We start from the raw sequence: 576,716 nt of genomic DNA on the forward strand, positions 1-576,716 counted from the left end.
ATATTTTTCTAATCTCATTCGAAGAAGTGACCCAGGCCCTGCAGAACATCTATGTACTTGTCCGGGTCTTCTGAAAATTTTCCTAAGTCTGCCTTGATTTGCTTTAAGTCAGAAAGTGAAAAGGGAGTATGTTCCTTGGTTGGGCCAAACTCTCCTCCTGCTGCCTGTAGGGGGCAGAGCTGGGGCATTCTAGTAGCTTGAGGTGCCTTGGCCTCTTTGGCCTTCCCTGACTTCTCTTGGGTTATAGGAGCTAAGGAGACCTGGTCAGCATCGGTGGAGGGAGGAGCCACCAGTAGTCCTAAAGGTGGGGGTAGTTCTGAGGAGAGGCCAGTAGGGTATAGATTATAGGCCTTACATAGCTGAGGATTATCCCTCAGAGAAACAGAAAACTTGCATATAGGGGACCTCAATCCATTTACCTTCCCTCTTACAGAACAGGTCTAATTGTAGAAGGGTGTTATAATTTATACTTCCCTTATGAGGACGGGTTTCTCCACTCAGCAGAGTGTACCGTGGCCATGCTGTTTGGCAGAGAAAAATGAGCCACTTGTTCTTCAAACATCATGGGTCAAATTGGTCCCAGTTATCCAGGATACACTTTAAGGGTGATTTTGTCTTGGGAATAGTAGCACCCATCTGAAATTGAACACAGGGATGCCCGCATCCCCGGTTAGTCCTTGCAACTGCTAGCCCTGGGGCATCCCCCAGTTATAGCACCTTGTAGTTTCCTTGTGCCCTAAATGTGTGATCATCTTCTGGGCCCCCCCCATATGCCAGGTTGTGGACTGCCAGTCTTAGTGGCCCTGTACCAGTGTGTCCTTGAAGATCTAGGCCAATGAGGCTTGGGCAATGGGCGCCAGCATTCCCTAGAAAGAGTTCAATTAACATAGGCCTGACCCTAAAAGTGCCCTGGGAGGATAAATTTCTTGAGAGGGGCCTCTAAACACAACAATCATAAAGAAGGTAATGGCTGGCCACATGGCTGAGGCTGGAACTATGCCCTTGGGACCCAGGCCTTCTCCTACACCCCAATTTCCATTATAGAAATATGCCCTAGGGTTGTGGGGCCTGTAATTAACTATTTGAGGCTCAGACCCAGTCTGACTATGGTATTCTAGATGGAGAAGGTCTGCCATACGAAGAGCCAATCCTAGGCAAACAAGTTGTACATCATTAGATTCTGGCACCACTCAGTTGGATTGGAAAATTGCAGGTGACAAAAAAAACAAAATGTCTTATACTCTCCCATACCCACTGATAGACTATGGCTCCGTTAGGACATAACCTAGCACTGCAGACTACAGGAACTGGCCCTGTACATTGTAGGAGGTCCTCATGTGTAGGAAATATCTTAGAGGAAAGAGCCAGGAAGAAGTTTGCCTTTCAGAAATCTGGACCCAGGAGGTTGAGGCCCAGAAGGCTGGGCATGGCTTGCATAGGCAGCTGTTTCTTCAGAGGTTTAAGCAGGGCTGCCAACCTCAACTGGACTGAGCTGGGAGTTCAGGACCTCCTTTCCTCCAGCCAGCCCTTGCTTGGCCCAAAGAAAGAAGGAACAGCAAGAAAAGTAAACTGATTCAGAGAAAAACTGACACCCATGGCTTTAGACTGTGGGCTGTGCTTTTGAAAGGCTGGGCATGGCTTGCATAGGTGGCTGCCACTTCAGCCACCCAGGCCCAGCCACTGCCACCACCATGTGTGGCCCCACACAGGCCCAGCCACCTGCTTTCTGCAGGTGGCAGCCACCCGGCCTTGCCTCCACCACTGCACACAGCCCCACACAGGCCCAGCCACCCACATTTTGCAGATGGCACCTACCCGGCCTTGCCTCCACCACTGTGCTGTCTTTACATTCTTAACAAATTTAAAAGCAGTGAAAGAACAAAATAGCGGAGAAGTTCCAAGATGGCCGGTTAGATCCAGCTCAGGATTGCAGCTCTGAGTGAAAGTGCAGAGGGTGAGTGGACGCTGAATTTCCAGATGGATTTTTATTGCCCACAGACCAGGGGATTCACAGGCGGAGGAGCCCCATTGGTCGCCAGCACGGCTATTTTGGCCGGTGCAGCTGTTTTGCTTGCGCCCTGGCACAGCCACTCCTGGTGTAGAGTAAACAGGACTGCGTTCCCACTTAGCCAGCAAGGGGAGCTGAAACAGGGAGCCAGGCCAGGAGATTCCTGGGCAAAAAAAAAAAAAAAAAAAAAAAAGTGCCACGAATCTCAGAGCCACGGTTTCAGCGGCACAGTGGGTCGCCGCACAGGAAATCACACAGATCCCGGTGCCTGTTCAACAGGTGACCAGGACACCTGGGAGAGAGCCGACCATTCAATGAAAAAATAAAAGGCTCTGAGGCAGGGAGCCAGGAGATCAGGCCAGGTAGGTCCCACCCCCACAAAAACAAAAACAAAAAAACAGCAATTGGAAACACTCTGGGTTGAGAGTTTCACAGCAAGCACAGCTAAACCCGGGACAGTCCAGCTCTGTAGGGGAGGGGCATCCGCCATTACTGAGGCAGCCTGCCATTGCTGTGGCAACCCGCCATTACAGAGAAAGTCCATGATTACAGAGGCGGGCCAACATTGCAGAAGCAGCTCTAACTACACCCATATAAACAGGACTGCAGGGAAGTTCACACGGCAGCTGGGCAGAGCCCACAGCAGCTCAGCAAAGCCTCTGCAGGCTGAGAGTGACTAGGCTGACTACTTGTGGGCAGGGCAGCCCTGAAGGAAAAAAAAAGGCAGCAGTACAGTGGAAACTCATAAAGCCCTAACTCCCTGGGACAGAACACCTGGGGGAAAAAAAAGGGGGGTGGTTATGAGTTCTGCTGCAGCAGACTTAAATTTACCAGCCCAGCAGCTCTGAATGAACAACGGGGCTCACAGCTCAGCACCTAAGCTAATATAAAGGACTGTTTCCTCAAGCAGCTCCCAACCTCCGTGTATCCAAAGAGTCATCTCGTAAAGGAGAGCTCAGACTGATGTTTGGCAGGTATCCTTCTGGGACAAAGCAGAACAAGAAACTGGTAGCAAGCTTTACTGTTCGGCAGCTGCTGCAAGTGATCCCCAGGCAAGCAGGGCCCGGAGTGGACCTCAGCAGTCCTACAGCAGAGAGGCCAGACAGTTAAAAGGAAAACTAAGAAACAGAAATAACTTCATCAACAACAAACAGGACGTCCACTCAGAGACCCAATCAGAAAGCCAACAACTACAAAGCCGACAGGTGGATAAACCCACAAAGATGGGAAGAAACCAGTGCAAAAAGGAGGAAAACACCCGGAACCAGAACACCTCTCCTCCTACAAGGGCTCACAACTCCTCACCAGCAAGGGAACAAGACTGGATGGAGAATGAGTGTGATGAAATGACAGAATCAGCCTTCAGAAAGTGGGTAATAAGATACTTCCATGAGCTAAAAGAACATGTTCTAACCCAATGCAAAGAAACTAAGAACCTTGAAAAAAGATTTGACGAAATGCTAACGAGAATGGACAACTTAGAGAGGAATATAAGTGAATTGATGGAGCTGAAAAACACAACACGAGAACTTTGCGAAGCATGCACAAGTTTCAACAGCCGAATTGACCAAGCAGAAGAAAGGATATCAGAGGTCGAAGATCAACGAAATGAAATAAAATGAGAAGGCAAGATTAGAGAAAACAGGGTAAAAAGGAATGAACAAAGTCAACAAGAAATATGGGACTATGTGAAAAGACCTAATCTACGTTTGATAGGTGTACCCGAATGTGACGAGGAGAATGAATCCAAGTTGGAAAATACTCTCCAGGAGATTATCCAGGAAAACTTCCCCAACCTAGCAAGGCAGGACAATATTCAAGTCCAGGAAATACAGAGAACACCACAAAGATATTCCTCAAGAAGAGCAACCCCAAGGCATGTAATCGTCAGATTCACCAGGGTTGAAATGAAGGAGAAAATGCTAAGGGCAGCCAGAGAGAAAGGTCGGGTTACCCACAAAGGGAAGCCCATCAGACTCACAGCAGATCTCTCAGCAGAAACCCTACAAGCCAGAAGAGAGTGGGGGCCGATATTCAACATCCTTAAAGAAAAGAACTTTCAACCCAGAATTTCATATCCAGTCAAACTAAGATTCATAAGTCAAGGAAAAATAAAATCCTTTGTGAACAAGCAAGTACTCAGAGATTTCATCACCACCAGACCGGATATACAAGAGCTCCTGAAAGAGGCACTACACATAGAAAAGAAAAACCAGTACCAGCCACTCCAAAAACACACGAAATGGTAAAGAGCATCAAAACAATGAAGAATCTGCATCAACCAACGGGCAAAACAGCTGGCTAGCATCAAAATGGCAGGATCAAATTCACACATAACAATATTAACCCTAAACGTAAATGGATTAAATGCCCCAATCAAAAGACACAGACTGGTAAATTGGATAAAAAGCCAAAATCCATCAGTGTGCTGTATCCAGGAAACCCATCTCACATGCAAGGATACACAAAGGCTCAAAATAAAGGGATGGAGGAAGATTTACCAAGCAAATGGAGAGCAAAAAAAAGCAGGAGTTGCAATTCTCATCTCTGATAAAATAGACTTTAAAGCAACAAAGATCAAAAGAGACAAAGAAGGACATTACATAATGGTAAAAGGATCAATGCAACAGGAAGAGCTAACGATCCTAAATATATATGCACCCAATACAGGAGCACCCAGATACATAAGTCAAGTTCTTCATGACTTACAAACAGACTTAGACTCCCACACAATAATAGTGGGAGACTTCAACACACCATTGTCAATATTAGATCAACGAGACAGAAAATTAACAAGGATATCCAGGACTTGAACTCAGACCTGGAACAAGCAAACCTAATAGACATTTACAGAACTCTCCAGCCCAAATCCACAGAATATACATTCTTCTCAGCACCACATCACACCTACTCTAAAATTGACCACATAATTGGAAGTAAATCACTCCTTAGCAAATGCAAAAGAACGGAAACCATAACAAACAGTCTCTGAGACCACAGCAATCAAGTTAGAACTCAGAATTCAGAAACCAACCCAGAACCACACAGCTTCATGGAAACTGAACAACTTTCTCTTGAATGTTGACTGGATAAACAATGAAATGAAGGCAGAAATAAAGATGTTCTTCAAAACCAATGAGAACGAAGACACAACATACCAGAATCTCTGGGAAACATTTAAAGCAGTCTCTAGAGGAAAATATATAGCAATAAGTGCCCACATGAGAAGAAAGGAGAGATCTAAAATTGATACCCTATTGTCAAAATTGAAAGAGCTAGAGGAGCAAGATCAAAAAACTCAAAACCTAGCAGAAGACAAGAAATAACTAAGATCAAAGCAGAATTGAAAGAGATAGAGACACGAAAAACCCTACAAAAAATCAATAAATCCAGGAGCCGGTTTTTCGAAAAGATCAACAAAATAGACAGACCACTAGCCAGATTAATAAAAAAGAAAAGAGAGAATAATCAAATAGATGCAATAAAAAATGATAAAGGGGATATCACCACAGATGCCACAGAAATTCAAACCATCATCAGAGATGATTACAAACAACTCTATGCACATAAACTAGAAAACCTGGAAGAAATGGATAAATTCCTGGACAGTTGCCTCCTCCCAAGCCTAAACCAGGAAGAAGTCGAAACCCTAAATAGACCAATAGCAAGGTGTGCAGTTGAGGCAGCAATTAATAGCCTACCAATCAAAAAAAGCCCAGGTCCAGATGGGTTCACAGCTGAATTCTACCAGACAAACAAAGAGGAACTGGTACCATTCCTTCTGAAACTATTCTAAATAATCCAAAAAGAGGGAATCCTTCCCAAATCATTTTATGAGACCACCATCATCCTGATACCAAAACCCGGCAGAGACTCAACAAGAAAAGGAAACTACAGGCCAATATCCATGATGAACATAGATGCAAAAATCTTCAATAAAATACTGGCAAGCCGATTACAACAGCACATCAAAAAGCTTATCCACCACGATCAAGTAGGATTCATCCCGGGGATGCAAGGCTGGTTCAATATACGCAAGTCTATAAATGTAATTCACCATATAAACAGAACCAAAGACAAAAACCACATGATTATCTCAATTGATGCAGAGAAGGCCTTTGACAAAATTCAACAGCCCTTTATGCTAAAAACTCTCAATAAACTAGGTATCGATGGAACATATCTCAAAATAATAAAAGCTATTTATGACAAGCCAACAGCCAATATCATACTGAATGGGCAAAAACTGGAAGCATTCCCTCTGAAATCTGGCACTAGACAAGGATGCCCTCTCTCACCACTCCTATTCAATACAGTACTGGAAGTTCTAGCCAGAGCAATAAAGCAAGAAAAAGAAATAAAGGGTATTCAATTAGGAAAGGAGGAAGTCAAATTGTCTCTATTTGCAGACAACATGATTGTATATCTAGAAGACCCCGTCATCTCAGCCCAAAATCTCCTGAAACTGATAAGCAACTTCAGCAAAGTCTCAGGATATAAAATCAATGTGCAAAAATCACAAGCATTCCTATACACCAATAACAGATTTAAAGAGAGCCAAATCAAGAACGAACTGCCATTCACAATTGCTACAAAGAGAATAAAATACCTAGGAATACAACTAACAAGGAATGTAAAGGACCTCTCCAAGGAGAACTACAAACCACTGCTCAACAAAATAAGAGAGGACACAAACAGATGGAGAAACATTCCATGTTCATGGTTAGGAAGAATCAATATCGTGAAAATGGCCATACTGCCCAAAGTAATTTACAGATTCAACGCCATCCCCATCAAGCTACCAATGACCTTCTTCACAGAACTGGAAAAAACCACCTTAAACTTCATATGGAACCAAAAGAGAGCCCGCATAGCCAAGTCAATTCTAAGTACAAAGAACAAAGTGGGAGGCATCACACTACCGGACATCAAACTCTACTACAAGGCTACAGTAATCAAAACAGCATGGTACTGGTACCAAAACAGAGATATAAACCAATGGAACAGAACAGAGGCCTCGGAGGCAACACAACATATCTACAACCATCCAATCTTTGACAAACCTGATAAAAACAAGCAATGGGGAAAGGATTCCCTGTTCAATAAGTGGTGTTGGGAAAACTGCCTAGCCATATGCAGAAAGCAGAAACTGGACCCTTTCCTGACACCTTACACTAAAATTAACTCCAGATGGATTAAAGACTTAAACATAAGACCTAACACCATAAAAACCCTAGAAGAAAACCTAGGCAAAACCATTCAGGACATAGGCGTAGGCAAGGACTTCATGACCAAAACACCAAAAGCATTGACAACAAAAGCCAAAATAGACAAATGGGACCTAATCAAACTCCACAGCTTCTGCATGCTGAAAGAAACAGTCAATAGAGTGAATCGGCAACCAACAGAATGGGAAAAAATTTTTGCAGTTTACCCATCTGACAAAGAGCTGATATCCAGAATTTACAACGAACTAAAACAGATTTAAAAGAAAAAAACAAACAAGCCCATTCAAAAATGGACGAAGGATATGAACAGATACTTTACAAAAGAAGACATACTTGAGGCCAACAAGCATATGAAAAAATGCTCATCATCACTGGTCATTAGAGAAATGCAAATCAAAACTACATTGAGATACCATCTCACACCAGTTAGAATGGCGATCATTAAAAAATCTGGAGACAACAGATGCTGGAGAGGATATGGAGAAATAGGAACATTTTTACACTGTTGGTGGGAGTGTAAATTAGTTCAACCGTTGTGGAAGACAGTGTGGCGATTCCTCAAGGACCTAGAAATAGAAATTCCATTTGACCCAGCAATCCCATTACTGGTTATATATCCAAAGGATTATAAATCGTTCTACTATAAGGACACATGCACACGAATGTTCATTGCAGCACAGTTTACAATAGCAAAGACCTGGAACCAACCCAAATGCCCATCGATGATAGACTGGACAGGGAAAATGTGGCACATATACACCATGGAATATTATGCAGCCATCAAAAACTATGAGTTCGCATCCTTTGTAGGGACATGGATGAACCTGGAAACCATCATTCTCAGCAAACTGACACAAGAACACAAAATCAAACATCGCATGTTCTCACTCATAGACGGGTGTTGAACAATGAGAACACATGGACACAGGGAGGAGAGCACTATACACTGAGGTCTGTTGGGGGGAAGTGGGGGGGGACAGTGAGGGGTGGGGAGTTGGGGAGAGATAGCATGGGGAGAAATGCCAGATATAGGTGAAGGGGAGGAAGGCAGCAAATCACACTGCCACGTATGCACCTATGCAACAATCTTGCATGTTTTTCACATGTACCCCAAAACTTAAAATGTAATAAAAAATAATAATAATAATAAAATAAAAAGCCTTAGGCTGTAAGAGAAGTTAGCTCCTGACCCTGCCGGCCAGATGCCCTTCTCAGGTTTACTCTCAATAAACCTGTCTCAACTGTTAAAAAAATAAAAAATAAAAAAAAAAAAACAGAACAAAATAGCAAGCAAAAGGGATCCGATAGCAAAAGGACAGATTAGTAAGTGAAAGAGGTCTAATACCACTCACCACTGTGAAGTCTAATGTTCTCCTGGCTGCCTCGCCAAAAGATGTAAGCGGGGAGCATGGGGGCATCCTGAAGATGCTCCCCTGGGGGGATGTGGGGGCATCCTGAAGATGCTCCCAATTCCCCAATTCGAGGTTCTTGGCCTCTCTTACCCCAAAGAATGGGGAAAGGGGCCCCAGAGGCAGGGGCCCCAGAGGCATGGTGAGTTTGCCGTTTGAATAAATATCATGGACCCAAAGAGTTTTGCAGAAAATGAGTTACAGGCAGAGAGAGAGAATAAAAGAGAAGGAGAGACAGCTCCCACACTGCCATTGGAGGGGATCCAAAGAAATGATGTATAGGGAGGGAGCAGCAGGATTTTACCCCTTTAGTTATTCCCTCCCCATTCATGTTCTCATCCAATTAGAGGAGTTCTTTCAGACTTCCTCTGGAGTGATTAATCTTTGATTCTGAAACCGGATTGGCTGCTTGGTCCACAACAGATCCCCCTCCTCCCAGAGCTTTCCGCAGGCTTTTTGGACAAAGAAGCCCGCCTGGATTTTTTCACCTAGCCCACACATGGGAAACCTAGACAAAGAACTTTACACTCCCAGATGGAGGGGTGGAGCCAGGAAACTCCTGCCTCTGAGACTCCACCCCTCAAGGATCCAGAGAGAGTCTCTTGCTATCTACTGAAGAGGCTGAGGCAGGAGAATTGCTTGAACCCAGGAGGTGGAGGTTGCAGTGAGCCAAGATTGTGCCATGGCACTCCAGCCTAGGCAACAGTGCAAGACTCCATTTCAAAAAAAAAAAAACTAAATGTTGAGTGTATCACTGAATAATGTAGATTCTAGTAGGGGTGTGGCAGGAATACTGCTATGTGTTCAAAACTATCAGTGAGTGATTCATTCCTTTTTTCCTGGGGAAAATGGAGAGACCGTGCAACCCTGGGGAAACTTGCATTGGCAGTCTACTCAGCTCTACTCTTGCTACTTATTCAGAATGAGCATCAGGAGGCCATCTTGCCTTTACTTGGAACAAATGGAGTGGCCATTAAGTCTCTCAGTCTCACTTGCCAGTCCTGGTACAAGCCACTCTGTATGGAGATTCTGCATGAATCTGCATTTTCAAAACCATTCACTCCCTAACTCTTAAGACATTACTAGAATTCTGTCCTTGTTTTGCCTGATATTTCTAATGGCCTTCTGTGATAGGAAGAAGAAAAGAAGTGTTAAGCATGTAGCACTAAGATCCACAATGTTCAATCCAAACGCTGACTTCCTACCTTACTAGTTATGTGACCGGGCTAGTTGCTTGTTTTCTGATCTGAAAATGGAGAAAACCATAACTATCTACATCATGGGGCTGTCTTGAGGATAAATCAATAGTTCCAAATCCAACACACTCCCTGTTACAAATATTTTTTCACTTCCTCTTAAATATCTTGAATTTAAATGCATATATAATGCTCCCAACCAAGACACTTTAATGTAATATAAAGAAGAAATGAAAAATAATTTATAAAGTATGTTTCAATAAGTAAATGCTTAGACATGATTATTCTAGAAGATTCACTAAATGGCTCCATTGTGACACATATACATGGTATTACCACCATTAATGCACCAACTATAACCACAACTCATGACGTGCAGCCAAGGACATGACGTGAAAGTTCTTGGTAGTGAAACGTTCTTGATAAGGTTCCAAACAAAATGGAATACAATCTTCCTTCAATTTATGTGACAGACCTGCTCTTGAAAATGTCACTATCTTCAAACCATTCAAAAATTAGTTTCTGTTTATATGCAAAACAAAAGTAGGCTCTAAGCTTGAAAAATTATAAAAACAAGATTTTGCCTGTAGGAATAGCCACAGAACATTACAGACATGTACATGAGCCAGTTCTTCATTATGTGGGACTGTCCTTCACCTTAAAGGAAGTCTAGCATCCCACTGAATGGCAATGGTACTCTCAAATCCCTGAACATTACAGACATGTACATGAGCCAGTTCTTCATTATGTGGGACTGTCCTTCACCTTAAAGGAAGTCTAGCATCCCACTGAATGGCAATGGTACTCTCAAATCCCTGTGACACCAAAAATATTTCTGCAAATTTTTACAATGCCTGCAGGGGACAATAACATCTCCATTAAAGACCACTGGATTAAATGACAGGAAACACAAAAACAGGGTTCATCACATGGTCAATCCTCCACTTATAAAAGATTTGGCTGGTTGGTTGGTTGGTTGGTTGGTTGGTTGTTTGGTTGGTTGTTTTTTGAGGGTTTTTCTTTTTAAGGTATTTTTTTGTCCAATTTTTATTTTAGGTTGATGAGGTATATATGCAGGTTCATTACGTGGGTAAATTTCATTTCATGGAGGTTTGGTGTACAGATTATTTTATCACCCAGGTACTGAGCACAGTTCCTGATAGGTATATTTTTCCATCAGTCTCTTCCCACCCTGAACCCTCAAGTGGGCCCAGTGGCTACTGTTTCCTTCTTTGTGTCCTAGTGTACTCAATGTTTAGCTTCCACTTGAAAGTGAAGATGTGGTATTTGGTTTTCTGTCCCTGCAGTAATTCACTTTGGATAATGGCCTAAAGTTCCATCCATGTTGCTGAAAAGGGGTTGATTTCATTTTTTATGGCTGCATAGTATACCTTGGTGTATATGTACCAAATTTTCTTTATTCAGCCCACCACTGATGGGCATCTAGGTTGATTCCTTGTCTTTGCTATTGTGAATAGTGCTATGATGAACATATACATGACAGTGTCTTTATGGTAAAACAATTTAATTCTTTTTGTTATATACCCAGTAATGGGATTGCTGGGTCAAATGATACTTCCATTTGAAATTATTTGAGTAATCTCAAAACTGCTTTCCACAGTGACTGAACTAATTTACATTCCCACCAATAGTATATAAGCAGTCCATTTTCTCCACAACCATGAATCCCCAGCATCTGTTATTTTTATTCTGACTGGCATGAGATGATATCTCATTGTGGTTTCGATTTGCATTTCTCTGATGATTAGTGGTGTAGAGAATTTTTTTATATGCTTGTTGGCCACATGTATGTCTTCTTTTAAAATGTGCCTGTTCATGTACTTTGCCCATTTTAAAATGAGGTTGCTTTGTGCTTGTTGATTCAAGTTCATCATAGATTCTGGATTTTAGACCTTTGTTGGCAGCATAGTTTGCAAATACTTTTTCCCATTATGCAGATTCCCTGTTTACTCTATTAATAGTTTCTTTTGCTGTGTATTTCTTTAGTTTAAGTAAGCCCCACTTACCAATTTTTGTTTTTGCTGCATTTGCTTTTGAAGTCTTAGTTACAAAATCCTTGCCAGGGCTGATAGTCAGGATGGTATTTTCTAGGTTTTCTCCTGGAATTTTTAAAGTTTTAGATTTCCCATTTAAGTCTTTCATCTATCTTGAGTTGATTTTTGTGTATAGTAAAAGGAGTAAGTCCAGATTTAATCTTCTGCATATGGCTAGTCAGTTATTCCATCACCATTTATTGAAAAGGAGTCTTTTCCTCATTGCTTGTTATTGTTAGCTTTGTAGAGGATCAGATGGATATAGGCACGTGGCTTTATTTCTGGTTTCTGTATTCTGTTCCATTAGTCTATGTGTCTGTTTTTGTATCAGTACTATGCTGTTTTGGCCACCATCACCTTGTAATATAGTTTGAAGTCAAGAAATGTGATGATTGTTTCAGCTATTTGGGCCCTTTTTTTTTTTTTTTTTTTGATTCTAAATAAATTTTAGAATAGTTTTTTCTAATTATGTGAATAATGTCATTGGTAGTTTGATAGAAATAGCATTGAATCTGTAAGTTGCTTTGGGAAGTGTGGCCATTTTAATGATAATGATTTTTCCAATCCATTAGCATGAAATATTATTTTCATTTGTTTGTGTCAGCTCTGCTTTCTTTTAGCAGCATTTTGTAGCTCTGTTTGTAGACATCTTTCACCTCCCTGGTGAGCTGTGTTCCTAGGTATTTTGTTCTTTTTATGGCTACTGTAAATGGAATTTTGTTCTTGATTTGACTCTCATTGACAGTACTGATGTATAGAAATGTTACTGATTTTTCAACATTGAATATTTTATCCAAAAACTTTGTTGAAGTTGTTTATCCAATATAAGAACTTTTGGAAGTTAGACCATGGGGTTTTCTAGGTACAGGATTACATTGTCTGTGAAGAGAAATAGTCTGACTTCCTCTCTTGCTATTTGGATCTTTTATTTCTTTCTCTGCTGATTGCTCTTTTTAGCACTTCCAGTACTATGTTGAATAGGAGTGGCAAGAGTGGGAATCCTTGTCTTGTTCCAGTTGTCAAAAGAAATGAATGCTTCCAGCTTTTGCCTATTCAGTATGATGTTGGTTGTGGGTTTGTAATAGATGGCTCATATCATTTTGAGGTATAGTCCTTTAATGCCTAGTTTCTTCAGGGGTTTTAACATGAAGAGATGTTAAATTTCACTGAAAGCCTTTGCTGTCTATTGAGATGATTGGGTTTTTTTTAGTTCTGTTTATGTGATGAATCACATTTATTGATTTGCATATGTTAAACCAACCTCATATCCCAGAAATAAAGCCTACTTGATCATGGTAGATTAACTTTTTGATATACTGCTAAGTTTGATTTGCTAGTATTTTGTGATGATTTTTGCATCTATGTTCATCAGGGTTATTTGCTGTCATTTTCTTTTTTGTTGTTGTGTCACTGGAAGGTTTTGGTATCAGAATGATGCTGGCATCATAGAATGAGTTAGGCAGGAGTCCTTTCTCTTCAATTTTTTTGCAATTGTTTCAGTAGAATTGGTACCAGCTCTTTTTTATATGTCTAATAGAATTTAACTGTGAATCTGTCTGGTTGGTGGGCTTTTTCATTTTATAAACTTACTATTACTGAGTCAATTTTGGAACTCATTAATGGTCTGTTTAGGGTTTTTATTTCTTTCTGGTTCAATCTTAGGAGATTGTATGTTTCCAGGAATTTATTCATAATCTCCTAAATTTTCTAGTTTGTGTGCATAGTGGTGTTTGTAATAGATGGAGTTTTTTGTATTTCTGTGGGGTTGGTGGTAATATTCCCTTTGTCATTTCTGATTGTGCTTATTTTGATCATATTTTTCCTTTATTAGTCTAGCCTACAGTCTATCAATTTTAGTTAGTCTTTCAAAGAGCCAACTTTTGGTTTTGCTAATTATTTTGTGTGGTTTTTCTCATCTCCATTTCATTCAGTTTAGCTCTGATTTTGGTTATTTCTTGTCTTCTGCTAGCTATGGGATTTGTTTGCTCTTGTTTTTCTAGTTCCTCTAAGTGTGATGTTAGTTTGTTAATTTCAGCTCTTTCCAACTTTTTGATGTGGGTGTTTAGCACTATAAATTTTCCTCTCAACACTGCTTTAGCCATGACTCAGAGATTCCAGTATGTTGTCTTTTTGTTTTCATTAGTTTCAAAGAATTTCTTAATTTCTACCTGTATTAGTCCACTTTCATGCTGCTGATAAAGACATATGTAAGACTGGGTCATTTACAAAATAAAGAGGTTTATGTGTACTTAGTTGCACATGGATGAATGGGGAAGTCTCACAATCATGGGAGAAGGCAAGGAGGACCAAGTCCCATCTTACATGGATGGCAGCAGACAAAGAGAATGCGGAAGATGCAAAAGCAGAAACCTTATAAAACCATCAGATCTCATGAGACTTATTCACTACTATGAGAACAATATGGGGGGAACCGCCCCCATGAGTCAATTATCTCCCACCAGGTCCTTCTTATAACACATAGGAATTGTGGAAGTACAATTCACGATGAGATTTAAGTGGGGACACAGAGTCACATCATATCACTATTTTAATCTCATTGTTTACCCAAAAGTCATTCAGGGGCAGAGCATTTAACCTCCTTGTAAAAGTATGGCTTTGAGAGATCTTCTTGGTATTGATTTCTGTTTTATTGTGCTGCAGTTTAAGAGTGTGGTTGCTATGATTTTGGTTTTTGCATTTGTTGAGAATTTGTTTTATGGCTTACCATGTGGTCAATTTTAGAGTATGTGTCATGTGCAGATGAGAAGAATGTATATTCTCTTGTTGAGTGGACTGTTCTGTAGATGTCTGTTAGGCCCATTTGGTCAAGTTTCAAGTTTAGATCTTAAGTATCTTTGTTAGTTTTTTACATTAATAATCTCTCTAATACTTTCAGTGGGGTAGTGAAGGCTCTCACTATTATTGTGTGTTCATCTAAGTCTCTTTGCAGTTCTCTAAGAACTTGTTTTATGAGCTTGGGTGCTCTAGTGCTGACAGTATATATATATATATATATATTTAGGATAATTAAGGCTTCTTGTTGAATTGAATCTTCATCATTATGCAATGCCTTCCTTTTGTTCTTTATTACCTTTGTTGTTTTAAAGTTTGTTTCATCTGAAATAAAAATAGAAAGTCCTGCTCTTTTCTGTTTTTCATTTGCTTGATAAATCTTTCTCCATCCTTTTTTGAGCCTAAAGCTGACATTGCATGTGAGATGGGTCTCCTGTAGACAGTATATGATTAGGTCTTTTTTCTTTGTCCAAGTTGCCATTCTGCACCTTTTTTTTTTTTTTTAAAGATGAGGTTTCACTGTGATGGCCAGGCTGGTCTTGAACTCCTGAGCTCAGGTGATCCACCCTCCTCGGCCTCCCAAAGTGCTAGGATTACATGCGTGAGCTACCGCGCCCAGCCCATTCTGCACCTTTTAAGTGGGGCATCTATCCCATTTACATTCAAGGCTACTATTGATATGTGTGAATTTGATCCTATCCTCATGCTGTTAGCTGGTTGTTATGTAGACTTGATTGTGTAGTTTCTTTATACTGTCAATGGTCTACATACCTAAGTGCATTTTTGTGGTAGCTGGTAAGGGTCTCTCATTTCCATGTTTAGCATTCCCTTTAGGACCTCATGTAAGGCAGGTCAGGCCTCATGGTAACAAATTCCCTTAGCATTTGCTTGCCTGAAATAATTTTATTTCTCCTTTGATTATGACAGTTAGTTCATTGAATATAAAATTCTTGTTTTAAATTTCTTTTCTTTAAGTATACTAATTGTAGACCTCCAATCTCTTCTGGCTTGTAGGATTTCTGCTGAAAGCTCCACTGTTAGCCTGATGAGATTCCCTTGTAGGTGATCTTCCCCTTCTGTCTAGCTGCCTTTAATATTTTTTCTTTATTGTGGACCTTGGATAATCTGATGACTGTGTTTCTCAGGCTTTGTTGGAATGTATAATATCAGACTATATCTTCAAATATGTCTTCCAAGTTACTTGCTCTCTCTTACTCTTTCAGGGATGCCAGTGAGTCATAGGTTTAGACTCTATGTAAAAACATCAAACTCTTCAAGAGTTTTCATGTCATCCTTACGCAGGGGCCACTCTAATCCTCTCTGTATCATTCCAGTTTCATTACATGTACTGCCAAAGCAAACACCACTTAAAACTGTTTTGACACACTCTTTACACTTCCATAAAGTGTCTTACGCCATGCTCAACAACTTTCCTCTACAGTATATTCTCATACCTGATTGGATGCTGGCAAAATAGAAATTGTTCTATGTGGAGCTTTGCCCTAGGTTAGAGAAGAACATGAAGGTCAGTGTACACTTTGGACTACATGTCTTAAAGAGATGATGTTTCTCTCACCATTGGTAAATAGGAAAACAAAGAGCAAGCTCTCCTCCATTATTTATCAAATAATAGGAAGAGCAGTTAAAAAGGTATAAGGGCCAAAGAGAATGTTTACTGTGGCCCCCTGAAGTTTCACTGAAAAATTATCTCACAAAAATTAGATTTATGGGAGAAAAGGCATACAAATTTTTAAGCTGTATACTTTGGAGCCTTCCGAATAAAGACCCAACCCCTCCAGTGGGGTACAGAAACTTATATATTACCTTGGGGTTACAGAAAGAATGGGGGCATGAGCACTTCAGTAACTGTTAAAAGGAGCTATAATTCTAGAAACCAATCATTGAAATCTACCAAAATAGAAACTCCTTAAAGCATAAATTTCACAGGATCTATAAAACAATAACACAATGAAAAAAAGAAAAAAAAAAAAACAAGATATTCAGGCAACAACTAGCACAATGAATAGAATAGTACTTCACACCTCAATACTAACGTTGAATGTAAATGGGTTAATGCTCCTCTTAAATTATACAGAATGGCAGAATGGTTAAGAATCCACCAACCAAGTTTCTGCTGTCTTCAAAAGATTCACCTAACACAAAAGGACTCACATAAACTTAGATGGAAAATATATTCCATGCAAATAGACACCAAAAGCAAGCAGAAGTAACTATTCTTATATCAGACAAAATAAACTTTAAAGCAACAAGAGCTTAAAAGGACAAAGAGAAACTTTCTATAATGACAAAAGGACTAGTCTAATGGGAAAATATCAGTCCTAAATATATATGCACCTAACAAACAATGGAGCTCCCAAATTTATAAAACAATTACTACTAGACCTAACAAATGAGATACACAGCAACACAATAATACTGGGGGACTTCAATACTCCACTAGCACTAGACAGGGCATGAAGACAGAATGTCAACAAAGAAACAATGGACATAAACTATACCCTAGAACAAATGAGCTTAACACATATTTACAGAACATTTTACCCAACAATTGCAGAATATATATTCTACTCATCATCACATGAAACATTCTCCAAGATAGACTGTATGACAGGACACAAAACAAGTCTCAATAAATCAAAGAAAAGTGAAATTATGTCAAGTACTCTCTCAGACCACAGTGGAATAAAATTGGAAAATCAACTTCAAAAGCGACCCTCATAATGAATGACAGTAGTAACACAACCTATCAAAACCTCTGGGATACAGCAAAAGTGTTGCTATGAAAAAGTTTATAGGATTGAATGCCTACTTCAAATAGTTTGAAAGAGCACAAATAGACAATCTAAGGTCACATATCAAGGAACTAGAGAAACAAGAACAAACCAAACCCAAACCCAACAGAAGAAAAGAAATAACAAAGATCAGAGCAGAACTAAGTGAAATTGAAACAAAACAAAAACACAAAGATAAATGAAATAAAAAGCTGGTTCTTTGAAAAGATAAAATTGATAGACCATTAGCAAGATTAACCAAGAAAAGGAGAAATAATATCCAAATAAGCTCAATTAGGAATGAAACAAGAGATATTACAACTAATATCACAGAAATATAAGTTTATTCAAGGCTACTATGAACACCTTTACATGCACAAATTAGAAAACCTAGAAGAGATGGATAAATTTCTGAAAATACACAGATTAAACCAGGAAGAAATAGAAACTCTAAATAGACTGATAATAAGTAAGAAGATTGAAATGGTAATTAAAAAGTTACCAAAAATCAAAAAAAGTCCAGGAACAGATAGATGAATGTCTGAAATTTATCAGACATTCAAGGAAGAATTGGTACCAATCCTATTGACACTATTCCAAAAATAGATAAAGAGGAAATCTTCCCTAAATCATTTATGAAGCCCATATTACCTTTATACCAAAACCAGGAAAGGACATAACAAAAAAAGAAAACTACAGACCAAAATTCCTGGTAAACAAATAGATGCAAAAATTCTCAACAAAATACTAGCTAACAGAATCCAACAGCATATCAGAAAAATAATCCAACATGAACAATTGGGTTCATACCAGGGATGCAGGGATCGTCTAACATAGGCAAGTCAATAAATGTAATACACCACATAAATAGAATTAGAAACAAAAATCACATAATCATCTCAATAGATGCAAAAAAAGTATTTGACAAAATTTAGTATCTCTTTATAATCAAAACCCTTAGCAAAATTGGCATAGAAGGGACATACCTTAAGGTAATAAAAGCCATCTATGACTAACCCATAGCTAACATTATACTGAATGGGAGAAAGTTGAAAGCATTCCACCTAAGAAATGGGACAAGACAAGGATGCCCACTTTCACCACTTATATTCAACATAGTACTGGAAGTCCTAGGCAGAGCAATTAGACAAGAAAAAATAAATAAATAAATAAATAAATAAATAAATAAATAAATAAATAAATAAAGGGCATCCAAATCAGTAAGGGGTCAAACTGTCGTTGTTCACTGATGATATAATCATATACCTAGGAAACATATAATCATCACTAATGATCAGGGAAATGCAAATAAAAACCACCAAAAAAACCCTAAAGCCTCATCCAAAAAGCTCCTAGATATGAAAAATGAAAATTTAATAAAATTTCAGAATATGAAGTCTATGTACACAAACCAGTAGCACTGCTATACATCAACAGCAACCAAACTGAGAATCAAATCAAGAACTCAATCCCTTATACAACAGCTGGAAAAAAAAAAAAAAAAAAAACTTAGGAATAAACCTAGCTAAGGAGGTAAAAGGCCTCCAGAAGGAAAACTGCAAAACACTGCTAAAAGAAATTATAGATGACACAAAGAAATGGAAACACATCCCATGACCATGGATGGGTAGAATCAATATTGTGAAAATGACCATACTGCCAAAAACAATGTACAAATTCAATGCAATTCCAATCAAAATACCACCATCATTCTCCACAGAACTAGAAAAAACAATCCTAAAATTCATAAAGAACCAAAAAAGAGCCCACATAGCCAAAGCAAGACTAAGCAAAAAGAACAAATCCAAAGGCATCACATTACCCAACTTCCAATTACACTGTAGGGCTATTGTCACCAAAATAGCATGGTACTGGTATTAAAATAGGCATGTAGACCAATGGAACAGAATAGAGAACCCAGAAATAAAGCCAATTACTTAACAGTCAGCTGATCTTTGACAAAGCAAACAAAAACAAAAAGTGGGAAAAGGACACCTTATTCAAAAAATGGTGCTGAGAAATATGGCAAGTCCAATGTAGAAGATTGCAACTGGATTCTCATCTCTTACCTTATAAAAAATTAACTCAAGATGTATCAACAACTTAAACTAAGCCCTGAAACCATAAAAATCCTAGAAGATAACATCAAAAAAAACCCTTCTAGGCATTGGCTTAGGCAAAGACTTTATGCCAAGAACCCAAAAGACAATGCAACCGAAACACAAAGATAAATAGATAGAACTTAGTTAAACTAAAAAGCTTCTGCACAGCAAAAGAAATAATCAGCAGATAAAACAGACAACCCACAGAGTGGGAGAAAATATTCCCAAACTATGCATCCAATGAAGGACTAATATTCAGAATCTACAAGGAACTCAAACAAATCAACAGGCAAAAAACAAACAATCCCACTGAAAAGTGGGCTAAGGACATAAACAGACAATTCTCAAAGGAACATACACACCATGGAATACTACACAGCCATAAAAAATGATGAGTTCATGTCCTTCAAAGGGACATAAATGAATCTGAAAGCCATCATTCTCAGCAAACTGACACAAGAACAGAAAGCCAAACACCGCCTGTTATCACTCATAGGTGGGTGTTGAACAATTAGAACACGTGAGCAAAGGAAGGGGAGCATCACATACTGCAGTCAGTTGGGGGGCACTAGAGGACAGCAGGGGGTGGGGAGGGTGGGGAGGGATAATGACGGGAGAAATATCAGATATATGTGATGAGGGAATGAAGGCAGCAAACCACCTTGCCACGTATGTACCTATGCAACAATCCTGCATGATCTGCACATGTACCCCAGAACCTAAAGTACAATAAAAAAAAAAAAAGATATACAAATGGCCAAAAAACATGATAAAATGCTCAACATCACTAATGATGAGGGAAATTCAAATCAAAACCACTATGCACCACCACCTTACTCCTGCAAGAATGGCCACGATCAAAAAATAAAAAATAATGGATGTTGGTGTGGATGTGGTGAAAAAGGAACACTGCTAGAGGGAATGTAAACTAGTACAATGTAAACTAGTACAATGACTATGGAAAACAGAATGGAAATTCCTTAAAGAACTAGAAGTAGATCTACCATTTGATTTAGCAATCCCACTACTGGGTATCTACCTAGAAGAAAAGTCATTATACAAAAAAGATGCTTGAACATGCATGTTTATAGCAGCATGATTGGCAATTGCAAAAATATGGAACCAGCCCAAATGCTCATCAACCAAGTGGATTAACAAATGTGTTATATATATATACACCATGGAATACTACTCAGCCATAAAAATAAATAAAATAATGGCATTCACAGCAACCTGGATGGAATTGGAGACCATTATTCTAAGTGAAGTAACTCAGGAATAGAAAACCAAGTATCATATGTTTTCACTCATAAGTGGGGGCTAAGCTGTGAGGACACAAATTCCAAGACACATGGACTTTGGGGACTTAGGGGAAAGAGTGAGAAGGAGGTGAAAGATAAAAAACTATACATCAGGTACAGTGTATACTACTCAGGTGATGGGTGTACCAAAATCTCAGAAATCACCACTAAAGAACTTATCCATATAACCAAACATCACCTATTCCCCTCAAAAATCAACTGAAATAAAAAATAAAAATGAAGAAATGAAGAAACAAAAAAAGAAAGAATGGGGGCTTGGATCCTGACAAAACAGGTTGTGGGAAGGGAAAGAAGGGAAAGTCACTCAAGAGAAAATAAATAATTACTAGAATTCAATGGGCTTGAAGAACATACAGTGGTCTAGGACAATGTTTGGCCTACAGAGCAGACAATGGTTTATGACAAAAGTTCATCTAGGTTTGTTGACAGATTTTAGTCTTCCTTCCTACGATATGGGTTCAATTTATGAAAAGTCAGGGAAGGGACCAGAAGTAATTGTTTACTTCTTTAGTGGATCCAGACTTTTTCTAGATAAGGGAACTTCAGAGAATCCTATACTTTGAGGGAAACAGTGTGGGAGAGGAGATGGATGTAGTAAGAGAGACCTTGAATCCCCTTTTTCAGTTCCGCATTTATGAAGTGTCATATTTTGGGGTATAATTTTTGATCCCAACAAAGGTATAAAACTCAGAATTTTTACAGGCTGGAGAGACTCTCTGATGAGTCTGGTTTCCTGCTCTAAAAGTCCTAATGGGGAAGTGATCATAGAGAATTATTCTACAAGGAACTCAAAAAATGCATATATAATGTGCTAGATTTGAATTGGGGTTTTAAGAGCTACACAGTCCTCTGTCTTCTCATGTATGTTCAGCAAGTATCAAATAAAGCAATTAAATGAGTTAACCCAAGATAGAAGACTAGTGTGACTCATTTCTAAAGACTTTGGAGGCCTATTTTAAGCAGGAAAAATGGTGCTGGGGCAGAGAAGTGCCTGACAGTCTGCAGAGGCGGGGGAAAGCAAAAACCCATCAGGGTCCCATTATTAAGGCCAAGCATTCAATGTTGCTTAAAATAAATGGGGCTTTGGTAATATTATTCTCCCTATCCATCTATTCTCACTTCCTAAATAACCTCATCCAATCCCCAAGCTTCAAAAATTACATCTAAACCTCTGGCCCTGGCCTGCACTCAACTTCAGACTTGTCTACCCAACTGCCTATACAACAATACAACTTGGTTGTCTAATGGAAATCACAAAACATAACTATCTTGTGCCTAAAGATGTGATACGCGTGAAGAATAATAAATATTTGTTGAATGAATGAACAAGCCAATGTTAGATAGTAATAACCAGAGAAAACAATGTGCCACCCAGGCAGTATTCAAGGAGTCTTTGAAAAAAGAGGAAGACCTCTGAGCCTGCAGAAACCAGGAGGAGCTACTATTGCTTAGCAAGACCTGACTCCAGGATAGAACACCTTGGCCAGGGTCCAGGTACTTGTGGGCCTAACTAAAGCTAAAGTATCTAAAACTGCTTAAGTCTGAATATGTGATGATACATCTGACCTGTAACTTAGCTTCAGGATCCCAGTGAAGAATGCATCCAGGATATATGATTATGAGTATGTAGGCATTTCCTGTGGTGCAGCAGTAACGCTGGGGTAAGTTACCTATTCATTCTTTTGTCAGACCAGAACCAGGACTGCGTTGTAAGAGGAGCCCTGATTTTTCTTTTTCTGGAGGTAGCTTTTTAATCATGAATACATCCTCATTAGGTGCTTCACTTTTCATAAAAGAATGTTCACCTATTCTCAAGTCAGCCAATAGTTGTTTCACATGGGTTTTTTTTTCAACAACACAAATATTGTACTCTAGGTACTTGTCAAGAAATACAACTTCATATTTTCTTCTGCCCGATGCCATCATATGATCATTTGTGAAAATGACACACAGCATTTCCTGAAGAATTTTCCATCCATCCTTTTTAGAAAAAAAGTCATTCTTACAAGACTCTGCTGAGCCAGATCACTGAAGAACCAAGCTATATGATTGTTTCATTTCATAGCAGCAATTACTCACCTGCCCTTGGGCATTGTATCAATATTTACTGGGGAATGTTATAAGGAAGAGCTCTAAAGACTATGTTGTGACAAACCCATATGTTCAAAAACATTTCAGTCTCCCCTGATCTACTGTCTTGTTTTATCTCATGGACATGCATCATGTAACTTATCAAAGTCTCCTTTCAGAGGGTCTGCTGGAATGTTTAGAAATGAATTTTTCAACCACTCTACATGAGTTTGGGGTATTAACTTTATTTCAGGTTAATCTGCCCTTATCTTAATTTTGCTAATCTTTTATCTTTTCACTTATTTATATAAACAGTAAATATAAAACTTACCTATGTGTGTGTATATATATATTCTTATTTGAAAATTATTTCATATCTAGTATAATGATTTATATTTCATTCATTCAAATCTATTTGTAAACAATTATTTGTTAACTTATCAAGGCCATATGTCAACTATAATAATTTATTTTGTTAGACATGAGACATACATCCTATCTTCCTGTCAGTTCACAGATAACAGTGTTTTCATTTAATAAATGACTATGAATTTCATAAGTCTTAGGCTATAGAGTGGCTTATTTTATTCACCAAATATTTGTTGAACACCAACTCTGGGCTAAGCAGTGTTCTCAGTATTAACATATACAAAATAAAGAAGGTTACTACTCTTATGTAGCATATATTCTGTGGGATGAGGTTAGGGGTAAATTAGTAATAAACAAGCAAATGCAAAAACAGGATAATTTCCAATCAGAGGCCAAACTTTTTAAACAATACAGTGGGTTTGTGTGGTGATAATTGGAGAGCAGTTTCAGACTGGGTTGTCAAGGAAGTCCTCTTTGGAGGTGACAGCCAGTGAGGATAGAATCACACAAATATCTTTAAGAGAAGAGAGTTCTAGACAGAGAGAAAAATAAGTATGATGTCCCTAGTTTGAGGACTAGTTTGATGTATTGGAAAAAGAAAAAATATATATAATTAGCAAAAGAGAAAGTGGTGTAAGATAAGTCAGGATGTTGACAGAGGTCATATTAGATAGAGATGAGGGGTGTGTAAAGAATTCAAACAGGAGAGAGGGAAGGAGCAAAAAAAAAGCATTCAAAGTTATGTGGAAGAAGTCACTGTATGTCAACTACAAATTGCACAATGGAAAAATAACTTTCTAAAGAAGTGACATCTAAACTGAGACTATAGAGATGCTGAGCTGGTAGAAAAACCTTCAGATTACTGAAGAGTCAAGCAAGAAAAAAACAGAGAAGTGGCCACTGGATTTGACAAGCTGAGGTTGTTCATGATCCTGGCAATCAAACTAGATTCAATGGATTGTTGAGAAAAGAAGCCTGATAAGAATAAGTTGGAGAGAAATGAAATATATGCCACATTTAGGGATAAAAAAACTCAAGATAAAAATATTTCAATTCTGTCCAATTTTTTCCACAAATTTTCCCAAAACAAAATTTAATGAAAATGTCTTAAGGGTTTTCATGATCTTGACATAATATTCCTAAAATTAATATGGAAATACAAAGAACTAGAAATTTCTACAAATACTTTGAAGAATGAACTGGGAGATATGGTCTATCAGATATCAAAATTTATTCCAAAACTACAGTAAATAAGAGAATTACACAAGTAAAGTATCAAACCCATGAAACAACATAGAGATCTAGGAAACAATATAAGATACACATGGCATTACAAGGCAGTGGAGAAATGATGAGCTATTCATTCATAATGCTAAGGCAAATGGACAAAAGATATGAATAGGCAATTTGAAAGAAAGAAAAACCAAAACCAATAAACATATGAAAATCTGTTCTATATTCCTAGATATCAGAGTGATATGATTTGGCTATGTCCCCACCCAAATCTCATCTTGTAGTTTCCATAATCCCCACATGTCATGAGAGGGACCTGGCGGGAAGTGGTTGAGGGTGTGGGTGGTTTCCCTTATGCTGTTCTCATGATAGTGAGTGAGCTTTCATGAGATCTGATGGTTTTATAAGCATCTGGCATTTCCCTGCTGGCACTTCTCTCTCTTGCTGCCTTGTGAAGACGGAAGTGTTTGCTTCCCATTCCACCATGATTATAAGTTTCCTGAGGCCTCTCCAGTCATATGAAACTGTGAATAAATTAAACCTCTTTTTCTTATAAATATCTAGTCTCAGGTATTTCTTCATAGCAGCATAAGAACCAACTAATACAGCAAATTGGTACCAGGAGTTGGGTGCTACTATAGGAATACCTGAAAATGTGGAAGCGACTTTGGAATTGGGTAACATGCAGAGGTTGGAACAGTTTGGAGGGCCTAGAAGACAGGAAAATGTGGGAAAGTTTGGGACTTCCCAGAGAATTGTTAAATGTCTTTAACCAAAATGTTGATAGTGATATGAACAATGAAGTCCAGCCTGAGGTAGTCTAAAATGGAAATGAGGAACTTGTTAGGAACTGGAGTAAAGGTCACACTTCCTATGTTTTAGCAAAGAAACTGGAGGCTTTTTACCTTTGCCCTAGAGATCTGTCAAACTTTGAACTTGAGAGAGATGATTTAGGGTATGTAGCAGAAAAAAAATTTATAAGCAGCAAAGCATTCAAGAGAAAACAGAGTATATGTTTGGAAAATTTGCAGCCTGGACAATGCAGTCAAAAAGAAAAACCAATTTTCTGGGAAGAAATTCACACTGGCTGCAGAAATGTGCATAAGTAACATGGAGTCAAATGTTAATCACCAAGACAATGGGGAAAATGTCCCCAGGGCATGTCAGAGACCTTCATGGCAGCCCTTTCCATCACAGATCTGGAGGTCTAGGAGTGAAAAAATGCTTTTCTGGGCTGGGTCCAGGACCTCTCCCACCCCCACACTCTCTGTGCAGCCTCAGGACTTTAGTCCCAGCTGCTCCAGTCTATGGTTAAAAGTGGCCAAGTTATAGCTCAGGCCACTGCTTCAGAGGCTAGCAGCCCCCAGGATTGGCAGCTTCCACATGGTGTTTGTCCTATGGGTTCACAGAAGACAAGAATTGAGGTTTGGGAACCTCCACTTAGATTTCAGAGGTTGTATGGAAATGCCTGGATGTCTAGGCACAGGTGTGGTGCAGGAGCAGAACCCTCATGGATAACCTCTGCTAGGGTAATGTAGAAGGGAAATGTGGGGTCTGAGTCCCCATACAAAGTGCCCACTGGGCCACTGCCTAGTAGAACTGTCAGAAGAGGGCCATTGTCCTCCAGGCCCCAGAATGGTAAATCCAATGACAGCTTGCCCTGTACTCCTAGAAAAGCCACAGGCACCTAATGCCAGCCCATGAAAGCAGCTGGAAGGGGGGCTGTACCCTGCAAGGCCACAGGGGTGGAGGTGTCCAAGGCCATGGGAGCCCACCTCTTGCATCAGCATGACTTGGATGTTAGACATGCAGTCCAAGATCATTTTGGCACCTTAAGGTTTAATGACTTCCCTATTGGATTTTGGACTTGCATGAGCCTGTCGCCCCTTTGTTTTGGCCCATTTCTCCCATTTGAAATGGGTGTGTTTACCCAATGCCTCTATTCTCACTGAATCTCGGAAGTAACTGACTTGTTTTCTATTTTACAAGCTCATAGGCAGAAGGGACTTGCCTTGTCTCCGATGAGACTTTGGACTTGGACTTTGGGTTAATGCTGTTATGACCTAAGACTTTAGGGGACATGAGATTTGGGGGTGGAATAATATGGCTTGGCCATGTCACCATCCATATCTCATCTTGAATTTCAATTCCCATAATCCTCACATGTCATGGGAGGGACCTAGTGGGAAGTGATTGGATCATGGGGGTGGGTTACCCATGTTGTTCTCATGATACTGAGTGAGTTCTCATGAGATCTAATGGTTTTAAAAGCATCTGGCATTTTCCCTGCTGGTACTTCTCTCTCTCTTACTGCCTTGTAAAGAAGGAAGTGTTTTCTTTCCCTTCCACCATGATTGTAAGTTTCCTGAGGCCTCCCTAGCCACATGGAACTCTGAGTCAATTAAATCGTTTTTCTTTATAAGTTACCCTGTATTGGGTATTTCCTCATAGCAGCATGAGAACAGACTAAGACATAGGAAAATGCAAATTCAAATTATGGTGATACACCATTTTAAACTCATCAGTTTGGCAAAATTTAAGTCTGACAATTCAAGTGTTGGCATGAATGTAGAGAAATAGGAACTTCTCATTTATCATTGGTAGCAATGGAAATTTGTATAATACCCATCAATAGAGAATAAAATCAACAGCAGTTATTTAATAAAATATTAAACAAAATTGAAATGAATAAATTAATAAATTAATATAATTAAATCTCAAGAACATAATGCTGACCAAAGAAGTAATTTGTAAAATGACATGTACAATATATTATTTATTTAACATTTGAAAATGCATAAAAACAATACAAATATATGTTTTTGCATTAGTATATATAAACATGCATAGACATGATAAACACCAAATCTAGGTTAATAGTTGATGGTTAATGGTTAACAGGTGATGATGGAAGATGAGGAAAGCTGAAGGACTGTCCCTCTGATTACACTTATTTTCTTATTTTTTTTTAATAATTTCAAATTTATATTAGATTCAGGGAGTAAATGTGCAGGTTTCCTCACATGAGTATACTGCATGATGCTGAGGTTTGGGATAGAAATGAGCCTGTCACCAAAATAGTGAGCAGAGTACCCAGAAGTTAGTTTTTGAACTATTGGCCCCCTCTCACACTCTCTCCTATAGTAGTCCCCAGTGTCTATATGTCCTTTTTTTTTTTTTTTTTTTTTTTGGAGACGGAGTTTCACTCTTGTTACCCAGGCTGGAGTGCAATGGCACGATCTCGGCTCACCGCAACCTCCGCCTCCTGGATTCAAGCAATTCTCCTGCCTCAGCCTCCTGAGTAGCTGGGATTACAGGCACGCGCCACCATGCCCAGCTAATTTTTTGTATTTATAGTAGAGACGGGGTTTCACAATGTTGACCAGGATGGTCTCGATCTCTTGACCTCGTGATCCAGCCGCCTCGGCCTCCCAAAGTGCTGGGATTACAGGCGTGAGCCACCGCGCCAGGCCCTATACGTCCCTTTTTAAGGAACAACATACAGTATTTGGTTTTCTGTTCCTACATTAATTCACTTGGGATAATGGTTTCTAGCTGCATCCATGTTGCTGTAAAGGATATAACTTCATTCTTCTTATGGCTGCATGGTATTCCACAGTATATATGTACCACATTTTCTTTATCCAATCCACTACTAATGGGCACTTAGGGTGATTCCATGTCTTTGCTGTTTTGAGTAATGTTCTGATGAACTTTCAAGTGCATGTATCTTTTTGGTAGAATGATTTATTTTCTTTTGGATATAAATCCCAGCAATGAGATCGCTGGGTCAAATAGTAGCTGTGTTTTAAGTTCTTTGAGAAATCTCCAAACTGATTTCCACAGTGTCTAAACTAATTTGCATTCCCATCAACAGTGTATAAGTGTTCCCATTTCTCCATAGTCTCACCAGCATTGTTGTTTTTGACCTTTTACTATTAGCCATTCTGACTGGTATGAGATAATATCTTATTGTGGCTTTGATGTGCACTTCTCTGATTAGGTGATGTGCAGCATTTTTTCATATATTTCTTGGTTGTTTGTATGTCCTCCTTTGAGAAGTGTCTGTTCATTTCTTTTGCCTACTTTTTAATGGAGTATTCTGTTCCAGTCTATACGTCTGTTTTTGTATCCGTACCATGCTGTTTTGGTTACTATCTTTACAGTGTGAAGTCAGGTAATGTGATGTCTCTAGCTTTTTTCTTTTTACTTAGGACTGCTTTGGCTATTTAGGCTGTTTATGGGTTCGATATGAATTTTAGAAGAGTTTTTCTAGTTCTGTGAAAAATTAGATTGATATTTTGATAGAAATAGCCTTGAATCTGTAGAGTGCTTTGAAAGTGTGGCCATTTTAATGATATTAGTTTTTCTCATCCATGAGCATGGAATGTTTTTCCATTTGTTTGTGTCATCTTTGACTTCTTTAAGCAGTGTCTGTAGTTCTCTTTGTAGAGATCTTTCACCTCCTTGGTTAGATGTATTCTTAGATACTTCATTTTTGTGTGCATGGCTATTGTAAATGAGAATACATTCTTGACTTGGTACTCACCTTGAATGCTTTGGGGGTGCAGAAATGCTACTGATTTTTGTACATTGATTTTGTATCCTAAAACTTTACTGAAGTTGTTTATCTATCTCAGGAGCCTTTTGGCAAAGTCTAGGGTTTTCTCAGTATATAATTATACTATCAATGAAGAAAGACAAGTTGCCTTCTTTTCCTATTTCAATGTCTTTCATTTCTTCCTGTTTCCTGATTGCTCTGGGTAGGACTTCCTGACTATACCTATTTTCTCAGTAAAACTAGAGGGCAGATCGGTGAAATCTGGGGAGAAAATCATCAGGATGTTAATATTAAAAGGCGAGAAATTTTTTTTGTAAACTGGAAAAGTTAATTTACAGAGAAAACTCACAAAGTTATGTGTTAAATTGATCTAGGCCAATTTAGGTAAATACAAATAGGTTGAGTTTAGTAGGTTACATGGGCACTAATAGTTGAAAGTGGTTTAGAGGTAGTTACTCCCCTACAACTTTATTACCAGGTTTCAGTAAAAGAAAGAATCAAACAAAAATCTTCTACACATGCAAACTATTATTAAATTAACAAGTATTAGTCAGCAGTCCTCAAATAGACCGTATCACCTGTTCTGTAGGTTCAATAAAATCCCACTTTGGTTTCAAAAAAGGATTGAAGTCCTTCCAACCATGTATTACATGAGCTTTCTTTGGTATAAATGCAAAACAGTCTAGAGGCAAATTTAAGTGGCCTCATTTTCATCATCAGTTAGCAAGGATCCTCCAAAGATATGACTAGGCAACAGGACTCTCGAGAAACAAGCGTCCAACTTCATCACAAAACTGAAGAATGACACACTAGACTTGTGTCAGAACAGGGAATCTTTCTAAAATATTTTAACCAATTCACAAATTTTAACTATTTCTAATCTCACTTAGTACATGCCCATTTCCATTACCTATTAACAAACCACTTATTTCACCAATGAATGCCCATTTCTATCCTTCATTATGCTAGTATTTAAAACTCTTGTGTTAATCAGAATTAAAAGTCATTGATGATTATAGTAGCCATCTTTGGAGTGTGGCCTCTTTGCTGAATGTCTATTTGAGACTTCAGATCATGCATTTCACTCATTTTTACTGATAGTTAATAAGTGTAGGATTCTAACTTGTGGTCAGAGACTGTGCTTAAATCACTTATTAGCTATGAAATGGAAAGAACTTCCTTAACCTCCTTAAGCTTTAATGTCCTCATATGCAACGTGACAATAGTAGTCACCTAATATGGTCAACATAGAAATTAAAGACCTCTAAAGGGCTTAAAACTAAAAAATGTTTGTTACTATGATTAAAGTGTTTTGGCTAGCATTTTTCATATGGCATCACTTTGAAAGGTACTGAACTGGTAACCCCATTTCATTATCTTTAGATGCATTATATCACTTTCAGATTGTGTGCCCCTGCACGAGCATATGTCTTTGTGTTTCATGCTCTAACACTTTTTTGAGTCCTACAAAATGAAGCAATTCATAAACTTCTTTTTAAGCAAGTGCTTGTTAAGCAGGCAAAATCTTGCACTAGCAGATCTTGATCTTGATCTGATCTCTCTCTCTCTTCCTTCCTTAACTGTGCTACAAAAACACTTTCACCATGCCTCTTGCTCTGCCTCTAAACAACCCTTTTCTAAAATAGGCTTGTGTTTTTTCCTGACTAGCTTATTAAACTAATTCTCTCTGATCTTTTGCTGCTTGACTATATAAAAAGAAATCTCCCTCACTGCCTCTTTTTCGCCATCCAGTTACACTGTAATGCACTGTGGGCTGACTTCCTTCCCCACTAAGCTACTGAAATGGCCTCCCAAAGGTAACAGATTTCTCTCCCTATCACAGTTCCAACAGTTTCCTCAGCACTCATCTTCTTGATTCTCTTTGAAACCCTTGACCCTGCTGATCATTCATACTTCCTTGCCATGTGCCTAAGTGCTCAGACAATAAGAACTGGAGGAATGCAAGCCACAAAGATATTTCAGTAGCATCATTTAAACTGGGTTTTAATGTCTCTCAATTCAAGTCACTGTGCTCTTAGAATGTGCAACATTTATCATGACTTCTTCAACCACATATAGAAAGGAATATATGTAACTTGCTGAGACCAAACCTGTGGATTCTCTTAGCAGTTGTGGCTAATTATTTTTGAAAAATTGGAATTTCAAAATACATGGAGATTGACACGTTTAAGATTAAAAAAAAATTGCCTACTTGTGTGTTTTTCTAGTCTGTGGCTTATGATGATGTTTACCAATGGACTAGATCAGTTCATTCTGTATTTGCTGTATTTATTACCAAGAACTTGGAGAGGGGCAAGGAAGCAAGACAGGAAAGAGCCCTATGTTAAGAGCCCTTGAAGGAAGCTGACCTACTATTTCTCTGCAAGAGGATGGGATTATTCAACCTTCCCACACTAGGATTCAGTAAAGAGGTCTCTGAGAAAATAATGAGAAATAACGATGTAGGTCCTCTGTATCTGGGTTGCCATCAATCTCATCCTCACTAAAACTGCCATCTTGAGGCCTTATGGTTGCCTCCGTTTATTTTTGCTCTAGTGCAGCCAGCTTTTTGGTAGGTTCCACCTGTTTCTTCTTTCCTCATTATGTCTGAGGAATCTCTTTTTGTTTAATCCTATAGTCTTTTGCTGACAGTGAAAGTGAGATGGATCCAGAGGGTAAACTCAAGGGATGGAATCCTACCTTGGATGACATTCCAATTAATGTTACCCTTGTGTTTCTGTGCATTATATCCCTGATTTCTAAGTTACAATTAATAATGCAGGGAAAACTCTGAGCTACACAGAGTGAACCTTCTATTAGCAAGAAAGGAATTTCTTAAAAATATCCAGAAATACAGATGAAGATGTTAGGGTTTTTCATAACTAATACAACCTATTCCCTCCAGATTACAGATTTAATATGTATATGACAGTGACTATTTGCCCCTCCTAGTGGTGGTTCCTTCTAGAAGTTCAATGACTAATCACACATTTTGATGGTGATGGAAATGTATCAAGAATCCCCTGTGCCTGCCTGGATTGGAGAGACAAATCAACAACCAATAATGTGAACAAAGAGAAACCTAGAAACAGTATGAGGACATTAGTCCTACTACCAAAGAAAAGACTACACCATTCCAGAGACAGAAACTTTTAGATTCCTATGTAACCACCTTACATATGTTTAAGTTAGTAGGTGTAATGTGAAGGAAAAAACCAATGTAAACAGTGAACACTTGATGGGAACCTGCCTTTTCATGGCTTCTCTTCTGTTCAATGTTAATTTGTCCAGTCAGTATCAGTTACTTGCTCAGCATGTTTTTCCTATAGAGGAAATATAGTGAGGGACAACAGAGAGAACATAGGCTTTGAAAGCAGAAAGGTCTTGAGTAGAAAACCTGCTTCAGTTTTATTAGTTTCATAGTTGAATAACGTACCCACCATCTCTAACTCTCAGTTTTCTCAACTGTGAAATGTAAATAAAAACAGTACTTACGAGCTGGGTGCAGTGGTTCACACCTGTAATCCCAACACTCTGGGAAGCCGACACAGGAGCATCACTTGAATCCAAGAGTTTGAGACCACTTTGGGCAACAGAGTGAGACTCCATCTCTACAAAAAATAAAAAACCGCTATTAAAAATTTAATTTAAAAAATAGTGCTTACCTCACAAGGGTGCTGGGAAAATGTCATATAAATGCATATAAAGCACCTAATTGAGAGTTTGGTATTTAATAGGAACTCAAAAAATTGTATCTATTTCAATTAACAAGTGGAATCATTTCTTTGTGATGTTAACTAATTCATTTTGGTAAACATGATATGGTTTGCTCTGTGCCTCCACCCAAATCTCTCTTGAATTATAATCCCCACATTTCAGGGGAGGGACCCAGTGGGAGGTGTTTGGATCATGGGGGCAGTTTCCCCCATGCTGTTCTCATGATGGCGAGTGACTTCTCACAAAATCTGATGGTTTAAAAGTCTGACATTGGCCCCCTTGCTCTCTCTCTCTCCTGCCACCATAAGAAGACATGCCTTGTTTCCCCTTTGCCTTCTGCCATGATTGTAAGTTGGCTGAGACTCCCGAGTCATTCTTCGTGTTAGGCCTGCCTGTTAGTCAAACCTTTTTCTCTTCATAAATTACCCAGTCTCAGGTAGTTATTTATAGCAGTGTGAAAATGGACTAATATAAAACTTATTGTTTGTATTCATAGATTTCAGATGAAGGAATATATCTGGAAGGATATACTGCCTTTTCTACCCTACCTTGTACATTTTAAATGCACCACTAAAATTCTGCCAGAAAATACAGGGGAAAGCTTACCTCTTTAAGAATAATAGTTATAGTTGACAACCACCTTGAAGAAGCACTTCTGGATTAATTAACAGTGACCCATAATTAGACACAATAGTAATCAGAAAACAACTTGATGGTCCCAGAAAGCATTGTCTTGGGAATAATGACTATTTGTCATTCTTACTTGCTTTCTAAGTGGAAGTTATCAACACTAGTTTCCCAGATTTTTCATCAAAAGCGGAGAAAAAGGCATAAGGTACTGCCACCAAGAGAAACTTTTAAATATCTGTCATTTTAAAACAAATTAAATACTTTTATATTCATATCTATGATAGAGGATATCTTCTTGAACACAAATTAGTCTATCCTATATTTTTCTTAAGCAACACACTTCATTAAGAAGACTATTAGGAGGAAATTGTTTTCAGAACTTGAAATTGTTGGTTTCTTTCCTAGAGAAAGAAGAAATACTTCACAACAGGGTTAGAAATGTTAGTATAACATAAAGTTATATAGCAAACCAAGAGAGAATTATTTCCTCAGCTAATATGAATGTATTTCAGAAATATTTATGTATAAATATGTATCTAGTCTATTGCATTCTCATATCATTTTTCCTACATATGGTTATGTAAAAATAGATACAGCTATTCACCGAGTTCATTTCTCATTTTCAGATACATTGTTATAAGTAGGATTCTATACCAGTTGATGGCAATTTTCTTTAAATATTACAAAAATAATCTGTAGTTGAAGATAAGACCTAAAAATCTATTACCTTTGACCACCTCTGCATACCCCAAGAAAATAAAGTTTAAGGAATTTTTTTAAGTATAAAGCCACAACAAACCATGAGAAAGAAGACAACAGTAATAAAATTTTAGAATTTCTACAGCCAACATTTTCAATACCTAAATGAATGTTATTTTCAACCTAGAATTCTATATCCAGCCAAACTATCAACCAAGTATGAGGATAGATGGAAACCATTTTCAAACGTGTAAGATTTTAAATTTATTGACCACAAACTTTCAGTAATGTACTAGAGCATGTGTTCTGCTAAAACAAGAGATTAAGAAAGAGACAGTACATGATCCAGAAATCACAGAATCCAACACAAGAGAGAGGTTGAAGGAATCCTCAGTATGATTGTGAACAGCAATCCCCAGATGACTGCTGTGAACAATGACAAGAAATTAAATAATACAGACTGGAGAGAGTTAGAAAGCTCTGGGAAAGAGAGACTATCTGAAGTGTTTAACTATATGAAGAGATTTACATATCCAGGGTAACATTTGGGGGTAATTTATTATTTTTTATTTAGAAACTAAGAAAAGGTTTAAAAAAAAAAAAAAAAGAGACAATTCCAAAAAGTATCATAGAAGGATAGTGATGAAGAGTATAGGCTCTTGGTCGGGTGCTGTGGCTCATGCCTATAATCCCAGCACTTTGGGAGGCCAAGGCTGCCAGATCACTTTAGCCCAGAAGTTCAAGACTAGCCCAGGAAACATGGGGAAACCCCATCTTTACAAAAGAATACAAAAAATTAGCCAGTATGGCGGCATGTACCTATAATCCCAGATACTCAGGAGGCTAAGGTTGGAGGATCACCTGACCCCAGGGAAGTTGAGGCTGCAATGAGCCAATAAGCCATGATGACACCACTGCACTCCAACCTGGGTGACAGAGTGAGACCCCATCTCAAAAATAAAAACAAAAAAGAGTCTAGACTTTTGAACCAGACTCTTCAGGTTCAAATCCTGGCTCTGCCACATATACTTTTAAAGAGATAATATTAATAGTACTTACATCGTCATATTGAGAAATCTATGGGTAATCTATGGACATCTCTAAGAACAATGTCTATCCACAACACAAGAGCTCAATACACAGTAGTAATGACAATGTGTTTCATGGCTCAGGAATATGCAGCATGTGAATAGTCAAAATAATATAAAACCAAATATTCAAAACTGAAACTATAATAACACTGATGTAGAAGGATGGAAGGATGTTTATGGTGAGTGGAAAAAGTGAGTGTGGAAGTAAAGTTATTCTCAATATCCATTATTTGATAATATCTAAAAGTGAAAACCTCCAAAATAGTAATAGAGGCATGATATTTAGAAGTGCAAATGAGACTACTAAAAGATTTAGCTTAATGAAGTAAAAATGGCTCACCTTTGAAAGAAAGTATGGGTAGAAGAAAGGTAGAATTTTTTCTCATAAACTTGGTAAAAAATAATTGACTCCTTAAACTCTGTACATACAGATTTTAAAAATTAAAACCAGACTTAAATCAAAAAAGTCACATGTATGTAATTCCAAATCAAAAGCAATTTATAAAGCAGAACATAGAAGAGAATGGAGACAGCTTCACTACCTGCAGAGACTAATACATATTGAATAACCAGATACTTTCAGAGATAGAAATTAAGCTCTTTTGATGGAGATTTCTTGTGCATGTCATTTTAGAAAACATCTACCCTAACTGTCAGCCTTATTCTCTGCTTGGCAGGACTTCCCCTGGCTCTCTGTGTCACTGTAACAGGTGAATAACTAAGAAAAAACTGTGTCTGTAGACACTTGTTTATAATGGCATTCAGGGTCCTGGAGCTAGGCTGACAGATGCTCCTCCAGAAGGTTAATGAGATAAAGGTTCCTCCAGCTGGCCCTTAAGCAGAGATTACACCTAAGGGAAAGACAAGCAGATTATCCCAGAAACAGACACTGCTACATGTTCTTCATAAATTACCACCCTCATAAACGTAACCCAAGAAGGTTATTCTCAATCAGTGGGTATCAATATTTAATTATTTTTCACATTTCTGTTATTTTTTAATGGGATTTGAGGTTGTTCTGTGATTGTTATCCGAATTACCAATGCACAAAAGCCAGAATGCATTTGGAAATTAGAAGAGCTGTTTTTGTTTTTTGGATTTTCCTCCAAGTTCAAGGAACCAAAGGTAAGTTATTTTAATGTTTATTTTTAAATTGCTTATCTATAAAATCTACTGATGGAAGCAATATTTAGAACCAACAAGGTTACCAATTTACGTCAGGGGCTAGTCTATGGTAGGCCTTGAATAAATACTGCTTGATTGATTGAATAATTATCAGAAATGATTTTCACTTGATTTAATATTTATTACATGGTCTTAAATGCAGTGACTATTAACACACTAGGAGAGATTAATGCATCCTATTTGCTGTTCTAAACCATTCATTGAAAATTCCTATTATTAATACAAACAACATTGTATTAATAAAACTAACACAAAACTAACTCCATTTATGCACCCAAACTCAACAAACAAAACCTAAAGATAAAATTAATGTTTTAAATAATTTATGGTCAGACAAAAAAAAGTATTTTTTAACCTTCTCATAATGAAATCATGAGTTGCTTTCCCTTAGAAAATAGCAAGTATGCTTCATCCTTAGGGTTCATGATGACAACCAGCTTCAAAATTTGGTTGTTGTTGTAAGTTGTACATATCAAAGAACTAGGCAGTATGTGTTGTTATGGCAAATCTACATCTGAATATGAAATTAAAATAAGGCACAAACAGGCTGTTTTAAGAAAAATAATGTGTGTTTGAAAATAGAAAAAAAAAGCCTGCTGGAGAAAGCTTCAAATTTTTATATAAGCCTAACTATTATAACATACTCAATCTTTTTAACATTTGAAGTCAATAATGGTAAGGTTTTTGTTAAGGATGACATAGCTTCAGACAATAAACATTTTAACTAAAGTATTGGTTTGGAACATCCATGAAAAAGTAAAATTAATTGCATGTGTATGTCATAAAATAACTATGATTCCATCAGTTATTTTATATAGAATTTCTCAGTAGCTGCATTTGGAGGGAGAAAAAAATTTCTCAAAAAGGTTTCTTCATGTTTTGTTATTTATAAACAATAGTGAAAGAAGCAAAAGTTTACTTTTTCATTAAATTATCAATTATATATAAATGTTTATATTTATAAAAATCATTTTAATTAGAAATAAATAATGAGCTTCTGGCATATTCTGAACTGAATTTGATGAAGTAAACCAATTTGACTATTTCATAGACTTAACCAAGCAATTCAGCTTTGTTAAATTTTTTGTTACATTAATTCTGTTAATTCAACTATTTTTTCTATTTTCACATATTACATATCAGCTATTATACACAACTCCAAATATAATTATACATATATATAATTGTATATATATAATTATATATATAGTATAATTGTATATAATATATATATACAATTATATATATATGTATCACAAGTGAAATGAAATCAGCTTATCAAAAAACTGCCATTTGTTATATGCTTACTTCTAGGAAACAATGCCCAATAATTGCACAATAAAAAATTCTAACATGTTATTTGGTTTTTTTAATATAGATTTAGGGAGTACAAGTGCAGTATTTTTACACCGATATATTGCATACTGGTGAGATCTGGGCTTTTGTGTAACCATCACCTGAATAGTGTACATTGTACTCATTAAGTAATTTCTCATTCCTAACTCCCCTTCCACTCCCCTTCCACTCTCCCATCTTTTTGAGTGCCTAGTATCTGTTGTTCCACTCTCTTTGTCTCGTGTACACATTATTTAGCTCCCACTTGTAAGTGATACCATGCCATATTTGTCTTTCTGTTTCTCAGTGATTTCACTTAAGAGAGTGGCCTCCGATTCCATCCAGTTTGCTGCAAAATACATTATTTCATTCAGTTTTTTGGCTGAGCAGCATTCCATGGATATATAACCACATTTTCTTTATTCATTCGTTAATGGTCACTAGGGTTGATTCCATATCTTTGCTATTGGGAATAGTGTTGCAATAAATATTCAAATGCAGATATCTTTCTGATATGATGATTTCTTTTCCTTTGGGTAGATACCCGCAATGGGATTGCTGGATCAAAGGGTAGTTCTATTTTTACTTCTTAGGTAAATCTCCATATTATCTTCCATAGAGGTCATACTAATTTACATTTCTGCTAACAGTGCATAAGCATTTACTCTTCTCCACATCCGTGATTTTTTGACTTTGAATAATATTTATTCTGACTGATGTGAGATGATATCTCAATGTGATTTTAATTTGCATTCCTCTGAGATTAGTGACATTGAGCATTTTTTTCATATGCTTGTTGGCCATTTGTATGTCTTCTTTTGCAAAATATCTGTTTATGTTCTTTGTTAATTTTCAAAAATAATTTTAACTTTTACTGTAGGTCCAGGGCATACATATGTAGGTTAGTTACATAGGTATATTGCATGATGCAGAGTTTTGGGGTACAACTGACCCTATCATGCAGGTACTTAGCACAGTACAGAAGAGGAAGTCTTCCAACCCTTGTCTCTCTCTTGCCCTCTTCCCTCTAGTCGTCCCAAGTGTCTATGGTTGCCATCTGTATGTCCATGAGTACCCACTGTTTAGCTCCCACTTATAAGTGAGAACATGCAGTATTGGGTTTTCTGTTTCTGCATTAATTTGCTTAGGATAATGGTCTCCAGCTTCATTCATATTGTTGCAAAGGACATGATTTAATTTTTGCTTTTTTTTTTATGGCTGCAAAGTGTTTTGTGGTGTATATATACCACAATTTTTATTTGATCCACCACTGATCGGCACCTAGGTTGATTCTATGTCTTTACTGTTGTGAATAGTGCTGTGATGAACTTGCAAGTGCACGTGTCTTTTTGATAGAATGATTTATTTTCTTTTAAATATAAGCCCAGTAATGGGATTGCTGGGTCAAATGGGGGTGGTTCTGTTTTAAGTTATTTTGAAAAATCTTCTTTGATCACTTTTTGATGGGGTTAGTTTTTTCTGGTTGAGTTGTTTGCATTCCTTATAGATTCTGGATATTAGCCCTTTGGAGAAATATTTGCAAATATTTTTGGAGGAAATATTTGCAAATATTTTTGGAGAAAATATTTGCAAATAGCCCACCTAACAAAATTTTGCAAAATATTGTAAGCAAAATAATTTGCAAATATTTTCTCCAATTTTGTGTGTTATCTCTTTAATCTGTTAAATATTTCTTTTGCTGTGCACAAGCATTTTACTTTAATTAAGTCCCATTTGTCTATTTTTGGTTTTGTTGCATTTGCTATTTAAGTCTCAGTAATAAATTATTTCTGTAGGCTAATGTCCAGAAGACTTTTTCCTAGGTCTCCATTTAGAATGTTTAGAGTTTTAAGGTCTCATGTTTAAGTCTTTTATCCATCTTGAGCTAATTTTTATATACATTGGGAGATATTAGTCCAGTTTAATTCTTCTGCATATGGCTCTCCTATTTTCCCAGTACCATTTATTGAATAGTATATTCTTTCCCCAGTATATGTTTTTGTCAACTGTGTCAAAGATCAACTGCTTGTAGGTATGTGACTTTGTTTCTGGGTTCTCTACTGTATTCCATTCTATATATATATATATCTTTTTATATCAGTATCATGCTGTTTTAATTACTATAGCCTTGTAGTATCATTTGAATATGATGTTTCTAGCTTCTTTCTTTTGTTGTTTTTTCTATTTGAGCTCTTTTTTGGTTCCATATTAATATTAGTATTATTTCTTTCTAATTCTGTGAAAAATAGCATTGATATTTTGATAAGATTGCATTGAATTCGGAGATTGCTTTAAGAAGTATGGCCATTTCCTGGTGTATTGATTTTCTGTGCCCTAGATTCTTCTGGCGAGCTCTCTACTATGGTCCAGCACTTTCCTCTTGAAATTCTATTTATAATTTTTCAACTGTAACTTTGAGTCTTTGAGTCCTTTCTCTTTTTTCTTTTTTCTTTTTTTTCTTTTTAATGGAGTCTCTCTCTGTCACCCATGCTGGAGTGCAGTGGTGCCATCTCAGCTCACTGTAAGCTCTGCCTCCTGGGTTCAAGTGATTCTCCTGCCTCAACCTCTTGAATAGCTGGGACTACAGGTGCCTGCCACCATGCCTGGCTAATTTCTGTATTTTTAATAGAGGCAGCGTTTCACCATGTTGACCATGCCAGTCTCAAACTCCTCACCTCAAATGATCCACTCACCTCAGCCTCCCAAAATGCTAAGATTACAGGCATGAGCCACCACAAGTCTTCTTCCTAAGGAGAATTGGCATCCAATGTCTCCAGTCAGCCATATTGAAAAAAAAAAAAACCTAACTTGCTACTCATTTAGGGCTTTTTATTTCATAAGAGTCTTAGATCTGTGAATATGTTAATCTTCAGTTAGCAAGGTTTATATTAATTAAAGTTTTACCTCAGCCAACTGGTTTCTTATCTGTGGCCAATTAACCATCATGAGTATATTTACATAGAAAATGGTTTGGGGAGAAAAAAGAAAGGTTCAGTTCAACACAACTAGCTTCTAAGCATAACAACTGGGTGTTTAGCTAAATTCAGCAGTTTCATTTTAAAAGATGTATAGTTTTAAAAAATTGAAGAGGTGAAATTACCAATAGTAGTTCCATCCAAACACAATCTATGCTAGCATTACTTTTTCTAGGTATGTGTATTTAATTTTTACACGATTGCAGCTCTACCACACACAAATTTTATATCAGCCTTTTTGTAGTTTTATTACATCATATGAATGTTCCACATTGCCTTCTAGTTTTGACAAGGATCATTTTATTGGCTGCATGTTTCTTTCAGTGAATGTGTCAAGATATGCTTTATCTAAATACTCAACAAAACTAATTATTACTAATTATTTTGTTATTGCAAATAACATTGCAATAAAGAGCTTTGTGCATAAGCCTCAGTATTTAAGACTCAGCATAAATTCACTAAAGTAAAATTACTGGGTCAAAGCAATGTAAACAGTTGTATGGTATTTGACTCACATTTACAAATTGTTTCTCAAAAGTTTTTCTATGCCCTTAGGTGACTTTTTACCAATTTAATTCTGCAGAATGCTTACCATATACTCAATACTGTGCTAGACACAGAATATAAAATGATTCAAAGACATGCCAATATTTCAAAAGGTTTCCTTTAAGCTTTGCAGATTCTGAATGTAGTTTTTTTCCACAAATACCTAAAGGTGAGATAGCTTTGATTTCAAAACATTCATTAAATAAAATTGTTTTAGCACAACAAAAGACAGTTCAAGAGCTCAAAGAACAATTACTTCATTAAGACACCAAGGCTCCTTTCTTTGAGGTTCGTAATGAAAATACCAGTTGCATCTGATATGCACATCACTGCTTTATGTTCTCACTTTTCCATTTCACATAAATAATTTAATTTAATTGCTTGTGACATTCAATGCTTAGGAGAAAGAGAAGAAAGAAAATTTATCCTTGGCAAGTCCTAAAACGGAAATAGTGTTTATCTTAGTATGTGTCTTTTCCACTACATTTGATTATACTAAATGAAACCTTTAACTAAGTTATTATTAGTTCACTAAGGTAGGATAATTATTTTAGTAGCTGGGAAATGTCAGGAAATTTGCATTTCAGACACTCCACTTCTTGCCAGGCCTTTACTATTGGGGTATGCTCTCATTTCATAAAATTACACAGAAGATATTTTGCTTCATTGTGGCTTCATTAACAGGGAACATAGCTTCATTTGCATACCTGAGACAGCTGCCCAATGGTAGGCACATTAACTGTGTAGTTCCTATATTTTGTTCATCTGTGCTAGTCTCAGGTCAGCGTCATTCAAAGGTCCCAGGCAGACTTTCTTGTTCAATTATATCTGAGAGGATGTCCTTAAAATGGAAACTATGTAAACTGAAGACACTTTGTGAACAAATGAACAATCTGTGGCAGCACACCCGAAACCATTTATTAGATTATATATTTGCTTTAATAATAAAAATCGCTTGCTGCCTTGTGGCCCCTTTATGCTTGTGTCACTAATCACACTCAGGGACTATTGCATGTGTGAGCTAATTAAACAGGGCTGAAATGACCTACTAGTTTCTTAGCCATTTCTGTTAATCATGAGAATGCAACCACCTTGAACATCAGCTGTATTTGCATACTAATTATGTCTGGAAATTCAGATCCTCTATACCTTTGGTGCCACAATCATTTTCACATATTTTATGCTATTTTAAAATAATTCATCTGAAGCAAGAAAGTTTATTTTTCACAGTAGTCTCCAGGCCTATATTTTAACTCAGAATACATGTTGTAACGACCATAATAAAAATCCTGACCTCATTATTGTATTATAAAGTATCACACTCAGGGGTAACTGAGGTCTCCATCCACACCACCCCTTCTTGCTTAAGGGTAGAAAAGACCTCTGCAGTCGTGGGGAGGGAACTTGTTATACCAAGCCTTAGAAAAACACAAAGCAATTTGCTGAAAGAAAGGAAAGTCTCTGACCAAAATGAGAGTTGTAATCTTCCACAGTGGACAGTTTTCAGCAACCACTGGGCCTAAGTTCACTGTCTAAGATCTTTCCTTCCAGGGCTACGATATCAGCCTCACAAAGCAAGATCACCAAGGCAGATGAAACCTGTAATAAAGGAGGAGGGTGCACTCTGCTTTGGGTTCAAGGCAATCTGCATGCCCAAGCTTATCTCACAATGAGTTCATGAGGTTGACTGACACAGCCCTGGTAATGAGAATTCATATATGGAAATGCTGCTGTCAAGCTCTGAACTAGCAGCAGAATGTGCTGCTGTAATTATTTACTGAGAATGTTCTCCCTCTATTGCTCCTCTCTTCCAGCCATAAGGAATGTAAGAAGAATATAAAAGAGCTACAGAACAGCAATGCTGCTTCAAAGCATATGGTTGCATTAAGTCGATAAATATTTTCCCATTTACATTCAGTCATTCTTGAGGAAACAGTGTCTTTCTGTATGCCTTTGTAAAGTCATCTTAATTCATTCCAACTTCATTTTCTTCATTCAGCCACCTTAAGTCTCTTCACCACAGCAAGCATCTATGTTCATAATTGCCCCCAGAAGAAGAGTTAAGGAAAACTAAATGAAGAGTTTTGTGGAGAAAAGTCAGAACCTCAAAATTAGTGAAAAGTTTCTGCTTCAGAACCTCAAAATTAGTGAAAAGTTTCTGCTTCAGAACTGTTTTAACACCATTAAGAAAATAACACATGTGGGACTAATTTGTCTGTCTTAAGCTTCCTGTTGCATTTATAAACAAGCAAAAGTTACATTTAAGTGAGTTGAACTATGAAATACTATGACACTATTATTAACCCATTATACCCAGATCAGCTTAGACCTGATCAAAACACTTTGCAGATAGTAATCATGTTAATAATCATTTAGATTAACATATCTTTTTAAATAAAAGATAAAGCTAATTTGTGCTTATTTATGGTTGGGAACCTAAGGCAGAGAATGCTAAGTAGTATTTCTAAAATCATTTGAGGTGGGAGAGTTAGAACCAAAGTTGGGATGTGACCTGTATCCAGTTCTATCTTACATCTACTTAATCTATTAATAATACTCAGTCCTCTATAATATGATGAGTGGACTTAATATGGCTTTTACTATTAACTCAAAAAACCAACTTTCCTTTGCTAATATCACCAGATGATTGCTGGTTCAGCGCCATTTCTAACATCCGTTTTCATAACTGATCTCGGAATAGCTGGTCAGATCCTTCAGCTCTGCTAGAAATGGAGGCACCTGTCTTAGGATGCCTATTTTTCAATAAAAAGGTGTCATGTCTTGAACTCCTCAAAGTATTGGAGTCGGTTATTGATAGTGTCATTTTAAATGCCCATGAAAAAAGTCTATGTTTAGTAGTAAGTAGCTTATTTAAGAGTGTGTTATGTACCTAAAGGCAGTACATTGCTTAATGGGTACAACTTGACACATGGGAAAGTCTCTTCTAAACACACTGCCCTCAAAAATATCACTCCCCCTACCCCACTATCAAAACAATGAAACTTCACCTCCAGATCTGCAGTCTTTTCAGCCTCTGGAGATACAAGATTCTGAAACACCCTCTTTTCAATAATTTCTCTGCCTCCTTTCTATTGGATCTGATCCTATTCTCATGAAAGCATCAGTCCCTCAGCCTCTGCCATTTTGTCCAATTCTTCAGCCTATCCAGGCCTCAATAGGCCACACATGAATCCTAGGTCCTGTAGTTTGCTACTGAGCTACTCTCAACAGGCTTCTTAGTAGTGCAATAGAAACTGTGCTCCTTGACCTCTGTCCCATCTGCTTAATCTCACTCTAGGAAAACTTAGATTTTTTGCTTTTTTCTATTCTCATTCCTGAGCTTCCAAATATTATTAGAGAAATTCAAACAGAGAGCTTCCATGAAACAAATTCCTGCACTGTCAAGTTAGCTGGGCCCCACAAGCTATTCCACAGTCGTACTCATCTCTTATTCCCTAAACTAGTCCCCTAGCCAGATTTCCAAACCTTCCCTCTCCCAGTGAGCCTGCAGCCTCATTTCCCCTCATTCACAGAAGCAGTGATAACAATGTAGTTAAGAGAAAAAAACTTGGCCGGGTGGTTTTGTTTTTTTTACATTAGTCTTTTGAGATGGATACATAGGTCATTAATATTTAGCTTTTTCCTTTTTCTAAAATAAGCATTTTGATGATATTATTTCCATTAGGAACTGCTTTAGTTTCATTCCACAAGTTTTATTATGTAGCAATTTTATCATTTAAGAAAAATACTCTCTAATAACCATAATTATTTCTTCTTTGACATATGGGTAATTTGGAAGAATTTTTTCTTTTCAAATATATGAAGATTTTCCATTTGTTTTTCAAACTAATTTCTAGCTTCTCTATTAGTCTGAGAACATCATGCATGTGATATCAGAGTTGAAATTTAGTACAGTATGTATCCAATTTTGTTTACTTTACATCTGCTTGAAAGAAGGTATATTTTATAGTTTAGAGAGGTGATGCCTCATACATGTCCATTAGGTCAGGTTTGAGCATGTTTTTCACATCTTCCCTACCCTTACTGAATTTATTTGTTCATTTTGTCAATTAAGAGAAATATCTTAACATGTACCTACTGTTATTCTGGATTTTATTTTCAGTATTGCCTATCAACCTTTATACGGTATATTTATGTATTATTAAGTGCATAGAATTTTAACTTCCTATGACTTTTAAGCTGTTATCAATGTGACATGTCTGTCTTTGTCTTTGTAATGTTTTCTGCCTAATAATGAACTTTGTCCACTGGTTTGTTGGAACCGGCTTGCTCGAATAAGAGCCAACTGACCACATCTTTTCCAAACTCAGTGTTCCATTATGTCACATTGGTGGCTTGAAATCAGTCATGACAGAGTATTAACACACAGAAAGCAGCAAATGACACAAATCTCACCCACGACCCAGAGCTGGTTATTAGTATTTACAATAATGCTCTGACTTCATCTGATATTAACATATCAGCTTTCTTTTGATTGGTGTTTTTCTATTATAACTTTTTCCATTCTTCTAATTTTAACCTCTATGTCTTCTGACTTAAATGTGTCTCTTAAAACCACAAATCATGGGAACTTCTTTTAATGTAGTCTGACAATCTCTGTCTTTTAATGGGAGCATTTTGTCCAATTACATCTGCTACCCCAAATATTCCATAGAACATACTTTTACTGAAAAATAAAATATTCATTATTTACCTGAAATTTAAATTTGACTGGGTTCTGTATTTTTATTTGCTAAATCAGGCAATGCAATGTCTACCAGGCCTAGCCCTAAACCTCAGAATGGAGTGGTACTAGATCATAATAACCGGTAACAATGTCCCAGGCTCTCTGCAAAATGCCAGTATCTCTTTTCTCATTTAATTTTCAAAACAAAACTACATAATAGGCAAGCACTAATCAAAAACTATAGTGTTGGAAATATTATTATCTACTTTCAAGTTACAACCAGAGCAAACAGAAATTATTTGCCCAATTGAGGAAGTTACTATAGCTTCAGTTCCCAAGTACCCAAAATGAAGTTTACCTTACTTTTCTGCAGGAACTGATAGGTGCTTATGCATCTGAAAGTTAATAGCCAAAGATGTACAGCTATTTCTGTTTGATCTGCTCCAATTCTGCTATGCGTCAGTAGTTAGAATATCATTCTTTTTTGGTAATATATGCAACAAACAATCTGTATATATGCAATTGTCTTTACTGAGAATTCCTAACATATTCCAAGATGAAGTTTACATGACAGCAGTAAGACCAAAAGGTAGTGTGTGGTTTACAATATTATAATCATGGACAGCACAAACTTCCAGAAAACAGAGATGCTCAGCTAAATTAGAGCTGACTCTGAGATAAGTACTTCAGATATGATAGGAATTGAATGATATAAATTTTTTCCCCAAATATATAGCAGTCTTAGCAATCACAGAAAGAAAGATATCTTGTGTTATAGCACTTCAAAACAGCTGGAACCAGAAGGAAAGTGGATATTTGGCACAAATCATTATGACTCATAAGTAAATCCACATTCCTTTTCCCTAATATCTCCTCAGTACACCTCAGCTTCTGAAGTTAGCTTCCGCCTGAATTTTTGGAATTTGTTTTATAAGCTCTTAGTGGGTCTCTGTGAATTCTTGTTACTTGCTGTCCCCATCCACCTCCAAGTCAGCTTCAAATATCATGGACTGAACCTACCTCCTGCTCATGCATTACCTGGTACTCTCTGGCATAACCCCTTGGTTTCCAACCTTCATGTCAACCTATGCTGTAACAGTGCTCTGCAAAGTATAGTGTTGCTCACATTCACGTACAATCATAATCTCAGATTTACTTGTGAAATTCCTTGCTGATTCTCTTACCACTGACCTGTGTGCTTATTTAAGCTCACATTCTAAAACTTATGGAGATGGTATCCAAAATGTACACGTAATTGAGAATTGGTCGGGCCCAGAGCGGTAGCTCACACCTGTAATCCCAGCACTTTGGGAGGCCAAGGCGGGTGGATCACCTGAGGTCAGGAGTTTGAGACCAGCCTGGCCAACATGGTGAAACCCTGTCTCTACTAAAAATACAAAAATTGTCCAAGCTTAGTGGCAGGCACCTGTAATCCTAGCTATCTAGGAGGCTGAGGTAAGAGAATCGCTTGAATCCAGGAGGCAGGTTGTAGTGAGCCGAGATCATGCCATTGCACTCCAGGCTGGGTGACAGAGTGAGGCTCTGTCTTTAAGAAAAAAAAAAAAAAAAAAGAATTTGGAGGCAGAGCAGTGAAAAAGGTTAGTGGAACTTCAGTTAATGTAAGGATAAGATGATTAGGAGTGGCTTAATGGGCCTTAATCTATACATATGAGGAGATGGCAGCAGGATGATTTGAGGGGTAATGAAAAGTCCAGCTGCTGGAGAAAGGACTGGTTTGTTTGTGTCAGCCCCTGAAAACTAGGCAGCCACATATGAAACCTTCGCCAAGCTGGCTAACCATTTTAATATAACTGTTCTCACCTCAGTTTTACATTCTGTTTACTCTAACCTGACTTCAGCATTAATCCAACTCTATTCTTCATTTATTTCAAAGTGATAATGCATTTTACTATTAATCGCAGCTTATAAAAATATCCTACTCTCATATTTTTTAAGATTGGCTTGTGTGTAGAGAAAAGATTTGTTGATTGCATTTATGTATTTGGGTGGTCCTAAACATTTTAAATGTTTTGCTAAAATTGCCAAAGTAAATTTAGCATTCCATGAAGAAGCAGTGTGTTGATCCTATGGTTTCTCACAACCCCTGGCACAGTACTGCCCACCTTGAGTGTGCCTGTACCCCTATTTGAGAGGCACAGGCATTCGCCCATTACTAGAAGTATAGTTCTCAACTTGCAGGAACAGCGCCTCTGCAGCTGGCAGCAAAATGTTAGTGTACCTCAGCCGAGAGGCTGCATTATCAAGTAATTTCATGCCTCAAGTGGAGACAGTGTGTACTACATTTTTTTGCAACCCCGTAACAAGGAACTCAGATGTGTTTCTCTCCTTTCCCAGGACACAGAGACTAGTCAGCTTTGAGAAAGAACACTCCTCCTCTTCTCAATATGCCCTGCCCTCTCACGGTACTAAGACGGATGGGGAGTTTGCATACATTTCTGCTCTGGGTACAGTTGAAAACACAGCCCCGCTAGACTCCTACCTCTTCACTCCCTGACATTTACCAGACCTGAAGAACTGACAACTCCACCTGTTCAGAGGATCATCCCCTTTGGGCACAAAAGAGGCAACCTCCTTTTCTACCTCTCCCTTCAACTTCAGTTCTGTTCCTGCCCAGTCACCACACTGTTTAGGACCTCAGCAAAAAGTGCATATGTTGTGTACCTCAGCATGTCACCTACAGATTTGGTTCTTCTTTTTTTTTTTTTTTTTTAAGTGCAATGAGGTAGGGCTTGGTACATATGTACATGTATGGAATTGAAGGTAGGCACTAGAAACCTCTTATTTCCTGCAAGGGTTTCCCAAGGTCCCTAACCATTTCCTTCTGGCATAGCAACTGTGATGGTTAAACCTGATTTTTGCAAGAAGAGAAAAATAATGCAACCACTCTAATTATTTCAGAGAAGAGACCGCTGATTTGTATCCTCAGTAGGAGTACTGCTGCTGAACAAATGCCAGTTTTAGAGGTAAAAAAGGCAGTGATAGCATCCAATTTTCAAAAGCTACAGAGAGGAAAATGGTGTAGCATCCACCCCATGCATTATTGATCATCAGCGTGCATGCTGACTACTGTGAAAGTCTATCTACTTCCTAATTCATTAAAGGAAATAGCTGCAAGTTTCCTTACTTTCTATGATCTTCTTTTGCATCATTTATTCCCACAAGTTTTGCCTCCCAGGCCACAGATTGGGGCTGGTGTAGTATAAGTTTATTGAGAACTACCCGTAGGAGGCGAGTGGGAAAGCAAGTTGTAGAAGCTTCTGTGTTCTCCACTTTATTGCCCAGAAGACAGTGTGCTTAAAACCCATGCAATCTTCTGGGACAGACTGAACAAAGTAGTCAGAAAATCTGCATAATCTGTTGATACATATTCAGGTATGTTAAGCACGATTTGTATTTAATTGCCTTTGCTCTTTGGGAAAATTTTCTCAGGTGTATAATTGAGAATCTACTAATGTAGTGGGAGGACCCGGATATAATGAATCACAAACAAGAGACATTTGCAAAAAGGCCATAGTTCCTCACTTTTTTTAGGAAGGTTAGAAAAATTTGGGAAAAATTAAATTGTGGGTTTTTTTTAACTTCCAGTCATTGATTTGGTGCTGAAATTTATCTACTTATTCTCTATAGAGTTCTGTTCCTCAAATGGTGATTTTTGTTCTGCAGAAATTCCAGTAAATTTTGTCTCTGCTCCCATTAATTAATTCATTAAGACATCGAGACCTTTTCCCCTAGGAAGACATAATGGATTTGCTAAGTGCTTATGCCAATGGCTGTTGCTTTCATAGCAATGCTACTGTGAAAGCCTGATTCCCCTATTCCTGATGTCTAGGATTGCCACTGTATGTGTACAGTAAGCCTTTGTATGTGTACAGGGTTAAATGCTAAAAAAAAGTTTCTCTAGAAGAGACAATTTGGTGAGGAATGGTCCAAACAGGTTGGTAAGTACCCGCTTGAATATGTAATCAAGAAAGAGAATGACTTGTGGACAAAGCTGAGCCTGAAATGGAAACTTTGTAAGCAGCCTATGACTGGAAGCCAATTTTTGTACTGGAAGGAATAAAGTAATAAGCTCTTCAGTGATATGACAAGGAGATGATGTGGCCTATAATGTCTTCAGGGATGCCAGTCAACATTGAGGTCACATGGCCATCAGCCTTCAACCTAGAGTGAAAATGGTACTTTGACTAAAGGGCTAGCTTCCACATTAGCTAATAAACATGCTTAGGTGATCCAAACCTAATTTTTAAGGATTCTCACTCTGTTGCCCAGGCTGGAGTGCAGTGGCACAATCTCCACTCTCTGCAACCTCCACCTCCCAGGTTCAAGCAATTCTCCTGCCTCAGCCTCCCAAGTACCTGGGATTACAGGGGTGTGCCACCATACTTGGCTAATTTTTTTTTTTTTCTGTATTTTTAGTAGAGATGGGCGTTTCACCATGTTGGCCAGGCTGGTCTCGAACTTCTGGCCTCAAGTGATGCACCTGCCTCAGCCTTCCAAAGTGCTGGGATTACAGGCATGAGCCACCGTGCCCAACCCAAACCTAATTTTTAAACAATAAACAAAGAGTCAAAACTCAGTATTTCAGAACTGCCACTAGCATCCTTGGCCAGATAGGACTGTTTTTTAGGATAAATTAAATTCGGTGGTTATTCCTTTAATTTTCCTTTCTATATATTTGGAAATTTCCAAAATTATCATAGTAACTCTGGGTTACAGAATCTAGGTCAGCTCCCAGATAGAGTGGCTAAATTTAAAAAGAAAATAAATAAATAAATACACCACCCTCCCCAACTTAAGCCTTCAGTGGCAACCATTTTCCTTAGCCTGCTGGAAGGTTCCCTGCCAACTGACATCTTGTCCTCCTTTATACCCACCTAAATACTTTCTACCTGCCAGGTCTTTCAAAAGAACCTCCCAGCTCAAGGGAGCCCATCCTACTGTGTAAATCTCTGCCTTTTCCCAAATTTTTTTTACAAAACCAGAGCCCTCACCACCACCCCCATCAACAAATGTCAATATCCAAATTCACAGAAGGGATCAGTGGAGTTATAGTTTACAGTCACTTTCTGTATATTGTGTGTTAGATAGTCACACCTTCTGGCGAAGTATCATATTTGCATGTTGAATACACCAGGCTCTATAAGCACGTCGCAAATACTGAAATATAAAAAGAATAAAGGAGAAAGAGGCAGAGAGAGAGAGAGAGAGTAAAGGTGGTGGGGGGGCAGGTATTGGTAGCTATGCATGTGATATCAGAGGAAATCCTCACTCGCTAGGACCTTGCTTTGTCTTGGAAAAGGAGGGAAAGACAAATCTTTTTTTATTTTCACTTTTATTTTAAGTCCAGGAGCAAATGTGCAGGTTTGTTACATTGGTAAACTTGTGTCATGGAGGTTTGCTGTATAGATTATTCCATCACCCAGGTATTAAGCCTAATAACCAATAGTTATTTTTTCTGATCCTCTCCCTCCAACCACCCTCCACTCTCTGATAGGCCCCAGTGTGTGTTGTTCCCCTCTATGTGTCCATGTGTTCTCATCATTTAGCTTTCACTTATAACATGCAGTATTTGGTTTTCTGTTCCTGCATTACTTTGCTAAGGATAATGGCCTCCAGCTTCATTCATGTACCTGCAAAGGACATGATCTCATTTCTTTTTTATGGCTACATAGTATTCCATGGTACATATGTACCACATTTTCTTTATCTAGTCTATCATTGATGGGAATTTAGGTTGATTCCATGTCTTTGCTATTGTGAACAATACTGCAATGAACATATGCATACATGTGTCTTTATAACAGAATGCTTTATGTTCCTTTGGGTATATACAGTAATGGAACTGCTGGGCCAAATGGTATTTCTGTCTTTAGGTCTTTGAGGAATTGCCACATTGAAAAGACAAATCTTTTTAAAGAGTTTTGCTGTGAGTGTAAATAGAAAAATGAGCTACTAGCTGGAGGAAACATGCTATAGAGAGAGGATTTTTTAATAGAAGGAAAAATAATAGCATGTTTGTGTCCTTCTAGAAATAATCCAGTAGCAAAAGGGAAAATAATGATGTAGGAAAGTGAGAGAAGAGTTTCTGGAAAAATGTTCTTGAGAGGTGAAAAAGGATGGGACCTGGTCCATACATGGAGAGTTGGTCTTAAGTAAGAGCACAGACCAATCATCAAATAGTCACAGGAAGGAAAGCATAGACTCTGAGCACAGACGCAGCCAGGGAGCAGTGAGCAGATGCAGTGCTGGATGCTTGTGAAGTTCTCTTCTGGCTCCTCTTGTTCTCAGTAAAACGTGAAGCAAGCTCATCAACTAAGAGTAAGAATCAGCAAGCAGGTACAGGAAATCTGACAGAAGTGTGTAGCTTTCCAGGAGGGTGCAAAACTGAATTGGACCAGAGAAATATAGAGTGATTTTACTTAAGGATCATAAATTTAAAGTGAGTTCTAATGTTTGTTTTTCTCCAGCCATGCTCAGCTATACAAAGATTCAGGTAAGGAGTAGGCAGTGGGTTGAATTTAACCATGATTATGGTTTTGCCTGTCAAGTACAATAATTGAGGGGCAAGGGAGCTGTCATCCACAAGGGCAAGGTAATAATGATATTCTTCCTCATTGACCTCCGTATATTTAATTGATTCCATTCATTATTTATTTATGGAAATATTGAAAGTGTCTGGGAATGCAGATTGTACTAAAATATACTTTATACATAAACTATCTCTTTTCCATATTTTTTTTGGTGTTTATTCACAAAAGAATTTCTATTTGCCTTTTCACCTAGGATATTATCTTTAACAAGATAACTGTGTCCTAAGCCTCTGATATTAGACACTTAAAAGGGGGACAGAAATTTCAAAGAGGAGTTGCAATAATGTAGGTGGGCAAGACATAAGAAGCATTTTTTATAGTCTAATCGTTTTTAAAAACAAATCTAATTCATACATGTATTCTTTTAAAAAGTAAATTTCCACACATTTTTCATTAATTCACTTAATTAATATGTGTTACATCTCTGTCATGTACAAAACATTGTACTAGGCAAGCGCCAAGATGAATTGGGAAGGGGAGGGCAGGATTTCAATACAGATCCCAAAGGTATTTGCAGTCTCCAGGGAGAAACTCATATATTTACCGCAAATTATTATTCAAGACAGGACAAAGGAAGCACTACAACACAAGTTTCAAGGCATTTGTTTCTCTAGTTTACAGCTATATGCCATAGCAGACCTGAAACAGTAGTCTCTTAATGAATACAGGTGAATCTATGAATTCCATAGAGATGTGAACCACCCTGGAGGAACAGGGGGGAGCAATGAATGAATTCTGAATATGGGATCTGAGGAAGCATAGTGGAGAATGTAATATTTCACTGGCTCTTGAAAGAAAAGTAGAAACACAACAACAGAGAAGGAAGAGAATGGTCCTCTCATCTGAAAGACAAACCAGACAGGAGCACTGCAGTGCAGAAGCAGGAAGACTTCAGGGCATAGGCATAGTCTTGTCTGAGGGCTGAGGAATAGCATAGTGAAAAAGTAAGTCAGAAAGGAAGAGTGGTAGGGACAGAGTGGGAATAAGAACCAAGCTGTGCTGGTAACAAGAATACTTCAAACCAAAACACTTTAAAAATACATTTAAACCATGACATATCAAGAAAATTCGTTGGCTGCATTTTTCCGACAAACCAGTTCTAAAATATGTCTAATTTTACACTTTGTGATTTCATGCTATTACTGATATTTTATTTTATAATTTTTGTAGGTACCGGTTTTTACTGATTTATAAAATGTTATTCTACTGACTAATGAAAATTTTGAATAAAGCTTTAGAGATTTTACTTTAAGAAAAAGGGAAAGGAAAGGAAGAGTGATCCCAGCAAGTGGAATGCCTCGATTATCGGATAAAGGCCTTCTTACTGAGCACTTACACTGTGTCTGACACTGTTTTAGATGCTGCCCATGTTATAACTCATTTACTACCATAGAAACCCTGTGAGGGAGGTATTATTATTCCCCATTTTATGGTGAGGAAACTCAGGATGCACGTGGAGGTCAAGTAAACCCGCATTATACAACTCGTAAGTGACAGCACCAGGCCCTGTGTACCGTCAGTTCTATGAAAACCTTGTGAATAGTTGAGTGACATTATATGATTTGTGTTGCTACTACCTTTTTCTTTCATAAACAATGAACATATCTAAGTTACATTCAGAAAGTAAGCATCATGCATATTACAGCTGTTCCTCATCTATATTTAGAAGTTCTGAATACTCAAATGTATTACTTTCCATTTCTGTCTTTACTTTATTCAATGATACGACTATTTCCAAAACCTATTGGTTTAAAGGTTGTTTTCCGAGTGTTTAATCTATAATTTAAAATAATACCATTGTATTTTTTCTTAATTTATAATTTATTTAGCTAAACTCTTCTAATATTCTCTTACTCCAATATTCTTTTTAGAACTATCTAAAGTAGGGAAAATATGAGAAAGTATTTATGGAAGTAGCTGTAGCTTGGTGTTTGCTGTACCAGAGGGCAGAAATAGGACTGATATATGGAAGTTATCAGAAAGTAATTTTCAACTCAAACTAAAGGTGGTTATTTCTTTTTTCTGAAATCACTTTGCCCTTCTCTTTGTAACTTTGAATTTCATTCAGAGGTAGTTGTTGATGGCAGCCAATTCATCATCATGTAGGTTATACTCATTTTGTCATCATCTTAGAGATTTTCTCCCTCAAAAAATTTTCCAGTCTTCTATCAAATATGCTCCATTTTGTAGCAAGTCTTCCAACTATCAATTCATTCTCATTAAGCTTTCACCTCCTCTTTTCAAATACTTACATAAACCAAAGATATCGAACTTATAAAAGTGTACCCAAAGAATCTTTAAAAGTTCAATTTAGTATCAACATTACAATTTATGCAGCACTGGTGAACAGCATCTAATCTGGTCTCATTGCCTTACTCAAGAGTGCTTTCATTAGTTCCAGCAACTATTAGCTCCTTTTACCTCATTGAAATCTGTAACAGGCTTTGTCACTGAGGCCTGTCCTACAGACATCTTTGGACTCAGGTGAGTTCCTGCCCTCTCACCTCGTCTCTAGTGAGGATGGGGCTGAGGCATAGACAAAAGATTCTAATCCCAACAGGAGGGTTCTCTGTGGTTGGTTTTATGTCACAGAAACAGAGTAGTGTGAGGTATCTAATATTTGTGATACAAAAAAAAAAAAAAAATGGAGGTTGTTCCTTCAGCCAAGAGAACCTAAAGTAGAAAAAAATATGAGGAAGTGTTTATGGAAGTGGCTGTAGCTTGGTGTTTGCTGTACCAAAGGCAGAAATAGGACTGATATGTGGAAGTTATCAGAAAGTAGTTTTCAACCCAAAGGAAGGAATTTGCTAAGTGGAGATATTCAAAAGTGGAACATGGTATTTCTTAGAGGAAGGAAACAACCATTTGTAGAGTATTTGTCTTGGGTCTTCTCCAGCAAGAGATATTTAAAACTGGGTGACCTCATAATTTATTTTCCAAACAGGGACACATTTGAGAATTAAAGGATAATAGCTACAAACTGGGGTATCCCAGGCAAATGGATTCATGTTACCCTAATTCACCCTTGTAGACCTCCGCTGTGTGGACTTGTTGACGTGGAGAACAGGGAAATACTGACCCTAGTAGGGGAAAGGGAAAGATGGGAGTTCACGGAAGTGCTGAGAAACAGGGAAAATCTGTGACCCTCTCACCCCCGCTTCAGTACCCACCCTGATAGGATGAAGCCTAAAGACCCATATCAAATAGGATCTCTGTCAGCGAGCCTGGATATGAGCAAAGTGTTAGGCTCCAAAAGGATCCTCCTGGGAAAAATTCCAGGACAGCAACATTGTTCCTAGAGCCAGGGTAGAGTAGATACTCTTCCCAAGCCAAGTTACTCAGAGAGTTCTACAGGGCATAACATTAGACAGTAAGAACAGGACCAGCCCCAAAGGACCAGAGATTGTGGGGATGACAAGGTACAGAACAGGACCAGCCCAATAGCAGGACCCCATATATTACAGGCAGGCACAGTGAGAAGCATGGAGAAGGTCAGGTGTATAGGGGCACAGTCTTCCTAATATGGTCTGTATTACACCGTCTAGGCCTACAAGTACCCAGTGAGGCAGCTGCTTCTTCCATTCTAAATGGCAATTAAAATATAGTAACAAAAACTTACTTTTTACTATGACAAGTCTATTATAATCTATAAACTGCTTGAAAGGATCATTAAAATTAATATTCCTAAAAAAAATTCACATATGACTAACTGTAATGGGTACTAACAGCTGTGTGCTCAGCTCCTATCCCTCTCTTGCACTTTGCCCCGAGACCGAATGGGCACCTTTCACTTTGCCATGTAGCCATGTTGACTCAGGAAAAACTGATTCCAACTCCTGTTTAGAATGAGCCACTTCAGGCAATCCCAGTTCCCTGCCCTGTAATTACTCAGATCAAGCCAACAGCACTGGTATATCCCTTGCAACTGGTCTGGCTCCAGGCACATGGCCTAAGTCAGCTAGACCTAAGGGAAAGGTTATTTTTCAACATGAATGAGAGTCAAGGTGGTGATCCAGTTGCTGCTGGCCATCATCAGGGGAATTCGATGGAAGCCTGTTGGTGGATGATATCACCACATGAAGGGACAGAACCAGAGAAGTCAGAGCCAGACCTCCATTTCCACCAGACATTCTCCACCTCTGGCTTTCCTTTGGTGGTGATAACTTTCTTACTGTGTAAGCCAGTTTGAGATACATCATCTTGATTCTTCATCTGGAAACATCTTAGCAGATCTATAAAATAGTGATTCCCAAACCTGCCTGCATATTGAAATTACACAAGGATCTTCAAAAATTGTTGATGCCTATAATCTACCCAGAGATTATGATTTATGGGTCTAGTGTGTCGTTGGGTGAGCCACTTAATCTCTAAATTTCCTCCCTTCCTGGAGATTCTAAGAATGTACCTCTGCCTAAGACAAACACAGGGCACTCTGAGACTCCTCAAAGTGATGGGAATATGTGTTCCCATGTGGACTTTCTCCACCCTCCACAATATTGAGGGACTTTTATGCTTTGCAACAAGATTTGAATTGCTCTTCAGCTATCCTGCTTGGATTCCCCTTGTATCACATTTCAGAAAAGATGGGTTTGAGATACTTCCCTAGTAAACTAGGATTATAAGTCTCTATAAGCCACATGCTTGGAGTCTCAAGAGGCCATAGTAAATGGTCCCAACTGTTCATCAATAATTTTTTAATGGTAGGATGGATAAAAGGAAAGAGATGGAGTAAAAGAGGAGGAATTGAAATCTGACTACACTGTTATCATGCTCTGCCACCCTCTCTTTTCCTCTCTCTTTCTCCCAAACCCAACATCAAAACCTAGGCCATTCTTTCACATTCATGTGTGAGTTAGATCTGACTACACTGTTAACACACACTGCCGCTCTGAGCTTCAGTACCCTAATCACTGATGAACTGAGAAAAATGATAACTGTTTCATCTATGTAGTAAAGCTTTTGTGAGGATATGAGATAATACATATAAAAATTCAAAATTAAAAAGTGCTTGATGAATGTAAGTTATTATTATGAGAGGTCCAGAAAGTTAAAAATGCAGTCTAGACCTAACCCTAATAGACACAGTCATGTCAGCATGATGAAACAGCTTAGAAGAGAGTTATGTTCTCTGCCAGCCTCCCCCTTTATGTTCTCCTCCTTCATCCTTCCTCTCACCACCCCTCATGAAACAGCAGGCTTGCACTGTCAATGCAACTCTAAGATACAGCCTTGCTCCAACCCCCTTTCAGCCAGATTGCCGTGCTCTGAGCCCTGCCCATAATGAATTCCTAGGGCAGCCACTAATAGGCAGGAAGGTTATTTTGTTGCATTTTTCCCCTAGGTTTTTAGAAGCACGCCACTTCCTCATCAAGAGTACACCTCTGGGCACCGCAATGCTATATCATTCCCTGCTTGAATTATATTATCTATCATAAGAGGCATCTCTTGAGAGGCTTGAGTGCTAAGTGGGGAGTGATTTTTAGAAAGATGTGTGGGAAATGGTTTCAATATTTGGCAATTCCTAAAGGCAAGATGATTTGAAACACTGACTTTTTAAAAATACAGTTGATCACCTCATTATACTATTCCTTTATTTCTGAAAATGCCTTATCATTTGGAATATTACATTTAGCAGTTGCACCAAGGTAGAAATTTCATAAACTAGAGGATAATAATTTTCAGTTTATTTCATTCATTTATCCATGTGTCACATATATCACATAAATGCATATATTCACCAGGATATCAATCTTTCTTTTACAGATATCTCCATTAAAATATACCATTCTGAAACTAAAGACATAGACAATGCCCCAAGAAATGAAACAACTGAAAGTATCGAAAAAATGTACAAAATGTCAACTCTGAGACGAATATTCGATTTGGCAAAGCATCGAACAAAAAGATCCGCATTTTTCCCAACCGGGCTTAAAGTCTGTCCACAGGAGTCCATGAAACAGATTTTAGCCAGTCTTCAAGCTTATTATAGATTGAGAGGTAAGGAAAGAGATGAAACCTGTTTAGCCCTGTGTTATTTCCATCCCTTCCCTTTCGTTCACCCGTAGGTTGCCTTTAGCCTAAAACTTCCAGGTCTGTCATTTAGCCACAAGAGTTATAAAAATCAACCTAGTGGTAATCTGATAATAATGAATAATAAACATTCAAAACTATTGTAGATATCAGCTCTTATGGCTTAAAATAATATCTTGTGCAGCACAGAACCAATAGGGCATTTATAAAGCAGAAAGTCTTGGCATCCAGATTTTACTCCTTAATTTTTTATTTTTGCCAACGCTCAATATTGCATTTTAATGTTGTTCATATGAGTAAGAAGCACAGGATGATTGCAATGTCAGGAATCTAAGCAAATTGATTTATGACTGAAGATTTCATTTTTCAAAAGCAACATTACGGTCCAGATCCTCTATTAAGTTTTTGTATTGCTGATCCAGCAGAAACTTTTAAAGTTTGGAAGCCTAGAGGCACGCCGAAGTGCAAAGGAGACACAAATTAAGAGTGGTTACCAAGATATAACGCAGGAGTGTTAGCAGAATTTACAACACAATTACAGTGGTTTCTAGCAGAGTTACAGCGCACTTTTTACCCCAAGACTGCGAAACAGGATTCTGATAGCATTCCCAGAAACCATTAAGGAGTTAATCACAGCACAGACATCAGTGGCTGTCCTTTTCATTTACTTACAATGGATGACAAAATTCTCATGGTTCTTTTTTAAAAGAGAAAACCGAATCTTTGGTAGCAACTATTAAAATTCCCCAGGTAGCTCCAAAATATGCAAAATATCTTGTCTGAGTCCTAAATTCAATTTATCTTACATGTGAAAGTTGAGGGTTTTACTGATTTCTACCTTGATCACACTAGATGTTTGCTTCCATCCAAAAAGCAGAGCTACTCTGCTCTATTTAAAGCCCATCTACTAGAGCAAGCTGGTTCAATTCCAGCCTATGATGTGCTGTACACTACGACAACTGAGTACCCGTTTCACAATACTGACATCCAGCAAACTTCTCGGATGTCTACTTCTGTTAGATGTGCCCGGGAAAAATTAATCTGAAGAGATTTTATTGGGTTTTAGAAGCTAACAGTCTCAAAAATATCAAGCCTTATGTTCCTCATGTGTCTCATTTTCTATGGAAGTAAAAAGATATTTGCTTGCTGAAAGAAGCCACGCCCATAGAAAAGTGTAAAGTACTGGATCATAGTCAGAAAGAAGACTCTCACTATAGAAAATCAAGGGCACTATATTACTATTCTGAGGTCCTAGAATACTAGAGTACTATATTAATATTCTGAGGTCCTGAGGTACTAGCCAAGGCTTGTTGGTGGACACAGAACGCAAAGAGCCCATTGGGAAAATAGAGAAAAGACAGTGACATGCCTAAATTACTAATTTTGAGTGTGCCTACACACTGATCAGATAATGACCCTGGTAAATTCTATACTGTTTGCTCAGGGATGGACATACATATAGTATTTGCATCACACTGAATACGAATGCAACTATTCCTATTTTCATGGAACTGCTAACTCTTTACAACATTCGCAAATAGGATTCACTGCAGGTATTTAGAACAGACTATTGCTACATCAAAATTTTTAGCTCTGAATTTTTATTCTCAGCCCTTTATTCTTGATTAGGGTGCCTCTTTCATTCTTGCTTCCTTGGATGAAACAAACCATTGTTTTTCTCCCCACAGCGATGACAGTCCATTATCTTTATGGCTGCCCCTGGGTAATATGAAATTTTACTATTCATCAGTATAGGTTTCTTAAGAACAAATTGGTTCACAAAGAAACAAGAAATAAGACCCAGCTACAAAGCAGTGTTCCTTTGACAGAGTAACCCACTTACTGTTCTTGTTGCTACTTTTACTAAATTATCTGTTGACATCTTTCAAACTTAGAGAAGAGAAAGTGCCCATATTCCTAAATCAAATGGAACATTGAATTATTTCATTTCCCAGGGCTTAAAAGCAACACAGTGAAATGTTCTGAGCTTTGTGGTAGAATCATAAACATGCTTATCCCAAAGCACAAATACAAAAGAGGCAAGTGTGTTTCTGCTAATCTACAGGCTCAACTCTGTGCCCCAGCCAAACTTCTTGCTATAGGGATGCCTCCCTTCAGACCTCACCTCACCCTCACCTGTGTCTCTCCCTCTCTTTCCCTCTCTTTCTGTCTCCCACATCCAACATCAAAAGCTAGGTCTTGGCCAAGCACGGTGTCTCACGCCTGTAATCTCAGCACTTTGGGAGGCTAAGGTAGGCGGATCACCTGAGGTTGGGTGTTCAAGACCAGCCTGGCCAGTAAGGTGAAACCCTGTTTTTACTAAAAATACAAAAATTAGCCAGGTGTGGTCGCACATGCCTGTAATCCCAGCTACCGAGGAGGCTGAGGCAGGAGAATCACTTGAACTCACAAGGCAGAGGTTGCAGTGAGCCAAGATCTTGCCATTGTACTCCAGCCTGAGCAACAGAGCAAGACTCTGCCTCAAAAAACGAAAAAAAAGTGAAATCTTTCTTTCACATTTATGTGTGCCTTAAAGAAGGTTATAGATGGATAGAGTCCTAGTTCTTGCTACTCCATGTTGTCTGCAGATCAGCAGCATCACCACCACCTGGAAACTTGTTAGAAACCCAGAATCGCAGGTCCCACCCCAAACTTACCGTCAGAATCTGCATTTTAACAAGTTCCCCAGGTAAAATTTATTTGTACTTTAAAGTTCTAGAAGCACTAATCTAAAGAACATCTAGCCAACACTCCTGTTGTACAGATAAGAAAACTGAGATTTGCTAAAGTAAAGTGGCATGTTCAGGGGCACGGCTGGCAGCAGAACTGGGGTAGAACCCAGTGTCCTGATTCCTATTCCAACGTGTTATTTCTCCCTCTAATGTGTGCACAACCCTGTGCTGGGCAGTTTCACATTCCACTGGTCTAGAATAATACTAATTGCAAATAACAGTCTGCAGGCCCGGACCTCCAATTACAGGCAGCCATGCCTGGCCTCCAGAGTATGTGCTCCCTGAGGTTCTTCCTACATCATCAAATGACTTAGGACGTGACCTTCAGCAGAGAGGCTGACATTCTTTGATTTCAGGCATTGGCTGGCAACTGTAGGAAGACTGGGTGGCGGTGGAAGGGAGTGACCAAGGTGCTGGATTTCTCTAGAACCACCGTGGCAGTCCCTCCCAGTAGGTTCAAAGGAGGATAGTACAGAACAGGTAAATCAAAGGTTTAGAAAAGTCCAATTTTGAGAAGTTTTCAGATCCCTCCCAGCCCTGAGGTCCTTTGATGCCGCAACTTTCAAGGGTTTTTCTGATACTTCTCCAGTAAAGATGGGGGACTATCCTGGTGTGTTGTGGGCTGGTGTTCCCAATCATGGAAAGATTCTGTGCCTCCTGGCTTGTAAGAAGCTTCGATGTCAGAGGAGCCACAAAGAAAGAAAGCCTGCCCCTCTGAAAGAGTCTGAGATTTCATTCTTAACATTATGAGTCCTATAAACTACAATGTCACAGGGAGAAAATTCTTCCAGCAACTTCAGACATTGTGCTTCAGGGAGAAGGTTATTTCAGGGCCCTTATGGAAGGTTTGATGGGTCTGTGTAGTTCTGTGTCCTGTGGTAGGAAAGAGGACAGCAGGGAAAGGAGCAGAACTAGGAAGATGAATGCACCAAAAATAACACCTCCTACTTGACTGCTCAGCCTGAGTCTCCCCAACCATACTTCTCTTGCCTGCAGAAATCTCTGCATAACTGGTGATGCATCCTCAGGCTATATAACCCCAAGGAAAATGAACTTCTGTATACATTTGTCTACATCAGTTATGCTGCCTGCAAGTCTGAGTTTGGATTCAACTGGGAGCAGCTAGGCTAAATGAAGAACACAATTAGTTCAAGACTTAAATAAGAAAGAAATAAAAGCAAGTCTTAATCTGAGACCAAAAGCGACAAACTCAAGGTTGTGCCTAACTTGTAAACAGAGGAGATTATCATATAATTTCTTCCCTGATGTTTCACATGCAGATATTATCCATGAAAGTCACCAACATTTAAATATTGTCCATGAAAGTCACCAAAGACAGTGCTAGTTTATTTTATGTACTGTTGCATCTCTGGCACTTATATGGGTTTTGAATTAAAGTAGCGGGTCCATTGGAAAAAGATGGAAGAGCAAAACAACACCCCTAAAGACAGTGTGGAGTATGTAGGAAAGAAGGCTAGCAAGGGCAACTGGTTTGCTTAGATTGGACATACAACTGTTAGTGTCTGGACAAATCTGAAAACAACTGTCACTTCCTTCTTGCATATTATGTAGACTATTGACCAGAGATGAAGGGACAGAGACAGGTTGCTGGTTTGTATCAGAAAAGATATTAAAACTTCTTGATTCTTGCCTTGCAGTAGACAGTTCACAAAAATGAACTCTGCAAGGTGAGGTATTCCATCGCCTCCCACATGTTGATCCCTGTTATTTCCCCCAATGTGAGAAACCAGATGGCACAATTGAGGTGGACAAGACTGCACCCTCTCCTGTCTTTGTGGGTTACTCATTAAAAGATCAATTACCTTGAAGTTTCTAGTCAGGTTTCTGCTAGTAAATGACCTGAGCTTCTATTGATCTGGAATTTTCTTCTTAAAGCAGAAAGCTAAGAGAAATCCAGACATGGAATAAGTGGGTGGGAGGGAATAACGTATAGGCATAAGAGTCTCCAGACTGGTCTTGTCTCACCCTATTCCTCCCCATGGCCCTTTTACTCGGCACAGCAGCATCTCTTTAGTAAGTCAGTTGGTATCAGCCTCTGCCCTAAAGGCTCCAGTTGTTGCCATTGCTCTAGAAGTAAAAATCAATGTACTACAATTGCTTATAGTGGAGGCTTCCAACATTTTTTGCTCACTTAAGTCCCTAAAACAACTTTTAAGTCACATAATCCCCTTACATACTTTTCCATTGACATCTGAAGTTTTTGTCAAGTTTAAATTATTAAATAGGATGTAATTTTGGTGAGTTGTAAATATGGATATTTAAAATAAAACTAGAATTGGATCATTCTTATGTATCCAGTAGAATCTACCATAGCCACTCAATACTTACCATCAAATTCTTTTAACAGATATGTAAGCAAACTCTTTTTAACGGTAGGAAATGTCACAGGGTTCCTTTTCCTCCATGCACTCACATTTCCATTTCACTTCCCTCCTCAGTCCCATTTTAATCTAATTTATGTTTATGCTTGAAAATCTGTTATTGATTGATCTAAAATACTTTTTGGTAACCAAAATATGAACATAAATTGAAATTGCATTTTTTTGTTTCTTGTGACTACAAGATTTATGTGTAAAAAGAAATTTCTTGTGGATTCAGTTGTGTTTATCATTTTTAATATATAATCAATTTAAATACATAGAGTTTCAGCTTTTATTGATGGATGAATATAGGGTGAGATTCAAGTTTTGTGGGTGTTAATGTTTATAAATACAAAATTGCAAATGCAAAATTCTAAACACGGCTTTGGAAGGAATCAGTGTTAAAAAAAAAACAAAGGGTCTATAGCTTACGCTTCCTTAGCTTCTGCCCCTGGATCAAAGTGGTTGCTTTGGTTTTGTTACCCTAGTTGTTCATATACAATTAGTCATTATTTATATTGTGCATTGCTAAAATGAGACTAGGTTTAACATCAATTTTATCCCTATTATTTTACTTAGTTTCAATTATGTGTTGAGAAAACTTCTTTTTATTTTATTTTATTTTTTTTTTGAAATAGAGTCTCTCTCACTCTGTAGCCCAGACTGGAGTGCAGTGGCGCGATCTTGGCTCACTGCAACCTCTGCCTCCTGGGTCCTGGTTCAAGCAATTCTCCTACCTCATCCTCCCAAGTAGCTGGGATTACAGGCATGAGCCACCAATGCCCAGCTAATTTTGTATTTTTTAGTAGATATGGTGTTTCACTATGTTGGCCAGTCTGGTCTTGAACTCCTGACCTCGTGATCTGCCCACCTCGGCCTCCCAAAGTGCTGGGATTACAGGCATGAGCCACCGCACCCGGCCTTGAGAAAACTTTACATAAATAACTCGATGGGAATAGATGGAGTTTTGTTATAGTACTGTTCTTATTCTTTAAATTCCTTTGTCATTAATATGCCAATAATCACGTTATGTTCTGTCATCATTATTTTTAATGATCTATCCATCAGCTGTCAACCTATTAGGACTCCTTCTAATTTGTTGAAAGCAAAGAATCATAAATCACCTAGATTGCCGAAATGTGTGTTATCCCTCAACTCAGTTCACTCTTTGTCAAACTCAGTACTGCTATTGCAAATTGTTCCTTCGTGTGGTAGCCCAGAGGCACTGGGCCACAATAAGATTAGGGATGGATGAATGGGGAAAGGATTGTGACCAAAAAGGAAGTGCTAATGAAAAGGTGTGTCTTTAGGAAGACCAATTTTAGGAAAGCTTGCACAGGAAAATGGAGACCTGGAAACTGATTCCCTTTAAATATTTTGTGACTGCTCATCACTTGGAAAGTCTTCAAGGACAACCAGGGAATCTGTACCCCAGTTTGGAGGCTGCTGGTATACAAAACCCTACACAATCTGTGTTCACCTCACCACATCTTTCTCTCTTCATCCTCTATTACTCTCAACCTTGTTCTGGCCACACTGACATCCTCCCTGTTCCTTCAATGCCCCTAGCACTCACAAACTGGGAGAATTTACTTTCCCCAAATGGCTCAAAAGTCACCTTTATAGTGAGGTCTTCTTCAACCACTCTATTTTAAATTACAGTCTCAACACACACACACACACACACACACACACACACACACACACACACACACCATAGTCCTATTTTCTTGCCTTTATTTTTCCTCATAGCATATACTAAGTACTCAATAAATATTTGTTAAATGAATTAACTTTTAGAGACTGTAAATTAGTGTCAGCATAAGCCATGAAATAATTTTCCATGTTATTAGACTTTGCCTGGGATTGCGCACAGGGACCCTCTTAGGCCATGGTCATTTTCCACCCCTAATGACTCTGTATTACAGTGTGTCAGGAAGCAGTATGGGAAGCCTATCGGATCTTTCTGGATCGCATCCCTGACACGGGGGAATATCAGGACTGGGTCAGCATCTGCCAGCAGGAGACTTTCTGCCTCTTTGACATTGGAAAAAACTTCAGTAATTCCCAGGAGCACCTGGATCTTCTCCAGCAGGTGAGCCTAAACACCACACGGTTATTTGGAACACTGCCCAAATAGTTCCCAGGCTCCAGCCCCTAGGCCTTTTGAATTGGTTTCCATGGCATAAGGGTTATTTAGAGAAGTGCTTGGAGGTATCTGATTAGACCAATAGAAATGCTATTCTTGCAAAATAATATGGTACAGTCAGTTTAAGTTTGAAGTGTAGTTTAAGGGAGAAGGAAATGAAAATGGACTTTAGCTCTTTAGTTGGCATTATCTCCTAGTAAAATTACTTTTTATCTTTATCTTTTTGCAGAGAATAAAACAAAGAAGTTTCCCTGAGAGGCAAGTACCCAAAATAGAGTGTGTGTGTGCTCTTGACTTTAAAAAGATAATATAATGGAGTGAGACTAAGCTATTGTACCTGTAGGATTTTATGTCAGCCACTGATTGGTGCATATTATTCTGACAGACAATTCATGCATATAATGTACTGAAGATAAATGAGTACATGAAATAAAAATAAATAGACCTTATAGATTTAGATAGACGTTTGCATTGTTTGCAGATAAAAGGAATTCATCACTATATGATACGTATCTAATGTGCACCTTTACTTGTAAGAAATACAGAAATTAAAATAGTTTGATTTTTAGAATTTATGGTAAACTATTAGTTACATCAAGATAATATTTAATACAATCAAGGAACAACCTGAATTTCGAACTCTCATTTGGTATTCTGTAAAGTGTTAACATCTCTCAAACTAAATTACTAAAGCTCTAAGTCATACCTTCAACAAGAACTGAATATCAAATAAGAAAACCAAAAAACAAAGAGAAAAGGAAATCTTCATTAGATTAAATGATTAAAGAAGACAGACATTGTTGTCAAACTCTAAACTCACAAAAATTACATACATCTTATGATATTTAGAAGCCTACATCTGAAGATATTACTACAAAGAGAGGCACAAATTTGGCCATATGAATTACTGACAATACTTTACAATGCCTTTTACATTTATCCCTTTGTTCCTATTCTTTTTGCCACTAACCTAGTCTAGGACCATGTTAATATACTCTGTGAAAAAATGTCTAATCTGATCTCCCTGACAGATTTCCTTGCCTCTAACCTTTTTCTCCTCCTTAACTTGCATAACTGCTGCTAGATTACTAAGTCTGAAATATTCCTTTTTTTACATCGAGTCCTGTTCAATGGCTTTCAAAAGATTCCTACATCTTCCTCTTGCCGTTCTGAATATCCACTCCCGACCTTCTCCAGCCCACTTCCGTATGCAGGAGGCTGAGTGGTAAGAACTGCTTCACTGGCATCCCTTGCCTCTGGCTTCTGGTTAGGGCCAGTCAGTGAGGAGGAAGAGATCAGAGAGAGAAGAGAATGCTGGTAGAAAATTTACACACACACCTGCAGAGTCTTTAAGGGCTATTGGCCTTCTTGAACTTCCACTCAGTTCCTGCCAGCCAGCTCTTTCCACAGAGCCTTCTCTATGTTTGGCTCCTGGTCTCCTCTCACCCTTCTTGGCTCCAAGAATAGTTTTAACACCCCACTGTTACTGACCCTGTGGGGTACTGCACTCTCCACTGTGGTTACTCCTATACTCTTCACACAACTCCATAAATAATCCCTTTATTGAACTTTGCACAAGTTACCTCCCTATGAGTCAGTCATCTGTTTCTTGCTAGAACCTTCACTGAGGCAGAAGCCAAACTAATCCAGACCTTTCACCTCCTGACCTCTCCAACCTGGCCTCCCATTATTTGTGATTCCACAGCTGCCATCTTACCTCTTCTTCATGGCCTATCAACCATAACCTACTCATTCGAATTCTGACCCTAGCCTTTCCCTCTTGCTTGGAATAGCCTGCCTTTTCCACTCCATCTATCCACATTCTACTCTCTTTCAAGCTCCAGGTGGAATCCAACAACACTAGGATGTCTTAACAGACTATTTGAGTTTGCAGCAATGGCTTCCTGCTTTGAACTTTGTGCTCTGTTTGGCACTTATATTTTTATTGAACACTTCCTTGCTTTCTCTTGTTTTCCTGCAGGAGTATAAACTTCTCAAGGGCAGCAACTGTTTCATATGAAGAAAATTTTCCCATCTACTGTACAAAAATGAGCAAAATCCTCATATATTTTGTTAATCAATTATATCTATCAAACCACTCTTTTATAGATTTTTAAAAGAGACTGCCAGGAGAAATAATATGACTAAGGAAAATCTTAGTACTAAAGTATTACCCTTTGTTCACAAAACACAGACATATTGATTCTCCTCATTTAAATATAGGATAATACTTTACTGATGCTTCCATTTTCAAAAAAGAAAAATAAAACAACGCAGTGTCTATCCGTAAGAAAAAAATCAACAGAATGTACCAAATATTGACAGACAAACATTAAAAATTATAAGAAACAATTACTCAAGCCAGAAAGAAAAAGAAATAGAAGCATTTCACCTATTCTTGTGCCTGCCAGCATTGCTGGAGAGAAAGAAAGGAACATGCAACAAACATTTTACATTAGCTATGGTGACCAAGTTGTTTTCAAAAAAGAAAGAAAGAAAAGAAATTATCTTGTAAATTTTTCCAAGAAGACAAAACATAATTTTCTCACCTTACTAACCCATAAATCTGTCGATTTCAAATGACTTTGAAATAAAGCCAGTGGAAGAACTGAGTAGCTCAGCGTCCCAAATTACAGCTTCTCAGTGATGGTATAGATTGCCAGCCTAGTGGCAGAATCACATCTTTTAGTAAAGGGTAAGAAAACATCATCCCACATTGTCCTGCACAAAGTGGACTGTTGACTTGTAACTAATGGAATAGCCAGCATTTTACTAGCTATTCTTCTCAGTTATTTTCCTTTTTACAGCAAGACAGAGCAGAAGATGAAAGTGATATTAAGAGGAAGGAGAGCTTACTATAAACAAAGATCTGTAAAGTAAAAAACAAATCATCTAGGTTATAAGTGCTGTAATGTTTGATATAGAGTAGTTAAATAGGATCTCCATAAAAACCGTTTATTAAGTACATAGTATAATTCCAGAAAAAAAAAATAACAATAATAGCTGATTTCAAATTCCACTATAGAGACTAAATTTTTATCTGGCCTGTGTGCATCACTGTAGTCACCCATGTTTACAACTGACATCTGTTCTGATTGGCCAGAGCCTGTAGCAGACTTATTGATAATATTTTGTATATTGCACATTAACAATCTGACAGAATTGGGTGTAGCAGAAATATGTAGGTGATACTATTGGCTATGACCAATTCTAGATAACTGTACTGTAAATCAACAGAACACCTAGCCATTTCCCTGGGCCTTCCCATCATCATGAGCCACAGAAAATTAGGTCAAATATGTTGGTCAATTACTACTATATTATACTAACACAGACACAATGCTTTGGGACCTAACAACTTATAGTAACGTACCTTTCAGTGTGTTTCAGAAGATAATACTACCACTGTTGCAGGACTTCTCCTTAGTTCAGCTAAAGACAGGGTCCTTGTCCGTCCCACGGCCATGAAAATTTAGGCTCGCAGATGGTTTGAAGGGTGAGTAAAGCAGGGTTTTATCGGGTGAAAAGGAAGAAAAGGCGGAAACAGGGACGCTGGCCTAGCTAGAGGACTTCCCACCCGAAGCTTGAATCTCAGGTTCCACACAGGAAGAGGAGGGGCCGGGCTCCTCCTCGCTGCAAGTGGCATGAATTTCCCGAGGTTCCACCCCAGTGGGCTGGCTGGTTGGAGTTTTTCTGAGGATCCGCTCCCCACCTGGCTGTCTCATTCTCCCCTCTAAAGAAGTACATCTAACAGCTGTTAAAGACCAATCTTAACTGCTTCCTGCTAACAGGGACCACTGTTTTGGGGAAATGGCAGTCAGAGCTCCCTCGGAGGTCTATTTAAAGGTTCCCAGCTGAAGGGGCAATTGTCTGAGGCTCTGCTTGCAAGACTGGAGTCTGATGGTCTTTTTTGCCATCATGTTGGGCTTCTGGGTTCCTTTCCACTGAGCCCAATTCTAAAATTAATTTCCCAATCCTTGGGAAATTAACTCTTCTGTTTGGAAGATGCATCTGAGGGGAGTGTAGTATGAAGACACAATTACCTATCAATCAGTGAAGAGAGAACAGAGGAGGAGAAGGGAAAAGGAAGGCATTTTTAAAGTAGTCCCAGGGGTTCAGGATGCATTTGAAAGGGGTACAGAATGAAGATGAATGGCTATCCATCTAGAAAGAGGGGAGTAGGCATCCCTGGTTTCCTTCTCTCCCTAACATATACTCAGGGTATGTAAAGGAGAGAATGAAGAGTCCTCTTTCCCTCGTTCATCCTTGCATCCTTGAGTCCCAGTGACTGTCGGGTCCCACCGTGAGTGCCAGAGCAGCTTGCACCCATCAAGCAGGAAGGGCCTAGAGAATAGGAATCAGCTGCTCTCACCTATGTCTCTATCCCTGCTACTGTCAGTAGCCTTGGAATTCCCTAGACCTCGTTTATGCCATAGATATTAATGTGGCTTTTATCCATGAAACAGGAAGCTTGGGGTTGGCTTCGTCAGCAAGTATCAGCCATGCTCACCTGTGCTGTGCCTTTTAACCTCTGTTGTTATTTGCCTCCAGATCCTTCATATCCTGTTTTCCCTCCTAGAGCTTTTACCTGAAGCTTGGAATTGAGTTTGAGACAAAAATATTTCTCAGGGGGTTGCAGTCTCCTTATCATAAGCTGAATGCTAAGGTGAAACTGTGGAACTGAGTCCAACAAGGAGAGAAACAGGTGTCTTGTGACACACCAAGATAACTGGTAGCTGTAGCTATGCCTGCTAAGATTTGGGTGCATGGTGCTTGGCTTTGGTTAGTTCCCTTGGTTTTACTTCCTTAATAAGGAAACCTCTGGGTGATGGGCACCCTGTTTATTCCATCAGCTGGCAGAATTTGCAGGGTAATTGCACAGCACTAGAATATTGATCCAGATTTCTACATTACCCATCCTTCTTGTTCTTTCTGAGCTGCAGCCAGGGATTGCTGGTTGGCTCACAGGAACAAGCAGGGTTAGTCTAAAATGTAGTCAAAAACTTAAAAACAACTAATGAGAGCCAGGCACAGTGGCTCACACCTGTAATCCCAGCATTTTGGGAGGCAGAGGTGGGCAGATCACCAGAAGTCGGGAGTTCAAGACCAGCCTGATGAACACAGAGAAACCCTGTCTCTACTAAAAATACAAAATTAGCAGGGCATGGTGGCACATACCTGTAATCCCAGCTGAGGCAGGAGAATTGCTTTAACCTGGTAGGCGGAGGTTGCAATGAGCTGAGATCGTACGATTGCACTCCAGCCTGGGCAACGAGAGTGAAACTCAGTCAAAAAAAAAAAAAAAAAAACTAATGAATTTATAATTTAATGAGAAATGGATGATAAGTTTTGAAACATAATTTCTCTCTCTCTCCAGTCCTCATATTTGTTAAAAACAACAACAACAACATTATAATAGGACAGAGTTGTTTGCAAATAGACTTTAGTTTTATACTTGGCCTGATTATTTACATAAAGTGCAGCAAGAATAATTATTTCTACATAGGCCTTTTGGATTGGCTTTGATGGAAGTCTGTTCCACAAGGTATCTCAGATAAGACCTTTTAATGCTGATCCCAGCTATGCTTTGTATCCTTAAATGCCTATGACTTGGGTGATCCTCTCCTCTTAAGGTCCTAAGTTAAAGTTGGAACTCCTGGACCTGTTAGAAAGTGACATTCTTTACTAACCATGGGTCAGGAACCCTGTACAGGGACTGCATAGATAAGGGTATGAGGCCAGTTTCCCCACTGGGCATTTATTGGCTCTGTAAGTTGAGATTGACTCCTTAAAGGGAAGCATACACTTCCAGTCAAACCCTTGGTAAAGTACCCAGTTTTTCTAAATGTATCTTGTTGCAAAAGAAAAACTGAATTCTCGTTGCACTGATGCAAACAACTATATTGCCACAAATTAAGAATACTCACAGATAGTTTCCAAATTCTAAAGGAATCAGGCAGAGAGAAACAAACGTGCTTCAAATTTTGGTTGCAGGAGTATACCTTACTTAATTATTAAAGCCTGTAAATAGTTCAAAATGTTTCCTTGACTCTGAAAAATAAAACAAGGATGAGCAATATTCCAAGAAAAAGTCAAAAGGTTGCTTCAGCTTTCTGAGTTCAGTTCATTTACTTAACTCTGGTTTTGCTTGATATTCGTGAGCATTTCAGCTCTTCATGAGTCCCGTACATTTTCCTTATTCCAATGTTACAATCTCCAAAGTTATCAGAAGCCTGTATTTGAGGATATATTCAAGGATGAGCAATATTCCAAGAAAAAGTCAAAAGGTTGCTTCAGCTTTCTGAGTTCAGTCCATTTACTTAACTCTGGTTTTGTTTGATATTTATGAGCATTTCAGCTCTTCATGAGTCCTGTAGATATTCCTTATTCCAATGTCACAATCTCCAAAGTTATCAGAAACCTGTATTTGGAAGTACCTGTTAAAGTCCTAGAGCTTATTATGAACCATCTTTTGAAAAGGATAAAACAAGACAGCAATTGTCTGTGAAGAGCAAAATGTCCAGGATAGTTACAGTTAGAACCACAATTGACAAATTTGGTTATCTCCATGGTTTACAATAACTTAACAACTTTAATTATGATTGATAGCACACATTTAGACATTAGAATTTTAGAAATCCCATAGAATTTTGGAACATAGATTAGTATTATTTACCAAGATATGACCTAAAGTAGACTGAACATTTTGACAATCTCATGTACCTAAATATGTCAAATAATCCTGTTTACCTCTTTTCTGGACATTCCAGGGGCCCTCTGGACTATCCATAAAGCTAGGTGTCAGGAAGAACAATTTTGAAACTGAAGTTTGATTTTGGGAAGCCTTTTAAATATGTTTAAAGAACTTGATATTATGAAATATAATTCCAGATTGTCATAAATTATTTATTGTGCCAAAACGATGACTCAGAAATCTTAAAGAAGCAAAAACCTTTTATAACCATTTACACATTTTGCCAAAGAGCAGATTAGTGCCTGAAGAAAACTTTGTTATGGTTATATTTTAATGCTCAATTTAGAGAAAAACCATATAATACCCTTTTTTGAATTTAGTCAATATGTTCACAGAGAGAACCTCTTCTGCAGGATTAATTTCTTCAATACTTTCACCACTTCTTTGAACCTTCAGCTTTTTCCTATCTAATTTAATACAATCCTTTAATCCTAGGCCAAACTTTACATTCCATGCCTTCTTATAACCTTTTACGATAAAAACATATTTTACTGTTTTTACACCACTTGCGCGTAAAACTATTTTTAGTAGTTTTAACTACATGTTATAATGGTAACTCCTAACAGTTTTTAACTTTAAGGTAAAACCTGGTAAGTTACTTTAATTGTGTACTAACTGCAGCCAAGGTTTGCCTTTATTAGTTAAGGGCGTAATTAGTTCCGTATATCCCCAGGCCTTACTGATTGTGAAGCCAGCAAGACAGTTCTCAAAACCCAAAAAGAAGTTTATAACCTAAAACACTTAGCAAACCTTGCATCTGACCTGAATAGCTTAGTTCACCTATTTACATTTTAATGACACCTTCATTTTACCAATAATTTTTATGGCTGTTTTTATTTCTCAAAGATTAAAGTCACATGCACTGAAAGGTACCACAGCTTTTAACTTCCTTTAAGAAAAATTAGATCCAAGTGCTTGTCTTTCTTTAGGCCAAATTAATTAGAGCTCTTTTGACAGACATCATACACAGTACACATACAGACAGGCAAAAGAAAACCCAGTCACTGTACAGGGCCATTTAAGAGACAGATCTAGAAAAACATGCAGATATCAAACCAGAGAGGGCTCATCCTTTAAGCCATAATTGCTAAACAAAGCCTTGCCACCAGAGTTACAAGCCATGCCCTCAGGATGTACAACAAGATGGAGGCTTGATTTTACAACCAAAACTTCACAGAGAATACAGTGATAATTGTTGGGGTGGGGGTCTGGTCTAGTAAACAGGAAAAAAGAACTTTAAAGGCTAACTGCCTACAGGGTGAAGAGAAAAGGAAAAAAAAGTTTAAAAATGCTTGGGGAAGAACCTCTTATTCTTATGCAAGTTCCTCCCCTAGGGAGAAAAGTTTAATTACCGTTCAATGAAGCCAAACCCCTTGGCCAGGGAAGGGGAAGGCTGCTGCGGAGGCATGTGGCTGGGAACAAGCCAGCCAGCTGTGTGGGACCCTTCGGCCAGGCATCCCAGCCCCAGCAGTGAGGGGAGAGCATCAGGGAGCTGGTGCTCCCTGCTCAATCCTGAAAAAGGAAGGAAAGGGCCATAAAAAGGCCCAGGAGTGACAGGGTATGGAAGCATGGTTTCTCTCAACCTCAAAAATTTGAGGATGAAAAGGCTTAGAAGCAACAGTGAGAGGTTTTGAGTCTCCATTTCACTCACCACTTCTTGAGCCCCATTTGGGTGCCAAAAATGTTGCAGGCCTTTTCCTTGGTTCAGCTAAAGACAGGGTTAAAGACAGAGTCCTTGTCCGTCCCATGGCCATGACAATTTAGACTCACAAATGGTTTGAAGAATGAGTAAAGAAGGGTTGTACTGGGTGAAAAGGAAGATAAGGGGAAAATAGTGACTTCTGCTAGGCCAGAGTCCCTGCTGGAGTGCTTCCCGCATGCAGCTTGAATCCCAGGTTCCACACAGGAAGAGGAGGGGCCAGGCTCCTCCCCGCTACAAACTGCGCAAACTTCCCAAGGCTCCACCCCATGGGTAGGCCAGTTGGAGTTTTTCTGGGGACCCCTTCCCACCTGGCTGTCTCACCACCACTCCTTTCTAAATAAAGTTTGTTAGAATGGGCCAACATTATACACAAATAGCTCTACCACCATGACCTTGGATCTGCTCCTAGAAACTCTTACACACCATCATTCCATGGCACTGAGAACCTACTCCCAACTTCCTGGCTGGTTACCATTACGGGCAATGGCTGTGCTCAGAATACAGATTTAGTAAACTTGTATCACTCAGAAATCTACCTCTTTCACATTACTGTAACAAGAATTACTTTATTAGATAAGCTTAATGACTCCAGATATGCAAGCTTGAGGGTCTGAGATCTTAGCAAGAATAGTGCAATCACAGATCACGTCATCAATTATCTCTAATGTTCAGAACACAGTGTAAGTGCAATGGAATGATAATCCATTAGGCCCCAAAGACCAGCTTTGTCTACCACAGAACCCCAGGACCACACAAAGCCAGGACAGTTGTGAAACACTGGAGTCAAACATAACCATTTTGGCAAGTTTTTTTTAATTTTTCCTCAATAGGAATATATTCAAATATTACTTCTGTAATTTAAAAATAGGTAAATCTGGTTTTAAACTATGCTTTTCCTATAACTTTTATGTCTACTCAATATAAGAAATTTAAATGTATGTTATCTATTGTCATCAAGTTCTTTTTTACCATCTCTTATTTTTTTCTATTGTACTAATAGAAAAGATGAAATATCCACAGAGAAGACATTGGGAGAGCGTGGTGAAACCATTGTGGTTTCAACAGGTAAGCTTAGATCTCATTTCTTTGCTTCTGAACTTTAATTCAAATCATGAAAGCATGTTATTTACAAAACAATTCCTAATTGAAGTTAATGTTTATAATTTACTTTCTGAAAACCAGCTTATATTTTTTATTTATTTATTTATTTATTTTAGATATATATAATTGCACTTTAGGTTCTGGGGTACATGGGCAGAACATGCAGGATTGCTGCATAGGTACATACACGGCAATGTGGTTTGCTGCCTCCATCCCCCCATCACCTATATCTGGCATTTCTCCCCATGTTATCCCTCCCCAACCTCCCTAACCCCACTGTCCCTCCCCTATTCCCCTCCAACAGACCCCAGTGTGTGACACTCCCCTCCCTTGTCCACAACTGGCTTATATTTCTAACCTTATAAAATAATTTAAATTTATTGTATAAAACTTGAAAAATATAGAAAAAAATGAAGGTAAAACCACTCAATATCTTAGTTTGGAAGCAACCATCATGAACATTCACTGCCTATTTTCTGCCTTCTTTCTTCTATTATATATACATACTACTGAGACTGTATTTATTTAGAGTTTGTATCATTTTTTTCCACTTAACCTAATACAAAGAATATTTTATAGTTCCACTAAAACTTCTTTAAAATAATCATTTTAATGACTTCCAACATTCTGTTGCATCCATACAGCTGTCATCAACTTAACCATTGCATTATTGTATTTGACATTACAAATAGTGTTTTAATTAAGATATTTAAACATAAATCTTTGTCAAATTACTAATTTCTCAAAATAGATTACTAAATCAAAGACTATGTATTTTAAGGCTTTTAATAGATTTTACCAAATTTGTTTTCCAGAAATTTTGTTACAATTTAAATAACCCACTGGCAGAAAAGACAAGAGCCTGTCTCATTGCAATACTTATCAATATTGAATATTACTATTTATTCTAGAGTTTGCCAAAAGGCAGAGAAAAATCATTTCTCCTATATTTATTACATGTTTGAAATTTCTCTTTCATGTATATTTCTATTGCAGTCTTCCAATTTTCCCATATAATCTAAGAATACTTTTAAATATATACAATAAGACTATCCTCTGGGCAATGTATTCCTCAGTTCATTTGATTTTTAGTAATGTAAATAATGTTTTAAGAAATTAATTTTTGATGACTTAAAATATAGAAATTGAGAAAATAGAGATTTGTAAATAAGTGATATTTTCTCATTCTTTACTGATATTCAGAGAAAGCTGCTGTGCCTATATTTCAGTTTTCAACTAAGTTCAACTAATTTATCTTTTCTAGACTGACTTGTAGCTAATAATCAGACAAGCCTAGTTGAATTTCAATTATAAATAGTTAGTGGTGGCCCTGTGTGATGGCTCACGCCTATAATCCCAGCACTTTGGGAGGCCAAAGTGGGCAGATCACGAGGTCAGGAGACTGAGACCATTCTGGCCATGGTGAAACTCCATCTCTACTAAAATACAAAAAATTAGCTGGGCGTGGTGGCATGCGCCTGTAGTCCCAGATACTCAGGAGGCCAAGGCAGGGGAATTTCTTGAACCTGGGAGACAGAGGTTGCAGTGAGCCAATATCATGCCACTGTATTGTAGCCTGGGAACAGTGCAAGACTCCATCCCCAAAAAAAAAAAAGTTAGTGGTAAAATGCATTTTTAACAATGAAAAGAAGAGCTGCGTAGTTAATTCCCCCTTATAAACAGCTCAGATTTGATCTGTGACACCTAATATCAAGTCTTACTCAAAAAGGTGTTATTTACAGGAGGAGCAGATAAACATGTAAAAAGATGTTCATTTTAATACGGGAAAACAATCAAAATTAATAAGAGAATTGAAATTTCTACTTTAAATTTGAAGTTAGTATACTTTAGCTGATAGAAACTTTTGTAATAACAAGATTAGATTTAGTAAGATAAGTTAGAGTAAGTTAAAATGACCCCTTTCTTATAAATTATTTTTCTTTTTTTAAAAAAAACTTAGAGGGAGCAGTGGACAATTGAAATATTATAAATATAATATATTTATATTATTTATAAATATAATATAAATATATTTATTTATAAATATAATATATATTTATATTATTATATATTATTTTATATATATTTATAAATATATAATATATTATATATTACATATTTAAAAATATATAATATATATTTATATTTATATTTAATATATTTAATATTTAAAAATATATATTATATATTTTTATATTATATATATTATAAATATATTATATATATTAATATAAATATATATTATATATTTTTATATAATTTATATTTTTATAAAATATATAAAATGTATATAATTATATATTTTATATATTATATAAATATAATATATTATATTATAAATATATTATAATGTGATATATCACCCCCATATATTTGAGTTCCAGCAATAAGTGTTTTAGAATTATTTCCCCTGTACTTGTGGACACCTCAGGTTGAAGAACACACACAGAGCAGTTGAGATTAGATTTTGATTGGTAAATGTTACTAGGTGCCTAGGCATGAAGGAAGAGTGAGCAATCTCCAAAAGAGGCTGAATACACTTAAAGATAAACCCAAGCTACCTAATAATTGTTTTTAGTTATCATGTGAATAATTCCTCTTTTCGAGGCAATAAAATGGAAGGACAGCCAAAAAAAAAAAATTTGTTCTTCTAGGGTACTGGCTAAGCACCTTTTATTGTAACAAAAATTGTAGCATAAACTGATTATTCATAGGATTATAAAGTTTGAAGATGCCTTACATTGGTAATAGTCTGGTGAAGTCCAGAGCACAGAACACATCCATCACAATTGCTTACAGCAGGATTCTTCAATTAGGGCAGAGTGGAAGATGCCAGGAACCACATCCTCTGAGGTTCTGATATGCCACAGGGTATGTACTTTACTAGCCAAAAAACTGCCTTCCATAGATGATTCTGATACCCACTCTCACGCCCCATTAGGAAGCACGATTCCACACCCAGTGAGATTACTTCACAGAGCCTCACAGTGACAAGTGACCTCTCGTCACTGATGATTCCCAGGTACCACATACTCTTCAGGGAGTAAGGAAAGATCAAATCATTTTTCAGTATATCCTGTTTTCTAAAACACAAGAATAAACTAATGCATTCTGTGTTTTTGCCTAATTAAGGTTGAAATAGAAAGCTGTTTCTGGGTAAATATAAACCAATTAACTATAACACTATTTTCCCTAAGCATTTTTAAAATAATAATTTATTACAAAATAGAAATGCATTTGTATTACAATAATGCTTTTTTCTTTGTTTGAATAGAACCCAGACTTGCATTCTATGGAGATCTTTAAAAATATCAAAACATTGGCCACATATTTGAAATGGCTTATGGTGATCTGTTCTAAAAGAAGTGAAATTGATAGCATCTTAATGTTCTTTCATCCCTTGGATTTTCTGATTAAAATCTTATGTCTCAATGATTGCTAAAGCAATCTACATTTTAAAGACTTGGGTAGTATTCTAAGAAAACTCTCAGAAGAGCAAATTCAAGGTAAACATCTGCCTATGCGTCCTTTATATAGTGTCAAAAAGAAAAAATTAATCAGGTCTTATCTGGCAAAAGCATTTATAACACTTACAGGGGAGCACCAAACTTGGGTTCTTAAGAGAAAGAATGAAGAATTTAACTAGGACAGAGTATGTGTCATATTTTTTCAAGAACATATTTATGTGATCTTGAAAACATGAGTTCAGAAGGTACCAAACATCTGTAAATTTCAGAATGACAGAAAAAGCATATTGAATTTTGACCTCAGTCTAATTTAAACTCCTCTATTCTCATTTTTATGTCTTTAATTTTTAAAATTTTCACAGATATTGCCAATGTCTCACTTGGGCCATTCCCTCTCACTCCTGACGACGCACTCCTCAATGAAATTCTCGATCATGCACTCAACGACACCAAGACGCCTACAACAGTAAGAAGTTCCTAGAGTCGATCTAGCTCTTCACATGCCTGTTTCCATTCTTAACAAAACAGGAAAAGAGAATGGATAAACTATCCATTCAGTAATATTAGTGTTATATTTTTGTCACTCTGGTCAGTGACAAAGAGTTAGTCACTGACAAGAGTCAGTGACTTTGCTCTACTCTTCATTCTCACTTCTTCCTAAGTACTGAGGGCAGAAACATAGATTGAGACTTAGGATAAAGTGGGAGGGGTTACAAGAAACAATTTAATTATAAGCTCTGGAGTGCTGGGGCCCTTTTCCCCCAGTACCTAACAAAACCTCATATATATTAGTGCTCACTAAGTGTTAGAATGAATCAATCAATCAATCATGAAGCTCTGATTGATGACTAATAATTCATGTTGAACAATAATTCAATGTTGATAGCAAGAGTGAAGGTTTTGTTCTCAGTCATGTCCAGGATGAATAGGTCAAATACATATCAAAATGACAAACATCTTGTGTGTAAAATGGGAAAAATAAACACAGTGTTCGAAGGCAAAGAGGAGCACTGGCCACCACTGTGGGTGCAAAGGTATGTAGGATGAGAGGATGGTTGCAGAATTTAATTGTGGAAGCAGGGAAACACTGTCCTCATTGTCGACAAAAAGTCAAACTCTGTAACATATTTGAAGAGATTTATTCTGAGCCAAATATGAGTGAACATGGCCCATGACACACCAGTCAGGAGGTCCTGAGAACATGTGTACAAGGTGGTCAGGGTGCAGCTTGGTTTTATACATTTTAGGGAGGCATGAGACATCAATCAATACATTTGAGAAATACATTGGTTTGGTACAGAAAGGCGGGACAATTTGAAGGCAGTGGGGCTTCCAGGCTATAGGTAAATTTAAACATTTTCTGGTTGACGATTGAGTTTGTCTAAAGACCTGGGATCAAATTAGAAAGGAAATGTTCACATTAAGATAAAGGTTGTGTAGACCAAGTTTCTTTCGAAGTCTCATAGTGGCTGTCCTTAGAGACAATAGATGACAAATGTTCCCTATTCAGACCTTTAAAATGTGCTAGACTCTCAGTTATTCTCTTTAGGATGTGGAAGGCCTGGAAGAAAAAGATCTAGCTATGTTGATAGAGATTATTCACAGATGCAAGTTTTTACCCACAAGGACAGCTTTGCAGGGCCATTTTAAAATATGGCAAAGAGACATGTTTTAGAGTAAAAACATGTTGAATTTCTTTTTTTCTCACATAATGTTATACCAGAATCAGATTGGAAAGTAAGTCACAATATATAGGGTTAAATAAAACCCATCTGATGAGAATTTATAGTTTGTAGGGCATGACTCCCCAGACCTCTTAGGTAGGAATTTGGGCAAGATAAAAAATCAGAGATTAGTCCTCATTCATTAGTCATGAGTGTAAAGCTTTGACTGCACAAAGTAGGCAGTAGACCCAAAAGGAGGCAGTATTATAAGGAGTGGCAGACTAGAACCTGGCTCTACTCATCCTCACACTGCCGCCGCTACCACTCCTACCACCCATGGGGCCTCAGAGGTGACTCCTCTAACTCTTTCCCCTTCATTTCAGTCTCTCTCCAAAACACAAGTCAAAGCTTCAGGGCAAAGGCACAAAGTTCAGCCGCACCAGCTCTACGAGATAAATCAGAGATTAGACCCTGTTGCCATTCTATTTGCCTGTTAGGCCACATGGCTCCAGGTTTGTTGAACTACTGTCATGAACAAAGAATGAAAATACTGCATTTTGGCTGGGCATGGTGGCTAGCGCCTGTAATCCCAGCACCTTGGGAGGCCAACACAGGAGGATCACTTGAGGCCAAGGGCTCAAGATCAGCCTGGGCAAGATAGAGAGACTGTATCTTTACAAAAAATTTAAAAATTACCTGGGCATGGTGGTACATGCCTGTAGTCCCAGCCGACGAAGGAGGATTGCTTGAGCCTAGGAGACTGAGGCTGCAGTGAGCTGTGATGGCCATTGCACTCCAGCCTGGGTGACAGAGTGAGACTCTCTCAAAAAAAAAGATAAAAGAAAGAAAGAAAACGTTGTATTTTTCTGAAAAAATGCTTTCCCATCAACAGTGAAAAGTACTGTTGGAGAAAATTATTGACCATAATTCAGTATATATTCACTATAAAATTTCTAAGACAACTCATCTGTCATCTCTTTTCTCACAACCCCTGTGTCCCATCTTCTTCAAAATCTAATATAGATTCCTCTCTCTGATTAAACATCCCCAACTATTTCATTTCACATTCATTTAAATGTGCCATGTAAAATTCCAATTTGCCCAACAAAATGGTAAGCTTCTAAAGAAGAATACTGGATGCCAGACTTTTTAGTGTCCCATCGATCCCAGCACCATGCTACACCCATACAGATGCTCAATGTGTGTTTTTTGAATGAATGAAAATCTTTTAAACAAACATCAGAAGTGTTTTAAATGTGAATCCACATCCTCCTGTGCCCTACTAAAGTTAGACAGAGGCTGCAGTATTGTCCACGCCCATGGCAGAGGGGAATTTGTGACAAGAAATGAGGAGGAAATACATCTGCTGCCATTTATCCAGTTGAGGTCTGTCCTTCAGGGCAATTTCCATTGACCGTTCTCTTCTTTCAGCTAATTTCACTGTAAGAGACCGTGTCTATAACCTGAGATACTCAATCTTCTGCAGAGAATTTTTTACTTTTTTAAGAAAACTAATGGAACTTAGTATCTTCTGGGTAACCAAGGTTGAAAAATCTGTCAGACCCAAGTTTGAAACCCAGCTCTGGGCTTGCTCTGTGCCCTGGAAGCCCATGTGAATTCAAAGCAATGAGAGACCCCTGCTGGTTCCCAGACCACCAGGCAAGAAGGATGACCCCTTGGCCCTTAGTGATGGAGGCCAAGTCCAGATCCTCAGAACCGGGCTGCCATTCTTAGCCACCTGCTTCCAAACGTGGCCCAAATACATCATTCCTTCTGAGAGAAATTTCAGACTTTCTCTTGGCTTGATACTACTTTCTAACTAGTTTCAATGTGAAATTTAAGCACAAATATTCTCATTAAACCAGTCTAGGCTCTTCTCTAAGTTCTAGTTAAAAGGATTTTGATTCCAAAACAATTAAGCCTTCATAATCTGCTTCTTGAGACAGTATCAACATATATTATCTAATATAACTATTTATTTGTGGTTTATGTTAACAGAAGTCCTTTTTTTTTTAACCTAGGAAAGAGAAACAGAATTTGCTGTGTCTGAGGAGCAGAAAGTGGAGCTCAGCATCTCTCTGGTAAACCAGAGGTTCAAAGCAGAGCTTGCTGACTCCCAGTCCCCATATTACCAGGAGCTAGCAGGAAAGTCCCAACTTCAGGTGAGTAGACCCATCCTGTGCAACCATACCTTAAGCTGTGACTGAGAGGTGGGAGCCCACATGACATAAGCCCTTATGGGGAATAGTTCAACTTCTCATGGCATTCATTTTTAACTATTAAAAAGGAAACAAAAATTACAATGGGCTCTAAAGTGTTAGAACAAATGGATCTCCAGGGAAGTTTTTCATTCCAGCTTTTCTATTCTCAAAAGTTGCAGTGGTCCCCACCTGCCCCTTCTATCCACGGTTTCGGTTACCTTGTCAACTGTAGTCCAAAAATGCTAAATTGAAATTCCAGAAATAAACAATTCATTAAGAAGGTCAATAGTAGCCTAACATATGCCACAATTTCTATACCATTTACCTTACTTTAACTCATCACATAGGCATTATATTGAGAGAGAAAGACCCCATTCACATAACTTTTCTTGTAGTATATTGTTACAATTGTTCTATTTTATTATTAGTTATTATTGTAAATCTCTTACTGTGCCCAATTTATAAACTTTATCATAGGTGTGTACGTATAGAAAAAAAACATATGTAATCCCAGCACTTTGGGAGGCCGAGGCGGGTGGATCACGAGGTCAAGAGATCGAGACCATCCTGGTCAACATGGTGAAACCCCGTCTCTACTAATACAAAAAATTAGCTGGGCATGGTGGCGCGTGCCTGTAATCCCAGCTACTCAGGAGGCTGAGGCAGGAGAATTGCCTGAACCCGGGAGGCGGAGGTTGCGGTGAGCCGAGATCGCGCCATTGCACTCCAGCCTGGGTACCGAGCGAAACTCCGTCTCAAAAAAAAAAAAAAAAAAAAAAAAAAAAAACATAGTATATACGGTATTAAGTACTCTCCACAATTTCAGGCATCCACAGGGTCTTGGAATGCCCCCTTCCCCCAAGGGTAAGAAGAAATCACTGTGTTTACATTTATATTTTCTTTAAAAATTGGTAGGTTTTGCCGGCCATGGTGGCTCATGCCTGTAGTCCTAGCATTTGGGGAGGCCGAGGCAGGCAAATCACCTGAGGTCAGGAATTCGAGACCAGCCTGGCCAACATAGCAAAACCTCGTCTCTACTAAAAATACAAAAATTAGCCAGGCATGGTGGTGGGCACCTGTAATCACAGCTACTTGGGAGGCTGAGGCAAGAGAACCGCTTGAACCCCGGAGGCAGAGGTTGCAGTGAGCCAAGATCCTGCCATTTTATTCCAGCCTGGGCAAAAGAGTGAAACTTGGTTTCAAAAATTAAATAAATGAATTTTTTTTTAAATAAATAAAAATTAGGTTTTAAAATCTCATTTAACTGAAAGACATTATGTAGATGCTCTATGCCTAGATGACCATTATGGTGATGGTTTCACTGGTATATCCTTATAGACAAATTCATCAAGATGCCAGAAATTCACATCTTATTATTAAATATGTACAGCTTTTTATATGTCAATTATACCTCAATAAAGTAGATTTAAATAAAATAACTATGTAGGCACCAAGTAGAGAAAATGCTCGGTTAAAATATAAATTCTTAAATCATAATACTTTGTCTTTACATAATATTTCAATTTTTACAGTTTGATGCAATTTAAAGACATAGTATTTTTCATGAGTGATAAGAGGAAGGCAATTATATTGTCCACATCATCAATTAATAAACCGAGGAACTTTCCTAAAATGTCTCCTCCATCTCTGACCTTTGTCATGTCTGTCCCTGATTAAATTCAAATGCTTTTCAATTCCCTTCAGGATAAACCCAGCTCCTATGCTGAGTGTGACATCTATACACCATAATAAGAGCTCTGCCTTTTTATTTTTTTTTAGCCTCATCTTAACACCAGTTTCTTATTATCCCCCTCCTTTTCACTCTGCTTTCCAGGAATGTACATTATTTCCAGTTTTTCCCCCTGTTTAGCCTTTACATGTGCTGTCTGCTCTGTCTAGAATGCCCTTCCCCAAGTCTTGTTTTACATGCTTTGACACAGAAATTTTCCTCTACCCATTCTGTGTGCAGTGACTCTGCTGGGCTCACTCGCTGCTTTCACACCTGTCTTGAGATTGCTTGCTTATGTGTCTACGGCCTTTGTTGTCTCTATTACCACCTCTTCATTCACCCCACTCATCATTACAGGGCTATGAGCTTCTCCTAGAGAACAGGAGTTGTTCTTTCAATCTTTGATGCCTAACCTGCTAATACAGAGTTTGGGATGTAGTTAACTACTCAGTAATTGTTCACATAAATGCAACTGAAAATAGAAGCATCCATGAAATTACACAACCATGAACTGTATTTGTGGACAGCAGGAGTGCACATCAATCTTACTCAGCACGGCCAGGGAACAAACAAGCCCCCTTCTCATACTTAGAGAAGTCAACACTTACCTCTTCTCACCTGGAGAGGAGATGAATATGTGAAACGTTCTTAACCTCCAGCCTCTCTCTGCATCAGAATTCAGTCAATAAAATGTAAAGAGTTTTTTCTACAAATTTCAAAGAAAAAGAATCAGCATGGGTCATTTATGAACCAGAAAACTACTCAGACATGGATTATTAGACCAAGTGAATTAAAGAATAGTTTGTTAACGTTTCCATTTGTTCTTTGGAACATTCTTTTTGGCAATTTCTTAGTATAGTCAAAATATCTTCCAAGTAGGATAGTTGGCCGTAGACTTTTCGATGACCTGTTGTCAATTTTCTAAACACCTACAACAATCTGATATAGAATAATGCAAATATATTGGGATTTTTTTTCAAAATCAGAGTTCTAGTCCTGCCAAAAGTTAGCTCTGAGAATTTGGGATCCCTGGCATAACTTTTTCGCTTAGAAATTAAAGAAGGTGACCTCAGAGTTCCTTTCCAAGTCTAAACTGCTGTATATAGACATAATAGCTAGCACTTTTCTTAATGTTTCATATATATTCCCTCATTTAATTTTTCATGCAATTCTATAAGTAATATTATTTCTTTTTTTTTTTTTTTTTTTTTTTTTTTTGAGACAGAGTGTTGCTCTGTCGCCCAAGCCAGAGTACAGTGGCACGATCTCAGCTCACTGCAATCTCCGCCTCCCAGGTTCAAGTGATCCTTCTGCCTTAGCCTCCCAAGTAGCTGGGACTACAGGTGTGCACCACCACACCCAGCTAATTTTTGTATTTTTAGTAGAGATGGGGTTTCACCATATCGAACTCCTGACCTCAGGTGATCCACTTGCCTGGGCCTCCCAAAGTGCTGAGATTACAGACCTGAGCCACCATGCCCGGCCCAATATTATTTCCTCTTTTTATAAGAAGGAACTGAGGAAAGGAAATTAATATATCCAACAGTGTCATATTTTTTATCTGGCAGAGCCAAGATTCCAACCCAGGCAGCCTGGCACCAGAACCCTTGCTCTTAACCATTATGCCCTGTCACCTATTTTTCCCAAATAAATATTTGTGGGGAAAGGACTATTGTATCATCATCAAATGAGCACGTCTTTTTGTTGCTGTTGTTGTTGTTTTTTGAGTTGGAGTTTCACTCTTGTTGCCCAGGCTGGAGTGCAGTGGCACCATCTCAGCTCACTGCAACCTCTGCTCACAGGTTCAAGCGATTCTCCTCCCTCAGCCTCCCAGTTAGCTGAGATTACAGGCATGTGCCACCACATCCAGCTAATTTTGTATTTTTAGGAGAGACTGGATTTCACCATGTTGATCAGGCTGGTCTCGAACTCCTGACCTCAGGTGATCCGCCCTTCTCAACCTCCCAAAATACTGAGATTACAGACGTGTACCACCGCACCCAGCCAAATGGGCCTGTCTTTCTAGCCTCTGAAAAACTTAGCCAAAGAAGAGTATGTCTTGCCCAGCCATGTTCCAGAGACCCCTGGCATCAGTGCTGCTGGTTCCATTTGCACAATCACTGATTTCTCTAAGATGGAGCCTCTCTACTGACAACATCTGTTCCCTCTCCAGGATCCCAAGCAGGGGCCCAACCACCTCACAGCCTGCCATCAGATAACTAATCATCCCCACCACAGCCCAACGCCTGCATCAGCACAGACATTCAGGCTTAATCAGGAATTAATGGACAGTGCTTTGCAGTAATTTAATTTCCACAATAAACCTAATGAGCAATTTAATACAAATGTCAAAAGGAATCATTTAATTGTTGTCTGAATGCTTTCTCCTGTGCAAACATTCATGAGAACTCAACACGGCTACCTTTTTATTGCCCAGTTAACATACATTCCAGCAGAATCAGGGAGGCCCCTGTGCATTTAGTATTATTAATAAGGTTAACTGGGCACTTAATTAGCAATTTAGTGGTTAGTGCTCCATGACTAGAAGGTCCCCAGAAGATTATTTAGCAGAATTAACTGAGGCTTTTGTCATCTCCTCCCTAGATGCCTTCCTCACACTCCTAAACAAAGCTGATTCTTAATCAATCCCAGACAGGTTCACAAAGAGGGCATGGACACCAGCAATAAATCCCTTCCACCCAAGCCAGTGCCACGGAGCCCTCCTGGAGAGGAGGACGGCTCTCCCCTGCAGTGCTCCCTGTTGCTGATGCTGCAGCTGCAGGCATCTACAGCGCCAGTCCCAGGGTTGATTGACTGTTTTCATGTGTATAACAGCATCTCTGGTACCCTGGAGAAGAAAAACGGATGATTCAGGAACTGAATCTGCTGCTCTAGAAACTGCAGCTCATATTTAAACGTTAAATCCCTGAAGCTGTTACTGGAATGGCATGGCAAATTCCCTGTGGCCCCAAAGCTGTTTGTCCTAGGAAGCCAGAGCAGACAAAAAGCATGTACACAGACCTTCCTGCCTGCCCTCAGAATAAAGACCAGCTTTGCAGAACCCAACCTCCTACATTTCTGTTGAGCCCATGGCAGTGTGTGGGTGGAGACACAGGAACTCACTCCCCAGGCCTTCTGCCCCTGACCTCTACAGGGGCCCTCATCCTGTTCTTCCTCCCACTGAGTTTCAAAAGACTTCCTCTGCTCTTTCCAGGCTCCATGCCGTGTAGTCACTGGGAGAAGTAAGGGAAAAAATGGGCTCTTAGGAGCTGGTAATCCAGTAGGAGAAGTAGAGAAAAAGCAAATTAATAATACAAATCACTAACTGCCCAGCTGTGTGCCAAGCACTTGTTACTTATTAGTTGTGATTGTTATTCCTTTTTGGGTAAGGAGAACAAGATTCTGAGAAATTAAGCAATAAACTCAGGATCTTGCCACCAGAAAGTAGCAGAACCAATATTCAAACCCCATTCTGCACAAACAGCTCCTGATCACCCAAAAGCTGAGCTACTTCATCACTGCGGTTCCTGTTAAGTTCAGGGAATGAAAACTGTTTTTAATACTGTCACAAAAATATATCTAATTAGAAGGTACATAAGTCTGCTGGGGGGAAAGAAATCATGATGCACTCTAAAGCCCAGTGTAAGTGATTTGGGGATTATCTGTGCATTATTGCTGTAGTCCTTCACACAAATAATGTAGAGTTGGCAGTAATTTTGATATGGTGACAACACAGTGGAATGGTAATGAACTTAGAGAATGAAGAGATGCACTCAACTCAAACAAAATTTGTTGAGTCCCTACTATGTGAATGGCAATCTGCTAGATAGAAGGAGGGAGGTAAAGAAAAATGAATAAACAAGGCATGGCCAAGGAGCATGACCTCAGTGAGGGAAACTGACACGTACCTCACAAACTCTTACGGGGCATACTGCAATAAGCTCTAGAGTAGTAGAGAGAAGAAATAACTGAACCTGACTTTGGGGCTCTATAAACACTTTTCAATACAGATGTCTGATTTGGCTTTGAAAATGGGTGTTGTGTGGGGAGGAGGGAAAGTCAATAAGCAGAAGGTGGGAAAAGTTGAAGAGAACATAATTCATAGGCACCTGAAGAAATGGAAGTGCATATTCTATGTGGGAATAGATGGGGGTCAGTTTAGTGTCAGTAAAGGACAAGATGTTGACCAAGAGGATAATGATCAATAAATAAAATAATTGTATTTTTTAAGTGAATGATAAAGTACCTGGGGAGGGGTGCAGATTCTGGAGGGTCTTAAATGTCATTCTAAATAGTTGGATCTTATTCAATAGGCAGCGCAGCCAGACAAGGGATTGTCAGTGAAGATTCTAAATAAAAAGATTAACTTAGAAACAAATGTAGTCAGGGAGATACCTTCTCCTTCCTCCTCTCCCAGCACACCCAGAAAACCATTTCTTGTCTGCCCACTCACACACATAAACCCATTTCAGCAGTGCAGGAGTGGGGATAGGGAGGGTGTTCCAGCCCTGTGAATAACAACATGGTGAAAACAAAAGACATTGTGAAATTCAAACCAATCAGAGTCGGGGCTACATGTGAGAGGTGTGAGGGAAGGTATCTAGGGATGCTGGGTTTTCTAGGATGGAAGGCAATTCGGGTTCGTGATCCTGTCTGAGGCAGAGAGGCTGAGGACAAAGGCAGATCTGGGAAGAAGAGAATGGCTGTGGTTCAGGCAGATTCAGTTAGTGGCAAATGTTGGGATATTTATGTGGAGAACTCAAGGCTGTGTATCACTGATCAATGAAGCCATGGGACAAGATGAGATCTCCCAGGGACAGGAATAGGGGACAGGGGACAGGGAAGAGAGAGGAAAGAGATGGGTGCCTGCTCATCTGTTGAGTCTCACCTTTCACCCTGCTTTCTCTCCCAAGCTTCACTACCCAACCACTATCCCTTCCTCTTAGTCTCTCTTGCCTTCCAGTCTCCAACGGGAAAGCTGGACAGGGCAGTACTGGTCCATGTCACAGGGTCCCCAGAGCCTTACACAGCATCTGCAGTCCAGCTTCCAGAAGAAAAGAGAGAGTGAGTGAAGCAGGGAGGCTGAAGGTGGAAACTCACAGGCTCCTTATGTTTAAAGTAGAAAGTAAAGACAGGACTAGGATGGAGCAAGAAAGGTGGAGAGAGTGGTCAGAGAGGTGGAAGAAGAACCAGGAAAGAGCAGGGATGCCGTGGAGGGGGAACAAATAATGCCACTGGATTTAGAAAGAGCCGGAGAGACAGTGGCCTGGAAAGAACCCTCCCTTACTGGGAAAACCCAGGAGCAGAAGCCAGGCTGTGGTAGCTTGGGGAGTAGTTAGTACAGCAATTATAAAACATTATGATAACAGGCCTTGTTAGTAAGGTCAAATTAATTAAGAAAATTTATTGTGACGTCCACATGAATCTATGAGTAAATCTAATCTATGAGATTAGAATCTATTTCTACCACTTTGTTTAGGTACAGCAGCCATTTTGAATAAAATCATGCCTTTCACATTATAGATATTTTCCAAACCATATCATTAATTCAGAAAATATCATCGTTAAAATATTATAACTAACTCTAGTTATAATTATCATCAGAAAATATTACTCTGTGTGTATAAGTAAAAATCCTATCGACAAAAAGTTTTTTGTCAAATACCACCTTAAAGCTATTTTATATTTTATTTAAAGTAACCATTAAAGCAGATCAGAACTACCCAGTTACAGCTTTTAAATAAATAGCAAAGTACTTTCCTCTAGGTTTTGGAAATCACTGGGAACAAAGAGTTTGGCCTCCTTGGTTGTTTCAATTTTTCATTTTCATCTGATCAATTCGGAGAGTTTTTTTAAAAAGGAAAAAATAATAATTTTCCATTTTCAGCTCTTCCTCTAACTCATCAAAAGTGTTTAGGTTTTTCAGTTAGGCAAGAACTGACCTAGTAGAACCAAAAAGTATTTTATAAATTTCTTTCTCTCTGCAGATGCAAAAGGTATTCAAGAAACTTCCAGGATTCAAAAAAATCCATGTGTCAGGATTTAGGTAAGTAAGATAATCAAACTCTTCTCAATTTATAAATTACTTTCTTCCTATTCTTTTGTAAAAGCAATGTAATGAGGATTATAAGGTCCTTTTTCCCAGTCATTTAGCTCTGCCAAATCCTGGCAACAGAGTACATTTCAGAAAAAGGAACTGTCTAATTAGAACATGACTTTAGGTGATTCTTAAGGGGTAACACAGGAGCTGTATTCCTTCCTTCTTTTGGGAATCAGAAATACTGCTCTCTATAGAGAGCTCATCTGTTGTCCTTGGCCATGTGGTTACGAATGAGCTTCTTAGGAAAATACCTCAGTAGAGATAGATCAAAAAAAGTAGCAATTAATTGCCTTGGTGTCTGATTGCCTGGTTTCCTATGGGATGCTAAAGTATCATCAATATTTAAACAAACAATGCTACCCAAGTACCCAAGAGAGACAGGTGAACAATAAAAAGTCATCCTTATCAGGGTAGGAGAGTTGAGAAAATGGAGTGGGGGAAGAATAGGAGCATAAGCAAAGCATTCTAAAATATACCTTTTATATTATTTTGACATCTGACTCATAGTAATCTATTTATTACTACTCAAAAATTATTGTTAAAATTTTAAATAAAAAAATAAAAGCATAAGATGGTGCAACACTAAAGAGGGTTTAACCATGTTCCACACCTTTGACACAAGCAGGGCTGTATCCATCAGCATCCCATCACTCTCATGTGGGTTCATGATTTGGGGCAAGAATTTTTACATCTTTTTTTAAGTTCTCATTATTCAAAACATCTACAGGTGAACTCATAATATGGTATTTTTAAAATATGCCACTGGGTAAATGTCGGTCCTGGTATGAGCAGAATGAGATTTCTTGCCCCAAACGAGCTTTGTAAACCAGGGAGAGTGGGCTTCCCCAGAAGTGTTCCAGGCTCCTTCACTGTGTACTGTCTTAAAGCAAGAAGATGCACAGAGCAACGGCGCCACAGGTCCAGGAAAAGAAATAGCTTTGCAGGGAGCTCTCATGGTTTATTTCTTCCAAAGCTATCAGGCCCCTCTGATTTGTATAACTTCAGCGAAAGGCAACACTGAAAACTGAAAGTTATAAAAGATGAAACCCTTAATATCTACCAAAGCAGACTCGTTTTTCTTTATTTCAAGTTGCTGCTGTGTAGTATTTTCTGTGAAATCAGATGGATTAGAGAAAAATAAAAGTTGATAGAAAAATATTCTGCATAAATGGAAAGGTCTTCTGAATCAACCACTGCAGTGGAAGAACAGATTTTTAATTTAAAGCTGAGGAAATGATGGGAACAGTTCTTTTGGTGAATATTCAAGTGCTCATTATCCACTTCCCCTCAATAAATGAAAAACAAATTTTAAAAAAATCTATTTCAGAAGTAAATCAAAATGTTAGATGATGAAATTTCACAAGGTAACTGTTTTAAAGATATATCCCTTGGCACTGAATGTTTACCAAGTGCTTATCTTTGTAAGGATTTATTCTTATTTCTGCCAAAGATGCTTACAAATAAGTTTGATCACATTTTCCCAGTGATTTCCATGATGACATGAAGATTTAGTCCACCATAAAATATTTTGGCCCTTGAATACAATAAATGATATGCTTATGAAAGTGGCAAATTTGTAATCATTAATAATAATGCTCAGAATATTATAAAGTAAACATATTACTAAGGAAATTACTTTTTTGTGGGCCAGATCCCTGTAGAAAATCAAAAACCCAGTGAGTCTCCTGGTACTGAATTTCCTTCAGCTCATGTATATAAAGGTTGATTTACAATTTAACAAGTACTTTATCATCAGTGACTTCATTGAATTTGATGTGACTGGGAAGTAGTTAGGACATGTATCGTTAACACAATTATGAGGATGAACAATGAAAGGTCCACTTTAAATATTGCTTTCTCTCTCAGCAAAAGTGGAAAACTATTAACAATCATGCAGTCTAGTTGGAGGGCATACTCTTTCAAATATTTGTGCACAAATGTTCATAGCCACTTAATTCTTAATAGCCAAGACCTGGAATTAACCCAACTGTCTATCAACAGGGCAACAAATTGTCACATACTCTTAGCATAGACAACTTCTCAACAAAGAAATGAACTATTGGAATACACAACAACATGGGTGCATCTCAAAATAACTATGTTGAGTGAAAGAAGCCAAACAAAAGTATATCATGATTTTACATATAATAGACTCTAGAAAATGCAAACTAATTTACAGTAACAGGAAACAGATCAGCAGTTGCTTAGGAAGATGAGGCAGATAGGGATAGAAGGACAGGACCACAAGGTGGGATGAGTAAAGCTTTGGGGATTATGAATGTGCTCATGATCTTGATTGTGGTAATGGTTTCACAGATGTATGGCATCAAAATTCTTGGATTGTATACCATAAACATGTCCAGTTTGTTTATTACAATGATACCTCAGTAAAACAATTATTTAAAAATTAACAGGACTAGGGTTTTAACACAGGAAGCCTGGCCTCTTTACAGAACCTCATGAATTAAAAACTTGCTGAAAACAAGCAAGAGGCAGGATGAGTGTCTGGTTGGTAGAGAAGGAAGTCTCACCCCACACAGCAGCAATAGTTAGATAGTCGTATCCTTGCCTCCACAGAAGGAAGGTTGTAGCATGCCTGTAGCATGTACATTTCAGTCATGTTACATCTGGGAATAAAAGTTAGATTAGTTCATAAGTCCCTGCAGAAAGGGCAACAACCCCAATCCCATCACATGTGTAGAGTGTCTTTGGCAGCAAGTACCATTTGAAATGTAAAAGGAGAGAGCTGGACACAGCTACTAAACTGAATTCACACGTATGTCCAAAGGAGTCCAAAGTGTGTTCATCAGTTTGATGACTAAATGGTCTTTTCTCATGCACAAGCAGGTGATAGCATGGCAAAATGAGGCAGGCTTGAGGTCAGGAAGGCCAGGGTTGAAACCCTGCAATTCCCATTTGACATTTTCCTTCTACGTACCTGTTGCCTTTTCTGTGAAGTGGGGATTACATTGTTGAAAAGATTAAATGAGAATGCATGTAAACTCTGGTACAGACCACTCACTCAGTAAATGGGTGATTGTTTTTCTCGCAAGCTGTCCCATGGTGAATTGGACAATCTGTCAAAGCTTACTGATTACAACAATTCAAAAAATAATCAGTCAAGAAAACACCAGTTCCAGGATTTAGCCTCAGATAAATTATCCTGAGGAATAAACTAATCATTTAATGCCAGTAAGAGCTGAGAAATCCATTTACAAAATACTTTTTAAAAATGTTCTGGCACCAGCACCATCCAAAATGTAAAACATAGGATATATTTCCAGCCTCTTTGGGCAGAATGTAAAGGAATTAAAGAATTTAAGAAGAAAACTGAAAGTACAGATAATCTTTGAACTAAGGCTCAAATCCTAATCAGAAACATATAATGATGTTTACTTCCTTAGATTCACATAGCTCTCAAAATTCCCGTTCAAATTCTGATAGCAGTTTATGTTTCCTTCAAAGCTCTGAGCAAACATAAGAGACAATGGAAGGAAATATTTTTTCTTTTCTATGTAAAATAATTCATTGAAGTCTCAATAAATGTCATTAAATTTTTTTCTCTTTTGCATGTTTACATCGTGCATGATGAAATGAAGACCAAAGAAAGAAAAAGATGGGTAATTTGGACTTTTCTTATGTTTTGAAATACAGTACATATCCCCTCCCCCCAAATTTATATGCTGTTTTTGCACAAATAGTTTTTACATATAATGTCTGGGATAAGCCAATTAATTTTTGATGGTTTCTTATTTAAACAGAAGTAATTGAACAATTACTCAGTTGTTTAAAAAAAACTCTCTAATCAAAATCACTATGTGGTATACAGGTAAACATTTTCTTGGTCAGCTGAACAGGATTCTGTCCTACTCAAGGTCTGGTTAGAAAAACATAAAAACACACATCTGTACGGCAAGTGTACTTTATTTCTTAAATGCCATTTGTAATAGGCAGTTGTCTATCTGAATACACATGCATACATGCAATCAACCTAAGTCTGGAATAAAACAGAGAAACTAATGTGCTCCTTTCCAAGGTCAAGGTGAACTGAGAAAAGGGCCCACTATACTTTGGAGAGCTCAGCAGTAAGAATCCAACTCTGGCTCTGTAATTGACTCGTGAAATAACAAATGATAGACTCTAAATGATCGTATGGTCTGAAAAACCACCGAGAATACACATTATCAGTTTCTGTGGTCTTTAAAACACTTCTACATCATTCTGTGTAGATTTATGACATGAACTAAAGGTAAAACCCAATTCCTGAGGACAGAGACATAGAGAATCCTGTTTCATTTTTGCATGCAAAAAAGCTTTGAGATAATGACTAGGATAATAAATACAGTTAACTGTGTACTGCTTATCTTTCTCTTTTCTCACACCTTCCTTCTAAGATGTTATTTTAAAAGTAGCTTGAGGGAAAAGAGTGTTATGCTTCATTTAAAGTTGTATTTTTTTAATTAAAAAATACTTCTTAAAAAAAAGTAGAAAAGAAATAGCCTTAAGAACTGAACTCTTGACTTGGTTACAACATGTATATACGTACTATTCTCCCACTGCTATATCTTACATTGCTATTTAATAGACCTTCCTAAAGGAGGCTATTTGTAGAAGAAAGAATAATTCATCCTTCTTCCTGATAGGCATGACATGACTTATAAGATCACAAAATATAGTGGTCAATATCAGCAACTATTGACAAAAACAGTTTTTCAAAAAGACACAGGTGGGTACAGTGGCTCAGGCCTGTAATCCCAGCACTTTGAGAGGCCACGGCAGGCAGATCGCTTGAGCCATGAATTTGAAACCAGTCTGGACAACACGGCAAGACCCTATCTCTACAAAAAAATTTTAAAATTAGCCTACCTCCTTCCTGCATTCCCAGCTATGCTGGGAGATATGGCAGAAGGATCACCTGAGCCCCAGGACTTCGAGGCTACAGTGAGCCATGATCATGCCAATGCACTCCACCCTCAGTGACAGAGAGAGACCTTGTCTAAAAAAAAAAAAAAAAAAAAAAAAAAAAAAAAAAACCTAAAGTAAAAATCTGTGGTCACTTGATTCAGTTAATAATCCTTCTTTGAGGCAGACTGAACTTCCTGCTGGCGTTCTATTTTAGAACTAAAATATATGGGGTTTTTTCCATATTTTAAGTTTCTGATAAATGTTAACATGTTTTAAAGTGGGATATTCTCTCAGAGCCCATCAGGAAAGAGATGGAAGCTGTCCTGAAGCTTTGTAGCAATCTAGTGACTCTCTTTACAAGACATGTAACAATGGCTTTGGGTGGGGAATGTGTCTCCTGCTATCTACAGCTCAAGCTCCACAGAGATGCAACTTACGGCCATCTTTAAGAGACACAGTGCAGAAGCAAAAAGCCCTGCAAGTGACCTCCTGTCTTTTGATTCCAACAAAATTGAAAGTGAGGAAGTCCATCGTGGGACCATGGAGGAGGACAAGCAACCAGAAATCTATCTCACAGCTACAGATCTCAAAAGGCTGATCAGCAAAGCACTAGAGGAAGAACAGTCCTTGGATGTGGGGACAATTCAGTTCACTGATGGTCAGTTAGTGATTGCTTAGTTCTGAGTTTATTCTCATTTTGACAGAGACTAGGAATGTGAATGTCTAATAGAAACTGTCATTTTAACTTATGTCTTATAAAATCAATCATTACTGTGACAGGAACGTGTATGGTATCATTTCTAGCTTTTCTCACTCCCCTGTGTCTCATTTGATGAGTCTTTGGTACCCACTTCTTACCAAGGATAATTCTAGGAGAATCCAGGGGTTTCATTCAGTCCAGGTCAACTGTGGACAGCCAGTGGAACCAAGGCAGAGAAAAGAACCCACAGACAGTTCTGTTCCTTGGCACAACCACCTAAACAGAGTCTCTCATCTAGTCAATTGGTCAGGTCCCAGCAAGAAACAGATGGCACATTCAAATTAGTATAATTTGAGGAGAGTTTAGTAAAGGGACCATTTGTAATGGTTTGCCTATACACAAAGGATTAGGAGAGTTCCCCAGGGCTAGAAGCAGGAAGCCTCATTACTACCTCCAGACTTGAAGTGTTGCCTAATGTTGTTGTAAGCCATGCCAAAGACAGCACAAGGAACCATTGATATAGTCCATATTATTCAACCTTCTGGGGCAGAAAGTAGCAGGCAGAGGAGGGGAGAGTGGATCTCAAGAAGTCAACAACATCATCAGGCACACTCAAGAGCCTCGGAGGGTGGGGACTCATGAGCCTGGAAATCCTCAGTAGGTTCAGTAAATGGCAAAGTAGACGGACAGTGGAAATGCCATTTTAGTACAACATGGCACAAAACTGTCATTTTCTGCCACTTCTGTTTTCTGCCTAAGATAGGCAAACTCCTAACACTAGAAAACTTCATAAAGGTCTTTTGGGACAAGATGAAGAGCCAGGGAAATTCATAGGCAAGAAAAGGTCAACTTCAGACGCATCTCAGAGACAGCCTGACACTTGGGACTTGTCTCTTTTGAGCCCTCTGTGGCATTCTGAGAATCAGGCTTTAGGATGAAAGTTTGCTACAAATGATCTTTGGTTCCAGTATTTATTCTAGTCATTTTGTTTCTTATCAGCTTCATCATATTTTTATCCTCAATGGCCTAGATAATTAGCCAGCCTGCTTGGTCCAAATCTATAGAATAAAACTGAACATCCTAAAAATCCACCCTAATAACTATTCTTATCACATAAACATGCAAGATGCACCCTTTGCTTCTGTCCTTCAATATATCATTCAGATTAGTGACCTTTTTTCTATGCCTCTGATTTCTTAATGATTTGTTATACGACTCCCTAAGGATTGGTTATTCTACATATTTCAACCTGGACTGTTTTATTGCTCCAACTACAAAAGAAAAAGGAAAGATACACTCAAATCTTGTGATTTTTTTAACCCACAGAAATTGCTGGATCACTGCCAGCCTTTGATCCCGACAGCCAATCAGAACTGCCCACATCTTTTGCTGATATAACAGAGGTGAGTTTGTTGTCCTTTTGTTCTTTGAATAGGAACAAAGTCTCAAAATCTTCCACCAAAACACAAATCAGCTTAAGGACCAAACAAAACAAAATCCCCTTTGCAATGCTAATTACGTTCTTTTCCGTTTTTTTTACAAGCAGCACTTGCTTAACCCACTTTCAGTCTCTGTATTAACAAAATATAATACCACTTGCATTTCAGATATCCCAAAGTTCAAAGTTTCCTTCAATTTAGTTACATCTTTGTTTCAATTAGAATCAGGATGTGCTCCGTTTTTAATAAAACACACAAATTTTCATGAACTGAAAAGAATAATTAAAGCAGAATATATTATTTAACTTTGACTTTCAGAAATATATATAAACGTGATCATACTTTGTAAATTTGTTTTTAAGTCTTAAGAACTTACCTATGTATTTATTTATGGGGCTTTGATAAATACAAATGAATGTCTTTAAAAGTAAATAATAAATTCAGTAATATTTTTTGTATTTAATTTAAACCTATGTTTATTTAATTTATGCCAGAAGTTGTCACTGGGGTGTTCATAAATAGAAGTGCTGACTAAGCTTTATTTCCTCCTAAAGTGGAAAAATTCATAACATGATTGACAGAAATTAAAGTATCTTAGTTATTAGTTAAATGTATTCAGGCAGATTCAGTTATTCAAGAAACAATAGATCTTATTTTACCACTATATCAATGGATATTATCCTTTTATAACAGAACCTTCCTCTATAGTAGATTCAAGTCAACTACAAAATAGTTTGCTTAAATTTAAATGAAAACTTTAAAATATGGAGTATAGCCCTTCTCCTATACAGACAAATGTCCTTTCTCAACATCTGTCTTTCAAAATTCATTCTTCAGGATGCTACTTTGAGTCCAGAACTTTCTCTTGTTGAACCCCAGCTTGAGACAGTGGACGGCGCAGAGCATGGTCTACCTGGTAAGTTTCTTTTCACAAAGTCTATGTTAGATGACAACACGCTCTTTGATGAATCCCATTATGGTACTGCCTCAAAGACCAGTGACAAAGCCATCCTCAACTCAGGAAAAGCTTCACTGCCACCAGCATTTCCAACAGAAGAGCAGTCCCTGGAACTATCCTTTCTGCAGAGGAGGACATCCACAGCATCCTTCCTTCAGCTCTAGTTCCCAGTCCCACAGCCAGCACTGGCAGCCCTTTTCTAATGGAACTGGTGAAGGAAGCTGAAAGCAAAGCAGCACAAACTGCTGCTCACCCAGAACAACAATCTCCTCTGGGCTTGGAAACTGAGAGTCCCTGAGGTCAAGGTAGGTCCTAAGGCCCAAGTCCATGACAAGCAGCCATGTCAACAGTGGACTGGGCCTTCAATCAGTATATGTATTCCTGTGCCTCTTACATGCTGACCATGGATACTGTCTGTTCTGCTACAGATGTTTCTTTAGTGTAAATTAGCTGATGTGTAATTGACAACTAAGAAAGAATATCAGTAAACACTGAAGTCTTGATGATTCACTTTTGAATCTCCATGAAGGTGAATTGTGAGACAATCATATCAAACTTTCTCACAGTTAAAGATAAATATTTAGCAACATATGAAGACATTAGGGAAGAAAACAACTAAAAATCTTGCAGAGAGCCTTTGTTAGTGCAAAAAGTAGCTGATTTAATGGCTCCAAGAACCTCTATTCTTTCCACTCTATAGAGCTCTGTGGTAAAACCACAAGTAAAAAACACAAGCCCCAGGATACAATGCTGATAAGAATGTACTGTGATTATAAGTGCAAATGCCATTGGAGATTTGCTATGACTGGTACATTTAATAAGATTGTTATTGGCTCACGCCTGTAATCCCAGCACTTTGGGAGGACGAGGTGGGTGGATCGCAAGGTCAGGAAATCGAGACCATCCTGGCCAATGTGGTGAAACCCTGTCTCTACTAAAAATACAAAAAAATTTGCTGTTCACAGTGGCAGGTGTCTGTAATCCCAGCTACTCAGGAGGGTGAGGCAGGAGAATAGCTTGAACCAGGGAGTTGGAGGTTGCAGTGAGCCAAGTGCACCACCGCACTCCAGCCTGGGAGACAAAGCAAGATTGTTTCATAAATAAATAAATAAATAAATAAATAAATAAATAAATAAATACTGTTATTGTTTTAGATAGGGCTGTCTACAAAATTCTACAAGTTTTGAGTGGACGAACTTAGCTGTATTTTCCTCATAAACACTATGAAGTTAGTGTGCCATTTTATAGAATGCAAGGTTTTTGAGGAATACTTATATGGCACGATAGCAGAATTACTTATACAAATTGGATTGCGTTTACATGATTATCGGTGAATAATTGTTACGTTTTTGACACGGTTATTTATTGCTCTATTACAAACCATCCCTAAAGTTAGTAGCCTAAAACAATAATCATTTATTTTGCCAATAAATCTGAAATTTGAGCAGGGATCACCGGAACAGCTTTTCTCTGCTCCATGTTGTGTCAGCTGGGATATCCCAGCTGGTGTTGAAGATCCATTTCCAAGATGATTCACTCACTGGCTGGCAAATCAGTGCTCATCCAGAGCTGCTGGCGGCTGGGGATGGGGGACCTCATTTCTTCTCTACACAAGTCTGTCAATAGGATTGCTTGGGTTTCACTACAGCATGGTTGCTGAGTTCAGAGTGTTCGTATTCTAATATCTTAAGGGCCTAAAAACAACATCGTTTCCTCACATTCTAATGGCCAGGCAGCTGCAGAGCCCATCTAGATTCAAAGGAAGGGGACATAGATCTTCTCTCTTGATGGGAAAAGTATCGAAGACTTTATGCCATTTATAATTAACCGCAATCCACATCAACCACTATTTTGCCATCCAAATCATTTTAAGAGTTGGTTGGACAAAGCAAAACAAAACCTTTGGCGAAATGATTGATCTTAAACATTCACTGAATTATTTTCTTTTATTATATCATAAAACTTTCTTATAAGATCAGCATTTCAGGTAGATTAATAAAAATAATAATGTAGCTATGATGAAAGCATTATCATATTTTCAAATTGCTTTACTGTTTCCACTTTATTTATACATTCCTTTTACTCATGAATACACCATAGAACACTAAAGCTGGAAGAAATCGTAGAGATGATAATTTGGTTAAGCTTCTGTGTTTCACAAATGAGAAAACCAAGGCTAGAAATGTGAAGTGCCTTGTTCAAGGTCATATCATAGCTTGCCACAGAGCAAGGATCATTATTCAAGTTTTCTCCATCTATTATACTATGTTTGGCTTAAGTAGCTCCATCCTTTGCAAAAAATGTAACCTCAAACTTGATTTGCCCTCAAACCACAGCCTCTTCTCTCTCTATTTCACTACTCTGTCGATTTTTCTAAATTGTCTAGGCTTCTAAGTCTCTATTATGTCACCGCCTAATCACCACAGGATTTCACCTCTAACCACACAAAACAGGAATGTAACTTTCACAAAAGTCACCGATGACCTCCTAATTGACCAATTTAGCAGTCTCATTTCCATCTTCTTTTTATTTGACATTTCTGGCACAAGGCTCTTGTTAACCACTCCCCTCTTGAAACTCCTACCTCTGGGCTTCCATAAAGTGACTCCTTCTGGGTTCTTCTCATATTCTCTGCCTGCTACTCCTCCGTCTCCCACAGTGTGGCTTGTTATTCGATTTTTTTTAATTTTGCTTATTAAAATTCTACACCTTTTTTTTTCAAAAAGACATAGTGATTTACAGATGTGGATACAATTAAAAAGGGTTTCATTTTAAAGAATGGAAAGAAAAATGGAAGAGAAAATAAAACAAACATTACTCCGTTAGTGAAATGGAAGTGTTTGGGAACGAGGTCGATGTGGTGATCACACAGCATTGTGAATGTACCAAATGCCACTGAGACATTTACCTTAAAATGGTTAATTTTATAAGTTTCACCTCAATAAATTTTTTAAAAATAACTCTGTAGGAAAAATTGGATACAAAATAAATATCATAGAGTTCTGTAAGTTTGCTCTAGACGGTTCATGATTTGACTCTGAGCTTCTTAACAGGCTGTGTAAGGAGGAAAATACAACAGGTCACCTAATATAGATCTGCATGCTTACAGCATGGTAATTGCTTAAGAGAAAAATCTATCTGGTGAATTCTCGTAAGGAGGACAGTCTGGGTTACAGTGGACCATGTCTTGTCCACGTGAACTTTGCTACTATGTAAAACCAGTGTCAGGTGTTTCCTTTAAGGCCTTCCCTGGACATGTACAATGAATGCCAAAGCCCATTTCATTATAGAACTTCCAGTAGGGGCTAGGTGCTGACAGTCTGCTTTAATTCCAGAAATGATTTTGCATTATTTAGAGGAATAGCTGTGCTATCTAACCTTCAGTCAATGTTCTGTAAGTAAAAATTATACATCATAATTGAGCTTTTGATTTGTATTGAGTGAGAAGAGTTATATTTGCTGACCTGGACCTAGAGTGCAAATATTCCATATTGACAATTAAGGGCAGATACATATGCTTTCATAATCAGCCCAAATGGGAGTAGAAATGACATATCGTAATGAAAATGGAAACTCTAACTGGGAAACATTCCTGATAAAAAGACAGTTATATATGGATGGAAAACAGCAAAAAAAAAAAAAAAAAAAAAAGGCTGGGGGACTCTGGACAAGACCAAGGCTTCCTTCCCTCATAAAACAATTCTGGCTTTTTCCCATGTGCAGGTAAAATGAAAATTAGGGCTCCAAAATTCTGCACCATAGTATTACTGAGATAATTTTAGCCTGGAAAATTTTTAAGGTTAGTGTCACCAAACACCCACCAAGCCATTAAAATCTCAGTAACGCACTCAAAGAAATCTTTCAGCTTCAGCAGTTTAATTTAGTAGTTAATTCTCCTAGATAAAGTACTTGCAAAATATGCATGTAGGACACTAAATGAATTGGTATGTTGTATAGAATTGTGTGGTCTTCTATTGTTAATATTTTTTAGAGTAGCTGACCCCAAGCCATTCTTTTTTGTAGAGCCAGTTATCTGTTAAGATCACTCCTATTGGCTGGGCACAGTGGCTCATGCCTGTAATCCCAGAACTTTGGGAGGCCGAGGCAGGCAGATCCCTTGTGGTCGGGAGTTTGAGACCAGCCTGGCCAACATGGCGAAACCCCGGCTCTACTAAAAATACAAAAATGAGCCAGGCGTGGTACTGCATGCCTATAATCCCAGCTACTAAGGAGGTTGAAGCAGAAGAATTGCTTGAATCCAGGAGGTGGAGATTGCAGTGAGCCAAGATCAGACCAATGCACTCCAACCTGGGTGACAGACCAAAATTCCATCTCAAAAAGAAATCACTCCTATTTCATAAAAGTCACCCACATATAGGAGAAACTTAATATTCTGTCCTGCATAAAACATGTATCCAACTTTTTCAAAAATAGTATCAATTCATTTGGGTAAAACTTTTTTGTGGTTTGGTTTGGTTTAGACATGTGTAGGAGGCAAAACATTTCTCTTTTACCTCATTAGAATGATCATCTGGTATATCAGGAGAGAAGTTCTTTAGTGTCCTACCTCCCAAATTACAGACTTTATCATTTACACACATTCCTTTTAAGATAGAAACCAAGTCTCTTAATAAATTGCAATATGTTAAGTGAAGAAGCCAACTTTAAGCAGAGCTATTGTACTATCGGATCTTGTTTTGTCTTTTATTGCCCATCTAGGTAATATGTTAAAATCAGCTCATTTCCAACTTTTCTTTATCTCACCTCAGCCTTTGACTCCATCAAAAGGAATCCATGAGATGAGCTAAATTGAATGAATTGAATATAAAACCAAGCTGCTAATGTTCCGTGTGGTCAGGGACAGCCATCTGGCTCTATTCATTCCTATACTGGCAGTGTCTGGCCAGATGCTATATTAAAAAATAATAAATGTTAAATGAATTAAAGCAGTGAATGAATGAATTTGTATTACAATATCTCCATGAAAGTCAGAGTTTATTGGAACAATCTAGTTCCCTTTTTAATCTGTCTAGTAAAAAGCTTAGAGCCAAATCAATGTTCTAGAAGCATTATTTGGCTATCAATTCTGGTCCTACCACTCACCATTGCCAAAATTTGTCATTTATTGTCATGCTGTTATGCCTTTACACACTTATTTTTTCTTGTGCCTGTAATACTCTTCCATTCTTGCAGCTTAATGACCTCCAACTCATAATTTAGTTTCAGCTAACATGCTACCTTCTATGTGAAGCTTTCCCTAACCACTCCCTGAAAAGAATTTATAATTACCATCTGTTCCCTGATTCCACAGCAAAGTCATATAGACCTCCATCAAACATTTACCACACAGAATTGAAAGTATTGCTATGCATGTTGGAATCCCTCCAAGACTGAATTCCTGAAGTAAAAAGATATGTTCTTATTCCTTTTTTAAAAACTCCTGTGCTAAGCACAGTGGCTGGCATATAATTGCAGTTTCATAACCATTTGTCACTGCTGTCAGCCTTGTTGGGCCTGTCAGTACTATCATCTCAGACAGTAAATGCCTGGAGGATATGTGCCCTCCCTGTGCTAGTACCCACGCAGCTCCACAGACAGCCTGACGTGTAAGACAATGTCCCTTATTGGTAAATACTTTCATCAAAATGAGAGTGCTGAAGAACTTTAATCACTCCACCTCATGTGATGTACCAACTACCACAATGATTAAATGTAGGCATGCAGGGAAAGAAATTTGCAATAAGACTATCTCCCAGCCCAAAAATGTACACTTCCTAACTCAACTAGGAAGGCTTGGCAAAGACGTTATTTAAATTGCTCCACTTTAGGATGAAAGGATGATAGTAAAACTTGAAAAGAGTTGCAAGAACAACTCAGCCTAACTGAGTTTAGGCAACAGTGGTCAATATTGTTGCCTGTTCTTTCTTACCAGAAAGCAAGCTTTTCCTAATAGAAGTATATTGCTTATAAAAATTATTCTAAGAGGTCTACAAGACAAATGTCATCTAACAGAAAGAAACAATGGCCATTCAGCAAAGATTTGCAATTGCACCCCATCCCTACATATGATCTTTACGATGCCCAGAAAAAGATGGAAAGTATATCAAAGTTCTTTCAACACTCAAATTTGGTACTTCTAGATTTAGCCTAGAAATGTCAGGTGATTTAATATGTCCTTCAATATTTCAGTTTGGGAAATTCACTGCCCTCCCTCAGATTTTGGCAATTCCCAAGAAAATTGTTCCGACTTTCTGCCCTCTAGTGAACTGATATTATTCCATCTCCTTTCCCTTCTTCCACCCACTCTTCATTCTGGAGGTGAACAGTCTAGATTTCCATAATTATTCCTCATCATCATTCAGAGAAGACATTTCTTGAATAGATCCAACTCTATTGTGGGTTGAGGTGATAAGGACAGGAAGAAGCCATAGTGCAGCACCACCCAGTAACCAACATCAAGCTATTAAATAGCTGTCCTGTCTTGACATGTCAGTCACATCCTCTGCTGGAAACTTCTCGCTAGCCAGTGCTGTCTTGGTCATTCCCTGTTGCACCATGCTGTCAAACCCTCATTTTCTCAAAGCCCTCCTCATGACCACCCTTTTTCCAGGCTGCTCCCAACTACTTCCCCAAGTTACAATTCAGTTTTTATGAAGAGTAGTGATCTGTTTAATCTCTTTCCAACATTATACTGAACAGAGATCACCTGCTTCTAAGATAAATCCTGCCTCTCATGCAGGGACAAAAGCAGTTAAAGTGGTTGTAGTTAGAAATTGCATCGTTCTCTTCCTTCCATGCTGATACTCCTTCACATGAATACAGATACATATTCAGATAATAGTGTGTACCAAGCAGTTTTCAGTAACTCTTGGTGACTTTATCTCAACTTCATGCCATTGTTTCTCCTTCTTTCTCAGGAGAGCTCTCTCTCTGTCTCTCTCTCTGTCTCTCTCTCTCTCTCTCTCTCTCTCTCTCTCTCTCTCTCCCCCTCTCCCCCCTCCCCCTCCTCCTTTATATCATGTAAGTCCATTCTCTGGCTTTGCCCCACATTGATTTCCCCAGGGGTCCCATGTAGATTCTCTGCTCATCTTTAGATGAGAAACTGGTCCATCACAGGTGAATTCCAGGAACACTGTAGGCCACAGATTCAAGCAAACTTTATGTTCCAGGAGACCACAGAGTGAAAAGGACTTCAGTGAATTATCTTAATTAGTAGCGGTTCTCTGGGATGCTGTGATCATTTATTCATTCAACAAATATTTATGTTGTGCTTATTAGGCACAGGGGATAAGTTGGTGAACAAGGCAGATATACTTCATGCCTGTCACGATTTGGGTTCCCCCAAAACAGCCCCCAAAACAAGGATTCAGTTACAAGGAGTTTATTTCAGAGACAAAACGAGTAAATTCAGTAAGGCAGTGGAGAAGTGAAGCAGAGAAAAGAAGGAAACCAATACAGCCAATTACCGCTGTGACCACTGAAGCTCATCAGTGGTGTGCTGGTAAATGCTTAACAGCCAATCTGCAAGAAATGTGGCATATGTATACATAGAGAAGTTTATTATAAAATTTTGCTGATACAGAAGATATGTAACATAATTTACAAATACTAAAATACACAGTATTCCTTATTATCAATTCTATATAGCCAATTGATTCTCTTAAGGAAGCAGTGTTTAAACTGAGATCTGAATGACAGGAAGGCAGAAAATAAAAACTGAGGAGGGGTGGTGAAGAATGTTTTCAGCAGAGAGGAGTAGCTGAAGCTGGCAGTGGCGTGGCACGATGAAGGAAAGTGAAGAAAGTCTGTGTCGCTAGAGCACAGGAAATTGAAGATAAAATGGTGAAGCTCTAGAAGCATAGAGCTTTATAAGCCCTGCAAAGAATCACTGAAAGGTTTTAAGCAAAGTAATCACACCTCAAATTTAAGTTTAAATAGATCCTTCTGACTATATTGTAGAGAACTGGCTGGAGGTCAGCAAATGCAAGCAATCAATTAGAAGAGTCTTAATGGTAATTCGGGCTGGAAATGTTGATAGCTAGGACATTGGTGTTGGAAGGAGAGATGAACAGAAGTGAATTGATTTGATTGGTATTTAAGAGTTAAAACCAATATGAATTCTGAAGCCATGAATGGGTTCAGCAAGAAAGGCTGACCTGATTGATGAGGCATGTCTGAACAGGCTCATTAGCAGAAAGTGGTAATATATTTGTCTGCAGTTTCCATACCAGGCCAGTGAACTGGTTTTGCCCATGCCTCTCAGGTGTTCAAATATTGCCCTCCTCTTACCTCTTTATAGTCCATGAGTAGTGAGCACATCCTAAGAGGTACCAGCCTATGCTGGTTCTCAGGTCCTTGACAGGGTCTCTTTTTTGCTTCCATCCAATTTTGTTAGCTCACATCCACACAAAGGAAAAGACTGATAAGTATCTGATATGGTTTGGCTGTGTCCCTACTCAAATCTCATCTTGAATTGTAGCTCCCACAATTCCCATGTGTCATGGGAGGGACCCAGTGGGAGGTAATTGAATCATGGGGGTGAGTCTTTCTGTGCTCTTCCATGATAGTGAATAAATCTCACATAAAGAGGAGTTCCCCTGCCCAAGCTCTCTCTTTGCCTGCCATTATCTGTGTAAGACGTGACTTGCTCCTCATTGCCTTCTGCCACGATGGAGCTCTAAATCCATTAAACCTCTTTCCTGCCCAGGTGCCATGGCTCACACCTATAATCCCAGCACTTTGGGAGGCCAAGGTGGGAGGATCACAAGGTCAGGAGATTGAGATCATCCTGGCCAACATGGTAAAACCCCATCTCTACTAAAATACAAAAAATTAGCTGGGTGTGGTGTCACGTGCCTATAGTCCCAGCTACTTGGGAGGCTGAGGCAGGGGAATTACTTGAACCCAGGAGGCAGAGGTTGCAGTGAGCCAAAATCAAGCCACTCAACTCCAGCCTGGTGACACAGCAAGATTCCATCTTAAAAAAGAAAAAAAAACTCTTTCCTTTATAAATTACCCAGTCTCAGGTATGTTTTTATGAGCAGTATGAGAACAGACTAATATCGTATCCATTATGAGTAGTACTTTTGATTGATCTATCCAATATTTTACAGAGAAGAGAAAAGCAGAGGTTGATAAATACAGGAAATTAGATAAATAGGTGAATGGAATGATTCTAGGGATTCAGGATTTCTCTTCGAGACCTTCTTTAGGAAACTGTCACTCAGATTACTTTAAATCTATAGAGCTGGAAGCAGCTATGCGTGCTTTCTCCTCCTACACATCCCGATTTAGAGGTTTCATTCCAACTGTCCAGTGACTTCTGTTTTGTTTTGTTTTGCTTCCTGCTTTCAGTTTTGGGTGTCCATTATATTTTTCACTTTGGGTTTAGCATCTACATTCTACCCCTTCTTCTTTCTTCAAGTGGCCCCTAACACACTAAGGGAGTGGTATTTGTATCTTACTAACTCTAGCTGAAGTGCTAGCACCTCACTAGTGCTAGAAAACCAGCACACAGCTGCTCAGGGCAGGAGGAGAGGCATGCACCCGCCACAGAGCTCTGCAGCGCATCAGACTACCTGGAAGCTGGCTTGGTTCTGTTTCCTTTCACACTGGCTGGCATTGAGCTCTGTTCCCTGATCATCCCTCAGTAATAAACAGCTCTAATGACAAGGAGAACAGCCCTGCTTTAATAAACTTTTAAATGCTTTTCAAAATTAAGCCATTGTGACTATTTTAACAAAAATCTTAAATCTTAAAAATATATCACTCAGTTATCATGTGGAAAATTGAGAACGTTTTTTGAAAAAGGTTACTGTAAGACTAAGGAAGAAAGACCTCAATCCCCACTGTGATGGTATTTGGAAGGTAATTAGGTCAAAGGTAAGAGCCTTTGAGAGGTAATTAGGTCAAGAAGGCCAAGCCCTTATAAGAAGAGACAAAAGAGGAATGATTTCTCTCTCCTTTCTCTCTCTGTCTCTCTCCCCTTCTCTCTCCCTGTCTCGCTTTCTCTCTCTCTCTCCCTTTCTGCCATGTGGAGATACAACTAGAGGACAGCTGCCTACAAACCAAGAAGAGTGACCTCACCAGACACTGGTTTTGCTGGTGCCTTGATCTTGGCCTTCACAGCCTTCCAAGTTGTCAGAAATAAATTTCTATTGTTTGAGCCACCTGATCTATGAATTCTGTTAGGACAGCTGTCAAATGCAATCCCAATTTAAATAACAATGCCCTGTTATATATGTCTGCAATGTTTCCAAGGCCTAAATTTGGGATAAATTGACATTTCATATTGAGAACTATTAACAACTGGTAGTTGTTAATAACTAATTAATAACACCAGAATTTCGGCATTCACTATTCTTTGTTTAACAAGCACAGAGTCTGGCTCTGAAAAGGAAGATTAAGTTCACAAGAGACCTCAGTGCACTTCCCATCTATTTCCTTTATTCAAGACCTACACATATAAAGTACTGAACAATGTAAGATGTTATGTATAAAATATAAATACTACTTAAACTTTACATAGACTAAACAGATGTACATAATTATTTTAGTTCAGAAGAGAAGAAAAGCAATGAGAAGCAGAGACATCAAAGAAAGCACTCATGGAGCTTTATGTGCAGTGAGAAGGGTATAAAGGACTTCGGTGAAGAGAGGGGAGATGACCCTCCAACTATAACAAGTTTCATAAGCAAACCTGCAGAGATTGAATGAGTTTCCGGGAAGAATGCTGAAAAATCAGTAGGAGAAGGATATGTATCAAGCAAGGTCTTAAAAGTCAGGAAAATGAGTTTGTTCTGGGTTTACAGAAAATGAAGGGGATAATGAAAATGGGGCTTAGGGAAAGTTCGTCTGCCCACAGCTTGCTGGGTGAAAAGTAGAAAAGTGAAGGATTTTGTTCTGTATTTGATGTGAAGCTTTGGGGGCATGGATGCAGAAGGGAGGAAGAAAGATGCTACAAGAGATATTTTATTTTAAAAATAAAATAATCCAGGGACTACTTTGGATAATGGTGGATAGAGAAGGATAGATCAAAGAGTATGGATCACCAGGAAGTAAAACGCCCCCATGGTCATCTATGTTACGCATGAGACACCAAACTTCTTTTCATGCTGGAGTTGAAAATCTAATGGAACACAATGAGCAACATATGAGACAGGGAGAGAGAGATTTATTTAAGGAGTTTATTTATTCATAGTCTTGTGGAGGCTGGCAAGTCCAAAATCTGCAGGGTAGATGGCAGGCTGGAAAACGAAGGAAAGTGGCGGCAGGCCCACCAAAACGAAAGAAAGTGGCACTTTGATGCAATTCACGTTGCACTCGATGGTCAGAAGGCCATCTGCTGACAGAACTCCCTTTTCCTCTGGAGACATGAGTTTTTTTCTATTGAGGCCTTTAGCTAATTGGATGAGGCCCACTCACATTATGTAGGGTAATCTGCTTTACTCACAGTCCGCTGATTTAAATGTTAATCTCATCTTTTAAAATACCTTCACAGAAACATCTACAATAATATCTGGGTACTGTGGCCTAGCCAAGTTGACACGTCAAATTAATCATCACAATATGTCTTGAATGAGCTCAGCATAGTCGGAAAAAAACAAAGTGCCTTATACGTTATGTCAGCACCATAGATACAAAGCCAGAACTAGAACAGACAAAATCGAGACACAAGTCACAATTCTACAATCCATCTGGTGCAAAGAGAAAGCGGGTTTGCCTGACAGAATGTACTTAATCATAACATAAAAGACTATGTCATTAATGGTAATAGGTGTCCATTTTTGCAGAACTGGAAGGAGCTCGTAGCAGAAGAAGAAAAGACAGGAAATGTGCACTCAATAATGGAATGAGAATAGAGAGAAGGTAGTTCAGAACGGGGCTGGTGTAGGTTAGGTGGTCAAAGTGGCAACTCACAAGTTCCACAATTTTCTATTCTCCTATTAGTCACTTCTCAAGTGATCGAGACATGGCATTTCCATGGCTACAAGGGTTTCCATAGCATGTTCCCTTATCTGGATTCAAATGAGTTCACAATTAGGGTGAGAAGTCAAGTGTGTCTGCCCATCTTTACAGAAAGTGAGGAGCACCCTTCGTGCAAATGGTTTGGGGCCAGAGAATAAACAAGCATAGACAAAGCCACCTACGAGACTATGAGAAAGGAATGTCACCTTGGGTTCCAGGGTATAGAATTGCATTAGTACAGGTATACAATGTGATCGGCATTTTAACCAAAGAAGTAGCTCTTTCATTGAGGGAAGTGACATCTTTGAAGTCCTAAGGTAGAAATAAAAAGAATGTTTGTAATTGATTGGGGGGCATGGATAGAAACTCCCATGAATAGTCTTCTTCAGTTTTTACATTTTAAGAAAGTGAAACTGCAGCTGTGAAGGTGTCAGTAGATTACAAGTTGTGTGCAGTTGTCAGTTTATAGAAGCGGAGTCTACACAGGCAACCGAGCAAACTTCCGGGATTATGCACTTCTGCTCAAAGTGACAGGTCACATCATCCAACTGACCTTAAATATGTGAAAGGTAGGAAAATGAGATTTTGTGTGCGTGTGTGTGTGTGTGTGTGTGTGTGTGTGTGTGTAGAGGTGGGGTCTCCTAATGTTGTTCAGGCTGGTCCCAAACTCCTGGGCTCAAGCAATTTTCCTGCCTCAGCCTCCCAAGATGTTGGGATTATAGATGTGAACCACCATGCCTGGCCTGGGAAAATGAGATTTCCATCTTCAGATAGATCCCATTAATCTCAGAGGGAATTTAACATTTTGACTATTGAGTAAACCAAAAGATAAGAGGATTTTCAGTTTCTTCCTCTATTTTTCTGCCTCGGCAATGAATGAGATAGAAAAATAGCTCTTCATTGCTAGTTGGCACTTTCTCTGTGTTGTCAGGTTAAGTAAAATCCTTGCCAGATCATATGTTTTAGCAGGAGCTTTATGCTACTTGAAATGCTGGAACAAGTGCTAATCCACAGAATTTTAATAATATGCTTACTAAATATCATCCAAAGTCAGCATTTCTAAAACTCGCCAAACTTCATTGATAGGGATGGAACAAATGAAAGAATTCTCAGAGAAGTAAATGAATACATCTATTTATATTTATAAGTTTGTTTATTTGCTTTGAATTACCATATGTTTATTTTTTGTTTTATTTCATAAATTGTATATATTTAAGGTAACAACATAATGCATTGATATACATATATGTAGTAAACTTATTACTACAGTCAAGCTAATTAACATTCTATCTTTTCACATAGTTACCTGTTTTGGGTGTGTGCTAAGAACACAAAATCAACATTTTTTTTTTTTTTTTTTTTTTTGAGATGGAGTTTCACTCTTGTTACCCAGGCTGGAGTGCAATGGCGTGATCTCGGCTCACCACAACTCCGCCTCCTGGGTTCAGGCAATTCTCCTGCCTCAGCCTCCTGAGTAGCTGGGATTACAGGCACGTGCCACCATGCCCAGCTAATTTTTTGTAATTTTAGTAGAGACGGGGTTTCACCATGTTGACCAGGATGGTCTCGATCTCTTGACCTCATGATCCACCCGCCTCAGCCTCCCAAAGTGCTGGGATTACAGCACAAGATCAACATTTTTTTAATTTTATTTTATTTTATTTTATTTTATTTTGAGACAAAGTCTCACTGTGGCACCCAGGCTGGAGTGCAGTGGCGCAATCTCAGCTCACTGCAGCCTCCACCTCCCAGGTTCAAGCGATTCTCCTGCCTCAGCCTCCATAGTAGTTGGGATTACAGGAATGATCTCCCACATGCAGTTAATTTTTGTATTTTTAGTAGAGGCAGGGTTTCACCATGTTGGCCAGGCTGGTCTCAAACTCCTAGCCTCAAGTGATCTGCCCTCCCCAGCCTCCCAAAGTGCTGGGCTTACAGTTGTGAGCCACCACACCTGGTCAAGATCTGCATATGCTTAGAGTTTAAGAAAATATCTCTCTTTAGATCCTCAAAGCAATCTTCATTCTATGGGATAGCAAATTTGCCATTGATTTAAGGGCTTTTCATGAGAGTTTGTAGTAACTTTGTCAGACTGTATATCTGGGACATTCTTGAATGATCTTTCAGTAAATTTCTTCAACTTGGAAAGCCAGAGTATCTCAAGGGTACCAAGCAAATTGTGTCTCCTTTTTTGTTTTAAGCATATTATGTGTGTTAAATTTAAATAGAAGTAGTTGTACATGACGCTTTACCGTATTCAAGAAACGAAAATTAGCCAGGCACAGTGGCACGTGCCTATATTTACTACTTGGGGGGCTGAGGCAGGAGGATCGCTTGAGCCCCGGAGTTGGAGAATGCAATGAACTATGATTGTACCACTGCACTCCAGCCTGGGCAACAGAGTGAGACCTTGTCTCTTAAAAAAAAAAACAGTGCCAGAAACATTACAGCTTAGAGAACTGGCAGTGCTAAGGAGAAAGAAAGCCAGGGGAAGGAAAGTGAGATACAATAAAACTGCAACAGCTTTTATGGTGGGAAATATTTGTTTCATTCATTGGATATGAAGGACAACAGAAGAGGGTTGAACAAGGCTTAAGACCTTGGAAGTAGACCAGTAGTGAGGGGTACTGAGCAAGACATCCATGAAAGACACAAACATCAGTGCTAGGGACACAGTGGCTTCCTGGAAAGGAAACTGGACTGCGACTTGGCATTACCCTGGGAGAACCGATTTAAAAGAGTAATGTTTCATGAAGAACCTGAGGTGGGAAAGAGGACTTGCTAGATCAGGGAAAGGAGACAAGCAGAACTAGTTAAAGGAAGCAGGTTCATCTTTTAAGTTGGACAAAGCTAGACTGCTATTGTGCTGTGGACCTGTAACATGCTAGCTTTTTTATGAGTTTCACTCATGATTTCCACATCGCTCTAAGGGGCAGAATATTTTCAGTAGCTTCCCATAGAAATAAGAGTGAGAACACTTAAACAACAAGACTTGAGTGTCAGACTGAAGTTGAACGATCCTCCCCATCTTCTTGGGTAATGACAGAGGATGAAGAGTCATACGAGGCCTTTGTTGAATTTCAGCTCAGGTGAATCTTTTCACTGAAGACCCCTCCCAGTGAGGTCTTTACTTTCTTAAGCAGAGGAATTTAGGCCTAGCCAAAGAAAAACAGGAAACTAGTACTGCAATACCTAGGCCTTCACTGCCTTAATAGTCAATATGGAAAATTGAACCTGCTGCTTGACATGACTCCACAGTGAGTGCCCTTCATTACAGGCTAAAAACAAAAGAAAAAACTGATTGTGAGAAAACTTTCCTGATATGTAATTTTAAGTTAAAAGTCTCATTTATGGTGTAATTTGATACATTGTTTCATTATATATGAAAGGTATAAAACTCTCCAGTTTCATTAGAATCATCTGAGGTTTTGTTGGTTTGACTGCCTGTTTTGTTTTTGCATTTGAGCTTGCAGCCTTCACATACAAACTAATGTATTTCTCAATTCCTTTCTGCCCTAGGGAGTCTCATTTTTTCTCCTCATTGTTAACATATTCTGCTTCCTCCTCTGCAGGCTGGGCAAGAGATCCAATTTGACATTTTATGCAGTTTATGGCAATATCCCTGTAATGGTATCTTTCAGCCTTCATTATTGATAACAACTTTGCTTGATAAGGGCAAGTTATATTACCAGCATCATTCTCCTCTACGGCCATTTTCCCAATTTCAAATTTTCCTCACAAATTCATGCTCAGCAATAAAGTATCTTTCTGCAGATCCCCATCTAGATCTGAACCTTCAGTGGTCTCTACCAATTCAAAGTCAATTTGCCCATGATTTGATGGACCTGTTTTTTTCCCCTCAATCTTTATTATAATGATTATTCAGACCTTCAGTCCACACTGGGATTTTTTTTTCAATTCCTTAGAATCTTTTTTCATGAATTCCTACGCAGACTTGCCCGACGCTCTTTCTTATTCCTCTTCACCTAATCTCAACGCACCCTGTGTGCATGTGTATTGTGCAGCATCCAAGCAGGGCTGGGATTAGAGCGCAGCAAGGGAGCCACTAGTGTCAGGTGCAAAATTTAAAGGGAGCCAAAACCTCAAGAATCAAGATAAGTAAATGTAATATTTCAAAAAATCAAAGTACCAAAGTGCCAAAAAACCATGGTACATGGTTCATCAAGTACCATGATAAACAAATGTCAAATTGAAAATAAGGATAGGCTGTTGTTTGTTTTATTGCAAGATTGCATGACAGGAACAGTCATTTCCCATCTGCCCATGGCTCCTGGCCTACAAGGCTCTCTCATCCCGCTTCAGGTAGGGTTATGAGGGTTGACATGGGCTCCAGCAGATCAGGCGACATAAGACTTCAGCTATTGTTATGTTTGCTTTTATTAACACATTAGCACTCTTATTAACTTTTTCTTTTTGGTTCAAAACATGACAGAATATTTTGATAAGGGCATATAGAGGTACACATTTTCCCTTTTGCCGCAGAATTCAGTATGGCTCAGCACAGACAGAAGGAAGTCTCCCTAAAACCGGGTTTCTCCAAGCTTTGTCCAGCCTGGAGCCAGATAATGGAATAGTAGGATTGCAATGGTCCATAAAACAACAAAAGCAATATACACAGAGTATTTATGAGGATGAGAAAAGGGTTTGTTTTAAATCACTAGAGCATTCTCTTAGATGATAAATTTATTATTTTTTCATGTATTTTTTGAAATATAAATACTTTTCAGCAGGATTCTGCAATTGGCTTCTATTTTTTTCTTCCCTAATGACTCAGCCAATCTGTTTAAAGTTATGATCTCTATCTGGTCCCAACTGGAAAATGCTGGCTACCTGTGTATAGACCCCAGGCCAGGCAGTTCTGCCTCTCTCTGCCTCTTTAACCATACAAATGTGGTGTCTGGGGCACCCTTGTTCTCTGACTACTTCATCCTCTCTGCCAGGGTGAGCATTTTAAAGTCCCTTTTTGGTGGGAAGGTTCCCTTTCTTAGTTGATCCATATCATTCAGAATCTAACCAGAAAAACAAAACTACTTCAGACATTAGGTTGCCATATTCTAGGCCAAAATCACAAATATCAGCAATTTCAAATGGCTCCAACTATTGTTAATTTAAAAAAAAAAAAAACAAATTTTTCTTTGTTTATATTTAAATGACAAAAATTTTATATATTTGTTGTGTACAACATTGTGTTAGGCTGTTCTTGCATTACTATAAAGAAATATCTGAAGCTGGGTAATTTATAAAGAAAGATTAAATTGGCTCACAGTTCTGCAGGCTGTACAAACATGGCACCAACATTGCCTTGGCTTCTGGTGAGGGTCTCGGGAAGCTTGCAGTCATGGTGGAAGGTGAGGTGGGAGCAAGCATGTCACATGGCAAGAGTGGGAGCAAGGGTAGGGGAAGGTACCATGCTCTTTTAAACAACTAGATCTCACATGAACTACCAGAGCAAGAACTCAATCATAGCCAAGGGGATGGCATTAAGCATTCATGAGGGATCTGCCCCCATGATCCAAACACCTTCCACCAGGCCCCAACTCCAACAATGGGGATTTACATTTCAACATAAGATTTGGAGGGGATAAATATCCAAACGATATCAAACGTGATATTGTGAAATATGTACACATTCTGTAATAGCTAAATCAAGATAATTAGCATATGCATTATTTCACATACTTATCATTTACTTGTAGTAAGAATACTTAAAATCTATTCTCTTAGCAGTTTTTAAGAATACAATACATTGTTATTAATTACAGTCACCATGTTATGCAGATTTCTTGAACTTATTCCTCCTAACTGAAACTTTATGTTCTTTATCATTTCCCCAACCCCAACCCACTACAGTCCCCAGTAACACAGTGAGCCATTCTGCTCTCTACTTGTAGGAATTCAACTTTTTAAAAATTCTACATACAGTGTAAGTGAGATCATATGGTATTTGTCTTTTTGTGCCTGGCTTATTTCCCTTAACATAATGTCCTTCAGATTGATCCATGTTGTTACAAATGATAGCATTTTCTTCTTAAGACTGAATAGTTTTTCATTGTTAGGACAATTTTGTTTATCCATTCATTTGTTAATGGACACCTCGGTTGATTTCATTGTTAGGACAGTTTTGTTTATCCATTCATTTGTTAATGGACACATAGGTTGATTTCATATCTTGGCTTTTATTAATAATGCTGCAAACAACATGGGAGTGCAAATATCTTTTCAACATACTGATTGCATTTACTTTGTATATATGCCCACTGGTAGGATTGCTGAATAACATAGTAGTTCTATCTTTAATTTTTTGAGGAACTTCCATACTGCTTTACTTAATGGTTACACTAATTTACATTCCCACCAACAATGTACAAATGTTCCTTTTTCTCTGCATCTCACCAGCACTTTTTATCCTTTGTCTTTTTCATAATAGCCATTCTAAGAGGTATGAGGTGATATCTCATTGTGGTTTTAATTTGCATTTTTCTGATGATGAATGATGTTGAGCAGTTCTTGATATACCTATTGGCCATTTGAGTGTCTTCTTTTGAGCAATATCTGTTTGTGTGTTTTGCCCATTTTTTAGTCAAGTTAATTTTTTTTGCCATTGAGTTGAGTTCCTTATATATTTTAAATATTAATTGCCTATCAGATAAATGGCTTAAAAATATTTTCTCCCATTTCATAGGTCTTCTCTTCACTGTTTCCTTTGCTGTGCTAAAAGTTTTTAGTTTGATGTAATCCTGTTTGTCTGTTTTCACTTTTGTTGCCTGTGCTTTTGGAGTTGGATCCAAAAAAATCATTGCCCAGACCAGTGTCATGGAGATTTTCTCCCTTGAGTTCTTCTGGTAGATTTACAGTTTCAGGTTTTACATTTAAGTCTTTAATCCAATTTGAGTTGATTCTTGTATATGGTGTGAGATGAGGAATCTAATTTCATTCTTCTGCAGGTGGATAGCCAGTTGTCCCAAAACCATTTATTGAAGCGACTGTCCTTTCCCCATTCTGTGTTCTCGGCAACCTGGTCAAAAATCAATTGGCCTTAAATGTGTGTATTTATTTTGGGGCTCTCTATTCTATTCCACTCTCTATATGTCTGTTTTTATGCCAATACCAGGCTATTTTGATTACTATAGCACAAATACACAGGTCATTGTACCTCAAAACTGTCCCTTTTTAGCTGCATTTAATTAAAAGCAGAAGGCTCTCTCCCTATGTATTAATTCTTAAGTTGTTATATGATTGCCTATTCATTATACTGCTTAGTATTTTATTGAAACTGATGGATTTGGGTGCACCAGGGAAATATCTCCTTGTGCACCCAAATCTATCAGTTTCAATAAAGTACTAAGCCGTGTAATCATTTGGGATAGTTCCCATTTAGTGCTGACATCTTCTTGATGTAGTTATCCATTTTAGCTGCCCTTGAATTGCAGCAATTCCACTCTATCTTTTTACACTAACTCATCCATTTTCTTGTTTTCCTCTGCCCCAGGGACACTCTTTAGATGAATGGATGACTGACTAAATGGATAGAGGGATAGATGATAGCAGACGGATGGATGTTAATGATAATGATGATGCCCTTGGATTTCAAAGATGAGGGTGTTCCTCAACCTTTCTTTTGGTGGCAAAAGAAACTATTTAAAGCAGTATGGTTAATGCAGATTCATAACTACAAAATGTGAAGCTCCTCAATGTAACATTTTATCTGCAAACCGTAGTTAAAATGTGACACTAAAAGTAAAAAGAGGTGATTTGCTCAGAAAGATAGTCATTATTTGGGCATTCTTCATTGCAGGTGAGGAGAGTTGTTTAAATATATTTTCTTTATTCAGATGGTAAATGACAGCCTGAATTATTCAGATTTTCTTCTTAACATTCACATGACCTCAGCATCCAGGCTTTGCAGAATGCTATAAACTCTTCCCCAGCAATACCTTCAACCTATAATATATCCTATAATGTTGAATTTTTAATGGCTTAATGTTAATATATGTTTATGCTGTGATTTCTTCAAATACAGTTTGTTTCCCTTAATAAATCCTGAAAATTTCCCAAAATCTTCTGTAAAATAAAATCTGAAGAAATATTGTATTTTAAGTACAATCATCAATACCAAAGGCATGGAATTAATCAGGCATGTCATGCACTAAAGGCAGCTCAAGTATCATTTGTAAATCACCTGGAGATGAGTAATACTTAAAAATTTGAGGTCAAAATAGCTCCTTCTGGAATGACTAAAGTGTCCCCCAAAAAGTTAATGCTTCTAAACTATCTTTTAAGGACGGAATTTTAGAATTAGTCTCCTGCATTCTTTCCTTCTTTGCACTCAGTAATTCCCTCTAGCTGATAGAATGTGATGTGCTGTAGTAATATCTTCAAAACATGTATTTACAGAACCAACTTACAAAACGCTTTGAGGCAGGAAGCAATTATTTTAAGTGGCTGAAATACAAATGTCTTCTATGATTGTAACTTGACAAAAGTACTAAAAACTATCTTACCAGTTCTCTTTCTATGAGGGATTTATATTCCATTAAGATCTAAGCAAAGAAAGATGTTGACCAGTTTAGACTGACAACACCTGGAAATTCAAATATTATTTTTCACATGTATTTGCTTTTTAGCAAGTTCTTCAGATATACAGCAAAAAAAGTCATTTATTTTTCCAAAACGACACTCCTTGATGTAAAATGCATTTTAAATGTCAAATGGAAGAATGTTTCTAAAGGAACTTCAGTATGATCACATTATGGATTTTTTACTCATCAGAGTTTAAAGCTACTGCCTAAAGTTGAATTTTCTTCCCTTTAATTAAATTAACTCTAAAGCAGCATTTTCTCTTTATGGACTGGATTTTGGTATTAAGCATAGAGTGTTTGTGCAGCTCTTTTTTACCTAAGTCCTTACCAGCAGACTATCTATAACGAAAAGGTACCTGTGGATAATCAGGATGTAAGAAGCTTGAGGGCAGAAGAAAAATGCTGTCATATATCCTCCACAGAGGCAGATCAGGACCAGGGCTGCATCGCAGCACTTCATCACTAAATTTCGCCATAACAAACTGTGGACCCTTTCCTCTACCAGTGTTCTCAAACCTTTCCATGAATCAGAATCCTCTGGAGGGCTTCTTAAAACACTGACAACTGGGCCTCACCTTCAGACTTACTGAATTAGTAGGTCTGGGGTAGGGGCAAATTTGCATTTCTAACACACTCACAGGGTTCTCTAGAGGTACAGAACTAATAGGATATAAGAACTGGCTCACATGATCACAAGGTGAAGTCCCACGACAGGCCATCTGCAAGCTGAGGAGCAAGGAAGCCAGCCTGAGTCCCAAAACCTCAACAGTAGGGAAGCCAACAGCGCAGCCTTCAGTCTGTGGCCAAAGGCCTGAGACCGACTGGTGATAGTCCAAGAGTCCAAAAGCTGAAGAACTTGGAGTCTGATGTCTGAGGGCAGGAAGCACCCAGCATGAGAGAAAGATGAAGGCTCGAAGACTCAGCAAGTCAGCTTCTCCCACCTTCTTTAGCCTGCTTTATCCTAGCCTCAATAGCAGTTGATGGATAGTGCCCACCCAGATCAAGGGTGGGTCTGTCTCTCCCAGCCCACTGACTCAAATATTAATCCCCTTTAGCAACACCCTCACAGACACACCCAGAAACAATACTTTGCATCCTTCAATCCAATCAAGTTGACACTCGATATTAACCATCACACCCCCTATAATATGAATATCCTGCTCTCTTCCGAGCCTTTGCACACGTTGTTTTCTTTTCCTGATATACTTTTAAACCTCATGTTTAAGTTTTTCTAGAAATGCTTCATAAAGTTTAATATACATTAAATCAGGATGGATTATCTTTTATCTATATCTAATTATATTGTCCTCTTTTTCATATTCATGAAATCAATTTCTCCTTCAGATTTGTACACTTTGTGGCACATCTTTTTAAATATCCACCATTCCATAAGTGTGTGTGCTTGTGCCTGAAACTGTCTTCCTTGAAGCATGTCAGGCATAGTTGACCAGACCTACTCTTCAGGTGGAACCCAAGTAGCTAATCCCCCAATACAGTGTGGAATCAGATTTTCATTTCTCATCCTTGATTCAATCTGCTTTTTCTTATTACAAATACTTTGACTCTTCAAACTTTCAGTTTCTCCATTTGCCTCATTAATTTCAGCATTAGCCTCACAAAGGCCTACAGTTTAATAGGGTGAGTGGCTCTTCTGAGACAAAGTTCATTGCTAATAAATACAGTTACTCTTTTGTCATGAAATTTTATGAGGAATATAAACAAGGCTTTTGCTGAATTGGCAGAATTGCTATCATTAAAATATCCCTGATGTAATTTTCCTTAACTCAAAATCTCTGCAGTCTGTGTCTTCATTGTAAAAACGACTCCTTTCTTAGCAATTACTAAAATCTCAGTTTTGAAGTGTCCCTAACCAAACTCAGGTGGAAGGGAGATCCTTAGTAGACTTGCCTTTCTCAGTACTTGCAGACAGTTATACCACTTGGGAAATGAAATAAAAGTGGCTTGGAGATCCATTATTGACAATTGAAGACTGTCCTTTCTTTTATATAATGTCTTAGGAAATCCATGTGCCCCTGATCAGCAGGGTCATTGCCCTGTGCAACAAGTGGCACTAATTCACAAAGGTTCAGCACTGCCACTTCACTGGTTGTCCCCTCTCCCCACCCCTTTTCCATCCAACTCCACGCAACATTTTTGGCTGTAGCACCTTGCCAAGCTACCAATTGTCCTTTGAGACTATATTGCCCCAATGTCAGCATTATTGAGGACCTCATCACTGATACTATATTAAGAGTTTATTAATCTTGGTGGAGCGTAGTGGCTCACATCTGTAATTCCAGCACTTTGGGAGGCTGAGGTGGGCAGATTCCTTGAGCCCAGGTCAAGACCAGCCTCGACAACAGGGCAAAGCCCTGTCTCTACAAAAAATAGAAAAAAAAAAAAAATAGTGACACACACCTGTATTCACAGCTACCTGGGAGGCTGGGTGGAAGAATTACCTGAGCCTGAGGAGGTGGAGGCAGCAGTGAGTCATGATCATGCCACTGCATAACACTTTGTTGTTTGTTATTAGCACTGATAGGTCATTAGTCCCCCTCGAATTCTTTATGGAATGAAATGAGGTTTTAGTAAATAAAATGTATGCTTAAATCTTTAGCAGCAATCTTAATGTGTAAAGCTCCTAGCAATTAGAAAGACTGTAAGAAAAGATTAATTAAAGCAATTTATAGTCTTCTCATTCATATAATTGGATCTTTCTATCATGGTTTAAACTAAAAAAACTAAATACATTATTGATATTATCACAGGCATCCTAGCCCTTATTTAATTGTCTATTTTATGTCTTTTTATTATTATTATTTCACTTTAGGTTCTGGGGTACACGTGCAGATCATGCAGGATTGTTGAATAGGTACACACGTGGCAATGTGGTTTGCTACCTCCATCCACCCATCACCTACATCGGGCATTTCTCCCCATGTTATCCCTCCCTGACTGCCCCACTCCCATAGCATCCCTCCCTTGGCCCCGCAACAGACCCTAGTGTGTAAGGCTCCCCTCCCTGTGTCCCTCTGTTCTAATTGTTCAACACCTGCCTATGAGTGAAAACATGTGCTGTTGGATTTTCTGTTCTTGTGTCAGTTTGCTGAGAATAACAGTTTACAGATTCATCCATGACCCTACAAAGGACACAAACTCATCATTTTATATGGCTGCATAGTATTCCATGGTGTATATGTGCCACATTTTCCTTGTCCAGTCTATCATCGATGGGCATTTGGGTTGGTTCCAGGTCTTTGCTATTGTAAACAGTGCCACTATGAACATACATATGCATGTGTCTTTATAGTAGAACAATTTATAATCCTTTGGGCATATACTCAGTAATGGGATTGCTGGGTCAAATGGAATTTCTATTTCTAGGTCCTTGAGGAATTGCCACATTGTCTTTCACAATGGTTGAACTAATTTACACTCCCACCAACAATGTAGAAGTATTCCTACTTCTCCACATCCTCTCCAGCATCTGTTGTCTCCAGATTTTTTAATGATTGCCATTCTAACTGGCATGAGATGGTATCTCAATGTGGTTTTGATTTGCATTTCTCTAATGTCCAGTGATGATGAGCATCTTTTCATATGTTGGGTGGCCTCGTATGTCTTCTTTTGTAAACTGTCTGTTCATACCCTTCGTCCAATTGTGGATGGTTTGTTTGTTTTTTTTCTTGTAAATCTGTTTTAGTTCTTTGCAGATTATGGATACTAGCCCTTTTTCAGATGGGTAGATTGCAAAAATTTTTTCCCATTCTCTTGGTTGCCAGTTCACTAATGATTGTTTCTTTTGCTGTACAGAAGCTGTGGAGTTTAATTAGGATCCTATTTGTTTATTTTGGCTTTTGTTGCCATTGCTTTTGGTGTTTCGGTCATGAAGTCCTTGCCTATGCCTGTGTCCTGGATGGTTTTGCCTAGGTTTTCTTCTAGGGTTTCTATGGTGCTAGGTCTTATGTTTAAGTCTTTAATCCATCTGGAGTTAATTTTAATGTAAGGTGTCATGAGGGGGTCCAGTTTCTGCTTTCTGCACATGGCTAGCCAGTTTTCCCAACACCATTTATGAAACAGGGAATCCTTTCCCATTGCTTGTTTTTCTCAGGTTTGTCAAAGATCAGATGGTTGTAGATGTGTGGTGTTGCCTCCAAGGCCTCTCTTCTGTTCCATTGGTCTGTATCTCTGTTTTAGTACCAGTACCATGCTGTTTTGATTACTGTAGGCTTGTAGTATAGTTTGAAATCAGGTAGCTTGATGCCTCTCGCTTTGTTCTTTTTGCTTAGGATTGTTTGGCTATGCAGGCTCCCTTTTGATTCCATATGAATTTTAAGGTGGTTTTTTCCAGTTCTGTGAAGAAGGTCATTGGTAACTTGATGGAGATAGCATTGAATCTATAAATTACTTTGGGCAGTATGGCCATTTTCACAACATTGATTCTTCCTAACCATGAGCATGGAATGTTTCTCCATCTGTTTGTGTCCTCTCTTATTTCATTGAGCATTGGTTTGTAGTTCTCCTTGAAGAGGTCCTTTACATCCTTTGTTAGGTGTATTCCTGGGTATTTTATTCTCTTTATAGCAATTGTGAATGGGAGTTCACTTTTGATTTGGCTCTCTGTTAGTCTGTTACTGGTGTATAGAAATGCTTGTGATTTCTGCACATTGATTTTGTATCCTGAGACTTTGCTGAAGTTGCTTATCAGTTTCAGGAGATTTTGGGCTGAGATGATAGAGTCTTCTAAATATACAATCATGTCGTCTGCAATAGAGACAATTTGACTTCCTCCTTTCCTAACTGAATACCCTTTTTTTTTTTCTTACCTAATTGCTCTGGCTAGAACTTCCAGTACTATATTGAATAGGAGTGGTGAGAGAGGGAATCCTTGTCTATTGCCGGATTTCAAAGGGAATGCTTCCAGTTTTTGCCCATTCAGTATGATATTGGCTGTGGGTTTGTCATAAATAGCTTTTATTATTTTGAGATATGTTCCTTCTATACCTAGTTTATTGAGAGTTTTCAGCATGAAGTGCTGTTGAATTTTGTCAAAGGCCTTCTCTGCATCTATTGAGATAATCATATGGTTTTTGTCTTTGGTTCTGTTTATGTGGTGGATTACATTTATAGACTTGTGTATGTTGAACCAGTCTTGCATCCCCAGGATGAAGCCTACTTGATCATGATGGATAAGCTTTTTGATGTGCTGTTGCAATCAGTTTGCCAGCATTTTATTGAAGATTTTTTCATTGATGTTCATCATGGATATTAGCCTGAAGTTTTCTTTTCTCATTGAGTCTCTGCTGGGTTTTGGTATCAGGATGATGTTGGTCTCATAAAATGATTTGGGAAGGATTCCCTGTTTTTGGATTGTTTGGAATAGTTTCAGAAGGAATGGTACCAGCTCCTCTTTGTATAGCTGGTAGAATTCAGCTGTGAACCCATCTGGACCTGGGATTTTTTTGGTTGGTAGACTATTAATTGCTGCCTCAACTTCAGCCCTTGTTATTGGTCTGTTCAAGATTTCAACTTCTTCCTGGTTTAGGCTTGGGAGAGTGCAAGTGTCCAGGAGTTTATCCATTACTTCCAGGCTTACTGGTTTATGTGCATAGAGTTGTTTGTAATAATCTCTGATGGTAGTTTGTATTTCTGTGGAATCACTGGTGACATCCCCTTTTTCATTTTTTATTGCATCTATTTGATTCTTCTCCCTTTTCTTTTTTATTAATCTGGCTATCTGTCTATTTTGTTGATCTTGTCAAAACACGAGCTTGTATTGATTTTTTTCAAGGGTTTTTTGTGTCTCTATCTCCTTCAGTTCTGCCCTGATCTTAGTTATTTATTGTCTTCTGCTAGCTTTTGAGTTTTTTTTATCTTGCTCCTTTAGCTCTTTCAATTTTGGTGATAGGGTGTTGATTTCAGAACTTTCCTTGCATTTCTGTTGGCATTTATTACTATAAATTTCCCTCTAGACATTGCTTTAAATGTGTCCCAGAGATTCTGGTATGTTGTGTCTTTGTTCTCTTTGGCTTCAAATAACATCTTTATTTCTGCCTTCATTTCATTGTTTATCCAGTTGACATTCAGGAGCAGGTTGTTCAGTTTCCATGAAGTTGTGTGATTCTGAGTTAGTTTCTTAATTCTGAGTACTAATTTGATTGTCCCATGGTCTGAGAGACTGTTTGTTATGATTTCTGTTCTTTTGCATTTGCTGAGGAGTGATTTACTTCCAATTATGTGGTCAATTTTAGAGTGGGTGCAATGTGGTGTTGAGAAGAATGTATATTCTGTGGATTTGGGGTGGAGATTTCTGTAGAAATCTATTAGTTCCGCTTGGTCCAGATCTGAGTTCAAGTCCTGGATATCCTTGTTACTTTTATGTCTTGTTGATCTGTCTAATATTAACAGTGGAGTGCTAGTCTCCCACTATTATTGTATGGGAGTCTAAGCCTTTTGTAGGTCATTAAGAACTTGCTTTATGTACCTGGGTGCTACTGTATTGGGTGCATATATATTTAGGATCGTTAGCTCTTCTTGATGCATTGATCCTTTTACCATTATGTAATGCCCTTCTTTGTCTCTTTTGATCTTTGTTGGTTTAAAGTCCATTTTTTCAGAGACTAGGATTGCAACTCCTCCTGCTCTTTTTTGCTCTCCATTTGCTTGATAAATCTTCCTCCATCCCTTTATTTTTAGCCTACGTGTGTCCTTGCACCTGAGATGGGTTTCCTGAATACAGCACACTGATGGGTCTTCACTTTTTATCCAAATTGCCAATGTGTGTCTTTTGATTGGGGCATTTAGCCCCATTTACATTTAAGGTTAATATTGTTATGTGTGAATTTGATCCTGCTGTTTTGATGCCAGCTGGATGTTTTGCCAGTTAGTTGACACATTTTCTTCATTATGTCGATGATCTTTACCATTTGGTACATTTTTGGAGTGGCTGGTACTGATTGTTTCTTTCCTTGTTTAGTGCTTATTTCAGGAGCTCTGGTAAGGCCGGCCTGGTGGTGATGAAATCTCTCAGCAGTTGCTTGTCCGTAAAGGATTTTATTTCTCCTTCACTTATGAAGCTTAGTTTCCCTGGATATAAATTCTAGGTTGAAAGTTCTTGTCCTTGAGGATGTTGAATATTGGCCTCCACTCTCTTCTGGGTTGTAGGGTTTCTGCTGAGAGATCCGCTGTGAGTCTGATGGGTTTCCCTTTGTGGGTAACCCGATCTTTCTCTCTGTCTGCCCTTAGCATTTTTTCTTTCATTTCAACCCTGGTGAATCTGATGATTATGTGCCTTGGAGCTGCTCTTCTTAAGGAATATCTTTGTGGTGTTCTCTGTATTTCCTGGACTTGAATCGTGGTCTGCCTTGCTAGGTTGGGGAAGTTCTATGCTGAAGAGTGTTTTCCAGCTTGGATTCATTCTCTCTGTCACATTCAGGTACACCTATCAAACGTAGATTAGGTCTTTTCACATAATCCCATATTTCTTGGAGGCTTTGTTCATTTCTTTTCACTCTTTTTTCTCTATTCTTGCCTTCTCATTTTATTTCATTGAGTTGATCTTCAATCTCTGATATTCCTTCTTCTGCTTGGTCGATTTGGCTATTGAAACTTGTATATGCTTTGTGAAGTTCTCGTGCTGTGTTTCTCCACTCCATGAAGTTGTTTTTGTTCTTCTCTAAGCTGTTTATTCTAGTTAGCATCTCATCTAACCTTTTTTCTAGGTTCTTAGTTTCTTTGCATTGGGTTAGCACATGTTCTTTTAGCTCTGAGAAGTTTGTTATTACCTACCTTCTGAAGCCTGTTTCTGTCAATTCATCAGATTCATTCTCCATGCATCTTTGATCCCTTGCTGGTGAGGAGTTCTGATACCTTGGAGGAAGAGAGGCATTCTGGTTTTTGGTGTTTTCATCCTTTTTGTGCTGGTTTCTTCCCATCTTAGAGGCTTTATCTACCTGTGGTCTTTGTAGTTGGTGACTTTCAGATGGGGTCTCTGAGTGGACATCCTTTTTGTTGATACTGAAGCTATTCCTTTCTGTTTCTTAGTTTTCCTTCTAACAGTCAGGCCCCTCTGCTGCAGGGCTGCTGAATGTCCACTCCAGACCCTGCTTGCCTGGGGATCACCCATGGGGGCTGCAGAATAGTAAGGGTTGCTGCCTGTTTCTTCTGTTATCCTTGTCCCAGAAGGGTACCCACCAGATGTTGGCCTCAGCTCTCCTTTATGAGGTGTCTCTTTGGGTATACGGGGGTTGGGAGCTGCTTGAGGAGACAGTCTGTCCCTTATAGGAGCTCAAGTGCTGTGCTGGGAGCTTTGTTGTTCCATGCAGAGCTGCTGGGCAGGTACGTTTAAGTCTGCTGCAGCAGAACTCATAACCGCCCCTTTTCCAAGGTGCTCTGACCTAGGAAGGTCGGCTTTGTTTATAAGTTCCTGACATGCTGCTGCCTTTTTTCAGAGATGCCCTGCCCTGCACAGAGTAGTCTAGTCACAGTCTGCCAGCTGAGGCATTGCTGAGCTGCTGCAGGCTCTGCCCAGTTGCTGTGTGAACTGCCTTGGTATTGTTGGACTGCCTCGGTAGCGGTGGATGCCCTTCCCCCCACTGAGCTGGACCATCCTGGGTCCAGCTGTGCTTGCTGTGAAACTCTCAATCCAGAGCATTTCAGATTACTTGTTTCGTGGGGGTGGTACCCACCAAGACAGATCGCCTGGCTCCATGTGTCAGCCCCCTCCCTTTCAGTTGAATGGGCAGCTCTGTCTCCCAGGCATTCCAGGCACCAGTTGAAACAGCCACCCAGATTTGTGTGAGTTTCTGTGCACCAACCTGCAGCACCAGCCGTGTTGAAAACTCATGGCACTTTTCAGCCTGGGACTCTCCTGGTTGTTTAGAAATGCAGTAAGCACTCACCCTCTGTGTTGTTCTTGCTGGGAACTGCACTCTAGAGCTGTTTCTATTCAGCCATCTTGGATCCTCTCCCCTATTTTATGCCTTAAAGTAACAGCTTGCCTTTGATATACCAAGAAATTTTTTTAAATACTGTTTCCTCAAATTTACCAGTATTTAATCATAACTACACATTAGAATCACCTAGAAAGTTTTTCAAGCATACCTATTCTGGCCCTTCTCCTGAGGTCCTACTTTAATTTCTTTGCAGCAGAGCCCAGGTATTGACAACATTCTGAAAACTTATCAGGATTCTAATATTCACTCAGGACAAAGAATCTCTCAGCCTTTTATAGGTTTTGTTTGTGTTTTGCTTTGTTTTGTTTTGTTTTGTTTTGTTTTTGAGGCAGAGTCTCACTCTGTCTCCCAAACTGGAGCTCAGTGGCACAATCTCTGCTCACTGCACCCTCTGCCTCCCAGGTTCAAGCCATTCTCCTGCCTCAGTCTCCCAAGTAGCTGAGATTACAGGTGTGCACCACCACACCTGGCTAATTTTTGTATTTTTAGTAGAGATGGGATTTCACTATTTTGCTCAGGCTGCTGTCAAACTCCTGAGCTCAAAGTGGTCAGCCTTGGTCTCCCAAAGTGCTGGGAATGCAGGCATGAGCCACCGCGCCCAGTCTCTCTCAGTCTTTTGATTCATGGTCTCCAAATACCTCAAATGAATTCCATTGACTACCTTTGGCAAATGTTAAGAAATAATTTTTAAGTGTTAAAATAATGACTGTAATTTCAATGTAAAGTGAATACATGCTGAAGATTCTATTTACCTTATTAGTTAATGAGGAAATAAAAAAGATGTTATCATTGGTTCAAAAAATAATCCAAAGAGCAGACCAAACATAAGCCAGGGGTCAGCACAATACAGCCCTGAAAGACAAATCTAACCCACCACTTGGACAGCCCACAGCTGGGCATGGCTTTTACTTTTCTAAATGGTTCTCAAAAATTGAAAGTATTATAACATTTTTTGACATGTGAAAATTATATTTAATTCAATTTCAGTGCTCATAAATGAAGTTTTATTGGAACACAGCCAGCCCATTCACTTGCATATAGTCTATGGCTACTTTAGAGCTACAGCAGCATAGTTGAGTAGTTGTGATAAAGAGCACATGGCCTATACAGCATAAAATGTTTACCATTTGGCCCTTGTCGGAAGAAGTTTGCCAACTCCTGATATAAGCAATCAGGAATGGTGACACAAATTTGCAAATTCATGCAAAATTGGTCAAAATCCACACAGCAATAAAATGTAATGTTGAAATTATCTCTTCCACAGAAGGAAAATCAATGGCATCTCCATCAGACAAAATTCACTTACGTTGAGTTATTTGCATTACCATTAGCTTTTTATGGTTTATGGAGTTGTAAAATAGCTCAGTCAGAGACAATAAAAAGCACAGAATTGTCTAAAATTAGATAACTGCCAAAGGTCTGCGAGGTGATACTCAGCATTCCATTGGAAAGATGCCTAGTAATTTTTAAAACTCACTTCATAATCTTTCACAGTTTTTCCTGAGACAAACTAAACTACATTAACTTTTTCAGGACATCAGAGATATGCCCTGATCAGAACTGACTTTGTTCCAGGTATGTTTGGGACATGACCAGACCCCGTATCTGTTTTATAACGCATCTTCTCTGCCTGCTGTAGAAGCCTGGTACATGCCAGTGACTGAGCACCACTGACTGACCTTTCACTGTGAGCCTCTCATTCACAGACAAAACACAAATTCTTACAGCATATGTTGCAAACAAAGTACTCTGTGTAAGGTGGTACCAAGGTGTAGAGCCAGGCTCTGCCCTCAAGGAGCATATGTTCCTGGCACAGACACATCCAACTCAATAGATACATCCATTTTAGTTCTGATTCACTTGTTATTTTATAACTTCCTACTTTCCCAAGAGAAAATGCATTATTCTTGTAAAAGTCTTACCCACACTGCATTTCTTTCATTTACTGATAGAAAAACACTGCATAAAAACCAAGCCTCTGAATGTTCTCTAAAATTTATCTTTGACTTCTAAATCAACTTTATTTTCATTTAAACTGTTGAATATTTGTTGCAATTATGAAAATCCTGGCCAGGTGCTGTGGCTCATGCCTACAATCCCAGCACCTTAGGAGGCCAAGGCAGGTGGATCACCGGAGGTCAGGAGTTAGAGACCAGCCTGGCCAACATGTTGAAGCCCCGTCTCTACTAACAAATACAAAAATTAGCCAGGCATGGTGTTGGGCACCTGTAATCCCAGCTACTCGGGAGGCTGAGGCAGGAGAATCGCTTTAACCTGGGAGGCGGAGATTGCAGTGAGCCAACATTGTGCCATTGCACTCCAGCAAGAAGAGTGAAACTTTGTCTCAATAAAAAAAAAAGGAAGGAAGGAAGGAAGGCAAAAAGAAAGAAGGAAGGAAGGAAGGGAAGGAAAGAAACAAAGAGAGAGAGAAAGAAAAAGAAAGAAAGAAAGAAGGAAAGAAAGGAAGGAAAGAAAGAAGAAAGAAGAAAGAAAGAAAGAAAGAAAGAAAGAAAGAAAGAAAGAAAGAAAGAAAGAAAGAAAGGAAGGAAGGAAGGAAGGAAGGAAGGAAGGAAGGAAGGAAGGAAGGAAGGAAGGAAGAATCCTCGATCAAAACACCTTCAGTGGATAAGTTCTTGGCGGGGGAATCCCAAGATGGCTGGATAAGAGGCAGCTCTAGAAAGCAGCTTCCAGCGAGAGAGATGCAGAAGCCAAGTGGTCACCACAGTTCCAAATAAGGTACCAGGTTCATTTTGTGGGTCTGGTTGGACAGTGGGTATAAACCAAATAGAGCAAGTTGAGAGAAGGCGGGGCACTGCCCCACCCAGGAGGTGCCTGCAACTGACCAGAGGACCAGGGAATCTCCCCCTCTGGGACTTCGGTTTGGATACAGCGCTCCACCCAAGTCCTCTACAGATCAGAAGATCTTCAGAAGAAGATCTTCCTCTACAGAACAGGAGATCTTCGGTGGGCTGAAAATCCTCAGCGAGCTGCCTTAACAGGGCAGAATAGCAACTTCGGCCAGCACTGAGGCCATCAGCATAGATCTAGGCAGAAGCACAGGCTGACTCGCTAAGAAAGACAGAAAGCCGGCGGGACGGAGCTACCCGCCCCCCCCAGTAACAAGGGGAACTGAACAGAGGGAAACAGCCCAAATAGCAGACGGGTCCCCCCGACCCCACACAAAGCCCAGCAGGCTACAAAACTCTCACTCCAGAATTACACACCCAGAACATCAATTAGAGAGTGGCCAGGAATGATCGAGCTCAGCGGGGGGAAGGGAAGCCGCCATTGCAGAAGCCAGGCTAATTTTCCTGAGTAAATAAAAGATGCAGCAGCTACATTGAATCTGTGGCAGCCCAGCAGCACCTCTGCAGGCAGACAAAGGAAAGGCCGCCTCCCCAAGCAGCTACCTGAGATCAAAGCTATATAAAAACCAAGAGATGGGAGAAACCAGCTCAAGAACAATGAAACCATCAAAAACCAGAATGTCTCCCCCCACCACAAGATAACAACTCCTCACCGGCAAGGGAACAAAGCAGGATGGAGAATGAATTTGATGAATTGACAGAAGTGGGCTTCAGAAGGTGGGTAATAACAAACTTCTCTGAGTTAAAGGAACATGTTCTATCCCAATGCAAAGAAACCAAAAACCTTGAAAATGGATTAGACAAAATGCTAACTAGAATAACCAGCTTAGAAAAGAACATAAGTGACTTGATGGAACTAAAAAACACAGCACAAGAAACTCAAGAAGCATACTCAAGTTTCAATAGCCAAATAGATCAAGCAGAAGAAAGGACATCACAGATTGAAGATCAACTCAATGAAATAAAATGAGAAGGCAAGAAAAGAGAACAAAGAGTGAAAAGAAATGAACAAAGTCTTCAAGAAATATGGGATTACATGAAAAGATCTAATATACGCCTGATTGGTGTACCGGAAGATGACGGGGAGAATGAATCCAATCTGGAAAACACTCTTCAGGATATTATCCAGGAGAACTTCCCCAACCTAGCAAAGCAGGCCAACATTAAATACAGGAAATACAGAGAAAACCACAACGATACTCCTCAAGAAGAGAAACCCCAAGGCACATAATTGTCAGGTTCACCAGGGTTCAAATGAGGGAAAAAATGATAAGGGCAGCCAGAGAGAAATGTCGTGTCACCCACAAAGGGAAGCACATCAGACTCACAGCGGATCTCTCAGCAGAAACCCTATAACCCAGAAGAGGGTGGGGGGCCAATATTCAACATCCTTAAAGAAAAGAACTTTCAACCTGGAATTTCACATCCAGCCAAACTGAGCTTCATAAGTGATGCAGAAATAAAATCCTTTACAGACAAGCAATTGCTGAGAGATTTTGTCACTATCAGACCTGCCTTACAAGAGCTCCTGAAGGAAGTACTAAACACAGAAAGGAAAAACCAGTACCAGCCACTGCAAAAAAGAACCGAACGGTAAAGACCAACAACGCAATGAAGAAATTATGCCAACCAAAGGGCAAAACAACCAACCAGTAACAAAATGGCAGGATCAAATTCACACATGACAATATTAACATTAAATGTAAATGGACTAAATGCCCCAATCAAAGACACACACTGACAAATTGGATAAAAATCCAAAAACCATAAATGTACTGTATTCAGGAGATCCATCTCACATGCAAAGACACATAGACTCAAAATAAAGAGATGGAAGAAGATTTACCAAGCAAATGGAGAGCAAAAAAAAAAGCAGGTGTGGCAATCCTAGTCTCTGATAAAACACACTTTAAACCAACAAAAATCAAAAGAGATAAGGGCATTACATAATGGTAAAACGATCAATACAACAAGAAGAGCTAACTACTCTAAATACATATGCACCCAATACAGGAGCACCCAGATACATAGAGCAAGTCCTTAATGACCTACAAAGAGACTTAGATTCCCCACAATAATAGTGGGAGACTTTAACACTCTACTGTCAATATTAGACAGATCAATGAGACAGAAAATCAACAAGGATATCCAGGAATTGAATGCAGATCTGTATCAAGTGAACTTAATAGACATTTACAGAACTCTTAACCCCAAATCCACAGAATATACATTCTTCTCAGCACCACATTGCACTTACTCTAAAATCAACCACATAATTGGATGTAAATCACTCCTCAGCAAATGCAAAAGAATAGAAATCACAACCAACAGTCTTTCAGACCACAGTGCAAACAAATTAGAACTCAGGATTAAGAAACTAACCCAAAACCACACAACTCCATGGAAAATGAACAACTGGCTCCTGAATGTAGACTGGATTAACAATGTAATGAGGCAGAAATAAAGATGTTCTTCAAAACCAAAGAGAATGAAGACACAACATACCAGAATCTCTGGGACACATTTAAAGCAATGTCTAGAGGGAAATTTATAGCAATAAATGCCCACATGTAGAGCAAGGAAAGATCTAAAATTGACACCCTATCATCAAAATTAAAAGAGTTAGAGAAGCAAGATCAAAAAACCTCAAAAGCTAGCAAAAGATAAGAAATAACTAAGATCAGAGCAGAACTGAAGGAGATAGAGACACAAACAACTCTTCAAAAAATCAACAAATCCAGGAGCTGGTTTTTTGAAAAGATCAACAAAATAGATAGACCACTAGCCAGAATAATAAAAAAGAGAGAAGAATCAAATAGGTACAATAAAAAACAATAAAGGGGATATCACCACCGATTCCACATAAATACAAACTACTATCAGAGATTACTACAAACAACTCTATGCTCATAAATCAGTAAACCTGGAAGAAATGGATAAATTCCTGGACACTTGCACTCTCCCAAGCCTAAACCAGGAAGAAGTTGAAACCTTGAACAGACCAATAACAAGGGCTGAAGTTGAGGCAGCAATTAATAGCCTACCAACCAAAAAGAGCTGAATTCTACCAGACGTACAAAGAGAAGCTGGTACAATTCCTTCTGAAACTATTCCAAACAACACAAAAAGACGGAATCCTTCCCAAATCATTTATGAGACCAACATCATCCTGATACTAAAACCCAGCAGAGACACAACTGAAAAAGAAAACTTCAGGCCAATAACCATGATGAACATAGATGCAAAAATATTCAATAAAATGCTGGCAAACGGAATGCAACAGCACATCAAAAAGCATATCCATCATGATCGAGTAGGCTTCATCCCAGGGATACAAGGCTGGTTCAACATACGCAAGTCTATAAATGTAATCCACCACATAAACAGAACCAAAGACAAAAACCACATGATTATCTCAATAGATGCAGAGAAGGCCTTTGACAAAATTCAGCAGCCCTTTATGCTAAAAACCCTCAATAAACTAGGTATCAATGGTACATACCACAAAATATTAAAAGATATTTATGACAAACCCACAGCCAATATCATACTGAATGGGCAAAAACTGGAAGCATTCCCTTTGAAATCTGGCACAAAACAAGGATGCCCTCTCTCACCACTCCTATTCAACACAGTATTGGAAGTTCTAGACAGAGCAATCAAGCAAGAAAAAGAAATAAAGTGTCTTCAATTAGGAAAAGAGGAAGCCAAACTGTCTCTCTTTGCAGATGATGATTTTATATTTAGAAGATCCTATCATCTCAGCCCACAATCTCCTAAAACTGATAAGCAACTTCAGCAAAGTTTCAGGATACAAAATCAATGTGCAGAAATCACAAGCATTTCTATACACCAATAACAGAGAGCCAAATCAAAAGTGAACTCCCATTCACAATTGCTACAAAGAGAATAAAATACCTAGGAATACAACTAACAAAGGATGTAAAGGACCTCTTTAAGAAGAACTACAAAACCACTGCTCAATGAAATAAGAGAGGACACACACAGATGTAGAAACATTCCATGCTCATGGTTAGGAAGAATCAATATCATGAAAATGGCCATATTGCCCAAAGTAATTTATAGATTCAATGCTATCCCCATCAAGCTACCAATGACCTTCTTCACAGAACTGGAAAAAACCACCTTAAAATTCATATGGAACCAAAAGAGAGCCCACATAGCCAAAACAATCCTAAGCAAAAAGAACAAAGCTGGAGGCATCATGCTACCTGACTTCAAACTATACTACAAGGCCACGGTAATCAAAACAGCATGGTACTGGTACCAAAACAGAGACACAGACCAGTGGAACAGAACAGAGGCCTCAGAAGCAATACCATACTTCTACAATCATCTGATCTTTGACAAACCTGAGAAAAACAAGCAATGGGGAACGGATTCCCTGTTTAATAAATGGTGTTGGGAAAACTGGCTAGCCATGTGCAGAAAGCAGAAACTGTACCCCTTCCTGACACCTTACACTAAAATTAACTCCAGATGGATTAAAAACCTAAACATAAGACCTAACAACATAAAAATCCTAGATGAAAACCTAGGCAAAACCATTCAGGACATAGGCATAGGCCAGAATTTCATGGCTAAAACACCAAAAGCAATGGCAACAAAAGCCAAAATAGACAAATGGAATCTAATTAAACTCCAGAGCTTCTGTACAGCAAAGGAAACAATCATTAGAGCGAACTGGCAACCAACAGAATGGGAAAAAATTTTTGCAATCTACCCATTTGACAAAGGGCTAATATCCAGAATCTACAAAGAACTAAAACAGATTTATAAGAAAAAAGCAAACCCATTCAAAAGTGGGCGAAGGATATGAACAGACACTTTACAAAAGAAGACATCTATGAGGCCAAGAAACATATGAACAAATGCTCATCATCACTGGTCATTAGAGAAATGCACATCAAAACCACATTGAGATACCATCTCACACCAGTTAGAATGGCGATCATTAAAAAATCTGGAGACAGATGCTGGAGAGGATGTGGAGAAATAGGAACACTTTTACACTGTTGGTGGGAGTGCAGATTAGTTCACTCATTGTGGAGAACAGTGTGGCAATTCCTCAAGGACCTAGAAACAGAAATACCATTTGACCCAACTATTCCATTACTGGGTATATATCCAAAGAAAAATTGTTCTATTATAAAGGCATATGCACATGTATGTTCATTGAGGCACTGTTTACAATGCAAAGACCTGGGACCAATCCAAATGCCTATCAATGATAGACTGGACAAGGAAAATGTGGCACATATACACCATGGAATACTATGCAGCCATAAAAAACGATGAGTTTTTTTATGGAAACCATCATTCTCAGCAAACTGACACAAGAACAGAAAACCAAACACCACATGTTTTCACTCATAGGCAGGTGTTGAACAATTAGAACAGGTGGACACAGGGAGGGAAGCATCACACACTGCGGTCAGTTGTAGGGGGCTAAGGGAGGGACAGTGGGGGTGTGGGGAGGTCAGAGAGGGGTAACATGGGGAGAAATGCCAGATATAGGTGATGGGGGGATGGAGGCAGCAAACCACCTTGTCATGTGTGTACCTATGCAACAATCCTGCATGATCTGCACATGTACCCCAGAACCTAAAGTACTATATATATATATATATATATATATATATATATATATATATATATATACCTTCTGTGTTTTTGTGATATTCTTATGAAAACCTTTTATAAAGTAAAAAATTTTCAAATTTTCACTAAAATGTTTGCATTATCTTAAAAACAGCTCTTGCTTTGATCTTTGCAGTTCACAGTCAAAATTATTTAAGGCCATTCTCTGAAGGGACTCTCTTGAAGCCAGACTGCATTTCTAACATTCACCAGTCTGATTTCTACAAATGATCACAGCTTATGGTTCTTCAAAATACAGATAACCACACTTGATAATTTTTGCTTTTTTATATATTTGGCTTTGCTCCTCACCACATCCCTAAAGCAGGCATGGCAGATCTTATCAGTCTCATTTCACAAATGCCAATTCACCAGTTTATGAGAGTTGTTAGGTCTCCCTTTTATGCCTCCCAAAGTACCCTACGTGTCCTCTTTAATAGCACTTAGCATGCTTTCAATTAAATAACATAATGCTCCAAGACTCCAAGTTCCCTGAAGACAAAGGCTAGGTGTTGTGTTCATCACTTTAGCCTCAGTAGTGTAGTGAAGTAAATTCTAGAGTCTGATCGTGTGCCCTGATTTGTGTTCAAACCCCAGCCCAACAACTTAAAACCAACCTTGGGCAATTTACTTAACCTTTCTCTGTGCCTCAGTTTTCCATCTATGAAATGGTGATAATAGTACTTATTCATAGGGTTCTTGTGAAGATTGGGTTAATATATACAAAGCTTAGAATTATGCCTGGTGTGTACCCAGTACTCAAAAAATGAGAGCTGTTATTATAACCTAGTAACATTCCTGACACAAAGTCAACAGGCAGTAAGCATTGGTTGAATGAATGAATGAGCAAAGCAAAAGCAGAACTGAATCAAATATTCAAATAGTCTAACTCCAATGCCATTTTCCTCTCCTTCTATGCTCTCTTGAATATACAGAAGGATCAATTTTAGGGGGAAAAAAGGCAGGGTTGCAGCCAGGCACAGTGGCTCATGCCTATAACCCTGACACTTTGGGAGGCCAAAGTGAAAGAATCACTTGAGGCCAGGAGTTTGAGACCAGCCTTGGCAACAGAATGAGACCATGTTTTTACAAAAATAATTTTAAAATTAGCTAGTCATGGAGGTGTACCTGTACCCCTGTAATTCCAGCTACTCTAGAGACTGAGACAGGAGGATCACTGGAGCCCAGGAGGTCGAGGCTGCAGTGAGCCATGATTGTACCACTGCATTCCAGCCTAGGTGAAAGAATGAGACCCTGTCTCAAGAAAGAAAAGAGCAGGATTCCAAAAAACTACTAAACACTGATTCTACTGATTCTCTATAAAAATTATCATTGGATTAAGTTAAAAATTTCTCTTCTCCAGGTTTACTGCTCCAGTCCTTGATTTTAAGCCTCAGTACCTATAAAATAGCCATAAATGCAACTCTAGCAATTGACTTAAACTGTTATTTTATGCTGGTACATAGATGTTCAATAAATGTTTGAAAAGTGATTGATTTAAAGAATGAAGAATTGATATGTAGATATAATTTGGTAAAGTTAGAATATAAAACAAAAGTATAAAAAACAAAATGTATAAGACAATTAAGGAAGGACAGAGTTTTATTCAGACTATTGAAATAGGGAGACTGTTCATTAATTAGGCATGTCTCAAAGAAACAGACTGTGTTTTATAGAGGCAGGTAAACAAGGGAGCTACCCATGAGTCTTAGGGGAGTCTAAGACAGAGTGGACAGCAGGTGTTACCTAAGTCATATGAAGAAGGGTACCTAATTAGCCCTTCCTTCCCAGAACAAAGAAAGGGAGACGGGATTTCAGAAAACAAAAGGGCTGGGATGGGTTGTGGGTGGGTGGGAGTGGGTGTTCTTAGTAGCTATTTTCTGATAAAGCTCAGGTAAAGTTCAACATTGTCAGGAACAATTCTTGATAGGAGTGACACTTCCCTATAGAATGTACATATCTTGCATATTGGTTGGGCAGAATGGGGGTGGGTACTTTGTGGTTGCTACAGTAATGGGTGGACATTGCTAATATATAGTGGGAAGAATAATTCTATAATATGCAGGACAGTACTGCACAACAAGGAATTCATCTGCTTCCAACAAGATTTATATATATAGGTGGACATTCATGTATGTGAAGATAAAAACTACAAATCTTCAAGCCTAGACTTCAACTCTTATGAAAGTAAAAATTTATAAGAAGGTAAAATTATAGCTGTCATACAATTATACGATGAATAGATGCCAAAGGTTATATTTAATAAATGAATTAATGAGGAAGCAAGTAAGATGTTACGACCAGTTCAAAGGAAAGTTCAAACACACAATCAGCAAAAAGACACAAGGAAATAAATGTACAAGTAGATAGAAAGCTGGTCAATATCCACAGGGAAATAATCAGTTACATTCCACCTGATGAAGATCCTTCGCATTTCTATGGACAAGAATAATTTGCATTACTATAAGTGTTCTACCACTAAGAGGTTGCAAAGAAAATATAGAAGACGGAGGTACCTATGAATCAGATAACCTGGAAGGTCCACTAGATAGGACATGTCAGTCACATTTTTTCCTGACACTCCTTTTTGCACATACATGTAATTTGTAATGTATATTTCTCAAAATGTATATAAACCTGAATTTTCTAGGAAAGTAATGAATGTGTAAATTAAGGGGAGGTTAAATTTTGTTTTGGATTACTAAGAGTTAACTGTCATTTCAGAAAATTACTTCTTTTATGAAAGTGGAGAGATTGATGTTGCCAGTACAATATCTGAATCAGTCTGCATTCATAACTATGGAATCCACAGTGATATTTTTAGATATTAACAGAAAAGTACAAGCATCTGACCACTTTATTATGTCCTGTGTTGTAATGCCTTTGAAGTACATACTATGTTATTACAAATAATTTTCCATTTATTTCTCCTTTGTGTTATAGCTGGAACAATGTATTTCCTATTTTGAAAATGTGTGTTATCGGCCGGGCGCGGTGGCTCAAGCCTGTAATCCCAGCACTTTGGGAGGCCGAGGCGGGTGGATCACGAGGTCAAGAGATCGAGACCATCCTGGTCAACATGGTGAAACCCCGTCTCTACTAATACAAAAAATTAGCTGGGCATGGTGGCGCGTGCCTGTAATCCCAGCTACTCAGGAGGCTGAGGCAGGAGAATTGCCTGAACCCAGGAGGCAGAGGTTGCGGTGAGCCGAGATCGCGCCATTGCACTCCAGCCTGGGTAACAAGAGCGAAACTCCGTCTCAAAAAAAAAAAAAGAAAAAAAGAAAATGTGTGTTAGCTAGGGTATATTCTTAATTAAGCTCATTTCAGGATCATAAAGGAGTTATTTCAGAATATTTGTTATAAAAAGGGGATACTGAGGTGACTGGGTTGGGAACCCCTGGCATGGAGATTGCCTATTATAACCTAGATTAGGTACATGTAAGTCACAGTGGTCAAATCGATATTAGAAACCACATTCCTGAATGCACAACTCATGACTGTCTCTTTGCCCTTATTTCTACCCACTCTTCTCCTTCTTACCATAAATACAAACACACACCCTGTTCTAAAAGCTTCCCTGTAAATGGGAGGTTGACATCTAACGTCCCCATTGAAGATCAGAATACAGATATAACGTTCATTTCAGCATATTTACATAAATTATAATGTCTTCTTACAAAATAAAGATATGTTTTAAAATAACTTTTCTACGCCAAAGCCAGATGCTTTATGATATTCTGTTCAAAGCCAGAGTCAGAGACTGGCAGACTCAAAACCTGTAAAGCTAGGTCTTTTAGAGTTTCTATGTGTATTGGTTATCTATTGCTGCATAGAAAATGACCCCGAAACTTAGTGGCTTAAAGCAACATTGAGCATTTATCTCTCCCAGTTTCTGTAAGTCAGAAATCTAGGAGTGATTAAGTTGGGTAGTTCTGGCTTAGAGTCTCTCAAGAAGTTGTAGTCAAGATGTCAGCCAAGGCTGCAGTATTCGTTAGATTTGACAGGGTCTGATGAATTCACTTCCAAGATAACTTATTCACAATAGATAGCAAGTTGGTTAAAAGAAAACCACACTGAGATACCACCTCACGCCACTTAGAATGGCAATCATCAAAGAATCTGGAGACAACAGATGCTGGAGAGGATGTGGAGAAATAGGAACACTTTTACACTGTTGGTGGGAGTGCAAATTAGTTCAACCATTGTGTTGGTGGGAATGTAAACTAGTTCAACCATTGCAGAAGACAGTGTGGCAATTCCTCAAGGATCTAGAAATAGAAATACCATTTGACCAGCAATCCCATTACTGGGTATATACCCAAAGTTTTATAAATTGTTCTACTATAAAGACAAATGCACACGTATGTTCATTGCAGCACTGTTTACAATAGGAAAGACCTGGAACCAATCCAAATGCCCATCAATGATAGACTGGATAAAGAAAATGTGGCACATATACACCATGGAATACTATGCAGCCATAAAAAACGATGAGTTCGTGTCCTTTGTAGGGACATGGATGAATCTGGAAACCATCATTCTCAGCAAACTGACACAAGAACAGAAAATCAAACACCGCATGTTCTCACTCATAGGTGGGTGTTGAACAATGAGAACACATGGACACAGGGAGGGAAGCATCACACACTGGGGTCTGTTGGGGAAGGCTAGGGGAGGGACAGTGGGGGTTGGGGAGGCTGAGGAGGGATAACATGGGGAGAAATGCCAGATATAGGTGATGGGGGAATGCAGGCAGCAAACCACTGCCATGTATGTACCTATGCAACAATCCTGCATGATCTGCACATGTACCCCAAACCTAAAGTATAATTTAGAAGAAAAGAAATTAAAAAAAAGAAGGCCTCAACCCTTTCTCTTGTCAGCCTCTTCAAATGGCTGTTTGGGTGTCCTCACAACATCCCAGCTGACTTCCCCTAGAACAGTTGATCCAAAAGAGCAAGGTGGAACTGCAAGACCTACTTGGAAGAGAACTTTAACTGATCCCACACACTCTTACTCTAATAGGAAGATTATGATGGTGTCTGGGCCTTTTCTATCAGTAACATATCCAACCCTGCATTCAGCAACTTCTAAAAGATCTGAGTAGTCCTTTCCCTAGGGGTATAGTTCCTCAAATAAATGACCATAGATTCCTTTGAAGGACATGGGGAAATCACTATGGTATGTGCATGTTATAGTGTTGAACAGACTGAAGTAGTATCTTTTATGACCTTGCCTCAGAAACATACATCATCCCTTTCATAGCATTCTGTGGAAGTCAGCCCAATGCAATTTGGGAAGAGCTATACAGGGACATGAACAACAATCACCAATGATCATCTTAGACGCTTACTACTATAACCTATAATGTTAGAATGGTTTACACAGTCCCAAATTTATATTTTATTTAATCTTAATCTTTATTATTGTCTCAGGCATATATGAAGTTATTAATAGATAGAAGAATATGTTGATTATTTTGCTTTGCAAATCAGAGCTGGAAAAATACAACCTTTTCAATAATATTGGAATACATAATTCAGATGCCATCCCGAATTGAATTTTGATCATACTATTAAAAACTACAACATTTCATGTCAAATCTATGTCACAATTACTTCATTTGTCCCAAAATTTTCATTTCTCTAGAGAAGGCAATCACAAATTGTATTAAGGCCACCAGCAAATCAGGAAAAAACATAAATGGGCTTTTTTCCGAATGCATACTCACACTTTCCTCATATAAGGACTGATTCTAGACTGAAAGCAATTAGTGATTATGTTTTTCCAAAAGAAGACAGAAAGTAATAAGGTATGATATGGCACTGAGCTCTTTAATTTTTATATTATATGAGATAATATGTAAGTCTAATAAGATTTCTCAGATTTAGCATGTTTGTTTAGTGAGGGAAAGTGTAATAAATTCGACTGGAAAATGTGCCTTTAGTGCTTTAAGAAATGCAGCATATTTTTTAAAAAGACATTTGTATTTCATTTTAATGATGACCACTGATCAAGGCAACACCCATCTTTGTAGCCTTGGGCTGCCTCTCTTAATTACCCATTTTAATCACTTAGAAAAGGCATAATTAAAAAATACTTCAAGGACTTTAAAAATCAACATCAAGTAGGAAATACAGAGTGTATAATCAGTTGGGAGTTTGTAAAATGGCTTAGGGTAAATGGAGAATTTTTTTTAAATATCCTTTGTACAGTGCCTAGAACATAAAGGTGCCAAATAAATAATACTTTATTATCCTATCCTTCTATCCCATCCTCAATTCTGCCTGGGAGATTCTAAGAGTGGATGTTAAGACCCTAACCTCAAAGAAACATCTAATTAAAATAGGAAGAAAGCACAATAACGTTTCTCAGGACTTAGGAATTAGATTTCTTACCAGTTTCAGTTTTACTCTGAATGTTTTTTAATGTTATTAATAATAATAAAAAGACAGTGGTAAAATACTTTTCTTCTATGGTGGTTCTGCTTAAGACCTTTTCTTAAAACATAGATACATTTGAAATCTCACATTTTTCCCAAATAACCAAGGAGCTTTTATTTTGTTTGTTTGTTTGTTTGTTTGTTTTGAGGCAGAATCTCACTCCGGGCTGGAGTGCAGTTGTGTGATCTAGGCTCATGGCAGCCTCCGCTTTGTGGTTCAAGTAGTTCTCCTGCCTCAACCTCCTGAGTAGCTGGGACTACAGGTGCACACCCCCACAACCAGCTAATTTCGTATTTTTAGTAGAAATGGGGTGTCACCATGTTGGCCAGGCTGGTCTCAAACTCCTCACCTCAAGTGATCCTCCCACCTCAGCCTCCCAAAATGCCAGGGTTACAGTCGTGAGCCACTGCATCCAGCCTCAAAGAACTATTTTTTAATTGACAAATAAAAATTATATATATCACAGATATGATATTTTGAAATAGGTACACATATTCCAATTTTCAAAAGGATCTCACATACTTGCCATTTTTTGTGGTGAGAGCATTGAAATTTCACTCTCTTAGCAATTTTCAAAATACAGTAAGTTGTTATTAAATATAGTCATCACGTTACATGGGAGACCTCTTGAACTTACTCCTCCTACCTAACTGAAATTTTATACCCTTTGATCCACATCTCTCCAAACCTCAGCCCCTGCTTCTGGCCCCTGGAATCATCATTTTACACTCTACTTGTATGAGTTTGACTTTTATAGATTCCACATATAAGTGAGATCACATGGTATTTGTTGTCCTATGCCTGGCTTATTTCACTTAACAGGTTCATTCATGTTGTCAAAAATAACAGAATTTTCTTTTTTAAGCATTCCAATATGTATATATACCACATTTTCTTTATCTAGTCATCGATAGATGAACAACTGGTTTGATTTCATATCAGACTGGGTAATTTATAAAGAAAATAAATGTATTGCTTTCAGTTCTAGAGGCTGGAAAGTCCAAGGTCGAGGGTCCTGCATCTGGTGAGGGCCCTTGTTTTGCATCATCTCATGGTGGAAGGCAGAAGAGCAAGAGAGGGTGAGAGCGGGAAAGCAATAAATAATGCTGCAATAAACTTGGATGAGAGTGTTGAAGTTTTAAAAAAATCTAAAAATAGTATCTATGAAGAAAACTTAATATATTGAGAGGTTAAATAATAAGGCTTTTTAAAAAATTAGTATTATTTTCCCTAAAAGTAAAAAATAGTAAATGATGGAGAGAATGAAAAAAATAATACTAATGCTAAAATTTTGCTACTTAGAAATAACAAAATGATATCTATCATTTTAGATATCTCATAATCTAAAAGAGATATTTAGCATTTTAAAAGATAAAAGGATAGATACAAGTACCTTTACAAAAATAGAATTTTTCTATGTTGCTATTCTAATAAAATTTACTAAATTTAATTTCACTTGACATTAACAGAATAAAACAGAAACTGAAATGACACTAAAGAATTGCTAGATTCCAAATAAGTATTTTCTTATATCATGAAGTATTTATTCTTAAAAGATCTCTAAAAGAAAAACCACCTAAAATGCTAATTTAGTATAATTATTATTTACACTACACATTTTAACAGTAGACAGAATTTTTTATATAATGCTATGAAAAGAAATTATCAGAACACTGGTAGTCTGTCCATCTTCACTCCCCCACATGCCAAGTTTTGGTAATTAGGTGAGTATTTTACCATTGTCAAGGTTTACAAATTTAGAATTGCTTCTACAACAACTCCCACAGCTTCTTGGACAGATTTTCATATTTAAATACATGTAGATTTCACCCTCAAACCTTCTAGCCCACAGTGTCTCCATTCTTGAGTTCTGTTTGATTTATCTTTTGGTTGGCTAGAATATACCAGCAGGCAATTGTTTCAAAAAGAGTTCATGGGTTCCATAGCTCCTGAGGGCTCAACTACTTATTGCCTGTAACTTCCAAATGTGAAGAACAACATGGCTAAATATCAAATTCTTGAACTACTCTTTGCTCCCTTGTCTTCAGCTATGTAATCAGCTACAATAAACATCACACTAGCACAATTTTTCTGTCAATTTCTATGTGGCTTACTTTTTCTAACTGGATACCCACGTTATGTTATGTTATGTTTTGTTTTGTTTTGTTTTGTTTTGTTTAGCTTTGCTTTGTTTCCGTCCTTGAGATTCAAAACTTTTCTTTCTTTTTTTTTGTTAGACTTTAAGTTCTGGGGTACATGTGCAGATCTTGCAGGATTGTTGCATAGGTACACACATGTCACGGTGATTTGCTGTCTCCATCCCCCATCACCTACATCAGGCATTTCTCCCAGTGTTATCCCTCCCCAACCTCCCCACCCCCTGCTGTCTCTCCCCTAGCCCCCCACCCCCCAACAGAACCCAGTGTGTGATGTTCTCCTCCCTGTGTCCATGTGTTCTCATTGTCCAACACCTGCCTATAGTGAGAACATGCAGTGTCTGGTTTTCTGTTCTTGTGTCAGTTTGTGAGAATGATGGTTTCCAGATTCATCCATGTCCCTACAATGGACACCAACTCATCATTTTTTATAGCTGCATAGTATTCCATGGTGTGTATGTGCCACATTTTCTTTATCCAATCTATCATTAATGGGCATTTGGGTTGGTCCGGGTCTTTGCTATTGTAAACATTGCTGCAATGAACATACATGTGCATGTGTCTTTATAATAGATCTATTTATAATCCTTTGGGTATATACCCAGTAATGGGATTGCCAGGTCAAGTGGTATTTCTTGTTCTAGATCCTTGAGGAATTGCCACACTGTCTTCCGCAATGGTTGAACTAATTTGCACTCCCACCAACAGTGTAAAAGTGTTCCTGTTTCTCCACATTCTCTCCAGCATCTGTTGTCTCCAGATTTTTTGATGATCGCCATTCTAAGTGGCGTGAGGTGGTATCTCAATGTGGTTTTGATTTGCATTTCTCTAATGACCAGTGATGATGAGCATTTTTTCATATGTTTGTTGTCCTCATAAATGTCTTCTTTTGAAAAGTGTCTGTTTATATCCTTTGCCCACTTTTGAATGTGTTGGTTTGTTTTTTTCTTGTAAATCTTCTCTAGTTCTTTGTAGATTCTGGATATTAGCCCTTTGTCAAATGGGTATATTGCTGTTAGGAAGACTTTTTTTCTTCAGGGGTGTCTTAGTTCATTTGGGCTGCTACAGTTAAATACCTTATACTGGGTGATTACACACAAGTTTATTTCTCACAGTTCTGAAGGCACGGGAGTAAAAAATCAAGGAGCTGACAATGTATCTGATGAGATGTCTGTTGAGGACCCATGCCTCACAGACAGCACCTTTTACTATGTCCTCATGTGGTGGAAGAGACTAGCTAACTCTCTGGAGTCTCTTTTATAAGAATGCGAATCCTAATCACAGCCCCCTCACCCCCAACCCACCAAAGGCCCAACCTCTTAATCATAATCTTGGGGGTTTGGATTTCAACGCATACATTTTGGAAAGATACAAACATTCAGACCATAACAAGTGATAACTTGCCATGGATAATTCCATTTTGAATCATTTCTTGATATCGTTTGGGCCTCTAAATTCTATTTTTTTTTTTTTTTTGATACAAAGTCTCGCTCTTGTCACCCAGGCTGGAGTGCTATGGTGCAATCTAGGCTCATTGCAATCTCTGCTTCCTGGGTTCAAGTGATTCTCCTGCCTCAGCCTCCCAAGTAGCTGGGACAACAGGCATGCACCACCATGCCCAGCTAATTTTTTGAAGGACACAAATTACATAAATGTGGGCTTTCTTTGATCTTTCTTCTACATTTTATTCTCTCCTCTATGATCAGTTTCTGAACTTTGTTCTTTTTCATACAATTTTTAATGATTTCTTAAAGCCTGTCAGTATTGACCTGACTCTCTTCAGTCAAATTATTTTATTCCATTCTGTGTTATGGTCACAAAATGCCACAAACTAGGTAATTTCTAAAGCAAATAAATGTATTGCTTACAGTTCTGGAGGCTGGAAAGTCCAAGGTTGAGGGTGCTGCATCTGGTGAGGGCCTTTGGGCTGCATCATTTTATGGTGCATTTTATGGTGGAAGGCAGAAGAGCAAGAGAGGGTGAGAACAAGAAAGCAAGATAGAACCAAATTGGCTGTTATAACAGCCCAATCACATGATCATGGCATTATTTCATTCATGACACCAGAGTCCTCATAGCCTAATCACCTCTAAATAATGCCACAATAGCAATTAAATTTCAACATGAGTCTTAGAGGGGACATTCAAACAATAGCACATATTTAGTCTATACTTTTATTAATGTTTTTAATAAATAAAATAAGGACATCATTTAAAAAGTCAAGTAGATTTCCACCTCCAGGAAGATGAAATGAATGTACTTTTCCTCCTGCTAAGTGTATCTAAATACCCTGGATATTATATAGAAAACAAATATGAGATGGCTCTGAAAGGTAAAGAGAAGAAGACGGACTAGCTAGGAAACTTAGGGCCTAAAATACGACATGATAGTGAGTTTCCTGAGTTTTATTTATGTTTCATAGATCCTAGACTGAACGAATTACCTGAATAAATAATGGCTCTGCAAAGGACACTGTTAGGAGGATGAGAAGAAAAGATACAGACGGTGAAAATCTTTAAAACCCATATATCTGGTAAAGAGCAAGGATGTAGAAAATATAAATGATTCTCATGACAATTAAAAATTCCAATTAGAAAATGAGCAAAAGACAAGGGGCATTTTACCAAATAGGACGTACAGATAGTATATAAGCACATGAAAAGATGTTCAGATTGTTATTTATTAGAGAAGTACAAGTTAAAACTGCAATAAGATATCATTCACACTGATCAGAATACCTAAAATTAAAAAAAAAGTGCTGGAGAATGCATTTGGATCTAGGTCACTTATACATTGCTGGTGGTGAAAATGTAAAATAGTATAGCCTCTCTGTAAAATAGCTTGACAATTTATCCAAAAATTAAACATACAACTACCATGCAAGCTATTTCACTCCTGAGCATTTATGATAGAGAAAAAAAACTTATGCTCACATAAAAACCTGTACATGCATGTTTATAGCAGCTTTATTTATTAATAACCAAAAACTAGAAACAACCCAGATGTCCTTCAAGGGTAGATGGTTAAACCATCTGTGGTACATCTATATAATGTAATACTACTCAGCAATAAAAAAAAAATTATTGATACACACAATTTGAATGAATCTCCAGTTATACTGAGTAAGAAAAGCCAATCCCAAAAACTTAAATACTATATTTTTCCATTTATATAACATCCTTGAAATGACAAAAATTATAGAAATAGAAAACGTATTAGTGGTTGCCAGATGTTATGAAGGATGTGGGTGGGAAAGTGGAGGTGACTGTAAAAGAGCAACATGAGGGAATCCTTGTGATGATGAGAATTGTGTCTAGATTATCAATGCCAACATTGTTTGATATTATGCTATAGTTTTGTAAGATGTTATTAGGGGTAATGAGTATAAGTACACAAGATCTCTCTATATTATTTTTTCTTTTTTAGTTTTTTCTTTCTTTCTTTTTTTTTTTTTTTTAAGAAGAGTCTGATGGTCACCCAGGCTGGAATGCAGTGGTGCCATCTTGGCTCAGTGCAATCTCCACCTCCGAGGTTCAAGCAATTCTTGTGCCTCAGCCTCCCGAGTAGCTGGGATTACAGGCTTCCACCACCACACATGGCTAATTTTTGTATTTTCAGTAGAGATGGGGTTTCACCATGTTAGCCAGGCTGGTCTGAAACTCCTGACCTTATGATCCACCTGCCTTGACCTCCCAAAGTGCTGGGATTACAGGTGTGAGCCACTGTGCCCGGCCTATTTTTTCTTTATGGAGATAAAATTCACATAACATAAAATTCACCATTTTAATCACTTTAAGTAGACAATTCAGTAGTTTCTAGTATGTTTACAATGTTATGAAGCCCCTCAGCACTATCTAATTCCAGAAATATTTCATCATCCGCAAAAGAAACCCCATAACCAGAAAGCAGCCACTCCCCCATTAGCCTTCTCTTCTTGCTTTTGCAGAAGTCTGACGGTCAGACAGAGAGGAGAGTTTAATGCCCAGATATGCATTCTCAGGTCCTTACTGAGCATGCATACAGCCCTGGACATTAAAGTGGTCCTCTAGATTCCCAAAAATATGTCAGAGCTTTTTAAAAGTGCTTTTCCCCCAAGCATCTCATTCCCCAACCTTTCCTCCCAAGTTTTTAGTTAATCTATTGTGTGCCCAGCTGTTATTCATTGGCTCACACTGTAGCAATTAGTGCATTTGCCTGGGTGTTTTTGACAAACTCTCCCCAGGTAACCATTTTAGCATCAGGAGACTTCCTAGTTAGGAAAGATAAAGGCAAGCCTTTTGAGTTCCTATTGCAGGGAATCGGGTTGAAACAAATAATTAAAACTCCTAGTCAATGAGGTCTATTCTGCTCCGTGGCGTATTGGTACTGGAAATGAGGGCTGTTATTTTCAAGGCTACCACTGAGCTGGGGAGTGGGGGCTAAGAACAGGGTAAGTTAAAAATGCCACAAAGTTCACTGTTCTTACTGAGATTCAGCTGTTGTTCTTAATTAAGCATTCCCTTGTTTGCTGCAAGCTTTTGGTTAGTTTCCAGAGTTCTGAAAAAGTCAATTCTGACACTTTTCACCAGCTTTTTGTTGAAAGGACAGACTTTTGGAGCTTCTAACTCTTCAATTTTCATGGATGTCACTCCTTGTATTATTTCTTATAACTGCATTTGAATCTACAGTTATCTCAAAATAAAAAGTTTAAGTTTTTAGAGTCAAATCATATTAAAGTGTTCTGACAAATACAGCATTGTACTATCTCACACCTCTTTACTGCGCAGTCACACTCACCAAAAACAGTCCCTTTTAACTCAGCTGTTTTGTCTGGCATTTACTTTTCCCCACATTTTTTAATATGCATTTTTACATCATCATTTCATATATCATTTATTGACTTTCTGTTATTGTAGGTAAAGATTTAAGTTTCTTACAGTACCATCCCCTCTCTCCCTTCAACCTTCTTAATATGGTGATATTATATTATTAAATTAGTACTTAGTATTTATAGTAAATATTTACAGCTGATCTATCTGCTGTGTTTCCTTTCTATTTTCCTGGAGTTAATGTTTTTTGTTTGTTTGTTTTGAGACAGAGTCTTGCTCTGTCACCCAGGCTGGAGTGCAGTAGGGTCATCTTGGCTCACTGCAGACTCCACCTCCCAGGTTCAAGTGATTCTCCTGCTTCAGCCTCTCAAGTAGCAGGGACATGCACCACCACACCCAGCTAATTTTTGTATGTTTAAGTACAGACGGAGTTTCACCATGTTGACTAGGCTGGTCTCAAACTCCTAACCTCAAATGATTCACCTGCCTCAGCCTCCCAAAGTGTTGGGATTACAGGCGTGAGCCACCACACCAGGCCAATTTTTTTTTAAAGCTACTTAGTTTTCTTTGTACTTATTACTAATTCTTCTCAGACTTTCCATTGCACTTCTTTCTCTCTGGACTGCTGCTCTCTAGGCCTTTTGGATGCTGTCATCTGGGTCTTCCCTTTGCTATCATTCTTGGATTTTTCCTTGGCCTTTCTCCCAGTTTGGATTCCTTGATCCCTTCTCCCTCTGGGTTTACTCACTTGTTCTGTGGAGCATTTCCTCCAGTAGTTTTGTCAGGTTAAAAAATTTGGTACACACCTTTTATTTGTCAATTATGCCTTAATAAACCTGGAAAATAAATTGTTGCTGGGCATGATGGTTGATGCCTCCCAACACTTTGGGAGGCTGAGGCAGGAGGATCACTTGAGCCCAGGAGTTTGAGACCAGCCTGGGTAACATTGGGAGACCCCCATCTCTACAAAAAGAAAAAAAAAAGTAACCAGGTGTGGTGACGCATGCACACTTGGTCCCAGGTACTCAGGAAGATGAGGTGGAAGGATTGCTTGCACCAGGGAGTTTGGGGCTTCAGTGAGCCATGATCATGCCACTGCACTCTAGCCTGGGTGACAGAGTGAGAACCTATGTCAAAAAAAAAAAAAAAGGCAAAGAAACATTTTTAAAATGGGTCGAGTTGCAGAGGGCTTGGTGAAAGACACATTCAATGTACCTGTCTCTTGAGATGAATCCAGTTTTAACTGGTTGCCTTTTACGCATGGGTAACTGTGTATTTGAAAGGCCCCCTTTACAATCTTTCTGGAGATTTTGTTTTCCCTGAACTTTTCAGTATCCTGTTTCTTTCTCTTTCTTAGTTTACTACATCATTTTAGGTAAACACACTCTGAGAAAAGGTGCCTGGGAGAAATTTTTAAGACTATGTGTTTGAAAATGCCTTTAGCCACCCTGACACTTGATTGATAGTATAGAATTCCATTGTGGCCATGCCGTTCTCCCAGCTACCTGCTCCCTGAGCATGACAGGTACCCTGCTTCTTTTGGCACTCTCATTTGCATTTGCTGCATGGCTAACCCATCTCCTTCCTGTCTATTCTCAAATATTATATTCTCAATTCAACTCTACATAAAATTGGAAACCATGTACTTTCATCCCCTTTTCTGCTTTGTTTTATTTCCAAAGCACTTCTCACCACCCGGAGTTCTATGTAGTTTTCTTTGTTTTTTGCTTTATTTTGTTTTGTTTTTTATTTTTTGTCTTCCTCCACTAGACAGTAAGCTCTTTGGGGCCAGAAATTTTATCTTTTCTCACTTATATATTTTAGCACCTGGAATAATGCCTGGCACATACTAGGCTATCAAAGTCTATCTGTTGAATGAATGGATAATTAACATTTTCTATCTCTACAATGTTCCAAAAGAAAGATAATAACTTTCTTGTTATTATAAATAAGAATGAATTTGTTTGATATAAAATTAAGAAATTGCTGAAGATATAAAGGAGTTGATGGAATCTCTTCTTTTGAGAGTTTTTGACATGAATAAGCAACCTCTTAATGCTTGATGATGTTCAGCATATATATTTGACCCTTTCTATCGGCATGTTACATAGCCTTTCATATGTACTTGCTCCTCACACACTGTTCATCTTCTGCTTTGTCTTCTCCTAGCTACTGATGGGGCTTCTGGCATCTCCCACTCACTTACTTCACTTTGGACCTGAGTTCATCTACTTTGGGGTGGACCATATCATTTGTGGCCTTGCTTTTGGACAGATCTCCTACCTAGAAAGTGACCACGATAGCTACTTACTCTACATGTGGCAGCTGGACTTAGAAATATTGCTCCTGCCATGTACACATAGACACAAACACACTCCCTAACTTCATAGACGCACATACACACTCTAGCATAACAGTTATTTTGAATCTTTTCATTTTGCATAGTTCAGAGTGAGATGAATGGCCTTGGCTTTTAGTGTTTGACTTTCCTATTGTAGGGCAAAAATCAAATGTTAGAGTGGTCTGTGTCACTACTCTAATTTTTTCATATGAATTAGATGAAAACATGATTATTTAAAATACACTTATTAATAGTAATAAGGTTTGGATAATATTTTTTCAAAAGGAATTGACTATAGCCTAAGTAGCTTCAATCTCAAAAAGAGTAGGAGTCTTTTAAAAGCATGTTAAAAAGAGTAGAAGTCTTTTAAATCATGGTCTTAGCAAAGAAAAATACAAGATGTCCAACTAAATTTGAATTTCAGATAAAAAATAATTTTTTTTAGTAAAAGTATGTTCCAATGAGCATCCTGTATTTTATCAAGAACCCTATATTTAAGTAACAAACTGTTCCATAATGAAATAACTTGGTTAGGTTTATTGTAAATGTGAGGGATTAATATTAAGTTGTCACAAAAAACATCTTTTTTTATTGGCTGGCACGATGGCCGAATAGGAACAGTTCCCAACAAGATCGACACAGAAGGCTGGTGATTTCTGCATTACTAACTGAGGTAGCCAGCTCATCTCATTGGGACTGGTTAGACAGTGGGTGCAGCTCATGGAGGGCCAGCCAAAGCAGGGTGAGTTTGTTGAACATAAATGACCTGATGGAGCTGAAAAACACAGCACAAGAACTTCGTGAATTATACACAAGTTTTAATAGCCGAATCTAGCAAGCAGAAGAAAGGATATCAGAGACTGAAGATCAACTTGATGAAATAAAGCATGAAGACAAGATTAGAGAAAAAAGAATGAAAAGGAATGAACAAAACCTCCAAGAAATATGGAAATATGTGAAAAGTCCAAACCTATATTTGATTGGTATACCTGAAAGTGACAGGGAGAATGGAACCAAGTTGGAAAATACTCTTGAGGATATTATCCAAAAGAACTTCCCCAGCCTGGCAAGACAGGTCAACGTTCAAATTCAGAAAATACAGAGAACATCACAAAGATACTCCTTGAGAAGAGCAACTCCAAGACACATAATCATCAGATTCACCAAGGTTGAAATGAAGAAAAAAATGTTAAGGCAGCCAGAGAGAAAGGTTGGGATACCCACAAAGGGAAGGCCATCAGAATTAACAGTGGATCTCTCTGCAGAAACCCTACAAGCCAGAAGAGAGTGGGACCAAATTCAACATTCTTAAGGAAAAGAATTTTCAACCCAGAATTTCATATACAGCCAAACTAAGCTTCATAAGTGAATGAGAAATAAAATCCTTTACAGACAAGCAAATGCTGAGAGATTTTATCACCAACAGGCCTGCCTTACCAGAGCTCCTGAAGGAAACACTAAATATGGAAGGGAAAAACTGCACCAGCCACTGCAAAAACATAACAAATTGTAAAGACCATCAACACTATGAAGAAACTGCATCAACTAATGGGAAAATAACCAGCTATCATCATAATGACAGGATCAAATTCACACATAACAATGTCAACCTCAAATGTAAATGGGCTATGTACCCCAATTAAAAGACACAGACTGGCAAATTGGATAAAGAGTCAAAACCCATTGGTGTGCTGTATTCAGGAGATCCATCTCACGTGCAAAGACACACATAGGCTCAAAATTAAAGGAATATTTACCAAGCAACAGAAAGCAAAAAAAAAAAAAACCAGGGGTTGCAATCCTAGTCTCTGATAAAACACACTTTAAACCAACCAAGATCCAAAAGACAAAGAAAGGCATTACATAGTGGTAAAGGGATCATGGCAACGAGAAGAGCTAATTATTCTAAATACATATGCACCCAATACAGGAGCATCCTGATTCATACAGCAAGTTCTTAGGGACCTACAAAGAGACATAGACTCCCAATAATAGTGAGAGACTTTAACACTCCACTGTCAATATTAGACAGATCAATGAGACAGAAAATTAACAAGGATATCCAGACTTGAACTCGGCTTTGGACCAAGCAGACCTAATAGACATCTACAGAACTCTCCACCCAAAATCAACAGAATACACATTCTTCTCAGCACCACATCACATTTGTTCTAAAATTGACCACATAATTGGAAGTAAAACACTGCTCAGCAAACACAAAAGAATGGAAATCATAACAAACAGTATCTCAGACCACAGTGCAATCAAATTAGAACTCAAGATTAAGAAACTCACTAAAAACCACACAACTACATGGAAACAGAACAACTTGCTCCTGATTGACTACAGGGTAAATAGTGAAATTAAGACAGACATCAACAAGTTATTTGAAACCAATGAGAACAAAGACACAACATACCAGAATTTCTGGGACACAGCTAAAGCAGTGTTTAGAGGGAAATGCATAGCATTAAATGCCCATAGGAAAAAGTGGGAATTATCTAAAATCAACACCATAACATCGCAATTAAAAGAACTAGAGAAGCAAAAGCACACAAATTCAAAAGCTAGCAGAAGACAAGAAATAACTAAGATCAGAGCAGAACTGAAGGAGATAGAGACACAAAAGACCCTTCAAAAAATCAGTGAATCCAGGAGCTGGTTTTTTTTTTTAAGATTAACAAAATAGATAGACCACTAGCCAGACAAATAAAGAAGAAAAGAGAGAAGAATCAAATAGACACAATAAAAAATTATAAAGGGGATATCACCACTGATCCCACAGAAATACAAACTACCATCAGAGAATACCATAAACAACTATGCAAATGAACTAGAAAATCCAGAAGAAATGGATAAATTCCTGAACACTTACACCCTCTTAAGACTAAACCAGGAAGAAGTCGAATCCCTGAATACACCAATAACAAGTTCTGAAACTGAAGCAGTAATTAATAGTCTACAAATCAAAAAAAAAGTTGAGGATCAGACAGATTCACAGCTGAATTCTACCAGATGTACAATGAGGAGATGGTACCATTCCTTCTGAAACGATTCCAAACAATAGATAAAGAGAGACTCCTCCCTTACTCATTTTATGAGGTCAGCGTCATCCTGATACCAAAATCTGGCAGAGACGCAACAAAAAAACAAAATTTCAGGCCAATATCCATGATGAAAATAGATGCAAAACTCCTGAATAAAATACTGGCAAATGAAATCTAGCAGCACATCAAAAAGTTTATCCACCACCAAGTCAGCTTCATCACTAGGATGCAAGTCTGGTTCAACATATGCAAATCAATAAACATAATCCATCACATAAACAGAACCAATGACAAACACCATGATTATCTCAAAAGATGCAAAAAAAAAAAGGCCTTTGATAAAATTCAACACCCTTCATGCTAAAAACTCTCAATAACCTAAGGGTATTGATGGAACGTATCTCCAAATAATAAGAGCTATTTATGACAAATCCACAGCCAGTATCATATTGAATAGGCAAAAGTTGGAAGCATTCCCTCTGAAAACCAGCTCAAGACAAGGACTCCCTCTCTCACCACTCCCGTTCAACATAATATTGGAAGTTCTAGCCAGAGCAATCAGGCAAGAGAAAGAAATAAAGGGTATTCAAATAGGAAGAGAGTAAGTCAAATTGTCTCTGTTTGCAGATGACATGATTATATAATTAGAAAACCCTATCATCTCAGCCCAAAATCTCTTTAAGCTGATAAGCAACTTCAGCAAAACTCAGGATACAAAATCAATGTGGAAAAATCACAAGCATTCCTATACACCTATAATAGACAAACGGAGAGCCAAATCATGAGTGAACTCCCATTCACAAATGCTACAAAGAGAATAAAATACCTAGGAATACAACGGACCAGGGATGTCAAGGACATCTTCAAGGAGAACTACAAATCACTGCTCAAGGAAATAAGAGAGGATACAAACAAATGGAAAAACATTCCACGCTCACAGTTAAGAAGAATCAATATCATGAAAATGGCTGTTCTGCCCAAAGTAACTTACAGATTCATTCCTATCCCCATCAAGCTACCATTGACTTTCTTCACAGGTTTAGAAAAAACTTTTCTAAATTTTATATGGAACCAAAAAAGAGCTTGTATAACAAAGACAATCCTAATCAAAAAAAAAAAAGCTGGAGGCATCATCCTACCTGACTTCAAACTATACTACTACAAGGCTACAGTAACCAAAGCAGCATGGTACTGGTACCAAAACAGATATATAGACCAATGGAACAGAACAGAGGCCTCAGAAATAACACCACACATCTACAACCACCTGATCTTTGACAAACCTGACCAAAAAAAAGCAATGGGGGAATGATTCTCTTTTCAATAAGTGGTGTTGGGAAAGTGGCTAGCCATATGTAGAAAACTGAAACTTGACCGCTTCCTTACACATTAAACAAAAATTAACTCAAGATGGATTAAAAACTTAAATGTAAGACCTAAAGCCCATAAAAACTGTAGAAGAAAACCTAGGCAGGCCATAGGCAGGATGGGCAAAGACTTCTTCACTAAAACACCAAAAGCAATGGCAACAAAAGCCAAAATTGACAAATGGTATCTAATTAAAACAAAGAGCTTCTGTACAGCAAAAGAAACTATAATCAGAGTGAATAGGCAACCTACAGAATGGGAGAAAAATTTGCAATCTATCCATCTGACAAAGGGCTAATATACAGAATCTACAAGGAACTTAAACAAATTTACAAGAAAAAAACAACCCCATCAAAAAATGGGCAAAGGATATGAACAGACACTTCTCAAAAGAAGACATTTATGTGGCCAACAAACATACGAAAAAAAGCTCATCATCACTGGTCATTAGAGAAATGCAAATCAAAACCACATTGAGATAGCATCTCACATCAGTTAGAATGGTGATCATTAAAAAGTGAGGAAAAAACAGATGCTGGAGAGGATGTAGAGAAATAGGAACACTTTTACTCTGTTGGTGGGAGTGTAAATTAGTTCAACCATTGTGGAAGACAGTGTGGCAATTCCTCAAGGATCTAGAATCAGAAATACCATTTGACCCAGCAATCCCATTACTGGGTATATACCCAAAGGATTATAAGTCATTCTACTATAAAGACACATGAACATGTATGTTTATTGCAGCACTATTCACAATAGCAAAGACCTGGAACCAACCCAAATGCCCATCAATGATAGACTGGATAAATAAAAGGTGGCACACATACACCATGGAATACTATGCAGCCATAAAAAAGGATAAGTTCATGTCCTTTGCAAGGACATGGATGAACCTGGAAACCATCATTCTCAGCAAACTAACACAGAAACAGAAAACCAAACACCACATGTTCTCACTCATAAATGGGTATTGAACAATAAGAACACATGGACACATGGAGGTAAACATCACACACCAAGGCCTGTTGTGGGGTTGAGTGGCTAGGGGAGGGATGGCATTAGGAGAAATGCCTAATGTAGATGACTGGTTGATGGGTGCAGCAAATCACCATGGCATGTGTATACCTATGTAACAAACCTGCATGTTCTGCACATGTATCCCAGTACTTAGAGTATTAAAAAAAAAGTTACAAAGGGAAATGGTCAGAATTTTTCTTGACTGATGACACATGCAGCAGCCTATTTTAAGCAGGTTAAAGTCTATGTAGTAAGAAAGGTGTGAATAATAAAATGCTGGCAAAGGAGCAAAGTGAAGCCATCTATCATTGTGCTTCTTGCCAAATCTTATCACCTGCAGGAGCAGAGATCACATCATAGGAACACAGAATTGAATGCATTTCCTATAGCACAAAAAAAGTCAAATCAAATCACGCATAGCACTTGAGGCCTTTCAATTTATCATCCTACATCTGTCTATGGATATCTTAGTCAACTCAGACTGCCATAATGAAATATCATAGACTGGTCGTCTTAAACAACAGAAATTTATTTCTCACAGTTCTCCTGGCCAGGAAATGCAAGATGAAGGTGCTATTACTGACAAGGGCTCGCCTCCTGGTTTGGAGTTTGTTGCCTTCTTGCTATATCCTCCCATGGCAGAAAGAGAGATCATCACTCTTGAGTCCCTTCCTACAAAAACACTAATTTTATTCATGAGGACTCCACCCTCATGACCTAATTACCTCCCAAAGACCCATGTCCAAATATCACATTGGGGATTAGAGCCCAAACATAGGAGTTTTGCATGGACACAAACATTCGACCCACAGCAATGGAGATTTTAATAAAACTTTAAGTGTATCTCCAGAGAGATCTTAGATATTGGGAAATGTTATTCCTCACAACTGAGTGAATTACACGTAGGTACCCTCTTCAGGTGAGAGGAAAAGGGTGCTTCTCTGATACCTGGCATAACTCACCAACAGACAGGTTTTATTTTAAGAAAGTAATAAAACTAATATGATTCCAACTTTCAGAGCTGTTTATCACTTGGAGTTTCAGTTTTGGTAATTTCAGTGTAGCAAATTAGCTGACTGAGAGTCCAGAGATTATATCTGCATCCAGACAGTCCATTCATCATGCTTAGCATTTGTATTTCAACAGAGCTTTCCCGCATATTCACCAAAGGCCACTGAAAAAATCACAAAAAGCTTCCTGTTTTGTTCACTTAATGCCTTAAATATCATCAGTGGCTCTGGATTTAGGTTTATTGGAATGTTTTAATAATTCACCAATCTGTTTATCTGAAAGTTGCCACCACTTTCTTAGTTTAGAAATACTTAATGATTTTAATTTTGTACCAAAAAGGGGTAGACTTTAGTAGTTCAATGTGTATTTACCCAAGATAGCAATGCAAAGTGGTAGGAGAAATTGTCAGAGTATAATAATGTAACCGTGGCAAAGGTTTTTTTATTAGTATTAGTATTACTATTAGTATTATTGTTTAGAGAAAGAGTCTTGCTCTGTTGCCCAGGCTGGAATGCAGTGGAATGATCTTGGCTCACTGCAACCTCTGCCTCCCAAGTTCTCGGGCCTCAGCCACCTGAGTAGCTAAAATTACAGATGTCTACTACCACACCCACCTAATTGAAAGGTTTTATAAATATTAATAAATATTTAGCAAGTTGTCTGATCAACATAACATTCAAATTATATATGTTCACCCATACCTTTATATTCCTACTACCATTTTGCAAATTGACAAGCAAGTCAATTAGATTACCCAATTTTGGAAAAGCATAATCTAAATTTTAAGTGGTAAAAGTACCAAAACATCATTATTATAACCAAAAAAGAATCCAATTGCATAAAATGCAGACTTGCATTACTGGAAAGTGAATAAAATTTGTGGGCCAAAACTGCACACCTAGTTGTCTCGGAGTTCCATATGGGGATGAGGGATATAAATCTGTACCAATGCCAGCTGCAGTTTGGTGACTTAGTGTGTACTCTTCGGTTCCCAGGTGTATTGTGTATCTGGCTAGGCAGTAATTCCAGAAATTCTAGGTAACTGGTGCTCTTTTAGTCTCATATATCAAGAACTATTGGGCCTGAATAAAATGGGTACAAGGATCCATTCTTTGTCTCCCTAGGTTGGGACATAGGGTTGCCAGCCTTTCTGTTCTAGTTTCTCTTCCTTAAAAAAAAAAAAAAGTGACTATTGAAATGATTTATGCAAATGCTATGTATTTTCTTAAGCTTAACTTTGGATTTTCTTTTTTCATTTTTATTCTTTGGGGAATACTTGGACATGATGAAATTGATCTCAATAATGAAATTGTACTTCCTGCACAGATACTTCTTGGTCTCCACCTGCTATGGCATCTGCCTCCCTATCAGAAACTCCACCTCTCTTTACGGCATCAGGCATCTTCTCTCTGACTGATCAAGGCACCACAGATATAATGGCCATTGACCAGACAGTGCTAGTACCAGGGCTCACCATCCCCACCAGTGATTATTCTCCAATCAGCCACCTGGCTCTGGGAATTTCACATCCACCTGCATCTCCAGATGACAGCAGGTCAAGTACAGGTGGTGAAGATATGGTTAGAGACCTAGATGAAATGGATTTGTCTGACACTCCTGCCCCATCTGAGGTACCAGAACTCAGCGAATATGTTTCTACCTCCGATCATTTCTTGGAGGATACCACTCCTGTCTCAGCTTTACAGTATATCACCACTAGTTCTATGACCATTGCCCCCAAGGGCCGAGAGCTGGTAGTGTTCTTCAGTCTGCGTGTTGCTAACATGGCCTTCTCCAACGACCTGTTCAACAAGAGCTCTCTGGAGTACCAAGCTCTGGAGCAACAATTCACACAGCTGGTGAGTGAGCATTGCTTACAATTCTCAATTCTTTGTCTCTTCTTTGTTGTTGTTATTTTGTAATATAGTCATTGGCTGTCTTGAGCAATGAGGATTAGTAGAAACAAACCGCTGAGACAACTGTTGCTGAAGACATTTAACTAGAATTTTGAGATGGATTCAGATCCAATCGGAGAAGTGAATTCGGTGGTGAACAAAAGGGAAAACACTGCCACCCAACCTGGTGGGAACAAATTTATTCTTAAACTCTTTTCCTTATAATTCTTCTTAACTTAGTTGATCCAGGAATAATACAAAACACTCAAGCACTGGACATGGAATCTAAAAGTAGCAAGAGTGAACACTTCCTAAATTGTATCAATCTCACGAAAGGGACAAAGCTAGAATGGTCCAGCACAGATGAGGCTGAGAGTTCAGGAGTAAGGGTTCCTTTCTTAGTTCCCCTTAAGTTCTTGTAAACCTAAAAAATGACTAAATGGCTTATCATTCCTGATCCCTAACAAAGAAAGTGAAAAGACAATTATTATGATGTATATCTTTGATAATAAAATGCCCCCAAACTCACATGTTTATTTTGTTTCTACATGTACAATAAGAAATGCTGAACTGTGTAATACCACTCACTACATATTCAAGGCTAATTAAAATCAATTGTACAATGCATATCACAGATTACAGAATGTCTGACAATAATAAAAAAAATTGTATGCTTCATATAAGTTAAATCATTATACAAATTAAAATCCACATGAAACCCAATTTCTCAAGTGAACATTTGCTTTAATGTACGACTTTATCTGTGCCATCTCCCCATGCACACCATTTATAATGAGGTGAGAAGATACTGGGAGAGTCTCAGGGAATAGAGTCCCAGAGAACCTGTTACGGAAAAGGGATCCTGATCCAGACCCCAAGAGAATGTTCTTGGATCTCATGCAAGAAATAATTCAGGGCAAGTCCACAGTGCAAAGTGAAAGCAAGTTTATTATGAAAGCAAAGGAATAAAAGAATGGCTACTCCATAGACAGAGCAGCCCCCGAGGGCTGCTGGTTGCCTATTTCTATGGTTATTTCTTGATGATATGCTAAATAAACTGTAGATTATTCATGCCTCTCTTTTTTAGATCATATAGGGTAACTTCCTGATGTTGCCATGGCATTTGTAAACTGTCATGGCACTGATGGGAGTGTAGTAGTGAGGACAACCAGAGGTCACTCTCATGGCCATCTTGGTTTTGGTAGGATTTAGCCGATTTCTTTACTGCAACCTGGTTTATCAGCAAGGTCTTTATGACCTGTATTTTGTGCTGACCTCCTGTCTCATCCTATGACTTAGAATGCCTTAGCTGCCTGGGAATGCAGCCCAGTAGGTTTCAGCCTTATTTTACTCAGCTCCTATTCAAGGTGGAGTTGCTCTGGTTCACACACCTCTGACAAACTAACCATGGTATATTAATTAGGGCTCTTGCTAAGCTGACATAATGAAGATATAAGAATATAGTGACTTTCATTCAATACAAGTTTATTTCTCTTTCACTTGATGGGTGGGAGAGCTGTGCTCTACGATGTCATTCAGGGACCCACACTTCTTCCATCTTATAGCTCTGCCAACCCCATGGGTGTTTCCTCATTCACATGGTCAAAGCTGGGTCATTGGTGCATCCCTGTTTCCACTTGTGAGAAGCAGAGAGGAAGCTGAGGGAAAGCAATTTCCTCTTAAGCAGAAGACACCAAAGTTGTCCACATCCTATTAGTGGGAACTAGTCACAGGCCCATCCTTGCCACAAGGGAGGCTGGAAAATGTGCTGCCTAGATCGGCAGCTTCTTTCCTATGAAAAAGAGGAGAATGGACTTGGGAGAAGAGCCCCCAGCTATCTGCACACTAGGTGAAGACAGGAAACCTCTACCCCAGGTCAAAGCAATGCTAAGACACCAAGAATGAGGCTACTCAAAGTAAGTAGGAGAAATCAGGGGACAGTAGCTTGAAAAGGGAAGTTCTATGCTTTGTATAAAATTTCATTTTACTCTCACAATAACCTGTGAGGGAAGTACCAGAATGTGGGGCTGGGTCAGAGTCAAAATTGTGGTGGGGTGGAGATAAGGGCAAATAAAAAGCAGGTCTGGGTCATGCCCAGGGGATTGGCACTTTCATCTCTGTGCTTTCTGGGTTCATAGAAGTACAACTGATGAATGAGGAGGCTCACTTTCAGGGCCAAGGACAAGGCAGACATCACTGAGTTTCAAACATTTCTGAAAAATTATCTCTAGGATGACTGTGGCTCACAGGAGGAAGACGTGGGAACCTGAAACACAATGTCATGGGGCATACTTTTGAGATTTTGTTTTGTTTTGTTGTTTTCATGTTTTTTGCTTCAAGACATCTTGCTCTGTCACCCAGGCTGGAGTGCAGTGGCGCGATCTCAGCTCACTGCAACCTTGACTTCCCAAGTTCAAGCGATTCTCCTGCCTCAGCCTCCTGAGTAGCTGGGATTACAAGCACACGCCACCATGCCCAGCTAATTTTTATATTTTTAGTAGAGACGGGGGGTTCATCATGTTTGTCAGGCTGGTCTCGAATTCCTGCCTCTCTCAGCCTCCCAAAGTGCTGGGATCACAGGTGTGAGCCACTGCACCTGGCCCTTTTGAGATGATTATAATTTGGAAAGGGCTCCCTAGGGAACCACTTTTTGTTCTTCCTCACAATTCAGATAAGGGCACTGAGGTGCAGCACGTGGTTACAGGACTTGATGAAGGTCACACAGCTGGTTAGGAACAGTCCTAGGATTGGCACCCAAGTCACCTGCCTGCCAGTTTTCTGCTGTTTCCACTGCACCACACTTGTGTTGACCGGGAAACATTTACTGCATAGAGAGACATGCTGATGTGTAAGCTGTTGTTTATTTTAATAGGTCATTTCAAATTGGATGCATCCACATAGATGTCCCATTTACATAGACACAGGTCAGTCCACTCCAGAGCTCAGTTTGGAACACGTTTTTATTTACTTGGACTTTTTTAAATAACTGAACTTGGCATTCCTGCTTTGCCAATAGCATTGGCTCAGGTTTTTAAAAATCATCTGTTCTCACAATTCACCATGGAAAATAAAAAAATCATAGCCCATCCATCTCAATACACAGATAGAAAGGTGGAAATATGGAACATAATCACTGCAAATCAACCAGTAAGTAGTGGTGTTCTGGTCTCACATTAAATCCAAAAACAAAAATCAAAACAATAAAAAAGGAACTAAAATATATGCCACAGTTAATGAAAAGTGCGTATAAGCGGAATTAGCACCAGCTGAGCACTTAGAACGCCGTTAAGAGTAAACCATCTTGTATTTTGCAGCTGGTTCCATATCTACGATCCAATCTTACAGGATTTAAGCAACTTGAAATACTTAACTTCAGAAATGGGAGTGTGATTGTGAATAGCAAAATGAAGTTTGCTAAGTCGGTGCCGTATAACCTCACCAAGGCCGTGCATGGGGTCTTAGAGGATTTTCGTTCTGCTGCCGCCCAACAGCTCGATCTGGAAATAGACAGCTACTCTCTCAACATTGAACCAGGTAAAAGAATCCAACCCAGAAAGTGACGGGGATGTTTCATTCATTTTGTTTTATTTTGTTCTGTTTTTAAGCACACATTTCAACCTTCGGGCCACAAAATCAAACTGAAATGACACTACATAAAAAAAAGCTTTTGGAAGCTATGGAGCACATCATTAGAAGGGTAGAGTCCAAAGACATGCGAGTTCACATTTTCCTGTATCAAAAAGCAGTGAACAAGCACATCTCTTGTTGCACAATCCGAGAGCTCTAATTTCCCCTCAGACCAAAACTTTTTCTGTGTTTAAGAGATTTTTTTAATGTAGCCCTCAGCCAAGCTAATTTCCATTGTGCTAGGAGTCAAACGCACTTTCTCAGTGCTCTGCAACAACGGGGGCTTCCTACCTAAGCAAACTTTCAGTCACAATTCACTATCAGAATAGCTTCTTCATCACGTAATTCAGGGTGAAGCAGAGATGGCACTTTAAGGAAAGAAAAATAATAATCGGATAGAAATTCAAACTTGGAGAAAGTCACTTTGCCATCACCAAAAAAAAGAAGAAGAAGAAAATTAACTTGCTTTTTGGTTGTATACCCCAGATCAGCTTCCATGTGAAGATTAAAGCAAAGAGTTAGACATGGAGAAAACTTTTAAAGACATGAGAGCTTAGCCCAAAGCCACATGAGAAAAAGCAAACATTTGCTCTGATAATAAAGCAAAGTCTGTGCACCACTGTAAACAGCTGTGACCAAATTGGGAACTGTTTTTACCATTAGTTTCAAAATTCTGTTTTCTAACCAATTGAAAGAAGTCTTTTATTCCCTGGAGTGCAAGGCAGGGAGGGCTCCCGATTTCTGCCAAAGCTACCTCCCAGTCAAATTGAAAACAAAGCTTCCTAATTGGCTATGAATTAATGGAGTGAATCTTCAACACCCTCTCTGGCTCTCTGTGGACTAACAATGAAAGCAGAGGAAAGAGGCCTTGGGCAAAATGCAAACCAAAAAGGCTCAGTAGGAGACGTTTATATTTGATAGAGCAGGGCTTTGAGCAACTTTAAGTAAATTGCCTCAGTACCTTGGTAAACAGGATCCTTAAAAAGACAGACTGCCTGTAGGCACTGAGCCTGGGAGCACTTATTTCCAAAAAGGAGCAGCTAAAAAAGCCCTGTGGATCCCCTAAGAAATCAAACATCTACTAAATGCCAGCAAGACACTGCCTCTTCCCCTGAAAACTACTTCAGAACTAAGAGGGAACCAGGGGTCTTTGCCAGTTAGGATCAGAAGACTAATTTCTTCAGCCAATTGATTAAGCTAACAGGACGTGTATGGGACAACTTGGAAAGCATTGGAGAGGTGATAGAACAATCCCCTCCCCTCCTTCCTCCCTCAGGGAGCTGACAGCTCACTTAGGTACCCATCCACCAGCACAAGAAGGTCAACGTCAGGAGCCAAGTCGAGGCAAGGGAGAACCCAGGTGTGCAGCTGTGGGGACCAGCTTCTCAATGTAGTTGCCACATCAGTAGTGCCTTAGAAAGAGGCGGGAAACTGTTAATGCACTGCCGTGGTTGTATAAGGGAAACTATTGATATTGGAAGCAAGCACAGCACAGTAATGGTCTTGGGGATCCCCAGCCCTAAATGTGAATCTTGTGTGCTAACTGCAGCACTCAATTTCTGCAAATGGAAAAAGGAGAAATTCTGGCTGGGCACAGTGGCTCACGCCCGTAATCCCAATACTTTGGGAGCTGAGGTGGGGGGTGGATCACTTGAGGTCAGGAGTTCAAGACCAGTCTGTCCAAAATGGCGAAACCCTGTCTCTACTAAAAATACAAAAATTAGCCTGGCATGTTGGCAGGCACCTGTAATCCCAGCTACTCGGGAGGTTGATGCAGGAGAATTGCTTGAACCCAGAAGGCAGAGGTTACAGTTAAGCTGAGATTGTCCCACTACACTCCAGCCTGGGCAACAGAGCGAGACTCCTCTCAAAAAAAAAGAAAAAGAAAGAAAGAAAGAAAAGAAAATGGAGATAGTAACATTGTAAGGACTAACTGAAAGAATATTTACAATACTTAGCATAGCATTTGACAAATTGTAGTTACCTAATAAACATTAGTAGTTATTATTGTGACATTATCATAATTAACTTGACTATCAGTTTGTGACCTACATAAGGTACCAGCAAAAACACTAAAAAGTACCATGACAAGGTATTTGTGAAGGGGGTGGAACTGAAATTATTTTCACTAATTTCATGTGAATAGTTCTGCCATGCAGCTTTTCTTCCAAGAACCAAAGGTGGTAAACATGAGATGGTGCTAACATCAGTTTTACTCCCTGCAAAGTCAAATTTATGCTGAGCTACCTAAGAATGCCTCCAGGCCACCCAGTGAACTATGGCATACATGCCCAATTCTTACTTTTCATGGTGGAAAAGTGGGGGAAAGTGCCTGCTGGACAACCTGGGAAATTACTTGCTCACTTTCCAGAGGTAGTTCAACACTGAGCCTGTGCCAATTCAAATAGCTTTGAAGAAATTAGCATGTAAAGCCAGGAGAAGCAGTTAATCTGAATAAAAACTGTTGAATGATTGAATGACCACTCATGGTAACTACAAGGGAGACACTTTGCAGAAGCCACTGAATGTTACACTAAGTACTTTGGTGAACTTCTAATTCATACTCTATTCCTTACCAGATACCTGGAGAGTAACAAAATCTAAATTTTAAATACCTTGAAAACTTAGAAAATAATAAATCAATACAAGAAGTCTGCCAAAAATTAGCTATATTGCACAGTTAGGACATAGTGATGCTTGTCTTAAGTGATGCTTAGAACATCATTAAGCATCAACCAAAGGGTAAAGGTAGAGAGTCAAATATGGATTTTATAAAGTTCAAAATAAACAATGAACTGTATGGATTCATCTGTGTAAATCAAAATGGTTAACTCCAATGTTCAAAATGGCTTCTATACATGCTATGATATGCATGGCCAGAAGCCACTGTGCCAAACTGCCCTCAAAGGTTTTCCTTCCAGTCAACAGTGAGGGGAAGGAAGAAGGTACCAGCAGGCAGGGAGGAGCAGGCAAGGAATAGAGGGGGGCACAGGGAAGAGTCACTGACTCTGTGGGCTCCCTCCTGCACAGCTGGGGATTCTGGCTTAGTTATTTCCCCAAAGGCAAAGGGTGGATTCACCCATGTAATCAGGAAGTGGGCACTAGACTGACAGTCAGGACACTGACCATCTTCTACATGCTTAATCCAAAACTATAAGCATTCATCCACCACCACATGACATGTTAATGCATGAAAATCAGTCCCTGCCCAAAGGAATTTGCACTGTAGTGAAAAAGGGACATCTTAGAACTATGCTGGGATCAAAACTATGTCTTTTTCATTTCAAAAGACGTTTTAAGGACAAGTTTCTTTTGTCCCAGACTTCTGTAAACTCCCGTGGGCTTGGGCATCACTAAGGGATTGTCTCATAATGAAGAGAGCACTGAGTTTTCTGTAAGTCTCATTTCGTTAAGCCTGAACAAAAGAGAGAGTGTAGGAGTAGAAATAAATGTAAAGAACTCCAGTCCCTCCAGAATGGTCAACGAGACAGCCTTCAATGGCTGGGGATAGCAAGGACTAAGCAGCCGGCTGCAGCCACTAACGTCCAGGGCGGGGGAGACAGAATACTAGCTGTCTTCGTCTGTTTGTATTGCTATAAAGGAATACCTGAGGCTGGATAATTTGTAAAGAAAGGCGTTAGCTCATCTTTCCCCAGGTGCCAGCATCTGCTTCTGGTGAGGGCCTGAGGCCATTTCATAGCAAAAGGCAAAGGGGAGCCAGCATGTGCAGAGATTACACGGTAAGAGAGGAGGCAGAGGAGAGGGAGATGCCAGGCTCTTTTTAACAACCAGTGCTGGTGGGAGCTCACAGAGTAAGAACTCCCTCACCTCTCCCTCCCAAGGAGGACATAATCTACTCATGTCATGAGGAATCTGCCCCTATGACCCAAACACCTCCCATTAGGTCCATACTTCCAGCATTGGGGATCAAATTTTAATATGAGATTCAGAGGGCACCACTAGCCATACAGGGCACACAGCAGTACAAGCTACCATCGGAGGGTGAGGCTGCTGAGGAGGAGGAGGTAACTACCCCATAGTGTGTGGTAGTCAGGCACAAACACAGATTCACAAACACAGATTCACAAGCACCACCCTCACTCACGTCTCCTTTTTCCATTCAAAGCCTTGTTCCAGTCTAGAGAGGAGACAGCACTAAAACCCCAAAAAAAATCTCACCACCATTGCTTTTGAATACAATTAATTTACTTCTTAATTCTATGAATCTGAATATCTTATAAAACTTTGCGAACATGAAATTTTAAATATTCTTCTAAAAAAAGCATGTACAGTTACAATAAAGTGTTTCTAGCATCAGTACTCCTGTACAATTTTAGTCTGGGGAAATACATACAAAACTATTAAAAGAGAAATGCATATCCAAATTTTAAAACACATTAAGGGAACATGTGCAGATGATTTTCCATCATTTTCTTCTTTTTTTTAAATCTAGCAATATGACAGCGATTTTGCTCCTAATTTTTCAGTGCGACTAGCTGATCCAGATTTTATCCTTTTGGTGGTATATTTGAGTGTAAGCTATCAGGATGACTGACAGGTGAGCTGATTAAAATGTCCCTAGTACAACCAACCAGTACAACCAGCGGATCATGCTGTCTCTCAGGACCCTGGATCCGGAGTGAAGATAATTACTTCAGATTCCGAGAAAACAAGAACTCAAATTCCAATTTACGCAGCTCTTGGCTCTATTGCTGGCATGGACTTTTCAGGTATGGAAGGCTTGGGCTGATACAACACAGTGCCCATCCTCCACCATGTAGTGAGAGAGGCCCGAGAGACACTGATGCCCAAAATCCCCGACGATAACAGAAGGTCACTTAGACAAACACAGGAATGGCCCTGATTCAGGTTTTGATCTTTCAAGTATTTACCTGAACTCAATGATGACGGTGCAATCTGCTGAGATAATTCTCCTTGAAAGAGAATTAAAAGGGAGAGATCTTTAACAAGAGGGAAAAAAAAGGGCTGCTGCTGGAAATCCTGTATGTCAAGAATAAATACTTAGCTTTGTCTCTAGGAGAGAATCTCGAGAATCTATCCTTGGAAAATAGAGAAGGCATCCTATCATTTCAACGTCTTCCCAGCCAGGATAGTCAAATATAGCAAAGCTGCAATACTGGATTTCTTACCGTTTCGCCCTTCCCTGACCACCTTCATGGCAGACATAGATTACAGCTAGTGGTCCGCAATGCTGAAGGGTAAGAAGGTCCTTCCACCTCACACCCAGTGTCCTCTCAGCCTCCAAAACCACCAGCCCTACCCATCCCTGCCTCCCCTAACCCTTACCAAACAATCGCCCTCAAAATGTAAAAATCATAATTGTCATAAAATAGATACTGAGCATATGTCAAAGTCCTATTTAATTTTGAAATAAGGGAATTAGTACGATGACAAAGCTGGTTTAAAGAGAATATGGAAATGGGAATTTTAGATAGCCAAGGGACAAACGATGAAATAAGGTTGGTAAATATAAAACAGAAACTACAATCATCATCAATTTTCTCTACGCTAATTTCTAATTTCATAGAGTTGTAAAATGTCTGGACCATAATCAGTAGTAAATAGTGAGTCAAACAAAGTTACTGCTTTCCATGCATCAGCAAACTGTTTCTTAAAAAGCCAAACAGTAAATATTTTAGGCATTGAAATCCAAAAGGCAAAAATTATGTAGGTACTTATATAACTAATTAAAAGTTAACCATTTAAAAATTTAAAAACCATTCTTAGCTTGCATGTTGTACAAAAGCAGGCAGCTGGTCGGATTGACCTACAGGTGGTCTCTGCTTACTGGGTGGGATTGTTATATTCTAACATTGAAGGTCATACAGTCAACTCTTCTCCTTATTTTCAAATATTGGATCATTTTTCTTAAACCATCACAATTACTCAAGCCTATTCCTCTCTCTGGCCTTTTTCTTTGCTGTTACAGAAAAGTTAGACAAGTAAATGACAATGTAATCATGATTTGGGTGCCTGTTCACTCATACATGCGGTAAACATTTATGGATTATCTGCCATGAGTCAGACACTGTGATATCCATGAGGACCAAAAGACGAATCGACCCCATCTCTGCCCCCAAGAAGTAAAAAACTAGTGAGAAAAATGGAAGCATATGCAAAAAGTTATAATAGATTCTGTAAAATACTGGAATCAGGTTGTGAGCAGAAGTCTTATGAAGTAAAGAGAAGAGAGCAATTAATTCTACAAAGGTGAAGGGGTATCGTGGCAGCCTCCATATACATTGAGCTGAGTCTTGGTGTATGTTGGTGGTGGGCCCAGGAAGAGAAAGGGGGTGAGGTATTATTCCAGAAGATGCAGGAGGAAGATGCAGACATTTCTGGGAGTAGCAGAGTTCTTCAGTTACTCCACGGTGACGACAGCTTTTTTACAGAGTTAGGGGGTGAAGGAAGAGAAGGGAGCTCATTTTGGAAGGAAGGGAAAGCCAGGCTGAGCCAGTTCACTTAAAGCCAGGCTGTCTAAAAACGCCTGTCAAATCTGTTTGCTTCCACTTTGGTGTCCTATTTTTTTCTTCTGTTTCCTATGACTTGTCTTGGTCTTTTAAAATTAAACTTTAATAAAATTTTGGAAAGCTTAAAAAGTCTTCCAAGGAAGTGCTAGACAGTCCTTAAAGTGTTCGAAAGTAAAAATAAAAACAGTTTATAGGTCATAGAATACTGTGGAAAAACTTAGGAAAGTTTTGGAAAAACTTAGGAAAATATAAAAGAGGTGCAAAGGGTGGTGCATGTATTAATTTGTTTTCTTAATTTTAAATGCAATAAATAAGGCAACAATTAATAAGATCCTTTAAATATTTTTAAAGACTCCAAAAATACTTGAGAGAAAACCGGTTCTAAGGAAATGGACAAAATAGATTGACCTCTAGCCTATAAAGTAGGTGTCTGGAGGTCAAGGGAGAACCAGGGCTGAAAGTACACATTTGGGAAAGCTCAATTGAAGCCAGAGGACAGGTTTTTAAAAATGGCCAGGGGCAATGTGTAGGATGGGAGGAAGAGCTGCAAATGGAACTCTGAGTAACCCCAACATGTAATGGGGAAATAGAAAAATTACAGTAAAGGGAGTCAAGAAATAGCAGTCAGTGAGATGGAAGACGACGTTGCAGAAAGCTGCAAAACAGAGAAGAGCGGAAGAGAGACCCATAATTTTAGCAGCTGTGAGTGAATAGAGTAGAGGGCATATAAGTGGACAGTTCAAAGGTCATCAGAACCCTTTACAAAAGCAAGCTAGTGGAATAGCAAGGGCAGAGAGGCCAGACTTCAGTGAGGCTGGAATGAAATGGAAATTGAGAACGTGGACACAGGTTGTCTACCTCTTGTTTTACAACTTAGAGCAAGGTGCCCTCCAAAGTTAGGCTCCTACCTTTCCACAGAGACCCAGAGACTGTTGCTAACTCCTTGAGGATTATATTTCAAAGGGATGGCCCCCAGGCCCTGGAGCATATCATTTCTGAGTTGTAAATGTGGCAAGAGGCTTTTTAAAAGATTTACATCTCAAAGGAACATAGAATTTGCAATTACAAGTTTTTTTTTAACTAACTGCTCTAAGAAAAAGGAGGTTGAAAGCCTTGTGGAAGAAATTTGTCTAAGTTTAGTGAAGGCTGGGAGTGGTGGCTCATGCCTGTAATCCCAGCACCTTGGGAGGCTGAGGCAGGTGGATTGCTTGAGCCCAGGAGTTCAAGACCAGCCTGGGCAACATGGTGAAACCCCTATCTCTACACACAGACACAAACACAAAAACAAAAATTATCTGGGCGTGGTGGCACATGCCTGTAGTCCCAGCTACTCGTACCACTGCACTCCAGTTTGAGTGACAGGGTGAGACCCTGTCTTGAGGGGAAAAAATGTTTAGTGAAGCTGAGGGGAATGTGAAGACTGTCTTGGTCAGAATAGTATTTGGTTTTCTGTTTGTTTGTTTTGTTTTGTTTTTGAGGTGGAGTTTGGCTCTTCACTAAGGTTGGAGTGCAATGGTGCAATCTCGGCTCAGTGCAACCTCCACCTCCCAGGTTATAGTGATTCTCCTGTCTCAGTCTCCTAAGTAGGTGGGATTACAGGGCGCGCTACCATTCCCACCTAATTTTTTTATTCTTAGTGAAGACCAGGTTTCGCCATGTTGGCCAGGCTGGTCTTGAACTCATGGCCTCAAGTGATCCGCCTGCCTCAGCCTCCCAAAGTGCTGGGATTACAGGTGTGAGCCACCATGTCTAGCCCAGAATAGTATTTCTTGTCTATGCCCCAATTTTACTATATTTACAGGCAATGCCCAGACAATTTATTTAGTTTCATTTGTAAAATTTGAAACAAATTCCGATTAAGTCTTTCTCTTTTCTTTTGCTTAATGTCAAGGTAGAAAGTAATTTGTGGTCACAATGCTGGGAGAATGATACATTATTCCACAACAACTTTTGAACTAAGGAGAAGAGAGAATTTGAAAATTCTCATGAGGTTTTTGGTAAATATCATTCCACATTCAGATCAGCATGTGAACTCCTGGATGCATCCTCTAAATGAGGATTAGCAATCCGTTAGGCCAAATAACATCTGCAGAGGTGCAGGCATGTAGGAGAAGCAACATGCTGTTATTATTGCGTTAGGTGTGCCATTCACCTTTTTAAAAAACTCTGGATAAATGAACCTGTGATATAAAAAGTATAAACCAGCGTTAGAACTTTCTGTGATTTATCAACTGAAAAACTGAATAAATCACAGCTTGCTCAGTATTCTGCCAGCATCTCCAGCAACTGGAGTTGTCTTTCATTTAGGCTGCTGTGAAAATTCTTCAGAAGCATGTAGGGCTTTTATGCTAGTTAGTTGTGTAGGCTGAAGATTTCAAAAATGCAAAACTACATATAACTTATTCTCTCCTTGAATTCCTAAGAAGCCCCCTCAAAAATGGGCAGCCCTCAAGGCTGGTAAATGGTAAATATTGAAATTAATTACAGTCTGACATCCAGGATGCTTTCATGAAAATGTGGATCAACAAGCTTCTTTTCCCTGGAAAATGCATAATTTGTAAGACTCTGAACTGCTCTGAAAAGGTGGTATGTGTCACTCTTCACATTAATGACAATAATATTACTTTCAATTCATGACAATAATAGTTACTATTGACACAAGTTTTAATCTTAATAACTATGCAAAGTAGTATTATTTTCCCCTACTATACAGTTGCAGAAATTGTGTTTCAGAGAAGTATAAGTAATTTGCCTTTTGCTGGTTACACAATTACCAAATGCTGCAGCTCTAGAATTCAAAGCCAGATTTGTGTGCCATCTTCAACTCTACCCTATAACCTCTTTACAAAAAGGAATCTTGTAAGCCCTTCTAACTGCGTTATAAAGGTTGTTTATTTAGAAAAAGTGACAACAAACTTCAGTTTAATTAATCCTAAATGAATTCTGTTAGTTTCTACACTTCACCAAATGAAGTTTATCATATTTTGGCCTGGTGTTAGAATTCAAAAAAAAAAATGTTTATACTCTCAGAAACAAAAGTCCTGAGTGCCCAAGCATCCCCTTTATATGTACTGCTAGGAGTGTCCCTTCCCAGCTGGAGCAGTCACAGGAAGTCTCCTTCCAGGTGGGTCTCCTCAGCCTGTTCACTCTTCATTTGCCCTCTCGTCTCTTACATCGCTGGCCCTGTCTCCTGGGGTCACACTGCTGGTCCTTTGCCTCCTGAGATGCACAGCATTGCAGATTTTCTGTTTGACATCTGCCTTCACTAGAGGCCCCAACCCTGGCTGGACTGCCAGACACGTTTCACCTCTCTCCAGGGTTTCAGTCTGTGCCCTCATTCCACACCCAAACACCACATGGAGCTTCCTTAAGATGCTCCTGGAGCTCTTCCACCAATCCCTTAATGCAAACCCCTTCACACAAGTCTGTGCCTTAGCCCAGCTTCAGGGCCTCCTTCCAGCTTCCCCCGAGCCAGAATTCTCCCTCCACTCGCTGAGCCCGGGACACTTAGGCCACCACCCTAGCACCAATCCATCCAGAACGCCTCTGTTTGGCAGATAATGATAAAGACTCAAAGCTGAGACAATTCTTCAACTTCACATCCAGGGCAAGATGTGTGAGGGTAGTCACATACCACTCACACAAAAAAAGGATTATTGAGAGCCTACTATAAATAGCTGTGGTGGTGGTTCTTGAGAGTGGTGGAGAACTGAAATGAAACCTAATGTCTATTACATGTACTTGCCCCTTTAAACTGGAAAGAACTCCTGTTATCTTAATTCTATAAATGTGTATTAAGCTCCAAACATGTGCATGGTGCTGTGCTATGTGCTGTTTATCATTGAATATTCTCATTCTAATCTACTTTACAGCAATAAGCCATAAGCCAAACATTTTATAACAATAAAATAATGAAGCAATCAACAATAACTTAAACATATATATTTTATGATTTCTTTGAATCGCTGAATTATATCTGCATTTCTGGAGGTATCATGAACCACCTCCATTGGCTGTAGAACACGCAGAATGGAAGATGTATATTTGAGTTGGAGGGAGATTAGTGATCTCTTGATTTAAACACTCCATTTTATGGAAGAGAAAAGTGAGAGCCAGAGATGCTAACCTATGTTCCCAAGACCACAGATAATTTGTACGGGTCAGGCCTCCCCTCCTGGGGCACTGTCCTGAGGTTCCTTCATTTGTAGAACAGATAAGCAGGTCCATTCCCTCTGAAGGTACAACTCACCCCACGACCTCCTCAGGATTTGGTGAAAGCTGTGAGGTCCCTGTGTTACATCTCAGACGAAACCTCAGTGCAGGGACATATTTATTCAAATTACTAATTGCCAAGCCCCAAGCACTATGTAAAAGTGATATTCATGCCTTGAGAAGAGAACTGTCAGACTACCAGGGCCTCATTAAGACTTCCTGGGCTCTAGACCCTTTGCCTTCATGACTATTAATAAAGAATATTAATATTAATCAAGAATATTAAAATTATACCTTAACTTCGTGAGTACAAAAGTGAATATAATCCAGTATGGGTTGTATTAATTTTTTCACTCCGATTTTAAAGAAAACATTTTCATGGGTTCCTAAAAGCACGACGGGCACTCAGGCTGTGCCTCCTGCAGATTGCTATTGATTGTGATGCGATGCTCCAGGCAAAGGAATGAACGACCCCTTCACCTTCTCACCATCAACAAAACATGACCACAAAGCCTTGGTGATAAGTGGGGAAGGGGAGGGCGAGGCGGCCTCACAGTTGCCCGCGGCAGCCAGAAGGAGCGCGCGGGCGGCGAGGTTGCCCCCCGCGCCTACACAACCAAAATCTGTCACTTTGTTCAGGCGTGAAGCTTAGTCACGCTGGGCGCCAGGGCGTGGCGGCGCGGGAAGCGACGGGTCCGCCTGCCTCTGGACTCTAGAGTCGTAGCTCTGCCTTTTTGTAAGTGGGAAAAGATGATCCGGGAGTTTCCACCACATTACCCCCACCGGGCAGGCCCGATCTGCCGCTGTAATCACGGAGTAATAATGGCTCTATCAGCGGTCCCCTGGAGCTGCTCCTGCTACCGCGTGAATTCCTTGCAGACCTCGCTTCCCTCCTCCAACGCGCAAGGCACAGTGGTTTTTAAGAAGTCAGACATCAGTTGAGGTGCTTAAAATGTCATTCCCGAAGTTTACTCTGGCTTCTTTTGCTATTGAGCGCCATCTAGTGACAAATAGGTTTTATCGCATTGAAAAAATGTCCACGAAAGAGCCCCAGCCTCAGCCCGGTCAGTCCAGGTGAGGCCTGAATTTTACAGGCAACCCGAGCTGAAACCTTGCTTGCCCTTGGACGGGATCCAATCAAAAGAGATGTATCGCTTTCTGTCTAACATGTGAATAAGATGGGACAGCACAGAAGAAGGAGATGATGAAATGATAAAGGGTAGGGAGATAAAAGCACTCGGTACACACCCAGTAGGACACGCGGCAAGAGCAGGACAAGGTTGAGGGGCAGAGCGGGGCTGACGGGGAGCGGTCGCCGACGGCAGGATCTTGAGCTGGAGAAAAGGGAGTGTTTGTCCGGCCTGAAAATAGACTTTCCTATTGCCTGACCCTCTGAAGTCGGGCAACCAGGGAAAGCCTATTTTCAGGCCTGACAAACATGAGTGTACTTGGGACCAGAAACAAGAGGCTTGAAAAAGAGGAAGTCTTGGACCCCAGGGACCTATGATCTCCATGAATTTATAAACTTTTTGATAACAAGGACCATGATGTTTTTCACTTTAAAATGCCTCAAGGTCTTCCCTGCGGGCAGAGGACATTCATTTAAATGCTTTTTGATCACCAGATGGAGAGCTGGGAAACGAACTTCCTCAGTCACCAATTGGGATTGCTTCCGAGTACCTTTGACATGCACACAGAAGACAGTATATAAGCAAATCCACGGAGAAACTGATACATCCAATGCGCTTACACTGTAAATCTCTGAATGATACAAATATTTCCAAGCCCTACATGGCAGCTTACTTATTTCAAGCCATGTTCATTGCTGTCATATTTAAAAAGCGGGGGGGAAATGGAGCCACTGTAGTGTCAGACTGTACTTTCTACAGGAAACATTCTGCCTCATGAAAGGGTGGAGCAGACAATGGATTTGAGCTTTTGTTTAGTTAGGGGAGCTTTTATTCAAAGGAAAGCATTCATAGAAGTCTGATACATCTGCCAGTGGGATGGCAATGCAGGTGTGGAAGGGGGCTCCCACTCTCTTTCCCTCATCCCTATGAGCCCCTTGCAGTGCTGAGGTGTCTCCTGGAAACCCCATATTTGAAAACCTCTAGAATGATTTAAAAAGCCAAACATTGTAAACAGACAGATAGGAATGTTAATCTTGGATCATACTTAATAGCTAAAATGAGCTTCAGTTTTCTCGCCGATGAACATGATGTCGGCAATATCCATATGGATTTGAGAGGCTGCTGTAATATTAGCGAAGACACATGTTAAAAGTGAAGTGCCCGGGACAGTGCCAAACACATAATGGCCCTCGATAAGTGTGAGGTCCCTGTTTATATAAATAACTGCCCTTTCCACTGAAGCTGGAGGTTCAAGGTCATGATCCCAGGGACACTCCAGGGACAAGGCCTGAAATGCAATGACATGGCTCTTCTGACTATAGCCAGAATCTACTGGGATGCTAGTAGACTAGACCCGGACCTCTGCATGCCAAGCTAGACCTGGACCTTCCCACCAACTGCTAAGGAACAGCCACTGACACTGCTCAGCTTGCCGAGGTCAGTGCCCTGGACTGCCTCTGTGGAGAGACTGTCAAATTTGCTGTGCAGAAGAGCTATCCTCATGGCTTAAAAATAGAAAACTAAGTCATTTTGCTAGCAAGCAATTATAGTAAGCCCAGAGGATGCCCCAAACCGTACTAGGTATGTTTTGAATATGGTATAGGGTCATGGTGAATTCTCTCTCTCTGTAGTGCCAACCATAAAAATAAATGGTTTGAAGGGAACTTTAACAAATCCAGCCAGCAAAGGCAATTATAGACCAATTCGTCTACATACCAGTCATGAAGATTTCACTTCCTTAGACCCACACACAATTTGATCATGACTTGAAAATATTCTTCTAGACAACAGCATCTACTTTTTTCTCCCTAACCTACTATTGATCTCAAGTCTCTTTGCCCGCTTCTTTCAAAGGTTTTGACCATGTTCAGAGCAGAACATTTTCAGTTGTTGCAGCATAGCAAAGAGATTCTTATTATTGATCAAATCAATAGCAAAGAGTAGGAAGTTCAAACTAATTTGTCTTGTACACATGCTCTGGGATGTATTAAAGAAGAGACAAGAGACCAGGCATGGTAGCTTATGCCTGTAATCCCAGCACTTTTGGGGGCCAACGCGGGCGGATCACCTGAGGTCAGAAGTTTGATACCAGCCTGGCCAACGTGGTGAAACCCGTCTCTACTAAAAATATAAAAATTAGTGGGACGTGGTAGCAGGTGCCTATAGTCCCAGCTACTCAGGAGGCTGAGGCAGGAGAATCACTTGAACCCAGGAGGTGGAGGTTGCAGTGAGCAGAGATGGCACCATTACACTCCAGCCTGGGCAACGAGAGGTGTGGAGGGGGACTCCACTTCAAAAAAATTAAAATAAAGGAAGAGACAACTGTTGGTATGGCCTACCCATGAGTAAGTTCATTATTCTAAGGAAAATAATGAGAGGCTGCTTTAGGATACGGCAACTAAAGAAAATGAAAACATAGGGAAAATTTTGCTTACAAAAGTTCTACTATTTAAACTTTCATTCATCTACATACAGCCAATCTTTCCTATCCCTTCCATGGCTCTTCCTCCCCAGAATCAGCCCACATCCAGTTCTCAGTCTTTGCCTAAGCCTAAAGTTTTAGGTGTTCCTTGAAAAATGACAAAGTAAAGAGGGTCATCAAAATACCTAGGGAAAATATTTTTAAGATAATAAGAGTGGAAGCAGTGTGAATTGCTTTACAAATTACTGATATAAAGTCTCTCGTTTGACTCTAATTCTAATTGCCTTCACTTGCCGTATTAGCAAAGTGGACCAATATATTAGCAAAGTGGTCCAATAGCTCCCCCTTGGGGCTGTGCCCTTCCCTGGAACTTCTCACACAGTCCACAGAGGGCAGTGAGACCAGTCAGAGGACTTCAGCACAGACATGCCCTTGGCAGCACCACTGACTCTCAGCTTCCTTATCTGTAAAGTGAATGAATTAGTCAAGAAGGTCTCTAAAATGCCTTCTAGCTCTAAAAATTCTACCTGAAATGTAAAATTTTGTATCTTGATAAAAATGAACATTAAAACAATCAGCTGGTCTGAAATTCTTAGAGCTGAAGGTTTTGAAAGGCTAAGTCAATATTTGTTGAATGAATGAAGGTTGTCTTAGTCGTCTTGTACCCATGAAGAAATACACAGCAAACAAAACCTAAGCTTGGCGATTTAAAGTTGCCTACTTCTTCTCCGTAGACTGGTCCTGAATAAATAACATGGGGAAAGCAAGCAATTTATAAACTGGTCGAATTTGTTCTTCAATTATACCCAATTCAGGGCCCCCAGATTTGGATAAATCTGTTTTTCCAGTGTCACCTACTATGCGCTTTACTGATGCATAAATCATTCCTGGCTGCGCTGAAGGAAATTATGGTAAAATATGAGTATCTATTTTCGTGAGGAAACTCTTGGTTATCCTACATCTCCTGTTACTCTAGAAGGACGGAATCTGTTCGCTCAGTCAGCTTTCCAAGTTAAATCTATTTCTCCACTGCAGAGAGAAGGAAATGGAACTGCTGACTACTTTCTCCCAGCTTCTATTTCCAAGGCCACAGTCCTGAGTGTAAAGTTGCTGACAGCTGTTATTTACTAAATCAAGTCCTAGATGTGAAATCACCTGGGTTGTCAATGTGAATTTGAGTTATTTCCTAATCAGTGATAAGGATCCCTAAACATAACCAGCTTTAGGAACTGTGAGGAAGGGAAAGCTGGTTCTAGTGTCCATAAGGGACCCACAAGCTTCAGAGAAATACAACTTCACAGAAAGACTTGGCAGGTCTACCTTGATGGCAGATTCAAAAGCATGTTTTCATGGACCTGCTCTTGCCCAGACATTTGGGCTCGTCGCACGGATCTTCCTCCTTTAACGCCTTTCTACCACTGAGGTTCTCACCTCTACCTGTCCCTACACAGAGTTACTGTGGTCAGTCAATTTGGCAAAGCAGCTGAATACATTCTCAGCTCAAAGATTCACAATAGATATTAGCGTATTAACAACCATAAGAAGTTTAAAAGTAAAAAGAGAAGGGGTTGGCGTTGGAAGAAGAAAGAGCAAGACAAAAGAGGAAAAGTAGATTTATTTCACATAGCATTTTAAAAACCTTAGTCACTGAACTTCTTTTTAGTATAAAACTTATCAAATCCTGCTGAATTAGAGTACAGCAAATGTTCCCACTTGGGAAATATTGGACCAGATTATATCTGGTCATCCTAATTCTAAAAATTCTAAGTTCTACTATAAAGTACAATTCTAATCATAGCCTTCCCTTGCTCAAAAATCGTCCACAGCTCCTACCTGCCTATAAAGTCCAGATCCCTTAGCACTGCATTTAGATACTGGTCTTAACTTACCTTTCCGGTCTGCGTTCCCTTCCTTTTCATCCACAAGTCTCTGCTCCCTCCTGAGTTCCCTCTGCTCTCTCTTCCCATTTCTGTTTCTTTCCCGGTTCTGTGGCTCTGCTCCTGCCTCCAGTTGGAATGCCTTTCCTAGTCTTTGTATGGAAAAATGCAACCCACTCTAAATACTCACTTCAAAGCAATCCCCTCCATGATGCTCTCTCCTCCAAACGTATCTTCCTGAGAGCTTATTTATTTAAAGCTCTGTACTGGTGGCCAGGTGCGGTGGGTCATGCCTGTAATCCCAGCACTTTGGGAGGCTGAGGTGGGCGGATCACCTGAGGTCAAGAGTTTGAGAGCAGCCTGGCAAAACCCCATCTCTACTAAAAATACAAAAATTAGCTGGGCATGGTGGTAGGTACCTGTTATCCCAGCTACTTGGGAGGCTGGGACAGGAGAATCACTTGAACCCGGGAGACAAATGTTGCAGTAAGCCAAGATCATGCCACTGCACTCTAGCCTGGGTGACAGGGCAAAACTCTATTCTCAAAAAATAAAGTTCCGTACTGGATAAGATATTGGGTTTCTTGTGTAGAATTTTCTGTATCCATTACTTACTTCTCCTAAATTTCTTGGAAGAATGGCTTTACTGTTGCCTGTTCCCTAGTTCTTTGCACATGATAGGTGTTTGGTGAAAGAATAATCTGAAAAGTAAATGGCTGCTGTGATTAAACAGGAAAACTTCCAGGTCAGAAACAACTACGGTCTGATGACAAGAGACCTGTTCTGCTTCTGCCTTTGGATCTTGGGGACTCCGGCCAGTTGCTTCTCTACTGAGAGCTCAAAGTGCTCAGCTCTATAAGGATAAGGAAAGGCAGACAGGGGCCACTGGCCTTCCAGTGCTAAATATCTGAGATTCTCTTGATTTCTAATCCACTTTCCAAGGAACTGGAGACAACCCTATAGAATTAGAATTGGAGTAAAATAGAACAACTAATGACAAGAAAGAAGAGAATCTAAATTTTAATAAGGAAGAGATAATCCAAAAGAATGAGTCTATAACATTAGGGCCTTAGCAAGAGAGTAAGAGAAATTTATTTTTAAAATCAGGAAATCATCCTGAGTTCTCAAAACTGTTCACATAAATGACTTTACTGCTTTATAAATGCTTACTTAAAAAAAAAAAAAAAAAAGCTAAGTAACAAAACATCCCTAATTCTCTGACGCAGTGGTTTTCGAAATGTGCTCCCCAGACCAGATGCATCAGCATCACCTGAAACCGTTTTAGAAACAGAACTTCTCAGTCCCCATTCCACACCACCTGCACAGGAACTCTGAGTGTGGGGCTAGGGAATCCATTTTAACAAGGCCCCCAGATGATTCTGATGCACGCTAAAGGTTGTAAATAATTATATTTGGAGCTAAATATAGTAACACTTGTGTCTACAAATTCATTTTTCTAAGATACAGAGTGTGGTTCTCTTTTCCCTCCCGTTTCTTTTCCCTCCAACTGCAACCCACTCCAAAATGAGGTGATATCAAATGTATTTGGTCTCTTGCCTTTGACTGCTGCCAGTTCCACTGCTTAGATATTCATACATTCATTAACATCTGCCCCATTTTTTTACAGCTGATCAAGCAGATCCCTGCAAGTTCCTGGCCTGCGGCGAATTTGCCCAGTGTGTAAAGAACGAGTGGACTGAGGAAGCGGAGTGTCGCTGCAAACCAGGATATGAGAGCCAGGGGGGCCTGGACGGTCTAAACCCTGGCCTCTGTGGCCCTGGCACAAAGGAGTGTGAGGTCCTCCAGGGAAAGGGAGCTCCATGCAGGTGGGTCAAGCACGCTAACTCACAGACCCAAGAACTCATTACTCACACTTCTGAGAAACCCATCATTAGAGTAAATTCATATGGTTCTTTCAATCGATGGTTTTTAAACTTTAGTGAGCATCAGAATCACCCAGAAAAGGGCCTGTTAAAACAACAGGGCTTCACCCTGCTATGCCCTGTTTCTGATTCTGTAGGTCTGGGTGGGACTCAGGTAAGGCTGATGCTGCTGGTCCTAGGACCGCACGTTGAGAACCCTGCCCTAGGCTTCCCGGCAATGTTTCCTTAAGACCAATAGGGAAGGAAAAAAGAACCCATATCAGCTTTAAAAGACGGAATACTTGGTCTACTACCTTAACTGGGGATGTATTTGTGCATAAAATTTGATCTTTCCCCTGATAGCAAACATAATAGCTTTCATCATAAGAAAGCTGGGAAATGTAGAAAATTGTGAGAAAAAAATAAAAATCCTGTTAATTCAACACATTAACTATTATCTTTTGGCATTCATGTTTATATAAAATTGAAAAACAGTTAATTCAACACATTAACTGTTATCTTTTCGTGTTTATGTTTATATAGAATTGATTTATAGGTGATTTTCTAAAGCACAATAGAATCTGAATTTCTTGTCCAATCGTCTTTTTTTTTTTAACTTAGAATGTTTCTCCATATCATGAAATATTTTTTGTAGCATCATTTCTGGTGATTACATAACTGTCCATTCTCTCGATGTGTTATGATGTGTTTAGTCATTCCTTCATTTCCAGACAGAAAGGTTAAGGGAAGCTTTTTAGAAGGAAGAAAAGGAGGCAAGATACAAACGGCTCTCTATTCAGGAACCAGAATTTAGAGTGTTATGAAGGTGGCCTACGAACAAAAAGGGAGCGGGAAAGTTTCTATATTATGTAACCTGTACTACAGACAAAGGATGAGCATGCACACGTATTAATAAAGACAAACAGCCTAATATTAAAATGAGCAACAATAGGTGCAATTCATAGAAGAAATCCATATGACCAGTAAAATACAAACAATAGCGCATCTCACTATGATCAGGGAAATCCAGAAACAATAAGGAGACGGCATCTGAATTTGGCAAAAGAAGATCGATGATACTCAGTGTGGGAATGTGGAGGAAAGCTAGTTCCCTCAAGCATTGTGGATGGATGTAGAGATTGGAAAAGCCTTTTTTCAAAATAAATTCGTCATTATCTATAAAATTTTAAATTTGACTCAGGTACTCTACTTTTAGATAATTATTTCTACAAAAATAGTTGCACCTGTGCACCAAGATAGGCTTACAAAAATGTTCACAGCATTACTGCTTTGAGTCGTGAAACAATTGTATAGCCCATCAATAGGGAAATGGTTCATCTAGAATACAGTACGTTACTATGAAACAGCAGCTAAAGGCAAATAATATATACAACTCTACTGGGGCTTCCATAGAGGGAAAAACAACATGTCAGTAAATGAGAAGCAAATTGCGGCATAAAAGATCCTGTACATGTACTAAATTAATAACAATACTGTACATTAAGTATGTTAGGTTTGACCATATGGCATTGCCATTTTGTCACAAATCATCAAATATTGGCAGTTTTGTATGATTCGATCAACATGTAAATAAATTCATAGCAAAAATGTAGAACAGATTCACAACTATCACTCCAGTTAACAATAGAATGGAGTGAAATTGAGGTCTGGGTTTTTTAATGATGAGAATATGTTAATGTATCACTTGTGTAAATTTTTTTAGGCTAGTCAAGTGCAATAGTAAGAAGAGGGAAGGAAATAGAACAAGCATTTCCATCTGCAATTGAGTGTAAACAATCAACTGAGAGAACTCACTACGTTCGGAGCAGCCAATGTGCGCAATTTCAGAGAAAGGTTGAGGAGTGGGAAGAAAGGGCCAACGAATGAGGGCGGATTAAAGTGAATAAGAAGAGGGTTGCATGTGGCTTTTGTGAACAGGAATGTATTCCGTTTTTATTTTAATCAGCCTTAGTTGTTATTTTAGATGGCTGTACAATTTGTAATTTTAAACATTTCTCTTTCTTTAATGAGAAAGATCATTTTAATTCTAGGTTGTCATACATGAGATCCATAAAGCAAGGCATCAGGTGATCTGGAAATAAACATCTCTTGAAAAGGTTGGTGGTGCTCTACTTCCTCCACCTGTGCCTGTCTCTGGGGCATAATATGGACTTGAGGGATTCAAATACATTGGAAAACTGACGCTCCTTAGACTAATGGAATGAAATGAACATTTTTAAGCACCAAGTGCCAGGCACCCTGCTGAGAGGAAGCGGGATAGGGAGAAAGGGAGGGAGTGAGGGAAAGATGTGTAATTTCTTCGGGAAGAAGAGAGAAACTCCCATATCACCCCAATTTTGCCCTTTTCAACTTCGTGAATATTCCTTTTTAAATGCTAAGTATTATCCCCTGATATGCTCAGCATGAGAACAAACCCCTGTTGCCCCTATGAGCTACTTCAGACAGACTCTCAGTGAAGAAACAGGACCACGGCAGTTCTCTGAGGGTCCCTTGTACATCTCCGTGACCTGCTCCTCCTCCCATCAGTTATTTCAGTTCCTCCCAAGATACCATTATTTATGTAATGAAATTTATTTATATAAGGATTAGCTGACCAATCAAAATCCAGTCAACCATAGATTAGACACTGGTTAAAATTAGAGTCTTTAAGGTTACGCCCAAATGTAAGATTCTGCCTCTAACTCGGTATGACTTTAAGCCACTTCCCCACCCCCTGACCTTAAGCTTCACATTTCTCATCTATCTAATGGGAATAACAGGAATAAATTCATGGTTTTGGGGAAGGAATAAGTTAGATGCCCCTCAGTGTAAGCTACTCAACTACTAGCATTATTGGAGCTGTTTCTGTCAACAAAGGGCAGCCCTGTAAGGAAAAACTCAGATTCCCTACCTGGCACTTAAACCTAAACTCAGACGCAAATCCATGAGAACACCAAGCGCTGCAGCTTTGAAAACAGCGTTCTCTAAAGGGCTGTAAATTTAGCCGCATTTTTGTTATTCCACCTGAAAGTGATGAGACGGGGAAATGATAGCGAGAGCAAGCGCCCTCCTGAGAAGACTACCGCTGACGCACGAAGAGCGGTTACCATTGCTCAGTTACTTGTTCCTCATGGCATTTTCACCTTTATTTTCCTTCTACTCTTTTCCTCTGTGCGATATTTACAACTATACTCCATACATTTACATTTCCCTCAATTTTAGATGTTGTATATATAGATTCTGTTGTACTAGGAACTTGCTGGAAATTTCTTTTTTGATGTAATGAGTTAGGCTTTTATTACAATTATCAGTATACGTATAAAAAGATGCAAATCTAAGTCTAACAGAGTAGATTTTGACTTTTCCTTTTCAGGTCTTCACAGTTTCACTTTTGTCCTTTAATTTAATAGGCCTGATGTGCTCTCTGTGACATTACTTATAACAATGAAAATTGTTTCTAAATATAGGGGACAGTTTCAGTAATGATGGCACAAAGTGACCTTTATGAGGATGTTTTAATCATATGAAAGTGCTTGTTGTAACTACAGCAAAGTCATAGGTTCACTCACATGCTATACCTCAAATGGAGAAAAGGAGGTGTAGGCTTTTTCCCTCTCAATAGTTGTTACCAACTCCCTTTTGAGCGCTTTCTCCACTGAACAGTGGGTAGGTTCGGTTAGCGGGTAGGTCTGCAGGAGGAAGGGCTTGGAATTTAATCTAGTCCAGTTTAATGTAGTCCAAACTTCATCTGATGAATGATTTGAGCAATCACTTTAGACGACTCAGTTGGCTTGGAATATATAATGAGGTATGATTCTCCTGGTCTTGCCAGGTTTTCTGGAAGGTTTCTAGTTCCATATTCTCCTTACCTGTGGCCTCTTAGTTCTGGTCCCAGGCATCTGCCCCCTTCACAGGAATTCTCAGAGCCTCGAAATCTCCCAACCAGGACAAATAGGAACCGAAAATCCTCCCTTAGGTGGTGGGACAGAGAGCAAGAAACTTGTTACTCAACTTTCTTTAAAAAAAAAAAAAAAAATACAGACCAGGTGTAGTGGCTCACGCCTGTAATCCCAGCACTCTGGGAGGCTAAGGCGAGTGGATCACCTGAGGTCAGGAGTTTAAGACCAGCCCGGCCAACATAGTGAAACCCCGTCTACTAAAAATACAAAAATTAACTGGGCACGGTGGCGTGTGCCTGTAATCCCAGCTACTCGGGAGGCTGAGGCAGGAGAATTGCTTGAACCTGGGAGGCGGAGGTTGCAGTGAGCCAAGATCACACCACTGCACTCCAGCCTGGGCAACAGAGCAAGACTCTGTATTGTCCAGGCTGGTCTCAAACTCCTGGGCTCAAGCAGTCCTCCCACCTCAGTCTACCAAAGTGCTGGTATTATAGGTCTGAGCCATTGCACCCGACCTCAGCCTCCTTAAACCATACTTTTCCTCCTCTCTCCTCTGCCTTCTTCCCATCGAGCACTAGGACTGAAAGAATTTTCCGTCCTTCTCCCTTTCCCTTGTATTGTAATAAATAGATGTTGGGAAAAAGAAAAAGGTTTAATAAGGGAACATATGTAGGAAGATAGCTCCTGAATATTATACCCATTTTATAATGCAAAGAGGAAAAACACAAAATGCAAAATGCATATACACTAACAGAAATTATGTATATATAAAAGTCTAAAAGTATTTATTTTGTGTGTGTGTGTGTGTGTGTGTGTGTGTGTGTGTTTTGTTTTTTGTTTTTTTTAAGACGGAGTTTCGCTCTCGTTACCCAGGCTGGAGTGCAATGGAGCGATCTCGGCTCACCGCAACCTCCGCCTCCTGGATTCAGGCAATTCTCCTGCCTCAGCCTCCTGAGTAGCTGGGATTACAGGCACGCGCCACCATGCCCAGCTAATTTTTTTGTATTAGTAGAGACGGGGTTTCACCATGTTGACCAGGATGGTCTCGATCTCTTGACCTCGTGATCCACCCGCCTCGGCCTCCCAAAGTGCTGGGATTACAGGCTTGAGCCACCACGCCCGGCCTATTTTGTGTTTTTAAAAAATTTAACTGACACACAATTGTACATATTTATGGGGTACAATGCGGTGTTTCAATACATGTATACATTGTACAATGATCAAATCAGGGTAATTGGCATTCTCATCATCTCAAACATTTATCCTTTCTTTGTAGTAAAAACATTTAAAATCCTCTCTTCTAGCTATTTTGAAATATATATCATTAACTATCATTAACTATAGTCATCCTACTGTGCAACAGAACACTGGAATGTATTCCACCTGCCTCATTGTAACTTTGTACCCACCGACCAATCTCTCTCCATTATGCCCTTCTCCCTCTCCTCCCCAATCTCTGGTAACCACTGTTCTATTTTGTATTTCTATGAGATCAGCTTTTTAAATTCCACATGAGTGAGAGCTTGCAGTATTTGTCTTTCTGTGTCTGGCTTATTTCACTTAATATAATGTCTTCCAGGTTCATCCATGTGGCAAATGACAGGATTTCAACCTTTATATGACTGAGTTTTATTATATATAATTTTATATTCTATATAACATATATTATACACATATATCACATTTTCTTTATCTGTTCATCCATTGATGAACACAGGTTGACTCCAAATCTTGGGTATTATGAATAGTGCTGCAATATACATAGGACTGCAGCTATCTCTTTGATATACTGATTTCATTTTCTTTGGATAGCTATCCAGTGGTGGAATTGCTGGATCATATGGTAGTTGTATTCTTCATTTTTTAGGAACCTACAGATGGTTTTCCATAACGGCTGTACTCATTTATATTCTCTCCACATCCTCGCCAACACTTGTTGGCTTTTTGATAATAGCCATTCTAATTGGAATAAGGTGACTTTTTATTGTGGTTTAAATTTTATGAACAATATGCTATTATAGAGTTGTTTTTCAGCAACCACAACTGAGAACTTGAGAAATAAATCTATGTTTTGCAATCCTTCTGACACCACTGCTTAGGAAGTAGCCAACTAAAAGGCAAAACAGGGGAAATGCTGAAAGCACACTTCTTCCAACTCAAACAGAAGACACCTGCAAAAATATGCTATCTATTCTCACTTGTCATAATGTTAAAACTAAAATAGTAGAAAGCTGTAGTTACTATTAATGCTGATAAGCCCACGAAACAAGATACTATGTTTTTGCTTTCTTTTGTAGGTTGCGAGATCACTCTGAAAATCAAGCATACAAAACTAGTGTTAAAAAGTTCCAAAATCAACAAAATAACAAGGTAAAATTATACTTTATTTTATATGTTGGTTTTAATTACTAAACTTGACTTTTGAAAGAAATTAAAAACATTTCTGTCCCTGACTCTTATTTTAAAAGAGAAAAAGCAAGATACTTTATTTTTAATTCAGTGTTTTAAGGAGGGCAGATATTTTCTAGCACAAGAAGGACAGAGGCAGAAGGCTGGGAGTAACTGAAATGTGTAGATAAAACAACAGAATAACAAAACCAATCCAAGTATTTTATAATATTCCCAACCTTTCCTTATAAAAATACACATGTAATTTATCAAATGTATTTTAAGGTTGAAATCTTTACAATAATAATTTATATTCCTGGCATGGAATAATTTTATATACATTAAGATGGCCTCTTTCAATTTCAAATAATAATCAGCTAAAGGAAAAATATGTAGAAAATATGAAGAAACATGATTTGTGAACAAGGAATAACTTCAAAAATTCCTAAAAGTTCATCTTCAGATAAATAATTCTTTCAGTGTCCTAGACATCTCTTTTAAAATATTCATTTAATCAACTTATTTTACTAAAATAATTTTATTTTACAAAGAAAAATAACTTGTCTATAAACAATTTATTTATAGTTGACATAGCTTTTTAAAATAACTCTGGTGGAAAAACCTTGGACAATCTTTAGCTTAAAACTACCCATTTTCAAAAATTACAGTTTTTGATAGAAACAATTGGTGATAATCAGTCAATGTCTACTTTATGTAAAGCCTACAATGCTGGATAAAAACAAATGCCTCAAAGTTCGCACCTAGAAAAATTATCACAGTCAATATACAATCAAGGATACTGTGGTTATCACACCAAATGTTAATAATAGTTTTACATATCCAAGCACACACTGACAATGTGTGCCACTTCAGTTTTCTGAAACCAAGAAAATTGGAAAAACAGAGAAAGTTTAGACTGGGCCATAAAATGACAATAGGACACAGGATCTGACATTGACAAAATGTCCAACTAAATCCTGAAGTACCAAATAGAATTATGGATCACATTTCAAATAAATAAAAGGAAGTGTTAATTTTCACAGTAGGAAGTAAACTTGAAGAACTACATCTTACTTCAAGACAGGAACAACAAACATGAAGTAGCAATACTAATTATTCCTGGCTACGTGGTTTTCTGTGTTGACAGACATTCAGAGGACACACGAGTTCCAAGAGGAAGCATGCTGTAATACATTAATGGTGTCTATTATGGTTGGATGGAAATATGGTGACTCATTCACAGACTGTTTGCCACCCGTGCTCCAAGACATGGGTCAGCCTGAAAATCTAAATAGGCTTAAGAAGGCATGGAGTACATTGCTAGTAGGTTATAAAATTAAGAATGTTTTGAGGCCATCTTCAACATTTCAAAGATGTCATAAATGGCAAGCACATTCTCTTATCTACCAGAGGCAGTAATATTGGAATGAACCATTGGTTTAACCTTGGGTGGCATTTCTTGAGTTTTTAAAACTATTTCTCTTTCAGGTAATCAGTAAAAGAAATTCTGAATTACTGCCCATAGAATATGAAGAATTTAACCATCAAGATTGGGAAGGAAATTAAGAACTGAAGATGTACAATTACCATTTAGGCTATCTCAAGAGAGATGATTTGCTTTCTCAAGGAAAGCAGAGGCAGGTATATTCACTGGTCATCAAAATCCAGGCATATAGTCAACACTGAGAATCAGCAGACACCATATTTCAAGTATAGAAGAGTCATGTAATTGATGACCAATAAATTCTGAAGCGAAAGACACTTATTAATTAAAACCCAAAATGCAATCAGTGAAATATATTTTTACTGTTCTTGGATGATAGTCAACAGGTTTGCTTCCAGCTTCCCTGAAAATATTACAGATCATTTGCAACAAGCACAGCTTACTTATTTGCAGACTGAACAATTTATTGAGAAGCAAACTCTTTATATGCTGGAATGTACATTTAAAAGATGACTACTTATGCAGGGAGATGCAGGTCTCTCTAAATGTATGAATGTATGTAGTGCATAAGCACTGTAGTGAGAGTATATGTGCTCCACACTACAATGTCTGATAAACACAAACTTCAGTGTTCAGTTATTAGGCATACTAGTTTTATATGCAACCACTGCTTACATAGTAGACTGTTTTGTTGCCAATAATCTTTGAATTGTTCTTTAAAAGAAACTAAGGTTTAGATATACATATCATGGAAAATCTTACTTGTTACTACAAAAAGTTGTTTTAAAGAAGACGCTATACTGGGAGAAGGGTGAAGTTGTACTATATGGCATAATCAATTCCTGTCTTACACCACAGATAATGTTTTCCTAAAATAACTTCATTGAATACTTCGTCACACCAACTTTGGTGTGTGTATACCTAGATTGGCATCAATGAAATCCAGTTCAGACCATTTTTAATGTGCTGCTTAATGAAAATGAATCTGTATCTCTTTCAAGTGTTCTAATATCAGATATATATTTGCTGCAAAACTTTAATTTCAATAAAGTAAAAGCTCTATACTCAAAAATTTTTAATGAGCCTATGTTTTAGTAGATATTCTCGAGATTTGCTTTATGGATTCAATAAATGATTTTAAGCATGAAAATTTTAATGCTTCCAAAAGACAACAAAATAGTAAACACCAAGAGCAACATTTAATAGTAAGCTTCAAAAATAAAAACAGGCTGGGCACAGTGGCTCACACCTGTAATCTCAGCACTTTGTGAGGCCAAGGCAGGTGGATCACTTGAGGTCAGGAGTTTGAGACCCTCCTGGGCAACATGACAAAACCCCATCTTTACTAAAATACAAAAATTAGCTGAATGGGATGGCACGTGCCTGTAGTCCCCGCTACTCGGGAGGCCGAGGCAGGAGAATTGCTTGAACCCAGGAGGTGGAGGTTACAGTGAGCCAAGATCATACCACTGCACTCACTCCAGCCTGATCGACAGAGCAGGACCGTGTCACACACACACACACACACACACACACACACACACACACACACAAAATGTTCCTTAATAATGGAGACAATTTTGGGGGAAGTGGTAGTGCCCCATGAGGAAGGGTTACAAACCCTCACAGAACACCTAGCTTGTATCACCATTTCCATCCCAATCCTGTCTTCTACCACAGATGAACAATGTCATCCTATAATAACTTCATTGACTACTTCCTCACACTAACTTTGGTGTGTGCACACCAAAGTGAAGATCTATAATGTGGGACAAGGACTTCAAGGTAAAATATGATGACAAGGTGCTACAGAGCAAAGAATGGTGGCAAGAGGTGTACCTACCCACTTCCATATCCCTGGAACTTCACAGGGGAAAACAAATGATAGATAGTCAGAACGACAGGCTGACCAAAAGCACATGAAAACGTTTCATCAGGAGTAAGGATCTACCACTATCACTCCTCTACAATGTGCTCCTCACCCCCTATATTCCCTATATAACTTGTGCTCTAACTGGTACAGGAAATGTAGTTTTTGATGGGGAAAGAGAAGTAGGTAAAAGCCCTATATTCTGTGGGGAGGGTCCCATTTTGTGGTAAGTGTCTCTCACTCTTTGGATCACCCATCTTTTGGGATGGTCTTTTCCAATGAGCCAGGGAAGAGCCGATGAGGCGAGATGGTCAGAGTCTTCTTCTACGCTCAGAAGACCCACCAGGATCATGGTAGGTTCTTGACACAGGGAATGGCAAGCTATATTCAAGGCCTTAGGGAGAAGGAGCCTTCTTTGGGTCCCCAGTTTTTACATCCTGTGTCTTCTCACTAACAGATTAGTAAAGGTCTGGAGAAAGGCAGCCAAGATTTGGTGTGTCTCTAATCTAGGCAAAATGAGTAGCTGTGACTCACACACAGTCCTCCCTGTATCCTGGTTGGAGATCACATAGGAATTTGGGGCCAATGTTCAAAGAAGTTCAATCGCCTTCAGTTCCTTGCTTTTTCCTGCAGCCACGTAACACAGTGCTTCCAGCCCTGGCGACTGGATCAAGCCTCAGGATCCCAGAATTCTCTAGCTTATTCGGAGACATGGCAATAAGTGCAACATTTACAACCTGTTCATGACACCCTGAAACTGTATTAAAAGCACAAGATGCAAGTGAAAATTCTACACCGGGAGCATTTATTAATTTGTATTTCCAGTACATCAGTTCTTAGGGAAAGCATCACATATACACTTTTAATGAAATGAGGAAAAATTGACAGTTGCAACTAGATGAATTTTCATAAGTAAAAAGAAAACAGCCAACTAATAAGCCTTTTTGTGATTTAAAAATGAGATTCTACTTGGTACAAATTGGGATTAAATGTGTAGATATGGACATATAGAGTGGAATAACAGACATTGGAGACTCCAGAAAGTGGGAGGGTGAGAAAATGTTTAGGGATGAACAATTTACCTAATGGGCATAATGTACACTTATTTGGGTGTTAGGTACACTAAAAGCCTAGGTTTTACCACTATGCAATATAGCCATGTAACAAAACTGCACTTGTACCGTACCCCCTAAATCTTTTTTTCCTTTTTTTTTTTTTTTTGAGATGGAGACTTGCTGTTGTTGCCCAGGCTGGAATGCAATGGCACGATCTCAGCTCACTGCAACTTCCACATCCCAGGTTCAAGGGATTCTCCTGTTTCAGCCTCCTGAGTATCTGGGACTACAGTTGCCTGCCACCACACCCGGCTAACTTTTTCTATTTTTAGTAGAGACAGGGTTTAACCATGTTGGCCAGGCTAGTCTCAAACTCCTGATCTCAAGATCTGCCTGACTCAGCCTCCCAAAGTGCTGGGATTACAGATGTAAGCCACCACATCCAGCCCTAAATCTATTTAAAGAAAAACAAAAAACAAATTAGGATTGAAGATTCTCCTTTCGAATGTGCATTAATGTTTCTTGATTATCTCTTGAAAAACTTCTGAGACAGGTAAGCTTGTTTCACATTAGGTTAGCAATGGAGAAAGAATACATTGATTTGAATTGAACCGAAGTGTACTCAAAGAAGTGGTCCCAGCACAGCAGGCGCTACCTCTGCCAGTCTCTCCATCTTACTCATGTACAAAGTGTCTTATGTACAAAAAGGCTTACGTACAGAATGTCTATTAACTGCTGACCTTCTCCAGTGTGGCAGTGTTGTTCCTATTTGCTAAGAATGTATACACTGGGCATATCTTGATCCAAGTTTTAATAACCACAGGTTTGGATTCTGTAAGTTACACATTATTCATTCTAAAACTTTAAGTAGAGACCTAGGAGTGCTCTGTGTCCTAAAATGTATCAGTGTTTCCAAACTAGGGGTGTAGAATCTTTAGGGGCACACAACCTTTCTGTCTCTTCTACTGCTGTTCTCTTTCATTATTGTTGCACCACCTCCAACATGTCCTTAGTCTCGTGTTTAGATATCCTCTGCCCTCCCCTTCCCTGCTTGTTAATCTTCTGGGAGAAATTTTAAAATTCTCAATACTTGTTATTATTGGTAATGATAAATAGGGAAAATCTGTCACACCTTCTGAAGTTGTAGATGAAGAGAGAAGAAGCTACCCTTTGTGAATCCTCAATGGCTACCACAAAGTGTTTGCTTGTTTTGGTTCTTTTTATTACACATGATCGGAACAAAGGCTTTTACATCTTTTCCAGTCTAGAACTAAATTCCTTGACCTCTCTGGATCTGTTACCTCTTCCATAAAAGGAGGCAGGTCTACCACTAATATCATATTAATTGGCTGACTGATTCATTCAATAAATATTTATTCTACTGATCCAAGTACTCTTCGGTTACTTCAGGTAAAGAAGCCAATGACCTACATATTTGGATCCCCTGAGAACCACAGTAATAACCTGTGAATGAAAATGTCTTTTAAAAAATACCCAATTAATAAAGCTCTACAAACAATACCATTATTCTTGCTGTGGATTTTTTTTTTTTTTTGAGATGGAGTCTGACTCTGTCACCCAGACTGGAGTGCAGTGGTGCGATCTCAGCTCACTGCAACCTCTCTCCCCGAGTTCAAGTGATTCTCCTGCCTCAGCCTCCCGAGTAGCTGGGATTACAGGGGCCTGCCACCATGCCTGGCTAATTTTTGTATTTTTTTAGTAGAGACAGGGTTTCAACATCGTGGCCAAGCTAGTCTTGATATCCTGACCTCATGATCCACCCACCTCGGCCTCCCAAAGTGCTGGGATTACAGGCATGAGCCACCATGCCTGGCCGCCTGTGGACTTCTACTCTCTAAGTTTTCACAACCACTACTGATTTTTCACTTAAGATTATCTTTCCTTGGTCATTCACAAGAATGACCTATGAAAAGCCATTACAGAAGCAGAATGAGTGTTAACAACAGAATGCCTTTGTGTGGCCCTGTGTCCTACGTGCACTATTTTGTTTCTTCCTCGTATTTTCAACTTCCTCTGAAAAGGTGCCATCTCCTGAAATTTACAACTAAGAAGACTCAGGATTCTCTTAACATACGTGGATTAGAGAAACTTCCTTTTCTCAATGAGTACCCATAACTCATAATACAGATCTCAACTGTGTTACCAGAATTAGGAATTACATTATAATTGAATCAAATGTGAAAACATTCTGTCCTCTCATTTTAAATATTTTATGCATGCTGCCTCATAAAGCATATGCTATGGAAGGAACAAGTATTGAGTAAGAAAAGATAAGTTCTTTATATAGAGTATAGTGGTTTAAACTTCTAATTTTAAATCTAGTTAAAATGACTGATTAAAATATGAGTGAATTTACTTTTGACTCCTACAGTTTTACCCTAGCACGTATGAGCTTGACTGTGAACACGGTAAAGCAGCTGCACGAACATCACTGAGAACATCACTCCTGCTATTTCCTTTAAAACACTGACCGGGTCCTAAGTTTCTCCAGCAACAGGGCATCTGTGTGTATGTGCACCTATCGTATGTAGGTTACTGTAAGTCTATCTGAATTAAGCCAGTCGCCCTGCTGTCCAAAATTAACTCAGGAGACTATTTTAAATAGGTAAGTTCTAGGACAGCGGTGTGACATGATTAGAAACAATATGGCTTAAGATTAACTATAATTGTATTAACTACCAGAGTCAAAAACTAAAGACTTATAACAACGTTTTGCTGTGATACATTTCTTACAAATTTCTCAAAACATTAGGTTCTCTCATTTAAGTAAGTTTAACTCTTTAATTTTCCATCTAGTGCCTATTAATATATCTAAAAGATATATAAAACTGTTTCTGAAAAATGTACTAAAGAGACGTCATTAAAATCCAATTTGGCTACTAAATTTTGTTCAAGAACTTTACTCACTACTGGTTAGGAAACAAAGCTTATCATTCACTATCCTACACAAATAAAAACACCAATTAAAGGCGAGAGATGGAAGAGAGAGAACAGGTCATTTATTTCAGTAGCTACACCTCTGTCACCAATCACAGGGACTAAATGACCCAAGGGTGGGTGAATCTGTGCAGTAATACAGCCTTCAAAAGATAATCACATTTACATTCTCATTTAATAGCACAGACGCAACCATTTAATTTAACACAAGACAATCATTTGCGTGTATCATAATAAATAAATATTTCTATACTAAGACATTATGAGAGAAGCAATTCCGAAGACAGTGTCTGTGGCTCACAAACACTAGTCAGCTGGGAAATATTTTCCTAACTGAGGTCATCTTTCTAGGGAAAAAAGAAATCATTGGAATTTCATTTCAAAGGTTAGGGTTTCTAAAAACTGGAGAAAAAAGCAGTACAGAGAATAATTTTACTTTATAATTTTATTCTAAAATACAACAAAACTCCTTAGAATTATGTCAGCATAACTCTTTGATGTACTTTTGTCTTTAAATTCCTAATATGAAAGTCATAAATATTAGGCTTAAAGTTGCTGACATTTGAATCAACACTAACAGCACACAAAGAAAACATTTTAAAATTATCAGTTATGTAAAACAAGCACTTACTAAATACAAGGGCTTCTGAATTACAAAGCTTATGAAACAGGTCTACAATTACCAAAATCTCAAAGGCCAAAAAAGACACTAGAAATTTCTTACAAAGAAAGATGTTTGAAGCAGAACACTTGGTAAATCAATGAAACAACTTGGACAAGATTCTGATACAAAAATTGCTATTGAGATGAAGCTGAAAGAATATTTGAATTCAGTCCAGTTAAGTCATTATGCCACCTAAAACCTATTTCCTTTTCTAAATGAAACAAAACGTATCTCAAAACTTTTAGGCATTTAAACAATCTAAATTTCCTTCATTTGTCCACAGAATAGAAAAAGAATATTCTGACAGCAACACACATTGTGCTAGCAAAGAAAAGCAAATCTGTGCTGAACACTGTTAGTACCTCTTATCACAGACTACATCAAATACATTAAGGCTCCTTCTAGAATTCTAGGACTTAGAACTGTTTCACTCAAACTAAGACACTGCAAAGGAGGGGAAAAAATCGATTTTCCACCTTTAATGGAAATTTCCACAAATTTCTGAAAATATCTATAAAGTACACAGCTTTTCAGACCAAGACATCAATGCCTGGATCATTTTAAGTGGCTTAGTTATTCTAAGACTGTAAGCTCATGTTTCATTACTCCAGTTATATGGTACTGTGCCATCCTTAAAAAGTATCTGGAATTTTGAAAAAAGTTCTCTTTTTCTAGAGAACAATTATGATGGATGTAAGATAGTCTTCTGGCAAAGGATGAGAAACATCAGAATCTGCCCAAGTGTAACAGTCAGAATAATGAGAGGTTTAGGAGTTACAGTGGGATACAGAAAAATAATTTTTAGGTGCCAAATTTGCTACCATAATTAAGCTTAAACAAATTAACCAAAAGCCATGATTAATAAAATCTGTTCACTTTATAGAAGTAACTCTAACATGATCATGGAATGGTTAACTCTGGGGGCACACACCCTACCTAAGTACCATGGCAAAGGCTCCCAGCTGCAAGGCTGGTGTGCAACATCTACTTTAACAGATTCTGCAGCATGGCTGTTGCATAGGTGGGCCGAGCCTGTCTGCTCTCAATCGCATTCTGAAGGTACTGGATGCCTCCACAGCGTTCCCAGATTTCCTCGAACTGTCTTGGCAATATCTCAGCACCACGCTTCCGAGTGAGGCCAGTCTCCTCAAGATTCAGCTCACACATCTCCATGTCGTCCTTACCTGTATCCATGAGATATCAGAAAATTACCACCTCTTTCTTCAGGACCATTTGTTACCAACTGTACTTCTGAAATACTTATTAATTCTCATAGATTTGAAAATTTTCTAAGACTTTTTCTCTAAGATGGAAATCTGCTTAATAAAATCACCAGAAACAATCAAAATGTGTCCCCCACCAAGGACCCTTTCAATATTCATAAACACTGCTCTTAATCAAACAAGTTATCAGAGTTAAGACAAATGCTACATTTCATCAAGCCATTACAAATCAACAGATATGATGAAACACAATGGAAAGGTTTTTAGTATACAGACAAGTTTCTATGTGCTAAGAACATAATATAATCCAAGCAATTTCACATTATAAATGAGTTAATCCTCAATGAACTAGAAATGCGATTTAACCGCAAGACTCCATCCCTTAACCTTGAAATTTAATAAATTATGCTATTATACATTAGAATGTTTCATTCAGAGAGTTTATAATCTTTTTTGGTTTTATAATTTGTTTTTCATGTGAACCATACACACCAGCCACAAGTAGGATGGGTGGCTTGTCAGGATGAAGTTCCATTTGCCGGGCAATCCATGGTCCATCAAAATGGGCATACCACCAGCCTTTTTTCTTACTCTGAGGGTCTTTGTACTGGTCAGCAGGGCGGATGAATGGGATGCGGAAGAAGCGTTGCTGTCGGTTCATTTCAATCTCCTGCTGCCTGGCAGGAATCTGAGCTGCTGGGTTCTGCTGAGCTATTACACAGAACAAGGAAAGTTATACCAGCAGCTCAAGGGAAAAGAAAAGAGCCTTTAATCCTAAAATATGCCCCAAAAATTTTTTTAAAAGAAGAAAGGTCCCTAATAGCAAATTTAAAACAAAATGCAAATATTTATTGCCTACAAAGTAATATAATTCAGTGTTACTTCTTAGAATTGTCTTTCCAGTAAGATGTTTCTTGACATTGCAAACACACACACCCCCTCACACACACACACATCCCATCACCACCACCACCCACAAACCCCTGTCATATTCCCACAAGTCACTGTAACAGTAACCTAAAATAAACTCACATGGCAGGAAAACAAACTACTATTATTTACTAGATTTATATTCTTCCTTCAAAGAGTTCAAATTTGCAGAGTAACTTTTATTAGACTATTTATGATAGAGTAAAATAAATAGTAATTTCAAAAATCTGAAGGACACAGACATTTGTCAGTTTAATCACTATTTCCACAAAAAGTAGAAGCTACATAAAATTTTTTCTTTTGCCAATAGATTTTGCGATTTAACATGGCCACAATAACACAGGTATTAACAATATTCAGACAACCTTATGACCAAAATAAAAACTCACCTTGTAACAGTAAGCATGAGCTTTCCCTTAAAGATATTTACTTACTCTGAAATTGGATTTCTCTTGGAATAAAATCCAATGAAGTAAATGCAAACTATATAACATCTGATTCTCCTTGCCAATAGAAAAAAAAATCCTTGCTTTTCTACTAGTACTGGGCATTTCATTCACATCAATCTTTCATTCCCAGCTCAATTTTCTTTATTGAACAATTAGGTTTTTATTTTATCTGCAAATGTAAACATTTCCTGGGGCAATGACTTTACATCTTTAGCAGCATAATTTTGGTTAGCCTGTTTAATATGCTTTGTACTCACAGAACTTCAAAAGTGGACCAACCATTTACGGCAGCTCAATTAAGAATCTCACTATGAAAATCTAAGTGTGTCAAAGAAATATTATAAAATATACATATCACATGAAGTCTAAAATAGTCACATGGCTTTTGTAAGAATTTGCAAACACTGAAAGGATGAAAATACTTATTCTACTTTTTACACCAAGAAATAGGAAAAGATTTATAGCAGTTGAATTTATTTCTTTGCAAACCAGAGAAAGCAAAAAGCAGTTAGAAAAGCTATATATGCCTATGAAAGAATGAGAGGCTTGGTTTTGTTAGTGACTTTAAAAGCTGCATCACTATTAACAAACATGTGCTTATCTATTTTTTCGTTCCTGTTTCCCCAGAGCTACTTCCAGTTCAGTGTTTCTACTTTAAGTTTTTAAAACTTCCTACATTGTGGAAAATATACTAATTCAAAACTAAGAAAAGAATTTAAAAAACCTTTCCTTCCTCTTAAGTAGTTAAGTAGAATTTAATACCCAGTTTACAGGAAATTTACCATGATACTGATAGTCATTCATTAATTAACCTACTTTTTAATTTGAAGTTAATAGTCTCCTATAAGTTAAGATACTGGGTAAAATTAAGAAACTGAACAGAAAGTCTTTGATAGCTTTTCTTACTAATGGGAAAATTGAAATTTTGTTGGGGAAGACTAAAAATGAATACTTATCTGGAAAAATACAAAGATACAGACATTAAAAGCTTGAAACTAATATTATAAATAACTTTCCTTCACATTCAATTGTGTTATCTTCAAACACAGCCCTATAAATTGTAACAAGCACCTCAAAACATCAGGTCCAACCAGTTGGCATATGAATGTGACATTATATCCAAATTATTACTGCTCAACTAATTCTATAAGAGATTTACTGCACACTAAGGTAACTCAAAGCTTTTAAATTATCAAAGAATGGGTATCATAGGAAGCTATAATAAATGTAACAGAATAATTTCTTCCTATTAGGAGGTAGGTATCATTATTAAACCTGTATACACTATCACATTATCTACAAAACTAAAATATCTTTGGACAGAAATGCAGACACCATCAGTGTTTGAAAATACAGTGACCAAAAACCAGCACCTAAAAGTTAGTCTTTATTCTAAAAGATCAGCTGCTAAGAGTTTTGCTACAATAAGAGTTGTATATACTCTTGAGTTTAAAATGCTAGTCATTTTCTTAATGCAAGTAATTTGATAAAACATTAATTTCATTAGATTTTTTTGTAACACATATATATACTGGAGTGATCCAAATAAAGCATCATCTCAAATTAAAATATATCTTAGTATGGATGTAACAACTTTAACACACTACAATTCCATTTAAAATTGTAGCAAAACAACATTTAATAGAAGTTAGTACTTTGTAAAGTATTTTAACCCATCTTCCAGTTAGCTCATGAGTTACCAACCATTGACTTACGTGAATTGTTCAAAAATGGTGCAAAATCTGTGAACAAATATTTTATGTTGAAGAAAAGATAAAAATGCCAAAACTGTTAAATGAGCATTTTTCTAATTTATAAAGCCTTCCCATCAATTGAGGTGGTGACTGACAAGTAAATATCCTATCTACAAACCAAATATTCTCAGAATTACCTAAAAGCAGTTGCTGCTTTCTGATTTTTTTTAAAAGACTATTTTGACTGATTTAGGTTTAGAAAATTCTGATTGAAGCACATATAAAGAAGACCAAAATTTAAAAATTATACTTCATTTGTGATTTTTAGAACACAGTGATATCCAAACAGAACCTAATACAATGACTTACTAGACAAGATAGTACCTTTCATACATTAGTAGAATTTTCATTAAAAAAAATAAGAATTCGTCAGAAAATTATATACATTACAGGAGTAAAAGCATTACTATTTTTTGATAACACTTAGTATGTTTTGTTTTCTTTAAACTGTCTAAATCATAAACTCATGCCATTTTTACTTTAGAAACTACAAAATAAAACTACTTTCCAAAATCACTGTTTAAACAATTAACGATCATAAATACTTAGTAGGTGATTTGCCACTGCCCAAAAAATTATTTCTAAAAATCTCCCTCTGCAATAAATGAGATGAGAGCATGCTCATCCAGGACTGCACCAGGAAGAGGGTCTGAGGCTCCTTACGCATTACTGTAAGAGTTCATCATTAGCTGTCAACGTGTTACTCTTTCAGGTCAACAATATGACGCTACATTTCTGTTAATCGTAAGTTGTCATCGTTTTATTTTCTCAAATTAATGAATTGTGCCTTCCAAATATTAGACAACACAGCACTTCCTTTTAAAGGTTGTTTACCAATGCCACGTTAGGAAATCATCTAAGTCTAGAATTTTCTCAATTGAGCTTCCTGGTGCTCTTTACCTTTGCTTTTAGCTATGCTCCTGTGTCAGGATGAATTTTATATGAGGAAAAAAACATAAAGAGAAAGAGAAAAGCAAGACAAGTACTTTTCAGAGCAGAAGTTACATCTGATAAAATATATTCTGAAAATGACTCATAATCAAGTTCTCTAAAGGCTAAATAAGGTTGTATTCACATAAATTCCTAAATTTGTTCATAAACCTGGATAGCTTAGGAAATTTTCCTAATCGCCTCTTTGTTTTCCCAAATAATATATTACAAACAGAAACAGTGGCTGAACCAGCAAGGTGAGCCAGGTATTATTTGCAAATCTTTTCGGGTAAAGCTAGATGATTAGTTATCAAAGTTTGAGTCACAAATACAATAAATATGTGTATATTAATTGAAAACCTGTTTGCCAAATATTACAACATGAACCTCTTTTGTTTTAAGAAGTACAATCATTCAGATGTATTAATTTTGAAATACAATATAATGAAAGTCTGTCAAGCTAAAGGTAGGAATTATAACATTTACAGCTAAAAAGAACAGCCCATTGTCATTTTTTATAAAAGAAATGTAATTTGTGGTCAGAACTTAGTACACAGACAGTGAACAGCTAAATGTAATCACTTTGTCGTGTTCAAAGAGGAAAAAACGTAAAACTGGAGAAGAGAATGGTGTCATAGTGTGTAGTGTGGCTTCTACCTGCCACTTCTTGATTACAAGTGATCTCCCACTGCCCTTCCACAGTCCTATATTCTGACTGCCACCCCTTGAGCAATCACTGGCACTAATAGGACCTTTATTAATAATAATATTATCCTCACTCAATCTGTTCTTTGCAACAACTTAGAAACACTAAAATTCCACCATTTAATTGACTGAACATTGCTTTTATTTACTTGGAAGGTAGTGAGGGAAGCAAAATATAACCAAGAACTCATTTTCTATGTTAAGTTGGGTCCTGCATTGCTAAACTGTACTATCAACTGTTGGGATTATACCCCTAAGGGAAAAAAAACAAAAAACACAAAATATTAAATATGCCATCACCTTGATGTTAATCAGAATTAAGCTAATAAATTGTGCCAGTTTAAACATAGTAAGTCCAATTACTACTTTAAAGATTGAAATTACAATTCACATATCACAGGTATTTTCGGTTAATGTTAAGGCTCATGCATGCTTTTACTAGGTTATATCTATCCTACTCTATTTTCCAATTTCACACCTTGGCCTGTTGCATAACAAAGTAACAAAATCCATGTTCAGGATCCCAGTCGAAAAATCAAATCTTGATCTAGGCAAAACTCTGGTATGAAGTAAGGGAATATTTCTCATTCTTATATATTCACAGTATTACAAAATAATGTTTGCAGTAAAATCATTTTTGAAACAAAGTAATTAGAGTGTAAATGGACAATGCATGAATCGATTCTTTTCTTTTTCCAGGCTACAACCCTATTCCGGGAGGAACAGAAAAGTAATTAAACCTACATATAAAAAAGATAACAATATTGGGTATTTCAGGGAACTATTTCTAAAAACTGAACTACAGTAGATTTTAAAAACTAGAAAAATGGGTGGGAGCAGTAGCTCATGCCTGTAATCCCAGCACTTTGGGAGGCCAAGGCAGGAGGATTGCTTGAACCCAGGAATTTGAGACCAGCCCAGAAAAAATGGCTAGACCTCATCTCTATTTATTTAAAAAATAAAAGTTATAGAAAATTTAAAAATAAAAACTATCATCCTTATTAGCCACTCATTTTCATATGTAAAATTCATTTCAATGTAAAGTAAAAGATGCATGGCAATCCTGACCTGTTCACATTTAATCGTGTGTGTGTGTGTGTGTGTGTAAATTACGCATGCACACCCTCAATATAGACAAGAAAATTCTTGTATCAATTATTTTAACAAGTAAATTCACTGTATCTTAACAAGTATGAGTTAAAAGATATACTCATAAAAATAATGCTATAAAAGATAGATCATCCGGGAGAATCGCCTGAACCCGGGAGGCAGAGGTTGCAATGAGTCAAGATAGTGCCACTGCACTCCAGCCTGTGTGAAAGAGTGAGACTCCGTCTCAAAAAACAAAAACAAAAAAAGACAGGCCATCAAGGTTGTACTAGGTTCAATGGATCACAGTTCTTCAGCTGGAGAAAATTTACATGGGACATTTTACCCAAAAATCTTAAGTACAGATACATGCATTTATATACATATATTTTAAAACATTCAAAAGTACAGATTTGTTTTTACCATAATCAGTAACAGATTTTGGAGCACGTTGCTCTGTTTCAGTATTTCTCTTCTTGTTCTTAGATTTCCAAGCATGATACACTTTTAGTCTCCTATGAAATTCTTCTCTGCAAGCTGCCAGGAGTTCAATATCTATTGTTACATAGAGAAAAAAAAAATACTGACATCTTAATTTAAACATCTAACATAATGATATAATTATTCTGTGGCATAACAGTTTTTTTAATTTTTAAATTAATGGTACAAAATCAAAAGTAAGCTAATTATTCATAAAGATAAGCATTTTAGAATATTATTGTTAAAATTTACAGATCATTTCCTCGCACAGTATTACTATCTTGTATCATTTGCTCCACAGAACTCTGGACTAAACAGGTCTTTTATATAAGAAGGAATTGAATCAGAAATGTTAAGCAATTGGTCAAAGGCCACATGTCCTGACAATAGCATAAAAAGTCACTATGATAAAATTCAAATTAGATTTACAAGCAAGACATATTTTATGTTTACAATTATGCAGATAAACTCAATGGAGGAAAAGAATATAGTGAGAAATTATGTGATGCTTTCGTTTCTAGTCATAGTTTTCTGAATTCATCTTTCCTACTCATAATTTTCTGAATTCCAACACTGTAATTTAAATAAAAACATAACTATGTGGGATATATTTTACTCTAATTGCTCTGTGGGAAGAAAAATGGCCTTAAAAAGAAAGCACTGCATTTCTATTTGTTACTTTGCATTCATGCACCAAAAGATTCAGATAATACAGGTATTATATAAACATACATACACACACACACACCACCCCAATCTAGTATTTATCACTTATCACTATGAACATTTTCTAGTTTTGATCTTCTCTAAACACTTACCACAAGAAGTATTGATGGTATCACGTAGTTCTGCATATTTCCATTTACTAAGATCATATTTCTTGGTACCTGCAGCTGCTTTGGTGGCTTGTACAGCAGGACCTCTGTAATTATTATATATTTTTGCATGTTTAAACCAGAAACACGAAGAAAACATTGACTAAAGAGGCAAGAAAGCATGCGTAAGTTTGAAAACTGGAAACAGCTACTAGAAAAACATAATTTTTATTTCTTTGACAGATGAGATTAAGAATGGCATACTAAAAGATGGCCAAATAAATTAAAATTTTCCAGCATGCCACTTGATAGTCATATTAGATTTTAAATCCAAACTTTTAATTCTAATATTCTAGTACCACAAACTTCCCCCAGACTTCAGTTTCAATGTTTTTACTTACATATATAAAAACATTTAAAGTTTAAAAATATACTGATACATATTCCTCAAAATCAAAAAAGAAATCCTTAACACACTTGAAAGATCATTAAAAGCATATTAAAGGTTTGTTTATGACTCATTAGGCTGCACAGTGTAATCACCTGGAGAGATTGCTGAAAGCTACAGATGGCCAAACTCCATTCACACACAGTGGCTCAGAATATCCCTGGGCCTCTGGATGTTTACAGAGATGTAGGTAAGCAGCCAAACCTGCAACCCACTGCATCAGAGTCATTAAAGTTGGCTAAAAGAATAGATGGAATCTGGAAACTCTTTTTAGGCTTCCCTGCTATAAGAATACTTAGAAAAGTTCTATAAGCAGACAAAAACCACACCCTCATATTTAATAAGCAATAAGAAAACTAGTAAATTAAAGAGGCTTTAGCTCATGAGGTAACAGAGATTTCAAAGGGCACAAGTGTTGTATCATGCCCCATTTAGTAGGAACATTTATACAGGGAAAGAGACAAGAAAGAAAATCCAAAGCACTCAATAAAATGAAGTAAATTCAACTTTTCCAAAAACAGTGCTACTCAGTGCTTTAAGGCCTGCTTTCTGGTTTTCAGGTTTGTTTGTTTGGTTTGTTTTGAGAAAGGGTCTGGCTCTGTCACCCAGGCTGGAGTGCAGTGATGCAATCTTGGCTCACTGCAACCTCCACCTTCTGGACTCAAGCAGTTCTCCCACCTCAGTCTCCTAAATAGCTGGGACTACAGGCACACACCACCAAGCCTGGCTAATATTTATATATTTTTTAAGAGACAGGGTCTCGCCATGTTGCCCAGGCTGGTCTCAAACTCCTGAGCTCAAGTGATCTGCCCACCCCAGCCTCCCAAAGTGCTGGGATTACAGGCATGAGCCACAACGCCTGACCTTTAAGACTTATTTTTATGCATATAATTTGAGATCATTAATCAGAAAATATGGGAACAATTTCTTTTCTATAATAATACTTATTTTTCAACAAAAGATTACACTTGCAAACAGCAGACACTCAGAAGAAGCTGAAAGACTTTAAGCTCAATGTTTAAATACATCACATCTCAAGACATGAAGGTAGCACAAATATTAAAATAACTAAGAATTAAAGAACAAATGTATTGCTTCTTAGGTATCACACAAGGAAATTCTCCTTTATCATCTACTACATTAAAGATATTTCCTCTTAAAGAGGGTTGATCAAGATATAATACCTGAAAATAAACATGTATTTTCTCAGCCTTTTACATTTTGAAAGATAACAGCCATCCTGGCAAGCAGTAAAGACACAGGCTTAAATGAAAAATGATGTCTGAGAATATGTTACTTTCTTCCTGAAGTAAAGAAAATTATTCTTTCAATATTAAGCTTAAAAATGAAATAAATAAGGTGCCCATGCTTCTTTAAAAGGCCTGAGTATGCTTTCATCCTAGAGAATAAAAAACAGCCTATTTCATCCTACATACTTAAAATTGTTTGACATAGTGATTGTCAGTTACATATAAGACTAGCTAAAGAATGTGTGGCCATTAGTCCTTCCTGTATTTTTATGATTAAAATCTGTTTTAGAGAATCTATACTTTCCATAAGCAGTATAACTGGCAATTTTCCATGTAGCATTTTGTTCTTAATTGCTTTGTTCAAAACCAGCCAGCTGTGTATCAGCAAGGTCTCTCTATTCCTTAACAATAACTTATACTTTTACATTTATTCAAATATTCTTTGTCTTTTCTACATCCCTAAACTACCATTCAATAAACCAAAAAAAAAAAAAAAAAATCCTTTCCTTTTTAAGCTGTTCTTGGAGTCTTTTCTAGGAGGGCAGCTGAAAATCATTATGCTTTGTTCTTGTTGCTATCTTTTCTTTTGAAAGAGAAGGTAAATTTACATAACATACAGTTTTATAGTTTGTCAAGGTATGTAAGGTATTAGAATATATGTAAAATGTGTTTTGATACTTTTAAAAATTACATTAAATTCAAATGATTATTGCTTAAAATACGGTTTTAATATCACTAACTTTTCATTCTTCTTAACTCAAACAAAAGCATATCTACTAAAAAGCATAGTATCCAAAGAAGTACATCAATGCAGCACATTTAAATGTTTCCCCACCCCCATCTCTGGAGTTACTAAAATAGTAAAATAAAGGGGCAATTTGCTGATTATTCAGACTTGCTATAAAGACAATCATGTAAAGAAAACAAGAGTAGAAAAACTGGTTTAAAAAAATATATTAATACTTTTAATTATCTTTATAATTTCAAAATTAAGAATTAACATGTTAGTGATTAATATCCATTTATAAGAGTAATGGACCAGATCTTGCTGGTGGCTCAATTTACACCAGTGGTTTTCAAACCATGTGCCATGGTGCAGAGCCCCTCAAGAGCCATGCTCTTCCCCTACTTCCTCTTCAGTGGCACAGTGGTTCCCAAATTAGGGGCAGTACCACGGCAAGGAAGAGTTACAAAATACTCATTTTGTCATGATGAGGGGAAGAAGTCCCCTACAGACACTGAGCTGGTGGAGGCCACAGATAAGCAGTACAGTACTACCGCCAAGGAACTGTCCCATTCTAAATGCCAATGGTATCCCTGCTGAGAAGAATTTACAGCAATACTGCTTTTTATCTTTTTCTTTGTTGGGTGGGATGAGGGGGAAGTGATATTTCTTGTACAGAAATATCACTTTAGATGGAAAGAGCAGGCTAGTCATATAACAGGTTCTGGTCCAAATAATCAAAAGTAATTTAAAAATATGATTTTGAGGTGAACACATTTCCCCAAATTAGACTGCACTAACCTACTCAAATATTCTGACATTTCTTTGGCCATTTGTTCCCTACAAGAAAAAATGTTAATACAATATGATTACAAAAAAGACATACTACATAAATTAATTAAAAGATCTAAAAGTAAAATTAAAATATATACTTTCAATATTATTATTCAACAACTATTCATAACTGTTTTACTTTGTTAATGCCCATGATATACTTTTTCAACAAATCTAGCCGTAGCACACAGCAAAATTTGTTTAAATCCAGTTAAAGTCATTTGAATGTCTCTCCATTTTTGCAGTAGCAACTTACAGATAAAACTCATGAAAGCTTTTATAGTATTCTTTTACATATAGAATACAAATAACATGGTCTAAATACATACAGTAAACTTGGCAAGATAAAGATTCCATATGAGGATTTTTGCTCCACAATTGCTTAGTAAATATTAATTAGATAAGGCACAATGGTGAAAACGACAATGATGTATTTGACAGCATCGGAGTTTAAAAAAGAATTTGATGTATTCAAAGCTCTAAAATTCCAAATTGAAGCATGCTTTAAAAAAAAGAATATCAAAACAGGGACTTATGAAAGATCTGAGGCATTCTGACCTTCCAAGGATAAACATTTACCAAAGGCAAAAAGCTTATTTTGCTTTTGTTACCCAGAAGGGTATAACTTTTCTCAAAATTTGTTTAATTCTTTAAAAAGGAATGAAGTTTCATAATGTTCATCAACACTTCTTTACTTATTTCCCTGCTCTTTGCTCTTTTCTGTCATAATTATTTTCTCATTCATTCTACTCACCAATCTCAAAACCTTCCAAATCAATAAAATCATAAGAAGAAAAGATGGGTAAATTTGCTTCGAGGCAGTTTCCTGAATGCCTGCCCAGGGGTGGGACCCTGACTAATGAAGTAGAAAACTCCTGTTCATAATGAACTCTGTCTACAATTATGCACTGATGGAGGTCTATTAAAGCACAGTCAGAGAAAAAGATATCTTTCAAAACTGACAATGAAGGACAGCAAAAACAAAATATAACACAAATACAATCTAATAAAAATTATCTTTTGAGCAATACATTCATCAAGCTCTCTTTAAGCTAGTAATTTCTCAGAATCTTCTCACTTTCAAACTCAGCATGATTTTGATAACTATGTTTAATTCTATTATTACTCCACATCAAGGTTTTTGTCTCAGGATTCAAGAGCATCTGTTTTTACCATCTTTTCCTCCTAAAGCTTCCTCCATTTCTTTTCCCATGGTAGGTTTTTAAGAGAGTCCATGGACTTTCAAATCTCTTTACCACTGGGTCTGTTTATCATACAGGTATTTTTCTGTGTGCTTTGACACTATAATGGATGGCAGTCTCTACTGATGCATTAACCTCCCTGCCCTATGTCAAGATCCACCTGACCTAGACCAATATACTACAATAAATTTTCTAGATAGAAATGGTTCCTACACCCAGGTGCTTTCTTCCTTCTGATCTTACCAAACTATATGCAAATACAATTTCGACTTAGACACTGATTGCAGGGCTTATTTAATTCAAGCTCAAATGGTAACTATAAAGCAGTTGTAACAATGGAAGGCAAGAGTACCCACTCAGAGATATTTTCAAAATTTAAGGCAGTATTGTGGTAACAACGATGTGTGAGTATACTCCTGGCATCTGTTGAGATAAAGGGTAAGGAATGCCAAATGTCCTACACAAGGAAGAACTGTTCCATGCCCCATTTAACTTTAACATGTCCATCATATCACATATAGCGGTGAAAAACACATATACAAATTTTACATGTAAACACAAAGTTTTATATGTAAACAACGTATTTTTTGCGTGGCTTTAATATTCACAGAATTTTTCTAGGGCTTGCACAAATATTGTGTAATTGAGAGAATATTGAACTTGGCTCTGTTCAGAACTTCACAAAGGATTGTTCACAATTTCAAGGCATGTGAATGCCCAACATTCCTATATCAATTTGCATTTGTAGCTACAGCATTCATGGTGATTCTATACATAAGCAAAAACATCTGATCATTTATCATGTCTTCCACTGAAGTTATGCACAAGCACTTTCATATTAAAATAAATATGTTTTATTACAAATGACTATCCTTGTATTTCTCCTTTACATATATTGTTTGGAGAGAGTTATTTATATAGGTTGTATCATTTGTTAAAAAATTGTTATTGGAACTGGAGTCTGATAGAATTGAGAACCATCATTATAAACGATAAGTTGGAGTCCTTAAATCTGTTAAAATAAAGATTTTTATATATATGCCAAAATTCTTATATGTAGTATATATAACATACATACAAAATATATTTTATATTTTATATAAACAAAATTTATATTTCAAATATTACTTAGATTCTGTCTTTGTGGGTAGATTTTCATAACAAAAAGTTAGCATTACATACATAATTTCAGATGATGAATTATTTTAGATATAGTAGAATTAACTATCATATATCCTGAAAACCAAATATTTTATTCTTATTTATGCCTCCACATCTGCTTCTATAGAGATGTAAGGTAAGGAGCAGCTAAAAAAATACATAAGACAAAATGGGTGTTCCCCTATACTTTACACAGACAATACAAAGAAGGAAACCAAATTATGAGCTACTGCGATTGAGTACCAAACAAGAGCATTAAACATTTTTCCTCAACAAGAAAAATATGAAAAAGGTTGTCTAATTATCTTTCAATAGAAGAAAATAATTTATAATTTACTCCAATGAGAAAACTACTCCCAAAATCTATCCACGACCTATTTTTAAAAAGGTAAAGGTAAGTGACATACGGTGTCATTTTGGGTCTTGTTCCATCATTTCTGTGAAAAAAATATAGTTTAGTTAACATCATAACCAATTGTGAATTGTGAAAACCTGGATTGTGCAAATTTGTTTCACTTTACTCATTGATTTTAAAAACTCAATTATTTCTAATCAACACATGAGATCACTCAGAGTTTTAATATATTTTTAAGTATTCATTAAAAATGATTGGAAAATAATAAAAGGCATGCAGTGAAAATTAAAGAGCAAATACATTACATGTCAATTAGAAAATTCATACATTGTGAGGTTGTTTTTAATAGAATCTGGATATTACTTTACAATTTTAGGTAATTTGAAACCATCATTTTGCATCATGGATCATATGTGTAATTGACTGAGATTATATTTTACAACATATGACATATGTGGAAAACAATTCTTACTTAGAAGTTACTGGATGGGAATCCAAGCTGGAAAAGTAACTTAAAATTGATTATTGAAGCAGAATCAATCTATAATACATATATTTTTTAACTGAGCATAGAACCCAACAACATCATGCTATATATTAAGAACAGTTTACTTAGTTCTTACTCATAAATTTGCTATAGAAAAAACTCAGTGCTAACAAAGGTAAAATAAACATTCAAAAACATTTAGCTATAGCCCATGGAGCAAGATTAAACTAACAAACATGCAATATCCATATAGAATATCATTCATTACAAAGTGCTACTTCATTCTGATTGCAGTACAGAGTATAAAATAACCACAACATTGAGAAGGGAAGGAGCTCAAGAAGACCTGAGCATCAGGGAAAGCTTCCTGGAGAGCTCACAGAAAGGATTTGAAGGGCATTCCAGAGGAGGATACACCATCCCTAGGCCTGAACCATAGAACTAAAACTAGCTCTTCTACCTTTCAAGTCATAATGGCTTGAATACCTCCTCGTTACTTAATATGGTCCCATTACCTACCTAATTCTGCTTAATTTAAATTACAGGTAACTTGTTGTTTACATTAAAGGTCCTAAACAGTTCACTCTTTCTCAGAGACCATTCAACATGGAAGACATGTACCTTTCTGAAGATGGGAAGGAGTCCACATATGAGCCAATATCTTGTATAAGTACATGAAATGGCACTAGATATAGCTTAATATTTCAAGTGCATAAACATAAAGCTCGATGATGAGTACCAATAATGACTCTATTAACAAGTCCCTTAGAAATGGGCTTCTGCCATAATAAAGCCAGCTCTGTCAACTGCAGTACCTCCTCACAGACATCAGGGATAGCAGCTGTAAGAGTCTGGCTCATTTAAGAGCCTATCCTAGGCAGCCAGTCATAAAGGCTCCCACCATTCTGACATAACACAAATGGAAGGCACAGAACAGCAGCTGAGCTGAGTCTGCATTTATAAAAACCGTATCTGGGCTAAAATAATTATAGTGAAATGTTAATAAAGAGCTCAATACTGGACTCAAAGCCAAGAGCTTAATAATAACATCTTTTGTTCCTAGAGCCATATTCAGTTCATTTACAGTATAATGTACTTTTTCACACACAATCAGTCCCAGAGCTCCCCAATACAATCACATACTATTTGGTTGGTGCAAAAGTTATTGCGGTTTTACTCATGGTAAAAACCATGATTACTTTTGCACCAACCTAATAGAAAAAGCGTGAAGGCAACTTAATATGCCCTTTTCCTTCCCTATCTTTTTTTGCTAAACATTCCATTACATTGCAATTTGATCCTTTCACAAGGAAACAGCGCCATTCTAGTGGTTATACTTTATATTTTGCCATAAACAGTGCTTTTAAGTTCTGAAAAGCATGACGTGTCTATGTGCACAACATATAAAGGAACCCCACAAATTAGTTTCGTTATTATAAGAAAATAATCAAAATAATTAATGCTTCTGCATAATTTTTTAAAAAATGAATCTATTAAAATTTTCTGCAACTTTTAATAAGAGTGTCCACATTTCTACACACTCCACTATAGTGGAGTGCTTAGAGATAATTCAAAAACCCAAGAAGCCAAAATATTTCAATGAATTTAATCTTCCCTTCTTGGAAATGGAAACTCATTTATTCTGAGACATTGCAAAGTAAATTTCTCATTTCAATTGTTAGGATGTATACTATATGTAATTTTTTTTGCATTAGAAAAATTTTTAAACCTCATCTACAAATATATTAAACTGCATTATTTAACACAGTCATTTATTTCAATGCCAGTATTTCATGACAAGTATTTAGAAATTAGGTGTCTACCTAATACACTATACTCTTAAAAAATTTCAGGGTAAAAATTGATGTGTTTTCTTAACAGAGTACTCACTAGTGAAATTTTTGTCTTATATTTCAACAATTTAATAATTTGATGAAAAATCAATTATTTCATTCACTTGAGTATAAAAGCTGATACAAATAATTCCAGTATTATTTTAGTTCCAATACATCAGGGCCTTCAGAATACGATTTTCTCCTATTCCCTTTTGCATGGAAATGAGAGGCAGAGAGGTACAGAAAGCAAAGGAGAGGGCGCAACACCCCACCCAGGGGCCCCAGTACCTCCGCAGCGCCGGGTCAGCCTGGGCCTCATCACTGATGAGCTCCGCTTCACTCTGGGCAATCCTCAGGGCCAGCTCCCGGTCCCTGCGCTCCTGCTCCAGAACCGCTTGCTGCTGGGATTCCTCTTCCCTCTGTCGGGCCAGCTGTGCCTCCACTTCAGCCTGACAATGACAGAAAGCCATTTCACCAAGAGTTCTTCACTTATTTACAGGATCACTCCCATTACTACTCAAAATAAAGGGAAAGTATAACCGCCCCATGCAAGTTCTTTACTAAGGAACTGCTTAAGCACGAATCTCTTCAGTCTGTATTTTCTTCTACTTATGATTAATGCTTCAAACACATCTCCATTTTGCTACTTTCCCAAGTCCAAGAGAAGGTCGAAGAACCACAGCTCCATAATTCTATGACTATAAAAATTAGTGTCCCAAACATCACATGAGTATCACATTAACACTAACACCTAGAGAGCAGATGTCAGGAATTTAAAGTTTTGGTTATGCTTAGGATATATTATGAAAGCCATGACAAACAGAAACTCAAATACATGAGCAATTATTCTCAGACATGGGACTTTTTAAAAACTAGGATGGAGAGAGAATCTTAATCCTAATTTATTAATTCCAGTATCTACAAAGTTATATATTTTAAAACATAACATCTTAAGTGAATTTTCATTTGACATTCCCCAGGTATAAAAATATTAATATTTATTGATCTACACTGTGTTCAAAATACTTTAACATATATTAACTACCAAATGCTCACAACTAGTATTTATCCACATTCTACAGAGAGAAACTGTGGCCCATAGTTACTCACTATAATGTGCACAATGTCACAGTCTCTGTCAATGGCTGGTTATGGATTTGAAAGCTCCAAAGTCCATTCCCATAACCACTTCAAAACTGGCCTTTTGTCTCTGGGATAAACTAGTGACATCTTATCTAGAAAATCAAGATCTTGTTTTCACTTCTTTTATAACTTTGTAGGTTCCATTTTGATAGAAATTAAATCAAGTAAGTACGTACTTGAATGTGTTTTTCATCATCTTCCCTTTTCTTTCTCTCTTCTTCTTCTTGTTTTCTCTTTGCTTCCATCTCAAGTTTCCTAATAAAAAATAGAAAACTCTTCAAAAATTTAACAGAAAATAAGGAATCCTTCAGAAGGCAATTTAACTATTATTTAATAATAAACAAAGGTAACAGATCAGGAGCTCAAATTAACCTCCTGGCCACATACATCAACTTATTTTGAATAAAATAAAATTTAACTCTATTGACAATAATTCTTAAATAAAACAAATATAATTATATTCTATAACTTTTAATATCTCTAGATGAATGTGGTTATACAGCTTGGCTGTAAGGTCCTGATTACAGTGGCTTCCCTCTATTCCCTCTCCAACTCAACACCTCATCCATTCTCTCTACCTTATCATATTAATCTTTCAAAATGTCATCCGTTTTAAAACTGCAGAAAAGTAGAAATGTCATTTATCTTGCTTATAAAACAATAAACAAATCATAGTGTTAAAAAGAAGAATATCTTGAGATATAAGAGTCTAACTAAAATTCAGATTATAGTTTATTTTACGTTATTATAAAATGAGCTTATTTTCTCAATTTTCAAACTTATTATAAAATGAGTTCATTAAAAAAAGACAACAGTTTTAATAATTATCATTAACCACTGTCAATACCAAGAATTCACTATTCCTTTAAGTCTCTTACTCAAAACAACATAAATGTCTTACATCCGCCTTTCCTCCTCTTCCTTTCTTCGACGTTTTTCATCTTCTTCACGTCTTTTTCTTTCCTTTTCCATTTCTTCTTGAATACGCCTCAGCCTTTCCGCTTCCTCTTCCTGCTGTTTTTTCTTCTGTAATGCACTGAGGAGTTCCTCTGAGCTTTTAACCAGTGCATCATATTCTTTCTGTATTTGTTCTCGTGTCATCATAGTAGACTTAATAAAATAATAAACAGGCACATAAAAACTTATTTCTTTTGTTGCATAACAATGAATATACCTAACAATACTGAACTATAAACTTAAAAATGATTAAGATAAATTTTAATGTTTTTACTGTTTACCACAATTTAAAATAAAAAATTACTCCAATATGCAAATATAGCAAAAACTAGGTAAGATGGTAAGCAATAAGCCCATTATCTTTGCTATACTGTTTGTACATTAAATACTATTCAAAAAAATTTTATGTTATCTCTGCACACGAGTATCAGACATTAATATCTACAGGTATACTGTGTTGTAGTTAAAAATTATTTATAGGCTGGGCACAGTGGCTGACGCCTGTAATCTCAGCACTTTGGAAAGTCAAGGCGGGCAGATCACCTGAGGTCAGGAGTTCAAGACCAGCCTAGCCAACATAGTGAAATCCTGTCTGTACTAAAAAAAAATAGAAAAATTAGCTGGGCATGGTGTCACACGCCTGTAGTCTCAGCTACTCAGGAGGCTGAGGCAGGAGAATCGCTTGAACCTGGGAGGCAGAGGTTACAGTGAACCATGATTGCGCCACTGGCACTCCAACCTGGGCAACAGAGTGAGACTCTTGTCTCAAGAAAAAAAAAAATTTCTTAAGTAATTTATCAAGAGTTTACTAGTCTTTTATAATAATGTTCAAATAGTACCTAGAGCATATTTAAGAAATTACTAAATACATCTAAAATTATTGGATGATTTTCCTAAGTTAGCGTTCAAAAAATGTAGGTGAGTTAATTCTAATTTATAATGATACCACATAAACAAGGATGGCCCTTGACAGATTTGTAAAATCAGCTAAGTCTATTTATAGAATTTTCATTTTCCTCCAGATCTTCTTTCTTCCTTTCTACCTCCAAGAATACCATTGTTTACATAATATATCTGCAGAAAATATAGAACACTCACTTTAAGATATTTATTATGTCCCACATACTTGCATTTAGACCTGTGAAACTAACTGAGAGAAAGCATATATAAAACCCTAAACTATAATTGAGGAAAAGATACAAAATGTAATTAATGAAACATGAAATATAATTAACAAGCATATAGAAAAGTTTTCAATCTCACTAGTAATCAAATAAATAAAAATCAAAACAAAAAAGGAGCCCCATTTTTTTCCTACAAAATTGGAGAGGAAACTGCTACTTTCACAACATTAACTGTTAAATTACAGTTAATATATATAATGTATTAACATGGACAAGTATATATAACATAATGGCAGAGATACAAATTGAAATGTATATTATGATAAGAACTATGTAAAAATTTATGCATAGAAAATAAGACTGTAAAGTAAGTAAAATTATACTGTAAAAATAAAAGTAAAAATATACTGTGATACACAACAGTGTATTAACTGAATTTGTTAATGTGGAGCTATTAAGTTTTTTTGGTGGTTTCTCCAATTTTTTTTTTTTTTTTTTTTTTAGCCAGGGGTCTCACTGTCACCCAGGTTGGAGTGCAGTGGTGCAATCTCTGCTCACTGCAACCTCCACCTCCCAGGCTCAAGCAATCCTCTCACGTCAGCCTCCCTGGTCCCACAGGCTCATGCCACCATGCCCAGCAAGATTTTTGTATTTTTAGTGGAGACAGGTTTTGGTCATGTTGCCCAGGCTGGTCTCTAACTCCTGAGCTCAGGTGATCCGTCTGCCTTGGCCTCACAGGTGCGAGTCATCACATCTGGGCTGCAAATTTTTTATAACATTTTATTACTATCTATCTATCTATCTATCTATCTAATTATTTATTTATTTTGAGACAGAGTCTCGCTCTGTTGCCCAGGCTGGAGTGCAGTGGTACAACCTCAGCTCACTGCAACCTCCACCTCCTGGGTTCAAGCAATTATCTTGCCTCAGCCTCCCCAGTAGCTGAGACTACAGGCATGTGCAACTACACCCAGCTACTTTTTGTATTTTTAGTAGAGATGGGGTTTCACCATGTTGGCCAAGCTGGTCTCAAATTCCTGACCTCAAGTAATCCACCCGCCTCAGCCTCCCAAAGTGCTGGGATTACAGGAGTGAGCCACCATGCCTGGACACTTTTATAATTTAAAAATTAGTTTCTAAAAGTAGAAAAGCATGAAACAAATTAAATTATTTGGATTAATCCTCATTAAGTCATGATTATGTAAAAGCTCACCAATAAAGTGTGGTATTTTAATTGCTCTTTTGTGAAAGGAACATTTTTTTTTTTGTATGTGAGAATGTGTTTTATGTTTTCTTTTTTCTTCAACTTTTATTTTAATTTCAGGGATGCATGTACAGGATGCGCAGGTTTGTTAAACAGGTAAATGTGTGCCATGCTGCTTTGCTGCACAGATCATCCCATTACCAAGGTATTAAGGTAGGGGGAATATCTTTCTTAGCAACAGAAGAAATGGCACAAAAATTCTCTTCTTTAACTTTTTGCTATGAAATTTTTCAAAGAGTAGAGGTAAATAATGAAGAGCATCTACTTGCCATCATTGAATCTCAACACACTTTGTATTTTGAAAAAATAAGGATGTTTTCTATACAATTTCAATACCAATTAAAAAAAGATATTAAATTATATAAAAAAGTCAAAGTCATTTGGGTTAAAATTGCTTACCTTAATTTTGGCCATCAAAGCATCAATAGAAATTTCCAGATCCTTGATCTGTTTATTCACCTCTGGTTTTCCATCTTTCAACACACTGACTACCTCATTAAATTTATCAAGTCGTTTTTTCAGTGTGCCCACCTTAACCAGGCCATCAATGCTGTAAAAATAGTATTTCATTAGAGTTTAATTTCACTTCCATTTTCAATATTATCTAGTATTCTTTTTCAGATCTCTTGTTGAAGGCTAAAACAATCAAGTATGAATGTGAATGACACTGATGCCTGTCAATGGGATTACAGCCTTCTACAAACTTTGAGAATTCAAGTCATAGAGGAACTTAAAGGAGTCATCTAGCCTCTCAGAAAAGGTATGATGGATCAACAGATATTCAGACTTTCAATTTTTAGAAGTCTTAATTAAAAATGAAAGAGTCAAGTAACAAATAATGGCTAATTTATAATGGGACAATGTAATTCCTACTGATAATCTTGAAAATTATAGTAAACATATTAGTGAGATTTTTTTTAAATGTCACCTTGACACTATCAAGAAACTCAAATAACTAAAATAATACAAATAAAAGAGCTTCTCTCAACCACTTATTTCTTGTTTTATAGTCTTTACACATTTTTGTATGCCACTTCAAATCCTTTTATAGAATGAGGCAGGTAATGAGGTAATAAATAAATTAACTAATTTCAAATATTACAAATAAAAGACTAATATATCATTTTACAAAGAACATGAAAAAACTCCTTGAGTATCCAAACTGCTTTTTATTATGACTTTATTGTCATTTTGTATTACAGTAACTAGGTTTTGTAGAGTTCTTTTTAGGCACTATGCATCTTACCGAGGTTTGTGTCTCCTCTTGCAAAGCCACATTCGAACAGTTTTTTGCATTTTAATGCAGGCTTCAGCTCGATATTTTATTTTGTTTTTCACTATGTTTAAGAGTAAAATAAAATGATAGAAAATTATTCAGTTTAAATTTGACATATATTTAATAAAAACTCATTTTCACAAATTCTCAAAAAACATGAAATCTTAATGACCATATTATTTATATTTGACATCAAAATCAGAAAGTTTTAACATTTGTTTCTTTTTATTATTATTATTGACAGAGTCTCAACTCAGGCTGGAGTGAAATGGCATGCTTGGCTCACTGCAACCTCCAACTCCCAGGTTCAAGTGACTCTGATGCCTCAGCCTCCTGAGGAACTGGGACTACAGGCGCACACCACCACGTCAGGCTAATTTCTGTATTTTTATTAGAGCCAGGGTTTCGTCATGTTGATCAGGCTGGTCTCGAACTCCTGACCTCAAGTGATCCTCCTACTCGGCCTCCCAAGTGCTAGAATTACCGGCGTGAGCTGCCACACCCAGCCAGTTTTAACATTTCTCTAAAAGATATTGAAACTGCATTTGCAAAAATTACAACTAAGGAAATTATGTAAAAGAGATCTGACCTAACCAACTCCATCTTGCTTCTAACCTTTTATTTGGAAAATGATGGGAAAAAGATTCTGCTCTCTTTTCTTTTCGTGTTAATAGTTTTCTTTTTATCTATATTCACAATTGTCTAACAAAATACCTCAAAAATAATCTTTCTTTGCATGATTCTTTTTCATTAGGCCAAAATAATTTTCCTTTTCTACTAATAAGAAAAAATGTACTGAATTATTTTCATGTGCCTAGCACTATTTCAGGTACTCTAATGAGTATGAGGGGCAACTATAAATGTAATCAACTTACTGATTCTCACACAGCTCCCAACAATTAAAGGTTTGCCATAGATCCTCAAGCAACCCTAAAATGTTCTGTCCCTCGTCTTTGTTTTGGGCCAGCTACATAGCCGGCCAAACCACACACAAAAGCAGCTTAGTCCAATATATCAAAGGGATTTGAATTCCTGATCCCAAAAACACAATCCCAAAAGCCATAATCCCAAATGTTGAAATCCCAAAAGATCAAAATTCCTAGATTAAAATCCCTAACATCTAAAATCCTAAAAATCACCAACACAGGAATTATAGAATTTCAAAAAGAGCAGTCTCATGAAGAAAATGAATATGAACATATTCTCCAAGAAGAATTATGTCCTAAAAGAAAAAAAGCACCTATTATTCATGGTGTAAGACTTCAAAATATAGTTAAAGACTAAGAAAGACAGCCAGCTTTTATGAACTATCTCCATGCAACTGCCCATAATCTATCCCTGTAATACACCTTTTCATATATCAAACTTTCTTTTTAGTTTTGGGAATTTTTTTTTCTTTTTGTTTTCTTTGTTTTTATTTTCACTATCTTAAATTGTCAGCATTTTTTACAGAGTTCTAATTTATAGTATTCATTTACTGCAAATTTAACTCCATGAAAATACATTATCACGACATTTACTTTCTGGGTAAACACTTTATATGTACATAAAAAACACTGAAACTTCCTCAATAAATGAACAGATGTCCTTTATCAAACATCTGCATTTGTAAGAGACAGAATTTCTCAAGATGTCAGCTAACTGGGCAACTACAAATGCAGTGGTGACACCATGGTTTTTGACTAATGTTAACAAAAGATAGCTTGTTCACCACAGTATTTCAGATGACTGCAGTAACGAAGTTGGGTGCACAATTAACCACAATAATATGTGTTTACACATTTCACCTTTTGACATACTTCTTTATGTATATGGTTTGTTTGCTCCATGCAACTGTTAGCATATGTGTTTATGCTTTCAAAAATATGTATGTTGTCACTGTCTATTTTATTGTGTAAAGTGGCCTATAAAGAGTTGTCATGTTTTTATATGTTTCTCAAATTCCCTTTTAAAAATGTAAATAAATATCTTTTAAAGAATGTTTTTATTATTTTTTACAGAATCCTGTATTTGGTACTTTGATCATTTCAACTTTTGGGATTATGGTGTTCAAGACTGTCTTTCGGGATTATAATAGACTCCCTTTCAAAGATCAGGATTTAAGAGGGGATGGTAGGGGAAGAGACTGAAACAAAAAACTGAAACACCATTTTACATGATCTTGAAAGATATTCAAATAATTTAGACTTTACCTTTTATGAAAGGAAAGTCACAAAAGGCTTCTAGCTTAGAGAGATCTCTGAGAAACCAGGAAAACCAGTCTGGGAAATACAGAAATTATTACGCAAAAAGGGGAAAAGGACTTCACTAAGGCACTGGCAGTAAAAAGAAGGAATGTACAGTATTTGGAGGAGGAATCAACAGGATCTGGTGACTGATAATATTAAGAAAGGAAAGTGGATTACAACTCGAATTTTTGGGGGCATGTGTATTGTAGATGCCATGCAGGCTTGAAGAAAAGTTCTGGTTTAAATCTGAGAGATTAGGGGATGTTGGGGGTTGCGGGGAGGAGAGAAAAGAATCAAGATAGTGAATTCTGTTTTCTTAGGACACTATGAAACTGACACTCCTATAACACATTTGAATAAAGAAATTAAGTATCATACACTCAAAAAGAGAAAGAACACCTACAGATAGTAGCTTATCCCATACTATACATGAGGTGTTGCTTGAGGAATCTGGGACCAATGTGAACAAAAGTCTCAGCAACCCCTCTGAGACAGCTTTACAACACTCCACAAACCACCTTAAAACAATGAAAGATCCAATGGGTGTCAAGGAAAATACCTACATTTGATGACTGAGAGTGAGCACCACTGAACTTTCTTCCAGCGACTGCAGATGAGCCAGTGATTGACTCTTTTAACCAACTCTGCTAAGTGGTCAGGGTCAGACTTCATGATCTGATCAAATTCCGCAAACTAGGAAGTGAAATAATTTAATATCAGTATTAAAAGATAAGTGTATTTAAACACACAAAAGACATGAAGTAAACAGAATTCAAATCCAAAATCTGTCTGAAAATGGTCACATGCCAATTACACAGGCCTTGGCAGAGAATACAGCAAACCCAAAAATACTTGGCCACATTTTGCTTCCTTCCCCCAGGAACTTTTCTGGAGCTAAGGGAGGTTACTTAATGCCAGGTAGCAGATTCAATAACAAAAATGGGGAAAAAAATCTTAAATTACTTTTAAATTATAGATGGCTGGCAAGAAGACTTCATTGAGAAAAGAATAAAAAAGGCTGTATCTCTGAATGGGCTCACCCATATTCTCAGATATCCTTATGGAGCTTTCGAAAAGTGCAAATTAGCTATATAACACCAGGTACCACCAAAATTATTCGGTCTCTCCCAACCCTGATTACACAACCTCAACCTTTTTTTTTTTTTTGGAGATACTCTGTCACCCAGGCTGGGGTGAAGCGGCACAATCTTGATCACTGCAGCCTCAACTTCCCAGGCTCAAGCAATCCTCCCATCTCAGCTTCCCAAGAAGCTGGGATTACATGCATGCACCACCACACCCGAGTAATTTTCGTATTTTTTGTACAGATGAGGTTTTGCCATGTTGCCCCAGGTGGTCTCAAACTCCTGGAACCAAGCAATCTCACTGCTTCAGCCTGCCAAAGTGTGGGGATTATAGGCCTGAGCCACAGTGCCCAATCCCCATTTCCATTTTGAACAGAGATAAGAAATTGCTACTAAGTGACAGACAACACAAATAAAACAGCTAGGAGGTTCTTAATTAATAAAATACATTATTTCCACTATATACCACAAAATTCCATAATGATTTCAATCCTTTACCAAATATCCCACTATAATAATAAGAATATCAAAAATCCATCAACCAATATAATGGCTTCTTATAGTCAAAATTAAAGGTAATATAACTAGAGTAAAGATATTTAATTCTTTGTCTTAAGCTTTCAATAAATATTTCTGACTACTTTTTCTGGAGGTTAAATAAGAAAAAGTGCTTTATCTATGAGACTATTAGTTCTCAAACTATTCTTAAAGCTCTAAAACAAGTTTGTCCAGGCTGTAGTCCATGGACAACTTTGAATGTGGCCCAAAACAAACTCATAAACTTTCTTAAAACATTATGAGAGTTTTATTGTAATTCTTTTCTTTTCTTTTTTTTAAGCTCATTAGCTACTGTCAGTGTTAGTGTATTTTATGTGTGGTCCAAAACAATTGTTCTTCTTCATTAACATGGCTCAGGGAAGCCAAAAGACTGGACACCCATGCTCTAAAATAAATGTGGAGTTTACAACAAATATGTATGATTAAAGCTAAACAAATTATGAACATTATATATTCTCTTCCTCTCAGCATTTTTTTTCTTTTCTGGGAAATGGTTTGGGTCCTCTGTAATGAAAATCAAAGTCCAGGAAAGTGCATATATTGGTAATGCATACATACATTTCACCTCATCTCCAAAACTGTAAAACCAGATTTATTTATTGTGATTAATTCATCCTTCAAGGCACAAGAGATATTTCTTAATAATTTTGCTAAACAAAACTAATATGGTTGACTATTTAAATATAGTAATAGTTCTATGTTTAAAATTACGAGAGTGCAATTATTCAGTCAATTATAAAGATGTTAGGAATGGTGAAATGTTACTCATAACAAAGACTGTGAATAGCATTTAGATATGTCTAAACTGAATATTAGTCATGAAGTATTCTATAACTCAGTCTCATATCTTTTTATGAGAACCTATGACTACTATAACTATAGGACTATGTGTTGTGCTAGCCTAAAAAAATCATGCTACATTCAAAAGTATTTATACATTCATTCATTCATTCTAGAGCTTGACAGAGATCCAGTACAAATTCCAAACCAATTTCCTATCCCTTATACAACTACCATACTATACTGAAACTTGTTCTTACAATAAAGACTCAAAAGTACTGTGAAAATCCAAAATCACTGAATACTAAATTAATACATTTAAGAAAAGCTTTCAACTTATTTAAAATGAAAGTTTGTGGTTAGTTAACCCTTAGTGAAGTGAAAAAGTCATTAAGCAATGCTCTCATTCCAATACTTTCAAAGCTGAATAAAACTGTAAAAACTATACACCAGAATATTACACACTGTAAACTTCTCACAAGTAGAGAAATTATGCAATTCATGCTGTTAGTGACCATATAATTCAAGAATAATACAAATTATTAAATACTTTAAGATATTTACTAACCCCAACTATTTGTTCTCATGATGTTATAGTTAAACTATTTACCTTGCCAGGTCTAAAAAATACTTTTGTTAACCCAAACTTGTAGTCAATTTCATTTAAGCCCAAAGCTTTAAACAGAGCCTGAAAAACAAAAATTAAAAAGTTAAATGTCAATAGAAAAAACAAGTTTATAGATAACAAATTCAATTTGGGTGGCATTTGTACCTTACAAAATAGTCTTGGATCCAATCTTGCAAGTTTATCTGGCATATACTTTTTATACATGTTGTACAGTTCATGAAATGAAGCTCGTGATGGGAAACCACCCTGCATCAAGTCCAAAACAGACACCATACCTAGATTCATGAACGAACACAAGGCATCATCAATCACTGTTCCAAAGTCCAAAATAATTTGTGAATGATCAATTTTATAAATTACTGTTTAGAAATGGGCAATTTATGGGAATTTTCAGCAATTAAATATTACATAGGAAACATATTTATACTCATTATGTCCCAACTTATCCACCACCTAAAACTACTATCGTCAAATTTCCTCTAAACCCAGTAAGACTCTTTCCTACAGGTAAACTATTGGTCTCTAGACAGATCAAGTGTAACTGGGCACAGTGGCTCATGCCTATAATCCCAGCACTTTGGGAGCCCACGGCAGGCAAACTGCTTGAGCTCAGGAGTTCAAGACTAGCCTGGGCAACATGGCGAAACCCCATCTCTACAAAAAAATAGAAAAATTATCCAGGCATGATGGTGCATGCCTGTAGTCCCAGCTACTCAGAGGGCTGAGAGAGGAGGATCATCTGAACCAAAGGAGATGGAGGCTGAACCAAAGGAGATGCAGGACACTGTATTCCAGCCTGGGCAGCAAAGTGAGACATTCTCAAAACAGAACAAAACTAAGGAAAGATCAAGTCTAGGTTCTATCTTTTTTTCTGTTAGATGACTCTGTGTCACAAACTCAGTATATATGGCAAAGTCCTGTATTTAACCACTTTCAAAGTCCTGAATTTTAGAACAAAATTCCTGAAAGAATCTCCAAAAAGTAGATATATTCCCAAGTTATCGCCAGTGCATAAGGCAAATGGAAAAGAAAGAAGAGCTCACTGTTTCACTATAAAGACTGACTTTCACTCACCTCTCAAAGCAACTAGACTACTGGGATGACTAGCCTATTGGGTAAATATCTATTTTCTGTATAACTCTAGTAAGAGGTTAATCTGAGCCTTGAGTCAATGAGAGCTTTTCAGTTAAAAAAAAAAGTGTGAGAAGATGGCCGCTTAGGAGGAACTCGGGAATGCAGCTCCGAGAGAAAGCACAGAGGGTGAGTGGACGCTGTATTTCCAGACTGATTTTTACTGCCCACAGACCAGGAGATTCACACGTAGAGGAGCCACATGGGTCGCCAGCGCCGCTGGTTTGAACGGCGCAGCCACTGGGCCGGCACCCTGAGGCAACGGCTCACTGTACAGAGTGAGAGAGTCTGAGTCCCCTATAAGCCAGCAAGGGGAGCTGAAACGGGGAGCCAGGCCAGCGCCACGAATCTCAGAGCCGCGGCTTTAGCCAACGCAGCGGCTCCGGAGGCAGATCAGATGAGACGGTGTCCCCTCTTACCCAGCAAGAAGACCTGAAACAGGGAGTGAAGACAGGAGATTCCCGAGCAAAAAAAAAAACAAAAAAAAGCGCCACTGCAAACACAACTGAAACCGGGACGGTCCAGCTCTGTGGAGGAGGGGCGTTCTCCATAGGCACCCTGCTGTTCCCAGGGCAATCTACCAAGGCAACCCGCCACTACAGAGACTCCGTCACTACAGGGGCGGGCCAACATAGCGGAAGCAGTTCTAACTACACCCAGAAGTTCACACGGAAGCTGGGTGGAGCCCACGGCAGCTTAGCGAAGCCTCTGCAGCCTAAGTGTGACTAGGCTGCCACCTTGTGGGCAGGGAAAACAGCAACCGCACAGGGGAACATCATAAAACCGTAACTCCCTGGGACAGAACACCTGGGGAGAAGAGCAGGGGGTTTATGAGTTCTGCCACAGCAGACTTAAAATTACCAAAATCAGAAAGACAACAACTACAAAGTCAACAGGTGGATAAATCCACAAAGATGGGAAGAAACCAGCGCAAAAAGGATGAAAACACCCAAAACCAGAACACTTCTCCTCCTACAAGGGATCCCAACTCCTCACCAGCAAGGGAACAAGACTGGATGGAGAATGAGTGTGATGAAATGACAGAATCAGCTTTCAGAAAGTGGATAATAAGAAACTTCCGTGAGCTAAAAGAACACGTTCTAACCCAATGCAAAGAAACTAAGAACCTTGAAAAAAGACTTGACGAAATGCTAACAAGAATGGACAACTTAGAGAGGAATATGAGCGAATTGATGGAGCTGAAAAACACAACACGAGAACTTCGTGAAGCATGCACAAGTTTCAACAGCCGAATTGACCAAGCAGAAGAAAGGATATCAGAGGTCGAAGATCAACTCAATGAAATAAAACGAGAAGGCAAGGTCAGAGAAAACAGGGTAAAAAGGAATGAACAAAGTCAACAAGAAATATGGGACTATGTGAAAAGACCTAATCTACGTTTGATAGGTGTACCTGAATGTGACGAAGAGAATGAATCCAAGCTGGAAAATACTCTTCAGGATATTATCCAGGAAAACTTCCCCAACCTAACAAGGCAGGCCAAGATTCAAGTCCAGGAAATACAGAGAACACCACAAAGATATTCCTCTAGAAGAGCAACCCCAAGACACGTAATCATCAGATTCACCAGGGTTGAAATGAAGGAGAAAATACTAAGGGCAGCCAGAGAGAAAGGTCGGGTTACCCACAAAGGGAAGCCCATCAGACTCACTGCAGATCTCTCAGCAGAAACCCTACAGGCCAGAAGAGAGTGGGGGCCGATATTCAACATCCTTAAGGAAAAGAACTTTCAACCCAGAATTTCGTATCCAGCCAAACTAAGCTTCATAAGTGAAGGAAAAATAAAATCCTTTGTGAACAAGCAAGAACTCACAGAGTTCATCACCACCAGACCAGCTCTACAAGAGCTCCTGAAGGAGGCACTACACATAGAAAAGAACAACCAGTACCAGCCACTCCAAAAACACACAAAAAGGTAAAGAGCATCAACACAATGAAGAATCTGCATCAACCAAAGGGCAAAACAGCCACCTAGCACCAAAATGACAGGATCGAATTCACACATAACAATATTAACCCTAAATGTAAACGGACTAAATGCCCCAATCAAAAGACACAGACTGGCAAATTGGATAAAAAGCCAAAACCCATCAGTGTGCTGTATCCAGGAAACCCATCTCACATGCAAGGATACACAAAGGCTCAAAATAAAGGGATGGAGGAAGATTTACCAAGCAAATGGAGAGCAAAAAAAAGCAGGAGTGGCAATTCTCATCTCTGATAAAATAGACTTTAAAGCAACAAAGATCAAAAGAGACAAAGAAGGACATTACATAATGGTAAAAGGATCAATGCAGCAAGAAGAGCTAACGATCCTAAATATATATGCACCAAATACAGGAGCACCCAGATACATAAGGCAAGTACTTAAAGACTTACAAAGAGACTTAGACTCCCACACAATAATAGTGGGAGACTTCAACACACCATTGTCAATATTAGACAGATCAACAAGACAGAAAATTAACAAGGATATCCAGGACTTGAACTCAGACCTGGAACAAGCAAACCTAATAGACATTTACAGAACTCTCCACCCCAAATCCACAGAATATACATTCTTCTCAGCACCACATCACACCTACTCTAAAATTGACCACATAATTGGAAGTAAATCACTCCTCAGCAAATGCAAAAGAACGGAAACCATAACAAACAGTCTCTCAGACCACAGTGCAATCAAGTTAGAACTCAGAATTCAGAAACCAACCCAGAACCGCACAGCCTCATGGAAAATGAACAACTTTCTCCTGAATGTTGACTGGATAAACAATGAAATGAAGGCAGAAATAAAGACGTTCTTCGAAACCAACGAGAATGAAGACACGACATACCAGAATCTCTGGGACACATTTAAAGCAGTCTCTAGAGGAAAATATATAGCAATAAGTGCCCACATGAGAAGAAAGGAGAGATCTAAAACTGACACCCTATCGTCAAAATTGAAAGAGCTAGAGGAGCAAGATCAAAAAAACTCAAAACCTAGCAGAAGACTAGAAATAACTAAGATCAAAGCAGAATTGAAGGAGATAGAGACACGAAAAACCCTTCAAATAATCAATAAATCCAGGAGCTGGTTTTTTGAAAAGATCAACAAAATAGACAGACCACTAGCCAGACTAATAAAAAAGAAAAGAGAGAATAACCAAATAGATGCAATAAAAAATGATAAAGGGGATATCACCACAGATGCCACAGAAATTCAAACCATCATCAGAGATTATTACAAACAACTCTACGCACATAAACTAGAAAACCTGGAGGAAATGGATAAATTCCTGGACAGCTGCCTCCTCCCAAGCCTAAACCAGGAAGAAGTCGAAACCCTGAATAGACCAATAACAAGGTCTGAAGTCGAGGCAGCAATTAAGAGCCTACCACCCAAAAAAAGCCCAGGTCCAGATGGGTTCACAGCAGAATTCTACCAGACATACAAAGAGGAACTGATACCATTCCTACTGAAACTATTCCAAATAATCCAAAAAGAGGGAATCCTTCCCAAATCATTTTATGAGACCAACATCATCCTAATACCAAAACCTGGCAGAGACTCCACAAGAAAAGAAAACTACAGGCCAATATCCATGATGAACATAGATGCAAAAATCTTCAATAAAATACTGGCAAGCCGACTACAACAGCACATCAAAAAGCTTATCCACCATGATCAAGTAGGATTCATCCCGGGGATGCAAGGCTGGTTCAATATACGCAAGTCTATAAATGTAATTCACCACATAAACAGAACCAAAGACAAAAACCACATGATTATCTCAATTGATGCAGAGAAGGCCTTCGACAAAATTCAACAGCCCTTTATGCTAAAAACCCTCAATAAACTAGGTATCGACGGAACGTATCTCAAAATAATAAAAGCTATTTACGAAAAACCGACAGCCAATATCATACTGAACGGGCAAAAACTGGAAGCATTCCCTTTGAAATCTGGCACTAGACAAGGATGCCCTCTCTCACCACTCCTATTCAATATAGTACTGGAAGTTCTAGCCAGAGCAATCAGGCAAGAAAAAGAAATAAAGGGTATTCAATTAGGAAAGGAGGAAGTCAAATTGTCTCTATTTGCAGACGACATGATTGTATATCTAGCAGACCCCATCATCTCAGCCCAAAATCTCCTGAAACTGATAAGCAACTTCAGCAAAGTCTCAGGATACAAAATCAATGTGCAAAAATCACAAGCATTCCTATACACCAATAACAGACTTAAAGAGAGCCAAATCAAGAACGAACTGCCATTCACAATTGCTACAAAGAGAATAAAATACCTAGGAATACAACTAACAAGGAATGTAAAGGACCTCTTCAAGGAGAACTACAAACCACTACTCAACGAAATAAGAGAGGACACAAACAGATGGAGAAACATTCCATGTTCATGGTTAGGAAGAATTAATATCGTGAAAATGGCCATACTGCCCAAAGTCATATACAGATTCAATGCTATCCCCATCAAGCTACCAATGACCTTCTTCACAGAACTGGAAAAAACCACCTTAAACTTCATATGGAACCAAAAGAGAGCCCGCATAGCCAAGTCAATTCTAAGCAAAAAGAACAAAGCGGGAGGCATCACACTACCAGACATCAAACTCTACTACAAGGCTACAGTAATCAAAACAGCATGGTACTGGTACCAAAACAGAGATATAGACCAATGGAACAGAACAGAGGCGTCGGAGGCAACACAACAGATCTACAACCACCCGATCTTTGATAAACCTGATAAAAACAAGCAATGGGGAAAGGATTCCCTGTTCAGTAAGTGGTGTTGGGAAAACTGGCTAGCCATATGCAGAAAGCAGAAACTCGACCCCTTCCTGACACCTTACACTAAAATTGACTCCAGATGGATTAAAGACTTAAACATAAGACCTAACACCATAAAATCACTAGAAGGAAGCCTAGGCAAAACCATTCAGGACATAGGCGTAGGCAAGGACTTCATGACCAAAACACCAAAAGCATTGGCAACAAAAGCCAAAATAGACAAATGGGACTTAATCAAACTCCACAGCTTCTGCACAGCAAAAGAAACAGTCAATAGAGTGAATCGGCAACCAACAGAATGGGAAAAAATTTTTGCAGCCTACTCATCTGACAAAGGGCTGATATCCAGAATTTACAACGAGCTAAAAAAGATTTACAAGAAAAAAACAAACAAGCCCATTCAAAAGTGGGCGAAGGATATGAACAGATACTTTACAAAAGAAGACATACATGAGGCCAACAAGCATATGAAAAAATGCTCATCATCACTGGCCATTAGAGAAATGCAAATCAAAACTACATTGAGATACCATCTCATACCAGTTAGAATGGCGATCATTAAAAAATCTGGAGACAACAGATGCTGGAGAGGATGTGGAGAAATAGGAACACTTTTACACTGTTGGTGGGAGTGTAAATTAGTTCAACCATTGTGGAAAACAGTGTGGCGATTCCTCAAGGACCTAGAAATAGAAATTCCATTTGACCCAGCAATCCCATTACTGGGCATATATCCAAAGGATTATAAATCGTTCTACTATAAGGACACATGCACACGAATGTTCATAGCAGCATAGTTTACAATAGCAAAGACCTGGAACCAACCCAAATGCCCATCGATGATAGAATGGACAGGAAAAATGTGGCACATATACACCATGGAATATTATGCAGCCATTAAAAACGAGGAGTTCGCGTCCTTTGTAGGGACATGGATGAACCTGGAAACCATCATTCTCAGCAAACTGACACAAGAACACAAAATCAAACACCACATGTTCTCACTCATAGGCGGGTGTTGAACAAGGAGAACACATGGACACAGGGAGGGGAGCACTATATACGGGGGTCTGTTGTGGGGGAGTTGGGGGACAGCAGGGGGGTGGGGAGTTGGGGAGGGATAGCATGGGGAGAAATGCCAGATATGGGTGAAGGGGAGGAAGGCAGCAAATCACACTGCCACGTATGCACCTATGCAACTACCTTGCATGTTTTTCACATGTACCCCAAAACCTAAAATGCAATAAAAAAAAAATAATAAAAAAATTAAAAAAAAAAAAAAAAGAATTAAGTAAATCTACATAGGTTGACATGGAAAGTTCTCTAAAAAAAAAAAAAAAAAAAGTGTGAAATAGGCAGGGAAAGGCTGAACAACTGTAAGTGATGCCAAGATTTTTATTTACAAGACCTAGATTTCAGTCTCTAGGACTATTCAAATCAATGGAGAAAATAAGATTATTCAATAAAAAGTATTATGACAAATGGCAAGCCATTTGGAAAACAAAAATAACATTAGATCTTTATCTCATTTCTTATGCCAAAATAAACTCCTGCTGACAAAAAATTTAAATTAAAACAAACTCTAAGACTTTTTAAACCAGTGAATTTTTATTTTAAAATAATCTCAAAGGAAAGATGGTCTTTCTAGGCAGTCAAATTGAATTTTAATCTATTTGACTGGCAAAGGTATAAAACATCAATTAGTACTCAGAGTTGATAACAGTGTAGGAAAATACACACATGCATTCTTAGTAGAAAAGAAAACCAGTGTGACAATTTTGGATGGCAACTTGGAAATATCCCTTTGGCTCAGTATATCTATTCCACAATTTTTCACACTTGTGGGCAAAGATATGAGCATGGACAATGTCCAGATGTCCTCTGGATCATTGCTAGTAATAGAAAAAATAAACAAAAAAACCTAAAATATCAATTGATTAAATTATGTTGCAACCATATGATGGGATATAACATATTAATATAAAAGAATACAGCAGAGCTTAATCTAATCAGTATAAAAAATATATTCAAGACATAGAGTTAAGTGGTCACTCCTAAGAACTGAGATTCCTTGTTACGTATATTATTCTGTACTTTTTAATTTCTGTTACTGTGAATTTTTTATATGAATTAATGAAACACATAAAAGCAATCATTCCTATGGGGGAAAAAAATCTCCAGAACTAGATTTAGCTCTAGGCTCTGCCTGGAGAAAGAAAAGTAAAGTTTGGTTATTATCATCACAGTTTTTGGCCATTTGAATCAGACAAACAAGTACCTTTGGAAATGTATGCATCTAAGTTTCTTGGCTTGCCCTGTAGCTGCAAACTATAAACTGGCCACAGTTCATTAAGAACTTCATGGTGCTTCGCAAATTACAAAGCCTACAACTGCTTCCTCAGCACTTGAAGCTAGTTTACTCTTAAGATGTTTTGAAGCCTAAATTTTTTTTTAAATCACTAAGGCAAACGAATACTCTGCCTTCTAAACATTTCCATGACCTGGTTTTTACTCTTGGGAGTTTGGTGAGCGGCTTCTTGGTGCAGAGGTGGCTGGTTATACTCACAACTCCTCTTTGCTACAAGATAGGCAGCACAGTCCCAAGGTTACAGAAAAGAAAACTTGCCTTCTCTCACCTTCCCCTACTTTGCCCTAGTATTTGTCAATCAGAAGATAGTAATTTTAGGCTGGGCATGGTGGCTCACACCTGTAATCCCAGAACTTTGGGAGGCCGAGGCAGACAGATCACTTGAGGTCAGGAGTTAGAGATCAGCCTGGCCAATGTGGTAAAACCCAGTCTCTGCTAAAAATACAAGAATTAGCCAGGTATAGTGGTGGGTGCCTGTAATCCCAGCTACTAGAGGCAGGAGAATCACTTGAACCCAGGAGGCAAAGGTTGCAGTGAGCCAAGATTGCACCACTGCACTCCAATCTTGGCAACAGAGTGAGACTCTGTCTCAAAACAAAAAAAAAAAGAGAAAGAAAATAGTAATTTTAGTAAAAGATGACTTAAATTTATTAATTCTCTTTAAAATGAAAAAAAACAATGAAAATGGAAAGGTAAAGTACAACACAAATCTTAAATACCTTTATTTTTATTTTAGAAAGCTTCATAAGTATTTTTATTTCTAGAACTTCTTAATTTTTCCATTTCCTCATCACCTAGCTACATGACTGAAACAAATCACTATTATAATATCTATTATTGGTATTTAAAAAAATCAAAGTATAATGAATTGGTGTTATCTGTTAAAGTGACAACATGTCTTAAGATATGTTAAAATATACTGCTTATTGAAAGAGGAATCCTAGCTAAAGGATTCATCAGTAGCCCATACTCTCTCCACTAATCTAATAGCATATATAGCTAAATCTAAACACATGCAACTTGCCAGGACACTAGGTGCTCACTTAGGAAATAAATGAATTATTATATTACACCAAACAAATCCTAAAGAGGGATTCAATTCGGAAAAAAAATCACCTTGAAGAAAGTATTACAAAAATACATCTCTACTATATGGAGGAATACAGCAGACATGAATTATTTAATTTTCCAGAATTTGCTAGAATTAGTCACAAATAAATCTTCGTATTTTCTACAATGTGCATTCTATTTAACAAATATTTACTGAGTCTAGTATATGCCAGGGAAGCAGGAATGTCTGTTTAAGCCAAAACAGATGCAGTTCCCGCCCTCATGGGGCTTATAGATTAAAAGAGGAAAAAATTAAGTAATTATACAAATATGTACAAAATTGGTAACTACAACTGTGAAATAAAGGCACATGAGCTCAGCACCCCGAACTCAGGCTCCCCTCCAAGTTAGGAATATCAAGAAAGGCTTTCACAGGAAGTGATGATCCAGCTGAGATGTGAAAGATAAAGGAAAAGGAGTGGCAAGAACATCCCAAACAGAGGAGGCAGCATGTGCACAGGCCCTGTGCTGGGAGGAAACACACAGCATTTAGGGAACTAAAATGAAAGTCAGGGTGGCTGGAGGACAGCAGGGGGAGAGAGTGGAAAGAAATGGAGCTAGGGACACATGGGCCAGGCTCTATGGGACCTCTTCACCCTAATACTAATCTGAAGCCATTAGAGCATTTTAAGCAGCAGAAGGACACGATGATTAGAGATGAGTTGTGGAGTGATAATTCTGGATGCATCATCCCTGGTCATTAGAGAAATGCAAATCAAAACTACATTGAGATACCATCTCACGCCAGTTAGAATGGCGATCATTAAAAAATCTGGAGACAACAGATGCTAGAGAGGATGTGGAGAAATAGGAACACTTTTACACTGTTGGTGGGAATGTAAATTAGTTCAACCATTGTGAAAGACAGTGTGGCAATTCCTCAAGGACCTAGAAACAGAAATTCCATTTGACCCAGCAATCCCATTACTGGGTATATATCCAAAAGATTATAAATCATTCTACTATAAGGACACGCGCACACGAATGTTCATTGCAGCACAGTTTACAATAGCAACATCCTGGAACCAACCCAAATGCCCATTGATGATAGACTGGACAGGGAAAATGTGGCATATATACACCATGGAATATTATGCAGCCATCAAAAACGATGAGTTCGCGTCCTTTGTAGGGACATGGATGAACCTGGAAACCATCATTCTCAGCAAACTGACACAAGAACACAAAATCAAACACCGCATGTTCTCACTCATAGGCGGGTGTTGAACAATGAGAACACATGGACACAGGGAGGGGAGCACTACACACTGGGGTCTGTTGGGGGGAAATAGGGGAGGGACAGCGGGGGGTGGGGAGGTGGAGAGAGATAGCATGGGGAGAAATGCCAGATATAAGTGAAGGGGAGGAAGGCAGCAAATCACACTGCCACGTGTGTACCTATGCAACAATCTTGCATGTTCTTCACATGTACCCCAAAACCTAAAATACAATAAAATTTTAAAAAGCCTAAAAATAAAAAAATAAAATAAATAAATAAAATTCTGGATGCATGTGAAAAACAGACTGAAGAGATAGGAGAATACTTAGGAAGCCACAGCAAAAATCCAGGTAAAAGATAGTGACAGCTTAGACACTATCAGGACTCACTGTTTAGGAGGTTATATCAGCAGGACTGGGGAGCCTATGTAAGGGAATATACATCTGTGCTGTTCAACTTGGCAATCACTAGCTACATGCTCTATAGCAGCACTAGCGGCACATGCTCTATAGCAGCACATAAGACTACTTAAATTTAAATTTTTAAAAATTAAAATTAAGGCTCACACCTATAATCTCATCACTTTGGGAAGCTGAGGGAGGAGGACCACTTAAGCCCAGGAGTTTGAGCCTGGGCAACATAATGAGATCTTGTTCCTATAAAAATATTTTTTTAAATTAGCTGGACATGGTGGCACATGCCTATAATTCCAGCTACTTGAGAGGCTGAGGCAGAAGGATCGCTTGAGCCTGGGAGGTTGGGGCTGCAGTGAGTCATGATTGTGCCACTGCACTCCAGCTTGGGTAACAGTAAATCCTGTCCCTGCACCACCAAAAAAAAATAAAATTAAAATTAAACAAAATTTAAAATTTAGTAACTAAGTCATACTTAGCCACATTTCAAGTACTTAGGAGTCAAATGTGTCTTATAGCTACTAAATTGACAGATAAGGAATATTTCCATTATCATGTAAAGGTCTTCTCGACAGTACTGACACAGAATGAGAAGAAAAATAAGCCTAACCTAAATCCTGAAAAATGGTAAGTATCCAGGTAGAAGAAAATGAGCCTGCAGAGAAATCAGGAATGGTCAGAGAACTGAAAAGAAAAGCAGGGGCATACACCATGTCAGGAACCAAGAAAAGGAAATGTTAAAAGGGCTGGCCAGAGTCAAATGTGGCTATGAAGTCCACTAAAATAAGGACTGCAAAAGGGACATGTGCTTCAGAATCAAGGCAATCACTGGCGACCTTCTCAAGGTAGAAGCTGAATTATCCTGGGGTTAAAGAGTAAGTGGAACGCATGAAACTGAGAAAGCAAGAATAATCTATTCTTGGAGAGAAAAGGAACTGGAGAAAAACAGTAAGGAAGAGGAGGTAGCTGTAAGGGAATGTGGGTCAGAGATGAGATTTCAGCATGTTTAAATGGGAAAGATCCATCTCAAAAGGAACAGTTCAACAAATATAAACAATGCTGAAGCCTCATGAAAAAGTAGGAAGAGATGGCTTTTAAGGAACTATAAGCATCAATCAGGAAGAGAGGCAACCCCTGCTTTCTTAACAGGAGGGAAGGTTAAGTGGTAGGCAGAACTGCTTGGTAGCAGACAGGTGAAGCTTTAGCATTTTTAGTAAGGAGGTAAGCCCATCTGCTGGCACAGGTGCAGAGACTTGAGGAAAGCAGGAGGGGTCTGACCAGTCTCGGTTGAGAAACAAAACATGCTGACCAGGAAAACTTGGCAGGACAGGTTTGAGAGCCCTTTAAATATCAGTGATGATCAATTTAACTGGTGCCAACCTGTCTTGTCTACCAACCCTGTGCAGACAAGAAGAAAGAACAGAATTAGATTCATCAATAGCTATAGTTTTGTGAGAGAGGTCAAGGGTAGATCCAGATTTGTGAGGCACCACCACATGTGGCTCTATACTTTTCTTATAATTAAGAAAATATAAGATGAAAATTTTATTGCACTGTAAAATAATCAAGATAATGGTGAATTATTTGAAAATATTGAACCTATTAAATTGTATTTGAGCTATCAATACTAACATACACTGACATAGATTATGAAAATACCTGAACACTGAAGCTGAGAGAGAATTTGAGCACCTTCAAAGTGGTGGCTTGTCATCTTTAAGTTAGGTTTGATGCAACGAATAAAGCTCGCTCCCTAGGAAAATAAAGGTACTTTTTGTTACAATACATATAGCATCCTTATTTTTGTTTCTATGAATACCTGCAACTTTCAAAACATATTAACATAAACATATGAACCTATAAAAGTAATTACTAAAGAACTCAAGGCTGGGCACGGTGGCTCATGCCTGTAATCCCAGCACTTTGGGAGGCTGAGGTGAACCGATCACATGAGGTCAAGAGTTCAAGCCCAGCCTGACCAAAATGGTGAAACCCTGTCTCTAATACAGGGGTGGTGGCAGGCACCTGTAATCTCAGCTACTTGGGAGACAGAGGTAGGAGAATTGCTTGAACCCTGGAGGTGGAGGTTGCAGTCAGCTGAGATCACTGCACTCCAGTCTAGGTGGCAGAGCAAGACTTCATCTCAAAAAAAAAAAGAACTCAAAATTTTATAAGCATACTTTTTCTGCTTTAAAGTTTACAATGATTTTTTGCATTACTAATTAATACTATGAAAATATTACATTTTAGATTCGAATGTCAAAAACTGTAAAACGGAAAGTCTTTCACTGTAAAGTTTAACACATTTAATTGTTTAACACATTTAAACAATACATTTTGCAGGCTGACACACACGATTTTATTCTATATTTAAATGTATTTATATATGCCGTATTTCTATGATAAGAAAATTTCTCTATGACAAAAGGAGTAAATAAAATTATGCCCCTTAAGATTTTAGGCCAAAGTGTAAAACAAAACAAAACAATATTCTCAATCATTCTATTTCAAAAATACACAGGTCCCTAAGCTGCACTGTTGTACATTTTAACATTTTGTTTGTTAAACAATATTTTTTAAAGCTTAAAGGCATTCTTTTGGAATCAATTATCAGATTATGCTGAATGAGGTAGAAAGAATACTGATTATGTATATAATGAAATGTACTGTTGAGTTCTAAAGCTAATAATTAGACATCCAAATAACTGTTTCTCTTCAGAGTAGTTACCTTGCAAAACGGAATAATTATTTCAACAATGATGCTCACCACCAACACTTTTATTTATTTATTCATTTTTTGTTTTTAATTTTTATCTTTGAGACAGGGTCTCATTCTGTCATCCAGGCTGGAGTGCAGTGGCATGATCTTGGCTCACTGCAACCTCCACCTCCTGGGTTTAAGTAATTCTTCTGCCTCAGCCTCCCAAGTAGCTGGGATTACAAGTGTGCTCCACCACACCCGGCTAATTTTTGTATTTTTTAGTAGAGATGGGATGCCACCATATTAGCCAGGCTAGTCTCAAACTCCTGACTTCAAGTGTTCCATCTACCTTGGCCTCCCCAAAGTGCTGGGGGTAACAAGCGTGAGCCTCTGCATCCAGCCCACAAATACTTTCAGAACACATTTTAGAAATTTTTTGTTCTATAAATCACAAGTAATCTCATAATTTTGGAGCAGCGCCCTATCTAAGAAATAAAAATAAAATACTCTCTTCATCAGACTTGGTTTTAAGATACATGGCCTTAAGAGATACATATTTGCAGCCAACAAGAATATTAAAAAGATTTTTAATGGTTCCAAAAATAAATCTAACAGTAAGTTAAGCAATAGTAACACTGACAAAATAAATGTCTGGCTATTCAAAATGACTATTTGAAAAAGATGTATACACAGGTTCTAACTAGGTGCTGTGGCTCATGCCTGAAATGACAGCACTTTGGGAGATCAAGTCGGGCAGATCACTTGAGTCCAGAGTTTCAACACCAGCCTGGGAAACACGGCATAACCTCCTATCTACAAAAAATTCTAAAATTAGCCAGCCGTGGTGGCACATGACTGTAGTCCCAGCTACGTGGGAGGCTGAAGTGGGAGGACCAGTTGAACCCAAGAGGCAGAGGTTACGGTGAGTTGTGACTGTGCCACTGTACTCCTGTCTGGGAAAGAAAATGAGACCTTGTCTCAAAAACAAAAAAAAAAAAACCAAAATCTCAAGTTCTGTGGATTTGTGTATAAAACAAGTTTTACTTCGGAATCATGCTTCATTTATATAAACCACATAGTAAATTTCTATGTTGTTTTTCTCAAGAAAACTGAAAAAAAGAATTACTAAAAGAATCACTAAAATGTATAGTTAAAAAACAGGCTTCTAATAAATTGTGCCTCTATAATGGGGCACAAAAATATTTTTTCCATTTTTTTCCACATCAACATTGCCATGTCTGGAGAATGTTACTGTAAGAGTAATAAAATGAGACTGAATTACATGCTTAATCTTTAATCCTAAAAAAAAAAATTCTTCTCCACAATTACTATTTTCACCTTCCTGAAACTATCAGATAATCTTTTAATTTTTAAATGTCAAGAATTCTATATATTCATAATATAATCTGACTTCACATACATATTTGACCTTTCTTCATAAAAAACCTAATGAAAATGATAACCATTTTTAAAAATAATTTCTTAAAATAAGGGAATATAGTTTAAAATGTATTTTTAATTAGTACAAGGTTACTATGCCTACTTGCATAATTACTAATAGTTTTAGATGCCCATTAAAAACACAACCTGTTTTCTTTTGAGTTGTACTCACAGTACTTCGAAGTTTATCCAGGAGCAAATTTAACTGTGTCTGCGAAAGAAAGGAAATCAGTTTATTATTTCAAAAAGCCAAAGTACACAGTGTCATGAGTTAATATTAGCTTTCCAGTACTGGAATAAAATAACATGCAATAACATCCAAATACAACACATTCCAGTTCAACAACCTCCTGTACACAATTTCTTTAACAGACAACATCATGCAAAATGGCTAATGTAATGCAAGGACAATAACTTACACAGAAGTTGTATAATTAAAAGACTGAAAATCAGCAGGATTAAAAAACATACACACACACTTGCAGATGGAATAAATGAGGAAAGAAATGTACAGGCAATGAAGGAACTAAATGAAAATACTGCGGATGCATTTAATAAGGCTCAATAGCACAGTATTTGAATGTGGCAAACTGTAGTTTGTGTCACACGCATTAAGAATGAAGACATGTTTAAAATACACACTAATAGTATATATTAGGATTGTTTTATGCAACACTTAGCATAAACCAAATTGTCCTGCCTAGCTACAGAAATCCTCTTTAACATTTTAAAACATTTTACATTTCAATTATTTTGAAACACCTGGACAATTTTCTCAAAAAAAGAAAAATGACAATGAACACTACAACTTACTATGCTTTCTTGTTTTTATAACATTGATTTTAGTGTACTGTGGTTCAGTGTATTAAAATCACTTATTTGTCTTCCTACTCTGCAAAGTAAGTTAATTATGTAAAATTTTTCTTTTTCTTTCTTTTTTTTTGACAGAGTTTCTCTCTTGTTGCCCAAGCTGGAGTGCAATGGCGTATTCTTGGCTCACCGCAACCTCTGCCTCCTGGGTTCAAGCAATTCTCCTGTCTCAGCCTCCCACGTAGCTGGGATTACAGGCATGTGCCACCATGTCCAGCTAATTTTTTGTATTTTTAGTAGAGACAGGATTTCACCATGTTGGCCAGGATGGTCTCAATCTCTTGACCTCATGATCCACCCACCTCGGCCTCCCAAAGTGCTGGGATTACAGGCGATATAAAATTTTTCTATCTGGATTTTATACTGAGATACACTACTTATAAAAGACAAACTAAGATGTTAATTTTTAAACTAACATATTGTATTAATCATAGTTGTACTTAATTGATAATAAGTATAGTTTACTGAATGCCATTTTGAGTCAGACACTGCTCAAAGCTTTTCACAGGCATAATTATGTTTAATCTAATTAAGGATAGAACACAACAATCCTGATTAAGGACCTCATTTTACAGGTGAAAGCATTGAGGTCCAAGAACATAAACAACTTGCCGGAGATTATGGAGCTAGTAATGGCCATCGTGATTCCAACATCAGCCTGACACCAAATTTCCTTCTCCTATGAGTGATACTACTACAGTGTATATCACATACACTGAGAGGCTTAAGTTATTAAAATGAAATGGTTTTCTCATTGAATTAAAAAAATATAGTTGTATCTCACTTATCTAGTTGACAGAGTTCTGACAACCTTAATCAATCTGGACCACCATGCCTGAAAAGTATAAAAGTGACTAATTTGGAAAGAAAACAACTGTCACAAAGTCCAGACTCCTTCATCCCCAGACTAAGCACGGTATTCTCCAAAAAAAATGGAGATGAAGTCAGAAGAACAGAAGCATCAAAATAAACTTTTAGCAGCTAAGAGGGAAGAAAGTTAACTATCAAAGAACAGTCAAGATAAGGCTTAAGAGTAAAAACCTCAGGCAACTCATGCTTCATTTCTATTTTATTTTTATATGAGAGTATACAAATATTCTTATAGGATGACTTTTTCTAAAACACTAACAGGGGAGGGTTTATGTTTCAATAACCTGAAAAGGGCACTTTCCAGTAGAAAATTTCTGGTTTCCAGTGATGTTGGGTAACTGAAGTATTACTGTATATCATAGCCTGTTTTGTGTTTATTGCCTTACCTACTTCATTTTAATGTGCTATTCTACTACATTTAAAATTAAGAATCCATTAATATTTCATTTCAAAGTATCTCAGAGAAAAATGTTAAATATTTTATTATTAGTATCACTCAGTTATAACTTTCAGTGGCTTAATGTAAAAACTATATTGTATTAAATAAAAGCAATTATAAGAAGTTTCAAGGCCCAACATAAAAAAGTTATGTAATCCAAAGAAAAATGTTAGGAATGCTTTTGTTTTTATTTATATTGTCTAAAATTTTAAGTATGTTCTTATCAGTAATATTATGATAATATTAGAGTGGGAATATACATAGTAATTGACATCCATTTCATATAGGCAAATATACTATTTTTAAACTCATTGGCTATCAAATGTCTATTCGGAAATAGAATAATATTCAAATAAGAAAAAAAAAGATCGCTCACTGAGAGAATCAGGAACTCATAATTAATATAACTTACAACAAAATTCAAGGCTTTTTATTCAGTTACCTAAAAATGTATTACGAGTTTTTCCCTATATTTATGTTTAAGCTTTAAAAAAAATAGCTCTTATTAACATATTTTATCAATTTAGTTAGAGCCTATTTCAATCCAAAATAAATTTGAGGAGGCTTATACTATCAGTATCATAATATTCTGAAACTTAAATCTTTTTTCCTAATTACATTATTTTAAATATTTAAAGTATATATAATGAAAGGCAAATGTATTGTTTTGCTTTATTGTAAATATAACAATAATACTTTGTGGAATTACATAAGAGAGAAATTAATTCTCTCTTATACTTTTTTTTGTCCTACATATTATAGTTTGTCATTCATTAAACTCATAACATCACAAATTTTAACATTATTTTTTCTACACTAAATACTCAACAACTAGAACCAATTAGTAGTGTTCTGTTTCTAAGACAAACCTCATGCCATTCCTTGTCAGACCTTGGAGAATAAATTCCTGATCCAAAATTAATATAACAAATGAAATATTCTTCCATGTTAAATAAGCAATTTGAAAAGTTTGCCACACCTAAGTGCTTATCTTTAACAGAAGTTATTAAAAGCTTTAATCAAATTTTAGTGTAATATGCGCACCCAAAATGCCACTGTGAGAGAAAACACATTGAAAATGAATTACAAACTGAATCATTAACTTGAGATGGGCTCTTTTTAACATGGCAGCCACTTTATAAATAGGAGTCCATGAAGGCGATCATTTACCTGAAGCCCCTGGCTGTGCCTGCTTTTCCTCTCTCAACTCAACTAGTCCTTTCTAGCCATCCCGAGCTGGACTACTCCAGCTAAAACAAAACTGCTGAATGAGGAAGGAAACAGAAAACACATGGGAAAGAGAAGGTTTGAAGGTCAACCAGACAGTATGCAGAAGCAAGAACATTAGGAGAAGCAATCAGATATGTTAAGAACCAAGAATGAACACATTCAGAAAATTACAAGCATTTCTGTATGTTCAATTACTAGGCCTACATTATGATATTTCACATACAAATATCAACAATGCAGGGTCTGCTCTTGAACTTCACTGTGAGATTTCTGACAGTGATCTACATTATCCACTTTAGAATATAAAACAATAACTTCATTTTAAACACAGTAAAAAAATTTAAACAACATATATACCTTAAACTTGTTTCCCACACTGATGAAGCTAAGTTTTCCTGCTTTTTGTTTAGTATCTTTGTTATTATTTGTGGATGATTCAAATAATTCCCGTATAAACTTATCTCTGGATTCACATATTAAGGATTCAAGAGACATATGTAAAGCATCATTATTTTTCTCCACAAACTGGGTCTGAAAAATAAATTAAACAGGAATGTTTCTGTCCATCTTGTGATAACATCACTTAACATGGCTCTTTCCAAAGGAAGTGTGTGACGACAAAAATGTTCTATATCTGCAGTGTCCAATGCAGTCATCACTAATCAACGTGGATACTGAGCACTCGAAGTGTGGTTAGTGTACTGAGGAACTGAATTTTTAATTTTACTTAATTTAAATAACCACATGTGAAAAAATAATCAACCACATGTGGCTAGAAGTTATACCATACAGTGCAGCTTCAACATGAAATGTTTTTCTCACTGTAAAAGTTACACTCACTGTTTCATAGCACACGGCCCCTGCAAAATGCCTGATAATGAAGCCTTCGTCATCTCTGATGTTCCTATGAACGGCCAGCTTAGATTTTCTGGGAATCTGAAAAACAATACATACATGAGTTATTAAATGATCAAAAATATATTACATAATCATTCTTTAGAAAACAACTGAGATGTGGCCGGGCGCAGTGGCTCACGCCTATAATCCCAGCACTTTGGGAGGCCGAGGCGGGTGGATCATGAAGTAAAGAGATCGACACCATCCTGGTCAACATGGTGAAACCCTGTCTCTACTAAAAATACAAAAATTAGTTGGGCATGGTGGTGCGCGCCTGTAGTCCCAGCTACTCAGGAGGCTGAGGCAGGAGAATTGCTTGAACCCAGGAGACGGAGGTTGCAGTGAGCCGAGATCGCGCCATTGCACTCCAGCCTGGGTAACAAGAGTGAAACTCCATCTCAAAAAAAAAAAAAAGAAAACAACTGAGTTGTAAAACACTTAAAATTATACAGGAAATTTTCACACTTTTCACAATTATACTGCTTTTTATATATCTTGTATGCCTTAAAGTAACAGTAAAATCTAGCAAATATTTGGTATAATCTCTTAGGAAAGAAAATAGGTATAAGACACACACACACACACACACAGAGAGAAGGAGGGAGAGAGAGACAGAGAGGGAGAGAGACCCCAAAAAAAATACAACTTGAAAGCATATGCAAAACACAGTTGGCGTTTTTTTTTTTTTTTGAGATGGAGTTTCGCTCTTTACCCAGGCTGGAGTGCAATGGCGCGATCTCGGCTCACCGCAACCTCCGCCTCCTGGGTTCAGGCAATTCTCCTGCATCAGCCTCCTGAGTAGCTGGGATTACAGGCACGCGCCACCATGGTCAGCTAATTTTTTGTGTGTTTTTTTTTTAGTAGAGAAGGGGTTTCACCATGTTGACCAGGATGGTCTCGATCTCTTGACCTCGTGATCCACCCGCCTCAGCCTCCCAAAGTGCTGGGATTACAGGCTTGAGCCACCGCGCGCGGCCCCACAGTTGGCATTTTATAAAGTTAACCACCTATTTCTAAAGCAGTGGTTCTCAACTTTGGTGCTCTATTAGAATTACCTGGAGAACTTTTTAACATCTATCTATGTCTTTCATGTCAGATGGGTAATGTGCCAACATATTAACAAGGTTGAGGTAGGAATATCTCACACATGAGCATGAAAATCCAATCATTAGGCTTATAAACTACAAAAGGATCAACTGGAGAACTTTTAAACATCCCAACACTCATACTATTTACATCAAATGATTTCCATGTGCAGCCAGGCAAAGAAACACCTGAAATCAGCACAGGGACTCTCCTACTGTTGCAAATAATGTATCCTAACATATTTACACAGGAGCCTGAATCTATTTCAAGAAAACTAAATCCTGTTAGGGTTGTACTATTTAATTATAATATCTCATATTTGTATATTTAAAGATTCTAAAATGTTTTCACTTACAAGATCGTATCTGACCCTTGAAATAAAATAAGGTTAAGATAAATGATGGGCTGGGTGCGGTGGTTCACTCTTATATTCCCAGCACTTTGGGAGTCTGAGGCAGGTGGATTGCTTGAGCTCTGGAGTTTGAGATTAGCTGGGCAACAAGGCAAAACCCCATCTCTATCAAAAATATACACAATTAGCCAGGCATGGTGGAGCAGGCCTGTAGTCCCAGCTACCTAGGTGGGAGAATGGTTTGAGCCCAGGAGACAGAGGTTGCAGTGAGCCCACTGCACTCCATCCAGGGCAACAGAGCTAGACCCTGTCTCAAAAAAAGAAAAAAAAAAAAGTTAACATCATTTAAAATTGAAAGTCTACTGCCATACCACCCTGAATGTGCCTGATCTTGTCTGATCTCAGAAGCTAAGCAGGGTCAGGCCCAGTTAGTACTGGCCAGGCACAATGGCTCATGCCTGTAATTTCAGCACTTTGGAAGGCTGAGGCACATGGGTTGCTTGAGCTCAGGAGTTCGAGACCAGCCTGGGCAACATGGCGAAACTCTGTCTCTATGAAAAACAGAAAAATAAAAATCTAAAAAAATGAAATAAAATTGAGAAAACTGACTTGGGAACCTTAGAGGCTTGCTCAAGGTTGAAGAGGTAGCAGACAGAGAGATTCTTCCCTGTGGAAGGCAATACACCAGGACAAGTCAGAGTGCCGGCTTTGCAGCCAAAGTGCCTCGCCTGACTCCCAATCTAACACTTCTTTAAATGCAATATTAGGCATGTCACTTCACCTTTCCTTGTATATCTCCTCATCTGTAGCATACGGATCTAACAGGATTAAATAAAATAATTCAAGTAACATTAGAATAGTGCCTGCCACATCTAAGTGTTCAATAAATGATTCTTTTATTTATTTTCAAAAAACAGAACAAAAGGAATAACTATATAAGTTTGGATTTACTGCTTTACTCTTGTTCTTGGTTGAGAAAAGCAGCCAAGGCCCATTCCTGATACTTCAGTTTACTGTCCTTTAAGTTACATGCCTCCGAGACCCTCGTAAAAATTCTGCTGACTAGCACTCAGTACCTCTGGTAAGTCACCTGCTTGTGACTGTAACTGTGAACTCCTGGTAAAAGAATTGCATCCACAGGCTGGTCATAACAAAGACCAGTGAGCTATAAATGAATAGGATTGGATACACGTCTTCAATTTTAGCAAAATTTTGTTAAGGATACATATTGTTTTATTTCTATCTCCACTAAAGTAACAGAAATAGGCTCCACATTACAAGAAATATTTAGGGACACAGAAGAATTGTAAATCAATGGAGCAGGTGGTTGTGAGATTTTAGTCCCTAGAGAAAGTTAACACAATTATATCAGCCTTTCAGGTAAATCTATTTAATGTATTTTGAATGGAAACAAAACTACTTGTTAACATTCACTTAAGTTTCTGCATTCATCAAAGCAATAATCATTATACTATGTTACAATCTCAAAATAGTATACAGTTTGGGAGGCTTTTGTCTATTCGTTCCCTAATTCCACTAAGCAACTCTCAACAGCTTTTCTTTCTCACTCTCCTGTCTGTTGTTGTTAGTGATGTTGTTATCTGTAAGATGAGGCAGCACCTAGCTTTGTGGTTGAAACTGACATCCATTTGTGTGGCTAGCACATTCTCTGTGCTAGCCAGGATCCTTTTGGGCACAAGGATGAACCTGTGCTTTTATTATCTCAGGTGATGATGGTTGAATGAAAAGACAAGCTCAGAAGGGGTGAACATAGGAAACATCTCAATAGCCATACACTCCACCCTCATGGAGAATGGCTCTATTTTCCATTGCCACAAAGACTCAAACACAGCTCTAGGATCTAACCACAGTTCAGAAACCAGGTCTTCTGGCCCTTTTAGAATGCACCTCTCATTTATTTCTACTACTGTCTGTGTCTGCTTTTCTCTTTACTCCACCTAATCTCTCTATTGCTTCAGATTCAATTTCCCTATCTGAGTGTATTTTCCACTCAAAACTCCCTAAGAAAGAGGATCAAAATGAATTGGCTAATCATTATCTAATATGTATTGCCTGCACCAATCAAGAGTTCTAACCCACAATCTTCACTGCTGGTCTTACAAATGAGCACACAGATGGAGGCTTGTGACTCTAACTGCCAACTCCTGGAATGTGATCAAGGTCACATGACACCAAAGCAACTGATAGCCACTTAGCTCAGAAGGGAGACCATGAAGACTGCAGGTCATTCTCACTGTACTTTTAATTTTTGACACAGGATTTTGCTCTGCTGCCCAGGCTGGAGTGCAGTGGTGTGCTAACAACTCACTGTAGCCTCAACTCCCAGGCTCAAGCTATCTTCCTACCTCAGTCTCCCTAGGAACTCAGACTACAGGCACACCATACATATTACACAGGTGAAATGTACTTTTCATCAGAGAAAAGGTCCCTTGATTACATAAAAATCAAATATAAATTAAATACCCATCTAAGGAATATACTGTGCTGGATATAATATAGTTGCTCTACATCCTCCATAATTTTTATTCTAATTATCTAATAATATCTAATAGCTAATGCATCTTTTTAACAATGTCTCATCCCACCGGAGTCTCAATTTCAGAATCCCAAACTCACAGTGAGTCTGAAATGATCCTTGTGCTTTTGGTGAACTGCAGATGTAAAGTGTTGATCACTTGGCTGGGGAAGGCGATTTTCTTCATCCAAAATATCCAGTATTCCCACTAATTTGGCTTCAATTAAATCTATTTCAAAAAATGAAAACACTCACAATATTGTGAAAACATAACATTTTAAAGACATGTTAACAATTCACTGATCACAGATTTCAAGGACTGATCAGAAACAACACAGCACATGATTCTATATATGTTCTCTCAAAAGTTATAGAGAGCAGACAGATTTTTATTTCAAATCTGGTCATTTATTAAAAAGTAACAGCATGTATCTAATACAGATTTTAGAAAAACTACTAGATAAAGAAAGCAACTGATTATAATAACCATTCCATTTGTAAACCAGGAAAAGAGAATAAGAAAATGGAAATTTATCCTTTTCCAAATGATACCTATATTCCAAGTAAAGTAAAACTAAAGAAACTTCTGCATGCACGGCTTTTTAATAATACTTTTAGAAACTGATGTAAATGCTTTCAAACAAAAGCTGTCAGTAACAACACATTTTTACACTCCTTCTATTCATAGTTTGAATTTCCTGCCTGTCCAAACTAACTATAAAATGAAAACTGCTTGAATACAATATGTAAAAATTATTGACTGAAAGCTGGCTAGGGCGCTATAGGGAAAGGTTTCTTTACCACTAAAATGAAAGTAGAGCCTCTATTTTCCTGCTGCACAGTATTATCTGGCTGTGACACATGAAGCCAACTCACAACTAGTTGGAGGGCGCTGTCAGTGCACAGAGGTCAGCAGAACCAGGAGAATCACAGAAAAGCAGGGCCAACCCTGACAAACTTGCCTGGGGTCTGGCCTAACTATGGACTTCCACAGGTGAACGATAAATCTCTTTGCTGACTAGGCAATGAAGTTTCCCTCTTAACCAATTTACATGTTAACTAAATTTTATGTAGGAAAACATCCTTAAAAAAAAATAGAAGAGATTATAGAAAACTTCCAACAAAGATGTATTTGATGCCTTGGTAGGAAAAAAATGACTTCCAAGCAGTAATAGAGAAGTACATAACCTCTCAAATACCAGTTTCAAGTCCTATAACAAGTAATGTCAATTACAAAGCACAGAAAAATCACTACTAAACACACTCCATCTTCCCATAGTTTTCAAAGGTGGAGTTAATAAACACATACCTATACAGTCCTGATTATCCACGTAATGTACTTCATTAACACCTAAACCTTCTTTTTGATAGAGTTCTTGTTCCTAAAAATAAAATAATTATAATCATAGATATGGAAATACTGAGCAATAATGAATTTTGTGCTGTTTCTGAACATGACATTTATTAATTACAATGCAAGGGTTTATACAAACTGGTAATAGCCTTAAATGGTTTTCCAAAGACATAACAGATTTTGGACATTAGCAGACAGTTACTAAAAGCAAGGAAATAACAATTAACTGCAAATGGGCTCTAATTCCTCATATATTATATATATGAAGCATACATCACTTGGGGAAAGTTAGTTTAATTTAGAAGAACAATATGTGATCAAAGTTGAGTCCTCAAATATAAGTCTTCTATCTTCTTAAATTTTTTAAATGGGTTTTATCATAGATGCGTAAACCATGCAATGAGCTTAAGTAAATATGTTTTAACACTGTTTCCTGAAAGTTTAAACATTTCCTCCCATGAGAGATACAAAAGATTTCCAACATTTTAGAAGGCACTGTCCACTTTAACACACCTCAATTTGAAATTCACATTTATTTTAAAGGATATTCATTATACAGTTTCTCAATAAAGTTTTTTGGTAGGTTGGTGTAGAAGGGAAGCATTAGCTTATGTTAAATTAGAGGCATGCAGGTAAAACTTCACATGGTAATAGAACTAATGTGACTGGATAAAACTTTTCAGAGAAATTACCTTACTGGTAAGTACTTATTTTACCTTTTGTTTATGCCAGAATTCATTTAACTATAGCATGTAAGTAAAATGTACAAAAACTAGAATGTGCTGGGAAGCCCATAAAAACATAAACACAGTAAAAATGTGGGAAAAGACAGATGGGATAGGAATAAAATAATGCACATTTCAGCCCAGATACAGTACAGGCAGCTGACAGTCCACAAGGGGGCATGACAAGGAAAGTACTGCCCAGAGGCACTCCAGGACAATGGCTGCATCAAATCTCCTGACTTGGCGGCTTTGCTGCCAGACAGAGAGAAAAGGTGAGCAGGGAGCAGAGTAGGCAGAAGCAGAGAGACTTGAGGGAGGTGTGGTCGGGTGCCATGGCTCACGACTGTAATCCCAGCACTTTGAGAGGCCAAGGAGGGTAGATCACCTGAGGTAACGAGTTTAAGACCAGCCTGGCCAACATAGTGAAACCCATCTCTACTAAAAGTATAAAAATTAGCCAGCCACGGTGGCGCATGCCTGTGGTCCCAGCTACTGCGGAGGCTGAGGCAAGAGAATCTCTTGAAGCCGGGAGATGGAGGCTGCAGTGAGCTGAGATCATATCACTGCACTCCAGCCTGGGCAACAGAGCGAAACTCTGTCTAAAAAAAAAAAAGAAAAGAAATAGAGACAACAAAATCATAAAAAGAAACAAAGAGAGTTTCAAGTCTATTAAAAGTCACTAGTAAAAATAGATGTTCACTTCTGAAAGAGTTTTATCGGGTCCCTAAACTTCAGTTGAACCATTAACACTTCTGATGTGCCTAAGCCCCAGGGCCTCTGTTGGGTTTCCCAGATTCCCTGAGCCACCTTCCATTATAGACTAGCCACCCCCACCAATCAGGGTAACTGCAGCATATCTCTTCCTTGAAATTTAAAATAGCTTAATGCAGATCTTAAATTTAAGTTATAATGGCAATTACCTCCTTCAGAATCCTTTCATTAAAAAATTGTTGAAGTTTTTCATTGCAATAGTTGATGCAAAATTGTTCAAAACTGTTATGCTCAAAGTACTCTGAAAATACAAAACCAGAACCAAGAGTCATTATGAGATCAACTTCATATAAATGTATCATAGACTAAACTATAATTGTAATAATGGCCTAATTTAAAATTAGGTTAAATATATATGTATAAACATATGTATGTTTATATATAAATATAAACAGTGATGGCTATTTCTCTACCTTTGAACAAAAGGTAGAAATTATAAAGTTTAAAATACTTATTACATCAAAGTATACATGTATATACATATATTGAACATATATATTTTTTTTGTTCTATACTTCCCAAATGTACCCATTTCAAGACAAAACTTTTTAGGCATTAAAATTAAGTATTAAAAATACCCTGCTTCAATTGAAAAATAAGGTGTTTGTCAAATGAGATAAATCTTGTATACTAAAATATATAAAATGTAAGCCACTTGCAACAATTTTTTATTTTATTTATTTATTTTTGAGACAGTTTCCCTGTCACCCAGGCTGGAGTGCAGTGGCACAATCTCGGCTCACTGCAATTTTCCCTTCCAGGTCAAGTGATTCTTGTGCCTGGGCCTCCCAAATAGCTGGAATTACATATATGTGCCACCACATCCAGCTAATTTTTGTATATTTAGTAGAGACAGGGTTTCACCATATTAGCCAGGCTGGTCTCGAACTCCTGACCTCAAGTGATCTGCCGGCCTCAGCCTCCCAAAGTGGCGTGAGCCACTGCACCCAGCCAACATTTTTTAAAGCACAGGTATTAAAGCAATCTAAGTTAAGCTCAAAAAAAAAAGACTTAAAATACAAGTGCTTTAGAAGATTTTTTTTCTGTATAATCTGTAAAATTACTTATCAAAAATGCTGTGGATACTAACACATTTCTAAAATTAAAAGATTATATTACATGATGTCTAAAATACACTTGGCTTTACAATTTTATAATCCTTTGTATGTTTATGCTATGCTAAAACTGGTATAGTAAAAGAAAAAAAAGTCTGGATTGTGAAATCTTAAGTCAGTGATGGCTATTTCTCCACCTTTGAACAAAAGGTAGAGAATTATAAGTTTAAAATATGTATTACATCAAAAGCAAAACTCCATCCCTCCCCAAATGTAAACACTCATACATGCCTTTGGCAAAAACAAACCAACCACAGAGAAGACACTACTCCTTCATAGCCAGAAAAATGCCCACATCAATAACGCCCAATACAAAACCTATTAGATTTATACTTCAAGATTTTTTATTTTTGTCATTCAGAGCAAAGCAGAATTAGCTGGTGACTCATTTCATTTCTGTTTGAACTGCTCTACAGTTGTTCTCAATTACTTATCCTCTTACCTTATTCATTTGATGGAAAATTAATTGGAAATAGCTACCTGCTGATAACAACAGCAATGAATTTCTACACATAGTAATGATGTTGTCCTATAAGTTAGGTCAACCTATCCCCAGCTCTACAAATTAGCAAATTAGTCAATGGTTTTAGTGACTTTATCTTTTTTTTATTTAGTTAGTGAATGTATTATCTTTATTAGTAGCACACAAGGGTTTACCTTTATTCAGTTGTATTCCTTTTAGAGTACAGAGATATCCTTAACTATAGCAGTTTCAATCAATGTTTTAGTTTTAGCATTAGTGTCATCAAAACTTATCCCGAGTCTTTACTCTTCTCTTTAAAGAGTCAGCTCCCTATCTAAGTCATATTATGAAATCTGAGTGTGGACATATAATTACACATACATCAAGTAAAATGCGTTACAAGGGAGAAAAGGTTTAAGAATAAATCCTAACATGTGAAAAAATATGAAACAAATATATATTCACAAAAGAAACTCTACTTACCAAAACCAGCAATATCTAGAACTCCAATAAAATAGGATGATGTTTCAAAAGGAAAACACTGATTTACTCTGTTTACCACATGATCAAAAAGATGGCTATACACTGTCTTTGCCAAGGCATCACGAGCATTGTTTGCTTGCTCCACTTTCAGAGGTACCCTATAAAAGAAAACTATACCAATGAAAATTCTTTATGATACTATGTGTGAAAATGATGCCACAGTAAGACTGTACCTAAACATACCCACTGTGAAGAACAAAATAAATAGTTATCAAGAGTCATGTAAGAATTGGTACAGATAAATGGGGCTAGGTAGAAAACTGCTACAAGAGAACTAATAGAATTACCTAACATTAGATCAAAACTCTATTATCGGGTTAAAAAAATGAGGCTTAAAAAATCATTTTGACCCTAATTTACATGCTGAATACATAAAAAATTATTAAAGGAATAACCTTCCTTTTGACTTTCCTTAAATGCAAAGGAAACAGTATTTAATTCAGTATAACTTTAAAGTTTGGTAACTTTACATTGTTTAGGATAAAATGTTTACATCTTAAAATCTGAACTGTCCAATTCTACTATTTAATAAAACTAACTGTGTGGTATAGAGTATTAAATGTGGCAGATACAGACTCACAGCCATTGACCTCAAGAAAACTATAGTCTGATGAAGAGAGACTGGCACAGAAGAGAATTTCCAAATACCATGCTAAATGCCACTTAAAAGATAAGCATGGGGTACCAAGAGAGCACCCAAAAAAAAAAAAAGTCAAATTTGGAAGTAGACTTTTAAGTCTCTCAGATCAGCCTGATAATTGAGCCTCTCTAAACAGTGATTTCTCACTTGTATTTTCTGCAATGAAACCCTTTCTTAAAGTGAGTTTCACGTGGACACCCTATACATAGGGTACATAGAAGAGTTGATTTGGATTCTGGAATGGCATTGATTGAAAGAAGGAAATGACAACAACAACAACAACAAACTGCTTTGGAACAAAGAAGAAAATGGGGAAATGGAGGAAGCAACAGCTGCACATTTACAGGCTTTCCCTTGGGCCCCAGAGACAGCTCTAAAGAACCAAGTAACTGCAGGCTGTATGGTCCTGCTCTACAAATGTCTTCCAGTGTTTTTCTTTATCATAAGAACAATTTTGAACTTGCTTAGCAAAGAATCAGGCTAAGCACACCTGGCTAAAATTGTCCAAAGAATAAGAGGTAGCAAATTTTCTGAGAGATGAAAAGCTTTTTCAAAAAAATCCTGCTTGTTTCAATTTGTTGAAAATTTTTCTGAAGTATGTCACTAGAGCTCATCTGACTTTTTCCTTCCACAAATGAAGAGCCTGCAGTGCCTCAGAATGACAAGGATGAATGTCAATTTTATTCTACAGTACTGAAACCAAAACTACATAAAATATAGGACATGGAGACAAAAGTGCACAAACATCCAAGTACAATCTAGAAGTTCTTGGTTACTGACTTTTAAAATCTTGGTTAAGCTCTTATTTCTTGTCATTTTTAATTTCTTCCAAATAAAGAATCCTAAACATAAAGAAAGTGTCATTTGCTGAGTATTTTGCTAAAGTGAGTTCTGCTTAATAGAAGTTTTAGTACATATTATTTGCATGAAAAATTAAGAAATGATCTGTTGCCTAAAACTGCCACATATTGATTTATATCAGCAGCTTGTATTTGCATAGCTATAGAAAAGTATACCTCTCTCTTACCTTATAAATTCCAAATATCAGCAAGGAACATCTTTAAGAGCTATGTTAAACTCCATTTATTTATATGGTGGATTACTACACTGAGATGCACAGAATTTTGATTTATCAAGCACAGGTTTTAGAACATAATGAAAAGAATGAGTTGTGTATAAAGATCAACTTTAAATTTCAGTATCCTCAGAAAAAGATTTTTCCTTGACAAACTGCAAGGCAAAATTTTTGCAGAGCAATTAGTTAAGAAACTTACTTTATAACTGTTCCTTTGGTGCCCCCTGCTGTTGTTAGCATGACTCTTGTGGTCAAACTTACTCGAAGATCATCTTGGTCCAAACCCAGCAATTCAGCACAATATTCCAAAGACTGAGCAGACTTATTCTTCAGATTACAACCACCTAATGGAAATATATTTTAATTGAAATTACTAAGTAAGTATTATATAAACCAGATTTTCAAGACTCATTTCTTAGAATTATACTTCACTTACATAAAACTATGGAATAGGCAAAACTTATTTGTAACTCTTAAATCCACCTCATTTTACACCATCCTTGTCAAACACCCAAACTGCTAAGATCAACAGAAGACCTTCTTTTGGGGAAATTCATGGTATAATCCTTTAAGAACATCAATATTAAACTGCCACTGTTTCATTTTTTATGACCATGTAAGCAAACTACACTAATGATACATTACAATATTTTTTTAATGTATTAACTCTTTAGAGAAATGTAGCATCTCATCATTAAACTTCATATGACTCCAAGAAATTTCAAGGGGTAATTTTAGTGCAAATGCTGTAAGGCACCTTAATAGATCAATTTGGATGCACCTATGGGTGTGTTTATGCATATACATAATAAGCATGTACTCATATTGCTTGGGGTTGCAGGGAGAGAGCGAAGAGACAATTACTATTACTTGTACAGGTTGAGTATCCCTTATCAGAAATGTGACCAAAAGTGTTTCAGATTTTAGATTTTTTTCCAATTTTGGAAAATCTGCATATACACAATGAGCAATGAGCCCAATTCTAAACACAAAATTCATTTATGTTTCATATGTACATTAATATAACATGTAATATACATATATACCACTGTCTAGTTTCTCCAACAGCTTGACTTTCTGTGCTAGACATCAATACAAATGCTTCCTCTTTTCCTTATTACCCTTAGGGGTATCTGCAAGCCTTTTTGACATTTTCTTTTTGTTGTTGTTGTTGTTGTTATAGAGACAGGGTTTCGCCATGCTGACCAGGCTTGTCTTGAACGCCTGACCTCAGGTGATCCACCCACCTCAGCCTCCCAAAGTACTGGGATTACAGGCATGAGCCACCATGCCTGGCCAATTTCAGTACTATCTTTACACCACAGAACAGAAAATAGCGGAAAAAAAAAAAAAAGGCAAAGTAGTTAGGTCTTGACCCATGTGGGCATTTTGAGAAATCTGCCGTTGGCACATCTAACCTGCATATGTGCCATTTTATTTTCCGTGTGCTTGTGTAGGGGCATGCGAGTAAAAGATATATTGCAGCAGATGGCACCACGCAGGTCATTTTTGCCTTAGTACATCATATCTACAGATTTATATCTATAAAGACTATTTTTAAAAGTATTATAAAGAGATACAGTGCTTTAGTCTCAGAGGTGATCAGGCTCTGCAAGTACTAACTATGTGACCTTGAATAAGTTACTTATTCTCTCTGTGCTCAGTTTCCTTGTCCATAAACCTGAGATAATAACTTTACCTACCTTTTATGGTTATGAAAATTAATAAGGTTACGTATGTGAAGTGCTTGGAACAGCAGTGCCTGGTACAGAGAAAGTACTACATAAAGATTAACTATTCTATTTATTTACTTGCATTATAATATTTAAAAATAACATTTTACAAATACTTTCAAAGATTAATATTAATAAATTATATATTCTAAGGCTACCTAACTTAAAAACCACAAAGAATATGTGAAAATCATGAGAATTTTATGACAAATTCATAAACTACTTAACAGACCAATCTCAGAATATATATGAGAAAAAAATGTGAAAAATGAGACCATTTTATAATAAGATGTTGTTGGGACAATTCATTGAGTAAAGAACAGCTTCTTCAGTAAAAGTACTGGAACAACTAAATGTCCACATGCAAAAGAATGAAGTTGGACCCCTTCCTCACATCTTACACAAAGATTAACTCAAAATGGAATCAAAGACTTAAATGTAAGAGCTAATGCTATTAAACTCTTAGAAGAAAACATAACCATAAATCTTTATGATCATAGCGTAAATGTTCATTTCTTTGATATAATAACAAAATCACAAGCAATAAAAGAAAAAACAGATAAATTAGGCTTCATTGAAATAAGAGCTTGAGTTTTGAGGAACAATAACAAATGAGTAAAAAGACAACACACGGAATGGGAGAAAATATTTGCAAATTAAATATCTGACAACTTGTACCTAGAACATATTTTTAAAACTCTTACAACTTGGTAAAAAAAAGACAACCCAATTAACAAATGGGCAAAGAATCTCAACAGACACTTCTCCAAAAAAGATACACAAATGGTCAGTGGGCACACAGAAAGATGCTCAACATCTTGATCCATCAAGAAAATGCAAATAAAAACCACAAAGAGGTAACACTTCACACCCACTATGATTGCTATAAGCATACAGAGAGTACTGGTGAGGATATGGAGAAACTGAAACCCTCATACACTGTTGATGGAAGTATCTACTGTGAAGTGGAATAGCTACTTTGAAAAAGTCTGACAATTCTCAAAAGGTCAAACAGAGTTTACCATGTGATTCAGCAATTCCACTCCCAGGCATTTACTCAAGGAAAATGAGAACACATCCAAACACAAAATTGTACACAAATGTTCTCAGCAGCATAATAGCCAAAAAATGGAAACAACCCAAATGTCCAGAAACTGATGAATGTGTAAAAAATATATAATATATCCATACAATGAAATATTATTTGTCAATAAAAATAAAAGGAAGTACTGCTAAATACTACAACATGGATTAACCTTGAAAACATTATGCTAAGTGAAAGAAGGCAATCGCAAAAAAACACAAATTGTATGATTCCATTTATATGAAATGCCCAGTATAGGTAAATTTATAGAGACAGGAAGCAGATTAGTGGTTACCTAAGGTTGAGAGAAATGGGCAATGAGGAGTGACTGCTAATGTGTATGGGGTTTCTTTGTGGGGTGACAAAAATGTTCTAAAACTATGGTGATGGTTGCCCAACTCTGAAAATACTAAAAACCACTGAAATGTACACTTCCAATGCATGAACTGTATGGTGTATTAATTAGATCTCAATAAAGCTTCTACCAAAAAAAGAAGAGATATTTTGAGAATATACTGAATGTCCCATACTACGAAAGTGTGCTTATTACTCATGTGTAGATTCTATACATATATACGTTGCCTAAAATTATGTAACTGTCAAAAAACTGAACATCAAATAATTCATTTAAATATTTCTTCTTTTTTGCTATATTGCAAAGTTTCTTACATACCTCCAAAAAGTAAGGCTAAGATTAAGAAAAAAAAAAAGGCTTTTTAATAAGTCTTAAAAGGCAAAATACTACAAAATAATGTAAAGTTTTCATATCACTTCTTTCCAAAAAAGAAATTCTTCAAACATTTTAAAAGTCTGTTGTTATACTAACATTTTATTTGTTATGTGGAATTTTAATAGCATAGGCAGTCCCAATAAGTGTTTTCTGCGTTTTCATTATGCAAAAACTTCTTTATGACAGTTAAGAGTCATCTTAGTGCTTATTGGAGAATAATCTTTCAGTAGAATAATTATAAAAATACCAAATTTTTTGGAGACAGGGTCTCACTCTGTTGCTCAGGCTGGAGTACAGTGGTGCAATAGTGGCTCACTGCAGCTTCAACCTCTCAGGTTCAAACAATCATTCCACTTCAGCCTTCCAGCATGCACCACCCATGCCCAGCTAATTGTGTGTGTGTGTGTGTGTGTGTGTGTCTGTGTCTGTGTGTCTGTGTGTGTGTGTGTGTGTGTATCACAGGCATGCACCACCCATGCCCAGCTAAGAGAGAGAGAGAGAGAGAGAGAGAGAGAGAGAGAGAGAGAGAGAGAGTGTGTGTGTGTGTGTGTGTGTGTGAATCCTCCCACCTCAGCCTCTCAACATGCTGGGATAGCAGGCATGAGCCACTATGTCCTGCCAAAACCAAGTTTTTTTCCAATAGCTAAGACATGAAAAATCAAGCTCCCTAGGGAAAAAAAGAAATCACTTCTAATTAGAAAGAAACCATTTGGATCTATACAAAGAGTCACAGGAAGGATAGAGACAAATATAATAAAATATTCGCTTTTAAAATAATTAATTTAATCATTTATTAATCCTATTGATTCCCTGCCTCTTTCCAATCTTCCTTGATTTCTGTTCACTTTCCCTTCGACAAAAGGAAGTTAAAGAAGAAAAATAAGAGACAATGCCAATAGCAGCACCTTTTGGGCATTTCATACTCTTCTACTAACTGCATCATGCAGCATTTATAATATTCTATATATCTGCATCTTCTACCACAGGGTAATAAAAAGCTGTGAAGATGCCATTCTTCACTTCTAACAACATTTCTAAAGCGTGCATTAATTATTGTAAAGATTTTTTTTTTGTGTTAGAATCTCCCACACATTCTCCCTTGGTATAACAATGATAGAGAGAAAATGAAATGTATGCTAACATTCATTACATTTTCAAAACAAATTTTCCAATCATTCAAAAAAAATAAAAAATTTTAATGCATATTAAGAACATATCTAATTTTGCTTGGATTTTTTTCATTTTAAATTGGGAGTAATCTATATTTTAATCATACTTCCTCATTTAAAACACAGTGATTACTATGTGCCAGACACAAGTATTCAAATCATTTTACAAATATTTAACTAATGTATTCCTCTTTATAACATGAGGTAGGGACTATTACTATTTTCAGTGAGGAAACTGAGACATGAAAAGGCTAAGTTCCCTGCCTAAGGTCACACAGATAGTACGTGGTGAAGCATCTGGATTAGGAGCATGTGCTCCCATCCACTATGTTATGTTGCATCTCACTTATTGATTTCACAGCATTGCAGAACATTAAATCTGAAAATCATTAAGATGTCTGTTTTAGTCTGCTCATTCACAGATCACAAATTTCAGTAGCCTGGGAGAAAGGAGGGACAATTATCACAAGCCTCTGAGTTAGTCAGACCTGAGTAGAACCAGCTCTCACATCTACAACTTCATCAATAACCACATTCATCACTTCGACACAGGTTCCACTTCTGTAAAATGGAGATAATATCCCCTACCTCATTATATTTATGCTATACAGATTACAATTATGATGTTTATGATGAAATAGAGAATAACACTTTTTTTAATGTTCTTTTTTCCTGTCTTCTTATACTCCTTCCCCATATACGTACTATCGCTAGGTACTGATTGTACTTTAGAAGTCCTTCTCTTTTTCAAAAGGATTATTTCATTTTGCAACTGAAGACACCAAGGCTCAGAGAGCCTCTGGGATCTAACACCAAAGCCCATTATTGACTATTACATTAAATGGTGCTGCAGGTTTTCCCTAACTCATCCTTTATAAGATCCTCCAATAATGTCTTAATATAGGGATTGACAATCTTTTTCTCTAAAGTGCCAGACAGTAAATATTTTAGGCTTTGCTAGACATACAGTCTTTGTTGCAACTACCCAACTCTGACACTAGCACAAAAGCTGGTATAGACCATACTTAAATGACTGGGAGTGGCAATGTTCCAATCAAATTTTACTTACAAAAACAGGCAGTGGGCTAAATTTGGGCCATGGTTCACAGTTTGACATTCCCTGTATTTGTGCATCAAATTTAGAACTATGCAAAGTTCTACTGTTTATGTACAGACTAAAACACTAGAGTTGATGAGTTGCTTTTGCCATGCATTTAAATACTGTTTTCAATCTGCATAAGATTAAAATTTTAATTTATTTTCATTTCTTATTAATAAAGTACATGGGCTTTTATATATTAAATTGTCCTAATTAATTCATCCAATGATCCTGAAAATTTTCAAAAATGCCTTAATAGATTATACAGAATTAATCTCCTCACCTATTGGAAAAGTGTAAGATCAACTGGAAAATTTAACCAAAAATTCCCCTAAATTTATTAGTATGAAACAGTTATTTAACCTTCAAAAATGAGAGGTTTATTACTAAGCAATATCACTGATTTGTTCAAAACAGAGCTCAGAATGACTGATAATGAAACATTCTTCATTTGGCAGATTCAATATTTAAACCAGTGTATTTTAGATATTTCTTAAAGTTTTTAAGCAAGCTGCACATAAACAGATTCAATTTTCATATGACAAAGAAATAACAGAAATTCTATTTAGTTTTTTTTCCTCTTAAAAATATAAAAAGCAAACCTGAAGTGCTGCCAGCTTCCTCAAAATCAATATTTCCAAGGTGCAGGACACCAGCTACTACCCGGAAGAGATCAAGCTTTTCTTCATCATCCAAACCAATTTTTTTCATAGCTGTGCACATTCTAATAAAATCACCATGGTCATCTAACAGAGGATCTTTCAAAGAACCTGCTTTAACATACTACAAAACAAGAAGACAACAATTAACTGATCATCACATTATTTAAGTAGACTAAAACTATACACCAGGTCAATTAATGTACTATATAACATGCAAAAATAAAATCTGTCAATGGGAAAATCCTTACTATTCTAGCATTCAAAAACTAAGTGGCCAGGAAAAGTATACACAGGATCTCTCTATGCTATTTCACTATTTACTACATGTGACTCTACACTTATCAGTAAAAATTTCAATTAAAAGAATAAAATTAGATGTTTTTCAATTAAATTACAATTTTCACTCTAAAGCATTATAATCCTAGGACATTAGAAAAAGATATAAATTGAGTTAAAAAAAGGGAATATCAATAGTTGAAATGAATCAATGTCTACAGATTTTCTTAAATGAGGTCATGATAAATATATTCATTTAATTATTCTACAATGTATACATGTATCAAACATTACATTGTACTTCAATGTACTGTATAAATATATATTATTCTTGTCAATTAAAAAAGGAAGAAAAAGTAGGTTAAAAAGTGCAATAAAAAATTTAAATGTGACAATTAGTATGACATTCCTTTAGGTTAAATGCCACCAACTGCACCAATATTAAGTAGTAGTAAGTAGTGGACAGGCTGATAGAATTTTCATGTCTGAGAATTCTTTTTTAAACCTTTTTATATGCATATATATAAGGTAAAGGATATTAGTAAGCATTATGTTTACTCTAATAATTTATGCAATTACTTAAAATATTTTAGAAAAAATGAACAGAAAATTTGTTTTCTCTCCTAAAGGAACTTGCATGTAACGTACTCATTTGTTAGATTCTATACTAACTCAGAAGAAATAAAGAAGAAAGTCAGGTCTGCAGAAACTAGAAGGAGAAACGTAAAAGTTACTGGACACAAAAAGATTGTACTAGAAATTTTCCAGAACTTGAGAATATATGTTAAACATTAAGTAACAGGATCATAATTAACTGGTCATTAAAGATGCCTCCAGGAGATGGATATCTTTTCCTCCCAATAAGCAAATGATTCCCAGCTTAAGCTGTAATTGTCTTTCCGCAAAATTATTTAAAATGTTCAATTATGAATGTGTAACATTTCTGGAAAACATCTAAGACAATAAAATTCAATTTTGTTCTTAAAAGAAGCCAAGGAAACAATCACATGCAGCCAAAACCGTTCAGCAGAAAACACACATCATGCAGAATTTTTAGTCTTGCAATCGAAGGATTGCTTCATTTAAAAACTGTTTCTAACCAAAAGTTAAAGAACATATTTGCTGTATGGCAGACTAAAAATACTGCATTTTTCTAAAAATTACACACAACCTAAAGACATTCAGATGGAATTGGGCAAAGGGTTTAATTAGTCAAAATGATCACCTCATCCTCCTGATAAAGAAGACATAAAAAGTAATTTAAACATATTAATCCATTATTTACCTATATGCATAAACACACACTCAATCAATGTAAATAAGATTTCTAACAGAGTATAATGACTCTAGAATAAGAGGGCAATTTTCTTCTTTCGAGAGTACACACTACTCTTTGGAGGGTAAACTCTGGTTTTCTTTCCTCTCTACTCCATTTTTTCCATGGCAAATGATCAAATTTATATCTTTTTTTCCCCTCTTCAGAACTCCTGCAATGTCCCACTAAGAAATGTCTCCATCTTAGTGAAAAGAATACAACTTTTATATTTTGATATCTCAGAAAAACACAGTCTTATCAAGACAAAGAAAGACAATGTAATATTAATGTTCCTTCTTAAAGTACCAACCATGACTATAACAAAATTTATAGTTTATAATTCAGATTCTGTATCTATAATGATATATACAATGTCAAATTAAACAAAAATTTACTGTAGGCTTGTCTGCTCAGAATTTGAAATAATGAAACATTTTATTTGCTTTCTATTCTTTTATATAAATATACTAAAGACATAAATCATCTAATCCATTTTAAGAGGAGTCAAAAATACTGGGCTTACAAATATAGAAGCACTGAAAACTATTATAAAAACTTGTTTGATTACTCAACTTAAATTTTTAATAAAATTAATTATGGTAATATTAACCACTATATCATTAATCCTTACATAGTATTTCATAATTTAAGCCCCTTGAATACATGCAACTTAGTATCACTTATTAAACACTGCATATTAAAATTTATAAAGGGTTATAAATTTTTAGATTCAGAACTTAATGTTTTAAAAATAATAATGGTATAATTATATCTAATTACTCTTAGAAAGATAATTCATTGAAACCAATATATAAAATTTTTCACAATATATTACATAAATATCATGTTTTAAACAGAACTATAATAATATATAAGCTTTTTTTTTTTTTTTGAAATGAAGTCTTGCTCTGTCGCCCAGGCTGGAGTACAGTGGCGAAATCTCTGCTTACTGCAGCCTCCATCTTCTGGGTTCAAGCGATTCTCCTGCCTCAGCCTTCCAAGTAGCTAGGATTACCGGCATGCACCACCACATTTGGCTAATTTTTATTTTTTTTTAGTAGAGACAGGGTCTCAGCATGTTGGCCAAGCTGGTCTCAAACTCCTAACCGCAAATGATGCAACTGCCTCAGCCTCCCAAAGTGCTGAGATTATAGGTGTGAGCCATTGCACCCAGCTAGCTTTTTTTTTTTTTTTTTTTTAAACTCTGTTACCCAGGCTGGAGTACAACAGCATGATCATTGTTCACTGTAGCCTCCACCTCCAGGGTTCAAGTCATCTTCCCACTTCAGCCTCCCAAGTAGCTAGAACTACATAGGCATACACCACCTCACCCAGCAATTTTTTTCTTTGTTTTTTGTAAAGACAGGGTTTCACTACGTTGCCCAGGCTGGTCTCGAACTCCTGGCCTCAAATGATCCTCCCACCTTGGCCTCCCAAAGTGCTGGGATTATAGGCGTGAGCCACCACACCCAGCCTATAGGCCTTTCTTCCCAAGAATGCTTAATCTATTTACTGTCTACATCAAAGCTCACTTCAGCCTTGAAATGGACAATAAATTGTAAAAGGCATATACCTAAGCTCAAGTGGGTAATATAAGAGTAAGTTTCAAAAATGCTAGAAGAGAATGATTCTTAGGCAATTTAATACCTTCATGCTTGAAAACAGAATGAGAGGAGAGCAGTGATGCTCAACCAGGAAGAACCAGAACCTGCCACTTCACTAGATACCAACAAGAGGTATAAAGTATTACACTGGGAAAGAGACTTAGATAAATATTTAGTTTTTAAAAGTATAGGCCTAAAAGTTAGAACTCTTACTTTGGCTCCAAAATAAAAATTATAACACATCTTTCAGCATGATTTTTTTTTTTTACATTAAAGATTTTAAGAAAAAATGTCTACTATACCTCAGGACTTTTGCGGTTCTGTAAAATCTGTTTGTCAGTTTCTTTGTTAGCAAAGTATCTAGTGCAGCCTCGGTTTAAATACTGTGACAAAACAAATTAAATATAATTAACATATATGATCCACAGGGAAATAACAAAGGAGAAAACACAACTTATCAAATAGTGCTAACCATGAAGAATTTCTAAACATAACTTGAGTACTGTTTAATGTTTAATCTCTCCACTAAAATACTTCTATATTTATAAACATTTTTCTCTCTACTAATAAAATCAGGAATATTAAAAATCCTAATCTCTAAAAGTAGATTAAATAAAATGATTAAAATAAAAATCAATGACATAAAGGTTTTCTACTTTTAAAGGGCAACGATTTTATATCTTTTCAGTATCAAAAATCTAAATACAGTCCACAAAATCATGAAAATCAGCTTCCAACTAAATACGTAGAATCTCAAGTAAGGACCCATACTGTGGTTTAATTTTTCAAGTAATATTTTATTTTATTCTGAATAATTAAGAAATACTATCCTTGATTTTCTTAATTTCTGATTTTTAGAGTCAGTTTTTTAAAACATGCTTTTCACATTTACTGACAGTTAAAAATGATTGTACATAAATTACAGTATTTGCTTTATGGATCAAATAATTTTAGGTTTTATTTCAAAGATTTACTTTGCTTCCCAAAGGCTTTTAAAAGCTAAATACTTCCACACTATAGAATAAGAGGAGTAGTTCAGAAAAAGAACCTGTATCAATATCAATAAGAATCTACTGCTCACATTTATTAGTCTTGCAATTGAAGGCTTACTTCATTTAAAAACCGTTTCTAGTCAAAAGTTAATGAACACATTAGCTATATGGCAGACTAAAAATACTGCATTTTTCTAAAAATTACACACAGCCTAAAGACGAAATTCAGTTGGAATTGGGCAAATCTGACCAGGAAGGATGTACACAGAGAACAGAATGGGTAAGTTTTTTAAAACCTCAGCTTCTCGTAAATCAGGTCACTATGATTTTATTGTACCATGGCATGAATTAAATACACCAGATTAAATACACCACATCATACGCATACCAAAAAAAATTTATAATAAATTTGAATTATTTGAGGATAAATTAATATTTTAGATAACTGATACATCTATCATTCCTTCTCCATTATAATTAAATACTAAAATACAGTAAAAACAAGACAACAATATACATGGTTTTTTTTCTTCTACCCTAGAATCTCTGGGGAAAAAAAATAAAAGAGAAGGGAGAAGAAACAATGTTGGTAAGCATTTTCAATTGACTGTTTCAAGTAAGAGCTCTTTTACTTACCAGAATATATAGCTTAAACATATAGAGCCAAAACCAATGTTTCTTTGCTACCAAGCATTTTGTATCCTCATTCCAACTGTTTTGTCAAATACTATGCTTCTGGACAGTGAGGCCTAATATTACAATGTTTTAGTTGGCCTAATATTACAACGTTTTAGTTTTCCTAAAACTAGAACACTACCCCTGCCATCTATTCTTATTCTATCCAAGCTTTCTCTACATTCAAGGATCTATCCATGATTATAGCAAATGGCTCCATAAAAGAAATATTTGAAATGTCTAAATAATGCAAACATTTTTAAACCTTTTACTTTTTAAAGTATTATGTGTGGTTAATACAAATGCTTTCAAATAGGTATATATCCACAATTCTTTACATACTAATTTTGATGGAGTAGTGGTCTAAATTTTTAGTGACGAAAAAATTTCAACAATTTTGGAAGTGTTCAACCTACTGCAGGTTTCCCCTTTGCTTTTAAAACCTGATCTCTCAGTTATAACCAGAGGGCTAACATACAGAAAAACCTGATGAAATCACTAACATAATTACAAGTCACTTTAAGACATAATTATTTGGGGGAAGTGGATATAGTAGTGTGTATGTGCCTGCATATGAGAGGAATATTCAAGATGGTAAATGTATGCAACGCTGTTCCCCTACTCTCCCTCTTACCATCACAAGGACTTTCCTGTAAGGAAGGAAATCAGGCCTCCTGGTTCACACTGCAGAAGCAGGAAACCTTCTGACCAGATAAATTTTAATAGCTGCCCTTTCAGGATGCCTGCTATTGTTCCAGGAAAGGCTGTACATTCTGAAACCCAGAAATACTATGCTCCCAAACCTTCAAGCAGAAAGAAATGCTAGATTAAGACCAGAACAGTCACATCACTTTACTGTCAACTAAGTGTTGACAAAACCACATTGTTGTTATTATATTTTATGTAATTCACAGTAATGTATATTCCTTTTCTAAAAACCATAGTAAAAAAAAGAAATGAAATAATTTTCTTTACTTCCATGAAAATAATGTGGACAACTGGCTTCAAATTCCAATTAATTTGGAGAGTTCTAGAAAAGACTGGAGATTTTAGAAGTATATGAAGAGATACATTTATAAAGCATTTTAAGACAACAGACTTTTAAAATTTGCAAATACACATGAAAAGAAATTGGATGAAGTAAAAGAAAAGCTGTCTGCAAAAACACACACACACAACAACACAGCAATAATTATGTGTTATGATTCTCAAATGCAGGATTTCTGACCGAAAAAGACTATCAGAATCACCTGGGGAACTCTATACAAACTACATTCCTTACTCACATTCCATTCCTTTGTATAAACAACATTCCCATATTCCATACACAGACACTGTTTTCTAACCTGAGAATCTAAAAATTATGTTAACCATTCCCAGTTACCACTCCTAGAAACTCTACTCCCTTGGCCTGTAATGCTCAGGGGTGCAGGGGTGTGTGTGTGTGTGCGTGCGTGTGTGCATGCGTGTGTGTCTGGGTATTATCTTTTTTTTTTTTTTTTTTTTTTTTTTTTTTTTTGTGTGTGTGTGTGTGTGTGTGTAAGACTGGGTATTATTTATCTTTTTAATCCTGGCACAATGCCTGGCACCCAATGGGCAAGCAATAAATATTTGTTTTTGAAGTGAATTAAGAAATACAATCATGTGTCCTTTATTAATATTAATTCAGTGTTCAAACATTTTTACAGATAACTCAAAGGTAACTTTAAAGCCAGTATTACATAACTAGTATAAATTTCTAATTGAGTTTAAATTGATATGGGGTTTAACATCTATCCTTTTATCTATTCCATTATGTGCCTCCTCGTATAGTGTTATATTATAAACTCAGCAGTACACCTTAATACAGATCTTCTCAGTACAGTGATCATTCTAACATGTTATACTTGATCTAATGTAAGTTACATACACACAACAACTAGATTTCAAAATCCACTAAAATAAGTTTTAAGACTAATGGTAATTCTATTTTCAAAAATTGTATGAAATTATTTTTTCTTTGAGCCAGGGTCTCGCTCTGTTACCCAGGCTGGAGTGCAATGACACAATCATGGCTCACCGCAGCCTCAGTCTCTTGGGCTCAAGTGATCCTCCCTCTTCAGCCTTTGGAGTAACTGGAACTACAGGTGCATGTCACGAAGCCTAGCTAATTTTTGTATTTTTTTTTCAGAGACAGGGTCTCGCTACATTGCCCAGGCTGCTCTTGAATTCCTGGCTCAAGCAATCCACCTACCTCAGCCTCCCAAAGTGCTGGGATTACAGGCATGAGCCACTGCACCTGGCTATATGAAATTTCTTTTCTTTTGACCTACCCGAAAATTATCTGGTGAGCTCAAATGAAGTTTTTCTCTAGTATCTTCAGAAGCACCAGCACACAACCTATAAAAGATATGATAATTTCTTTCCTCTTTGCCTTGAACACAGATCCTAGATTTCTCTAGAAGATAATGTGAAACAAATCCTCCAACAACTGAGCTCTAAAAAACAAAACAGAGAGAAAATATAGTTTTACATTTAAAGTCTTAAAGTATAACTCAGCAATCTTAAATTATTTACCTTTTCTAATACACATTTGTCTATCACAGAGGTTATAATATTCATCAAATAAATGGGAAACAACAAAAAACTAAATGTAAGCTTAGAGTGCTTATAACAGTCATCCTTCATTTTAAACATCCTCATTTAAGTCTCTACCCAAATCCTACTAAGTTTTGAGCCACTGTAGAATCACAATTGACCTTGCACTGTACCTCAACACAAGTGCTAGAATATCTTACATGACTAGCTATACGGTAATACTCAATGACGAAGTCAAATTCAGTATCTGCGTTTTAAATTGTGAAAGGAGCTTTTTAGGTGGTCGTAGTGGACATATACATTCCTGAAATCATCTAAAGTAATAATGAAACTTAAAGGAATTTACCATAAGTGCAAGTACAGCACCAACTGAACCCTGCATTTTCACAAAGACTCCCAAAAATATCATTTCAAAGCTTACTTTCACTTACCTTTTCATTAAAATGTATTTCTACAAATTTCCCAAATCGACTGCTATTATTGTTGCGAACAGTCTTTGCATTTCCAAAGGCTTCTAGGAGTGGGTTAGCTATTGAGAAACAAAAACACTCCATCAAAAAATTAGCATGAAGGAACGTTACAAAATATGCATAGTATGCCTCCATTTGTTAATATATGTCTAAAAAATGCTCTAAAAAATATTAACCTGAAGGAATTCACATGTAATGTCAAATTCCACAAATATTTATTGACTGCCCACTAGGCTCAGGCACTATTCAAGTCCAAGAGATGGGAAAATTTCTCAAACATGTAAAAAGAAAATGTAAATGTTATAGGAAAGACTAAATTTTTAAGCCACTATGTTACAAAATTTATAACTTGATTTTAAAATTCTTTCCCTAATACTTTTACTGTTTTCTCAAGTATATCAGGCTCACAAGAGTACTAATTATAATAGATAAAACAGCAAACCTCTTATGAGAAAATACAGGCAAGAAATGTTAATACTTGACTTACTTTTGTAAAACATTTTACATATTAACATAGCCTCCAGATTTAACATTTTTACATGTACATCCAGTGAAATTTAACAAATTTAAGAGTTTACAGAATTATCTAAGAAAGGCTCTCAGAATAATAGGTTTTAAAATCCTAATAAACAAATATAACATTTTCATTGTTATTTTATAATAACCCATACACATACCATGACTGGGTAAGAGTCAATAGAGTCTACTCTTATACTCACCTAAGTCTCAATTATAAACATACAAAATTAGTGTTAATCTTACACACGTATTCTCCAACAACAAACTTAAAATGCTTCATAATGTTTAGTGTTAAAATATTTTTTATGAAGCATGTTCTTGCTATAATAAACATGAAGCCATATTTCTTATGAAGCCTTTTCCAGTCTATTTCTCCTATTCTATCCACAGTAGAATGCATAACTAGTCTCTAAGCTCTTTTAAAGCTCACTCCCCAGCCATTTTACTTGCCAAAAATAAGAAAGAAAACATTAAACCTAAAAGAAACATTAGCATATATCCCTCATGTTTCAGATGGGACAAAAAAACTGAAGCTAGCATGGTCAACTCACTCTTCAAAGGCCACATAACTGGCTGTTGACAGAAGGAAGACTCATTTACAGGTCTCCCAACTCCCTTACTGGTAATCTACTAGTTTTTACTGAAGAATTTAATACAAGTAAAATATCCCCAAATAGGGTAAGAACTTCTCCAACAGAAAATTATATTAATGCTACTAATAATATACTCATTCCAAAACCAGCAACTAAACTTCTACTACAGATGGCATCAAAAAAATTCTAGGCCCTTCCTGTTACATTTACTACTCTCCATTAAGAGGCTATAGAGCTGGGTGCAGTGGTTCACGCCTGTAATCCCAGCACTTTGGGAGGCAGGCGATCACCTGAGGTCAGGAGTTCAAGTTCAGCCTGTCCAACATGGTAAAACCCCGACTCTACTAAAAAATACAAAAATTAGCCAGGTATGGTGGCACATGCCTGTAATCCCAGCTACTTGGAAAGCTGAGGCAGAAGTATCACTTGAACTCGAGACACAGAGGTTGCAGTAAGCCAAAATCACACCATTGTACTCCCGCCTGGAGGACAGAGCAAGACTCAGTCTCCAAAAAATAAAGCAGCTATAGAAACATTTGGAATAATACTTCCAACTTTTCTCCACTATAACACACTACATACCATACAGCACATTACCATGGAAGAAACCAGGCTTATATCCAATTGCCAAGTAAGTATGCACCTCAAATGAGCAAATCAGAATACTAATTAGTCTTTTACTGAGGTAGCCCATAATTTGTTCTTTTTTTATTAATTTATTCAGTTTTTAAGAATGACTCCCTCACTAAAGTAAGGCACTTTATTGTGAATAAAGCATTACTTACAAGATAAGTGCATATCTGGGTATGTTACAACACCATGTAAAAACTGTAAATGAAACTAGAAAATTCTTTATATTAAAAAAACTTTACTGATGCTCAACTTTAAAAATGTTTATTAGAGTTGCATTTAGATTGAGCTAAATGCAGATTTTTACATCATTGTGAAAAATGCACATAGCATTTGCTATGATTTAGCAAAATGCAACAACATATAAAGCTCCTATTAAGTTTTTTCTTTAAAATGTCAAGAGCATGTGGTGTTGCACTCCTATAGTCCCAGCTACTTACGAGACTGAGGCAGGAGGACTGCTTGAGCCCAGGCGTTTGAGACCAGCCTGGGCAACAGAGTGAGATGCTGTCTCTAATTTAAAAACAAAAAAGGCCAAGAGAGTGTTAAAATATGCGTTTAGTATGGCATGTAGTTAAGATGTCTAAGTTTATATCCCAATTCCACAACTGATGAGCTATTATAGGAGCTTCAGCACATTACCACCTCAGTTTCTCATCTTTAAAGAAGGGATAAAATAGTATCTAATTCATTCTGTGAAGATTTAAATTAGATAGCAGATTTTAAACAAATTAGATAATGCCTAATACATCCCATATATATTATTATCACCATCGTTATTAAAAATGCTTACTGAGTACATAGTAGAGAAAAGTAAGACGGGGGAGGGAGAACGAGTGTTCAGAGAAGCCTGTTTAAAACAGTTCAAAGAACTACAAGAAGCCCAGTGTGATTAAAGCCTGAGGAGTCAGAAGAAACATGACTCTAGATGAGATCAGAAGAGGCAGGAGCCAGACCACACAGAGCACTGCGGGTGATGTTACAGATCTGGGGCATGATGTTGAGAGCTACATGAAGCCATTAGACGATTTAAAGCAAAAGAAATTATTCTGGCCGGGCGCGGTGGCTTATACCTGTAATCCCAGCACTCTGGGAGGCCAAGGCAGGTGGAGCACCTGAGATCGGGAGTTCAAGACCAGCCTGACTAAATTGGTGAAAGCCCATCTCTACTAAAAATACAAAAATTAGCCAGACATGGTGGTACACATCTGTAATCCCAGCTACTTGGGAGGCTGAGGCAGGAGAAATGCTTGAACCCAGGAGGCAGAGGTTGCAGTGAGCCAAAATCATACCACTGCACTCCAGCCTGGGTGCTGAGTGACAGAGCAAGACTCCGTCTCAAAAAAAAAAAAAAAAAGTATTCCAACTTTCAAACAGAGACTGGATTAAGGAAAAGTAAGAATCTAAGTGAGGAGATCAAACAGGAGTCTATGATGCAGGAGGGCATCGTACAGAGATTCAACATAATAGTAGTTTAGGCCAGTAGTCTCCAAACTGAGCTACAAGAAGACTCTAAAAAGGTATATTAGCACGGATAGCTTAAGGAAATCAATTTACGCACTACTGCCTTTGTTAAAATGACTTCCCTTAAAAGCACCTTAATGCCAAATAACCCTTCTTCCACTTCCCTTTACACAAAACAAGCTCCACAAAACAAACAGGAAGCTAAAGAAATACCTGTACTTCTTTCATTCATTCAACAGATGTTTATGCTATGTATCAGTTACTATTCTACAGGCTTGGAATATGAAACAAAAATCCCTGCCTTCTTAGTGTTTTCATGAGGTGAGGGTGGGGGCAGAAACAACAGATATTAAGTAAATAACAAGATGATACATGAGCAATGATTAAAGAGATAAAAGAACATTTTGCATCTCTGAGAGAAGAACATTCCAGACCACTGAAAGAAGTCTTGTAAATTAATTTCAGGACATGCATAACAATAGAAACAAAAATTAGCAATACCTTCAACAATTCTGTCATCAATATCTTGACCTGTTCCATAAGATTCAGTCAGGTATCTGTTTAAAATATAAGATAAAAAGTGTTGATGACAATAATATGGTATACAATAATTTATACTTTTGTTATTATTTAGTACATATAAAACTGAAACTAGATCATCACTATAACTGTTTAAAAGCTAAACATGTGTACTTAAATGCAACTATTCTGTTATAGCTTTTAAAATTTATTTAAAATTCTATTTGGCGCCAGGCACGGTGGCTCATGCCTATAATCCCAGCACTTTGGGAGAACAAAGCAGGCAGATCATCTGAGGTCAGGAGTTCAAGACCAGCCTGGCCAAATGGTGAAACCTCATCTCTACTAAAATATAAAAATTAGCCGGGGCCAGACACGGTGGCTCATGCCTGTAATCCCAGCACTTTGGAAGACTGAGGCAGGCAGATCACGAGGTCAGGAGTTCGAGACCAGCTTGGCTAATATTGTGAAACCCATCTCTACTAAAAATACAAAAATTAGCCAGGCATAGCAGGCACCTGTAATCCCATCTACTCAGGAGGCTGAGGTTCATCACTTGAACCTGGGAGGTGGAGGTTGCAGTGAGCCGAGATCACACCACTGCACTCCAGCCTGGGTGACAGAGCAAGACTCTGTCTGAAAAAAAAAAAAAAAAAACAATTAGCCAGGCATGGTGGTGTGCGCGTCATCCCAGCTATTTGGGAGGCTGAAGCAGGAGAACTGCTTAAACCCAGGAGGCACAGGTTGCAATGAGCTGAGAGTGCACCACTGCACTCTAGCCTGAGTGACAGATTAAGACTCTGTCTCAAAAAAAAAAATTTTATTTGGGGGTACTATTCTCACTACCTCAGTGATGGGATCACTCACACCCTAAACCTCAGCATCACAAAATGTACTCATAACAAACCAGCACATGTATCACCTGAATCAAAATTTTGAAATTATAAAAAATAAAAAATAAATTCTATTTGTATTGCCTTTAACATCTAATTGAAATTAATTTTTAAACTCTTTAGGGAATGTTCTGATTTTATCCAACTATTTGATTTTAAATATATCATATTCATCAACTACAGGAGATTTCAAAGCCTTCTGTGAGAGGCTGTTAATTCAATCTTTGGCTCTATAAAATAAGGCAATCTCTCACTGAACAAATGGGAAGTTATCACTCTTCATGTTTCACTGAAATATAAAACACAGAGAAATAACTATTTGCCTGGCTCATTTCAAAACAAAAAACAATCCTTAATTTAAAATATAAGTTCACATTATAAGTTTACAATTCCTTAACTTTTTATTCATTTTCATATATTAACCATAGACTCATACAGACTATTACATACAGGAAAGAAAGAAAAAAAAATGAACCACTTAGAATCCAAGAATATTGGTAAGAATTCATTTAACCAGAATTGTGTATATATAACAGTTGTTAACAAACTCTTCAATTGATTTTATATAAATAACTCTGAACAGCACACATATTTATATAATGAACAGCAAAATTTCAGAGTACCACTATGTAGCAATCAACTAAGAACTATAATTCAGTGGGAACAACACTGGTGAGTACGCTGCTCCTACCAGTAGTTCAACCACTAGGTCTAACCTCCATGGGTATGTAAATTAAAAGTACTACACTACAGTGAGTGTTATGATTCCTTCCATTTTTAAAATGCTATAATTCTAAACCAAGTGTAAGGCCAGGCGTGGTAGCGCATGTCTATAATCCCAGCACTTTAGGAGGTCAAAGTGGGAGGTCACTTAAGTCCAGGAGTTGGAGATCAGCCTGGACAACATAGCATGACCCTGTCTCTACAAAAAATAAAAAATTAGCCAGGCATGGTGGCACATGCCTGTGGTCCCAGTTACTTGGGAGGCTGAGGTGGGAGGATCACTTGGGCCCAGGAGGTCGAGGCTGCAGTGAGCTACGATCGCACCACTGCCCTACCGCCTGGGGGACTGGGCCACAGAGCAAGACCCCTGTTTTAAAAAAAAACAAAACAAATAAAACAAAAAAAAAACCACAGTGCCATGAGTTTAATTTAATGGCAGCAGAGGGAACACATTAGAGGGCAGGCTATAAGGAAATAGAAATAAGGAGGCCAATTATCATAAGCTTAAGGTAAAAAATGGTTTCAACCAAGCTAACAACACAAGTATAGACAGAATGTAAATGTTAGATTCTTAAGGAACATTCCTAGATCACCCTTTGTCTAGCCAGTACTGGTCTCCTCCAAGATCCTCATGTGAATAACATGTCAGAGCTGGCTTCAGTAATCTATAGACTAGTTTCCATAAGGTATCTGTCTCTTTAAAGGGATACAGCCCACCATTCCAAACTATTTCATGAAGTATGCAAAGGTATTAAAAGCCAACCTGTTCAAATTCTCAAAGAAATATTTGCATACCCACATTCATAACAGCACCATTCACAATAGCCAAGTGGTGGAAGTAACCTAAATGTCCATTGACGAATGGATAAAGAAAATGTACCATATATCTACAATAAAATATTACTCAGCCTTAAAACGGAAGGATGGGATCCAAAATAGTAAAAAATAAAATTAAAAGAAAGGAAATTCTGACACATACTACAACATGGATGAATCATAAGTTGAGCTAAATAAAATAGGGCAGTTACAGAAAAACAAACACTCTGTAATTTCACTTACACAAAAGATATCCAGAGTAGTTAAATTCAAAGAAAAACTGAAAAGTAGAATGTTGGCTGCCAGGGGGCTGGATAAATGGAGGAGATGTTGAATGGGTAAAGTTTTAGTTTTCCAAGATGAAAAGTTCTGGAGATTGTACATATTGGCTGCACAACGATGTGAAATACTTAATGCTACTACGTTACGCACTTAGAAATGGCTGACGACTTTTACATATGTATTTTTTTACCAGAAAAAAGTCAACCTGGGCAGAGCACAGTGGCTCATGCCTATAATCCCAGCACTTTGAGAGGCCAAGGCAGGAGGGTTGCTCGAGCCCAGGAATTTGAAACCTGGACACCACAGTAAGACCTCATCTCTATGAAAAAATTTAAAGATTAGCAGGGCATGGTGGCATGTGCCTGTAGTCCCAGCTATTACAGAGAATGAGGTGGGACAATCACTTGAGCCCAGGAGGTCAATGTTACAGTGAGCTGTGGTGGTGCCACTGCATTCCATCCTGGGTGACAAAGTGAGACCCTATCTCAAGGGGGGAAAAAAAACAGTCAAGCTGCTCAAATACTTCAAGTTGGCTGAATACTCACCTTAGAACAAATTTTGTGTTTTCTGTTTTGCCAGCTCCTGATTCTCCAGATATAATGACAGACTGACTCATCTTGAGCACCTTCATGTCTCGAAAAGCTTTATCAGCTAGGGTCAAAATAAGACATTAATGATGAGCAATATATTAAAGTTAATAACAGAAAGTTAACTTAGGAGTACTTACTCTTAAAGAAATCATAAATGTCTGTTCGATGTTAATGAAATTTTAAAATAAAGTCATTCAAATGTGTTCAAAACATTTTTAAAGTATTTACTTTAAATATTCTATCTTATTGTCCTAAAAGTTAAGTAATATGAAATCCAAATAAACAACTCTTAAGTTTCTGATAGAATGTCTCAATATTATGGGCTGTGGCTCATCTCTTCCTAATTCCAGAGGTAATTTGCAGAGAGATTTAAAAAAAAATGGTCACTATGCATAACTAATGAAGTCCCCAGTGAAAAGCAAGAACTAATGAGCTTCCAATTAAGAAATCTGGCAACCAAAAATTCTGCTGGAGAAAAAAATACATAATTACAAAATGTATCTGTGGGATTTTTCCCTATAATGCAACTATTAAATTTGTGCATCTTGTAGAATTTGTCAACATTTTAAAACTAGGCAAAATTGGGCCGGGCGCGGTGGCTCAAGCCTGTAATCCCAGCACTTTGGGAGGCCGAGGCGGGTGGATCACGAGGTCAAGAGATCGAGACCGTCCTGGTCAACATGGTGAAACCCCGTCTCTACTAAAAATACAAAAAATTAGCTGGGCATGGTGGTGCGTGCCTGTAATCCCAGCTACTCAGGAGGCTGAGGCAGGAGAATTGCCTGAACCCAGGAGGCGGAGGTTGCGGTGAGCCAAGATCACACCATTGCACTCCAGCCTGGGTAACAAGAGCGAAACTCCGTCTCAAAAAAAAAAAAAACTAGGCAAAATTAACAGTTTTAAATTTCCTAGATTTGCCACCGTTTACATATATAATTTTTAACTATCTTTATTACACTCCAACAACTTAGGCTATGAAATGTATTAAATGTTAAGACTACAAAGACAAGTTGAAAACAATTTAATGCTGTTAAAGCAGTCTCAAATTAAGGCAACTTTAATTCAAAATTACGTCCTTACAATTTGGCTCTATAAGACAACTATTTCTCACCTCAGGCATGTGCCAAGAAGACTTTAGAAATGGCTTTTACTTTAAGGGGAGAAGGCAAACTATATGCAAGAGTACACATATCCCTTTGTCCAATTTATCAGCAACCTATTCCACCTTTTTTTTTTTTTTGAGACAGAGTCTTGCTCTGTCACCCAGGCTGAAGTACAGTGGCATGATCTCAACTCACTGCAACCTCGACCTCCTGAGCTCAAGCGATCCTCCCTCCACTGCCTCCAGAGTAGCTGGGACTACAGGCAAGCACATGTCTGGCTAATTTTTTCATATTTTTTTTATAGAAACAGGGTTTTGCATGTTTTCCCAGGCTGGTCTCAAACTTCTGGGCTCAAGCGATACGCCCTCCCAAGTGCTTGGATTACAGGCATGAGCCATCACACTCATCCTCCACCCATTTTTAAAGAATCATTCCAAACACTTGGGGGTTTTTTTTTGCCAGTAAAAAGCTAAAAATAAAAGCTGGTTTATTTACATTTTAAACATGTAGCTTTTCTCCAGTGATAAGTTTGCTCACATTCAGGTTCTAAGGGATGCGGCACCATTTTGCAGGCTGAACACACTAACGCCTGTCAGAGCTTCTTAGAGCCAAAAGTAAATCTGCTGCTGCCCTGGTAGAGTAATTATGTCAGTCATATTTACTCTACCTAGTAGTATACAGCACACAAGTCAACCAAATATGGAAGTGAAGCCTGGTTAGGCCAAAACGCAAGCATGAAACGGAAGCCCAAAGAGAAACAGACTGCACTACGAACTAGTTCCAATACGTGTCATTTAGCTGCTTTATGTCTGAATGCAAAGGGGTAGCTAACACCTCTGTATTTGGTGGCAAGAGGGGTAATTTCTCATTCCAATCAAATAACTCCACCTCCTATGCCTCAGAGCTGGAGGACTTCAAAATAAAACAGAAGCTGAGAAAGGCAAAGAGACACTGTCTTCCCACACAGATTTTCCAGTGGTATGAAGCATACACTACTTTTAATCCTTTAATTTTATAAAGCTCTGATGCAAGACGATGCCCAGAAGTCTGCTCTTACAGCTCCAATCTAGCCAAAGTAACACACTCACAAGGGATGAACTGGGTAAGAGACAAAGGCCAGGACCTTGAAATTGTAAAGGAGGACACTTTAAGATGGAGCTGAAGGTATTAAGGACTCTAAAACTGCCATTAGGTCAGCTTTATATACATCCTACTTTCAACTGGGCAAACACAGGCATTTAACACAGATAATGATGTATGCCTGCCCCACGAGTTGGCTATAAAAGGATTCTTCCCCACGCTGTGTAAAATACTTGCTCCTAACAATGTTGATACACCAAAGAGGTATACAGTTTCTCCAAAATATATATTCAATTTATGGTATATTTTATTAATCTAAAAGAAAAGTTGAGTAAATGTGTACAATACAAAGAAAGACAATAATTAAAACACAACTAAAATCACTTACCAATTGCAAAGACGTGAGGTGGTCTTGTCCCAAGTGATTTTCCTTGATATGACTTTATTGTTTCTGAAGAATATATTTTAGGTATGTCAAAGTATGGATTCACTGCAATCAGAATGTTGGCGACATAGGTCTAAATATGAAAAGCATAAACATAAAATTTTCCAATTATTATTTTCATTAAAGATAAAGTTCATAGAAAAAATAAAACAAAGAACATTTCCATTCTCTATATAACTAAGACTCCCAAATCAGTCCTAAATATTCTTTAAGTATTCCCTGATCTTTATAGGAATCCATATTTCTCCAATTCTTAATAAATATTTTATCTTACCACCCCATAGGCACCTCAAGTTCAGCATATCCAAAGTCAAGATTATCTCTTCCCACCTACCTCTGCCTCAAAGAAAATATTCTCCTTTCATGTGCTTCCCCAGGGACATGGCATCACCACCAAGTTACCACAGACAGAAATCTGAGTCTCTTGCTCCATCTCATTCAGCCTTCTTCTGTTGACTCCACTTATAAAATCTAGCCCTACAGCTAAGTTTTGGTCACTTGTATTCCTAACCTACTTTATTCACCCTGCTACTGGGGAGTTTAATACAGCTCAAAGCACCTCTGGGCCCATCCCTATCACTGAATGCCAAGGATTGATTTCGCTCTGTGGTGACCATTTGGTCCCAGATTTCATCAAAACAATATATGTTGACCGCTGCCTAGAACATTTATGGGTTAAATGGTTAATGAGCAACTTAAGCTTATTTCTAATTTTGGAATTTAGCACATATTAGATGCTCAACATGAGTCAGCTGATTGATTGAATTTTGCTTCTAAATATATTTCTAATCGAGAATAGCCACATTTAAATATGTTCTTTATTTAGTTGATTTTCAAAAATATCAGGGAGAAAAGTAAAGTCTTAAAACTATATGTAACTAGAAGATGGCAAGTACATTCATTTGGAATCAAATAAATAAGTTCTATTTCCCAGCTGTCACTACTTGGACAGATGGCAGAGACTAAATGTAATTTAGTCAGAATTGAGTAAGTACAATTAGGCAAATTGATAGTGATATAAAAGATTAAGACTGTCATTTGATCTACTAAGTGTCAAAGAAGCCATGTGTTTTCTTCGTTCAAAAATAATGAAGAGCCCCATCTTTATAACAGGAGAACTACAGTGGGGTAATTTATCCCCAGCCACCAAACGACTATATGGTTAGGTCATACTGGAATAAAGTCTCATGCATGCCCAGAGAATAATTATAATTAAAACATACTAGGTTAAGTGTCCATCTGAATGATTTAGTGTAAACTCTGTTTATACTGAAAGCATTTTCTTTCATTTTTTAATATTCTGGACTTTCAAGGCAGAGTATCTAAAGTCTAATGAAATTCAGCAACTATTTAGGCTCTATGGTCAGCATTCCTGTGTTCTTGGTATTTGCTCAAATACTACCCTCTATTCTAATTTACATTTTTTCCTAATTCAAATTTTTAATTTCAATATATATTCCTTATAGGCTGCCTTAAATTGTCTTCTGAACAATGTGGAAACTGAATCAAACATATCTACAGACATACCAAAAGTAAAAAATCAAAACCAAAAACAATTATAGTGTTTTCAAAAATACTCAAACTGGATATTTTTAAATCTAAAAGATATTAAATGACACTCTGGATTCATTATTTCATTCCACAAATACTGATTAAGTGCCTTCTATGTACCACGCATGTTTTAACCCCTGGAGTTCGAGTTGTAAATTAGAAAAAAATCCCTTGGCCTCACTAAGCTCACACTCTATTCAAGAGGTTCAGATCAAGTATGATTTTCTGTCAGAAAATTTCAAGCCTGACAAAATCAAAGAGTACCACATGAAATAATTATCTCTACAACAATTTACACTATAGGTAAAATACTTACATAAATTCTGTCTTTACTATATCGAACTTTGATATTATGGAGCAGTGTGGCTTCATTTAAATACATTAGTGAACCTAAGACATAAAATTTATGTATCATTAGAGAGTTGAAGAAAACAAAATAAAATATTACTATTGTAATCTGAATCACTTTGACTTATCCTAAAATTCAACTGTTAGGTTACATTTAATTCCATCTTTTAAAACCCTGGCTGATGCAAACCCTAGAAGCTGATTTAAAAGCTATCCAGTTTACATGTGTGTTAAGTGATATTTTTAAGTAATGAATTTTCAACTAAAGGATTAAACCTAGTGAGTACGAAGTGAGTACTTGTTAATGAAGGTTGATTAAAAAATAAAATTCAAGAGGGAAAAAGAGTACAATAGATAGCTCTGATTTTAATATACTTCTGATGCAACAAAGTGATGACACTAATCCAATCTGATGCTCAGAATTTCAGAGATAAAACACAAAAGATAAAATTTTAGAATGGGAACAGACCATCAAATTATTCAGGGAGTCCCTCAAAACTGATATAATAAAATAAGAATCCTGGAGAACTTATGTATGTCTTAACCAAGAATATGAAGCTAATTAAAGGAGAGTTTGAACAAATAAATCTTGTTACTCTGACATCTGCTCTCCTGAGGTGTCAGAGTTGACTCCCAAGCTATTCTCCAAATCCTTCCATCTCCTGAGCTCCATTTCTATCCCATGCTGGAGTAGACAAAAATCACTCCTCTTCTCAACCAACTTGTTTCTGTTATTAGCACCACCATTTTCTCAGTTGCTCAAACTGTAAAACTTAGTCAACACTAAAATCATCTTCTCTCTCCCTCCTTATTCTAAACCAATTTCCAAGTCTTTATGCCATGTAAGAAAGTTTAGCATAGTGCTGGCTCATGGCAGGTACTCAAAGCATAATCTGAATCTCTCAATGTATCTCCTTTCTTTCCATTTCTACCACTCCAATAACACTTTAGTTCTCATTACCTCTTTTGGGATCACGGTAGCCTCTTATTTACCTATTGCCTCAGTCCCTCTCCTAATTCAGACATCTCAGCACATTAACTAAAGTAGAGCCCCCATCAAATCTCTCTCCCCATGAAATCATCACTGGGTCTCTATCAACATCCATATTCAAGTCTGATCAGGGCTCTTAAAAAACCTATTCAAGACCTTTTCATATAATTTTCCACAATTCACTTTAATACTAACTTACAGGCAGACTGAACTATTTATCAAATGCAGATCAGTCATCTATTAGCTTCCATGTAAAATATCCTCTACATCTCTAGGTGTCAAAAATCTACCTATCCTTTAAGGTCGGTACAAAGATTACCTCCCAAATGGCACTTGGTCATTCTCACCACCACCACTAGAACTACTATCTTCTTCGTACTTTCTTTACGGTTCTTACCACACACTGCCAGTTATTATGATAACTTTACATATCTGGTTTTGTCTACTAAATCAGATCCTCGTGGCAAGATGCTGCCTGATTCAGTTGTTTGATCCCTCACCGAAACTGCAAAGGTGCCTACACTGCATGTATGTCTAACATACTATTCAACACCTAACCAATGCTTTCAAACAAGAGCCTCTTGCTGTAACAGCCTCCACAGACTGCCCATGCATCTATGCTCATTTAATGCAGCAGTTCACTTTCACCTCACTGCTTTTTGTTTTGTTTTTTTGGGGGACATAGCTCTGAGTATTCTATGCGAAGGGTTTTATATGTAGAGATTAGTAGGTTAATTTTGCCTTTTTATTTGACTGTTGGGTATTGTCACAAGAATAGGAAAATCAGGGATGTGAAGTCAGTAATTAAAAGGAAAATAATAGCATTTTCCCCTGCTGATTTTGAGATAGTATGACTTTTATGGCACTTAATGTTCTTCATGAATTATTGTCTATTAGATGTTGAGAATAATAGAGTATAAAATTGGAAAGAGGCCAGGCGCAGTGGCTCACTCCTGTAATCCCAGCACTTTGGGAAGCTGAGGTGGGTGGATAACCTGAGGTCAGGAGTTTGAGACCAGCCTGGCCAACATGTTAAAACTCTGTCTCTACTAAAAATACAAAAATTAGTTGAGCATGGTGGTGTGCACCTTTAATCCTAGCTACTCAGGAGACTCTCTTGAACCTGGGAGGCGGAGACTGCAGTGAGCCAAGATCAGGCCATTACACTCCAATCTGGGTGCCAAGAATGAAACTCCGTTTCAAAATAAATAAATACATAAAATTGGAAATAATTTTTTCAGTAATGGAATGACTTCTACAACAACATAAATTTAGAATTGATAGACTTGTGTATTGAAGTTGTTTGTGGATTCCTTTTTTTAGTGAACTAGAGCTATAATGATTAAGCAGGATCTTAAATGCTCAGATTAGTCAGAAACCTAAATGTAATAATGAAGTCTTACCTAATCTTCTTTAGAAACTTTTATATATTTTTGTTATATTTATTTATTAAAACCGTGTTTATAAAGAAACAAATTGTTTATTCAGATATTTTGTTATATGCCTTATGTTAAATTGTTTCAAAATTTTAATATTCTTTTGAATATAGTTAAATCTGTTAATAATTAGGCATAAAAGGTAAACAATTTACATAAAGAGTTGCATATAAATAGCCAAACCAAGTAATCCTAGGACTGGGTACTAGGAAAGGAAAAGAGGAAGGAATTACATGGTGGAGCAGGAAGCTAATTGTGAGACCCTTGTGAACCTCCCTAGGTCATACTTTTAGGGAGCTGTAGGCAGTTGAGACTTAGCACATTCTGGCCAAACAAGGGTTGCAAATATTTTCCTCTTCCTCTCTCTTTTTCTGTGATTTCTTGAACATGGAATGAGCTATGTGGTATAATTTCAGAGGAATACTCTCCTGTCCAAATTGTTATTGTCATCAGCAGATATTTAATCAGTTGGGGACTTATTTGGCTTAAGAAACAGACATCCTGAAAAGGTAGGTGGTGAGTACAGAAGGAGTAAAGAGAGGAAGCAAGCAGTAATTCCCATGTCAGTATAGGCTCATATGATCAGCATTCACAGGGGAAGTGTACTATAGGATTAGGAGTTTTTACTTAGAGGAAAACAGTGACAACACCATACAACCAGGTATTTCAGAGGAAAGTGACAGAGATGGGGGAGTGGTTCAGCGGAGTGCTTTCGGTAAAGAAAGAGGAACATGTAGACCAGACTCTAGGGGGACAAGGATGGAAGAAGATTAGGGATATAGAAAGGTAGGTGGCCTCATACCCAAACCAGATATATTAATATATCTGCTGCCTAACCCTCTCTAAATCCTTCCTCAATTCAAAGGAAAGCTGCCATTCAACTGTTAGGAGGCTCCACCCACTTCTTTTTTTTTTTTTTAATGTATATTTTATTGCCTTTTAGGTTTGGGGCCCACTTCTTACTCTCTTTTTATTCTGCCCTAAATGGTATTAGAAAGCAGTGAGGTGACTGAGGCAGGAGAGTTATTTCAATCTGGGAGGCGGAGGTTGCAGTGAGCTGAGATAACCTCTGCACTCCAGCCTGGGCAACAGAGGGAGGGGAGGGGAGAGGAGGGGAGGGGAGGGGGAAAGAGAAGGAAGGAAAGAAAGAAAACAAGGAAGGAAAGAAGGAGGGAGGGAGGGAGGGAGACTTAGACCTAAAAGTAGGTAATAAATGTTGCTACATTGTTAGGGCACTATCAAAAGACAACACATAGAGAGGTGGGAATGAAATATCCTCATCATCATCCCCACCTTCTTCATTAAAAAAAAAAAAAAAAGACTTCACATGCCTCTGTTTCAACACAACCTTTATTGCATACTTCAGAACACTCTCTACAGGCATCAATCATTTAATCATCACATTACTACTATAATATAAGGAAGAAAAAAGATTTTTAGAAATATGCATTTGAGACCCTGTGTGTATGTGCATGTGTGTGTGTGTGTGTGTGTGTGTGTGTGTGCAAGTGCATAACACAAAGCTACCACTATAGTTTCGTGTTGTTACAGTGTGTCATTTGGCAGAGGACAGTGGTATGGTGTCATGCTTCAGATGAAAGTACTAAGTGATAGAACCACTTCGGCTGGAAACCCTACGTTCTAAACTCAACAATCAAAGCTGTGTTAATAATGTGGTTTCAGAAAAGGGACTTCAGTAGGGGTGGGCTACTATCTTAAGAGAATAGTTAACATCCACACATTCACATTGCTGCCATCTGGCATCACCAAGGAAAACACCTGCAAGAGGCAGCACATACTGAGGCTGCGAAAATTTAAAAGTTAGACAAGTAGAGCAAGACAAAGTAAATGGAGAGAGCACATTTTAAGAATTGGATTAAAAACAATTCAAAACCATTTGTTACATTTAGCGACACACAATTTAATATACGAAAAGGTCTGATTCCTAGTTCTCCATACCCTAACAAGTTTTAACAGAGAAGAATTTTCTATTTTAGATATGGTATAGCCCCATTCCCTATTATTTTATTCTGATTGCTATTCAAAAATATATTATCTAATCAGACAAACTCTCCAGCAATTTTGGAAAAGAAGGGAATTCTACATTTTTTTCTTCAACCTCTTACACCTAATAAAAGCAGCTACCATTTGTTCAGAGTCTTCAGACACTGTGCCAAGCACATTAAGTATATCGTCTCTAATCATACAACACACACATTACTTCCATTCTACAGATGAGAATTTCGAAGAGAGATAAACTGCCCACGAGCACACAGCCTCCTCCTAACATAGTCAGAATCAGAATGTAGGCTTGCCTGACTCTACAGTTACAGTTCATGGCTCTCCCACTATTCCCACCATACTATGCTGCCCCCATTCTACATATGGGGGTTTTATAGGCTTACTCAAATGTGATTCCAGAGAAAATCAATAATAACAAATCTATTCCTTTCTCTTTTTTCTCAAATGAAGTGTTTTTAGTTTCAGATACCTTTAATGAAATTCATGACAACTGTACATAATTGTTAACACTACCTCTTTTTCTTTTCTTTTTTCTTTTTTTTGAGATGGAGTTTCCCTCTTATTGCCCAGGCTGGAGTGCAATGACACAATTTTGACTCACCAAAACCTCCGCCTCCTGTATTTAAGCAATTCTCCTGCCTCGGCCTCCCAAGTAACTGGGATTACAGGCATGCGCCACCACGCCTGGCTAATTTTGTATTTTTTGTACAGATGGGGTTTCTCCATGTTGGTAAGGCTGGTCTGGTCTCAAACTCCCGACCTCAGGTGATCCACCTCCCAAAGTGCTGGGATTACACGCCTGAGCCACTGCACCTGGCCTATCTTTTTTTCTTAAATGGGGAGTTGTTAGCATCAGACACCTTTAATGAAATCCATGACAAGTGTACATAACTGTTAACACTGCTGCCTCCAATATGAAATGATTACTACTTAATTTTAAAAATGTAAGAATAAACAGTGGCCTGTTCCACAGAGAAAGGCTTTTTTCATCAAACATGTTAAGATATTAAAATCAAATTAATACTGTGTTTTAATATCGTTCTGAAATTAATTTTTCAATTAGTAATTATATAGAATTTTTTATATGCTTGTTTGCTTCAAACAGTGATGTTACATGACTCCTACTGACTCCACTTCCAAATTATTGAACCACATGTACTACTATAAAAACCATCTGACTCTAGATAAGATTCAATAACTTTCAAAACTGTTAACAAGAGATCTTTGGTTCAAGCCTCACAGTAAATTATTACCATTCCCCACATTTATACAACTCAAATAACACCAAAAGAATATTTGAGACCCTTTCACCAAAATGCAAATGTGAAACAGTAATAAATGTAAGACTCGAGTTCCTTCATTCACATGCACATTCGAGTCAAAAGACTAGATTTATTTTTGAACCAGTATAGTGTATCAGTAATATAACCACTAATTTATTTTTTTAAAAGAAGTTTCCTTTCCTGTGCTGAGAATTCATTTCTAATTTGGTACTTACAGTTATCTTCCACATCTTTTTTACTGTCCTCTTCTGCAGGAAACACTTGGTTTATGAGAGCCAAAAATGTCTAACAAACAAAACAAATACTCACTGAACTCAAGGCTTATAAATAGTAAGAACAATAGAAGGGCTTAATTGGTTACATACACTGTAATAGTGGCAACAATATGCTCTCAATTAAAATATAATACAGATCCTACTATTTAACAAGTCATTAACCCCAAAACAGAATAACAACTTTACTCAAATATTATCTACCATTACTGTGGACATGAAATCAACAAAAACAATCAGTATGTAAGTATCCTAGGCTGTAACACCTAGAGAAGGACAAAAAAAAAGCTATATTAATATTAAATTTACAAACATATGCTACTGAACAATTTTTAAAAATAAAATGTTAATGTGTAAACATACAACAATTTTAGTGTTTTAAAAAAGGAAAAAGTGGCTGGGTGCAGTGGCTCACATCTGTAATGCCAGCAGTTTGCGAAGCTGAGGAGGGTGGATCACCTAAGGTCAGGAGTTTGAGACTAGCCTGGCCAACTTGGTGAAACTCTGCCTCTACTAAAAATACAAAAATTAGCCGGGCATGATGGTAGGCGTCTGTAATCCCAGCTACTCAGGAGGCTGAGGCAGGAGAATTACTTGAGCCCGGGAGGTGGAGGTTGCAGAGAGCCAAGAATATGCCATTACACTCCAGCCTAGACGTCAAGAGTAAAACTCCATCTCAAACAAACAAAAAAAAAGGTAAAAAGTAACATTCAATCTGATATAACCAAAGGGTTATATTAATAGCTATTGTTTGAGTAAAATACATTTGACACAAACTCCTGTACAAATGTATTTGACACAAACTCCTATACAAAAATCTGTCAGAAATACAAAAAGTATCCCAAAATATTTAATCTATAAAATTACAAGTATCCATGCATAAACTTATATTTATTTTATCACTTAAATGCTATAGACACTGCAGAATTAAGATAACATCTCGTAAGAGAGAATAAATGATCTCAAATTACATCCAAAGAGAATTAAATTTTAATCCATGCCATTCTCACAGTTATTTATAAATTTATACAGTACTTCTCAAGCAATTACAATTCCTCTGCGGTTGAAGTTTCTAATTATATCAAAGAAAATTGCAAGGAAAAACGCTTCAATTATTTCAAAATAATATTTATAGGGTGTGTGTGTGTAAAGCCAACTATAAAGAATAAAATCCAGGCTGCTGGGTTTACGTCGATTCTAAGTCATAGCCAATGTTGAAAATTGTTACATTATAAAAACTCTGGAAGTTAATTATTTGGAACCCAGTACACATGTTCTTAATGTTATAAATGTGGAAAAGTTTGCAGGACAGGACACAAAAGCAAAATTAACTCATAATGTCTATTACATATATTAAGGGTCACATAAAACAATCCACAATTTACAATAATGATTCTATAGGAAAATGCATTCCGTAATAACTGCTAACGTCATAAGTCTATGTGCCCAACTTTCACAGCCATGGCAAGAGGGTTACAGGCTCCCCAGACTTCAGGGTTTAGCTCTAGCCTGTCAGGAGCCATGTCAAATTAAAAAAGCTTCCAGGAAGTTAGAAGAGAGGAGAGTGGGATGAGAGGAGGCCAATGACAAAGAGTTGCTGGAATGAGAAAATTGAGAGCAGGCTAGAAGACCAGTAAGGAGTCCTGAAAGCTATTTTCTCTCCCTCCTTCTTTATTCCTTAAATTATCACCAGCCCCATCTTCCTCTCTCCTTAAAGAGAAAATGTTTCATTAATTGTTTTTCTTAGAGGGAGAAGGCTTTTTTCTGCTATCAAAAGAAGATCACGTAACAAAACATCTACCACAAATCAAATACAGAGCATAAAGCTCCAATGACAGAATAAAATAGCCCCTGCAGTTGAGAAGATAATACAGTCTAGCAGGGAGGGGGAGACAAAGTAAACAATTACTTCCAATGAAGATTAAAGGAGAGCTAAGAATTTATACCCCTCCTCAAAGGAAAAATTTCTTAACAGTCAATTCTACTGAATGGGAGGAGGTATGACTGGGTGTCTGTAGAAAAACTTCATAAACAAGGTGAATTCTATCAGTCTTAAAGGAAAAGTAAGTTATTTTCTAAGCAAAAGGGTATGGAGATTGGTCAGGTGCAGTGGCTCACGCCTGTAATCCCTGCACTTTGGGAGGCCAACACAGGTGGATCACCCGAGGTCAGGAGTTTGAGACCAGCCTGTCCAATATGATGAACCCCTGTCTCTACTAAAAATACAAAAAATTAGCCAGATGTGGTGGCAGGCGCCTGTAATCCCAGCTTCTCAGGAGGCTGAAGCAGGAGAATCACTTGAACCCAGGAGGCAGAGGTTGCAGTGAGCCAAGATTGCACCACTGCACTCCAGCCTGGGCAACAAGAGCAAAACTCCATCTCAAAAAAAAAAAAATGGTATGGAGAGGGAGAGTGGCACTCCAGGCAAGAACACTGTGAGCAATGACAGAAAGCACATAGCATCTAACATCACCTGGGGCATGGTGAGGACTTACTACTTGTGGAAGAAGGAGAAACAGGCATACAAGAATAAATATAGGGTAAGAGTATGAAGAGGAAACTTGGTTGACAAAACGTAAGGCTGGCAAAGCAGACAGGGAAAAGAAAATGCAGACCCTTCTATGCCATAAATTTAGGCCTTCAGCCTATGAGGCTTCAGAGTGGCTTCTTGCCACTGCTGCAAATACAGAATATGAAACCAATTCAGTAGATTAAAATAGCTTTCTTTCTTTCTTTTTTTTTTTGAGACAGGATCTCACTCTCACCCAGGCTAGAGTGCAGTAGCACAATCACAGCTCACTCTAGCCTTGACCTGCTGGCTTAAGTGATATTCCCACTTCAGCCACCCAAGTAGCTAAGACAGGCATACACCACCATGCCCAGCTAATTTTTTTAATTTTTTGTAGAGACGAGGTCTCACTATGTTGCCCAGGCTAGTTTTGAATACCTGAGCTCAAGCAACCCTCCCTCCTCAGACTCGCCAAGTTCTAGGATTATAGGTGTGAGCCACTGCACCTGGCCTAAAACAGCATTTTTAAAAGAATAAAAGACATTAGAAAATATCAGAATGCATAGTGTGTGTTACGGATGTTTCTTTTGACCAACTGTTTCATTTGTAAGTAAACACACACAAGCACTACACACAGTTGCTGAAATGTAAAATTTATGTCTTATAGATTCACCCACACACGTAATAAACATACCTAATGCAACGTGAAATCTGTTTCTTACTATGGGTCACAAACAAAAACCTTGAAAAGCCATTGCTATCATCAAGACATATTCCTCTCTCCCTCATCTAACTTCCACTGTACTTCCACTGTGTACACACTGCACAAAAGTGTGCACAACCAGTCTACCACGTTGTGTACTTAATTCCTTAATAATATTTCGAGGCTGGTGATCTCTAGGCCATGAATTATTTAAGCAAAATATTTCTTCTCTTAAGGATCTTGTTAGCTGCCTGGTTATTATGGCAGTATGTTTATTAAGACTCTTTCAGAAAGTAGGTGGGGAAATTAAGATTAAAAGTCATCTCTGAGAACTTGTTAATCCTCAAAAAAATTTTTGTGGATAAAACTTACACTTTAGTTCACAAAATTAACACAGATCCATGAAATTTATATCCCTCCCTAATGTAAATTGTTTTTATTGGATCTATATATGTACCTGATTAATATTAATAAGGCAGAGTTTAAAGCATTTTAAAATATGAAATAGGATTAAGTAGAGTTTCTTCTATAATTGAACTGAATTGTTTTGTCACCTATGGATACAACAAAATATACCTAACACCTACATACATAAACCTAGGAAATACACTCTCAATTTCATTTTGGTCTTTTGATTTACTGTGCTTATAAAATATATTAAACAAAAATCAAAAGTCTTCAAATATGTAATCAAGCTTATTTTTTTAAAATATGTACTGAATTGTAAGTACAAATAGGTACCTGTTAATAAGAGGAAAAACCAAAAACACTTTGTCTTTCTTGTCCTGAGGGTATCTTTAATTGGCCTCCTCTAACATGGCACATTATACATTATGCATTTCAGTTCCTGGGTTGTTTACAGTAACAGAATAGTTTTCTCTGTGAAAAGACCTCATGAGAGATCTACCTTGTTTTTCTAAGGTTCCCAGAAGGATGGTAGTTATATGGCATTAGTTAACCATGTATCGTAGAATATAAATTATTCATGAACATTTTCAGTCTAAAGTAAACAGAAATGACATCTACAAATTTAATTTAGTCAGAACTGTTTAACAGGCATACTCGTTAAACTAAAAATTGTGAACATCTATCATAGGAATAGATATTATTGTGTGAAGAGAGCTGAGAGTTGAAAAATAAATCAATTCTGGAACCAAAAGGATAAAAAGAAATTATTTCCTCTGAGAAACTTTCCCTCACTCTCTGAGAATGGAGTGAAGTTCCACAAAAGCAGACTATACCAGTCTCCATGAAGACTGAAAGAGGTATTTACAACGGTGCCTTCTCTGTAAACGAGTCACAACCCCTAGTCACTTTTCCCTCAGACTTTCATTTTGTAATACTGTCTAGCGTATGTCTAAACATAAAAAGAAATAAATATCATGTGTACAGAATTAAAGCATACTTTTGTGTTTTAAAAATTATCACAAAAATGATAGAGAGCAGTAAGTTTAAGTGAACAAAAAGCTTTTTTAAAAAAAGACTAGAAGTATAATAGAAGTTAAGGTAAAAAAAGTAAAATCTGATAACCCCATTCACTTTTCATATTTTTACTTTGTGACAGGTCGATCACAGATACACAAATAACTTCAGTAATGTGGCACAAGGAATAAAAATGTCATTTTTGTTTATATTTTATCATATAGCTAGTTCTTAAGAATGAAAGGCTCACTAGGAACTGGACGATCAAACAGATGTGAAAAAACAAACAATGAAAGGCTCACTAAATTTCCATCTGATTTTATCACAGGATACCATTTTTTCCCTAGGGCACATACTTCTGATTTAATCAAATAAGTCAGGAGAAAACAGACTCACTTACCAGAAATAAGCTTTCCCAATATCTGCTTCATTAAGAAGACAGACATATCTTTTGTGGGGGGAAAAATAACACATCTATTTTTGAAAGAAATCATATTTCAACATCTTTCTTAGAAACTCACCTTGCCTTTCTGATTCAAGGGTTCAATTGTTAAGCTGTCGGGGCCAATATCCACAATGTTGCCCATCTGAAATCCATCTGTAGGGTGTGGCGCCCAAACGGGCTTTCCATCCTCCATTTTTGAAGGAGGATCCACTATCTCCTGTTTCCACTATCCACTGTCACCTGTTTCAAATGAACAAGTACACAACATGATCGTTTTCAAAATGTACATAAAATAACATATCATTTTCCAAAGTTCAAATGTAAATTGCAACTAACATACCTATCTACCCCTGCCACACAACATCCCCACCTCCTCCCTTGCATCTTGCTGACCTCTGCCCCTTTATCTACTTTTAGCTGAGGCCAAGAAGAGGTTGTTCCACCCTCAGGTACACCTGCTCTACTACTGCCTTCCTTCAGGTATGACTGCAGTCGAGTACAATCCTCTGACTAGAACAGAAGCAAACAATCATAGCTGTTACCTGTTGAGTGTAATTTATAACAGCACTCCTTTTTGCTACCTAAAGTATTCTGCATTTGCACAATAAATTAAACAGTCATAGGAATAGATATTATTGTGTGGAGATAGCTAAGAGTTGAAAAAAATAAATCAACTGTGGAACGAAAAGGATAAAAAGAGAGATTATTGTCTCTGGGAAACTTTCCCTCACTCTCTGAGAATGCAGTGATGTGCTCCCTAAGCTCAGCCCCACAGAACTACTGAGCATGCTACTTTTGTTTTTTTCTTATTTTTCACTGAGGTAAAACTGACATACAGTGAAATGTACACATCTAAGTATACAAGTTGATGAATATGGACAAATGGATATAGCCATTTATGAAACACTCCAATCAAGGTCATGAGTGGTGGCTCACACCTGGAATGCCAACACTTTGGAAGGCAGAGGCAGGAAGATAGCTTGAGGCTACAGTAAACTACAACTGGATCACTGCAATCCAGCCCGGGTGACAGAACGAGACCCTGTTTCTAAAATAAAACAACAGTTGTCTCATGACTCCTTTTGGTCAATAACCATCCCCATCGGCATCCCTACTGTTTCTCCTATTCTTGAACTTATCATATAAGTGAGATAATAGAGTATATATTCTTTGCATATCTGGTTCCTTTCATTCAACAAAATGTTTTTGCTTTCAACATATTTAATCTTGTTGTGTGTACTAGTCCACCGAATACCACAGGGCACTCAGTGGACTAGTACAGGGCAATACAACAATTGTTCACCTATAGCCCTGTTGGTGAACATTTGAACTGTTTCCAGTTTTTGCCTATTGTGATTCTAACCTAATTTTTCAATTATTCCAGTATAGTTTCCTTCATACTTAGCATTCTGAGATTTAACATTTATAATTCTATCTATTAAGAGTAGCCACAACAATCCATGACATGCAAAATATTTTGTTTTAATGAGCTTGGATGCTATGAGATTAATGTGTAACAGTGAAGCAGCTAGTGAATGATCCAGATGTTGTAGTCTCAGCATCTTCACAGGAACTTATACTTTTTCACTACTTATCTATATTTAAAAAGAAAAGTTGATTCATGTGCCATAATCCTCTTTTTGTGTGGCATTCTCAAACCTGGGATCTTCAAGTGGATGCTCTCAGGTGTAGTTTCATAAAGGTCAAGGACATTTGGCATACAGTTCAGTCAAAAAGCTGCTAACTGTTGGCATGTTTACAACTTGCTTGTTGGTTTTAATGTTGTCTATGCAGTGGCTACAAAGTGAGCTGTTTTCCCTATTCAGGAAATGTTATCAGATTTATCTATAATTCTAAGTTGACAAATTAGACGAAGAGTCTCCACAGAAGTGAATCAATACCACTACCTCAGACTTATATTACCACACATACATCTATACTCTTTCCCTAATCATATCTAGTCTCACGGCTTTAAATACCATTTATACGAAAGTGATGCTCAAAGTTGTTGCTCTAGCCCAAACCTCCATTGAGTTCCCAGATTTTACTTGTCTACTGGACACCTCTTCATGAACGTATCTAATAGGTGTAACATAATTATGATGTTACTATTGCTGTGGTCTACCATTCCAGCTTGCTTTTCCTTATATCAGTAAAGGTACTAACAACACTCATTCAAATTAAACCTGGAATCAACCCCAATCCCCTTAGCTCCTTCCAAATTCGTATCACTTCCTTAATGTTGTCAGCTTTACCTCCAGTAGGCATCACAAATCCACCTCCTTCTCTGCATCTCCTCTGCCGTCCTAGTTCAGGTGAATATCATCTTTTACCAGGACTTCTGTAGTTAACTCAGCTGCCTGCTTCTACTCATGCTGCTCCACACATATCACTAGTAATCCTACCAAAAGGTAAATCTAATCATTTCATTTCTGTTTCATCAGGACTTGGACTATTCCTCTCTGTGTCCCTAAGGCCCAGCACACAATAAGCAACTCAATATTCACTGGTAAATGAATGAATTATTCACACAGTTTGGGAAGAGTAAAAACAGGTGGCAGACTTAGAAGAGTTGAAATATCTTTTTTTTTTTTTTTTTTGAGACTGGGTCTCACTCTATCACCCAGGCTATAGTACAGTAGTATGGTGATGCAATCATGGCCCACTGCAACCTTGACCTCCCATGCTCAAGACATTCTCCTATCTCAGCCTCCCAAGTAGCTGGGACTACAAGTGCATGCAACCACGCTGAGATAATTTTTATTTTTTGTATATACAGGGTTTCACTGTGTTGCCCAGGCAGGTCTCGAACTCCTGGGCTCAGACAATCAACCTGCCTCAACTACACAAAGTGCTGGGATTACTGGCATGAGCCACTGTCAGCCTGAAGTATCTTCAAATCCTAGGCTCAGCCAGGCACAGTGGCTCACCCTTGTAATCAACACTTTAGGGTAAGGAAACAGAGCAAGATGGCTTAATAGAAGGCTTCAGCAATCATTTCCCCTTCAGGAACATCATATTGAACAAACGTCCACACACACAAAAAGCATCTTCATAAAAACTTCAGTCAGGTGAGCAATCACAGCACTTGGTTTTAACATCACATCAAAGAAAGAGGCACTAGAGAGGGTAGCAAAGACAGTCTTCGCCTCTCAGCCCCATGCTCTCTCTCCCCATCCCCTGAAAGCAGCAATGTGGTCTGGGGAGACAATCTACAGGTTTGTGGGAGGGAGAGCTCACAAACAGAGCATTTAGAGAAGCCCTAGCCAGAGGCAAATAGTTCATCTCAGCAAGCCCCACAGCAAGCTAAATTGCTGTGGAGTCCTAAATAAACCTAAGAGGCTGCTAACTATTGGCATGTTTACATAGGATGCCATCTTCTGGGCAAGTCCTGGTGCTATGATAGGCTCGAGTCAGTGGGCTTGGGGACCTAGTGAGACACCAGCTAAGCGGCCAAGGGAGTGTCTGCGCCATCTCTCCCCCAACCCCAGGCAGTGCAGCTCACCACTGGGTTAGAGACTCCTTCCCTCCACTTGAGAGAAGAAGGAAAGGTAAAGAGGACTTTGTCTCGCAAGTCATAGTAGAATAGAGTACAGGGCAGGTCCTGAGGCCCCCATTCCAGGCTCTAGCTCCTGGGCATTTCTAAACACACCCTAAGCAGAAGATAAGTCACTGATTTGAGGGAAGAACACAGTCCCAACAGAATTCATCACCTGCTGACTAAAGAGCCCTTGGGGCCTGAATAGTCAGCACTGGCAGTCAGGAAATACTCCCCATGGGTCACGGGTGAGACTGAGAGCTATGCTGGCTTCAGGTGTGACCCAGCACATTCCCAGCTGTGGTGGCCACGGGGAGAGATTGCCTCTGACTGAGGAAAGGGAAGGGAAGAGTAAGAGGGACTTTATCTTTAAGCATGGGTACCAGCTCAGCCAGAGTAGGTCAGAGAACCAAGCAGGCTCCTTGGGTCGCTGATCCCAGGCTTTGACTCTTGAATGGCATTTCTGGATATGCCCTGGGCCAGAGGGGAGCCCACTGTTCTAAAAGGAGAGATTCAGGGCTGACAGCATCCACCACAAACTGACTGAAGAGCTCTTGAGCCTTGAGTGAACGTCGGCAGGAGCCAGGCAGTACTTACCATGGGCCTGGGATGGTGGTGGCCATAGAGACTCTTCGCTTGAGGAAAGAGGAGGAAGAATGGGAAGAACTTTGTCTGTGGCTTGGGTGCCAGCTGAGCTCCAGAATACAGCAGCAGGTAGATTTCAAAGGTTCTTGACTCCAGGCCCTGGCTCCCAAACGGCATCTCTGGACCTGTCTGGGACCAGGGAGAATTCGCTCCCCTGAAGGGAAGGACATAAGCCTCCCTAGATTTTCAACCTGCTGACTGTAGAGCCCTTGGTCCTTGAGTGAACACAGGTGGTCACCAGGCAGTGGCTACCATGCGCCTTGTACAAGACCCAGTGCTGTCCTGGCTACAGGTCTGACCCAGCAGAGTCACAGTAGTGGTGGCCACAGAGGTGCTTTTGTCACCCCTCCCCCAGCTCCAGGCAGCTCAGGGGAGGGAGGGAGAGGACAGAGAGAGAGAGAGAGGGAGGGAGGGAGGGAGGGAGGGAGGGAGGGAGACAAGAAAGAGAGAGAGACTTCACCTGTTTGGAGAAAAGTAAAGAAAGAAAAAAGGAGTTTCTGCCTGATAATCCAGGGAATTCTCCCAGATCTTAGCCAAGGTGATACAAAGGTGATACTCCTACAAATCTGCAAGAACCATACCATTGCTGGGCTTGGGGTACCCCCTAAAGCAGTTATGGCTGCAGTGACCAAACACTTAGATCACAACACCCAAACTCCTTCAAATACCTGGAAAGCCTTCCCAAGAAGGATGGATATAAATAAACCCAGGCTGATAAGACTACAATTAATACCTAATTCTTCCATGCCCAGACACTGATAAATGTCCACAATCATAACCATCCAGAAAAACATGACCTCACCAAAGGAACTAAGTTAGGTAGCAGTGACCAATCCCAGAGAGACAGAGATACGTGACTTTACAGATAGAGAATTTAAAATAGCTGTTCTGAGGAAACTCAATGAAATTCAAGATAACACAAAGAAGAAATTCTAAATCCTATCAGATAAATGTAACAAAGAGACTGAAATAAAAAGAATCAAGCAGAAATTCTGGATGTAACTGACATATGGAAGAATGCATCAAAGTCTAGTAGCATAATTGATAAGGCAGAAGAAAGAATTAGTGAGCTTGAAGGGAGCCTATTTGAAAATATACAGTCATAGGAGACAAAAGAAAAAAGAATAAAAAAGAATGAAGCAAGCCTACAAGATCTAGAAAATAGTCTCAAAACGTCAAATCTTAGAGTTATTAGCCTTAAAGAGGTAGAGAAAGAGATCAAGGTAGAGAATTTATTCAAAGGATAATAGCAGAGAATGTCCCAAGTCTAAGAAAAGATATTAATATCCAAGCATAAAAAGGTCCTAGAACACCACACAGATTTAACCCAAATAAAACTACCTAGAGACATTTAAAGCAAACTCCCAATGGTCAAGAATAAAGAAAAGATCCTAAAAGCAGCAGGAGAAAAGAAAACAAGTAACATATAAAGGAGATCTAATACATCTGGCAAAAGACTTCTTAGTGAAAACCTTACAGTCAAGGAGAGAGTAGCATGACATATTTAAAGAGCTGAGGGAAAAACTTTTATGCTAGAATAGTATATCCAGGCAAAATAACCTTCAAACATAAGAGAAAAATAAATATTTTCACAGACAAAGACTGAGGGATTTCATCAACACCAGACCTGTCCTACATACAAGAAATGTCAAAGAAACTTCTTCAATCCAAAAGAAAAGGACAGTAAGAAATCATCTGAAGATACAGAACTCACTGGTAATAGTAAGTAAACAGAATATTCTAAAACTGTAATTGTAAAAGCATTTAACACAACCACTATGGAGAACAGTTTGGAAGTTCTTCAAAAACCTAAAAATATAATGACCATATGATCCAGCAATCCCACTGCTAGATACATATTCAAGATAAAACAATCATTATATTGAAGAGATATCTGCACTCCCATTTTTACTGCAGCACTATTCTCAATAGCCAAGATCTGGAAGCAACCCAAGTGTCTAAGAACAGAAGAATGGATAAAGAAAACATGGTACATATATACGATGGAGTATTATGCAGCCATGAAAAAGATCCTGTCATTTATAGCAACGTGGATGGAACTGGAGGTCATTATGACAAATGAAACAAGCCAGGCAGAGAAAGGAAAACCTCACATGCTCTCATATATCTGCAGGAGCTTAAAAAAAAAAAACAAAAAAAAAAACCTGAAACAACTGAACTCATGAAGATAGAGAGTAGAATGATAACTGAGCCTGGGAAGATGAGTAGGGATGGTTCATGGGTATAAAAGTATAGTTAGACAGAATGAATAAGATCTAGTATTTGATAGCACAAGAGGGTGACTACAGTCAATAGTAACTTATTGTCATTTAAAAATAACTAAAATAGTGTAATTGGATTGTTTGTGGCACAAAGAAAGAATAAATGCTTGAGCTATTGGACACTTCATTTACCCTACTGTAATTATGGCACACTGTATGTCTGTATCAAAATATTTCATGTACCCCGTATCATGTACACCTACTATGTATCAACACACACAGAAAAATTTGATTTGATTAAAAAAAAAAGCACTTTGAGAAGCCAAAGTGGGAGGATCACTTGATCCCAGGAGTTCAAGACCAGCCTGAACAACACAGCAAGACTCCGCCTCTACAAAAATCAAAAATTTAAAAAACTTGCCAGGAATGATGGCAAAGCCCTGTAGTCCTAGCTACTCAGGAGGCTGAGACAGGAGGATCACCTGAATTCAGGAGTTTGAAGTTGCAATAAGGTATTGTTGTGCCACTGCACTCCAGCCTAGGAAACAGAGTAAGACCTGTCTCTCGGGAGAGAAAAAAAAAAAAAAAAAACCTAGGCTTGAAACTCAGCTCCACCACTTTCTGACAAGCTCTTAAGCAAGTTATTTAACCTCTTTGATTTTTATCTTTGTCCTTATCCATATGGTGGGATATCACTTACCTTTCAGAATTGCTGTGAGGATTAAGTGACATAAAACTGAGATCACTGTTCTACTGGCACCCAATAGATACTAGTCATACCCCTCCCCCTTTTCTCTTTCCTTCCCCCGACATCCCTTGTTTGATGCCACCCATCAGTTTTAAGACAATAGTTGTGGTAATTTTAAATACAAAGAGAAATTACAGAATAGACATGAGGGATCATTTAGAAAAAATTATCTGAAACCACTGTGTGTAAAATTTGTGACAGTGAAAAAAGAAAAGAAAAATCACAGCAAAGCAAAACCTCAAAGTCCAAAAAAGAATGGCAAATTAAACTACTCAAACTACTTTCCTATTTTGAACTGTTTACTATGACTTCCCAGTTAAGGTAACAAATTTAAAGGCACACATCTAATGTTGCTCCTTCATCAAAGCCCTAAATCTACAGTACAGGGATTCTCTAAAAATACATCAGCCCACGAGGATGGAGAGAAGCAAAAAGGAGACAACAGAAGCATTTTCTAATTTGGAAAGCAAATGGTTGAGAGGCAACCAACAGCAACCACAAGAGAGCTGAATTCCAAGGCATGAATTGGAAAACATGAAAACCAACCCAAATTACACTACAGAATCCTCAAAACATACAACAAATTCAGTACGAGGTTCCAGAACAAGGGTGAAAAAAAATCTAAAATAAGGAAAACTAGGTGAAAGTCGTTTGAGAAAGAGATTTCCTAACACCAACTACACACACTCCGTACTGATGGACAAACTGCCCCCCCAGTCTCCACCAAGAGAAGTCTAGAGGTTATTCTCTGGAGAAGACTCTGGAATGAGAAACACCAGAAACAATTACGAGTATGCAAACAAACAAACAAAAAAAACTGCTCAGGAGACAGGGTCTCACTTTTTCGCCCAGGCTGGAGTGCAATGGCACAATCATAGCTCACTGCAGCCTCGAACTCCTGGGCCCAGGCAACCTCCCACCTCAGCCTTCTGAGTAACCAGGACTACAGGAATAAGCCACTGCACCTAGCCAAGACTCTCTCCTTGACCAACAAACTTTAATTAGGCTCCTCTGAGGCCTCTCCTCAACTAGGCCTCAACCTTGGCCTCAACTCTGTTCTATCTCTGCTAGGCCTGCACAGCCCAGTTTTAGCAAGAATCCTAAGTCAGTTTAGAAAGACCCCCCAACTCTTGATATCTGATCCAGTTCCAATCCCCCACCTTTCATGTTATAAACCAAAAATAAAATCCTAAATCCTTAACCAACTGAATGGGGACTCCTCATGGACACGGTGGGGGAAACCCAGAGGAACTTCAAAAACTGAATTCCCAGCCAAGACAGGAAGGGAGGTCAGACTCGCCTCATTATATCCCCTCCCTTCTGGAATTTAAGCACAACTGACCAATATTAACACTAAGATAGAGACCCTAAGACTGACAAAACAGATTATTCGCAGCAATAAGACACATTTCAACCTGACTCTGCTACAGCATCACATGCCAGATAGCAGATCCTGAAAGAAATCAAAATATTTTACCCCAAAATATATTTCTTTGACATATTTTGAAATGGCCCTGGGAAGTTGTCTTTTGTGGGGGAAATTTGCATCTGTAGAGAATTTCATAGTAATTAATGCAGCCAGGCATTTCCAGGATCTAGGGGAGATTAACTAAGTCTGACAGCTTTCATGGTCTGAAAAGAGACATTTACCATCTATTCTCTCTGTAGCCTGCTACCTATGAAGCTTCTCTACATAACAAGAACCTCAATATCTATGGATCTTTTGTTTTTTTTGTTTTTTTTTTTTTTTGAGACAGAGTCTCACTCTGTCGCCCAGGCTGGAGGACAGTGGGGCGATCTGGGCTCACTGCAACCTCCGCCTCCAAGCTTCAAGTAATTCTCCTGCCTCAGCATCCTGAGTAGCTGGGACTATAGGCACCTGCTACCAGGCCCAGCTAATTTTTGCATTTTTTTTTTCAGTAGAGACAAGGTTTCACCATGTTAGCCAGGCTGGTCTCGAACTCCTGACCTCAAATGATCCACCTGCCTTGGCCTCCCAAAGTGCTGGGATTACAAGTCTCAACTAGCAGGCCCGGCTGACATCCCCCAATCAAGCATTTCTTTCTACCGACCTCAAGTCTTTAGACAAAGCTTAACACTTTCAACTGCCAATCAGAAAATCTTTGAATCCACCTGTGACCCATAAGCTCCCCCTACTGCCATCCCCCCACTTTGAGATTTCCCAGTTTTCAGGCAGAACCAATACATACCTTTCATGTATTGATTATGTCTTTGCCTGTAATTCCTGCCTTCCTAAAATGTATAAAACCAAACTGTAGCCAACCACCTCAGGCACACTTTCTCAGGACTTCTTGAGACTGTTCACCAGGCCATTGTCACTCATATTGGCTCAGAATAAACCTCTTTAAATATTTTACAGTTTGCTTTTTCCATTAACACTCTAAGTCCTTGACCTGCCTTCAGCAAAAATTCTGTTAAGTCAGTTTGGCAAGACTTTCCATGCCCTTGATGTCTCCATGAATAAATTTCCATTCACTGATCCACTCGCTCTGTTCCTTAGCTGTAAATCCCGTGAAAGGAAAAAAAATCTCGGACCCCAAAATCACTAAGCCAAGGAACATGTCAAGCTGGGGACTACATCAGGCCAACCTGCCTCCCATTTTATTCCTAAACAAGACAGCTACAAAGATTTATTTTAAATGCTACACACTTCCCTCACAATTTGCCCACAAGGAAATTCCCTGTGGATGAAGGACAAGCAGAACTCAAAGTCATCCTGCTGAGGCTCATGTGAGACAAATGTATATCTGATTGCTTCTTCTACAATACTGTTTCACTAAGCCAGACTAAGGCGTAAGTGATTATTTTCTCTACCCTCCCCTCACACGTAAATCGTGTATTCTGTGAAAGGCTAATCAGAGACTAAAAAGAAGGCAACAGTTTGTCTCTTATCTACCTATGACTTAGAAGTACCCTCCCCCTGCCCTGAGTTGGTCCCGCCTTTCCAGACCAAACCAATGTGCATCTTATACATGTTAATTGATGTCTCATGTCTACCTAAAATGTATAAAACCAACTTGTGCCCTGACCACCTTGGGCACATGTCCTCAGAACCACCTGAGGCTGTTTGAGGCCCATCGCTCTCCCCTACTGCATATCCCTTGATATAAACTGAAAGTACTGCTATGGACTGAATTTTGTTCCCCACAAATTCATATGTTTAAGCCTTAACCTTCAATGTGTCTGTATTTGGAGACAGGGCTTTTAGGAGGTAATTAAGACTAAATGAGGTCAGAAGGGTAGGGTTCTAATGAGATAGGATTAGTGGCCATATAATAAGAGGAAGAGAGAGAAACAGAGAGTCTCCGAGTATATGCGCCATGGAAAGGCCACGTGAACATGCAGAGAAAAGGCAGCCATCTACAACCCAAGAAAAGTGTTCTTATCAGAACCCAATCACAGTGACACACTGATGTCAGATTTCCAGGGTCCAAAACTGTGAAAAAGTAAATTTCTGTTGTTAGAATACAAAAATATGTGTGGTATTTTGTTATGGCAGCCTGAGCAGTCTACACTTCCAGCACACTAATACCACCCCTACCAGAAGAGCCTTGAATAAAGTATTCCTTGCTGTTTTAACAACTGTCAGAATAATTTTTCTTTAACAACATAATAATAGAGATGAAATATTCACTAGACATTATAGAATATAAAGATAAGGCAACCTTTCAGAGAGTTAAGATAAAATGAAAGAGATAGCATCAGAAGCGTGTCAACCAGAGTAACTCCATCTTGAATAGGGGCTGGGTAAAAAAAAAAGGCTGAAACCTACTGGGCTACATTGCTAGGCATTTAAGGCATTCTTAGTCACAGGAAGAGACAGGAGGTCAGCACAAGATACAGGTCATAAAGACCTTGCTGAAGAAACAGGCTGCAGTAAAGAAGCCAGCTAAAACTCACGAAAACCAAGATGGCGACAAGAGAGACGTCTGATCGTATAATCAAAAAATAAACATAAAAATGGGCAACCAGCAGCCGCCGTTGGGGCTGCTCTGTCTATGGAGTAGCTATTCTTTATTCCTTTCCTTTTTAATAAACCTGCTTTCACTCTACTCTATGAACTCATCCCAAATCCTTTCTTGTGTGAGACCCAAGAACCCTCTCCTGTGGTCTGGATCAGGACCCCTTTCCTGTAACAAAAGTAAACAGAGGGAAAAAGAAAAAAGAAAATAATATATGAGTATGAGCCTAATAAAAATAATCCAGTATCAAAATACTAGGAAAAATAATCACTCTACATGCCAACTCCCTAAAAAGAGAGAAAGAAAGCTTTGAAATTTCCCGAAAAAAAAAAAAAAAAAAAAATACACCAGAACCAAAAGACATGATTTTCTAAAGTCTAGTCAAAATTTCCATGGAGTCCTCAACAATGTACTAAAAAACAGATACACAGAGACACCACCGTCAAATTTCAGAACACTAGAAATAAATAAAATATGCTATACATTTCCAGAGAGATTAGTGAGAAAAGAAGAAAAAAGAACAGGTCCTTCTCTAAGGATCAACAGCACTCAAAGCAGTAAGTCAATAAAACAATGCTTTAAAAATTCTGGAGGAAAATTAATTCTAACCGAGAACTCTGTACAGAGACAAACTCCCAGTCCAGACTGGAACAATACGATCCAAGAGACAGCCACACTGAGCTGCCATCAAAGACCGTCACTGCCCTTGGACCAAGTGACTGTGGCCCAGTTTTTTATCTGAACATGACTTATTCTATGTGATGATGATAATGTGCTTGGGCCTGGAAGAAGCCATGGACACTCACTTCCCTCCTAATTTTTTTTTTTTTTTTTTTTTTTTTTTTTGGAGACAGAATCTTGCTCTGTTGCCCAGGCTGGAGTACAGTGGCATTGATTTTAACTCACTACAACCTCTGCCTCCCAGGTTAAGGTGATTCTCATGCCTCAGCCTCCCAAACGGCTGGAACTACAAACACACGTCACCATATCCAGCCAATTTTTTTTGTATTTTTAGTAGAGACAAGGTTTTGCCATGTTGGCCAGGATCACTTTGTAACTAGTGCAAGGTTTTCACTAGAATAAACCTCTTCTTTAAATGTCTTCATTTAAATGTTTTTGGAATCCTAATTATTTATAATACAAATTATTCTTCATTAATGAAGTCCGATGTATTCATCCTACCAAAGACAACAAAATTCTTTTAGATACGTTAATATCTGCTCCCAGAAAATCCTTCAGAAAATCCATGCAGTCAATATTCATTCTAATTAAACATGTTTGCATATGAAGAGTACTTAAAAAGACACTCACCATAAAGGCAATTTTATAAAAACAGTTTCAATTCCCAGTGCTACTGTACTAAAAGTCTTAAACACATTCTAACTACATATACTTTGTATGAATTCTTAAAAAAAAAAAAAAACAACAAAGAATTACTGGGGTTAAAGAAATTTTAAACCTTAGAAATTCCTACAGTTATTCTAAAAGAGGTAATTCCCCATCATCAACTGAAAATTATCACACTTTTAGTACTTAATTGACAATTGAGATGTATTTTTAATGTAAACACTACAGTAATGTGTAGAAGTAATCCACAGAAGCACTATGTAAGCTACTACACTATTTTTTCATTTTTTCTGTGTCAAAATGTTAAAAGATTATCATCAGAAGGATCTTTGGGGAACAAACTTATTGTAGGCAAGAGTAACAAAAACATACACAACTATATTCTCTTTTATCTGCATCTCTAAAGATAACCCCAAAAACATCTATGTATTACATACTATAGGCAGATTCACATCACAAAATATGAGCCATTGCCTACCGTCTCACCATTATCTTCAAAAGTTACCCATTTAGAAATACAGTTAGAGTAAGGCCAGGTGCTGTGGCTCACCCCTGTAATCCCAACACTTTGGGAGGCCAAGGCGGGCAAATCACTTGAGGTCAGGAGTTCAAGACCAGCCTGGCTAACATGATGAAACTCTGTCTCTATTAAAAATACAAAAATTAGCCAGGTGTGGAGGCCACACCCGTAATTCCAGCTACTTGGGAGGCTGAGGCATGAGAAACTCAGGACGTGGATGTTGCAGTGAACCGAGATAGTGCCACTGCACTCCAGCCTGGGTGACAGAGTGAGACTCTATCTCAAAAAAAAAAAGAAAGAAAAGAAAAAATAAACAAAATAAATAAATATATTATATATATATATTTATTTATTTATCTTATTTATTTAGGGTATTAGACGTTATGTACCAGCTAAAAGTAATCTGGGTTTCGGCTGAAAGTGCTACAATAAGATATCAAAAAGGAGAAAGCAGCACCACATATGGCAAACAAAACCCTTCCAAGACTGCCTTCCAGAGCCACTCATTCTGTTAATCATTATTTATTTAGTCTCCTACCATGTACCACATACTGCCGGGTCTTGAGGGCATAAAAATGAGCAAAAAGAGACAAGGTATCTGGCCTCAGGCAGCCTTCTATCTAATAGGAAAACAATCAATTAGAATAAAGGGCAAACAGAATTGGCAAAATCCCTGCCTTCAGGGATCTTAAATTCCAGTGGAGGGGTGTAGGAAGGAGTGGGGTAGATATATCAAGTATGCCTTTTAAAAAGATTACTCTTTCATCTGGCCAAGACTTGGCCCTGCTAATCAAAACAATGTTATATGCACCTTTGGCACACAAGTTTTAAACTGGCAACTTCTCTTAACTGTATCAGTGTATCCTAAGGCTATTAGCTTCCCTGGTATCCAGATACTGTGAGAAAACTAGGCATGAAGTAACAGTTGGCTGTGGCTAGTGAGTTTTGTGTGTACCTAGCACAATCTTTTATTAAGCATTTTGGTTCCTGAACCAAAGTTCAGAAACTGAAACTTCTCGAAAACATTTCAGCAGGGATCCCTTTAGTCAGTAAATTACTTTGAAAAGGCCTTCTGGCCAGGAACAATAATTCATGTCTATAGTCCCAACACTTTAGGAAGCCAAGGCCGGAGGACTGCTTGAGTCCAGGAATTCGAGACCACTCTGGGAGAACAGTTTCAGCTTTTACCTGGTCAGCAGAATGTTGGCTATGGGTTTATCATACATTACTCCTTATTTTGAGGTATGTTCCTTTGATGCCTAGTCTGTTGAAGGGATGCTAGATTTTACAGAAAGCTTTTTCTGCCTCTATTAAGATGATCAGATGATTTTTGCTTTTAATTTTGTCAATGTGGTGAATCACATTTACTGATTTGCTTATGTTGAATCAGCCTTAGATCCCAGGAATAAAAGCCTATTAGATCACAGTGTATTCACACTATCTGACTTCAAACTATAAGGAGAGCTACAGTAACCAAAACAGCATGGTAATGGTACAAAAACAGACAGACCAATGGAACAGAATAGAGAACAGAGAAATAAAGCTCCACATTTATAATCATCTGATTTTCAACAAAGTCAACAAAAACAAGCAATAGGGAAAGGACTCTATTCAATAAATGGTGCTGGGGATGACTAGCTAGTCATATGCAGATGAAACTGGACCCCTACCTTTCACCATATATGAAAATCAACTCAAGATGGATTAAAGATTCAAAGATAAGGCCTCAAACTATAAAAATCTAGAAGAAAACTAGGAAATACCCTTCTCAACACTGGCCTTGACTAAGAATTTTTGGCTCCATCCCCAAAAGCAACTGCAACAAAACAAATATTGACAGGTAGGACCTAACTAAACAAAAGAGCTGCTGCATGGCAAAAGCAACTCTCGACAGAGCAAATAACCTACACAATCAGAGAAAATATTCACAAACCATGCATTCAACAAAGGATTGATATCCAGAATCTACAAGGAACTTAAGCAAAACACAAATAACCCCATTAAAAAATGGGAAAAGGACATAACAGACGCTCAGTAAAAGACATAAAAGCAGCCAACAAATATGAAAAAATAATTGTCACTAATCATTAGAGAAATGCAAATCAAAACCACAATGATGTATCATCTCATACCCATCAGAATGGCTTTTATTAAAAAGCAAAAAAACAGCAGAGGCTGACAAAACTGAAAAAGCAATGATAATATACTGTTGGTTGGATTGGAATGTAAATTAATTCAACCACTGTGGAAAGCAGTTTGGAGATTTCTCAACTTAAAATACAGTTACCAGCCAGGTGCAGTGGCTCACACGTGTAAGCCCAGCACTTTGGGAGGCCGATGCAGGAGGATCTTGAGGTCAGGAGTTTGAGACCAGCCTGGCTAACATGGTGAAATGTCATCTCTACTAAAAATACAAAAATTAGACCGTCGTGTCAGGCACCTGTAATCCCAGCTACTTAGCATCTATGGCAGGAGAATGGCTTGATCCTAGAAGGTGGAGGTTGCAGTGAGCCAAGATCACGCCACTGCACTCCAGCCTGGGCGACAGAACAAGACTCAGTCTCAAAAAACATAAAATATATATATATATATATATATATATATATATATATATATATATATATAACAGAGCTACCATTTGACCCAGCAATCACATGACTGGGTATACATCCAAAGGAAAATAAATCATTCTACCAAAAAGACACATGCATTCCTTGAACATAATATGCCTGCTTAAAAATAAATATACACAAAAAAAAGAAAGACACATGCCCTTGTATGTTCATCAGAGCACTATTCAGAACAGACATGGAATCAACCTAGATGTTCATAAATAAAGGATTCGATAAAGAAAATGTAGTAAATATACACCATGGAATACTATGCAGCCATTAAAAAGAAGGAAATAATGCCCTTTGCAGCAACATGTATGCAGCTGGAGGCTATTATCACAAGCAAAATTAACACAGGAACCGAAAACCAAATACAACATGTTCACACTTACAAGTGGGAACTAAACAATGAGTATTCATGGACATAAAGATGGGAGCCGAAGACAGACGTAGCTCATGACTGTAATCCCAGCACTCTGCTAGGCAGAGGTAGGAGGACTGCTTGAGCCCAGGAGTTCAAGACCAGCCTGGGCAACATAGTGAGACCTAGTCTCAATTAAAATAGAAAAAAAAAAGATGGGAGCTATAAACCATAGACATTGGAGACTACTAGAGGGGCAGAAAGGGAGAGGGAAAGGGCTAAAAATCTACCTATTGGTTACGGTCCTCACCAACTGGGTGATGGAATCATCCTTAGCAGCACCAGTATACCCATGTAACAAACCTGTACATGTACCCCTATATCTAAAATAAAAGGTGAAATTATAATTTTCTAAAAAAAGAAATTCATAGATGTGAAACTAAAAGCTAAAATATTGGATATAAATGTTACTTAGTATGACTGAAGGGTACACTGAGAGGGAGAAGAGGAAAAAAAGCTTGGTGGAAGACAAAGGCAGACAAAGGTAAATACATGCCAAGGTGTAAACAGGCTTAACTCTATTCTACAGGCAATTGAGGGTCATCTAATTAGATCTGCATATTAGAAAGGTAACTGTGTTCTGGTAGAAGAGAGTGGTATGCAATAATTCAATATGATGAGGGAAAAAAGCACCAAAAACAGAGCACCAGATAAAAGCAAATAATTAATGAATTCATAAACAAAGATTTAACTAATTTAATAACTGGGTGTTTCAAACAAAATTTTCTTTTTAATTTTTTTTTTTTAAAGATGGGGTTTCAGCATGATGGCCAGGCTGGTCTTGAACTCCTGACCTCAGGTGATCCACCCACCTCGGCCTCCCAAAGTGCTAGGATTACAGGCGTGAGCCACCATGCCCGGCCTCAAATAAAGTTAAACGAAAACTTCATACATATAAGGGATTTAATTCTTTATGTATAAAGACTGTTAAGTGGCCATAGCTCTTACAGGACTCTGTGTCATAAACCCATTAAAAGGCAAATTCAGTACAGCAATCATCTTTTAATAATGCTATTACTCAGCAACAAGATTTTTCAGATTGTTCCAAACTTTTGGAATGTAAATACCCTCAAATCAGATATAATCATCAGTTGCCACCCAATTTATCATTTTGCACAAATGTGCTGGATTAGTAAAATTAAGGAAATGTAATATAACAGATTTTCAAAACATGGATAAAAATACAACTGTTTATCCAAACAACTGGCAAAGTTTAGGTGAGAGTTAGATTTTTTTAAAGTGGATTTCTATAAAATTCTGCTAAGTAGCCAATAAATCAAACATTATAATAGGAATGTCTCCCAGTGAATAGTATGCCTGGATTTTTTTCATTTTCAGACAAAGACTTGAGACAGACACAATTTATGCATTACTGAGATCCTCTATAAAACCTGATAAAACCACAATGGTTTTGTCAAAGCACTTAAAAAGTTACTCAAATAGTTAACTTTTCACAAACAAAAATAATCGATCATATTACTTATATGCTCCAAACTCCACGTGCCTTCCCAGCTCATAAAGCATGGCAATAGCTCAAAGGAATGTTACTTATAGAGTTAAAAACCTTCAGTTTTCCCAGAGTTAAAAGCAAGCAAACTTTTAGCTTTTTCTGAAGTAGATCTCACAATAAAAACTCTCTCCTCTACTGTGCTGTAGGCATTTTGCTTTCACTCCTAACCACCAACGTAGCAGTGGATGATTTCTTTTAAAGCTGCTGCCTACTGCCTATTCCAAAATTCAATCTTGAGTCTTTACACTATCAACTTTGTTTAAGTCTGTAGGTATTAAGGCCACATAAATCTAAAGTTTCAGAGTAGTTCAAGTACTCAGTTACTATTTTATAATCTCACTCGTTCTCTGGAATTAATTACACAGTGATTATTCAACAATTAAAATTCAACTCAGCTACAATTTGGTCTCACTTCACAAGAATTACCATCCTGGAATAGAATCCATTAGAACTACTGAGTATTCTTCATGAAGGATGAATTTCTTTACATTGAAGGTTTGAGCCTTTTTTTCTTCAGTTTAGTTATTCACAGTGAAGTAGTATTAATTACAATCTTCTCACAAGTCCCATTCAGTATTAACAGTGATTCACAAAGATGCATTTTATATTAATTTTCTTATTAAGGTGATAAAAGAGCACATTTTATTTTTTTGCTCATATAACCGACCACAGTGCCTTCTGCCCCTCCCTCCCTTGTTAGGCTGCTCTCTGAAACTGCTGCTAGCTATCATTCTGGGGCTTCCGTTCACTGCTTTCCTAGGTACATATTTGAGTCCTTCCATGTTCAAGCGGTCTTCGTTCTACCTTCATACTTAAATTACTGATTGAACATACACATATAATTGAGTTCTGGGTTGAAAGTCATTTTTCTTCAGGATTCTGAGAACATAATCAGTATTTTTAGACTCCAGAACTGCTATGCCTTTTAAGTTCCTGATTATTCATACCCCTTTTTATTTCTCCCCCTTGACTTGAAAGCTTGAAGGATCTTGCCTTAATCCTGGGTGCCCTAAATTTCCATGATAATATGGCTCTGTGTTGCTTGAATTCACTGTGCTGTATACACTAAGAACATGGTTAGTCTGAAAGCACAAATCATGTGGAATGTTCTGATGCTCTTTCTATTTACTAGATATCTTCCTATTCGGTTCTCGCTTTCTGAGAGGTCTATAATTTAATGTCCTTCTGCAAGACTGCCACTCTTAGTCTCCCCTCTTTTCTCTTCTATTACCTATGTCTTTATCCTTTTATTCCACCTTCTTGTGAATGTCCTCCACTTGACTTTCTAACCCTTCTACAGAAAATTTTATTTCTGCAGTCACATTTTTATTTTCCCTCCACTGTCTCTGATTCCTCCTGGTTGCTTTTTTCTACTGCTTCTTTCTTTATCATGGGAAGGCTTTTCTCAACTTGTTTTCCATTCATATTTAGAAAGTCATTAAGTAGCTAACTAGCAGCTGTATGTAAGTATATGAAGACATATGACTTCATTCTAGAGTCACTGGGCACACCCAACTTTTTTGTAGGGATGTTCCAACTATAGAATTTTTTTTAAATTCCTATACCATCATTCTAATGATGTTTCAGAAGAGAAAGAAGATATAAATGTACGTAAATATTCTCCATGTTTAACAAGAAGTGCAATGTTTAACAAGGGAAAACATCTTTATAGAATAATTCACTGTTAATTATTTTCATCACTGCCTTGGGAATGCTTAATGAAGTCTATTAATATGACAATTTTACATTTCTCTCTTTTTTCAGAATGAGTCTCACTCTGTTACCCAGGCTGGAGTGCAGCGACGCGATCTCCGCTCCCCGCAATCTTCACCTCCCAGGTTCAAGCAATTCTCCTGCCTCAGCCTCCCGAGTAGCTGGAATTACAGGCACATGTCACCATGCCAAGCTAATTTTTGTATTTTTAGTAGAGACGAGATTTCACCATGTTTGCCAGGCTGGTCTCAAACTCCTAACTTGAGGTGATCCACCTGCCTTGGTCTCCCAAAGTGCTGGGATTACAGGCATGAGCCACCATGCCCAGCCAATTTTTATTATTTTTTAAGCCTTAATCTTTAGTAATATAATTGTCTTATATAAGAATTGTAACTTAATCTTTAAAAGTTCGCTGTAAAATGCACTTCAGGTAAGTGGATTCCATTGTCACTGACCTGTTTTCTAACTTTCATTATAAAATTGGAAATACTTTCCCTAAGAGGAAAGAGGACTAATCCCAGAGTACAATAACATCTTTTGAGATCTTTGAAACTTTAAAATCATTATGCACAATGGATCATGCATATAATCCCAACACTTTGGGAGACTGGGAGGATCACTTGGGGCCAGGAGTTCAAGACCGGCCTGGTCAACAAGACAATATCCTTTCTCTACAAAATTTTTTTTTTTTTTAATTTAGCTGGGTGTGGTGGTACATACCTGTAATCCCAACTGTGTGAGAAGCTGAGACAGGTGAAATCACCTGAGCTCAGGAGTTCAAGGGTACAGTGAGCTATGATCACGCCACTGCACTCCAGCCTGGGCAACAGAGCAAGACCCTGCCTCTAAAGAAAATAAATAAAATAATTATGAAAAGAAACTAAGTGTCACAGAAATGTTCAAATATATACAATAATGAAAAAGCATAAAATGTAAAAATATAAGTACCCCAAACTTCAGAACTATTACTACTGCTAATCATTCCTCACATATTATACCCACCACCTACTGGCAATCCCACACACACAAAAAAGTACTTTTTCAATATTTGCAAATGCTATATTCTAAGTGAAGAGTTCTACAGCTTGATAAAAGCAGACACAGAAATAGGAAACTTCAAAGAAGCTCTACCACTCTGAATAAGCCAGGAAGAAAACACTGTTGTTATTTTTTGGCACAATGACAAAAGTAAATGTTGGGGATCTTTAGTTTCTATGGCACAAATTCCCCTTTTTTTCCCTTTGAGGAAAATATACAATCTACCTTACCTTCTTGAAAATAATTGAACAGCTTCTTTTGTTAACAAGATACTAATAAACCCCATCTCATCATCCAAGATAACTAATTAATATCTATAAAGTGAAATCATTTAAAATGTTCTGGATAGGATCAAGCCATGAAATAAATCCATCGTAATCTAAAACTTAAAAACTTAGAACCAAGTAACAACAGGGATTATAAATGACTGATGAACTAAGTTTTCAGCAGAACATCAGAATTTGACTGTTTTTGTAATATGAACAATCCATAACCAGCGTTATTGTTTTCATTTCCAAAAACAAAAACAGGCAGGGAAGTTAAGTGACTCATTCATAGTCACATAACACAGAGCACTGGGACAAGGCTCTTCTTTGTCCATCAACTGGCGGTCAACTAAACTGTGCCAAACCCCCTACTTTCTTAAAAAATCTGTTTCTATCAGATTCCACTGGTAGAAATATTTTGCCACAGAAAAACTTCGCATTTTAATAAATATTACTTAACTCCCAATTTTTTGTTCCAAAAAAAATGATTCAAGTATGCACTGTAATACTTATTGCAGAAAGCCAGTTTAAAATAGCTAGAATTAGTGTAGCTCAGAAGTAACTGATTTAAAATTGTTCAATTTAGCTGGGCGCAGTGGCTCACATCTGTAATCCCAGCACTTTGGGAGGCCAAGGCGGACGGATCACGAGGTCAGGAGATCAAGACCATCTTGGCTGACACAGTAAAACCCCATCTCTACTTAAAAAAAAAAAAAAAAAAAAAATTAGCCAGGCGTGGTGGCACGCGCCTGTAGTCCCAGCTACTCAGGAGGCTGAGGCAGGAGAATAGCTTGAACTCAGGAGGCGGAGGTTGCAGTGAACCGAGATCGAACCATTGCAATCCAGCCAGGGTGACAGAGTGAGACTCCATCTCAAAAAAAAAAATTGTTCAATTTAAACAATTTTGAAATGTTCACAAATAAATAGTAACAATTTTAAAATGTTCACGCCAAATGCTTCTTCTTCACAATTATTCGAACAGATTCTTATGACATAGATCAAATAAGAAATATTTTTTTCATTCTTAAATCAGCTGAAAATCAAAGTCTCCTTGACCAAGTACTTTTTACTAATGGAATAAACTCAAGACAAAAGGAATATAGCAGAATCTTTGTTTTATCATTTAAGTCTCAATATTTTTTAACCACTTGAAACAGCACATCTTACCACATTTTTAGCATATACTATTATAATTTTAATAATTTTCAGATAATCAAGTTTTACAGCCTTATAATGGGTGGAAATCTCCTTACAATTTTATTCCAGCATTAAAAGGACAATAAACACTATACAATTAAGGTCATAATTCCTTAAAACATTAACTCTCACCTTAAAAATCAACAACTGAGCAACAAATCAAAATGAGAAATTCACAGAACTGCAAAATTTTTTAATTGCATCAATTATTCTTTACAATTAAAAATATAGCTATTATATTACTATGAGGGAAAAAATAAATCTCACAATTTAAAATTTCATGATAGCTGCATAATTACAACTGTTCTTAATTTATAATTTACTTATAATCACAAAAAAATGCCAGAAATGTATATACCAATTATCTCCTGTAAAAATTAATGTGATCAAATGTTCTATCTAACCAGTAATCCAAGAAATATATACTAAAATGAGATGTTATCATTCTTTTGACATGGTCCAAGAAAATGAAATACTATTTCTGGCTGGGCACAGTGGTGGCTCATGCCTGTAATCCCAGCACTTTGGGAGGCCAAAGCAGGTGGATCACTTGAGGTCAGGAGTTCAAGCCCAGACTGGCCAACATGGTGAAACCCCATCTCTACTAAAAATACAAAACTCAGCTGGGCGTGATGGCACACACCTGTAATCCTAGCTAATGAGGAGGCTGAGGCAAGAGAATCTCTTGAACACGGGAGGTGGAAGTTGCAATGAGCCGAGATCCCGCCTCTGCACTCCAGCCTGGGTGACAGAGCAAGATTCCATCTCAAAAAAAAAAAAAAAAAAAAAAAATAGAGATACTATTTCTGCCTACAGAATTAGAAAAAAAAATTTATTGTGATACTCTGCTAATGAAGGTTGAACTTACAGATTTAAGTATTGTTGTAAACAATTTAAATTGGTATAATAGTTTTAAAAAGCAACATGGCTATATGCATATATATCAAGAGTCATAAGAATGTGTGGACTTTTTAACCTAGTATTTTTACTTCCAGGCATCTATCCTTAAGAAAATAATCAAAAGTTTATTCACATGAGACTCAGAATCAACCTAAATGCCCATCTATAGGTAAATAGTATTAAATAGTATTCCGCCACAAAACAGAATGAAATCCTGTCATTTGCAGCAGCAACACAGTTGGACCTAGAAGAATTATGTTAAGTAAAATAAGCCAGGCACAGAAAGACAAACACTGTGAGATCTCACTCATACATGGAATCTGAAAAACTTGACTTCATAAAAGTAGAGAGTAGAATAGTGCTTACCAAAGACAGGGGGAGGACCAGGAGAGGTTGTTCAATGGGTACAAAGTCACAGTTAGGAAGAATAAATTCTGGTGTTCTATTACACAGTAGGGTGAATACAGCAAATAAAAATGTAATGTGTATTTCAAGATGCTAAAAGAGATTTTGAATGTGGTCACCACAAAGAAATGACAAATGTTTAAAGTAACAAATATACTTTGATCATTATACTACACATACAAACACTGAAACATCACACTGTACCCCATAAATATGTACAATTATGTGTCAGTTATAAATACAAATTAATTTAAGTTTTTTTTTTTTTTTTTTGAGACAGAGTCTCCCTCTGTCACCTAGGTTGGGGTACCATGGCATGACCTCAGCTTATCACAACCTCTTCCTCCTGGGTTCAAGCAATTCTCCTGCCTCAGGCTCCCAAGCAGCTGGGACTACCAGCGTGCGCCACCGTGCCCAGCTAATTTTTTGTATTTTTAGTAGAGATGGGGTTTCACCATCTTGGCCAGGATGGTCTCAATCTCCTGACCTCATGATCCACCCACCTCAGTTTCCAAAAGTGTTGGGATTACAGGCATGAGCCACCGCACCCAGCCATTTTTAAAAAGTTTATATTCTCTGAAGTGATAGTTAACAAAAAAAAGGAGGAGGAGTGAGGGGGCAGGAGAAAACAAAACAAAGGAAGAAAAAACGTATAAATAAATATTTAACAATAAAAGGTAATTAACTAAATTACAATACAGTGTAATTCAGCATTTGAAGAGTGAACAACCACAGGTTTGATTATTCAATAAGAATTACCATGAGGCCGGGCAAGGTGGCTCACGCCTGTAATCCCAGCACTTTTGGGAGACCGAGGCGGGCGGATCACCTGAGGTCAGTAGTTTGAAACCAGCCTGACCAATAAGGAGAAACCCCGTGTCTACTAAAAATACAAAATTAACCAGGTGTGGTGGCTCATGCCTGTAATCCCAGCTACCTGGGAGTCTGAGGCAGAAAAATAGCTTGAACCTGAGAGGCAGAGGTTGTGGTGAGCCAAGATCGCACCAATGCACTCCAGCCCAGGCAACAAGAGCAAAATTCCATCTCAAAAAAAAAAAAAAATTACCATGAAAACCTATGACATATAGTGGATAATATGTACATGAAACCTGTTATGAGGATTAAATGAAAGACCGTATATCTCTAATAGGCACTTTTTCACATATTAACAGGTTTAAAATTAAGATGTATTTAGCATTTGATATGTCATTACTTAATTGACAGTGACTTTTTTATTAGCAGTATATAAAATTGTGTACCTTAGAATTCATGGTATTTTAGATTCAATGAAACCTGGTACTGTAATAAACTGAAAACCTAAATTTGAAAGGTAGTAAATACTTTGAGGTTGGTTACCTGAAACTAGACATCTAAATAGCAAGTGAGTCTAGAGACCTCTCAGCATCTTCCTTCATTTCATCAGTAAAATGTACTTGCAGCATACTGAATCATGTTCACTTTTGGTTTTTGTGAAGGAGTTACATTGCATATGAAGGAATATCATGTTGCCTCTGCTTTTCAAAAACTGTGTTTAATAGCATGACAAATGCTTATTTCTTTCCTTAATCCTTTCTCTCATCTCCTTCCTCAGGTCCACACGCTCCAGCCTTCTCAACTGCTCCAAGTTCCTCTAAGTGTCCCAGGTTTATCCCATCTCTACACTTTAGCTGAAATGGCTTCTTCTGATAAAACTTATTCCAGGCCAGGGGCAGTGGATCATGCCTGTAATCTTAACATTTGGGAGGCCAAGGCAAGAGGATTACTTGAGGTCAAGAGTTCAAGACCAGCCTGGCCAACATGGGGAAACCCTGTCTCTACTAAAAATACAATAATTAGCTGGGCATGGTGGCAGACACCTGTAGTTCCAGCTACTCAGGAGGCTAAGGCAGGAGAATCAATTGAACCCGGGAGGCGTAAGTTGCCAAGATGGTGCCACTGCACTCCAGCCTGGACAACTGAGCAAGACTCCATCTCAAAACAAACAAAAAATCAATGCCGAGTTCTGGCATTCACCTTTCCCTGAGCTTCTCCTGCCTCAGCCCAATCTCCTCCCACCATTCTTTCTCACCTTTATTCCCACTGTGTATCCCCCCCACACTCTTCCACCAGAGCCTGAAAAAATGTTATTGCTTGTATTTACTTATGTTCTTCCCACTAAACTGAAGCACCCTGATGATGGGGATATCTGATTCATGTAATATATCTATTCCTCAACTCAAGGACATAATAAACCCTCTATAAATGTTCCATACACCAAAGGGTTTAGAGTGTGCCACAGATAACCTGCTGAACTAACAAGATCCTAGATACTCCAGAAGTATTCAACAGGCATCAAAAACAAATTTTTAGTCCTATATATTTATGCCATAAAATGTGAATTCAACTTTACTTACATATTTTATTTACCCAATATTTTCACAAAAGAAAATGGTTGAGTAATTAACATCACTATTTGTGTCCATTTTGCTGTATATAATCTGAAGGGTTTTTTTTTTTTTTTTTTTGAAACGGAGTTTCGCTCGTTACCCAGGCTGGAGTGCAATGGCGCGATCTCGGCTCACCGCAACCTCCGCCTCCTGGATTCAGGCAATTCTCCTGCCTCAGCCTCCTGAGTAGCTGGGATTACAGGCACGCGCCACCATGCCCAGCTAATTTTTTTGTATTAGTAGAGACGGGGTTTCACCATGTTGACCAGGATGGTCTCGATCTCTTGACCTCGTGATCCACCCGCCTCGGCCTCCCAAAGTGCTGGGATTACAGGCTTGAGCCACCACGCCCGGCCAATCTGAAGGGTTTTTAAAATCACAACTGCCTGTTGAATTTGATCAAACTTCTGTACTGTTTTGTTGTGGTTGAGTTTTTTGGTTTTTTTTGATGGGGGGGGTCTCACTCTGTCACCCAGGTTAGAGTGCAGCGGCACAATCTCAGCTCACTGCAGCCTCCACCTCCAAGGCTCAAGCGATCCTCCCACCTCAGCATTCCAAGTAGCTGGGACCACAAGCGCGAACCACCACATCCAGCCAATTTTTTTCTTTTTCTTTTTCTTTTTTTTTTTTTTTTTTTTTTTTTTGCCATGTTGCCCAGGCTGGAAACTTTTGTACTGTTAATGTGACAAATTCTAATGATTCTTTAAAGTCACATTTGCTGAGATATATTTTACATACACCATATGTGTTCTTAATTACTACACTATACTACTTTCTCCAAAAGAATACATTTCAGCATAATTTTCAGCTATTCTTATGACTTCTTTTTATTAGGAGAAAGCTTGCTACTCTGTGCTTCTAAAGATTAGCCTGGGAAAAACTACATATAAAACCAACGTAACTCGTACATTTTACTGAATTCATTCCTTAGTTTACCCAGCAATAGAACAGACAAGCAATTAATGTACATCCCTTTTTCTCCCCTTTCCTGAGTTGTAAGAGCCTGGCATACAGTTGGTGCTCAATAAAATATCCCCTGAATAAATGACTAGTTGAATAAATGAAAATTTACATTTACTTAACTAAAAACACCATATATATAATAAATCCATATTTGGAGAATAAATGAAAGCGTGCACTGAATATGAAAAACATAAGGAATTATAAAGTAACTCCTTACATCATTACCCTGCCACTCCATCAATTCTAAGGATTAACAAATTAAACCACAAATTACTTTCAGTTTCTAAGAAAGTTTTTTCTTTCCTTTTTTTTTTTCTTTTGAGAAGGTGTCTCGCTCTGTCACCAGGCTGGAGTGCAGTGGCTCAATCTCAGCTCACTGCAACCTCCAACTCCTGGGTCCAAGTGATTCTCCTGCCTCAGCCTCCTGAGTACCTGGGATTACAGGCGTGTACCACCACACCCAGCTAATTTTGGTATTTTTAGTAGAGACTGGGTTTCACCATGTTGGCCAGGATGGTCTCAATCTCCTGACCTCGTGATCCCTCTGCCTGGGCCTTCCAAAATGCTGGGATTACAGGCATGAGCCACTGCTCCCAGCAACAAAGTTTCAAACTAAAGCAACACTTCCTCAATCTTCAGGGGATATTTTATCACTCTGCTCCACCCTCATCTTTTTTCTTTGCCTCTTTAAAGAACAATCTTCCTTTCACTTTGTTATTCTCCATATTGCCACATCCTATGGTCCGCTGGCTTACCACAGCCTGATTCTGTTACCCTCCTAATTCTGGCTTTCAACTTCACCTCCATTCTCTGTGTCCAATCCTAGTTTTTTTCAAACTTCTCTCCCAACTCCCAGCCTCTCAAATAAATTCTCCCCCATTCAGGATCTCTCATGCCACTCATATAAAAAGTCCTTCCACCATGATCCTCCTTAAGGCAAACTCTGATAAACAAGAACTAAAACTTCTTTCCTCATCCTATCAACCTTAATGCAGAAATCTGACCTCTCCTAAATACACAGCCTACCTTTTTGCTCCCCTCACCTTAAAAGAGTCACAAATTAAGGTCATGGAATTATGGTATGGTCTAGATGATACATTTCCAACTTTTTCATAATGCCTTCAAACACTAAATGATCATCAAAATGATAGGTGGATCCTACACATTAATAGAGGAACCTTGACTTTATTGTCAAAGTAATCAATGTTATTGATCTTTTAGAACATAGCCCAAGGCCCTTACTAATTATGGTATGTGTCAGCATTACTGAGGCAAGTGGGATGTGTTAAATGACAATAAAAAAATGAGACATCAAATGCCACCTCAGAGGTAGAAACTACCCCTTCTGCAAAATGTTTCATTATTAAAATAAAGACTTCTACCCTGTGAACCATCATCAAAATACAGAAAGAGAAAAAGGGAGGAATGTTGAAAGCCCCATTTAACAAGTCTACTTCAATGTCCTAATTTCCACAAGTTGGGTTACTAGTTCAGTGAACCCAACCATGTGACCCAGGCAAGATTTCTCATTCGAAATCAAAACAAGACCTTGTGCCTATAGACTATTTTCCAAAGGACAGAGAAACTAAAACTTTAGGAGAAAACTAGAGGGACTCTGAGGAAAGAGAGACTAGAAATCTATCTGAGAGGCCAGACTCGGTGGCTAATACCTGTAATCCCAGAACTTTGGGAGGGCAAGAGAAGAGGATCGTTTGAGCCCAGGAGTTCAACATCAGCCTAGGCAACATGCAAGATCCCATCTCTACAAAAAAATTAAAAATTAGCTGGGTGTGGTGACGCATGCCTGTAGTCCCACTACTCCAGAGGCTAAGGTGGGAGGATCACTTAAGCATAGGAGATCAAGGCTGCAGTGAGCTGCGATCATGCCGCTGCACTCAAGCCTGGGTATCAGAGGGAGACTCTGTCTTCTCAAAAAAAAAAAAAAAAAAAGCTAACTGGGGATATCAAGGACTATCACTTGTTCTTTTGTGAAAAGCTAAATTTGCAACAAGTAAATTTCAGAAAGGTCCATCCACAAAGACAATCAGAATCCTTGGCCAGGCAGAGAGAATTTGTTCTCAGCTTAAGAGATAGTATGCACAGCAACAATAAATAAAGGGCAAGAAAACAAGGACACATGAAAACAGGCTTAAGAGGAAAAAGGGAAAGAAGAGAAAAGAAACTTGAATCTAGAGATAGGATAACAGAAACTGTAACAAGCAGAGCAACAAACTGGTTAAGAAAATGGTAAGTCATTTAGCACTGTAAACTAAATGAAAGCAGGCAAGGGAGAAAATAGAGAAGATCTGTAATAACCACCATATGAAATGACTCAACCATAAACCTTTTTCTATTTTTATTTTTAACCAGCTGTAAAGAATTTAAAATATATGTATTTTAAATATCTATATATATAGAGAGAGAGAGAGAGAGATGTTATGTTGTCCTGTCCCAAAAAAAATTTTTTAAAGATTCTGTGGAAGCAGCAGCAATAAGAATCTTGAATGTAAGGGTAAGAGACGGTATAAGACGGTATAAGGTGAATTCATCTTGGTATAAGAAACCAAAATAACTCCATGACATGCATGACAATATAAAACTATTTTTAACTGATACACATTAAAGTAATTAATGAATAGTAACTGCATTTCAGCCTATCACTAACTTCAAACAAAATGCCCAGCACAAGGTCAGATTCAAAATACTTAAGGGAGGAAAACGTGGTTTTTGAAAATTTCATTCCTACCCATACTTTCTATGACTCACCTCACTATACTATTTACAGTAAGGTTACTCAGAATAATTAGTTTCACTCTGAACTCCAGCACCAGTCCTCATCTGTCAACATGTGGTTTCGGTAACACGACACTCCCCTCATCCCTTTGTCTTGTCTTATCTTGAATAGAAACAGTTTCTCCAAACACCACTGGAGGAAACACATGCAACCTTGAAAACCTGGAAAGCTGAGTTATAACCACAGAGATCAACATATCAACTCCATGCTGGAGATGGAGGCCCTCAAACAGTATCCCTCTCACTGCTACGGAGTAGGTTAAATTCTCCTCGCATGTATACTGCGCACAAAGGCCACTGAAGAGTCACCACCATTCCATGCATACAATTTGCACTCCTGCCAGAAAGAATTCTCTCCTATTCTTCCTATATTACATTTCTACTCTCTGCTTGAAAAATTAAGCAAATCTCTCCTCCTCCCTTAAGTCATTCACCCTAACCCTTCTCAGGATTAGGTACTCTTTTCTCTGCACCTACTTTTAAATTTAGTGTTAGTCTCTCTCTGCTTTGTTTTCTACTTTATTGTCAAAATAGGACAAAATTGTATTGACCTTTTAGACATAGCCCAAGGCCCAATTTTGTTGTTAAATTTTAATCTTGGTGAAGCACAGTGCCTCACTAATCCCAGCACTCTGGGAGGCCAAGGTGGTGGATCACTTGAGGTCAGGAGTTTGAGACCAGGCTGGCCAAAATGGTAAAACCTTGTCTCTACTAAAAATACAAAAATTAGCCGGGCATGCTGGTGTGTGCGTATATAGTCCCAGTTACTGTACTCGGGAGGCTAAGGCAGGAGAACTGCTTGAAGCCAGGAGGCAGAGGTTGCAGTGAGCCAAGATACAGCCACTGCACTCCAGCCTGGGTGATAGAGCAAGACTCTGTCTATAAACAAATAAATAAATGAATGAATGAATAAATAAATCTCTCCTTAAAGGCCAAGAGTAACATACTGCTTATTTATAAGCAGCCAGTATCTAACTCAGTATATCATATATAGAAAATTATTAAATATTTGTTGATTGAAGGGATGAGTAGTAAATGCCCTCTTCAACCCAAATGGCTAAACACAGCTGTATGTTCAGTTAGAACCTGTAACTAACAATAGTTTCAGATAAAAGTTTCTGAGTGAACAGATGTATATCGTTATTAATCTTTACAAAACTTCAAATCCAGCATATACCTTACGTTGTCTCCATGAAGAACAAAAAACTAGTATTAAATAATATTTTTACATCACATATTTATTTATTTTATTTATTTATTTTTGAGACAGAGTCTTGCTCTGGTCATCCAGGCTGGAGTGCAGTGGCACGATCTCAACTCACTGAAATATCTGCCTCCTAGGTTACAGAGATTCTTTTGCTTCAGACTCCAGAGTAGCTGAGATTACAGGCACCCGCCACCAAATCCAGCTAATTTTTGTATTTTTTAGTAGAGGCAGGGTTTCGCCATCTCGGCCAGGCTGGTCTCAAACTCCTGACCTCAGATGATCTGCCCGCCTCAGCCTCCCAAAGTGTTAGGATTACAGGCATGAGCCACCACAACTGGCCATATCACATATTTAAAGTGTGCTAATTTAACAATGATTTTTGCCATTATCCAATTTTTTTCTAGACTCCCAGCCCCCATTACCCAATTATTTTGCAACAAGTAGATTTCAAAGAGGTCCATGAAGACAGTCAGAATCCAGAATCCTTGGCCAGATAAACAGAGAGAATTTGTTTTCAGCTTAAGAGATAGTATGGACAGCAATAACAGATAAGGGGCAAGAAAACAAGGACACATGAAAACAGGCTTAAAAGGGAAAAGAGAAAGAAGAGAAAGGAAACTTGAATCTAGAGATGGAATAACAGGGCAAGAACGAAAGTGTAACAAACAGAACAACAAACTGGTTAAGAGAATGGTAAGTCATTTAGCACTGTAAACTAAATGAATAGCAGGCAAGGGAGAAATGAGAAACCTGTAAAAATCACCATATGAAATGACTGAAGCATAAAATCTTTTTCTTTCTACTTTTCTTTTTAATGGCCATAGAAAAAGAATGAAAAAAAGACTAAGGTTAATGAACACAATATTCATTATAATATTGTAATGACACATTACAATAACTCAGCAAAAATGAAAGACAATTAGATTAATTAAAACAAATATGCTGGGTCTTAAAACGAATTTTTTTTTTTTGAGACAGAGTTTCGCTCCTGTTGCCCAGGCTGGAGTGTAACGGCATGATCTCGGCTTACCGCAACCTCCATCTCTTGGGTTCAAGTGACTCTCCAGCCTCAGCCTCCCAAATAGCTGAGATTTCAGGCATGCACCACCATGTCCAGCTAATTTTGTATTTTTAGTAGATACGGGGTTTCTCCATGTTGGTCAGACTGGTCTCAAACTCCCCACCTCAGGTCATCTGCCTGCCTCAGCCTCTCAAAGTGCTGGGATTACATGTGTAAGCCACCGTGACTGGCAAAGTATGTTATTTTTTAAAAACAGCATTGTTTATTAAGAATTTTTTTTTTGAGTCTCACTTTGTCACCCAGGCTGGAGTGCAATGGCACAATCTTGGCTCACTGCAACCTCCACCTCCTATGTTCAAGCGATTCTCCTGCCTCAGCCTCCCAAGTAGTTGGGACCACAGGTGCATGTCACCATGCCCAGCTAATTTTTGCATTTTTAATGCAAATAGGGTTTCGCCATGTTGGCCAGGCTGGTCTCAAACTCCTGACCTCAGGTGATCTGCCCACCTAGGCCTCCCAAAGTGCTGGAATATAGGCATGAGCCACTGCACCTGGCCTCATTTTTTATTAAGAATTTAGACCAGGCACAGTGGTTTATGCCTATAACCCCAGCACTTTGGGAGGCCAAGATGGAAGGATCACTTGAGGTCATGAGTTGGAGACCAGACTGAACAATGTAGCCAAACTCTATCTCTATTTATTTATTTATTTATTTATTTTGGATACAAAGTATTGCTCTGTCACCCAGCCTGGAATGCACTGGGGATCATGGTTCACTGTAGTTTCAACCTCCTGGGCTCAAGCAATCTTCCCATCTCAGCCTCCCATGGAGCTGGAACTACAGGCATGTGCCACCATACCCAGCTAATTTTTTTATTTTTACTTTTTTGTAGAGATGGGATTTATGTTGCCCAGGCTGGTCTTGAAGTACTGGGCTCAAAGGATCCTCCTGTCTCAGCCTCTCAAAATACTGGGGTTACAGGCATGAGCCACTGCACCCAGCCTCTATTTTTTAATTAAATATTTAAACAAAGAAAAAAATTCATTAGCAAACAAACTCAAATGGCAACAGAAGTAATTAGAAAAATAATTAGCTTATATTCTGGTTCAATCTCAATGCCTTTTTTTTCTTTGGGAAATTAGAAAAAGGCAGAAATTTAATTTTTAGAATTATTTATTTTACTTATATTCACTAAACCAATACACGACATATAAACAAAATATCATAAAACAATTAAAACTGTTGACTTACTGGAAAATTCTTAAGAAACCATAAAATATAGAAAACAATCCTCATCTCCATAAAAAAAATACAAAAATTAGCTGGGTGTGGTGGCACACACGTGTAGTCCCAGCTACTACAGAGGCTGAGATGGCAGGATCATCTGAGCCCAGGAAGTTGAAGTTGCAGTGAGCTGAAATTGCTCCACTGCACTCCAGCCCAGGTGACACAGTGAGACCCTGTTTCAAAAAAAAAAAAAAGAAAAAGAAATCACAAACTCAACTTCATATATATATATATATATATATATATATAATTGCACTTTAGGTTCTGGGGTACATGTGAAGAACATGCAGGATTGTTGCATAGGTACATATATGGCAATGTGGTTTGCTGCCTCCATCCCCCCGTCACCTATATCTGGCATTTCTCCCCATGTTATCCCTTCCCAACCTCCCTACCCCCTCACTGTCCCTCCCCTATTCCCCGCCCAAGAGACCCCAGTGTGTGATGCTCCCCTCCCTGTGTCCATGTGTTCTCATTGTTCAACACCTGCCTGTAAGTGAGAACACTCGGTGTTTGATTTTCTGTTCTTGTGTCAGACAAACTCAACTTTTTAAAAAATCTTTTAAACACAAAGTCTATGAAACAGCCAGCCACATTTGTGTAAAGGATTATGCCAGAAAACCAAATTTTATCCATCTTTATCGCTTGAGCCTGGGAGTACTAGGCCCTGAAGACACAAGGGCCTGATATTTACCCTTAAGAAAGATATTAATATAGTTAACAATGAGATACTTTTCTCATCTATCACAGTAACAAAAATTAAAAACCTTTAACACTGAGTTGCTCTCACTTTGAGACTATAAACTGGTAAATCCTCTGAACCAGTACTTCCTAGTACACACCAAGGATATCTGCAGTAGCACTGTTAAGAGAGGAAAAATCACAATCAATCTGAATATCTATCAGTAAAAAAAAATAATTTTAAAAAGGTTTAATAAACAAGGCTGTATCCGGACTATAGAGAGTTATGCAATAATTTTTTAAACTAAGGTGGATCTTTATCTCTCAACATGAATATCTAAGAGCTGTTGTTACATTAAAAAAAATAGAATTGTAGAACATTTTGTGGAGTACACGACCTTTCATGTTAAAAAAACAAACAACAACAACCAAAAAAACGCATACAACAAGGCCAGGTGCAGTGACTCGCACCTATAGTTTCAGCACTTTGGGAGGCCAAGGTGGGAAGACTGCTTGAGGCCAGGAATTTTGAGACCAGCCTGGGAAACATAGCAAGACCCCATCTCTACCAAAACACACAGACACATACACATACACACAAAGCATGTTTCTGCAAGTCTAAAAATGTAAGTAATAGTAAAAGATAAACGTATGCACACCAAAACGGTAGTAGTGCTTTGTTTCTAAATAGAGACGAGCAACCAGGTGGTGGCCTAGGGGAATGCCAGCCGATTATTATTTTGATTTCTGGTTGGCAAAAGGATGCATTCACTTTTTAGTTGATTAACTTAAAATGAACATAATGTAAACAGATGTTATTCAAAAAGATGTATGAGGCTTTAACCCTTTCTAATCACTGCTACTAATATTCTTTTTTTAAAAACAATATGATAAGTTCCCTGGCTCATGAAGTCCTTGACTAGCCCACTCTTACCACCTCTGAGATATTTTATGGGATGGTCTAGAATTTATATTTGGAGAAAACAATTTTTAAAAGAAGCGACAATTGCACCACTGCACTCCAGCCTGGGAGACAGAGTGAGACTTTGTCTTAAAAAAAAAAAAAAAAGGAAGTGACAATATATTCACAGTTCAATCACAGGATGAAATTATTTATCTAATAGACATTTATGGAGCATCTATTGTAACAGGGCAAAGTACTAGGCCCTGAAGACACAATAATAAAATGAAGTGTTTACAACTTACAAAAGGAGAAAGACAACTACACCACCATGTACAGCAATTCATAGTGCTGAGATAAAGTAGTCATAGAAATGGTGTGGGGGGGAGCAGTAAAAGATAAGGACCAGGAGCCGGGCACGGTGGCTCACGCCTATAATCCCAGCACTTTGGGAGGCGGAGACGGGTGGATCACGAGGTCAAGAGATCGAGACCATCCTGGTCAACATGGTGAAACCCCGTCTTTATTAAAAATACAAAAATTAGCTGGGCATGGTGGCACACGCTTGTAGTCCCAGCTACTCGGGAGGCTGAGGCAGGAGAATTGCCTGAACCCAGGAGGCGGAGGTTGCGGTGAGCCAAGATCGCGCCATTGCACTCCAGCCTGGGTAACAAGAGCGTAACTCCCTCTCAAAAAAAAAAAAAAAAAAAAAAAAAGATAAGGACCAGGACACAGGAACTCCATTTTGTACAAAGCATTAAAAGATGACTAGGATAAAATCTTAAAGAAATGATATGCTACACATTGCATGAAAACAAAACAAAAAACACCAGTGTGCTCTGCCTATCAGGATTCAAGCTACCTTGTAAATATTACTAATTACTCGTATAAGGGACACATTAGTCAACTCCATTAAAAAGCCACTTTCCATCCCTGTATAAGGGCAGCACTATGAATATGAGATTCAGACCATATTCCCTCAAACAAATGCGTTACTAAACTTTGACTAGACATCGGAATTGTTAAACAACAACAAAATAAATTTGAACAACTGAATAAAGTTGAAGCCCTCAACAGCCTAACTAGAAAAGGAGAGGACCCTTTATAGGTCAGATACACTTCCTGACCTGTATTCAGCAATCTGCTCCCAGGCTGTCAAAAGATAAGCAGCACAGCCCTCAAGGCAGGAGACTGATCTTTGGCAAAGCAGGCATCCACCACAGATGCTACTGTTTCCTGTATACAGCCCTCAGAGCCAAGGGAGGCCTGGAACCTGAGAAGTTTATTTCCAATTTGGACAGTTGCCAATGCGTCTCATTCGAAGCATCCAGAGACAAGGGCCAGCTCAACCTCCAATGCTAGAAGCCAATGCAGCATTATCTTCTGTATGAGTTCCTCACCCAGAGGTGACCTGCATGATTTCTTCTGTGCCTGCTAAGGGGCACAGAAGAATAGGCTCAGCTCAGGTATTATGCAGACTCTAACCTTAACAGTGGCAACATGGTAACCACAAATCCCAAATCCCGGGATGATTATACTTAATGGAGAGAACTCACTGGTCTATTGGAACTACTGGCATTGCAAAAGCAGCACCTTCTTTACAATGTATAAATAATATCAAAGGATAATTTGTATACATAAAATAATTTCTCAGTAAGTTCCCCAAGTTTTAAGCACCACTTCATAAAAGTTGGGGAAGGGATTAAAATTAAAGCTAATAGGCCAGGCGTGGTGGCTCACGCCTGTAGTCCAAGCACTTTGGAGGCCAAGGCGGGCGGATCACCTGAGGTCAGGAGTTCAAGACCAGCCTGACCAACATGGTGAAACCCTGTCTTTAAAAAAATAAATTAATTAAATTAAAGCTAATTTAAGGGGAACATTTCATTTCCTTGATTTTCCTCATTAAGGAAAATCTCTAACAAATATACCATTTGTACAAAAATATTAACTATCATGCTGTTAAATTATATTCACCTAGAAAAACAAATATATACCATCTTATTATGTAAAAATAAATTCATTACCATTTTATCATGTAAAAAAGCATTTATATTACCTGTTAAATTTAACATCCCAAAAAACTATTTGCTTTGGACTATGAATGAACACTCATCTACATAATTCATCAAGCAATTATTAAGTGGGGCTATAGCAAGGGGTTACAGTAGTATCATTAAGATAATTGCTCTTCTTTATATAGCATCAGTCAGAGAAACAACTACCATAAATTCCAGGTCTAGAAATAAAATTTCCTTTATAAGGTGACTGGGAAGTTAAACACAAATGCATTTAATTTTTAAGGCCCTCTAAAATAACTAGTGATTATCTCTATGTAATAGAAATATTAAAGATACTTGTTTACTTCATTTTAGATTTTGTGGATTTTCCACAATGAACAAATGAGTTGACTTTGTAGTTTGGGAAGGGTGGATTTTTAAAGAGGCCTGATTAGTTCACAGAGGTTTTCCGTCACCCATCCTAATGTTTTGCCACCACCTTACACTACTCTTTCTCACGTCTTTCCCCTCTAACATGGTCTCATAGCACCCACAGAACTTCTCCACTGAAGCACAGCCATAAGATAAAATGTTGTTTAATGTCCATCTCCCTACTGGAACATAAGCTTGATGATGGTGGAAGTGTGTCTGTACTGCTCCCAAATCCATCTCTCAATCCTGGCATTGTGCCTCTACATAGCAAGCAAACAATTCTCAATGAATAAATGAACAAACTGAGCTAAAAACCCTCAGAATGCAGCTGAAGATGAAGCCTTCTACCATTTTCACCAAAAAATACTGATTGATACATGATCATTACCTTCTGCATTTGAAACATGTCTGAATCACTTCATTAGTCTTATTTCTTTCAATGTAATCAATTCCAGTTTTCTAAAATGTCTGTCTGTGCGGCTGTCATTCCGAACCTCCACAAGGGTTCAGCTGCAGAGTTCAGTATTAAGTCAAACATTCCAGTTTTTACTACTAATTATAACTGGATAAATACTCATTATTTTATATAAAATTTGGAGAAATTAAATCAAGTGTTTAAAATATCCTCACATGTAAACAGCCTGCCCTACCAGAATATGAAATTTCAAGTTGGGAAGACTCTGTTTCATTCTCACCACTCGTAGTTTATCACTAGCATAGTATTTGCACCAACTATATTATTTCTAATGGATTCTAAGTCACAATTACGACAATTACTTCATCTTTTTTTGACTATCAAAAACATGTATACAAAAACCTATAGTCACTTTCCTACCTCACAGAATCAATTTAAACATTTTCTGAAAAGTCAAGTAAATACACTTAAAAACCCAATTATTTGAATAGGATAACTGAACAATATGCTTTAATAATAGTATATTTGCTAAAATTATAAGATCACCAACACAGTTCTATCTGAAATACTATCTCAAAACCTTAGAACTTCATTAAAGGGCCCCCAGTATTATCTCCTTCCTACAGAAAATCAAGATGACCTAATGCCTACCTGACAGAAAAATACAATGCAATAGGTATAAAATTCCTCAGCATTGCCTCTCCAACTGAAAACGCACCGGTAACTTCATCCATCTATACCTGAACATGATCCAAAACTCTTTTCAGCGCTGACTTCTCCACATGTCTTCTTAGTCCCGCCTGTTCCCAACCCTGGTAGAATCTGTATGCTCAATACTATCTGAACTGGTTTTAGTCATTTCCTCATCACTGTTTCTCTTTGTCAGTAAGGTTAGAAAAAACAATAATTCCTAAGGTAAAATGTTTCCTTTATATTAAAACCTAAACAAGAACTCAAAATGGAGAGTTTTCTAATTGAACTACAAAGAAAGTTTATCTAAATTAGGCTATTCAGACTTAGAAAATTATCTATGTGAATGAGAAGGCTTTAAACTGTGTGTGTGTAGGGGGGATAGCGTATGAGTATGCATACTCATATCAATGATCAAATTTCCTACCTACCTCTCCAGAACACAGAACATAAACAAAGCAACTTGCTTGCTCTGAGTGAGTACTTGATCTGAGTCTCAAGTACTCCTTTAGAGCAATGTAAAACCAGAGTAACACATTCTCTATGGCAAAACAGTTCATATATAGTTCATATATTTACAGCAATAATTTGCTTCTATCCTTTGCTTATTCCCAAACTCACTATCCCTTGAAGGTATTAAAATGAACTATTGGCTGGATGCAGTGGCTCATGCCTGTAATCCCAGAACTTTGGAAGGCAGAGGCTGGTGGATCACTTGAGGTCAGAAGTTTGAGACCAGCATGGCCAACATGGTAAAACCCCATCTCTACTAAAAATACAAAAAATTAGCTGGGCGTGGTGGCATGCGCCTATAGCTCCAGGTACTCAGAAAGCTGAGGCAGGAGAATCACTTGAACCCAGGAGGTGGAGGTGGCAGTGAGTCAAGATTTCACCACTGCACTCCAGCCTGAGCGACAGAACAAGACTCCATCTAAAAAAAAAAAAAAAAAAGAATTGAGGAAGATGACACAAAAAATAAAAATACTGCAATACTGCAGCCAACACAAATGTCTGTGAGGATGCTACAAACTGATCCAGCTCCTGTGAGTATGGGCCAAAAACGTTTTACTTTTTATTCAAAATTTTCAAATTATTGTGATGCCATTAATGATGTATAGAAGGTAAAATGAACAGCAAATTCAGAGGAAAACACAGGCGAGCCCAGAATCTAATCCAATGTATGTATACATATATTTAAAACATTTTTGCATTGCTTTAACATTCACTGACTAAAACGTATACAATAACACATAAATTGAAAGAAGTCTGTCCTTTATTTGGAACTTTACCAAAAGGTGTATATCATGCTGGAAAAATCACATTATAGAGCAATGCTTATGAAGGTATTTGAGTCACCAATTACAACACACATGTATTAGTCTAATTTACAGCTGTTGCATTCATGATTATTCTACATGTAGATGTTAGTAGCATCTGACTACTTTATTCTGCCTCGTAGTAGAGGAATGCCTGCATCTTCACAAACTGAAACAAATAATATATTTAATGTAATTATTATAATTAATTAATAAGCTAATAATTTTCCTTTATGTTAGAATACTGTATTTTTAAATATACATATCTGTACATATATACATAAAATACACACACACACACACATATGTGTAGGTTATACTGTCTACTGGTTGTTTTGTTTTGTTTTTGAGACAGAGTCTAGCTCTTTTCACCCAGGCTGGAGTGCAGTGACACAATATTCGCTTACTACAACCTCCACCTCCCAAGTTCAAGCAATTCTCCTGCCTCAGACTCCCAAGTAGCTGGGATTACAGGCACCTGCCACCCCTGCCCAGCTAACATTTGTATTTTTAGTAGAGATGGGGTTTTCTCCATGTTGGCCAGGCTGGTCTCCAACTCCTGGCCTCAAGTGATCTACCTGCCTCAGTCTCCCAAAGTGCTGGGACTACAGGTATGAGCCACCATCCCCAGCCTGTTTTTTTCTTTTCTTGAGACAGTTTCTCACTTTGTTACCCAGGCTGGAGTTCAGTGGTGCGATTATAGCTCACTGCCATCTCGACCTCCCAGGCTCAGACAATCCTCCCACTTCACACTCCAGAATAGCTGGGACTACAAGCACATGCCACCACACCCAGCTAATTTTTTTTTATTTTTAGTAGAGAGGAGGTTTTGCTATGTTGTCCAGACTGGTCTTAAACTCCTGGGCTCAAACAATATTCCCACCTCAGCCTCCCCAAGTGTTGGATGACAGACATAAATCACTGGGCCTAGCCTTTTCTTTTTTTTTAAGTTCTTGCTCTATTGCCCAGTGCAGTGGTGTGATACAATTCACTGCAGCCTCAAACTCTTGAGTTCAATCGATTCTCCCACCTCAGCCTCCTAAGTAGGTGGGACTAGAAACACGTGCCATCACTTCTGGTTATTTAAGAGGTAAAAAAAAAATAGATGAAAGCTGATTTTAGAGCACTGAGTAAGAGAGTTCAGAAATCTCTTCCCTACAGAATTTTATTATATTGTAGCACAAAAAGAAACGTTTATTTTGGGCCGGATGCAGTGGCTCATACCTGTAATCCCAACACTTCAGAAGACTGAGGCAGGCAAATCACCTGAGGCCAGGAGTTCGAGACCAGCCTGGACAACAGGGTGAAACCACATCTCTACTAAAAACACAAAAATTAGTCGGGCATGATGGTGCAGACCTGTAGTCCCAGCTACTCAGGAGGCTGAGGCTCAAGAATTGCTTGAACCCAGGAGGGGAAGGTTGCAGTGAGCCAAGATCGCGCCACTGCACTCCAGCCTGGGCGACAGAGCAAGACTCTGTCTCAAAAAAAAAAAGCTTAATTTTTTAGTCATAGCCTTATGTGTAAAATTACCTCTAAATTTTTTTTAACTGCACAATACTGACACAAAAAATGAACTCTAAGCTAAGAGCCTTATAAATTATCTTTCAGTTCTGCCAGTGGTTAACTATATGATCTTCAAGTCTCTTAAGCCCTCTAAATTAGTTTCCTCAAGTTCTTGTAAGGAACTGGAATTAAATTAACTCTGGGGTAATGTCCAATTCTAACATTCTAGGTTTCTACCTATCTAGTATTCATGAAACACATTCACAACTCAGGAAGACAATTATTCAGACCAGCAGTTCTTCCTATGTATGGCCAATGGACCCTTTCAGAGAATAAAAAAGGTCACAACTATTTTCATAGTAATACTGACACATTTGCCTTTTTTACTGTGGTTACATTTGCAATAAGGATGCAGAAGCAATGATGGGTAAAACTTCTAGAGCTTTAGCTAGTATCAAGGCAGTGGCACCAAAACATACCAGTAGTCACTGTACTTAAAGCCACAATGATAAAATTTGAGCCTTCAAGTGAAAAGTACAAAAGTAGACCTTATATCTGCCACCATGGCTATAAAAGCTTTCCAACAGAGAAGTTTACACTTAGAATATAATTTTTAATATTACCTAAATTTGGAAGATCTGCTATTTTTAGTAGAGACAGGGTTTTACCATGCTGATCTTGAACTCCTGGCCTCAAATGACTTGCCTGCCTTAGCCTCCTGAAGTACCTGGCCTGGATCAAATTATTTTTAAATTTCTAACACAGTGAAAATATCAATAGATATAACCCACATAAATAAAATCTTTATGCAGTCTTCAGTAATTTTTAAGTATGTAAAAAGAGTCCTGAGACCTGAGATCCACTGATCAAACAAAACCTTACAAAGCCTCTTGCTAGCCAATTCATACCCTCTAGTCATTCACAATCTAGTTAGAGTAGGCAAGAATGAAGGAAAATACATACACATCACGTAACCTTTATGTACATTATAATACCAGTATAATTCCAAATACTAAATTTGGGATGGCTACTTTCAAAGATTTAATTCAAGCAGGTACTGAAAGATGGATAAAAATGACTAAAGAAAAGTACATTCAAGACAAAGGGTTTGTTTGAACGAGAGTAAAGAGAAAAGAGAATGGCAACATGTTTGGCAAAAAGGCCAACGGGGCTAGACTGAAGGAGAATGGCAGAGGTGTGAGGAGTGCTATAGTGAAAAAGCGGGGCAAGATGAGGTCACAAAAAATTCTGAATCACACAATAAGAGTTAAGAGACCAGGCATGGTGAGCCACATCCATAATCCCAGCACTTTGGGAAGCTGAGGTAGGAGGATCACTTGAGCCCAGGAGTTCAAAGCTGCCGTGATCTATGATGTTGCAAATGCAGTCCAGCCTGGATGACAGTGAGACTCTATCTTTTTTCTAAAGAACAAACAAAAAAGAAATAGCTGAAGAGACTGGAAAAGAATAATGCTCTAAATGAGGCCACTGGATCTATTAATTAGGTTACAGAGTAGTCACTGTTGAGTGTTTAGGGAGAGAGCACAAATTAGAGTGAGTCTGGGATCAAGACCTCATTAGCATTATATTAACTACAGGAAATAAGTATTTACAGAAAAATATTTTTTCCAAAGAGTAGTTCGTCTTTCAACTACAACAGTTTTAAGCTATTTCTCTAAAACTTATGTGATTTTCAGAGAATTTATTTCAGAATCACAAAATACTGATTTTAGCACTTAAGCAGAACTCTAGCATTACCTAATTTTATAACAAAATAATATATTATTGTGCTACATATTGAACCTCAACCTACTGCCTAAAAGAATATTATTCTTACTATAGATAAGCCCGCAAAGATACATTTTAATGCAAATTCAACAAATGACATTTATTCAAGGAAAAAAAAACTTATTCAATCCTTTTTTATTAGTAATATGAAGCACAACAAAAAATCAAATTTTATTTTGGCATGTTTATATCAAATATGTATTTAGCTGAAACTATGTCTATGCAAAATATGTGAAAATCCATATTTTATTAATATAATCTAGCAAATAATCATTTGTTTTACATAAAGATTCTCCTCTTTACAAAAGAAATTACCACTGGGATCCTTTAAATAGGAAGCTTTCCCAGAATAATAAAAAATTACAGGTCAGGTGCAGTGGCTCATGCCTATAATCCCAGCATTTTCGGAGGCCAAGGCAGGATTGCTTGAGGCCAAGAGTTCAAGACCTGCCTGGGCAACACAGTAAGAGCCCCCCCAGCTCTATAAAAAGAAATTTAAATTACAATTCAATTCATTATTTAATTTACACAAAACTTAACAGAAATACATTTGCTTAAAGTACGTGCAAAAACTGTATAATTATAACAAGTATAAAACTAAAACAGGTAGTTGTTAAAAGGTTTAAAAAACAAGAGCTGTAAGGAATGGCTTAGATTTGGGTCCAGGAGGTCTCCTCTCTCTCATCTGCTGGCAGGGGAGGCTGAAGCCCTGTGTAGAACAGAAATCTGAGGGTGAGTCTGGCTCAAGAAAGTGGGTATCACAGAAGACCTGTCTCCCCTGGACTTGAAAATGGGCCACAGATGCATGAATGTCACCATTTTACTATTATTTGTGGAGGGAAACAAAAACAGAATAGAATTAGCCCTTCAGGGATTTTCAAAGCTCTAGGTGTTTAAAAGAGCACACAGAAAAAGCAAACTTAAGAATTCCAAATGGAGCAAAGACTCTGGAGCCAGACCACCTAAAACATCTTTTGACTCTACTCCTCACTATTTCTGTCACCTTCGAAAATTACTTAAACCTCAGCTCTCTCAGCTATAAAATGGCATAGGAATAGTCACCTCATAGAGTCCATGTGAGAATTAAATGAAAAAATAACTGCAAAACACTCAAAGAGATGGCATATAATTGGCCTTCAAGAATTGTTATAATTATACTGTGCTAGGATGATTTTAGATCACTCATTCAATCCATCATTACAATATACTGCCACCACAACCCATCTGACATAAACCTTTCACTGTTCAATCATGCTGACCTACTCAGTTGTCCTTATGTTCTGAAAATACTAATCTATATCAGTGTTATATACCAAACAGCAGAATCCTAGAAAACAGGACCAGAATCCTAGAAAACAGGACCAAAGTCCATGACATTCTGAGCCAGTTCCAGAAACACACCTTAAATAAATAATAGTCCTCTGTAAACAGTTGCACATCTGGCAAAAAGGAAAAAAATGTGTGTAACAGCCCATTTTCTAACATATTAGCATCATTGTACGCAGCCACCAGGCTATCTCCACTTTTAATACTGACTTACTAAAATCACCAAATTGGTTTATAAATTCCTAACTTATCCTCGCTTTCCAAAAAAAAAAAAAACCAGACTTATTAGTAGCTAAAATATAAAATTAAATTCTGATTGAAATAAATATTTTCTAGTTGCTAAAACATCTATAGTGACAGTTGGTCCTATGGTCAAACTCATTCAATTTCCATCCTTCTTTTCCCTCCTCCCACACCTGAAAGACAAATCTTTCTTTAACATAAACGTCTTCAATTAGACATCTGAATACATGATGACTAGTTTTTCACTTTACATTCATCTGTTTTCTTCATCATCTCAGTTGCCAATACAAGACATGGCTTTGTTTGAAATATCAAGCACAAGAATAGATTCATAAAGTATTTTGTTCGTTCTCCTAATCTTCAAGATCAACCATGATGAACAAGAAAAGCAGAGAAACTAATACAATCCTCTGCAAAACACATGCAGGTTCTTTGTTCTTCCCCCAGATACTAAGACCAAAAGGATAACAGACAGCAAATCATGCCCACAAACCAAAACACAGCTGGTTCATCTAATTTTAGAAAAAAAATAACAAGGAAGAAGACAAAAGTTCTCTCTGGAATAACTCAATCCTCAAATCAAGGAAATTCAAAGAATACAACATGGAAAAACTAAGAGCCTCAAATATCTCCTGCGGGATTCTAATTCCATCAGTGTCAAATCAAAAAAAAAATACGTTTTTAGAAGATCCCACAAAAGTTTAAAATCACCCCTTAAAAACAAAACAGAAAAAAGCCCACTTACAGAGAAAATATCTAAATGGTTGGTTTCCAAACACAGGTGTTAGTTGATTCCAAACCTGTTTCTCATTTTCACCATACTCTTTAAAAAAGACAAGCTGGGAAACATATTTGTTTTTTTTTTTTAACTCAGTTATAACATTTATATCCAGAGGTATCCTTTATTTGTATGCTAAATTCTCACAGCCAGATGTTTATTAATTTGCTTAACTCTGGGCAGAATGGTTCCTCCTTTTCTGGAGGTCATGAACAAGACCTTCTCTAGCTACTTCTTAATCTGAGTAAGACATTGTACTTCTTTTTCTCTGGATTCCTCAAGAGAAGAAAGAAAACATAAACCATAATCTAATTGTTTTGGGGGGAGTATTACTTATATACTAAAATCTTTCATACCATCTCTTTAAGAAGAGAAATCCTTTTCTTTAGTAACCCTAAGGAATCTATCCAAAATACAAAGAGTACAAACTTTTTGCCAGAATTAAGATTAGGTAAAACTGGCATTAGCAAAATATCAGCAGCTGCAAGATAACAGTAAATTGCAACAGATTTATACAGAAATTTAATGTGTCCTCAAAAGGACTTGGGGAGGAAGGACAACTATTTTCCAACAGTCTTGCTTCCACTAACTGTTACTATATCAACACTATGGTCTAGTGTTCTTGTTGTCAAAAAAAATTCCAGAAGAATACAAAGTTTAAATTCCAAAAAGCAAAAGACTCATTGCCAAAATATTTTAAATTTAGTCATTAAAACATTTTTAATGAAAGAAACATGTATTCCATTAAACCAAGACTGCCTAACGAAGAAAATTTCAGAAAACCACAGCAAGGTGTAACAAATATATATATATATTTTTTATTTTAACTTTTTTTTCTTTTTTTTAAAGATGGGGTTTCACCATGATGGCCAAGCTGGTCTTGAACTCCTGACCTCAAGTGATCCACCCACCTCAGCCTCCCAAAGTGCTAGGATTACAGGCGTGAGCCACTGCGCCCGGCCAAGGTGTAACAATGTATTAACAAAAGTGCTTTGTGTTAACAGACCTAGATTATCCTTCTTGTTGGGTTATATGGATCATCAAAAATTCCTAAAATAATTGTGCAGTTAAATGAGAAACTGAATAAACTATTTTCTGAAAGCATGTATAAAATAATTAGTCCCAAGCATTTTGCAGATGCATAACAATGCTACAAGTTATTTTATAATGTATGAAGGAAATGCTACAAATCCCCAAAGGTTCTAAATAATGTCCTAGTTATTCTCCATTTGCTCCCTCATATCCTCAATTCTTTCTCTGCTCTGCTATTGCACTGGGAGAATGAGCTTGAAATAAAAATAAAAATAAAAACAAACAAACAAAAAATAAACATCACTTGGGCTCCCCAGTTGGGGTCTAGTAATGTTAAGTCACTGGTGGAGACTCAGAGGAAGAGGGAGGAGAGGTCAGGGAACCTCCCTTCACGCCCCTCCTGCTTCAAAACCACAGCTCCCTCAAGCCCTCCTCCACAAAGCCAGCTTTCTGCTGTGGTAATCTCTGGAGAATTAAGAGTTTCTTGCTGCTGCTAGTCCCTGAGTGTTTTACCATGCTTGTTTGTTCTCTAACCTCTGCAAATAGCCTCTTCATGTGAACCATCAAGGGTAAAATCTCTTTCCTTTTGGGACTTTGCCTGATATGACTAATAATACCAAGTCTGATCAGTACACTACCTAAAGAAATCTAAATTTTTAAGGTCTATAGAAACAGGCCCTGTGACTCACGCCTGTAATCACAGAACTTTGGGAGGCTGAGGTGGGGGAGGGTGGTGGATCACCTAAGGTCAGGAGTTCGAGACCAGCTTGGCCAACATGATGAAACCCCGTCTCCACCAAAATTACAAAAATTAGCCAGGCATGCTAATGCGTATCTGTAATCCCAGCTACTCAGGAGTCTGAGGCATGAGAATCACTTGGACCTGGGAGGCAGAGGTTGCAGTGAGCCAAGATCATGCCACTGTCCTCTAGCAGGTAACAGATCGAGACTCCCATCTCAAAAAAAAAAAAAAAAATCTATGCAAACACCTATGTATACATTTTTGCTATTTGTATAATTGTTAAAAATTAACGATCTTTAACTAATACTAGCTAATCACCTCCAAATGAAGCTAGTGAAAAAGTTGAAACAGTAATTACAATTGAATTTAGGTGTGAAACTTAACACTGCATTGTCTTCTCCATATAAATGCTATAAGCCCCAAATAAGCTTTTTGTAAAAAAAAAAAAAAAAAAAAAATCAATGAAGAGATTCTGGTAACATATTTCACTTCCCTGCACCACACAATGCCTGGTTAACCTAAGCAAATTGTCTTTATTCTTGTTGAAGCCCTCCCTAACCATAAGATGAAAAAGTTTAAGACAGTAGTTCTCTAATTCCAGTTTGCAGGTAAATCAAAAAAGGAAGCTTGTTAAATGCTAATGCTCAGGCCCCACCCATACTTTCCTGTACATTTTACTAGTTCCCCAGGTAATTCTGGCACACCCAATTTCAGAACTACTGAAAAATGGGCAACTTTGGACAAGCACAGGGCTCACACCTGTAGTCCCAGCACTTGGAGAGGCAGAAGGGGGTAGATCACAATGTCAGGAGTTCGAGAACAGCCTGGCTAACAGAGTAAGACGCTGTCTGTACTAAAAATACAAAAATTAGCTGAGCACGGTGGCACACGCCTGTAGTCCCAGCTACTCAGGAGGCTGAGGCAGGAGAATCGCTTTAACCTAGGAGGCGGAGGTTGTGGTGAGCTGAGATCAAGCCACTGCACTTCAGCCTGGGTAACAGAGTGAGATTCCATTTAAAAAAAAAAAAAAAAAAAAAGGCCAACTTCAAGATTCCAACCAAATCACTAATATATTGCTTTTTTTGCTTTTGGATAATCCACATTAAACATGGCCAAAAAAAAAAAAAACCCAACACAGTTACAACAATAATGAATGTAAACTATGTTCTAGCCAGTGTGATCTGTGTTTTACATGTATTATTATCTAATTCAAGCCTCACAAAAACCACACCATGTAGGTAATATTATTTCCATTTTATAGATGAGAAAACTGAAGCCCAGAGAAATTAAGTAATTTGACCAAAACCAGGACTGCCCCAGGTCTGCCTATTTTCTTACCCAGGAGCTGGACAAGAAAGCACTACTGTGCTTAAATGCAACTCTGGAGCCACAGGGCTGTCAGAGAATTAAGCCTGAGGACCATGTTGTTAGACAAGTAATACCCTCCCATCTCCATGCAACCCCAATTCCCACCCCTCACCCAACAAGCTATCCTGACTCCCCACACCCATCACTCCCTCAGCAAGTTCTCCCACCTCCATGATGTGTCACACATCCTAGAACATCACAAGTCTGTCTACATATATATATGTGTGTATGTGTGTGTGCGTGTGTGTGTGCATACATATATGCATACATATATGCATAAGCACTCTTTCCACATTAGTATCTACTACATGCCTAGTACTAGGAGAGGCCCAAATTCCAGCACCACCAAATGAGCTTGAGCAAATTTAACATCTCTGCCCCTGTTTCCTAATCTGTAAAATGAAGGTCATAACAGTAACACCACTGAGGTAACACAGTGATTGAGCTAATATATACAAAAGCACTTAGTTGGCATAATACTTGACATAGTAGCAAAAGCTCAATAAACAATAGCTGCTATTGGCCAGGCACAGTGTTCATGCCTGTAATCCCAGCACTTTGGGAGGCCAAGGTGGGCAGATCACCTGAAGTCAGGACTAGCCTGGCCAACATAGTGAGACCTCATCTCTATTAAAAATACAAAAATTAGCCAGGTGTGATAGTACACACCTGTAATCCCAGCTACTCAAAAGATTGAGGCAGGAGAATCACTTGAACCCAGGAGGTGGAGGGTGCAGTGAGCCAAGATCGTGCCACTGCACTCCAGCCTGGGTGTCAGAGTGGCACTCCGTCTCAAAAAAAAAAAAAAATTGCTGCTATTAAAACTATACTTTGCCAGCCTCTTCTCTTACAACACCAACGTATCAGTCCTAGTCCCATTTATTTTTTGCTTGTTTGTTTTTTTGAGTCAAAATCTGGCTATGTTGCCTACGCTGGCCTCAAACACCTGGACTCAACCATTCCTCCTGCCTCAGCCTCCTGAGTAGCTGGGACTACAGGCACGCATCACCGTGTCCAGCTCTAGTTCCCATTTATTTTCTCTCAGACTTCTTTGCTGAAAGTATGACAAATGATGGAACATACTTATATTTATCAAAGCAGGCTGGCAACAGTGCCATAACCCAACAGTCTGGGAGTCTTCGACAGACGGAAGGTCAGGAGTAGAATATTCCAGAGCAAATAAGTCATTCATTAGCCCTGAAATTGCACCACTTTGACAACTATTTCCCAACTTTAGGGTCAGCCCTGTTGATTACATCCTAGTATGAGGAGTCTATAATTAACTTAATTCAAAACAATAACAAAATGTCATTACAGGGGCTTGGTCTTAATCACTGTATCCCTACAACTTAGAATAGTGCCTGGTCCATGGTAGACACTCAAATATGTTTTTAATAAATGAAGACACAAAGGAACCAACACAGAAACACACACAGTTCTTTAGTGAGTCTTTACAAAGACAGTTGTTAACGATCAGATCACTACCAATGCACAAAGTAATAAAAGTTATTTTCAAAATTCCCTCAGAACATTTTTCTCCTTCCTTTTTTTAATTGTTGACTTTCTTTAAAAATTCTCCAACTAGAAAAGCTAATTACCAATTTCAGTCCATTAATCTATTAAAAATGTTAAAGTAGTTCCATAATGATGCATCATGCTCATCTTCTACCTTCCATTAAGAAATAAAACTGTAACAATTTAACAATCATCACTTTAGTGACCCTAATTTTTCAGAACTTCCTGAACCATTTGATTTGAACCCATAAGGTGAAGTTAAATACATAAGCAATGGGGGGAAAAGGGAGAACTTATTACTTTGGGACTACACAGAGAGAGGTTCCATTCTCAATGATGCTTCTAAGTAGCGACGCTGACCTCAAACAAGTTACTTAATTTTAAGTTATTTATTTATTTAGAGATGGGATCTTGTTCTGTCACCTAGACTGGAGTGCAGTGGTACAATCACAGCGCACTGCAGTCTTGACCTCTTGGGCTCAGGAGATGCTCCCACCTCAGCCTCCCACATAGCTGGGACTAGAGGCATCCACTACCACACCCAGCTAATTTTTGTATATTTTTCATGAAAGGGTTTCACCATGTTGCCCAGGCTATTCTCAAATTCCCGGGCTAAAGTGATCCTCCTACCTCAGTCTCCCAAAGTGCTGGGATTACCAGCATTAGCCACCACACGCAGACTGTATTTTTAATTTTTTGAGTCTCCATTTCCTCACCTGTAGAAAAGGAATAAATTTACTAAATCTACTTCATCAAGTTGTTTTAAGGACCAAATGTATATAAAATTATTTTAAAGCAATAAAATGCCATACAAATATAAGTTATTAGCTTTTGGCACATATATTTTTGGATTTAAATGGATGGTTTCCATTTATCTTTTCATCTCTCTGCAACACTTTCTATTTCCTAGATCCAAAGATATGCCAGAACAGGGAAGAATCAGTTCACACTTGTAGTAACTAAAACACAGAGGGCCCTCATCTTATTTGTTGAAAAAGATGATTATCCACATATATTAGAAACCAAAAAATTCTGCCACACAAAATATATTACTTTGTAAAGGTTAGTCAGTGGGTTATTTTTTTTTTTTTTTTTTTTTTTTTTTTTTTTTTTTTTGAGATGGAGTCTCACTCAACCGCCCAGGCTGGAGTGCAGTGGCACAATCTCAGCTCACTGCAACCTCCACCTCCCAGGTTCAAGCTACTCTCCTGACTTAGCCTCCTGAATAGCTGGGATTACAGGCACCCACCACAAGGCCCAGCTAATTTTTGTACTTTTAGTAGAGACGGAGTTTTCACCATGTTGCCCAAGCTGGTCTCAAACTTCTGACCTCAAGTGATCCGCCCATCTTGGCCTTCCAAAGTGCTGGGATTACAGGTGTGAGCCAGCACACTGGCCAGGTTATTTTCAAATAAAATAACAAATGACCTAACATACTCAAAAGATGCCTGTGCTTTTGTCAGGAGTTTCCTTTGTGCACATTACTCAGCATGATATTTACCCTATGTGAATATACACTGAAGGAATGTGCTTTGGTGTTTTGGTTTCACTTGAGACATACCTTCTAATAAAAAAATTATTTCCTCTCTCTTTAGCACCAGCAAGATTTCTGAAGATGCCAGATTTCTTCTTTAGGTTTTACTTCCTATGCTTCAGTACTCACAGGGAAACTTTTGGTGGACTTATGGTCATTTCTCAAACCATTATGTCATTCTTACACTAATCAATCAGAAAAATAAGCTAATTTTTAAAAACAGTAACTAGAAAGATATCGCAAAATATTTTAAGATTTCAGTCCACTCAAATTTGTCAAACAACATCAGAACCATTTTAAATACAAAAGATCCTGGTTCCTCTGGACATTATATGCCAGCCAGGCACAGTGGCTCATGCCTGTAATCCCAGTACTTTGGGAGCTGAAGGCAGCAGAGATCATCTGAGCTCAGGAGTTCAACAACAGCCTGGGAAACATGGCAAAACCCATCTCTACCAAAAACACAAAAAAGTTAGCCAGGCATGGTGGCATACACCTGTAGTCCCAGCTACTCAGGAGGCTGAGATGGGAGGATCACTTGAGCCTGGGAGGCGGAGGTTGCAGTGAGCTGAGATCATGCCACTGCACTCCAGCCTGGGTGACAGAAAGAGACCCTGTCTCAAAAAAAAAATAATAATAATTATATATATATATATATATACACACATACACAAACACACACACACACACACCCCCTGCCTCAAAAAGAGAACTCAGCTTACTTAACTCTAGTTCTTGATGTGTGTGTCACAGATCGTCTATTACTAATTTATATTAGGTGGTGGTTTTGTATTTATGGTTGAATATGAATATCCTTGAGATGCAAAATTCCTAATAGTTCAAAGCAAATAATGAAAAACCTGGTAAAGGTAGCCACCCAACTCGGCATTCCTACTTTTCTTCTCATTTACCCAGCTATATCTTACTGCTGAAATGCATGTTTCCTAGTGTGTTACAAAAAAAAAAAATGGGTTTTATGTGCTCATTTTTGTCATTTATGTCTATTGCAGCTCAAGGGATATTCCACAGGCCATAGAAAAGATTTGCCCTAATAGTATCTAAGTTACAATTTAATCATCATCTGAAAACAAGTCCCCCCTCCCTAGAGAATTAAATATGTAAAACCTAGAGAATTAAATATGTAAAATTTAAAGGATACCTACTGCATTTATAGGCAATAATCTTTTTCATTAGAGGAAAATTTTAAAGTTCTGTCCTAACCAGGAACACTACAATCTAATTCTAATTCTTATAAACCTATCAAAGGTAAGAGTGCACAATACATATAACATTCTAGAACTATATGAGAAATGAGAAGGCAGCAGCATCACTATTCAAGGCTGTCAACTTGAGAAGGAAGACACAAACACAGGATTCTAAATTAGTTCCAGAACTACATTCATGGCCTATCCCATCTACTCCTGGATGCTTTCATCAAACCTTGAATTACATTCTTTGACATAATACCAGTTTTGCCAGTTTAAATAGTCCACCAAGTAAAATGAAACCAAGGAAAACTGCTCTGGTTGGAAAAAACAGGGGCTCCATGGTCAAATGACTCAGGTGTGAATCCAGATTTTGCCCCTCTGGAGCAAGCATTTAATTCTTTGAGCCTAGACTTCCTGATTTGGAAAAGGCCAAGGCCATCAGCCTAGAAAATAATTTTATAAATCAAGTCCCTCAGTCTGTAATCTGTCCAATTATGGCAGGTGACTAACAAATGTGCAACTATCTTATACTAGTAAAGGGCCAGTTCACAAATTATTATGAAATATCTCATTATGAGTATCATAATTAAACTCAGATTGCAATCCCAGCACTTTGGGAGGCCAAGGGGGGCAGATCACTTGAGCTCAGGAGTTCGAGAACAGCCCGGCCAACATGGTGAAACCCCATTTCTACTAATAATATAAAAATTAGCCAGGTGTGGTGGCGGACACCTGTAAACTCAGCTACCTGGGAGGTTGAGGCAGGAAAATCCCTTGAACCCAGGAGGTAGAGGTTGCAGTGACCCGAGATCATGACACTACACAGCCTGGGTGACAGGGCAAGACTCCATCTCAGGGAAAAAAAAAAATGAATAAACTCTATGAGATTTATTTAAGTTATAACACTTTTCAATATTTTATTTTTAGATATTTTAATATATAAAAATGAAAACTGTCCAGAGGTTAGTAAATTCTTCTTAAAACTGACATTTTACATGTCAAAAATGGAGCCTCAATTATAACAAACAGAAAGTTAAAATGGGTTAATTTTTTTAAATGTTTGGATGTTTATATCTATTCAAACCTCACATGGTCAAAATCTTTGAAACTTTCTAAATAACTTTCTAAAGAAAGTTACATTTTGGAACCCAGACACAGCCCAATTGTCTAAACAATGGGCTACATGATACACCACAGACTCCAGGCAAAGTCACAACAGGATGAGAAAAGAGCCTTCAGCCTCTCTCAGATTTCCTGGCCACTGCTATTTTAAAACTTGATCACGTAAACATAAACAGGAAAAAAATCCATTTCAGATAAGCTCTACTGGTTATGATTTACAATCTTTTGTTTTTAATACAATATTTAATTGCATTAATTTACATTAAATATTAGAATTGTCCATTACATTTTTCTTGCTCATGTTTCTGGGCACTAACCAAGAATATATATGTATACCATATATAGTTTTATATATTATACAGTTTTTAACATGATCTTTCCTTAAATGTCATTCATACTTCTGTTACTGCCATTTACAATGATTTCTGAAAACAATAATGCAACTTACAAAGATGGAGAATGATAAACAGCATGTCACACACAAAAAATGCAAAAGTAATGGGCAAATATACATATGACTACAATGACTTGTTTACCGATGTGGATGTAATTCCTGCGTAACTAAAAATACTCAAAACGAGCTGGATAGATAAAAGTCAGTGAGCTATTGTGAACGGCTGCATGGTTTCAAGCTCTAGCTATAGCCCACTTTGTAACAGTTGCAGCGGTTTCTACAATTAAAGGCAAAAGACACAGTTATTATTTTTTTCTTTTTTTTTTTTACTTGCCGTGACTCGGATCACAGGTAATTTTTTCACTAAACATTCTCCAGTTGGAAAACCACAACCCGAGACATCTAGGAAGCTCAGTTAATTTGTACAGAAATGCTGCTTTGCCGCCAACCTTTGTACCATGACCACTACAAGTCCAAGTTCAAGATTCATGTTTTATGTTGTGAAGATAAGTTTCAGCTAAACCTTAAGGATGTTAATTTTTAGAGCCGGCGCGGTAGCTCACGCCTGTAATCCCAGCACATTGAGGGGCTGAGGTCAGGAGTTCGAGACCAGCCTGGCCAACATGGCAAAACCCCATCTCTACTAAAACTACAAAAACTAGCTGGGCGGTAGTGCACACCTGTAATCTCAGCCGCTGAGTCAGGAGAATCACTTGAACCTGGAAGTTGCAGTGAGCCGACAGAGTGAGACTCCGTCTCAAAAAAAGAACGTTAATTTTAAAACTCTCAAATTCTGACTAGATAGACTGCATCTATACCACCAGAGCATTAAAAAAAAAATGAGACTTATTTAGCCCATATAGTTAGTCTATTAAGTTAGGGCAGTGCTCCTCATTTCTCACTAATACTCGTAAATTAGGAGTTAAGCATCTTTCCACGGTATCACTTTATGCTAGATAAGATGTAATGAATTTTTTGAAACTGTATGGAAATACTTCTAAACTCGGATGTTCTAGGGATAACCCCATCAAATTATGTCTTATTTAAAATTAAAATACCAGAGTTTGAGCATTTTATATTATTTTACTTATTTATTTATTTTTTCTTTTTTTGAGACGGAGTTTCGCTCGTTACCCAGGCTGGAGTGCAATGACGCGATCTCGGCTCACCGCAACCTCCGCCTCCTGGGTTCAAGCAATTCTCCTGCCTTAGCCTCCTGAGTAGCTGGGATTACAGGCATGCGCCACCACGCCCAGCTAATTTTTGTATTTTTAGTAGAGACGGGGTTTCACCATGTTGACCAGGACGGTCTCGATCTCTTGACCTCGTGATTCACCCGCCTTGGCCTCCCAAAGTGCTGGGATTATAGCCTTGAGCCACCGTGCCCGGCCCGAGTTTGAGCATTTTAATCGTTTTAGGGAGTTTTTGGAAATTAACAGAAAAAAAGTTCTTGTTCAATAGCATACCTGTAAATTAACATACTCAAGGTTCTGAGAGACAAAGAATAAAGCTTTAGAAAGTCTCAATCTGGTCTCCTACATGATTAGACTATTAATGGTATCATTTGATCTTCACATCTCAGAACAAATCGCGCTCTCCCTGCACTGAATTTTAAGCCTGTTTACAAAAGAGAAAATAAAACTATCACAAAGTGTCCAAGTCCGAGTTGGACAGCTGGGTGCTCTGCTTCTACCTGGGAGCCAGGGAAGAAACACAAAGGGACCTTGGTGATGATAACCCGTGAAAGGAGACTGACCGTCTTTCTGTGGAAACAAGAACCACCCCTGGCCCCACCGCGCGCCGCCGCCGCCGCCGCCCGGGGCCGACCCATCACCTGTTTCTCCCACCCGCGTCGTCCGGCGGTGAACCGACGCGTCGGCCCGGGAGCTGCCCGAGGAGGCCCGGGAGCAAGGCCGGCCCGGAGACAGCGAGACCCAGGAGCCGACGCCCCGGCTCCGGGACACTCACCGGTGCGGGCGTGAAGGCAGGTGCGCGGCGGCGGGGGTACTTGTGCGGGTCAGGCTGGAGGGTGCGGTGAGAAGTGAAGAGGGCGAGCGAAGAGGGCGCCGACGCGGACGCGCACCAGGACGGGGCGGCGACAGCGGCCGGGCTGCGGCTGGCTTCCTGCTCGGACAGATCCCGAGTCGGTCTCCGCCCGCCGGCCGGCGCCCAGCCAAGTCCCCGGCACCGCGGCGTGCACGTCACGGCTACGGAGCGCCCGAGGGGGCGGGGGCGCCGGGACCGCGGCCGGCCCCCGGGAGCGCGCCGGGAGGGGGCGCGCGTTCCGGGAGCGAGGGCGCGGTACCCAGCCTCTGGGGCGGGGGTGGGCGCCCTGAGGCGCAGGGAGGGACTGCCCTGGACAAGCCGGGAGTTCTGGTTCCTCGCACGGTGAAACGGCCTCCTTCGCAGCGGTAGCTGTTTCCAGTCCCAGCGAGGCAGGTCCTCTCCGGCTGGATGCTGTGACTGTGCAGGCTGCCAACAGCGAGAATCAGTTCAAGCAGGGAGAAAGTTGTTTGGAGAGGGGGCGAGGAGTCCGGGGCTCCGCGCGGAGGACCCAGGGACCAGGTGGCCGCGCCTGGGCAGCAGCGAGGCTACGTAGCGGCTCTCTCAGCTCCAGATCGGGCCGGCTTGGGCTGGGCTGCCCTGCATAGGGAGGAACGTTCTTGCACAACTGAGTTCCAGTTGGCCTTTGGAGGAGGGAGGGCTTGAGATGTGAATTTCGCACCCCTTTGCTTCTCCCCGCCTCCCACCCTCGCCGCTGCATTTACTTTTCAGAGCCCCTACCTTCTCAGTCCTTTCAATGTTACTGTTTTTATACCTGACATATCTGTGAGTCACCTTTTAAAATATGAAGTACCTGTGCAAATTTGAATTATATGGTGAAAACACATCATCTTTACGATGAAAATAGCTTCTGTTAAGGCAACGAAATGATAATGGACTATAATGCTAAATGTATCCGCGGAAAAAAGCCTGCTTACACATGAGAATTGCACGTTTTTCTGCAACATTTATATGTAGCAACTTGGAAACTTCTGGAATTCTAGAAGATTCCGAAGAGAAGACACATCTCTGATACTTAAAGGCTTCACGGTTCTCTTAGAGAAAAAAACTAAGGTCTCGTACGATGTTTTAGCATTCAACTAAAACAAAATGTTAAGAATAAAATAGGGGCTGGGCATGGTGGCTCACGACTGTAATCCCAGCACTTTGGGAGGCTGAGGCGGGCGGATCACGAGGTCAGGAGTTTGGGACCAGCCTGGCTAGCGTGGTGAAACTCCGTCTTTAATTTAAAAAAAAAAAAAAAAAAAAATTCAAAATATTAGCTGGGAATGGTGGGGCACACCTATAATCCCAGCTACTCGGGAGGCTGAGGCAGGAGAGTCGCTTGAACCCGGGAGGTGGAGGCTGCAGTGAGCCAAGTTCATGCCACCGCATTCCAGCCTGGGCGGTGACAGACTGACTAGACTCCGTCTCAAAAAAGAATAAAATAGGGAAGTAAGAAAGAGGAAGAGAAACAAAGAAAGGAAATAATTTACAGCAATCTCAGAAATTAATTCCAAATAGCCAGAAGTTAAGTCTTCAGTATATAAAACTAAATTTCAAAGCAAACTGAAATAAAGAAGGAGAAAATGAAGATGGCTGTCTGAGTTCACTGCTCTGACTCAATTTTGGATTTAATACTAAACGTCATTAGGCGAACCAATAGAAATCAATACGTTTTTAAAATTTTTCTTAAATTTTTTTTTGTTGGTAAAGACAGGGCTTGCTGTGTTGCCCAGGCTGGTCTTGAACTCTTGGCCTCAATCCATCCTTCCATCTTGGCCTCCCAAAGTGCTGGGATTACAGGTGTAAGCCACTACACCTAGAGAAATCAATACATTTTAAAGACGTTTTTGTAACTAATGACTTTGGGAATCTTTTTTCTCTCCTTTGCCCCCCACTTCCAATCCATTACTGAGTGCCTTTGCTTCTGGCTCTATAATAGCTCTCTAATGTATCAAATTCCTCTTTATAGCCACTACCATTATCTTATTTCAGGCCACTATCATTTCAAGTCTTGCATACTGCCTTAATCACCTAACCAGTTTCCCAGGCCAGAGTCTTGTCCCCTTCTAATCCAGTCTTTACAATGTCATCAGTTAGTCTTTTATGTACTCCACTATTTAAATTCCTGTAATGGCACTCCCCAACTCTTGATGTAAAATGCAAACCACTTAAGACGTCTTGTAAGATCCTGCTTGATTTAGCCACCAGCCACAAATTGGCTGTTTTTGTTTGTCTAACATAATGGGTATTTCTTTTCTTCCTCTTTTTTTTTTTTTTTTTTTTTTTGAGAAAGAGTCTCCCTCTATCTCCCAGGATGGAGTGCTCTGGTTCGTCGAGCTTAGCTCCCTGCAACATCCACCTTCCAGGTTCAAGGGATTCTCCTGGCTCAGCCTCCCAAGTAGCTGGGACTATAGGCATGCACCACTACTCCTGGCTAATTTTTATATTTTTGGTAGAGACAGGGTTTTGCCATGTTGGCCAGGCTGGTCTTGAACTCCTGACCTCAAGTGATCTGTCTGTGTCGGCCTCCCAAAGTGGTGGGATTACAGATGTGAGCCATCACACCCAGCCCTTTGTGTTTTGAGACAGAGTCTTGCTCTATTGCCCAGGCTGGGGTGCAGTGGTGCAATCGTAGTTCACTATAACCTCAAACTCCTGGGCTCAATGAATCTTCCTGCCTCAGCCACATGAAGTAGCTAGGACTATAGGCACATGCCACACTGCTGGGCAGTTTTTTTATTTTATTTTATTTTTTTAAATAAAAAAACTGGGTTTATAGAGACAAGGGTTTTCTATATTGCCCAGGCTGATTTTGAACTCCTGGACCCAAGTGATCCTCCTGCCTTAGCCTCCCAAAGCTCCATAATTACAGGTGTAAGCCACTGCGCCTGACCATGTTTTTTTCTTTTAATTGAATTTTAATGCCTTTTCATTGGTTATAAGGTCCCCAATTTATTGCTGCCCAAAAGTCACAAAGCTGTATCTGTCTTAAGCCAGGCTTCCTCACACAATGCTACCTGCCTGTCTTTGGAATGACTTACATTCACTGTCCTAGCCCTGCTTACCTCTCCAATCTCATTTCTACCCACTGCCTTTCTCTATTTCTTGTCTTTTATATTCAGGCCATTCTGAAGTTCTTATGTGTCCCAGAACAGAAGTCTATGCTATTTATTACTTTGGAGCATTGCCAAGCTAAATCCAATTAATCCTTCAGAACAAAGCCTATTTGTTCCCTCTAGGAAGTTTTCCCTAAACCCCCTTGGTGCAAATCCTAGGTGCTTTTTGGTGCTCTTTCCCATCTCTCACTTAACACCCATTGCACATATCTCTTCAAATACATATTTCACTATTGCTTCTTGAGTTTACTTCTAAGTATCCTCCAACTGGACTGTAAAATTCCTTGAGGTCATAGTAAGGGACTTATCTTTGCATCCCTAATGCCAGGCAGTGTCTTTCACATGGTAGTCACTCATTAAGCAGTGCCTACCATTAGTATAACTATTGAATAAATGGGATGGATGAACAAATGGCAAGAGAGTTGACACTTGTTGTTTTTTTTTTTGAGACAGAGTTTTTGCTCTTGTTACCCAGGCTGGAGTACAATGGCTCGATCTCAGCTCACTGCAACCTCCGCCTCCTGGGTTCAAGCAATTCTTCTGCCTCAGCCTCCCGAGTAGCTGGGACTACAGGCGTGCGCCACCATGCCCAGCTAATTTTTGTATTTTTAGTAGAGACGGGGTTTCACCATGTTAACCAGGATGGTCTCGATCTCTTGACCTCGTGATCCACCCGCCTCGGCCTCCCAAAGTGCTGGTATTACAGGCGTGAGCCACTGCGCCCGGCTAAGAGAGTTGACACTTGTAAGAAACTGCATGCACTGGCAGGGCACAGTGACTTATACCTGTAATCCCAGCACTTTGGGAGGCTAGGGGTGGGTAGATCGCTTGAGCCCAGGAGTTTGAGCATGGTGTAACCCCACCTCTACCAAAAAATACAGAAAATTAGCTGGGCTTGTATTCCTAGCAACTCAGGAGCCTGAAGTGGGAGGAGTCTTTGAGCCTGGGTGTGGGGGTTGAAGCTGCAGGGAGTCTTGATCGTGCCACTGCACTCCAGCCTCGGTGACAGAGCAAGACCCTGTCTCAATAAAGAAAAATTGCATGTGCTGTTATTAAGCATGGTGAATATAACTCATCTTATTTGTTGCCAAAACTCATCTTAACAAGTTATTCCATATCTCTGCAGTCATGCATCACTTAACCATAGGGATACATCCGAGAAATTCATCTTTAGATGATTTTGTCTTCATGTGTGCATCATAGAATGTGTGTACACAAATCTAGGTAGTATAACCTACTACACGTCTTGGGCCATGTGGTGTAGCCTATTGCTCCTGGACTACAAATCTGTACAGCTTATTACTGTCGTTAATGCTGTAGAAAGCTATAACATGATGGGAAGTGTTTGTGTATCTAAACATAGACAAAATACAGTAAAAATATGGTATTATACTCTTATGGGACCGCTGTATATGCAATCTGTTATTGATCGAATGTTATTATGCAGCACATGACTATAAGTTTTTCAGCTTTGCTGTCACTTATTAAATATTCGTGAGACTCTTCCCTGGGTCTTCTTGTGCCATCCCAGAAATTTCTAAACTGAGATCCATGGATCCCTTGTCATAGATAGGAACTCCACAAATCCCCCTAAAATCATATGGAAAATTTTGTGGTTTCATTTCTTCTTTTTTGTGGGAATAGATACTATAGGTGTGTGAGGGTCTCTACACCCTCCCTGGCTAATATCCCTTTAACACCTTCAACTGCATCATCACCAACTTTTTTTTTTAATACGCAAGCTTTGTTATGTATAGACTTGATTTCACATGCGAAGTTAGAATTACAATTTTGCTTAAAATTAACTCATTAAAATAAATAAACATCAGCCGGGCACGGTGGCTCACACCTGTAATCCCAGCACTTTGGGAGGCTGAGGCGAGTGAATCACGAGGTCAAGAGATCAAGACCATCCTGGTCAGCATGGTGAAACCCCATCTCTACTAAAAATACAAAAATTAGCTGGGCATGGTGGCGTATGCCTGTAGTCCCAGCTACTCGGGATGCTGAGGCAGGAGAATCGCTTGGAGCTGGGAGGCAGAGGTTGCAGTGAGCCGGGATCACACCACTACGCTCAAGCCTGGTGACACATTGAGACTCCATCTCAAATATACATATATATGATATGTTAGTATAGTTATGTTATCCAAAACTCCAAAAGGTAACAGATATTGCTACTCATCTTTGGACAGACACAACAGTATTAATGAAACTGGTTCCCAGACAAGTATGTACCACTTGCTCCTGTGCCTTAGGGAGGAGAGGATATTATAACACAGGCATTATTGATGCAGTGATTAATGGATAGTTACTCCTTATTAACCCTTCTAAAATTAGGTTCACATTTTTTCCTTTGTGTGGGAGCTGATGACTCTTGTTCTTTGTTTTTTGAGGGGTATCTATCTTTCAATGCGTTGACATCAAACCCACTCATTCAAAAATGCATCACAAATGGAAACTTAAGCCTCTCCAAAAAGCAAACCACTGGAAATTCATAGGTGTATTCAACGTTGGTGTGTAACTGATCTCTAAGAATATGGCAACATCGTTTCTTTGGAACATAACTTTCTTGATCCCACAAGAAGTGACAGGATAAGAAAACTCATAGTTAAATGACAAGTCGGTTAAATGACAGGACAGTTCTCTCCCAGGTGTATGTCACTAATTCTAATTTCTGTGTTGTTATCGAAGGGCCTTATTTTCATTCTGACTAACAACCACTCATCAGAAACTGAAACTATTCAATAGTCAAACCAACCTTTGAAATTGTTGCTGGGTCGAGTCCAGAAGAATTCCAAAGCAATAAAGAAAAGAGGAAGGACCCACCTAAGAGCACAGAGGTCTTCATCACTCGACTCCAAGACACAATACAGGGACCAGGAAATGGCTGTGTGTCACTAACTCTTAAGTGAGGCAGGCTGAACACCCACAGGTCTGTCACAGAAACTCATTATATTTTCTTCCTCACTGCCTTAGATAATCCCCTTGCCACAGACCTATTATGACTATGTATAGTATTACCAGACACTGGTCTCTAGGTTTTAAGTTACCCAGGACTCCTTCCCTTCCTCAACCTTAGTTTTGGAGTCACCAAATCCAGTTCATTCTATGTCATAAGCATTTCCAAGTTGATGCCTTAACTCTCATCATCCCTTAGTACAGGCCATCATTTTCTTCCATCTGAACTCTTGACATTGCCTTTGCTCATTCTAGTTCCGTCTCTCTACCACTCCTAGAGAGTTACCCCTCTTCCCCAAATCCGATTATGTCACCCCTTTTTGCCAAGTTTTGATGCCTTTGGCCAAGAGTATATGCTTGACCAAACTGCTGAGGAGGAGGAGGTATCCTAGAAGCTTCCTTTTCTAGGTAAAGGGAGAAGCAGTGTGGATTCTTTAGTGTGTTCTGATAGCCATTGTCACTACGCACTTCTTTGAGTCTTTACATCTCTTCCTGCTGCATTTTAAAGTATTTTCATAGTAAGTAGTTTGGCCTAATAAAATATTTTTACAGAAAAAAAAAAAAAGGCTTGTGAACCTTCTCCTAGGTTCATCTGTGCCCTTCCTTATGAAATCCAGTTTTATCAAGAAACTTGCCAAGTCAGTTTAGCAAGGTCCCCCCACCATCCTCAATATCTGATCCCCCAGGAAGGAAGGAAGGAAAGAAAGAAGGGAGGAAAGAGGGTCTTGCTCTGTGACTCAGGCTGGAGTGTAGTGGTGCAGTCGTGGCTCAGTGCCACCTCAACCTCCTGAGCTCAGTGACCTTCCTGCTTCATCCCCACTTTTCCAGTCACTGGGACTACAGGCACATCCCACCACACTTGACTAATTTTTTTATTTTCTGTAGACATGAGGTCTCATTATGTTGCCCTGGCTGGTCTTGAACTCCTGGGCTCAAGTAGTACTTCCACATCAGCCTCCCAAAGTGCTAGGATTAGAGGCATCAACCACTGTGTCCAGCCATTTGCTTTTATATACGTTTTTATACCTGTTTTTCTTTTTGATAACTCTCCAAAATACTGAGCTTTTCAATTTAAAAAATGCTCTATTATTTTCTTTTTCTTTTCTTTTTTTTTGGACATGATCTCACTCTGTCACCCAGGTTGGAATGCAGTGGCACCATCACAGCTCACTGCAGCTTCAACTTCCTGGGCTCTGGTGAAACCCCCACCTCAACCTCCTGAATAGCTGGGACTACAGGCCTGTGCTACCGTGCCTGGCTAATTGATGCATCTTTTGTAGAGGCAGAGTTTTGCCATGTTGCCCAGACTCCTCTCAAACTCTTGGGCTCAAGCGATTTGCCTGACTCAGCCTACCAAAGTGTTGAAACTACTGGCATGAGCCATGGCACTCAGCCTTTCCTATTATTTTCTTAACACATTAGTTGGTTTCGTACATTGCCTGCCTCATTGAATTAATAGAAATAATAATGCTAAAATTTATTGAATGCTTAGTATGTGCCAGCACGGTGCTAAGCACTTTACTCAAATCCTGTCATTAAATTTTCATAGCTCTATGAGGTAATGTGGTATTTGCTTTTTGTCTGTCTCACTTCTGTACTCCCATTTTATTTGTGGAGAATCCTTCATTCTGAGTCTTAGTGGAGGCAGAGCCTACCTTACACTTTGGACACTGGTGTGGGCCAAAGTCCTTCTCCTCACAACCTGGCAGCTAGGACATAGGCTAAGCCAACTGGATGCTCTCACCTGAAACTTGGAATTTGGACAAAGAGATGCAAAGAGGCTGTCATGGAGAGTGGTGATTGACAATGGCGTGTGTGGTTATAGCAGCCAGGGTCTGCAGCAGTGCCAACAGTGACATCCTAAAGGATGGCCCTATACCTTTTACCAACCTGATCCTCCACTGTTCCCAGTGATTCTGTGAGCTACATTATATTATTTCAATGCATTCTCTTTCTAGATAAGTTAATCAGAGTTCATTTCTGTTGCCTTCAACCAACAACCCCAACAGATTTGGAGAAGTTATATTATTATCCCTATTTTACATAAGAGGAATAAATAGGTGCTTAAATATTTATTTAATAAATGAGATATCGCCGGGCGCAGTGGCTCACGCCTGTAATCCCAGCACTTTGGGAGGCCGAGGCGGGTGGATCATGAGGTCAAGAGATCGAGACCATCCTGGTCAACATGGTGAAACCCCGTCTCTACTAAAAATACAAAAAATTAGCTGGGCGTGGTGGCGCATGCCTGTAATCCCAGCTACTCGGGAGGCTGAGGCAGGAGAATTGCCTGAACCCAGGAGGCGGAGGTTGTGGTGAGCCGAGATCGTGCCATTGCACTCCAGCCTGGGTAACAAGAGCGAAACTCTGTCTCAAAAAAAATTCAATAAATAAATAAATAAATAAATAAATGAGATATCTAAAACTCAGTAGTTTCTAGAAGTTTTTTTTCTCAATTATTAACAAATCTGAACTCATGTTTATCATCTGGAATGTACAGGGAATTAAGCAGGTTCCTTACACCATATCTTAATTCATGCTCATACAGCATCAACATCTGCATCTACCATACTTTATCATGTAAAAAACCTGATGTTTAATGAATCATTGCAAAAATCATATATATATATATATATATATAAAATTTTTTTTCTTTTTTCCTCCCGACCCACCCTTCATTTTTATTTCTTTTACATGGAATCTTGCTCTGTCACCCTAGCTGGAGTGCAGTGGCGCAATCTCAGCTCACTGTAACCTCTAGCTCCTGGGTTTAAGTGATTCTCCCACCTCAGCCTCCTGAGTAGCTGGGATTACAGGTACATGCCACCACACCTGGCTAATTTTTGTATTTTTTAGTAGAGATAGGGTCTCACCATTTTGGCCAGGCTGGTCTCAAATTCCTGGCCTCAAGTGATCCACCCAACTCAACCTCCCAAAGTGCTGAGATTACTGGCATGAGCCACTTTGCCTGGCCCATAAATCATTTCTTTAAAAAGACTGAGTAGACCAGGAATGGTGGCTCACTCCTGTAATCCTAGCATTTTGGGAGGCTGAGACAGATGGATCACCTGAAGTCAGGAGTTTGAGACCAGCCTGGCCAACATGAAGAAACCCTCTTCTAAAAATACAAAAAATTAGCTGGGCATGGTGGCTGGCACCTGTAATCCCAGCTACTCGGGAGGCTGAGGCAGGAGAATCTTTTGAACCCAGGAGGCGGAGGTTGCAGAGAGCCGAGATTGAGCCATTGCACTCCAGCCTGGGCAATCTGGCAAGACTGTCTCAAAAAAAAAAAAGACTGAATAATGTTTATCCTCCTAAATTTACTCTAGAAAGAAAGTAGGCTAATGTATTTTAGAAAGACTTTTAAAGGGCTAAAATTAAAGGAGAAATGTGTTTTATCAATAGCCCAGGCTGTAGTGCAGTGGCTGGGTCTTGGCTCACTGCAATCTCTGCCTCCTGGGTTCAAGGGATTCTTCCGCCTCAGCCTCCCCAGTAGCTGGGACTACAGGCGCTCGCCACAACAGGCGCTCACCACCACGGGTGCTCGCCACCATGCCCAGTTAATTTTTGTATGTTTAGTACAGACGGGGTTTCACCATGTTGGACAGGCTGGTCTTGGACTCCAGACCTCGTGATACACCTGCCTTGGCCTCCCAAAGTGCTGGGATTACAGGCCAATTTTTAAAACTTTCTTGACCAGACTACTACGCATCTCTTAACATTCCAGCTTCTGGAGATTTCACTATCATTTCTCTAATTTTAATTCCTAGCTGGGCCAGGCAGATGGCTCATGCCTGTAATCCCAGCACAGGGTCTCTTAGGATCACTTCAGCCCAGGAATTTGAGACCAACCTGGGCAACATAGAAAGACCACATCTCTATAAAAAATAAAAAATTAAAAAAATAAATTTAAACTCTCAGCTAGTTTGTTTGAACTGTTCATGCAGCATTATCATTCACAGTAAACTGAAAAAAATAGCACATATAACCAAAGATTATCACCTAAAATATCTTAATTGAACTGTCAAATATTTTAATATAATATTTCATCCACTTTGTCCTATCTTATGACCTTAAACTCAGATGTGGTAATTTGAAGAAAAGAGGAGAGTTGATCATTTTTTCAAACTGAGCCAAATGTAACCTAAACAGGTTGTAGAAATGAAAAGAAAGCAAATCAATGAAGGCCTGTTATGGTTTGGCTGTGTCCCCACCCAAATCTCATCTTGTATTCCCATGTGTTATGGGAGGGACCAGGTGAGAGGTAATTGAATCCGAGGGGCAGGTCTTTTCCCTACTCTTCTTATGATAGTGAATAGTCTCGTAAGATCTGATGGTTTTGAAAAACAGGAGTCTCCCTGCACAAGCTCTCTCTTTGCCTGCTGCCATCCATGTAAGAGGTGACTTGCTCCTCCTTGCTTTCTACCATGATTGTGAGGCTTCCTCAGCCACGTGAAACTCTAAGTCCGGTTAAACCTCTTTCTTTTGTAAATCTGGTGGCACAATTCTGAAAGATAAATTCTCTACAGTCTACATATACAGTTGAGAAAATGCACCAAAAAATTTATGGTGTTTAAAATCTGTAAAATTGTATTTTTATACATTAATCATAAATGGGTCACAATTTAAGCATTTTCAATGATTAGTTGACCCTTATTTAGACATTAATATTATAAACATAATTCTACCCTCAGATTGAATTTAATGCCCGCAGGAAATAATCTGTGCAATTCTCTATTTTAGTACACTTTGTATTCTATTGAATGTTTTCTTTACATGCCTGTGATCTCACTGAGGTCTTGTTTCTCTTTGCATATACAGAGCCACCTGGGACATAAAAGGCAGTAAATATTTGTGGAATGGACTGAGTTGAATGAACTCTAGCTTTATCAGGTTCATACTCTTAATAGTGCAGGTCCTTCAGAAATGAACATTTTTTTTAGAACTTTTAGATCTTTGTTATAGAAGAGAGGGGGCTTTGCTCATTCTCCATGGAGACATTAAATTTAAATAACTATTCTACAGGTGATATAATCTTTATAAAGTATATATAATGTTTTTTTTTTCATTTTTCTTTAAAATTAATTTTCACAGTACTTGTAATTGTTTTTTGTTGTTTTTTTTTTGAGACGGAGTTTCGCTCTTGTTACCCAGGCTGGAGTGCAATGGCACGATTTCGGCTCACCACAATCTCTGCCTCCTGGGTTCAGGCAATTCTCCTGCCTCAGCCTCCTGAGTAGCTGGGATTACAGGCATATGCCACCGTGCCCAGCTAACTTTTTGTATTTTTAGTAGAGACAGGGTTTCACCATATTGACCAGGATGATCTGATCTCTTGACCTCTTGATCCACCCACCTCGGCCTCCCAAAGTGCTGAGATTACAGGCGTGAGCCACCGCGCCCAGCCACTTGTAATTTTTTTCTCACCCATGGACTTGGGTCACAGTACTTATTTTTATTTTTATTTTCTTGAGGCATGGTCTTGTTCTGTCTCCCATCTGGAGTGCAGTGGCCTAATCATGGCTCACTATAGCCTCAACTTACCAGGCTCAAGTGATTGTCCCATCTCAGCCTCCCAAGTAGCTGAGACTACAAGCATGCACCACCACACCTGGCTGATATTTTGTATTTTTTATAGAAATGGGGTTTTGCTATGTTGCCCAGGCTGGTCTCAAACTTCTGAGCTCACCCATTCCACCCGCCTCACCCTCCCAGAGTTCTGGGATTATAGGTGTGCCTGGCCCAGAATTGGTAATTTTTAATTTCACCAATTATACTTCAATTTTACACATGTAAAATATTTTATGATATTGCTAGTTTACAAAAAAAATTGTAACTTTTCTCAAGGTTATGAATAAAATATTCAAAATTGATACTGTATAAGCAAAAAATTACTATGTAAATATTGAAATAGATCAAGGAAGTATTGTAGTAATCACTGACCAGGAAGTTTCTAATTAAGTATGTGTCAGAGTTAAATATTATCCCATGGTTAATAATAAATGTAAGTTTGAAGTGAACAAAGCATTGAATGAATTCACAGAGTAATAACTTGAATTCATTCACTTAGGCTTTATTAAGATTTACCAAATAATTATTAGTTAGCCTTTGCTATGCAGCCAACAAAGTCTCAACAAAATCTCAACGCATTACAAAACACATTTGTTTCTTTCCTGGTAAGTAAGTGTACAGGTCATCAGGGCAACTGTAGTTGTCTGCTAGTCAATTCAGTCTGTTTATGTGTCTCATTCTGGGGTGTAAGATGAAGGTCCAGAGGCTACCTGAAGCATGTTCTCCCGTTGTCTTAAGTCAGAAACATGTGATTAAAGCCTAGCGTCAGAATTGGCATACTGCTACTTCTGCACACGTTTTATTATCAAAAAAAAAAGAAAGTCAGATGGCCTATCGTAGCATCAATGAGGCAGGATGAATAGTTTTGTTTTGTTTTGTTTTTTTGAGACGGAGTCTTGCACTGTCGCTGGAGCTGTAGTGCAGTGGCGTGATCTCGGCTCACGGCAACCTCTGCCTCCCGGGTTCAAGCGATTCACCAGCCTCAGCCTCCTGATTAGCTGGGATTAAAGGCGCCCGCCACCATGCCCAGCTAATTTTTTGTATTTTTAGTAGAGATGGAGTTTCACCATGTTGGCCAGGCATGAACTCCTGACCTCATGATTCGCCCGCCTCGGCCTCCCAAAGTGCTGGGATTGCAGGCTGAACCACCACGCCTGGCCGGCCCCCCACACTTGCATTTTAAGACCATTCGCCAGGCGCGGTAGTTCATGCCTGTAATCCCAGCACTTTGGGAGGCTGAGGTGGGCGGATCACCTGAGGTCGGGAGTTGGAGACCAGCCTGATCAACATGGAGAAACCCCATCTCTGCTAAAAATACAAAATTAGCCGGGCGTGGTGGCGCACGCCTGTAATCCCAGCTACTCAGGAGGCTGAGGCAGGAGAATCACTTGAACCTGGAGGCAGAGGTTGCAGTGAGCTGAGATGGCGCCATTGCACTCCAGCCTGGGCAACGAGAGTGAAACTCCGTCTCAAAAAAAAATTAAAAGAGTAAATAAAGAAATTTGTGGGGAGCAAATGTTTGCTGAATAATAATCTAATCATATATATATAATACATTTCTCAACAATCTGTAGGTCAAAATGGTCTATTAAAAAGAACTGAGGTCAGGCTTGGTGACTCATGCCTGTAATCCCAGCATTTTGGTAGGGCGAGGCGGGTGGATCACCTGAGGTCAGGAGTCAAGACCAGCCTGGCCAACATGGCAAAAGCCCATTTCTACTAAAAATACAAATATTAGCCAAGGATGGTGGCATGCACTGTAGTCTTGGCTCCTTGGGAGGCTGAGGCAGGAGAATCGCTTGAACCCAGAAGACAGAGGTTGCAGTAAGCTGAGATTGTGCCACTGCACTCCAGCCTGGGCAACAGACCAAAACTCCATCTCAAAAAAAAAAAAAAAAAAGGGATTGAAGCCCACTCGGTGATCCAGCTACTTCAGAGGCTGAGGCAGGAGGATCACTTGAGTTCAGGAGTTCGAATTAAATCCAGCCTAAGCAACATGGTGAAACCTGGTTTGCTATAGTTTGGAAATTTATTACCACCCTAATCTCATGTTGGATTGTAATCCCCAGTACTGGAGGTGGGGCCTGGTGGGATGTGTTTGGGTCATGGGGTAGATCCTTCATGGGTTGTGCTTGGTGTTTTCTTCATGACAGTGAGTTTTCATGAGATATGGTCATTTAAAAGTGTGTGAAAATAATAAAAAAGGATTGAAGCCCACTCAGTGATCCCAGCTGCTTGGGGATCACCCAAGTAGCAGAAGTGTGGCACCTTCTCCCTCCCTCCACCTCTCCTTCTTCCCGTCCCCATCCTCGTCTTTCATGCTCCTGCTTTCTTCATTAATTGCCTGCTCCCACTGTGCCTTCTGCCATGATTGAAAACTCCCTGAGGCTTCACCAGAAACTGAGCAGAGGCCCGCAGCATGCTTCCTTGTAAAGCCTGCAGCACTGTGAGCCAATTAAACCTCCTTTCTTTATAAATTATTCCAGTCTCAAGTATTTATTTTTGCTTTTGCTTTTCTTTCTTTCTTTTTTTTTTTTTGAAATGAACTCTTGCTCTGTTGCCCAGGCTGAAGTGTAGTGGTGCAATCTTGGCTCACTGCAGCCTCCACCTCTTAGGTTCAAGTTATTCTCCTGCCTTAGCCTCCCAAGTAGCTGGGATTTCAGGCACATGCCACCAGGCCCCGCTAATTTTTGTATTTTTAATAGAGACGGGGTTTCACCATGTTGACCAGGCTGTTCGAACTCCTGACCTCAGGTGATCCACTCACCTCAGCTTCCCGAAGTGCTGGGATTACAGGTGTGAGCCACCATGCCCTGCCCAGTCTCAGGTATTTCTTTATAGCAATGTGTGAATGGCCTAACACATCATCTCTAAAAAGAAAGGTGACAGTTTTGTAGATTAAGAAGTGCATGTAGGAGCCTTTGGACATACTGGTAATTTTTTTCTTTTTACCTGGGTGATGAATTATACAGGTGGGTTCTTAACAGACAGCAATTTTTTCAATTGTTCTAATGAATAATTAGATTTCTGGCTCACTTCAGTACTCATTATATTCCCTTTTCACTCTGTGTGTTGCAGGTGTCTCTTTTGTACATGGTCTTTCTCTGTTCCAGACCATTTCTTTAAATTCATCTCATTTTCATACTATCTTCCTCTCCAGATTCCATATTGATTTGTTTATAGTGTCATACATGCTGATATTTCTTTTTTTTTGAGATGGAGTCTTTCTGTTACTCAGACTGGAATGCAGTGGCATAGTTTCGGCTCACTGTAGCCTCCACCTCCCTGGTTCAAGCGATTCTCATGCTTCAGCCGCCCGAGTAGCTGGGACTACAGGCATGTGCCACCATGCCCAGCAAATTTCTTGTATTTTTAGTAGAGATGGGGTTTTGCTGTGCTGGCCATGTTTGGCTCGAACTCGTGCCCTTGAGTGATTCACCCACCTCAGCCTTCCAAAGTGCTGGGATTACAGGTGTGAGCCACTGCACCTGGCCATGCTGATATTCCTTTTCTTGGCTTCCTTCAGGAATTTTTCCTTTGATCTAAGTTTTGAGGGTTTTTTTTTTTTGTTTGGTTTGTTTTTTGTTCTGTTTTTTTTTTCAGGAGACAGGGTCTCACTCTGTTGCCCAGGTTGAAGTGCACTGGTGCCATCATAGCTCACTACTATCTCAGACTCCTCGTGTTTCAGTGTCCCAAAATGTTGGGATTGCAGGCATAAGCCACAGCGTCTTGGCAAGCTTTGAGATGTTAAAAAAATTTAAAACACCACCACTAACACTACTGACATTATATAAAATTGCATTATAGTAACAATACTAGAAAGGAATCAAAATTTTACTGTATTTTGCCTTTGTTCCTGAGAACGTGATTCTTCGTAGGTCTTGTGCTCATGGATGAGGTTGCGTAGTTCTCTCGTTTAGGTCATATGCCGTTTTCATTAGTTTTATTCCTAAGTATTTTAATAGTTGTTGGTTATTATGATGAATTTTTTTTTTCAGTTCCTTTTCTACATTCTTATTGTTAGAATTAGTTTTTTATCCAGGCATTGACCAGTTATCTTATTTGTTCCAGTGGTATTTTTAAAAAGTTTTATAAGCTCTCTAGTTGTATAATTACCTAATCAACAGAAATGTTCTTTTTATTTATTTTCCAAAGGTTATACCAGTTATTTCATTTAGAATATTTGCTGTATGTGAAGAAGCAACGTTGAATAGCATTGTCTAGTTCTTAATATTTTAATTCTTTTTTTTTTTTGAGACGGAGTCTTACTCTGTTGCCCAGGCTGGAATGCTGTGACGCGATCTCAGCTCATAGCAACCTCCACCTCCCAAGTTCAAGCGATTCTTCTGCCTCAGCCTTCTGAGTACCTGGGGCTACAGGTGCATGCCACCACGCCTGGTTAATTTTTGTGTTTTTACTACAGACGGGGTTTCACTGTATTGGCCCGGCTGGTCTTAAACTCCTGACCTTGTGATCCACCCACCTCAGCCTTCCAAACTGCTGGGATTACAGGCGTGAGCCATTGTGCCCGGCCAATTCTTAATATTTAAATGGTTTTAAGTGTTTTCTATTTAGTATATTATTTGTTGTTTTTTTTACATCTTTACTAGAATTTTAAAATTAAATATATACTAGCTTGATAAATGATTTGGGATGTTTTCACTGATTTATATGACCTAGAATAGTTCAAATTGCCTCAAATTTAGTATTTTTATTTTTAAATTTTTATTTATTTATTTATTATTTTTTTTAAAGACAGGGTTTCACCATATTGGTCAGGCTGGCCTCGAACTTCTGACCTCAGGTGATCCACCCGCCTCAGCCTCCCAAAGTCCTGGGATTACAGGTGTGAGCCACTGTGCCCGGCATTTATTTATTTTTTTAAAGATGGGGTTTCACCCTGATGGCCAGGCTGATCTTGAGCTCCTGATCTCAGGTAATCCACCCACCTCGGCCTCCCAAAGTGTTAGGATTACAGGTGTAAGCCACTGCGCCTGGCAAATTTAGTATTTTTAATTATTTCTATTTTAGTTCCCTATTTTTAAATTTTTTTTTTTTTTTTTAGATACGGTCTTGCCCTGTCACCCAGGTGGTGTGTAGCAGTGTCCTGACGGCTCACCGTAGCCCCAATCCCCTGGCCTCAAGCGATCCTCTTACGGGAGCCTAGTGAGTGGCTGCGACCACAGACCTGTGCCACCATGCCAGCTAATTTAAGAAGTATTTTGTAGAGATGGGCTTGCCCAGGCTAGTCTCAAATTCCTGGGCTCAAGCAATCTTCGTTCGTTAGTCTCCCAGAAGTGCTGGGATTACAGGTGTGAGCCACCACACCCAGCCCAAATTTAATTTAAAAATTCAAATCTAGCTAGGCATGGTGGCTCATGCCTGTAATCCCAGCACTTTGGGAGGCCGAGGTGGGCGGATCACGAGGTCAAGAGATCGAGACCATCCTGGCCAACATGGTGAAACCCCGTCTCTACTAAAAAATACAAAAATTATCTGGGAGTGGTGGCGTGCGCCTGTAGTCCCAGCTACTCAGGAGTCTGAGGCAGGAGAACTGCTTGAACCCAGGAGGCAGAGATTGCAGTGAGCCAAGGTTGCGCCACTGCACTCCAGCCTGGAGCCTGGAGACAGAGCAAGACTCTGTCTCAAAAAAAAAAAAAAAGTTCAAATCTAGCTGGGAACAGTGGCTCAGCCTCTGGAATGACCCTGCCTCTGGGGAAAAAAAAATTAAATGCAATAACTGTTCTGGTCCTTGTGTAACCTTTTAACTTTGCCAGTATCTTCTAAGTGTACATAATCCAATCAAGTTGTTTACTTCTTGAATTAGTTCTAATATTTTCTAACTTTCCAGAAATTTACCTAGTTCCTTCAAGCTTTCACATTGTGGTAATATAATTACATATTAAAGTGTTTTTGTTTTTGTTTTTGTTTTTGGACAGATCTTGTCTTGTCATCCAGGCTGGAGTGCAGTGGTGCCATCTCGGCTCACTGCAACCTCTGCCTCCTAGGTTCAAGCTATTCTCCTGCCTCAGCCTCCAAATAGCTGGGACTACAGGCACACACCACCATGTCTGGCTAATTTTTGTATTTGTAGTAGAAACGGGGTTTTACCATGTTGTCCAGGCTAGTTTCGAACTCCTGACCTCAGGTGATCCACCTGCCTCAGCCTCCCAAAGTGCTGGGATTACAGGCATGAGCCACCACGCCAGGCCATGTTAAAGTTTTTTTTAAGCCTTTCTGTATATGTGATATGTCTTTTTTCTCCTATTTTTCTTTTTAAATTTTCTTTTTTTTTCTACCAGTCTCAAGAGTTTATCTAAGTTATTTATCTTTTCAAAAAAAATCTATTTGTGACTTTATTTTTTTGTAAGTTCCAATCATTAATGTTAACTTCTGTCTCAATTTTCCTATGTTTTGAAAAAAAATGTATTCTACTGTTCCGTTCCTAATTTCATTTTTCTATTTTAAAATATTTTGTAATTTAATGGACACACAAAACTGAACTGATAAAAACAATTTCATAAATTAATAAGTGTTAGGAAGTTGGGGGAGTGGTCAAGGTAATAGGAAAAGGGAAACAGCAGTGTTTTTGTACAGGTGCTGTGTCACAAATCACCAAATGTTCCTAATTTTTTTTTTTTTTTTGAGACAGTCTTGCTCTGTCTCCCAGGCTGGAGTGCAGTGGTGAGATCTCGGCTTATCACAGCCTCCGCCTCCCAGGTTCAAGTGATTCTCATGCCTCAGCCTCCCGAGTAGCTGGGATTTCAGGTGTGCACCACTGCACCCGGCTAATTTTTTGTATTTTTAGTAAAGACAGAGTTTCGCCTTATTGACCCTGCTGGTGTTGAACTCTTGACCTCAGATAATCTGCCCTCTTCAGCCTCTCAAAGTGCTAGGATTTTTTTATTTTTTATTTTTATTTTTTAGAGATGGGTTTTCACCATGTTGGCTGGGATGGTCTCGATCTCCTGACCTAGTGATCCACCCAACTCGGCCTACTAAAGTACTAGGATTATAGGCGTGAGCCACCGTGACTGGCCCTAATTTTTTAACATGAAGTTTTAGTTTGTTTAATTTTTGTGTTTAATAATGAAGATGTTTAAACCTATAAATTTCCTGAGTGCAGCTTTCACTATGTTCTACAGTTAGACAAGCAAAATAGAAATTTCAGAAATAAACTTCAGTAATATAATAATTTATTATATGACAAACATAAGATTTGTGAAACAGGATTTTTTGTTTGTTTTGAGACAGAGTTTTGCTGAAACTGGATTTTTAATAAATAGTGCTGGCGCAAATGACCATCTAGAAGAATATGAAGTCTTTTAGAATATAGGCCAGGCAAGGTAGCTCACACCTGGAATCCCAGCACTATGCAAGGCTGAGGCAACTGGATCGCTTGAGCCCAGGAGTTAGAGACCAGCCTGGGCAACATGGTGAAACTCCATCTCTACAAAAATACAAAAATTAGCCAGGTATGATGGTACACACCTGTAGTCGTAGCCACTCAGGAGGCTGAGGTAAGAGGATTGCTTGAGCCTGGGAGGTCAAGGCTGCAGTGAGCTGAGACTGGGCCACTGTACTCCAGTCTGAGCAACAGAGTGAGACGTTGCCTCAAAAATAAAACAAAACAAAACTCTATGAGTATGGCAAGACATATGGTTGTTACTTTTTTTTTTTCTGAGACAGGGTCTCACTCTGTCACCCAGGCTGGAGTTCAGTGGCCCAATCTCAACCTTCTGTGCTTAAGCAATTCTCCCACCTCAGCCTCCCATGTAGCTGGGACTACAGGGACACACCAATACACTTGGCTAATTTTTAATTTTTTTGTAGAGATGAGGTCTCACCATGTTGCTCAGGCCAGTCTTGAATACCTGGGTTCAAGCAATCCTCCCACCTCAGCTTCTCAAAGTGTTGGGATTACAGGCATGAGCCACCACACCTGGTCATTTTTTTGTGTTTTTTAAGAGACAGAGTCTTGCTCTTTCACCAGGCTGGAGTGCAGTGGCATGATCATAGTTCACTGTAACGTCAAACTCCTGGGATCAGGGGCTCCTCCTGCCTCAGCCTCCTCAGTAGCTAGGACTGCAGGTGTGTGTGTTGCTATGTTGCCCAGGCTGGTCACAGACTTTTGGCCTTAAGCAGTCCTTTTACCTTGGCCTCCCAAAGCACTGGGATTACGGGCATGAGCCCCTACACTCAGCCTCTCTAGTTTTATTACTTATTTTTTTTTTTTTTTTTTTTTTTTTTGAGACGGAGTTTCGCTCTTGTTACCCAGGCTGGAGTGCAATGGCGCGATCTCGGCTCACCACAACCTCCGCCTCCTGGGTTCAGGAATTCTCCTGCCTCAGCCTCCCGAGTAGCTGGAATTACAGGCACGCGCCACCATGCCCAGCTAATTTTTTGTATTTTAGTAGAGACGGGGTTTCACCATGTTGACCAGGATGGTCTCGATCTCTTGACCTCGTGATCCACCCGCCTCGGCCTCCCAAAGTGCTGGGATTACAGGCTTGAGCCACCGTGCCCGGCCTTATTACTTATATTTTTAAAAATTTGCACGAATTGTATGACTATATGTACTATTCTGAGTCAAAAAGGAATGCCTTAACCAAGATTGAAAACTCAAAAGATAGATAAAAATAAAAACTTTGGTATGGAAAATACACCACAAAGTCTACAGACAAATAATAAATTAGGAAAAAATACATTTGTAGCACAGATGGCAATGTTATTATATGCAGAAGGCTTAAATATTAATGGGGAAAAAAGACTAATCCAGTGGAGAATGGACAAATGATAGGCATGGGAAAAAAAATGCTCCAATTTAAACTAATGATGGGCTGGGCGCGGTGGCTCACGTCTGTAATCCCAGCACTTTGGGAGGCCGAGGCGGGCAGATCTCTTTAGGTCAGGAGTTCCAAATCAACCTGGCCAACGTGGTGAAACCCCAACTCTACTAAAAATACAAAAATTAGCTGAGCATGGTAGGACATGCCTGTAACCCCAGCTACTCAGGAGGCTGAGGCGGGAGAATCGCTTGACCCAGGAGGTGGAGGTTGCAGTAAGCTGAGATTGTGCCACTGCACTCCAGCCTGGGTGACAGAGACTCCGCCTAAAAAAAAAATATTTTTAAACTAATGATGAGGGAAATGCAAATCAAAGAAATAATGGAAGATAGCTTTATCTGCAAAAGGCTTGCAAAATTAAAAGAGCTATAATACCTATTGTTGATTGAGATTCAGGATAAATTGTATTTTAATGGCTATAGAAAATTTAGTCTTACATCCTTTTAGAAAAGAAGATGGTCATAGCGATAAAAATTAAAAATACATATGACCTTTGATCCTACAATCCTTGAAAAACTATTCCAAAATAAAACTACCAGCATATGAAGAATCAGAGAAATATTTTAGACAATGATGATTGCAAAAAACTGGAAGCAAGTGAATGCCCATTAGTGTGGTAGTCACAAATATTCCTCTCCTTCTGGAAATATGGTGAGGGTAAACTGTTTTGTTCCTTCCGAAGTTAGGAATGTCCACTGACTTTAGAGCAGTGCAATGTGAATGGAAGTGATGCGCCACTTCTGGGTAGAAGCTGGAAGAGTCAATGTGCTGCTCACCAGTTTCCCGTCCCACTCTGGAGTAGCTGTAGAAGTTTGTATCAACTTAGAGCTTCATCAGTCAGGGTAGCTAAGTAACTGATGAGCAGAGCACCTCTATTTTCCTCTTTGGGGCAAGGAGCATGACCAAACAAAGGAAACTTTTTTGGGAGGGTAAGTCCTGAGATTTTGGAATTGTTGCTGTTGCAAGCCTATTGAGACTGATAGAGCAAGGGAATAGCTAAATAAATTATGGTCCATCATAAAATAAACTTTAATTATACCAGATGGCCTGGATTTCCACAAGTTATACTGAGACAAAAGAAAGATTCTGATAAATGTTTATATAATTATCCAGTTTTTATAAGAAAAACAATTTACAAATATACCTTTATACATGTATTACTAAATATAGATGTATATAAGAGTATATGAATATAGGGAAAGATATGAAAAATACATACAAAGTTAAAATAGGTTATAAAGGAAATTAAATCTAGACTATAATAATTTAAAAAGCAAAGCTTTATGGTATGATCACATGACTCAAAGTTATTCACGTTTAATTGTGATTACAAATAAAATATTGTTGGATATATATGATCAAATAATTTTATATATGTTTCATTGAATCCTGATGCTTTGATGCTTGGTGCTTTCTTGGTCTTACCTGCATCAAGAGGTTTTCACACACCTGGCTGAAAACAATACTAAGAAGCCATACATCCCTGTGATCTTGCCTGAGAACTTGTTGGAAATGTAAATTTGAAGACCCCACGGATACTCCCTTAATCAGAAACTCTGGGGACAGTGCCCAGTAATCTGCGGTTTATCAAGCCTTCCAGGTGATTCTGATGCAATCCCAAGTTTCCTTATTTGATAAGATGTAGCTTTATTTTAGAGATTAAAATATGAGGAAAAAATGTCGGTCTCAGAAATAAGGTAATTTGGCCAGACATGGTGGCTCATGCCTGTAATCCCAGCACTCTAGGAGGCCAAGGCAGGCAGATCATGAAGTCAGGAGTTCAAGACCAGCCTGGCCAACATGGTGACACCCCGTCTCTACTAAAAATACAAAAATTAGCTGGGCATGATGGTGTGCCTGTAATCCCAGCTACTCAGGAGACTGAGACTGGAGACTTGCTTGACTCTGGGAGGCAGAGGTTGCAGTGAGCAGAGATCATACCACTGCACTCCAGCCTGGGCGACAGAGCAAGACTCCATCTCCGGGAAAGAAAAAGAAATCAGGTAATTTATTAGACTATCATTTTAACACACCATCGTCTCTCTTCTTCCAATCTGCACATTCGTTCTTATTTTCCATCTAAATTCCCAATAACCAAATCCAGTTGACCTGTTTTTGTTTTGCTTGTTATCTGCTAGGTCTTATCACTATACTTTCATTGAGATCAAGTATCTACCCTAAATCCAGTTAGCTGTGACAGGAGGAGAATGGGATGGGGGAAGGCAAGTGATACAAAACATAACTAGGTATGTTACAAGAACTTTGGACAGTTTCCTTAGCATATTTGGAAATGCTGCCTGAGTAGGTCAAGTATAATAAATTGTTTTCACATAATAAAATTTTTTCCTCTGGAAATAACAGAGTTTTGATATTCCATGCTAATTTTATATTCTTTTTATCTTTGTATTTTAAAAATTACAAAACTTTGGTGTTTTATTGCTGTTTTTTCTTTGGTGGAATCACATGCTTTATACACAATTTTGCCTTTAAAATCAATTTTCTGACTGGTCATAGTGGCTCACGCTTGTAATCCCAGCACTTTAGGAGGCTGAGGCAGGAGGATCGCTTGAGGCCAGGAGGTCAAGGTTGCAGTGAGCTATGATGATGCCATTGCACTCCAGCCTGGCCGATAGAGCAAGACTGTCTCTTAAAAAAAATTAACATTAATTTTCTATAAATGTCTTCAGTTAGTCATTTTGTCCCTATTTCAGCTGTATATATTTAACTAAATCCTTTCTTCATAAAGAAAAAAACAAAAGTTCTAAGACAAAGCCAACCAACCATTTCCTTTTTTGAGACAGGGTCTTGTTCTATTACCCAGACTGGAATGCAGTGATTTGATCATAGTTCACTGCAGCCTTCAAGTCCTGGGCTCAAGCAATCCCCCCATCTCAGCCACCCAAGTAGCTGGGATTTTAAATTTTTTTGAAGACATGTGGCCTTGCTATGTTATCCAGGCTGGTCTTGAACTCCTGGCCTCAAGCAGTCCTCCTGCCTTGACTCCCCCAAAGTGCTGGGATTACAGGTGTGAGCCAATGCCTGGCCTATTTGCTATTCCTATTGCATGTTTCTAAAAGGAACGCTTCCAGTGAAATATCTACATTATGCCTTACTATTTCAGCATTCCTATGATCACAGGCATAATTTTATCCTTTAGCCTAACTATAGTATTTGATAATTCGTTTACTTACTATTAGAGGTTTACATTCATTCTTGTCCCCACTAGTGCTTTCATTACCCTTGTGATCTTTCCAACATTCACATTTGATGTTATTCCTCTGCTTGAAATGTTTCAATGTCTTTTAAGAATAATGACCAAAATCAATCTTTTTTTTTTTTTTTTTTTTTTAAGACGGAGTTACTCGCTCTTGTTACCCAGGGTGGAGTACAGTGGCACGATCTCGGCTCACTGCAACGTCCACATCCCGGGTTTAAGTGATTCTCCTGCCTCAGCCTCCTAAGTAGCTGGAATTACAGGCACCTGCCACAACGCCCAGCTGATTTTTGTATTTTAGTAGAGTTAGGTTTCACCATGTTGGCCAGGCTGGTCTCAAACTTCTGACCTCAGGTGATCCACCCACTTTGGCTTCCCAAAGTGCTAGGGTTACAGGTGAAAGCCAAGGGGCCCAGCCATGACCAAAAAGTTGAACATAACTTCAAGGCCCTGCATGATTAGATCCCAGCCTACCTTTCTACTTCATTTTGAACTCGTATTACAGACTTTTATTCTTTTTAAAATTATGAAAATGTTTACACATATTTAAAAAATAACATAATTCAACAAACCCCTATACAACCAGTTTCAGTAATAATCAAGATTACACTACATTGCATCTCTAAAAAAAATAGGTACATCTTATTTATTTTCACTTTATCTAGTACAGGTTAACCTAGCTTCTAGGTAAAGTTGTGAATTCAAAACCCAGCCTTGCTGGGGAAACTGTTTCTTTAGATTTCTTTGTCCTGGAAATTGGGAGTAATAACATTACATCTTTTATTTATTTATTTTTTTTTTGAGACAGAGTCTTGCTCTTTCGCCAGGCACAAGGCTGGAGTGCAGTGACGTGATCTCGTCTCACTGCAACCTCCACCTCCCGGTTTCAAGCAATTCTCCTGCCTCAGCCTCCCAAGTAGCTGAGACTACAGGCGTGCGCCACCACACCCAGGTAATTTTTGTATTTTAGTAGAAATGGGGTTTCACTGTTTTGGCCAGGATGGTCTCGATCCCTTGACCTCGTGATCTGTCTGCCTCGGCATCCCAAAGTGCTGGGATTACAGGTGTCAGCCACCACACCTGACCAACATTACATCTCTTATAAGGTCGTTGTGAGGAATAAGTGAATTCATTGATTTAAAATGCTTAGACTAGTCAGGTGTGGTCATTCACGCCTGTAATCCTAGCACTTTCAGAGGCTGAGGTGGGTGATCACTTGAGGTTAGGAGTTCAAGACCAGTCTGGCCAACATGGTGAAACCCCATCTCTACTAAAAATATAAAAATAAGCTGGGCATGGTGGCGCATGCCTGTAATCCCAGCTATGCGGAGGCCGAGGTAGGAGAATTGCTTGAACCCAAGAGGTGAAGGTTGCAGTGAGCTGAGATCCTGCCTGGGCAACAGAGTGAGACTCCATCTCAAAAAAAATATTAAATTAAAATTAAAAATAATAAAATGCTTAGACCAATATCTGGCATCCTTAATAAATGAGGCCATTATCATCTAGAATAAATTACACATCTTCCTACCTCAGACTCTTTGCATAGCCTACAAGCACTATCCTCTCTTCCCCTCCCAGACTTTTAGTAGTTCAAATGTTGCACCTTCGGAGACTTCCCTAACTTTCCCAGATGAAGCTATCTTATCTTAATATAGTCTATGAATTTCCTGCATGATACTTACTTCAAATTATTAATTTGTATGGCTGATTAACATGTCTTCCCCAATTCACTATAAGAAAGCTCCAGGAGGGAAGAAGATAGTATCTGTTTGGCTATTTTCTCACCAGCATCTAGTACAAAGTAGACACTCAAAACATTTATTCAAAAAATAAAGAACTAATTTATTTTCATCTAGCTTGTTTTTGATCAAATCTTCTCCTGTTACCATGTATAAAGCTAATTATGATTATGTAATAATATATTTTCTAACAGGTTTGAGCAACTTGTTTTGTTTTTTAAGGGGTTAAAAACACTGAAAGGTAATAACAATAATTTCTAGCTTATAGAATACTTAAACGTTTTTTTACTGAGACAATTTTTCTAAAGACATGAAGGTCTTGCTTTGTGGCTCAGGCTGGATTTGAACTCCTGGGCTCAAGGGACCCTCCAACCTTAGCCTCCCAAGTAACTGGGGCTACAGATGTGCATCACCATGCCGAACTCCAGGAGTACTTTCTTGCACAGATGTCTTTAGAAGAAAAATGCTTCTAGGTTTAAAGTTTGTCTATTGCACTTTAATTCTAAGATAAAAGATAATTGAGTGGAAGTTGGGGGTTTAATCTAGCAGTTAAGTGGTTCAGCTATAAAGAGAAGGAAAAGCCTCAAGATAATCTTTCAATTCACTTTCGTATTTTTACACAATTGCTATTTGTATATGAGAAATTTAGGGGATTTAATAGCTTTACAACATATTAGTATCACTAAATTTGTTTTTTTCTAGAAGAATCCACTTGTATAAAAAATATTTTTTTCATAATGGTTATTTTCATCATGATTAAAGAAAAAGTCTTCTTATTAAATTTCTTTTTTTTTAGACGGAGTTTCGCTCTTGTTACCCAGGCTGGAGTGCATTGGCGCGATCTCGGCTCACCGCAACCTCCGTCTTCTGGGTTCAGGCAATTCTCCTGCCTCAGCCTCCTGAGTAGCTGGGATTACAGACACGCGCCACCGTGCCCAGCTAATTTTTTTTGTATTTATAGTAGAGACGGGGTTTCACTGTGTTGACCAGGATGGTCTCGATCTCTTGACCTCGTGATCCACCCACCTCGGCCTCCCAAAGTGCTGGGATTACAGGCGTGAGCCACCGCGCCCAGCCACAGTTATTTTCAAGTTTCTGAATTATATATATACCTAGCTTTTTTGGTGGTGGGGGGATGGAGTCCCGCTCTGTCGCCTGGGCTGGAATGCAGTGGCATGATCTCGGCTCACTGCAACCTCCCCTCCCGGGTTCAAGCAATTCTCCTGCCTCAGCCTCCCGAGTAGCTGGGACTACAGGTGTGCACCACGCCTGGCTAATTTTTATATTTTTAGTAGAGACAAGGTTTCACCATGTTGGCCTGGCTGGTCTCAAACTCCTTACCTGTGATATGCCCGCCTCAGCCTCCCAAAGTGCTAGGATTACAGGCATGAGCAACCGTGCCCCGCCATACCCAACTATTAATAAAATGTAAAAAAAACCCCAAAAACCTCAAGTCAGTTTCAAAAGCATCTTGTATTGTCAGTTCACAAACACCCCCAATAGTTAAAACTGTGTCTTCTGATGGGTAGCATTTATAAGGAAGTTAGAAAGCAAGTCCAGGAGAGAAAGAGGATATGGCCAAATTCTACAGTAATGCTATGTTCTGCACATTAGCCTATTAAAGGCTCGAAGAAGTCCCATAAGGAGACCTGCTTAAACTGTTTTCTAAATTTAAATGACCACATAATCTATTACGTATGAAAACAAAGTTATCAAACACACTTTGAGAATTCCTGGTCTATCTGCATTCTACAGATTAACTGGTCCAGAATCCCATTAAAAAATATTAAACAGGTTGGGCACAGTGGCTCACGCCTGTAGTCCCAGTGCTTTGGGAGGCTGAGGCAGTTAGATTACTTGAACCCAGGAGTTCGAGACTAGCCTGGGCAACATGATGAAACCCCATCTCTACAAAAAACAAAACAAAACATTAGCCAAATGTGGTGGCACACACCTGTAGTCCCAGCTACTCAGGCTAAAGCAGGAGAATTGCTTGAGCCCAGGAGTTTGAGGCTGCAGTGAGCCTAGACCATGCCACTGCACTTCAGCCTGGGTGATAGAGCAGGATCCTGTCTCATAAAAAAAACTATCTGTATATATCTATAAAATGATCTTGCTGTTAGTGGTCCCACAATCCCACAATATGATCCCAGTGATCCCTGCTTTAAGAGTTCACAAACTAGTCTTTTGACAATTCATCCTAGTCTTATCAAGAATTACTTTATAATATGCAAAATCTACTTTTTCCCTTTGAAAATCAGGACATTTGCCAGTATCTAACATATGAGTAGTTTAATATAGGTTGAGCATCTCAAATCTGAACATCCAAAACATTTTGAGCACAGATACAACACACAAAAGAAATGCTCCTTGGAGCATTTCAGATTTGAGATGCTCAACAGTATGAATACAACACTCTAAAATACAAAAAAATCTGAAACACCTCTGGTCTGAAGCATTTCAGGTAAGAGATACTCCACCTGTACTTCAATTTCTCAAGGCTTAGTAACAGCACTTTAATGATCTCATCAATCAAGTTCTCAATGGGAATTTGGGGGAAGCATTTAAAGTGTTATCTTAAAGCACTAATGAGAAGAAAACGCAGACAAGCCCCACTACCTTTGGGACCAACAACTAGAAAGCCACCAGACATATACTGATCCTTTTAAATCAGTGGCTTGCCACAAGGAGGTGTACACCAGAAATAACTGGGAAAGTTGGTAAATCTCCTTGGATGATTTTAATACACATTTAGATAAAAATCCGTTTTGTGGCATGCGCCTGTAGTCCCAGCTACTTGGGAAGTTGGGGTGGGAGAATCGTTTGAGCCAGCGAGGTGGAGGTTGCAGTGAACCAAGATTATGCCACTGCAATCCAGCCTGGGTGATACACTGAGACCCTGTCTCAAAAAAGGAAAAAAAATTTTTGGGTACCATCCTTCTCACTGTAATCATGTCCACTAAGAACAATTTAACCATAATAATTTGTAATAAAGACAATAAAGACCTCTATGCTTTTCACTTCTATGAGTATTTTAGGCTATGGGTCTACAGCATCTTTCTCTGAGTATATTGTACTCTGGTTTCCTTAATGGTATTTTAGGTAACTCACATTATTCCTTCATCTGGCTTCTAAGAATTAAGATGGCGCTGGGCTATTTTCCCCCATAATTCACATTGCTTTCACTTAATCAACCAATTCTCCTTCTACAGGTAATAACTTTTGGAATAACAGTTTTCATAACCCTTTTTCTTCTTCCTCAGTAGAAAAATGACAAATGTACCAGAAACACCTGTTGGAGTATTTTGGCACATTGTTTAGTAGATACAGTCTGGTTTTGCCTCTCTGCACTTAGTGGTCTTCAACTATTCACTTACATCCACTTGACTAGACAGCCTGTAGTTCGCCTCAATAATCTCCCTCTCCTTTTGTCCTTACAGTGATCTACAGAGTAGCCATGTTATCTGTATCTCTTCTAGACATACAGCACTACACTGACTCATGAGTTGTTTCTTCTGACTAAATTATTCCCTTCCATTGTTATATTACAGTTGCTTTGCTCCACCAAACTGTTGGTCATATTATATATTAAAATATGTTCCTTATTATTTATTTCTGTTCAGTGAATTCTCTGAGATTTTAAGTACAATTTCTGATTTTGGGGGAATTAAGACTTTTTTTTATATTATCTTATGGTTTTCAGAGATCATAGTTTTTTTTAAAAAAATTACTGAATTCATTTCGGTGGCTTAAAACAAGATGTAATTTAGAGAATCATTTTATGCTTTCAAATAAAACCACCTACATTTAATTGACTAAAAGTTTACGCACAAGTTATGACACAAAGAAAAGCTGTTTTAGGGTTATATGAACTTGAAATATCATTAAGTTTTCAGCTGTCTGAAGTAGTACAGCAACATTAAAGGAAGGGACTAAACACCACCTCTGCTCCTAAACTAACAAGAGCTGAGACACATACAAATTTTATGGCAAGTAATCTAAAACTCTTCTAAAAATGATTAACTGTTATTCTATCCAACAAGAAAACCAATACAACAGATCTATCTAATTAGTTAAGACACCAGATACTTGTCATGCAGTTTCAGTGTCTAGTAACAAACCTCTCTAAGTTCTATTTCACAACTTCTAAGTACTAGTAACATTTTAAAAGGCTGATCCCACTTTAAACTACACAGAAGTACCAGAGTACACAATTATCAAGTGAATGTGCATATACACCAAAGATGAAAGTCTAGTTTTGAAGCTCAACCTGGCAGCCTCCAAAGATTTCAATGTATATTGCAAAGCCACTAGCATAATTTCCAAAAATAAAATTTCACATGGAGTGGGGGGAAGTACCATCAAATAGCTGAGTATTCTACCTCTAGAAAGCTGAAATACATTCATCTGTATTTTTCATTTTAAAACGTGATTGACTTGAGTTGGTACGGATAAATTATCTATAATGCAAAATGTAACCATTACAAATTAATACAAAAACAAGTAGGCATTTTAGAATAGTTTTTCAGTACCTTCAGATTCTGACAAAATATAGCTCACTTAAAAAATTAATTATGCCAATTTTGCTTATTGCTATTAGCCTTCTTAAAAAGGACAATTTCAATTTTTTATGCTTGATAACAGATTGAAAAGCATTTTGCCATGTTCAGTAAATAATAAAATTAAACTTGTTTTTCATATGTGAGCTAATTACCTGAGCTAACAGCTCTAAGTTATTACTAAAAAGAGATAATCAGAAGTAAAGATAGTTCAAAGTAACAAACTGTAATTGATATCACTAATGATGACCTTCCTTACATTTTAACATTTCTCTTATTGAGAATCTATTATGTCTTAATAGATATTTTTTGGTTGTTAACACTCCCCTTCACTCTATACACACCCATGGACTTTATTAAATTCAAAAAAATACCGTTAAGATGTTGACTGCAATGTCAGAGATGGCCAAATTAAAAATAAAATAATTGCTGATTAGGCCTTCTTTCTATTCTCAACTTTTTTTGATATATGTATATTTAAAAATTCAATATTTAGTGAAAAATGACTAAAAGAGGTTTCAAGTCTCAAAATTCATTTGAAAGAAGTGTATACCATTTCATTTGAAAAACAATGATGTTTCTGCAGATATATGCACAAGATCCCTATTTGTGCTGTAAATCGGTCATTGAAACCATCAAATTTTAGTACTTTTAAAGAGGAATTCAAAGATTTTTGCTGTATTATGCAATTGGTTGAATACAGTACTTTTACATGTAAAAAATAACTTATACCGAAGCAAAAGTCTGATACTTTATCAAAAGGACAAGAACAAAATGATCAATGAAAAAATAGCAAAAGCTTTACAAAAAATAGTAAGTTTCTATTTAAATTCCTGTGTTTATACACAGAATAAAAATGCTGTGAATTAACTATATGACACAGAGTGTAGCATACTTTAAGCTATAATATAGAAAGCTAACATGGGATATTTGAAATTCAAGCTGTACTTACCAAAATAGTTTTAACCTGAGTCTTTGACATCTTCAAAAATGTATTTCATGATAACATATGCAAGAATAGTTATTTTTTAGTAGTATAAAGTTGTTTTTGAATTGTTCTTAATACTGCTTCTTAAATATTTGTGTAAAATTATAAATATTTATTACATTTCTTGGGTTCACTAAACACAAGGGAGTGTATGAATTGAAAAGCTGTTACTTTTTTCCTGTTATACAAGCATATAAAGATGCTTAGTTCAAAGTATCTTAGATTTAATATTATTTTCACATTTTGACTTATTTTAGAACAAATGTAAAGGGTCAAAATATTACCACAGATATTTGAATATCCCATGAAATATGTCACATCCACTGAGGAATTAAACAAGTTCACTAAAGAATATCAAATTAATCATTTCCTCCTATAAATATTTTCTCTTTATTTGTGTTTAGAAGTTGCAATTTTAGGTACTATGAACAGAAAATACATAACAAAAACTTCCTAACAAGTGAAAAAAATAATTATAAATGCTGGAAAAATTGGCCTCATTAACATATTTACAGACTTTTACTTAATACATACTCCTTTGGAAATTAATTATATGACATTTATACAAGCATCGAAATTTCTAAATCACTGAGTAGTAAGCACTTCAGTTCTTTATATACCCAAACTTGAAAGTCATTTAGTTTCTGAAGGCAGAACTGACAAGTAACAGAAATGGTCAATCTGAGATACTATTGACATATTGTTCTGTTCCTTCGCCTAAAGGTGCTTCTGCTGAGTAAGTGTCTTTATGCTTATTTTTCTCTTTGCTCTGATCTTCCTGCAGCTTCAGAATTATGTTTCGGATTTCTTCTCTTTTTGTTCTCATTCTTGGTGGAGGAAACCAGTTTGCCAAATTCATAGGTAGTTCAAAATTGAGAATTGGATTCTGAAAATAAAATAATTAAATGCATATTAGAAAACTGTAATAAATAACCTTTTGTTTCAATCTCAGAAAGATTCCAAAATTAAAAATAAGAAAACCCAACAACTCGTTCAGTATGTATTTGTATATTATCTATCACATGCCAAACACTGTGCTAGGTACTGGAGATATAAGACACAGTTTCTGTCACAGATCTTGTAGTCTAGATCAGGGTTTGGCAAACTGTTGCCAGTGGACCAAATTCTGCCCACTGCCCGTTTTTGTAATAAAGTTTTATTGAAACACAGCCACACTAATTCATTTACATACAGTCTGCAGATGCTTTCACTGGGCAAAAGCAGAACTAAGAGGCAACAGAGACTGTATAAGTTGCAAAGCCCAACATATTTACTACTTTTATTAAAATGTTTGCCAGCTCTAGTTTAGAAAGACAGGTAATTCAACAATTAAAACAAGGAATATGACAAGTATTATGACAGAAGTATAGAAGACTGTGAAAATACTTATCTGGAGGTTTAATGCAATTCCAAGAGGAAGTGATGTTTAGGCTAAGACCTGAAGAATGAATAGATGTTAGATAGCCAAGGTATGACAGAAGCAATAAAAGAGTATTCCAGATAAGGAAATATGAATCAAGGCCTAGAGGCAAGAAAGAACATGAAACAATGGTGTTTGGGTGGCTGATGTATTAAATGCTAGAGTGAAAATGGTGGGAAAATGAGGCTAGAAGGTTAAATAGGGGATGAGATCACATAGGTGCTTCTCAGTCACGTGAAAGATTTTGGTCTGTAAATCAACAGCAACGGGAAGCCACTATATAAAATTTAAAGTAGGAAAGTAACAGGATTAGATTTGTTTTTGGAAAACTGTGAAAAACAAAAGGCAGGAGGCATAGGAATCTGTTAGAGATTGGTATAGCAGTTCAGAATAGTGACACTCGAGGATAAAATAATAAACCTATTTGACATTAAGTGACACAATTCACAGAACCTAGTTGTCATCCACTACATGGTAGATGAAGATGGAAGAAGTCAGTATCACTGTAAAGAATATCCAAGAGAGGTATGTGTGGTACTGTACCTCTGAAGTCAAAGCAAGAGAGTGAGGAAAAAATGGTCACGGTGTCAAGGAGTGTTGAGAGGTCAAAAGCAATTTTAACATAAGGGTAAGGATACTGGATTTTAGAGATCTGAGAAGTAGAATCTGTAGAATTATGGAGTGAATATAAACACTTCTGAAGAAATATATCTATGAAGAGGAGAAAAGAGGGTAAAAGCAGTAGTATGAATCATGGGAGAGATTTCTTAAGGTGGAAAGAGCCAGTAGAGAGGGCAGGTTGATTGTTCAGTGATAGAATGAACTCAACAAGCCTTGGATTTGATGAACTGTAAATATACTATTTTTTTAAATAATGAAATATACTATTTTTTAAATGCCATGAAAGTTCTTCCATTTAGAAGATTTTGCTCCATGGAATAATTTTTGAAACGATAATTTTAAAACTCTTTAAAATATTTGCTTACTGTTGTTTTTTACTAAGGTAAACTCAAATGAACTATTTTATTATTTATTATATCAGATCCAACAAATTGAAACCCACCTCAAAAAAGCTCTCCACATACTGCAATACGTATACACCACAGTCACTGAAGTTGTTTTGCTGTGGTACTTTTGGATTAGAGCCCTTCATAACATCTTTGGAAAAACTTCTTTTGCTTCCTTTTTTAACTTCCCATTCCACTTCTAAATACCTGCAATAATTCATATATGTTAAGAATACACACATATATATATAAATACATAGTTCTTCATCCCCATGAGAATACAAAATCAAGTGTGAACTTACTCTCTTAAAATTTTGACAACATTTGACCGAGAAGGGCCTCGGAGTGAGTCCATAAGTAGGATACAAGGTCTGCAGGGTAAAAATGACCAAAAGTTGAATACTTCATAATATTACAAAGGCATAAAAGGATTAAAAGTGGCCTATTATAAACAATCAAATTTAAAACCTTCAAAATCCCTTTTGTATGACTCAGTACTACGGAGGGAAAATAAATGAACTTTATAGACACATATAAACTTTATAATTTATTAATACTTAAATATCTGTGGATATATTAAATATTGAATTATAGAATATTAACCATATCTTAGCTATAAATATTTAATACTAAAATTCCATAGTTGGTTTCCGAAAGTACTTCAAAATTAGTAAAAAGTCAAAACAATTCTAAAAATTTGAACATCCTGATATTCTACATCAACAAAAGAAGGGCCATGAAACAGTAGAAAGAAAATAATCCTCCCACCCAGGCCCATTTTTTTTAGACAGGGTCTCACTCTGTCACCATGTGCAGTGGCATAAAAATGGCTCACTGCAGCCTCAATGTCCTGAGCACAGGTGATCCTCCCACCTCGGCCCCCTGAGGAGCTGGGACTACAGGCAGGTGTGACCACGCTCAGCTCATTTTTGTATTTTTTTGTAGAGATGGGGTTTTTCCATGCTGCCCAGGCTGGTAAAGAACTCCTGGGCTCAAGCTATCTGCCCGCCTCAGCCTCCCAAAGTGCTGGGATTATAGGCATGAGCTACCTTGCCGAGCCAAAAACCTCATTTTTAACTAAAACTTATTATAGATAACAAAACAGGTAATCATCACATAAAATAATTAGTTTAGAACGTGGTGGGTTTTTTTTTTCAAGATTCCACTTCAGAACACTCTGTATATAAATGTTGACGGCTGAAGATTCAACTTTTAATATTTTAATTCTGTGAAGTTATGTTGTAAACTCAAGTAAGGAAGTCTAATATAGAGCCCAAAGTCCTTAAATATTAAAAAAACTAGGTTCTTTTTTAGTGACCACACTTGGCTTTTTTTTTTTTTTTTTTTAAGACAGAGTTTTGATCTTGTTGCTCAGGCTGGCGTGCAATGGCAAGATCTCAGCTCACCACAACCTCTGCCTCCTGGGTTCAAGCGATTCTCCTGCCTCAGCTTCCCAAGTAGCTGGGATTACAAGCATGCGCCACCACGCCCAGCTAGTTTTGTATTTTTAGTAGAAACAGGGTTCTTCCATGTTGGTCAGGCTGGTCTCGAACTCCTGACCTGAGGTTATCTGCCTGCCTTGGACTCCCAAAGTGCTGGGATTCACTGTGCCCGGCCTTCTTTTTTTCTTTTACTTTTTGAAGAAATGGGGTCTCACTGTGTTGCCCAAGCTGGCCTTGAACTCCTGGCCTCAAGCGCTCCTCCTGCCTTGGTCTTCAAAAGTGCTAGAATTAGAAGTGTGACCCACTGTGTCTGGAAATTATCTAGGTTCTTCCTGCTAAAATTTTACAAAGTTTGGAGCATACTGTTTCTTTTTGTTTGTTTGAGTCAGAGTCTAGCTCTGTCTCCAGGCTGGAGTACAGTGGCTCAATCTCAGCTCACTGCAACCCCCGCCTCCCAGGTTCAAGCAATTCTCCCGCCTCAGCCTCCTGAGTAGCTGGGACTATAGGCGCGCGCCACCACACCCAGCTAGCTTTTCTGTTTTTAGTAGGTACGGGGTTTCACCATATTGGCCAGGATGGTCTCGATCTCTTGATCTCATGATCTGCCTGCCTCAGCCTCCCAAAGTGCTGGGATTACAGGCATGAGCCACCATGCCCGGCCAAGAGCAAATTCTTTAACTACCCTAGTCTCTATTTTCCTATGAAATGATGCTTCATTTTCAAAGTGTCTTAATAGAGTTTCTGTCAACAATTTTCTTTTAAAAAAAGTCAAAAGAGATTAAACCTAAGCAGTCTGGCATCTCTGGAGTGACCTCAGAAGAAACTTCTGAAAACCAAAACTGACTCACTCTTATTTGGAGTTTTCAGCTGGATGGAACATGTCTCTTACGTCTACTTTTGGTTACTCCACAACCTTCATAAAGTAGCTAGGAATCAGTGTAAACTCCAATCTCATGTTACTGTTTTGATATATAGTGATTTCTGCTCCCAACATTGCTAATAAAAATGAATAGTGGTTCACTATCCAAAGTTGTGGCCAGGCACGGTGGGTTGCACCTGTAATCCCAGCACTTTGGGAGGCTGAGGCAGGTGAATCAGTTGAGGCCAGGAGTTTGAGACCAGTCTGGCCAACATGGTAAAACCTGATCGCTACTAAAAATAGAAAACTTAGCCAGGCATAGTGGCGCACACCTGTAGTCCCAGCTACTTCAGAAGCTGAGGCATGAGAATCACTTGAACCAGGGAGGCAGAGGATGTGGTAAGCTGAGATCACACCACTGCACTCCAGTCTAAGCAAGAGAGCAAATTCTGTCTCAAAACAAAACAAAACACAACAAAAAAAAAAGATAAAAAGTTTACAAAGATAAACACAACAAAACACTTGTGTGTGCACATGTGCACACAGAAGCTGGGGAAACTGGCAAATGGAGGACTGAAATGATTATCCGTTCTTCCCATTTTAATCCCTGGATAGCATGCCTCAAGTTTCCTCACTGAACCTGACAGCATTTATGAGTTTTGCTTAAGTATTTGTTTAAATAAAAACTGTCCTGTTACGTTTTATTTTATGAGCATACTTAAATAAAAATTATGCAGTTTGCAAGATATAGTTAATGCTTACTGTTTACAGATAGTAGGCTTTAAATGCCACTGTCCTATCTCTGAATTGCAGTTGTCATCACCAAGGAATCCATCATCACTGCTATCATCCTATAAAAGACAGCCTACTGTTAATATTGAAAATATATAATCTAAATAGTAGCCTAACAAAATAGCACACTGAAGACAAAAATATTCATAATGAATGTCAAAATTTTTTCTCTATTTAGGTGATTAGACACTAGAGATGTGCTATGTTAGTTAATTCCAATTATCTAATGCCACAACACTGACATTTTAAGGGAAAGAAACTATCAACAGTTTATAACAAATTGTTACATTTACTCATTCTAGAATAAATCTTTAAAAGTGAATATATCATGACTGATTCTTCTCCCATCAAATATTACTGCTCTGAATTTAGTTTATTTTTACAAAAATTTAGTTTGCTGGCTAAGACAGCTGTTTCACAATAGGATATAAATAACCTATATTATTTTACATGGATAATGTTTTCATATTAGAAATATTTAAAGGGTTTTTGGAAACACTGTTTTCCTTAAGAAACTCATATATCCATCTCTCTTGTGAGAAGCTAACTTAAGGACATTGTGTCCTTATTCTGCAGATTCTCTTGAATATAAAATAAACAAGGCTTTTTTTGGTCACTGTTGTTCTTTGAGAAAGCTTCTGGCAACTTTACGAATGTAATAACCTAAAGTAGGAATAACAGTAATAATAAAGCACAGTTACATTAGCTTGTTCACATCACAGGTTAACTGCTATAACCAAAAGTGCCTAAGAACAAGTGCTCATTATAAATCATGAATGTAATTCCTATATATGTTGGATTGAAAAGCTATATTTAGCTGCCATATGTTGTAAACCAAAAGATATCATAAAATGCCTTTTGTTCACAGAAGATTAAACAAAAAGGAAAGATACAGTATAAAGCCATCTTCACTGCTGTACAACTCAGTATGTCCTAACAACTAATGAAAAGTCAGAGGATTAACAAAATGGTATGCTATAGGATTCTTATAAACTTTTCTCAATATAAAATCCTCTTTAACTGTAGCTAAAAAATAAAGTATATTCACAGATATATTTTATTCTTGATATTAATACTGTTTATTAGGGCAAATGAGAATCTAAGGAAAAGTCAGAATTCATCTATGTTAACTTTAATTAAATATTATCTGCTTCTGCCATGACATATAAATCAAATCAGACAGGAAAAAAAAATTACTGGCAAATGGAAAAACGATACTAATTTTTTTGGTACTTATATACCACATATTGAAGGTTTAAACATTTGCTTCTTGAATGTCAAGTCAGATTAAAGGTTAAGTATGGCTCATAAATGCTTTGAAAGAAGAAGGTGGGTAGTGGTGGTGGTAGCTGAGTTAGGTGGGATAATTGGCATTACGTTAAAGTATAGTCCACACCACCGTAGCAGCAGCAACATCGTGAACATTTATCCTGGCAACTTCTGACTTGAAAGCTGAATTTGTTTTTTAAGACATGATCCAAATTCAGAAGCCATGATAAATTACTAGTCGAAGAAATTGCTTTACAACACTTTATGAAGGAAAATTTTTTTCTTTCTTTCCTTTTTTTTTCAAAGAGATGGAGTCTCCTATGTTGCCCAGGCTGAACTCAAACTCCTAGGCTTAAGAGATCTTCCTGCCTTAGCCTCTTAAGTCACTAGGACTACAGGTGTGTGCCACTATGTTCAGCAAGAAAAACTTGTAATTAGATAAACATTAGAACTTTTTGCCAAGCATTAAGTTTTACCTGGTTATCCTGATCTTCTGAGAAGTCGATGAGTTCATCTTCAAGCATTTTACCACCTTCAGTTGATTCATCACCATAGTTTAGTCTGATTTTGCTTAAGCCATCTGTATCAATAAGAAACATCACATAATAAAAAAGGCCATGTCTATCACTTATAGTATATAAGGTTGAAATTAATGCTAGTAGTTAATTAACAATATAGTAGTCAAGGAAACAAAATCTGCCTTAGTGTATAATATTACAAGCATAAGTGAGTTACTTTAAAAACCTGAACTGACATGTCAATTACAGTTGTTTCTGCTACTCAGATGCTAAAATTCATTAAAATTTAAAAACTAGGTATCAGCTATGATTAAATATATATATACTTAAATACATACACATATGTATATATGTAAACAAATAAATACTTTTTATCTTTAAAAGTCAGGTATCTTTTTTTTTTGAGATGGAGTTTTGCTCTTGTCAATCAGTCTAGAGTGCAATGGTGTGATCTTGGCTGACTGCAACCTCTGCCTCCTGGCTTCAAGCAATTCTCCTGCCTCAGCCTCCTGAAGCTGGGACTACGAGTGCCCGCCCCCATGCCCAGCTAATTTTTGTACTTTTAGTAGAGACGGGGTTTTACCATGTTGGCCAGGCTCATCTCAAATTTCTGACCTCAGGTGATCGGTGATCTGCCCACCTCAGCCTCCTAAAGTGCTGGGATTACATGCGTGAGCCACCACGTCCAGCCATCAGATATCTTTAGTAATGAAAGCTATGACTGTCTGAACATCCAACAACAGAAACAGCAAATCATAGAACATAAAAGAAAATGCAACTGCATAATTTTATAATTAAAATTTCAAAAATGGAAAATTATATAATTCAGGACAAAAATGAACATTACGAGTAATAGGTTTGTTTTTAGACAAATATAAATCAATTATTTTGTTGAAAGAAGCTAATCACAACATATTTCAAAGAATTACTGTAAGATTTACTACCATTTCAAAATGTTATTTTATTTTACTTACTTTTTTTTTTTTAATTTTTATTTTTTGAGACAGAGTCTTGCTCTGTCACCCAGGGTGGAGTGCAGTAGCACAATCTCGGCTCACTGAAACCTCTGCCTCCCAGGTTCAAGGGATTCTCCTGCCTCAGCCTACTGAATAGCTGGGATTATAGGTGCACACCACCATACCTGGCATTTTTGTATTTTTAGTAGATGGAGTTTTGCCATGTTGACCAGGCTCGTCTTGAACTCCTGGTCTCAAGTGATCCACCTGCCTTTGCCTCCCCTCCCAAAGTGTTGGAATTACAGGCATGAGCCACTGTGCCTGGCCTCGTATTTTCTGACTTTTAAGAGACAGGATTTCTTTCACTCTTTTGCCATGCCCGGAGTCCAGTGATGCAATCATAACTCACTGTAACCTTAAACTTCTAGGCTTAAGCCATCCTCCTGCTTTGGCCTCCCAGAATGCTGGGATTACAGGTACACACCACTATGCCCAACTAATTTTTATTTATTTATTTTTCTTTCAAAAATTTAAAAAGCATGACTTTTAGGTATTATAGACAGGATAAAATTTACTTTGGTGTAAGTTACTAAAAAGGTGTTAAGAAAGTAATATAAACAAGATGGGATGAAAAGGAAGCCAAATGTATTTCTGAAAAGATATATAATCCAACTTGGCTAACATGGTGAAAACTTGTCTCTACTAAAAACACAAAAGCTAGCCAGGCATGGTGGCATCCACCAGTAATCTCAGCTAATCAGGAGGCTGAGACAGGAGAATTGCTTGAACCTGGGAAACGGAGGTTGCAGAGAGCCAAGATCGTGCCACTGCACTCCAGCCTGAATGACAAAGCGAGACTCTGTCTCAAAAAACAAACAAAAAATGAAAAACGAAGAAAAAGCTATATAGATCTAACTGTTGTGTTCAGAAGCATACTATTTAAAATAACCAATAAAGCACTATGGGGCTGGGCACAGTGGCCTAGCACCTGTAATCCTAGCACTTTGGGAGGCTCAGGCAGGAGAATCACTTGAGTCCAGAAGGATCACTGTCTCTACAAAAAAATAAAGAATTAGTCAGGTGTAGTGGTATGCACGGGTGGTCCCAGTTACTCAGGAAGCTGAAGTGGGAGGATCACTTGACCGTGGGAGGTTGAGGCTGCAGTGAACTGTGATTGTATTGCTGCACTCTTAACTTTCATGAAAGTGAGACTGTCTCAAAAAAGAACAAATATCTGCCACAACCAAAAAGAAAGCACTATGGGCTGAGCGCAGTGGCTCACATCTGTAATCCCAACACTCTGGGAGGCTGAGATGAGATGATTGCTTGAACACATAAGTTTGAGACCAGTCTGAGCAACACAGGGAGACCCTGTCTCTACAGAAATTAAATTTTGCCAGGCAGGTGGCACATGCCTAGAGTCCTAGCTACTCAGGAGGTTGAGTTGGGAGGACTGCTTGAGTCCAGGGGTAGAGGCTTCAGTGATCTATGATTGTGCCACTACATTCCAGTCTGGACAACAGAGTGAGACCCTGTCTCAAAAAAGAAAAAGAAAAAAGAAAGAAAAAAAAGAATGATCTCTTCAATTTATTTTTTCCAAAAATCTTATTTTTAAGTCTATTTAAAGCTAAAACACCTGTATTTCAATAAAATTTGTCCAAAATCATCACACAATTCAGAATTAATCCATTACAATCAGGTTATTTCTAGCAGCAAATCATTATTATCTATGTAAACTGTGGTCATATGAGTATCTGCCTTACACAAACTAAACTACAAATGCCTTTCAAAACAAAGAGAAAAATAACTTAAATGATGCAGTCAATTCCCTCCATAAACAAATGACCTGGCGTAAACTGAGAGATGATGACTTGATCAGTGGTTTTCTAAATCAGTGTCAGTTCCTGAGAACTTCTCATATAATGAGACCATGTGAGGATGCTGAGTGTGATTCTAGAGTTTAAGCATACACATTTTTCATGAACCATGGTAAACCAACTATTTCATATTGTGTCAAGTGAAAAAACAGCAAGTGAAAGTAGTGATTCCACACATCATGATTTCCCTAGTTGAGTGTAAAACCCTAATTTCCACTTATTTACTACAGTATGCTATCTGACATAAGTATCAACACTTGTTGACTATAAGTGAAATCACTACATGTAATTTTTTGTGAAACATCTGTTCAGAGGAAGAAATAGCTGATATGGTATACACGTACTAAAAACAAAACAAAATGTACAGACTATAATTTAAAAATGAGTAAATGGGATAAACAAGTACTAAGAAGGCAAACTATATTAAAAAAATTATTTTTGGCTTTGATCTCCACTAGGATTTTTGAGGCTGCTTACTCAAATTTAACTAGCTGTTACTTGAGCAGAAAATTAATTTGTAGGAAAGGGCACTAGAAAGCTCTGGAGTTTATGTATATGAAGCCCTAGGCTGCTTTTGTCCCATTGCTTCAAGTCAAGCACTTAATTCATTTATTTGAATTCACATTGAAGTATGTAAGACCACTGGTCAAAAGAAGACTCAAAAAATATAGCCATACTGAAATTTAATTTACATACCATATACACTCATTTAAAGTATACAATCTAATGGTTTTTAGTATATGCACAGCCATCATCATAACCAATTTTTAAACCTTTTCATTATCTCAAAAAGAAACCCCATACCATTTGGTTGTCACTCTCTTCCTACATTCCCATCCACTTCACCTGCCCACTCCAAAAGCCCCAAGCAGCCACTAATCTATTCTAGATTTTCCTGCTTAGGAGATTTCTTAAAAGAGCTAAACAGGCTGGGCAAGGTGGCATGTACCTGTATCCCAGCTACTAGGGAGGCTGACCCAAGAGAAGAGAACTGCTTGAATCCAGGAGGCAGAGGTTTGCAGTGAGCCAAGACTGCGCCACTACACTCTAGACTGGGTGATTCTGTCTCAGAAAAAAAAAAAAAAAAGGCTCAACCTCAACCATAGCTTTCTGACTCACTAAAATAATACAATCTGGTATAAGTACCAAGAGTATGTTCAGGATTTGCAATTTTTGATAGGTTCTTTCTGAATCACATAATTTATTCTATATCCTATACCAATATTTTTCATCCAAAAAATTTTATTAGTTCTATGACCAAGGTGTTAGAAAAAAAAGAAGAAAAATGTATTACATCTATTCACAGTTTTTAAGAAGTTTGCAAGGCACATATTATAGCATGTTATAGGGTTTTTTTTTTTTTTGAGACATTTGCTTTTGTCGCCCAGGCTGGAGTGCAATGGCACAATCTCAGCTCACTGCAACCTCCGCCTCCTGGGTTCAAGCGATTCTCCTGCTTCAGCCACCCGAGTAGCTGGGATTATGGGATTACAGGTACACGCCACCATGCCCAGCTAATTTTTGCATTTTTACTAGAGACAGGGTTTCACCATGTTGGCCAGGCTGGTCTCGAACTGCTGACCTTGTGATCCACCCTCATCGGCCTCCCAAAGTGCTGAGATTACAGGCATGAGCCATCGCAACCGGCCTGTTATGGGTTTTTATAGAGAGGACTATTTTACTTGTAGGTTGGGGAGGAAATTACACAATTGACTTGATATCAAATTTAAGAATTTAAATAGAAACTAGATTTCTTCAATAGGTGCCACAATTATAGAACTGACTCAAGGACAAAAATCAATGTATTAGGGCTGAAGAGCGATTTAAACAAGCAAAGATTGGACCAGTGCCTCTTTCCACTGAAAACAGTGAAGGAGAGTGAGGAATGAAGAACCAAGCTTTCATTGGAATGTACACAACTATTTTGAAGAGAAAGCTTTCATTTCTGCCTCGGTCCATTTGATCTCAATTTACTAACATGTAAACTCAGGTCTAATTTGTCTCATACATCTAAGACTGCACAACTACTGTTTTTTTTGTTTTTTTTTTTTTAATTCTGACACAGAGTCTTGCTCTGTTGCTCAGGCTGGAATGCAGTGGCGTGATCTCAGCTCGGTGCAACCTCTGTCTCCTGGGTTCAAGCAATTCTCCCACCTCAGCCTCCTGAGTAGCTGGGATTATAGGCATGCATTAACACATCTGGCTAATTTTTGTATTTTTAGTAAAGATGGGGTTTCACCATGTTGGCCAAGCTGGTCTCGAACTCCTGACCTAGTGATCCACCCAACTCAGCCTCCTAAAGTGCTGGGATTACAAGTGTGAGCCACCATGCCCAGCCTGCACAACTACTGTTAAGGCTGAATACTGTAAATTTCCTATGAAATAAAAATAAATTGAAGTTCCAATAAATGGAAAATGTAAACCTCATACTACAATTTCAAAATTCCGCTCTGGGGGTGACAGAAGAGACAAACTACAAAAAGGGCATAAGCAGATTTTTTTGGAGTGATGAAACAGTTCTCAATTTTTTGTTTTTTCTTTTGAGATGGGGTTTCACTCTGAAACCCAGGCTGGAGTGCAGTGGCGTGATCTCCACTCACTGCAACCTCAGCCCCCTGAGCTCAAGCGATCCTCCCTCTTCAGCCTCCCAAGTAGCTGGGACCACAGATCTGAAGCACTATGTCTAAGTTTTTGTACTTTTGATAGAGACAGGGTTTCACCATGTTGCCCAGACTGGTTTCAAATTTCTAAGCTCAAGTGATCTGCCCATCTCGGCCCCTCAAATTGTTGGGATTATAGACAGGAGTCACTGTGCCATGGCCATATTCTCAATTTTGACTGTGGTAGTGATTACATGACCCTATGTATACATTTATCAAAGCTCATTAAGCTACACTCCTAAAATGAGTGAATGTTATTATAACTCAGTATAAATTAAAAGTTATGTTACTAAAATATTGTAAGTAAATTCTTTAAACATTTTCTTTTTATTTATTTATTTTTTACAGATAGGGTATCGCTATGTTGCCCAGACTGGTCTCAAACTCCTGGCTTCAAGAGATCCTCCTGCCTTGGCCTCCCAAAGTCTTGGGATTATAAGCGTGAGCCACCACATCCAGCCATTAATCCGATTATTTTTTTTTTAAATCAGGATCTTAATCCTGTTTATTTATTTATTTTTTTTTGAGATGGAGTCTCACTCTCTTACCCAGGCTGGGGTGCAGTGGCACAATCTCAGCTTACTACAACCTCCGCTTCCCAGGTTCAAGTGATTCTCCTGCCTCAGCCTCCCGAGTAGCTGGACTACAGGCACATGCCACCACACCAGCTAATTCTTTCTATTTTTAGTAAAGATGAGGTTTCACCATGTTAGCCAGGATGGTCTCGATCTCCTGACCTCATGATCCACTTGCCTTGGCCTCCCAAAGTGCTGGGATTATAGGTGTGAGCCACCATGCCTGGCCTTAATCCTGTTTATTAAAATATCCAAATTATTCTGAATTTCTTCATTCTTTCAAAACATTTAGATACGTACCTGTATGATGCGTGGAACTTAAACCTTCATTCTGTGGGCCATTCTCACTTTTAGTCCTATCAGTAACTTTCTGGGATGCAGATTCTCTTTTATTCAATTCTTCATTTTCACTCGCAGTATGATTTATTTTTTTCACACTATATTTCACACTGCATATGTTTCTCTTATAACGAGGGTCACTTTCTTCCTGCCCAGGATTGGAATCAATTACAGCTATGCAATGTTTTTTGTTTAGCATCTTCTTAATTACAGGCTTGGCAGAAGAGTTTTGTGAACAACTGTCCATTTCACTGGCTGAAGAAGAAATACAACTGTCCTCTACAGTTGAACATTTCTGTATGACAGCATTTTCATGGTAATGAGGATTAGGTTCATACTTTGGTTTTTCCAAACCAGGGAAACAAACAACAGCCAAAAACCAGTGTGCACTGTAAAAAACAAATGAAATGACTAAATATGTTATTAGAAAAGTTTATTATATTTGGCAATACACATCAATTAAAATGTTTTTTCTAAAGTTCTTGCCAATGAATTCATTAAGAATGCCTAATTTTAGCTGGGCGTGATGGCTCACGCCTGTAATCCCAGCTCTTTGGGAGGCGAAGGTGGGTGGATCACCTGAAGTCAGGAGTTCGAGACCAGCCTGGCCAAAATAGTGAAACCCTGTCTCTACTAAAAATATGAAAATTAGCCAGGCACAGTGGGATGCACCTGTAATCCCAGCCGCTCTAGAGGCTAAGGCAGGAGAATCACTTGAACTCAGGAGGTGGAGGTTGTGGTGAGCCAAATCACACCACTGTACTCCGCGAGACTCTGTCTCAAAAAAAGAAAAAAAAAAAGCCTATTTTTTTCAATTCTCAAATTAACACAATTGTTTTATGTGATCACTGATTCATTAACAGAATACAGTGTTTATTCAAAAATAACACAGTTCATGTTAAAATTATGTAGCCTGTATTTACTTTTGCAAACAATCCCTGAACCTTTTCTTGTTTTTGGAATAAAAAAGGCATTGCTTTATCTGGTAAATATGTCACTTTGCAACTCATCATTCCCATTTGCCTTCTCTTTTATGTAAAAAGATAGAAAACTATCCATCTTAAAGATTAAACTGTCTTCAGCAGTCTAATTGGAGCATATGATTTTCAACATTTTCTAAGAATTGCATATACAGTTTTGTTCTTTTTACTTTTACTGTGTTATAAGATAGGAAAGGCTTAATATCAAAAATATGTATATAAGTTATGTTTTATCTCATGCTATATTGGAATTTAATACATTAAAAAGAAATAACATATCTAATCTAATCCTTTACAAAAATTTCAGTATTAGTAAAGAGTTCCATCTACCAAGTAGGTGCTTATGATACAGTTGAATTCAGGTATCACTGTTCCCAACAGTAGAGTATAGGACACGAGCAAGAAGCTGTACCGTCTTGGCCAATATTAATTTTTTGCGAGACACAGGGCTGTGTTGGGATACAAGGGACAGGCTATAGATGTCAGAATTTATTGGTTAAACACAATAGTATTTGTCCTGTGGGAAGGTGTTAAATAAATACTTGCTGGATGAAAAACAAATTATCTTGGCATGGATCAAAAATTATACCACATTCTCTCATTTCTGCAAAAGATTAGAGTACCCAAGGTAGTACTAAGAAACAACACTATCTATCTCTTCATTGGACAGCATCCAGTAGAAAGGTCATAAAGGCTGCCTGGCTTCATCTTCAGTATCGTGAAGGCCAGAGGATGAACACTTGCTTCTCTCCTGTTCTTCATTATTAATCTTTAGTACCCTATGGATTTACATCAGGCTAACACACCAACCTCTTCATTTCATTATTTCTAACATACAGCTAATTGTAAGTCACATTTCAACTTTAGACGTGTTGAAATATGAAAAAAATGTGTTAAAAATTGATGAGGCCGGGCACGGTGGCTAACGCCTATAATTCCAACACTTTGGGAAGCTGAGGCAGGTGGATGACTTCAGCTCAGGAATTCGACACTGGCCTGGGAAACATGGCAAAACCCCATCTCTACCAAAAATACAAAAAATTAACTGCGTGTCATGGCATGTGCCTGTGGTCCAAGCTACTGGGGTAGGGAGTAGAGGTGGGAGAATCGCTTGAGCTTGGGAGGCGGAGGTTGTAGTGAGCCAAGACGGTGCCACTGCACTCCAGCTGGGAGACAGAGTGAGACCCCATCTCAAAATAAATAAAATGAAATTGATGAAATATAGTATAATACAGTGACTCTCAACCTACAGCTGTAACCTAAGTCTATCACAGTTGTTAAATTTCTTAACTATGCCAATATGGATAAGCTACAAATTTGCCTCACCTAAATACTAGGAAAAATCATTTTTGGCCTGACTAAGAAGAGAAAAGACAATTACTTCCATTAAGCCAGGGTTTTGCTTTTATGATTCCTTTTAATAACAGCTACATTAACTTTAACAGCAGGAGAGAGGCTAACACAGGCAATTTTGGTGAGGTACAGTGGCTCATGCCTGTAATCCTGGTGCTACGAGAGGCTGAGATGAGAGGACTGCTTGAGGCCAGAAGTTTGAGACCAGACTGGCCAACAAAGTTAGACCCCATCTCTACAAAAAATCTAAAAAAATTAGCTGGACCTGTGGCACATGCCTGTAGTTCCAGCTACTCAGGAGGCTGAGGCAGGAGGATCACTTAAGCCTAGGAGTTTGAAGCTTCCGTGAGCTATGATTGTACCACTGTACTCCAGCCTGGGCAGCAGAATGAGACTGTCTCTAAAAAAAAACTAAACAAAAGAAAAGAAAATCCCCAGGCAATTTCACTTAAGATGGATTAGATCCAAACATCAAATTTGTGTTCTTGGCAAGTACTGTAATAATTTTTAATAAACAGCTTAGAAACTTAAGAAAAAAATTAGGACTGGGTACAATGGCACATGCCTGTAATCCCAGCATTTTGAGAAGCTAAGGCAGATGGATTGCTTAGGCTCAGAAGTTTGAGACCAGCCTGGGTAGCATGGCAAAACCCCATCCTCTTTAAAAAATACAAAAAATTAGCTGGGTGTGCTGGCATGCACCTATAGTCCCAGCTACTCAGGAGGCTGAGGTTGGAGGATCACTTAAGCCTGAGAGGTTGAGGCTGCAGTAAGCCAACATCACACTACTGCATTCCAGCCTGGGTGACAGAGACAGACCCTATCTCAAGAAAAGAAAGAAAAAGAAAAAAAAAATTGGTACCACCAGAAAAAAATAAAAATAAAACAGATGACAAATATACAGCAGCCAATCTAATATAATTAATGTATATTTGTAGCTTTATCTCTTCCAAAAAAAAAAGCAAAAACAAAAACAACCTCTCTTGATTTATAGACTATTTTTTCATCTACAAATGGTATAGCCCTCCTACAGAGTTCATTTTCTACCTTTCACCAAAATGACTGGAAGCACTGATAACTTCCATGCACAGGTATAGTGACTAAGAGGGATGTGTCTCTATCCCTAAATTGTGTGCAATCAAATTATATTTCTATTTTAAGTTTTTATAATTCATTTCTGACAAATGGCTTTCCTCCCTTTCACCTAGTAAGCAGCTCACATGTTACTTTACATGACAAATTAGTACCTGGTCAAGAAACCATTTTTTTTTTTTTTTGAGACTGAGTCTCATTCTGCCACCCAGACTGGAGAACAGTGGTGCAATCTTGGCTCACTGCAACCTCTGCCTCCTGGGTTCAAGAGATCCTCCTCCTGCCTCAGCCTCCTGAGTAGCTGGGATTAGAGGCATGTCCCACTATGCCCAGCTAATTTTTGTATTTTCAGTAGAGATGAGGTTTCGCTATGTTGGCCAGGCTGATCTGGAACCCCTGACCTCAAATAATCTGCCCACTTTGGCCTCCCAAAGTGCTGGGATTACAAGCGTGAGGCACCATGCCCAGCCAAAACCTTCTTTTGAAGAGAATAAAGAAATTAACTAGTTTTAAATGTGATTTTAAATTTTACTATGATAATATGAATTTTAAAATATATAGCTTTGCCAGGAGCAGTGGCTCATCCCAGCCACTTGGGAGGCTTGAGGTGGGGTGACGGTTTGAGGCCAAGAGTTCAAGACCAGCCTAAGCAACATAGTGAAACCCCTATCTCTACAAAAGTTAAAAAAAAAATTCAGATGCTAGCTTGGCACAGCTAGGCTTATGATACATCAACAATCTCACAGAATACCAACTCCAGGAAAGCATATTCTGTAAGCATGATACAACGAGACAAAGGAGGGCCATATCATAATTTGTCTAAGCAGAGAAAAACATAAGGTCACGGTTGGAAACCACAAAACAGCCAACATTCTTCTTTATTAATAAGTGAATGCTATACTTCTTTACCTAAGCAAACCACTACTACTTTGGACCCTCCCCCAAATCACCCAAGGAAAGCCTAGATTCTATCACAGGTTCTTTCAAACACTCTTTTATTGATAGGCCCCAGAGTTGCCCATGGTGTATGTTACTCCTTGATGCAAGTAATAAGCCCAAGTTTTCCAACTACAAGTGTATTTCTGGTGGTCTTTGGATCAAAGGCATAGAAAAACAAAAGAATAAATACAAAAAACTTTCAAGTTTTAATTGTATAATAATACTAGCAATGCTATCTTCTCTAGTCATTGGGAAAGAATAATACAGGTATTTAAACATCTCCATTTACTTAGAAACTGCTTCAAATAGCATGGTTTTTAATTTGAACAAATGGCATAAATCCAACCATCATTTCTCCTTTCTGGTTAAAAACAGAAGTGTATTTTAAACTTAAGATTCCAATTCCTTTATGTGACTTAATCATCTTTTTGTATAAAATAATACTTTTCTATAGGTTACTTGCTAGACAATAAGCATCATTTTTTTAAAAAAAAGGTATTATTTGACATTAATGAATAAAATGAGATTAGAAAGGTATATGGTCTATTGTCTGTAAAGTTCAACATCTTAAATGATTCACTGTGAAACTGCATTAATGTTTGTAAAACAGCAGTATAAATATATGTAAGAGATTTCAGAAAGATGTTTTAAAATGAATTCATCCGATACTCATTTTTTAAAAATTGCCTTCATTTACATAAAGGAAATTCTTACTCACGCTTCATTAATGGGTACAAAAATAAAATCCTTTGCAAAAATATCTACATGCCGGGTCCATGTTTTTACTCTCCCATGTCGCTTTTGCTGTATTCTGTAAGAAAGAGAGAAATTACAAGCTTCTGAAATATTTCTAGTGTTTCGGCTTATATGCAGTGATTTATTAAATTAAGAAGATTCAGATGTAACAGCTCAAACAGTTGTATAAAATAGTTTAACAAACTGGGGAAAGAAAACAGAACTTGTTGGATGGAAACTAGGAAGGCATGGACTGCAGGAGAAAGATATTTTACTCCTGCTACTCCATCTGAGGGGTGGAGGTTCTAGTGCTTGTGTTGCCTAGACTTCTCTACTATTTTTATTACTGTAGAATTGGTACTAGCAATTATATTGAGAGGTGTAGCCAAGCACAACTTAGGGCAACTGGGGAGAAAACAGTAGGAAAAGTGAGCATTATCTGATGGTAGATGAAGCAATGCAGACTATGAGCACTGGTGAAAACCAATGACTATTACCAACTCTAAGATGCAACATTAGGAATTGCTGAAATAAGAGAAAATATTTATATTATGCATAGCAGCCATCAATTGAAGATATCTAACGCTAGTTTTAAATTTTAAAATGTACCAATTCTTAAGTATATTTAAGTGTATCAATTATTAGCAAATATCAGAGCTAGATGCTATCACTATATGGAGAGAAATTATAAAGAAAATAGGTGGGCATGATGGCTCACACCTGAAATCCCAGTACTTTGGGAGGCAGAGGCAAGCAGATTGCTCGAGCCCAGAAGTTTGAAATCAGCCTGGGCAACATGGCGAAACCCTGTCTCTACAAAAATTAGCTGGGTGGGGTGGTATGTGCCTTAGTCCCAGCTACTTGGGAGGTTGAGGTGCGAGTATCGTTAGAGAGTGTGGGAGGTGGAGGTTGCAGTCAGCCAAGATTGCACCAATGTACTCCAGCCTGGGTGACAGAGTGAGACCCTGTCTTGAAAAAAATAAAATAAATGAGGCCTAGTATGTACAATAGTATTTCCTTAATTTGCCTGAGAAGAATCACCCAAAAAGCTTATTAAGAGTATAGATTCACAGGTTCCCCTCTTAGATATTATGGATAAACATCTAGTATAAAACAGAGTAATCTATAGTCAGTAAGTATCTAAGTAATTTTTAAAAAAATATATCAGTCACATGTGAAAAACACTATCCTAGATATTTGCTCTAGAACATTTATGAATTCCAGGTATTCTGAAAGTACTGGAATACTATGAATTATATTAGCTTTGCAAACTGATAAAATAAATAAATGATATTGCACATTATATTTTTTCCAAATATAATGTATTTCAAAACTAGCATAAAGTCAGTTTAAGGCAGGTGAATATGAACCCATGAAGAATGAAAATGGAACTAATTTATTTAGTGTGTTCTCTTCCTGGCTGGAGAATTTAACAAATAAGCAAGAGAATTACAGCAATTTGTGTTTTCTTTCAAGTACGTGATTTTTTACTTAAATGTGAGTGATTTACATCTGTTAAATATTTTCAGAGTTTGACTTACGACAGATTAGTTGTTTCATGATTTCTCCTCTCTCTCTGATTAAGGCGTTTATAGAAAAAGGAACTGAATATATGAATTCGGTCAGCATCTTCTTTCTTCAGTTTTTCAAGCACCAAATATCTATTTGATACGAAAACAACTCAAATATAATTAATGTAACACTTCACTTTATTTATTTATTTATTTCTATTTTTCTGGAGACAGAGTCTTGCTCTGTCACCCAGGCTGGAGTGCAGTGGTGCCATCTCAGCTCACTGCAATCTCCGCCTCCCAGGTTCAACTGATTCTCCTGCCTCAGCCTCCCGAGTAGCTGGGATTACAGGCACACACAATGCCCAGCTAATTTTTCTATTTTAGTAGAGATGGGGTTTCAGCAAGTTGGTCAGGCTGGTCTTGAACTCCTGACCTCAAGTGATCCACCTGCCTCGGCCTCCCAAAGTGCTGGGATTATAGGGGTGTGAGCATAGGTGTGAGCCACCACGCACAGCCATAGTTTACTTTATATTAAAAAGTCAGTAAATCTTTCTTCTTTAGAACCATCAATCTCTCTTCTTTAGAACCAAGGAAGTTATTAACAAAGTTTGATTATCCGATTATCTTCAGGCAATGAAAATTGATGTTTGAAAATAAAATTATGACATAAAGATCTAATGTTTTAAAACAGAGCACATTCTATGCAGTGAGCTGAAATTGCACCACTGCACTCCAGCCTGAGCAACAGAGTGAGACTATGTCACGAAAAACAAAAACAAAAACAAAACCTTGTTAGGCCGGGAACAGTGGATCATGACTGTAATACCAGCACTTTGGGAGGCTGAGGCAGGCAGATCACCTGAGGTCAGAAGTTCAAGACCAGCCTGGCTAATATGGTGAAACACCATCTCCACTAATAATATAAAAAATTAGCCAGGCATAGTGGGTGCCTATCCCAGTTACTTGGGAGACTGAGACAGGAGAATCGCTTGAACCCAGGAGGCAGAGGTTGCAGTGACCCAAAATCATGCCACTACACTCTAGCCTGGGCACAAAAGAGCAAGACTCAATCTCAGAAAAAATAAAAATAATAAAAAAAATCAAAGGCACATTCTACATCTAGAGTAAAGCATATGTCCCCCCATTATTCATAATAGCCCCAAAGCAGAAATAACAAAAATGCTCATCAACTGACAAATGGAAAAATAAAGTGTTACATTTATACAATATAATATTATTCAAAATAGAAATAAAGTACTAATACATATAGAAAATCCTTAAAAACATGCTGATAGAATCTACTCATAAAGACCACATATTTTATGGTTCTATTTATACAAAAGGTCCATAATATAAAATCCATAGAAATAGAGAAAAGACTTACAGTTGCATAGGGCTACAGGAGGGACTGAAAGAAAATAGTGATTGCTAATGGGTACTAGGCTTCTTTATGGTGCAATGAAAATGTTCTAATATTGATTGATTCAACTTCTGAATATACTCAAACACAATGAATTGTACACTTTAAGTGGGTCAATTGTATCTTATATGTATTATGTCTCAATAAATCATTATGTATTATTTCATTTTTAAAAGTTCAGTTAATAAACCATAAAGACCCAGCAGTATTTTTTATGAAAATAGAAAATAAAGAAAAAGAACTTGTACAGTGGTGAGGTGGTAACAATGAATATGTAAAGTTATCTTACATTGGTTCAAATTTTTTATTGCTTAGTTTTTTATACATCTGTATCAAAACAAATAGCAATAGTCCTTTATATCACAAAGGGAAATTATGATATATTAAATTTGTTTATGATCCAAACTTTCTCACAGGACTTATGCAAGTTCAAGCTTATCACCAGATTAATATTATGAAAATGAGTGCATACATCATTTAAATATTGAATGCTGGTGAAGCTGTTCAATTGCTATTTCATAAAATGAAGAATCTAATAACATCAGAACTTCTTTATAAGACGAAGTTAAACAATGATTTCAGGCTGGTCATGGTGGCAGGAGGATCCTTCGAGCTCAGGAGTTTGAGATCAGCCTGGGCAACATAGGGAGACCCTATCTCTCCAAGAAAATTTTAAAAATTAGCAGAGTGTAGAGGCTCGCACATGTAGTCCCAGCTACTTGAGAGGCGGAGGCAGCAAGATCACCTGAGCCAAGGAGGTCTAGACTTCAGTGAGCCATGATTGCACCACTGGTCTCCAACCTGGGCAACAAAGTAAAACTCTGTCTTTAAAAAAAAAAAATTCAGCCAGACATGGTAATTGCCTGTAATTGCAGCACTTTGGAGGCCAAGGTCAGAGGACAGCTTCAGCCCTGAAGTTCAAGACCAGCCTGGGCAACATAGGGAGACCCTGTCTCTATTTAAAAAAAAAAAAAATTAGGCCGGGTGCAGTGGCTCACACCTGTAATCCCAGCATTTTGGGAGGCTGAAGAGGGCAGATCGCTTGAGGATAGGAGTTCCAGACCAGCCTGGCCAACATGGTTAAACCCCATCTCTACTAAAAATACAAAAATGAGCCAGGCATTGTGGTGGCAGGCTCTGTAATCCCAGTTACTCAGGAGTCTGAGACAGAAAACTCACTTGAAACTGGGAGATGGAGGTAGGAGGCTGCAGTGAGATAAGATTGTGCCACTGCACTCCAGCCAGGGTGACAGAGTAAGACTCCATCTCAAAACAAACAAACAAACAAAAAAACAGGCTGGGCGCAGTAGCTCAGACCTATAATCCCAACACTTTAAGAGGCTGAGGCAGGCGATCACTTGAGGTCAGTAGTTTGAGACCAGCCTGGCCAAAATGGGGAAACCCTGTCTCTACTAAAAATAAAAAATTAGCCAGGTGTGATGACACATGACACGTGTTTGCAATCCCAGCTACTTGGGAGGCTGAGGCAGGAGAACTGCTTGAACCCAGGATGCGGAGGTTGCAGTAAGCTGAGATTGTGCCATTGCACTCCAGCCTGGGTGACAGAGGGGAACTCTGTCTCAAAAAACAAACAAACAAAAAAACAAAAAAGATTTTAAGGTTAACCTCTAACCATATGAAAGAGACTCTGAACATAATTTTTATTAAAATAATCCTTTTCTTCTCTACATTAACATTCCCCAGATGCACTGCCCTTCTACTCCTTATAATGTTGGCAAAGTTTGTTTAGAGGTTTCTTATTTGCAAAGTTAGAAATAGAGAAGAATTCTCAACTCTGGTAGTGGTAGTTACTCATTTAGTAATGAAGTTAAAAAAAATTTTCTCTTTTTAATTCACTTCTAAGAATGTCATGAGACAAACATAAATGCAGATTCTTAAAAGCATGGATTTTGTTAGGTCCTTTATTTTTTGGTATTTCCCTCAGAAAAGGCAGACTTCGTAGGTATGACAACTTTATAAAATTTGTTTTAATGTGAAACAGTAAAATATAAAGTGATTTGCTGAAAATATAAAGAAGTCAGGGTGGTAAATATTAAAGCTCTACTATAATATAAAAAGTGTAGATTATTTAAGTATGAAATATTCTCAAATGTAAGCAAAATACAGTTGTTGAACCTAAGATTTTACACTGAGCAATATGCTTTCAAAAACACAAAACTATTTTAGATATAAAGACTTAAATAGTTTAAAAGTAAAGGAGTGAAGGAATATGTGACATGGAAATGCAAATCAAAAGAAGGTGAAGTAGCTATATTCATTTTGAACAAAGTAGACAAGGACAAGGAAGATTATCAAGGATAATGAGGAACATTACATAATGATAAAAGAGGTGAATTCTCCAACACACAAATGTGTATGTACCTATCAAGGGAGCTTCAAAGTACATGGCAAAAATTGATACAGCTTTGAAATAAGCAGACAAATTCATAATTACAGTTCGAGATCTCAACAGCCCTTTCTCAATAATTGATAGAACAAGTAGGCAGAAAATCAGCAAGTATAAAGATGACTTGAAAATGTACTATCAGCCAACTTAACATAATTGACAGTCACCGAATACTCCATCCAACAATAACAACATTCATGTATACATTCACTTCTGGCTTTTCAGTAGCTTGGTTTGCGTTAAGGTAGTATAAATTAGGACTGAGAGATAATATTTTTAAAAATTGTGGTAAAAACATATAAAATGCATCATGTTAACCATTCTGAGTACAGAGTTCAATACTGTAAAATATATGCAGTGTTAAAAACAGATCTACAGGAACTTTTTCATTTTGTAAAACTGAACCTATATCTATTAAACAACTTCTTTTCCCCTTCCCTTAACTCCTAGTAAACATCAATTCTGTTTTCTGTTTCTATGAATTTGACTACTTTAAATACTTCATATAAGAGAAATCATACTTCTGTGACTAACTTACTGTGCTTGGCACAATGACTTCAAGGTTCATCTATGTTATAGCAAGTAACAGGATTTCCTTCCTTTTTAAGGAAGGAAACGTATACATATTTCACTATATGTACACATCACATTTGGTTTATCCATTCAAATGGACAGCAGGGTTGTTTCCATAGTAATATTCACCTCAGCTATTGTGACTGTTGCTATGAATATGAGTGTGCAAATATGTCTTCAAGACTCTGCTTTCTGGTTGGGAGCAGTGGCTTATTTCTGTAATCGCAGCACTTTGGGAGGTCAAGGTGGGAGGATGGCTTGAGACCAGAAGTTTAAGACCAGTCTGGCCAACAAACTCAGACATCACCTGTACAAAAAGTGAAAAAATTAGACAGCTGTGATGGTGTGCACCTGTAGTTCCAGTTACTTAGGAAGCTGAGGCAGGAGAATCACTTGAGCCCAGGAGTTTGGGGCTATAGTGAGCTATGACTGTGTTGCTGCCCTCCATCATGGGTGACATAGTGAGACCCTGTCTCAGAACAAAAAGACTCTGCTTTCAGTTCTTTTGGATGTGTAGTCATGCAGCGATTAAGAATGGGGATATGTTCTAAGAAACGCATCATTAGGTAATTTTGAAGTTGTGCATCATAGAGTACTTACACCATCCTAGGTGGTATCAGTGTCCTACCTAGGCTGCCTAGGCTATATAGTACAACCTACTGCTTCTAGGCTATACACCTATACAGTATAGCAACTGTAACACAATTAAAAGTATTTGTGTGCCCAAATACAGAGAAGGTACAGGAAAAATACGTTATTATAATCTTATGGGCTCACCATCATATATGGTCCATAATTGACGAGACGTTGTTATGCAGCACATGACTCTACACTCAGAAGTCGGATTGTTGGATCATGTGGTAGGTTCCATTTTTAATTTTTTGAGGAGCCTACATATTGTTTTCCACAGTGGTAGCACCATTTTATAAAAGTTCCAATTTCTCCATATCCTCACCAACACTTACGTTTGTTTGGTTTTTTTAAATAGTACTCATCTTAATGGATGTGAGGTGATACTGTGTTATGGTTTTGTTTTTTTAAGACGGAGTATTGCTCTTATACCCCAGGCTGGAATGCAATGGTGCCATCTCAGCTCACTGCAACTTCTGCCTCCTGGGTTCAAGTGATTCTCCTGCCTCAACCTCTGGAGTAGCTGGGATTACAGACATGTGACACTACGCCTGGCTAACTTTGTATTTTTAGTAGAGATGGGTTTCTCCATGTTGGTCAGGCTGGTCTCGAACTCCCGATCTCACGTGATCTGCCCACCTCAGCCTCCCAAAGTGCTGGGATTACAGGTGTAAGCCACCACGCCTGGCCTGCCCAGCTAATTAAAAAACTTTTTTGTAAAGACAGGGTCTCTTTATGTTGTACAAGCTGGTCTCCAACTCTTGGCCTCAAATGATCCACCCACCTTGGCCTCCCAAACACCTGGGATTACAGTTAAGAGTCACTGTGTCTGGTCAGCTATGAAGAACTCTGAAACACACCAAAAGGAAAAATGGTGCCCTTGAAATGGGAGCATAAACTAAATAGAATATAATCCTGATGTTGAGTAGACCCTGCTCGTTGATGGTGATGTCTGCTTCTTCTATATCCTTGTTGATTTTCTTTCTAGTTGTTCTATCAATTGTTGAGAGAGGGGTACTGACATCTCTGATTTTATTTGTGAATCTGTCTGTTTCTCCTTTCAGGTCTATCAGTTTTTGCTTTACACATTTTATAGCTCTGTTGTTTAGTACATATACATTTAGGATTACTATGTTTTCTTGGTGGATCACTCCTTTATCATTATATAATATCCTTCTTGATCCCTGGTAATTTTCTTTGCTCAGAAGTGTATCAGATTCTGCTTTCTTTTGTTTAATGTTTGCATAGTGTATCTTTTCTATCCTTTCCTTTCAACCTATATATATCATTACTTTTACGTTTCTTGTTAACAGTTCACTAATTCCATCCTCTGTACTTCCCATTGTGCTATTGAGCCCAGCCACTGAAGTCATTGTGTTTTATATTTTTAGTTCTAAAATTTCCATTTGTTTTTTCTTTACTTTTTATATTTTCATTTTTTGTAGAGATGAGGATTTTGCTATGTTGCCCCCAGGCTGGTCTCAAGTGATCATCTCACCTTGGCCTCCCAAATTGCTAGGATTACAGGCATGGCTCATCCATTTGTTTCATCTTTATATTATTTTGAGTTTTCATTTGTTTCACAAGTTGTCATCATGTTCGTTAAAACATTTTTATGATGGATCCTGTATTAGTCTGTTCTCTCGCTGCTCTAAAGAACTACCTGAAAGTATCTGGGTGTGGTGGTTGCTGTCTGTAATCCCAGCTACCTAGGAGGCTGAGTTGGGAGGATCACTTGAATGCAGGAGGCGGAGGCTGCAGTGGGCCGAGATTGCGCCACTGCACTCCCGATCTGGGAAGAGAGCGATACTCCATCTCCCAAAAAAGGAACTACCTGAGACTGGGTAATTTATAAAGAAAAGAGGTTTAACTGACTCACAGTTCCACAGGCCGTATAGGAAGCACGGCTGTGGAAGCCTCAGGAAGCTTAGAATCATGATGGAAGGTGAAGAGGAAAGAAGTACATCATACGTGGCCGGAGCAGAAGGAAGAAAGAGCAAAGGGGCAGGTGCTACATACTTTTATAAGCAATCAAACCTTGTGAGAACTAACTATAACAAGGATAGCTGGAGGAAATCTGCCCCCAGAATCCAATAACCTCCCAAAAGGCCCCTCTTCCAACATTGTGGATTAAAACAGGACATGAGATTCGGGTGGGGACACAAACCCAAACCGTATCAGATGCTTTAAGACTTCTGTCAAGGCTGGGCGCGGTGGCTCAAGCCTATAATCCCAGCACTTTGGGAGGCCGAGACGGGTGGATCACGAGGTCAAGAGATTGAGACCATCCTGGTCAACATAGTGAAACCCCATCTCTACTAAAAATACAAAAATTAGCTGGGCATGGTGGCGCACGCCTGTAGTCCCAGCTACTCGGGAGGCTGAGGCAGGAGAATTGCTTGAACCCAGGAGGCGGAGGTTGCGGTGAGCCGAGATCGCGCCATTGCACTCCAGCCTGGGTAACAAGAGCGAAACTCTGTCTCAAAAAAAAAAAAAAAAAAAAAAAAACTTCTGTCAAATAATTCTGACATTTGTGTCTTCTTGGTGTTAATGTCTACTGATTTTCTTTTCTCTTTAGTGTGAGATTTTTCTGATTCTGGGTGAGGCAAACAATTTTCATTTTAAATTTTGGACATTTTGAGTATTATGGTTTTTGTTTTTGGTTTTGCTGGCAAGTATGTAGAGGAATATAATTCTTATGTTTTAGCAGACTTCCTCTGGCACAACACTCCAGTGGACAGAAGGGTGTTACTGCATTATTGTGAGGCGGGACTAAAAGTACATGTTCTCTACTAAACCTCCACTTGAAATTTCCTTAAATCACCTCTCATCTAGATTTCCACAATGTCCATGCCTGTCAAAATGGTCTCATGAAAATTCAATTATGATATCATTTCTCTGATCAAAACTTTCTCTTTATCACAATGTGTGTCTTCCCACCAAACTGAATTGCAACCACCAATAGGTATAAAATCAATTCAGCAGGTTCCAGCATCAATTTTTAAAAGTTTTGTTTTGTTCCATACTCAGAGCCAACAAAAAAAAAAGAAAGAAAAAAAAGTTTTGTTTTGTTTAATAAAACACAGTATAAGAAACTAAAAAATATTACAGAGAACTGTACATACTGATGCTAAGTTCTGTTTTATTTCATATACATCGTCCATTTTATATCACAAACCCGTAAAAATAAAATACAAATTGATACATGTATAAACACATTGCACGTAGGTGTATAGATGTGTATATTGGGTCATAATGTAAGCTCTTCCAGGAAAGCTTCCTGGTCCCTCACAGCTCCCAACTTCCAAAGAAGATAATGAAGTATTTTCTCATCTGCTAGGTCTATAAGATGTTAATGCTTCTATCATTGCTTGAATTCCATATTTGTGTTTCCTACAGGACCATAAACTTCTAACACTGTATTAGGCATTTTTCCTAGTACTTGATATGTACACTCTCATTTAATTCTCACAAAATTCTTTTTTTGGGGGTGGGTGTGGAGTGAGGACAGTGTCCTTCTTTGTTGACCAGGCTGCAGCACAGTGGCACCATCATAGCTCACTGCAACTTCAAACTCCTAGGCTCAGGTAAACTTCCTGCCTGAGCCTCCAGAGTGGCTGGGATGATAAGTGTATGCCTAGATTGTTTTTAAATTTTTTGTGGAGACAGACTCTCACTTTGCTTCCAAAGCTGGTCCTGAACTCCTGGGCTGAAGCAATCCTCCCACCTTGACTTCCCAAAGTGTCAGGATTATAGGCATAAGCCATTTCGCCTGGCTCAATTCTCACAACTCTTTAGACAGTATTCTCATTTTGAAAATGTGCAAAGACAGAAACAGATTAAATAACTCCCCAAATGTCACACAGTAAGTGGCAGAGGTAAAATTTAAAACTCACTGACTCTGGAAAACAAAGACATTACAATATGACAGAATGTTAAAGATTTCATAGAACATTAGTGGAAAATTAACTTACTTCAAATAAAAGTCTATAATAACATCGTTTAAAAATTCTCCTTCATTTAGACAGTGCAGATCCTCATTGGTAACGGAGATGCCTCCCTTAGCTGGAGGTGGTGGATATACTATCAACCTGTAACAAAATTAGAAGAAACGCAACTAAACAAATATATATATATGTATATACAACTGAAATGTAGTAAAACAGAGAAAGACACTTAAGATCATTGCAAAGATAAAGGAATTCTCTCACTTTTCTACTGGGCCAATGAATATGGTGTGATTTTCTCCAGTTTCTTCTTCTTCATCAAAAAACTGAAATTCCTGTTTGCTTCTAAGTTGTATTTTAGATTCAAATGACACCTGATAAAGGAAATTAACAATTTAGTCAATTGGGGAAAGTTTCAATAAAAAGGGGAAGCACAAGGCAAGAATGCTTTTCAACGCAAAAGGATTAAAAATACATAACTAAAAAAGTATGCATGATATTTAACAATTAAAAATAAGAAACAGGCAAAACCAGGGGCCAATTTCTTATTTTCTGTAGCTACTAGATAGTCTCCCAACTTATGTAACAGTAAATTTCCAGTATCTTGCTTCTTTCTCTCTCTTTTTTAATACTTTTAGAAGTCAATAACTTCTCTAAGATCTCTACTATTGACATTAAATTAGATAATGCTGGTAAAATTCAAAGAACCTTTCAAAAAAACCAGAGTGATTTTTGCCTCTGAGTTCAATGGCTGGGCAATCTGTAAGATGTAGGGGCAGAGGCTCAGGGAACACAGAAGTCTAATGAGTTTCAGCCCTCCACAGAGCTAGCTGAAACAGGGGTTTCCTTGGAGGAAAGAACCTTCCATTGAAGTCTGAGTCCATCCCAGCTGCATTATGCTGCTCTTTTCTCTCTCTGGCACTATCTCCCATGCCAACTATGCAAAAGAAAGAGAATCATTTCCCTTCCTTTTGTTCTTTTCTCAACCCACTAATTATATTTATAGCTCTTCTCTGGGGAGTCCTTGCTCAACTGTCACAAAGATTGTGCTATAGATAGCCATATTTCCAACTTTGTAGGCAGATTGAGAGATTTGTTCCCAATAAATTAGGTCAGCAAAGCTAAGTTGCTGTAATAGGAAATAAACTTAGAGTTTAAAAATTATATTTGTATTATTTACCATTATACTATGTGTTATAGTAGTATTGTGGTCTCTGATTCAGGTGGTTTCAGAGTTACCTAGCTATATGAGTAGTTATTCCAGAACTAGATACATGTTTTGACAATAAAAGTCAAGTAGCATGTATTCCTCATTTCTCAAGTTTTCAACCATAGATGCCTATGTTACATACAAATGTACACCAGGGACCACAATTTCTTCAAACCTAAGACACAGGGTAACAATCCATTTGAATGTAGCAATGTATGCATATATATGTTGGAAGTAGGGTATAAAGAAGAAAGAATGAGCGAAAAAAGATGATGAAAATTAAAGATAAGGATAGAATGTAGAGGAACTAAAAATGCTTCTGAGACCTGTATCAAGTACTATTTGTCATCTACCTACCACTGTTTTGACACAAGGTAGTTTACAAATCACATATAAAAGCAAGTAATTTTGAAATAGAATTAAAAAGATTTAACACCGAAATTAACAGTATTCAAACATATTTCCCTTTAAAACTACTCATAATTTAAGAACTTTTTTAAATTAAAAAAACATAATTACAGTTTTGATTTTGTTTTCTTTTTGCCCACAACTTCCTTTGATGCTGTCTTCATAGGTTCTTGTACAGGCAACAAGTCTGCCATTGGCTTCTTCAAAAAGAATTTTCGCAAAAAAATTGGAAATGTTATTCTTTATACCAATTTCATTAATGATACTTTCAAATACCATATTTGCCTGAGGATCAAGGCCATTTTGAAAAATTAAGATTATATACTGTTCTTCCAAATCTGAAAAGAAATAAATGTAACTGTAAGTCTAAAATGAACAAAAGTAGTAAACAGATACTTTTAAAAGGAGTAACTATTAATTCTTTCCAGGAAGATCCTCAGAAATCCCACTATAAATGTCCACAATGTCTGACATATTTAGTGGTTACACAACAAACACTGGAAAGACCAGTGTGTGTTACATGTCGAGGTCACCTAAGTTATTAGAAGGAAGGAACCAGAACACATTATTCAGTTCTAGAACAAATCTATTCATGATGTAACTAATTTACTTCATCTAATAAATCTAAATCTATAGTCTTAAATATATAACAGTTAACATTGTTGTCCAACACAAATAGGAAATTGCCAAGTGCACTGGTAGTATCTTAAGAGAATTTAACTGCAAAACAGCTGTTCGCTAATGTGCCAACTCTTACAGATTTGGTCGTAGCTAACATTTATTCATAATTAAGCTGAAATAGCAATTACTGCTGAAATGTGTTTATCTTCTAAGCAGTCAAGCCATGCTGTGTTAAAGGTGAAGGAAAACAAACTGGAGAATCACATCTACACATTATAAAGACTTAAGGACCATTTTATGAACTTAACAACTTCCTATTCAGGCCAAGTTTCAAGACTTCCAGATTTATATGGCTGATTTACACTTAATATTCCCATCAGTTAAAAAATTTTATATTACTCAGATTACAGTGTTTGTTAAGAGCATAGATGTTTTGGGTTCTGATCCAGTTAGAAACTTTCTTTTTTTTTTTTTTTTTTTTTTTTTGAGATGGAGCCTCACTCTGTCACCCAGGCTGGAGTGCAATGGTGCAATCTTGGGCTCACTGCAACCTTGGTCTCCTGGGCTCAAATAATTCTCCTACCTCAACCTCCTGAGTAGCTGGGATTATAGGTATGCGCCACTAAGCCCAGCTAATTTTTGTATGTTTAGTAGAGATGAGGTTTCACCATGTTGCCCAGGCTGGCCTTGAACTCCTGACCTCAGGTGATCCACCCACCTCACCTCCCAAAGTGCTGGGATTACAGGTGTGAGCAACTGTGCCCAGCCCACTTAGAAACTTTGTAAATAAGTAAGTATGGGTTTTATCTTCAGCCCTTCCACTTTCTGTGAGTTTTTCCTCATCTGTAAAATGGAAAAAGTAGTATCTATTTCACAAGGTAGCTGTGAGAATTGTAGATAATATACATCTAAGGCATTTGTCAAAGTGCACTCACATTTTGCTATTCAACAGATATTGTAAATACGGTATCTGTTATAATTATCTATTATCTGTTTTACACAACTTACTTGTTAATTTATTTATTCCTTTACAATCATTCCAAACTTTATCCTCCTTATTCATTTGCAGTTGCATGCTCAGCTTTTGATAAACTGCTGGTATTGCCTGAAGAAACACTACAGGTAATTTTCGGACATTACACCATTCACATTTAGTTAGATCAGAGGTATGTAAAATAATCTCTACAGGATCATGGTCTGGTTCTGGAGGAAAACAAATGGAAATAGAAAAGTAATCAATTCTTAAGAAGGTAATATAATGAATGGGAGAAATTGTGAGGAAATACCAAGTTTAAATGTAAGCATTTACTTATTATGCTCTGTAAATCATTGCTCTTATGGGAAATAAAAAAAAAAAATCTTTGTAACTGCCTTAATGAAGCTTTTTTATTTTTTTCATATGAAGAAAGGGTTCTAAAAACTTAGGCTCTGTGACGTTACTGAACAAAATTACACCAAGATATATGCCCTTTGGTAAGAAGATATATGTAACAACTAATCATCTTAATATAACTCTATGAATATTATTTAATCTTTTATTTCTATAAAGTGCTTTAAAATGTAAAGAAAGCTTTAGTGGGAAAAAGACATAAAATAGCTTACCGTCTAGCTGTATCTTGATAAAATCTAAACAAAACTAAAAAATAAGATAAATTAGTATTGATCTAGACTTATAAAGAAAGGCAGGCTTCACTTTTTTATTCAAGTACTTAGAATGTTTATTATATTACCGGTTCATCTCTTAAAATCCCACAGAGAAGTTGGCATAACATTACAATGAACACCTAAACATTCCTCACCTAAATTCACTAACTGTTAAACTGTTAACATCTTGCCACATTCCTTCCATCACTCTTTCTTTCCTTTTTCTTTTTTTTTAAACTTTTATTTTAGGTTCAAGGGTATATATGCAGGTCTGTTACATAGGTAAACTACATGTCATGGGGGTTTGACATTCACTCAATGGTTTTCACATCCATTGAGGGTCCTTGCCTAAATTAGTTACTACTGGTGGTTACAAAATAGCGATTTTCTAACTAATTATTTCAATGTGGAAAAGACACATTAAGCCTAATGCAACCTAAATTAATTATTTTACAGAAGTTATCAGATTCAAAAAAGGAGGCAAGTACTTTGAAATGCATTAAATAAACAAGATAAATGAACATACAGAGGGATGAATAGATACACGGAAAGAAAATACAATAAAATGCTAATGGTAGAACTTAGCTGACAGTTATATAAATGTTCATTGCAAAATTCTTTCAACTTTTCAGTTTGAAGATTTTTATGACACGAAAAAAGAAAGCAAGAAAATATAAATTTAGCAATTACTACAATAATTGCAAAGTCTAGAATGTCTCTAAACGTACTTTCCAGAGATTGTGTTTGAAAAGAGTATGATATCTCGTTTCACTGGAAAGTAACACATTATTTGGGGACATTAAGTATCAGTAACAGCAGGGAATGGTGGCTTTTAACCGTTATCCCAGCATTCTGGGAGGATCGCTTGAGCCCAAGAGTTCGAGACCTGACTGGCCAACCTGGTAAAATCCGGTCTCTAATAAAACTATAAAAAATTAGCCAGGCGTGGTAGTGTGCACCTGTAATCCCAGGTACTTGGAAGGCTGAGGCAGGAGAATTGCTTGAACCCAGGAGGCAGAGGTTGCAATGAGCCAAGATTGTGCCACTGCACTCCAGCCTGGGCAAAAATAGTGAGACACCATCTCAAAAAAAAAAAAAAAATAGCTGGGTATAGATGGCATGTGCCTGTAAGTCCCAACTACTCTGGAGACTGAGGTGGAGTGACTGCTTGTGCCTAGGAGTTCAAGGTTACAGTTAGCTATGACTGCGGCACTGCACTCCAGCCTAGGAAACAAAGACAGACTTCATCATTTTAAAAAAATGAGTATGGTAGCTTGCAAAACATTCTAGCATACATGGATGTTGACATTATATGTTCTGGGAAAATGTTAGCTAATTAAAAAAGTGTCAATAATGATGGCATAAAGCATTCATTCATTCATTCGAGAAAGAGTCTTGCTCTGTCATCCAAACTGGAAGGCAGCAGCGCGATCTTGGCTCACTGCAACCTCAGCCTTCCAGGTTCAAGTGATTCTCCTGACTCAGCCTCCCTAGTAGCTGGGGTTACAGATACATGCTACCATGCCCCACTAATTTTTGTAGTTTTAGTAGAGACGGGATTTCGGCATGTTGGCCAGGCTAGTTTCGAACTCATGACCTCAAGTGATCCACCTGCCTTAGCCTCCCAAAGTGCTGGGATTTCAGGTATCAACCACTGCATCTGGTTGACATAAAGTATTTAAATAAAATTGTCGCATGAAATAAAGGAATTGAAGGAAGTTATGTCTAAATATCTGTCATTTAGAAATGTGTAAGTAAATCACACATAAATATTAATAACATAAGTAGACATGAGTTTATTTCACCTATATTGTGAAAGTTTCTAAATTTAAATTGAATGAAAACCTTGATTTTATATCTTCGAATTTGAAAAATGAGGGATTGCTTTGTATTTGTGCATATGTGGTATTCCTAATAACATAAGCCAATTTGCTTCTTTTGAAAAGCATTTGCTTTTAAATAAAATTGACTCTTCTAAATAATGGCAATCACATCATTGAGCAAATTAAAATGATTAAATTATCTAATGATAAACAAGTATAGGATTTTATAAAACATCAAATATAGTAAAACATTTAAAACCTGTTTCTCAGATTAATCATAACTTGGCAGATAAATAATTTCACTGCAAAACATAAGGAAACTATGTTCAAAAAGAAGAAAATACCAATCATCTTTTTATTCACACCATCTAAAGAAGTTATAGATGCACTAACTATTCTTCAATAAAGAATGCCCTTTGTGAAAAATCTCATGTTACAACTAAGGTTAACACCACACTGCAAATTTCCACATTATATTTTTTGGCTGGAATATATCATTTAGCATTATAATTTTTTAAACTGACACATTTTATGCTACATATACTGCCTTTTATTTTTTTAACTAAATTTACAAGGTTTTTCTTCACTGAAGCATATTTAGCCTATTGGAAAACATTCATCCAAATTTTAATACAGTTCTTTATAAATAGCTTTAAGACTAAATATGCAACTTTTTAATTAAATGTCTAAATCACCAGCAAAACCTTACTCATCACACTGAAGAATTATAAATAATAGTGTTAATGTGGGAGAAAGCCATGAAAGTTACAGGGCAGTGCTGAAAATTTTTGAGGTATAAAGTGACAAAGAATGACATTTTTGTTAATTGACAGAAACCAGGAAAGATAATCTGCAGTACAAGGGCTGTAACAAAATACAAATTTCATAAATCACTAAAAACAATGACATATGTTACAATATTATTGGGCAATAAAGGGTAGACACTTTATATACAATTTGCTTTAAATTTCCATAGTACTTGTGAAACTTTCTAGTTTTTAAATTGTGAGAAGCTTAAGGTTTTTGATGGAAAAAACATGCTGGATTCCCAAAGAGCTGTGCTCTGCTAAGAAATCAGGTTCACATTTGCTGCTATAAACAATTTTTTTTTCTTTTGATCATATTGTATCCTAAAACCATGAGCCTTTACCAGAAAAAAAGTTATTGTTCATTACATTAAATAATAAAATACCTTATACCTTTCCTGCTGTTAATAAGTTCTCTCTTTCATTTTTTTTGAGACAGAGTTTCGCTCTGTCACCCAGGCTGGTGCACTAACATGATCTCAGCTCACTGCAACCTCCGCCTCCCAGGTTCAAGCTATTTTCCTGCCTCAGCTTCCCGAACAGCTGGAACTTCAGGTGCATGCCACCACGCCTGGCTAATTTTTGTAATTTTAGTAGAGATGGGGTTTCACTATATTAGCCAAGCTGGTCTCGAACTCCTGATCTCGTGATCCACCCACCTCGGCTTCCCAAAGTGCTGGGATTACAGGCACAAGCCACTGTGCTCGGCAATAAGTTCTCTTAAAGACAGTGCTTTATGTACAAAGGACAGTATTAGGAGACAGAGTTTGAAATAAGAGTTGGAAACAAATGGGGACACCAAGTTAAGACATTCTAAAATAAAGGCTTACAGAATAAATACAGTGCTTTACAATTAATCTAGCAACAATGTTTAGCACACATTAGAGAGAAAAATGATGACTAAGAGGGCTAGTTAAGGAGATTATATTAAAATTTCAAACAGAAAATAAAAACTTGGATTGGTGGAATTAGAATAGTAAGTACACAGGTATGATGGGTAAGATAAAGTACACAAAGTCCTTTGGGCACTGTGGACAATGAACTAGTCTAATGCACAGTGCCTTTCGGGTACTATTATAGTACAGTAATCTATTTCTAGGAGTCTTGATGCTATAATTCACTTTCCAGCAGACCCCAAAGCTTCTGGAATCTTCATTCTCTCACTACAGTTATTTAATATATTATTTTCAAGTACTTAGTTGGCATGATAATAAAACAGTAACATATTGTAAAGTTTTCTAACCCATTGAGAGTTCCATGCACTAAGTTGGCATGATAATAAAACGATAACATATTGGAAGGTTTTCTAACTCATTTTAATGGTGAGGAGCTACTATTTATATGCTCTTAAAGCAATGTGAAGTCTTGAGCTGATTTTGATATTCTATTAAATATTTTAGTTTATAAATTTTGATTATATATTAGCTTTAACAATGGAATTTTTAATGTTATAAACAGCTTAAGAATATACTTACAATTACAGGCTCTATTAATAGCCGAAAGAGTGTTCCTACTCGGATACTTCGACAGTTTAAAATGACACTGTCAAAGGAACTTTGGCAGGTTAAAGATAAAGGATCAACTGAAGTTTCTTGAGAAAACACTTTACGACGTTTTAGAGGTGTGTTGATAATAGAATTGCCAAACTAAAAAGGAAAAGAAATTTTTCACTTAAAAATTTACTAAAACAAGGTATACAAATATGCAAAGACCCAATATAAGAAATGTAAATATCACAGCATAAAATGGATTTTCTTTCAACAGTGTTAGATAAAACAAATATTCATGGTTTTTATATAATAGTAAATCCTTATATCTTATTTAGCTTAGTTATTATTTTAGTTATTATTTAAATTTGAGTCATAGTATGTCAGTCAGGAATAGTACTCTAGGAATCAGACTTCCGGGATTTTAACAGCCACACCACCTTTCAAATATCTGATCTAGTAAAACTGAATAACTTGCATAAGTTTTGGTTCCCTAAACTGTAAAATAAGCAGAGTAAGAGTATCTACTTAACTGAGTTAATGCATAAAAAGCAGTTTAGCAGAGTGCTTCATTCATAGTAAAATGCTGCTAGTTATAATGGCAGTGGTACTTGAATTAAATCAGCAATTCTTTAGAAAGCAAGCAATTTAGGGAAATGATTATTACACAAGAACCCTTCTTTATATATTTACATATTTAAACTATTTCATCTGTTAAATTATGATTCCAGTCACTCCAAATAGAAATTAATCATAAACATTTTATATAGCTATATTATTTTAATTAAAAGTAATTATATTAGTATCTTTATTATCATCGAAAGAATAAAACATTATCTTGACAGGAAACAAGGGAAAAGAATGTCCACCATTCCTATTATCCTTCTAAAGGCATTTCTACGATCTATGTCACTGGAAAAAATATGTATTTAAAACAAAATATGATCATCATATATGTATGATTCTTTAACCTGCTTTTTCAGGCTTATTAACAGATTTATCATTAACACTTTCCCTTATTATTATTTTTTGAGATGGAGTCTTGCTCTGTTGCCCAGGCTGGAATACAGTGGCACAGTGTCGGCTTATCTCCACCTCCCTGGTTCAAGCAATTCCCCTGCCTCAGCCTCCCAAGTAGCAGGGATTACAGGCGCACGCCACCACACCAGGCTAATTTTTTTTGTATTTTTAGTAAGGACAGGGTTTCACCATGTTGGCCAGACTGGTCTCAAACTCCTGACCTCAGGCAATCTGGTCGCCTCAGCCTCCCAAAGTGCTGGGATTACAGCATAAGCCACTGCACCCAACCTATTTTCCCTTATTATTAAAGAAACCTGTTAGGTTTAAAAGTGTTTTGTTTTGTTTTCCTTTGTTTTCATTTTAGTGGTAGAGTTACATCTTCAAATGAGAGGCTATTTAGCTTTCTAATAAAACAGATAAGAGCTGCTGCAGTTGAATCCACAATAAAGGATTTAGTCTAAAATTTGATTGGTCCACACCCTCCATAGAACATCATCGAAGAGAGTACACACTGAATTACCCTTATGATTCAGTGTGCCGGTCTGAAAACTGCTCACCTACAAATTCCATTACATGGAAATTCGTCACTCGTTTAACTGAACTCATATTTGGACATCTGAATTCTTTACAGTCTTTTGCCACAGCAAACTATTCTTCAAAGAGCATTTTTGCAGTCTAATTAAAATTAGAATTTTAATTCTAATTGTGGTACACAGGTAGAATTACTGCCAAGTTGCCCTCAACAGTTACAAGTTATACCAACTTGTACACTCAACATTCCACTTCTCCAAACACTGATCAAGATGAGACAACATCATAGTTTGAAATTTTTTAGCAATCTGCAGTTAACAAAAGGCAATTTAATTTCATTTTCACTACGATGATTATTACCTTTTTTTGAATTCTATTCATTTTCTTTCCTTATTTCCTTATGGTTTGCCTCTATTTCTTGATTTTTAAAAAATTAAAAATATATAAAGGACCACCACTTTATACTTTGTCACATAGCTCACTATTTTTCCATTTGCATCGACCTATCAAATTGTGCTTAGAGTGGTGTTTTGCCACAGTTTTACTTTTTATGTAATCAAATATATTCATCTTTTCATTTACTATTATTGCTTGTGCTGCCATGCGGAAAGGCATTCTGTAAGATTACATAAAAATATTAATCCAGCTGGGGGCAGTGACTTGCACCTGTAATCACAGCCTGAGTGACAGAGCAAGAGCCCCCCCACCTTTAATTAAGTAAAGATTTAAATAAATTCATATATTTTTCTATTATCCCTATGATTGATTGCTTATTTTTCATTTTTTAAGGTTCTCATCTTAACAACCAAGTACATATGTTGCCATATTTTTATCTGTACTCCTATAACCACTGACATGTATAAACTCATACATACAGAATTTATTATTTTTTTTACAAGTTTATTATTTTATAAAAATATTTTTACTAAAGTAATATATATATATTTCCCTATTTTGGTATTCTCACTTAACAGCGCCATGCAGAAATCCTAAAAGTCACTGATATAAGTTCTAATTTTCATTTTCAATGGCTGGATCATATGGATATACCATAACTTCTTCAGCCATACACATATTAACAGGCAATGATTTTGTTTGTAGTTGTTTGCGCCAATAGATCATGTTTGCATATAAAGCCTTACGTACTGGGGAAAAGAGGAATACCTGTGAGGTAGAGTCAAAGGAATTAATTATTTGGTCAAATAGTACACATTAAAAAATTTTTTAATAGTTATGTTTACATTTTTTTCCCAAAAGGCCATAGTAACTTTCTTTTCTATCAGCAAATTGAGAAAGTATCCTTTCCCTTGGATTCTTGACAACAGCACGTATTAGTTGATTTTGTAACAATTTTTTAAGTCTATTGAATATAGTTACATTTCATTTTTCTTAATTTGTGCTTTTCAGGTGGTAGTTTACTACATTAATTTCTATTTTTGTACATTCTTATCCTTTGTTCATTTAATTTTTATCCTTTTATGAGTTCTTAGTCTATTAGACATTAAAATATTATATATCATCTGTATTATAAATATTTGTTCTATTGTTTATTGACATTGTTCATATTACCTTTTTCCATGTGAACTTTCTGAAATTTTTATAGTAAAATATAAAATAAAGCAAACTATAATGAAACAATATTATCGTAAACTATATCCATGTTTAAGATAACTTCTCTCTGCTAGATTTTACAAGCAATCTTTGTATATACTGACATTTCATTGTAAGGTTGATACTGTGTTTTCTTGATGAATTTTTTATACTTTAAACCTTAAGTTTAATTGAAACTTATTTTTGTATATGGCTAAGTGTTCTTCCTAATAATCTCCTACATGGTATTTAAGCCCTACTTAATGAATAATCCATCTTTTTCTCCTGACATTATCGAATTGCCTTCTAAAGAAAATTTACACCCCAAAATGGAGGCATTAATCTGAACAAATGTCAACAAATGTGAAAAGTACCTGGTCTTTCATTCTTGCTTTTCTTGGCAATGTAACTGTATTTAACTCTGAGTCTTCTGGAATGCTTCGTAGTTCACGCTCTATCCTGCAAGTATTTTCATTTAGTGCTGCTTCTACTTTTCCAGTGGATGGTGCAGGGGAAGAACATGCTGAATCAGCAGGCTGAGGAGATATGCTCTCTCTTCTGTTAGTTCTGTCGTTGTCATCATCATCATCACTGGACAAAATGACTAAAAGTATTTTAATAATTTATAATTTATATTAAAACTATATAATTTTTTTTTTTTGAGACAGGGCTTCGCTCTCATTGCCCAGGCTGATGTGCAATGGTGTGATCTTGGCTCACCACAACCTCTGCCTCCTGGATTCAAGCAATTCTCCTGCTTCAGCCTCCCATGTAGCTGGGATTACAGGAATGCACCATCACACCTGGCTAATTTTGGATTTTATTTATTTCTTTTTTTTTTTAGTAGAGATGGAGTTTCTCCACTTTGGTTAGGCTAGTCTCAAACTCCTGACCCGAGATGATCCACCCACCTAGGCCTCCCAAAGTGCTGGTATTACAGGCGTAAGCCACCCACCCGGTCTATTTATATCCATCTCTGTCCATTAAAAATGCAAATAAATTACCAAAGTAGAAAATAGACCAAATTTGCTTTGGATCTCCTCCAGATCTAACAATAATTAACATGAATGAAGATACAGTCCACTCTGACGATAATTTAAATCTGAAGAAAGTGCTAAGACTTGGCATCTTTTAAAAAATATTATACAAATATAAAATTTGATTCTACAGTCCATCGCCACTCACCCAAACAGCAGTAACAGCAAGTTACAAGAAGAATTACATATTTATCAGTAGGTCTATTTCAGAGTCCCAAAAAGTTTAACGTGTAAAAAATAACTTGCATACAACTTGTTTGCAAAATAGTATGCATTGTAAATATGTGTGAAACTCCGTGTAGTCAAGTAATTTTTTTTTTTTTTTGAGACAGAGTCTCATTCTGTCACCCAGGCTGCAGTACAGTGGCACGATCTCAGCTCACTGCAACCTCTGCCTCCTGGGTTCAAGTGATTTTCCTGCCTCAGCCTCCCGAGTAGCTGGGATTACACGTATGTGCCACCACACCCAGCTACTTTTTGTATTTTTAGTAGAGATGGGGTTCTGCCATGTTGGTCAGTCTAGTTTCAACCTCAGGAGATCTGTTCGTCTTGGTCTCCTAAAGTGCTGGGATTACAGGAGTGAGCCACTGCTCCTGGCCACTGCCAAGTAATTTTATCTCACAGGAAGTTATTAAAATCATAACTGGTCTTTGGAAGAAATCTGGACCAGTGCCTAATGTTCAGTTAAGTCTTGTTGAGTAAATGGACGTGGGCAAAAGACAATATGATGGTAATTTGCTCTTACACCTTGTACTCATTACTGAATCGCAGGCAAATCTCTCTATATCTTAATTTGACTCAAATACAAACTTCTTGCTATGGTTTATAAATGTATATAATTTGGTCCCTATTTGTCCAATTTTCTCATAATATTCTGTTTTTCTCTCTTTATCCTCCAGGCATATTAGCCAGTATTTCTGTCCCTCAAACACCTCAAATTTGCTCCTACCTAAATTGTACTTCCCTCAATATTATGCATTTTGGCCACAAGTATTAGTTTAAATATCACTTTGATTGATAACCCAATCTAAAGTAAGCACACATATAGTCAGATTAACTGATTTAAATTTCCTGTTGTTTTTTGTTGTGGATGTTTACTTGCTTTTATGTTTCTCCCTGTTACACACAGACTGTAAGAGAACAGGAACATTGTCTTGTTCACTGCTATATTCCCAGGCCTAAAACAGCCTGTCACAGAAAAAGCATTCAAAAGCCAAGTGTTAAAGAATGCATGAACTTGTAGGAGCAATTTTCTTTATGAGTATTTCACACATAAATGCTTCATTAATATTTACCAAGTAATGTACATGTCCCAGAGAAGCATCATCTCAGTACTTCTTTACCTGTGTTTTTAATTTTACTGTCCAGTCTAAGGAACAAATAACAAGCATGGCTTCTCTTCCATTACTAGTCTTTTATTAGCAGAAAACCTAACAGGCCAGATTAGATGACCTAAACAGATTTACATATATAGCATTTGAGAGGCGGGGTTATACCACTTACTAGTTAATTGGCTCAATTTCTCTTTTCCGTAGAATTAGGGACAATAAGGGCATCTTGAACTGTTGCAAGGAACAAATGGTATGTAAAATGCTTAGCGCAGTACCTGACATATATAGATATATGTATACACACAAATGTATGTGTATATGCATGGATTTAGCTTTTTTAAAAAGGTCCATAAACTGTATTTTTAATGAAAAACTATACAAGTATATATTAAAAGGGAAGCCTAGTGTTCTATTTACAATTATTATTTTTTAGCAACAGGGTCTTGCTATATTGCTGCGGCTGCACTTCAACTCCTAGACCCAAGCAATTCTCTCATCTCAGTCTCCTGAGATGAGAGAATACAAGTACACACCAATGTGTCCAGTTTCTATTTTGTTTTTTTTTTTTGAGAAGGAGTCTCACTCTGTTGCCCAGGCTGGAGTGCGGTGGTGTGATCTTAGCTCACTGCAACCTCTGCCTGCTAAGTTGAAATGATTCTTCTGCTTCAGCCTCCAGAGTAGCTGGGACTACAGGCCTGTGCCACCATACTCGGCTGATTTTTCATATTTTTAGTAGAGACAGGGTTTCACTGTGTTAGCAAGGATGGTCTTGATCTCCTGACCTTGTGATCCGCCCACCTCAGCCTCCCAGTTTCTATTTTTTAAAAGAAATTACATTCATTATCCACTGTATACACTCTTATCTGTAGCTTGCACTATTCACATAATTAAAGATCCTGGAAATCACTCTACACCGTATATCAGATCTTTCACTCCTTTACTACTACTGTACACTCTAGTCAATCAGTCCCCAATACTTTCTAATCTTTTGCTATTTATTATAAACAAGGATTGCATGCCACAAACATATACACAAGAGTAAAAAGATAGGATATAGATTTAGAAACAAATGTGGCAAGGAAATTATATGTCAAATATTTTATTGGGCTATGCATATTATATGTTATTTTATTCGCCCCTCCCCCCAAAAAAAACCCCACTATCAGCAGGAAATATACCCATTTATAGATCAGAAAGACTAAATTAAAATCTGGCCGAAGTCAGAATGCTGAGTATAACTGGCATTTCATCTAACATTAGGGTCAAGGTCTGTGTTTTTTTTAACTATTTGAGATGGACAGGACGAGAACAAGATTAGTTTTAAGCTCACACTCATATTAAAAATATATATGGGTGGGAGACAGTGTTTGTAAAAAGTATATCTGAAAAATATTGGATTGATATAAGCAATACTGAAGGGAGTAAAATACTTACTTGGATCATTTAGGTCTGACAAACATGTTTTCCTTTCCTTCAAGTTTGTGATTTTGGGTATTTTTGCCCCAGGTAAAATGACTTTTCCATTAGTCTGTAAATAACTGTGTTTACTATCATCACAATTCACAATAATATCAATTGGAACCTTTTCCACACTGTTGCCATAAAACTTCTTCGTTGTTAATCCTGTGTTTTGCGACTTCTGTCCTCCAGAATTCTGATGAATTGATGTTCTTAATAATGGTCCAGTAGACTCATTCAAAGTAATAGCTTGTCTGCAATTTCTTTGCAAATCCTTAGAAAAAAGAACACCACAACTTTGGCATTTGGTCTGATTTTCTTTTTCTTTTCCACATTTTGGACAACATTCACAGTTCTCAGAAACTTAAAGTTCCAAAAGAACAAAAGAAATAAAAGATTTTGGCATTTATTACATAATTAAGGAATCCCCTCAAAAGTCTCAAAATTAAGTTCTTCTTTCCCCATCATTACCATCATGGCTACCATGAGACCCTAAATAAGTCATGTTAGTTGGGATTTAACATCAACATGCTGAAAGAAATTTTTAAAACAATCTAGTCTAGCAGTCAGCTATATATAAAATAATTCTGTCTCCAAGAATCTGAGGATAGATCAAGCTGAGTACTGATTGACTCCATTACTTTAGTGTCTATAATAAAGGTAAAGAGGCCATATCTAAATGAAAAGAACTCCAGGGAAAGGGCTATTTCCTCTCATAAAACTGATACTAAAACAGAAGAAGCACATTCCTACTATTAAAATCCCCAATATTAAAATATGGAAAGAAATATGTTCTGAGCTATTACCATATGCTTTCCATCAGGTAAGAAACATGTATCTTGGAATTCTGTGAGAATGAGAAACAAAATGCAGATATACTACACTGAACAAGATAAAATTTTCATGATAAAAACTAGAGATTAGGGCCGGGCTGGCTGCGGCTGCCCTGGTCCGGGCCCCTCCAGACGTCAGGATGGCTAAAGGTGACCCCAAGAAACCAAAGGGCAAGATGTCTGCTTATGCCTTCTTTGTGCAGACGTGCAGAGAAGAACATAAGAAGAAAGACCCAGAGGTCTCTGTCAATTTTGCAGAATTTTCCAAGAAATGCTCTGAGAGGTGGAAGACAATGTCCGGGAAAGAGAAATCTAAATTTGATGAAATGGCAAAGGCAGATAAAGTGCGCTATGATCGGGAAATGAAGGATTATGGACCAGCTAAGAGAGGCAAGAAGAGGGATCCTAATGCCCCCCAAAAGGCCACTGTCTGGCTTCTTCCTGTTCTGCTCAGAATTCTGCCCCAAGATCAAATCCACAAACCCTGGCATCTCTATTGGAGACGTGGCAAAAAAGCTGGATGAGATGTGGAATAACCTAAATGACAGCGAAAAGCAGCCTTACATCACTAAGGCGGCAAAGCTGAAGGAGAAGTATGAGAAGGATGTTGCTGACTGTAAGTCGAAAGGAAAGTGTGATGGTGCAAAGGGTCCCGCTAAAGTTGCCCGGAAAAAAGTGGAAGAGGAAGATGAAGAAGACGAGGAGGAGGAGGAGGATGAATAAAAAAACTGTTTATCTGTCAAAACAAAACAAAACAAAACTAGAGATTAACATTTGATCAAACTAATTCTCTAAAAACTAGAATCTCAACCCTGCTCAATTAGGTTTAGTAGAGAATACTGTAAAGTAATACATTGTCATAAAAATTTTATGTTAAGTATAATATTTTTTGGAAAACAAAAATTGACTAAACCTGGACACGGTGGCTCAGGCCTGTAATCCCAACACTTTGGGAGGCTGCGGAAGCAGGACTGTTTAAGGCCAAAAGTTCGAGACCAGCCGGGGCAACACAGCGACACTCTATCTCTCCAAACAAAAAAAATTGAAGAAAAAAACTGATTAAAATCTCATTTCCTGCTTTGGTCAGTAGAAGTGGAAGACTTTTTACAAAATTAAATTAATTCCAAATTACATATCATGTACTGTTTGTTAAGACACTCCTCATAAATAACCAATGGCACTTAATAAGTCTGTCTTTGAGACTATGTCATTTGTATTAAATATCCTAAAGATGTTAATCCCACTAAATTCTCTTGTTTTCTTTCTTTTTTTTTTGGACACGGAGTTTTGCCCTTGTTGCCCAGGCTGGAGTGAAATGACGCTATCTAGGCTCACAGCGACCTCCACCTCCAGGGTTCAAGAGATTCTCCCACCTCAGCCTCCCAAGTAGCTGGGACTACAGGCGTCTGCCACCATGCCTGGCTAATTTTTGTATTTTTAGTAGAGACGGGGTTTCGCCACATTGGCCAGGCTGGTTTTAAACTCCCGATCTCAGGTGATCCACCCGACTTGGCTTCCCAAAATGCTGGGATTACAGGTGTGAGCCACCGCACCCAGTCCACAGATCTTTTTTCTTACAAGTGGTAAACAGTGTAGAATTTCACAGACTATACATGGAAAGGACAACCACTAACCTTGTCCAGAAATAGAGGCTGGCTACAATTCTTTATCTCCACTAAGAAGAAATAAAGAACAATTGGCACAGGAGTATAGTAAAAGAAGGAAGACTTATTATAGTCATCAAAAAAAAATTATTGCTGTGTTTAATACCTAGGTGATGCCATGATCTGTACAGCAACCACCATGGCACACGTTTACCTATGTAACAAACCTGCACATCCTGTATGTGTACCCCTGAACTTAAAAAAATAAAAACTGAAAAAAGAAAGATACAACATCTAGATACAATATCTTTTGCATGCCCACTGGGCGAAAGATGTTCTATCTAGGGAGGAGCTTTCCTCCTCCTTTATCTAGGTTAAGCAGTAGGTGATGTCAGTATGGCCTGAGTCAAACTTAGGCTGGCATGCCAGGATATTATCACATAAAGAAAAACTAAGCTAACAGGTAAATACACTGGCGGTAATGGGAGTCAAGTTAATCACTTCTGGAGAAGGAAGTTGCAAACATGCAACATAGAAAAAAAATTAAACACGGTAGTGTTGGACTAGAATTATCAATGTGAACTCATGGATTCTAGTATGTATTAAACATTAATACACATATATGTATGTCTTAGCTTTGTCCATTGAGAAGGCCTAGAAACAATAATATCCAGTATGAATGAACGTAACTAGTGCCCAAATATGTTCCCTCCACTTAAAGGAGAAGATATTTCCTTCTCTTTGTATGCATGGCTCCTTGGAGAGATGCATGACTCTAAGGCTGAGACAGAAATACAAGATAACAGCCAGGCGCAGTGGCTCACACCTGTAATCCCAGCACTTTGGGAGGCTGAGGTAGGTGGATCACCTGAGGTCAGGAGTTCAAGACCAGTTTGGCCAACAGGGTGAAACTGCATCTCTACTAAAAATACAAAAATTAGCCAGGTGTGGTGGCATGCACCTGTAGTCCCAGCTACTCTGGAGGCTAAGACAGGAGAATTGCTTGAACCCAGGAGGTGGAGGTTGCAGTGAGCCGAGATCGTGCCCCTGTACTCCAGCCTGAGTGACAGAGTGAGACTCCATCTAAAAAAAATAAATACAAGATGAGTAAGACTATCTTGTTATACTAAAAAGCAAAGAAGTAAATGTCATGAATGTCATCAAAGAATGATAAAGACCTGTCAAAAAAAACCCAAAAAACAAAAAACAGATGCCAGCTTGAAGGGATTCATATGGACCAAATCTGGAACAATTTGAGCATCAACGTAAGTCATGAAACACCATGAAAGTTATAGACTATAACCCAGACTATAACACTTTTGAGTAAAATAACAATTCATAAGTACATGCTGATTTAAATGAATATGTAAATTTGGGATAAGGAGTATCTCTAGCTCACGTTAGATATCTTATTAATAAATTAGTAAAAATACCTATTAACTGACGTTGCAGTGAAGAAATCTAGAACATCTTAACTAAGGTAAAATAACATTAATATGAAAATCAACATCACGTGTCTCCTGTTCCTGATATAATGCAGTAAGATTATAGTATCAATCTGAGGCATTCTTGAAAACTACATACGTCATTAGGAAACACCAGACAAATCCAATTTGAGGCACAAAGTGTCCTGCACTCCTCAACAAATATCAAGATTATGAAAAATAAGAAGACTATGAAATTATTCCTATTGAAAAGGACTAAAGATTCATGGCAAATCAATGCAGCACATGACTCTGAACTGAATTCTATACTCATAATGGACATTATTCAGGTGAAATTTGAATGGGATTTGTGGATTAGATGGTAATTTTGGATCAATGTTAATTTTGAGATTTTGACAGCTGTACTCTGATTATAAAAATCACACACACAAGTATTAAAATTTACCATTTAATACTTAAGTGTGTGATTTTTATAAATAGGCATCATGCTTGTAACTTCAACTCAAACAGTACAAAAAATACACATACACATGTTTATGGGTAGGTGGGAGGAAAGAAGAAAAAAGGCATAGAGAGAAAGAACAATAAAGCAAATGTGAAAAACCAGGAACCTGGGAGATAAATATATAGATCTTCTGTCTTCTATTTTTTTAAGTTTTCAAATTCTTAAAATTATTTGAAAAAATTTCTGGTAGACAGCAATCATTTGAAGTATGTTGCAGGAAAGCACTGATAAATTATTTACAGAAAAATAAATTCTTATTTTGCACAAGTATAAAAATGGTCTATTAAAGTCAGAATAGTTCACCTAAATACTTTTTCAGGTCTCTTCTGGTCCTATGATAAAAGATCACCTAGAATTTAATAAGTACTAAAACTAATATTAATAAAAACACAATCTGATTAGCAACAAAGAATAATTTCTCTACTTACCTCTAAATGGGTTAAACATTTTTTTGAAGCGGGAGATAAAGGAGGAGTAGGCTGATAGGTACTACAGTGCCGCTTCTGTGGTACTTTCCTCTTAATTTCAGGCTCCACTTGTGATTCGGACTCTTCTGTTTTCTTCATTATACGTTCTAAAGGAAGGAGAAAAAATAAACTTTAAGTTTTAGTTAAAATAAACTAGTGTTTCAACAAGAAAAGAACCAGAACATAAAACTAAACCAATAGTTATATCCTGGCTTACTCTTCTCTTATTTTTCACTCCTCAGCAGGATCTCCACACTGTGGACCACTTCATCAAGTGTACCAACATTTTCTTCACCTTATTTTGTTCTACTAAGGTAACAGAAACCCTTCCTGTGCCTAACCACTCACATACTCACAAATCCTTATTTTTTTCTTTTCTTTTTGTTTTGGTTTTTTTTTTGGAGACAATGTCTCATTCTGTTGCCCAGGCTGGAATGCAGTGGCATAATCATAGCTCACTCTAATCACGAACACCTTAGCTCAAGTGATCCTCCCACCTCAGCCTCCAGACTAGCTGTGACTACAGGTGTGTGCCACCACACTCAGCTAATTTTTTTATTATTTGTAGAAACAGGGTCTCCCTATGTTGCCCAGGCTGGTCTCCTTCTTTTTTTCCAAGTCAGTTACTGTAAGAGTAGTAATGAGAAAAATCTGAATTCAAACAGTACAATTATTTGGGTAAAGAAAACTAAACTAAGCCTGCCTCAAGCTAATTTTTTTTTTAACTTCAAAACATACAAGATAATTTTTCTCGATACTTTTCTATGTAAATGTAATTTTTTCATTAAAAATATAATTAAAATTTTTAAATGATTTGATGAACTCCAAAACAGGCCAATTTAAAATTTACCACAATCTGACTTTATCAGCAAAGGATTAAGTATACAAAAGGCTAAACGTATTTCCAAAACGCAAGTGAAGAATCCATAAACCAAAATAACTAACCTGCACAATCCTAGCTTTGTTAAATAATTCTACTTTTAGTTTCCTATATTTAATATTCTTTTACCATTTGGTTTTTAAAATAAGATTATGGAGGCATAACAATCAACAGTATCTAACAGTTTGATATACAACACTGTCTTAAGAAACCTATATAATTATTCTTGCTTAGTACAATCACAAAAAGCTTCACTAAGTGATTATCACCCTCTCATTGTACCTCTGTTTTCCTAGACACCAAAGCCAGAAATTTAAGTAATTGATAACTACTCGTTGTCCCTCCATCTTCACTCTTAAATAGCTAGTTAAATTCACTGTCCTCTCCAGATTCACTGCCACTACATTTCTGATGCTTAACTCTTGCCTAAACCGATCTCCTGTATCTCAATTTTGCTCTCCCTTCAAATCCTTTCCCACTACTGCCTAAGTGATCTAGTTAAAAATTGTGACTCTGTCATTCTAATACTCTGCCTAAATTCCATCTTTTGGCAAGCAAAAGTTCCTGTTGATTATTTCAATCTTATTTCCACTCAAACTTTACCTCAAAAGGTTCATTTCTTCATGTGTTCTCTCTTTCACCCTCTCACATATGCTGTTCTTTTCACAAGTGAAGTTCTGCCTATCTATGTGGTGAATTCAAATACTTCATTGTTAAGAAGCTGCCTCTGCCCAACTCTAGGCACAACTAAGCAATCCTTAGAGTTTCCATAGCTCTCATTTTATTGTTATTTGTACTTCTGTTCCCTGTATTGCCAGCTCGGAGAAGGGCAGAAATTATGTTTTAGTCATGTGTTTTCCCAGCATCTAGAAACTGCATAAGGGCTTTATAATAGTTTCCTGGATTAATGAATTAAATGAGAAACATAAAACTATATGACACATTTAAAAAGATGAAATTACAGGGGTTGGAGGAAGAGACATTGTCACTATGTCAACTCTGAAAATGGCATAACCTTTGCACACAGAGATGATTAGTCATGCTTGGATCTAGAACCATAATGACTTAGCCTCTGGCCACAGAGTAACTAAAAAGTGCTTTTTTTCTCCCAAGACCTAAAATCTGAGGTTACAGAGCAGCTGCTCCAGTCCAGAGCATCCAGGTGTTAGTTATTATTTTTATGAGGGCTAAGTTACATTGTTGAAGAGCTATGATGAGGCACTCTAAGAAGGCAGACATTTTAGAATTCAGAAAATGAACACGGTTGCCTGGAACACAACCAATTTTTGAAAAATTTAATTTATACTAAAGCAGTCTCAAAACATAAGCTCCTAACAAGCTCTTTTGGCCTTACTAAATTCGATAATGTACCAAAAGCAAAGCTTTTTCCTTATAAACATATTTTTTAATCTTTTTAAGCCACACGGTATCTTTGCACATGGTTTTGCTTAAAGATGTATCTAATTAGTTTTCTGCCACATCCTGAAGACTGACATTTAAAAAACCAGTATAATTTCATCCTGATTATGTAATCACACTCTTTTCTTCACCATATCTATGTCATCATGTCTATGTCACATTTTCTCTACCATCATAACCAACAAAGAGGGAGACAAATGTCCCAAGCTTTGATATAATTCAAAATTTTAATTGATAATAGATGGACAAAAATAACATTAAAATTCTGATCCCTATCTAAATCAAGGTTATTTACAAGGTTCTGAAGTAAAGAGATGAAGGAAGGAATGACATAATTAAGAAGGTAAAGCTGAGACTTTTGAAACCAACGTCATGAGAAGAAATGATAAATTACTGATAGTGTTACAGGAAACTAGAATGGATCTATAGAGAGTTAAGTAAAAAAACACAAAAATGTTAGCCTCAGGGTTAAGAAATTCCATTAGGATTCCATTTTCTAGGGAAAGAAGAGAAAAATATTTGAGAAGATTTGGTAACTCAAGTAAAAATGAACTAGTCTCAAATTACAGCAGAAACATAAAACGGCAAAAAGCTTAAGACTGGACTGGTTAAAGGATGGCAAATATCTAACAAGTGCTCCATGGAAGTTTTACTAGCTAACTGATCACAGAAGTGATTTTTGCTAGGTCTGATATAGCTTCAAATCCTCAAGATTACTCCAGAGAGGTACTTAAGATGAAACTGATGTGACATTATATTGAATCCCTCTTACGGGAATGAAAAAGAGAATAAAGAGTATTTACCAAAGACCCTGCAGTAGGAATATGAAGATTAGGATACTCCCTGCTAAATTTTCTAGCTCAATGTCTTTTTGTTTTGTTTTGTTTTGAGATAAGAGTCTCACTATGTCACCCAGGCTAGAGTGCAGTGGTGCAACCTGGCTCACTGCAACCTCAGCCTCTTGGGTTCAAGTGATTCTCTCGCCTCAGACTCCAGAGTAGCTGGTATTACAGGTATGCATGACCACGCCTGGCTAATTTTTGTATTTTTAGTAGAGACGGGGTTTCGCCATGTTGGCCAGCTGGTCTCGAACTTCAGGTGATCCACCCACATTGGCCTCCCAAAGTGCTCGGATTACAGTCGTGATGGGCCACCGCGCCCAGACTAGCTCAATGTCTTTTTAAATACACTATGCTATTTCCAGCTATACACAAAAGGGGAGACTATGGAAGATACTGCTGGGTAACAGTGATCTATATACAAGTTGGATATAAATAGAACACATTTAAAAAAAATCAAGTTGAAAAAAAAAGATCCTCCATAAAAAGAATATTCATAGCAGCTTTATTCCTCATAAACAAAAACTGGAAACAACCCAGGTGTCCATCATCAGGAAAACTGACAAATAACTCGGTATTCCCACACAATGCAATGTTAAACAGAAACAAACTATTGATGCAAGAAATAGTATGGATGAATCTCAAAAAAATGATCCTGAATGAAAGAAGCCTCATATAAGGGTACATAGTGTATCACTCCATTTACATGAAGTCCCAGAACAGGTAAAATTAATCTATGTTAGGAAAAATCACAACAGTGGTTACATATGAGAAGGAAGGGGTAGAGACTAACTGAAAAAACATGAGGGAACTTTCTAAGGTGACAATACTATTTGTATTATGTCTTCACGGGGGCTTTGGTTAGAAAGGGATATGTGCTTTTCAAATGTTATTGAACTATATACTTAAGATGCATGTATTTCATTGTAGTAAATTTTATTTCAAAAGAAAGGATATGGCTGGGCGCAGTAGCTCACGCCTCTAATCCCAGTACCTTGGGAGGCCGAGGCGGGTGGATGACGAGGTCAGGCTTTTGAGACCAGCCTGGCCAATATGGTGAAACCCTGTCTCTAGTAAAAATACAAAAATTAGCTGGGAGTGGTGGCACACGCCTGTAGTCCCAGTTACTCCGGAGGCTGAGGCAGGAGAATCGCTTGAACCAGGGAGCAGAGGTTGCAGTGAGCCGAGATCACAGCACTGCACTCCAGCCTGGGCGACAAAGCGAGACTCCATCTCAAACAAACAAACAAACAAACAACAACAAAAAAGGATGTGAGGGTGATCTGGATGTGACGTCTGTCACCCTATTGATTGCCAGGGTTAATTCGGCTGATCTGGCTGGCCAGGTGGTTGTCCACTTTCTCCCTCACTGCTCCATGTGTATCCCTCCTGAAGCTGCGTGCTAGGTTGAAGAGGACAACCATCCCGGTTAGAGCAGGACTGGTCTTGGGTCAAGAGTAGATGAGTAGCTGTGCTCCTCTGCTAGAACCTCCAAACAAGCTCTCAAAAGAAAAAAACACTGTAAACAAATATTAAACTCTAGTTAATAATATGCCCACTGAAGTGTTTAGAAGTATAACAGGTGTCTGCAATCCACCTGAAAATGCATAAAAAAAAAAAAAGATAAATTAACGTATAAAGGGAAGACTAGACGAACATGTGATAAAACAATAGAAAAGTGTTAATTGTAGAATCTATGTGCTAGATATATGCATGTTCACTGTAGAAGTTTCAACTTTTCTGCATAAACATTTTCATAATAGAAGTTGTGGGAGAAGCAGGTTAAGAAAGAGGCTTAACTTTCTTGTTTGAGACTTTAACTGTGATACTACTAATATGCTGAAAAATAACTACCCAGAGGACAGTGATAGAATACAAACTGTGGCCGGGAATGGTGGCTCAAGCATGTAATCCCAGCACTTTGGGAGACTGAGGCGGGTGGATCATGAGGTTAGGAGTTGAAGACCAGTCTGGTTAATATGGTGAAACCCTGTCTCTACTAATAATACAAAAATTAGCCGGGCATGGTGGCACACACCTGTAGTCCCAGCTACTCAGGAGGCCTAGGCAGGAAAATACGCCACCGTACTCCAGCCTGGGTGGCAGAGCAAGACCCTGTCTCAAAAAAAAAAAAAAAAAAAAAGAATACAAATTGTTATCTTTATAATGGTTATGTATTTGCTTTTACATTATTTTTTATCATCTTTCAAAACATAAAGACAAACTAGGAAAATGGTTTTCTCCATTACATAGCTGCTACTGACTGATTTTAAATGTAAAATAAAACTAAAGTCATGGCTCTATCACCTTCTCATTATCTTCTTTAAAAATCACTTCAGGCTATATACTACACTTTTGGCCTATAGGATTTTGTAAAAACTCTTTAGAGCATGACAATCCACCTCTACCTACTTCTATGGCTTCAACTCTGGCCATCCTCTAACTATTCTCCAACTTTAGATACATTACTTATTCAAATAAGATGAGACTCATTCACCTGTTGTGCCTTTGCATTCCATTCTCACTAGGTACAAAGCTCTTTCTCCTCTACTTGGTATGTCAAACTCTCAATTATTCAAAACCCAGCTTTACTTATATTTTGTTTTGTTTTGTTTTAGAGACAGGGTCTCACTCTGTAGCCCACGCTAGAGTGCAAGGGCATGATCATAATGCACTGCAGCCTCAACTTGAGCTCACTGCAGCCTCGACCTGGGCTGCTCAATGACCTGCCAGGCTCAAGTGATCCCTCCACCTCAGCCTCTTGAGTAGCTTGGACTACAGGCGCTCATAACCATGCCTGGCTAATTTTTTATATTTTATAGAGACAGCATCTCACTATGTTGGCCAGTCTGGTCTTGAATGCCTGGGCTCAAGGGATCCTCCCACCCTGGCCTCGTAAAGTGCTGGGATTACAGGTGTGAGCCACCATGTTTGGCCTTATCTTTATGTGTGAAGATTTAATTAAACCTCCAGAAAAGGGCAGTGACCATTCCTTTATAATACCACAGTTTAAACTGGCTCTTATATACTACTTTCTGACTCTACAGCAGTTATGTTTACAAGTCTGTAGTCTCTCTAGCCCTTGAGTTCCCCAAGAACAGACACCGTCATTTTATAGGGGCACAAGGCAAGCTTGAATTAATAATCACACCAACATTAAGATATCAATGGAAAACTTACAAATGTATTTGCAAAACTGGTAAAAAAAACCAAACACAACATTCCAAAAACATGAGAAAAAATACAGTTGAAATTGATTCCTACAGCAATTTATTAAATATTCAGTAGGCATTCCTGAACATTCATCCAAATGCACTGAGGGAAAACAAGGTTAATAAATAAAAGAATGCTGTTAAATAAAAATGATTTACATGTAAAAACATGTAAATACATAAAAATAAATTTACAAGGACTTTTGGAAAATAAAGGTGAATACTGGTCAAATTACAGGGTATGAAAAGCTTTACTAAACACAACACTAAAGAAATCCAACTTTAACAAAAGACTCAACTACAACATACTATCTGACCACATTAGAAAAAAGTAAAAGAAAAACCAAAAAATGGAAAGATATCTACATCAGAGATAACAAAGAGTTGCTAAATAAGCAATAAATAGGCAAAGGATATATAAATAAATGGGTGGATATAAATAAAAGAAATTCAAATGGTCATTAAACCTGTAAGATATCTCACCAGTTATGAAGAAAATATAAGAAAAACATTTTGATCAGATTGGCAAAGACTAAAAGAATGATAATAATCTAATGTTGCTGAAAAACAGGAGAAAACAGGCCAACTCAAATAATACTGTGTTGAGAGCTAACCACCTTTACACGAGTTTTTTTTTTTTTTTTTTTTTTGAGATGGAGTTTTACTCTGGTGCCCAGGATGGAATAAAGTGGCGTGATTTCAGCTCACTGCAACCTCTGCCTCCCAGGTTGAAGTGATTCTCCTGACGCTTGGCTAAGTGTTTTGTATTTATAGTAGAGATGGGGTTTCACCACGTTGGCCAGGCTAGCAAACTCCGCCTGCCTCAGCCTCCCAAAGTGCTAGGATTACATGTGTGAGCTACTGTGCCTAGCCACACAAGGCATTTTGGCATTAATATATCAAGTCCTAAAAACGTGTATCTCATTTGTCCCTGAAATTTTATTTCTACTAGGGATTTGATCTAAAGAAATAGGTCAAATATATAAAATGCATGTAGTGTACCAGTATGGTAATAATATTGTAAATGTCAAAACATTGAAAACAACTTAAATTATGCCACATAAATATAGCGGACCACAACACATTTATTAAAAAATGATTATAGAAACTTGGAAATTTCTAAGGAAGTCCTCCATAAATTTAAGAATCCTTTTTACTTTTATTTTTTTGACATGGTCTCACTCTGTTGCCCAGGTTGGAGTACAGTGGTGCAATTGTGGCTCACTGCAGCCTCAACCTCCTTGGCTCAAGTAATCCTCCAGCCTCAGTCCAGTCAGCTGAGACTGATCTTCCAGTCCAAGCAGCTGGGACTACAGGCATGCACCACTATACCCGGCTAATTTTTATATTTTTTGGAGAGTTGGGGTTTTGCCATGTTGCCCAGGCTTGTCTTAAACCCCTGGGCTCAAGCGATCCTCCTCCCATGGCCTCCCAAAATGCTGAGATCACAGTGTGAGCCACCATAACTGGTGCTTTTGATTTTTAAACTTGCTTTAATTGTGTTCTCCATGCTGGTTCTATGTTTGTCATCTTTTAATGAGAGTATAAAAACTAGATACCATAAAGTCAAAAAGCAAGTTACAGAACAGTACACAAAGTATGAATAATGTGTATCAATTAAAAAAATGGGCATATGTGAATAGAAAGGGTCTAGAAAATTATATTAAAATGTTAACAACAGCTATCCCGATTGGTTGAAAGTTAATATGTGGCCAGCGCAGTGGCTCACATCTGTAATCCCAGCAATGGGGGGCTGAGGCAGGCAGATCACTTGAGCCCAGAAGTTTGACAGGAGCCTGGGCAACATGGTGAAATCCCATCTCTATAAAAAATACAAAAAATTAGCCGGATGGGGCAGCATGCACCTGTAGTCTCAGCTACTTGGGGGCGGAGGTGGGAGAATCATGTAAGCCTAGGAGGTCAAGGCTGCAGTGAGCCATAATCATGTCACTACACTCCAGCCTAGGTGACACAGCAAGACCTTCTCTCAAAAACAAACAAACAAAATGCGAAAGTTAACACGTGTGTTAAGTAACGCTAAATTAGGTGATTGAGTTGTAATCACATAATGTAATTACATGAAGAATATAATTAAATGTACACTCAGAGACAGTATATGTCTGTTTTCTCTAACAAGGATACAAAAAACAGGCTGAAAAGAAAAAAGAGTTTAAAAAACAAATGAGAGAATAGGGAGAAAATGAGATATTAATAGTTGTTATTCTGTATGTTTAGAAAAAATTTTTAAAGCAACATGATATGTGGTCTGACCAAAAATTACACTTAATGGTTTACAAACTTTAATTTTATAGTAAAGAACTGCTTATCAATGCTAGTAAGTACTAATATGTGCCTATAACTTATAAAAAATCATACCAAGTGTCTCAAATTCAAAATAAAGGAGGCAAAAAGAAAAAATAAAGAAAATCACCTTGAGTGTTAACTATAGAAAGACCATGATATCATTTAGTAGAAAATTATGCTAGGTGCTATGCAAATAATTAGAGATCCTGGGGTGTGAAATCTTAATGTTTTAAAAACTATGTCCAAGGGAAATCCTGAAATAAAATGCAGTCTTCATACAACAATATATACAATATTATTATAGCATTGCTATTTATCCTACACCCAAGCATACATGTACCTACCTAACATGACAGAAGCTGAAAACAAAGTTTACAAGTTAAATATATCAAAACTCCTCTCCTAGAGTTTGAGTATTACTTATAAGAACCTCATTTATTAACAATGAGTCCACAGACATTGATAATTAATAATTATAAATAAATATATCAGGAAGGTACAGATCTTCCCTACAGAAGACTTCCAATCAATAAAGGTAAAAGAAATGTGAAAGTTTGAAGAAAAACAGGATATTTGCAGTTTCAGAGTGTATCTCTTCTAAAATCTTTATTAAGTACCAAGGGAAAAACATTAATTTTACAATGAAGAAACCCAGTAGAGACTATCTTAACCAACTGATCATGGTTAACCCTATCAACCTTAAGACATATTCAACATCATGTAACCCCTGAAATGATGCACTGAGAAGGCCACAACATCACTTCTAAGAAAGTCTTGTCCCAAATGCAAAGCCTTAATCTAATCCTAAGACATGACCACCAAATTGAAAGGCATTATACAAAGCAACTGACTAGCCTTCAAAATCATCAAGGAAACCGAAAACATGACAAATGCCATGTGGGATCATAGACTGAATCCTGGAACAGAAAAAGAGTATCAGTGAAAAGCTGGTGAAATCTGAATAAGTTCCACAGCTCAGTTAAGAATCCTACACTCATGCCAATTTCTTAGTTTTGATAAGTGTACTAGGATTATAAAATACTAACATTAACGGAAGCTGTGTGAAAAAATAAACATGTGTCTCTGTATCAATTTTGCAAATTTTCTCTAAGTCTAAAATTATTTCAAAATAACAAGTTACAAGAACAGTAGGTAGGGTGCAGTGGCTCACACCTGTAATCCCAGCACTTTGGGAGGCCAAGGTAGGCGATCACAAGGTCAAGAGTTCGAGACCAGGCTGACTAACATGGTGAAACCTCGTCTCTACTAAAAATACAAAAATTAGCCAGGCATGGTGGTGGGCGCTTGTAATCACAGCTACTCAGGAGGCTGAGGCAGGAGAATAGCTTGAACCTGGGAGGCGGAGGTTGTAGTGAGCCGAGATCAGGCCACTGCAGACCAACTTGGGCAACAGAGCAAGACACTGTCTCCAAAAAAAAAAAAAAAGTAAATAAGCATGTTCTTTTTTCTTTTAATCTGAGTATGCTTATACACTTAATGAATGCTGCTGAATAAGCTTTAAAAAATATTTGTAACAAGCCTGGCTCATTGGCATCTAAAACCATTATTAGTGGACCAAATCACTTAACGTATTTTAAATGCCTTTTTTTTTTTTTTTTGAGACCAAATCTCGCTCTGTCACCCAGTCTGGAGTGCAGTGGCACCATCTCAGCTCACTGCAACCTCTGACTCCTGGGTTCAAATGATTCTTGTGTCCCAGCCTTCAGAGTAGCTAGGATTACAGGTATGCACCACCACACCTGGCTAATTTATTTATTTATTTATTTTTTCAGTAGAGATGGGATTTTGCCATGTTAGCCAGGCTGGTCTTGAACTCCTAATCTCAGGTGATTGCCTGCCTCTGCATCTTAAAAATGCTGGGATTACAGGTATGAGCCACTGTGCCTAGCCAGAAATGCATTTGTTAAAATAAAAATGATAATACATCTTATACAGTTCTGAGGATTAGAAGTAACTTTCTTTGTGACAGAGCAAGAATATAGTAAACTACAGCATTTAGGAACATGGGATTTGGCATCAAACAGGCATGAGTTCCAATACAGCTCTGTCATTTACTAGCTCTACCTTTCTGAGGAAGTTATATAATCCTTCTGTGTCTCAGTTTCCTCCACTATACAAAATGCAGGTAATAGCTGAATTTAGCTTACAAAGTTCCTGAACACAAAGCTAGGATAAAAGTAAATAATGAATGTAAAGCACTGGACTCAGCATGTAGTCAATTAAGAACTCAATAAAGATTTAAGGTATAACAGAATGAATGCTGAAGGCGGTAGTCACTATTATTAAATTTAATAAACTTAGAAAGCGTAAAAATGCTTAGTATGTAAAATATAATAATTCACATCTGTAATGACTGCAAATTATTAAGAAAGGATGAAGTTTAGAATATTCTCTTTATAAAACAAGAGGAATGTTCAAAACATGCACGAAAGATTTTCACCCAAAGTAGAAAAAAAAACTGTGGGTGGTTTTTAAAAGCACACTCTTAGCTATCAGAAAAACCAAGCATTTTAAAATTATTCTATTTTGGAACTAAGAGCCACCAGAGTTATTTAAACAAGTAAGGACCTCAGAAAAACAAGATGGGCACACAGTGAAAATCATTATTCTAGATAATGAAAACCGATTTTATGATAATATATATTTTATAAATGTTATTTTCCCTTATTTTATTTTTTGGATTAATACCAGTATGTTGAAAAATACCGCAATATGAATATAAATTTCTAGTCACAATGATTTTCCAGTATCTACTATTAACACAGTTGTAGCAGGTGTGGTTTCTTTTTAATTGAGTGGTTCCCTAATGTATTCTAAATTTTAGGAGCAAAACCAAGAAAACACAATTATATAACACAACATTATAACATAGTTCAATAAAACTCAATTTCAAAGCTACAGCTCAACTACAGTTACTATTTGCATTTGTAACGTAACAAAAATACTAAAATAATCAAAAGATTTCAAACTGTAATCACCTAACTATGCAACCATTCCAGCTATCAGGTTACCACTGAAGAAATTCTCCAATCAGTTTTAAAAAATGGTTTTCTATATATATATATATATCTATTATATCTGGGAATATTCTAAAGCCAGCATCATATCTCTATTGTACTTTTCACACAGTAATTCAAAATCCTTCACAGGTATAGCAAAACTGCACACTTACCAACACCTTGGGGCCGACTTAACCTTACAGAATTAATTTCAACTTTTTGGACATGAGGTGGGTATTCTTTCCTAAAAAAGAAATTTATATAATTTTATTCTAATAGGAAATACAGTTTTCAAAATGAAAAAGTTAATGGCATACTTACAATAAGCTTATTAAAAGTAAATCATAGCTTCTTTGCCATATAAAAAGTGATACTATAAAATAATAAAACCATAACAATAAATGAAATTCAATTTGCAAAATTTTACTGTAAATGTATTTTAGTTGTTTAAAAACTAATTAATAAATAAAGGAATAAATGCTGAATGAGATTGTCTTGAGAACAATTCCAACATCAGAACAAAAAACATCATGTACAAGACCAGCAATCATGGAACAGTATTTTAGTCTTGTAGTATGACTATATTATGTAGGGGCTATAAGAACATTTGTTTTAAAGTATTAAATTCCTCTGTTAAACTTCAAATACATACAATTTCAAGGATTTTAAACATAATCCTTATTAAGCAAGTACTGTATGTAAAAACTACATCCAAATACTGTATCTATTTAAAGCCAAATGAACACTAATTTTGGGAGGAAAAAAGCAAAAAGCTTATAGCTAATTGTAGGATAAAAGCATTATAAAAGGGGAACTGCAAAAAGTGCAATAGACCAGGGAGTTACGATAGCTACTTTCCTACTCTAATAAACCACATAAAAAGAAGAGGCTATTTATTTTTAATTCTATATATACTAGTATCTAGTAAATTTAAATCATAGCTTTCATTTCATTAAAATCATTTTACTCAAACAAAAATTCCAAAGACACATTCTTGCAAGAATTTCATAGTCTTATACTACAAAAATCAAAGTACTTGAAATGAAAACAAAATATGAAAATAACAAAATAAAAAACAGTACAGGTGGAGATAGTAGTGTACTTATAATAGCAGTTAGAAAATAGCATCATGTGCCACGTACTGTTCTATGTGCTTTGTATCTATTAATTCCTTTAATCATCACAATAACCTTATAAGGCATATATTATTATTAATGCTTTATAAATGAAAAAATTGAAGTGCAGTAAGGTTAATTAACTTGACCATGGTCACACAATTATTAAATAGCAATGCCAGAATCTGAATCCTAGCAAATTGCACCAATACTGAACAGAGCAACATCTGGTACAACTGGGCAATTTCCACCCTGAAAAATTTGAAATGTGTGAAGATATGCATTATGAAATGAGAATCTGCCTGAGATGAAGTAGTAACAGTCTTATAGAAAAAAGGCAGGTTGTCAGTTTCTAACTTGCAATTAAAATAAAATGCATTATTTTCAAGTTCCATACACTTTCACACTAAAGAAAATATAATATAGTCTTATTTCCAAATCCAGGTTTATCTAGATTTACTAAAAAAAAACTGACATAAATCATCTGAGACTGTAAATCATACATGCATGTATAGAGATTGATGAAACTGTTATATTACTGCAGTGTTTTTGCAATTTGAACCTGTGTATTAAACCGTGCATTGCCAATGAGGAACAACATGTTGAATACATCATATAATAGCCACAATCTTATCATGTATTGTAATATAATATTAAACTATTATGTATACTTCCCTATACTTCTAGAATTTATGGCCATTCTGTTTTCAATATTCACTATATTTTTTCCTATAAAAATAGGGCAAATTAAAGCTTTGTTTTTAAAAAAATAATAAATTGAAGAAATAGAAGAATATCTTAAATACAATGTAAAAATTTCAAGATAAAAATGTGTTTGATAAAATTACCTAGCCATATATTTATTTTCTCCAAAATTCAGTTTTAAAAACTTTTTGCTAGATGATCTAAAATCAAAATTTACATTGATTTCTTTTTCTTCTTTTTTTTTTCGAGACAGAGTCTTGCTCTGTTGCCCAGGCTGGAGTACAGTGGTGCATTTTCAGCTGACTGCAACCTCTCCCTCCCGGGTTCAAGCAATTCTCGTGCCTCAGCCTCCCAAGTAACTGGGATTACATGTGTGCATCACTACACAGGGCTAATTTTTGTATTTTTAGTAGAGATGGTGTTTCACCAAGTCAGCCAGGCTGGCCTTGAAATCCTGGCCTCAAGTGATCTGCCTGCCTCAGCCTCTCAAAGTGCTGGGATTACAAGCATAAGCCACCGCACCCAGCCATCATTTACATTAATTTCTTAATTTGAAGATTCCATCACTCTTGCAGGTATAAATTTCAAAATCTAAACTCATATGAAGATCAAGCCTAGGACTTAATGTCTGGCTATTTCTTTTCTACCCCTAACCAAGTAGAGGCAGAGAAGCTCTACTGTCATCTGATATCTTCCTGTGTAGGTGGGTAGAACTTTTGTTTCTTAGGGTTTGTGTTTGTATAGTTTTAGAGGTCCCATTTTATAAACAAAGATTTTTACAAACTGTTTAAAATGAACTAGAGAGCATTTACTTCTCTATCCTGAATTGTTTAAATGACATCAGAATGCTCTGTTCATCAAAAGTTAGATAAGCCTCAGCTGTGAAAGTCTGTTTTTTAGTAAACTAAGTTTGAAATAATTTTAGATTTGCAGAAGAGTTGCCAACACAATTCAGAATGCCCTTATATCTCTCACCCTAATGTTAACACTTTAATACTGTCATCACATGTGTCAAAAAAGAAACCAACAGTGGTACACTTACGAACTAAAGTCCAGCCTTAGAAATTTACTGCCTGGGCAAGGTGGCTCATGCCTGTAATTCCAGCATTGTGAGAAGTCAAGGCCAGCAAATTACTTGAGGCCAGGAGTTTGAGGCCAGACTGGCCAGCATGGCAAGACACCATCTCTACTAAAAATACAAAAATCAGCAGGGCATGGTGGCGTGTGCCTGTAATCCCAGCTGCTCAGGAGGCTGAGGCACAAGAATCACTTGAATCTGGGAGGCAGAGGTTGCAGTGAGCCAAGACTGCACCACTGCTCTCTAGCCTGGGTGACAGAGTCAGATTCTATCTCGAAGAAAAAGAAAAAAATTTACCAGCTATTTACTAATACCCCATTTTTGTTCCAGGATCCAATCTAGAATAAAATGTATTAAGTCATCATGTCTCCTTAGTCTCCTGTCTCTGCCTTTCAGTATTTAGAAGAGAATTCGTCAGATATTTTATAGAATGTCCCTCCGTCTAAGTTATCCAATTGTTAACACTTTGGGCATTTGAGAGGTCTTTTAGTTGGCTTGTTTCCCTTTGATGTAACTACATCCTTTTGGTGTTTTTTGTTATTTTTTTTTTTTTGCTGGGATAAAATATACACACATAATTTACAAAAATATGAAATGCTTTACTAATTTGTGTGTCATCCATACTAATCATCTCTCTATTGTTCCAATTTTAATACAGGAGAAGTTGAAGTGGGCACTCCTAATTTTTTGAGCATTTTCTAGGTATCTTGAACCACACTCATTCTGTGTTTTACCTATGACAACCCCAGAATCAGCAATTTCTCTATTCCTTTTATTGGAGAGTGGTATTTAAAAACCAGGATCTGGACATCATTTGTCTTTCTGTTATTGTTTGACTTGCTTTAATAATAGCTCTTTTTATTAATCTTTCCATTATTAAAGATGATAAAATATTTACATTTCTGTGGAAATGAAATCAAGTCTTATTTATTTTACAGTTAAAATTTATTATTATTTAACTGACAAACCAGTTTAATTTTCAAGATGTATTAAAATCTCTCACAATTTTTTTTTTTTTTTTTTTTTTTTGAGACAGAGTCTAGCTCTGTCACCCAAGCTAGAGTGCAGTTGCACAAACTTGGCTCACTGCAACCTCCACCTCCCAAGTTGAAGCAATTCTCGTGCCTCAACCTCCCACGTAGCTGGGATTGCAGGCGAACGCCACCACGAGCTGGCTAATTCTTGAATTTTTAGTAGAGGTGGGGTTTCACCATGTTGAATTTCTTGAATTTTAACTATTTTAGCAGAGCCTTTACATTTATTTACTTGTTATTTTCCTATAAACTGTGCCTATTACAAAAATGTGCTTCTTTATCCTGCCTAGTATTTTTAATCCTTAACTCCATCTCCCTTGTTATTAAAATCCCACTCATGATTTCTTTTTGTTTCCACTCATGATTTCCTTTTGTTTCTATCTCTTGTACCTCTAAACTTACTTTCGCATTGGTTATTTTAGATGATGCAAGTATAGCTGGGTTTAATCGAATCAGTATGTCTTTTATTAAATATATTGAATATAGTTATTATAACTGCTGACAGACTTCAGGTTTGTTTTCATCTTACTCTATTACTTTTTATATTTTTATTTATTATTTCATTTTGTTTTCTCTTTTCTCCTATTTTCATACAATATTGTTTGCACAACATACTCTTTCTCTTCCTTACTGAATTAACAAACGAATATAGATGCCTTCCCTCTCAACACTTATTACTTATCAAGATTCAAATTATTTCCATTTGAATGCAAATTCCATTATATCCCTAATGGGATGAGACTTTCAAAATCCTTTTATTTTTTCACCTTAACCCTCCTAATTCCCTTCCCTGCCAAAAAGATTGCTTTTCTTTCTGCCTTTCTACCTTCCCAACTCCTAGACCTTGCTGAGATAGTTTTAAGTACTTACAGATTATTATTGACTTTCCTTTGTAATATACCTCTATTAAGAGAGGAACCTGCTCAGCCTTAATTGAATTGCCACTGATTAAAACTTCTGTTTGTGCCAAATTATATATTATACGTAAAAGACTGTGTTTAAAAATCTCAAATACTTATCAGGTAACAATACTTCCCTACCTTAAATGCTCTTGAAAGCTTCTATTGCACTAATATAAAATCCAAATGCTTCAGATCACCTTACAAAGCCTTTTATGACCTAGGGTCCCAGGCAATCTCTCCAAACCCATCTCATAACATTGTCTCCTATGCTCTCTAAGCTCCAGCCTCAGTGGCCCCTTTCTTCTGTTCTTCGACATGCCAAACTCATTCCTGCATTAGTAACTTAACACAACCTCTTCCCTGTCTGGAAAAGCTATTCTTACGATCGTGGCACTGCCAGTTCCCCTTTTAGTCTTTGGTTAAATGTTACTTTGATAGTAAAGAGTTTCCCTGAATATGCAATCTAAAGAAATCATACTATCAGTCTATCACATCACCCAATTCTATACTTCTCTACATAGAAAGTATTTCATGTTTTACTTGTTCAGTATTAGTCTTTGTCCCATAAGAATGTGAACTACAGGACTGCAGGGATCTTGTCTGTTTTGTTCATCACTGTATCCTTATGCCTGTAACAGTAAGTTCAATAAATACTTGGAATGAAGAAAAGCATATGCCTAAAAGGCAGTATGTATATATATATAAATATATTTACCATTTCAAACAATTATAGAAACATTGCTGCCCATGTCATCACCAAAGATGGTAATGCTGTCAAAACTGAAGCACCAACCACCATGCCCATGCAGAGCCATCACATGGCAACTGAAAACATCAATCCATCAGCCGATGCACAAATGTCAATATTCAGGCATTTGAAAGGCACTATAGACTTGTTTTTTTTTTAATTGATTCAATAGGTTGGTTGAAAATTAAAAACAGCTGAACTTTCCAGTTTGTTTACTGTCTTGCTACTTATACCAGGCCAATTATTTTATTTTATTTATTATTATTATTATTATTATTATTTTTTTTTTTTTTTTTGAGACAGAGTCTCGATCTGTCACCAGGATGGAGTGTAGTGGCGCGATCTCGGCTCACTGCAACCTCCGCCTCTCGGGTTCAAGCAATTCTCCTGCCTCAGCCTCCTGAGTAGCTGGGACTACAGATGCGCGCCACCACACTCAGCTAATTTTTATATTTTAGTAGAGACGGGGTTTAACTATGTTGGCCAGGATGGTCTCCATCTCTTGACCTCATGATCCGCCCGCCTTGGCCTCCCAAAGTGCTGGGATTACAGGCGTGAGCCACCACGCCTGGCCTATTTTATTTTTTGTAAATACAGGGCCTCACTATGTGGCCCAGACTGGTCTGGGACTCCTGGGCTCAGGAGATCCTCCTGCTTTGGCCTCCCAAAGTGCTAAGATTATAGGCGTGAGCCACTATGCCCGGCCCAGAGAAGCTACTCTTATGGATACCCACTTTAGAACAATTACGATCATTTCACTTTGAAATGTTCGAAGAAATGTTTTTCTTAAACGCTTTTCCATGCCTTCTATACCATTCAAATATCTTCTAAAAGAACATGTGTCTGCCAGTGTTCTTACAAAGAGAACAAGTAATGATCCAAGAAGACTGATCACAAAATTATGTTATGAACTTTTCAGTCAGAAGTTAATCCACTTGATGTTTAAAGATTTAACTCTAAGCTTAAGGTGTTCTAATCCATTTCCCTTCCCTCCAGTCTATTAAAGCATAAAAACAAGAGTATTGGGCCGGGCGCAGTGGCTCACGCCTGTAATCCCAGCACTTTGGGAGGCCGAGGCGGGTGGATCACGAGGTCAACAGATCGAGACCATCCTGGTCAACATGGTGAAACCCTGTCTCTATTAAAAATACAAAAAATTAGCTGGGCATGGTGGTGCGTGCCTGTAATCCCAGCTACTCAGGAGGCTGAGGCAGGAGAATTGCCTGAACCCAGGAGGTGGAGGTTGCGGTGAGCCGAGATCGCACCATTGCACTCCAGCCTGGATAACAAGAGCGAAACTCCGTCTCAAAAAAAAAAAAAAAACAAGTATTATCACTAAAATACAATGATAAAGATTTTGATGATGTAACTGAAAGCAATTTTACTACTAAGGCATTGAAATCTTCTATTTTTAAAAGAAAGTAGTCACATATTAGCATAAACATATAATAACCATTCATGGAAAAATGTACATTGAGAATGAGCCTCAAATACCATCTATATAAGCCAAATATCATGTTGTACTGTCAACAAGTTTCCTTTTATTACAAAGAGTAGAACTGTGGATACTATCAGCTGGGAAGGGTGAGAGAGGAGAGGATGGAGAGAGGTGGGTTAACAAATACAAAATTACAGCTAGACAGAAGAATGGGTTCTCACGTTCTGTGGCACTATAGGGTGAATATGGTTAACTATAATTTATTTTATGTTTTCAAAAAGCCAGAAGGGACTTTGAATGCTGACAACACAAAGAAACAATAAATGTTTGAAGTAATAGATATACTAATTACCCTGATCTGATCATTATATATCATAAACCTGTATTGATATATTTATTATTCTATATCCCATAAATATACACAAAGCTTTAATAAAACTCTATATCCCATAAATATATAAAAAGCTTTAATTATGGACTATAACTCAACAAATATTTTTTAAAACACATAAATAATTTTATATTTTACCACTATATCCATGCTCTAATTTCTTCAATATTAAGCTTACCTTTCTTTTCGGTCCAGACTGCTTAAAACATGAAAAAGAAAAAAAACGTAAGAGGCAAGACCTCACTGATTATATATCACTGTAGTTGTAGTAAGTATAGTCATTAAGGCAAAACTATAATGTGATCAATTTGTTTTAAATACATTACATATATAATATACTATGTTTTGAATCATGTCTAAATTGTTTCTCAATTTCTGTCAATACACAAAATAAACAATTTTTTAAGATATTTAACAGGAAGAAAGATGAATACACAAAAATATAAAAAATTATTGAAAAGGCTTTATCAAATATTTGAAGATACGTTATTTTAGAATACAGTATTCCCCGCTATTTTCTAAGGATCCGTTCCAAGACCACCAATGGGTGCCTGAAACTGAGGATAGTACTGAATCCAATATAGCAAAATGAAGCATTGGTGGAAATATTTCATAAACAAAATGGCTGTCAACCACACTTTCTGATTATGCTGCCAGAAGATGAACAAATGTTTTTGTGAGCACATGAGTTTTTTGTTTTGTTTTGTTTTGGGATGGCGTCTTGCCCTGTTACCCAGGCTGGAGTGCAATGGTGCGATCTCAGCTCACTGCAACCTCCAACTCCTACGTTCAAGCAGTTCTCCTGCCTCAGCCTCCCAAGTAGCTCAGATTACAGGCATGCACCACCACATCTGGCATGGGTTTTTTGCTTTATATACTACACCTAGTTTTATCACATGCTCAACAGTGTTGCTATATAGTACCAGAGTTAACCTGTCCTTTCATGTTTAATGCCATGGTACCTCCTTTGTACTCTTATGAGTAGTATGTATTTCCCTCACCTGAACATAATTCTCAATATCTGAAAAATTCAATAATGATATCATAGCAAATTTAGAAACAATCTCACTATCTACTAATAAGGGAATGGTTAAATCAAAACCCCAAATAAGGAGACTACTGTAGTTACAGAAATAGTCTTCAAGAAACAACAGAATTTCCTAAAAATTATAAAAATTTTATTGGGTCCAGACTGATCCTAATATTCGGTATGATTACTTGCTTTTGAGCAAAAAAAAAATTTTTTTAAGGTTGAAACTTTTGCACAAATATCTTAGATTAAATACAGTATATGATTTGGGACACAAGAAAAGGCCGATAATTTAAAATCATGTCTTCTTATCACAAGTCCAATATATAAAAAGTTCTACACTTTTTCATAGTTCATAAAAACTCCAAAAAGCTATTAACATCATTTACTCAAGAATGAAATTATATAAACCTTCAATTTAGAATAAAACAGGATTCACATCCTGATATTATTTCTCCTTATTATAAAAGGAATGAAATATTTGGAACTAACTGTAAGCCCAAAATCCCCAAATTCCCATATTAATCTTATACTCCTCTCATGTGGAGTATGCAACTAAAATATCAATTTTATTGTAGCAAATTAAGAAAAAGGAGAGAATATAATCACATACCCATAAAAGTTTAACTATTCTATCCTAGTCTATGTATTTATTTCTTATACAGCTGCATTTCCAGAAAAAGTAAAATGAAAATCAAAAGTTAGGCATTAGTACCTAATGGAGGCATTTCCAGTTCTATACTGCTGTGCTCAAGAAGTAAGAACAGTTTAGTACTCTCTTGTTTTTGTTTTTTAGATGACAGGGGGCTGCCTCTGTCACACAGGCTGGAGTACAGTGGCACAATCACAGCTCACTGAAGTCTTGATCTCCCCAGGCTCAGGTGATTCTCCCAACTTTAGCAACTGGGGCTACAGGTGTGAACCACTACGCCTGGCTAATGTTTGTATTTTTTGTAGAGACAAAGTTTCACCATCAGGCTGGTCTCGAACTCCTGGGCTCGGGCTATCCTTCTAACTTGCCCTCCCAAAGTGTTGAGATTACAGGTGTTAGTTACCACACCCAGCCTCTGTTGCTTTTTATATTCACCTGTACAGAGGAAAGGAAGTAGGTAGTAGAACAGAGGTAGAAGAAACGGGTTAGGTATAATACTTCTCAAAAAGCCAAGGGAGTTAGGAAAACAGTAAAGATAAAAATATATTTATATAGAAAGACACACACCAATGTTCATTTTCCTTATCCTTGAGAAAAAAATGCATTCATTATGATATATCTGATTTATAAGTCATGGAATTCTTACAAGTATCTTCAATATGTGTTTTCATCAAGTCTTGCCCTAGAGTAGCTTACATGTTAAAACATAAAAAACAGGGAAAAGTCATTATTAGTAATGTAGGACTTTGCAAAAATGTCGACTTACATTCTTGTTAAACTATTTCATGTAAAATAGAAAAGAAAAATTACTTTCAATTAGTAGTGTAACTGTGGTCTTAAAATTAAAAAAAAAAAAGGGGGCCGAGTACGTTGGCTCACTCCTGTAATCCCAGCACTTTGGGAGGCCAAGGCAGGCGGATCATGAGGTCAGGAGCTCAAGACCAGCCTGGCCAACGTGGTGAAGCTCCATCTCTACTAAAAATATAAAAATTAGCCAGGTGTGGTGGTGGGCACCTGTAATACCAGCTACTCGGGAGGCTGAGGCAGGAGAATCACTTGGACCTGGGAGGTGGAGGCTGCAGTGAGCTGAGATCATGACACTATACTCCAACCTGGACAACAAGAGCCAGACTCCGTCTCAAAAAAAAAAAAAGAAAGAAAGAAAGAAAGGAAAAAAGACTAATAGATAAATTCTTCTATCAATGACCTCATTTACAACTTCAAAAATTCTCTCAAAATGGGCTGGGTGTGGTGGTTCACTCCTGTAATTTCAGCACTTTGGGAGGCCAAGACAGGCAGATTATTTGAGGTAAAGAGTTCGAGAACAGCCTGACCAACGCAGTGAAACCAGGTCTCTACTAAAAATGCAAAAAAAAAAAAAAAATTAGTTGGGCATGGTGGCACATGCCTGTAATCTCAGCCACTCAGGAGGCTGAGGCAGGAGAACTGCCTGAACCCGTAAGGTGGAAGTTGCAGTGAGTGGAGATCGTGCCACTGCACTCCAGCATGGCCAATAGAGCAACACTCTATCTCAAAAAAAAAAAAAAAAGGCCAACTTTCAAAATCATGCTTTTCACTAATAATTACATATTACTTATTCCAGGATCCCATATTCCTATTTATGGATTATATATGCTTTCATAGACATCCATTTCCCACTAAGGGGGGGAAAAGACTTAAAAGATAAAGATGATAAAAAGACTTACTAGAACCTTATAAGAAATCAAGAAACAAGGTTATTGATTTCTTACAAGGTTCTAATAAGTCTTTTTATCTATACTTAATAAAAAGTAAAAAAAAAAAAAAGTGGAAGTCTAAGTAAAACATAAATCCATAAAATGTGTTGTTTCAGCAAGTCTGATTAAAGTTAGGGGAAGGGATGGTATAAATTACAGACTTCTAAACTTTTGCATTTTGTTTTTTTCCATACTTCCCTATCACTATTAGTGTATAAACAATCTATCTTTTAAATATGAATTAAATTAACATTTGGAATAGCAGTAAGAAAATAGATTGGAATCTTAATTATGTCCCAAAGACTAGCTAATCCAATATGATATTTTAACAAACTTCACTCATTCTGTTTAGATAAAAAGGTGTAAAGCACTCGTTTCCATATATTACTAAAGAATGAATTACTCAGATTTTAGCAAGTCTGATTTACTTAAAAGACAAGATATACCACTCATCCCAAGAATACACTGTGTATGAATTACCAAATGGATGGCATTTGTTTTCATTTCAAATTATCATAAGACTTGAGGCAGGTGCAGTGGCTCAGGCCTGTAATCCCAGCACTTTAGGGGGCTGAGGCAGGAGGACTGCTTGAAGTTGGAGACCAGCCTAAGCAATAAAGCGAGAGCCCTTCTCTACAAAAAACTTTTTTTAAAGTTAACCAGGTGAGGTGGTGCATGCTTGTAGTCCTAGCTACTCAGGTGGCTGAGGTGGGAGGACTGCCTGAGCCCAGGAGTTTGAGGCTGCAGTGATCTATGATTGTGCCACCACACTCCAGCCTGGGCAATAGAGCAAAACCCTCTCTATAATTAAAAAAAATCAAATAAAGACTTGAGAAAACAAGAAAATTTAGGAGAAGCTGTAAAAGCCAATGTGTTTACCCTCACCTGAGATCTAACAATTGTGCTAAATCCTTGGAAGCAACGATCTTAGGTAAAGCTTTTGTGCCTTTGAAGATGTGATTCCTACTGCATGCAGTATCCTCTTCTACCTAGTACACTCAGAAACTCCTTTAATGTTTCTCTTATAAATTGTTTCCTGTTCCCTTCTCTGTAGTTTTATTACACATAATTTGTACATCTCTACTGCTGCCCTAATCATGCATGTAATCATTTGTTTACTTGTCTTTCTGCACCCTAATCAATCTCTATGGCAACCAAACTTGCGCTTTACTGGTAGAGATTTTATCATATTCATCTCTGTGCACCTCATCTACACCTGGTATGTAGCACAAAATCATTCAATGTTTTTGAAGGAAGAAAACTGAAAAACTCTCAATGTCTTTGAACATCAAAATCTTTTTAGTGACAGTCATACTGCAGTTGGAATAAGAAATGTTTATTCTTATACAGTATCATTTAATAGACAAATGTAAATAGAATCTGCCCTGCTGACTGGATTCTACAGTTTTCTTTACTGCCCCTAATCATTCTTAAGACTTTTTCAGTCAGGATTACTTCGTAAAAACAAATTAATTCAGGTGGTTTTTAAAGAAACATTTTACTAGTATATACTAGTTCATATTAACTGAATCTAATCTTTTATGTAAATGAGCAATGATACACATGCAAAATATTATAGGCGTTGAGACCTAGAATAAAACAAATCACTCCTAAATGAAGACTGCTGTTTCTATGTGAAAATAAAAAATAAAAAACAAAAAATCACAACCCAATTTCCAGACTGTTAACAGTTTTTTTAAACATTACCAATGAGGAAATGAGGAATGGAGAATAGGTCACCAGTAATTCCAAACTAATATAACTTCAAAAGCAAAAATAAGTTAATAATTTTGGTTGTAAATGAATCCCTTAAATTGATTATAAGGTTTAAATTAGTATTTCAAACTTAGACTACATTATCAGAATATTAAGACATCTTTATCAGCAATGGTTTCCATTGGTATAAAGAGTGCATAAGAAAGTGTCTACTCTTTTTCTCTCCCCTAATTACTCTCCTTTTATTATTTATTCTCATGTTTTTGCCACATGTAGGCCAGAGAGCTTGATTTGTGTACTTTGCAGTAGAGTAAGCCAATTTTTGGTATGCACAGTAATTTCTCTGTCCTTTTAAATTTCTCAAGTACCTTATGTGAACACCATGATACAATAATATATTTAAGGCCAAGAAAAGGCTGGTTTATCATAAAGTGTGAGATTACTTAATGTTTTTAAATAAAAGATCTATGTAATAGCACATCTACGTAAAAAGAAAAATATAGCAAGAGGAGCAGTCCAGATTTGACATTTTAAAAAAATGAAGAACAGCATCTAAAATATATGCCAAATCTTTAAATTTTACTAGTTATAAGAAACTGTTTATAATGCAATAAACACATTATTTAACTCTTTGAGCCTAAGAATTTCAGTCAACTGAAAGTGGATTTAACATTCCAAAAATGGTTCCCCAAATGCTAATTTCATTATTTTGAGTCAAGCAGTACTTTCAAGATCAATGAGAACTCCTAAATCTAACTAAAACTACAAAAATAACATTTTCTCCAACATTTAAAACTAATGTGACTTGTTTTGATGCTATGAACTCCTATAAGCCTTATAAAGTATGGTATTAACTGTAATTTTACTCTTCAGAGCTAAACTACCAACTGAAGATATCTCAGTCAAACACCGTAAGGTCAATATTGTAAATCAGTTTAATTTAAACATCACCTTAGAGTCTCTGGATTATAATGCAACAGAATGGGTCTTATTGAAAAATTCTCTATTTACAGAATGTGATTATTCATAAGCAGACATAAAATCGTATAATTTCATGTCATGAATTATTTCAGAGATATATCTGTTTATAGACAGCGAAAATAGGTTTCACAAAGAAAAAAATGGTTAAAAAAGTAAAAAACTATTGAAGAGGATGCCATGTATATATTAAAAAAAGACAATTAGAATTCTTACCTTTGGGCTGCTGTTTTTACTACTGGTATCTGTGCATGAGCATGATGAAAACGTCTACCATGAACCACAGTTCCAGAACATAATGATGTATTTTGTGTATTCTCACTGCAGATTCATGAAACAAAAAATAATTAGAACATGGAAAAATTATATACACATTTATAAAATAAATCCTTTAAAATCTGAACACGTACACAAAAACCTTTACCAATAAAAAAAAATTATTTATGGATAAACCCAATTGTCTATTAGGGGTTTTCCATTTCCTGAATTTGTCTTTCAAATGTTTCCAATCCAATTAAAGAAAATTTTAAGAACAGCAAATCACCTCAGGTCAGGAGTTAAGAGACTAGCCTGGTCAACATGGTAAAACCCGTCTCTATTAAAAAGTACAAAAATTAGCTGGGCATGATGGCTGGCACCTGTAATTCCAGCTACTCGGGAGGCTGAGGCAGGAGAATCACTTGAACCCCAGAGGCAGAGGTTGTGGTGAGTGAGACTTTGCCACTGCATTCCAGCCTGGGTGACGGAGTGAGACTCTGTCCCCAAAAAATTTTAAAAATAAAGCAGAAGAATAAAATAAAAATCAGGAGTCTTAAATACTATTTCTGATTTTGCCACTGACTTGAAAGTTACTGAGCCTTTATGTACTTCACTTGTTTATGTATAAATTCAGACAGCAGAAATAAAACGATGACTTACAACCCTATTTCTGAGTTGCTACTGATACTCAATCCTACCAGTAACAGTGGTTCACTATGGTAACCAGTAGGAAAGGTGGATTATATTTGAAAAAAAGGAGTAATAAGAAATTTTAAGTCCCCTATTGAGATAATCCTGATTAGTATTTCCTAAAGGAGACATGACCACACCACTCTACTGTGCTTCTTCAAATGTTATGGCTGAGATTCTACTAAATGTATGAAAGCAAAATCATGAGATCCTACCCTAACAAAGTATTTCTCGCAATTTTTATTCAGAAACAAAACACACTGCAATCAATCCTACTCCTAAGATTCAAAGCAAAGAATCCGTATACTGGGACCACACCACCTCTTGGACCTACTGACAAATTCAGAAGAAAAGATACAGGTTGGGCCTATTAGCTTCAAAGTTTTTGGCGTAAAACTCTTCCTTTATCTTTTCTGTAGGAATGTGTGGTGAAGTGCCTATACCTCAGTTTCTTATTGTTGCTCAACATGTTAAGTCCAATTGGGTTGCCTTTCAAAGTTTTAAAACTTTCAGACTTGGTTCGTCTTACATATGTCTTCCAGATGAATTCACCAGAACTTGTAGCAACAATTTCAGATCGACGATTTAACTGTAAAAAAAGATCCAGAAATATGAGTCAATAAATGCTATAATGTGACCATCTATCAGCAACTATTTGAAAACCATTTACAAATAATAAAAATGTACAGCTATTGGGGATGAGGGTGGATAGTATTGGTTGAATTATAAGAATAATTCAACTGCAATACTTTTTTTCCTAAAGACAATGCAAATTTGTAGAAACATGGAGGTTTATTGTATTACTTTCTTTTTACATAAATCGTCCGTAAATGTCAAAGATGTTTGAGAAAATGAGGGTAGAGGATCTTGGGATAGCTTTTTCCAGAGAGTAAAAAGCAAGCATTTCCCCTGCTTAACAGGCTTTGCTGCTATCTGGAGAACACTACTGCCAAATATGGCAATCGGCTGTCATTTCAACTTGTGCTTTTACGTAAGAACTTTTGCCTTAGTATCAAAGTTTCTGTACAGACAGAAATTGATACTTTATACTTTAATAGATGCAAATGATAATATAAACATAACTGTAACAATCACTTTGGTGAGATTACAGTATAACAAGGGCAAAAGGGGCAAAATAAATTTGTAAAGATTCTTTTATCATACAATTCTAAAATCATACGGCACAATTTCAGTTCCCAGAAAATTCAGAGACAACTGTTGAATTAAAATACAATATATAAATTATTTTAGAATCCTGGCACATCTACTTACCTCCTAATTGTTTTGATTTTCCATCATTTTATTTGTGCTCCTAATTTGGTAATCTACACCAAATTATTGGGAGGAAATAAGGTGTAAAGCTTTTAAAAATTTATGGCTGATTATCTCACAGGTTAGAGTACTCCCATTAATAAAATCATGATATTATTATTAATTCTGGAAGTCCCTAAAACTTTAATTCCACTGCCCTACCCCAGCCTAAGACAGTTTTCCAGGTAATACAAGCACAGCACCAAGAGAACTACTGTGAATAGATGAATCCATTTGTTTAAAAAGAGATCAAATGACTAGAAAACCAATTATAAACAGGGACCTTACTGATGTCAGATCTGCAACTATAAACATTATTTGCAAACAAACAACAGTTTACAAAGGTTCAGTAACACTACATTCAATCATAACAAAATGTATTTCCAGAAGACTGCTAGTGTCATGTACTATATGAATTACATCATCTCATATGTATCTCATGACAATGCTATAAAGTGGACAGTTACTGGCAAGCCTAGAGTCTGCTATTCTGTCTGATTACTATAACATACCACTTATTCAAAAATACTACATAGTAGTCCCCCTTTATCCATGGTTTTGCATTCTGTAGTATCAGTTACCAACAGTCAATTGTGTTCCAAAAAATATTTTAATTTAACCATTCCTCTATTAGTAGATATTGCTTCTAAAGTTCTGCTATAGTATAACTGTTAAATTTTTCAGAGACTATTAATAAGGCTCAGGTAAGGAAAGTACATACTAATTCATAAAAATGCACCAGGGCATAAAACGTGAAAGGACAGCTTAACTCCAGTACTACGAGGCAATGTTGTAGGGTATATGACAAAGTCAGGTATATTGTACAGAGTGCTGAAGAACCCACAGGCTCCCAAAAACAAAAACAAAAAATATCTGCCTGTGTTCTGGCAACATAATCAGTGTGAGTGACAATAATTTTGCACCAATGCTTCATCATAGGATATATAGTTCAGTATTCTCTGGGGTTTCAGGCATTCACTGGGAGTCTTCAAGGGGGTACTACTATACGTTTCTCTCAACTGGGTCTAATCTATGAAATACATTTATACAAAATAAACACAGATATAGGGATCAGTGAACTTTTTCTGCAAAGGGCTAAAGTATTTTAGGCTTTTTTGATCATATCGTCTCTGTTGTATCTACTCAACTCTGTCCAAATATTCAAATCTGTTGTTGCAGCACAATACCGGCCACAGACAATTTATAAGTAAGCATGGCTATTTTCTGAGAACACTTTACTTAAGGACACATATTTGAGTTTTATATTATGTTCACATGTCATGAAATAGAATTCATCTGATTTTTCCTTCCAAACATTTAAAAATGTAAAAACCATAAAAAACGATGAGTTCGTGTCCTTTGTAGGGCCATGGATGAATCTGGAAACCATCATTCTCAGCAAACTGACACAAGAATAGAAAATCAAACACCACATGTTCTCACTCATAGGCGGGTGTTGAACAATGAAAACATATGGACACAGGGAGGGGAGCCATCACACACTGGGGTCTGCTGCGGAGGAATAGCAGAGGGACAGCGGGGAGTAGGGAGGTTGGGGAGGGATAGCATGGGGAAAATGCCAGATATAGGTGATGGGGGGATGGAGGCAGCAAACCACATTGCCATGTATGTACCTATGCAACAATCCTGCATGTTCTGCACATGTACCCCAGAACCTAAAGTGCAATAAAATTATCTATATATCAAAAAAAAAATTTTTTTTAAACCAGGCCGGGGGCAGTGGCTCATGCCTGTAATCTCAGCACTTTAGGAGGCCAAGGCGGGGTTCAGGAGTTCAAGAGCAGCCCGACCAAGATGGTGAAACCCTGTCTCTACTAAAAATACAAAAATTAGCTGGGTGTGGTGACCGGCACCTGTAATGCCAGGTACTCCGGAGGCTAAGGCAGAGAATTGCTTGAACCCAGGAGGCAGAGGTTGCAGTGAGCCAAGATCATGCCACTGCACTCCAGCCTGGGCAACAGAGCGAGACCCCGTCCCAGAAAAAAAAAAAAAAAAAAGGAAAAATCATTGTAGCTTATTGACTATAGATTTCAGGCTAGAACCTTAATGTGACACCTGTATTATAGCAGTAGTATAACATTAATCATTAAGTAACTAGTAAGCATAGCAAGTTATTAGAATTTAAGTTCTACAAGACCAAAAAAGTCTGTTTTGCTCCCAACACTTAGAACACTGTGCTCAATATGTATTTGCTGCATCAATAAATATTTCATTGAGAATACTAAATGTGCAAAAATTATCAATGTTATCATCCACCCAAAATTATCACACATCATGTAATTTAAGTAAAGTACTAATACTCAGGAAGTTTAGCACTGAAGAATATCAGATAAGCGAACCTAAAAGAAACCATTAAGTTAAGACATATGTATGTTAAAAGCACTTAAATTCTGAAAAACAAAGAAGTGAAACAGTAAAAAATTAGGCATACTATGGAAAAAAATATACACTTTTGAAAGAGAATAGAAGTTTTATAAATGATGTCACTGATTTTTTTTTTTAAAGACAGAGTTTCACCATGTTGGCCAGGCTGATCTTGAACTCCTGACCTCAGGTGATCCACCCGCCTTGGCCTCCCAAAGTGCTGAGATTACAGGCATGAACCACCACGCCTGGCGTCACTGAAATTCTTAAAAAGTAAAAAAAAAAAAAAAAAATCCAACATATGGATTAAATAGCAGATTACATAAAGATAAAAGTAACTGGAAAATAGAGCTACAAAAATTATTCAGAATATGGTGCAGAGATATATTTCTTCATTCCATTAGCCATTTTGTTTTCCATTTTTGCTTTTAAACATAAAATATAGGTTAAGGGATTTTTTTTTTTTAATGATAGTTTTATGCCTATTAGGAGGTCTAGAAATAATAATGCAGAAAGGTTAAATCCACAGAGATAATGACTAAAATGTTTTCTTAACTAACAAAAGATATGAATCCCTTAAAAGAAGCACAGTGAAGGCCGGGTGCAGTGGCTCATGCCTATAATTCTAGCATTTCAGGAGGCTAAGGGAAGGCGATGACGAAGTCAAAAGATCAAGACCATCCTGGGCAAGATGATGAAACTCCAACTCTACTAAAAATACAGAAATTAGCTGGTGTGGTGGTGTGTGCCTTGTAGTCCCAGCTACTTGGGAGGCTGAGGCAGGAGAATGACTTGAACCCAGGAAGTGGAGGTTGTAGTGAGTCGAGATCGCGCCACTGCACTCTAGCCTGGCAACAGAGTGAGACTCTGTCTCAAAAAAAAAAAAAAAGCAGCAGCACAGTCAAACTGCAGAAGCTATGAATCAGCAGGGGAAAGATATGAAGACACTGCGAACTAAAATAAAGGTCTTCTCCTAACTCCACATTCACTTTCAAATAGAAAACCAGTCTAGTTTAAACCAATGATTTATATAAACCTGAGAAAAGAAAAATAGCTCAGAGCAGTCTGAGCTCTATTATGTATGCAAAATTTATCAGGTCCAGAGGCATAAGTAAGGTACATCAGTTACAGCCCTCAACCCATGCCCAAAGGCAATTATTTAAAGGTGTTTCGTGCTTTTTCTTGCCTGAAGTTTCCTGACAAGCACATAAATTATCTAAAATGTTGGCCAGGCCTGGTGGTTCACATAATCCCAGCACTTTGAGAGGCTGAGGCAGGTGGATCACCTGAGGTCAGGAGTTCGAGACCAGCCTGACCAACATGGCAAAACCCCGTCTCTACTAAAAATATAAAAATTTGCTGGGCATCGTGATGCATGCCTGTAATCCCAGCTACTTGGGAGGTCAAGGTGGGTGGATCACCTAAGGTCAGGAGTTCTAGACCAGAGTGGCCAACATGGTGTGAAATTTTGTCTACTAAAATATAAAAATTAGCCAAACACTCTGGTGCACGCTTGTAGTTCCAGTTACAAGCTGAGAGCAGGAGGCTGAGGCAGGAGAATTACATGAACCTGGGAAGGTGAAGGCTGCAGTGAGCTGAGACAGTGCCACTGCACTTGCCTGGGATACAGGAGACTCTGTCTCAAGAAAACAGAAAAAAAGTACTGTATTGGCAAAAGCATATAGAAATTAACAAGATTTCAGTTTTTCCAATTATTTCTGAGTATTTGGTTAAAACAAACAAATGAAAAAAAGGAACCTAAAACTAACAAGTATACTAGCTATTTACTAGCTATTCAAATTTTGGTAAAGTTTTAAAAATGTATTTCTCCAAAATCTGGAAGGTCAGTACCTAATGACTGGATTACAAATAATTTTTAATTTTTTAGATGTTTGATTACTACGGAATTTTTGACATTTAACTCAAAAGGAAAGAATTGTGGTCAAGTGCGGTGGCTCACACCTGTAATTCCAGCACTTTAGGAGGCCAAGGTGGGTGGATCACTTGAGGTCAGGAGTTCGAGACCAGCCTGGCCAACAAGGCAAAACCCCATCTCTACTAAAAATACAAAAATTAGCTGGGCATGGTGGTGGGAGCCCGCAGTCCCAGCTACCAGGGAGGCTGAGGGAAGATTGCTTGAGCCTAGGAGGAGGAGTTTGCAGTGAGTCCAGATTGCCTCACTGCACTCCAGCCTGGGAAAGAGAGTGAGATTCTGTCTCAAAAAGAATTGTATGATAATACTATAGCAAAACTATTTCCATATTCATCTATTTAGTATGTAACCAGGATTTCTCAGCACTTGTAACTAAAAAAAAAATTTAAAAAGAAATTTCCCTCCCTAAATACATAGAATTGTTATGTGTCAATTTTTAAAAAAGAGTAGAATTGCTCTGCAAGTTTCCTTCAGGTAATACAGATTCATGAACAGGATGAACTAAATGAATAAAAAGGGATACCATCAGCTCATCCATTTTAAAAGATAAATTTCCAATATTATTGTGCACAATAAATTTAATAATTATAAATATCTGTAATATTTGTATATCAAATGTTCGATAATTACAACTTTTTTAAAAAATAAACTGTTTAGTATCAGTTTTATTTAATATTAAGCTTCAGTGAAGTTTATCTTCAGTGAAGAATACCTCTTTATTACAGTATAATAGGATAATAAAAAGATTTTCAATTACGTAAAAGTATATCATATTAAGTTAAAATTCTGTGGGAAAACTGAACAAAAGAAATATAAATTTAAGCGGGAAAAGGCACAATATAAAATTTCTGTTTAAGAAGAGATGGTTCATGTATATTTCAAATAGATGATACTATCAAATAAGAATGATCTTTAGAGTTCACTAAATAAATAAATGTATCCTGTAGGTTTTACTTTAAAACATAAATATTTACATTTTAAAAAATATGTAATAGGTGCAGTGGCACCTGCCTGTAATCCCAGCTACTCAGGAGTAATAAAGCATATGCTTTTACAAAAAATCGTAAGAAATATGAAAGCTATATATATGTGCATGAAGACCAGTGCCCTGTATAAGTCAGTGATAGAAAACATCTTTTATTTTATTTTTGATAGCGTCTCATTTTGTTGCCCAGACCAGTCTCAAACTCCTGGCATCAAGCAATTTCCCCACTTCATCCTACCAAGGTGCTGGGATTACAAGCGAAAGACACCATGCCTGGACACATCATTTATTTTCATTTACCAAGTTAACTTCTTTTCTTATTTTTTTCCTTGTCTATCTAAAGAACAACTAATTTTTTCTTGTCTATCTAAAGAACACCTAAAAAGCAGCACTTTAGAAAATCCAGATGTTAAAATAAAAGCTAGGGAAACCTGCAAGGGGAAAAACCTTAAGAGTTTTTCAGTCTGAGTAACTTCATAAAGAAAAGCTTAATAGTATTAAGAAAAAAACATCAAATTCAATTAATTTCCTCAGGCCAGGCATGGAAGTTCATGCCTGTAATCCCAGCACTTTGGGAGGCCAGGTTGGGCAGATCGTTTAAGGTCAAGAGTTCAAGACCAGCCTGACCAACATGGTGAAATTCCACCTCTACTAAAATACAAAAACTAGCCAGGTGTAGTGGTACCTGCCTGCAATCCCTGCTACTCAGGAGACTGAGGCAGGAGAATTGTTTGAACCTGGGAGAAGGAAGTTGGAGGGAGCCTATGTTGCACCACTGCACTCCAGCCTGGGCAACAGAGTGAGACTTGGTCTCAATCAATCAATCAATCAATAAAATTTCCTTAAATTATGACAAAATACAGATGTTGCATAGAAGAAAAAAAAAAAACCAGAAAGACGGGGAAAAAGTAAAAGTTCTTTAAATTCTTATACTGTAAGTACAGGAAATACGTGAAGAAGGTGCTACGTTCAGATCAGCAAAAATTCAAGTTTGACCACATACTTTGCAAGATGATAGGGAAACAGAATCATACATTGCTGGTGGGGATGGCTAATGTTAACACCTACAGACAGGGAATTTATCATTATCTAGCAAAATTACATGTGAATTTTACCTCTGAAATAGCAACTGCAATTCTAGGAATCTATCCCACAAATAGACTACACAGATATGAAAAAATATATATGCACATGCTTTTATTAAAGTCTTATGTGTAATAGCAAAAGACTGGGGGAAAATCTCTATTTATCCATAGGGACAAACTAAATATCTATAGTATATCCATCCAATGGAGTACTATTTAACAATAAAAAGGATGATAAAGATCTGTAAATATTTTGCTGTACAGTGAATTATATAACATCTTGTTAAGTAAGAAAATCAAGTGTCAGCAAACTGTGTGGATAGTCCTTCCAAGAAAGGTGGTATATGCTTGTTTAAAAAAAAAAAACCTAAATCACATAATTTTGAAAACAAGTTTCTTACAGGGAAAAGAATAAAGGCAATCAAGACAAAAATTAGATTTCTCTGAAAATTACTTATTTTGAGATGTGATGCTGAAACCAAGCAAAAAATTTACGTAATAAAAATTAAATTAAAATGAAAATAAAATGCAATTCCTCCTATTTAAAAAAAAAAAAACCTAACTCTCTATTCGGTTGGCAGAATACCAAACAGAAATAAACAATTTCAAATGACTTAAAAATATAGTAATTTAAACACACATTCCTAATGGGACACTAGGAATACCTGGTAGTGTCATTAAAAACAAACAAGGAAAAAAATAATTTAAAAATCTATTGTGAAACTATTTTATATATCTAATAAGACAAAACAAATATGTGGGTTTTTTTTTGTTGTTGTTGTTTTTTGAGACGGAATCTTGCTCTGTCACCCAGGCTGAAGTGCAGTGGTAAAACCTCAGCTCACTGCGACCTCCGCCTCCCGGGCTCAAGCAATTCTCCTTCCTCAGCCTCCCAAGTAGCTGGTACTACAGGCGCCTACCATCACGCCTGGCTAATTTTTCTATTTTTAGTACAGACAAGGTTTCCCCATGTTGACCAGGCTGGTCTCAAACTCCTGACCTCAAGTGAACTGCTTGCCTTGGCCTCCCAAAGTGCAGGAATTACTGGCATAAGCCACTGTGCCCAACCCCAAGTAAGTTATAAAAGTAACATCATTAGGAACAAAGACAGTAGACTTAAAAGCCTTCAAAAGAAAAATGACTGATACATATGATGACATAAGGAAATATACTTTCCTCATGGCAATAACCACCATAAGCAAAAACAAAAGACTAGTGAAAAAACTGAGTTAAAATTTCAGCAATGGCCAGGTGCGGTGGCTCATGTCTATAGTATCAACACTTTGGGAGGCAGAGATGGGAGGATCACTTGAGGCCAGGAGTTCAAGACTAGTCTAACTAAAATAGTGAAACCCAGTCTCTACTAAAAATACAAGCTGGCCATGGTGCCGCATGCCTGTAATCCCAGTTACTCATGTGGCTGAGGCATGAAAATTGGCTGAATCCAGGAGATGGAGGTTGGAGTGAGCTGAGACTGTGCCACGTTGGAGTGAGCTGAGACTGTGCCACTGCACTCTAGACAACAGAGTCAGACTCTTGTCTCAAACACACACACGCACACGCACACACATGTGAATATATAGTAGCAACTAGAATCATAGCAAAAGGATAGTTTCTCCAAAATACCTTATTTCATCAAACCTATAAAAAATTATTACATGACACACCATTATTGTATGTAGTACTGTGCAAAACTTTTTATTTTTTAGAGATGGGGTCTCACTACGTTGTACAGGTAGTCTCAAACTCCTGTCCTAAAGCGATTCTCCCACCTTGATTTCCCAAAGTGCTAAGATTATAGGCGTTAGTCACTACACCCGGCCAAAAACATTTTTTAAAATAATTAAAGCATGTCATGCTATCTTTTAAGATGCATCTAGATTTCAAAGATGTTCAAAATGTGAAAAAAAAGTGTGTCTTAGACTAAATATAAAAAGAATTCCTATGAATAATATTCTAAAGACCAGATAGAAAAACAGGCAAAAGATATTAACTGACGATCATTTAAAATAAGAATTAGACTACACATATGAAACGTTCAACCTCACAAAAAATGAAATGGAAATTAAAACTACACTGAGATACTATTTTTCACTGGCAAAGATCAAAAGGTTGATGACAGATGTGTGGGGAAATAGATACTTTCAGATGTTGCTGGAACAAGTGTAAATCTGGTATGCCAAAATTAGAAATGGACCTGTCCTGATAAAGCAGTGCTATTTTTAGGAATTCATTCTACAGATATGCTTGTATGTGTGCAAAATAACCCATATAGAAGACAAGTTTAAACATTATTTTAGAAAAACATTAAAAAGTTGACAACACTGTAAATATCCATCAATAGGTGCTTTGGTTAATGGTATATATATACATAATAAAATGGAATACTATGCACTCACTGAAAAGAATGAGCGTGCTTTTTATGAACTCTTACAGATGGTCTCCAAGATATACTAAGTTAAAGTAAGATCAGAAAAACCATGCACAGTATATTACCAATTGTGTAACATGGCAGGTGGAAATATTTTTCTTCTTTATAATGCATAAAATATTCCCAAAGAGATAAACAAGAAACTAGGGACACCATTTGCCTGTAGGGTAGGGAAAGTGGGTAACTTGGGTTTATAATTTAAAAATATTAAGTCTTCTTTTGAGGTAACAATTTTTTTTGTATATAATATTAAAAAAAACATTTTGAGCAACACTTGCCTTTTTCCCTTTTGAGGTTTCAGAATCCTCATCTTCATCCACACTGAGCAGATTTGTCCCACTACACAGAAAGGAAAAAAAATAAGGGGAAAAAAATCTTAAGTAGTAATTACAATCCTTACATTAAATTCTGAAGTTTTATCTTCTATGTTCACCTAATTCAGGCAATCAGCAACCTTGTTCTGTAAAGGGCCAGAATGTAGACTTTGCAGGCCATACGGTCTCTGTTGTGTGAAAACAGCCATAAACAATACATGTGGCTATGTTCCAAAAAATTATTAACTGAATTAGGTGGCAGGCAAGATTAGCCTATAGGTCATAGTTTGCTGAACCCTACCATAAATAAACACATAATTTTGTTTATTTAGTTACGGATTTTATATATTCTCACTCATTTTTCCTTTCTGTCTTAGACTGACAATTAAGGGTAGAAAGATAGAGAAACATAATAATGGAGAAGAGACAAACTGAAAGAAAAGAAAGCCTTAGCTAACAAAAAGGAAGTAATTCCAGTGATATGACCACAGTAAAATAGTTAAACTTCTACCACTTTTGGAAATATCAACCCTTCAATGAGAAATCACTGGCTTGAAATTCTACAAGATTAAACTAATGTATCTATTAACAGGTTTATGCTAATAGATACATGTTCAAAAAGCTGATGGCACTGAGACTGATGATGAACCAAAAAGTACAATTCATAAATAAAAGGTACAGGACAGCTAGCATCTTGAAAGGCAGTTTAAAAAAAATGTATAACTACAGTAAATCTGCTACCAAAGAAAGTCAAATACAATCTTTTTGAAGACAAATCAGCTAAGGTATTTATTGTAAAGTCCTAGATATTTACATAAAAATGTAAAATGTTTTCTTTCATTACTGTTTGTATACATCCCAAATTTTTTAATGCTAAAAATTCTCTTTGTAAACATTTTACAAACATGTTTAAAAGGTGGTATACTTCCTATGCAGCTCAATTTCAGATTTAATTATAATTTTTCAAAACTACATGCGTACTGAATATAACAAAAATTAATTTTAAAGTAATCAGAAAAGATATAAAAGAAATGAAAGAAAGAAAACCAGAAAATACTGTCTTTAAATGAAAGACTTACCAGTTCAAAGCTCTCCTTCAAATAAAACTTCAAATCAACATCTCATAGGTGAAGGCACATAAAGTGGTAATGATGAACGGAGCTGTTGCCCAGACAGAAGTGAAGCACCTACAATATTTAGCCAATATATTCTGAATGACTTCTTGTATAAAAATTTCTTTAACATATTTATAGTTTTGGTAGAACTTTGTGTATATATTTGGGTATCTCTGAATTTGTTGTCTCTTTTGGCTAGCAGAAAACCAGATCAGTAACTCAAAAACCTAAAGGAACGTTGATATGTTTTTTTTTTAGACGGAGTCTCACTCTGTTGCCCAGGCTGGAGTGCAATGGCATGATCTCAGCTCACTACAACCTCTGCCTCCAGGGTTCAAGTGATTCTCCTGCCTCAGCCTCCCAAGTAGCTAGGATTACAGGTGTGCACCACCACACCCGGCTAATTAATTTTTAGTAGAGATGGGGTCTCACCATGTTGGCCAGGCTGGTCTTGAACTCCCGTCCTCAAATGATCCACCTGCCTCGGCCTCCTAAAGTGCTGGGATTACAGGCGTGAGCCACCACGCCTGGCCAAAAAGCTAAATGTTGAATTTTTAAAACAAATCTCATGACATACAAAAAGTTCTATTAAAACTATCATTTAAAATTTTTACACGGCAGTCATTCCAAGTAGATTAACAAAGTGTAATGCACACTGCTTAACTTCGGTCTGGGTAAACACCTGTGTTTATCATTTATAATGGTTCTGCTTTCTCTGGTGACAATCTGACCTAAGATGGATGTGGTAGGGGTGGTGGTCACAACTGGGAATAAAGATAACTGTAGTATTTAAACTTTCATACAAAATGCAAGGGTCTTAATGTGGGTTCACTTACTCATGATAAATGGTGGTTTTTCAAACTGCTGCCTGAACAGAATGAACCCCTTTTTAAAAAACAAAAAACAATTTCCTTATTTTAAAGTGATCCACGGTACAATTTTTAATTATAAGGTTACATATATTACATGAATATATACATTTCAAAAGATGGAGAAAAATAACAGTAAAGTTATTTATCAATAAAGAATTGCTTTTTCCTTCAAGTGACTGGAAAACAGTTAAATATTTTCTTAAGAATATCATACTACTAAAAATATTTCCATGGAATAGAAATTGTTTTTCTAATGAGAAGTTTTATTCTTATAAAATATCTGAGGGAAAAAAAAAAATCCTTACTCTTTATCTGTATCTCCTTCACTTTCTTCTTCATGATCAAAGCTCCAATTATTTTTAAAACCTCCATCTCTCTTAGACTCTGATCTAGCCAAAGCTGAAATAAAAACAAACTGCAATAAGTATTCATTAATAGAGCTATTCAATATAAAACAAATATGAGCATTTCCCAAGCTCTTTGATTATTCTAGATTTTGTTTTAATTTCCTTGCCTCTATTTTTTGTAAACATCTGATTTCTTCAAAAGAGAAAAAGAAGAAATTAAAATCTGTTTTTACTAATGTATAGTCATCCATACATGTGTTTGCTACACAAAGAAGCTCAGATTAGAAAGCTATAATAAAAATGGAGGGCACATGAATATGTATGAATATATAAAGTCAGCCCTAAAGCTCATCTTTGATCACTGATTCTAGAAATAAGTACCTATAAACAGTTTGCTTGCCTGATTCATGAGAACTATATGCAGACTACTGGACTCTCCGTTAAACTCAATGAACTCAATGATACCTGCCTTTTAACAGAAGAAAAACAAAACAAGGTTTTCTGTTTTGGCAATGTGGTTAAAACTTGACAACTTGAAAAACTCTAGATCAGAACACCAAATGTGCTCATTATGAATTTTTTTTTTTTGAAACGGAGTCTTGCTCTGTCATCAGGCTAGAGTGCCAGTGGCGCGATCTTGGCTCACTGCAACCTCCGCTTCCCACGTTCAATTCTCCTGCCTCAGCCTCCTGAGTAGCTGGTACTACAGGTGTGTGCCACCATGCCCCATTAATTTTTGTAATTTTAATAGAGACAGGGTTTCACCATGTTGGCCAGGATGGTCTCCATCTCTTGACCTCGTGATATGCCCACCTCATCCTCCCAAGTGCTGGGATTACAGGCATAAGCCACCATGCCCGGCCCTCATTATGAATTTTAAAAAATTTTATAAGTGCATGGATCAAAACCCTTGAAGCCATTAACAACTAGAAAGTGGGAACTCAGAGAGCTAAATGAAATTCCAAAGATGGCATTTCTCTCTTGGTACCATATGACCAAAAGCCCGACGTCCTAGAACCAGGGCTTTATTAGGTTAACCTCAGGGCCCCAGAAAAATGAGAAGTCAGACTAAAAACCAGATAACCTAAAGGGCAACACTCCGACTGGGTGAACTAGGGAAAAACAAAACAAAACACTCACTGAAGAGGTAGTGGGGATAATGCTGATGTCTTAGGGTTGGCTCTGGCTTTTTGAGTCAAACTAAATTCAAAGTATATCTACCCAATGGTCAGTGCTATGGTCTGAACGCTTCCATCCCCCTAAAATTCATATGTGAAATCCCAACACCAAGGTGTAGATGGTATTAAGAAGTGGGGCCAGCTGGCGTGGTGGCTCATGCCTATAATCCCAGCACTTTGGGAGGCCAAGGTGGGCGGATCATGAGTTCATGAGATGGAGACCATTCTGGCTAACGCAGTGAAACCCCATCTCTACTAAAAATACAAAAAATTAGCTCAGCATTCCCAGCTACTCGGGAAGCTAAGGCAGGAGAATCCTTGAACCCAGGAGGTGGAGGTTGCAGTGAGCCAAGATCGTGCCATTGCACTCTAGCCTGGGTGATAGAGCAAGACTGTCTCAAAAAAAAAAAAAAAAAAAAAAGAGGTGGGACCTGTGGGAGCTGATGAGATCATAGGGCACAGCCCTCAGGAATAGGATTGGTGCACTTATCATAGAGGCCCAAGGGAGCTTGTTTGCCTCTTGCATTGCGTGAGGAGACAGCCAGAAGGCACCATCCGTGAAAAAGTGCGACACTGAATCTGGATACCTTGATCTAACTTACCAGCTTCCAGAATTCTGAGAAATGTCTGAGGTTTAAAAACTACTCAGCCTATGGACTTCAATATGCAGCCCAAATGAACTAAGGGAGTTAGGAAATCCCTAATCATAAGACCACAATTAACTAAGGTTTGTAGCCAGAATTTTCACAACCTACAAGGCCATGAAAAACCCATAATTAAAATACCTCCCCAATGAAAAGATGCTCAGCATCACTAACCATTAGAAAACACAAATCAAAACCATAACGAGATACTACTTCTTACCCATTAGGATAGCTTTTCTCTCTCTCTCTCTCTCATTCTGTGTGTGTGTGTGTGTGTGTGTGTGTGTGTGTGTGTGTGTGTGTCTGTCTGTCTGTCTGTCTCAAGGTCTTGCTCTGTCTGTCTGTCTGTCTGTCTGTCTGTCTGTCTCAAGGTCTTGCTCTGTAGCCCAAGCTGGAGTACAGTGGCACCATGATGGTTCACTGCAGGCTTTGACCTCTTGGGCCCAAGTGATCTTCCTGCCTCACCCTATGGAGTAGCTGGGATCACAGGTACATGCCACCATGCTCAGGTAATTTTTAAATTTTTTTGTGGAGGTGAGGTCTTGCCAGTTTGCCCAGGCTGGTCTCAAACGCCTGGCTTCAAGCCATTCTCCATGCCTCAGTCACTCAAAGTACTGGGAATACAGGTCTGAGTCATCCTGCCTGGCTGGTATTATTTACTTTTAAAAATGGAAAATAACAAGTATTGCCTAGGATGTGGGAGAAATTGGAACTCTTGTGCATTCCTAGTGGGAATACAAAACAGTTCAGCCACTGTAGAAAAGAATTTGGCAGTTCCTCAAAAAGGTAAACATAGAATTACCATACGATCTAGCAATTTCACTTCTAGGTAGACATCTAAAATAACAAAAGCATGTACACAATCAGACACTTGTATGCCAATGTTCATAGTAGCATTATTCACAGTAAGCTAAATGGTGGAAGCAACCCAAATGTCTATCAACAGATTAATAAACAAAATGCAGTATGTGTGTACATATGTACACACACACACATACACACAATGGAATGTTATTCAGCCTTAAAAGGATACAAACTGGATACAGGATACAAGACGGATAAATCTTGAAAACAGTATACTAAGTGGAATAAGCCAGATGCAAAAAGACAAATATTTTATGATTCCACTTTCATGAGGTACCCAGAAGAGGCAAATTCATAGAGACAGAAAGTAGAATCAAGGTTACCAGAGGCTATAGGAAGTAGAGAAATGAAGAATTACTGTTTAATAGGTACAGAATACTTCTTTACAATGATTTAAAAGATGCAAAAATAAATAATGGTGGTGGCTGCACAACATTGTAAATGTACTTAATACCAATGAATTGTATAAATGTACACTTAAAAATGGTTAAATGGTAACTTTTATGTTACGTATGTTATACCATTAAAAAAAACTGCTTTTAAAAGGAAAAAAAAAGCCTCAAAGTGACTAACATGAGCAAACACAAATCTTTTCTAAAAAATATAAAACTTCAATGCAAGCCCCCCAAAAAAAGTTTCAAAAAAGTTTCAGAAGGCCGGGAGCGGCTACTTCTGAAGTAAAACTTCTTTACATGTATACTGGGATTGAAAACATACGTAAATAAATAGTAGATAATGGAAACAAGGTTTCTCCCTGTCAGAAAAAGAAGTTACAAATAAGCAAGAGAGGAAAGATACAATGAACTCTGTGGTGCTAGGTTAGAGTAAGACATACCAGTGTGAACTCACATTTATTTAATGCATATGCAGATGGACAGGTATGTGTTGTAACATGGGTTAGTATAGAGAGCCAGGGCTGCTTTCTTAGAGGGTCTAGAAGCAGTGACATTCCACCAGCAACAAGCACACCTACAACTAGATCTTGGTTTCTAAATACCATTCTCTCTAACAAACAGAGACAGGACTCCTAGAAGAAATGACTGATTCTAGGGTAGATGTAGAAAAAACACCAAGATGAACCTGGTGTAACTTATAGGGTCAGAATGCAAGAAAATTTTTATTACTTTTTTAAAGATGGGGGCATGTCAAAAGGTAATAGAAGCCAAACTGAAAAAATTCCCAATGGCCAAAGTTAGAACAATTTTAGCAAAAATAAATAACATTAGCATTAGGTTCTAACTCCTAAATAAAATAAACAATCCTAAATCCATACTGATAAAAACAAATGATTGAATAAACAAATAAATGGAAAGAAGGGAGACATGGTCCTGATAGATGAATTCCAAATAATGCATATACTCCCTTCTTCAAAGTTAAAAATGAATTTTCCTTCCCTTGAGTATGAGCTTACCTTGGTAACTTACTTTAAAAGAACAGACCGTAGAAGGGATGGGGAACAAACTGACAATGGAGAAACCGGACAAACACTACCTCAGCCAAGTGATCATGGTTAACATCTGTAGTGATATGTCTCATTCATGGCATGCACTCTTTAATATGGTATGATGAAAACAGCACTTCTGCTTGGTGATCTTTTCCCTAAAACTCATAATGCCAGTTTAATCACAAGAAAACATCAGACAAACCCAAACAGAGGGATACTGTATAAAATAACTGTATACAGTACTTTTTACAACTGTCAAGGTTACGAAAAACAAGGAAAGATTAAGAAATTGTAAAAGAACACAGCAGACTAAGGAGACAAGACAACTAAATCCAAAGTCCTGAATTGGATTCTCGAATACAAAAAGGATGTTAATGGAATAACTGGTGAAATCCAAAATAAAGTTTGTAGTTCAAGTAATAGTAATAATACTGTAATACAAACGTTAAATTTCATAGGTATGACAAACATACACTGGCTATATTTGGTGGCAACATTAGTGGAGGCTGATTAAAAGTTATACAGAAATTCTCTAAACCACCTTTGAAATTTCTATATAAATTTAAACGTACTCCAAAAGAAAAAGTTTTAAAACACAAAAGTCTGGGTGCGGTGGCTCACGCCTGTAATCTCAGCATTTTGCAAGGCCAAAGCGGGCAGATCACTTGAGCCTAGGCATTTGAGACCAGCCTGGGCAACATGACAAAATCTGTCCCTATCCAAAAAAAAAAAAAAAAAAAACAGCTTGGCAAGGTAGTGCATGCCTATAGTACCAGCTACTGGGGAGACTGGGATAGGAGGACTGAATGGAGGATCAGTTGAGCCTGGGAGGTTGAGGCTGCAGTGAGCCATGATCACACTGCTGCAGTCCAGCCTGGGTTACACAGCCAGACTGTCTCAGAAAGAAATAAAAATTTAAAAACACAATGTAAAATGAACCTATGTTTCAAAAATCAAAAGAGATGTTACAATATTTATGCACTAAAGGAACTGGGATTTTTTACACAAATTGTTTTTTTTCCTTGAGACAGAGCCTTGCTCTGTTGACCATGCCTGGAGTGCAGTGGCGCGATCTCGGCTCACTGCAACCTCCACCTCCCTTGTTCAAGCAATTCTCCTGCCTCGGCCTCCTGAGTAGCTGGGATTACAGGCACAGGCCACCACAACCAGCTAATTTTTGTATTGTTAGTAGAGACGGGGTTTCACCATGTTGGTCAGGCTGGTCTCTAACTCCTGACCTCGTGATCTGCCCTCCTTGGCATCCCAAAGTGCTGGGATTACACACATGAGCCACCACACCTGGACACTTACACACAATTCTAACAAATTCAATCATACTCTAATTACCTCCATGGAAGTAATAATTTCCAATGAGAGAAAAAATAAATTATAAAAAGAAAAATTTTTAAAGTTTGGGGGCAACTTGGCGTGGGGACAAAAAATATCTTCAAAAGTCCTTCAGAATATCACTACATTTCAATAACCTGTTATGTGTTATGGCTGACACTTGTAATTATGAGCAGAAAATTATGTCCACTATACTCTAGTTAGAAAATTAAGAAGATGGAAAGAAAAGGGTTAAAGAGAGACCCCAGTTAAATATCACAAATTAAACACATACATTTTTCTCCATAAACACTGTCATTTTCCTCCACTAAAATGACAACAATGGAAAGAAGAGGGAAAGCAGCAACCCATAGGTACAAAAAGAACGAGAGGAAATTACAGTAGAGGAGAGGTTAACAAAAGTGAAAAAAGATAAACATTTGGTGGATGAATAAGAATAAGTTTAATTGACTAAAGAAAGTAAAAACCTAAATGTTTATGAGGGCACAAATTACCAAATGAACGCAAGAAGCAAAAGAAGATTTTTAATATTCCTGTATCAATAAAATAAATTGAATTCATTATTACAAATCTTCCCAAAAAAGAACAACTCAGGCTCAGAAGTCTTCGTCAGTAATTTCTTTCAAACTTTTAAAAAGTAGCACCAATCTTATCTAAACTTTTTGAATATAAAAAAGGAACACTTTGCAGTTCATTTTATGAAGTCAGGATACTTGATGCCAAACTTGACAATGACATTCAAGGAAGGAAAATTACTGAGAAATCTCCCATAAAGACAGATATAAACCCTACATAAAATATTAGCAAATCAAACCCAGTGATAGATAAATAACACATTACAATTAAGCAGGGTTTATTCTAAAAAGCAAAAGTAAACATTTGAAAACCATGAATCTAATTTACAATATCCACTCACAACAAATAAAAACTCTTAGCAGGCAGGGTGCCATGGCTCATCCCTATAATTCCAGCACTTTGGGAGGGCAAGGTGGGTGAATCATTTGAGGTCAGGAGTTCAAGACCAGCCTGACCAACATGGAAAACCATTTCTACTAAAAATACAAAAATGAACTGAGTGTGGTGGTGCACACTTGTAAACCCAGCTAATTGGGAAGCTGAGGCATGAGAATTGCTTCAACCCGGGAGGTGGAAGTTGCAGTGAGCTGAGACAACGCCACCACAGCACTCTACCCTGGGTAACAAAGTGAGCCTCCATTTCAAAAGGACAACAACAACAAAAGTTTCTTAGCAAACCAGCAACAGGAAGGAACTTCTTTAATCTAAAAAAAGAATTAAGTCCTCAAATCTTCAGCAAACATCCTAACTTTTCCCCAGCAATAAACTATCAACAAGTGTATTCAAGTATGTAGTGAAGGCCCTATTGTTGGTGCAGCGAAGAGAGAAAATAATTTGGGGACTATTATATTAATAACTGGGGGATTCAGGCATGAATCATCAATGGAGGCTAAATTGGAAGGGGAAATCTGAAGAGAAATAAGGTATTTCCAAGGTTTCAAAGTATCTCTCCACACAATATTAATTACAAAAAGAAAGACAGTAACTTTCGGCAAAAAATTCTGGTGAACATCACCTTAACTAAGTGATCAAAGTTAATTTCCCCAACAATAAGACAAATTGACATCATGGGCCTGTTGATATGACACACTAAGAAGGACAAAAAATTACTTTTATGTCATTCCTTATGTATTTAAAAAATATATAACCTGACTTGAATCATAACGGAACATCCGATAAAGGCAAATTGGGATTAAACTACAAAATAACCATCTTGTTTTCTTTAAAAATGTCAAGGTCAAGAAAGATAAAGTCCAAAAAGCTATTACCAGATTAAAGAAGACAAAGGGACATGACAAATAAATGCAATACATCATTCTGTATCAGATCTTGAACTATAATTTTTTCTCTTTTGCTATTAAACAACATTTTTAGGTCAACTAGTGTAAGTGGAAAAAAGTTTGTAGATTCTAATACTGTATCAATATTAATTTTCTGATTTTTTTTTAAATTATACTTTAAGTTCTAGGTTACACGTGCAGATTGTGCAGGTGTGTTACATAGGTATACACGTGCCATGGTAGTGGTTTGCTGCATCCATCGCCCCATCATCTACATTAGGTATTTCTCCTAATGCTATCCCTCCCCAATCCCCTCAACCCCTACTATTCCTCCCCTAGCTCCCACCCCCCAGGCCCCTGTATGTGCTGTTCCCCTCCCTGTGTCCTGTGTGTTCTCATTGTTCATCACCCACTTATGAGTGAGAATATTCGGTGTTTGGTTTTCTGTTCTTGTGTCAGTTTGCTGAGAATGATGGTTTCCAGGTTCATCCATGTCTCTGCAACGGACACGAACTCATCTTTTTTTTATGGCTGTATAGTATTCAATGGTATATATGTGCCACATTTTCTTTATCCAGTCTATCACTGATGGGCATTTGGGTTGGTTCCAAGTCTTTGCTATTGTGAGCAGTGCCGCAATGAACATATATGTGTGTGCGTCTTTATAAAAGAATGATTTATAATCCTTTGGGTATATACCCAGTAATGAGATTGCTGGGTCATATGGTATTTCTATTTCTAGATCCTTGAGGAATTGCCACACTGTCTTCCACAATGGTTGAATTAATTTACACTCCTACCAACAGTGTAAAAGCACTCCTATTTCTCCACATCCTCTCCAGCATGTTGTCTCCTGATTTTTTAATGATCGCCATTCTAACTGGCATGAGATAGTATCTCAATGTGGTTTTGATTTGCATTTCTCTAATGACCAGTGATGCTGAGCTTTTTTTCATGTTTGTTGGCTGCATAAATGCCTTCCGATTTTTATAACTACACTATAGTAATTTAAGAGAATGCATACTTCCTAAACAAAAGTAGGGGTAAGTTACACAATAAAGTAATTAGGGTTAAATGAGCAGCATGTCTGCAATTTACTTTCAAAGAGTTAAAAAAAAATGTGTGTACATTTATATACACACACACACATATGTAGTCACGCACTGCATAGCAATGGTTTTAGTGAATAATGGACAGCATGTATGATGGAGGTCCCATAAGATCATAATACTGTGTTTTTACTGTAACTTTTCTAAGTTTGTTTGGGTATGTTTAGATATATAAATACTTATTGTGTTACAACTGCCTACAGTATTCCATACAATAACATGCTGTACAGTTTTGTAGTCCAGGAGCAACAGGCTATACCATATAGCCTAAGTGTGCAGCAGGCTATACCATCTAGGTATTAGTGCACTTGTGAAACTACATACAGCTAGAAAAAGAGAATACGATAAAGCAGTTCTGGTAAATGTTACTATTAGAAGTAACAAGTGAAGGATATATAGGAAATTATTTGTACTGGTCTTACAACTTTCCTATAAATGCTAAATTATTTCAAAATAAAAAGTTAAAAATTTAAAGAAAATATAAGGAATACATAAACTACAAATAAATTTTCCAATTCTGTTTCCCCCAGTCTATATAGCTGATTGGCCCTTTCCTACACTGACATAAAAAAAATAAAGAAATGAACACAAACTAATACAATAAAAAAATTAAGTTATAATACAGATAAGACTAAAGAATTTCTTTTTTTTTAGATAAGAATTTCTTAAACCACAAAAAAGAAGCCATTAAAGGAAAAACAAATGTCTGCATTACACAATTATGTTTATAAAATTATTCCATTCTTTAAAAAAATAAGACAAATAATAATTTGGTAACAGATATGTTCAATCTATACAATCCAACCAAGTGTTACTATTCAGAATATATGAAGAATGCCAACATTCTAATAAAAAGAAAATATGGGCAGAAGATAGGAAAAACAACTCAGAAAAGAGCAAATCCAAATTTACACACACACGCACACAAAAGATATTCATAGGCTACTTAGTTTACAATGCATCACAAGCACACAGAATAGTGACTAACACTAGGTTGGCACTCAATAAATATTTTTTGAATGTTAAATATACAATGAATACTTTTTAAAAAATACAGAAGTTACTCAACCTCACTTCAAATCAGTTGTTTTTTGTTTTGAGATGCAGTCTCAGTCTGTTGCCCAGGCTGGAGTATAATGGCACAATCTTGGCTCACTCCCAGGTTCAAGCAATCTCCTGCCTCAGTCTCCCAAGTAGCTGGAACTACAGGAGCATACCACCACACTGCTAATTTTTTGTATTTTTAGTACAGATGGGTTTTTGCAATGTTGGCCAGGCTGGTCTCAAACTCCTCATCTCAAGTGAGCCATCTGCCTCGGTCTCCCAAAGTGCTGAAATTACAGGCATGAGCCACCGTGACAGGTCTGTTTTGTTTTGTTTTCAGGTGTGGTCCTTCTTTGTCCCTCTGGCTAGAATACAGTGGTGCACTTACGGCTCACTGCAGTCTCAAACTCTGGGCTCAAGGGATCCTCCTGTCTCAGCCTCCTGAGGAGCTGGGACTACAGGCATGTGCCACCACAACCAGCTGATTTTTTATTTTTATAAAGACAGAGTCTCACTATGCTGCTCAGGCTGGTGTTGACTTTTGGCCTCAAGCAATCCTCTCGCCTTAGCCACCCAAAAACCTAGGATTATAGATGTGAGCGGTCTAATAACCTATGAGACTAGAAATTAAAACATCACTACAGTGGGAGATGATGACTAGAAACAGGAAACAGGAAAATCTAAAAATGGCTACTGAAACCACTTTGGAGATCAATTCGGCAATACCTATTGAACTTGAAGTTGCACATCCCCAAGAAGGACCCAATCACTCCATTGCTAAGCGACTCCCTAGGTCAGGTGTTAGAAAACTATGGCCCAGGCTGGGTGCAGCAGGTCACATCTGTAATTCTAGCATTTTGGGAGGCCAAGGCAGGCAGATCACTTGAGGCCAGGAGTTCAACAACAGCCTGGCCAACATGGTGAGACCATGTCACTACTAAAAACACAAAAATCAGCCAGGCGTGGTGGCGCACACCTGTAATCCCAGCTACTCAGGAGGCTGAGGCACAAAAATCGCTTGAACCAGGGGGTGGAGGTTGCAGTGAGCCAAGATCATGCCGCTGTACTCCAGCCTGGGTAACACAGCAAGACCGAAAAGAAAAAAAGAAAACTATGGCCCAGACATATTTGGCCTGCTGCCTGTTTTTAAGAGGCTCATAAGCTTAAAATGGCTTTTATATTTTTAATGACTGGAGGGAAAAAGTCAAAAGAATGTTTCATGACACATGAAAATTACATGAAATTCAAATGTCACTGCTCTTAAAAGTTTTATTGCAACACAGCAATACTTAACTTGTATTATCTCTGCCTTCTCATTGAAATGGCAGTGTTGAGTGACTGACAGAGACTGTATGAACTGCATATGTAAGATATTTACTATCTGGACCTTTACAGAAAAAGGCTGGTGACTTCTGCCCTAGAGAAACACTCACAGGTACAAGGAAACAAACGTTTAACAAAATGTTCTAACAGCAATATGAGACATAGTAAAATGTTCGCAGCAGCAATGTATGTAATAGTAAAAAAGTGCATATAACCTAAATTTCCACAAATAGGGGGATGTAAAAATAAGCAATTATATTTATACTGTGGAACACTAAACGACAATGAAAATGAAAGCACTAGAGGTTTTTTGTTATTGCTGCTGTTTTGAGACAGAGTCTCATTTTGCCCAGGGTGGACTGCAGTGGTGCAATCTTGGCTCACTGTAACTTCCGTCTCCTGGGTTCAAGTGATTCTACTGCCTCAGCCTCCCAAGTAGCAAGCCCGGCTAATTTTTGTATTTTTAGTGTAGACGGGGTTTCACCATGTTAGCCAGGCTGGTCTCAAACTCCTGACCTCAAGCAATCTGCCTGCCTCAACCTCCCAAAGTGCTGGGATTACAGGTGTGATCTGATGCTCACAGCCTAGAGCTATTTTTATCAACATGTTGAATCTCTCAAACCATGCTGTAAAAATAAAAAGGAAGTTACAAAAGAATATACTACAGTATATCTATAAATTTTAAAACATGCAAAATGATACATATATTTACATATCTCTGTCTATATCTATATGGTCAGAGATACATACATAAGGAGTAAAGTATAAAGGAATGCATGAGAATGACAACTACCAAATTAAGGGTAGTGATTATATCAGGAAAGGAGAATACAAAAAAAGTTGGGGTTGGTTAAATCCTAGCTTCAACTGTATTGGTAATGTCTTCTTTAGGCTAGGAAATAGAATATATATGTTTGTGATATTATTTTTCATATTTCACAGAAATGTGAAATACTTCCTAATAATTTTTAAACTGTCATTTATAAGATTTTACAACAATGAAGGATATGAGAAAAACTTATAAGCAAAAATGTAACTCAGAAATATAAATGCAGCAACAGAAAATATAGAGAGAATCAAATGTGAACATTAGGAAAGCAATTTTAGGTGGCTCTGTGGGGAACTATCAAGATTTTCCAAAGCCTTGAGTCACCATGTTACAAGTCTGAGTACCCTGCTGCAGAGGCCATCTGAAGAGATCTTTAGACTGCAGACATGGAACTTCTCAACCAAATTGCGCAAGCCACCACTAAATCATCCCTGCAGATGCTACATGAAGAAGAAAAATCACCTGGCAAAGCCTTCCTCAAATCCCTGATCTTCAAAACCTGTATCTTTTGGTACAGAAGACAAACCAATAGATCAATACTACTTCAAAATAAAGTCTTTAAATATTATATATTAGATGTGATATTAAATTAGACCCCTCTGTGAGCTACCAAAACCACAATATTCTTTCCCTTAGGATCCTTGTTTCACTAGGCTATCTACTTCTATGTACCTTTCATAGTCAGTTCAGCTCATTAGTCAGGCAGCAGTTTGGTGCTACTGGTGTTGCTGGAAACCACTTGACTTTCTAACGAACGGAAAAGTCAATCAATACCTATTCCAAAGTGGTGCAGTTGGTGCTACCTTTACACAGAGTACACAATCTCAAAAAATGTTACCTCGAGCTGAAGCATACAAGCTTCTAAAGCCAGAAATTAAACCGAGAAATGACTGCATGAGACAAGTAGTTCCAAATGTTCCTTATGCTCTAAAGTCAGAGGATCATCAAGGTGCCAGTATTCTGTGAGAAAGACCAATGAAATTTGAGAAACACTTTAAAAGTGCAAACATAATTCAAGGAAAAGATGAACAGGTTCATAAAAAGCTTAAGTTAACACAGACTCAAGCAACAAGTGAAGGCAAAGGAGACTGAGGAGCTGACACTCAAACTTGTGAAGGAGAAATTGATGAAGAGCCTCAGACTTAATTGCTATTATGACTTACTAAATCATTATTTGATATCTCCTGTGGTTAAAAAACAAAAACCAACCTGGAATGAAGAAAGAATATTGAATGCCAAAATGTTTGGAATCCCACTTCATTCAAATAGTAACCACCGGGGTTATGGAGAAAGAGAAGTTATTGGTTTCCACAGAAGCAGAGTCAGCAGAGGTCACGGTAGTTAAGAAGTAGTACCTTCATCTTGTCTCCAGGATTTAGTGCCATTTTCATAAGTAGGAGGCTGTGAGGGTAGGAAGTTTGAAGATTTTTGCATATACGAGACAAGACTATTAAAACAGTTTAAATTCTCCAAGCCTAAGAGAATTTCTGGTTCCTCGCTGTCCACTCTTTATCAAAAATGAAAAGTGAATTTATCATCTATTGGATGCCAGCACTGTTTTTTTTCCTCCTGTTCTGTTTCAAAGACAGTAATGCAGTCAATTTGGGAGGGGAAAAAAACCTATCTTCAAAAAGTATAAAATGTATTTGTAATATCAAGTCCTCCTTTACCCCACCCCCAAACAAAACAAACAATTAGATATAACTGTTGTCATACTACTCCAGGATAGTTTCAGATGGCTTCAAAGTAGCTGTTGTTAAACTAGGACAAGGCAGAGTGTCCGGACAAGGCAGAGTGTCCAGACATCCCAGTGTGCCTGGCACTATCCCAATTTTAGCCTTGAAAGCCACATATACTCTGAATCTTCAGAGCATATGGGATCCTAATTTTTGCCAATGGATGCAGAAGATTCTGGGAAGTACAAAACTCTAAGGCAGACAAAAATTTAGGGGCCAAAAGCAACATTGTTTTTAGTGTCAAATGGATATGGCACAGATTGTTTATCGCTTTCTGTAATTGTAGTCATTGTTTTTTTAATCTGATGATGGCAACCATCATTTGCAGTTCACAAAAATGGATATCCATTGTTGCATCATTCTAAGTAATATGACTTAAAGTATACAACTTAAAGTTTGTTGTAACTGTGAGCATTAACAGTCTGTGACCTAATGGATTAATTGGTACTTTGTATCAAGACACTGTTTCATTTTTAATATTGTGAATAGTATGACCATATTTTCTAAGAGTTGAGAGTATGACCCAGACATCACTAAATGAAAGAAAAAACAAAAAAAAAGTTTCTAACATTCTTCCTTTTTCCATACTTATGCTTGCCGGATTTCAGTAATTCCTGAATCCATTCCCGATCAACTAAAAGTTAATAAAGGCCAGGTGCAGTGGCTCACACCTGTAAACCCAGAACTTTGGGAGGCTGAAGTGAGTGATCACTTGAGGTCAGGAGTTCAAGACCAGCCTAGCCAACATGGGGAAACTCCATCTCTACTAAAAATACCAAAAAATCAGTCAGGCGTGGTGATGTGCACCTGTAATCCCAGCTATTAGGAAGGCTGAGGAAGGCAAATTACTTAAAACTGGAAGGCGGAGGTTGCAGTGAGCCCGTGAGCCAAGACGGCGCTACTGCACTCCAGCCTGGGTAACAAGAGCGAAACTCCGTCTCAAAAAAAAAAAGAAAAACAAAAAAGTAAACTAATGACTGTTTCTGTTGCTATTTATATCTTTGAAATAAATTACTAATTAAGCCGCCCATTTCATTTGTCTTTCTTTAGCTTCCTAAATTGTCCAAAACTTGGAAAATTTGTAAGAATTGTCATTTAAAATACTATATGACTGTTGAAAAATACTATCACTTGAAAGAATGGAAAAACAATACCAGGTAGGTATGGGAGAGAAAATATGGCTGTATAGATTAAAGATAGCTGCAAATTCTTTGCGATTCTTCCCATTGAAGGATGGAATCTACTTCCTCTCCCCTTAGTCAGGGCTGGCTCTGTGTTTTTTTTGGCCAATACAATGTAGAAGAGGTAACATTGTAAATTTCTGAAGTTGGGCCTCAAGAGTTTTGTGGCTTTCTGTTTTTGCCTTCTTAAAAGTGCTGTTTCATCAATAGATGACACTTCTCCATAATAACTTATTATTTTTCCTTCTCTTGTTCAGTGACCCCTTCCTTTGGGGAGAGGTACAGGAAAAAGAGATAAGAGTAAGAATAGGGAAGCAAAGTGATGAGGAAGAGGGGAGAAGGAGAGAGGAAGGAAATGCGGAAGAAAGCTATTAAGTCGGGTCCCAGGCTACAGTCTGACTTCCCCACTAACTCAACAACCCTTCCATACCTCAAGTTCCTCAAATACTCAACATATTTTTTTAAAAGCAACAGGAATAATCAACTTATGAAAATCTAGACATACGAAGTATGTTATTTCATTCTCTTTCATTCTCTTTCCTCTCTCATTACAACACTGGTCAAAATCAGCTAATGTCTAGAAAAAAAGTAGTCAGTGAAGGAAAAACAATGCAAACTAAAATTCAAATAAAAGAGAAGACAAGCAAGGAAAGAAAGGAAGTTCTTTTTCTTTTCTCTATCTGCTAAGAAAATAAATAATAATATCAAGTAACGTGGAATGCTTATTATATGCCTGGAATTGCTTTAAGTAATATATTTCCTCAATCCTCATGGCAATCTTATAAGGTAACTACAATTATTATTTTTTAGCTACAATTACTATTTTTGTTTTACAGCTGAGAAAACAGAGAGGTTAAGTAATCCATCCAAGAGCCTACAGCTAACAAGTAGTAGAGCCAGATGTAGAACTCAGCATTCTAACTTTTGAGTTCATATTCTCAAAGCATTTCTAGTGAAAAATCACTTTCTTTTCTCCTTCCTTTCTTTCTTTCCCCCTTTCCTATCTCTTCTTTCTTCTTCCCTCCCTCCCTCTCTACCTCCCTCTCTCTCTTTCTTCCTTCCCAGCTCTGTCGCCCAGGCTGAAGTGCAATGTCATGAACTGCAGCCTCAACCTCCTGGACTAGAACAACAAGCAATCCTCCTACCTCGGCCTCCTGAGTTGCTGAGACTACAGGTACATGCTGTGACATCTGGCTAATTTTTGTATTTTTTTGTAGAGATGGGACCTCGCTATGTTGCCAAGACTGGTCTTGAACTCCTAGGCTCAAGTGATCCTACTGCCCTGGCCTCCCAAACTGTTATCTCAGGATAACAGGCATGACCCACTGCACTTTGCTTGAAAATCACTTTCATTCCAAGTGAAGTTCTACTTTATGGTTTCCAGTAAGTACATGAAATCATAAACAGAATTTATCACTTTAACTGGGATAAAATCAGAAAATAAACATACTTAAGGAAGGAGTAAATAAAGAATAACATTGTGATGTAGTTTCCAAAAGTAATGGAATCAAAAGAAAAACAGGTGTATTCCCCTAAGCAGGCAGAAATTAAAATCCCTGTTCATTTTTCATGGAACGCCAATCATTTGGGAGAAACTGTGCTTTAGTTCAACACACAGTGTGAGGTATTTACTGCCTCCAGTAAAACTGGCAAATGATTGGATTCTGCATTGAGTTTATATACAACATAAAAGACTGGCTAAGGGGAAATGGAAAATACTTTTCATTTGGAGACAGAAGCATGTTTGCTGGTATCTGTAGAGAACAACATTGCAAGCAACAGTTTAGCATCACTATTTTCAACCTAATAGATATGGTCCATAAAGGAAAACAGACTATGAAAAGGAAAACAAACTAAAGTACTAATATATGTATATTAGAAAGACAGAAAAAAGTTATTTCAGGAAAAATGAGAGAAAACATGGGTGAAGGAATTCACTTGGTTAAAACTAGATATGAACAAGTGTAGTACAAAAATGAAGAAATGTATGAGAGAATAAGTAACTTGTTAGAGCTGCCAGAGAGAAGAGGAGGTAGAATATTAAAAGTAAGTTTATAAGAACAAGCTAGCTACCATTAATCACCTTTGTCCTATAGTCCACTCATCTCCTAACTGGATAATCTTTTGCCCCTCTGAAGCTCTCTCTATGTAGCAGCTAATGATCTTTTTTTGGGGGGTAGGGGAGTGGGCAGCAGGGTCTCATTCTGTCTCCCAGGTGGGAATGCAGTGGCAGGATCATGGCTCACTGCAGCCTTGCCCTTCTGGGCTCAAGCAATCTTCTCATATCATTTTTTATTTTTTTTGTGCAGACAAGATCTCACTATGTTGCCCAGGTTGGTCTCAAACTCCTGGGCTCAAGCAATTCTCTCACATAGGCCTCCCAAAGTGCTGGGATTACAGGCATGAGCCACCATGCCTGGCTGTTGACCTTTTCTGAAATAAATTTGATGTCACCGGCAGTATTATCTTGCAGTGCTCTCCTTGCTGACACTATATCGTCCTCCCTTAAGTTCCCCAAACATGCCGTGCTGCCCTATTTTATTCTCTCTGCTTGGAAAGCACTGTGCCTCTTCACCTTCTGTTTTCTAATACACCCTTCAAACCACCCTGATTAGATCCAATTCTCATGATTTCAGGTTAAGTGTCCTTTATCTGAAATGCTTGAAACTAGAAGAAATGTTTTAGGTTTCAGATTTCTTTATTATTTTGGAATATCTGCAAACTAAATTATCCCACTGAGCATCTCAAATCCAACAATCTGAATGGATGCAATGAGCACTTCTTAGGCGGGTCATGTTGGCATTCAAAAAGTTTCAAATTTTGGAGCATTTCAGATTTCTAAATTTGGGATGTTCAACTTGTATCAACAATTCACCACTGTTGTACTTGTCAACTGTAATTTTACATTTAAGAGTATGATTATTTTATTTTACTTTCCTCACTAGACTGGACACTCTATGAAAAAAACTGGTTTCTTCTCCCTCACCGTTGTGCGTCTCAGTGCAGTGCCATGGTTACAACATAGTAGGTGCTTAATAAATATCTGTTGACTGAATAAATGAATACAGAGGAGCAACCTGCCAAAACTGACTATCATAAGTGGACAGAGCAACCCATAGTGAATAAAAGTGAAAGAAACAAGTCAAAGAGGGAAGAGGAGAGTAAAAAAATTGAACACAAGTTGTGGCCTAATGAAATCCATACAATTTTAGTGTGCTTTTGTACAAATAAAATAAGGCAGCCAATAGGTGTCCTTTTCCCTAGAGAAGCTATAAAAAGATATGGAATTAGAATCTCAGCAGTTATAAAGATGCAAAACATACTTCAGAGCAAAAATGTCAAACGGGCATCTCAAATTTAGTATGACCAGTGTTATTAAGTTCCTTCTCATTCTTCTGTCAGTCTACTCTATCTCAGTAAATGGCAGTACCACCAACACCTCAAGCTAAACAAAACCTTTTGATTCCTCTTATTCTAATACTCAATGTACAATTCATCAAGTCCTGTAAGCTCTACATCCAAACATATCCTCAACCTATCAACTTCTCTTCCCCAGTCTCCACTGACGTCATCCTAATTGAAGCCCCTATCACTTCTACCTTGATTACTACAATATTATCCTAATTTGTCCTGCTTTTAATTTTGTCCCTTTTTCAATTCACTCCACAGAGAGCAGCCAGAGTTGATTTTTTTAAAAAAGATAAACCATATCATTACACCCCTTTGCCCCAAACTCTTCAATGGCTTCCCACTACTGAGAATGACATAAAAATTATTCATGATGCTGACTGGAAGATCTCTTGCCTCTCATATCACTCTTCTCTGCTTTCTACATTTCAGCCTTTTTTTTTTCATTTCAGCCTTTCTGTTGATAAAATGGAACCATATATTACCTCTGAATCTTTACCCGTATCCCCTCTGCCATATTAGATTAAATAAAGGCAGAGTCCTTGACTATCTTATGCACTGAACCGTGGTACACTGCCTAGTAGAGTAGGATGCTATAAATGTGATGAGCGAATGAAAACCTAGTTTAGTTTTTCAAGGAGTCGACTGGAAAGTAAAGAAAGTATAATATGTAGATGTTTTAATACTAAATCTTAGGAGCCTATGTACGGGGAAATATTTTGAACAGTTATAAATTGGATAATACAAAATGTACAGCAAATCATGGTGGAATATTTTATTATTATTGTATTATTATTACAGACGTAGTTTCGCTTATCGCCCAGGCTGGAGTGTAATTGCGCGATCTTGGCTCACTGCAACCTCCGTCTCCCTCTCCCAGGTTCAAGCGATTCTCCTGCCTCAGCCTCCCGAGTAGCTAGCTGGGATTACAGGCGTGAGCCGACACGCCTGACTAATTTCTGTATTTTTAGTAGAGACTGGGTTTCACCACGTTGGCTAGACTGGTCTCAAACTCCTGACCTCAGGTTATCCGTCCATCTCGGTCTCCCAAAGTGCTGGGATTACAGGCATGAGTCAACAAGCCCGGCCAGAATATTTTATTATTATTGTTAAAAGTGTAAGAAACCAAAAGAATCATGGAAAATTAAGCAGAAAACATAAATAGTACTAAATATTCGTTTATCTGGAAATATTCAATATAGTATATGAAAATTGGTTATGAAGTTTTGAGGAACTTAAGTTGTTCCCTTCCCTTATGCTTTTTTTTTGAGACAGAATCTCACTCTGTCTCCCAGGCTGGAGTGCAGTGGCGCCATCACTGCAACCTCTGCCTCCCGGTGCCTTCCGGGTTCAAGCGATTCTCCTGCCTCAGCCTTCGCAGTAGCTGGGACTACAAGAGCACGTCAACCATACTTGGCTAATTTTTGTATTTTTAGTAGACAGAGGTTTCGCCATGTTGGCCAGCCTGGTCTCAAACTCCTCGAGTGATCCGCCTGCCTGCCTCGGCCTCCCAAAGTGCTGGAATTACAGGCGTGCGTCAGCGCGCCCAGACCACTTACACTTATGCTCTAAACAAGTTACCATTTGCTTGCTGTACGAAAAAGCTGAAAACATGGTGAAACTCGCACCTGTATATTCAAAGATCCTTAGATTAGGATAAACTAAAAGCAGTAGTTTGAAACTCACATTAACTCTACATCTGTGGCTTTACTTGTGCTTTTTCATCCTCCCTATGTTCATCCAATTAGAATTTTAACTCTATCAGAAGCCTATAGAAGCTGGAAATCTAGGATAGCACAAAAGTATAATCATCTGCATACTGAATATAATAAGCACGAGTAAGCCATCTTTTGTTTCCAATTTCAAAACAAAAACAAAACACATAGCACTACCTGTAACACTGCTGCACCCTCTCAGCCTCTTGACAGGTACCTATTAATACGAAATGAACCCAGAAAAACTCAGAAGCTTTTCTTACTAGGAAATCTCCTGTAAAGCTCTCATCACTTTTAGATAAAGGCTGGCTTGTACGGTAAAGATTTTTTTTCACTTCACTATACTCAAGTAAGAAGAATTTAAAAAATTACCTCTATTTATTCATTACTCTTTCACTAGACTAATATTGAGTACCTATTGTATTCCAGGCACTGTTAAAGAGGTTGTTACAAAAGCAGTACCAAGGCATACCCATTCCTCAACACCCTCCTATAGGACCTGTTACCCTAAGGGGTTTTCTTAATTTTAAGTTAAATTGTTCTTTGTTAATTCAGTAATGTTTCTGAAGCATACTAAAAAAGGTTGTATTTTAAGGCTTATGATATATTGCAATGAAAATCATCTTTGCGAAATTATCCAGAGTAGTTAATTCTTTTTAACAAAAAGAATGAATCTCTAAGCAGCAGAGACTCATTTTGCTAAACATATTTATAAACTCAGTCACCAATGTAAACACTGAACCCGTAGTCAAATGAAGTAATATAAACACTTCTCGGTCCACAGTTACAATAACATTTAGCTCTATTTTGGGGGTCCTTATATATAGGCCAAAAAAATCAATATTGCTCCCCATTACCACCATCCTCAACAAAAACATTTTTGTTTTTCTTAAGACTGGCTTAGTCTACTTACAGCAAATGTTTAACTTTCCTCACGAGTGAATAAACACTCAAATTCTGTCAATAAGCTTTTGTTACAGCCCCAAAATTGACACTGTAAACCTTACTCTTTTCCCAGATAAATTATTTTTATAGAATATTTTTATAAAAACACATTCTGAAAGATTATCAAACAAGGCCAGGCCTAATCTGGAGGCTGGCTGCAAAAGGAAGCCTGAAACTGAGAAACAGACCAGAGGGTATAAAACACACTTCAATGAAACTGTCTGTCCCCTCCCTATTTAGACTGGTCCCCAGTTGCACCCAACCTTAGCAATTTGAAACTTTTCATGAACACCAAACAAGATGTGAACGCAGGCTACCCTCATCCTTAGGCCACCACCCCAACATTTTTTTAAATGTCAAAGACTTCAGCGCGCACTCTCAAAGGACGCCCACCAACTCTGGCTCGCAGCTCAATCCACCCGGGCCCCCTGAGTCGAAACGGCTCGCAGAGGAGCCATTCGCCTGGGCCGACTCGAACCTGGCGCGCTCGCAGCACATTCCTCCCCGTCATCGCTCATCCCTCGTACTTCACCGCCCCCCACCCCCCGAACCCACCCAGCGCAGATAACTCAATATCCGGGGTTCTGGGGGCCACGTTTTCCTGTATACCCCCACTCCTTCGCGCAAGGGCAGAAATAAACGTACCTTCCAGAAAAGTAATATCCCCGGCGCTGACGCCGCTCTTGCCGGCCGCCATCTTCCTCCTCCCACGCCGCCTCCTCCTTAATCCATGGCCCACACAGCCGCCGTGCTCGCCGGGATGAGGGGCCGCGCCGGAGGAGGGTAGCCGCCGCAGGGTTGCGGGCCTCGGGCTCAGCCGTCAGGCGGGCGGCGCTCCCACGTTCAGACGGGCCTACACAAAAGCAGGCCAGCCGCGCCTCGGCCTGTCCGCTGGCTGGCGGGCAGCGAGGCCCGCGGCCCGAGCTTCTCCTCCGGCCCCTCCGGGGGAACGCGAACGGCGACGACGACGGCGGCGCTTCCCTGGCCCGGTTCCTCTCGGCCCGCGACTCCCCATCCACTGCCCACCCAGACTACCTAAGAAACCTCCCCCAGACGTGGGTTCCCAAGAAATAAGGATGAAGGCGAGCACACAAACACGCCTCCCTTCGTCCCAGGCCGTAAAATGGCCGCACCCGCCGCGCCGAAGCGGCGAGGTCGCTGCGACCGTCAGGGGCCTCCAGGCCCCTCGCTCCTTCTGCAGCCGCCGCCGCTACGGCCGTCCGCCCACCCCGCCCAGGCGTGAATGCCTCAGCGGAGGCCTTTACGACTGTCCATGTGGACAGGGGTGGGTCTCCTCTGCCACCGCCTCGCGTCGGTTGCCACAGCAGCTTAGCCGCCGCCGCTACCGCTACCGCTCCTCCCCCACGGGCGCTCGAGCTGCCGCCCGGCTCCCGCCCCCGCCCCGACGCCGCCGCCCCCAGCGCGGCTCCCCCTCAGCAGCCCGGGCTTGGCTCGCGGGCAGAGCTGGCTGCGGTGCCGTACCGAGCCCTGACTTGTGGACGCCCGCTGACGGCGCTCTCGGCAGGGTCGGCCTTTCACGGCACCGGCTCGGCCTACGCAAGTTAGGTCCAGAATCCCCACCGCCCAGGGCCCCATGGCAAACCTGGCGTGTGCGCTTCTGCGGGCGGTGATGGGTTTGCTCCTCAGGTACCACAGATGCTTAAGAAATGTGAAAATGTCATTGCTTGAGAAGGCCTTAGAATTTAAAGCACAGCCAACTGAAGAGAAAAGGTAGTGAGGTACTGGAATCACATGTGTAGTAAATGATTTGTGGTCTACATTTATATTTAAAGATGTTTCCAAAATAATTTATCAGGGAAGATCCTACTAGTCAGCTTTAAATGGCAGTGTTAAAAAAAAAAAAAAAAGTCCCTTATTTATGTGTCTGAGACTTCAAAAACCATAACTTACAAGTCAGGTCTTTTTTTTTTTTAACTTCTTTTTCTTTAATTTTTTTTTTTCATATTATAAAAATAACATTCTCATTCAAGGAAATAAGGAAAGCACAGAAAATGATTGTTTCACCACTGAAACTCAACGCCTTTAGGTTTGTAGTCCTCTGATAGCATTTTTTTTTGTCTTTCAGTATCTTTCTTTTAAAAACAAAAACGAGCAAAAATCTACGCTAAATATCAGTGAAAACTCAACAGCAATTAAAATGTTGCAAAAAATCGATAAGATGAAGTGCAGTCTTTGGGGAATGGACTGTTCTAATTCAGTTGTCCTATTAACGAAGGCCTAAGCAGAAAACCTTGTTTTTTAAAACGTCTTTTAAAATCTTTTCCTAATGTGAACCAATAATCTTTCCTGATTAGCAAGAGTAGTGTAATGAATATAAATTTATTATAATTTATTTTTGTTGCCTAAGGTTATTGCATGATCCTGTTGTGCTGTTCTATGACGTCGTCTGTGACAGTATAATACTGAGATGTGTAGGTAATAGGCAGACGTGGGTAACTGGCCATTTGTGCAGACTTCAAAATGTAGTTTTAAAAAATCTTTCAGGCCAGGCGCATGGCTCATGCCTGTAGTCTTAGCACTTTGGGAGGCCTAGGTGGGCAGTTCACAAGGTCAGGAGTTCTAGACCAGCCTGGCCAATATGGTGAAACCCCGTCTAAAAACCCCGTCTAAAAATAGAAGTGGAGCCTGAAGATATGATTAAATTGCTGCAATCTCATGATCAAACTTGAACGCATGAGGAGTTGCTTCTTCTAGGTGAGCAAAGAAAATGGATTCTTAAGATGGAATCTACTCCTGGTAGAGATGCTGTGAACATTGTTGAAATGGCAATGAAAGATTTAGAATATTACATCAATTTAGTAAACAAAGAAGTGCAGAGCTTGAGAGAACTGACTCCAATTTTGAAGTTGTACTGTGGGTAAAATATTATCAAACAATGTCATCTGCTACAGAGAAATCTTTCATGAAAGAAAGAGTCAATCTATGCAGCAATCTTCATTGTTGTTTTATTTTAAGAAATTACAACAGCCACTCCAACCTTTAGCAACCACTACCCTGATCATTAATCAGCCATTGACATCAAGGAAGACCCTCTGCCAACAAAAGGCTCAAATGATCATAAACATATTTTAGCAAAAAAATTTTTTAAAAAATAAGTTGTCTATTTTTTTTTCTTTGAGACAGAGTCTCGCTCTGTCACCCAGGCTGGAGTGCAATGGCGTAATCTCGACTCACTTCAATCTCCGCCTCCTGGGTTCAAGCGATTCTCCTGCCTCAGCCTCCTGAATAGCTGGGACTACAGGCGTGTGCCACCATGCTGGCTGATTTCTGTAATTTTAATAGAGACTAGGTTTCTCCATGTTGGCCAGGCTGGTCTCAAACTCCTGACCTCAGATGATCCGCCCATCTCAGCCTCCCAAAGTGCTGGGATTACAGGTGTGAGCCACTGTGCTTGGCCATTACACATTTAGTCAACTATAATATGGTGTAAATATAACTTTTCTATGAACTGGGAAACCAAAAAATTTATGAGTTGCTTTATTGTAGTAATCTCTGTATTGCAATAGTATGGAACTGAACCTGCATTATCTTGAGTTATATCTATAATTCAAACATCCTGTCTAAACTACCACTATGACCATTCTCCCTACCTAACGTAGACTCTATGCTACATCGTTTCTTTTCTTTTTCTTTTTTTTTTTGAGACAGAGTCTCACTCCATCACTAGGCGCCAGGCTGGAGTGCAGTGGCACAACCTCGGCTCACTGCAACCTCCGCCTCCTGGGTTCAAGCAATTCTCCTGCCTCAGCCTCCTGAGTAGCTGGGACTACAGGCTCGCGCCACCACGCTCAGCTAATTTTTTTGTATTTTTAGTAGAGACGGGGTATCACCATGTTGGCCAGGATGGTCTCGATCTCTTGACCTCGTGATCCGCCCACCTCAGCCTCCCAGAGTGTTGGAATTACAGGCGTGAGCCACCGCACCTGGCCACATCGTTTCATTTGCTCTTTCTTGATTATATGCCCAACTCTCTTGCTTCTCTGCTATTTCCTGGTTTTCCTCTCTTAAAATAACTCACCCTGAGTAAGTTCAAATGCCCACCTTCCCTGTTGTAACATAGAAAGGTAATGAGGGCTGAAGAAAAGTCATCCAATAGAGAAGATTGGTCCCACTAAGACATCATAGCTGCCGTCTTCCTACAAATTTGTCAAAGTGACCTATTTCTAACTGTCCACCACAACGATTTAAAACTTCAACTGTTTACTCAACACTCAGCAGAATTCCTTCCTTCATACTTCAGAGAGAAATACATGTCATAAGATGAGTATTTCTTTAGTTTACCTAAACTATTTGCATTTGCACCTACCCGTTTTATTTTTTATGTTCTACTGTTACAATAGAGATGGAGTTTGTTCTTTTTTAGCTGAGTCCGCTAATATATTCCTTACCCTAGTGCCTTCTCAAGATCCCCACTCTCCTCACTGCACTACAATTTATCTCTTTTGTAGCAAAAACAATTGGTCCTATTCTTTATAACCTTCAAGATGTTCCACCATACCATACACTTGGGAGCTTTGCAGGGAATTCACTAGCATAGCTGTAATCTAATTGAACTGGTTCAAACACATAAATTTATGAGGCCCCATATCAAGAATCCATTCAGTGTTTTGTGTAGTCTAAGTCCTGAGAGAAAGAATAACCAATGGTGATTACCAAAGGGCTAACATCTTTAAGCATTCTATGCAAGCAAAATTCAGAGGAAAACAAAACTGAGACAATCTGTAGAATCCTGTGGGGACACCCAAGAGCATAAGACGCTCCTCAAAGCTGTTCCTTTCCTGGTTTTCTTAGCCTGGTGAATAGCATTGTCATTCACTCATGTCATTCCCACATTTCCGGTTTCAGAAACCGGAAAGCTAGGAATCACTTGTTTCTCTTTCGCTCCCTCTCTCTCCTCTTTCCTTTCTCTTTTTAATCAAATCTTCTTCCGAATTATCTCTTGAATCTATTCATATTTTTTCCAGTTCCAGTGTCTCCCCTGCAATCTAAACCACTATAATCTTTCAGCTGTACTACAGTAATAGCGTCAAACAGGTTATTCCGTATTCTCTGTACTCCTCTAATCCATTTGTCACACAAAAGCCACAATAATCTTTAAAAAAAATTATTATTATTTTTGAGTCAAGGTCTGGCTCTCTGGCTCAAGCTTGAGTGCAGTGGTGCAATCTCAGCTCTCTGTAACCTCTGTCTTCCAGGGTCAAGTAGCTGGGACTGCAGGTGTGCACCACCATGCCTAGCTAATTTTTTGTGTGTGTTTTATAGAGACAGCGTTTTACCATGTTGCCAAAGCTGGTCTTGAGCTCATAAACTCAAGTGATCCACCCACCTCAACTTTCCAAGTGCAGGGATTACAGGTGTGAGCTGCCGTGCCTGGCCCCCTTCCCTCCTTCCCTCCTTCCTTCCTTCCTGCCTTCCTTCCTCCCTTCCTCTCTTCCTCCCCTCTTTTTTGTGTGTGTTTTGTAGAGACAGAGTTTTACTATGTTGCCCAGGCTGATCTTGAACTCATAAGCTCAAGTGATCCACCCACCTAAACCTTTCAAGTTGCTGCGATTACAGGCATGAGCCACCACACCTGGCCCCTCCCTCCCTCCCTCCCTTCCTTCCTTTTCTATGTAAATCAGATAAAAGCACTTTCCTGTTTACAACCACTCAAAGATTTCCCCTTGCTCTTAGGATAAAGTCTTAAATCCCAGACCCTACCTACCTACCTCACTAGCCTCCTCTTGCAACATTCTCACCTTCTTTATGAAGCTACAGCCATTTTCAACTTTTGCAGTTTTTCTTTCTTACATCAGAGCCTTTGGACATGTTTTCCTCTCCATCTGCAATGCACTTTCTGTCTGAATAGAATCTTGCACCAATAGATATTAATACATAACTGCTTAATTAGTAAATAAATGCAACATATTAAAAATAATTTTTCCTAAGGAAAATTTAGAATCAGAACTCTAGAACCTGGACTCCTTAAAAACTACGTAATACAGTCTTCTCAGAGGTTCAGAAAATGTCTATGGCCCAAATAACATTGTGGTAGAAATCAAGGAAAGATACTCTAAAAGGGATCAGCAATCCAGGTGTGAACCTAGGGTTTGGATTTGAAGATTATAATGCTGAAATAACTTGAGTTGCTCTGAGGGGGCTGCGAATTAACAAACGGAAGATTTGAGTTGGTTATAGACACAGAACAAAGTTTCCTCTCTGTGTATGTTATCCCTAAGGCTGCAAATTCTTTTGTATCATAGCTGATGTTTCCTCTATTTTAGCCAAATTTAAAATGCAGTGTATAAAACTACTTGGATAAACTGAACCATATTCCATGCTGGTAGAGCTTAATAGTCATTAACAAAATAATAACTGTTTTAATACATATTTTTTTTGAAAACAATTATCAAATCCAGTTCTTCTAAACACTATACTGAGATATTCAGTATATAGTTAATCCACAACCAAATACAAGTTTCAGGAGACAGTAGCAAGTTCTGCAATTAGTGACTGGTTGATCATTTTTCATGGGCTAAGTGTATTTGTGCCAGATGAAACGATGAACATCATATGAAAGCAGTATATTAATTTCTGTTACAAGGATATAAGTTTCTGTCCTAAGATAATTTCTACATTATCCCATTTTACTTTCAACTTGCTGATTATCTTATTATTGTTTTTTTATCCTACCATATTTCATGCTTCTTTTTAATTTCTAGTTCTTCTCTTTAGTTAATGATTTCTGTCCCTCTTCCATGTTGCAGATTTTTTCCTAGAGTTTTTGCAGGTGATTTATCAGTCATTTTAATGCTTACAATTTTAAAGTTTTGATTAAATTAAGCTCAAAACTAATCTTTTAAAAATTGTAAGTGAATAGATCCTCAAAATAACACAGATTTCTTATGGTCAGTTCCTACCAGGCACCTTCAGTGTCAACATTTATAAATGAACAGGGAAGTTTTCAGTTGACTGGGGCTGCATTATGACTTTCCTGGGCCCTAAGCACTATGACTTCATGGGGGCCCTTTCTCCATAGGAAATATATCAAACTTTTTTTAGCCAGAGTTTAAATACTATATATAAAACTACATTTGAAATTTTAAAATTAGTAAATTTTACAACTACTTTGGTATAAACATAAAATATAATCCAGACTGGATTTGTTGTTATGTATTTATTATTATCATTATGTTCATTTTTTTCTTTTGAGTAAAAAAAAATTAAAATATTTTCATAAGACCTTAAAAGTGTTATGGGTCCTCAGCACTGTGCCGCTTGTGCCTAGCAGATAAATTGGTCCTGCAGATGACTACTAGATCCTTTCATGTTCATTAATGGAATTGATCACAGAGAAATCATTTCTAGCTGATCTCTGAGGCAGTAGTTCTCAAACTTTAACATGCATAAGACTCAGCTAAAGAGCTTATAAAGCAGTTTCCTGGGCCCTATTCCATGCCATCTGATTACATATGTCTGGATAGGATTCATCAATTTGCATTTCTAATAAGCTCAAAGGTGACACTGATGCTACTGATCTGAGAACCACTCTTTCAGGATAGTATAACTATTTTATTTATGTAAAGGTAGTGCTCTCAATATGATTTGGTAGGTATACTATCCAGATCTCCTAACCAACATTTACTGATCATCTACTGTCATTCTTATTTTATAAGTGAAAACAGACTCAAAGGTTAAATGACATTGCTAAGGTGACTCAGCTAGAAAATTGTAGACCTAGGATTTGAGCTCAAGTCTATCTAGACTCCAAAGTTCATGCTCTCTTATTATCATTATAATGTGATAATGATAGGTGGAATATAATCCGTGGACCTAGAAGCAAACTTTTAAACATGAAATAATGTGTAAAAGTAGTGCTTTCCTAGATCGTTGTTGTATTTTCCCTGTTTGAGTCTGTTGATGGCCGCCTTCTTTCTTGCTATTTATTTTTCACTTCTTATCTTCATTTAATAACAGCAGAAGGAATGTAGTAATAGCATGTAACACAGTTTTCTGAAAGTGCTATTCTGTTTGTTTGTTTGTTTTTTACTGAGTCTCACGCTGTGGCCCAGGCTGGAGTTCAGTAGCATGATCTCAGCTTACTGCAACCTACACCTCCTGGGTTCAAGCAATTCTTTTGCCTCAGCCTCCCGAGTAGCTGGGACTACAGGCGTGCACCACCATGCATAGCTAATTGTTGTATTTTTAGTAGAGATGGGGTTTCACCATATTGGACAGGCTGGTCTTGAACTCCTGACCTCAGGTGATCCGTCCATCTAGGCTTCCCAAAATGCTAGGATTACAGGTCTGAGCCACGCACCTGGCCTGAAAGTGATATTCTTTCTCTTTTTTTTTTTTTTGAGCGCCATTGCACTCTGTTGACCAAGCTGGAGTGCAATGGTGCTATCTCAGCTCACTGCAACCTCCGCCTCCTGGGCTCAAGCAATTCTCCTGCCTCAGCCTCCCAGGCGCACGCCAACATGCCCAGCTGATTTTTGTATTTTTAGTAGAGACGGGGTTTCACCATGTTGGCCAGGATGGTCTCATTCTCTTAACCTCGTGATCCACCCACCTCAGCCTCCCTAAGTGCTGGGATTACAGGCGTGAGCCACCACGCCCAGCCAAAAGTGCTATTCTCTAAAGCTGACTCCAAACTAAATCTGATTAGGATTTTTTATTTTTCATTAACTTAGTTCGCAAACTGAACTGCTTCATTACTTCTGCAGGTTGACAAACTTAAGCCTTCAGAACACACACAAAAACGTAAGGATTAAGTAGCATTCTGAGCTTTGGACTTTAAATGCCTTTGCCTTATGAAGTTAAAAGACTCATTTTATAACTAGCTTCCTTATCTATTCTTCTAAATATAATTTTATTATAAATACATACATGTGAGATAATTACTCCATCTTTCTCCCTATTTGTGTATGTACATATTTATAAATTTCTTACTGCTTTTCTTTCTATGATTCTTTTATTTCTTTTTTTTATTATTTTATTTATTTATTTTTTTAAAGACGGGGTTTCACCATGTTGGTCAGGCTGGTCTTGAACTCCCGACCTTAGGCGATCCGCCTGCCTTGGCCTCCAAAGTGCTTGGATTACAGGCGTGAGCCACCGCACCTGGCTGATTCTTTTATTTCTGAAGAACATAGTCTAATACAAATGTTGGCTATTTTCTAAAGTCATATTTTTCAAGAAGATGCTTTGATGACCTCAGAGTTTGCCAAACCATTGTTCACCACCCCGCTGTAAAGGGGCCACAGTGTTTTCAGCAATCACACAAACATCAAGTATAGAAATTTTTTTTTTTTTTTTTTTTTTTTTTTGAGATGGAGTTTCGCTCTTGTTACCCAGGCTGGAGTGCAATGGTGCAATCTCGGCTCACCACAACCTCCGCTTCCTGGATTCAGGAAATTCTCCTGCCTCAGCCTCCTGAGTAGCTGGGATTACAGGCACGCGCCACCATGCCCAGCTAATTTTTTGTATTTTTAGTAGAGACGGGGTTTCACCATGTTGACCAGGATGGTCTCGATCTCTTGACCTCGTGATCCACCCGCCTCAGCCTCCCAAAGTGCTGGGATTACAAGCGTGAGCCACCGCGCCCAGCTAGAAATATTTTTTTTTTTTGAGGCAGGGTCTCAGTTGCCCAGGCTGGAGGGCAGTGGCATGATCTCGGCTCACTGCAACTTCCCGCCTCCTGGGCTCAAGCGATTCTCTCACCTCAGTCTCCTGAATAGCTGGGATTATAGGCGCACGCCACTAGCCTAATTTTTGTGTTTTTTTTAGTAGAGATGGGGTTTTGCCATATTGGCCAGACTGGTCTCCAATTCTTGACCTCAAGTGATCCACCCACCTCAGCCTCCCAAAATGCTGGGATTACAGGCCTTAGCCACCATGCCCAGCCAAGTATAGAAAGATATATTGCAAGGATAGAGAAATTATCAAATCTGTCTTGGAACATCTTTTTGGCAGAATGCTTTGCAGGTATTTAAGCCAGTGAAGCAGATCCATTAGTACTGAAAAAATGTATGGATGTGAGGATGTATTTTTGGTAAAGAAGGTTAAAAAGAGCTGAGAATAATTTTGTATAACAAAGAATCTTCTGTGGTAAATTTTTGTCCTAAGGTAAAATAACTGGTTAAGAAAGAGAAGTGTAAGACAAAGCAGAAAATTCAGGCATGTCATCAGTGGTCTGAATAGTTGTGATAAGGTTTGTGAAACTGGAATTTATGAGAGAAATTTTGTTTATGATCAAGTTGGCTATAATTAGAAGGCAATTATTTATGAGTCTTTCTAAAAATTGAGCTTTAATATTAAAAATATTCTGCCACATTTCTTCTTAAGATCTATCTCAAGTTTTGGGTTGGAGATGCTGTCTTTGTTGTTTGTGTGTGTGTGTGTGTGTGTGTGTATGTGTGACAGAGTATTGCTCTGTCGCCCAGGCTAGAGTGCTGGAATGCAGTGACACAATCTTGGATCACTGCAACCTCCTGCCTCAGCCTCTGGAGTAGGTGGGATCACACGTGTCTGCCACCACGCCCAGCTAATTTTTTATTTTTTTAGTAGAGCCACTACCTCGGCCTCCCAGGTGTACTGCGCCTGGCCTACTGCTTTTTTTCATTGAGGCTAATAATTTTATTTCTCAAGGTAAAATTTTTCTTTTTTGTAACTTCTCAGATTTATACTTTAGAAGTTCACTGTTTTTTTTTTTTTTTTAGAAAGGGAGTTTCACTCTATCACCAGGCCGGAGTGCAATAGCACAGTCTTGGCTTACTGCAGCCTCTGCCTCGTAGGTTCAAGCGATTCTCCTATTCTCCTGCCTCACCCTCCTGAGTAGCTGGGGCTGCTGTAGGCGCATGCCACCACTCCTGGCTAATTTTTTGTATTTTTAGTAGAGACGGGGTTTTGACACGTTGGCCAGGCTGGTCTCAAACGCCTGGCCTCATGTGATCCGCCCACCTCCTCCCAAATTGCTGGGATTATAGGTGTGAGCCACCATGCCTGGCATTTTTTTTTTGAAACAGGTTCTCATTCTATCACCCAGGCTGGAGTGCAGTGACTCCATCTCAGCTCACTGCAGCCTTGACCTTGCATGCTCAAGCAATCCTCTGGCCTCAGCCTCCGGAGTAGCTAGGACTACAGGTGCGTGCCACCATATCCAGCTAATTTTTGTTTTATTATTGTAAAGACAGAGTCTCCCTATGTTCTCCATGCTGGTTTTGAACTCCTGGGCTCAAGTGATCCATCTGCCTTGACCTCTCAAAGTGCTGGGTTTACAGGTATGAGCCACCATGTCCAGCCTAGAAGTTCAACATTAACTCAAAAAAAAAAAAAAAAAAAAAAAACTTCAACTTTTGCTGTACCTTGCTGCATGTGATTTGCAGGTCTTACATTATTGCCCTTTGTTCTTTCTTCCTTTGAAAAGGTGTATCTTTTTTCTTGGCTGCGGTGATAAATTTCTTCTTCAATCTTTTCATCAATTTCTGTAACTTTTTTTTTCTGTTCTGACTCTATTGTTACAATCTGATGCTGAAATTAAAAAAAAATTATTATTATTATTTTAAAGACAGGGTTTCACCATGTTGGTCAGGCTGGTCTTGAACTCCCGACCTCAGGTGATCCGCCTGCCTTGGCCTCCAAAGTGCTTGGATTACAGGCGTGAGCTACCATGCCCGGCCGGAAAAAATTTATTATTTATTAATTGCTTGTGACCATGTAAATTTTCTCTGTGTCATTCCAACTCTAGTATATGTGCTGCCAAAGCAAGCACCGAAATGTTTATCTTAAAGTCCTAGAAATGCAATGTATTTCTCCAGTATAACACAATTCTGTACTCTTGGCTTTTACTGATGTGTCTAAACTGTTCCATATAATCAGGAAATTTGCTGTTACTCAGAGCCATGTATTCCCTAACTCAAGGTATTAGTTTTCTTGTTTACATTCATGTATAATGTAATGTATATTTTTAGCCCTAGACACATTCTTGCTGTGTCTGATTTACAAGCACGCTTTTGATCAGGATTGATTTCCAAATTATCTAAATGGGCTCCCCATAAGGAGAAGCAATCATACTGCAAGAGGTTTTTCTTCTGGCCTGAAAAAAAAAACAAAGATTTTACCTTTTATGAAGATAGTTTCCTGTCTTGTCTTAGGTTTTGGATTACATAGAAAAACTGAGCTGGGCCGGGCGCAGTGGCTCACGTCTGTAATCCCAGCACTTTGGGAGGGCAACGTGGGTGGATCACGAGGTCAAGAGATCGAGACCATCTTGGTCAACATGGTGAAACCCCGTCTCTACTAAAAATACAAAAAATTAGCTGGGCATGGTGGCGCGTGCCTGTAATCCCAGCTACTCAGGAGGCTGAGGCAGGAGAATTGCCTGAACCCAGAAGACGGAGGTTGCAGTGAGCCGAGATCGCGCCATTGCACTCCAGCCTGGGTAACAAGAGCGAAACTCCGTCTCAAAAAAAAAAAAGAAAAAAGAAAAACTGAGCTTTAAAGGGGTTAAAGTTTTTACATCCATGTAACTTTCTGTATTGCTTTTGAAGTCTTTTGTCACTCTGATTAAATTAATGGCTATTATTTTACAGTAACCTGTGATTTCGTCTTTGAACTATTTTTTTTTTTTTTTTTTTTTTTGAAACGGAGTTTCGCTCTTGTTACCCAGGCTGGAGTGCAATGGCGCGATCTCGGCTCACCGCAACTTCTGCCTCCTGGGTTCAAGCAACTCTCCTGCCTCAGCCTCCATTGTAGCTGGGACTACAGGCGTGCGCCACCATGCCCAGCTAATTTTTGTATTTTTAGTAGAGACGGGGTTTCACTTTGTTGACCAAGATGGTCTTGATCTCTTGACCTCGTGATCCACCTGCCTCGGTCTCCCAAAGTGCTGGGATTATAGGCTTGAGCCACCGCGCCTGGCCTGTCTTTGAACTTTTTAACATCTTTGGCAGGTCCTCCTTTTACCCAGATCATCAAAATCAGAAACTAAGTCTTTTTGACTTAAAATTAACATTGGGATTTTCCAATTGGTCCCTGGAGAGCCTCAAAGTTGTGTCTCTCATCTTGTAGATATATTAAATAATTAGGCATATTTGGTAAATTTTAAGGGAAGCATTGACAAATGATAAGTGATACTAGGTATTTCTTCAGTTACATTTATGTGTATGCTATTGATATAAATGTTCTAAAACATTGGGGTTTCACTGTGTTGCCCAGGCTGGTCTCAAACTCCTGGGCTCAAGCAGTCTGCCCGCCTCAACCTCCCAAAATGCTGAGATTATAGGTGTGAGCCACTGCACCTGGCCAGGAACTTTAATCAGATTTTTAACCATGACTATTCTAAATTTATGTCATCCACAGTCATTGCTTTAAAGTCTTCTCTAAAAGCATTTGCAATCAGCTATAGTCCAAAAGCTAGAGTAGAAAAAATTCTAACAAGTAGTCTTGAACCCTGATTTCAGATAACATTAAGATCAATGAATGAAATAAAAATCTTCAGAACTCTAATAAAGAAACGTCTAGGTTCAGTAGGGTGTGGTGGCTCACGCCTGTAATCGCAGCACTGTGGGAGGCCAAGGTGGGTGAATCACCTGATGTTGGGAGTTCAAGACCAGCCTGACCAACATGGAGAAACCCCATCTCTACTAAAAATACAAAATTAGCTGAAAGTAGTGGTGCATGCCTGTAATCCAAGCTACTTGGGAGGCTGAGGCAGGAGAATTGCTTGAACACAGGAGACAGAGGTTGCAGTAAGCTGAAATAGTGCCATTGCACTCTAGCCTGGGTAACAAGAGCAAAATTCTGTCTCAAAAATAAATAAATAAAAATAAAAGAAAAAAAACAAACAGAAAACCCAAAAAACAACATTGGAAAGCTTGGTTTACTAAAAGTATTGAACTTACATGGTAACTATTAAACCTATAATAAAGGGATGTACTACAACACTGGTTTCAATTTGTTAGAAAAGCAGACAGTATATACCAGTACCATGCTGTTTTGGTAACTGTAGCTTTGTAGTATAATTTGAAGTTGGGTAATGTGATGCCTCCAGATTTATTCTTTTCGTTTAGTCTTGCTTTGGCTGTGTGAGGTCTTTTTTGGTTTCATATGAATTTTAGGATTTTTTTCTAGTTTTGTGAAGAATGATTGTGGTACTTTGATGGGAACTTCATTGAATCTGTAGGTTGGGTTTGGTAGTATGTTCATTTTTGAAATATTGTTTCTGCCCATCTTTGAGCATGGGATGTGTTTCCATTTGTTTGTATTGCTGATGATTTCTTTCAGCAGTGTTTTGTAGTTTTCCTTGTAGAGACATTTCACTTCCTTGGTTAGGTATGTTCCTAAGTATTGTTTTATTTTTTTGTAGCTGTTATAAAAGGGATTGAGTTCTTGATTTGTTTTTCAGCCTTGTCCTTGTTGGTGTATAGCAATGCTACTGATTTGTGTACATTTACTTTGTATCCTGAAATTTTACTGAATTCATTTATCATTTCTAGGAGCTTTTTGAATGAGTCTTTAGGATTTTCCAGGTATATGATCATATCATTGGTGAACAGTGACAGTTTGACTTCTTCTTTACCAATTTGGATGCCCTTTAGTTTTCTTTTGTTTGATTGCTCTGGGTAGGACTTCTAGTACGATGTTGAATAAAAGTGATGAAAGTTAGCATCCTTGTCTTGTTCTAATTCTCAGAGGAAATGCTTTCAATTTTTCCCCATTCAGTATAATGTTGGCTGTGGGTTTGTCATAGATGGCTTTTATTACCTTGAGATATGTCCCTTCTGTGCCAATTTTGCCAAGGGTTTTAATCATAAAGTGATTCTGGATTTTGCCAAATGGGTTTTCTGTATCTGTCAAGATGATCATATGATTTTGTTTTAACTCAGTTTATGTGATATATCACATTTATTGATTTGTGTATGCTAAATTATCCCTGCATTCCTGGTATGAAACTTACTTGATCATGGTGTACTGTCTTTTTGATATGCTGTTGGATTTGTTTAGTTAGTATTTTGTTGAGGATTTTTGCATCTTTTTTCATCAGGGATATTGACATAGACCAATGAAACAGAATAGAAAGCCCAGAAATAAAGCCAAATATTTAGAGCCAACTGATCTCCAACAGGGCAAACAAAAACATAAAATGAGGAAAGGACATCCTGTTCGACAAATGGTGATGGGATAATTAGCGAGCCACATGTAGAAGAATGAAACTGGATCCTTGTCTCTCACCTTATACAAAAATCAATTCAAGGTGGATCAAATACTTAAATCTAAGACCTGAAACTGTAAACATTCTAGAAGATAAAATTGGTAAAACTCTTAGATGTGAAAATTCTCAATAAGGAAAGAAAATATTGTCTGGCAAGGTTGCTAAGATCTATGGTAAGAACAAATATATCTGTGAAGAAGGAAAAAGAGGCCGGGCACAGTGGCTCATGTCTGTAATCCTAGCACTTTAGGAGGCCAAGGTTGGTGGATCACCTGAGGTCAGGAGTTCAAGACCAGCCTGGCCATCATGGTGAAACCCCATCTTAAAAAAAAAAAAAAAGAAGGAAAAAGAAATTCAGGCTAGTTTTGCTGTTGTATCTCAAACTGCAAAAGTTATAGGTACAGAGGGTGTTAAGGGTTTAGTTAAAAGGAAAAGGCCTTAAGTTTGTGGGTAGTAGATATAAATAGAAACATGTTCCAATTGATGGTGTTGACCAAAATTAAAACTTTTCAGGCAGAACTAGTTTGGTAAAGGTTTATTGGAAGCCAAATATGAGGATTGACCTGGGAAAACACACAACAAAGTTGGGAGTGTTCTGGAGTCTCAGAAGTTAAGGGGCTTCTGTAGGAAAGTTTAGGAGAAAGGAGGGGGACTCCTCATACCATAGTTGTGCTTTTTTATTGGAGGATGCAATACAGAGGTTGCAATTTTTTTTTTTTTTTTTTGAGACGGAATTTCGCTCTTGTTGCCCAGGCTGGAGTGCAATGGCGCGATCTCGGCTCACCGCAACCTCCGCTTCCTGGGTTCAGGCAATTCTCCTGCCTCAGCCTCCTGAGTAGCTGGGATTACAGGCACGCGCCACCATGCCCAGCTAATTTTTTGTATTTTTAGTAGAGATGGGGTTTCACCATGTGGACCAGGATGGTCTCGATCTCTTGACCTCGTGATCCACCCGCCTCGGCCTCCCTAAGTGCTGGGATTACAGGCGTGAGCCACCGCGCCCAGCCAGAGGTTGCAATTTTTGATACTGATTGCAACATATGGGCTAAAATATTAATATCTACATGCATAATGGTCAGTAAAACTTTATGATTCTGAAATAAATTACTGTCCTTTTCAGTGTCAGTAGGTTATACATTAATCAGCACATCCACAATTTGAGGGACTTATGATAAGATTCTTTATTCAGGGACAGGGTGTTGCCATGACGTATAAAACCTTCTCTAGGCTGTTAATCTGGAAGCCTGTTTATTTATTTATTTATTTATTTATTATTTTTGAGACAGAGTCTTGCTCTCTTGCCCAGGCTAGAGCACAGTGTCATGATCTCGCCTCACTGCAACCTCCGCCTCCCAGGTTCAAGCAATTCTCCTGCCTTAGTTTCCCAGGTATCTGAGATTACAGCCATCTGCCACCGAATTATGGCCGTTTGCCAGGCTAATTTTTGTATTTTTAGTAGAGATTGGGTTTCACCATGTTGGCCAGGCTGGTCTCAAATTCCTGACCTCAAGTGATCTACCTGTCTCTGCCTCCCAAAGTGCTGGCCTTACAGGCATGAGCTACCGTGCCCGGCTGCCTATTTACTTTTAAAGAAAACTGTCAAATATGTGATCTGTAGGTTATCAGTGGCAATCAGGTTTAGTACTATCCGTGTTTCAGGCATCCACTGGGGGTCTTGGACTGTAACTCCCACAGATAAGGGGAGACTATTGAAATTTTATAACAATTAAGTAATTTTCTATTACGTTCATAGAAGAACTTTAACTCTGTATAGGTAAATATACTTATTTTCTCCACACAGTCTGAGGCAGGTTGTGTACTTTATTGTTTTTCTAAATTAAGAATTAAATACTTGTGACTTCTTCATGTTTGTGTCAATGTCACAGATAGATTTTTGGTGTATTGGACACTGAGGCTGACCAAACAAGGTCAATTTCCACCTTGTTCCAATATACAGTCATTATGGCTTAGGGCTGACCCCAGCTCTAAGGGGCATGCCTGAATTGCCTAACTCAGGCTAACTGCACTCTCCTTGATATGGTGATTGGTTCAGATAAACCAATCTAATCCTAAAAAACACCTTGATAAAAGTGAGTTCTCTTTCATAATGAAGAATAGTATCCAAAGCCCATTAATGTCATCTTGACAGTTGACTGGCTTTATCAGTTTCCTACTCATTATATTAGCCTGTTACAGAGGGTTAAATTTGTAGTCTAGTAAAGTCCTGTTTATGACTACACTATGTAGAGTATGTGTGTGGATTAAGGTTGTAGAAAACTGAAATGGGGCCGGGCGCGGTGGCTCACGCCTGTAATCCCAGCACTTTGGGAGGCTGAGGCGGGTGGATCACGAGGTCAAGACATCGAGACCATCCTGGTCAACATGGTGAAACCCCGTCTCTACTAAAAAATACAAAAAATTAGCTGGACATGGTGGCGCTTGCCTGTAATCCCAGCTACTCAGGAGGCTGAGGCAGGAGAATTGCCTGAACCCAGGAGGCGGAGGTTGCGGTGAGCCGAGATCGCGCCATTGCACTCCAGCCTGGGTAACAAGAGCGAAACTCCGTCTCAAAAAAAAAAGAAAACTAAAATGGAAATACAAACAAGTTTTGGGGAAGAAAAGTTACATAAGATAGTTTTAGCTCTGAGAAACTGGTAGCAGTTCTTTTCTTTTGAGTGGGGAACTAAGGCAGAAGGGAAATTTACTTTTCACTGCACAACTTTCTCTGCTTTAAAATTTTGTACCTCGTATATGCATATTACCTAATAAAGAATATCTTTATATATTAATTTTTTTAATTTTAGCGATGGAGATTTCACTGTGTTGCCCAGGCTGGACTCTAAGGATCAAGGGATCCTCCTGTCTCAGTCTCCCAAAGAGTTGAGACTACAGGCTCACATCACCACAACTGGCAAGAATAATTTTAAATTGGTGCTGTCACAGTCTTCTAAAAATCTCTCTGGACACTTCTGTAGTTCTCACTTTTTTTTTTTTTCTTTGAGATGAAGTCTCACTCTGTTGCCCAGGCTGGAGTGCAGTGCTCAGCTCACTGCAACCTCTGCCTCCTGGGTTCAAGTGATTCTCCTGCCTTGGCCTTCTGAGTAGCTGGGATTACAGGCAGTTCTCACTTTTTTAAAACTGATGCACTGCATATGTGACAACAGTGTTACTGAGCCATTGCCCTTGGGTGTTTATTTCAGTTGTCAGTTTGCAGTAATGGATTTGTTTTATTTTATTTTATTTTTTGAGAGGGAATCTTACTCTATTGCCCAGGCTGGAGTGCAGTGGCCTGATCTCCATTCACTGCAACCTCCGCCTACCAGGTTCAAGTGATTCTCCTGCCTCAGCCTCCCGAGTAGCTGGGATTACAGGTACCCACTGCCATGCCTGGCTCATTTTTGTATTAGTAGAAATAGGTTTCACCATGTTGGCCAGTCTGGTCTTAAACTTCTGACCTCAGGTGATCCGTCCGCCTGGCCTTCCCAAAGTGCTGGGATTACAGGTGTAAAATTATAATCATGCCTCTTTTCTTTCTTTCTCTCTCTCTCTGGCAGAGTCTCACTCTGTCTTCAGGCTGAGTACAGTGACGTGATCTCTTTCTCTTCTGGCAGAGTCTCTCTCTGTCTCCAGGCTGGAGTGCAGTGACGCGATCTCGGCTTGCTGCAGCTTCCACCTTCTTGGTTCAAGCGATTCTCCTGTCTCAGCCTCCCAAGTATCTGGGATTACAGTCACATGCCACCATATCTGGCTAATTTTTGTATTTTTTGTAGAGATGGGGTTTCACCACGTTGGCCAGGCTGGTTTTAAAATCCTGACCTCAAGTGATTTGCTTGCCTCAGCCTCCAATAGTGCTAGGATTACAAGCCTGAGCTACTACGCCTGGCCATTTTCTAACATTTTATTGGCTACTTTTATTTCTTCATTAGAGAATTGCTGCCTGATATAATTTGCTCATTTGCAGTTTTCTTATTGATTTGTATGAACTTTCTGTATCATAAAAAAAAATCTCATTTTTTTGGTTATTTTTGCTGCTAATCTTCTTTCTCCAGTTTATTTTCTTTTGCATTTCATTTTTTTTAAGGTACATACATGTAACATTATTATATTTATGTTACTTATGTGTTTAGCATGTTTCATCAGATATTTGACAAATGTTCACTTTTCTTACTTTTTCTCCTTTGGTTTTAATTTCTTATGATTCTAATATTCAATTGGTTTAGATTTTATTTGGAACTATAGGGTGAAGTGAACATTTAAATTAATTTTTTTTTTCAAAATTTATAAATTGCCACTATTAAAAAAATTTTCTTCTTATGGATTTGTGATTTCTCCTTTATCTAATATTAAACCTTAAAATAAGGCATATATCTATGCTCTATATTTTATTTCATCAATTGTCTTTTATTCCTATGTTGCTACTGTACTTTAAAAATTCTTGTCATTTTATAATATATTTGAATTATTGATAGGGCTTTTCCCTGCCCATTGCTTTCTATTCTCACCTAATCACACTACATAATTTTTAGTATCATATTTTTTCAAGTTCTAAAATAAAAATCTCCTTGAAATATTGACTGGAGTTATTAAACCTATAAGGCAAACAGAGAGCATGAGGTTTTCAGTTAGCAAAAAATTATTTTTAAGAAACTGGAGGGTTGTTTTTTGGAGCCTTCTAAAAAAAATCAACAGGCTTTAAATATATTTTTCCTTTTTACTCCCCAAATGGCACCAGCTGTGTAATTTACTGCCAGCCAGAATGTTGTTGTTGTTGTTTTTTTTTTTTTGAGACGGAGTTTCGCTCTCGTTACCCAGGCTGGAGTGCAATGGCGCGATCTCGGCTCACCGCAACCTCCGCCTCCTGGGTTCAGGCAATTCTCCTGCCTCAGCCTCCTGAGTAGCTGGGATTACAGGCACGCACCACCATGCCCAGCTAATTTTTTGTATTTTTAGTAGAGACGGGCTTTCACCATGTTGACCAGGATGGTCTCGATGTCTTGACCTCGTGATCCACCCGCCTCAGCCTCCCAAAGTGCTGGAATTACAGGCTTGAGCCACCGCGCCCGGCCCAGAATGTTGTTTTCAACTTCCACTGGGTGTTTTTTCCTTGTACTCAATCTGCAAGCTCTTTTCCTCTCTTGCATTTCCCATAACATGCCATAAATATTGAAGTATGTTTATCATATATTGCATATATATGGAATTGTTATATATGCATTACATAAAAATGAAATACATTTTATTTTTATTGATTTTTATATTTTTGGATAATTTTAATGTAAATAAACTTTTAGCATTTTGGGTTTTTTTAATTTTTATTTTTTATTTATTTTCATTTTTGAACTTTCAGTTCTGGAATACATATGCAGGATGTGCAGGTTTGTTACATAGGTATACGTATGCCATGGTGGTTTGCTGCACCTATCACCCACCACCTAGGTTTTAAGTCCCACATGCATTAGCTATTTGTTCTGATGGTCTCTTTCCCCTGGACCTGTCTTCCCAGCACAGATAGGCCCCAGTGTGTGTTGTTCCCCTCCTTGTGTCCATATGTTCTCATTGATCAACTCCCACTTATAAGTGAGAACATGCCGTATTTGGTTTTCTGTTCCTGTGTTAGTGTGCTAAGAATGATGACTTCCAGCTTCATTCATGTCCCTGCAAAAGACATGATCTCATTCCCTTTTGTGGCTGCATAGTATTCCATGGTGTATGTGTACACCATTTTCTTTATCTGGTCTATCATTGATGGGTGTTTGGGTTGGTTTCATGTCTTTGCTATTGTGAAAAGTGCTGCAATAAACATACCTGTGCATGTATCTTTATAATTGAATGATTTATATTCCTTTGGTATATACCCAGTTATGGGATTGCTGGGTCAAATTGTATTTCTGGTTCTGGATCCTTGAGGAATTACCACACTGTCTTCCACAAAGGTTGAACAAATCTACATTCCCACCAACAATGTAAAGGCATTCCTATTTCTCCACAGCCTCACCAGCATCTATTGTTTCTATCGCCATTCTGACTGGCATGAGATAAGAGTGGTTTTAATTTGCATTGTGGTTTTAATTTGCATTTCTCTAATGATCAGTGATGTTGAGTTTTTTTTTGTATGTTTGTTGGCTGCATAAATGTCTTCTTTTGAGAAGTGTCTGTTTATATCCTTTGCCTACCTTTTTTTTTTTTTGAGACAGTCTCACTCTGTCACCCAGGCTGTAGTGCACTGGCATGATCTTGGCTCACTGCAACCTCTACATCCTGGGTTCAAGCAGTTCTTGTGCCTCAGCCTCCCGAGTAGCTGGAATTACAAGCATGTGCCACCACACCAGGCTAATTTTTGGATTTTTAGTAGAGACGGTTTCATTTTGTTGGTCAGATTGATCCTGAACTCCTGACTTCATGTGATCTGCCCAACTCCTTGGCCTCCCAAAGTGTTGGCATTACAGGTGTGAGCCACTGAACCCGGCCTCCTTTGCCTACTTATGATGGGGTTGTTTTTTTCTTGTAAATTTGTTTAAATTCCTTGTAAATTCTGGATATTAGACCTTTGTCAGATGGGTAGATTACAAAAATTTTCTCCCATTCTGTAGGTTGCCTATTTGCTCTGATGATAGTTTCTTTCACTGTGAAGAAGCTCTTTAGTTTAATCAGATCCCATTTGTCAATTTTAGCTTTCGTTGTAATTACTTTTGGCGATTTCATCATAAAACCTTTGCCCATGCTTATGTCCTAAATGGTATTGCCTAGGTTTTCTTCTAGGGTTTTTATGGTTTTGAGTTTTACATTTAAGTCTTTAATCCATCTTGACTTAATTTTTCTATAAGGTGTAAGGAAGGGATCCAGTTTCAGTTTTCTGCATATGGCTAGCCAGTTTTCTCAGCACCAGTTATTAAATAGGGAATCCTTTTTCTGTTACTTGTTTTTGTCAGGTTTGTTGAAGATCAGATGGTTTTAGATGTGTGATCTTATTTCTGAGATCTTTATTGTGTTCCATTGGTCTATATGTCTGTTTGGTGCTAGTACCATGCTGTTTTGGTTACTGTAGCCTTGTAGCATAGTTTGAAGTCAGGTAGCTTTATGTCTCCAGCTTTGTTCTTTTTGCTTAAGATTGTCTTGGCTATGCAGGTTCTTTTTTGGTTCCATATGAATTTTAAAGTTGTTTTTTCTAAATCTGTGAAGAATGTCAATGGTAGTTTGATGGGAATAGCATTGAATCTATAAATTGCTTATGGCAGTGTGGCCCATTTTCACATCATCTATTCTTCCTATCTATAAGGATGGAATGTTTTTCCATCTGTGTCCTCTCTTATTTCTTTGATTAGTGGTTTGTAGTTCTCCTTAAAGAGGTCCTGTATGTCCCTTGTTAGCTGTATTCCTAGGTATTTTATTCTCTTTTAGCAATTGTGAATAGAAGTTCATTTATGATTTGGCTCTCTGCTTGTCTATTGTTGGTGTATAGAAATGCTTGTGATTTTTACACATTAATTTTGTATCCTGAGAGTTTGCTGAAGTTGGTTATCAGCCTAAGGGATTTTGAGGCTGAGATGATGGGGTTTTCAAAATATAGGATCATGTCATCTGCAAACAGATACAATTGGACTTCCTCTCTTCCTATGTGCATATGCTTTTTTTTTTCCCCCTTGCCTAACTGCCCTGGCCAGAACTTCCAATATTACGTTGAATAGGAGTGGTGTGAGAGGGCATCCTTGTCTTTGCCAGTTTTCAAAGGGAATGCTTCCAGCTTTTGCCCATTTAGTATAATATTGGTTGTGGGTTTGTCATAAATAGCTCTTATTATTTTGAGATATTGAGAGTTTTTAGCATGAGGGGATATTGAATTTTATCAAAGGCCTTTCTGCATCTATTAAGATAATCATGTGGTTTTTGTCATTGGTTTGGTTTATGTGATGAATTGCATTTATTGATTTGCAGCTGTTGAACCAGCCTTGCATCCCAGGGATGAAGCCAACTTGATAATGGTGGATAAGCTTTTTGATGTGCTGCTGGATTCAGTTTGTCGGTATTTTATTTATTTATTTATTTTTATTTTTATTTTTATTTTTTGAGATGGAGTCTTGCTCTGTCACCCTGGCTGGAGTGCAGTGACATGATCTTGGCTCACTGCAACCTCTCCCTCACAGGTTCAAGCAATTTTCCTGCCTCAGCCTCCTGAGTAGCTGGGACTACAGGCCCATGCCACCATGCCTGGTTTTTTTTTTTTTTTTTTTTTTTTTTAAGTAGAGACAGGGTTTTGCATGTTGGCCAGGCTGGTCTCGAACTCCTGGCCTCAACTGATCCACCTGCCTCAGGCTCCCAAAGTGCTGGGATTACAGGCATGAGCCACCGTGCCCAGCTTGCTAGTATTTTATTGAGAATTTTTGCATCAATCTTCATCAGGGATATTGGCCTGAAGTTTTCTTTTTTTCTTGTTGTATCTTTGCCAGTTTTCAATATCAAGATGATGCTGGTTTCATAAAATGATTTAGGGAGAAGGGCCAGGCTTGGTGGCTCATGCCTGTAATCCCAGCATTTTAGGAGGCTTGAGGTCAGGAGTTTGAGACCAGCCTGGCCAACATGGTGAAACCCTGTCTCTAGTAAAAATACAGAAATTAGTTGGGTGTTGTAGTGTACGCCTGTAATCTCAACTACTTGGGAGGCTGAGGCAGGAGAATTGCTTGAACTCGGAAGCTAGAGGTTGCCATGAGCCAAGATTGTACCACTGCACTCCAGCTTGGGTGACAGTGAGACTCTGTCTCAAAAAAAAAAAAAAAGATTTACTGGGGAGTCCATTATTTTCAATTGTTTGGAATAGTTACTGAAGGAATGGTACCAGGTCTTTGTACTTCTGGTAGAATTCGGCTGTGAATCAGTCTGGTCCTGGGCTTTTTTTTTGTTGGTATGGTATTTACTACTGCCTCAATTTCAGAACTTCTTATTGGTCTACTCAGAGATTCAAATTCTTCCTGGTTTAGTCTTGGAGTTTATCCATTTCTTCTAGATTTTCTAGTTTATTTGCATAGAGGTATTTATGGTGGTATTATATTTATCGAGGTATTATATTTTTAGTATTCTCTGATGGTAGTTTGTATTTCTGTGGGGTCAGTGGTGATATCCCCTTCATTGTTTCTTATTGTGTCTATTTGATTCTTCTCTCTTTTCTTTTTCTTTTTGTTTTTTTTTAAGAGTTGAAGTCTTGCTCTGTCACCCAGGCTGGAGTGCAGTGGCGTGATCTTGACTCAGTGCAACCTCCGCCTCCCCAGTTCTAGCAATTCTCTTGCCTTAACCTCTTGAGTACCTGGGACTACAGGTGCACACCACGATGCTCAGATAATTTTTTGTATTTTAATAGAGATGGGGTTTCACCGTGTTGCCCAAGCTGGTTTCGAACTCCTGAGCTCAGGCAATCCACCTGCTTTGGCCTCCCAAAGTACTAGCATTACAGGTGTGAGCCACTGCACCCATCCCTCTCTTTTCTTCTTTAATTCATCTAGCTAGCAGTCTATTTTATTAATTTTTTCAAAAAACCATGTCCTGGATTCTTTGATTTTTTGAAGGGTTTTTTAAATGTCTCTATCTCCTTCAGTTCCACTCTGATCTCAATTATTTCTTGATTTCTGCTAGCTTTTGGATTTGTTTGTTCTTTCTTTTCTAGTTCTTTTAATTGTGATGGCAGGGTGTCAAACTGAGACCTTTCTAGCTTTCTGATGTGGGCATTTAGTGCTGTAAGTTTCCCTCTTAACACGGCTTTAGCTGTGTCGTAGAGATCCTGATATGTTGTCTCTTTGTTCTCATTGGTCTCTAAGAACTTCTTGATTTCTGCCTTAATTTTATTATTTACCCAGGAGTCATTCAGGAGTAGGTTGTTTAATTTCCATGTTGTTGTGTGGTTTTGAGTGAGTTTCTTTTTTTTTTTTTTTGAGACGGAGTTTGGCTCTTGTTACCCAGGCTGGAGTGCAATGGCGCGATCTCGGCTCACCGCAACCTCCGCCTCCTGGGTTCAGGCAATTCTCCTGCCTCAGCCTCCTGAGTAGCTGGGATTACAGGCACGTGCCACCATGCCCAGCTAATTTTTTTTTGTATTAGTAGAGACGGGGTTTCACTATGTTGACCAGGATGGTCTCGATCTCTTGACCTCGTGATCCACCCGCCTCGGCCTCCCAAAGTGCTGGGATTACAGGCTTGAGCCACCGCGCCCGGCCTTGAGTGAGTTTCTTAATCTTGAGTTCTAATTTGATTTCACTGTGGTCTGAGAGATGGTTTTTTATGATTTCAGTTCTTTTGCATTTGCTGAGGAGTGTTTTACTTCCAATTATGTGGTCAATTTTAGAGAAATTGCTATGTGGCACTGAGAAGAATATATATTCTGTTGTTTGGGGTAGGGAGTTCTGTAGATATCTATTAGGTCCACTTGATCCAGAGCTGAATTCAAGTCCTGAATATCCTTGTTAATCATCTGTCTCATTTTGACAGTGGAGTGTTAAAGTCTCCCACTATTATTGTCTGAGAGTCTAAGTCTCTAAGAATTTTTTTTTTAACACAGAGTTTTGCTCAGCCACCCAGGCTGGAGTGCAATGGCACATTCTTGACTCACTGAAACCTCTGCCTCTCAGGTTCAAGAGCTTCTCCAGCCTCAGCCTCCCGAGTAGCTGGGATTACAGACATGCACTACCACTTCTGGCTAATTTTTTTGTATTTTTTAGTAGAGATGGGATTTCACCATGTTGGCCTGGCTAATCTCAAACTCCTGACCTCAGGTAATCTGCCTGCCTCAACCTCCCAAAGTGCTGGGATTACAGGCGTGAGCCACCACACCCGGCCTGAACTTTTCTGGATACTCCTGTATTGGTTGCATATATATTTAGGATAGTTAGCTCTTTGTTGAATTGATCCCTTTACCATTATGTAACACCCTTCTTTGTCCTTTAAAAATCCTTTTTCGTTTAAAGTCTGTTTTATCAGATACAAGGATTGCAACTTCTGCTCTTTTCTGCTTTCTATTTGCTTGGTAAATTTTCCTCCATCTCTTTATTTTGAGCCTATGTGTGTCTTTGAATGTGAGATGGATCACTTGAATACAGCACACTGATAGGTCTTGACTCTATCTAATTTGCCAGTCTGTGTCTTTTAATTGGGGCATTTAGCCCATTTACATTTAAGGTTAGTATTTTTGCATGTGAATTTGATCCTGTCATCATGATACTAGCTGGTTATTTTGCACACTAGTTGATGCCATCTCTTCATAGTGCCATTGGTCTTTATATTTTTGTGTGTTTTGCAGTGGCCAGTACTGATTTTTCCTTTCCATAGTTACTGCTTCCTTTAGGAGCTCTTGCAAGGCAGGCCTGGTGGTGATGAATTTCCTCAGCATTTGCTTTTTTTAATTTTTTTTATTTGCCTTTTTTTATTTGAGAAATAAAAAAAGGATTTTATTTCTCCACGTATGAAGCTTAGTTTGGCTGGATATGAAATCTGGGTTGTAAATTCTTTTCTTTAAGAATGTTAAATATTGGCCCCTCACTCTCTTCTGGATTGTGGGGTTTCTGCAGAGAAATCCACTGTTAGTCTGATGGGCTTCCCTTTGTAGGTGACCTGGCTTTTCTCTCTGGCTATGCTTAACTTTTTTCCCTTTATTTCAGCCTTGGAGAATCCGATGATTATATGTCTTGGGGTTAATCTTGTGGAGTATCTTAGTGGGGTTTTCTGTATTTTCTGAAGTTGAATGTTGGCCTGTCTTGCTAGATTGGGGAAGTTCTTCCGGATAACATCCTGAAGTGTGTTTCCCAAGTTGGTTCTATTCTCCCTGTGTCTTTCAGGTACTCCAATCAGTTGTAGGTTCGGTCTTTTTACATAGTCCCACATTTCTCAGAGGTTTTGTTCATTACTTTTCATCCTTCTCTAATCTTTTCTGTCTTCTTTATTTCTTCAAGATAGTCTTCCATCTCTAATTTTTTTTTTGAGGCGGAGTCTTGCTTTCACCTGGGCTGGAGTGCAGTGGTATGATCTCAGCTCACTGCAACCTCCACCTCCCAGATTCAAGGGATTCTCCTGCCTCAGCCTCCCAAGTAGCTGGGATTACAGGCATGTGCCACCACATCCAGCTAATTTTTTGTATTTTTAGTAGAGCTGGGTTTTGCCATGTTGGCTAGGCTGATCTCGAACTCCTAACCTCAGGTGATCCACCTTCCTTGGGCTCCCAAAGTGCTGGGATTACATCTCTGACATTCTTACTTCCACTTGATTAAATTGGCTATTGATTCTTGTGTATGCTTCACAAAGTTCTCATGCTGCATTTTTCAGCTTCATTAGGTCATTTATATTTCTCTCTAAACTGGTTACTCTAGTTAGCAGCTCCTTTAACCTTTTATCAACTTTCTTAGTTTCTTTGTATTGAGTTAGAACATGTTCTTTTACCTCAGTGAGGTTTGTTATTACCCACCTTCTGAAGCCTACTTCTGTCCATTCGTCCATCTTATCCTCCATTCAGTTCTGTGCCTTTGCTGGAGAGGTGTTGTGATCGTTTGCAGAAGAGACACTCTGGCCTTTCAGGATTACATGCCTTCTCCAAGTGGGAAATCTGGTTCTTATAACTTTCATTTTAACTATTCACTGTCTCAATTGATTTACTTATTTTTCTCATTCTATCTATCTCCCAAATTAACGTCTCCTTCACTCACCATCTCTGTGCAATGCCTTACCACCTTTCAGAGCCAGTGCACACACCACTGATTAGTCTCCTAATGGCTTCCTTCTCCCCTGCCTTACATTCTCTTCTTGTGCATTGGCAGCTGTTGTACCTCTGCACAGCATCCTATTCACTTCTTCCTTACACTGTACCAAGAAGGCAAAGAAAAGAAGAGGGAGGAAAGGGAAGGGAAGGGAAGGGAATAGAGATGAAAGTGAATAAGAAGAAAAGGAAATAGGAAGGGAAAGGAGGGGAAGAGAAACAAAGAGAAGAGTTTGTCTTCATTTGATTTTTAGGAAAACAATAGAGTGAGTCATTAGATGTATAAAATAAACAGGATTTCTGAAGACTCCAAAGGTTCTAGCAATAAGTGAAACTCCAGCACTTTGGTTTGACCTGTATAAAATTAGGTGACATACACAACTTAATTTTATAGTTTGAGTGCCACATTTAGGCAAGGAATATATGTATAGTTCATCTTGGCTAGTGGTTTCTTCTTCAGTTCTAATTTATTGAGGCTTGATTGTCAAGGTAGACAAGGGTAACAATGTACAGGGGTGAGATGGCAGAGAGGCTTTCTTCTCAATCTGTTTTGGAATGAATTGTTTTGGGAGACACTGCTTTCTGCATCCCAGAAACTCCAGCTCCAGCTGTGGCTAAAAGGGCCCCAGATATGTCCCAGGTTTCTGCTCCAGAGGGCACAAGCTATAAGCCTTGGTGGATTTCATGTGGTGTTAAGCCTGCAGGCACACAGAGGGCAAGAGTTGATGCTTGGGAGCCTTCACGTGTATTTTAGAGGATGTATGAAAATGCCTGGAAGTCCAGGCAGAAGTTTGCTGCAGGGGTGAAGCCCTCATGGAGAACCTCTGTTAGGGATGTGTGGAGGGGAAATGTGGGGTTGGAGCCCCGACACAGAGTCCCCAGTGGAGCAGTGCCTAGTGGAGCCTTGAGAAGAGGGCCACTGCCCTCCAGACTCCAGATGGTAGATCCACTGACAACTTGCACTATGTGCCTGGAGAAGACACAGACACTTAGCGCCAGCCCTTGGTAACAGCCATGGGAGCCAAGCCCTGCAGAGCCACAGGGGCAGAGCTGTCCAAGACCTTAGGAGCCTACCTACCCATTGCATCAGTGTGGCCTGGATATGAGACATGGAGTCAAAATAATTTTGGAGCTTTAAGATTTAATGACTTCCCTGCTGAGTTTCAGACTTGCATGGAGCCTGTAGCTCCTTTGTTTTGGCTGATTTATCCCTTTTGGAATGGACGTGTTTACCCAGTGCCTGTACTCGCATTGTATCTTGGAAGTAACTAGCTTGTTTCTGATTTTACAGGTTCATAGGCAAAAGGACTTGCCTTATCTCAGATGAGACTTTGGATTATGGACTCTTGAGTTAATGCTGAAATGAATTAAGACTTGAGAGATTGTTGAGAAGGGATGATTGTATTTTGCAATGTGAAAAGGACATGAGATTTGGGAGGGGCCCTCCAACTCAATTTTTTAGAATAGTATTAGTAGAATTGGTACTGGCTTTTTGTATGTATGGTAGTATTCTGCTATGAATCCATCAGGTCTGGGCTTTTTTTTTTTTTTAATTGGTAGGTATTTTATTACTTATTTAATTTGGGAACTTGATATTGGTCTGTTCAATGTTTCAATTTCTTTCTGACTCAATCTTGGGAGGGTGTGTGTTTCCAGGAATTTACGCATCTCCTCTAAATTCTACAGTTTGTGTGCATAGAGGTGTTCATAAGAGTATCTGAGATCTTTTGTATTTCTGAGAGATTTGTTATAATGTCGCTTTTGTCATTTCTGATTGTGTTTGTTTGGATATTCTCTCTTTTTCTTTTTTAATCTAGCTAGTGCTGTATAGATCTTGTTCATACTTTGAAAGAACCAACTTTTGGTTTTGTTCATTCTTTGTATGGGTTTTGGGGTCTCAATTTTTTCAGTTCTGCTCTAACTTTAGTTATTTCCTTTCTTCTTGTAGTTTTGGGGTTTGTTCTTGTTTTTCTAGTTCCTGTAGGTGTGTTGTTTGGTCATTGATTTAAGATCTTTCTAAGTGTTAGGACTATAAACTTTCCTTAACTGTGCTTTTGCTGTATTCTAGAGATTGTGTTCTGTTGTTTCTCTGTTTTCATTGATTTCAAAGAATTTTTGAATTTCTGCCTTAATTTTGTTGTTTATCCAAAAGTCATTTAGAAGCCAGTTCTTTAATTTCCATGTAGTATGATTTTGAGAGATCTTCTTGGTATTGATTTCTATTTTTATTCCACTGTGGCCCAAGAGTATGACTGGTATAATGTTGGCTTTTTAAATACATGTCTATTAGATCCAATTGGTCAAGTGTCAAATTTAAGTCCAGAACTTCATTAGTTTTCTGCCTCAATGATCTGTCTAAGGCTGTCAATTGGGTGTTGAAGTTCCCACTATTATTGTGTGGCTGTCTAAATCTTTTCATGTTTCTAGAAACACTTGTTTTATGAATCTGGGTGCTCCAATGCTGAGTGCATATAGGTTTAGGATAGTTAAGTTTTCTTGCTGAATTGAACCCTTTATCATTATGTAATGGCCTTATTTGTCCTTTTCTTTTTTTTTACTTTTGTTTGTTTGAAGTCTGTTTTATCTGATATAAGAATAGAAACTCCTACTCATTTTTTTGTGTTCTATTTGTGTGATATATTTTTCCCCAATCGTTTACTTCAAGACTATTGATGTCCTTACATGTGACATGGTTCTCTTAAGATAGACGGATGAGTCTTTTTTTTCTTTTTGTAGAACTTGCCACTCTGTGCCTTTTAAGTGGGGTGTTTAGACCATTTACATTCCAGGTTGACATCAATACATGTAGTTTTGAACCTATTGTGGAATCGTTAGCTGGTTCCTCTGTAGCTTCTATAATATGGTTGCTTTATAGTATCTGGGAGCTATGTACTTAAGTGTGTTTTTGTGGTGACAGGTATCATTCTTTTGTTTTCATGTTTAGAACTCCTTTAAGGATCTCTTGTAAGGTTGATCCAGTGGTAACACATTTCTTCAGCACTTACTGATCTGGAAAAAACATTATTTCCCCTTCATTCATGAAGCTTAGTTTGGCAGGATATGAAATTCTTGGTTGGAATTTCTTTTCTTTAAGAATGTTGAAAATTGGCCCCCAGTCTCTCCTGGCTTGTAAGGTTTCTGCTGAGAAGTCCACTGTTAGTTTGATAGTGTTCCTTTTGTACATTATCTCACATTTTTCTCTAGCTGCCTTTAAGATATTTTCTTTAGTGTTGACCTTGGACAGTCTGGTGACTAATGCTGTGGTGATGTTCATTGTGTATAGCACATTGCAGGTGTTTTCTGGATTTCTTGTATCTGGATATCTACTTTTTTAGCAAGATTAGAGAAATTTTCTGAAACTATACCCTCAAAAAATGTTTTCCAGGTTGTTTTCTTTTTCTCAGGAATGCCAATATTTATAGGTTTGATTGCTTTACATAATCCCATATTTCTTGAACACTTTGTTCATTTTTTAGAATTCTTTTTGCTTTATTTATGTCTGACTGGACTAGTTTCAAAAACCAGTCTTTGAGCTCCAAAATTTTTTCTTTTCCTGGTCCAGTCTATTGACAAAGCTTTCAATTGTATTTTGAAATTCCTTATGGAGTTTTTCAATTCCAGAAGCTCTGACTGATTTGTTTTTAAGATGTTCATCTTTTCCTTCATTTTCTAAATTGCTTTAGGAGTTTTTCTGAGTTTCTTTTCAATCTTATCTTGGATATCATTGAGCTTTCTTGCAATCCATGCATTATATTCCTTATCTGTCATTTCAAGTTTCCATTTTGGTTAGGGACAATTGCTGGAGAGCTATAGGGTGATCCTTTGGTGGTGCCATTACATTTAGGTTTTTTGTGGTGCCAGAATTCTTGCCCTGGATTTTTTAAATTTAGAGATGCTGGCACCTCTAATAATTTTCATGTGGGTAAGACAGTTTATTTTTCTTTCTTTCCTTTAATATTATTCTTTTATCTCTTTCCCACCCCCTCCTCTCACCTCCAACACACACACACACACACACACACACACACACACACACACACACACACAGAATGTGACTATAGAGAATGCTGGGTAAGGTCTTTTGGCTTTGCTTCTATAGCCCTAAGCACTTCTGTCAGCAGGTGCTTTATTGGGCTGTGCAGTTTGACCTACAAGCCAGTAGATGGGGCATTTATGTGTAAGAACCAGCTGTGGCCAATGCTGCTGAATATATATTTGATCCTTGTTAATTGGGAGAAGCTCTCTGTTGCCTCCAGCAATGGGCTGACTTGTAGAGTGCACATAGTCTGAGCTCCCTCCTCAGCCCCAGGGAGGTGGAGGGGTAAGACGGGCAGGGCTGAACCAGGCAGATCTGCCTACAGGTACTCTGATAGCAGGCACATGTACCAGCACCGAGGGAGAATTCTGTGTGCAGCCATCAGCACCCAGAAGTGTGCCTAGGCACAGAGGTAGGAAACCTCCTTGGTCTCAAGTTCTTTGCATAAGGATGAGGGCGGCGTAAATTCCTAATCCAGGAGAATGGGTGCTCCAGATGCTGGGAGATCTGCCTGAGTGTGGAGCAGAGATGATCCCCCTGCACCAGGATGTCTGCACAGGAGGGGAGGGGCAACTCAAACTATTAAACTAGCCAAGCATCTGCTCTAAATGCCTGGAGATCTGCCTAGGTGTGAAGCAGAGAGGAACTCCTGCACCTGGATCTCTGCACAGGAAGGATGGGGTGGCTCAGGCTGCAAATCCTGGCCAACAGGTGCTTTGAATGCTTGGTGATCTGCCTGAGCATGGAGTGGAGAGGACCCTGCTATACCAGGATCTACGCCCAGGAAAGAGGGTGGCTCAGTCTGCTGAACAAGGTAAGTGGTTGCTCGGAATCCCTGGATTTCTGCCTGGGCATGAAGCAGAGAGGTCCCCTCCTGCACAGAATGTCTGCACTAGAAGAGTGGGCAGCTTAGGCTGCCAGTCTATGTGAGCAAGTGCTCCAAATGCCTGGAGATCTGCCTACATGTAGAGTGGAGAGGACCCAGCTGCACCATGATGTATGTCCATAAAGGGTGAGGTAGCTTAGGCTGCTGATCCAGGATGCTTTGAATGCTTGGAGATCTGCTTGGGTGTGGAGCAGAGAGGGCCCTGCTGTACCATGATCAATGTCCATGAAGGGTAGGGTGGCTCAGGCTGCTAGTCCAGGCAAGTGGGTGCTCTGAATGCTTGGATTTCTGCCTGAAGGGTAGAGTAGAGAGGGTCCTGCTGTACCACATCATAGGGGAGCAGGTTGTGACACCCAGCTATGGCACATGCAGACCCATTCCAGGTTGCCAAGTTGGCTCTGGCTGCAAGTCTTGTTGTCCAGGAAAAACTGCAGCTATGGCAGTTCTTCCACTCCAGGTCAATGATGAAAGACAGCACAATTCCAGTGCCTACACTGAGGCACTTTCCTGGCTGAGGCAAGTGCCTGCCTTGCTCCAGAGCAGGTGCTCCAATCTCTGGCTTGAGACTAAAATGCTTCTGTGGGAATGCTGCCAGGTCAGCCAAGAAATGGCTGACTGTATGTGTCCAGATTAAAAATGGCACTCCACTTTTGGTCCCATTTCTGGGAAAATGCCTGCAACTTTTCCCGTTGTCTTTACATCACAGTGTCTTTAAGCCTCTCCCCAAGTTAGCTCCAGGGCTTGGGAGAGACAAAGTGTTCTCCCTTGGTCTGGGTTGCTCTGCTCCCAGTGGAAAGGAGTCACAAATGGAGGCCTTATGCCTTGCTCACATACTGCAGCTTCACTCCCTTTTATCAGCTAGATGTCACCACAGGGTCTGTTTGCTTGCATTCTTCTTCCCAGGATCTGAGGTGTTCTTTGTGATTCTGGTGAATTCCTATTCTTATTAAAGGTCATGAGGTTAATCTTTATGAACTATCTTGCTATTTCCAAGTGTCTGAGGCATGCGAAAAGTTTAATCTACCTTCTTGGGGGAAAAAAAGAAAACTCTTTAATCATTTATTTGTAATTTCTCTTTTCTCCTTTTCTCTATTCTTTCTGGAACTTTTATTTGTATGTCGTTGAATTTTCTATGCTGATTCTTTACTTTTCTTTAAACTTTTCTCTCCTTTTTTTGATCCTTTTTTTCTTCTATGCTCTGAGAGATTTCCTCCACTTTGTATTTCAACTCTGCTACTAAACTTTAAAACTTACTATCCACACCCACCTCAATATTTCAAAAAAGAGGGAATATTATTAGGTGGATCAGAACAGGATAAATTTCCAGGGGGAATATTTTTCACTGGCTGCAGGTAAGATGTTTCAGCTATTTAATTCATCTATTCTATAAACATTGCTCAAATTTGGAAATGCCTGCCCTCTGGGGGTACACCAAAGATTGAACCTCTGCTATTGAAAGGGTATATACAGGCCGAGTGCAGTGGCTCATGCCTGTAATCCCAGCACTTTGGGAGGCTGAAGTAGATGGATCACCTGAGGTCAGGAGTTTGAGATCAGCCTGGCCAACATGGTGAAACCCCGTCTCTACTAAAAATACAAAAATTTAGCCAGGCATGGTGGCGGGCACCTGTAATCCCAGCAACTTGGGAGGCTGAGGCAGGAGAATCGCTTGAACCTGGGGGCTGAAATTGCAGTGAGCCAAGATTGTGCCATTGCACTCCAGCCTGGGCAACATGAGCAAAACTCCATCTCAGAAATAAATGGAAAGAAAAGTGAAGAGAAAAGAAGAGAAAAGGAGAAGAGAGGAGAGGAGAGGAGAGCAGAGGAGAGAGGGGAGGGGAGGTGAGGTGAGGGGAGGGGAGGGGAGGGAAAGGGAGAGGAGAGGAGAGGAGAGAAAGAAAAGAAGGGAAGGGAAGGGAAAAGAAAAGAAAAGAAAAGAAGTCTGTATATAGATTTCAACATTCTATGAAAAGTCGATAACAATTCTTATCTTTCTCTCCTTGTATAATGTGCTTTCTCCCCTCCTTGGGCTTCTTTAAAGATTTTCTTTAATAATCTTTGGGTTTTGACAATTTGATTATGACTTAATGTGGTTCTCTTTACATTTATGCTGCTCAGAGTATTTGGAACTTCTTGGATTTGTGGGTTGATAGTTGTCATCAAATTTAGAAAAAATTTTGGCTATTTCTCCAAGATTTTTTTTGCTTCATTGTTTTTCCCCTCTGTCTTCTTTTTTTATGTCAATTATAACATTTTAGACCATTTGATTTTGTCCTACAAGCCACTGAAGATTTCATAATTATATTCAACATTTTTCTTTATGTGTTTCAATTTGAATAATTTCTGCTGCCTCTGCTTTGTCTTCAAGTTCACTGATTTTTTTCTTTTGTAGTATCTAACCTGCTATTGAATCTATCCAATAAAATTTTCGTGTCAGATATATTTTTCAGTTCCAGAATTGGTTCTTTTGTAAAGTTTCAGTTTTTCTACTGGTAAAATGTATTGCATCTGTTCACTCATTAGGCCTTTAAACCTGTATATATATATTTCTGAGTCTGTAAAGTCTGTTTTTATTTCCTGCTTATGGGTACTATTTTTATGCTTCTTCGTATATATAGGAATTTTAAACTTTCATACTGGGTATTGGCTGGTACATTGTTGTGAGTACAGATTTTGTTTTCTTCCTTTGAAGAAGATTGTGTTTTGTTCTTGCAGGCAATTAATTTACTTGCCAAATGGGCTTGATAATTTTGGGGCTTAAAAAAATGTGGTTAGGGCAGATCTACTGTAGCCTTTACTTTACAGCTTAAGCAGCCCTTCTAAGGTATAGACTTTCTGGGGTCTCAATTGAATGCCTAGGCTAACTGAAATGTCCCTACTCTGGCAGTTTGAACTCCAGCATCTCTCAGGCACTTGGCCTCCAGGCCCCGCTGTCTTCACAGTTCTCTAGTAACTAATCTCTGCCAGGCCTTACGTTGTCTCATCTTTTATTAGTATTTGGCCAAAATTTTAAAGGGTCTCTAATGCAGATTTCTGGATTCTCCACATAACTCACTCTTCTCTAGCACCCTACCCCACAGGGTTTCAGCTTCTGAACTTTGATCTCTGCTTTCTCAGAGGCAACGAGACCTCTGTATTCAACTTGGCCTCCCTCTCTTTCTATGTCGTAGTCTGGGATATGCTCCCAAGGGAAAGTTCAGTCCGTTGTGGGGCTCACTCATCTCATGTGTTTTCCTTTTCTTAGGAATCACCATCCTATGCTCTAGTTGTCTAGTACTTGAAAACTATTTCATATATTTTGCCCAGTTTTTTAGTTTAATTAGTTTGCTTTTTAATGCCTAGAATGCTAGTCTGAGACTAGTTACTCTGTCATGGACAGAAGAGCAAGTTGCTTTTATATTTTTAACCCCATCTCTATAAGAAATTAAAAAAACATTAGCGAGGTGTGGTGGTGTGCACCTGTCATCCCAGCTACTTAGGAGGCTGAGGTGGGAGGATTGCTTGAGCCCGGGAAGTTGTGATTGCAGTGAGCCATGATTGCATCACTGCACTCCAGCCTGTGACAGACAGGGTGAGATGCTGTCTCAAAAAAATTTTTTTTTCTAAGAATTTTTTCTTTTTTGGAGACATAGTCTCACTCTGTCACCTAGGCTGAAGTGCAGTGGCACCATTTCAGCACACTGCAGCCTCAGCCTCCCAGGTTCAAGTTATCCTCCCACCTCAGCCTCCCAAGTAGCTGGGGTCACATGTGCATGTCACCACACTGACTAGTTTTTGTATTTTTTGTAGAGATATGGTTTCACCATGTTGCCAAGGCTGGTCTCAAACTCCTGGGCTCAAGTGATCTACCCACCTCGGCCTCCCAGAGTGCTAGGATTACAGACATGAGCCCCCATGTCTGGCTAAGAATTTAAAAACATTCCTGAATGTTTTATTCTTTCTGCATTTTTTTTTTTTTTGAGATGGAGTCTCGCTTTGTCATCCAGGCAGGACTGCAGTGGCACAATCTTGGCTCACTGAAACCTCCTCCTCCCTTGTTCAAGCAATTCTCGGCCTCAGCCTCCCAAGTAGCAGGGGTTACAGGCATACACTACCATGCCCAGCTAATTGTTGTATTTTTAGTAGAAACAGGATTTCACCATGTTGGCCAGGCTGGTCTTAAACTCCTAACATCAAGCGATCCGCCTGTCTCAACCTCCCTAAGTGCTGGGATTATAGCCGTGAACCACCGCGCTTGCTCCTTTTGCATATTTTTAATCTCAAATTCTTTCTATTTCTTTTTTCATTACTTATTCACATTAGAGACTTCTTAAGTATCAGGCAATCCTTGGTCCTATTGGACGGTAAGTCAATGTGAGGTTGTTGTGAAGCTCTGGATGTGTATGCAGAGCTAGTCACAGGTAAACTTCACTGTAGTGTCATCTGGCAGGGCCTAATACCAGACTCTTTAAGTAATTTTCCTTGAGCTAGGAGAAATCCTCCATTCTCCTAGGGAATGGGGGTCAGAGATCTTATTTTTTGGTGATGAATAATGATTACTTGATCGTTCTGTTTCAGTATCTTGTCCTTGAATTAAAATCTCTATAGTTCCATTTCTTCATAGAGCAGCAGATGTTTAGTTGTCATCCAGGATTGGGAATGGATAGTAGCTTCAGTTTTGGGGCAGGTTTCTGAGGGAGAGGAAGCTGTTGAACTATACAGCATTTTTTAAAAAATCAATTTTTATTTTGAAATCCATCTGTACTAACTTTGACTTTCAAGAGTAATTGATGCTTCAATTTTCTGAGCATTTCTGGGATTCCGTCATCTGTTTCTGGATTTTCCTTACACTGTTAGGTTTTACTATTCGCTGGTTTAAGTCAGTTACCACTCATCCATCTGCTTTCCAGCCAAAATGTTGATTGCTTTGATCTTTTTTCAAATTCTCTTTCAAATTCTCTTTCTGTGGTTAAAAAAAAATCTGCTTACTGTCATTAATGTGGTTTTAGGAGAGAGAGGCAATACGTTCTATATTTTTAATCTGCTGTTTTTAACTGGATGCCTGTGTTCAGGATTTTAAGTCTACGATTGTCACATAATTAGGCTAAATATTTCTGTGGTAGCCTCATCTCAATCCTTAGTTTATCTGCATTGTGGTGAAGTCTTTTTATTTTTGTTTTTAAAAAATTGTACAACAGAGCAATGACTTTGTGACTTTCTAGTAATCAAATATAATATTGATTTCTTTTTTCTTTTTTTTTTTGAGACGGAATCTTGCTCTGCCACCCAGGCTAGAGTGCAATGGCGCGATCTCAGCTCACTGCAACCTCCGCCTCCCAGGTTCAAGGAATCTCCTGCCTCAGTCTCCCGAGAAGCTGGGATTAAAGGTGCCTGTCACTGCACCCAACTAATTTTTGTATTTTTAGTAGAGAACGGGGTTTCACCATGTTGGCCAGGCTGGTTTCGAACTCCTGACCTCAGGTGATCTGCCTGCCTTGGCCTCCCAAAGTGCTGGGATTACAGGTGTGAGCCACCGTGCCCAACCCAATATTGATTTCTTAAATTTGTGTTAATGTTTTAAAAACAAGAAAAATATTATTGATACCAAAAAAGACAGAGTTCATGGATCCTCTGAAGTTCATCCACAGAACCAAAGACACTAAACATTAAGTGCTTTGCATATACAAATATACTTTTTGTTGTCATGCAGCAGTCACTTTAATATATGAAACATTTTAAGAGCAGAAATGTGGGTTTCTGAATTTCTTGCTTTATGTGTTGTTAACTTTAAGATTTACACTGTAAGGTCACCATTTTGATAATAATAAAAACAATTATAGAATTAATACCTTATATATATTTCTTTGAACAGTTAAAAGTACTTTTATGCAAATAATCTCATTGGTATGCAAGCATATAGAATTATATTCAGTGTCTTTAAAAATGAAATGTTACTAATTTTTGTCTAAGCTTCAAATTACCTTTGGACCTATGAACTGGATAAACAAGAATGAACAAAATAGTAAGAATTACTTAGTACCTCAATCAGTTTGTGCTACTATAACAAAATGCCACAGGCTGGGTAATTTTTAAAGAACAGAAATTTATTTCTTACAGTTCTGGAGGCTGAGAAGTCCAAGATCAAGGCACCAGAAAGTCTGATTTTCTAGTGAGAGGTGCTCTTTACTCGCAAGGTGATGCTTTAAAAGCTATGTCCTCTGGAGGGAAGACATATTGGGTCCTCACACAGAAGGTTGAAGGGCAAAAGGGGTAAATTGTCTCTGTCAAGCCCTTTTATTTTTTAATTAATTAATTAATTGATTTTGAGGCAGAGTATTACTCTGTCATCCAGGCTGGAGTGCAGTGGCACAATCTTGGCTCACTGCAACCTCTGCCTCCTGGGTTCAAGTGATTCTTGTACCTCAGCCTCCAGAGTAGCTGGGATTATGGGCATGCACCACCACACCACCTAATTTTTATATTTTTAGTAGAGACGGGGTTTTTCTATGTTGGCCAGGCTGGTCTCCAACTCTTGGCGTCAAGCTATCCACCTTCCTCGGCTTCCTGAAGTGCTGAGATTACAGGTGTGAGCTACCCTGCCTGGCCTGTCAAATCCTTTTATAACAGGATCAGCTCATTCCTGATGGTGGAGGCCTTATGACCTAAATGGCTCCCTGCAAAAGGCATTGGGGATTAAGTTTCTAACGTGAATTTTAGAGAACATATTCAGACCATAACACTTAGTAAATTGTAAGGAAATGTTAAGGTAATACTTACCTTTCACACCAATAAAATCCTCCTTCCTTCTTCCCCTATTTACCTTCCTTCTTTCTATACTTGTTTACTAGTAAATATTTTTTTTTAGGACTGGATTAGGCACTGTGAGAGATTAAAAACAAGAAATTGAAAATATAATTCAGTGTTGATACAAGATTGATAAAGTCTATTTTAGAATATAATGCTTGTGTTTGTGGTTTATTTAGCCCATGTTGGTGTTTCATATTAGCTGAATTCCTTTTAAAGGATGAGTTGCTTTGGCATATTGGATCATTTACTTAGAGATAGTCTAAGAAAACTACATAGAAATAATTGCATTTCAGAAGAAATACAGGGGCAATGTGACTAACATACAATTTGAAGTTTATGGTTTTAACCAGATCTAGATCATACCTTCAGTTACCAGACTGTTTATTCTCCTGGAATCCTGAGAAAACTTGTTTTAGCATCTGCTAGTAGTTTTGTAATTTCATGTTGTTTATCCTTTGGAAAATAATTAAACTAATTTCTTTGAAACAAAAAAACAGCACTGAAAAAATGAAGTGTTAATGGCAAAGAAATCACAGAGGATTACCTGAAACAAACCTGGGGAAGGTAAGTAGTGTGTAGTTTTCTTCCTCACTAGCCCAGAGCTCAGAAAACATTTCAGTCTGTCATACACACCCAGGAAAGCAAAGTAAATATGTCCTTTGGTACCTAAAGAAATGAAATGTACTTTGTTAAGGTACACATTTCTTCATTAATGGATGTGGTTGGAAAGGGTAGGGGGTGGCACTGGTGTTACTTTGTTGAGGTTTTGTCAAAGGGCAATAAACTACTTGGGGTCCAGCAAAAACTGAGATTGCACTACAAATCAAGTATAGACCAGATTCTCCGAGTCTTAACAATGAATGAAAATGCTATATTTTTGTAACATCTGTGCTTTAAATTTTATAATCTATTTAAAAACTTCATATGGCAATAAGCTTATCTTGGGGATTTATATTAGTTATCTATTCCTGCATAATGCACTACCCTAAAATCTAAATTTAAGCTACTAACAGCTTGAACAACAATCATTTATTATCTCACAGCTTCTGCAGGTCGGGAGTCCAGGTACAGCTTATCTGGGTGCCTCAGTCTCAAGATTTCTCACAGACTGCAAACAAGGTGTCAGGTGGGACTACAGTCTCATCTGAAGCCTTGATTGGGGGATGATATGCTTCCAAGCTCCCTGTCATGGTTGTTGGCAGGGCGCAGCTTTTCACTGGTTGTTTGCTGAAGACAATGATTTGTTGACATGAAGCACTCTCCACAGGATAGCTTATAACATGGCAGCTAACTTCCTTAGATAGAGAGAGAGAGAGAGAGAGAGAGACAGAAATATAAAATAGAAGCCACAGACTATTAAATCTAATCTGGAAGTGACATTTCTTTTTTTTCTTTTTTCTTCCTTTGTTTTTATTTTGGAAGGGACATTTCATCACTGTTGGCATTCTGTTTGTTAGAGGTTGAGTCAGTAAGTCCAGCTCACACACAAGGGCAGAGGATTATACAAGGCTGTGAACAACAGGAAGTGGGGACCACTAGGGATCATCATTTTTTTCCCCTGTCACCCCCATCTTAAAGGCTGCCTACCATTAGGTACCATCTTAAAAGTTGCCTACCATGATTTTGTGGGACTCAATGTTAAATAAAAATGCAGAGCTTTTTGTTCAAAGAATATTTTTAAGATGATGACAGCAGTGCATTAAACAAAGTCTGGGGCTCTTCTAAGTGTGGTCACTGCACAGGTCACATGACCATGAAGCTGGCCCTGCTGCCTACCATAGGTCTAACTTTCCATCCTGGTCACTCACTTAGTTAAGCAAAGCTGCAAACCACCTGGCGCCAAATTTTTTTTTCTGATTTATGAGGAGGAGATGAAAAAAAATCTCTTTCAGCAGTGATCTTCCAAATTTAACTTGAATGCTGAAAAGATACAGGTGAAAATGAATACAACTAGGATTCTGTATATATTTTAGTCAGTGTTATGAAATGTAAAGAAAGAATACCAGTTTGAGGTTAAATGAATTTTGAATTGCAACTTGGGAAAAAGAGGAGCAAAGAATTAAGATAAAAAGTGGAAATATTAGTTTAAGAACTAACTGATGAAATGATTTATCAGTTAGGGCCTGGAATGAAATGGCAGACTCAAAGTAGATAATTTGAGAAGAGATTTAAAAAGGAACTATAGTTATCCCCTGGTGTCCTTAAAGGATTAGTTCCAGGAACCTGGCAGATACCAAAATCCACAGACGCTCAAGTCCCTTATATAAAATGGCATAGTATTTGCATACAGCCTATGCACATTGTCCTGTATACTTTATTTATTTTTTAAATTATTTTTTGTGACAGAGTCTTGCTGTATTGTCCAGGCTGTAGTGCAGTGGCATGATCTCAACTCACTGCAACCTCTGCCTCCCGGGTTCAAACAATTCTCCCACTTCAGCCTCCTGAGTGACTGGGACTACAGATGCGCACCACCATGCCTGGCTAATTTTTGTATTTTTAGTAGAGACAGGGTTTCACCATGTTGGCCAGGGTGATATTGAACTCCTGATCTCAGGTGATCCATCCGCTTTGGCCTCCCAAATTGCCGGGATTATAGGCATGAGCCACCATGCCCAGCCTGTCCCATAGACTTTAAATAATCTCCAGATTACACTAAGTTTTATAATACTCAATACAATATAAATACTACATAAAGAGTTGTTATACTGTATTGTCTAGGGAATAATGATGAGAAAAAGAAGTCTGTTCATGTTCAGTACATATGCAACTGTGCATTTTTTGGAATATTTTTGATCCATGTTTGGTTGAATCATGGATGTAGAGCACCTGGGTGTGGAGGGCTGACTGTATTTACAAAGGTGTGGCCCGGGTGCAAGGAACCTAAAAAGAATACACCAACAATCTGGTTCTGGTAATAATGGGACTGCTACCATCTCTACAACTGAATGATGTGGTGGGGGTGGGGAGAGGGGCATGAAGAAGCTGGTACTGGAATGTGTACACACGGCAGGCTGTTTGGGGAGGGCTCCCTGACAGGAGCTGTGGTCCATGTTGGACGAAGGCAGCTCTTCCTGGGATGACTTGGAAGAGTAGAATTTAGGAAAATAAATACAGATGGTGCCTGACTTACAATGGCTCAACTTAAGATTTTTTTTGACTTCATGATGGCACAAAAGCAATATGCATTGAGTAGAAATTATACTTTGATTGTTGAATTTTGGTATTTTCCTAAGCTAGCAATATACTCACTCTATCATGATGTTGGAGGTGGGAGCAAGCTGCTGCTTTCAGTCAGCCACTCGACCACCACTGTTGACAACTGATATTGTACTCTACTGTGTGCCATGTCCCATAATTTCTGTGCGGTATTTCACACTTCATTACAAAGTAGGCTTTGTGTTAGATGATTTTGCCCAACTGTAAGCTAATGGAAGTAGGTGTTCTGAGCACTTACAGTAGGCTAGACCAAAGTATGATGTTAGGTAGGTTAGGTGTATTAAGTGCATTTTTGACTTACAATGTGTTCAACTTAATGATGGGTTTATCAAGACATAACCCCATTGTAAGCGAGAGCGCATCTGTACCCGGATCTCTCTGCCTTTTTCTCTTCAAATATCCTGTTGAACACAAGGAAGGGTGGACAATGGGTATGGACAAACAAAGATTTCCAGCAGTGATAGATACCAAGATAGGACTGCAGTGGAACAGTCTAGTAGACAGGACATAAATATCTCATCTGCCTGTTAATAATGCCTTTGTATGGGTTTAGACTTAGGTCTAGGTGGAGGGAGTTGCTTAGCAGTTTCTCTGGCAGCTAACATGTATTTATAAACAAAATCATCTTCTAATAAATACAGATTCTATTTTTTGTATTTAGGTGATATACATTTCTATGGTTAAGAATTTGAAATGAAAGCCCTATCTCTTGTATTCCTGTGTCTCAGTCCTTGAGTTTCCCAGTCAATTGTATTCATTTTGTATGTACCATCCTTGAGATATCATATACCCAGTAAAGCAAATATATTAGGTCATTTTCATCTTTAAATAGCATACTATACATTTTTCTGTACCTTACTTTTTTCACTTAACAATATATCTTTGAGGTTACTTTACATCAGTACACAGAATCCTTCCTCCTCCTTTCTTCCTTCCTCTTAGTGATTTATTAATTTAGCAGCTATATGCAAGATACTGTGCTAGGTGATGTGGTGGATCTCATATTTTTTCAGCTGCATAGTGTTATATCATATGAATGTACCATAATATATTTACTAGTCCCTCTTGGTGGCCATTTAGGTTATTTCTAACCTCTTGATATTACTAACAATGCTTCTTTGATTAATCTTGGTCATCCATCATTTTGCAAATAAATATTTAGAGGATAAATTCCAAAAGTGAAGTTGCTGGGTTAGAGGGTAAGTATATTTATAATTGTGACAGATACTGTTACATTGCCTTTCATAGAGGTTGTGCCAATACACATTCCCAGAAGTAATATATCTTGCTTGTCAAAGTGTATCAATTTTTTAATCTTTGCCAATTTGGTAGGTGAAAAATTATCTTAGAGTTGTTTTGCTTTTATCTTATCATGAGAGAGAATACTTTTTTCAGCAGCATAAGGACCATTTTTACTTTTTAAGAAACTAGCTATGTGCATGATGACTCATGTCTGTAATCTCAGCACTTTGGAAGGCTGAGATGGGTGGACTGCTTGAGCCCAGGAGTTTGAGACCAGCCTCACCAACATGCCAAAACCGTTTCTCTACACACAAAAATACAAAAATTAGCTGAGTGTGGTGGCATGCACCTGTGGTCTCAGCTACTCAGGAGGCTAAGGTGGGGAAGATCATCTGAGCCCAGAAATGTTGAGGCTGCAGTAAGCCCAGATTGTGCCGCTGCACTCCAGCCTGGATGACAGAGTGATACCCTGTCTCAAAATAAAAAAAAACAAGAAACAAAAAAAACCACAACCTCCAAACCAAAAACAACAACAAAAAAACCCATCTCTTCATAAAATTTGCCTATTTTTCTAAAGGGCTGTTGAACTTTTTCTTATTGATTTATGAAAGATAGGTATAAATACAGAAATACCAGTCACTTTTCAGTGTCTTGGGTTGCAACAATTTCCCCAAAGTGTTTCTGTTTATGATGGTTTTAGTGTGCAGATATTTTAGCTTTTTTAAGTGGTTCAATTTATAAATGTTTTATTTATGGTTTCTGGGTTTGTGCCGTGTTTAGAAAGACTTTCTGAAACACTGATTCATCTTTGTGTTCCTGAAATAAATCACATTTGATTATGGTGTGGTTCCTTAATTGTGCTACTGGATTTCCTTTGCTAATATAATGTTTAGCATTGCTTCCTACAAATCAGTATTATTCATCATTTAGGCCTTTCTTCTTTGCTTTTTGGAACAAAAGAGATGTTTTTGTTACTAGTCTCTGCATGCTATGCCTCCTGTTTTTGACAAGTGGTTTCAGTTTCATACCTCAGTGTGTGTCTGTGATGGCTAATTTTATGTGTTTACTTGACTGGGCCATGATGTGTCCAGATATTTCGTCAAACATTATTTTGGGTATTATTGTGAGTGTGTTTTTGATGAAATTAACATTGAAATAGATAGACTAAGTATAAAGTGGAATGCCCTCCCTAACATGGACGGGCCTTATCCAATCAGTTGAAGGCCCTAATCAAACAAAAGGGCGGACTGTTCTTGAGTAAGAGAGAAGTCTTCCTGCCTGACTGCCTTTGGACTTGAACTGAAGCATTAGTTCTTCCTAGGCTTTGAGCCTACCAGTGTTTGGATGGGAACTACACTATTAGCTCTCCTGGCTCTCAAGTCTTAGGACTCAGACTGGAACTAAACCATTAATTCTCCTGGATCTCCAGCTTGCTTGACTCACTTTGCAGATCTTGGGACTTATCTGTCTCGTAATTGCATGAGCTAATTCCTCCTTATTGTATACTTCTTTGTGTGTGTATATATGTATGTGTGTTTGTGTGTGTGTGTGTGTGTATATATATATATATATGTATCACCTATTGGTTTTCTCTTTATCTGGAGAAACTTGACTAGTACAGTGTCTTTTACCTAGGAGAAATGTAGATTGCTGATTATTTCTGAGATTTGTACCAAGAGACATCCTCTGTCTGTTTTCTTTTGACTTTATTTTTCTTCTCTGGTTTGGCGTCTCTTCCAAATATATTGGGGCTTGGATATCAGCTGTCTCTAGTCTCATCAAAGATGAACCATACATTTTTTTCTTTCATGTTATCTTGGTGGTATTTAAGTGATTGTTCTCTGCAAGAAGAGGGCATTTCCTATGGTATTCTTTGTTCTGTAAACCACAAATTTAGATCTTGTTAAACTGACCATGTCATTATTCTGCTTATCCCCTTCTTAGGTTTGTTATTAGTGCTTCACAAAGAGGGAGGAAAATCAGGAGCTCTGAGTAATTTAGAAAGAGAAAAATAAGAAATAGGTTGGGGATGAAAGGAGGTGGCTTGAAGCCAAAGGAGCAAAACAATTGCTGGAAAATTATCAGTGCAATATTTAGAGGAATTTTAAGTATGACAATATCCATTATGCCATTTGAATCTATATAAAAATCCTTTCTGAGACACATCCCCTCTCTCAATCCTCAGTAAATTCTACTGGAAGTGTGATTTTTTTTTTTTTTTTAATTACTGAGATGGAGTTTTGCTCTTGTTGCCGAGTCTGGCATACAGTAGCGAGATCTTGGCTCACTGCAACCTTTGCCTCCCAGGTTGAAGAGATTCTCTTGCCTCAGGACTCCCGAGTAGCTGGGATTACAGGTGCTTGCCACCATGCCTGGCTAATTTTTATATTTTTAGTAGAGATGGGGTTTCACCATATTGTCCAGGCTGGTCTCAAACTCCTGACTCCAGGTGATCCACCCGCCTTGGCCTCCCAAAGTGCTGGGATTACAGGTGGGAGCCACCATGCCCAGCTGGAAGTATGAAAAATTTAATGAGCAAATTCTCTCTCTTTCTCTTTCAGTATGCATTTTGAATTGAGGGAAAGACTGAATATCATACCTGGGATTTCATGGTATAAAACAGAAATAGATTATGCAGAAACAAACTTCAAAGCAGAGGTGCCAATGAAAAATCCTCCTTCTAGGAAATATGCAGAAAGATTGAGAAAAGTTAGGAGCTCTCAGATTGTGGAATAGCCGTTTTAGCTGATCACACATCTAGTTGTAAAGGGTTTGAGAGACTTGAAGATGATACCTTTTTTCGAAACTGATAATATGTATTTCTTTTACCATTTACGTATACTTTAGGGTAGATGCTTCTGGAGGCATACAATCATAAATAAATCCCCTATGTTAGAGGAACTCATAGAAGTAACCCAAGCTTAGAAAAGAACAATGGTTTGATAAGTTCACCTCCTTTCTACTCCTGTTTAATCAGCAGACTACTCACAGAAATGTGTCCCTTCATGTTGTTGCTAGGTGTGCATGATGTGGGGGAATATCTGTATATATGTAAAGGTACCATACCTGGTCCCATGTTTCTCTAAAAGCTTTTATATGGCATGAGAGCATTTAAAAAAACAACATTTGGGGTGGCTGAACAGGATTTGGACAACCTTTCTTTTTCTCCTCCTACCTTCCCATCTTTCAGTCATCAAAAAGGATATTTTTGGAGATTGTATATGTTGAAAAAAAGTTCACAAATTATTTGGGAAGAAGAAAGAGAAATCCTGTGCATTTGTTATGATCTGTGTAAAAGCTGTATTTGAGTGGAAAAATAGACAAAGGAAATTTTTTCAGTATTGGGGCACTAGATGATTTCTTTCTTAAAAATTTCTGTGTATTCTTGATTTAAAGGTTACTTCCAAAATTTGATTTATATATTTTTTCTTAAAAATAGTGACTACGCTGTTTCTTTCTTAAAAAGATGATTTTCTTTCTTAAAAATTTCTGTGTATTCTAAATTTAAAGGTTACTAACATTATGTGTGTGTGTGTGTAATACATATATATATATATATATTTTTTTTTTTAGATGGAGTCTTGCTATATCGCCCAGGCTGGAGTGCAGCTGCGTGACCTTGGCTCACTGCAGCCTCCACCTCCTGGGTTCAAGTGATTCTTCTGCCTCAGCCTCCTGTGTAGCTGGGATCACAGGTAAGTGCCACCACCCCTAGCTAATCTTTGTATTTTTAGTAGAGACAGGGTTTCACCATGTTGGCCAGGCTGGTCTTGAACTCTTGACCTTAGATGATCTGCCTGCCTTGGCCTCCCAAAATGCTGAGATTACAGGCATGAGCCACCATGCCTGGCCATATTTTTTTTCTTAAAAACAATGACTATGATGTCCACATGTATAAACTGTGGAGTGCTGGCTTTCCAGAAACGTGATAGTCTTCTTTATTTGATCTCTACTGTACACTAGATGAGTTTTTATTTTTCTGTCATGGTTTCAACTTAATATATTTATGTGTGTGAGACATACATTTGCATAGTCCTATATGTTAATTTAATTAACTAGGAAAAATGTTTTAGTTAAATATTTGTAGAATTTTAAATTCAAATGTACGCTTCTCTTGGTGGAGAAATCTATTTTCTTCTTAATCAAAGAATCAAGATCGACAGCCTTTTACATCTGACAAAATAAACAGCTACTCTATTCGTGAAAAACAGCATTCAATTTATAGTATAAAATTACATTGCGTAACTGTAGTACTCAAATATTTAAAATAATAAAATTTTAATTATTCAGGATAAATATTAGGTGGGAAGTTAAAGTTTGAGCTTATCCAGTGTCTAAACCAAGATTACTTTAGTGGAAAATAACAAATTTATGAAGGCAAGATTTAGCAAGGAGAGGAAATTTATTATAAGGATGCAGGGATATCTCTCAAAACTCAAAGGCAAAGATATTGTCCAGAACGTTCTCAGGTCTTGAACCAAGTATTGGAAAATCATTAGGACTACGGAGAGCTGGTTCCTGGGAAGAAGATCCTGTGTCTCTCTGGAGACACCTGAACTCTCTATCTCTGCCTCTCCTCCGTATTTCTGTTTTATTTCCTTTGTAGACAGGTCAGTCGTAGTTCTTGGTGCACATGACCGCCTTAAAGCACATCATTTTACATTCCTGGTTCAAGTGAACATCTCAGATAGATAAATGTATCAACATTGCAAATCTAAATTCCTAGAAGAAAGGATTTGATGGACCCATACTGAGATAAGTTTCCAACCCTGGGTCAATCACACATGAGCAGTGTGTGAGGTCACCGATTGCTAATACAGTTGCCAAAGGTCTGTATCTGAGGAAGAAAGCACTCAGAGAGAACTAATCATTCCCCACCCCACCCCCACCCTTTTTTCCAGACAGAGTCTTCTTCTGTCGCTCATGCTAGAGTGGAGTGACACAATATTGGCTCACTGCAACCTCCACCTCCTGGGTTCAGATGATTCTCCCACCTCAGCATACCCAGTAGCTGGGACTACAGGCACACTTCACCATACCTGGCTAATTTTTGTATGTTTAGCAGAGATGGGATTTCACCATGTTGGCCAGGCTGGTCTGAAACTCCTGACCTCAAGTGAGCCACCTGCTTCGGCCTCCCAAAGTATTGGCATTACAGACGTGAGTCACTGCGTCTGACCTGATCACTCCCTCTTATGTGCCTTCCCTGTATCTACTAAACGTATATATCATAGAACCTGTTAACACATTGTTTCATTTGTTTTTTTTTTCCTTGTTTCCCCTCCATTCCTGCATGTGGAGGACAGGGACAGCTTGCTTAGTGTCCCTATCACTAGCAGACATGAAATTAAGCAGCAATAATAATTAACACCTAGTTAGCACTTACTGTGTATTAGGCATTAAACATTTTCTTTTTCTTTTACTAATTTATTTAATTTTCTCAGCAACTCTATACAGGGAAAGTGCTAATGTTCTTTCTTTAGAAATGATTAGATGAAAAATAGCATTGACAACCAGTCTTAGAAGTAACATATCTGTTATGGTATGAATACTTATCCCCTCCAAAACTCATTTAAAATTTATCTTCAGTGGGGCAGGATTAACTGGTGTCAGGCCTATAAGAGGTGATTGGGTCTTGAGGGATTCATGAATTAGTGGGTTAATTGATTAATGGGCTATCATGGAGGTAGGACTGGTGGCTTTATAAGAAGAGGAAGAGAGGACTGAGCTGGAAGGTCATGTGATGCCTTACACCACCTTGGAACTCTGCAGGGAGTCCCCACCAGGAAGAAATTCTTCACCAGATGTGCTCTCTCCATCTTGGACTTCTCAGATTCCATAACTATAAGAAAGAAATTCTTCTTCTCTATAAATCATATGGCGTTTAGAATACCAGTTTCAGGCAGTCTGTTATAAGCAACAACAAATGGGCTAAGACAATGTCACTGACTGAAAGGCTATAAAATTTTTGGTTTACCCATAATAATACCATCTACAGTATTGTTTAGTCAAAGAGCTTATACTTTTTTTTTTTTTTTTACCACTTGGTGTCAGAGTTGCACTATTTGAATATATTAGTGCACTTGGGAAATCTTGTGGGAGTTATCTGTGAGTTTTAAGCATTTTACTCTTTGTTTAAAGAATTTCATAGTACATAACTATGTTCTGCATTAAGTTACTAAGGAGAGCAAATGTCTTTTTAGTCTTCCTCTGGTATTTTTAGGTTAAATGCATTTGATGTCATTTTGGAAGGGAAGATTATCACTGTGAGAAGTGCACACAGAATATATGAGAGAATTCTTGGAGGCTCAAACAATGTTTTCTAATTTTTCAGAAGACAGGAATAAGACTGTCTCTCAGATTAGTCCTTTGTATAAGAATTAATTGAATACTTCTCCCTCTAAATGACATCTAGGAGGATTTATGTCTCACAGGATGACAGCCTGGTTTCTGACTGTTAGATCAGAAAACCAGGATAAATACTGGATGAATGGATCAAGTATTTCAAATATGAAAACACTGCTAAATGACTATTAAGATAAGTCATTTTTTAAAATTTATTCAACAAAGATTCATTTATCTTCTGTAATGTGCTGGCCCTGGTTTGGGAAGATTCCCAATTTCCACAGTATTAGCCAACTTTTCTTCCCAGCCCACCTTTGACATCTGTCTATTCCAGTATTCCTCACATATACTGAGTTTGACAAACATGAAAAGATAATTACCTGTTATAAAAAGAGAGACTCAGCCCAGATAAATTGCAGGGAAAGGAATCGTCTTGGTGCCTAGAAAATTCAAGGTATTCTCTTTTAAAGAAGTGGTAAAATATACGTAAACATAAAATTTGCCACTTTCATTCATCATCAGGGTGTTATTAAGAATTTGCCTATTGGTATCAAGGTTTTGCAATGACATTTTAATGAAAGTGGGGTTATAAGAATATGATTAGGCCAGGCTCAGTGGCTTATTCCTGTAACCTTGCACGCTGGGAGGCTGAGGCAGGCAAGTCGCTTGAGTCCAGGAGTTTGAGACCAGCCTGGTCAACATAGCAAGACCTCATCTCTACAAAAAATACAAAAATTAGCTGGGTATAGTGCACACACCTGTGGTCCCAGCTACTTGGGAGGCTGAAGTGGAAGGATCATTGGAGCTTGGGAGATTTGGGAGATGGAGGTTGCAGTGATCCATGATTGTGCCACTGTACTCCAGCCTGGGTGATGAAGTGAGACTGTGTCTCAAAAAAATATATATGATTAATTAGACATATTAAACATGTACCTAAAAGCAACTATGAATAATTACGAAGTTGGTTAAAAAAAAAATTAAACAGAAGTGGGAGATTTCCATAATTATTTTGAAACTGGAGATATCCAGGTTCTATGCTATGCTATTTTTTCTTTTGAAAAATTTTAATTTATTCACTTAAAAATATAGTCTCAAATTTCAAAACTCAAAGACATTAAAGGTGTTTTGTTTTGTTTTTTTGAGGTGGAGTCTCCCTATCTTGGCCAGGTTGGTCTTGAAATTTTGGTTTCAAACCATCATCCCACCTCAGACTCCCAAAGAGCTGAGATAACAGGCATGAGCTACCATGCTCAACCCTAGAAGGTTTTATATATATACTGGGAAGCTTCTCCTTATTATTGATCCCTGGTCACTCTGTTACCCTTGCCAGAGGCAACCAATAGTGTTAGCATTTAAAAAATATTTCTAGAGATATTTTATTCTTATGTATTCCAAAATGCATATATTCTCTATCCCCACACCCTTTTTTTTTTAATGTCTGAATAGTATTTCATTGTCTTGTCAGGCAAACTTGTGAAAGATTTTGAAATGGGAAAAAAAAGACAGAGAAAAGAAAAAAAAGATTGCTGGGTGTGTTTTCAATGGAATACTAAGCATTTTTTACTGAACACTTCCAGGTTATCTAATACTATAGGAATCTGTATCTTTCCCTGTCCTAATGGAGCTATTTTAAACACTGTTAAGTTGGAGAAAACAGAAAGTAATGAAAGTGAATTTTGCCTGCTGGAGAGGCAACTGATTTCCCTTTCTCCGCAAGAGGTCCATTTTATATCTATTAACAAATTAATTTCATTATTTCTTTTTTTTTTTTTTTTTGAGACGGAGTTTCGCTCTCGTTACCCAGGCTGGAGTGCAATGGCGCGATCTCGGCTCACCGCAACCTCCGCCTCCTGCGCTCAAGCAATTCTCCTGCCTCAGCCTCCTGAGTAGCTGGGATTACAGGCACGCACCACCATGCCCAGCTAATTTTTTGTATTTTTAGTAGAGACGGGGTTTCACCATGTTGACCAGGATGGTCTCGATCTCTTGACCTCGTGATCCACCCACCTCGGCCTCCCAAAGTGCTGGGATTACAGGCTTGAGCCACCGCGCCTGGCCTAATTTCATTATTTCTAATAGCCTATATATCTGTTCTTTATTTTTTAATTTTTTTTGAGATGGAGTCTGGCTCTGTCGCCCAGGCTGGAGTGCAGTGGTGCAACCTCAGCTCACTGCAACCTCTGCCTCCTGTGCTCAAGCAATTCTCCTGCCTCAGCCTCCCGAGTGGCTGGGATTACAGGTGCCTGCCATCAAGCCCAGCTAATTTTTATATTTTTAGTAGAGACAGAGTTTCACCATGTTGAACAGGCTGGTCTTGAAATCCTGGCCTGCTCAGCTTCCCAAAGTTCTGGGATTACAGGTGTAAGCCACTGTGCCCAGCCTGGATCTGTTCTTTAGATTCTTCTTTGAACAATTTGTTACAAAGAAAATCATTCTTTTTCTTCTTTTAAGAAACTCACAGTCTAACAACATACCAGAATCTCTGGGACACATTTAAAGCTGTGTCTAGAGGGAAATTTATAGCAATAAATGCCCACATGAGAAGCAAGGAAAGGTCTAAAATTGACACCTAAATGTCATGGTTAAAAGAACTAGAGGAGCAAGATCAAAAAAATTTAAAAGCTAACAGAAGACAAGAAATAACTAAGATCAGAGCAGAACTGAAGGAGATAGACACAAAAAGCCCTTCAGAAATTAATGAATCCAGGAGCTGTTTATTTGAAAAGATCAACAAAATAGTTAGACTGCTGGCCAGACTAATAAAAAAGAAAAGAGAGAAGAACAGAATAGATGCAATAAAAAATGATAAAGGGGATATCACCACCAATCCCACAGAAATACAAACTAGCATCAGAGATTACTACAAACACCTCTATGTGAATTAACCGGTAAGTCTAGAAGAAATGTATAAATTCCTGGACACTTACACCCTCCCAAGACTAGACCAGGAAGAAGTTGAATCCCTGAATAGACCAATAACAAGGTCTGGAATTGAGGCAGCAGTTAATAGCCTACCAACCAAAAGAAAAGTCCAGGACCAGACGTGTTCACAGCTGAATTCTACCAGAGGTACAAAGAGGAGCTGCTACGATTCCTTCTGAAACTATTCCAAACAATAGAAAAAAAGGGAATCCCCCTAACTCATTTTATGAGACCCACATCATCTTGGTACCAAAACCTGGCAGAGATGCAACTGAAAAAGAAAATTTTAGGCCAATATCCATGATGAACATTGATGCAAAAATCCTCAATAAAGTACTGGCAAACCGAATCCAACAGCACATCAAAAAGCTTATCCATCACAATGTAGTCAGCTTCATCCCTGGGATGCAAGGCTGGTTCAACATAAGCAAATCCATAAATGTAATCCATCACATAAACAGAACCAAAGACAAAAACCACGTAATCCACCACATAAACAGAACCAAAGACGAAAACCACATAATTATCTCAATAGATGCAGAGAAGGCCTTTGAGAAAATTCAACAGCACTTATGCTAAAAACTCTCAATAAACTAGGTATCGATGGAACGTACCTCAAAATAATAAGAGCTATTTATGACAAAGCCACAGCTAATACTATACTGAATGGGCAAAAACTGGAAGCATTCCCTTTGAAAACTAGCACAAGACAAGGATGCCCTCTCTCACCACTCTTATTCAACATGGTATTAGAAGTTCTGGCCAGGGCAATCAGGTAAGAGAAAGAAAGAAAGGGTATTCAATTAGGAAAAGAGGAAGTCAAATTGTCTCTATTTTCAGATGACATGATTGTATATTTAGAAGACCCCATCATCTCAGCCCCAAATCCCGTTAAGCTGATAAGCAACTTCAGCAAAGTCTCAGGATACAAAATCAGTGTGCAGAAATCACAGACATTCGTATACACCAATAATAGACAGAGAGCCAGGTCATGAGTGAAATCCTATTCACAATTGCTACAAAGAGAGTAAAATATCTAGAAATACAACTAACAAGGGATGTGAAGGACCTCTTCAAGGAGAACTACAAACCACTGCTCAAGAAAATAAGAGAGGATACAAACAGATGAAAAATCATTCCAAGCCCATGGTTAGGAAGAATCAATATTGTGAAAATGGCCATACTACACAAAGTAATTTATAGATTTAATGCTATCCCCATCAAGATACCATTGACTTTTTTCACAGAATTGGAAAAAAAAACTATCTTAAACTTCATATCTAACCAAAACAGAGCCCGCATAGCCAAGACAATCCTAAGCAAAACAAAAACAAACAAACAAACAAAAACAAAAACAAACAAAGCTGGAGGCATCATGCTACCGGACTTCAAACTATACTACAAAGCTATAGAAATCAAAACAGCATGATACTGGTATCAAAACAGAGATATAGACCAATGGAACAGAACAGAAGCCTCAGAAAGAACACCACGCATCTACAACAATCTGATCTTTGACAAACCTGACAAAAATAAGCACTGGGGAAAGGAGTCCCTGTTTAATAAATGGTGTCAGGAAAACTGGCTAGCCATATGCAGAAAGCAGAAACTGAAACCCTTCCTTACACTTTATACAAAAATTAACTCCAAATGGATTAAAGATTTAAACATAAGACCTAAAACCATAAAAACTCCAGAAGAAAACCTAGACAATACCTAGGTTTTCAATTCAGGACATAGACGTAAGGCCTTCATGACTAAAACATTAAAAGCAATGGCAACAAAAGCGAAAATAGACAAATGGGATCTAATTATAATTAAGAGCTTCTGCACAGCAAAAGAAACTATCATTAGAGTAAACTGGCAACCAACAGAATGGGGAAAAATATTTTGCAACCTATCATCTGACAGAGCTAATATCCAGAATCTACAAAGAACTTAAACAAATTTACAAGAAAAAAACAAACAACCCCATCAAAAAGTGGGTGAAGGATATGAACAGACACTTCTCAAAAGAAGACACTTATGCAGCCAGCAAACATTTGAAAAAACCTCATCATCACTGGTCATTAGAGAAATGCAAATCAAAACCACATCGAGATACCATCTCATGTGAGTTAGAATGGCGATCATTAAAATATCAGGAGACAACAGATTCTGGAGAGGATGTGGAGAAATAGGAACACTTTTACACTGTTGGTGGGAGTGTAATTTAGTTCAACTAAATTGTGAAAGACAGTGTGGCAATTCTGCAAGGATCTAGAAATAGAAATGCCATTTGACCCAGCAATCCTATTACTGGGTATATATCCAAAGGATTATAAACCATTCTATTAGAAAGACCTATGCACACATAGGTTTATTGCGGCACTGTTTACAATAGCAAAGACTTGGAACCAACCCAAATGCCCATCAATGATAGACTGGATGAAGACAATATGGCACATATACACCATGGAATACTATGCAGCCATAAAAATGGATGGGATGAGTTCATGTCCTTTGCAGGTACGTGGATGAAGCTGGAAACCGTCATTCTGGAAACTATCATTCTCAGCAAACTGACACAAGAACAAAAAACCAAACACTGCATGTTCTCACTCATAAGTGGGTGTTGAGCAATGAGAACACATGGACATGGGGAAGGGAACATCACCCACTGGGGCTTGTTGGGGAGTAGGGGGCTAGGGGAGGGATAGCAGGGGTTGCAGGGACTGGAGAGGGATAGCATTAGAAGAAATACCTAAAGTAGATGATGTGGGGATGGATGCAGCAAACCACCATAGCACGTGTATACCTATGTAACAAACCTGCACATTTTGTACATGTACCCCAGAACTTAAAGTATAATAAAAGTTTAAAAAAAAAACAAAGAAACTTACAGTCTATATGACATCTTATTGGTTCCCTCATTAATCAATGAGTTAAAACATTGGCATATGTTAATTTTATATTTGTATGATAGCCATAATTTTACCTTAAAAATTATCCTTAATAGTTTTGATGGTCATCCACTGAGATCCCTGGTGACAAAGTCAGGTAAATTGCTTTGCTGGAAAAGTGGATTTTGTGGGTTACTTAAATCTAGGTATATTGTTTTCTTAGATCCCAGAATAATCCTGAGTGTCAATTTAACTTGGCTATTTCTCTAGATTCCACCCCCCAACTTTTTTTTTCTTGATTTTGTGTTTTCTTTTGTTCACACATGACAAGTAAGTATTCTCTATGGGTGGCAGCAGTGACTGGGGATTTGGTTTTATGCTCTCTGTAAATGGATGATAGAGATTTATTTTCTACTGAGTGACAGATGACAGAAAATCTAGCTTGCTAGTCTTCGTTTATTTTGAACTCAGTTATAAATGTGTTCAGTGGGAAGAACAGTTCTTTGATATTTGCACTCTTGAGCTTGTGTGTGTGTTGTGTGTGTGAGACAGAGTCTCTCTGTGTCTCCCAGGCTAGAGTGCAATGGCACAATCTTGTCTCACTTCAACCTCCACCTCTCAGGTTGAAGTGATTCTCCTGCCTCAGTCTCCTGAGTTGCTGGGATTACAGGTGCCCGCCACCATGCCCGGCTAACTTTTGTATTATTGGTAGAAATGGGGTTTCACAATGTTGGCCAGGCTGGTCTTGAACTTTTGACCTCAGGTGATCTACCCATCTCAGCCTCTCAAAGTGCTGGGATTACAGGCATGAGCCACCGCGCCTGGCCATCAAGCTTTTGTATTTCTATGTTTACTCTTGACCTATGGCTGAAGTTGTAGAACAGAAGCTGTAAGTTTTCTATATATCTGTTCTATGTGCCTTTGTGTTTATGTGTCTATAATTCAGAAAGGCTCTTTCCTCCCATTTTATGAGTATAAAATATTTTCTTAGCTCCAGAAAGTATTAATTAATTAATTATAATCTCTTCAATTAAAGGGGCTCTGTTCTGATTGGCTTATTGAGTTAAATAAGTGCCTATATAAACCTAAATGTACTTAAAAATGCCTGTAACATAAGGACTCACCCCCCGCCCCCCCCCCCCACACACTTTTTGTGGAGAACAGGGTCTCACAATATTGCCTAGATAGGTCTTGAACTCCTGGGCTCAAGCTATCCTCTCACCTCTGCCTCTGTAAGAGCTGAGATTACAGGTATAAGCCACAGTGTACAACCAGGACTTTGACTTCTAAAATTTTAAATGTGCTAAACTTAAAAGAATTCTTCTTATAGAAACTGCTAATTTAGGAATATTTTAGGAATCCCAATTCACGTAATTAAAGCAAATGAGATTAGTATAATAATTTTGATGAGAAAATAACAACTATATCTTTTGGATTTATCAGTATGTTAAATGATAAAATACAATTATACGATTTATTTTACTGGTGCTTATTTTTTCTAAACTTATATAGGACATATAGATTTTCTAGTCAAGTAAGCTAACATTGCTCCTCCATAATGTTTAATTTATAAAAAACATAAATTTGTGTGAAATCAAATTGAATAATTATTTTGACAACCTAAAAAAGAATAATTAAGTTTTTAAAGTCTGCCAGTTTAAAGAGTTTTTGAGATCTTTGGGTAGCTTACAATCTTGAGTTAATATTAAGTTAATCAAGTGTATGAATAATTATTGGATACCTAAATAATTTCTAAGATGCAACTCTGAGATTTTGATTATTCAATATCATATTGTTTCTATGTTTTTGCTTATTTTTAAATATTCTATAAAGAACCTAAATCTTTGGGTCATTTAGTGAATGTGCTCATGTTTGCCACTCTGCAATGTAAAATGAATGTGTATATTTGTAGAAAGTTGTGTTATATGTGTTCGTGAACTTTACTAGTCTACTAAAACATTCCTTTATATTGAACAGTTTTCAATTACTTACCTTCATCCAATTTTCTGTGTAAAGTAGAGGTTAACTATTTTGATTAAAATTTATAGTTACAGCTTGGGCAACAAAACAAGACCCCACCTCTATAAAAAAGAAAAAATTAGCTGGACGTGGCGGTACGTGCCTGTAGTTAGTCCTAGCTGCTCAGGAGGCTGAGGTGGGAGGATCTCTTGAGCCCAGGAGTTCAAGGCTGAGGTTAGCTATGATTGGACTGGTGCATTCCAGCTTAAGTGACAGAGTGAGACCTTATCTAAAAAAATATTATAATTAATATGGCTCATTGAGACTATACTGTGAATATTGGTGATAGAGAAATATAATTATTTATGTGCTGTGTTTTTCAAGGAAAATGAGAGTAGTTTTATCCTAGTGGAGGTATCCTCAAACCCTTTGGTCTCAGGATCTCTTCACACTCTTTAGAAACTTCTAAGGACAACTAATGAGCTTTTGTTTAAGTAGGTTATATTTATCAGCATTTGCCATATGAGAAATGAAAATTAACAAACCTTGAAAATATTTGATCCTTTTGAAAAATAGAAATGATGAACTGATTGCATGCTAACCTAAATTATACATTTATTGAAAACAAATTATATTTTTAAAAAATTAATGAGGAAACTGAAATTGTTTTAAATTTTTACAAATCTCTTTGATAGCTGGCTAACAGAACACAGCCAGAGTCTCATATCTCCTGCATTCAGTCTGTGATATCATATGTCATATGGCTTATAAAAAAACTTCAGTGTACATTGGTGCAAAGATAAATGAAAAGGACAATTCTAAGGTGTCAATTTATTCTAGGATATGAAACACTGAAAATAAATTTGCCTTGGTATATAACATCTGAATCCAAAAAGAATATATGAAATGGGCTAAATGGGCTAAAATTTTGGCATAGTTTGCCCAGCTTTGATGGTCTGGTTTTCTTGGTTTACTGATTAATGCCTTTGCCTACGATATGTGAAATAAAAAAAAAAAAAAACTCTTGTGTACTCTGGGTAGCAAAGTGTCTGTGTCTTACCAGAATAATTTTCTGTTTTATATTAACTTATGTGTCTTTTTTTTTTTTTAGATGAAGTCTTGCTCTGTCGCCCAGGCTGGAGTGCAATGGTGTGATCTCAGCTCACTGCAACCTCTGCCTTCCAGGTTCAAGTGATTCTCGTGCCTCAGCCTCCTGAGTAGCTGAGATTACAGGTGCGCACCACCACACCTGGATAATTTCTGTATTTTTAGTGGAGATGGGGTTTCACCATGTTGGCCAGGCTGGTTTTGAACACCTAACCTCTGGTGATCCACCCACCTCAGCCTCCCAAAGTGCTGGAATTACAAGCATGAGCCACCATGCCTGGCCTTATATGTCCTTATTTAAGAAAAAATAAGAACAAAGATTCTTCATTTATGAAAGAGGAGGCTGCTTACAAGGCAGCCAAGTGAGGAGATGGGCGATATATCTCAAGCCACCTCCCTGAAAATTTGGAGATTAGAGTTTTTAAGAATTGTCTGATGGTCAGGAGGCTAAGAAATGAATTCTACTAACTGTTTGGTTCAGGAATGAAATCACAGGGGTGTCAAAACTGTCTTCAGGTGCTAAGTCAGTTCCTGGGTGGGGGTAACCTAGTCTGGGTGGTATCAGTTGGTCCACCAGAATACCAAGTCTGAAAAATACCTCAAGGATCATTCTTAGGTTTCACAATAGGGATGTTATCTCTAGCAGTAATTGGAGAAGTTACAAATATTGTAACCACTGGTTATGTGACTCTTGAGCAGTGAGCGACTATAAAAAGTGAGCTAAGAGACAATGATTGGTTACTGTTTGTACATATATTTTAACAGAATTCAAGGTCCTACTGTAGTTTTGACTTTGTAGACTTTTGTTAGTGGTTTCAGACCCTAAACAGAGGGGTGAGTTTTGGGAAGGGACTGTTACTATCCTTGCTTTAAAAAATGAGAAACTAAATTTCTCTCATAGTTAGTTGGTCTATGCACAGAAATTAGCAAAGTGACTTAGCTTATGAAGTTAGAAACAAGATAAAATCAGTTATGTCCATTTTCCTCTCACTGATAATTTAGCCAAGGCAGTTGCAGATTGTTTACATTTTTCTGTTTAACCCTTTCCCCTTTTGCCCTGAGAATACTCACCAGCAGTGCTTGTGGCTGCAGTGTTTACCCCCAGATAATTTTGCCACAAATAATTAAATATCTCACTTTTATTATTATTTTTGCATTGCTCTATTATGTAAACTTTAGAAACAAAATACATCATTCTATTTATAGCATTCTGTTTTTAGTAGTGATATTTTCATTTACAAAATATAGTAATTATTGATTGCTGAAAATGTCAAATCCTAGAAAATGTAGCATCCTATACATGATGTTAACATTATTCTTGAACAGTTGTTGACCAAAGATTCATCTGATGAATTCAATTTTTCCAAAATAGATGATTCTATTGATTCAGATGATTCTGATGTTAGTTCTGTTTAGAAATAACTCCAAGAGTTATTTTCACATTAAAAATCAGACAGATTTCCTTCAGCCTCAAAGAGTGTGTTTATGTAAAATCAAATGAGTGCTGGCAGCAAGCTGCTTCCCTCCCCCACTTTTCTTTTAATGGGAAAAGCGTTAAAGAGGGAGATGAGCATTTTTCAAGGGGAAGTGTTTCCTTGCAGATGGGTTTTAACTAAGCAAAAGGAGTATAGAACTTTTTTTGGTGGAGGGTAGTAGGGGGTTCCTGAATGAACGAAATTGCCTACTAGTTAAGAAGACATTTACAAATTCCCATAGCGTTTGTGCTCATGGTCATTCTTATGATTACGTAGAACATCTAAGTCTAATGTTGGAAAGGGAAGGAAATATCATGTATTATTTTGAGTCTTTTTGTTGGGGATGTTAATAAAAGGTGATAAAATCAAGGTAAACTGAACGAAACCTCTGCTCCCAAAGCTTATTCTTCCAGACAAGATAAAAACAGAAATGATGGGAACCAGCAAATGGTGTACAGGTAGCCAAAGGGAAAGAGATCTGAAAAGATTGATATAATTTACAGATACGATCCTCAGAAGAATAAAGAGTTGATTGATTTGAATTTGTATTACCTTTTTGAAAAAGGAAGAAAAGGAAAAAGAAGAGCTGAGACAGGATCCAAGTTTTGTTACCTTTGACAGTCTAGCTAGAGAGTGTATAGGACTTGGGAATCTCTCCAGAGTAAATGGGAAGTCTTGGTCTGTCCCTACACAGATAGGAGAAAGTTGGGTAACTGGTGGTTTGTAATAGACATTTGTTCTTTTGTGCTGTCAGCATTCTGTTAACAGTGTCCTAATTTTTTTTAGAAAAAGCATCTTTTGTCTCACTTCCAGTTCATATAGTTTATTAGTTTGGATTCCTCTAAGCAGTGCCTGAGATTAGAAGCTGAATGTAGTGATTTATTTGGGAGATGATATCAAGATGTGGAAGTGAGGGAGCAGGGAGAGTATGGAACGTATGAAACATGGAAAAGCCAATAGCCAACAGAGTGACTTATCAAGTTCATTATCACTGTGGCAAGTGGGGCTCAATTCTGTCAAAGATCCTATGAGAACTCACTAGCATGTTCCTGGGTATCACCTCTCTGAAAGTTGGAAGGCTGGGGAATTATCTGCTATCTCCATCCCTACTTGGTTGAATATTGCCATTAGGTACATTAAATCCCCTGCACTTTGGTCCTGTGCCCATGTAGAGGTTGAGGGAATTTCCCCTGCTTTGGAAAGCCCTGAAGCAGAAAAGTGGAGAAACACAGGGCAGGTGCTTGAGTGGGGCTGGTTCAACATGCACAGAAAATTCTATAGCAGCTGAAGCTGAAATCAGAGGTGGCACAAGGGCATGCAACAGAGGGTACTAAAGAGTCTGTTACAGTAGCTTAAATGGCAATGAGTCCATTCCACATTTCAGGATCAGAATGGTGCATTCCTTAGGTGTCTGGTTGAGGAATGGACATGCTACCTTATTTGGATCGATTGGAGTCAGGCCTAGGACTTTAGTTACTCTACAATAAAAGAGATTTTTTTTTTTTAATTTTCTGGAGTGAAAGCAATAAAGACATAAGCCTAGAGATGCCAACTGCCACTTGTTACCATGTGGATTAGATCTCCATAAAGAAAGTCAGCACGGAGGAAAGAAGAGTTGAGAAATGGAGGGAGAACAAGTCATATTGACATTATCTGAGGGTTGAATCCAGCAAAGCTTAAGTCTCATTTACATGAGCCAAGAATTCCTCCTTTTTCAAACTTATTCTCTTCCACCCCCAACCCAGTTTTTTTTATAGCTTACAACAGAAAGAAACATGACAGACTCAGAATCTCTTTCCAATTGGACAAGGTCTTGGAGCCTAGATGATCTCTTAGTAGAAGGAAGCCATCTTGCCGATGGGCAGTTTTGGTACCTGAACTCCTTTGTTAACCAGTGAGAGAGCCAAGAATCTGCTGAATTATAAAATCTATTCCTGTCCTTCTGCAAACATCACTACCTTCCTCTGCAGCTGTAGTGTCAGATCACTTGATTGTCACTTGCATTTTTAGTTTCTGGTAACTTCATTGGGAGCTGGCTATGCATTTAAAAAGTATTTTTGTTAAATTTGCCTAGTGTTTTTAGGTGCTTATAGCAGAAAAGTTTTCTGTTTATCTACTTTGCTGGGACCATTCATTATTAATTTATGTATTAAATTACTCTATGGCAGATGCCAATGATAGCTGCCCTATGGTCCCTTGGCTACATAAATTCACCTACATTAGCAGACAGTTGTTGGCACTTGGTCTGTCACTGTTTGCTGCCTGAGGGCTTTCTCTGGCCTGTAGGCACTTGCTCCACTAAAGGGCAGGGGCATCTCTACTTTCTTTGTACTTCAGTGGAATGATTTTTTTTTTTTTTTTTTTTTTTTTAAGATGGGGTTTCGCCATGATGGCCAGGCTGTTTTTTTTGAACTCCTGGCCTCAGGTGATCTACCCACCTCGGTCTCCCAAAGTGCTAGGATTACAGGCATGAGCCACCACGCCCGGCCTGTGGAATGATTTTTGAAGTTTATTCTGATACTAATACAACCACTTCAGCCTTCTATGGCTATTATTTGCATGGTATATCTTTCTCATCCATTTCTTTTCAACCTGTCCCTTTATACTGAAAGTACATCTGTTGTAGATAGATAGCATATTGTTCGGTCTGGCTTTATAAATTAATTTTACAATCTCTGCCTTTCAACCTGAGTATTTAGTTCATTAAAACGATATAATTAGGCTGGGCATGGTGGCTCATGCCTGTAATCCAAACACTTTGGAGGCCAAGACAGGCGGATCACCTGAGATCGGGAGTTCAAGACCAGCCTGACCAACATGGTGAAACCCCATCTTTTTTAAAAAAAAATATATATATATTAAAAAAATTGATGTAGTTATTAACGTGGTTGAATTTAGAGCTATTATTTTATTACTTGTTTTCTGTTTGTTACTGTTTTTATTCCTTCTTGTCTGCTTTCTTTTGAATATTTTTAAAAATTCCATTTTATTTATGTTTATATTTACTGTTTAGCTAGACCTCTTCATGTTGTTGTTATCATTATTATTATTATTATTGGTAGCTGCTTCATGTAAAATGTAGAAACTATGCAACTTTATATATCAATTAACCACCCCTTTTGGCTCTTCATGCTATACATTAGTCTTCCCTGTTATTTGCTCCTTCACTTGCTGCAGTTTCAGTTACCCACAGTAAATTTCAGTCCAAATATATTAAATGGAAGATTCCAGAAATAAACAATTTGTAAGTTTTGAATTATACACTGTTCTGAGTAGCGTGATGAAAACTTGTGTTATCATACTCCATCCCACCCAGAACATGAATCATCCCTTTGTCGAGTGTATCCATGCAGTATACTCTACCCATCTATTATGGTTTCACTGAGCCCCCACCCAAATTTCATTTTGAATTCTCACAGGCTGTGGGAGGGACATAGTGGAAGATAATTGAATCATGGGGACAGGTCTTTCCTATGCTGTTCTTGTGATAGTGAATAAGTCTCATGAGATCTGATGGTTTTATAAAGGGGAGTTTCCTTGTACAAGCTCTGTTTTCTTGTCTGCCACCATGTGAAACATGTCTTTCACCTTCTGCCATGATTGTGAGGCCTCCCCAGACACATGGAACTGTAAGTCCATTATACCTCTTTCTTTTGTAAATTTCCCGGTTTCAAATATGTCCTAATCAGCAGTATGAAAATGGAGCAATATACCACCCATTAGTCACTTAGTAGCCATCTTGGTTATCAGATTGACTGTCATGGCATCATAGTGCTTGTTTCAAGTAAACCATATTTCACTTAATAATGGCCCCAAAAGTGCAAGCATAGTGATACTCACAATTTGGATATGCCAAAGAGAAACTATGAAGTGCTTTATTTAAGTGGAAAGGTGAAAGTTCCCAACTTAATAAGGAAATAAAAAAAATCACATGCTGAGATTGCTAAGATCTGTGGTAAGAACAAATCTTCTGTCTGTGAAATTGTGAATAAGGAAAGAAATTCTTGCTAGTTTTGCTGTTGCACCTCACACTGCATGTTATGACCACAGTGCATGATGGGTGATTGGTTAGTATGGAAAACGTATTAAGTTTGTGAGTGAAAGACATGAATAGACACGTGTTTGCTTGATGGCAGTAGGGTTTGGTACTATCTTGTTTCAGGACCCATTGGGGTTCTTAGAACATATCCCCAGAGGATAAGGGGATACTACTGTAGCTGTCATATACTACAACTATGTAGATTAAAAACTTCATAAGACAATGTCATAATATTTGCTTTAAATAATTATATTTATTTTTTAAAGAGGGAAAAATGGTCTCTCATATTTACCCATACTAAACACTTTAAAAGCTCTTTATTTCTTTCTGAAGATCTCAGTTTCTATTTGGTTTTATTTTTTTCAGTCTAAGAAAAGGTTCTTTGGCATTTCTTATAGTGCAGTTCTCCTTTTAATTTTCTACTGCCTGGAAATGTCTTTATTTTGCCTTTGTACTTGAAAAGATATTTTCACTGGATGTAGAATTCTGAGTTGACAGATTTTTTTCTTTCAGCACTTTAGAGATGTTTCACTGTCTTCTGACCTCCATAGTTCCTGAGGAGGAAAACAGTATAAATTAGAATAGTTGTCCCTGTATAAGCAATAAGCCATTTTTCTTTGGCTACTTTCAAGAATTTTTCTTTATTGTTGCTTTTTGGCAGTTTGACTATGATGTGTCTAAGTATGGTTTTCTTCAAATCCTGGGCAGCTTTTTTTTTTTTTTTTTTTTTTTTCCTGAGACAGAGTCTCACTCTGTTGCCCAGACTGGAGTGCAGTGGCATTTCACTGCAACCTCCTCCTCCCAGGCTCAAGTAATTCTCCTGCTTCAGCCTTCTGAGCAGCTCGAATTACAGGTGCATGCCACTCCTGCCCAGCTAATTTTTGTATTATTAGTAGAGTTGGAGTTTCACCATGTTTGCCAGGCTGGTTTCAAACTCCTGACCACAAATGATCTACCCGCCTTGGCTTCCCAAAGTTCTGGGATTATAGGTGTGAGCCTCTGTGCCAGCCTTTCTGGGCAGGATGACTCTAAATTATGTCTTTTGTCAAATTTCAAATTTTTGGGCCATTAAATTTCAAATATTACCCCCAGCCCCCTTCTCTCTGTGTTTTCCTTCAGGAAATATGATTACATATGTGTTAGATCTTCTGTTATTGTCCCGTAGATCTCTAAGACACTGATAGTTTAAAAAATTATAAAATACCTTTGTCCTTCAGACTGGATAATATCTATTTTTCTAAATTTACAGATTCTTTCTTCTGTCATGTCCAGTTTGCTTTTAAGTCCATCTAGTTAGATTTTTATTTTCAAATTGCATCTTTTATTTCAAGAATTTCTATTCTTTTATAATTTCTATTTTTTTGCTGATATTCTTTATATTTTCACTAATATAAGCATATTTTCTTTCATTTTAGTGAACAGAGTTATAAAATCTGCTTTAAAATTCATATCTGCTGATTTTATCATCTAGATCACTTTGAAATTGATCTTTTTTCTTGAGAGACAGGATCTCACTGTCATCCAGGCTGGAGTGCAGTGGTATAATCATGGCTTACTGCAGCCTTCTTGGAATCAAGTGATCCTCTTTGTGCCTGTTTTCCCAAGTGGCTGGGACAATAGGCACATGCCACCATGCCTGGCTAATTTTTAAATATTTTTTAGAGATGGGATTCCACTATGTTACCCAGGCTGATCTCAAATTCCTGGGCTTAAGTGATTCTCTCACCTTGGCCTCTCAAAGTTCTGGGATTATAGGCATGGGCCATTGTGCTCAGCTGAAGTCGATCTTGACTCATTGTCTTGTCTCTTGAAAATGAACATTTTCCTTGTTCTTAATATGTTGAGCAATTTTGCATTGTGTCGTGGACTCTGTAAAATGTTTTGTAGGTAAGACTCTAGTTTCTATTCTATTTCTCTGAAGAGTGTTAATATTTTAAATAGAAAATTAACTTTGTCAAACTCAAACTGTACACTCTTTCTCTTGGCCAGCAGCTGAAACCTCAGCTCATTCCTCTTGTCCTTAGCTGAGTGCTTAGAGTCTCTGCCTCATTCATGTATAGTTCAGGGACTTGTGTAGAGTTCATAAACATAATTCAGGCCTCTCCCTTTCTGGCTCTCTTTTTTCTCAGATTCCTTCCACACTTTCCAGGTTCTGTGGTCACTCTGAATTCCATTCTCTAATTCTTCAGGCCAGAAAGACTGCTTTCTGTTAGAATTTTAGCTGCCCTGTGCAGTGCTGACTATAGGCTAAAATCTGTAACAATGGGAAACTCATCCTTTTCTGGTCCTTCTTCCAAGTTTTGATTTTTACAGAATCTTCTTGCTTTTGTTCACTTTCTAGGCATTGTTTCTTTCCAGTCTTTGGATCATTGTTTTTGTTTATTTTACTTTATTTATTTAGTCCAGAGATTGTAAGTAAACGTGAGTTCTTATTTTTGAAAAGATTGATCCTGATGGATTCTTACTTGGCCATCCGAGACATATCTCATATAGTACCTTAGTGGGCTTGAGCCCATTTCCCCAAATTGTAACCTGATCAATTTGTTGACTTTTCTCATTCTCAGTCTTTCTTCCTCACACATGCTTCCTAAACTGTCTACATTCAAGAGTTTATCATGGTCCAATTTAGTGGTGACATAATTAAGACATATATTTATGAAATCATTTTGACAGTCAAATATGTTATTTAATTTAATCCTCCCAACAGCTCTTAAAAGTGTGCTTTGTAGGCTGGGTGCGGTGGCTCACGCCTGTAATCCCAGCACTTTGGGAGGCCGAGGCGGGTGGATCACAAGGTCAAGAGATCGAGACCATCCTGGTCCACATGGTGAAACCCCGTCTCTACTAAAAATACAAAAAATTAGCTGGGCATGGTGGCGCGTGCCTGTAATCCCAGCTACTCAGGAGGCTGAGGCAGAAGAATTGCCTGAACCCAGGAGGCGGAGGTTGTGGTGAGCCGAGATCACACCATTGCACTCCAGCCTGGGTAACAAGAGTGAAACTCCGTCTCAAAAAAAAAAAAAAAAAAAAAATGTGCTTTGTGAGAAGAATTAAAGTGTTGTCTCTATTTTACTGAGTTTCATTATGATCGTATCTTGCATATGATACTATGTTTATTAAGTGGCAGAATCCAACTTTAAAACCAGATGTGTCTGATTCTAAAATCTTACAGTACTGTGTATTTTGGGCTAGTTACTTTACCTTACTTATCCTGGTTTTCACATATGTAAAATGGGGATGATAAAACACATGACACATAGAATTATATGTCAGTTAAATGAGATATTGTGAATACATGGCATAGTGCAAGCAAAATAGTGAGTATTTATGTCAGCTTTTATTTTATAACAACCTTGAGTTCTCAGTGGTTTACAAGAATAAATATTTATTTCTTGCCTCCGGTTCATGTTGTCAACTACTGGTTGGATGCTATGACTCTATGCAGACTGCAGGCTGAGACTGCTCCATATATGTCCTTATTTTGGGACCTGAACTAAAGGAGAGACTTGTGTGCAACATGCCTTTCTTATGGCAGAGGTCACAGGAACTAGATTACATTTGGGATCTTGTACTCTCTCTAAAAGCCTGTGTTCAGAAACGATATGCAGCAAATATTCCATTGGTCAAAGCAATTCACATGTCCAAGCCCAAAGTCAGAGGGATGGGAAAATACATTTTATTAACAAAGGAGGGAATGAATAACTGCAAACAATAACATAGGTTACCAAAGATATAATCATCATGTTTTGCTTCTGCAATACCACAGTTAATATTTTCCAATAACTGGAGTAGAAGGTGGATCATTAAAAGGATATGGCTACTTGAAATGGCAAGAGTACAAAGGAGTATTTCATTACATGCCAAGATAAGAGTCCAGACAATAGCTGCCATGGGCATTTAGAGCAAGTCAGTGTGAGCCATAAGGACTAGGAAAAGTCTCATGAATGAGAGATGGCTTGATCTGGATCTTGAGAGAAGATTTGAGTTAGATAAAAGTCATTTGGAGCAGCTATAGCAAAATGAGCAAAGGTACAGTGTTGGACTAGTTTGATCCTTTTATTGGGGTGTTTTTATGGGGAAGATCATTGGAAGCAGCCTGGAGAGACTGAATATCAGGCAGGAGATAAAAAAGAGACCTTAATAAATTTTAAACAAGATTTAGAATTGAAAATTTATGTTTTAGGAAGAATTTTCCTGGCAATTCTGTAGGAGGTAAGATGGGCGGCAGGGAGTATTTATCTAGTGTTATCCACAACAACCACTATTCTTTTATGTAAGTTGTACACTGGCTCTGTGAGAGAGCATATCACAAAAATGTGGTGAGCATGACAAATATTTCCTCAATGCATACTTGACTCCCACTGGTAAGAAAACTAAAATTGTCTTACTTGTTTTTCTCAAAATCTCCTGTCTGACTAAATAAAGAGCATGCTTTAGTAGGAGACAATACTTCCCACACAGAAACATAATTAAAACAACATATCAGATAGGCCGGATGGTCAATAAAACAATTGCAAACTGGAGGAAAATATCTTTGCACTATCATTTTTATTTTGCTTTTGAACTAATCAAGGAAAGACAATTGGAACACAATTTTCTTTTGTGCACTTAAAAGTAGAGAAACAACTTCTAAAATTTTCCATCTTTGAATTTTTTAGCAAAATACAATGCCCAGAAGCTTTTGGAAAGCAGTGACAGTGGCTATGGTAAGAATTTCCATCCATTATTTTATCCCATTATTTCTCAGATTTTTTATTGTTATTGATTTTGATTCATTAATGACCTCTGGTAGATAATTATTATGCAATGCTTCTCTATTTTGGATGTGAAAATTAATAACATAAGTTTGAATGAGATTGTTTGATTTTCAGAATTATATTTATGACTTAGCTAAGTGGAAAAATGCTAAAGAGTAATGTATACATTTTTCAATCCTTAAATCAATGACCTAAAAAATTACAATTTTTTTTCAGATCTGTTAGGCCATCATTATTTATGTCATGAAGACTGCATTGCTTCATAATTAGTATGATATTGAAACTAGGTATCACAGGATGAAAAGCACTTAAAAATATATGTAGATTAACATCTGGAATCTTGGAGACTGAAATTGTGGGAGAGAGAAGGGACTGAATATTTATTTAACTTTTCTTCCATGCCAGATACTGTGAAGTGCTATACTCACTTGTTACATAACCGTTCAATGCAGTTGTTGTTGTTATTACTCTCATTTCACATATGAGGAAACTCATGCTCTCCAAGGTGAAGAAAGCTACACAAGGCCTCATAGTTAATAGTGGGTAAAGCTGGTGTTCCACCTAGGTGGGTTTGACTCTAATATCCAGTCCCCTTCCATTACATAATGTTGTCTCTCCGCATTGCTCCATTCTCTTATTTCTTAATCCTTTATCAAAGGGAACTGGATTCCACATAGAACCTAGAATTTCTATTTTAGTTAGTGGATGGTCTATATATCAGTGGTCCATGATTTTCAGAAGTTCAAATTTAAAATATAAATTAGTACTATAAACAAGAAAATTAAATTTATAATTTGGTGCTTAAAATACATACTTATATAAAAACAATTTTATTACAATAACAATAAAAAAACTTAAAAAAATCCAAATACCACCATAAGTAATTTCTTACTTGTCCATGTTCTCTTTTCATTTTTGTCCATGTGCACACACAATTTGGTAAGAGTTATGTTCTTTAATTAAACATTTTAGTAACTATACACCATTACACTAGATGGACATATCATTATTGATTACGCCGTTCCTGTAATGTTTGTAACAAGTTATTTTCAATTTTCTGCTACACTGTGATAAACATTTAAATTCATATGGTGCTTTTTAAATTGTATGTAATTGCTGTGGAATAAATATCTTGTAGATATTGGGTCAAAGAGCAGCAAAATAGAAAATTAACATAAAATGTTCTACTTAAACAATTTTTAAGCTTAATGAAATACAAAATATTATCATATTGAAATGCTGTTGTGTCCAGGGTTCCCAGTACAACTCTTAGGCTTGATGATTGTCTAGAAGAAGTCATGGAACTCAGAAGAGTTGTTATACTCATGATTATGGTTTATTACAGCGAAAGAATGTAGATTAAAATGAGCAATGGGAAAATGTGCATAGGTGAAATTTAGGAGAAACCAGGCACAAGCTTCCTGGTGTTGTCTAGCAGTCAATTTGCAGGGGGGATGCCCTTAATTTTCTCAGTAATGACATGTGACAATATGTGTAGAGTACTGTGAACCAGAGAAGTATCCTTGAGGCTTAGTACCAGGATTTTTTGGGGGGTCATTCACATAGGTATGTAGCACCCATGTGATTGACCTTAGCTACTTAATCTCCAGCCCCCAAAAAGCCAAACCAGTACAGAATGGCTCAAGGCAAGAGGCATGCAAAAGCATTCTTGTCATGCAGGTTATTCCAAGGACTCAGAAGTTCTCTCCCAGGACCAGGTCAAGAGCCACTCCTTTCTTAGTATTGTGCAATTTGAGCGGCCAAAGCCTACTGAACTAACTCTTTATTACACATTGGTGTAGAAATAGTTCAAGAAGGAGGATTGAAAAATCATGATGTTGTGATGTTTAAAAAGGCTTGGAAGATTAATTAGTTCAAACTTTACTTTTTTATAGCATGAGTAACTGTGGCTCAGAGCAGCTAAATTATTGCCCAATCACACATCTAGTTAGTGGTAGACAAAATGCAAGAGGAGTAAGTGCAAGGTTTTCGATGAACTTCCACTTAAGGTCATTGTGCAGGTTTAGTGTTAAAATATTTTCCTATTAAAATGCTACCTTATTTGTTCTCAGCTTTTTAGACTGTAGAAATACCACCTATAATGCATGTTTAAAATATGGATACCCATGGCCCAACTTTAGAGATTCTTATTTGGTAAATTTGGGTGGGATGCAGGAATTTGCAGTTTTTAACAAAGTACCCAGGTGATTTCTAATACTTGTCAGTCCAGGACCACGCTTTGAAAAACACTGTTGCACAATGATAACTGATAAATCTTCCTACAACCCAGATTAAATTATGCCATTCTGTTTTTAAAAGAAAAGTCCATTGGCTCTTCACTTTCTGCCTAATTAAATATCACTTTCTTCAGCCTGTCATTTCATTAACTTCCACATTATAGCCCCAAGTATCTTTCCTCTCACTATTCCCTAAAGCCCTAACAGAACTGACTTTGTGCACTTCCCTTAATGGTTTGTGTATACTTTTACTGCTATAATTTGTTCCTATTAGAACTCTAATGATTACTTCTTGTTTTTGTCTGCCTGGCTTTTTTCCTCCCTCCTTTCTTCTCAGGGAATCTGCCCCTATCTCAGTCCATGTGGTTCTGGGCTGGGTGGGTATAGAGGAGATGGAAAGATTCTCTCAGGCTAGTAATATTTGGACTCATGGAACATGCATGGTTTAAATTAGTATTTGGAGGATGAATATGACTTTGAGAGGAGGAAGACAGAGAAGTGGGCAAGAACAAGTGAGTTGTGGCTGATGCATGGGAAGGAGTATGTGGTGCAAAGTAAAGAAATGTACTTTGGGGCCAATTGTGGTGTAGGTACTTAGACAATTTCGGTCAGATGATGGGTCAGCAGAAATATTGGAGCTTCAGAAATGGAAAGCATTTATATGACAAGATGGTGTGTCCTGTTTTTTATATTGAATTTTCTGATTTGCAAATGAGAAAGATGAAAGCCTGATACTCAACAGAAGGAATTCTGCAAACTATAATTTTGAGCACTGGAGTGTTGGTCACCTCTGGATCTTGATTTTGCTTACCACTTCCCTTATAGTCTTTCATTTTGTCTTTCATGGGCAGAGACAAGAATTTTTTGGCTCTTTCTATTTTTCCAATGAATTAATATGGTGTAGACTTTATGTACTGCTCCCCTAGGGACCTTTTTTGTATGTCATTAAACAAAAACCATATTGAATATTGACTGTTTCTTGTTCTCTTGACTTAATTTTCTTACTGATTTGGGAGAGGACACAAGAAAGTATGGGGAACAAAGAAAGTGAATACTTAAATGTTTTCTTCCATTCAGAATGGGACAATTTTCTTCAATGGCTCAAAGATGACATTAAACATTTAATATCTGGTTTTCTGATTCCAAATCTCATATTTCTTCCAAGAGGTGAGAGTGACTAATGATACTCAATTAGGTTGTTAAAACATGGTATGGTGTTAAAAATAACCAATGCTACTAATTTTTTGCCTTTCAATTTTTGCATTATTGGAGAATATTTGACCATAATAAAACAGAACTACTTATATATTTTTTAAAAATGGATGTTTTGTTTTATGAGGTTTTCGATTCTACACTCTTTGAGCAGGTGATCTATTGGTCTGACAAATAATGTCTTCTTTTAATCTGGCATTTGGAGTGTGAGGCTGGTGAAAAGATATTCTCATGTCAGTATCAGACTAAAATTATGCTGTATAGAGGAAGAGAGCCACCAGGTAGCGCTCAAGTACTATTCATCAGTGTTAGAACATGCATATGCGGTCAGGTTAGGGTACAATGGTGAAGCAACTAATTTTGTTCATTCTCAGCAAACTGACACAAGAACACAAAATCAAACACTGCATGTTCTCACTCATAGGCGGGTGTTGAACAATGAGAACACATGGACACAGAGAGGGGAGCACTATACACTGGGGTCTGTTGGGGGGGAATAGGGGAGGGACAGTTAGGGGTGGGGAGTTGGGGAGAGATAGCATGGGGAGAAATGCCACATATAGATGAAGGGGAGGAAGGCAGCAAATCACACTGACACATATGCACCTATGCAACAATCTTGCATGTTCTTCACATGTACCCCAAAACCTAAAATGCAATTAAAAAAAAAGAAAAGAAAAAACAAAAGTATTTAATTAAGAACTTTTTTCTCATATGTGGATGAATTCTAATATAGAACCACAAATTCCATTGTTAAAATCTATTGAAACTAAGATAAAATTTTATTGCTTATTTGCCATGAATACATAGTTTTCTCTTGCACAGTGCAAAACAAGAAAAGATAGGAATAGGAATTCATGATTATCTTATCATAAGTAGTGCTTAAAAATCTTCTGTCAGAAAAATGGCCAGAACTCTCATGCAAAGAGGAAAAAGTTTGCATACAGGGTTACTGCATTGTGAGATGTACTTCTCCCTGGGATTTTTCTGGAGGGGACTTCTGTTCACCCTGAGGGTGTCTGACTTTGCTAACCCCTTCCAAAAATATGGAAAATGATAAATGTGCATATTACTTTTATAAAAATATTATATTATTATTACTAAAGTTATTTTTTTCTAAGTACTTTAATATAGCATTTGAAAATACTGGGGGATCCAAGATGGCCAGTTAGGAGCAGCTCAGGATTGCAGCTCCCAGCGAAAGTGCAGAGGCCTCTGCAGGTGATCCCCAGGCAAACAGGGCCTGGAGTGAACCTCAGCAGTCCTACAGCAGAGGGTCCTGACTGTTAGAAGGAAGACTAAGAAACAGAAAGAAATAACTTCATTATCAACAAACTGGAAGTCCACTCAGAGACCCAATCTGAAAGTCAACAACTACGAAGATGACAGGTGGATAAGTCCACAAAGATGGGAAGAAACCAGCGCAAAAAGGATGAAAACACCTGAAAACAGAATGCCTCTCCTCCTACAAGGGATCACAACTCCTCACCAGCAAGGGAACAAGACTGGATGGACAATGAGTGTGATGAATTGACAGAATCAGGCTTCAGAAGGTGGGTAATAAGAAACTTCTGTGAGCTAAAAGAACATGTTCTAACCCAATGCAAAGAAACTAAGAACCTTGAAAAAAGATTTGACGAAATGCTAACAAGAATAGACAACTTAGGAATATAAATGAATTGATGGAGCTGAAAAACACAACATGAGAACTTCACGAAGCATACACAAGTTTCAGCAGCCGAATTGACCAAGCAGAAGAAAGGATATTAGAGGTCGAAGATCTACTCAATTAAATAAAATGAGAAGGCAAGAGTAGAGAAAAAAGGTTAAGAAGGAATGAACAGTCTCCAAGAAATATGGGACTATGTGAAAAGACCTAATCTACGTTTCATAGGTGTACCTGAATGTGATGGAGAGAATGAATACCAGCTGGAAAATACTCTTCAGGATATTATCCAGGAAAACTTCCCCAACCTAGCAAGGCAGGCCAATATTCAAGTCCAGGAAATACAGAGAACACCACAAAGATATTCCTCAAGAAGAGCAACCCCAAGGCACAAAATCATCAGATTCACCAGGGTTGAAATGAAAGATAAAATGCTAAGGGCAGCCAGAGAGAAAGGTCGGGTTACCCACAAAGGGAAGCCCATCAGACTCACTGCAGATCTCTCAGCAGAAACCCTACAAGCCAGAAGAGAGTGGTGGCCAATATTCAACATCCTTAAAGAAAAGAACTTTCAACCCAGAATTTCATATCCAGCCAAACTAAGCTTCGTAAGTGAAGGAAAAATAAAATCCTTTACGAACAAGTGAGTACTCAGAGATTTCATCACCACCAGGCCTGCTTTACAAGAGCTCCTGAAAGAGGCACTAAACATAGAAAGGAAACCAGTACCAGCCACTCCAAAAACATACCAAATGGTAAATAGCATCAACACAATGAAGAAACTGCATCAACTAATGGGCAAAACAGCCAGCTAGCATCAAAATGGCAGGATCAAATTCACACATAACAATATTAAACCTAAATGTAAATGGGCTAAATGCCCCAATCAAAAGACACAGACTGGCAAATTGGATAAAAAGCCAAAACCCATCGGTGTGCTGTATCTAGGAAACCCATCTCACATGCAAGGATACACAAAGGCTCAAAATAAAGGGATGGAGGAAGATTTACCAAGCAAATGGAGAGCAAAAAAAAAGCAGGAGTTGCATTTCTCATCTCTGATAAAATAGACTTTAAACCAACAAAGATGAAAAGAGACAAAGAAGGACATTACATAATGGTAAAAGGATCAATGCAACAAGAAGAGCTAATGATCCTAAATATATACATACCCAATACAGGAGCACCCAGATACATAAGGCAAGTTCTTAATGACTGACAAAGAGACTTAGACTCCCACACAATAATAGTGGGAGACTTTAACACTCCATTGTCAATATTAGACAGATCAACGAGACAGAAAATTAACAAGGATATCCAGGACTTGAACTCAGACCTGGAACAAGCAAACCTAGTGGACATTTACAGAACTCTCCACCTCAAATCCACAGAATACACATTCTTCTCAGCACCACATCACACCTACTCTAAAACTGACCACGTAATTGGAAGTAAATCACTCCTCAGCAAATGCAAAAGAACGGAAATCATAACAAACAGTCTCTCAGACCACAGTGCAATCAAGTTAGAACTCAGAATTCAGAAACTAACTCAGAACCGCACAGTCTCATGGAACAACTGGCTCTTGAATGTTGACTTGATAAACAATGAAATGAAGGCAGAAATAAAGATGTTCTTCAAAACCAATGAGAATGAAGACACAACATACCAGAATCTGTGGGACATATTTAAAGCAGTGTCTAGAGGGAAATTTATAGTGATAAATGCCCATATGAGAAGCAAGGAGAGATCTAAAATTGACACCCTATCATCAAAATGGAAAGAGCTAGAGGAGCAAGATCAAAAAAACTCAAAACCTAGCAGAAGACAAGAAATAACTAAGATCAGAGCAGAACTGAAGGAGATAGAGACACAAAAAACCCTTCAAAAAATCAGTAAATCCAGGACCTGGTTTTTTGAAAAGATCAACAAAATAGACCACTAGCCAGATTAATAAAAAAGAAAAGAGAGAATAATCAAATAGATGCAATAAAAAACAATGAAGGGGATATCACTACAGATTCCACAGAAATACAAACCATCATCAGAGATTATTACAAACAACTCTATGCACATAAACTAGTAAACCTGGGAGAAATTGATAAATTCCTGGACACTTGCCTCCTCGCAAGCCTAAACCAGGAAGAAGTCGAAACCCTGAATAGACCAATAACAAGGTCTGAAGTTGAGGCAGCAATTAAGAGCCTATCACCCAAAAAAAGCCCAGGTCCAGATGGGTTCACAGCAGAATTCTACCAGACATACAAGGAGGAGCTGGTACCATTCCTTCGGAAACTATTCCAAACAATCCAAAAAGAGGGAATCCTTCCCAAATCATTTTATGAGACCAACATCATCCTGATACCAAAACCTGGCAGAGACTCAGTAAGAAAAGAAAATTTCAGGCCAATATCCATGATGAACATAGATGCAAAAATCTTCAATAAAATACTGGCAAACCGATTGCAACAGCACATCAAAAAGCTTATCCACCATGATCAAGTAGGCTTCATCCCAGGGATGCAAGGCTGGTTCAACATATGCAAGTCTATAAATGTAATTCACCACATAAACAGAACCAAAGACAAAAACCACATGATTATCTCAATTGATGCAGAGAAGGCCTTCGACAAAATTCAGCAGCCCTTTATGCTAAAAACTCCCAATAAACTAGGTATTGACGGAGTGTATCTCAAAATAATAAAAGCTATTTACGACAAACCAACAGCCAATATTATACTGAATGGGCAAAAACTGGAAGCATTCCCTTTGAAATCGGGCACTAGACAAGGATGCCCTCTCTCACCACTCCTATTCAATATAGTATTGGAAGTTCTAGCCAGAGCAATCAGGCAAGAAAAAGAAATAAAGGGTATTCAAATAGGAAAGGAGGAAGTCAAATTGTCTCTATTTGCAGATGACATGATTGTATATCTAGCAGACCCCATCGTCTCAGCTCAAAATCTCCTGAAACTGATAAGCAACTTCAGCAAAGTCTCAGGATACAAAATCAATGTGCAAAAATCACAAACATTCCTATACACCAATAACAGACTTAAAGAGAGCCAAATCAAGAATGAACTGCCATTCACAATTGCTACCAAGACAATAAAATACCTAGGAATACAACTAACAAGGAATATAAAGGACCTCTTCAAGGAGAGCTACAAACCACTGCTCAACAAAATAAGAGAGGACACAAACAGTTGGAGAAACATTCCATGTTCATGGTTAGGAAGAATCAATATCATGAAAATGGCCATATACTGCCCAAAGTAATTGACAGATTCAATGCTATCCCCATCAAGCTACCAATGACCTTCTTCACAGAACTGGAAAAAACCACCTTAAACTTCATATGGAACCAAAGGGGAGCTCACATAGCCAAGGCAATTCTAAGCAAAAAGAACAAAGCAGGAGGCATCACACTACTGGATCTCAAACTATACTACAAGGCTACAGTAATCAAAACAGCATGGTACTGGTACCAAAACAGAGATACAGACCAATGGAACAGAACAGAGGCCTCAGAGGCAACACAACACATCTACAACCATCCAAGCTTTGACAAACCTGACAAAAACAAGCAATGGGGAAAGGAGTCCCTGTTTAATAAATGGTGTTGGGAAAACTGGCTAGCCATGTGCAGAAAGCAGAAACTGGACCCCTTCCTGACACCTTACACTAAAATTAACTCCAGATGGATTAAAGACTTAAACATAAGACCTAACACCATAAAAACCCTAGAAGAAAATCTAGGCAAAACCATTCAGGACATAGGCATAGGCAAGGACTTCATGACCAAAACACCAAAAGCATTGGTGACAAAAGCCAAAATAGACAAATAGGGCCTAATTGAACTCCACAGTTTCTGCACGGCAAAAGAAACAGTCATTAGAGTGAATCGGCAACCAACAGAATGGGAAAAAATTTTTGCAATCTACCTATCTGACAAAGGGCTGATATCCAGAATCTACAAAGAACTAAAGCATATTTACAAGAAAAAAACAAACAAGCCCATTCAAAAGTGGGTGAAGGCTATGAACAGATGCTTCACAAAAGAAGACATACATGAGACCAACAAACATACGAAAAAATGCTCATCATCACTGGTCATTAGAGAAATGCAAATCAAAACTACATTGAGATACCATCTCATGCCAGTTAGAATGGTGATCATTAAAAAATCTGCAGACAACAGATGCTAGAGAGGATGTGGAGAAATAGGAACACTTTTACACTGTTGGTGGGAGTGTAAATTTGTTCAACCATTGTGGAAGATAGTGTGGCGATTCCTCAAGGACCTAGAAATAGAAATTCCATTTGACCCAGCAATTCCATTACTGGGTATATATCCAAAGGATTATAAATTGTTCTACTATAAGGACACATGCACACGAATGTTCATTGCAGCACTGTTTACAATAGCAAAGACCTGGGACCAACTGAAGTGCCTATTGATGTTAGATCGGAGAGGGAAAATGTGGCACATATACACCATGGAATATTATTCAGCCATCAAAAACGATGAGTTCGTGTCCTTTGTAGGGACATGGGTGTATCCTGGAAACCATCATTCTCAGCAAACTGACACAAGAACAGAAAACCAAACACCACATGTTCTCACTCATAGGTAGGTGTTGAACAATGAGAACACATAGACACAGGGAGGAGAGCATCACACACTGGGGTCTGTCAGGGTGAAATAGGGGAGGGACAGGGGGGTTGGGGAGTTGGGAAGAGATAGCATGGGGAGAAATGCCAGATATAGGTGATGGGGAGGAAGGCAGGAAATCACAGTGCCATGTGTGTACCTATGCAACAGTCTTGCATGTTCTTCACTTGTACCCCAAAACCTAAAATGCAATTAAAAAAAAAGAAGATACTGAAGAAAAATGTGTAGTTTCTATATGTAATTAAAACTTTTTAGATCTGTGCTGAATTAATACTATTACAGAAAATACCTAATATGGTAATTTGAAAGCATAAAATCAAAATATGATTCTTATTTTTAGTTTTATGCTTCTATTATGTGAAATTCTAAACATACAAAAGAAAAGAGAATAATACAGTTGATCCTTGGACAATGAGGGTTTGAACTGTATGGGTCCACTTATACAAGAATTGTTTCAATTAAACACATATCTCAATGGATGGAAAATGCTCCTATGTGGGGTGACTTTTTGCTTACAGGGGATCTACTGTGGGTCTTGAGTATATGTGGATTTTGGTATACTTAACAGTCCTGAAGCCAATACCCTGCATATAAATGTATTTATCAATCAACCTCAGTACTGACCAATATTCTGCATTACTGCTTCATCTGTGCTCTTCAAGCTTATTTTTTTCTGAAGTATTTGAAGTTTTTAAAAGTAAATCTAAGAGATTATATCATTTTACCTGTGAATATTTAAGTTTGTATTGACAATAGATGAGAACTTCAAAAAACCCCCCATAATCACAGTACTGCTATTCTATTACCAGAGCACTTGATAGGTAACTTTGTTTTAAAGCTCAATCAGGCAGTATGCCATCCTCAGTGAGAAAACATTTGTTTTGAGAGCTTAAAATGAGAATATGCTGTAGGATATTGAATAAATATATGTATTTTTAATATAGGTGGCCGGGCATGGTGACTCACGCCTATAATCCTAGCACTTTGTGGGGCTGAGGCAGGTGGTTCACCTGAGATCAGGAATTCGAGACCAGCCTGGCCAATGTGGTAAAACCCTGTCTCTACTAAAAATTCAAAAATTAGCCAGGCGTGGTTGTGTGTGCCTGTAGTCCCAGCTACTAAGGAGGCCGAGGCAGGAGAATTGCTCGAACCTGGGAGGTTGCAGTGAGCTGAGATCGCCACTACACTCCAGCCGGGGTAACAGAGTGAGGCTCCGTCTCAGAAACAAACCATAAAAAGGTAAAAGCTTTTTAAGATAAACTGTATTACATATATTCTACATTTCATTATTTAATTAAACCTTATGTATCTCATGTGTGGGTCACTGGACAAATGAAAACCAAATACATTTCTTGAGATAGGTGAGGTCTTAAGTTAGAGAAGTGAAATATTTTCAATGTGCATATTTCTGTTTATAAGTTAGATAAGTGCATAGCCCTAATGTGCATGTTTCTGTTTTATTGCCATTGTCTGAATAAAAATCATGAATATGACCACATTAGCTAAATTCTGCCTGCTGTGAGACTTAAGACTTTTTGATGTGCAGCTCTGTTTATTTTGGCTTGCTTTCTTTTTCAGACTTTATGTGATGTAATGTTCCCTATAAAAGTCTGACATCAATAAGGATAGGAACTGACTCATTACATTTTCTGAAGATAATCAGAGTTTTTAGGCTTTTAGTATTCTCCTCCATGCCCATCCATATTGACATATTGCTTCAGCTGAGGCAGGCGTGACCACAGGGTTCGTTTACCTCAAATAGCCAAAGCTTAAGATCATGCCGCAGAGTTCAGCTAAGACCAAGAGAGGAATGCAATTGCCTAGCCTGAATGTGAGTGATATTGCATATTCTTTTAGGAATGTAATGTTTAGATTATATCTAGTGGCAGTGAAGAGTAAACAGACAGCTTTCTTCCTCTAAGATCTTGTAATACTTCCATATTATTTACAACATCATTATTTTAACTCAGTGTATTGCTTGTGTGTGACAACTTTGCAGGATTTTTCCTGCCAGACTATTAACTTAAAATATAAAAGAATGCTGGAAAAAATTGCTTATTGGATTAAATTGCTAATCCAATAAGGAAAAAGCTTTTGACTATCCTCTCTGTATGCCTGCTTTTCTTTATAAAGAATTAAAAAGCATAGGACAAGTAACTTTCTCTCTTCAAATATCTATGAATTTTATCTATTAACTAATTTATGAAATACTTAAACCAAACTTCTATTAGGTGGATAGATAGAATTCTTTCTTCAAATTCAGAAATTCCCCAGCACTTTAAACCTTTGAATTATTTGTATTTTGATATGTATTTACCTATTTTTTTCTCTATGCAAGTCATGATAGGGAAGTGAGTAGAGCTGGGTTCTTATCTGAAATTATATATATACACATCTATATATACACACACACATAACACATATTATATAATGTATACATATATACACACATATAAGACACACATTTTATATAAATATAAATATATATACACACACACATACACACACACACAGAACACCTTAAAAAGCAGATTTATTCAACAGAATTAGTTTCAGTTAGGTTTGGACTAACTAATCTAAATAATACTAATTAAATCTGTATTAACAAATGGCCTAAATGTGCCTCTTTTTGCCTATTCAGGCATAAAAAATGTTCTGCTTAACAAAAAGTGTTATCAGAAGTATTTTATTTTGTATAAAACATTATAGGCTAATGTAGAGTTGATTCATTTTATCTAATTTCCCTGAAATGTATCTTCCAGTAAGAAACCTTCCAACATATTCATCTACTAAAAACTCCAACAGTAGAAAATGGAAAACTTCTATCCCTGTTGAAAGGATCCTCTTTTTTTTCCAAAGGCGCAGAAACTTCAGAATGAGATAGTATTGAGTGTGAATTCTAGTTCTGACACTGACCTTGGTTTAAGTTACTTACCTTCTCAGAAATTCAATTTCTTCATCCATTGAAAGAACTTAATACTATCTAATAATAATGGCTATACTGGGGATTTTTTTTTTTTTTTTTTTGAGACAGGGTTTTACTGTTACCCAGGCTGGAGTGCAGTGGCGTGATCTTGGCCCACTGCCACGTCAACCACCTGGGCTCAGGTGGTCCTCCCACCTCAGCTTCCTGAGTAGCTGGGACCACAGGCGGCACCACCACACCTAGCTAATTTTTTTTTTTTTGAGAGGGAGTCTTGCTCCATCACCCAGGCTGGAGTGCAGTGGTATGATCTTGGCTCACTGCAACCTCTGCCTCCACCCGGCTAATTTTTGGATTTTTTGTAGAGTTGGGGTCTTGCCATGTTGCCCAGGCTGGTCTTGAAATAGCATTATCTTTTAATAACAAGTAATTTAATTTTTTATTTTAATAGCTACATTTTATTGAACCCTATGCAAACATTGTGCTAGTGCAGAAGACATGTTAGTGCCCATTTCACTTTCCTTGGGCCTTTCATTGTGCTCCGGTGAAACCCCAACTGCCAGTATCTGTGTCTCTGTGCCTCAGTGTTTTTATTCCAGCTCTGAGTAGGTGTAGACTAAAGTGCTACGTAATTCATATCCCCAGGAGCAGCCCTCAGCTAATGACCTAACCCCTTTGTTGGTGCACAAATATAACAGTTACCTTACTCCTTGGGTGGAATAATTTCTAAGGTATATTCTTTGTACCATTTTCCCAGAGTTTTCTTACAAAATTAAGCTCCAGTTGCCCCTTGTGGTAGCTGCTTTACCCATGTCCTCTTTAATGGTTGCTTCTGTTGCTCAATTAGTGTCTCTGCTTCTTTAACATATTCTCTGAAATACCCAAATTTACTAACTTCAAATTTTTGCATTGGGATCTGCTTCTGGGAAAAATTAAGACAGCAAGTTATTTTATATTTCACCATCTCAGCTTTAAACAGTTCTCGAGGCCAGACACAGTGGGTCATGCCTGTAATCCCAGCAGTTTGGGAGACTAAGGAAGGCAGATCACTTAATCCCAGCACTTTGGGAGGCTGAGGAAGGTGGATCACTTGGGCCCAGGAGTTTAAGACCAGCCTGGACAACAAGGCCATATGTAATTGCAAGGGACTTTGGGAAATACCAGCTACCTGGGTAATAAGGTACCTAACTATAATTTAATTATTTTGGGAAAAGGGAAAATGGATTTTTGTAGACAACCAGCACTCTCTACCACATTTTTGTAGTAGAGTATGTATTTTTGGTTCTTTGTAAACATCACTAATTGCAGACAAGGAAACAGAATATGAAACTATCAACCTGTCTGGCATCTTTTACTCAAATCAAGGTATAGAGCTTTTACATACTAATGATAATATCTTGGATTTTACCTCATCTCTCTTTTTTACCCAACCATATACTTACCTAGAAATACACTTTCTCCTCTCATATTTTTATACATTTGTATACAACATCTTGATTTATATCTTGATTTATTAGTAATGAGTATTTAGATTGAGCTTTGCCTAATCTCTTGTGTGTGTCTCTTCCACTTTTTACTGAATAACTTATATTGCTTTATTGGTTAGAAAACGAGAAGTGAAATGAGAATGAATGAAAGTCATTGCAGGGAGTCTCACATTTTCACACATAATAACTTCCTAAAAACAATTTTAGAAAGTAAAATGTTAGAAAGTTGCTGATATGCTGATATCTGTTCTCAGATGTATAAGAAATAGTATTTCATCTCTAAGTGTATTTCAAGCAAATGCTATATTTATTTATGTATTTATTTTTGTATTTAGGCAAAGCAGATGGTAATTAATGATCTTCAAAAGTAGGAGGCCTGGGGCCAGGGGCCTCTGTTGCCTATTCCTTGCCTTAAGAATTGTCTCCCATTCCTGAGGGTCTGTTACTCTTCTGTAGCTACCTGGGAAGATTGTTGTGCAGTCAGTAGTATTTTAATCAAACATCAGGTCTCAATAAGTTCCTAGAGCAGGAATGAGGGAAGCGGTCACCATCCAACTGTCATACCACTATCTGGTGCACATGCAACTCATAGTAAGGCTCCCCATATGCTGTCTGCTTGAGGCTCATTTGGAAATAAAGGAAAGGATCATGAAATGTTGGTGTAGGAGGGGAGTTGTGTTAGTGGCACCATGGGAAAAAGCAGATTTTACTTACCTGTAGTTTCTTGGTGGGGTATGGGGAGCTCAAGAGAGGATCAGAGGTAGGGCCTACGTTTGCTACAGTGGACTTGTGATGGTTAATTTTATCACTTGACTGGGCTAAAGAATGCCTAGAGAGCTGGTAAAACATTATTTTTGGGTGTATGTGTGAGAATGTTTCTGGAAGAGATTAGCATTTGAATTGGTAGACAGAATATAAAAAGGTCACACTCACCAATATGGGTGGGCATCATCTAATTCACTGAGGGCCCAAATAGAACAAAAAGGCCAAGAATGGATGATTTACTCTCTCTGTGTTTGACCTGGAACATCTGTCTTCTCCTGCTCTTGGTCATTTGCACTCCAGGTTCCTGGGCCTTCAGACTTCAACTGCGACTTGTGATACCACGCTCACACTCTGTAGTACCCTTCTGCCCCCATTCATAGATCTTCAGAGTCAGACTGAATTATATTACTGAGTTTTCTCGTTCTCCACCTTGCAGGTGGCAGACGGTGGAACTTCTTTGCCTCCATATTTGCATGAGTCTATTTTGATTTTACATGTATCCTATTGGTTCCGTTTCTTTAGACAACTCTGACTAACACATATTTTGGTACCAAAAGTGGTTCCAGAGGAAGAGAACTTTAAGAATAAATTTTCTGGATAGGTCAAGGACTTTTAGAATTGGCTTTCTAACCTGATTAAACTTGCTAATACTTGATTTCCAGTCGTAAATAGAGCACTTATAGTTCCATGGCATGAACTGTTAATAGAGCTTTGCAAAATATCTGCATTGCTTACTCCTAATCAACCAATTATAAGAAGAAAGGAGATAAGTGACTCTCTATATAGTATTTTAAACATGTTTTTTGTAAACTAAAAAATATAATGACATTGGTTGCTTGCTCCTAATGTCTCTGGACAAAGTGGTGAAAGAAAAGGGTGAGCTCAGGGATTTGAATTCCCAGCTAATGCACAGCATAAATGATCTAAAAGCTTCTGGGTATGCCTTGAAAGACAACCTTATTTCCTGTAGCTGCAGGGCTGGAATTACTAAAAATCAATGACAGAACTTCATCCTTCCACTGGCTAAATTAAAATGCAAGTGGAATTTCCAGCTTCACAGGGTGTCTAATAGTAAAGTAAGGGCATTAATTGGGAAAGAATGGGATTCCGTAAGTGGAGATAGACATGTGTGGGAAGATCTTGATGAAGCTGGGAACATTGAGTTTCTAAATTCTGATGAGTTTTCTTTGCCAGTGGAAGAGGTCTCCCCATCCCTGGTGGAAGTAGCTTCCCCATCCATAATGGTGTCAGCCTTTCCACTGCCATCTGAGAGGATTAACCCTGCCTTGCCTGAGGAAATAGTAATGGCTTCCCTAAAGCATTTGCTGTGCGAAACAATGTTGATTCTCCTCAGTACCACTCCCCACCCCACAACCATTCTTAGCTTCTAGATTTATTACCAAGAAGTGAAGTGACCTGCATAAGATATTTCTACTTAAGTTTACTAAACTCAAATCCTAGCAGGCCCTTGAAGGTGAGGTACAAAATGTGACCCATGAAGAAGTACACTACACTGCAATAAAACTACTTGAGTTCTCTAATTTATGTAAGCGGAAATCCAGGAAAAAGTGTGGGAAAGGATATAAGGGTGTGGGATAATGGTGGAAAAAAACATAAAGTTGGATCAGGCCAAATTTATTTATATTGGCCCACTAAGCAGATTCTACATTTATGTTGCAGCTTGGTGAGTTAGAAAGATCTCTAACAGTTTGTTTGTTTGTTTGGCTGAAACATGGATCTAAAGATAACTCACTGTGAGGAAATGGATATGCCTGACCACCCTTGGTTTAATGTAATGGGAGGGATTCAAAAACTTAGGGAGATTGGAATGTTAGAGTGGATTTGTCATTTGAGACTTACCCACACTAGGAGGTCCAGAAGACATATTTTTCACCAATACTTTGAAAAAATAAGTTTGGCAGTGGACCACCAGCATCCTTGAAGAGCTCAGTGAAATCTGGCCTCTTCTTGTAGGCCACATTTTACAGAGGAAACTATAGCTGCTCAATTGGAAATCCCAAATACAATTGGGGTAATTGGACCCTGGAGTGAGAGGGGCCAAGTGATGGCACTCCACTGCCAAAGACAAAGTGGGTATAGGTAGTGTAATGAACAGAAGAGTCAAAGCAACAATCAGAACTCTCTGACTTGCTTAGACATAGGGTGTCAGCTAGTTAATCACGGTGTTCATAGAAATGAAATAGATAGGAAACTTAAAATTCTTCATCCATATAAGCAGAAAAGTTCCAGATCAAGTGAACAAAGTCTAATCACAAAATAGAATCATGATTCTCTAATGAATTCCCAGATGATGGGGTTCAGGACTCACCACCCCAAAATATAGCCCCAAAAGGCCATAGCCTTTTACAAGAGTAACTGTGCACTGGGGGAAAGGAAATAATCAGAGATTTTGAGGACTATTGGTCACTGACTCTGAACTGACACTGATTACATACAAAATATGGCTGTAGGAAATCAGAGTATGCCACCCCAAATGTGCCTCTTTGGCATAAGGACTATTTTAAGCTGTTTATTTTGAGAAACTGCAGATACAGGAGAAGCCTTGAAAACAGAGTGGAAGTTACCATTTTCTAAGATAAATTTATATCCATAAAGAGACTCTCCATTAGTAAAATTGTCTCCTCTGTACCAGGAGAAGAGGGATGACTAAATAGATAAAAACTCTTAATGGGGAAGGCATTGACTTAAACCTGGATAACAAATCTTACATTTGTTTACTACACTTTTTCTGATCACCTTCCTGTAACCAACCTTTCCCCGCATTCTTACTTTTTGTTTCAGCAAATGATGGTATTTAAGTCTGAAGTTTAAACTACTTCTTTGAGATCTACTCTAAAGATTACTCATTCATGTGGGTTATCTCCCATGTATACAGAAGGTATACATGTTATTAAACTTCTGTTTTTTTTTGGTTTTCACTTGTTAATCTTTTTTTTCTTCTTGTTGTTGTTGTTATGGAGAGTCCCAGCTAACAACTCATGAAAGGTGGGAGACAATTATTTTTCCTTTCCTACACAGACTTCAGCCAGTTTACAGATCCAAAACCTTTTGAATGAGAGGGAGGCTGGGTCCCTTGAGGAAGCATCCTGGCACACCAGGATCCTTCTAAAAATTTATAGCCTTAATGTTTCTCTCAGCCTTCTCCAAAGGGACCTATGGCCATAGGGTAAATGTGCATTGGGGGAAAGGAAATAATCAGGTATTTTGGGGACCATTGGTCACTGGCTCTGAACTGACACTGATTACAGGAGATCCAAAACGTCTCCATGGCCCTCCAGTCAGAGTACAGACTTGTGGAAGTCAGATGATCAATGGAATTGTAGCTCAGGTCCAACTCACGGTGGGTCTTTAAACTCTTTCTGTGGTTATCTCCCCAGTTCCTAATGCATAACTGAAATAGACTTACTTAGCATCTGGCAAAATACCCACATCTATTCCCTGATCTGTAGAATAAGGGCCGTTATGGTGGGAAAGACCACGTGAAAGCCATTGCAATTGCCTTTACCCAGGAAGATAGTAAATCCAAAGCAATAGTATACTCCTGGAGGGATTGCAGAAATTAGTGCCACCATGGACTTGAAATATGCAGGGGTGATGTGCAGAACTTTGGGCAATGTTCCTGGTTGTTTACTTTGCTTGGAGGAAGAAATCACCAGAGTTGAGATTATATACCTATTTATGGGCTATACCCAATGGTTTGGCTGAATGGTCAGAGACTTGGAAGGAACAGGATTGGAAAATTGGTGACAAAAATATTTGGGGAAAAAGTATGTGGCTAGACCTCTCTGAATGGGCCAAAAAATGTGAAAATATTTGTGTTTCATGTGAATGCTCACCAAAGGGTTACCTGAGTAGAGGATGATTTTAAAATCAAGTGCATAGGATGACCCATTCCATAGATACCAGTCAACCTCTTTCCCCAGCCACCACTGTCATAGGCTTATGAGCAAAGTTTTCAGAGTGGCCAGGTTGGAGGGTAAACAAGGGCTCAGCAATATGGATTTCTACTCACCAATACTAACATGCCTAAAGTAACTGTTCGGGGCCCAATCTGCCAGCAGTGGAGACCAATACTGAGACCATTGACATGGTGCACCATTCATTGAGATGACCGGCCAGATATCTGGTGGCAGGTTGATTCGACTGAACTGCTTCTTTATTCAGCCTACCAATTCAAATGCTAATGTCTGGAATAGATACTTACTCTGAATCCAATTTGCCTTCCCTGCATGAAATGCTTCTGCCTAAACTACCATCCACAGACTTATAGAATGTTTTATGCACTGTCATGGTATTCTATACTGCATTGCTTCTGATTAAGGTACAATTCACAGCAAAAGAAATGGCCGTGGTCCTGTGGTCAAGGAATTCACTGATCTTACTATGTTCACCACCATTCTGAAGCTGCTGGCTTGATAAGACAATGGAACAGCTTTCTGAAGACAGTTACAGCACCAGCTAGAGGGCAAGGTTCTCCAGGTGTCTATGCTCTGAATCAGTGTTTAATATGTGGTGCTATTCTCTGACAGCCAGGATTCATAGGTTTAGGAATCAAGGGGTGGAAAAGGGGTGGCACCACTCATTGTTATCTCTAGTGACCCACTGGCAATGTTTTTGTGTCCTCTTCCTTTGACTTTATATTCTGCTCGCCTAGAGGTTACATAGTTCCACAGGGAGATATGCTTCTACCAGGTGATACAACAAAAATTTCATTGAACTGGAAGTTAAACCTGCCACCTGGCCATTTGGGGCTCCTCATGCTTCTAAGTCAACAGGCAAAGAAGAGAGTTATGGTACTGTCTGGGTGATTGATCTTGGACTATTAAGGGGCAATTGGGTTACTACCCTAAAACGGAGGTAAGGAAAAGTATATCTGGAATACGAGAGGTCCTTTAGGGTATCTCTTAGTATCCAGGCCCTGTGATTAAGGTCAATGGAAGGCTACAACAACACAATCTAAGCAGGACTACAAATGGCCCAAATTCTCCAGAAGTGAAGGTTTGGGTCATCCTGCCATGTAAAGAACTACAACCAGCTGAGGTGCTTGCTGAAGGTAAAAGGAATATAGAAGGGGCAGCAGAAGAAGACATTGGCTACAATAATATTACTAGTTACAGAAAT

The 576,716-nt window shown here is 37.9% G+C and overlaps 4 protein-coding genes, 2 non-coding genes and 2 pseudogenes across 19 annotated transcripts in view; 3 read left to right on the top strand and 5 right to left on the bottom strand.

Moving 5' to 3' along the window:
• Nucleotides 1-15,945: 15,945 nt before the first annotated feature.
• On the bottom strand, nucleotides 15,946-16,052 carry LOC135268513 (U6 spliceosomal RNA). The gene has a single exon (XR_010336827.1). It is a non-coding gene; the product is annotated as a U6 spliceosomal RNA (small nuclear RNA).
• Nucleotides 16,053-36,144: 20,092 nt separating this feature from the next.
• IMPG1 (interphotoreceptor matrix proteoglycan 1) lies at nucleotides 36,145-191,184 on the top strand. Of its 2 annotated transcripts, XM_064360910.1 has the most exons (17): nucleotides 36,145-36,399; nucleotides 58,377-58,610; nucleotides 65,685-65,851; nucleotides 66,135-66,163; nucleotides 75,362-75,426; nucleotides 79,292-79,395; nucleotides 82,615-82,755; nucleotides 90,511-90,569; nucleotides 94,223-94,243; nucleotides 95,939-96,186; nucleotides 97,555-97,631; nucleotides 98,505-98,583; nucleotides 160,192-160,724; nucleotides 164,075-164,294; nucleotides 182,147-182,345; nucleotides 188,578-188,650; nucleotides 190,157-191,184. In XM_064360910.1, exons 1-17 carry the CDS (start codon nucleotides 36,333-36,335, stop codon nucleotides 190,232-190,234), a joined length of 2,394 nt encoding a protein of 797 aa, XP_064216980.1. In that variant the 5' UTR covers nucleotides 36,145-36,332; the 3' UTR covers nucleotides 190,235-191,184. The 2 variants fall into 2 exon arrangements, with proteins under 2 accessions (XP_064216980.1, XP_064216981.1); XM_064360911.1 differs by lacking the exon at nucleotides 58,377-58,610.
• A 4,851-nt stretch (nucleotides 191,185-196,035) lies between these two features.
• On the bottom strand, nucleotides 196,036-327,232 carry MYO6 (myosin VI). Of its 8 annotated transcripts, none has more exons than XM_064360902.1 (36): nucleotides 327,131-327,232; nucleotides 291,632-291,795; nucleotides 286,420-286,489; nucleotides 280,441-280,514; nucleotides 278,517-278,646; nucleotides 275,901-276,006; nucleotides 272,624-272,679; nucleotides 268,878-268,975; nucleotides 268,182-268,346; nucleotides 264,505-264,585; nucleotides 260,948-261,128; nucleotides 254,730-254,874; nucleotides 252,756-252,913; nucleotides 250,844-250,935; nucleotides 249,154-249,226; nucleotides 247,946-248,073; nucleotides 243,814-243,909; nucleotides 243,331-243,504; nucleotides 239,737-239,775; nucleotides 237,083-237,176; nucleotides 224,518-224,648; nucleotides 224,356-224,433; nucleotides 221,886-222,015; nucleotides 219,065-219,155; nucleotides 218,218-218,368; nucleotides 215,375-215,583; nucleotides 214,650-214,728; nucleotides 213,619-213,779; nucleotides 211,481-211,519; nucleotides 211,061-211,090; nucleotides 208,258-208,296; nucleotides 205,038-205,141; nucleotides 204,163-204,294; nucleotides 200,977-201,003; nucleotides 198,375-198,593; nucleotides 196,036-197,843 (listed from the first exon to the last, which is right to left on the bottom strand). In XM_064360902.1, the coding sequence occupies exons 2-36, from the start codon at nucleotides 291,746-291,748 to the stop codon at nucleotides 197,644-197,646; spliced, it is 3,897 nt and encodes a 1,298-aa protein (XP_064216972.1). In that variant the 5' UTR covers nucleotides 291,749-291,795; nucleotides 327,131-327,232; the 3' UTR covers nucleotides 196,036-197,643. The 8 variants fall into 8 exon arrangements, with proteins under 8 accessions (XP_064216972.1, XP_064216973.1, XP_064216976.1 ...); XM_064360903.1 differs by having other exon boundaries at nucleotides 211,481-211,507; nucleotides 327,131-327,231; XM_064360906.1 differs by lacking the exon at nucleotides 211,481-211,519.
• LOC135268594 (small nucleolar RNA U13) lies at nucleotides 244,961-245,063 on the bottom strand. The gene has a single exon (XR_010336898.1). It is a non-coding gene; the product is annotated as a small nucleolar RNA U13 (small nucleolar RNA).
• A 51,468-nt stretch (nucleotides 327,233-378,700) lies between the features above and the next one.
• SENP6 (SUMO specific peptidase 6) lies at nucleotides 378,701-488,360 on the bottom strand. 5 transcript variants are annotated; one of them, XM_012471805.3, is made up of 24 exons: nucleotides 487,662-488,360; nucleotides 466,352-466,445; nucleotides 464,024-464,084; nucleotides 454,059-454,204; nucleotides 452,884-452,988; nucleotides 446,734-446,754; nucleotides 439,318-439,388; nucleotides 427,432-427,577; nucleotides 422,593-422,890; nucleotides 419,165-419,394; nucleotides 415,638-415,808; nucleotides 411,492-411,525; nucleotides 410,898-411,092; nucleotides 409,380-409,606; nucleotides 407,915-408,024; nucleotides 407,678-407,794; nucleotides 398,701-398,820; nucleotides 397,143-397,235; nucleotides 392,022-392,449; nucleotides 385,612-385,715; nucleotides 383,837-383,925; nucleotides 381,076-381,144; nucleotides 380,830-380,980; nucleotides 378,701-379,232 (listed from the first exon to the last, which is right to left on the bottom strand). In XM_012471805.3, the coding sequence occupies exons 1-24, from the start codon at nucleotides 487,711-487,713 to the stop codon at nucleotides 379,023-379,025; spliced, it is 3,342 nt and encodes a 1,113-aa protein (XP_012327228.2). In that variant the 5' UTR covers nucleotides 487,714-488,360; the 3' UTR covers nucleotides 378,701-379,022. The 5 variants fall into 5 exon arrangements, with proteins under 5 accessions (XP_012327228.2, XP_012327231.2, XP_064216982.1 ...); XM_012471808.3 differs by having other exon boundaries at nucleotides 446,734-446,751; nucleotides 487,662-487,768; XM_064360912.1 differs by lacking the exon at nucleotides 487,662-488,360 and adding an exon at nucleotides 479,241-479,307.
• LOC105730536 (high mobility group protein B3-like) lies at nucleotides 423,590-424,211 on the top strand (annotated as a pseudogene).
• On the bottom strand, nucleotides 442,626-442,719 carry LOC135268549 (U6 spliceosomal RNA; annotated as a pseudogene).
• Nucleotides 488,361-556,493: 68,133 nt separating the features above from the next.
• FILIP1 (filamin A interacting protein 1) overlaps nucleotides 556,494-576,716 on the top strand; it is a 249,567-nt gene continuing 229,344 nt past the window's right edge. Inside the window, exon 1 of one of the 2 annotated variants that reach the window (XM_012471812.3) lies at nucleotides 556,494-556,558. In XM_012471812.3, coding sequence (XP_012327235.3) covers nucleotides 556,520-556,558 — 39 coding nt within the window. In that variant the 5' untranslated portion in view covers nucleotides 556,494-556,519. The remainder of the gene's footprint in view (nucleotides 556,559-576,716) is intronic. The other variant, XM_012471814.3, reaches the window with a different exon arrangement.

The sequence above is a fragment of the Aotus nancymaae genome, unplaced genomic scaffold, assembly GCF_030222135.1.
Source record: "Aotus nancymaae isolate 86718 unplaced genomic scaffold, 86718_ANA_hifiasm-v0.15.2.pri h1tg000040l, whole genome shotgun sequence".
Classification (NCBI taxonomy): Eukaryota; Metazoa; Chordata; class Mammalia; order Primates; family Aotidae; genus Aotus; species Aotus nancymaae.

Coding starts and splice junctions, on each gene's coding strand:
- IMPG1 (XM_064360910.1), top strand. CDS start 36,333: ATGCATTTGGAAATTAGAAGAGCTGTTTTTGTTTTTTGGATTTTCCTC. Junction 82,756..90,510: donor CAGGAAAGTCCCAACTTCAG/GTGAGTAGACCC, acceptor TTCTCTCTGCAG/ATGCAAAAGGTATTCAAGAA. Junction 160,725..164,074: donor AGCAACAATTCACACAGCTG/GTGAGTGAGCAT, acceptor TGTATTTTGCAG/CTGGTTCCATATCTACGATC.
- MYO6 (XM_064360902.1), bottom strand. CDS start 291,748: ATGGAGGATGGAAAGCCCGTTTGGGCGCCACACCCTACAGATGGATTT. Junction 208,297..211,060: donor ACAAGACCCAAAATGACACC/GTATGTCACTTA, acceptor TTTTTCTTGTAG/GGAACAAATGGCCAAAGAAA. Junction 197,844..198,374: donor ACCCATCCTACTTGTGGCTG/GTGTGTATGGTT, acceptor TCATGGATACAG/GTAAGGACGACATGGAGATG.
- SENP6 (XM_012471805.3), bottom strand. CDS start 487,713: ATGGCGGCCGGCAAGAGCGGCGTCAGCGCCGGGGATATTACTTTTCTG. Junction 452,989..454,058: donor AGCAACAATAAGAAACTGAG/GTATAGGCACTT, acceptor ATGAATCTGCAG/TGAGAATACACAAAATACAT. Junction 439,389..446,733: donor AGTCTGGACCGAAAAGAAAG/GTAAGCTTAATA, acceptor TTTCTTTTTTAG/GAAAGAATACCCACCTCATG.